Below are 570,255 nucleotides of genomic sequence, written 5' to 3'. Positions count from 1 at the left end.
ACCGTGGATGAAAAATTATTGCAGTTTACTCAGTTAAGCCTGATTCGCTGCTGACAAGTAATTTCTCGGCCTATCTTGATGCATGGGAAATTTCTGCAAGGAATTGATCAAGAATGCGCTTTTTTCTGATCGCAGCACGCAGTTGAAAAGAACTGTCAGTTCAAATGGGAGTCGCTGTAGAAAATTTCTGCAAGGAATCGGCGAGAAATTTCTTTAGCGATTCCTTTTCAGTAGCAAATCAGGCTTTAAGCGAAGTATGCACTTCAACAGAAAAGTAATCGCCTATCTCGATGCGTGGGAAATTTCTTGCAAGAAATGGTCAAGAAAAGCATTTTTCTTTGATCGCAGTACGCAGTTGAAAAGAAATGTCATTTCAAATGGAGCTCACTGTACAAAATTTCTTGACCATTTCTTCCGCAGAAATTTTTACTTTTCTTGAGCGGAACAGCATACTTAGCTTTAAAACACAGACAAACAGACGTAACACTTAGAACAAATCTCGATCAAAATCATAGTCACGAGGACATGTACGCCCAATGCTAAAATTGGTGTGTTTGGCCGACAGGCCAACAGATGGCGGTACACGGTGGTTTGCGAATACCCTTTAATGGGTAAAAATTTACCCATTCTCAAATAGCACACACTTCTGTCAAAAAATGGGTGAATTCAGAAATGAAAAACGGGTAAATAAACACCCATTATAGTTTGGCGACTGCAGATTAAAAATGGGTATTTAAATACTCATTTATGGGTGAAAAAATAGTTAAAGAAAATATTCCATAGATGCAGCTGTGTTGTGCGCAGTTCCAAAGATTAAATATAATTTTGCTTCCTTTAGTTCAACTTATACAGCAATGTTTAATGAATTTATATTGATTTCAAACTACACATATATTTCAGATTTTCCTGATGTTCCTGCATCGGTTCCAGCCAGCAGCAGCAAAACTCACTCAACTGACAGAATGGAGGAGCTAAATAAATTTATGTTTCATTTGTAACATAATGTTTCTTATTTTGTAATAAAAAAGTATTTATGTGGCAATTTTATTTTACACATATTTTACAACACATTAATAAAGTTGAGGTCATGATAATTTGCATTTCCCTTCTAAAAAATGGGTAAATTTTTACCCTTTTTGTACCGCAAGCGAGATTTACAAAAAGGGTAAAAATTTACCCATCATGTGACAGAAACCACGTTTACCCGTTAAAGAGTAAACCGTGTTTACTCTTTAAATGTGGAGAGGCACTTCTAGCGGAAATGGGTAAATTTTTACCCATTAAAGAGTATTCTCAAACAACCGTGTAGTGTGTAAACGTCAAACACGAACAAAAACGATGCGAGCGCTGCGGGTGGTGGATTGGCCACCTACCATATTTTTGAATCGATCGTTAAAAAGGTGGTCGATGGACTATGATGAGAGTGTGACGTCTGTTTGTCTGTGTTTAAAAGTTAGAAGATCTATTTTGTTAGGTAGTCTGATTTCTCCGTGTAACTGATGGGTTGAAATTATTTAATTTTGAGTTAGTTTGTTTGACAATGTTGCAAATTTTCGATGATAATGCGCAAGCGAAAATTGCCCAATGCTATTAAATTGTTTATCGAAGTCGACGTTTCGTTAACCAGCCGGTTTTTCAGGTCGTTCTAAATCTAACGAAAAGTTCAATAAGCCATTTTACGAAGCCTGGTCAAATGACAGGAGACCTGGGATTTTTCAATCATCGGCGTCAGTTTTCGCGATGATGATGGTTGATGACTGTGCGCATTTCTAGCGTAGCTTTTCATCCAGGCGAAAACTTAAATGGAGAAAAATTATTAAAATATTTCTGATCACAAAAGTGCTTTTTTATGTGCAATATGGGTAACAAAGAGGTAGCTGATACAATAACTAGGTGTAATGTTGCAGTAACGAACATTTTTCGATCTCATTTTTGTCATTTTCTCCATGTCCTCGTTTGGTAAGATGAGGCGTTATTGAAAATCACGCTGGATTTAATCCCAGGTCTCCTGTCAATTGACGCCGTTGCGGCGATCAGCTGTTCCGAAACGTCTCGTAAAATGGCTCATTCCAGCTAAAATTTATAGTGAAAGTGTATTTAATTTGCACATTCTCAATGCAAATAGTTGGTTAAAAGCTAAGTAGATCTCCAAACCGGATATAAGGATGAGTTCTCGAAGAAGCCGTTTCAGCCTGTCTCTTGTTCGACGATCAGGTAAGAACATTTCCAGTTGAAGGTTTTTTTTTTCCTTTGCGTGTGTCACTGGTGTGACAGGCTAAGGCCAGGGTTGGCCCATCTCGCCCAGTTGAAGGTTTTTCTGATGTCGTTTTTTGGCTTTCGTAAAGCTAAGTATGCTGTTTCGCTCAAAAAAAGTAAAGAAATTCCTTGACTGAATGGGTCAAGAAATTTCCTACAGATAGCCCCCTTTGAAGTGACATTTCATTTCAACTGCGTACTGCGATCAGAAAAATGAGATTTTCTGGACCATTTCTTGGAAGAAATTTTCCACGCATCGAGATAGGCGATTCCTTTTCTTGTCAGTAGCAAACCAGCCTTAAAAATACAGTGTCCCAATTTCATATTCGTACATGGCACTGTTTTCACATCAAGTTGGTAAAAACTATTAAATGATATATTGAGTTTGAAATACTTTATCAATAATGAAGGTCATAGGTGTCATTTATAATTCCACAATTATAAAATGTTTCCATTAACATTCATCTTAAGCGAAGTATGCACTTCAACATCGCCTATCTCGATGCGTGGAAAATTTCTTGCAAGAAATGGTCAAGAAAAGCATTTTTCTTTGATAGCAGTACGCAGTTGAAAAGAAATGTCATTTCAAATGGAGCTCACTGTAGAAAATTTCTTGACCATTTCTTGCGTAGAAATTTTTACTTTTCTTGAGCGGAACACCATACTTAGCTTTAGGATCAATGGAAAAGTATTGAATTTGTTTCTGAAATTTTCTCATTTGGTTAGTTTTAGTGATATAAGTTGTAGAAAATTTTTCTTAGCTTGATCGAAAGAACAATTTTTTTTTTTTCACACACTAACTTCAAACGGCTTGTTTAGGGGTATTAAGTTTTTTACATAAAGCCTGATTTGCTGCTAAAGTGATTTCTCGCCGATTCCTTGCAGAAATTTTCTACAGCGACTCCCGTTTGAACTGACATCTCTTTTCAACTGCGTACTGCGATCAGAAAAAAAACGGTTCCTTGATCGATTCCTTGCAGAAATTTCCCATGCATCAAGATAGGCCGAGAAATTACTTGTCAGCAGCGAATCAGGCTTAAAGCCTGATTTGCTGCTGAACAGGAATCGCTAAAGAAATTTCTCGCCGATTCCTTGCAGGAATTTTCTACAGCTTCTCCCGTTTGAACTGACATCTCTTTTCAACTGCGTACTGCGATCAGAAAAATGCGTTTTCTTAATCGATTCCTTGCAGGAATTTCCCATGCATCAAGAAAGGCCAAGAAATTACTTGGCAGCAGCGAATCAGGCTTAAAGCTAAGTATGCTGTTCCGCTCAAGAAAAGTAAAAATTTCTGCGGAAGAAATGGTCAAGAAATTTTCTACAGTGAGCTCCATTTGAAATGACATTTCTTTTCAACTGCGTACTGCGATCAAAGAAAAATGCTTTTCTTGACCATTTCTTGCAAGAAATTTTCCACGCATCGAGATAGGCAATTACTTTTCTGTTGAGGTGCATACTTCGCTTAAGGGAAAACACTATTTTCGACCTACAAAAATTCTGTGCCAATTTTTGGATTTCCATACAAAGTAGGCCAAAATTGTATGAATGGGTCGAAAATTAGCAGCCTATGGACATGCCCTATGGGGCTCTGCACTGTTTTGATTTTGCATGGGATTTTGACGTTTACTGGCCTTGTTGTTTACAAATTTTGTGAAGGGGTGAAAGAGAGAGCAACATTTTTGTGCAGAGCCCTATAGCAACTGCAGCGATTTGCAGTACACAGGATGTCCCGGGCCCGATCTATCTGACAAGCCAATCGAGCCCTCTGTCACCATAGTGGTTATCACGCCCAATGGTATGAGTGCCCTAGTGTAGATGTAGTTGTGAACCTTAGAGGAAAACAATATGCACTCAGTCTCGAAAAACACCCAGAAACCGTATGTAAATTTTTCAAATTGGGTAATATTTCCATATGCATTTTGATGAGTCTGGAAAGCGTGTGCAAGTTTCTTTGAGGAAAACAAAAACAAACTGCGTATGACGAGCGTATGCTAGTCTACGTGTGTTCAAATGTCACTAAGCTCTATAGAAGATGGTGTCTCCACCCATGTCAATAGACTGAAAATTAGTGCTGGGTCGAAAATTGGTGCTTTTCCCCTATTCTGATTCTACGCTAAAAATTGAGCCATTAGGCATTTCACGGCAAAACTATCTCTCTTTCGCTCTTCAACAAAACTTGAAAACAATGGTGCCAGTACCTGTCAACTTTGACAGGTACTGGCACCGTTGTTTCCAGATTTCCCGAAGGACGGAAAGAGAGCGATTTTCTGATGACGTCACCGTGCAATGCGCAATAATCCAAAGTTTCATAATTTTCCGTACCCTGGAACTATTTTTAAAACACGTTTGAAGTTAATATGGCAATCACTTTTGAATCACCCCTCGGCAAATTTTAATAAGGGACGAGCTGTCATTATGTAAATGGAAATGTCATTGAGTGTACAGCCCGCATAAACTAAAAAATAACAGAACCACATGAATTACGATGTATTTTCCTCTTATACCCATAATGAACATGATTTCTTGAACCATAGAAGAATATTATGTACTGCACTCAAGATAATGTTCCCATTTGATTCATGTGCCAACCTATATGGACTTTTGCACATGGAGAGTATGTGCGAAATCAATACACTATTACCAATCTTTGTTTGCATTGAAAGCATGATTATCTCAATTGTTATCAATGAACCTGACACATGAATTTACATGTGTGATAGACACGTGTGGCGATATCGAGTGTGCACGAGAGACTGACGATTGTGCTACCGCGGTGCAGCGTGTATGCTGGCTATCGCGCCACCACGCTTATACGGTTCTATAACACTTCCCCGAAAACCATTACCCCGAATGCAACGTTACCCCGAATGACACATTACCCCGAATGGTAAATTACAGCGCTGTTACAGCAGTCGCGATTTGTAGCGGATTTGCGTCGCTAGTCGTGGAAATCGCGGGTCAATAAAATACAGTCGCGAAAATCGCGGATTTGCCAAATCACTGAAAGTGCAAAGTCTCTATCGCAATATGGGCACCAAATTTATGTTTCGAGTCACCCATTTTCTCTGTATAGTTATCATTTTCTTTGGTATCATTGAAATATTTTGACATTCAATACCATAATATTTTGTATAGGAAAATTTAATACTTCTCTAAAGATATAAAAAGCAGTATCTTACAAACTATAATTTGAAAAACGCAAACTTTTGAATCCTAATTTGTTTGGTAAATGTCATATACAAATCGTTCATGTAAAGGCAAAACTGTTTAGATTTATGGGAGTACTACTATAATTAAAGTGAAACTTGCCATATTCTAAATGTGGCCTGTTTTTACACCTACTCACGAATCTCTAATTTCACTGTGGTTTTATGCTTTTTTGCTTTCAAACCTTCAAAGTTTTGATACATTATTGAATTTGCATTCCAAGCTGGTTCACATTAAAAGTTTTTCATTCAGTTTTTTTATTCGAATGTATAGGGGAACATGGTCCAATTCGGACCTAGTAACAGGTTTTTGGTTACAGGTATGTTCCGTTTTTATCACGTTCCGATTTTGTCACGCTCCGATTTTGTCACGTTCCGATTTCGTCAACAAATTATTCCGTTTTTATCAACACACAAAAAATGTTTTTTTTTTTATTTTAAAAATCTTTAGAGTTTAAACTAAATTCTTATCTTTAAGCAATTTAAATGCTTTTTAATAGCCGCAGAGATGAATTTTCGACATTATGTTAATGTTGAACACCTACAATACATGGTAGGTGTCAAGTCATATACGGTTCAATAAGGTTTGACTTCTTCTTATCCACTAATCAATTGGAGTTTTCAAACTTAACATGGTTGGTTGGACAAGATTAACCCAACAACAATTGGGCTTGGCTCCAACAATCGAGAGTTGCTTTGGCCACGTCCTAGCAACAACTGGAATTTGTTATTAGTTGAAAACGTACCTAAGAGAGTTGCAGAGACCTCTCCTTTCCCTATTTTTTTCTTTTCTATTAAAATTTGATAGACATAGGGGCTATCCTTTAATTACGTAGGACAATTTTGGCGGTTTTTCTACCCCCCCCCCCCCCTATGGTATGAGTTTTTTTTTTTGAAACTGCAATTTTATTTTCAAATTTGTAAAATATTTTGCCTAAGAAAATTATTCCGTTTTTGTCACGGTTCCGTTTTTATCAACTGAAAATTGCCGATCGTGTTGATAAAAACGGAACATACCTGTATATCTTTTCAGCATGATGTACGGCATGAAGAGTTTTATGTTTTCTTGAAAGCCTGATTTAGCGCGCGGACTTTTCTCTCAGAGAGTTTTGTGATATCTCCTACCAGGACATGGCTAGACATGTTTGAACGAAGTTCTGCAAAAGGTCCGAATTGGACCAACCCTGTTCCAATTCGGACCACCTTATATTTTATCGTTTTTTGCTATGGTAGTTATAAAATAAAACACCGATTTGTTTGGTAATAAAGCTTGTTGAACTTCTTCTATAAGCGCAAGCAAAACAAATTACTTCAATGCGTGAAAAATTCCAATTTAGTTCGAGTCAGAACCAGCTCAAGTAAAATGTGAATTTCATTAAAAAACATGGGTGAAATCTGAAACTAATTCAAAATTTAGTATAGTGAACTTTCTCTAATTCGATTTTAAACTGAACATTGTGTATTGGACATATCGAGATAAAGAAAATATTTTTTTTTAATTATGGAGCTTTTTGTTATTTTGACTAAAAACATTATAAAAAGCCATTTTTGCTTAAATGCTAGTTAAATTTCAACAAATATAGAATCATATCAGTGACGGACTTGATGTAGTGGTTGGAAAATACGCCTCTCACGCCGAGGACCTGGGATTAAATCCCATCCCCAAGAGTAGTCACGTATGATGTAAAAAGTTATTGTGACGACTTCCTTCGGAAGATAAGTAAAGCCGTTGGTACCGAGATGAACTAGCTCATGGCTTAAAATCTCGATAATAAAGACAGAGAAAGAGTGAGAATCATGGCATGAAAATATCGAGTTGAAAAGGTTAACTTGTTCGGGAAACTGAAGGAGACAGCATCGAGTCTTGGGACATCGAGTTGGAGAAGTATCGACATACTTACATTTCAGGGTCAAAATAAGGTGATTATTTTCATGTTAAAAAAAAACATTATATCGGGTAAGGCAAAGTTGATTGTATTGTTCTGAGCACTCGTAAACGTTTTGTTTTGTTTCGTATTGCCATACAAATTTGGAACGCTGTATCATAAAAAGGCAGTGGTATTAATAGAGATTCTTTTCAAGTAGCTGATTTATTGATTTCTTTTTTTGTGGACTACCGTATTTCATAGATTTTTCGAAGACTTTTACTTTACCGCAACAAAAACAAAGGCACCATCCATCAATATAACAACTTCTGTGATTTTCTGGCAAGTCGAGAAGACCTTCACGGATTGGAGCTTTTGAAATAGACTTCGTTCGTTGAAAAAGCAAGAGGTCCGTATTGAACCACATCAAAAGGTCCGGATTGGACCAATACACATTTTGAAATGTTCAAACTAGTTGAGCACAAACAGTGCATAGACATTCCAAAACCATATGATCAAAAGAAAGTTTAGGCTTGGGGGATTCGGTTATGAAATAACACAGAAAGATTGGAGAATTATTGTCAATTCCAGAGGCTTGGAAATAATGCTAATCGATAGCACACTAGAGCACTTCAAAACAACAAACTAACATAAAAATCGAACGAATTAACTGGAAGGCGTCAAATGTTTTGTGTTAGATCTTAGCCAGACGGTGGGTAGAAAAACGGTACACACGATCTTTACAATAGCGCCAGTATTGAAAAATGTTTGATGGTCCGAATTAGAACAGGGTCCGAATTGGACCACTTTCCCCTATATTATTGGCATAAAAATACAATGCATTGTCAACAAAGATGAAACTCTTAAATTGTGTTTCGGTAAATAATTAACTGATCGTTTGAAACTAATAGAATTGTAGTTCAATAGTAGTCAATGTTTGACCTTGTTATCTAATATGAAATTAGATGAAGAAAACATACCTACAAATCACTATCCTAACAGAGCTCCATTTTGACCTCCTTTTGTTGGTAGTACAGATATCAAATTTAATTAATTTATACAACTTATTGATGAATAGATTTAAAAACATATTATTCTTATGACACATGGTAATTATGCATATTTTTGTATTTTGTAGGAGAAAGTCGTGCGAAACATAACAATTTGAAGAATTGGTTCTGAATGTCCCAAAACTTGCCACGGAACCACTAGACGGCCACTGCTATCTATGGCACAAATTCAAATTTGGACCTTTCGCATGGCTAAATATGGTCACTGTTTAATTCTATACTCATGCGCGTCAGCTTGTAACGTCTAGTGCCATTCCAGAATATGTTGAACATCAATTATGCATTAGCATCAAATCATATAATACTTTTGAAAGTGGGCGGTAGAGGTCTCTTATATTAACATGTGAAAACGACATCAGTAAGCATTATCAGCAGTTTGAAAAATGTAGCAATGAATCTGTGAACACAGCCATTCTCACAAAATTAAGTGCACGCCTGTGAGTGAGATTTTGGGTCTCACTTGACCCTTAAAGAATAGCTGTAGATTAGAAGAAGAATAAATCTTTGATAACAAGAACACGAATTCAAATAATTCAAGTAGAAAATTATATTCCATTGGCGGCTTCCAGGTACCGTTATTTAGTTTCATTGAGTAAAGTATATTTCGTAGTAAGGAACACTTCGTCATATTGAGGAGTTTTCTACTTCCGAATCTTTAGATTCTTTTTATTAGCAACAATTTGATAGACAATGACCTCCAACGAACAAGATAAAACGTGCTTAACCTCAACTAATTATTATATAAAATGTATGGTGTTCATTTGTCGAATCTTCATTTTGAATTTTTCGTGGGGAATTTTTCCATTCGGGGTAAGGGGCCGTCCATAAATGACGTAGCATTTTATGGAGGAGGGGGAGTCTACGATTTTGTGACGAATCATGTATTAGGTATGGGAAAATATGCTACGATGGGGGAGGGGGGTGTCAAAAATTGGCAAAAAAAATGCAACGTAATTTTTGGACGCTGCCTAACGGACTATTCGGGGCAATGGATTTCGGGGTATTGGTTTTCAGGGTACTTGACTATTCGGGGTGATGGTTTTCAGGGTAATGGAATTCGGGGAAGTGTTATAGGGTCGCTGATACATGTATATTGCTTATAATAGTGGTGAGTTATATATGTTTTACAATAAATATTGGATATTGTATTTCCCGTTAGACTGCTTAATCAGTCTTCATAAGTGCCAATACTGTGATTATTCATTTGCAAATGAAATTTGAAATAAGCCTTAAGTATTCATAATTAACACCAATGCTAAACTTCTCATGTACTTGAAAACGGCTTTTGAAATTTGTATGGAGTTTCAAATAAATATTTTTAAATAGAGTTTTTTAAATTTTGAAGTAGGTATAGTTTTCTGGGGAATGATTTATTCTGGAGAACGGTTTTCGGGGGAATAGTTTTCTGTAGAATTTTATAGAATCCTGGCTGTGTATATAAGTAAACTAGACAAGAAAAAAATATAAGGTACCGCGGGGCAAATGAATAAATGGGGTAAGTGAAAATAATTGGTATATTTTACTGAATATGTGAATTGGCTTGTTTTCAGATTTTACGTTAAAAACTGAGCCAGAATCCAAAGTTTCATAATTTTCCGTGCCCTGGAAGTATTTTTAAAACAAGTTTGAATTTAGTATGGAAATCGCGTTTGAATCACCCCTCGGAAAGTTTTACTTCGGGACGAGCTGTCATTATGTAAATTGAAATGTCATTGAGTCGACGGAATGAAATCTTTTTTAATCATTTACTATATAAAAATTCAGATATTAAAGCGCAATAAAATCGTGTTACACTTAGAAAAATGTGCTCTTTCGATTAAGCTACAAAAAACTGTGCATTTTTCATCACTAAACAACCCAATTAACGTTTTAAATTCATGCGTAAACCTTTGAGGTCATTCGGAACATTACGATAGGTAAGTATTTCCTGAGATTTTTCAGTCATTATTGCATAATAGAGCGAAAGATTGCTAACCTGTCAACTATCACTCCGTAACAAGAGGTTGCCAAACATTACAATATTAATATGTCTACTTCGGACAGCCGATTAAAAGGAAGTCGTTGATTGAAAAGTTCCAATATAAGAGAACGCACGGAAATCTCGAGGAATGTCTATGTAAAGCTAGTCCAAACATAAAAATGAGATATAGGTCGTTCCACATAAACAAGTTTCTAAATACTTTATTAAAAGATTCCGTTTGATTTCTCCCGACGAGTTATCCGACGTCATATCCGACTTTCTTGAAAGCAAATAACGAGCGGTGGTAATGCCACAGAGCAGAAATGCAATTGCTGTCCCATGATGTAAGAACTTACATTGAAAATGTTGCAGTTATAATGTTGTCGAATCATTTCAACAAACATAACTGAACAAAAGAAATATAATAAAATTTTATGTATTTACATGTTACTTATGTTATTGTTCATTGAGACGCCTTAACAAATGTTAAAGGTAACAGAAATGGTATATAACTGTTAGTTTTTAAATTTATTGTTCAAAAAAAAAATTCACTTGCAGTAAGGAGACATTTTTCAAAAACTTTTTCTGTATTTTTATCTTTAATTTTACATAAAAATCTTTAATTTAACATAAAAATCAATTTCAGCATACTGCTTATATTTGGTGTGAGTCAAGCTAAAAAATATACACGACCTCATTTGTTTCAATACCGTTTCAGGTACCGTGGGGCAAGTGGGTAATGGAATTCGCATAGTTGAGATTCCTCGAATTCTAGAGACTTTAATCTAGAATTCGAGGAATCTCAACTATGCGAATTCCATTACCCACTTGCCCCACGGTACCTTAATAAAATGCAAAAAATCGCCTGTTTTTTGTGACATTTCAAATATTTTTTTTATGACTATGACTTGGAGGGCTAGGCCGCAAGAACTAGATTTTTTTCAACAAGCCTTATTTTTGTTTTGATTTTGTTACATTTCAGTATCTCCCATGTCTCCTATCGGCGACCGCACACGTTCGTCGATTAGTGAGCTAGATATTACAACAAGTTCAGGATGCAGTACTCCATTGAATACACGCAAACGTAGTAGTTCAACTAAAGGCGATTCCCCTTTGTTCAACGACAATGATCAATCTCCAATTCCAATGTCCCAAGACGCCAGCAACGTAGTGACTGGTGTTTCTTGGGCTTGGAACAGTCCTAAGCGCACTGTGGCTCCCAGTCGAAGATTACGACCCAAGCCATTGGCCGATAGGACGATAATTTCGAATAAGGATCCGGATTTTTCCCGTTCTAACCGAAAGAAGATCACCAGGAAACTTACAGGATTTTATCGATTTCAATCTGAACTAAAACTTCTACAAGAACGTGATAGATCCCTCGAAGCACAGAGAACTCCAAGTACCTCATCTATTCAAGTTGTACCACCTACGTCACCTCCACCTTCTCCGGACAAAGACAATGCGTTTGTGATGCGTCATCACCGAGTCCTGCGAACGAATACTCCAACAACGAAGAAAACATTTTTCAAACACAATCCTACTTCAGTTGCATCTGATTCATTTAACGATTCTGAATTAGACAATTTGCTGCTGCAGGCAAGCCAGGCAGTAGAAAGGCAATCAAGCGTATCGAATGCATTGTTTAACCAACCAGTAACATCAACAGCAGCAACGGAGAAACGTTCTGAAAAACGACGAAGTTTTTTCAAGAGCAGAACAACGGATAATTTTGATGGTAATAGCGATGACTCACTTGCAGACACGGAGCTAGAATCGTTACTTGCTCAGTTGAACCCAGAGACTGGCAAATCTTCAAAACCCGCCGGAGAGATTACACAGAACAATAAGGCCACGGTAGAGTCGCGGAAGTCTAAAACAAAGGGATTGTTGACTCGCCATAAATCCATGCCGGAGTCCCCGAGCCGCAAGGTAGTCGAGTCATCAAGTCGAATCAATAAGATGAAAAATGCCAAGGACAAATCTCTCCAAAGTCCCGTGACAATATCCAGTGCATCGAGTGGTACGTATGTTTGTGTTATGGGATACTACTTGGACGACTTAGAGGGAGGTAATGAGTACAAAAAAATCCTCATTTTCAAATGAATGCATCACGGGGGCAAGATAGGTTAGTGTCAATTTGGGGTGCAATTTATATATTGTTGGTGACATGAATATTTTTATTAGATGACAAACGTACGCTACTTAGGTTTCGTGTTGTTTTTATAGTTTCTTACGTTCTCACTGATAAAAATTGAAAATGTTAAATCTCTAAGTTCGTTACGTTATACGTTATATACAATTTTGTTTACGTTATATACAAATTTGTGTATTACCGTAAAACGGGGTGAATAGAAAAAGTGGGGCGAATAGAAACGAAGCTACCTACAGTTAGAAATGCGTCTATTATGTAATGATAAACTTTAAAAACCTGCTGAAATATTCTTTTCTTTAGTTCAATAGCAACAGAGTATCGATGAAATCTTTTCAAATTAAAATTTTTGCTCTCATAAAAAAATAAGAAGAAAATGTTGGAATCTCAACCATTTTTGATAGCTTGAAACATCCGCCATTTTTGCCAATTTGTAACATGATCAAAAATTAAAATTGTTTTTGATAATTTTAATTTTTTTTTCACTAGGTAAATACTTTTTTTATATTTCTTCAAGATGCACGATTTTGAAATTTTCAAAACTTCGGTCGAAATTTAGAAAATTTACACGAAAATGTGTTCACTGTATTCTATTTTCCAATCAGAACACAGTGATCACATTTTCATCGATTTTTTTTATTTAATTTTGTACACAAAAACTGCTTTTAAAGCTTCATTGATGCCGAGGATTACGATGACGGATCCTTAAACGTTTAGAGGCACGGACCGTTCAGAATGGCCGATGTGGCCAATTTTGGAATGCGACATTCATATTTCACCTGATGTTATGTGCGTATTATTTTATCCCGTTTTCTGTAATTGCCATATAATTTAACCACATTTTATTAGGCACAATGATAAACGATTATCAATAGTATTTTTTTCTCATACGACATTTGACGCTTCCGCGCGGGGTTTGATGAGGGCACTCAGCACTAGCACCACACTGATGGTGGCTGTCTTCAAGCGCTTTCTTCAGGGGGTTGGTCTACACTCAGAAACACGGCTAGTCACAGAATGACTAAATTTTAATAATTTATGTCTATTTTCTATGTGCTTCTCTTTCATTCTGCAGGGAATTTTATTCCTATTAGTTAATTCTGGGTTGAAGCAAGGCTGGTTCATTGTACTCTGTAGCCAGAGTAAGGTCGGGCCCAGATAGCCGTAGCGGTAAACGCGCAGCTATTCAGCATGACCAAGCTGAGGGTCGTTGGTTCGAATCCCACCGGTCGAGGATCTTTTCGGGTTGGAAATTTTCTCGACTTCCCAGGGCATAGAGTATCTTCGTACCTGCCACACGATATACACATGCAAAAATGGTCATTGGCATAGTAAGCTCTCAGTTAATAACTGTGGAAGTGCTCATAAGAACACTAACCTGAGAAGCAGGCTCTGTCCCAGTGGGGACGTAACGCCAGAGAGAAGAGAAGAAGCCAGAGTAAGGTTATCTGACTTGGCAAAAGTGGCTAGGTGGCCATCTTTAACTTGCTGGCCGTTTTGTTTACAAACATTACTGCCTGGCCTGGATAACGCTCAAACTGAAACTAACCGTGCTGCCAATAGTGCGAACGAAATAGTTGAAAAGAGAAATAAAAGTAGAGTACGCTTACGCGCAGATGCGGCTGCATTAGAATTATTTCTGACATCATTTTTTCTCCAACCATTACTGCCTGGCCCGCAAGATGCTGAAACTAAGGCTAACCGTGCTGCCATAAGTGTGGACGAAATTGTAGAAAAGAGAGAAAGAAGTATAGAGCACACATGGAGCAGGTGCGACCGTATTAGAATAATTCTTGATAACACTGTTTCTCTAACCAATCGAAAGTCAATTGGCTTGTTTAGGGGTATCCTGTTTTTCACATATTCTGATTCTACGTTAAAAACTGAGCCAGAATCCAAAGTTTCATAATTTTCCGTGCCCTGGAAGTATTTTTAAAACAAGTTTGAAATTAGTATGGAAATCGCGATTGAATCACCCCTCGGAAAGTTTTACTTCGGGACGAGCTGTCATTATGTAAATTGAAATGTCATTGAGTCGACGGAATGAAATCTTTTTTAATCATTTACTATATAAAAATTCAGATATTAAAGCGCAATAAAATCGTGTTACACTTAGAAAAATGTGCTCTTTCGATTAAGCTACAAAAAACTGTTAATTTTTCATCACTAAACAATCCAATTGTCCGACTATCTCTCTCAGATGTTTGTAAACAAAACGTCCAGCCTTTCCTCACCTACCCTTCCTGGTTTTCTCCTTAGGAGGGGCTGGACCCGCCTTGGGTTGAAGCATCGCTAAGCTCCAACCCAGTCGAAATGAAAGCGAGGCAGATAGAAAATAGTCATTAATGCATAAACTTTAGTAATTATGTGACTATTTTTATTTCTGAGTGTAAACTCGATCCAAACAAACGTTCTGATATTGGCGTCTCCATAAAACGGATGTCGAAAAGCATCATTGAACTCGGATGATTGCAATGAACACAAAGAATTTTTGGTCAATAAAATCGCTGCTGTTCTTATAATTATCAAATGCTCTCAATAGGTTTTATTTTATTATAATACCGTCGTTGGGGGTGAGAATGGGTAAAAAAACCATATGTACGAATTATTTATTGAATAACTATCGCAATTTAACTCCAATAACCTTCAAATTTGGTGTGTATGAGCTTCGATGATACATTAACAACTGTTCAAAAAATAAAGAAAAATATATATTCACTACGGCACGGCACCCAAGTGAATAAAAAGTGACCCAATCTCACCCCATAGAGGGGGTGACATTGGGTCACTGAAAATGAAATAATTTGTTTTTGAGAATGTGATTGCAAAGCCATTCACAGCTGAAAAATATTAATGACATACGATGCAAACAAGACGGAAAGACATCTAAGATGTTTCACAAGTACGACAAACCCACTTAAAAGTACGATTATACCAAAAATTGAAGAGTTATGAGAAAAAAGTATGTAAACCCAGCATTTATTAAGCATTATTCAAGTTTACATGAATTTTGTTTTTTTTTTTTATTTCAAATTGTCTTCAAAGTCTCATCCCCATTGCCATAAAGCCTATTCAGTTTCCCCAAAGATGTGATTATTTCAAACCTTAGCAAATAGTTAAATTTCGGTGTGAAATTCCAGGATGAAAAGATTTCAGGCAATTGTTGATGTCATACTCCCGGTATTTCAGCGATTCAACTCATTTGTACTTCCATGAGATGTTTCTATGATATGAAAATACTAACAAATGTGGGCTTCGTAGCCGTGCGGTTAGTGTCACCAGGCATTTAGCCGCATCGTGCTAAGGAGTGTGGGTTCGATTCCCGCTGCAGGCCGGAAAACTTTTCGTGAGAAATGTTCTCCGACTGTACCATTGGGCGTTGCATGCTAGTCCGTTGTCTAGTGTGGTGCTTCCTTCAAAGGGCAAAATGCCCACTGGAAGCATTAACCTGTGGGTGTCTTTTAAAAAAAAAAAAAAAAATAATGAAATATGAAAAAAAAAATAAAACCATTTGATAAAATTTTACGATGTTGCTGAAAAACACTTGTTGGTTTTAGATGTCGTCAAAAAGCGTTGCATTGTTATTCAATGCACGGAACCCTCAAGTAGACTTTTTTAATGGTTCAACGATGCTGTATTTAGAAAGAATAAACACATCTTAATGATGTTAGAGTACACACGGCACAGTAAAACGACAAAAATATAGACTTGTAATTTCATTCACAATCGTTCTTGCACGACCCAATCACACCCCCATTTTTAATATTTGTTGTTAATGTTGTTAGACACCGTAAGGTACCGTGGGGGAAGTGTAGCAGTGGGGTAAGTGGATCATTCGTCCGTAATAAGAATAAATACTTTAATATTCCGAATGTTTTCACACGTTTGCTTCATTTTAGGTTATATTCTCACGTACACACTGATACTACTGCAAAACTGATACTACACGTGCACTAACACAAGCAAACTTGCTGACTGCAAAAATCAATTCATTTTGAAATTGTTTTCTGTCGATAAAAAACCATTGTATCTCAGCCTAAAATCGAATACAATTAGTTATTTCAACACATGGTGAACATTTCAGTTCTAATTGTATGAATCACAATGAAAAAATGTAATTGTTGTCAATAAATACAGATATATTGGTCACAGACAAACAGACGCCATACTCTCATCATTGTCCATCGATCACCTTTTTAACGGTCGATTCAAAAATATGTTAGGTGGCCAATCCGCCACCCGCAGCGCTTGCTTCGTTTTTGTTCGTGTTTGACGTTTACACACTACCGCCATCTGTTGGCCCGTCGGCCAAACACGCTGATTTTAGCATTAGGCGTACATTAGACTGATGCAAATTTTGAAATTTTTGCTCCCCTATGCTTAAACGATCAAGATGCTAGTTGTTTTTATTTATTAAATTTATCAACAGGCTTCGTAGCCCCAATGATATTGTTTAAACTAAAGACAGCAATACAAATTTAAAAAAAAAAAACTAAGTCTCAAGCATAATCATAAACGTTGTCAGGTAATTAAAAAAAACATTTAACATATAATCGTTGTCGTTATCCGCTTCTCCAAGCAAAAAACTCCGTAAATCTTCGACGAAGCGATTCACGGGTGAGGTGGAAGTCAAACAGTAGGGCAATCCTGTTAAAGACGCGCTGGATAACGATGTCAATTATGATGAAAATGATCCTCCCAAAATTTGAAGTGATTCGGAAGAAATTTGATTGTGCACACGCTATTTGAAGTTTATATGGAAATTACTATGGAAAAGGCAAACCTTTTGTGTTCAGTCCACTAACTGCTCATCATAATAATCTATGGAAAAGTGAACTCACTCATCTCATGTAAAAACTTCCCAGCTACAACTTTGCCGAAGACCACATTTTAATGGGACGTAACGATAATTTGTTATTATTGATGACAAAGTCTATATCATGCTGAGATGATCATGCAATTGCTTTCAGAGCAACACTGTTTTTTGCTGTAGAACATAGTAACCTGAATTACTTTGATCTATTCTTCCCGCCAGGAGTACCACTGTTGCCTGCCGAACAGTTGGTGAAGCATGCTACATGCAAATCAACCTTATGATGATGAATAACAATTTATCCTGATGTCCAATCAAAAAGTGGTCTTCGGCAAAATTGTAGCTGGGAGGATTTCACATTAGAATAATTTATTCACTTTTCCATAAAATTTTATGACGAAGAGGTAGAGGGCTGGACACAAAAGATTGGCGTTGTCCATAGTATTCTCCATGTAAACTTAAAATGGCTTGTGCACAGTCAAATTTCTTCCGAATCGCTTCAAACTTTGAGAGGATGCTATTTACCATAATTAAAATCGTTCAAGCATAGGGGAGCTAAAATTTCTAAATTTGCATCACTCTAGCGTACATGTCCTCGTGACTATGATTTTGACTGAGATTTGTTCTAAGTGTTACGTCTGTTTGTCTGTGTATTGGTCATGGTACACTTACCCGCACTTTTTAATGGGATGGGGCAAGTGGACCAACTGTTGTTATCAAATATTGACAGACTACTTACGTGGATTTGAATAAGCATGACACTAAACATCATTTCCTTTTACATTTTTCATTCCTAGTTTGAATTTGCCAAATTGATCTGAACAAATTTCAATTAATCCACCTAAAAGTGTTGTACAGTCTTTCTAGTACAAACAAATGAAAATTGAAAAATTCAAACAAAATTTTTCAAAATATACAAATTCTCCAGCTGAAAGCATATTATCGTACGTTTTTTGACCATATCGATTGCTCTAGACAGATAATATAAATATTTCCATAAATAGAATAAAAAGATTTCAGTATGTTAAACAAAAGAAAATTTAATTATTATTTTTAAACTACGAGTGTCTTTCGAAAACATCGTTAGGACTATTCCTCAATTCATTTGTATAATTCAGGTTTATAAAATAGATGAATTTTCTCCAAAATATTCTAGTTACAGTGTTTGTTTTTGTTCGAATAAGTGTAAACTAATGTATAAATAATTTTCATAATATTTTGATAAAATAAAGTTTATTTTTAATTTTAAAGCTATCAAAATATATAACATAACACATATAACAAGAATGACAGTAATATCATTCTTACTATACATGTTTACATAACATTTGTTTTGAGAATAGAGTTTTTTTTATAGGTGATCCACTTACCCCACCATGGAGGGGCGCAAATTTTCAAGTCCCTCATACTCAATAGATAACAATCAGAAAAATCAAAATAATTGACGATTTGAAGTATAATAGTCGCTCATTTGTCATCCACAGAAAAAAGTTTGAATTACATTATTAATGTTAGCTGTACATAACAATGAAGTTGACTATTGATTTTTCTGTATCCACTTACCCCACGGTACCTTACCGAAAACAATGACATTTTTGTGGAAAATCGAATAGATTCCGGATAATACGAGTGAAGTGTATTGAAAAGACTTTCAACCTTCTACTAATGGAACAATAGAGGTTAAAGTACAAGCGTGTTACTTTGCACAGGAGAAATTTAATGTTGTAATTTTTTTCTAGTATCAACATACAAGTTTGTTGATATATTAAACAAAAACTGCTATTTCTCAAAATGTATATTGTGATTAATTAAGTGTAATAATATGTTCTCTAACATATGAGTTATAAATTTTAGTGATATCAGCATTATTGGCTGAAATATTTCATAAATCATATTTTTCCGTTTTGACCCAATCTCACCCCCTAGACCCATTGTCACTCCCATCGACGGTGCGCTAAAAATTGTATCATCATAAGTAAAATACATTTTCGCGGAAATAAGGTAAAAATTAACAAAAAAAATAACAACTGACGGTATTTGAAATTATTTCGATAAAATTATTTTTGCATGAAGCAAAAAAAATGAAATGTTTTACTTTTTTGAATTTTTGTCAATGCGATTTTAAGTTTTTCGGCTGTTTATTAGTTTTGATCTATAACGAAACAAATTACACTTTTTAGCAATGAGGAAGTCATGTCCGTGTTACAATATTATTCTCGACGCCGAGCAAAATCAGCACTGCTGGTCTGTTGCCAAATCATTCCATCTTACTTCCGCTTATCTCTCTATAAAGGATCACTAGTGTCGACTACCGTGATTGCTTACAACACTGCTCATAAGAACACTACACACTAAATATATTTTACGGATACCTGTGAAATATCAACAGCTGAACAGTTCGGTGAAATAAATTAACGGAGTACGGTAATTTTTTACAGTATTCGGTAAAAAATCACCGTCATCCGTTAAATTCCGAAGAAATACGGTGTTTTATTTCACCGAACTGTTCAGCTGTTGAGATTACGGTGAAATTCACCGATTTCCGGTAAAATGAGCTTAGTGTGTACGCTGTGAAGCAGGCTCCGTCCCAGTGAGGACGTAATGCCAAGAAGAAGAAGAAGATACATAACTTCGGATGTATTGCATTCGATTCGCGTCCGGATGCGCTCTAATGTGCCCTACTTCCAAAGTAGGGTATCTCGCAGAGATTCCGAGAAAAATCAAACTTCGATCAATTGCATATACTAATGATTGACCGAATTTACAATAATATGCATTCGCTGCTGCAATTCTTGTGAAAACACATTCTCGCAGTTCTGGACGGGTTTGATGTACTGCTTTGCGTTGAAAAATGGGTTAACCAACGTGCGAAGTTTGATTTTTGACCTACTTCGCCACGTCGTAACTTTATTTTCAAAAGTACGCATAATGCACAAGACGTAGGGCATAGATGTGCACTATAGCGAAGCGAGCCGCGACGCGGCTAAGTTGGTCAAAAATTGAACATCGCACGTTGGTTGGCCCATTTTTCGACGCGAAGCAGTATATTACGCCTCGTTACGTCTCTTTCCTCCGAAAAAAAAACGGTTTGAGCGATAGTCTTATGATTATCGTCGTGAATGATATTTTAACTCCCTGATTATCATTATTGGTTCACCAACCAATCATGGAACGTTTTATTAAATGTCACTGCCTTATTCACGCTATCTATCAATATTTTAATTGTTCTCACACTAACATTGGTTTATTTATTTCTCCACGCTAAAATTGTTTTATTATTTTTCAGGATCTATAACTCTTGTTCCTACACAATCAGAAGTATTACTCGTTTCTTCTCCTCACAGTTCTTCGACGAAATGTATGTAGCTATTATTTTTTTTTATTCATTTTTTTTAACACGATAATAATAATTGATGTTTTTTTTGCTTTTCAGCCAACTCATCAAGTTCCAAACTGCAACCAACACGAGTTTGTTCCAAGGAAGAAATAGAACAAAAACGTCAGGAGGCACTCAAACGACAAGCTTGTCGCTTGAAACGTCTCATGCAAGGAAATCATTCCCAGGGCAATGAAAAATTCTTTAAATCGATGAAGTAATAGCGTTGTATTTCCGATGTTCCTTTCTATTACTGTTGAAACTATTTACTTTTAAACACTGAACTGAAAAAAGATCTAGAAAGCCATATTGATAAACAGAACCGTTGTTTGGATAAACATGATTGTTCCTGTACCGAAAATGTAAAATTCTGTTATTTTTGTGCATAAAGATTTCTTATTACGTGATAATGTTTGTTTTATACTTACTCGTATACCAGGCAGGTAGGCAGTTGTGTTTAACTGGGTGCTAGAATCACTCTGTTTGGCAGTGTAAAACTCCTTTCATGAATTTGCGTTATGGTTGGTAAAAACAGCAGCCAATCTAAACAAACAAGTAAATAAAGCAAATGAATTGTGTTATAAACAATGCACTACACAAAGACCGTTCGATTTTAACACGGTTTGTTTGGCAGTAGCGCGAAATTCTGAACATCACTGCACATTAGAGATAGGAAAACGGCTTATTTTAGTGAACGAATCCAATCCGAAACACTCATTTAGTGAACTGGATCTTTTGAACGGTTCAGTGGCTCAGCGCCTCACAAAGAAAGAGCAAACTAAACGAGCGTACAGAAAAAAAGTTTTACTCCCTATTGCGCGACATGCGTCGTACCTTTCATATCATTCGCTGTCTCATTTTTCGTACATTACTATACTGCCCATAAACGCATGATTGTCCCATGTGAATAGGAAATCCAGCAAACATGGGACTGACATGTATTTATGGGCAGTATATATTCGACCGATTCTCCTAAAATGAAGGTGTAAAATGTGCTTATTGCTATTCAAGTGAGTACTTTTTCTCTCTATCTATATCATCTGCCTGTATACAAGTGGGTGGGGCAAATTTTTCTATGCTGAGAGCAGGTTTGATAACAGTCGGTTTTGTCACTGACCGATGACGAAAAATTAAAAAAGATTGTCATTTTTCTTCTTTAATGACTGGTTCATCGCGTTACCCCTTCGCATTGAACCAACATAAGCTTCTAATCACCACCGAGCGCACAATTGCAGGCAAAGAAAGTTTGAGCTACGAACTACTAGCCAACAAGAAGTCTTGTATTGGCAATTGGACAAACATATTCTCAAGAAGTTGAGTTAGCCCTGCTGGTAGGCGCGTGCCACCGATAATCCAAAAGTGTTTAGTTCAACGCATGTTGTTTTTGCGAGTTTCTTTTTTGGTCTTCCATTCAATTGGCACCGATTAGTAACTAATCCGTCTGCCTTTCTATTCAAGCTGAACGTGTTCAACGAATCACAGGTAGAGAGAAACGGCAAAGATTTTTCGCCGTGACGAGGAGCTTGGTTGCTGGTAGCTGAGCGTCGTTGGTTGGCCTGAGCTGAGGCAGTGACGAAAACATGTTATTTTTCATCACCGTCACTTGTGATTATTCTGCGCGGCGTGGGAGGTGAGACGAGTCGAATGAGGTGACAATTGTCGACTCGCTCCCACACATTGCACAGTGCTTCGAATGTATGGGACCTCGGGACAAAAGTCAAAACTTTCGTTTTAGGCGTTTTAGCTCAATGATGTTTATAGAAAAGTTGTCAGGCATCATTAGGGCTATAATTGACATAAAAGGCCCATGTGGTAAACGTTACCGCATAAGTGACATAAGCGCCAATTTGAGTACTTAGTTTCATAAAGACGTGATCTTTTTTAAAAACTGTTGGAGATGGCAAAATTTTATATTAGAAAAAATCAGTCACAATTAATTGATCCTGTTAAGTGTAATTTCAGTTGCAGGGTAATCGATAGATCAAACCCACATTGATGTCCGAGGGGCACATCAGCTTGATCAGAACTTTTTAACTTGCAGCCCACACACTTCCTGTGTGAGAGCTTTTGCTGCCGTTATGATCAGAATAGTAAAAACGTTCAGTGCGAACGCACGCTTTGTATTTTCGATCCGAATAAAGTTAAATTACAGTCCGCGAAGTGTTTGACCCACTGAGATCCGAAACAGTTTGGTCCTTCGGAACCGGATTCAGTGGCCGCGAGTGAATTTAGATACTGCCGTGAAGTGTGAAAAGAAAAACACGACAGTTTTGATTTGTGATTAGCCTGGAAAGTTCCGTGGAACTGCCATCGGCTGATGATTCCCGCAAAGGCGGTTGCCACGCGGTTTGGAAAAGAGCCGAATATGAAAATCCGGTGATTCTAAAGTGAATGGAAAAGATTGTTCCTCGTGCAAAGGAGCAAAGTGATGCTGAATAGACATCGTGTAGAAGAGCGATCTATCAGCAATAGTGAAGTGATTCCGAATTGGTTTCGGAAAAGATTGATCTGGAATACCAAGGTTCCGGAAAACTCGAAAAGTTGTTTTACGAAACGAAAGAAAGTGAAATATCGTGGCAAATCGCCATCTTGGGAGCAGTGAATCTAACCTTGAAAAGTGAAGAATGTGAGGTGTCGTGGCGGAGCGCCATCGTACACTGAAGAGCAAAGGGAAACCTAACCTCGAAAAGTGAACGGAAGTATATGTCGTAATGCAGGGCTGATAGCGGCTGGTGAATTGAAAAGAAAGTGATGTTTCTGCGATCTAATGCCAAGAAGAAATTGTTGTTTCCGTATGTGAGTGGTTCTTCTTTGAGTGCGGAGCAGTTTTCTACACCGACTTCGACAATTCGGGAACAGCTAGCAGAACAAGAAGCTAAGAAGAAAAGTGATAAAATGGCTGAAACAGTGGAAGCGTTGAGCCAGTGTTGTGAAACGACACGGGTGAAAGTGGAACGGATCCGTAGAGCAGTTCAGGCGGCTGATGGTGATCATAGGAAGTTTAGCATTCATGCGCTACGATTGTATGCTAAGATTGTTGAATCCGCGTACGCTGAATTCAACGACTTCCAGAATTGGATTTACCTGGCGGTTCCAGCGAGAAAAGGTGAGTTCGAACCAAAATTTATTGGTTTCGAAGAGCTATATGAATATACGAGGATTACAATCTCCGAAATGCTCCAAGCCTACGAAGATGAGGGAAAGCCTTTATGGAAGCTGCTAATAACAAGCCAAAGGCTAGTGGCAGCAATTGTGAACCTGGAGGCAGCGCTTTGGGCCACACTTCTGTGATGTTTCCCCCAACGCTTGTCTTGCAGCAAACAGCGCTTCCAACGTTTGACGGACGTTACGAGAACTGGTTCAAGTTCAAGCAAATGTTCCGGGACGTTGCGGATAAATGCACGGTCGACTCCGCAGCAACAAAGTTACACTATCTCGATAAGGCTTTGATCGGTAAGGCGCAAGGAGCGATCGACCAACAGATAATACGCGATAACGACTATGAGGGAGCTTGGAATTCGCTTACTGATCAGTTCGAAAACCTGCCAGCGTTGATCGCCGATACAACGGCTAGATTGTTGAACTTGAAAGCCTTGAACAATGAGTCCTTTTCGTCTTTGAAATCATTGATCGACGACGTTGAACAGTGCGTTAGCTCTTTGGAAATGGACAAATGGACAAAATGTCTGAGGCGATTGTGATTAGCCTCACAGCATCGAAGCTTGATTCCAGCACTAGAAAAGTGTAAGAATCTTGCGTGAAGCGAGGAAAGCTTCCAATGTATAAAGATATGACGGCTGTGCTAAAGAATCAGCTAGCTATTCTGGAGCGCTGTGAGAAGGCAAGACCGCAGACAAAATCGAAGGGTTCGAACTTCACCGTGAAACATCCGTCAACTGTTAATCCCAGCATACAGCAGGCTCATACAGCGACAGTCGGCAAATCTGATGATGGATGTGCATTGTGTCGTGCAGATCATTTGGTCGACCAATGTGATTCATTCAAGAGTTTGAATGCCAACGCTCGCTATGGTAAGGCAAGACAGCATGGCCTATGTTTCCTGTGTCTGAAAAGAGGCCATCGAACGAGTGACTGCAAAACGACGAAGAAATGTACGGTGTGCGCAAGGAATCATCATCTGCTGTTGCATCTTGAAGGAAAAAATGAGCAGCAGAAATCAAGCAGCGTAGTTGAAACGACTCTCATCGAGAAACCCAGTGATAAACCAGCTGTCAAGGATGTTACACCGTCGACAAATTGTCAAGTTTCGTGCAACAACAATGAAGTGCATCAGCGAGTGCTGTTAGCTACAGCGGTTGTTTATGTGATTGATGGATCCGGACAGCGTCATTTGTGTCGCGCCCTATTGGATTCTGCGGCAATGGCCAGTTTTTTGTCTCAGAGTCTAGCAGACCTTTTGAACCTGGCGAAGGAAACCTCTGATGTTCCAGTTGTTAGCGTTAGTGGAATGCGAACAGTGGTGAAGTTCAAGGTTCGTGCGAAAGTTGAATCTCGATCAACCGATTATTCCTTTTGTTTGGATTGTTTGATCGTACCTCGAGTGACTGGAACTCTCCCTACCAACCCGGTAGAGGTGGACCGTTGGCCGATTCCACCAAACTTGAATTTGGCAGATTCCCGTTTCCATGAGCCAAATAGAATCGACTTGTTGATTGGGGCAGAGATGTTTTTCGAGCTTCTGCTACAAAGCAAGATTAAGATGGCCGACGAACTTCCTATTTTGCAAGAGAGCGTTTTTGGCTGGCTCGTTTCAGGGCGAGTCATTGAGGCAGCATCAACCACCGTCCAAGTGTGCCATGCAGCGACAGACGAACCATCAGATAAGGAATTGGTGAATGTGCTCAAGCGTTTTTGGTCAGTGGATGATCAGGAATCAGGAAGTTATGGATCGAGTTGAGAATGATGACTGTGAACGTTACTTCGTGGAGACGTACCGCAGGGACAGCAACGGTCGCTTCATCGTGCGGCTGCCCTTTCGCCCTAATGTGGTGGATCTAGGTGAAACCAGAGAGCAAGCTGAAAAAAGACTCCGTTGTTTGCAGCGAAGACTCGACAAAAGCGTTGCACTGAAGGAGAATTATGAAACCTTCATTGAATAATATGTTGCTCTCGGACATGCTCGCTTTGTTGGAGGTACGTCGAACACCAATAGCTACGCCTATTACCTCCCACACCACTGCATTTTAAAACCGGAAAGTTCCACAACAAAAATAAGGGTGGTATTTGATGCGTCAGCTAAGAGCTCAACGAATTTGTCTTTGAACGACGTGATGATGATTGGACCGACAGTACAACCGCAGTTGTTTGACATAATGCTCCGATTTCGGTTCGTAAAGTACGCTTTCACGACAGATGTGTCAAAAATGTACCGACAAGTGAAGGTTCATGGTGATGATTGCCGATATCAGAGGATTTTGTGGTACAATGCAGAAGGACATCCTATCGTGATTGAGTTGACAACCGTGACGTATGGAACATCGGCAGCTCCATTTCTGGCGACGAGATGTCTGAACCAACTTGCTCTTGATGAACAGCGTAGTTTTCCCGAAGCTAGTGATAGGGTGCTGAAGTGTTTCTACGTAGACAAAGCACTCACAGGAGCGAACAATCTGCAAGAGGCAAGGCAGCTACAACGTGATCTCATTGACCTTTTGGTGAAGGGCGGATTCGTACTCCATAAGTGGTGTGCCAACGATGCGGCATTGCTAGAGGAAATTCCAGAGGAACGCCGTGAAATGCAGGTTTATTTTGAAAGCCACGATGTGAATGGAGTCATCAAAACGCTGGAATTATTATGGAACCCAATTGAAGACGAGTTCGTGTTTCGAGTGAAGCCACCAGAGAAACCAAGGAATGTTTTGACGAAGCGGCAGATATTATCGGAGATTTCACGACTATTCGACCCGCTTGGATTACTTGGACCTGCAATGCTGATTGCGAAGATAGTGATGCAAGAACTTTGGCGGCAAGCTTTCAACTGGGACGACGTTGTGAGTGGAGAAGTGCTGAACATGTGGCGAAGATTTAGCGAAGAATTGTGTGAGTTGAGTGATTTGTCGGTCCCTATAAGAGTAACGATTGATAGTGCAGTGAGTTACGAAATCATGGGATTTGCTGATGCTTCTACCAAAGCCTACGGCTGCAATGTGTATTTGAGAGGTGTAAAGGCTGACGGTACTGCAGAAATGAGGTTGTTATGTGGAAAGTCACGAGTTGCGCCCTTAAAGGAGGAAAAAAGAAAGGCGCGCAATGACAATTGAAGCTATAGAAGTGAAGATTGAACGTGTAGTGCTTTGGTCGGATTCAAAGATTGTGTTGCGGTGGATCGAATTTTTTAAGGCCGACGCAGGAGGAAAAAAGAAAGGCGCGCAATGACAATGAGCCTGGTGAACTGACAATTCTGCGCTTGGAACTATGTGCCGCAAAACTGTTGACTGAACAAGCTAAGAAAGTGATTGAAGTTATAGAAGTGAAGATTGAACGTGTAGTGCTTTGGTCGGATTCAAAGATTGTGTTGCGGTGGATCGAATTTTTTAAGGCCCAAGTAAAAATGGTGCAAAAGTCAAAACTGAAAAAGCAGTTTTCTCTTTTTAAATAGACAAATCGAAGAAAATAAAAACACAGCTCTGTTATTTGCCAAATAAAAAGGCTGTGTGTTTTTATTTTCATCAATTTGTTGTTTTAAAAGGAGAAAACTGCTTTTTCAGTTCTGACTTTTGTGCCATTTTTTCTTGCACCTTAAGGCCGACGCACCTGTGTTTGTGCGCAATCGTGTAGCAAGCATTCGCCAGATGACAAATGATTGTGGTTATGAGTGGAAATATGTATCATCTGAAATGAATCCCGCGGATTTGATTTCACGCGGTGTTTATCCCGGTTCGATGAAGACCTGCGAGCTTTGGTGGCACGGGCCGCCTTTCCTGTAAACGGCGATGTTTGAAGAATGTTCCTGGAATGACGCTCGAGAGCCAGCATGATACAGAAGAACCTCTCGTGAATGATGAAGTTGTGACAACGGTGACGGTATTGGACAATCGTCCGATGGAAACAAATTTTTGCGTACGTAACTCGATTCATCGGCAATTGTCGGAAGCAGAAGGCAGACCGCCAATCTGGAAGATTGCAGATTGGAGATTATCGTGACTCAATGTTGACTCTGGTAAGAATTGTGCAAACATCAACGTACGGTGCAGAAATCGACAAACTGCTGAAAGGCGAATCCCGAGTAACACACATGTTATAATTGTGTATTATCAACTTATATATGACTAGTTTTGGTCATATATCAGTTTATAATACATAATTATAACATGTGTGTTACTGGGGATCAATCAAAAGTAAGCTCCGTAACTTTCAACCAGTTTTCGATGGCGATGAAAAACTTTTGCGGGTTGGTGGACGGATCAGAAAATCCGACCTGCCTAGAGATCAAAAGCATCCTTTGATTTTGCCAGAAAAACACCATTTGACGGAAATCATCATAACTGCTCTTCACCGTGAACATCTACACGTCGGTCAAAACGGATTGTTATCCATTGTGCGTCAACAATTTTGGCCGGTGAATGCGAAACGGACGATCAATCGCGTCGTCCGTAAATGAGTGCGATGCTTCCGTGTTAACCCGAAGAATGTGGATCTGTTCATAGACGATCTACCGAGTTTCCGTGTGACGGCGTCTCATCCTTTCATAAGAACAGGTGTAGATTATGCCGGACCGGTACTTTTGAAACAGGGACGAATGAAGGCACCAATAAAGGCATACATAGCACTATTTGTGTGTATGTCAACCAAGACAGTACACATCGAATTAGTATCGTCTCTGTCTACTGATTCGTTCCTTGCTGCATTGCATCGGTTTAATGAAAGGCGCGGAAATGTAGCAGAAATATTTTCCGACAACGGAAAGAATTTTTTTAGAGCCAACCGACAGTTGAAGGAACTCCACGTTCTAATGAAATCGGATGTGATGAAACAAAGAATCGATAATTTCTGTCAGGCCAAGGGAATATCATGGAGTTTCAACCCTCCCAAAGCCCCACATCAGGGCGGCTTATGGGAGGCAGGTGTCAAAAGCGCCAAATTTCACCTGCATCGTATCCTCAAGGAAGCATACTTGACCTACGAAGAGATGAGTACCCTGTTGGTACAAATAGAGGCAATTCTGAATTCGAGGCCTCTCTGTCAACAATCCGTGGATCCCAAGGACTATGAAGCATTGAGTCCCGCACATTTTCCCGTGGGACGTGAACTAACAGCAGTAGCCGAAACTTTCTATGACCAGTTGAAGGAAAACACCCTATCCCGGTACCAATTCGTCCAAGGTCGCAAGCAAGCTTTTTGGAGACGTTGTTCCAATGAATATGTGACGGAGCTGCAACGCAGAGGAAAATGGTTCAAGAACCCCACTCTTATTCGGAATGGACAACTGGTGGTATCCCAAGCAGCACATATTATTACAAGAAGCTTACAGCAACGGCTACTTAACATTTTCAAAAGTTACAATATGATACATTTGCAACATGGAAAAATACTGCTATGTAACCGAAAAAGCGCAAAAAGTCGAGCCTTATGTAACTTGTTTGATCGTTACATAAGAAGTTTACGAGCGACTGGTATGTAATTTGTTGAATACGCATGGGTTTTCCTGCGACAAAATAAATGAAACGGCGTTGAAGTTGTTGTTACTTTCTGACAGTTTTGAAACCGAACAACCATTTTAGAATTGAATGTCAATAAAAGTAATACGTATGATTTTCGAACGCGTAATTATTCACAAGTACATAATAGATTTAACATGCCGATTTGAATTTGTGGTGAAATCAATCATTTTACTTGCTCAAAATTGACGCGCCCATAAAATAGATATTAATTTTATATTGAATAACACATGAAACCTGGATTGTTGAGATATTATTTCATTAGAACTGACACAAAAAAATGGAAATTGCCACTGTTACTCAAATCAGCAGTGTTTTTGATTTTAATTTAATTGTTTGTGAAGATTGTGATTCCAAAATCATGTTGTTTCGTGTCCCGCAGTTGGATTTTCTGGGTTGCCTATCATAAATCGCCATTTAATTTCATCTTGCTGCAGAAAAACTTCCGAATAACTGTTTGAGGACAGCCAATCTAAAATGATGAAAACTAATGAAAAGCTGTTAGAGAGGCTGCAAATTGTAAATTCAACAGTTTTAATTAATCACTGGAAAAATATCTATGAAAACATTAACTAGTCATAAAATGGTAAAGTTCTTATATCAAAATTCACAATACGTATGAAAATTTTTGACATGTAGTGTTGACCACTGTAAACAAGTTACTCGTTTGTTACACATTAGTTACCCAGAAATCTTATGTTATTTTGAAACTGATGTGTAACTATACTGAAACTGCCAAAAAATTACACTGCTGTCAATAGGGGAAGGGGTATTAAAATGAACACCTAAACGATATCGTGTTGGTTTTAATAGGAAAAACGATGAATTTGCGATAAATCATCAAATAATGTGCAAAAATCCCCTAAGCCAATTGACTGGAACCTTACAAAAGTATGAAAATTAAATGCTCCGTCCAAGGGGTGGTCCATAAATTACGTAAGGGATTATGGGGGGAGGGGGGGTTTGAGATTTCTTACGCGTCATATAAATTATTTTCAATTTTCATACAAAAAATCTTATCATGGGGGGAGGGGGGGTCTGAAAACCGCAAAAAATGTCTTACGTAATTAATGGATCGCCCCCAAGCAAGCACATGGTTTGTGACGTGCTCAAATGGCTCAAATAGCTCGAAAGAAGGCAAATTCAAGCGTGTGCTATAATAAGGGCGCAAGTCGCATGATCGATTTCTCTTCATCGATCCTCTCTTTTGTGAATAAAGGTGACAAGATGCGGGTTTGTTAACAATTTTTCACTACAAGAGGCTAGGAAGTAATGCAATCTTGCGTCCTGAGGTGAAACAACGAATTGAATTTAGAAATTGATCAATTTGTGCCAATATTAGGGACTGAGGGTAATATGCCCATGATAAGGAAAATAGTGATTTAGATGTGAAAACATGCTTTTTTTTTATTATAATCGAATATACAAATATGTTCTCCATCAAATAGTAGAAACAACATCCATCCATTTGAGTATTTCTAGGGTTAATAAATCAATTAAAAAAATGCGTGCTTATGGGTCATCCATAAACCACGTAGTCATTTATTGGGGGAGAGGAGAGATTCTGCCCAATGACCACGGTCCATACAAATTGTAAATTTTGTGTATGGACAAATGGCTACTAGGGGGAAGGTGGGTCTAAAATTGGGAAAAAAATAACCGCGTTGTTAATGGTAGCCCCTTGTGCATTTCTGTGCTGTCACTTCAATAGGGCCTAACTTACATGAGTGATTTCTCTTCATCGATTCTGCATATATCAAGCGTGTGCTAGAATAAGGGCGTAAGTCGCATGATCGATTTCTCTTCATCGATCCTCTCTTCTGCGAATAAAGGTGACAAAAAGCAGGTTTGTCAGTATTTTTTCACCTCAGGGTACAAGATTGCATCGCCTAAAGCCAATCGTCCTCAAGTGAAAAAATGAAAACAAACCCGTCTCTTGTCACCTTTATTCACAGAAGAGAGAATCGATGAAGAGAAATCGATCATGTGACTTACGCCCTTATTCTAGCACACGCTTGATATAATGCATACCTACAGGCGTTTGTTTTGATGTTATTGTTCAATAATAGATGCTGATGCGAAAAAAATACATTTGTAAGGTTCTAATTTGCGCGTTTAAGCTGCGGCCACAATAGTGGTTTCTGCGCTCGTGTACATACACGGTACATGTCACCAACACTACTTAGAAATTGCTGGTTGAAAATATAAACAAAGATCAGCTGTTCCCAGCAAAATCAAATGACAGTATTTTCAACCAGCAAATTTGCGCATGTGTTCGTGACACCGTTCGGCGAGAGCTTAATGGTCCGTCAGCGTCGACTTCATCGTCAGCTTTAACTGACAGCTAAGTTTAAAGCAATGATATTCAATGCAGCAACCCACAATGATGCGTTGCGTCAAACGCACGCATGTACTAAAAACGCTGACGCTGTGCTAAACTTTGAAAATCTTCAAAGTTGACGCAGCAGCCAACGCGTGAAGGAAGATTCAAAATAAAAAAAATGGCTAGTTTTGAAGAGCAGTTGATTGTTTTGGTAAAGGAGTACCCATGTCTGTACTCAAAAGGCTCAAAAGAGTACCAAAACGCTAAAAAAAAAGATGTAGGTAAACAAGACTACGGTGAGAATAACGCAATTCAACAATAACAACAACGCACGACGCACCGCAGTATTGTGTGCATGTGTTGCATTAACGCATCCGTCAACGTTTTTAGTACATTGACGGATGCGTTAACGCTGAAGTCGAAGTCGAAGTTGACGGACCATTGTGGCCCCCGCTTTACTTCAGCGTGGCTTTACGTTTGGTACACGGAGAAATATTTTTACCTAATTTTTGAGTTTACTTTACCCAAAATTAAGTATTACGGTTATTAGGAAAATTTTCCGGTTTGCGGTAGCCGCAGAGTTCTACCGCAGCTGTCAAAGTTCTACCGCAGGCTTCGAAATCATTCCATCATTGAAGAAAACAATTCAATCATAGTATGCTTGAAAGAGCAAACGCTATGAAAAATAGCAACAAACAACGATCATCAAGACGGTATCCAAGGTATCATTGAAGTCTACTGATCCACCAGTGCAAATCAGTGATGTGACAGCTGCGGTAGCTTTTCGTTGCACCGTAAAACGGAAAGTTTTCCCTAAAATTGCAATATATCGATTATAGTTTCAACCCAAAATCTCTCGGTTTTCTCTTTCTCCCACACGAATGTTGTCAAAAATAGAGAGAGCTGCATCTACCCAATGGGGGTACTTTGGCCCAATAAGCCAAATTTGGGTAAATGCAACTTTTCTTATGTTTGGGTCGAAAGAACTCAATTTTGCGTTCTTCTTCTTCTTTCTGGCGTTACGTCCCCACTGGGACAGAGCCTGCTTCTCAGCTGTTCTTATGAGCACTTCCACAGTTATTCACTGAGAGCTTACTATGCCAATGACCATTTTTGCATGTGTATATCGTGTGGCAGGTACGAAGATACTCTATGCCCTGGGAAGTCGAGAAAATTTCCAACCCGAAAAGATCCTCGACGGGTGGGATTCGAACCCACGACCCTCAGCTTGGTCATGCTGAATAGCTGCGCGTTTACCGCTACGGCTATCTGGGCCCCTAATTTTGCGTTAAATCAACCCAAAATTGAGTATATTTTTCTAATGGAATTAAAGCCAAACTACTAAGTGGGGAATTGGAAATTTAGCCAAAATTGAGTTATTGAGCTCAACTACGGAATTGCATTCAAACAACCCAAAATTGAGTTGAATTCCGTCTCCGTGTAGGATTTGAATTCAACAGCTGTTTTGGTGTTATGAAATAGGGGGGTGGGGGTTTTGCCCCCACGAGTTTATTATAGTTTAGGTCCTTCGATAAGTTTTTCAAGGACAAATTTAACATATTTATTGCACGTAATACAAACTATGACAGTGTATAAGTGGACCCTGTGGGATTTGGAATCCCAGAACAAAGTTCAACAAAGAAGACAGCCACTGACTGCTGTTGTCTAAAAGTAATTAAGCTTAACAAAACAACCATTTACGGGATTGACTGTTTAACGAGAAACTTGCGACGATCGACGCGCCACAATAATTCGTGGACGGAGGGTATTAGAACTAAGTTGGAGATGTTGATTTCGAAATTTTGAAGTAAACATCACCTCCAAACACTAGCGATTTTGCGGTGGAATGTTGACGTTTGATTACGAATTGTCTAGAGGACCCAAACACTTTAACGTTCAAGGATCCGTCATCGTAATCATCGAAACTTCAACAGCCATTTTTCTGTTCAAAACTGAAATTAACTCGTCGAAAATGTGTTCACTGTGTTTCGGTTGGAGAATAAAATACAGTGCACACATTAATATATTCATGATTTTGAACGGAAAAACTGCTTTTGAAAATTATCGTGTTGATGACGGATCCTGCCCCCTTAAACGAATTCTCGTCATTCCATGTCATCGGCTCAAAGATTGGCGTTCCCCACAAAAGTAGAAAAGAGAACATTACAAATGTAACTCGATGTTCTGTGATATGTCTACTCGCAGAAATTGTCCTTCATTTATTAATTTGTTTATCAATTATAACTAGTTCTATCGCACAACGTCAGAGATGTTAATTAACGCAGCGACACGAATTAAGACTAATAAGCGGTTTCTTCACCATCGCTTAGGCCTTAAACCTGGTTTAATCGTATGGGTAAACGTGGTTTACGGCTTAAGCGAAGGTGAAGAAATCGGCCCTAAGACAGCTAAATTTTCGCATACTTTCATCGTCATTAAAATATTATGGAAATGTTCATTTTATGTTGGTGGTAAAACACACGAGCAAAACAAACATTTTTGATTTTTTTATCGCAGTCCTAAAAAACATCTATGAATGATTATAACCCCTTCAAAAACAGTTCTAAAGGTTTCTGCTTCGACATCATATCATTACGATATTCACCTCATTGAAAAACCTCAACATCTCCGTGCCTAAAATTACATCAGCTTTAATTTCTGAACGTGGTTCTGACTTCAATTTATCTCCGTATTAACAAAAACACTTTTATTTATAGTCTAAATCATCCGTGCGTAATAAAAATTATTGAAATTTGTTGTTCATGCGTAACAAGTTCGGTGTTCATTTACCATCCTGTTCATTTTTTCACCCCTTCCCCTATGACAAATGGTAAACAAACTTCATGCTGTTACACACATGTGACTTAGCAATCTGTATCTAACTTAGCGTGTTATTTGTTTCTTTGCAACCACAGATTCAATTTCAATGTAACTTATTCATTTTGACAGCTCTAGGTTAAGTTACATGCAAGTAAAAATGCAACACCTATGTAATGTAAACAAAGCGTAAGTTACAATGTAATAGTTTAGTAACCAAAATTGAAAATCATCAATAAGATATGCTACAAATTATCTGAAATGCAACGGCAATGTAATTTGTTTTATTTTTCTAAAATATTGCATTTGTTACCAGTGCTACTTGGGATTGAAGGAGGACAATACACCACCGCAGACCTGGCCCCTAGGCAGGGTTGTAGAAACGCATCCAGGAAGCGATGGTGTCATCAGGGTTGTCTCGGTACGCACTAGTACTGGGACTTACAAACGGCCGACCACGCAGATCGCCATTCTGCCCATTGAAGATAACGACCAACAGAAGGTTGAGGCCAGCTCAACGGGGGGTGTATGTTAAGTGTAATTTCAGTTGCATGATAATCGATAGATCAAACCCACATTGATGTGCCCCTCGTTAGCTTGATCAGAACATTTTATCTTGCAGCCCACACACTTCCTGTGTGAGAGCTTTTGCTGCCGTTATGATCAGAATAGTAAAAACGTTCAGTGCGAACGCACGCTTTGTATTTTCGATCCGAATAAAGTTAAATTAATTATTCAGTGCGCATCGTACCTTCGTGCTGTGCGTACACGAATTCTCTCTGCTCTTGGAAGTTTTCTTAAAAACTACCTAAAGCAATAAATCAGTACTTTTCAGTGCTACATAAACAGTACTTTTCAGTGCTAAAATTAAAAACGGTACTTTTCAGTGCTACTAAAACAGTACTTTTCAGTACTATTTTTTTCTACTATTGATCCCTTTACGATCCTTGTTTGGACCCGTGCCTTCGATTTTTCGTTGGACCCGTTGGCGAAAGCTAGCGGTGGTAATCCTTCTTGGACACCGTCTTGGGAAAAAACCTCTCGAAGGTCACGTCTTCTTATTCACTAAACATGGTTGCAACAACTAACAAAAGGAAGGGTGAATCTGTGAATTCTCTACTTCCTTCCAAAAAAGTGGGTTTTAAAACTGTCACTACACGTGGCAAGAATGGAAGAAAGGACGCTTCCCCGGAATGCGAACTTTCTTCCAAGGGTGAAATGAATAATTGTATCGAAATGAGCAATCAGTTCGATGCTCTAGACAAATTTTCCGAACACCAAATCGAAGCAGCCTCTAGCCCAGGCTCTTTGATTCAAGTGAGGAAGCAAAGAGTGCCGCCTATCGTGGTCAGTTGTTCCGAATTTGGGGGATTTAGGCAGGAGATCTTGAACTCCATTAGGGGAATCAAGGTTTCCTTCCAAATCGCAAAGAAAGGAGACTGTCGCGTTTTGCCGGAAACTCTTAAAGATCGTGAACTTCTTCTCAGACATCTTGAAGAGAAGAAGCACAAATTTTTTACTTATGACGACAAAACTGAACGTTTGTTCAAAGTTGTCTTGAAAGGTCTCTCAAGTGACTATAAGTCACCTGAAGAGATCAAAAATGGAATAAATGATTTACTTGGATTTTCCCCAGTCCAAGTAATCATTATGAAAAAGAGAACCCAATCTGGCATTGTTCGGAAAGGGCTTTCTCAAGAATATTATTTAGTTCACTTTAACAAAAAAGAACTAAATAATATTAAAGCTTTAGAAAAAGCAAGACTTATGTTCGATGTCCGTGTGACATGGGAACATTTCCAGAAACCTGGAGGAAATTACCAGAACCCCACTCAGTGCCGTCGGTGCCAAAAGTGGGGTCATGGTACAAAAAATTGTCGCATGGATGCTAAATGCATGATTTGCGGAGGTTCTTCTCACGCCAAAGACGTCTGTCCAGTGAAGGAAGATACCACCAAATTCATATGCTGTAATTGCGGGGCTAACCATAAGTCCAATTTTTGGAATTGTCCTTCACGCAAAAGGGTCATTGAGGCTCGTGCCAGGCAGATGAAAGATAATATCCGTTACGATAACGGTCGTTTCCGGAATTTGCCTGGTAGAGTATCGAACAATGCTCATTTTTCAGTTAACGATCGCTTGATCATGAATCATACCCATCAGGAAGATCATAATCATGCTCATTCACAAACATATTTTAATCCGCCGGGTAGCCGTTCGAATCTTTCAATTTCGAATGTATCTACCCACGGTAAATCCTTTGCCGATATCGTAGCAGGAAATTTGAACTCCTCCCCTGTTCGATCCATGGGTACCCATTCTACTTGTTTCAAATCAAATGGAAAAAACCCTACCGCCACAGGTAATTCCGCTTCTTCGTCTACCGGAAATTCTACTGGGAAATCACAAGACATGTCTGCCTCTGATTTTAATTTTCTAACTGAACAATTGAATCTAATGATTGATGCAATGTTCAAAGCCACCACTATGACTGAAGCAGTCCAAGTAGGTGTAAAATTTACAAATCAAATTGTTATTGGATTACGTTTTTCTAATGGATCCAAAAAATAATTTAAATATTTTAAATTGGAGTGCTCGTTCTCTGAATGGTAAAGAGGACGAGCTGTTTAATTTTCTTACGGTTAATAACGTGCATATAGCAGTTATTACCGAAACGTATTTAAAACCTGGATCTAAACTCAAAAGAGATCCTAACTTTTTTGTTTATCGTAATGATCGACTTGATGGGGCATGTGGGGGAGTTGCATTCATCATTCATAGGCGTATAAAACATCAACTGTTTTCATCATTTGAAACTGAAGTTTTTGAAACTTTAGGTGTTTCTGTTGAAACACAGTTTGGTAAATATACTTTCATAGCTGCCTATTTGCCTTTTCAATGCTCTGGACAGCAAGTTAATTTGCTCCAAACTGACTTGCGTAAATTGACTCGCAATAAGTCAAATTTTTTTGTCATTGGTGACTTTAATGCCAAACATCGGTCATGGAATAATTCTCAAAGTAATTCCAACGGCAGAATTTTATTTGATGAGTGCTCTTCAGGATATTTCTCAATTCAATACCCTGATAGCCCTACATGTTTTTCCTCTTCTAGAAATCCATCTACGATTGACTTGGTCTTAACCGACTCTAGTCATCTTTGTAGCCAATTAGTTACTCATGCTGATTTTGATTCTGATCATGTCCCTGTTACATTTCAAATATCCCAAGAAGCGATTCTAAATCCTATCAGCTCCACTTTCAATTATTTACGAGCTGAATGGAATATATATAAAACGTATGTTGACTCTAATCTTGATGTTAACATTTCTTTAGAAACTAAACTTGATATTGACAATGCTCTTGAAACTTTAACAAATTCCATTGTTGAAGCCAGAAGCATTGCAATTCCAAAATGTGAAGTAAAATTTGAATCCGTGATTATAGACGATGATCTTAAACTCTTGATCCGTCTTAAAAACGTGAGGAGAAGGCAATTTCAACGCACTCGCGATCCTGCTATGAAAATTATATGGCAGGATTTGCAGAAAGAAATCAAAAAGCGTTTTGCTCAATTAAGAAACAAAAATTTTGAAAATAAAATTTCTCAATTGGACCCTGGCTCTAAGCCCTTTTGGAAATTATCTAAAATCTTGAAAAAACCTCAGAAGCCTATACCGGAATTGAAAGAGGAAAACAAATTATTACTAACTAATTGCGAAAAAGCTCAAAAACTTGCTATGCAGTTTGAAAGCGCGCACAATTTTAATTTAGGACTTACTAGTCCAATTGAAAATGAAGTTACTCAGGAGTTCGAAAATATTCTTAATCAAGAGAACGTTTTCGAAAATGCCTGGGAGACTGATTTGGAAGAAGTGAGAACTCTTATTAAAAAATTCAAAAATATGAATGCTCCTGGCGATGATGGAATTTTCTACATCCTCATCAAGAAACTTCCAGAAAGTAGCTTATCATTTCTAGTTGATATATTTAACAAATGTTTTCAATTAGCATATTTTCCTGACAAATGGAAAAATGCTAAGGTTGTTCCAATTTCAAAACCAGACAAAAATCCTGCAGAAGCTTCTAGCTATCGTCCAATCAGTTTGCTTTCCTCCATCAGTAAACTTTTTGAAAAGGTTATTTTGAACAGAATGATGGCCCACATCAACGAAAATTCAATTTTTGCCAATGAACAGTTCGGATTCCGCCATGGACATTCGACCACTCATCAACTCTTACGTGTAACAAATTTGATCCGTTCCAACAAATGTGAAGGCTATTCTACTGGTCTTGCTCTTCTAGACATAGAAAAAGCATTCGACAGTGTTTGGCATGAAGGTTTGATCGTAAAATTGAAAAACTTTAATTTTCCAACATACATTGTTAGAATAATTCAAAGTTATCTGTCAAATCGTACACTTCAGGTTATCAGAACTCCAGATCTGAAAGACTTCCTGTAAGAGCTGGTGTTCCTCAAGGCAGCATTTTGGGACCAATATTATACAATATTTTCACATCTGACTTACCTGAGTTACCTCAGGGATGTCAAAAATCTTTGTTTGCGGATGACACAGGCCTCTCCGCCAAAGGTCGAAGCCTGCGTGTCATCTGTAGTCGATTGCAAAAAAGTTTGGATATTTTTTCTTCATACTTGCAAAAAATGAAAGATTTCTCCTAATGCTTCCAAAACTCAACTAATAATATTCCCACATAAACCAAAAACTCTTTATTTGAAACCTTCAAGTAGACATGTTGTCACGATGAGAGGGATTCCAATAAATTGGTCAGATGAAGTTAAGTATCTAGGGCTCATGCTTGATAAGAATTTAACTTTCAAAAATCACATTGAGGGCATTTAAGCCAAATGTTATAAATATGTAAAATGTCTTTATCCCCTTATTAATAGAAAATCAAAACTTTGTCTTAAGAACAAGCTTTTGATATTCAAACAAATTTTCAGGCCAGCCATGTTGTATGCTGTACCAATATGGACTAGCTGTTGTAATACCAGGAAGAAAGCTCTGCAGAGAATTCAAAATAAAATTTTGAAAATGATTCTGAGGCTTCCTCCCTGGTATAGTACCAATGAGTTACATAGAATATCCAATGTTGAAACATTGGAACACATGTCAAATAAAATAATAAATAATTTCAGGCAAAAATCGTTACAATCTTCTATTGCCACGATTAATGCGTTATATGTTTAGGTTAAGTTAGGTTAAGTATATTTAAAGCGTTTTTTCTCTTATAAGCAGGTGAAATCAACTCACCTGTAAAAAATCTGAACTGCTACGGCAAATGAAATGTTATATGTTGTTAACAAAATGTTAATAAAATCTTAAATTTGTTTTACCAAATTAGGATGATAGTGTTGTCTAATAACACAGAACACCTAGATATAAGAAATGAATGTAATGTTTGGAATGATACTAATAAAGAAATTAAAAAAAAAAAAAGTTAAATTACATTCCGCGAAGTTTTTGACCCACTGAGATCCGAAACAGATCCCATAAGTGGCGTAAGTTCCAAACAATAATAGTTTATTTTCCAAATCATCACAGATAAAGTAAAAATACAAAATCACTTTAGTAAAAAATCAATTATATCAAGTTTATTAAGAGGTATTCTTTAGCGAATAGATCAAAGCAATGATCTTGACATTGCATTTGATGATATTTCGTTACATTTGTTTTGTTTTCCACAAATTATAAAATCGAAGTGTGTAGCATATATTGTTGAGTAATGTATTCAATATTAGTAGATGAATTGATCAAATTCATAGGAAGTCGCTGAAGTGCGTTTTGTTCAATAACATGTTACTCAAACGTAGCATGTGTGGAACAACACCACGCGAATGTTTATAAATATTTGACACATTGGAATTTGGTGCCGATGTTGTTTAACCTAGTTTTGGTAAACTATGAACCAGGAACTTTCGGTCTTTTCTTGATTGTTATGTTTACGTTTGAAGTATATGATTGAATAAAGACGATTCCAACTTCGGACATTGATGAAGAAGGTTCACCTTCCGTGACCATCTTTAGAACTAAAGCAAAGTGTTATAATTACAAAGTGATGCATCACCGGTATCCATTCGTAGTCCTTCTCCACCATTAGGCAAAACCACGATATGGCGACACGTGCTCTAAGCCTACAGTCTTCGTAGTTATCGAAAAAGTGAAGTTGGTGTAACAGTGAGCAAAAATGTGCCATTAATCGGTAACCAAAAAATATATTCGTCATGACCGATAATTGGCGGCCTTCAGGCAAAGTGCCGTGTGTGGTACTGATTATTGGACTTGTACTAATGGCATTAATGTGTAAAATAGTAATGCAATTAATAATCGAGCAGAAAGAAGTGACCGATAAGGCTAAATTCGCCCATCTGTTTGCTCATTGGTAAGCAAGAAGAATTACGTTCGCGTAAGAAAGTGAAGCGAAGAACATTGCCAGAGAAAACATTACCTTCCACAACCTGTAACCGACACAGTTAAAGTGCGATTCTATTGCCCGGCCTCGTTCGAAAAAAGTGCCACCTAAACGAACGAAATGGGAAATACGGAAAGTAACGACCAAAACACACACGTTAAACAGTTAGGTGACCAGCAAGTCACTATTATTGAAAATCAGCAAATTAGCACACAGCTTCATAACCAGCACGATATAAAACTGTGGATAATTTTAATTATAACGAGTGCCTTATTAACATTAAAATTAGTGAGAATGATGTGGAAATGCTGTAAGAAGCAAACTCTTAAAGCAATAAGCACCGCAAATAAAGTGCAAAACGTTTGAACATTGAACTGAATCATTTAAATTAGCTGTTGCAATCGCTATAGCGAATGTGGTAGAGTGTGAAAATCGTAATGTCATCGCGAAGTGCGCGAAAGTTAACAATATCGTCAAATTCAACCACACTGCGCTTATGGATAGCGTCACATCATTGCGAACCAAAGGCATCAACAAAGCAGAGTCCCCCGCACAACCCACGGTAGAGCCGTTGAGTGGTAGAATGATTAACTGTAAACCCGCTACTGTTGCTGATACGGCTGTTGTTGATCCAGGATTGAGCGCATCAAACTACACATACAAAGTAATGGAGTGGATAATTATAATCAAAGGTTAGTAGAAATAGATAGTGTTAAGTAATATGTTGTAAATTTGTAAAATGCGTTTGACGTAGTATAAATCATTGTGTTAAAGGTGTTAAATTGTAAATGTGTAAAACCGGTAATCTTTGAACAAAGTGTGTAATGGTTTTTCGTGTTTTAAAATTCAATGGATGAAGATATCGATCCATTAATTAAAAAACTTTCCAATATTTTGAGAAATCTAAAAAAGTGTCCAAACCGAAAATATCTAAAGAGTACTTTGCAAGCTAAAGCAAGTGAAAGTCGACAAATTTATGACAATCTTATAGAATTATTTCAATTAATTGATGAAACAAGACAAAGATTTTTAACCAAAGCTGTACGTGATATTTACAGCCAGATTAAAATTTTTATTGATACCAGGCTTGATACAGGTATTCATCTGTTGAAGTTCAAACAAGTAGCACAAGTAGTACTTGAAATTCTTAAAAAAGGGAGTCGAAAAGTTACCATGGCAAATAATATGGAAATTGTGAAGCTTATTGCTACGCTTTTGCCTCAATTCAATGGCAATGCAGATAAGCTTGAAGGTACGACCGCCGCCTTGAGAGCTATTGATACGATGGTAAACGATAATAATAGAGCTATCGCCATTCAGGTGATACTCTCAAGATTGGAAGGCAAAGCACGATCAGCTGTTAATGCTGCTCCTGCAACTGTCAACGAAATCATTACAAGTTTGGAACAGAGATGCAGAATTACGCAGTCTCCTGAAGCTGTAGTTGCAAAATTGAACGCAACTAGACAGACTTCCACTATCGTAGATTTTACTGACAAAATTGAAAAACTCGCTTTGGAGTTGGAAAAAACTTATTTAACAGAAAACGTTCCATTAGCATCCGCAACCAGGTTAGCATCTAAAGCTGCCGTAAAAGCGTTGACCAATGCAGTAAAGAACTTCGAAATCCAACTAATACTTAAAGCCGGACAATTTGAAAACCTTACTTCTGCAATCACCAAGGTCCCAAATAACCATAAGCACTAATAATAAGCCCTTAATCAGCATCATAAATGCGTACATGCATTATAATAGCACCACAAATGCTTACACACCTTATAACAGCACTTCCGCTGCATAGAAACCCTATTACAGCATCATTAATGCTTCTAAGCCTGATGCATACGGGCATTAAATAAGCACTATATTGGCTCTATATTCGCATACAGGGCTTGTTTAAATGCCATCCAGTGTTTTGACAGATATACCACGTGCTTTGTGTTTGCATATAGTGGTGAGAGGGAGTCAAACATAAGTCTTCTCACTACTACAATTGCAGGTTTTATGACGGGGAAAAGTGGTGGTTTAAATTGGTCACTTTTCTTTCCAATACTATTCATCTTATGTGGGCGAAGGAGCAAATGAGCACAACTTCAACAACTCAACAATACAGGTGTCGCAGGTTCGAGACGCAAAATGAGGAATTTCATCATCATAAAACAAGGATCAATATGTGGCAATTTCAAGTCCTCAAAAGGATGAAAACCACCAAAATGAATAAGTCTGATACGGAGAAGTACTATCTCAATCATTTTATTACATGTTGCATACTATTCGAGGTTTCCGTTTTCATTCATTCATTTATTTACCTCGTGCACCAGTTGCTTGGCCGCATACGCGAAAGCTCTCTGGCTGCGTACGCGAAAGCACAAAATATTCGCCCGAAAAACCTGGCGAAAACAACTGACGTTTCTCACGTGGTCTTATATCAGCACTAGTGATGCCGAGAAGCACGGTTATATCTTCGCATTATAATGGCACGCTATTTCGCCTTTTCTGGCATTATAATAGCATTATATGCGTGTATAAAACTGACAAGCATCAAATGATTACCCTATATGCGCATATAATGCTGTTACCGTGCCGCATTATCGTGCTTACTGGTTACTTGGGGTAACTGAATTGGAGGCCCAAGTAACCAGTAAGCACGATAATGCGGCACGGTAACAGCATTATATGCGCATATAGGGTAATCATTTGATGCTTGTCAGTTTTATACACGCATATAATGCTATTATAATGCCAGAAAAGGCGAAATAGCGTGCCATTATAATGCGAAGATATAACCGTGCTTCTCGGCATCACTAGTGCTGATATAAGACCACGTGAGAAACGTCAGTTGTTTTCGCCAGGTTTTTCGGGCGAATATTTTGTGCTTTCGCGTACGCAGCCAGAGAGCTTTCGCGTATGCGGCCAAGCAACTGGTACACGAGGTAAATAAATGAATGAATGAAAACGGAAACCTCGAATAGTATGCAACATGTAATAAAATGATTGAGATAGTACTTCTCCGTATCAGACTTATTCATTTTGGTGGTTTTCATCCTTTTGAGGACTTGAAATTGCCACATATTGATCCTTGTTTTATGATGATGAAATTCCTCATTTTGCGTCTCGAACCTGCGACACCTGTATTGTTGAGTTGTTGAAGTTGTGCTCATTTGCTCCTTCGCCCACATAAGATGAATAGTATTGGAAAGAAAAGTGACCAATTTAAACCACCACTTTTCCCCGTCATAAAACCTGCAATTGTAGTAGTGAGAAGACTTATGTTTGACTCCCTCTCACCACTATATGCAAACACAAAGCACGTGGTATATCCGTCAAAACACTGGATGGCATTTAAACAAGCCCTGTATGCGAATATAGAGCCAATATAGTGCTTATTTAATGCCCGTATGCATCAGGCTTAGAAGCATTAATGATGCTGTAATAGGGTTTCTATGCAGCGGAAGTGCTGTTATAAGGTGTGTAAGCATTTGTGGTGCTATTATAATGCATGTACGCATTTATGATGCTGATTAAGGGCTTATTATTAGTGCTTATGGTTATTTGGGGGCTGATCAAAGTCAACAGAAACAAGTTTTCTGGACCAATGGCCACCAACCACGTTATCAACCACGTCCAACCTTTTCAAATCACCAGCCTAGGATGATAACTTCTACTTATCGAGGTAGAAGATCAACTTATAGGGGACGAAACACAAATACTGCAAATCGTTTCCAGTATCAGCCACGACCGCAAACAAACAGTTTCCCTGATAGAAACCACAGTCATCAATCAAATAACCGAGGTAGAAGAGGTACGAATTCTCGTGTGTATGTTGCACAGGAAAATTCTAGTCAACAACAATCAACAAACCAATCAAACCAACAACAAGTGACAAACAATCCTTTTTTAGAGGTACAGTACGGGCGTACTCAATAAGAGTTTCAGCATCAAATTTTGTCTTGCTCAAAACTGATCTGTCAGACACTCAGTGTACATTTATTGTAGACTGTGGTTCTGATATATCAGTGATCAAAGCGAAATGTGTTAAGCCCACCAAAACATACTTCCCAAACCAAAATTGTAATATAGTAGGTATAGGTGAAGGTACAATAGCCTCTCTAGGTAGTACCAAAAGTACAATAAATATTAGTGAACATATGATAGATCAAATTTTTCACATAGTTGAAAACGACTTTCCAATACCGACAGATGGTATAATAGGAAGAGATTTTTTTGTAAATAATCGTTGTACAATAGATTATGATTTATGGTTGCTTAATATCAGTATAAGTAACGAAGTTTTTACCATTCCCATAGAAGATAACGTAGATGGAAAATTTATTATACCTGGAAGATGTGAAATGGTGAAAAGAATTGACGTTCCAGATAATGAAGAAGATGAACTACTTGTTTGCTCACAAGAAGTTCAGCATGGAATTTTTATAGGAAACTCCATTATAAATAAGAAAAAATCCTTACGTAAAATTTATTAATACATTAAATGAGCATGTAGTAGTAAAACCCTTCAAACCTACTTTAGAACAACTAAGTTGTTATAAAATATTGAACGTCTCAAATTCGAACATTAAGCATAGTAATAGGATTGAAGAATTAATTACTAAAGTGAAAATTGGGAATATTTCACACAAAACTCAGAAAAATCTTTACAAATTGATGATGAACTATAATGATGTATTTCATATATCAGAGGATAGGCTAACAGCAAATAATTTTTACGAACAATCAATAGAATTAATTGACAATACCTCCGTTTACATTCCTAACTACAAACAGATTCATTCCCAACAAACTGAAATAAATAGCCAAGTTAAGAAAATGCTCGATGATGGTATCATTGAACCATCTGTTTCGCATTTTAACTCACCCATATTATTAGTACCAAAGAAATCTGACTCTGGTAAAAAATTGCGTCTAGTTATAGATTTTCGTCAATTGAACAGAAAAATCTTACCCGATAAATTTCCACTGCCAAGGATTGAAACCATTCTTGATCAACTGGGTAGAGCACGCTATTTTACTACATTAGATTTAATGTCTGGATTTCACCAGATACCTTTGGAAAATAATTCAAAAAAGTATACTGCTTTTTCCACTAGCGATGGTCATTATCAATATACAAGATTACCCTTTGGACTAAATATTTCTCCTAATAGTTTTCAAAGGATGATGACTATCGCAATGGCTGGACTATCACCGGAATGTGCATTTATTTACGTAGATGATATTGTTGTGATAGGCTGTTCAGAAAATCATCATCTTAGAAATCTAGAAAATGTCTTCGAACGTTTAAGAATGTACAATTTAAAATTAAATCCTGAAAAATGTGATTTTTTCAAAAGTGAAGTCACATATTTAGGTCACAAAATTTCAGATAAAGGTATAACACCTGATGACGCAAAATTTTCAATCATCGAAAAATATCCAGCACCACAAAATGCTGATGAAGTTAGAAGATTCGTCGCGTTTTGTAACTATTATAGGAAATTCATTCAAAATTTTGCTTTAATAGCACGACCGTTAAATAAATTATTACGAAAAGATGTAAAATTTTTATGGACATCAGAATGCCAGGAGTCATTTGAAAATTTGAAGAAAAAACTACTTTCACCTCAAATTTTACAATTTCCCGACTTTTCGAAAGATTTTACTTTAACCACTGATGCTTCATCCTTCGCATGTGGTGCAGTTTTGTCTCAAAACCACAATGGAAAAGATCTACCTATAGCATTTGCTAGTAGAACTTTTACAAAAGGTGAAGAGAACAAAGCTGTAATTGAAAAAGAATTAGCTGCTATACACTGGTCTATAAATTACTTTAAATCATATTTATATGGACGTAAATTCAAAATTAGAACAGACCACAGACCATTAGTTTATTTGTTTGGAATGAAAAATCCAACTTCTAAACTAACCAGAATCCGATTGGATCTTGAAGAATTCGATTTTACAATTGAATATATGGCAGGAAAAGAAAACATAGTCGCTGATGCTTTATCACGAATAGTTGAAGTTGAATTCAGATGATTTAAAATCCATGTTCGTTTTAACTAGAAGCATGGTCAAAGAACAAGACAACCCAAACCCAAATCAAACAGTCACCTTGCAGCCTGATCAACTCAAGATGTATGACTCGTTGTCAAATGAGGAGGTTAGAGGTATTCCAAAGCTTGAAATCGAAGTTATAAAAAGAAACAAGAAATTCGTACAATGTGTAGTATATATTATGAATAAAAACTACAAGAAGTCTCTTCTATTAGTAGGAGAGTACAGAATTTGTCTCCAAGAACCTGTCGCATTAGAGTACATGGTTCGAGATATTGAAATGAATAAAAACCAGCAAAAAACTTGTGAAAAATTTGTTAAAACAACTACACCACTTAAACCATTTGAAATTATAAGTATAGATACCGTTGGACCATTTGTCAAAACAATAAACAACAATAGATACGCAGTCACAATACAATGTGATCTTAGTAAATACATAGTCATTATTCCAACACCAAATAAAGAAGCACATACAATCGCAAAAGCAATAGTTGAACATTTTATGTTGATATATGGAACTACAATAAAGGCAATAAGAACAGATTTAGGGACAGAATATAAAAACGAATTATTTACAAAAATAAACATTTTTTTTGAAATTAATCATATCACCTCAACAGCATATCATCCCCAAACAATTGGCTCACTGGAAAGGAATCATAAATGTTTAAACGAATATTTAAGAATCTTTTCCAATGAACACAGAAATGATTGGGATGAATGGACAAATTATTATTGTTTCTCTTATAATACAACGCCAAATTTCTCAACAAATTATACACCTTTTGAACTAGTATTTGGCAGATCAGAAAAAATTAATAAGGAACTATTATCAACAAAAATAAATCCAATTTATAACGTAGATGATTACAATCAAGAATTTCAACACAGATTAAAAATTGCTTACAACAGAGCTAAAGACTATTTGGAACAAACAAAATTGAAAACGATACAAAATCAAAAAAATGTAAAACCGATTGAAATAATAGTAGGAGATAAAGTAGGGTTGACAGTCGAAAATAGAAAAAAATTAGATGCTTTATATTCAGGACCATACATTGTTAAAAATATTATAGACCCAAATGTTACTATAGAAAATATGCTTACAAATCAAAACCAAATTGTACACAAAAATCGACTAATAAAAATTTAAGACAAAAAGTACTTGGTCATAGAATGATATAACATCATTCTCCTAAAAGGGGAAGGTGTTGAGTAATGTATTCAATATTAGTAGATGAATTGATCAAATTCATAGGAAGTCGCTGAAGTGCGTTTTGTTCAATAACATGTTACTCAAACGTAGCATGTGTGGAACAACACCAAAGTTTATAAATATTTGACACATTGGAATTTGGTGCCGATGTTGTTTAACCTAGTTTTGGTAAACTATGAACCAGGAACTTTCGGTCTTTTCTTGATTGTTATGTTTACGTTTGAAGTATATGATTGAATAAAGACGATTCTAACTTCGGACATTGATGAAGAAGGTTCACCTTCCGTGACCATCTTTAGAACTAAAGCAAAGTGTTATAATTACAAAGTGATGCATCACCGGTATCCATTCGTAGTCCTTCTCCACCATTAGGCAAAACCACGATAATATGCTAATAAATCCTTGTGACTGTCGAAACCTAAATAATTATGTCTAAATCAGACAAAATGTAAACTTGTGGGCGATGTTAATCAAACAATAAAAGCAGTCGATTTAGTAATGAAATGTGTGTGCCATTTCCGGCGTTATGAAATGTGTGAATGAACACAAAAGACAAGAAAGTTAATTTTCACTGAACAAATACTAAGCATAACAATGCAGGTTAATGCAAACAAATCAAATCTATATCCACCTAACGAAACTATTCAGCAATATCATGCTCAGGGCCGTGGTTTCTAATTTCACCAAGTGAGGACCTTTCCGAGTTGAAAATTTCCTCCAAAAATGGATGACTGCAAATGCAAAAATAATCAATTGGCAAAAAAAGCGCTCAATTAATTATAGTGGAAATGGTTATTGGGACACTAAGCGGAGAATCAGGCTCTGCTCCAGTTTGAACGTAACGCTAAAAGGATGAAGTTCAGATGTATTACAGTGGGGATTCGCTCGTTGGAGCTCCGCTACATGGAATGACTCGATGGTTGGATGTTCGCTGGTTGGAAAATATTCCAACTAAAAAGCACTGGAATGTCAAGAGTAGATGTCAAACCGACTTTGACGTCTGAGTACCGTCGCATTCAAGTTTCCATATATAGAACAAATTTGCAAGTATATGTGTGAATCGTAACGATTTGCTCTCCAGCTGCGTGAGTCTGGAGCATTTTCAGTAGCTGTCAGTCGTTCCAACTAAAGGGTCGGATTCGCTAGATGGAAGGCAATCGTGTTCCAACCATCGAATCCCCGCTGTAGTAATAAAAATTGCTTCTAATGAAGACATGATCAATTGGTACAAAAGCTCTCAATGAAAAACAGTGGAAATACTTATTAGAACACTAAGTTCCAGTTAGGACAGTGATCCTCAGCCTAACTGGTTATGCGGGCCACCACTTTGCTCTCAAAATACGTTGTGGGCCACAAATGTTTATTTTATAAGTCTGATCAAAACGACTCGATTTATTGGGTATCCAATGGAGTCACACCTAAATAATTTTGTCACATCAAAGTATCGTTAAACCATGATTAACATATATTGGATCTAACAAAATCTACATGTATCGCACATATAACGTACACTTTTGGATTGTGCATTGAATGTAAGGTGTGTGCTTTTGCTGAACTGCCATACAAATTTGCGTGTGAGTACCTATTTATTTCCCCACATTTAAGATTTACACGAAACCTATTCGTTACAAAACGAACAATACTGTCGTCCAAAAACGTTTCCAAGGATTCTCATTCGACTAGGGTTACCATCCGTCCTGATTTAGCAGAACATGTCCTGATTTTGAGATTCTTTTGAGCCGTCCTGTTTATTTTCCATATTTTAAAATTTGTCCTGATTTTCCACCACAGATCGTAGCAATCACGGGATTTCCTTTCTTCGTTTAAATATTTTGATGCATCGCAAACAGGGATTTCTTTCATCTAACATCTCATGCTGCACACCATGTCTAATCAAAGTTTCTGGAGAGATTCTTTACGAATGTTTCAGAGAATCGTGTAGAAAAAAAACTGTCGGTTTCCAAAGAAAATCATTGACGAATTTTTACTACAAAAATTGATAGATATATTTTGTAGAACTCTTCATGAGTTCGTGGCGTGATCCTTAGCTAATTCTTACGAGACCTTCATGGAAATTTAACGGAAGCTTCTTAATGAAATTCTTAAAAAGATTCTTACCATATTCTCTGGATAACCACGATTCGAGAGATGCCTTTTATTTCCTGGCATTATTATGTCTTATAAATCTTCCAAAACTTTCATTGAAGTTTTTATTAGACTCTATGAAATAAACTTGACTGTTTTTGACGTTCTTAGTTATTACATAGCGAAATCTTGATCAGGCACTAAACATTACTTTTTTTTTGTAAATCATCGGTAAATTGCTGCAATAATCTGCAGGATTTCGTGGGATATCTAAATTAATATTCTGAGACCCTCGGCAGATTGCTAACAGATTCCTATTGTCTTAGCTGAAGACTACCTAGTTATATTTAAGAATACTTGCTAATCAGAAGTGTCTCGTGATTTTACATTACAAGTGCTCAACATTAAAAATTAGGAAAAAAAACATTGAAAATGCTATTGGGAATTGGGAGTCATATTTGGAATTTGAGCTAAAACTGAACTTGCACAGGTAGGGTCGGATCCTATTCTTGGCTCTTTCCCTTTGGCAGTGGGGTTTTTGAATGCTACTGACCTCATATTTGGCCACAACATGCATCGTATTAAAATGCTTCCTATTGCAAAGTTTCAGACAATTCGGCCGAGTAAAACCCCCCAATGCTAAAGCACCCTAAGGTGTGGAAATTTCAAAATGTCCTGATTTTGAGTCTTCAGGAGATGGTCACCCAACATTCGACTAGTCAAGATTGTTTTGCTAATGAGCTGAACAAGACATGTTTCACCCAATTAAAAAGCCAATATTCCACTAAACAAATGTATATGTATAAAATAAAATTCAGAAGATGAACTAACGTTTTACTTGCGTCGCACTTCAGCTATTTCCACATGTTTAACATAAGCATGAATAGGAGCTGAATAAGTATTTTATAAAATCCTAATTCAGCTCCAGTATATTATAAGAACAGTTGATGATGATTAACAAAAACATTGTTCAGCAATAAATAAGCCTTGTAAAAGCGATCACACTATAGCTAAATTTCATAAAATGGACATAATATCCGAAATTCGTTTTGAACTCCGAATGCATTTCAAAGCTTATAACTTATGCTTTCTCAAAACTTTTTGAATAGCTGTTCAGAAAATAAACATGGTCAGCCTCCAGAAATGTAGGGTTGTTTTGAAAAACAAAAACAAACATTTGAGCTAAGTATTCACAGTAGGAGCGAAGTACTGACAAACAAAGCGTGATATTGACTTGATTGACATAAAAGATCTGAAGACAACATCAAAATTTTGTTTGTTTTTTGTATGTAGTTAATTTTAGAAATCATTTCCAGATCTTATATATATTATATCTATCAAGTTGATATCACTTTTAGCTATCCATATTATAATTTGCTATTGCTAAGCTTTTTTCGCCTGCTAGGGATGTTGTTGCGTACAAGAAAAGTGGAAATTTCTTTGACAGAATTGATTAAATAAATTTCTATAGCGAGCTACATTTGAAATGACATTTCTTCACAATTGAATAGTGCGATCTAAGCAAAATGATTTACCTGGCCATTTCTGAAAAAAATCCCACGCGTCAAGATATTCGAACATGTTTCTATTCAGGCGCATAGTCCTCAGAACACTGCAAATGATTTAAATTCATACAGAGTTTAATACATAATAGGTTTATGAAAAATACAAATCAATAATATGATTAATGAATACAAATATTGCGCATCTCTTTCACCACTAGACTATCGCAGAAGTTTTTACAAGTGCGAAAATGCTAATAAAAGTGCGCAATTGCATCAAATTGGGTAGGTGTCTTCGGGGGACTTATTCTTCGTAAATCAAAGAATAAGTGCTCTGAAGACACCAACAGGATTCAATGCAATCCCGCACTTTTATTAACACTTTCGCACTTATGAGGCCGCACTTCGCAGTCCAGTGATGAAAGAAATACACAATATAACTTATAAAATAAGGGGGGTCCGTAGCCTTGAGGTAACGCTTTCGCTTCATAAGCGGAAGGTCATGGATTCAATTCCCAGCCCCTCCAAAAAATAACCCGTCCAGCCACCAGAAGACGCCGCACGGAGGACCGTGCTTAGGGGAACACATCCATCCTCCGTCAGTATCAGATGGTGACTGAGACAAACTGACCCACTTCGCAGGCAGCTAGCCTCACACGACTCAGGAACACGGCAAAACGAACCACCGCAAGAGCAATTGACTATGGCTTATGGAAATCGATTGGACCAACAGCAGAGCACTCTCCTACCTGCTCGGTGTGAGAGCAAAAAGAGCAGAAGAGAGTTGAAGCAGATGTAAATATAGATTAGCTAAAAATAGAACTGTATCGGTAAGGAAGATACAGATAAACTGATTCCGGCACAGTAGTGGCCACGAGCACGGAGTGCCTTAAAAAAAAAAAAAAAAACTTATAAAATAAATTAATTCCAATTTAAGTTAATGAATCATTCAAATTTAAGTTTTGAACAAACTAAAACTTGTTATGAAAAAAGATTAAGGTGAAGATGCATCGAAGCCAAACCTCAAATTTTCAAGAACACAAATCTAGAGAACTAAACACCCGTTCAAGCTGAAAACTTAATCGATTGGTCACCACCAGCGTGTAACCAATCGATTAGGCTTTCAGCTCGAACCGCTGCGCTGTCTGGTTCTCTAGATTTGTGCTGTTGAAATTTTAAGGTTTGGCTTCGATGCATATTCACCTTAATCATTTCAGACTGATTTCACTTTGTGTAAATTAACATTATTTTTGACCATCATTGCCATAAATTTTCTCACTGTGCGCTTAAAATAGCCGACTGAACTCAGCTTGGATCAGCACTAAACAACAGCTGAATAATCCAGGTTTTTAAAAGCGCTAATGGCTGCCGCAAACAGGCTCGCTTTCTGGTAGGGACATGTCGATTTGACGTTTGGCTTGGGTCGTTTTCAATTGAACGGACCCAAGCTAAGCGTCAAATCGTTTAATCCCTACCAGAAAGCGAGACTGTTTGCGGCAGCCATTAGCGCTCGTAAAAAGCTGAATATGCTTGTTCAGTTTTTGATTAGCGTACCATGTGTAGATTAGACGATGTCGAATAGAAGCTCAAACATGATTAATATTCAGCTATGAGAGGTTTATATTTTGCACTGGACGACTTATTCATCAATTCTAGGATGGCGCAGATGGCAAGGCATACCGCTGACGATTGGAAGGTCTCGAGTTCGAATCCAGTTTCCAGCCGATTTTTAAATATGGTTGTTAGATCATGATAATTGTGTTACACTACATTTAAAGCGCCAAGAAAAATATTTTTTCTGTTTTTATTTGTTTTTAATTATTTTTGGACCAGTCGTATAAAAGCTGAACTAAATACTTGTAAAACGTTTTAAAAGCTGAAAAACAAAGTTGGAATTCAACAACATGCTTTAAAGTTGCTCCAAATTTGTGTGAACAACGCCTGAACAAAGGTTGGCCATGAAAATTTTATAAATGTTTTTAAACATGATGCTGAATTAAACTACCATAATGGTGTTTGTTAAATAAGTGAATGTTAGTTGGGAAGGAATTGATCCCTACGAGGTGGCGATACAAAGGCTGGACAACTATTTTGCCCCCCAACGCCATGAAGCCCATGAACGTTTTCTCTTTTGGGCCATGACACCGGAGTCGGAAGAGACACTGGAAAAAATTTTATGCGGGCTCAAGCGCATGGATCCAAATGCAATTTTGGTAAATCAGCATCAGAGAGCTCCGATATCGCGATTGTCGACAAAATGCTCCAATTCGTGCCCAGCCAACGATCAAATGAGTGGAAGGACTGTCCCGTTGCAAGCAGGTCGACCTACGGATAATGTTCAATACGTTGCGGCATCTTGCAGATTCTGCGCCCGAACGCACGGATAGCAGCCTTGCCCAGCTCGGGATAAGACATGTGCGAAGTGTGGAAAGCGCGGCCATTTCGCCGTGGCATGTTATTGTGCTCTGCAAGATAAATCCACGTTATGCGATTATCTGAAAATGTCGATATACCGTCGCAGTGATAATGAAAATCACCAAATGTTTCAGATTGGGCAAATTTGAAACATTTGTGTCCTTGAAGGACGAAAAAATCCAAGCCTACTTGAATTTTGACTTTGCGTTTGAAATGCGCGCATATCTTCTGCGCGTTACCGCCGCCGCTGGATGTGGATTTAATATAAGCGCCGCAATATTCTTCCCCGGTTTATCCATCAACTAGCAAATCGATGCATAGCAGCAAACATAACAAACCTTCTTTCAAACGACCGTATGATCAAACGTTTCCCTCGACTTCGACTTCCGTTCCAAAGAAGAAAGCAATGCAATTCGCTCGGAAGATACATGCTATCGAAGATGATGAAGAGAAGTTCGAACTTGTTGAGATGGTTTCTTCTGGTAACGATTCGGATGAGCTGATTTGGGCGAAAGTGGGCGGTGTATTAATTGAGATGCAGATTGACTCGGGGGTTCAATCTAACATTATCGACGATCGTACGTGGGAAACGATGAACAGGAACGGAGTTTGCGTTATTGGAGAGATTCGTAAATCTGATCGAAGGTATGAATTAAATGCAGCTGGCTGAAAAATTTGGTTTTAAGTCAGTTTCGGTGTTTTCTTCTTAGGTTCAAAGCTTACGCTCAAGCAGATTGCTTGAAAGTAATCGTTATGTTTGATGCAGAAATAACCATTCTGGACGGGGACAAACAGCTGAAGGCTGTGTCACGGTTTTATGTTGTGGAAAACGGTCCTCAGCCTCTCCTTGGAAAGGAAACAGCGAAGCAGCTAGGGGTGTTGCTGGTCGGATTGCCTAGCCAGCGAGAAACGGTTTATCATATGGAAGCCTGCCGATCTTTTCCTTCTATTCGAGGAGTGAAAATTCGTATTCCTGTAGATAAGTCGGTGCAACCAGTTGCCCAACGTCTAAAACGTTTACCTTTGCCAATGTTAGACAAGGTTGATGAGAAGCTGAATGAATTGCTTTCTAAGGATATCATCGAGAAGGTCTATGAACCAAGTAGCTGGGTGTCTCCGATGGTCATAGTAGTCAAAGACAGCGGAGATATTCGTCTCTGCATCGACATGCGACAACTTAACAGGGCAATACTTCGTGAAATTCGTTGCCCACGATCGAGGAGATTCGTTGGAGACTGAATGGGGCGAAGTTTTTCTCTCGTCTTGATATTGTGCATTCAGATTAACTTTAGACCGAAGTTCATAAGAGAAATGAAATAGGGAGTCGATGCCGGTTATGGACCCTTTGCGTATTATGGACCCCCTACAGAAAAACATAAAATTAACACTCAAAGCAACCTTATTCCTATGAAAATCCACCGGGGGAACTTCGATTGCATTGTTAGTTAGCAGTTTCAGACAAAATATTTGGCTTGAGACGCATACATACAGTAAATGTTTTGTAAATGAAACCACCCAGACAACCAAAATGTACGTATAACGAAATCACCTGGAGGCTTTGTATGTGCAAAATTTCACTTATAAGATGTCGCGAAAAGGCCTTCTACGTACAAAAGTGGAGGCGATATGCGTGCAAATATTATGTGATGAATAATAACATACAATGCGAGTGTATAAATATCCTACCGAACTGATTAGTGATCTTATGCGTCTTAACTTATGATAACAAATGTTGATTTGACAGTTGCTACGGATTGATTCGACTTACCTTGTACGAGTGTACGAGACGAAATAAAATGTACAAATGAACTCAGAAAAGAAGTGTTTTTTGCGAGGAAACTCATCAATCTGACGAGTTTATCCACAATGTTTTGCGGGTTTGATGTAATTAGTATGAATAAACGAGATGTAACGTGAACTTTCATGCGATTTCTGGTTGTTTGGGCATGCAAGAGGGTCCATAATACGCATTTCCAGGTGGGTCCATAATAGGCACGTCGGCAGCAACAGTTTTGTAAATCAAACCATGCAAGAGGGTCCATAATACGCATTTCCAGGTAGGTCCATAATAGGTACGTCGGCAGCGAGCCGGATTACATGGGAATCAAATGGAGGGTCCATAATAGGAAACGTCAAATTTGTAATCATCCCTATTATGGACCCCGGGAGGGTCCATAATAGGCATTAGGACAACAGTTTTCCAAATGCATATTTCGCTGGAAAAATCAAATGATTTTGTATGTTTCATTGGCGTACTATGAAGTAAAAGCATTGAACTTGTTGTTAGACTCCACAAAACGTACATGCGTCTGAGATGTCATTGCGGAAACGCGTCGAGAATGAATTTCAGCTACTAAGGGGTCCATTACTAGCATTGAAACCCTATCACCAACAAAAGTTCGCCGAAATTCGGCGTCGGCATTCTACCGAAGTGCTACGCCGACAAAGGCATTCCTTATGCGTCGGCGAAGCACTAAATTAGAATGCCGACGCCGAACTTCGCCGAAGTTTTGACTGCCGAACTTCTAATGGATTACCTGCTTTGCTCTTGTTCACAGTTGATCAGCAGAAGTTTTCTCATTTAATTTTGTATGGGGAAAGGCATCTAACTTCAAATATCTTGTGAATGAAAGCTTTAATCGAAAAAATATTTGGTAGGCGTGATAGCCATCATCATCACACACAACCGGTACCAAATATTTTTTCGCAAATAGTTCCCAGTTTTGAGAAATAGCTCGTTAGATGCGTTACCTTTTAGCGATTTTTCGTGCATAGACACTAGCGTATGTGCGTTACGGTGTGGCGAGTAGCGAATCAGGGCATGCATGTAACCCATTGTCACTCGAATTGTCAATATAAAATACGGTTTTTATCAACTTCTGCTTGACGATGAGAGCAAACATCTAACAAGTTTCATAACCCACCGTGGACTTTTCCGGTATAAGCGCTTAGTTTTTGGCATTTCTTGCGCGCCGGAAATGTTCCAGAAAATCCTCGAGCAGATTTTGGCGGATTGTGAAAACACGGTGAACTTTATCGACGATATTGTAGTGACGGGTAGTTCCGAAGTAGAGCATGACGCAGCTCTAAAGAAAGTTATTGTTATGACCGGACCAAACGGTAGAGACCGGCCAGACACGCACGCATAGGGACTACACAATAGACGGTGTGTGATATGACCGAGTATAGAAAACGGTACGCGCGCGTTCGTAGTCAGTAATAAACTGAATAGTTTTATTTCGCTCTGCTATGGCTGAGCCAGCAGCCAGCATATTTCGATAGGGTGGTCACCACAGTTCTCCCCCTTTTAGATGAACTATACACAACACTGAAATTCACACTAAACACTCTCAATACTTTCGGGAACAACGTGGATACTTCTCGAACACAGCAAAACAGTACTGCTGTAAACAGTCGGTAAAACAAACTACCGAAAACAAACAAACAATCAAACAAACAAACTCTGATTCGAAATCAGTAGTAAACATATTTGCTGTCTCTTCTGAAACGCTTGATTCGCCTCGAACGGCGTAAACTTGCTTTATGACGATCTGAGCTCGACGAAAATCTCGATGACGGTCCTTCCAATGGATCAACCTCGTCAGCTTGCGAAACTCCTCTGTCAGGAACTCCACAATCCAACTCTTCTGGTAACATCGAACCTGCAACAACTTCTCCAGAACCATCTCGACTGTCATTCAACGGATTTTCACAATTATCCCTAAACACAAAAGAATCTGCTGGGAAACCGTAAAAATCTTCAGCATCGTCAGAATCGCTCTCTTCGTCGTCCTCTCTAGTACGTTTTCTGCTGCGTCCATACTCCTTACCCCTCGAAAAAGTTACATACCGTCGACTCTTGTCGTTTCCAGCCTGCTTCAACTGATTACGATGTGCCAAATACACACGACCTCCTACAGAAACTTGAAATGTGTGTGAGGAAACACGCTTCTGAAATTTGGCTTCAAGCCATCGTCTGATGTCAGTTGTTCTAAAATTTTTATAGTAAACAGTGTCTCCTGGGCACAACTTATCTGTCCAGTCAGGCTTACGGTAGTCTTTGGTATCTTGCTTAGGATTTTCCACACTTGTAGGCTTCGTCATATGATTCTTAAAACTATTTCTAGGATGAATCAAGTCCAACAGCGTCTTAGGTTTAAAACTAAACAACCTCTCCGAAGGAAACTTGTTATCTTCTTCCAAACACAAATTACGATAACCAAACAGAAAATACGAAACTAAGTCCTCGGTTGTTGTACTTCTCAACTCTGGATCCAATAAAAACTTCTTCAAACTCTCCTTAACAACTCGCACCATTCGCTCCGCTTGACCGTTGCTTGACGGATTATACGGTGGACTTTTCATCACCTTCACACCATGTCTTTCCATAAAATCCGTAAACTCCTTCGAATTGAACGGTGGTCCGCCATCTGTAACGATTACATCAGGTAACCCAAACCTAGCGAAAACACTCATGAACGTCGAGTTGACTTTCCTGGCATCTGTTCCGTACTTCATGTATTCAACTTCCAACCACAGACAAACAGACGTAACACTTAGAACAAATCTTAATCAAAATCATAGTCTCGAAAACATGTACGCCCAATGCTATAATCGGTGTGTTTGGCCGACGGGCCAACAGATGGCAGTAGTGTGTAAACGTCAAACACGAACAAAAACGATACGAGCGCTGCGGGTGGCGGATCGGCCACCTACCATATTTTTGAACCGACCGTTAAAAAAGTGGTCGATGGACAACGATGAGAGTGTGACGTCTGTTTGTCTGTGTTCCAACCATTTGGTAAAACTGTCAACAATGACCAGGAAAACCTTGTCGAAGTAGAAAAAATCAGCGTGTATACGCGAAAACGGCTTATTCGTTGGTATCCAAGTGGAATGAGGAACTTGCTTTGCTACTGCATTCATTTGGCAACACACACTACACGACTTGACAAAACTCTCAATGTCGCTGTTCATGCCATACCAGTAAACTGTTCTTCTGGCTAACTGTTTGGTTTTGGTAATGCCTGAATGGTTCTTATGCAACAGCTTTAGGATCTGTTTTTGTAAACTAACAGGTATAAACACACGATCTTGGTACAATAAACATCCATCGACCAACTCCAAATCCTGATGATGAGCATAAACATCCAACAAACTTCTCTCCAACTTTTTAGGCCAACCATGTTTCAGGTAGTAAACAATCTGCTGTATAAACTCGTCTTGTTTGGTTTCTTCTGCAACTAAAACGTAATCCAATGGTAACTCACTCGAAACATTCAAACTTTTGATAAACTCTCTCTGTAGTGCAACTGGTACTTCGTCTGGTAAAGGAAATCTTGAACAGAAATCTGCATTTCCCATTTTTGATGACAGTCTGTAAACAATGTCAAAATCGTAGATGTTCAGTTCCAATACATATCTCTGCAGACGCGTCACAAACAAACTATTCTTTCCTTCCTTACCAAATATTCCAATCAACGGCTTATGGTCAGTATACACAGTAAACTTTTTACCAAACAGAAACTTATGAAACTTTTTAATGGTACTCACAACGGCCAACGCTTCCAAGTGCAGTATCGGGTAGGACTTCTGTGCATTTGTTAAACTGAAGGAGGTAAAACTAATGGGCCTCTCTTCTCCATCTATGTCATGTGCAATGACTCCACCTAACCCGTAACTACTAGCATCTGTCACAACAACGACAGGCTTGCATGGATCGAAAAACTCCAACAGTTTGACTTCAACAACGAGAGCTTACAGTCTTCAAACACACTAGTGCACTCAGCAGTCCAGACAAACTTAACGTCTTTCCTGAGCAAACGATACAAACAACTAAGGCGAGACGACAGATTGGGAATAAATTTACCGTAGTAATTGATTAAACCCAAGAATGCCTTCAACTCAGAAACATTATTCGGAACACTGGCTCTACGAATTGTTTCCACCTTCTCTGGGCACGGCAACAAACCTTTATCCGTCAACACATGACCCAGAAATGGCAAACTAGTCACAAACCATTTGCATTTTTGCAAGTTGACTTTAATATTGGCATTAGAGAGTCGCTCTAAGACCAAATAAAGCTTTCGTAAACAGTCTTTCTCGTCTTTCCCTGCTATCAAAACATCGTCAAGGTAACAGTAAACTCCGTCAATACCTTTCAAAACCTGATCCATGACACGTTGAAAAATCGCTGCTAGAAGAAGCACCTTGTGGTAAACGATTATACGTAAACAAACCTTTAATCGTATTAATCACCATTATTTTTCTCGACTTTTTAGACAACTTAAGCTGTGTATACGCTCCTGCCAAATCTAGCGAACAAAACACCTTCGCGCCCGCCAAAGATGCAAACATGTCTTGTGCCAAAGGTAGAGGATACGTATTAGGGATTATGACCTTGTTAATCGAGACTTTACAGTCGATAACCATCCTAATATCACCACTCTTCTTCACGACGACGATCATCGCAGATGCCCACTCACTCGCATCGACCGGGGTTATGACGCCATCCTTTTCCAAACTTTCAAGGTGTTCCACGACCTTATCCTTCAACCTTAACGGAACGTCATAGGCACGTCTAAATATCGGTGTATGATCTTTCAAAACTAGATCCGCTTCAAAACCTTTGATTGGGGTTGATAATGATTTACCGAAAACATTGGCAAACTTGCCAAACATCCACTAGAATTTGGTCATGAGAAACTGCCAGTTGATTGATACTACGAGTTGCAAACACACTACGCCAACTTGGTATAAACAAATCCAACCAATCGCGTCCAAGCAAAGGTGTAAACCTGTTCTCACTTCGCAAAACTATCAGATTAACGACTTCTGATCGTCCGTCCAACTCAACCAATACTTGAATTTTTCCATAAACCTTCAAACGACTTCCATTTATCACGGCAAGCTTCTTGTCACATGGTTCTATCGGTATATGATCGAATTCTTCCTCGTACATTGATGAATCAATGACGGAAACGGCAGCACCACAATCAACTTCCATTTTCAAACGAATACCGTCAACGTAAACTGTCCGATAACACGGCTCATTAATTCTGTTGACTGAATATGTTAAACAATCTGTTTCCTCGCACGAAAACTCTGACTCGCACGATAAACTGTTGGAAACATCTAAACTTTGTGATTGAACTGCTGAAGAATCGACAAACTTTACCTTATCATTCTTTCGATCGAAACAAAATCGTCGAATATGTCCTTCTCTGTGACAAAAACTACAAAACAACTTGCGTGAATGTGAAGATAAACTATTCTTGTCATTATGCGAAAATGATTGCTTGGAACTGCTTGGTAAACTGCGATTTCTTGAAACTCCATGGATTAAACTTTCCTTTGCCTCTGCTTCTGTTCCATCAAACCGCTTCCGTAATGCATCCGTAATTTCTCCAAACGAAACGTCTTTCAAACTCCGTTCTTTGAAAATTTGCTTCAACTCACTAAAAACTTGAGCTGTACATGAAGCAAGAAACGAAGCCTTTTGCTTTTCCTTACGATAAACTCCACGATGCATAAACTCACGATTCAAATCCTCCAAATACTTGTGAAACGAAACTGATCCAGGAATAAACGGCTTAATAAAACTTGCAGACGACATAGTTGGCATGATTTGTTCAACCAAAACAAACTCCAAACGATTGATTTTTTTTATTACAGTTTAAATCATAAACTGAAAACAAACGATTGATTTTTTTACAGTGTAAATCATAAACTGAAAACGATTGATTTTTTTTATTACAGATTAAATCATAAACTGAAAACAAACAATTGATTTTTTTTTACAGTGTAAATCATAAACTGAAAACGATTGATTTGTTTACAGTGAAAATCTTAAACTGAAAACGATTGATTTTTTTATTACAGATTAAATCATAAACTGAAAACAAACTTCAACAAACAGATCGAAACAAACTTTTTGTACGCTTTTTATGCTGAGCATAAAACTGATCTTGTTTATTTTGTTGAAAAACTTTATTCCGCGCAAAAACTAATGCGGTAAGACCACTGTGTTGTGACACAGAAACAACTTTGCATACAACAAACATATGCGATGAAACACTTCACCGCGCGACAACGATTATGTATCGTTAAACTCAATGTCGCAAACAAACGTTGTAGCAATAAACACACACTAGTCTGATGACAAAAACTTTCTTTGAATGCCAAACAGAATAAAGCATCACAAACAAAATGAAACTATTTTCCTTCGCTTGCTAGGCGAAAGAAAATGGATCGCAAACTTCACAGTAAGCATGCAGTTTTAAACTTTGAGAATTTTCTCTTTTTATTTCAACTTTACATGCAGTACTTACGTGAACGCAACAACCAAACCTGCGATTGAGCGTCAAACAGCGATACAAACCAAACACAATCAGCTGTTCCTCCGACGGCAAGCAAACAAGCGCTACAATCCGCGGGAAACTAAACCAAACACTGTACGGCACACTGTATGGCAAACTTGAGCCAAAACTGCCGGTACAAACAATCACTCAAAAACCAGTCCAGGACACTGAACCACTCCGGAATACCGACGATTGTTTCCTCCCGGTTGCTTTTGACCACTAGAACTACGCGCGAAACGCAATTATTTTCCAATTACGGAAAAAAAAACTACACCACCTCGTTCGCCACTGTTATGACCGGACCAAACGGTAGAGACCGGCCAGACACGCACGCATAGGGACTACACAATAGACGGTGTGTGATATGACCGAGTATAGAAAACGGTACGCGCGCGTTAGTAGTCAGTAATAAACTGAATAGTTTTATTTCGCTCTGCTATGGCTGAGCCAGCAGCCAGCATATTTCGATAGGGTGGTCACCACAGTTATGAAGAAGCTTAATGGACATGGGGTCCTTTTAAGGTGAAACAGTTTGGAATCAACTTCTAAGATTGCACTAAAACTTCAAAGGCACAAATCTCGCGAAGAAAGCCTCCCACAACAGTGTACTTTTTATTTTGGCTTTGTGCACCAGCAGAAAGCTTAAAATAAGAAGATCAAAAACGTTTGCCAACTATTTCTCCAGTTTTGTGCCTTTGAAAACGTGAGTAGAGTAGAGGACGTCTTTGGATTCCGAGATGTTTCACTATAAATCAATCGAAGTGTGCTTTCAAGCTCACTGAAATTGAATTCGTCGGCCAGCGATTCAATCAAAATGGAATGATACCGTCTCAGAGTAAAATTGAAGCCGTACAAAGTTTTCGTCTACCAAAAAGCAGTGAGGAAGTCCGCAGTTTCTTATGACTTGTTAACTACGTTGGGTCCGTTATCCCAAATTTAGCAACAATCTCGTTTCCACTTCGTGAACTGACCAAGAATAATTCTACGTTTGTCTGGGAAAATGGTCAGCAACAAGCTTTTGACGAACTCATCCGTCTGGTTGAAAATATTGAGACGCTTGCCCACTTCGATCCGCAGCTTAAGACTAGAGTTGTAGCGGATGCGTCCCCAGTGGGACTAGGAGCGGTTCTTCTCCAGTTCCATGGAGATCTTCCCAAGGTTGTAGCATATGCCAGTAAAAGCTTAACAAGCACGGAGTGTAGGTACGCGCAAACGGAAAAGGAGGCTCTAGCGCTTGTTTGGGCCGTGGAACGATTTCAGATTTATCTTTTCGGGATACGTTTCGAACTTTAAACCGACCATAAACCACTCAAATCTATCTTCACTCCAACTTCTTCTCCATGTTTGCGGATTGAGCGATGGGTCCTTCTACTCCAAGCATTTAGTTATGACATCGTATATCGGAAAGGGAAATCGAATATCGCAGATTCGTTATCCCGTCTTTCCCGTCCCGTAGAGATTGTAGAATTCGATCCGGATTCCGACGTCTACATAAGAAACGTGATGGAACATACGGCTGTCGACGTTCATGAAGTTGAAATCGCCTCTGGCGATGATCCAGAACTACAAGCATTAAAAGAATGTTTGGATAAGGGCATTTGGAACTATGCAAACGATCAAATGAAGTCTTATCACGCGTTCCGGTTGGAACTGGGGACAGTTGGAGATATGGTTGTTCGAGGTAGCAAGCTAGTTATACCTAGAAGCCTTCGTCAAAGACTACTTGAATTAGGTCATGAAGGGCACCCCGGGCGAACAAAAATGCAGCAACGTCTAAGATGTACCTGTTGGTGGCCAGGAATGGATGAAGCTATTGTTCGGATGGCGTAGAGATGCACGGGTTGTCGCTTAGTGAGTCAGCCAGATCGACCAGAGCCTATGATGAAGAGAGCTCTGCCAAAGAAGCCGTGGGTGGACGTAGCGATCGACTTCCTTGGGCCACTTCCGTCGGGAGATTATTTACTGGTGACTATCGACTATTTTAGCCGATATAAGGAAGTCGAAATACTAAAGAAGATCACGGCAAATGAGACAGCTGAGCGGATGGAAAGAATATTTGTAAGGCTTGGGTATCCGAGAACAATTACCCTCGACAACGGAAGGCTATTTGTGAGTACCTATTTTTACCAGTACTGTAAGCAGCGAGGAATAACACTTAATAAAACGACTCCATACTGGCCGCAAGAAAACGGCCTCGTGGAGCGCCAAAACCGATCGCTAGTGAAAAGGCTTAAAATAAGCCAAGCCCTAAATAGCGATTGGAAGGCTGATTTAGGTGCTTATCTCTCTATGTACCACGCTACGCCCCACACCACGACGGGAAAAACTCCTAGCGAATTGATGTTTGGACGAATTATACGGACTAAATTACCATCGTTGCAAGATTCTACCACTGACGCAACACAGACCTTTTCAGACTTCAGGGATAAAGACATGCAGATGAAGGAGAAAGGAAGAGTCGCGGAAGATCACCGCCGAAAGACAAAGCGATCGGAGATTGTTGCTGGAGACAAGGTATTGATGAAGAATAACTTTCCCGGTAACAAGATTACTGCGACGTTCAGCCCCACCATTATGACCGTGGTTGATAAACAAGGCCCACGTGTAACGGTGCAGGATGAGTTATCTGGGAAGACCTACGACAGCAATTCTAGCCACCTGAAAAGGATCAATACCAATGCGAACGAAACAGTCTCCAACGAGACTACAATGAACAGGGAGACTCGCGAGATCGAGCATGAAGAAGGAGATTCTAATGAAGCGAAAATCGAGCAGGATGGCATACAAGTTGCCTCACCGAAACATAGCGAACATGATGCAGCAGGACGCACTCGACCGCAAGGTGTTATTAAACGGCCAAGTCGGTTTTTGTAGTGTATAACTTTTGGTTGTGTGAATTGATTTTATTTGAATGTCACATTATTTTAACCGTGAAATCTTGTATCTAAAACAAGGGGAGATGTGGTGATACGTCTGTAACTAATCTATGAGAAAGCTCTATGAGCAGAGAAGATCATAATAAATACAGTGTGCAAACAGAGTGGCTGTTAGTTTTATTTGGCGTGTTTATTCTACCACAGATATAAATGGGGGCTTTTGGTGCAGTTTGCGTTGATGTCTTTTCATGCGGAGGGGACACGTCCCCCGACAATATTATAGAGAGAATGTGTGCGGATGCCGAGTGCTGGAATGCAGTAACTACGGCTGTCACTCACATTATGTTAGAATTGCAGCGTCTATGGCGCGCCGACCAAGAGTTGGCTGCAGAGGATTAGCCCTGCCGAGGCTGGTCCCTTGTAACATTGTTTAAGTCGGCTAGGAGAAGCAGTTTGCCTAGGCTACTTCTGCTACACGTGTTGTGCTATATGCACTGGTCCCTTCCCGAAGAAATACCGTAAGGTGGTTCCGGGGAGATGAGGGTCTGAGTCCAAGGGTCATGTCGATGCACTGTTCACCATTTGAGCAATTCTAAATGAATTGCTCATGCACAGTGCATAGGCTGGTTTTAGCGGGTCGTCGTTGGTGTGTCATCCCCGAATTCCCTGAGTTATCTTCTCAGGGGATCTGTTTGCAGATTTCCCCCTTGTAAAAAACAAAAAAAAAAAAAAAAGACAAACTCCACCAATGTGGATTTTCCCCAATCTTTCATAACTATTTGTATAATTTATTGTCTGAGATCCACATGAATTTCGCACATGGAACCTCAACAACTTCACGAATCTTCATTCGACTTCACGGTCTGGTTCCGACTCCAAATGCACTTTAGGAAAACACATCAAGTATCTGTATCAGAAGTGCCAACAACGAATCAACTTCATGCGTACTCACAGGAACGTGGTGGGGAGCCCATCCGGATGATCTGATAAAGCTATATCGAACAACGATCCTATCGGTCCTCGAATACGGTAGTTATTGTTTTCAGTCCGCCGCGAAAACCCACATCCTGAAGATCCAGCGTCTTCGGATCGCTCTAGGCTGCATGAACTCGACTCACACTATGAGTTTGGAGGTATTAGCAGGAGTACTGCCTTTATTAGATCGTTTCGCAGAATTATCGTTAAGGTTCCTCATCCGCTGTGAAGTGTCAAACCCATTGGTAATTGAGTATTTTGAAAAGCTAATCAAACGTAATCCGCAAACAAGATTTATGAATCTGTACTACTTATACATGACTCTGGAGATTAACCCTTCTTCGATTGTTTCACACCGTAGTTGTTTCCCAAGCTTCAATAATAATACCTCTAAAGTTTTTGATCTGTCCATGAAACAAGACAAATGTGGAATTCCAGATCTGCTTCGCTCGGAGCACATACCAACAATTTTTGCAAGCAAGTTCGGTCAAGTCAGCTGCGACAAAAAGTTTTACACCGACTCACAGTGCGTTGCTCTATAGACAAAAATCAAATTTCAAGTTATTTTTTCCGGCGATTATAAGTATCCACAAGTGTTTATAGATAACATCCGTTATCGAAACAAGTATTTATATGTTTTACAAAGCACTAAAACATCTACAACAAGCGTCGAAAGAGACAGTTGTCGAAGTAGCAGAAAAACCAAATTTTGTCGCATGTTTTCAGCATTCCTTTCAACTAGCACGGAGAGTGTCGTAATCAATCTATTCAATCAAAATCAAGAAGAGAACATGACTGAAGGTTGGTAAAGTATATTTGATGTGATAATAACACCAATTTTAACTTTAAATATGAGAAATTGGCACGTTGAGTTGGCTATAAAATCAAACTTATGAAATACTAACATGTAACTTTGATTTTCGATTCAAAAAAAGTTCCACCGAGTTCCAACCCAAATCACTCACAGACATGTTTCTTAGAGTGTCCTCTAAGAGGTCTGAAAGATACAGCTGCAACTCTCTGCAACTTGTAACATGAGTCCATGTCCCATTAAATAAATTAAATTATTAAAAATCAATATTGTTTTTGCATTGCATGGCTAGGAGATAGGATTTTGTCTTTATATTAAAATATTCCATTTTCACCCGCCTATCAACACGCCGTCCGCTACCAATACCGCTACCAGTTACCATGACCACCATACGGTTGGTAAGCGTGGCGCCAGGAAACCGTTTTGGTACGACGGGATAGAACGAGAGAGGGGGCAGATAGTGGGGGCTTGATAGAGCAAAGAATTCCAGCAGGGCCTGTTAAGTTTAAGCTCGCAAAGAGTGCGGATCGAGCGTAGTAGCCCTAATTGTACCCGCGAAGTTTTGTGCCGGAGTGAAGTAACCGGGTGTGAGCCTTGATCACTGGCGAATATTGAAAGTGTGTCTGAAAACAACTGCGGAACCTTTGGTGAGGGAGAAGATAATACGTGCCGATACCCTAAAAGCGTGCCCCCATTTTACCGCGTCGCGAGTGAGAAATCCGGAAACCGACGTTGGTTTCCCGCCAAGACCGTCTCGACGCGAGTGCCCCTTAAAAGTGCTGTGACGCCGAAGCAGCGTCCCTAGTGCTATCATCCGACGCCCATTCCCTCCCCACCGGCGCACTGTGTTTTAATTCCTCGTTTTCATGCGCTTTTTGAATAGCGCCCTAACCGTTGATTTTAGCGATATAGTTTGTTCGGAGAAGTTTCTTGGTATATTAAGGCGCAACTTTTGACGAAAAAAAATTTGTGATCAATCCACCTAGCAGTGAGATAGAAAAACTATTTTTTCAAAACATTTAGATAGACATATGGTGTCTTCGGCAAAGTTGTAGAATTGGCAATTTGAAACTACTTTGTCGAAGACACAATTTTTCTATCTCTTATACTTTTTGAGATATATGCCGTTGTATGTGAATGACCCCTAAAAATCATATTTTTTATCATAACTTTTTTCCAAGATTTTTAACATTTTTTGTGTTTTCTACAAAGTTGTTTGTCATAGAAAAACCCGTGTTTTTGCTGAACATATCATCACCCTATCTTTTGAAGTAACAAAGTTATTTATGAATTACTCTTTTTTCAAGGGGTAGTTTAGGCCTCTATAACTGGCTTCGGCGCAAAATGGCGCAGATAACTCTTACAAATCATGAAAGTACCATATCTTCCCTTTCGGCAGTTGATAAAAACTTTTGTCTATAAGCGTCTTTGCATGGGTTTTTACTATCAAACAAATAAGCCTTATTAAAACGAATTTGACTGATAATTCTTTTACTTTAAGAGATAGAGAGGTGCAATGTTGAGCAAAAACACGCGTTTCAAGATGTTTAACAACTTTATAGAAGACATGAAAAATGTTAAAAATCTTGTAAAAGAGTTACGAATTTTTTAACTTAAAGTACACAAATTTGTATGAAAAAAATAATTTAAAATCATTTTCGATTATAAATTTTTACTAAAATTGCCAATTCTACAACTTTGCCGAAGATACCATATGTCTATCTAAATGTTTTGAAAAAATAGTTTTTCTATCTCACTGCTAGGTGGATTGATCACAAATTTTTTTTCGTCAAAAGTTGCGCCTTGATATACCAAGAAACTTCTCCGAACAAACTATATCGCTAAAATCAACGGTTAGGGCGCTATTCAAAAAGCGCATGAAAACGAGGAATTAAAACACAGTGCGGCGGAAGCGACATCGCTGTGAGCGGAGCGGCGGCGAGGGCCCAACCTAAATGTGCTCACGAGTGGCAGAGTAGGCAGCCCCTGAGGTTAAAGGTGAGTTGCATGAACCTCTAATTAGTAATAAACTCTTCGAGATTTTTGACTATTTTAGGTATACTTCTTAACCAGCACAAGTATGAAACTGAGTTGTTTGTGATAAAAAATCTGAAAATCTTGCAACGCTATGTAGTGTTGGCTCAACCAGACATTACATCAGAGCTAGTTCATGCTTAAAATAATGTATTTTAAATGTAGTTTACAAGATTTTATTCAAATTTCATATTAAAAACTGAAAAATTTAAAAAAATGCGATTTTGTTGCATAAAGGCGTATAAATCCCTTTTTAGCTACGAGTGAGAGGGGCCTTCCTTAGCCTAGTGGTTAGAGTCCGCGGCTACAAAGCAAAGCCATGCTGAAGGTGTCTGGGTTCAATTCCCGGTCGGTCCAGAATCTTTTCGGGTTGGAAATTTCCTTGATTTCCCTGGGCATAGAGTATCATCGTACCTGCCATACGATATACGAATGCGAAAATGGCAACTTTGGCAAAGAAAGCTCTCAGTTAATAACTGTGGAAGTGCTCATAAGAACACTAAGCTGAGTAGCCGGCTCTGTCCCAGTGGGGACGTTAATGCCAAGAAGAAGAAGAAGAAGCTACGAGTGAGAAGAAAAATGCTTGCAAATAAGTTCTTACATCATTATAAGCAATAAAAGTACAAATGGCAAGACTTTTCTGGGCAAATAATGAAATTGGCGTTTGGGACAGTTTTGCGATTATGCGTCTAGTATATGTCATTTATGCAAATTGTTGCTCTTTTGATCAGAAACAACTTACCCTTCCATACCAAGGTGCTCAAATGGCTTGATCTTCAAGTTTTGATTTTTGTCCCGCATCTCCATACGTTCAACGCACTGTGCGACGAGTCAAAAATAAATGATTCCACTGGTTTTGGTGTATTCAACGAAGTTCATAGCGCCGCCCATGAACTTTAGAACCCTTGCTCCGTATATGTTGCGGAATTAGCGGCTATATATTATGCATTATAGCGAATTACCTCTCTTCCCTCTGATCAATACTTCATTTTTACGAATAGCCCTCCTTAGAGGCTATCCGTTGAATGATGCCGGTGAAGCACTCTCCGTATTTCATTAGGAAAATACGATCTGCCCTTTGTTGCTTTGTCGAATCAATCATATACTATCACCTTGGTTTGGGTCCCTTCCCATTGCTCTATTCTGGGTAATGAGAAAGCGGACTCGCTCGCCAAGGTGGGAGCTATAGAAGGCGATATTTATGACCGACAAATCGCCTTTGATGATTTTTTTACGATTGCTCGTGAACATGCTTTGAACAGCTGGCAACAAGAATGGGATGCAGGAGACATGGGCAGATGGTTACATTCCATTCTCCCGCAGGTATTGAAGAAATCTTGGTTTAAGGGTTTGGACATCAGTCGAGACTTTATCAAGGTAATGTGTCGCCTGATGTCCTATCACTATTCTTTAGGCTCACACTTCTATCGAATAGGGCTCACAGACAGTAATATCTGCAGCTGTGGTGCGGGTTATCAAGACGCCAACCATGTGGTTTGGGATTGCCCCGAATATGATAGATCCGAATTATGTGTATCCCTCAGAGCCCAAGGGAAATCAGAAAAGGAAGACATCAGAGATGTGTTAGGTAAACTTGATCTGGACTATATGAAGCTCGTGTACGATTTAATCAAGAAAGCCGAGATTTCTGTTTGATCCCTCCGTCTTGTCGTTCCACTTGTCCACCTTGTGTCCCCCCGAAACCCGTCTTTTTGTATCGTTACAGGTTGTCATTGTCCACTCAACGGTCGATCAGCCAACGTTCGATTGGGGCCTTCTTTAGCCGATTGGTTAGAGTCCGCGGCTACAAAGCAAAGCCATGCTGAAGGTGTCTGGGTTCGAATCCCGGTCGGTCCAGGATCTTTTCGTAATGGAAATTTCCTTGACTTCCCCTGGGCATAGAGTATAATCGTACCTGCCACACGATATACGAATGCGAAAATGGCAATGGAAATTGGCAAAGTAAGCTCTCAGTTAATAACTGTGGAAGTGCTAATAAGAACACTACGCTGAGTAGCAGGCCCTGTCCCAGTGGGGACGTTAATGCCAAGAAGAAGAAAGAGAAGAACGTGTGATCAGCAGAATAAAACAACTCTATTCTGCTCGATGTCAACGTATAGCCCCAATATCCTATCATTTCCCGAATATGATTGTTCTCCATAACCTCAGCCAAACCGCGAGTTTTACGGTTCCCCAAAACTAACCCTATTGTTAAGAAGTAAACTTTAAATTGTAAAATAAGTTCCAAAGAAAGGCTCAGTAATGCTTAATGGCGCATGAGAAAAAACAACTAAGAAAAAACTTCGATTATTCTGGTCAATCACGGAGTAGCAACTACGAATAGTACGGACATCAATGCTTATGGTTATGCTTATGCAATGCTGAATTAAATATTTCCTAGTATAATATTTTTACTACTATGACTCAAAACATGAACTCATTATATTTATTAGTGAGGTTGTTTTTTTTAAAGTAAATTCAATATCAATTAAAATGAACCCCAACTATGTGTCTCACATATATGTAGCATTTGTTAACACAAATTGCAAACATACATTTGTGCATCACATGCTCTGCCCATAACGGCAAAACAGTCACATCCGACATTTTTGACAAAATGGAGTTAATACCATGGAGAGTCATCAAATGATAAATACTTTCGATCAACTTACTGAAATCTGTGAGATTGTTCTAGAAAATTCGAAAAAAATAAAAAAGTTGTTCTGTCACATTGGTAATTATAACCGCATAACAGTCACATTGAGATTATAAATGTGCCTCGTAATGTGATAGCAATGAAAATTCAATCAGAATTATTTTCTGACAATTCATCTAGTATGCGATATGAGTTGTACAAAATATCAGCCTCAAATAGGCACCTTTGAGTTCCTGATAATTTTTATAAATTTTAGTTTCCTCCCATACTGCCATAAAATACACATTTGGTATTCCATTTACTCAATGCCTACTTTTGTCGAATGTTACAAACATGCAGTTATGGACAGGCTGCTGTCGACATGGAAAATTTTACCAGTGTACGTATGGAGAAACGAAACGAATGTGATGTTTATCATGAATGCACCCCATGAATATTTCTAATCAAAGTCTTTTGACGTTTCAATCAAATTTGGACATGCGCACAATAGAAAATTGTACAATTAAAGGGCTAACTTGGTAATGTACGTTGTCTTGCTTACGTAAATAGAAAGCTTTAACATTGTGAGCTTTGCAATATATGCTGCACATACCCAATTTAGCTATCGTTGTACCGTACTGAAAGCTTGTTTAAAGATATGCTGTACCCCTTTGAGTTTCCTACCATTATAGCAGTACTGATAAAGATTTAACTGATGGTAGCCTGTCTGCATCGCATATGACACGTTTCTGAAAGAATTGGTGAAATTATATACAGTTTATCGTCGATTCGTTGTCCATTCGAAAGATAAGTGGAAAACAAGAAAGAACAGGTGATCCAATTTGTGTATGGATAAGTATTGCTCCATGAATTAAGATCGGGCCATTTTCTCGATGAAATTCGCTGAATCTTGTATGGTGAGAAAACATATTTTTGTTTCAATAATTTACATGAAGATTATATATGATTAACTTCAATAAAATAATAGTGAAATTTTTAGAAGAAAAAAACCATCAATAATAGAGCTAGTTACTATTTTTTGTACAAATTAACCATGAATGAAAAAATATTTCAGCAGTCTCGTAAATTACTTAAAATTTTATTGATTTTATTTAAGATTCGCGTTACTACCCATACAAACGCAGATGTTGCTGGCATATTTGCGTCAAAATACACATAAGAAGCTGTATCGCCAACGTTGACACTGTTCTGCACCTTGTCATTGGAGCGTCCAAAGTTCCGAAAAAATATTAAATTTACCGAAATAATCGAAAAAAAGTGAATTGTGCGTGGCAAAGGTATGGTGCTGAAAACATGTTATTGTCTCGTGGGTATGGTGCTATGCTGCTTAGTGGTATTAACTAAAGGCAAATCGGCTTCCGGCAACGTTTTCACCAGTTCGTTCTTGGTAAAATTCAAACGCAATGTGGATAATCAAAAGGCTCATGAAATCGCTGATCGCAATGGATTTGTCAATCTTGGCCCGGTAAGTAGTTACTAATATGTGATAATAATATCGTGTATGATAAATGCGCTGCAATGAAACATATGGTTAAAATGGAGTGATAAATGAATGACAAACGCCACATCGAAATCATCGTGGTATTATTGAGTATCTAAACATAGTTTAATATATTTATATGCAGTTGTTGTTGAACATATGGTTCAAGTTCCTTATATTATGAATAAAATTTATTATTTATCTATTTTAGTATAGAGATACATTCGAGAAAAGGGTAGATTTACACAAATAAAGATTATCAAATTTATACAACATACAATATCGAATTATTGAAAAATTGCGCGATGTATTTTTTTTCATTGCAATACGTCTTGACTTCAACCCAATATCGGTTTCATACGTGTACTGAGGACATGCACCTTAAACAATCTTGCTTTTCATACAGAGCTCGAGCGAGGTGGCACCGGCGATTGGCTAATTGCGCGACCGCTTTTTGGTTAAACATTTGAATTATTGAAATAATTTAAATTTTGTAAGATATTAAAGATTCAACGCCGCTTATCAAGGTTTTTGTAGAGAATGAACGTAATAGAGTAAAAGTAAGTTTGCTAAATCAAATCAATTATTTTTAGATTCTATACCGTTTTAACAAATAAGGTACCCCGGGCAAGTGGGACCTAAAAAAACGATAATTCAAACAAATTGTTCAAAATAATTTTTAAACCTCAATATTTTGCAATTCTAACCACACGGTCACATTTTGACAACATATTTGCAGGTGTGCTCATGAATTTGATCGAATAATTTCGAAATTGTGAAAACCTTAGAAGAAAGCTGTAAATCAGCCATTGCAATAATAGGATTGATATATCATAGATTTTGAGTACATATTAGAGATTTCTTACGCATCATACAATTTATTTTGAATTGTCATACAAAAAATCTTACCTTGGGAGGAGGGGGGGGATCAAAAAATACCAAAAAAAAATGTATTACGTAATTAATGGACCACCCCTACCTCGGGTATAGAGATATTTCGGGATAAGTTAGATAACTGTTAGACCATAGAAATTATCATACGAAATGAAAATAAAATTCCGGTTTGTAGTTTGCAGCTTGTAATAATACTTGAAATTGTAACTTACTTATGGTAATTCGATTTATAACACAATTAATTTTTGCGAACCAATGCAAGACGTGAAATGTGTCACAATATTTGGTAGGCGTGATAGCCATCATCATCACGCATAACCGGTACCAAATATTTTTTCGATAATAGTTCCCAATTTTGAGAAATAATTCGTTAGATGCATTTCGCCATACAAATATTTTGCGAGTTACCTTTTAGCGATTTTTTGTACATAGACACTAGCGCATGTGCGTTATGGTGTGGCGAGTAGCGAATCAGGGCATGCATGTAACCCATTGACAACTGTTACATAGAACACAAAGTATTAAAAATAACAATATTTTTTATACTAAATACATTCCATATATTTGTATCTTCAACTTTCTAAAAAATGCCCCCTTGAAAAACTTTTCCTAAATGAGCTAAGACGGAAGGTCACTTATCCCGGATTCTCACTTGCCCCGGGGAATCTCATGTCAAATGCATGTGGAAGTCTTTTGCGCCCCAAGTTTGTTAACTCAAGTAACCACAACCATTACAACATTGCACCAATTGGACTGAAAGCCAACATTGAACATTGCACCAATTTGACTGAAAGCCAAAATTTTTTGCATTACGCATGCATTTTTGCACTTATTCTATAACTGTCAAGCAATGATACACTTTACTTACTGGCAACCTGAATGTTTTGTAGCATTGGTGTAATTCAACTAAGTCCTTCGCATATTTTTTCGTGTTATTTCAGTACATTCGTATGTTATTTTCATGAAAGACACGACAGAATCTTTTTTTTCTTTGGATTAGTGGAAACACATTTATGTATTTATGATAATGCAATCTTGAATGATAAAATAGCACTATTTTCACTCAATATGCAAAGGACATAGTTAAATTACAATAATGCTACAAAACACTCATGATGCCAAATAAGTGTATCATTGCTTGACAGTTATTGAATAAGTGCAAAGATGCATTCGCAATGCAAACAATGTTGGCTTTCGTTCAAATTAGTGCGATGTTGCAATGCTTGTGGTTACTTGGGATTACTTTGAAGAATAGCTTTTCTTAGTAGTTTTTGGAAAAAAAAAACTATTCTGTTCTTCAACCAAAAGCATTTTGTTATATCTTATATTTTTATAACTAAGTATCCAATTTATAAAATGAACGTTCCTTAATATTGGTAATGCTCTCGTTTCGTCGAATTATGACTTTCGACTTTACATGATTTCTTTAAGCATTATAGTATATGATTCTTTAAGTATATCAGTTCAAATAGCAGAATAACGTATATTTAAAACCAAAACCCCTTTATGGTGTTAAAAAGTACTATTTCAAAGCGTAAAAAAACTATAAAAATATGCCTTTCACTAAACATACACTGAAACAAGCATTGAAGTAATGAGAACCATGAATAAGTTCTTAAATTTACTATTCCAACTACGATTGAAATATCATGAACGCTTTTTATTTGCGTGTTGTTCTCATCAACCGTATCGATAGCAGTGCGGTAAGCGTTTGCGCTTGAGAATCGCCAGATCCTCGGTTCGATTCTGGCTTGCTGCAAGTTTTTGACCATGATATTGTTATTTTTACATGGTACAATTCAGTGCACAAAATATTTGAAATAAATGCGAATTTAGTCTACACAAATCAAGTGGCGTTGTGTATTTAATTTGACCCTCTGATATAGTACTTTCAACCGCAACGCTGTTCTCAGTGTACCATTCTTTCTATTTCTTTCGTGCACTGGGAAAAATCTATACGTCAAGGTCGTGTGTTTACTTACAGATTTGCGCAATAAGGAAAACCACATGACTCGAGTGTGTGGTAGCCATATGGATTTCGTCATTGACTTCACGGTATAATTTCATGTGTATCAACATTAGGTTGTCATGTGAAGCCAACATGAATGCCTAAAGGTTAAAGCGAAGTATGCACTTCAACAGAAAAGTAATCGCCTATCTCGACGCGTGGGAAATTTCTTGCAAGAAATGCTCAAGAAAAGCATTTTTCTTTGATCGCAGTACGCAGTTGAAAAGAAATGCCAATTCAAATGGAGCTCACAGCAGGAAATTTCTTGACCATTTCTTGGGCAGAAATTTTTACTTTTCTTGAGCGGAACAGCATACCTAGCTTAAATCATAAAAAACGATTTGAAATGTAGTGACTTTCACGGAGAAAAATAATTATTAAAAACAATTAATTATTAGTTGATTTCGAACAAAATTTTTTCAATAAAATGCGTTGGTTGCAACAAGCTAAGATTTCATGTTGTTTGTTTCACGATTTTTAGGTAAATTCAACAAATCCAAAGTTTGAAACCACCAAAATGTTTGTTGTTTGATTTGACAGTTCTTGAAACAAACAAGAATGTAGGTTGATTCAAACTAAGAAAAGTAGTTTGATTTGAACAAGAATCAATTTAAAATTAATTAATGTTTTTGTTGATTCAACCAGATTTTTTGTTTTGATTATGATGCTTATCTATTTTCTTATATTTAGTTTATTATTATTGAATTACCCATTATTTCATGCATTATTATTTATTAGACGTTTCATAACATACATTATTTACAAAATAATCATGATTATATATATAAAATGTCTTGCTATATAACGTAAGCTCTTGCTATTTGCACACCGTCAGAGATATTTTTGCCTTAGTTTTCTTCATTTTCTCCATTCTGAAAGAGATTTCATTATAATTTTTGAACAGCACATCCAAATTAGTCTTAGACAATCTGTCTTACCACATGAATTGAAAAATAAAATGGGAGAAACAGCACCAGCACCTTGTTCTACATTGGATTAATTTTCACTTTCATTTGATAGCGAATATTTTACCTGGATTTAAAAAAAAAAACATACTGGCTGAATGTGATGTAATGAAAAATAATTAATTTACTTTCGCTGAAAACAAACTCAAGCGATTGTAAAAAATAAAGATGTCTTGAATTATAGAGAACAATACATTAGAGCTGGCCGAACACAAAGAACGCAGAAACAACACACAACGTTGGTTCGTTACAAACTAAAATTTTAGTTGTTTTTGGCTCTACTAAAATTTTAGTTTGATTCAATATATTATTCTGTTTGAAACAACCCATTATTCTATTTTGAAAATAATATTTAATCGGAGAAACAAACAACCTAAATATTAGTAAAAGCAAACCAGTAGTTTGTAGAAATTAACTAAACATTTAGTTTGAAACAACTATAATGAACGTTATTACGACATAAAAAATTCACATTGAAACAGCCTTTTAAACCAATTAGTTTCAAACAAAGTGATGAGTTTGGAACAATAAACTTTGGATTAAAATAACATAAATTTTAACAACTACCGAAAAGCTAAACATTACATATAATTTGCAATTGGATTAGATGGACAAATTGATGTGAAGATTTGCGAAAAAGTTACACGTTTTCTCAGTGAGAATCGAACTCACGACTCCCCGATCTCTAGTTGGGGCGCGTTACCACTACGCCATGAGAGGACTCATGAACGCAGAAGTTAACCTGAATTCGATTTCAGCTCAATAATCACGTGGTCCTTTTTCGCAAAGTGCACCTCTTTCGGAAGAATTAGATGCCCATCCAAACACAACGCTTTCTATATATATCCAATGCCTAGCCCGAGAGCGCATTGTCTTTTAGGTATAGGAATAGCACACTACACTATTAAAAAAATTAAAAAAACAAGTATTTATAGAGCAACGGACTCATGTTCCGTAACCGGTCGTTTGAGAACGTCGCGACCCATTGGAAGACCACACAATAGAAACCATAGCCAGCTCAGTTGCTGGCTAGTGTAGTGTGCTATTCCTATACCTAAAAAACAATGCGTTCTCGGGCTAGGCATTGGATATATATAGAAAGCGTTGTGTTTGGATGGGCATCTAATTCTTCCGAAAGAGGTGCACTTTGCGAAAAAGGACCACGTGATTATTGAGCTGAAATCGAATTCAGGTTAACTTCTGCGTTCATGAGTCCTCTCATGGCGTAGTGGTAACGCGCCCCAACTAGAGATCGGGGAGTCGTGAGTTCGATTCTCACTGAGAAGACGCGTAACTTTTTCGCAAATCTTCACATCAATTTGTCCATCTAATCCAATTGCAAATTATATGTAATGTTTAGCTTTTCGGTAGTTGTTAAACTTCCACTCGGCTGGTTGGCCGTAAACCACGATTCATAATTAAAAAAACAAGTATAAATTTTAGTTTGAAATTCAACAAAAATTTTGGTTGTTTCATACTACGGTGTTTTTTCTCCGTGTTAGATAGCCATGTGCGACAGAACATGAATGTCATGAGACTGAAAGAAGAAAATTTGGTAGAAGAACTTTTGCTCCCCAAAATATGGATCCAAGGCTTCTCTGCACAGAAAAAAATCGTTCTTGTATCCGTGAACAGCAGACGTGAACTCGTCAACAAGCAAAAATACACCGTGAACTAGATCATGTTTATGTGAACGTTGATGGTAGTTCATGGTGTATTTTTGACAGTTCACGTTTTCCAGAACTCTTTTTTGAGCGTGTGCTTGTCGCAAGTTCACTTTATTTTTTTCAAACTCCAGCAACAAGCGTGTGCCACAAATCTATAATTTGGGAAGCCAGGGATTAGCATATTCCATTTTATTCGAAACTGAAAACCTGGAAAATCTGTTAGTAGAATCCGATTTTTCTGCTAAATCATACATTATAATCAATGTTTTCTTATAGAGAGGTAGAATCCTCGTATATCGGTCAACTTCACTTATTAAAAAGAAATCGAATTCACAAATTTTCATCTAACACTTTCAGCTTCAAAATTTCTCTCTCAGCTCTCTTTGGAAGCATGATGATGACTGTCGTTCGACACGAGGTCCAAACGCAATTCAGTTCACTATGGGTTGACTACAAACAATTTAGAAGTTTTGAACATGAAAATCGACAGCAAAGCTCATCGATTTCATTATAACAAACTCATTGCGCAAAACAATCAATCGATCAACTTGAACATGATGATTTTGACACAAGATGACCATAAGCAAAATACACTGAATCCCTGTTGGGGTGATGGTCTATGCGTCCATAGGTTGACGCATACGAATCTGAAGAGAAAGCTTCAGGAACTTATGCGGAAAAATTATAGAATCCTTGTTGTCGGTTGATGAATCAATCCATGAAGCAAAACAAAGGAATTTAATGTATAACACACGCGAAGTTTGCTAGAAAATCACAGCAAATCGATATGGACGTTTATGAATCGATCAATAATTTTAAACAAGAGTGTGTGGATTTTTATCAGTCCACATTTGTATGTAGTCCACATATTTTTTCCTTCCACACTGATAGCTATGTGAAAAAATGAACCTTGTAACTCTTTATTCCGAACAGTTGACATGCTTTATGAGACGATCTGAAAAATACAACATGATAGCTAGTATAAATAAAAATTCCTGAAAAAATATCTAAAACATATACGCACAGACAAACAGAAATAACACTTAAATCAAATCACGATCAAAATCATAGTTTCGAAAACATGAACGTCCAATGCTAAAATCGGTGTGTTTGGCTGACAGGCCAACAGATGGTAGTAGTGTGCAAACGTCAAACACGAACAAAAACGATGCGAGCACTGTGGGTGGCAAATTGGCCACCTACCTATTGGTAGGTTAAAAAGGTGGTCGGTGGACATATAGGAGACTGTGACGTCTGTTTGTCTGTGATATACACTCCCGTGCAAAAGTTTGGGTTCACCCCCTCAAAAACATACAAAAGTGTTCTGTCCATATCTCTGTGATTACACGTTCAATTGAAACTCCCTAAGCCGCATTCGAAAGGCAAAGAGTTATTCTTACTTCGTATGTATTTTTCCAAAAACATTTTTTGAATTTTGTGTACCGTAAAACGGGGTAACTTTGAAAGTTTTTTCGAAGAAAACTTCAATATTTATGCATGCTGTTTCAAAGAATTACAATTCATATTTTTAAAACAAGTACTGACATCCTAGCTATCAATTGCACTTGATAGATTGCCAAAAGATTTATTCTGAATGGATATATAATTTTTCATATAATCGAAAATCGGTTTTCTGTTTTGGGGTAACTTTGATAATGGAGTATAAATCGAACAAGATTGAATGAATTGCGGAACATTTATAGGGTCTTGCATACCTCTAGGCGTTTAAAGCTATATGGAAATTTCTGACTTGGATTACAGAAATGGTCCCAGTTTGTAAAAATGGGTTTCGCTAAGAAATTTGAGACCGCATTCTGCGCTCTGGACGTGTTAGAAATAAGAGTGTTGCTACTCCAAAATCAAATGAGAACAGAAATATGAGTGCGAGGGCACAGCAAGTTAGTAATAGAAAAGTGAGTGAAGTGAATGAGAGTGCAAGTAATTCTAATAAGAAATTCGGCTGTACAGTGCGGGTCAAACCAATTGCGTCGCAGTCCAATCATCAAACGAAAAAAGAAGTGAGAAGTATAGTCAATCCAGCCCAAGTTGGAATAAAAAGTGTACGAAATGGTTTGAATGGGTCAATAATTGTTGAATGTAATAATGAAAGTGAAGCTGAAGGGCTTGCTAAAATCATTGAAGATAAATTAAGCGAAGGCTACTCTGCAGATATTGAACAACCAAGAAGACCAAGAATAAAAATACTTGGAGTGGGCGGCAATTATAATTCAAATGAATTAATTAACATTTTGCGGAATCAGAATGACATTGAAGATGTCCAGTACCTAAATGTGTTGAAATGTGTTCCATCGAAGAAAAACCCAGAAAATAAGTTCTCATTAATATGCGAAATTGACTCGATCACATTTGAGAGGGTAATTCGAAAAGGTAAGCTCAATATTGATTTTGAAAGGTGCCGTATTTTGGAAAGTATTGATTTGTTTCGATGTTTCAAATGTTGCGGATATGGACATAAGTCAAGCGAATGCAAGAATAACCTCCATTGTGCTAAGTGTGCTGAGAGGCATGATGTTAAGGATTGTTCATCTGAACAAGAGTTATGTGTTAATTGTATCCATTCCAACAGTAAAAGAAAAACCCAATTTGATGTCAATCACTCATCCTGGAGTGTGGATTGTCCAATTTATTTGCAAAAAATCACAATTTCAAGGCGCTACATAAACTATGAGTCATAGCAATCAAAAAGAGCGACGGATGTCATTCTTTTAAATATTGCTGGCATAACGTCGCATTTCACTGAATTGGAAATGTTGGTGAGTAGAAAAAACCCAAAATTCTAATGTTGACGGAAACTCATTTCACATCAGATATTGATATAAGTGAGTACAGCATAAGAAATTACAAAATGCTATGTTGCTTGTCGGTATCCAGGCACACTGGAGGTGTGATAATGTATATCCATGAATCGGTGAAATATCATGTTGTTGACAATTCAACTTGTGGATTAAATTGGTTTATGGCAATAAATGTAGTCAAAGGGCTTAAGGCTGGAGTGTACGGATTGTTGTATCATTCGCCGAGTGTAAACGAACAAGATTTTTTGTTACATTTGGAAAAAAGGTGGCTTGAAAAAATAGTTGATGCCAATAAAATGAACCTTATTGCCGGTGATTTCAACATCAATTGGAAAAACAGCATTGACAGTAGAAACCTTCGCAGTGTAATGGAGTGTTTTAATCTAGACCAAAAAGTAAAAGAAATGACAAGATGTACTATAAGATCACAGACTATTATAGACTTAGTTTTCTGTAACGACGATCAGCTGAATGTTACTGTTGATCACGATAATAAGATTTCAGATCATGAAACAATAACAATTCAGTTTAACGAATGTTTCCAACCAGTAGAGAACCACATTACTATTAAATGTTGGAAGAAGTATTCAAAAAGTGCACTTATTGCATTACTAAGAAATTGTATGCCAAATCACAGCGAAAGACAATTAGACGAAAAATCTGAAGTTTTGAAAACTGTATTAAAGGAGAATATAAACAAACTGGTAGTTGTAAGAAACATAAAATGTAGTAACAGGAAAAAATGGTACACTTTAGAATTGAAAACCCTACAAGAAGCAAGAGATGTCGCGTACAAGAAAGCTAGTGTAAGTTGGGATGAAGTTGATTGGCAAAGATACAATGTTTTGAGAAATGAATATACATATTTGATTAGAACAGCAAAAGCAGAATATACGCAGAGAAAAATAGAGCAAAATATAAGAAACAGTAAACAACTCTGGAAAACATTGAAGTCACTGTGGAAGAGTAAAGAAAAACCGGAAAGTAAAATTAGTTTCAATGGAGTTGATGTTGATAACGATCAAGATATTTGTGAAAACTTCAACAACTATTTCGTTAACAGCGTACAACAAATAAATGAAAGCATAGATGATGTTTACGACTGCTTTGGAAACAATGAAAGTCATGTCACAAATTGCTGGAACGTTTTTCATCGAGTTTCTTATGAAACTTTGATAAAAGCTATTGACAAAATTGGTAGTTCATCGGGCATTGATAATGTAAATTTACAGGTCCTTAAAGATTCTTTAGAAATAACTGGAGAATATTTATTAGGAATAATTAATGATTCTCTTGAGCAGGGCAAATTCCCTAGTAGTTGGAAGCAATCCACAGTGATTCCGATGCCAAAAGTATCCGGTACAACGAAATCTGAGGAGTATAGGCCGATTAACATGTTACCTATTTACGAGAAAGTGTTGGAGATCATTGTTAAAGACCAATTGCTGGAGTACTTGAACGACCATAAAATTATAATAAATGAACAGTCAGGATTTAGGCAAAATCATTCATGTGAGTCTGCGTTGAATTTATTGTTGTACAAATGGAAACGAATGATCGAAGAAAAGAAAACTATTATTGTTTTGTTCTTAGACCTTAAGCGTGCATTTGAAACTATATCACGGCCGGAAATGATTAAAACTTTGAGTAAATATGGTATGGGAAGAAACGTCCTCAAATGGTTTGAGTCTTATTTAGCTGATCGCACACAAGTATGTCAATACGGAAATCATATTTCTTCGCCAAAATCAGTGCCGCTTGGAGTTCCACAGGGTAGCGTTTTAGGGCCGATTCTATTTATTTTATATATTAATGACATGAAGAGAGCTATTCAGCATTGTGATATTAATTTATTCGCAGACGATACTGTCATTTTATTGCAGAAAAAGATGAAAAGATAGCAATTAAGAAAATTAGAAGTGATATAAAATTATTGAATAAGTGGTTAAAAATAAAAAAGCTGAAATTAAACGTTCAAAAAACTAAATCGATGGTAATAAGTAATAGGAAGCAATTAAATTATTCAGAACTAAAAATTTGTATCGAAGGAGATGTAATTGAGAGAGTTGATGTTTTTAAATACCTTGGGGTCCTAATTGACCAAAAATTAACATTTAAAGCGCATATAGATAACGTAGTAAAAAAAGTAGCAAAAAAATATGGTTTACTGATCCGTTTGAGCAGTCAACTCACGTTTTGGAGCAAAATATTTTTATATAAAACCTTAGTGGCCCCACATATTGATTATTGCTCTTCAGTGCTATTCTTGGCAAGTGAAACGCACCTAAATAGATTGCAAAGACTACAAAATAAAATAATGAGATTCATTTTAAATTGTAACAGGTATACACCAATATTAAACATGTTAGAGGCGCTTCAATGGCTTTCTGTGAAAGAGCGTATAATTTTTAATGTGCTAACTATTATTTTCAAAATGACCAATGAACTCTTGCCAGAATACTTGACGAATGGAATTAGAATTTTCAATGAATTACCAATCGAAGTTAGAAATGCAAGATCTGTCTCAGAGTTTAAAAGAAATTGTGCAATGTGGATAAAAAATAAGTATAGATAATTAAGTGAATTTGTATGTATTTATTGTATATTATCAAAAGATAAATAAATGGATTATTATTATTATTTATTCTACTATAACTAGGCTGTCATAGGTAAGTGACGATCTCATTATGACTTTATCAAATAGTGGTCGTAGAACAGATTGTTTGTAAGCGTTGCAAAAATGCTAAAATCTTGTAAATTTTTAATATTTGCATAAAAATCCTCAAATGCACTTGATTTTAACGAAAATAGCTTTGACATGAAGTGTCATACTAAAACTCTTTACTTTTGCATTCGTTTTCCTTAACTGATTGACAGAAACTTCGTTATTTCGTTTAATATGTTGTGAGTCTCGCACTATCAAAGTTACCCGCATTATCAAAGTTACCCGCATTATCAAAGTTACCCCGTTTTACGGTAAATACTCAATTTTTACTTAAAATTGTTACATTTTTCAAAAAACACACTGAAAAATCATATCCAATTTCCCCAGCATTGGACCGACCAAAATTTTAAATCAAAGTGTCATTAGAATCGTAATCTTATATTCTTTGAAGAAGTCATCGTGCAAAAGTTTGGGTTCACCCCTCAGTATGATGCAAATCGTGCAAAAGTTTGGGTTCACCCCTCAGTATGATGCAAATCGTGCAAAAGTTTGGGTTCACCTGAGCCGCACGCACATCATTTTTTGTCAATATCTCTGCCATTTTTCAACCGATTTTAATAGTTTAAAGCATTTTTGAGCGCAAATAATGGCGCGTACATGATTGGTTTGAGATTTCACAGATATAAGAAAGTTCAGGTGAACTCAAACTTTTGCACGATGACTTGACTGACTGTTTCATTGATTTTGATTACCTTTCAGATTTTTCCGCAAAAATTTCGTGAGTGCCCTTCAAAGAATATAAGATTACGATTCTAATGACACCATGTTTTAAAATTTTGGTCGATCCAATACTGAGGAAATTAGCTATGTTTTATCAGTGTGTATTTTTTTTTAAAATGTCACAAATTCAAGTTAAAATTTAGTATACAAAGTTCAAAGAACGTTTTTGGAAAAATACATACGAAGTAAGAATAACCTTTGCCTTTCGAATGCGACTTAGAGAGTTTGATTGGACGTGTAATCACAGAGATATGGACTGAAAACTTTTCCATGCTTTTTAGGGGGCGAACCCAAACTTATGCACGGGAGTGTACGTATCGATCATTTTTATTTTTCTTCGCAGTTCCACATGATAGCTAGTATAGAATAACAATTCCTAAAAAAAATCTCTAAATTAAAAAAAACTATCACTCATTTTTTTCACTTTGCAGCTCGCAGGAAGTGCCGGACGAGAGTTTCACTTTAAACATATGGCCCTTCCACATGCCAGAACTCGACGAAGTATAGCCCATATGAGGGTTCTGAAAAAGGAAGCATTGGTGAGATTTGTCTTTATTCTTATAGATAAAAGTCAATATTAATCAAAGTGTATTTTTGTAGGTGAACACTGCTGTGCAACAAGTTGGATTCAAACGTGTAAAGCGAGGATTACGTACTTCAATTCCATCATTATTCGTGACGGATCCTTCTGATCCTAATGTTGGAAAAGCTCCGACTGACCCATATTTTCCACTACAGTGGTATTTACGGAACACTGGGCAAAATGGAGGAAAACCACGTCTTGACTTAAACGTGCAAGCTGCATGGGACCAAGGAATTACTGGGAAAAACGTAACTACGGCAATTATGGATGACGGTATGCATAAACTATAATGTCTCGCTGAATTTATTTTCTTCACCACCGCTTAGGCCTTAAACCTAGTATAAGCGGCTTAAGGTGAAACTCCTTTGAATCCACTAATAACTTATAAAAGTAGTGGTACACACAAAAATATTCTCCTATTTGTTGGTAATAGTGAAATTATAATTGATAAGACGTTGTTGCCAGTAATCGCTACTTCAATTTGAGTCTTTTCCCCTTCGACTGAATAAGATTGCTTGATGTCGTACGTAACCATCAACGTATCTGACAGCCCTGCAAGCGAGCAGCCGGCGTAAAATTAGAAAAATAAAAAAAGCGAAATGCTGTGATCAAGTGATTGTTTTAGCACGGTTTGGTGAAATTTTAAGTTGTTTTCATCAGAAATCCACCAGTTATTGTTCTTTAATTAACAAGTAGTGAAAGTAAACTGTGTAGGAGGTTCTATGTTTAGCGAAAGTGGTCAAATTAGGCGAAAAGTGTTCTTCGTTCGCAGGCGGATAAGTGTAAACAATTGTAGCAAAGTTAAACGTCCGTGTTGAAAATTAGCACGGTTCATGAAATTTCCACCAGCTACTAGTGTTAAACCTACGGAAATCGTAAGGTAATAGTGTTCTGAAGTCTCGTTAGCAATTTGGGAGTGAATTTAGTGTAGGTAAGTGAAATATTTTAAGAAATAATGTGGACTTCCAGAAATGTGTTTGTATATGTGAGGAAGCCATTTTCACTGCCATGACAGGGATTCCTTCCTATATGTCCTTAAGGTCGCACGGGACGTCATCATAATCACCCTATCCATTTCAAGAAGCAAATCCCAAGAATCACTCCATATATCGATGCGAAAATGTATCACTATGATTCTATATATGTAGTGCACAACCCGATACATTTTCAGCTTCATCGGTTCACTAAAACTCGAGATTTGCTTTCACAAAGTTTTGATGATAATTATTAGAGTGAGACGAAAGATAGGGAAAATAACACGGTCTCCCGTGTCCCCTTAAGGGGGTAGGATTCGTCAATTTGAGAATTTTCAAAAGCAGTTTACATGAAAATGTATTCACTGTATCCTATTCTCTAACCGAAACACAGTGAACACATTAAAAATCGAAAAAAATTCAGTTTAGAATAGAAAAACTGCTGTTGATGTTTCGATGATGACGATTATTACGACGACGGATCCTTAACGTCAAGTGAAGGTGAAGTAGTTGGCCTTAAGACCATGTATTTTATTCGACTGCAGCCATCATTAGGCTGATAAATTACATTGAGGGTGCCCTGTAGGAATATAAATCTTAATACAAACTTCAGCTCTGAAGGTGATAAGCTGTCGACTACAAGTAATCTAGCTTAATAAAACACAAATATTCCTAGGATTATGTTTAGGACCCATAACATTAACATTTTTTCCGAAGCCTCGTGATCCCGTTACGCTCAAAGAGTTACGTTCTATACGCCAATTTTTTCTTGATGTTTTTTTGTTATTCGCTTCCCCACGTCATTGGAAAATAACTAAATTTTTTTTTTTTTTTCTAAAAGCAAATTTTTGTCACTGTCACACCCATCTACATCTAACTGTTTCAACTATTAATTTACTTCCCTACTTTAATTCCATCCTTTTTGTGTGAGATTGTTAGATAAATTTTGTGTGAATTTTTACATACAAATTTTTTTGAATGATCAATCTTAACTTCTTATGATTTATATTTCACAATCGTGTCTGACGTTTCACACTACTCTGTGATACAAGTAGTTACGGAACATGAGCCTATGCAAAACTTTTGACTTTTACTGTACGTCATGTTTTTAAATTGCTCGTGAGAGAGAGCGAGACAGCACCAAAACACGGCACCTTGTAAAAGTCAAAAAAGTACAAGAATTTATGACACGCACAGAAACTCATGATCCGCCACTCAGACCGCCATGGTCAAACAATTGGTTGCGTTTTGAAGGTGTTTGGATTCGATTCCCGGTCGGTCCAGGATCTTTTCGTAATGGAAATTTCCTTGACTTCCCTGGGCATAGAGTATCATCATCACTTTTTAAGTCTATGGTATCATCGTACCTGCCACATGATATACGAATGCGAAAATGGCAACATTGGAAAAGAAAGCCCTCAGTTAATAACTGTGGAAGTGCTCATTAAACACTAAGCTGAGAAGCAGGCTTTGTCCCAGTGAGGACGTATTGCCAAGAAGAAGAAGACAGCTTCAATATTTCCCCTCTCAGTTTGATATCGGCAGCCGATAGCGTCGAAGTGAAGCATGTTTTGAGAGGCAGGCGGAGTAGCCCGTCATTCGGTTTGTCAGCATTGATGGCTTTGCAGCGTGCAAATTCAAAGTGATAAAACTCATTCTTGATAGTTTATATTGACTTGAAAAAGTATCACTGTACACGCCAACATATATAAAGTATGCTGATACTTTTTCAGCTGTGTTAGTGTAAAACCAACTGATTTTCTTTGATTCGAAATCGTGAGATGAATCAGCAACAATCATCAACGACGCGTACAAATTTCAATGACGGCCTACTTCGCCTTCCCGAATATTTTCTAATACAGTCAACTCTTCATAACTTCATATTGAAGGGATTATCGAGTTAGAAAGGTATCGACAATAGAAATATAAGTAGTATAACGCTAGTGGCACTGTTAAAACAGCCTTATTTTATTAATACTCACTAGTGCAATTTTTGATTGTGTGTTTACTGCCATGCTGTAGAGAGTTGTTTTGAGTTTTGATTTTGGTAAAAAATTGATTTAACACTTATAGACTTATATACTTATAGACCCGGTATTCAAGCTGTCATAGCGTGGCAAACTAGATGTTGGACACACGAACAGTCGCGACATTAGTATTCTAAGGCTAGTGTTTCTACTGTATCGAGTTATACAGAATATAGTATATACAGTAGAGTGATGCAAATTTTGAAATTATGGTTCCCCTATGCTTAAACGACTTATGTTATGATTAATAGCATCTTCCCAAAGTTTGAAATGAATCGGAAGAATATTGACTGTGCACAGGCCATTTGAAGTTTGTATGGAGATTACTATGGAAAACGCCATGCTTTTGTGTTCAGCCCTCTATCTCTTCGTCATAATGTTTTATGAAAAAGTGAACACACTCTTCTCATGTGCAATCCTTTCAGCTACAACTTTGCCGAAGACCACATTTTGATTGGACGTCAGGATAAATTGCTACTCGTAATCATAAACTGGGTATGCATTTTGCATGCTGAACAAACTGCCTGGCAGGCAACAGTGGTGCTCCTCGTGGGTAGAATAGATCAAAGTAATCCAGGCTATTATGTTCTACAGCAAAAAAGCAGTGTTGCTCTGAAAGTAAGTGAATGATCATCTCAGCATGGTTTAGACTTCGTTATCAATAATAACCAAGGTTCCGAATGCTCACTCACTCTCACGATAATGGATTTATCCCCCAAAGCAATTTTCAGCGATTAGCTGCCTTGCGATTTTATCCAAAACAAAGCGAAAATAGATAATTGCACTTATCCACAGCTGTGAGAAGTTTATTTTCTCTTTTTCCTATCCATGGAGAACTTTTCCTGTATCCATCGCCACGAGCAGCAGTTGCTTTTATGCACCAAATTACCCATTGCTTCCGTCAAGTTGGTGTGGTAGCATGGTTAGCGTGCACGCATCGCGGTTGTTTTAAGCTATGTTCTAGGTTTGAATCCCGTCGCCGGCACTAGTTTTTGTTTATCCACATAGTGATAATTCTCCGGAGCAGTTGGTGAGCGAAAATATGATGGAGGGAAAAGGAAATTATCCCCAGAGTGGAATGATTATCGGTTATCCTCCATCGTTACTCTAGGGAAAATTAGTGTGAGCGAAAAAAGATGTTCACGTGAGGAAGCGAAAAAGCATTCTCCTTACGTGCGAAAAATCGTAGATTTCGCATCATTGATACGAAAATTCAGAACCCTGATAATAACAAATTATCCTTACGTCCCATCAAAATGTGGTCTTCGGCAAAGTTGTAGCTGAGAAGATTTAACATGGGAAGAGTTTGTTCAGTTTTCCATAGATTATTATTTCGATCAGTTAGAGGACTGAGCACAAAAGCTTTACCTTTTCCATAGTAATTTCCATATAAACTTCAAATAGCGTGTGCACAACCAAATTTCTTCCAAATCGCTTCAAATTTTGGGAGAATGATTTTTATCATAATTGACACCGTTTAAACATAGGGGAGCAAAAATTTCAAAATTTGCATCAGTCTAATATACAGTTATATAGTAAAACCAGTGCAAATCCATGGAACCATCGAGGTAGCCAAGAAAACCAACTTTTATTATGGTTCTCTTACCATATCAAGATACGGAATATCAAGTAAAGAAGAGTTGACTGTAGTAATCTGTAGAAGATATCAACATACTTTTTAACATCATTTTTTTTCTTTGAACAATGAACTGGAATCATTGGATTTATTTACTGGGTTTCTAGAAAAGGTAGTTTAGTGTATTGTTGGTCGTGATAGTCAAGCGCGTACGCCGACCCTGAGGCAGTTGCAGTGGGCAGGGAGCGCCCCATTAGTACACGCAGCGAACTGGACTATCGAAATTCATACATTTTGCCTTATGAAAGATGGAACGCTTATCGCAATACGAACGCTTTATGCATCGTTTTAGCATCACTCCACACCAAGGCGTCGATAGGCGCGGGGTGTACGCACGAGCCTATTGATCGCAAGGTTCTTGGTTCGATTCCAGGTTGCCGCGAAAACTATTTTTGTTTTCAAATTTCGGTTTCATAAGGCAAATTTATGAATTTCAACCCGATTCCTTGTGGCGAATTTTCATAAGGGGTTCCTATGTTTATCGATAGTCCATTTACCTGAGTGTAACAGTTGTCAACCTACCGATCAACCCAAGGACCAATCCAACCTACTGACCAATCTCCTATGTTATTAAAAAGACAATTTACACCGTCTTCAGCCAAAGGTTGCACAGACTGAACAATCACGAACGGCAACGGACAACACGAAACACCCAGTAGCCCAGTGATGAATTCTCCGTATGACGAAAAGTTTTCACCGACTGGAGCGGGAATCGAACCCACGCTTCGTGGCACACAATCGACTGACGCCGCTAACCGCACGGCCACGAAGCTCACTGTTAGATCCATATATTTTTCGTTTGTGAAACTTTGAAAATGAATGACTGAACTTATTTGTAAAAACGAGAAACAAAAAGTGTCCGAGTATACTGGAATATCTCATAAACTATAATTTCGTATATTTTCCAGGTGTCGATTATATGCATCCAGATTTGAAATTCAATTATGTAAGTTAAAATTTATTGTTATATAATGATGCCTTATTCACATATGGTGTTCAATTCTAGAATGCAGAAGCAAGCTACGATTTTAGCAGCAATGATCCATACCCGTATCCGAGATATACGGATGATTGGTTCAACAGGTAATCCAAAAATACATTTGTAACATAGAACAGCATTAGAAACTATTATGTTTGTTTGTAGCCATGGTACTCGATGTGCTGGAGAGGTTGCCGCAGCACGAGATAACGGAATTTGTGGAGTAGGCGTTGCGTATGATTCCAAGATCGCCGGAATACGCATGTTAGATCAACCCTATATGACTGATCTTATTGAGGCGAACTCCATGGGTCACGAGCCACATAAAATACACATCTACAGTGCATCGTGGGGACCAACAGATGACGGTAAAACTGTGGACGGGCCAAGAAATGCTACTATGAGGGCTATTGTACAGGGTGTAAATGAAGGCCGCAACGGACTGGGGAATATCTATGTGTGGGCTTCGGGTGATGGTGGTGAAGAGGATGACTGTAACTGTGATGGATATGCAGCATCAATGTGGACGATATCAATAAACAGTGCTATCAATGATGGGCAAAACGCTCATTATGATGAAAGTTGCAGCTCCACGCTAGCCAGTACGTTTAGCAATGGAGCGAAGGATCCTAATACAGGCGTGGTATGTATATGTATATGGTTTTAATCTCATTAAGGTAAAATCTTTATGCAATTAGATGGAAAAATGATTGTGCGATATTTGCCAGAAAACCATTCGCCAGAAAACTATTCGCCAGAATGACATCTGCCAGAAAACCATTCGCCAGAATGTACCATTTACCAGAAAACTATTTGCCCGAATGTACCATTCGCCAGAAAGTACCATTCCCCAGAATTATTTTTCTTGTCGATTTTGATCATGAAATATCTTGGAATCCAAGAATTACCGTCACAATATTCGACTTGTGCCACTTTTCACATGTTCAAAAGCACTAAATTGAACAAATAGTATGGTAACTATCTCGTTCTTTTCATTTTTTCTCAAGGAAATAGGTTCCTCGAAAATGTTTTGGCACTCATAATTATCAGAACTTATTGATTATTTCAGGCTGATGAACGGTTCATATGAAATGCACCCTTCTTTTTTGATCAGCGGTTCTTTAAAGTTTCTCCGAACTCAGCATTTTTTCTTGTTTTCTTTATCGTTCTTTCTAGTTCACCACTCTGTCTCTGAAGATTGTTTCTTTTCCATTTTGAACTGCATCTATTTTGGGGCCGTCCATGAACCACGTGGTCGTTCAAGAGGGAGTAGAAGTGGGTGGTTCTATCATAATACCACGATCCATAAAAATTTTGGGTTCTTTCGGGAGAATGGATTGCAGGAAAAATTGTAATTCGGGTATCTGGCGTTCAGGGAAATGATATTCGTGGGAACAACATTCGGGTAAAAATAGACCAAAAGGTTTTTATTAATAAGGGTCACCTAAATATCAGTACATGAAAAAATATTCAAAAAGAGTATTTGCTTACCGCTACTTGACATGGTTTTTGGCAAATAAGAATTCTTCATTCCCCATATATAGAATGTTCTTCTTGATTTTACAACTGTTTATTTGTCTAAAAGCTCCTGAAAGTTGTTATAGTAAATGTAACTTTGGTTTGCGAATGGAGGCCTTCATTACTTCATCGAACCGACGGCACAAATAAATGCAACGTATATCGAAATCTTGTAAATATCCAATAAACTAGCTCTGGAGAAGCAACAAAACTTTTAAGAACAGCTTATGATGAAAAGAAGGGAGCACCACTTGTGAAATATTCCAAACCATAATCCCTTAAAACATAATAATAAAAAAAAAACATTTAATTAAAACTGAAAAAACAGAGAGATGGAATTTAATAATTATAAAATAGCATAATCTCATGCTATAACATCTGTAGAATGATAGTTGCAACGTATATTGAAAAGAAGCAACAAAACTTTGAAGAACAGCTTATACCGAAAAGAAGGGCGAACCGCTTGTGAAGCCTTTCAAACCATAATACCATTTTACAGGGACAACATATATTTAAAAAAAAAAACTTACTTTACTATCCGTCATGCTAAATATCCATTCTTTACATCAGTAAGCAGTATCTTTTATACATAGTGAAGCAGCTTTTAATAAATGCAATCGTTATTCTACTGTATATTTTTTTTCTTTCTAGTTCCACGGTCCCCCAGTATTAAGTGTTACTTTTTCAATTCATATTCATAAAACTTCAAATATTGCTGTTGATCGTTGAATGCTCGAGAAATCGATGTTTTTTATGATATGTACCTAGTCCAACAATTAGAATATGGATATTCGAAGCTGGCTCACTAAGTCAACGGTAGGCTATGTCCAAGAGACCCTGTACTTTTTTGAGTATATTAACCAAAATAATCTCACACTTTTTTTTTAATGCTCTACAATTGCAAACTTGATTCACCTGAAAAAAAAAATAAAAAAAAATTCTAGGGGATGGTCAATTCTGGGGAATGGTACATTCTGGCGAATGGTTTTCTGGCGAATGGTACTTTCTGGCAAATGGTTTTCTGGCATATGGTACTTTCTGGCGAATGTCATTCTGGCGAATAGTTTTCTGGCGAATGGTTTTCTGGCAAATATCGCACAATCGGAAAAATGCATGACTCATGCTATCAAAATAATTAATTCCCACCTTATTTCGATAAACTACTTTGTATTGCGATATTACAGGTTGTTTTGTATCTTAGATTACTTAAAACAACTTTTGTAATTAATCATGGACCAATCGAATTTTGTATATTTGTAGCAGGGAAACGCCCATTTGAGTAGCTCTTCTTATTTTCGTACCAACAAAATATTATATTTGTTTCCAATCGAAACAATGATAACTTAAATCTACCAAATAACTATCAGAAACAGATGATTTTTTTACGACACGAAAAATGAATGAATTTTTTGAAACAGTGATGAGCTAATCGTTTATTTCACAAGCCAGTAGATTGATGTAGAATCATTATGAACGAATAAAGATGCCTTATTTTAATCATTTGATATCTACATTAATGTATAACACTTGAAATAACTCCAAAATGGATACTTCTAGTATTCATAATCATCAGTAAGGTTAAGAAGAATTTTTAGATTTTTATTTTAACATCGAAACGTATTTATTTCAACAGAAAAACAAAAATTGGGTTTGGTGCGATAATTTATGTTGTATTTTTGCATTTCTCAGGAAAAAAAAAACAAAATATTTCCCCAATGAAACTATTATTTTGGTAGCCTGAACACTGCAACCTCCACCAAAAACGTTTTTTGCTAAAATCGACACTTTCATAACTAGAATTTTCTAAACAATTTGCAAGCAAAACTCATAGGCCATTTTCAGATGTTATTCTTGAGTGAATATGATCAATTTATCTATGGAAAACAAGTGTACTGCAAATCGAAGATTGTAGGGCACGATTTCTAATAATTTTATCTCATTCTTTTTGGAATCCGTCAACTGCAGAATTTCAAACAATGTTTCCACCCCCTACGGGGAACAAGGAGGTTTCCATTGGACACTGTCCAATTAGTTCTTAATCCTACTAGTTATGAAAAGAAGATATGCATTGTTTGCTTTTACGAATCAATACTTAACAACACAAAAACAAAAAAAAAAATACTGAAAACTGATTAATATGGAAAAGCACCAATGTTCGACCAACAAGAAATCTGTACCAATTATACACTTTCCATACAAAGTAGGCCAGAATCGTATGAATGGGTCGAAAATTAGTGCTAGGTCGAAAATTTGTGCTCTTCCCGGATGACGAATTAATATTTATAATGAGAAAAAATATAATCAGAATGCACAGTGTGTATTGAATTGACAAATTTAGGCATGGATGTGCGATAAAATAAGGACTTTGGTGGGACTCGAAAACATCATTTCGTTTACGCTAGAGCGGCGCATTGACCAACTAATCAAAAAACAGTTTACAATTCCATGGACTAGTCAGTCAAACTAAATGCGTACTCCAACCACAAACCATTTTTTTTTGCTGTTTTACATCTTTTTCTGGCATAATGTCAATCTTTCAGCACGCTCGCTTTTGGTCTCTGTGAATGACTAATTAGTATCCCTATGATTCCTAATGGGTTTGGTATGAATATATTCTTTTTAAAATATGCGTTTTTGTTACATGTTTCTAGGCAACCACAGATTTATATGGAAAATGTACAACCACGCACTCTGGTACAAGTGCGGCAGCTCCAGAAGCGGCCGGAGTTTTTGCGCTTGCCTTAGAAGCAAAGTGAGATTCATTCGATCAGTCATGTCCATTTGGAGACTTATTAGATTTGGTTTTGATTATTTCTAGTCCTTCCCTAACATGGCGTGATATTCAGCATCTTACGGTACTCACATCGAAGCGTAATTCTTTATTCGATGCTAAAAATCGCTTCCATTGGACAATGAATGGAGTTGGTTTGGAATTCAATCATCTGTTTGGGTTTGGCGTACTAGATGCAGGTGCAATAGTCTCTCTGGCTAAGAAATGGCGCACTGTGCCACCTCGGTATCACTGTGAAGCAGGTGCTATCATGGATCCTCAGTACGTTCAATGTATGTTAATATAATGCCGCAAATAATAAAAAAGGATTGATTTATTGCAGCCCCATTTCATCCACTGGTGCGGTGATGTTACGTATTAAAACAGATGCCTGCCGAGGAACTGATACTGAAGTTCGCTATTTAGAGCATGTGCAGGCAGTTATCACGGCAAATGCTACTAGGAGGGGAGATTTGGAGTTATTTGTTACGTCTCCCATGGGAACAAGGTATTGATTAATAAATACATGATTGATAATAGATTACACATTTATCGTTTTGTATTTTATTTAGGTCCATGATACTTAGCAAACGAGCAAATGATGACGATCATAGGGATGGATTTACAAAGTGGCCCTTCATGACGACTCATACGTGGGGCGAATATCCTCAAGGAACATGGTTATTAGAGGTAAGCGAGGCAAAATGCGATATAATCTGTTATAAGTGTGTCTAGCAAAAACCAGTATTTCAAAAGTCATAGTATGTACTCAACTTTAGAATGAAGGAAATACTTGTTCTACACCTCGTCTGTCCATCTAGCTCGCTGTGACAACGTGTGCAGTCTAGTCCGTAGTCGAACAATAAGGCATATGCATCGCCTGATTCGCTACTCACCACATAAGTAACGTTCTTGCGATAGTGTTTTTAGACTAGTTCAGTGCTGGGAGGGAGGCACCGATATTACACACGAAATATGACACAAAGTTATTTAGAATTGCAAGAAAACTCCAGCTTGCCAACGGCACTCAAGGCAGACTTGATGAAAATCGCTAGTTTTCTTTTGTTGTGTTCCTTTGATCGTTCTGGACAAACATGGAAAAAGAGCCAAAGTTTTCTGTGCAATTAATTTTCGTTTTTATTAGAAAAAGTAAAATAATGCGTATTTGAACACTTTATATTCAATCTGGATAAAAGGTGCTATTGTGACATTACTTTTGAATAAGCATGAATAGCTTTTCAATCGTTTTTTTTGTCACATTTGATAAAATTCAAAAATACGATTTAATCAATTACGCGCTTTTATCATGTTTGACCATTGTTTTAGATCTGGGCTCACAGTGACAGTTCGTGACAGCAGAATCTCGGCTCACCTTTACGTACCGTAAAACGGGGTATCTTTGATAATGCGGGTAACTTTGATAGCGCGTAACCCACCAAATACTAAACAAAATATCATAATTTCTGTTAATCAGTTAAGCAAAACTAATGCAAAATTAAAGAATATTAGTATGACACTTCATGTAAGAGCGGTTTTCATTTGAATCAAGAACGTTTGAGGCTTTTTATACGAATATTAAAAATTGACACAATTTCAGCATTTTCGAAACGCTTACAAACAATCTGTTCTACCATCACTATTTGATGTAGTTTTGAATAGTTGGCCACCTATATTTGACAGTCTAGTTATCATAGAACTTGAATACGGTCTAAAATCTCTTAGCGAAAAGCATTTTCACAAACTGGGACCATTCTTGTAATCTAAGTCAGAAATTTCCATATAACTTTAAACGCCTAGAGGTATGCAATACCCTACAAATGTTCGTTATTCGTTCAATTTTGTTCGATTCATACTCCATTATCAAAGTTACCCCAAAACAGAAAACCAATTTTCGATTATATGAAAAATTATATCTACATTCGAAATAAATCTTTTGGCAATCTATCAACTGCAATCGATAGCCAGGATGCCAGTACTTGTTTTAAAAATATAAATTATAATTCTTTGAAACAGCATGCATAAATATTCAAGTTTTCTTAGAAAATAACTATCAAAGTTACCCCGTTTTACGGTACATAAATTTCGTATTGGTTTCTCCCTCCCAGGTCCAGTGATGCATTTTTAACTAAACGCGAGCCAAAAGTGAACTGAACGCGTTCTAATTTTGCACTTGAACGCAGCAAACATTGAACTCTCGTGCAAGATTCGAACGCTGCTCACGAACGGCCCGTTAACTTTGAAATGCACAATGAAGCACAAAACTTGAAGAAACTACTTCAAACTAGATTAAATTCATAACACGCACATATACCTTAAATGTTCCCTGACATCTTTTGTAAATCGTTCTGCATTAAAATGTGTTTTAAATCTGCCATGAAATCAGTTTTTCTTCCGCGTTCATTTTTCAGCTCTTCCGGGTTCAAATTTTTGAACTGATCAATGTTCAAGCCTACTTGATCCCTCGTTCAACAGTTTGAACTGGAACGCAAACTGAACGCGTTCAAATGCAACACTGGACTAGTCTATGCAGTAAAAATTGCTAAAAGGTAACGTGGAAAATATTCGCATAGCGAGATGCGTCTAACAAATTATTTCTTAAAATTGGGAACTATTTTCGAAAAAATATTTGGTAGCAGTTGTGCAAAATGATGATGGCTATAACGGTAACTAAATATTTCTTTAATTAAAGCTTCCATTCACAAGAAATTTGCCTTTCCCTATCCTACAATATAAAATAAGGAAACTTCTGCTCTCTGCTGATCAACTGTGGACAAGAGCAAAGGAGGTAATCCATTCGCGATGACGGAGGCAATTACCACAGTTGACCCTATGCGTGAAGCTCCGATTTCTTTACATGGCAAAGCATAGGAAGTCAATTTTCAAATGCTTTTAAAAAAAATCAAAACTAAATTTAATTAAATTCTGTTAAGTGTACGGGGTTAGATATATAATAAGCTATAGAATCCGCAGAATTTTGAAGAAAAAATATAAAAATCTAAATAATGTCTATCAACATGTACTGAAAAGAATTTAAATAGCTATTGTAATTAATTTTATATAAGCATTTGAAATTTCACTTCCTATACCTTGCCGGGTTAAATTTTCGACGCTTCACGCATAGAGTAAACTTTTTCCAGATGGCAGCACCGTACCTTCGTTAGAGCGAATTGACTGTGATATAAAAGTTGAGGAAACTTTTCTAATCTTTTTTTGTGGTACGATTAGTTGTGCGCCTTTTTTTGCTTTTTAGAAGGGGAAAATATGCAAACAGACCCCGTGAGAAGGTAACTCAGGGAGTGTGGGAATGCCGCACCACCGAAGACACACTAAAACCATCCCATGCACTGTACATGAGCAATTCTCGTTGAATTTTGCTCAAGTGGTGTACAGAGTGTACCGACATTACCTTTGGCCTCAGATCCACTTACGGTATTTCTTCGGGAAAGGGGCCAGTGCATATAGCATATGTAACAGAAGTAGCCTAGGCAAACTGCTTCTCTTAGCCGACTTAAGGTGACACGGGAGACCGTGTTATTTTCCCTATCTTTTGTCTCACTCTAACAATTACCATCAAAACTTTGCAGAAGCAAATCTCGAGTTTTAGTGAACTGATTAAGCTGAAAATTTATTGGGTTGTGCACTACATATATAGAATTATAGTGATACATTTTTCGCATCGATATATTGAGTAGTACTTGAGATTTGCTTCTTCAAAGGGATAATGTGATTATAATACCGTCCCGTGCGGCCTTAAACAATGTTCCAAGGAATCAGCCTCGGCAGGGTTAATCCAACTCTTGGTTGGCGCGCCATAGGCGCTGCAATGGATTACCTGCTTTGCTCATGTCCACAGTTGATCAGCAGAAGTTTTCTCATTTAATTTAGTATGGGGAAAGACATCTAACTGCAAATTTCTTGTAAATTAAAGCTTTAATCGAAAAAATATTTGGTTGGCGTGAGAGCCATCATAACTGCGTAGAACCGGTACCAAATATTTTTTGAAAATAGTTCGTGCATTAGACACTAGCGCAAGTGCGTTAACATAATGTGAGTAACAGCCGCAGTTACTGCATTTCAAAACTCGGAATCCGCACACATTCTCTCTATTATATTGTCGGGGGACGTACCCCCTCCGCATGTAGCGAGCATGCGATCTCTCACAACAATGAAAAGGGGACAATCGAGCACGACATGCTCTGCTGTTTCCTCCACACCAGTACAATGGATTACCTGTTTTGCTCTTGCAGTTGATCAGCAGGAGTTTTCTTATTTTATTTTGTATGGGGAAAGGCATCTAACTTCAAATATCTTGTGAATGAAAGCTTTAATCGAAAAAATATTTGGTAGGCGTGATAGCCATCATCATCACGCACAACAGGTACCAAATATTTTTTCGAAAATAGTTCCCAATTTTGAGAAATAATTTGTTAGATGCATTTCGCCATACAAATATTTTTTAGGTTACCTTTTAGCGATTTTTCGTACATAGACACTAGCGATGTGCGTTACGGTGTGGTTTGGTTTTGCACTGACTTAGCTGAAAAAGTATCTGTAGGACTCCCTTCCATCTAACGAATCCGATCCGTTAGTTGGAACGACTGACAGCTGGTGAAAATGCTCCACACTAACGCATCTGGCGAGCAAATCGTCACGAAACGCGCATATACAAACGCATTTGTTCTATATATGGAGACTGCAATGCGATGGTACCCAGACGTCAGAGTCAGTTAGACATTTTCTGTTGACATTTGAGTGCTTTTTAGTTGGAATATTTTCCAACCAGCGAACATCCAACCATCGAGTCATTCCATTCAGCAGATCCCCAACGAGCGAATCCCCACTGTAATCGCGCGGACTGAGTTTAATCAAATTGAAATTGCAAGCTGAAATGTCAACATGGTTGCCAAAAGAAATGACGGGCTACTTAGCCTTAAGGAAAAACTCCTCCATTGCAGTAGCAAAGCGATTGATTCTAAAGTTTTTTTTTATGTCAAGGTGTTGCTTATTTAGTTGGTTATGCTCTGCATGCAACTTTCTCTTTCCAGGTTGCTTCAAAAAAGTGTATTATGTATCCGGTAGAAATCGAGACCAACATTTTTTTATACTTATTGTTTTCTTGGGTCCCGTGCGTCGCAGCTAATATGTTAATAGTGCGCTGTGTTCATAAAAATCGTAAAACTGCAGCGCCACACTAAAAAACTGTTTTCAAAATGCGGCGAGTTGATGCGCGTCGCGAGTCTCACTGGCGCCTACCAAATATTTTTTTGATTAAAGCTTCCACTCACAAGAAATTTTAATTTAGATGCCTTTCCCCATACAAAACTAAATGAGAAAACTCCTGCTTATCAACTGTGGACAAGAGCAAAGCAGGCAATCCATTGAGAAGCGTCATTCTTCGGTGATTGGCACACTCCAGTCGATGCCTTTTTTTTTAAAAGACAAATGAGCCCGTCCAAATCACGGTTGTGTCATTAAATTTGTATCAATAATGAATGTATTTCTTTCAGGCAACTTTCAATTCAAAGGAACCACGATCAGGATGGATAAAGGAATTTTCTTTGGTGTTGCATGGAACAAAGGACCCTCCGTACAGGATGTTGTCTCCGGCTTCTCCACATTCGAAATTGGCTATCGTCAAAAAAGCTCATGAAGACCAAGACAAAATGTAAAACGCCATATGGCTTGCAAACGGTTCAAACTCATAATGTTAACGTAGAACGGGTGACATCTACTAATGGAATGGGCATGGCAAGTTGAATATCTATAATTAACAACAAAAATGAAAAAGCAAATCGATCATTCATGATCCAAAATGTTAGCTAAAACTTTTACTATCTCTGGACTAGTGCCCACTTGAGGATGATAGATCCATATATGGTTTTAGAGTCTAATAATTTTTATTTCAATCTCTTGTTAAATATATTTTTATTGAGATTTTTATAACTTTGCGTAAAAACCGAATACAAAGGTTATTATAAACACGGAATATTTAGATTTTTTTTTGCAATATTTTCGGAAAACCCGAATAATTATGAGAAATAATATTGTTTTATCCTTAAAAATGTTTTGTATTATTTTGAACAAACAATTGTCATCTGTAGTGCTTATTAATATGTTATAATGACGTAGTTACTAGCTGGGATTATATGCAACGTTAGTTGGAACATCGACGTTATCTTTCAGAAATTATTTTGAAGGCAAATATTGTGAAACAACTGTTTTTTATACGGTATTTAACAAGAAATAAGATGTTTTTCATGAATTCGCATGCTAATGGATTGAAGCTAATATTACTTATCTCGAACTAAAGATTTTTTACAATTCCCAGGTTCTGAAATAGCTTCAATATATTAACATTTAATCGAAATTGGTCTTTATTGCTTGGAAATTGGACGACAATGAAATATTTAAACAAACCTCCATACAAAATCCAGTGTTCGAAACATGACTTTGTTCGGAATTTGAGACTAATTCTAGAGGAACCATATATGGAGGTGCATCATATTAGTCATAATTTTCGGATAGCTGATCTGATAGCTCTCATTAGAATAGCTATCTGTGTGAAAGCTAAGATCAAAAGTCGTTCGCACTTCAACCTTCAAAATTTAGTCAGTGTAAGCGACTCCAATTTGGACTCGTATACTGATGTAAAAGTCGCACCAAAAGCTGTACTGATTGGTCTTTGGGAATGCGGGTTCTTGTAGGTGTTGAATCTTTTATATACGTGTATACGAATACTTTGCAGAATGAGCATGAAACATTCGTTTTCAAGATAATTTTGACGCAAAGCATTTCAATTATGCAGCCATATTGTTTTTTTTTTTCAAACAGCAATGGATGCAAACATCTATTTACGATCTATAGGGTAGGTGTACCAGTTATGGCCATAGTGGTTCCCTATTTCGCCATATCTGATATCTTGAATGCCTTCATATTTTGAAAAATCTTTTGTGTTTTAGCAGTAAAATAAAGGATAAATCTTGATGTTAAAACATTCAAAAAGATTAAAAATGTAAAAGTTATCCAAATTTTGCATATGGCCAAATAGGGAACCACTATGGCCATAACTGGTACACTTTCCCTAGGTGTTTTTACTACCTTTCAGGGTTTTCAGTTGGCCCAAATTGTATGAATGGGTAATGGGCTCTTAGTCATAATTTTGTGATTTTACACTATACAATGTAAATACTTAAAAACAGCTTCAATCTACCAATGTACCAAGTTGAAATTCTCGATGGCTGGGTAGGTATCATGTATGAGAAGCTCCACTCCTGAGACATGTTCCCCTCTATTCAGGAGATTTCAGCCTAACTCATCATCACTTGAGGAAGAAAGGATGTAAGGGCATGAGACTGATGAAGCTAGAAATCCATTGATGGAAAAAAGCATAAGCGTGAAGACAGTAAATATTAATATGCTTATTTATATTTATGTATGAGTCGAGGCGAGTCGTTTTTACCTCGAGTGATGTGAAACTATTAATGTTATTCAAAAGGGTGCGAGATGACAAATGTCACCTCATTCGACTCGTCTCACCTCACCCGACTCGCTGAATAATCACGTTAAATATGCTCGTTATTTTTTTTACATTTTTACAAAGTTCTCAGTAGAAAATTTAACCCGGCGCAAAAGTAAAAGTGATTAATGGAAGATGAATTTTGTCATCTTTTTAAATCAAAATCTGATGCATATTCCCAAAATTTAAGCATTAGCAGCTATCAATACAACAATTATGTAGACGTATTAACAAAAGGAGTAACCACACTTACATTTTTGCCATTGAAAATAAATTCAACACTTCAAAATTGAGAACAGTTATTCATCAATTTATATATTTTACGCTTTATATTACAAGGAATATTTTTAAGGATGAATCAATGAGTTCGCTATTTCATATCGACAACTGAATAATTGTCTTCAATCTAAGCTGAAGTTTATTGCTTATTTTGAAATATATACAATTGAGTTAAGTGAACAGAATTTGATTCAAAGTAAATTCAACTTTACTATTGAAAATCATGTTGTATTTTTTAGTGTTTCCCTCAAGATAAATACAAATCCTTTGTCATACATATGAATGCAAGTTAAAAATTAACTATTATATTCTGGAAATTTTTCTGAAAATAAAAATGTATATAAAAATCAAAATATCAAGAATATAATAGCTGACTCTAAGTTCTACATTTCACTCCCACAAATAAATTACGTTAAATAATAAACTGCTGGCTACATAAAACCATACATTACGTAAAACTTATTCAGGTTCTGTCCAATAGATTATCGATTATTCGTCAAACAATGTATTCGCCTTATATAAACATTATTTTGACTAGTTTGTTATCAAATGCTATCAAATCGCTCAAATATGATTCCAAAGATATAAATTTTTGAACAATGAAAGAGGTAGAAATATAAAAATGACATATAATACCCATGTGTAGTAAAACGGGCTTATATACAACATACCTTACGATACCTTTCTACACCATTTGTGTTTTTGGGGGGCCAAACATTTGTTAGACATTTCATACTTTATTTGATTTTCATTAATAGATGACATATGCAGCTAGAAAAAAGAGATTATATTAAATACATGAAACGCACTGTTTTTATCTAAACAAGTTATTTTGTTCAGGAAGTAAGAACAATTGATGTAAATTTTATTATAACAGACATGAAAAAGTAAAACAAATTATGACGAATAAATTATATTGATATGAAACATTACGATTCTTCTTCATGACGATGACATCTCGAAGCGTACATTCATAAGTTTAGTAAAGAAACAATACATCGAACCACCTACCTTAAACACCTCACCCAAACAAAACGTAATACAAACTCAGAAATAAAAATAGTCACAAAGTTACAAGAAAATGCATTGATGACTATTTTCTACTGCCCTTCTTCCAGACCATTACCCTTCCCACCATCCAACTCCTTGACATCTATGAGGGCGTCGGTGAGTCGCTGGCCTCTCTTCAAGTAGGTGTCATATCATCATTTTCCTTTCCTACCCTCGTAACGGAGAAGATGGGCGTGGCCGGCAATGGAAATTATCATGTCTTTGCATCTCTGACTTCCGATTGGATAACTATTTGATCCAAAATAGTTTTCCATGAGCAACTGGAATAAGTGTTGTAAAGTTTATAACATGACAGTTTTCAGTATGCAATCTACGAAATACTCCGTTACCACGCAACGCAACGCAACGCAACGCAACGCACCACCAGTTGTATTGAGACTGTTCTTTGGGCCGCGGTCGCAGCGAAACACTTCGTATTCAGATCCGATAGCCTGACTTGAAATGGTACAGGAATCAAGCCAGGCTTCTGTCAGTACGATTACAACGTAGCACTCAACAGAAGTGACCAAAAAATATTTATCCACATCGGAATTATTATTTTTTACTTATCTCGTTTATTTGGCAGGCTCGGGCGCCGTAGGGCATAACAGAGCCGAAATCTTTTCTTTTTTTACATCATTTACATTCTAAAATTTGTATTTATTTTAAAAAAATCATCGGAATTCATATCACCGGCATTTTGATAATTAAATCGACACGCGATCATAGTGAGGCTGGTTTTCAGCCGATACGATCGCCGGTTTGTTGGGGGGACTGAAATTTGATGGATCGGAAACCATGAGCCCGTTAGATCATTTACTGGTGCTCGTCTGTAGTTATAGATTGGAAGATTTCCTCACTGCTTCCGACCGTCGTCATCGTTACTAGGAAACAGTTAAAGTAGTAGGTCCAGTGAAATCAGTAAACGAGGTCAGAAGGGTTTCCCATAGTTCCCATGCATAGTTTTCCAATGCTTCTCGAATTTGCATGCTTGAAGACTCCATAGCAAGGATGGAAATCTAGTGATTATGACAACATCAATGATGCATCGCGGTTGTTCTTTATCATGCGATCATAGCAACAACGATTTTTTTAAATTTCTTTTCTTATATCTAGGTGTTCTGTGTTATTAGACAACACTATCATCCTAATTTGGTAAAACAAATTTAAGATTTTATTAACATTTTGTTAACAACATATTGCATTTCATTTGCCTTAGCAGATTTTTACAGGTGAGTTTTCACCTGCTTATAAGAGAAAAAAAAACACGTTTTCAATTTACTTAACCTAACTTAACCTAAATATATAACGCATTAATCGTGGCAATAGAAGATTGTAACGATTTTTGCCTGAAACTATTAATTATTTTATTTGACATTTGTTGCAATGTTTCAATATTGGATATTCTATGTAACTCATTGGTACTGTACCAGGGAGGAAGCTTCAGAATCATTTTCAAAATTTTATTTTGAATTCTCGGCAGAGCTTTCTTCTTGGTATTACAACAGCTATTCCATATTGGTACAGCATACAACATGGCTGGCCTGAAAATTCGTTTGAATATCAAAAGCTTGTTCTTAACGATCAACGCTCCGTCATCGTAATCATCGTCATCATCGAAACTTGAAAAGCAGTTTTTCTGTTCAAAACTAAAACTTATTCGATAAAAATGTGTTCACTGTGTTTCGATTGGAGAGCAGAATACAGTGAACACATTTTCCTGTGAATTTGCTTGATTTTGAACGAAAAAACTGCTTTTGAAAATTCCAAAATCAATGACGGATCCTGCCCTTTTAAGACAAAGTTTTGATTTTGTATTAATAAAAGGATAGAGACATGTTACATACAATGGGACCCAGATAGCCGTAGCGGTAAACGCGCAGCTATTCAGCATGACCAAGCTGAGGGTCGTGGGTTCGAATCCCACCGGTCGAGGATCTTTTCGGGTTGGAAATTTTCTCGACTTCTCAGGGCATCTTCGTACCTGCCACACGATATACACATGCAAAAATGGTCATCGGCATAGTAAGCTCTCAGTTAATAACTGTGGAAGTGCTCATAAGAACACTAAGCTGAGAAGCAGGCTCTGTCCCAGTGGGGACGTAAACGCCAGAAAGAAGAAGAAGACATTTTACATACTTGTTACATTTGGCTTGAATGCTCTCAATGTGATTTTTGAAAGTTAAATTCTTATCTAGCATGAGCCCTAGATACTTAACTTCATCTGACCAATTTATTGGAACCCCTCACATCGTGAGAACATGTCTACTTGAAGGTTTCAAATAAAGAGCTTTTGGTTTATGTTGGAATATTATTAGTTGAGTTTTGGAAGCATTAGGGGAAATCTTCCATTTTTGCAAGTATGAAGAAAAAATATCCAAACTTTTTTGCAATCGATTACAGATGACACGCAGACTTCGTCCTTTGGCGGAAAGGCCTGTGTCATCTGCAAACAAGGATTTTTGACATCCCTGAGGTAACTCAGGTAGGTCAGATGTGAAAATATTGTATAATATTGGTCCGAAAATGCTGCTTTGGGGAACACCAGCACTTACAGGAAGTCTTTCAGATCTGGAGTTCTGATAATTAACCTGAAGTTTACGATTTCTGTCAAATTGAATTATTCTAACAATGTATGTTGGAAAATTAAAGTTTTTTAATTTTACGATCAAACCTTCATGCCAAACACTGTCGAATGCTTTTTCTGTGTCTAGAAGAGCAAGATCAGTAGAATAGCCTTCAGATTTGTTGGAACGGATCAAATTTGTTACACGTAAAAGTTGATGAGTGATCGAATGTCCATGACGGCATCCGAACTGTTCATTGGCAAAAATTGAATTTTCGTTGATGTGGACCATCATTCTGTTCAAAATGACCTTTTCAAAAAGTTTACTGATGGAGAAAACCAAACTGATTGGACGATAGCTAGAAGCTTCTGCAGGATTTTTGTCTGGTTTTAAAATTGGTACAACCTTAGCATTTTTCCATTTGTCAGGAAAATATGCTAATCGAAAACATCTGTGAAATATTGCAACTAAGAATGATAAGCTACTTTCTGGAAGTTTCTTGATGAGGATGTAGAAAATTCCAATATCGTCAGGAGCTTTCATATTTTTTGAAGTTTTTAATAATAGTTCTCACTTCTTCCAAATCAGTCTCCCAGTAATTTTCGAAAACGTTCTCTTGATTGAGAATATTTTCGAAGTCCTGAGTAACTTGATTTTCAATTGGATTAGTAAGTCCTAAATTAAAATTGTTCGCGCTTTCAAACTTCATTGCAAGTTTTTGAGCTTTTTCGCAATTAGTTAGTAATAATTTGTTTTTTTCTTTCAATGCCGGTATTGGCTTCTGAGGTTTTTTCAAAATTTTAGATAATTTCCAAAAGGGCTTAGAGCCAGGGTCCAATTGAGAAATTTTATTTTCGATTTTTTTCTTTCTTAATTGTGCAAAACATTTCTTGCATTCTTTCTGCAAATCCTGCCATATAATTTTCATAGCAGGATCGCGAGTGCGTTGGAATTGCCTTCTCCTCACGTTTTCAGTTTAAGAATAACGTCTATAATCACGGATTCAAATTTTACTTCGCATTTTTTAATTGCAATGCTTCTGGCTTCAACAATTGAATTTGTTAAAGTTTCAAGAGCATTGTCAATATCAAGTTTTGTTTGTAAAGAAATGTCAACTTCGAGATTAGAGTCAATATATGTTTCATATATATTCCAGTCGGCTCAAAAATAATTGAAAGTGGAGCTGAAATCGCTTCATGGGATATTTAAAACGTATCAGGGACATGTTCAGAATCAAAATCAGCATGAGTAACTAATTAGCTACAAAGATGACTATAGTCGGTTAAGAACTACACAGAAAAAAATCCGTTCTCGTATCCGTGAACAGCAGGCGTGAACTCGTCAACAAGCAAAAATACACCGTGAACTAAATCATGTATACGAGAACGTTCATGGTAGTTCACGGTGTATTTTTGACAGTTCACGTTTTCCAGAACGCTTTTTTGAGCGTGTAGGACAGGACGTGACAGCTCAACTAAGACTGCCCCGTTGTTTTTCAGCCGATAACCTCGACGATGCAGAAGCCAGTGCTACCAGTATCCTTTTTAGGCGAATATTCTGAACAAATTTAAACATTAACACGGTGCCCCGACAGACCGTTATTATGTAAAAAAAATGTCCATCAAATCTGAGTACAGGGCTCGATTACTGAGGTCATTATGCACCTCTTGGCCGATTTTGAAAAAAATCCCTAGGCGGAATCTCGAGAAATCTTGGTTTGAAGTTTTTAACTTAAAATTTCAATATAATTTATATGAAAATTACACAATAGCACCGATAAAACCTAAAAATTGCTCAAAAAGACGGTCAAACTATTTTTAACTAGTATATAATTGTTAAAGATGTTATAATTATAAACATTTGCAACTGACTTAACTAACCAGAGTGGTTTGAGTATGTTTATTTGGCTTAAACCAGTAAGCTTAGTTCAATGGAATGAAATCTGAAAAAACAAAATTTCTATATACTGTTGATGCTCTGTTCGAAAAAAGTAAAACTTTCAATGGTTAATATTATTTATTTACAGCTTGTTTTTTTGACTTTCACACTAAGTGACCAGCCCACTGAAGTATGCGATAATAATTTTTACTTATAATATTTGCTTCTTTGAACTACTCTTGATGTATTCGTCAAGTTTTCCACCGAGTAATGTCTTTGAACTTTATGTTAAGGTGAAGATGAATCGAAACCACCCAAGTAGCACTGGTAACAAATGCAATATTTTAGAAAAATAAAACAAATTACATTGCCGTTGCATTTCAGATAATTTGTAGCATATCTTATTGATGATTTTCAATTTTGGTTACTAAACTATTACATTGTAACTTACGCTTTGTTTACATTACATAGGTGTTGCATTTTTACTTGCATGTAACTTAACCTAGAGCTGTCAAAATGAATAAGTTACATTGAAATTGAATCTGTGGTTGCAAAGAAACAAATAACATGCTAAGTTAGATACAGATTGCTAAGTCACATGTGTGTAACAGCATGAAGTTTGTTTACCATTTGTCATAGGGGAAGGGGTGAAAAAATGAACAGGATGGTAAATGAACACCGAACTTGTTACGCATGAACAACAAATTTCAATAATTTTTATTACGCACGGATGATTTAGAGTATAAATAAAAGTGTTTTTGTTAATACGGAGATAAATTGAAGTCAGAACCACGTTCAGAAATTAAAGCTGATGTAATTTTAGGCACGGAGATGTTGAGGTTTTTCAATGAGGTGAATATCGTAATGATATGATGTCGAAGCAGAAACCTTTAGAACTGTTTTTGAAGGGGTTATAATCATTCATAGATGTTTTTTAGGACTGCGATAAAAAAATCAAAAATGTTTGTTTTGCTCGTGTGTTTTACCACCAACATAAAATGAACATTTCCATAATATTTTAATGACGATGAAAGTATGCGAAAATTTAGCTGTCTTAGGGCCGATTTCTTCACCTTCGCTTAAGCCGTAAACCACGTTTACCCATACGATTAAACCAGGTTTAAGGCCTAAGCGATGGTGAAGAAACCGCTTATTAGTCTTAATTCGTGTCGCTGCGTTAATTAACATCTCTGACGTTGTGCGATAGAACTAGTTATAATTGATAAACAAATTAATAAATGAAGGACAATTTCTGCGAGTAGACATATCACAGAACATCGAGTTACATTTGTAATGTTCTCTTTTCTACTTTTGTGGGGAACGCCAATCTTTGAGCCGATGACATGGAATGACGAGAATTCGTTTAAGGGGGCAGGATCCGTCATCAACTCGATAATTTTCAAAAGCAGTTTTTCCGTTCAAAATCATGAATATATTAATGTGTGCACTGTATTTTATTCTCCAACCGAAACACAGTGAACACATTTTCGACGAGTTAATTTCAGTTTTGAACAGAAAAATGGCTGTTGAAGTTTCGATGATTACGATGACGGATCCTTGAACGTTAAAGTGTTTGGGTCCTCTAGACAATTCGTAATCAAACGTCAACATTCCACCGCAAAATCGCTAGTGTTTGGAGGTGATGTTTACTTCAAAATTTCGAAATCAACATCTCCAACTTAGTTCTAATACCCTCCGTCCACGAATTATTGTGGCGCGTCGATCGTCGCAAGTTTCTCGTTAAACAGTCAATCCCGTAAATGGTTGTTTTGTTAAGCTTAATTACTTTTAGACAACAGCAGTCAGTGGCTGTCTTCTTTGTTGAACTTTGTTTTGGGATTCCAAATCCCACAGGGTCCACTTATACACTGTCATAGTTTGTATTACGTGCAATAAATATGTTAAATTTGTCCTTGAAAAACTTATCGAAGGACCTAAACTATAATAAACTCGTGGGGGCAAAACCCCCACCCCCCTATTTCATAACACCAAAACAGCTGTTGAATTCAAATCCTACACGGAGACGGAATTCAACTCAATTTTGAGTTGTTTGAATGCAATTCCGTAGTTGAGCTCAATAACTCAATTTTGGCTAAATTTCCAATTCCCCACTTAGTAGTTTGGCTTTAATTCCATTAGAAAAATATACTCAATTTTGGGTTGATTTAACGCAAAATTAGGGGCCCAGATAGCCGTAGCGGTAAACGCGCAGCTATTCAGCATGACCAAGCTGAGGGTCGTGGGTTCGAATCCCACCCGTCGAGGATCTTTTCGGGTTGGAAATTTTCTCGACTTCCCAGGGCATAGAGTATCTTCGTACCTGCCACACGATATACACATGCAAAAATGGTCATTGGCATAGTAAGCTCTCAGTGAATAACTGTGGAAGTGCTCATAAGAACAGCTGAGAAGCAGGCTCTGTCCCAGTGGGGACGTAACGCCAGAAAGAAGAAGAAGAACGCAAAATTGAGTTCTTTCGACCCAAACATAAGAAAAGTTGCATTTACCCAAATTTGGCTTATTGGGCCAAAGTACCCCCATTGGGTAGATGCAGCTCTCTCTATTTTTGACAACATTCGTGTGGGAGAAAGAGAAAACCGAGAGATTTTGGGTTGAAACTATAATCGATATATTGCAATTTTAGGGAAAACTTTCCGTTTTACGGTGCAACGAAAAGCTACCGCAGCTGTCACATCACTGATTTGCACTGGTGGATCAGTAGACTTCAATGATACCTTGGATACCGTCTTGATGATCGTTGTTTGTTGCTATTTTTCATAGCGTTTGCTCTTTCAAGCATACTATGATTGAATTGTTTTCTTCAATGATGGAATGATTTCGAAGCCTGCGGTAGAACTTTGACAGCTGCGGTAGAACTCTGCGGCTACCGCAAACCGGAAAATTTTCCTAATAACCGTAATACTTAATTTTGGGTAAAGTAAACTCAAAAATTAGGTAAAAATATTTCTCCGTGTACCAAACGTAAAGCCACGCTGAAGTAAAGCGGGGGCCACAATGGTCCGTCAACTTCGACTTCGACTTCAGCGTTAACGCATCCGTCAATGTACTAAAAACGTTGACGGATGCGTTAATGCAACACATGCACACAATACTGCGTTGCGTCGTGCGTTGTTGTTATTGTTGAATTGCGTTATTCTCACCGTAGTCTTGTTTACCTACATCTTTTTTTTTAGCGTTTTGGTACTCTTTTGAGCCTTTTGAGTACAGACATGGGTACTCCTTTACCAAAACAATCAACTGCTCTTCAAAACTAGCCATTTTTTTTATTTTGAATCTTCCTTCACGCGTTGGCTGCTGCGTCAACTTTGAAGATTTTCAAAGTTTAGCACAGCGTCAGCGTTTTTAGTACATGGGTGCGTTTGACGCAACGCATCATTGTGGGTTGCTGCATTGAATATCATTGCTTTAAACTTAGCTGTCAGTTAAAGCTGACGGTGAAGTCGACGCTGACGGACCATTAAGCTCTCGCCGAGCGGTGTCACGAACACATGCGCAAATTTGCTGGTTGAAAATACTGTCATTTGATTTTGCTGGGAACAGCTGATCTTTGTTTATATTTTCAACCAGCAATTTCTAAGTAGTGTTGGTGACATGTACCGTGTATGTACACGAGCGCAGAAACCACTATTGTGGCCGCAGCTTAAACGCGCAAATTAGAACCTTACAAATGTATTTTTTTCGCATCAGCATCTATTATTGAACAATAACATCAAAACAAACGCCTGTAGGTATGCATTATATCAAGCGTGTGCTAGAATAAGGGCGTAAGTCACATGATCGATTTCTCTTCATCGATTCTCTCTTCTGTGAATAAAGGTGACAAGAGACGGGTTTGTTTTCATTTTTTCACTTGAGGACGATTGGCTTTAGGCGATGCAATCTTGTACCCTGAGGTGAAAAAATACTGACAAACCTGCTTTTTGTCACCTTTATTCGCAGAAGAGAGGATCGATGAAGAGAAATCGATCATGCGACTTACGCCCTTATTCTAGCACACGCTTGATATATGCAGAATCGATGAAGAGAAATCACTCATGTAAGTTAGGCCCTATTGAAGTGACAGCACAGAAATGCACAAGGGGCTACCATTAACAACGCGGTTATTTTTTCCCAATTTTAGACCCACCTTCCCCCTAGTAGCCATTTGTCCATACACAAAATTTACAATTTGTATGGACCGTGGTCATTGGGCAGAATCTCTCCTCTCCCCCAATAAATGACTACGTGGTTTATGGATGACCCAGCACGCATTTTTTTAATTGATTTATTAACCCTAGAAATACTCAAATGGATGGATGTTGTTTCTACTATTTGATGGAGAACATATTTGTATATTCGATTATAATAAAAAAAAGCATGTTTTCACATCTAAATCACTATTTTCCTTATCATGGGCATATTACCCTCAGTCCCTTATATTGGCACAAATTAATCAATTTCTAAATTCAATTCGTTGTTTCACCTCAGGACGCAAGATTGCATTACTTCCTAGCCTCTTGTAGTGAAAAATTGTTAACAAACCCGCATCTTGTCACCTTTATTCACAAAAGAGAGGATCGATGAAGAGAAATCGATCATGCGACTTGCGCCCTTATTATAGCACACGCTTGAATTTGCCTTCTTTCGAGCTATTTGAGCCATTTGAGCACGTCACAAACCATGTGCTTGCTTGGGGGCGATCCATTAATTACGTAAGACATTTTTTGCGGTTTTCAGACCCCCCCTCCCCCCATGATAAGATTTTTTGTATGAAAATTGAAAATAATTTATATGACGCGTAAGAAATCTCAAACCCCCCCTCCCCCCATAATCCCTTACGTAATTTATGGACCACCCCTTGGACGGAGCATTTAATTTTCATACTTTTGTAAGGTTCCAGTCAATTGGCTTAGGGGATTTTTGCACATTATTTGATGATTTATCGCAAATTCATCGTTTTTCCTATTAAAACCAACACGATATCGTTTAGGTGTTCATTTTAATACCCCTTCCCCTATTGACAGCAGTGTAATTTTTTGGCAGTTTCAGTATAGTTACACATCAGTTTCAAAATAACATAAGATTTCTGGGTAACTAATGTGTAACAAACGAGTAACTTGTTTACAGTGGTCAACACTACATGTCAAAAATTTTCATACGTATTGTGAATTTTGATATAAGAACTTTACCATTTTATGACTAGTTAATGTTTTCATAGATATTTTTCCAGTGATTAATTAAAACTGTTGAATTTACAATTTGCAGCCTCTCTAACAGCTTTTCATTAGTTTTCATCATTTTAGATTGGCTGTCCTCAAACAGTTATTCGGAAGTTTTTCTGCAGCAAGATGAAATTAAATGGCGATTTATGATAGGCAACCCAGAAAATCCAACTGCGGGACACGAAACAACATGATTTTGGAATCACAATCTTCACAAACAATTAACTTAAAATCAAAAACACTGCTGATTTGAGTAACAGTGGCAATTTCCATATTTTTCTGTCAGTTCTAATGAAATAATATCTCAACAATCCAGGTTTCATGTGTTATTCAATATAAAATTAATATCTATTTTATGGGCGCGTCAATTTTGAGCAAGTAAAATGATTGATTTCACCACAAATTCAAATCGGCATGTTAAATCTATTATGTACTTGTGAATAATTACGCGTTCGAAAATCATACGTATTACTTTTATTGACATTCAATTCTAAAATGGTTGTTCGGTTTCAAAACTGTCAGAAAGTAACAACAACTTCAACGCCGTTTCATTTATTTTGTCGCAGGAAAACCCATGCGTATTCAACAAATTACATACCAGTCGCTCGTAAACTTCTTATGTAACGATCAAACAAGTTACATAAGGCTCGACTTTTTGCGCTTTTTCGGTTACATAGCAGTATTTTTCCATGTTGCAAATGTATCATATTGTAACTTTTGAAAATGTTAAGTAGCCGTTGCTGTAAGCTTCTTGTAATAATATGTGCTGCTTGGGCAAGCCTCAAATTTTCAAGAGCACTAATCATCCGTTCCAAGAGCAGAGAACCGAACCGTTTAAGCTGAAAACCTAATCGTTTGGTCACTAGGTGGTGATGACCAATCGATTAGGACTACTCGGGGAAGATCATTGTCACATGTCGGAAGTATTCTAAGATTTACAAAATCTACAACAATTGCAATGTCTAGTACTATCCGAGTTTCAACATCACTAGGACTCCCACTCTCTAGCCCTGCTATCATGCACTTGTTTTTAATTATTATTGAAAACTGATTTTCTTTTCGAAACACTTACAGTTAACTTTCTACGATAAAGGATCTCTATATCGTAAGATAGAAGCATTGCAGTGGTGTTTATTTTGGCGAAATTATTTACGAAAGAGAGAATAGATGAAGTTACATAAGCTTTTATTAAGCAACAGTGTAGAAATGTAATTGCAATTGCAAGCAACGGGTTCCCAAGCTAATAACATAATCCGTAAAAGTTGATAATCGTAGCCAGAACAAATGTTTTTACTGCACGGAAGACATAATTGTCACACGTCCAAGGCTTTTCGACAATTTCAACTACATCCCCATCAAGCACTGCCTCAGCCACAACACAACTGAACCTGCTTTTTTTCTTCATACAGTCATATACGTTTGGGTAGATTAAATAGCATCACAAGCTTGTCTGTCTTCAGGATAGAGAAAGCCCACTCAACCTCGCTGCGATCGATTCCAATAAAGTTAGCGCCTGCAAAGCCTGCAAAAGTATATACAACAGAATGTAATGGTGACTAGTAAATTTCGAAATGCATTTGCATCTAAAATCGCAAACGAAGTTTACACCTCGTATGCAATCTGTACACTTGATTTTATATATCAGCTTAATCAGCTTTCCCAGTTAATGTTGAAATATTTCCTGCCACAGATAGATTTGCGTCACTGAGTCGAACGCGATCTGAAATCAATAAGCAGATGACAATGAATTCTATAGAAACAAAGTACATGGTAGCAAATAAAGTAAGACAAGGTCTAGGACTCCCAGTGATGTTGAAACTTTAGTAGAACTTATTGGGGATTTGTGTGAAGTTGTTGAAGACTATGTTAATCTTGGAACACTTTTGACATGTGTGAATGATGCTCTACGTGTTGTCAAACCCCTGTAGTGGCTAATAATACAGAATACGTTTATTTTAACGTAAAGTACTGAGGACAATACTCGGTGGAAAACTAGACTTATACATCAAGAGTAATACCATATGTATAAAGAAGCTAATATTGTTAAGCAAAATAAATCCGGCAGACTTCAGTGGGCTGGTCACTTAGTATGAAAGTCGAAAAATAGGCTGTGAATAAACAATATTTAGAATTGAATGTTTCGCTTTATTCGAACATAACATCAACATTATATTGAAATTTATTTTTTTAGATTCCATTAAATTGAACTAAACTTACTGGTTTAAGCCACATAAAAACATACTCCAACCACTCTGGTAAGTTAAGTCAGTTGCAAATAAATATAATAATAACATCTATAACATTTATATACTAGTTGAGAACAGTTTGGCCATCTTTTAAAGCGATTTTTTTAGGTTTTATCGGTGCTATTGTATAATTTTCAGATAAATTATATTAAAATTGTAAATAAAAAAACTTCAAATCAAGATTTTTTGAGATTCCGCCTAGGGATTTTTTTAAAAATTGGCCCAGGGGTGCATAATGACCTCAGAAATCGAGCCCTGTACTCAGATTTGATGGACAATTTTTTTACATAATAACGGTCTGTCGGGGCACCGTGATTAAGCCTCATAATCTGGTAGTATTTTGCACGCTTCATTGATTCAATGCACTAGAGGATGCCAGCTTTAAAAAAAATCAGGTTAATTTAAAAAACCGACGATATGTTTAGAGGAAATTGAAAGAAATACCATTATTTTGCTTTCAATTAAGTATTTTGTATTTTTTAGCGTTGTAGGAGCACATGCCTTGACTTCGAATTTTAAAAGATTTGAAACATACAGATCCCATGCATAATGTTCAAACTTTTGATGAAAACCCTAATTTATGAACTAGCAACACGGCCTGACTAGCAACAAAGTGCTCTGTTGCAATTCAACTCAACGATGTGAAAGTAGGCCTTTGCCAAAACGACCAATGAGAAGTGGTCTATTTTGACAGGCAATTGGTTTCATTTTTGCACTTTCAACTGACACGTCTTGTCTTAGGTTAAGACCAAGTCAATCGTAGATGGATTTCTAGAAGAGGAAAAACATGTAGGGCTATCAGGGTATTGAATTGAGAAATATCCTGAAGAGCACTCATCAAATAAAATTCTGCCGTTGGAATTACTTTGAGAATTATTCCATGACCGATGTTTGGCATTATAGTCACCAATGACAAAACATTTTGACTTATTGCGAGTCAATTTTCGCAAGTCAGTTTGGAGCAAATTAACTTGCTGTCCAGAGCATTGAAAAGGCAAATAGGCAGCTATGAAAGTATATTTACCAAGCTGTGTGTGATTCAACAGAAACACCTAAAGTTTCAAATGACGAAAACAGTTGAAGTTTTATACCGCTATGAATGATGATTGCAACTCCCACACATGCCCCATCAAGTCGATCATTACGATAAACAAAAAAGTTAGGATCTTTTTTAAGTTTGGTTCCAGGTTTTAAACATGTTTCAGTAATAACTGCTATATGCACGTTATTAGCTGTAAGAAAATTAAACAGCTCGTCTTTTTTATCATTCAAAGAACGAGCATTCCAATTTAAAATATTTAAATTATTATTTATTGGATCCATTAGAAAAACTTAATCCAATAACTATTTTATTAGTCAATTTTACTCCGACTTGAACTGATTCAGTCATAGTGGTGGCTTTGAAAATTACATCAATCATTAGATTCAATTGTTCAGTTAGAAAATTAAACTCAGAGGCAGACATATCAGTTCAAGTGGGTACATTATCTGATGATTTCCCATTAGAATTTTCGGTAGATGAAGAGGCGGAGTAGAAGTTCCCTGTGGCGGCAGGTTTTTTTTTTCATTTGATTTGAAACAATTAGAATGGGTACTCATAGTATGAATAGGGGAGGGGTTCAAATTACCTGCTACGATATCGGCGAAGGATTTGCTTTCGGTAGATACATTCGAAATTGAAAGATTCGAACGGCTACCCGACGGATTAAAATTAGTTTGCATGATTATGATCTACCTGATAGGTATGATTTCTAATCAAGCGATCGTTAACTTCATTGTTCGAAACTCTACCAGGGAAATTCCAGAAACGACCGTTGTCGTAACGGATATTATCTTTCATCTGCCTGGCACGAGCCTAGACGACTCTCCAACGCGAAGGGCAAGCCCAAAAATTTGACTTATGATTGCCCCCGCAATTCGAGCATATAAATTTGGTGGTATCTTCCTTCGCTGCCCAAATAACCATAAGCACTAATAATAAGCCCTTAATCAGCATCATAAATGCGTACATGCATTATAATAGCACCACAAATGCTTACACACCTTATAACAGCACTTCCGCTGCATAGAAACCCTATTACAGCATCATTAATGCTTCTAAGCCTGATGCATACGGGCATTAAATAAGCACTATATTGGCTCTATATTCGCATACAGGGCTTGTTTAAATGCCATCCAGTGTTTTGACAGATATACCACGTGCTTTGTGTTTGCATATAGTGGTGAGAGGGAGTCAAACATAAGTCTTCTCACTACTACAATTGCAGGTTTTATGACGGGGAAAAGTGGTGGTTTAAATTGGTCACTTTTCTTTCCAATACTATTCATCTTATGTGGGCGAAGGAGCAAATGAGCACAACTTCAACAACTCAACAATACAGGTGTCGCAGGTTCGAGACGCAAAATGAGGAATTTCATCATCATAAAACAAGGATCAATATGTGGCAATTTCAAGTCCTCAAAAGGATGAAAACCACCAAAATGAATAAGTCTGATACGGAGAAGTACTATCTCAATCATTTTATTACATGTTGCATACTATTCGAGGTTTCCGTTTTCATTCATTCATTTATTTACCTCGTGTACCAGTTGCTTGGCCGCATACGCGAAAGCTCTCTGGCTGCGTACGCGAAAGCACAAAATATTCGCCCGAAAAACCTGGCGAAAACAACTGACGTTTCTCACGTGGTCTTATATCAGCACTAGTGATGCCGAGAAGCACGGTTATATCTTCGCATTATAATGGCACGCTATTTCGCCTTTTCTGGCATTATAATAGCATTATATGCGTGTATAAAACTGACAAGCATCAAATGATTACCCTATATGCGCATATAATGCTGTTACCGTGCCGCATTATCGTGCTTACTGGTTACTTGGGTGAACAGACGTCCTTAGCGTGAGAAGAACCTCCGCAAATCATGCATTTAGCATCCATGCGGCAATTTTTTGTACCATGACCCAACCTTTGGCACCGACGGCACTGAGTGGGGTTTTGGTAATTTCCTCCAGGTTTCTGGAAATGTTCCCATGTCACACGGACATCGAACTTAAGTCTAGATTTTTCTTAAGCTTCAATATTATTTTGATCTTTTTTGTTAAAGTGAACTAAATAATATTCTTGAGAAACCCCTTTCCGAAAAATGCTAGATTGGGTTCTCTTTTTCATAATGATTACTTGGACTGGAGAAAATCCAAGTAAATCATTAATTCCATTTTTGATCTCTTCAGAGACCTTTCAAGACGATTTCGAACAAACGTTCAGTTTTGCCGTCGTAATTAAAAAAAATGGTGCTTCTTCTCTTCAAGATATTCGAGAAGAAGTTCGCGATCCTTAAGAGTTTCCGGCAAAACGCGACAGTCTCCTTTCTTTGGGATTTGGAAGGAGACCTTGATTCCCCTAATGGAGTTCAAGATCTCCTGCCTAAATCCCGCAAATTCGGAACAACTGATAACGATAGGTGGCACTCTTTGCTTCCTCACTTGATCAAAGAGCCTGGGCTAGAGACTGCTTCGATTTGGTGTTCAGAAAATTTGTCTAGAGCATCGAACTGATTGCTTATTTCGATGCAATTATCAACATTATTCATTTCAGCCTTGGAAGAAAGTTCGCATTCCGGAGAAACGTCCTTTCTTCCATTGTTGGCACGTTTAGTGACAGTTTTAAATCCCACTTTTTTGGAAGGAAGTTGTGAATTCGGAGATTTACTCTTCCTTTTGTTTGTAGTTGCAACCATGTTTAGTGAATAAACGAAAGAAGACGAGACCTCCTAAGAGGTTTTTTTTCCCAAGACGGTGTCCAAGAAGGATTACCACCGCTAGCTTTCGCCAATGGGTCCAACGAAAAATTGAAGGCACGGGTCCAAACAAGGATCATAAAGGGATCAATAGTAGAAAAACTAGTCTGAAAAGTACTGTTTTAGTAGCCCTGAAAACTACCGTTTTTAATTTTAGCACTGAAAAGTACTGTTTTTGTAGCACTAAAAGTACTTTTTTTGTTGCTTTAGGTAGGGTGATGTGCTAGTGTCCATCGTATTAAGCATTGATCAGTGAGAACTGCAATTTTCCCAGTATTGCAGTGAATGATACTGATACAAACCGATGCCAAACAATTCTTTCTCAAAACGGCTTTGGCATTGTACAGTAACATTTTGATAAATCTTGATCTCTTTTTGGAAATAATGCAAAGAAAGTGCATCTTACCGTATTCTCAGTCCATCGTATCGTTTTCAACTCCGTCGTAATCAGTTTCCAGATTCGTCCAACAACTTACGGCTCACTGTGTGTATTGAATGGTTAAAACACAACATATCAAACCTATAATAAAATGTTTTACTAGAATATATAGATCTACGGGCATCTCCCTCCATTCCTTCAGCATGATGGAATATACTAATTTCCTTTAAAATTAACTGTTCGTCATCAAAATTCAGCCCAAACATATGAACACAATTGCTTTTGACCTTATTATGGCATTTGCTCACAGTACAGCGAAAACAACACAATCAAAGGAACCGTATTTTTACGTTGAGCGTCGCGCACACATTGATGCGCACAAGTTTTTTTTCTCAGTACGACGGATTGAACTTTGTTTACATTCTCAATTATACGCGGCGGTTGAGGAAATTGCGTAAAATTTAGTGACTTATTGAAGTTTTACGGCGTGTGATTGGAATGAAATCCTTCAGTGAAAAAGTACGAAGGTTTTCCATAGTGAAAATAAGTGCCCGGCGAAGTAAGTCACCCACGGGGGCGGGAAGAAACTTGTGTTGGAAAGTGGTGTGACTGATGTCAATCGCTAAGCATTTCTCTCAATTCGTGTTCGTCCATGCGATTTCGGTGAAAAGTGTAAAGTGGATAATTGAACTGAAGTTATTTATCGAAATACAGTAGTTTCATTGCATTTTTGGTGTACAGATGGACGAATCATAAAAGTTTTCACAAAATTACATTTGGAAAATGAATCTATGTTGCAGGTAAGTTGGAATATCCGCCGTAGTGGAACATTTTAAGTTTGATACGACGAATAGTAGCTCTTACGACGAAGTAGAACGAAACCCTAATGTTTAAAGAAAAACTTCCAAGAGCAGAGAGAATTCATGTACGCACAGCACGAAGGTGCGATGCGCACTGATAGCAACAACGATAAATCATTAGTCGTCAAGTCCTATCAACAAACTTTGCTCCGCGAAAAAATAATCGCTCTGCATGTGTGCTAACGATCAATTGTTCGCAAACCAAAGTCATAATTTTGGGGGATTTTCACGGTTTTAATTCCGCGATCTGCCTACTGGTTTAACCCTCTAATACCCAACCCCGCCTTTAGACGGGGTACACTTTGGAATTTTGTGTATTTTTTCGTAGCTCGGAAATCAAAATGATTTTATTTTTGGCTTATACCTTGACTCATAACACGCATATAAGAAAAGTTTTTTATGACTTTTGAAACTTTTTTGTATTTTTAGAAATTGTTTGAAAATTTGCATTCTTATATAACCTACAAATGCCTGGGCTTCATTTAACGTGTAATATAAAAAATCGTACCTTTTATATTTTTCTACGATTAACCTATCACAAACGAAGAGCCTGGTGGTATTAAAATCATTTCAAACCTATTTTTCCGTTAGTTACACGGAAAATAAAATACGCTCCGAAAAAAAATTAAAAATTTAATATTTTTCAAAATACCGTAACAATTAAATTTTTTATTATTGCCAAAAATCAACAACTAGAAAAGGCTTCAAGAAAAAATGAAAAAAGCTAGGGATGTTCAAAAATAAAAATTATAAAAATCAAAAACCAATATTTAAAAATTTGCGGATAAAAATAAATAAATGCCCAAAACGTGTTTAGAACGATTTTAGATAACGAAAAATAATACTTAAGTCGAAAATAAAAATTTGGGTATTAGAGGGTTAAGATTCGAAAGTCAATCGGGTATGGTTTGGGTGAAAAACTATGCCGTGAACGCGTTCTGATTCATGTTAATCACGACTTGTTACAACATCCGACAAACGGTTTGTCCCGCGACAAACAGTGCATCGGATGCTTCATTTATCCTTGCTATGCGCGCGTGATGAGCTGTTCAAATCGTCTTAGTTCAACGGCCCTCTTAGACCATTCAAATACTATGTTGTTAGTGGCTAGAGGCAATTTTTTTTCATCCTTGGTCCATAGGGCGTCTTACTTGAAGTTGTAACGTTGAGGATAGACTGACTGAAGTGATTTGGAAGAAATTTGGTTGTGCACCAGCCTTTTGAAGTTTATATGGAAATTACTATGAAAAGGGTAAACCTTTTGTGTTCAGTCCTCTAACGGCTCATCATAATCATCTATGGTAAAGTGAACAAACTCTTCTCATGTAAAGTCTTCCTAGCTACAACTTTGCCCAGAATTACATTTTAATAGGACGTCACCTGGATGACTTTGATCTATTATTCCCGCCAGGAGCACCAACGTTGCCTGCCGAACAGTTGGTGAAGCATGCTACGTGCATACCCACTTTATGATGATGAATAACAATTTATCAAAGTTGTAGCAGGAAGGATTCCACACGAGAACACTTTGTTCACTTTTACATAAAATATTATGACGAAGAGATAGAGGACTGAACCCAAAAAGTTGGCGTTTTCGATAGTAATCTCCATATAACTTCAAATGCTGTGTGCGCAGTCAAATTTCGTCAAAATCATTTTAAGCTTTGGGAGGATGCTATTTACCACAATAAAAATCGTTGATGCATACGGGAGCCAAAATTTAATTTGCATCACTCTATTGTGTAGTCTATGTGCCTTAGTAACGAATGTGAAATTGAATCAGTGCAATTTAACCCTTTTTTTCTTTCGAAATGATAAAATTTGATTCTTGTATTAATCATACTCATGTTCAATAATTTATTTTTTTGTATACAATTTCATAATTTACCTACAAAATTACAGTTTACACAGTTATCAGCGCGTTTCATTTTAATCTTAAATTTATCTTATAAATAAAAGTATTAACAATTTTCTGCTAGCTTTGTATTTGTTCACTCGTCGTTCGAATTGGTGACAAGATATTACTGTTTCCCTCGATCCAAACCGATTCAACCAAAATGTCAAAGTCGATTTGAAAAACTAGATGGAATCCTGCCGATTTCAATGGTGGACATTCTAATTGATTAGTGTACATCTCTGTCAATGTATATTTTACTTCTTTTTTGAATAGATATGTTGAATCGATCGTTTTTGCATCTATCCATACTTGCACATTTAAATTCTTCAGATACATACTCTTGCTCTCTTTTCTCTTTTTTACAGGAAAAAATAGATAAATTCCCTAGCCTTTAACTTCATGCCATCCATTCAGTTCGCTTCAATATTCCGTTTTGTTGCTAATCGCTATTGTTGCTGTGTGTGCTTCTGTTGTATATTTACGAAAAGTGCATTTGCCTTCGGTGTGTTGTTCTGTTTGGTCGTATTTTCTCACGATCATTCAGTATTGCTTTCAAGTAAGAAAAATATACATCTTTTTTATTGTTTATCCTTGAAAAATTCAATCCAGATTGTTATGATCTAGGGTAGTTTCACACTTAGTTGCTTACTTTACTTTATTAGCCTGGTAAATAAATTTAATTATATTACACATTTAAACACAGTTATAATTTAAATAGCATTGGATTTGCTCTTTTTTAAAAAGTTTTCATTACCTTTTCAAACTTTTTTCGTATACATTGATTAAGGCGAATGATGGATTCAAACCATATCGTTTAGACAGCCAAATAACGTTTTTGTCAATTAAAACGTAGATTTTGGTGTATGATTGTGTATTTTTTGTTTTGTCAATAATAAGCGGTATGCCGTTGGTTCGTATACAATGATGCGTGATTACCTTTTTGTGAACAAGAAACATAATTATTATTTACAGCAGAAGGATCATTAGTCATATACATGATAAGGAATGCTTTCTCATTTAACGTTTATCAGTAATTATGATGTAATATTTCAATGTACATAGTTTCCACTTTGTATACTGTTAGCTTATCATAGACTTTACACTACCATTTACAGAAATCTTTAATGTAAATTTTATCATCTACATTAAGGTAAGACTCGTATACTATGTCATTACGTTGTATAAGTTTCATTTAATACATGCATTGATCTCATGTACTGTTCGTAACTGCTTAAATTCCGCAACACATATTCGTTAATTATCCGTGTAAGCAACGAAGGATCCGTGTGTATGTTTTATTACAATCCAGTGTTATTATTTTACAAAGTCAGTTCAGTGTATTTTTTTTTATAAAAACCCTGTCTAAATCTTCCATTTATATATTTTGCAGATGTGTAGCCATAAATGTACAATATATATAACATATGTTGTCATAATTACTGATAGATACACGGGGGTTTTCATAACTTCAACGTAAACCTCGATTTACAATATGAAATTTCAGTATCAAGAAAGTTTGTTTCTCAACAGCTGCATAATAGTAGTCTTAAAAGAGTTATATAGTAAATAATAATAATAAGACGAATTCAAATAAACCTCTTCAAAATTCATTCAGTTACATAATGATCTTCACTGTTTTGAATGCATAATTGGACTTAAAAATCTACGCTGGTTTCGATTGCCAACACGGCGTTGTTACGGATTTGATTCACTATGTTGCAGTACTCGTTGTCCAAGTCGGTAATAGTAGTTAACGGAACAAGTTGCAAAATGATGATTTTTACAGCACGAGTTGTAAATTTATCCTACGTGGCTTGTCGAGTTGGATAATTACGACGAGTACTGTAAAAATCGAGTTCTGCAACGAGTTAACATGCACCCCCGGGGCAAAACGACTTTTTCGGGTTTCTATGAACATTTTAGAAAAATAGAGACATTTTCCGTGGAATTTGTTGTTGATACCTACTATCTGTGTTTTGGAGATACTTACTATCAGTCCCTGATGAAAAAATGTTCCCAATCGCTTCGCAAATAGCCTAAAAGGGCACCCGTGGGTTGTTTTGCCTCAAGCGTGAATATTACCCCAGATTCCCTTACGTGCATCATTTTTTTTTGCAATTTCGTAGAGGGTCTCAAAAGCCATATTGGGATGCATTCACCATTATTTAGCAATTTTTGAAAATTGTTAAGTAATGATTCATTACGCAACTCAAAACAGTTGCGTAATTAATAGGCGTTTGGTAATATTCATTACGTAACTGATTTCAGTTGCGTAATGACTATTACCGCACTGCATTACTCAGTGCAGAAAAGTAGGTCGTTTCATGACAGATTGGCATGATGAAAAGCAGAATATTAAGATGAGAAATTGCAAAATAGTTATTTATGCAACAAGTTGCAAAATGATGATTTTTTCAGCACGAGTTGTACATTTATCCAACGAGGCTTCCCGAGTTATATGAACCAAACCAAGTACCGTAAGCTTATAGAAAAAAAGTATAATGATTATGCTAAACAACTCCTTTAGAAAACATGGTTTTAGTTGTTTTGCCAAGAGTTTTCGAATAAATAAACTCCTTTTGATCAAGTTAAATAAATTCTAAAAAGTATTTTTTTGAGTAGAATCAGAGAAATTTGGAAGGAAATTTGTGTTTCGTTAAGATATCTTTTAGAAATTCAAAAAAAAAAAAAACACATGGAAAATTAGGAATTTGTTTTATTAATTAATAAAAAGCGCTTGGAAACAAGAACAGGATTCGCTTTTTCTTTGGCAGCTGCAATTGTTCTGGAAACCCCTGCATGAAAATGTTATTCAGGTTTCTGTGAGAGTTTTTGCCTGGTTCAGATTTTTTGAATGTTGTACCCAGCTGTAAAGATGTTTTAAAAGAAATCCGCCCTAAATTAAACTTTGCATCAGGCCTGTTCAGGATTTTCTATAATAATTATGTATGGCACTCTGACCCTGCGAAATATTCTGTGTTTTCATTTCTAGATTTTGTGAGAATTCAATTTGTAATTTACTGTGATTGTAGTTGTAAAATATATCTGTTAGACAATAACTTTCGTTCGCGCTCAATAGAATTCTTGTTTGGTGTTGTGTTTTAAAAAGTCTTTACAAACCTCACCGAGTTTATTTGAATATTTTCTTATTTCTTCTCAGTATGAACTTAAAATTGAACACCACAATCTATATTATAATAGCCGTTAAAACTGGTTTAAGCGAACCAGTTTTACAGTAATTTAAAATACAGGAAAATCACTTAGATATTTGTAAAGTTATTATACAAACTCCAATGTTAAATTTTGAAATTAACCTATGGGCATTATCCAAAATATGAAATAATGTTTGGAAGCAATTCAATAATTGTTTGAATATTTCATTATTACGATAGGAATTCCTGTTGTAATTGTGACTTAAGAGGTGCCCGTATTTGATTAATCTCTTTCAAAATTGACTAAATGCGTGACGCATTCTGGCGCCCCCCAAAGGATGGCGCCCTTGGCGGGTGCCAACCTGGCCAACCGCACGCTACTGCACTGAATATGGTAGACTTTACCTCGTAACGTACCTCGCAAAGGTGATCTACCCTCGTTTCGGGAAAGCAGGTTATTCAAGAATAACCGTTTTTACAGGCAAACAACTATATGTACTTGTAATGCTGTATGATTTCAAAAATGAGTTCAGTAGTTCACACTTAAGCTTACACAGCATAACTCTTTTCAATGTATTCCAACCTTCTGAGCAGAATCTCAATAGAGAATCAAGAACGTAAATTTGAGTACCTTGTACCTTTTAATTCCGCCCTAATTGCTTATCTTTGACGTGTATTTCAACTACCACTTGTAGCGTTCTTCAGTGTTAGTTACTCGTATCCACTGAAAGGTACTCAAACCTACGTTCTTGATTCTGTATTACCTACACAACATTTTTACACTCAAAGTTTGCATGAAGGCATTTCCAACAGTGTTGCTTACACATTCAAAAATTGTGAATATATCTATGCAAAACTGACCTTAATGAAATTGGTATAATTCTAAATCATTATTTGGAATCTATAAAAAAAACACGGAATGTATGTGATGCCAACGAAACAATGAGCATCCTTAGAAGGAAACGCTATTTAAAAGTGATCTGTTTTTTTTTTTCCAGTGATTAATTTGCCCTCGGATTACGGTACCGTGAAACGGGGTAACTTTGCTAATGCGGGTAACATTGATAGTGCGAGGCCCACAACATGCTAAACAAAATAACAAAGTTTCTGTTAATCAGCTAAGCAGAACGAATGCAAAAGTATAGAGTATTAGTATGACACTTCATGTCAAAGCTATTTTCGTTGGAATCAAGTACATTTGAGGATTTATATGCAAATATTAAAAATTTATAAGATTCTAGCATTTTTGAAACGCTCACAAACAATCTGTTCTACGATCACTATTTGGAGAAGTCATAATGAGTTCGTCACTTATTCTTGACAGCCAAGTTGTAGTAGAACATGAATTCGGTCTCAAATCTCTTAGCGAAACCATTTTTACAAACTGGAGCCAATTTTGTAATCTATAAGTAAGAAATTTCCATGTAGCTTTAAACGCCGAGAGGTATGCTACGGCCTATAAATTACCGAAAAGCTAAACATTACATATATTGCTGTGTGCGTTTGAAGACCAAATCTTCAATAAATGTCCTTCAAATGCGATAATACAAAACAATCAAAGGACACCTAGCAACGATTACTCACCACGTTAATGTTTCCAGTGGGCATTTTGCCCTTTGAAGGAAGCACCACACTAGACAACGGACTAGCATGCAACGCCCAGTGGTACAGTCGGAAAACTTTCCTCAGTATTTCATGAAGGTCTAGCAGGTCAAGATTAAGCCAGTCTTTGTCGGGAAATGATGCGTTTATTGTAAAAAGGGAGTACAGTATTGTTCTGGATTGGCCAAATTGGCGATCCTACCTTGCATTTGGCGCCAACAATTCCGGTAACCGGTCCATCCTCAACAGTAATAATTGCATCTATGTTATTATGTGATTTAACTTTTTGTCCCTTCTAAAATGCCCTCATCGATGTGTAGCCAGCTATGAAGCCAGCAGGCGAACGTGCCCTCCAGTGGGATTGGTATAGATCGTTGCACGCCTGACCTAACCTCAAAACTCCATATAAAAAAATGTCAACAATTCCAGCAGTGAATGTCAACTCCATATAAAAAAAATCTAAACAATTCCAGCAGTGAGTGTCAAAGAGCAGGACAGTAAATTGAGCACGATGAAAGAGGGACAGAGATGGAGAATTTTTCGTGACGTCACCATGCACTCTTCTATGGTGTACAAACGTCGATTCGTTGTCTTCCTTTGGCGTGGCAGATCACCATTTCAGACAAGTAACAGAACCAGTAGCAACAACCTTAGCAGCACCTACACAAGGATATTTAATTCAGTTTGGCACCGATTATAACGGAACCACCATAAACTCGGTGCTGGCAATCAACGCACTTTAATACCCAGGTACTGGATTTTCGAAAAATGGCTCACCAACATATCCGCGTTAGTAATAACTTTCTGGTGCGTGACATAATTTGTGTATTATGTATCCGGTAGAAATCAAAACCAACATCTATTTATAATTATTGTTTTCTCGGGTCCCGTGCGTCACAGCTAATATGTGAATAATGCGCTGTGTTCATAAAAATCGTAAGAATGCAGCGCCACACTAAAAAACTGATTTCAAAATGCGGCGAGTTGAGGCGCGTCGCGAGTCTCACTGGCGCGATCCGGTTTTGTGGCGGTGCGACAATACCATTGAATGCCTAATTGTCACAGTTTAATTCCGAAATAAAAAAAAGCTTGCTCAATTTAATGAACAAATCTTGTGAGATTAGGATTAAGACATTGAAATCAAATAAAATTAATGAAAGATTGACCAATATACAGTCAGTGACAATACTTAGTAACCAAATGTTTTTTTTCGCACTAAATGCTTTAGTGTGGGGTTCTGTATCTCAGCTTCAGGTCTTCAGAATTGGCTGAAATTTGGACGAAGAACTACAAATAACCCGAAATATTGTCTGCAGTGAAACATTACAAAGGAGGCCATTTTTTAATGAGTTTCAGAGGGTAGTTCGAAAACAAAATAAGTAATCGAACGATTTTTTTAGTTCAATTAAAAAACTGACTGTTCATTTTATAAAGTGGACACCTTGTGTATGCTGTATCTTTTTAATTTATCAATGAAATTTCAATCGGTTTTCTGTACATCGTTCGACCAGTATTGTGCAACGTTGTAATAATAAAATATTCTCCAAAATAATTTGATTGCACACGAATATGGAACAACGTTTAGAACGGGCGATTTTTGAGGTTGTTAAAATCAATGATTGTTAGAAATTGGCTGGAAAATTCGACAATCTATATTTTTAATTTTTAAAAAAGGCTTGTTCTTCGAAAGCAACATTAATCAGAAGCCTGATGGAAAAAATCAAGTTATTTTTGGAGCAACAATTTTACAGATATAATAAACTCATTTTTCCCCGATATTTTTGGAGAAAAATATTTTAAATTTGAAGGGAACTGATATGAGTAGACTTTTTTAGGTTTAAAGTACGTCCTGACGGAAGTGGTAATAGCATTAATATTAAACATAACTTGCGCCTTCATAGAGTTACTTAATTAGTCCCCACGTCACATTTAAAGCACAACATAATAACAATTGCTTTATTTTTAGAAGACCTCTCAAAGCACAAAGACAATCATCAAAACTGGCAACACTGCTGTAACGATTTTATTTTCCACATATTATTTTCATAATATGTTATTCTGAGATTACCAATTCAAATATTTGGAGAAAAACGTTTACGATTTGCTGTAGATCGATAAATATGCGTACATGATTTTAAAAGTATGAGACTTTTTAGTAAAACGACCATAAAGAGTAAAACTTATACTTAAGACTGCGGTTTAAACTCACGATTTAGCACTTCTTTATACAAATATAGTTTCTTTGGTAATCTAAACTAGTTTTGAACATGCTTTTTTACTTTTCTTATTTGCTGGGAGTGAAAGAATGGTGTATCAACAAATTTGGGCATAAATGGATAAATCACTAATATTATCTAATGTCAGTGAATGGTGGAATATAATTCATTTTTTTAAAGCTACACCTTTAGTAGAATAGTAAAGGATTCAAACATACAATTTGTTCATTAAAATGAGGATTTTTGTTTTGCGAAATATAATGTTAAATTTTGGTAACAAGCTTTTCTTAAGAGTTTTTGGGAAAACTATTTAGCTCTTCAACCAAAAGCTTTTTCTAAGATCTTATATTTTCATAGCATTGTAGAATAATAGTTGAACGATGCCCAGAAAACCGATTACAATTTTATCAATAAATAAAACAGATATAGCATAAACAAAGTGTCCACTTTATAAAATGAACAGTCCTTAGTTGTGAGCGATTGGTTTGCTCGGCGAAGTCATTTACTTTTAAAAGTTATGCAAATTTACAGAACACACCAGCCCCCCACATCATATTGTGCATTCAGATTAACTTTAGACCGATGTTCATAAGAGAAATGAAATATCACCAACAAAAGTTCGCCGAAGTTCGGCGTCGGCATTCTACCGAAGTGCTACGCCGACAAAGGCATTCCTTATGCGTCGGCGAAGCACTAAATTAGAATGCCGACGCCGAACTTCGCCGAAGTTTTGGCTGCCGAACTTCTAATTGTCACTCGAATTGGCAATATCCACTGACTGTAAATCTCACTTCACGATTTTAGTCGGAATTACCTACTGGGTCGATTTAAGCGTGTAAAAATCGGATTTCAAACGGAGATGAAGAACAGGTGCTCCGCGTAATGATTTAATTTCAAAAAGTGCCCCGCGAGCCAAAATAGATGAAAACCCCTGGCTAATCAATCTACTAACAATGGAAAATGGATAGATTTTTCGCTTCTTAGTCCGGAAAATTGAGAATATTTTTTGTTTACATTTGAAGCATTTTTGGCGGCTTCTTTTTTACGTGAAACGTGTTGTAATGGTTGTTTGGATGAACCGATTGAATTAAATTAGTTTTAGTATGTACAAACTATGTACAAACGGTTGATGCAAATGTGAAACAGTCCTATTTTTTCAAATGACTTGTGAATTCAGTTGATCTTTTGAATTAAACGGGTTGGAAAATTGCCCAGGGGGTCCAAAATATATTGGTTACCCTATCTTGGCATCCTGTGCAAGGGAACGGTGTGTGGCAGCGGAGGATGAACCATGAGCTCGTCCAACCTCACCCAGTATCTGGAAGATGGCCAAAGCTGGACAGGTACTATGGGCAGTAGACTGGCCTAGCTCAGTATTGGAGAAAAATAAAGTACCGTAATTTCGGGTGAAATAGATCACTTTTCACGGTTTTTCTTGTCTGATTTCTATAATGTTGACAATGACAAACAACTGAATGCAGGAAAACAAGTATGAAGGTGAGCCTAATTGACTCAAGTATTGAAATTTTCTAACAAATGTAATTTTAGTTTAAAACATGTCTAAAATAAAAAATCGGGAGATCTCATTTCGGGGTGAAATTGATCACTTATCAATGCCATTATTGTTAGTTTTCAAAACAACTTTACATAATAAATTTGAGCTCCCTGAATCCGAATATGCCTGCCAAATTCTTAACAATACAATATTTTTAAAAATAATGAATGTTTAAATTCCAAGAATAAGGCAGAAAACGCCTAAATGTATGCAATTTTCTAAGGAATTTCCTGATATATACAAGAAATTCAATTATTTGAAGCAAATCAACGAATTGGTACGAGTTTTGGTTATGAAATCTAGTTTGGGGATATATCTTAAGTATCCTCACAAACTTTCAGGATTAAACCATGTCCAAATCCTTGTCTAGAACTAAAAGTTTATTGATGTTTGTCAACACTACACCGTACAAGATTTTGAAATTTTACATTAGTTTAATAGAAATGAGCATTTTTGAACGCAAAAAACTTCACAACACACAATTTGGACATACTTACGACAAACAACGTTCATTCGCTGCTGGTTACATTGATATTTGTGCTCCATTAGGAAGAAATAAAATCGAGTGACACAGTGATCAATTTTACCCGAATTTACGGTATTATACAACACGCAACTTCCTGAAAATTTCAAGCTCATTTGGTCGTTCCATGAGCTAGCGCATTTGAATTCGAGTTAATATGGAATTTCCAGCTCAAACATATGGGAAACAGTTCATCATCACTGTTTGGTTCAGGAAAATTGTTTATCGAACCCAGAATGTCAAAAACCCAACTTGATACCATGGCGGACAATATTGTAGAAGGTTGCGTCTTGATTAAAATTGATAAAGTTGGTGTTTTAACTACCGTTATGCCACCAGTCGCCGCACAGTATTTCGATCGGCCGAAATCGTGAACTTAATTCTGTAGCACCTTCAAACGTGATTTTTTCGGAATGGTGTCTTCGGACGAAAATTTTCTAAAAATATAGCGCATATATTGACGGTAAATGTTAGTTCGCAACTTTGTCACGGGCGGCGCTACGAAAATATTTTTTTTGAGATGACGATCTTTAAATATGATGTCTTCGGCAAAGTTGTAGATAATTCAAATACAAACAACTTTGCCAAAGACACCTAGTGTGTATTCAGCCGCATTTCCAAAATACGGGAGTATTTTATGAACGACCCCCTAAAACTAGTTTTTCTCCGATATTTTGAAAATACGATGTTTCCGGTAGCAACAATGTTCTACAAAATTATGTAAACAGTCAAAATGAATCATTCTCTAGAAGACACTAGTCTTCTAAAGATCAAGGAAAAGCAGTTATAACCGTTTAAGTGCAAAACTCAGTCATTTTTCGGGTCCGTGTATTTATTCGGGTGGCAGCTGGTGGCAGATGAAACCTAGTAAGATTCAAAATACATCATTAGTAGTTGTAAATGTCGATAGTGTCATTAGTATCCACGAGTATCCCTTTTACTTAGAGGAAGTTTTATCAATGACTCTTATTACCCTGTAGTACTTAGTTATATGATGGGTAGAGGGCTATGTGGCTCTGTACTTCTTCTTTTTCTTCTTCTTGACACATTCTTCATCATTACGCACAACCAATAGGTTCCAAATACATTTTTGAAGAAAGTTCTCAATTAGTCTTTACAAAATGACTCGCCATACAATATTTTTCGCTTGCAGTTTTAGCTATTTTTGGTACATAGACACTATAGTAAGTGCAAGCTATGCAAATTTGGTGAAATATTCTGTTGAGAAAAGAATAAATCTTTGAATCACTGTTCTGTGAATCAAATCAGTGTTTAAATGTTAACGCAGTTCTTATGGTTGCAACACTCATTTACAAAATGATCTGATATTGAGGCACTTGCCTGATTTTGGATTTGAATTTGATACATCACTTAATTTGCTACTCATTGTATCGTTCTTGCACGTGTCATGTAGTAAACACTAGCCTGCTAGTTTATCTTTTTGGTCTTTTAGTGCTATTATTCGACCAATTAAGCGTGTCAGCTGTATGATGCTAACACGCAGAGCGAATTAAAGTGCTATTTGGTTACATGGGATGTACGAAAATAAGTAAAAATCTCAAGTGAAAAATAGTTGTAGGGCGAGTCATTTCATATAGTGTCCTTTCAGGAGATTGAGAACTTTCTTCAAAAATGTATTTGGAACCTATTGGTTGTGCGTAATGATGAAGAATGTGTCAAGAAGAAGAAAAAGAAGAAGTACAGAGCCACATAGCCCTCTACCCATCATATAACTAAGTACTACAGGGTAATAAGAGTCATTGATGAAACTTCCTCTAAGTAAAAGGGATACTCGTGGATACTAATGACACTATCGACCTTTACAACTACTAATGATGTATTTTGAATCCTACTAGGTTTCATCTGCCACCAGCTGCCACCCGAATAAATACACGGACCCGAAAAATGACTGAGTTTTGCACTTAAACGGTTATAACTGCTTTTCCTTGATCTTTAGAAGACTAGTATCTTCTAGAGAATGATTCATTTTGACTGTTTACATAATTTTGTAGAACATTGTTGCTACCGGAAACTTCGTATTTTCAAAATATCGGAGAAAAACTAGTTTTAGGGGGTCGTTCATAAAATACTCCCGTATTTTGGAAATGCGGCTGAATACACACTAGGTGTCTTTGGCAAAGTTGTTTGTATTTGAATTATCTACAACTTTGCCGAAGACATCATATTTAAAGATCGTCATCTCAAAAAAAATATTTTCGTAGCGCCGCCCGTGGCAAAGTTGCGAACTAACATTTACCGCCAATATATGCGCTATATTTTTAGAAAATTTTCGTCCGAAGACATCATTCCGACAAAATCACGTTTAAAAGTGCTACAGAATTAAGTTCACGATTTCGGCCGATCGAAATACTGTGCGCCGTGCGGCCACACACGCTGTGAACTAGATATATTATCGAAATTCATACATTTTGCCTTATGAAAGGTGGAACGATTATTGCAAAACGAACGCTTTATGTATCGTTTTAGCATCACCTCACAATGCGTCGAAAGGCGCGTGGTGTACGCACGAGCCTAACGATCACAAGGTCCTTGGTTCGATTCCAGGCTGCCGCGAAAACATTTTTTGTTCTCAAATTTTGGTTTCATATGAATTTCAATCAAATTTTTTTTTGGCGAATTTTCATAAGTAGTTCCTATGTATTTCTAGAGTCCATTTGCCTGAGTACGGCACATATACAGATTCATACAATTTCAAAAATTCTTTGTTTGTCAGCTAAATGAGAAATACCGATGAAAAGAAGTAGTTCTTGTCACAATGCGTTTTGAAAAACTTGGTTTATGTTGTAAAAATCATGTAAATTCTGTTTGATAATGAGATGTTTTAACACTCTTAGTAGAAACGCCAAAAATTAACATATTTCATTTCAACGTAGAGTATCAAATTTCTAATAATTTCAACAAGTTTGCGCTGTAAATACTTCTAGTAAGATGTTAATCAAATAAGTCATGAGATTTTAAGCAAATTAGAATTTTTAATTGTGTTTCAGTGGAAACACAAAAATACACGGTGAATGGACCCTTTTCAATATTTATGGTTTCTGTTACCGTGGATTAGTGTAAAAGGCATGCAATTTTTGGGTTATATTGGATTTATTGTTATGTTGTGATTTAACTACTTCATATTTAGTTTTTGAGCGAATATGAAATGGTTTTGGCAATACAGTCAAACCTCCTATAACGATTTAAATGAAAAAAAAAAATGATTGTGCCATTTTTCAACCTTATATAGTTTTTATTGTACATTATGTTTTTAATACCCTTAAAAATGACAAACTACTAGAAACATAGTTGCTCTACCAACAACGTTTCTTCAAGATACAAAATTAAATCATGACGAAAACTATACGCACGGTAAATGACGCACTAGCGTATACAGTAAATGGTGACATAGAACGGTACGAGGCGATCTTAATATGAAATTTGTAAACACATTTTTTGTGTAACTTTTTGTTATAAATCACTAATTTTAGATTTTTCCTGAATTATGACATAATTGCACGCTTCAAAGTGGTATTCTAGTTCGCCTTAAGTTATTTGGAAAAATGATATAAATTTTTGAAGTGCAGATTTTTTTTAAATGCACGGTGGATGGTAGCTTGACGGTATGTGAATTAGATTTCCTTAGCTCATGCAATACTGCTTTGTATTTTGTACATAGCTTGATAGTAGCCATCACAGGCACCTAGGGATGGTACACAAATTATGTCACGCTAAATTTCGACTTTTTCGACCCCCTCCCCCCCTTCGTCACGTTTTTTGTATGAGCCTTTCGAAAATGTTGTAAGACTTGTCACGCTTGGCTTGACCCCCTCCACCCCCCTTGGAGCGTGACGTAATTTGTGCATGACCCCCTATGACGCTGGGCGAGCTGCGAGGCACATGCAAGGCGCATGCATTTATGTGATTGTACAGCAGTACTGAGCTAAGCCTAACTTTCAACAACTGAATTGTTAATGAAAATGAGGTTAAATTGAGCCGTTGATTTTCAAAACTTTTTTGTTTGGGGGCCAGTCTAATGGGCAGGGCATGTTGTAATAATACCGGGCAGAAATCATTCAAAGTTCGCTACAGATCCGGTTGTTATAAGAAAAGGTGGAGCGTAGCAAACTAGATGGGGGTCGTCCACAAACCACGTGGACATTTATGGGGGGAAGGGGGGATTCTAGTCAATGTTTCTAGTCTAGTCAATTTTTTTGTATAGACAATTGTCCACGAGGGGGAGGGAGGGGGTGTAAATTTGGTAAAAAAATGACCACGTGGTTAATGGACAGCCCCATGGTTGATACGCCCATCACAATGATTTAGCGAGTGTGAGGCAAAACCGATGATGTAGAGAAGCGGCCACAAACCAAGCATTGTGGCGTTTATTCAAAAATACGTAATTTCAGTTCTGAAAATTACCAGAAGTCAGTAAAACACGAAAACTTTTAGTGATCATCAATATTTTTAAGCTGAGGGTGCGGTCTCGAACATTGCTGTCGTTCAAATTTAACACATTTTCCACTATTGCTAACCGCTATTTGTTAGCTTGTATCACAGGAAACCACATTCAAACTGCACATTTAATATGCTTCACACAAATGCTTCACTGTCCAATGCAGGAAATAAACTAACAAGGGGGAAGTGGCCAATTGGGAATATGTCTGGAACCATATAAATATGGGTATCAAACTTCAAGATTTGCAATTCGGAAGCATCACCATCTTAAATCTTGATGTTTGATACCCATATTGATGTAAATCCGGAAATGCTTTGATTTGGCCACATTTCTCGGGGCATCTAAAACCAACTATAGAATGGCCATGGCAGCCGATGGTGCTGAAAATGCTTCTAGAAGCATCACCTTTTAAAATGTTAAAGTTTGATGCCCATATTGATATGGCTCCATATATGTTCCAAATTGACCACTTCCCCCAGGCCACTTGGAACCTACTATAGAGTGGTCAGTGCATCTAATGGTTCTGAATATACTACTGGAAGCATCATTTTGAAGATTGATGGCACTTGGATATAGCTCTAAATAATATATACATGATTGGTAATACTAACATGACTGACTATATTGTTCGGATCTAATTTTACGGAAACGGTCATATTTCTGAAGATTTTCAACGAATCCCAATGCGTCCACCGGCATTCAACTTTATATTAGTTCTAGTTTCTAGGAAAATTGTAAACATCTATACAACTTCACACCGCACAAAAATACAAGTGGCGGAAAAAATGCCATTTGGACATGACCTCGGAAATTCCGGAATATCTCCGGTGTCCGGTGGCCAATATGCATGGCCAAGCCAGTTCCTGAAACAAGACTAAATTTGCCGTCGACTGCTTCCGGATGCATCCAATTTCATCAATTTTTCATGAAGTTATAAGCATTTGAATTTAGGCAAAAATTTGCCTATCTCAATCATTTTGCCTATCCCCTGTATAAGCGTGGCAAAATCATGACCGTACATTTTTAGGTATACTCAGATCGTTTTTACGAAAAGCATAGTTTGACAACAACCTGGCTGCTTGTTTGTTCCCAGTTCACATCCTACAGATTTCAAGCAGTACGACATTTCTCGTGACGATCGTTTCGCTTTCATGGCCCGCAGTCGAATACTTGTATCCGCCACCGTTAACTCACACACACAGCATAAGTGGTACAATGAACATCGAGAAATATAAAAACTGTGGAATCAAAGTCGTCTGTCAAGATGACATTTTCCTAAATTAGGAAATTTTGCATAGATGCCAGAAATGTCTGATCATAATCAATGAGAATAGTTTAATCTTGCGTGTTATGTCTAATATGACAGCTCATTACGAAAAAATATAGAAATAAGAAAAACCGTACCGTTTATGGTGACGCCATCATGGTATTGCATTGTATACACTCCGAAAACATTATGCTATTTTACGTCTTTTGGATGCACATAAGAGAAGCGAGCCAAATGACGTGAATTTGTGTCACATTTTAAATACGATGGTGTGTGATTCGGGAAATGTCAATCAAAGCGGCATCGTTTTCATGTCCTTCATCATGTAAAATTACAATTTTCTTTCAATAAATCTTTCAGAACCCATTTTTACTTCATTTCATTACTCACATCATGTGTCATTCAGCCATAATGTGGATTACGTCCGTAGTGATTTTCATTATTTTTAAGATTGTATGTTAGTAAAAATGTTCGCCTATCGTGATCGCTAACAACACTGGTTTCAAGCATACAATCTTCCAGTATTTTTCGTGGTTTATAGCCCGGTTGAAATACTACTAGACTCGACGGTTATACTAGACTCGACACTGAAGACGGCCTAACAGTTGAGGTCGAAAAACACGTATCAGTCAAATGATATAAACTCTCGTGGAATTAAATGGTATAGTACAAAATTCGGTTTTCATTTACGTATGGTTATTTATTATCAGTATCAAACTTTCAAATCATGATAGAGTTTGTACAATTCTCAAGTTGGCAAGGATGGAAATCTAGTGATCATGACAAAATCCATGATGCATCGCGGTTGTTATTTATCCTGCGATCATAGCAACAACGATTAACCTTTTGTCGTCAAGTTATCATAACAAACTACGCTCCACGAATAACGCATCATCCTGCATGTGTGCTAACGATCAAATGTTCGCAAGCCAAAGTCATAATTTTTGAAGGATTTTTAAGCTTTTACTCCGAGGTTCGGCTCCTGGTATACAATTCTTGTCCGGAAGTTTATCTGGCATGGTTTGGGCAATAATTAATGCCGTGGATGTGTTCCGATTTACATTAATCGCAACATGTTACATTATCCGAAAAACGGTTTGTCCCGCGACAAACAGTGCATCAGATGTTCCATATAGGTATCTGAACAAAGCGCTTGTAATGAGGTGTTGCAATCATGCTTTTGCAAGAACAACTGCCCTCTTAGATCGTTCAAATACTGTGTTGTTAGTCGCTAGAGACGATTTTTTTCCATCCTTGCAAGTTGCACAATTTTCGATTGAGTTTACGAGGCGATTCAATTCTCTTATGCAAATGATAAATAAAGGTAAAAAAGGCTGATAATAATAATCAAGTACTATTTTTATTCGATTCTGTAATATATTTGAAACAAGGAAGTGAAATTAAAAATAAGAAAATAAACAACAAATTTCAAAATAATTATATAATTTTCAAATGTTCACCAATCTTTCTATTTTACAAATTTGCTTCTGTTTTTGTATGAGTGTAAATTCCAAAAGTTGATTTTTTACTTAACATTTAATGTTGCAATATAACGAGACCTTACAGCAATTTCACCTAGTTTTTTCAGTATAGCAAAATAAAAATTTGCTGCATTTCTATGTTCAATTGATTTTTACACATACATAAAAAAATCTACATATAATAATCTTTCTTTCTACTGGCTACTTAATGTACATCACTTTAGATTGATTTTTCAAAAACAAAAATCAATGAAATTGTAGGAAGTGGTCGTTTGCTAACTAAACTCAGAATATGCATAGTGGTACAGGTGCTTAAAGCTAATCGATTTAAAATAACATTACTTAACTTAGGTGTGTGTCTGTGTGTATGTATTTATATTTACCGAGCTACGCTTGCCTATTTTGTCGCTACATATTATACAAAAAATCGTTTCATTTTGCTTGTATTGTTTTCTGCTTTTATAGATTGGGAACACCAACAGAAGTTTCAGCTACGAAGCTTTGGGAAGAAAACAAAATGGTAAATTATCAATAATTGGATAACAACTGAGATGAAACGATCATAACATCACACATAACGTTATAACAAATTTAGGAAAACTGCTTTCGACGTTCCAACATTGCATGAGGGGGTTTGTTCTTAGTTTTAATTCATTTTTCTGTAAGCAATAAATCTACAATATAAATGGATTTGCAATCGAACACCCGTTCTAATAACTCCTATCAGTCAAAGAATTACATTCGATGATTTACTCTTTTGCCACCTGCTGAGTTAATAGATTTGAATGAATATTTTTGATTTCTTTAAAAAAAGGGATGAAAACAAAGTAAAGGAACCTTTTTTCATCTACCATGCTTTTAAATCAAAACTAGACCCAAATAATTTCTCAGCTTTCGCATGAGCACTTTCACAGTTATTAACTGAGTGATTTTTTTTTGTCAAAGGTGCCATTTTGTCATATGTGGCAAGCGCGATTATACTCAATTCACAGGGAAAGCAAACAAATCGACTTTATTAAAAGATCCTGGACCGACCGGTAATTGAACCCAGACACCTTCAGCATGGCTTTGCTTTGTAACCGTGGACGTTACCTCTAGGCTAAGGAAGGCCTCACCATTTAGAGTCGAATGGCTTAAAAACATGACACTACTAAGAGTATGTACTAGCAATCTGTCCATAAACAATAACCACACAATAAAAAAAGTATTTTTTTTAGAACAAATGTACGTTTAGTCTTTATTTCGAATAGTTCGCCAATAAAACCAAGTTACTATGAAAATTGCAATCAAAACAAGCCCATTCATACATAGGGGAACTAGATATAAAATGCGCGGTTGGGGTAAAACGCTCCACTGCAATATCTCCAAGAAAAAAAGGTATTTTATTTAAATCCGAACACTTCAAACGATGTCTCAATTTTAACGCCTGTCACGGAAAACATTTCCTAATTTCCACAACAAAAAATGAAAAAATCTAAAACGATTTTGCTAATTTTTGGAGTACATGACGTGGGGCGAAATGCTTCATGCTTAATTATTGCTCCGAAACCACCGATTAATTCCAAATTATGCCGCAAAACACAAACTTGGATTTTGCTACAAAAAATCCGTTTTGAACTGTTACACCCCGCTGTTTTAAAAATCGTTGAACATTGTGTCATTTCTTCAAAATTTTATTTCTTACATATGATACCACTAATCGCGATGATTATGCGATTTCCCTATAAACACAATGAGATTAATGTTTTCAAAGAAATTCATAGGTAAAATTAAGTTTTTCCTTAGGGAGCGCATATAACCCCATATTCCCGCACACCAATCGTTCTTGTTTGGTAGTAAATGATGACCCATAAGAGTATCATAGCAACTTTGGAACTCAGTTCGATCGCTAAAACTATAATTTAGCGCAAACCGTTTAAAGTTTGTACGAGATTTACTATGGCAAACTTACTTTTTTAAAGAAAAATCACTGGAGGTCACCCATTGACTTCTATAAAAAATCTAATCTCAGACATCGATAGGTACCGTTTTGTCTCAAATTCCGAACAGACTCATATTCCGAACACTCGGTTTTTGTATGGCGATTTGGTTGAAATGTTTCGCTGAAATATGTCACCAAATAACAAGGAAATGGTAGTCAATTGCAATTCAATTTTAAATGTCTCCAATATAATTTATTCCGAAGGAGTAGTGATGATCTCTTGTTAGAGACCAGTAGAGCAAGCTCAGATAAACTTATATGCGAAATTATTCATTTGAATACGATTTATTCGTGCTGTTCGGAATTTGAATCAAGGTGTTCGGAATATGAGACAGAATGAACAGTGTTCGGCATTTGAATCAAAATGTTGTTCCATACTTGGGGTCATGCACAAATTACGTCACGCTCCAAGGGGGGAGAGGGGGTCGAGCCAAGCGTGACAAGCCTTACAAAATTTTCGGAGGACTCATACAAAAAGTGTTACAAAGAGGGGGGAGCGGTTCGAAAAAGTTGAAATTTAGCGTGACATAATTTGTGTACCATCCCTAAAAACAATACTAAAATTAACTAAATCAACATTATTATCGCTACACCCAACAGCTAACAGTTAGACTTTGCGAAGAAATTAAAATTTACACGAATATCTGCCAATTTATGCCCCTCAGATCCATTTGAAGTCACTGTTGGCCTTAAGTGTTCGGAATATGAGTCAAAACGGTACTTCTACGATAAAAACATTGCTGAAGACCGCGAAGCAATCCGACAATTGTAAACAAAGTTATTCAATGAAGACTAATTGGCATAGCGGTGGTGATTAACCCGAAAAAGAATAACAATAATAACCATATTGGGCAAAATGTCAGAATATTCAATGTTTAATAACTTTTGTCACATTGTTTGTTTGTTTTGCGGTCTTCGGTAATATTCTTTATCGTAAAAATACCAATTTAGGTCTGCGTTTAGATTTTTCATTGAGGTCAATTGGCGACCTCTGACGTCAAATTCAAACAGTAATATTGTACTAAAATTGTTATTACATGCAGTTATCTCTCCTTTACTCGATATTCAGGTTCTTGATATCGAGTTAAAGAACAGTAGCAAAAAATGGTATTATACCATAATCAGGTATTGTTCAGAAGTCAATACCTCAATTCGGTATTATTATGGGGGATTACATTGTGGCATTGGACAGCTATTGAGAACTGCTTGAGATATTGAACTACTTATGAAAGCTTTCACTTTTATAAGAAAATCCATCATAAAATAAGTAATCAGTCTGCCAATAGGGTAGATGTACCGATATTCGCCATAGTACCAGTATTCACTATCCCGGATTGTATACCGTTTTACGACACAAATAGGCAAAAATCGTTTAGTGTCGAATCGCTAACATTCTTAAAATTTGCTCCGAAAATAATAGACAAAAAAACATTTTCCTAAAAATTGTTGATACTTTGTTCCTGTTTTCGCCATGGCGTTCCTGAATTCACCAGCCTCCATAAGAAATCAACGTAGGTGGCGAATTCAGGAACAAAAATTAAAAACAATTACTGGTGCAAGTGGTCCAGTATTCACCACCCTGCAAACCCCAACAAAGTTTCTGACCATTTCTTATGTTTTTCTGGCTAAACATGGATTGAAAAATTTTGTTTAACGTATATACCTTCATCAAAGGTCTTTCGATTTAGGGCTCTATTTTATAAGTCGAGTCGATCAAAATGACTCTACTGGAGTCACAGTCGACCAAAAAATTCGCTCGACTCAGCTCTGTCATTCGAGGTTATCGACAGTTGTCACTCTATGTGACTGGATTACTACGGCAGTCGCTGGGTGACATCTGAAATATGCGTGCTTGCTTTGATCGACAGTGACTACAGATGAGTCACATGAATCTGCTCGATTTACAAAATAGAAAATATGTTTCCTTAGGGTGGCGAATACTGGATCACCTTCCTTATATGATAATAATACTTGATCCACATACCCCATCGCATTAAAAAGCACGGAGAAGTGTACCATGTCCAATATTTCTGTATTTATTTTAATGGATCATTGAAGGTAATTCTTTCGGCACTCACCGCATCAAAACAGCGGCGCTACCATATATGGGATTTAACATTGTGACAGCATCGCTGTTATGTCAAACACACAAGACTATGGTGGAGCTATCTGTGCCTTTCATAGCGGCCTTTTTGGTTATTTCAATGATACATTGTGATTCAATCAATAAGAACTGAAATGTTCACTATGTGTTGAAAAAAAAACAGTACCCAAGTAACCACGAAGCTATATATGAAATATCAAACTTTATGTTTGCCTCTATAGTGTCCTATCAGATTTTGTTTAAGTGCACATAATCACATAATCTTTAAGAGCTTTATAAAGCATAATTGAAGTGGGAAAGGGCCCCACAACAACCAAATTAATGCAATACTTGGTAAAGCAGTTTTAATGCACAAGCCCTACTAAAGCATTTATGGTTGTATTTTTAGGGTGCAAGATGTATATTAGCTTAAAATAATGCATATTTAGGGCATGCGTTAAAATTAAACAAAATAATGAGTCCATTGGCTACCTTTCAATGGTTTTCTTTACCATATCAATGATTTTTTTTTGTTGGAATCAGGATTCGTACCCACAACTTGGATGATGGTGTGCTGTATGTCTGGCGCGTTGGTGTCCTGTGCTAAAGCTGCTGATGTGATATGGTATGATAAAAGTCCCTTATAAACGAAGCCACTATGTGTGTTACCCATTACCATTCGCCCAGTTATTACGAATAGGAAGAATTCTCTTCGGCGATTGAACACCAGTGATTTCCTTTTCTCACCAAATGAAACATCGATAGAATGAATTTGATCACCATTCTTTCTCGTAGAGGAAATAACAAAACATAACTTCCAAAACAAAGCCCTAGCGAATTGAAAAGATTTCAGGGGAGAGAAATTGATCGACATTTCTTCTCGCTCCACATGAATAAAAGAGTATATATATATATATATATATATATATATATATATATATATATATATATATATATATATATATATATATATATATATATATATATATATATATATATATATATATATATATATATATATATATATATATATATATATATATATATCCTTAAATCATGAAATAAGGGTTCGAGATGGAAGAAAGTCGTTTCATTATAAAAAATTGTTCTTCTTCCATATCTCACAAAACATAATGAGCAAGTGCGAACGTGCTCGATCGTCTTACTTTTTGATTACAGATTCGAGTGCGTTTAATGAGGTTACGTAATCTTGTATGACAGCATAACTGTATATTCACTCTAAACGCTTAACATAATGCTGAATTCAAATAATGCAACAAAGCATTTATAATGTTAATCAAATGGATCATTGCTTGAAAGTTATTGAAAAAATGCATGATAACATTATTAATGCAAAAAATGTTGACTTTCGATCAAATTAATGCAATGATATAATGCTTGTTGTTACTTGGGATAGTACTTGATTTGAGGCAGAGATACAATGGATTTTTGATTGACAGAAAAAAAATTGAAACTAATAGGGCGATATTCAAAAGTGAAAAGGCAATAGATGGCTCTTTTTCAGTGGTAGTAAAAACGAAATCCTGAAGCAAAGAAACCACCATGGAAGATGAACTGAAATCAAAAAGTTATCTATTCACATTACGCTTGATTTCTAATCACTACTTTTTCGACAGTTTCCTAATTGGTAGTAATTTACGTTTTTCATTATTTTCCATACGTTTTGACAACTCTCGACTACCATTCTTCCATGCGCTTAGAAGTTTGAGAAATTTGAGAATCAAGCATAGCGCGATCAGTGAGTCGAATACAAATATCAGTGTCGCTGCTCGGCGGCCAGTGAGAGAAACTGAATGTCCGAAAGGTTTTTGTCTGTACTTTTTGCTGCTAGCGCCAACTGTTATGAACGAAATAAACAGTCGTTACCCTAATGTTTTTGACAGTTTAAGTTTGCTTGTATTAGTGCTCGTGTAGTTTTGCAGTAGTATTCTCGTGACTGTAAGAATATAACCTAAAACGAAGCAATGGCGCGAAAACATTCAAAATATTCAAGTATTTGAACTTAATAAGGACAAATCATCCACTAACCCCGATGGTACACTTCCCCCACTGTATCTTGTTACACTACCTGATATAATTATCAGTTTGGCGGTTTGTAGAATATGCATGAGATATTATTTGAGGTATTATACCGCTTATGTAGGGCTCTTTCATACCTCATTCAGGTTATAAGTATTGGGAATTATCTGATATTGAATACCTTAGTTCGGTATTCAGTAGCAATTTTCTTCTGCTCTGGTACTTTGATGGTTCCTTGAAATGCAGGTGCAATGATTTCATGTTCTATAATTCGATACCTCCCAAACTTGATAGTTCCTTCAATGTCGAATTAGGGAGAGTTGATTGTACAACAATATAGCCGAAAATACGCGCTTTTCCAGCACTATAAGATTGTTATTACAATCATGACCAGCTTATACTAATACAACATCTTAGTAGTAGTAGTAGTAGTAGTAGTAGTAGTAGTAGTAGTAGTAGTAGTAGTAGTAGTAGTTGCACATAAACCTTCAAACGCGTTTTTAAGAAAAAAAATTAAACATATTCACCCTAATTCTTGTTCACGGCGTATCCAACTTTCGATCGAATCCTGTAGACGAATAAATGTGAGGTAAAATTTTGAAAAATTTATTTTGAAAGCACAAAATTTGCATTTGCCTGTCAACTTAAATTGTGATAAAAATGTAGAAAAAAGTGTTTTTGTTAGAATTTTGACAAATTTCACATTAGGCGACCGCAAGACAGAATTAGTTTATTCAATTTACATTTTTTCCTAAACATAACCCAATTTTATTCGTTAATTTGTTTGGGTTCATAGTAAACGGGAATGCAAAACGGTTTTCGATCGAAAGAGCGTTCGAACGTAAATAAGAATAGGGTGATTGATTGAGCTTTTCATTGAATCTCACGATTCATTTATGAAAAAAAAAAAAAAACACTTGGTTCCCAGCCGTTCGAAGTTGTGAGCTGTGCCGCTTGTTGAAGATCTATTCTGCGTCTATTGCATTGATCACCCAGCCATTCAGCAGTTAAAAATCATGGGCAATCCCAACATGCCGCTGGTTCTAAAAAAACAATCATACAAAATAACGAGTAAACAATAATGATGGTGTAATCGTTGCTAATCCTCGAAAACATGTAGAGTAAGGTGGGGCAAAAGTTCGGCCGTAGTGGTATAATCAAAATTTCCATGAAAACAATAGCAGTTGAAAAGAAATAAATACCACACAGTGAACCTTCAACATATTGGCTATGATTTTGCTGAACAAACTTGTATCAAAATATGTACCAATTTTTAATTCTAACAATTTCAAAATTGATTGTCTCAAACGAACTACCCTACCGGTGGGGCAAGAGTTCGCATCTAGTGTGGGGCAACAGTTCGTAGACCTAAAGAATAGAAATATAAGTAGTAGAACGCTAGCGGCACTGTTATCACAAAATAGAATTATTTTATTGTTAATTACTGTTGAAGTTTTTGATTGCTTGTTTAGTGCCATGTTGTAGAGAATGTTTTATTTTGGTCGAAAAAAATGATTTGACACTTATAGACCCGGTACTCAAAGCTGTTAGAGCATGGCAAACTAGATGTTGGTCACACGAACAGTCGCGACATTAGCGTTCTACGGCTAATGCTTCTACTACCTAAACACAAAATATCGACACTTTTACGACAGACATACCTTATACCAGCCATAACCTTATGTTTACAGATAAATCCACACTAAATTTTCATCAAAAATTTCTCGAAACAGGGTTAACAGTAATATACCCATTAATAGTGTTTTTTCACAAGTGGAACCGTGAAATTTTTGTGTTTTTTTTACACGATCAGGCTAATTCCGCTAAATTTGAAGATAATATGTGGATTTGGGGCTATCTGTAAATTTTTCCGCATGTTTATATATGGGTTGAACTTTTTCTCCGCTGATTCAAACTTTTGCTCCACTATGGGCCAAAAATTAATTCTAAGCATTTATATAAAAACTAATACACCTCAAAGCATCCTTATGCCTAGAAACGCCCTTACATAAAAAATCGAATTAGATTTTATCTTCAATTGGTTCCATACAATAAAAGTTTGACCAAAAATTACAATTTTCACTTAAAAACAACAATTAGCCTTAACTTTTCCAAATCCCAATCGTCATTATGATAGTTGTAGTGAAAGACTCTTACTTGACCAGCATCCGAACCACCATGGCATTTATAAGTTTTGTTTTGAATTGAACTAGAAATCCTAGAAAGAAACTCTTGCCCCACTTTACTCTATTTTATCAATTTAACAAAATTTGCTGTTTAGATCACCAATCTGAAATTTTGCGAATAATAATTTTTACCTTCCGAGTTACGCCTTCAAACTGGTTATATAATTTGCTGGTCAGCTTTTCGTTTTTATTCGCATTTGACAGCCAAGCTTCACCCTTGCAAGATTGAGTTAACACTTGTGGATAAAAACAAGATAATCGTAGAAGTTACAAACAGAAAGCAATCCTTATGATGTGAATCATCTAATTTTGCCTCATTTCGATGGTGGCGTGAATGCGTTTGATGCTCATTAATGTGTACACGATTTTAAACAGACTCACTATGTATTATTATTTGTATTTTTTACTTGTATGAGAAGTTCATATTTCAATGAATCTCTTACTCTCTATCTTTTCAGTCAGTGTCGGTTATACCAAACAATTATTTTTTCATTGGTGGCTTCCTGGGTCCCCTCACACATACACATTACTACATATATTGTGTTCCACTTTTATATACCGAATGATAAAAAATTGGCTTGAACTATTATAATGAAAATGTTTATTGTGAAGTTCATGTATCTTTTTATGTGTGTGATGTAAGTGTTGGTATTTTGATCTCGTTTTCAGCGATTGCACTATCTGCAGTTCTAAAATTGATAATTACAATGTCGCCGATCGAGCCATATTTCTCTGTTTTATAAATAATTGTTCTGTTAATGTTGCGAAGCATTACATAATGTGTTCTATGTTTTGACTTATTATGAAATATTTACATAAACATAACAAATAAATATTCGGTATGGTACTATGATAAGTGTTTGGTTGATATTGTAAGTATACAAAATAATAAAAAATATTTTGAGACGAAAAAATGCTTTGAAAGCATTCGGTCGCATCAAAGCCCACAAAATAAATAGTCACTTAGTATTCACTGGATAGCTGAAATTCTAGGTAAGTTAAATTATGATCCGTGATGTGATTCGCTGATCCTCGGTATGTGTCAGGGGAGGTGGTAGGTGAAATGGGTACGATTTCCCTTATAACATTCCTTTCCCAGACGCCGAAGATGTTGCACTTCTCTATTTTGTTGGTTTCTTGTGTTGATTTGAAGATGATGATATTGAACTACTGTTGAACAACATTATTTGCGTGTCTGTTGCCTTGCTTTTTGGTTCTTCTAGATGGCCACATTGTCATTGTATAAATAGAGTAATAATGTTCACTGGGAAGCGTTCGCCCCTGGGTTTCCTTTGCTTATTTAATCGTATGTGATGTGTGCGAGATAGTTTTCTTTACACAATTAACTAAAGTAAACACTGAAATGAAAGAATAATTTACATTATATAAATTTGTAGATAAGAATTTATTTTCAGCCAAACCTTAAATAGCTGCTATTAATTACAAATGGTGAGGATAATACTCCGCTGGTGGATAATGGTATCCTTGATGAAACGTTGGGTCGCCCGGTGGTCGGTGCATCATCTGCGCTTGACCGTCCATCATGTAGCTCATCGCATCCGGATAGCCGGCTGATGGTCCTGGGTGGGTGTATACTGAAATCGGAGAATAAACTAATCAAAAAAAGAAAGAAAACATTCAGTTAAGTATTATCAAAGTTAGTTCACGATTGGTACGCGTGCAATGGTGAGTATAAAACAACATTATTAAACTTGTTTTCCCGCTGAATTGTGGCAACGTTACGCCACATCTATATAAATCCCTTTCTGTATTACGTGATAATTAAGTACAGTATGAATCAAAGCTAGAGCAACTGTAGCTAGAACATTTTGTAGCTTGGACGAAAAATGCGAAGAAAGTAGATTTACATTAGAACCATACATAGTGGAGAACTCGTCAAAGGCGAAAAGGCACTCAAATAAAAAATAAATCAGCTCATTATAATCATACAATATGACCTTTATTGTTGGGACTACCTGATAAACCGATTCATATCACTCTGCAGTATTCTATAATCATGAGTAATCATACACTCATTAATCGAGAACGTTCATTGCTGTATAGCAATCTAATCATTAATGATGTTTTTTAATACATTGGGTGTTTAAAGACTTGCAGCATACAAATGCTTCTTTAAAGGAAGAAGAAAGGATTTGATAGTAAGTGACCATGGTAAAAGCTTCAAGCAATATTTCGAACAATTTTCGAACCGACCGTGAAATTTTCTATGTGAACATAATAAATTTAAATACTAAGATGGTAATGACAGGCCTAGCTCCAGCGGAAACGTGGAACCACAAAAAAATGCTAGAACCATTACTGTTCAAAAGTAAAAGTTTGCTAGTGCTTATTTATAGTGCCGGTTACCGATAGAAAATTAATGGGAAGAAAAACCCACGTACCGTAAAACGGGGTACCTTTGATAGTTTTTTTCGAAGAAAACTTGAATATTTAGGCATGCTGTTCCAAAGAATTATAATTTATATTTTTAAAACAAGTACTGGCATCCTAACTATCGATTGCAGTTGATAGTTTGCCAAAAGATTTATTCTGAATGGATATATAATTTTTCATATAATCGCAAGTCGGTTTTCTCTTTTAGGGTAACTTTGATAATGGAGTATAAATCGAACAAAATTGAATGAACACTCAGAAACACGGGTAGTCACAGAATGACTAAATTTTAGTAATTTATGACTATTTTCTATCTGCCTCTCTTTCATTCTGCAAGGAATTTTATTCCTATTTGTCATTTCGCATGGGTTGAAGCATCGCTAAGCTTCAACCCAGGCGAAATGATATTTAGTGTAGAAATTCACAGCAGAATGAAAGAGAAGCAGATAGAAAAAAGTCATTAATGCATAAACTTTAGTAATTCTGTGACTTTTTTTTATTTCTGAGTGAATGCGAAACATTTATAGGGCGTTGCATACCTTTAGGCGTTTAACGCTATATGGAAATTTCTGACTTAGATTACAAAAATGGTCCCAGTTTGTAAAAATGGTTTTCGCTAAGAGATTTGAGACTGAAATCATGTTCTACTATAACTAGGCTGTCAATGATAAGTGATGAACTCATTATGACTTCATCAAATCTCGCATAACATATGATCTCGCCCTTAAAGCCATTGGTAACCACGTGTGTAGCTCGTTGTTTCTGAGCATTTGGAAGGATTTACACGTTATTGACCAACGCTATGATGAAAGAAGGATCATTCTCTATCAGCCAGTGATGTTGGTTTGGTCGCTTATTCATTCATTTGCTCAGAAACAACGAGCTACACACGTGGTTTCCAATGATTTTTAGGGCGTTATCCCAGAGTACGCGAGAAATAGTGGTCGTAGAACAGATTGTTTGTGAGCGTTTCAAAAATGCTAAAATCTTATATTTTTTTCGATATTTGCATATAAATCCTCAAATGTACTTGATTTCAACGAAAATAGCTTTGACATGAAGTGTCATACTGATACTCTTCACTTTTGCATTCGTTTTGCTTAACTAATTAACAGAAACTTTGTTATTTCGTTAAGTATGTCGTGAGTCTCGCACTATCAAAGTTACCCGCATTATCAAAGTTATCCCGTTCTACGGTACATGTTATTTTTGATAATCATTCTTCTGTGTTTATTTTGAGGTAGGTTGAGGACAACATACCCTGTTTTGTCTTCTTCAACATTGAAATCATTCGTCCTACTACGCTTCAATGATCCGATTCGAGTGAAATGCAAACAATTACAATTGCTTGTCCCATGTTTTATGTAAACCTTATGGACCGCGGGACAAATGGAACGGAAGTATACTGCCTACTGCCGTGAATCGCAAGTCAGTCCCATCTGTAAAAAGTAGGCATTGAAAAAATGGGCTGTGAAGTTTCAAAAACTCATTTTACATACGAATATTAAAAAAATTCCAGAGGATTGGAACATGTTCACATCTTAATGAAACTGTCACAATTTGCTTTTTATCACGATATATTTCTAAGAAAAATATGAAGATAATCAAAACATGGTTAATTTTTTTGTTACACGGTGCGGTATTCTGTAGTGGGACTGGACTGATATGCGATTACTTTTCATTATGGGACTATTTGACTTGCTATTTTTTCCTACTTTTTCCGAACAAATCTTATTATCTCATTTGGGCAGCTGAAAGAGCATTGGAAGATATGTTGAAAACTGAACTCAACTCAATATTGACGAAAATTCAGATGGGACCGACTTGCAATTCACGGCAGTATAACTGTTGAAAATTTATCAAAAGTTCTAAAACTGCCCATAAACGCATACTTGTCCCATGTAGAGTGTCCATCCCGGGACATCCCGGGACAAAAAATCCCGGGATTTGACAAATTTCGGGATTTCCCGTTTCCCGGGATTTTATTTCTGATATCCCGGGATTCCCGAAATGTACGTAGAGTTTGATGAAAACCACTGAATTTCAATAAAAAAATTTTAATGAAAAGATCAATTCACCAAGTAAGGAACGCATGATTTTATTTGTCTTGTTGCAAAATTTTAATGCTTTTCTTTTCAACATTAGCCATTTTTATAAGCCTATGCTGAGATAACAAATTTGAAAGTACACCTAAACTGCCGCAAATCGCAAGTCGGTACCATCTGCAAAAAGTAGGCACCGAGAAAATTGACTGAGAAGTTTTCAATCTTGTTTTCCATACAAATATTCAAAAAATTCCAGGAGATTGGAACATGTTTCGATTTCAATGAAACTTTCATAATTTGCTTTTCACTCCATGCAGTGGGTCTGACATGCGTTTACTTTTCATTATGGGACAATTCGACTTGGTGTTCTTTTCGAATTTTACTGAACAAAAAGTGATTTCTCGTAAGTGCAGCTGAAAACTCATTAGAAGATATAATGAAAACTGTTGATGGCAGATTACTTGCGATTCACGACAATAAACTTCAGTCAATAATTTTTAGTAATTATCTTTTAGCATGATCTACAATAACTTCAATGATCTTTGATGGTTTCTTTTGTTCTAAAGTTTTTATGGCTTATCAAATTGCAATTGCAAATAGCTTTAATATTATGACTTAAGTTTTTATCATACTTGCATTCATAAATGTTATAGAGAATTTGAAAAAATCCATAGCAAACCCGTAATTAGGTAAGCTAAGTTTTGATATTTGTTAAGTTTCTTCATCAGAATATCTGAAATGTGATTTGCTATAATCAAAATATTAAAATTTACATTATCTGTTTATTTCATTTAAAAAATACATTGTATTGTTAAATTTGAACTTCCATTTCAATCGAAATGCCAGTTTTATTGAAAAATTGTTAAATCCCGGGATCCCGGGATTTCCCGGGATAAGCATAGAATTTTGTCCCGAATCCCGGGACGAGCAAAATGGAAGCCGTGCGCGCGGGCGGCTGCGTTTTGAATTTTCTGTCACGTTTACCTCGGTTCCGCGTTTTGAATTTTTTTGGAATTCAGCTTGTGCTTTGAAACAATTCTTTGCGTAATCAAATTTGATGAAATAAAAATCGGTAGTTAAAAAGCTACATTAGTGCAAAAAATGTGAATCGGCAAAAGTGGAATAAATGTGCACCTGACGTGTGATCGATCGTGAGCGTTTTCTGGCATGAGCGAAAGGGGATGGAAGCGCAGTAGATGGATGCTTTCATGGCGATGACACCTCCACCGTGGCCTTCGATCAACTGAGTGAGATTGTTCTGATTATTATTGTTATTATTTCAAGTTTACATATCAAAACAAATAGGAGAACGTAGTCCAAAATGCCACTTTAAGGATTTGTGGCGCTTTCGCGTGTGTTCGTTGTTATTCACTATCAATTTACATACATAAACTGATGTTTTACGGGATGGGGATCAGAGTAACTTTTGTTTTCGTTTCAGAGAGCGAGTAAGGGCGCTTAAGCCCAGGCTTCAGAGCCAGGACATACGGGAGAAATACCTGTGTCCCATCCTAGGAAAAGGACAAACAACAATGGAGTGCGCACTAACTTTCTTAGCAACGCCACTCCCAACGATTTTGCCTATCTCCCTAAATGGAACGGTTGGTACGGTTGTCCCCGTTTCTTCCCTCACAATATTTCAAAATTTCCTGTCTATCATGTTATTTATTCGTGAATAATCTGATCGTCGGAAATATTTGAATTACCTTCAAACCCCAAGTCTGCACAGTGGGCCTGGCCATTTTAATATTTGTATCAAATCATTGATATGCTGCAAATATTAATGCTGACATGAAAGTACTGGAAGAAATTTCAGTATTTCCAGGATGCTTTTCAATATTGGCTGTGCAAGTACTTAGAATAGAATAGAATAGAATCCCGGGACGAGCAAAATGGCCGGAAATTGGACACTCTAGTCCCATGTGAATAGGAAATCCAGCAAACATGGGACTGACATGCGTTTTATGGGCAGTGAAGGTTTGAGTGAAAAAAAGCAAGAATTTTAACTGCACACACTTAATTGTCAAGTTCTAGGCAGTTCCAGCCTAAGGAATGTTGCTGTTATAAGGTTTTGAAATTTACATGTACACGACGAAACACGTGTCAAATATACAAATTGAAATAGAAACTGAGAGAAGAAACCACGTGCTCCGGTGGGGATCGAACCCACGACTCCGTATTCGCTACATGGGCGCTTCAACCTACAAGCTGCGGAACCCCGACTCGGAGGCGAACTAAGCTCGATTACCCCAAAGCACATGGCATCATCATTTCGCAGTCTTCTTTCGGATGTATGAGATGTACATTTGACACATACATCGTCGTGTATAGAGCTTAGTGACATTTGAACACAAGTAGACTAGCATACGCTCGTCATACACAGTTTGTTTTTGTTTTCCTCAAAGAAACTTGCACACGCTTTCCAGACTCATCAAAATGCATATGGAAATATTACCCAATTTGAAAAATTTACACCCGGATTCTGGGTGGTTTTCGATACAGAGTGAATATTCTAAAGTTCACAACTACATCTACACTAGGGCACCCATACAATTGGGCGTGATAACCACTATATGTAGACATCAAAGCGAGAGGGATGTTATTTTTAGACATCTGCATCGTGACACCTTCAGGAAATTCAGTGTGTGGTCGTCGTCCGACGAGATCGAATCTCGATCGATCGATTACGGTAATAGCAAAATTCCTTCTTTGTTGTTCATTTACTAGTTTCTTCTACTCTAGTAACATGTCTTTGCTTCACGCTTTGCGTTTAGCAGAACCCCGATGAAATTCAAATCAAATATTGAAAAACATTCGAACGAAAGAAAAACTTGAATTGACAATACAATGTTGTGGTGCAAATCGAATGGCGTACAATCGTTACATGTGATATTTATATGGGTTAGTGTATATGTTTGATAATACATCATGACTGAATATTTATGTATGAGTTGAACACATCGAAAATGCGTGATTTTTGATGGGTTTCATTAGATTTTTCTGCATATTACCTGCTCTGTTTGACTGGTCTATCATTGGCTGCACAATTCTCCGCCTCGCATTGATAAACCTGAAAATAAAATGAACAATGTTTTAGATAAAAAATGAATAAAATAAAATTCCACAATTATGATATCGTGAAGGATAATATCGGAAAAGTAAACTTATACATAACTAGGGACAAATAAAATTCATTATGAAATACGATATATTCATAGTTCAGCAGTTGCTCATTGATTTTTCAGTCATGTAGACCCTGTAGTGTGTAATTTAAATGTATAAAAATTCGTTACGACTTAACGGCCCATAACTATAGTAACTGAAATACGTATTTTACATTAAAGTTAATATTTTCTCTTATCAATTATACCAGAATGGCTAATGTATGCAGTTGTGCATGTAATGTAAACAAAATTCTGTCTTCAGATCCTGTAAGTACAATACATTACTAGCAAACATCTTTTTTGGTTTTGAGAGATTAGTTCAAAATTAGGCGTACCTCCACCCGTTTAAATTTTTCGACTTATTTTTTTTTCTTTATACCTCAATACTTTTGGTTATATTAACACTTCAAGCACCGCGCTGATGCTGTGTACGAAGAGCGAGGGTTGTGCACCTGTTAGTGTACAAAATATTGTCGCACCGCCACCAAACCTGATCGCGCTAGTGAAACTCGCGACGCGCCTTCTCTCGCGCGTTTTTGAAATCAGTTTTTGAGTGTGGCGCTGCATTCTTACGATGTTTATGAACACAGCGCACTATTGAAATATTAGTTCAACGCTTGGAGATTGAGAAAAAATAAATAAAAAAAATGTTCGTCCTTATTTCTACCGGATCCATAATACAAGAGCACGAACACCGAAGTGTTCAACATGTTTTTTTTTTCAGTTCAGCAAAGTCACTTGTGTTAGTTAGGAGCATATTTTTGTGGAAGACAGTCGTACTAAAATATAAATAGATTTTGAATTATGGCCTAAAATGTGAAATACACATTTTTTCGGAATTTTCGCACTAAAACACTACGAAAAAAATGAAAATACCGCCACAATATGTACACGAGACATTTCGTCCAAAGATTGTATTGGAGAATTCCCAATAGTTTATAAGATTTTGCCGAACTAAAGAAGAAACGAGCTAAAAATTGGAAAGGGCGTAGCTCCACATTGTAAACTAATCTTACAAAACCCAAATAGAAGTTTTGCTACTATCGCTGTGTATTTTCAGAATCTGCAGTCCGAATCTTGTTTACATTTTATGTGTCGCACTATGTTATGGACATATCTGTGTTGCCTAATGGATATATTTTCGGGAATGCAATGCAAATTTTCAAAAATAGGGAAAGTGTACCAGTTATGGCTATAGTGGTTCCCTATTTGGCCATATGTGTTTTCTCGAAAATTTTCACATTTTGAATATTTTTGAATGTTTTAACATCAAGATTCATTTGATATCAAAGTACTAAAACACACAGAATGATTAAAAATTTGAAAATAATCAAATTATCATGTCTGGCTAAATAGGGAACCATTATGTCCATAACTGGTACACCTACCCTATTTGTTTTACTCACGGTTTTTGCATAATGCTCATTTTACCACCAACAGCTGTTTATTTTACCCACATAGTGCTGGTTAAATGAACATTTGCATCGTTTTTTGCTAGCGATAAATATATGTGAAAATTCAACTATTTTAGTCTGAATTCGTGTCGCTGCTTTAGATAACATCTCTATTTTTGATGTTGTGCGATAGAACTACACAAATTCCTCGTTTTTCTATCAGAAACAAGATTATATTCTTAAGGTGTTCATTTTACCACCCCTTTCCTAATTCATCGTGTCATTAAGCTGTGAAAAACACTACTTCTGTGCTGAGGGAAAAGATTTTGAAGATTATTAAAGTAACTTTCGAATGCATTTATTTTTTTGTGAAAAACAGAGAAACATGAAAAGGCCATATGTCTCAATAAATCGAATGTTATTAGAATTGTAAAGTACAGTGCCTGTTCGATTTTTGCAATAAAAACAAATCATGTTGCCTAAATCGAAACGTAGTAAAATCAATCAGTTGGTTTTATTAAAACATTTATCACTGTAATAATTACCACGTATTGAATTTACCTATTTTGAAAATGGTAAGCCTCAACAAGGCTCACAGAAACATTGAGTTTAACAGGATTGGTAACTGACCTATGGTCCATTTTTTAGTATATCTTTTCCGTGTTGCCAAAATGGAACGGTGAAATTTCCAAAATCAAACAGTGCCAACACAGACAAACAGACGTAACACTTAGAACAAAACCCGATCAAAATCATAGTCACGATGACATGTACGCCCAATGCTAAAATCGGTGTGTTTGGCCGATGGACCAACAGATGGCGGTAGTGTGTAAACGTCAAACGCGAACAAAAACGATGCGAGCGCTGCGAGTGGTGGATTGGCCATCTACCATATATTTGAATCGGCCGTTAAAAAGGTGGTCGATGGACTTCGGTGAGAGTGTGACGTCTGTTTGTCTGTGGTGCCAATTTAGAACCGAGTAGAAAATCGAACGGGCACTGTTATCAAAATCCTCTAGACGCTATTCCACATTTGCTTAATATTCTTGGAAATACCTAAAAAAAATACCTCCGAAGTGCAAATTTTAGAAGCAATTTTGAAAAAAATCATACAAGATATTATCCATACAAAGTGGAGTGTCTGGAATTAAAACATATTCGGAATATGAATTATATGAGAGAACAAACTTATGCCATGTCAATGTAATACATTTTGTGTAAAAATATGCAATTGATGTTTGTCACGTTGTTTTAGTAACTATTTACTAACTAACTATTAAAGTAAAATTGTCCAATATGGAAAAGAATAAGCATTGAGAAAGCGTCACTTAAATTTTAAAGTAGAATACTCCACATAAATTTTCAAGTACTTCTAGCATCCTACATTCATTAGAGCACCTCAGCAAAATATAAACTAAACATATTAACATATAAGAGATTGATATGTTTTTATTCTTGCATACGTTTCAGACTACAGAAAATCCACACTTCCTAACGAATTTTCCAAAACAGTTGTATTTGATTGTGATATATATATTTCAAATAAAATATGTTTTAAAGATAACTGTTTATATAGGGATAACTATGATTTTGAAAGCAGTTTAGGTGATCACAATCCATTTCGTACAGTAATTTTTAATTTTCTGATACCACTCATGAAATTGATGAATATTATATCCGGCTTAATTTGGAAAACTCCAAGGAAGCCTGTATATGTTATCTAACTCTGTTTTGAATCGTGCAAGGAGAGAACGATTGTATAAAGTGCTTGGTTCTGTTTGGTGCCCCTTTGCTCTTCGTTGCATTATACATACTGAAGATGAAATTGCTACTGCTTTCCTCTGAGATGCGTGGATGGAGACGGCTGTGTGACCCTTCTCTATTTTTCTAGACAATTTGTTCGACACCCATTAATCACCATGTGACAACTTATGCATGAGTGACTACTACTCTATGGGAGCACTGTGCAATTCGAAGGGGTAATCATAGTTAGGGATATACAACGAGAGATACCACCGCCTAGGCGAGTTTTATAAATGCAACGTGATGGATGTATTAATAGAAATGTGTATGTTTGTCAAGGGAGTGCTATAGAAGTTGAGCGAAAAATAGTTCTTTTGGGGAGCATCCTAGCAGGAAGGATGCAGCGATGTGGTACAACATGTTGGAAAAGTGATGTGACTGCTGTATTGGTGCAGGAAGCTAGGATATTGAAAAATTCGGAAGATGTACGAAAGCTTTTAATCTTCTTATTGAATGTAAACGTTTCGGGAAAAAGTAGGAGGATATGCGATGTCAGGCAAGATTGATTTGTGATGGAATAGTATAACAGCATTGTTTTCATTGCAATGACACAGTTCAAAGAATATTACTAAAATACAAAAGGGAATTGTATGATCATGCTTACATATTACTCTGAGAAAACTTTTAATTATTATAACTTTTAAAGAACATACAACATTTAGATCTTTCAAAAGCGGCTGTTCTAAGAAGCTTAAAAAAAGACAATTTACACCGTCTTCAGCCAAAGGCTGCACAGACAGAGTGAACGATCACTAAACGGCAACGGACAACAAGGAACACCCAGTAGCCCAGTGATGAATTTTTCGTTTGACGAAAAGTTTCCACCGACTGGAGCGGGAATCGAACCTACACTGACGCCGCTAACCGTACGGCCACGAAGCCGCACTTTAGCAAAGCTACTAAGGGATGATTCAAATAATACGTTACACAAAATTTCCCAATATTAGATCCTCGTTCTCCTCCACGTAATAGCTCCTGTACGGATTTTTTTTGGATCGTAACACTACGGAAGACCCACTCTTTTCCCTGATGAAACACGTACCTAATACTTGGACGATCCCTTATGAGCTTTTATTTTTTTTAAATTACAAACTAGCTGTCAATCGGAAAACTTCATGATGCCTACTGTAATATTTTTTGCCCAAAATTCCCATAAAAATACTACACGGAGAAAATAAAATGAAGTACTCAAAAGTGAGTATATTCCACTCAATTCGGGGGGTTCGTGTGTTATCCTAATTTTGAGTTGATGGGGTAGAAGTTGTTTTTATTTGCAGCCACTAACCACACGAAATATATTAGTTAGTATTAGTAATTGTATTCCTAATATTAGTTATGGTATTCCTAAAAAACGGTCATCAAACTGATCCACATCATGCGCAGCTACTGTCACGTGGAAATGAAGTTGAGGGAATAAATCCATTAGCGCTAATGCTTTTATTATGCAATTAATAAATCACCTACAGATTCACAAACAAATCATTATCAGTAGAGTACTATTGCGATCGTTTCAATGGATGTAATTGAATAAAACTAAACGAAACGAATCGGGTACCATCGTCTTTTCGTTCCGAATTAGAGCCACAGCCATGATTGAGTGTCGAAACACCATTCTTCTTTTTATATACATTGACGATTGGGTGATATCTTCAGCATAGGGTGCTCTAGTATTGCTCCATTAATTTTGCTCATGATTGTTTAAGTGTTGTTTAACATTAGAATTCAAATGATGTATAACTTAATAACGTAAATTACCGCAAATAGTAATCCATAGTGGTTTACGCAACAAGTTTCAGAATGATCTTTTCTTACAAATCAAGTCCTTCTTCTTCTTCTTTCTGGCATTACGTCCGTACTGGGACAGAGCCTGCTACTCAGCTTAGTGTTCTTATGAGCACTTCCACAGTTATTAACTGAGAGCTTACTATGCCAATGACCATTTTTGCATGCGTATATCGTGTGGCAGATACGAAGATACTCTATGCCCTGGGAAGTCGAGAAAATTTCCAACCCGAAAAGATCCTCGACCGGTGGGATTCGAACCCACGACCCTCAGCTTGGTCTTGCTGAATAGCTGCGCGTTTACCGCTACGGCTATCTGGGCCCCTAATGTCCTGCAACCATTAAAATAAGTAAAAAGTAAACGCAAATAAATGGGTGGCCCAGCTTTTAGAATTGAAGTGACAAAAGTGAATGTATTTTTTTAATATGAAAGTTTCAGAAGTTAAATGGAGTAAGCTCCTTAACTACAATATCATCCAAAACTCGATGTTTCGTTTAATATAGAGCAAAGATCAATTGGTTTTGAACGTAATTGAATTCTTTATTATACAAGATACAAAATAAGTTATCACTATTTGGTGTGTAAAAGTGGTGTAAAAGTCAAATTTTAAAACGAATTGGGTCCATTGAGAAAGGTCCAAAATATTGGTCCAAACTATAAATTTTTAATCTTATGAAATGAACACATTAACAAAAATTTACAATGATAGCAGAACTAATTCAAAATACGACATCGAATATTTCAATGATAAATTGATATCAAATTATGACATCAAGATGATGCTGAAAACAAGACATGTTTTTGACTTGCTTTCTTCTTGATGCAAAAATTCACTCGGGTAGGCACCATATAGGACGCTTCGATATGTACTGATTCCCCGATGCTCACTTTTCAACACATAGGTAAAGTTCGCGGTTATGGTCATAGCATTGACCATTCGTGAAATTTGTCATATTTTTTTCTAAAACACAAAAAAAACATCGAAATTTTGAGAACTATCAAATAAGCATGTATGGCGAAATAGGGACAAGTGTTGCCCATGACTGATACACAGGGGGAGATCCCCCAGGACAGCACCCAATACCGGATAAAGTCGCAAAATTGGGAAATCATGGTTCAATCAAAATGGATTATTATAACAGAAGAATAGAAAGCTAATTTTTGGTAGAATAACACATCCTTGAAATATGCATGCCTTTTTAAAAAGAGAGATCATTGAAAATTTGATATATCGCCTTAAATTTGAGCCTCATTAGTAATTATGTTTCACATGGCTAAACAGTTTGGATCACGCAAGCATGATCGAATATTATCATAATTTGAAAGTAAGAATGTAATTTGTACCATATTTAACATAAATGTGGACAAACTACAATTTTGGTCCAGCACCTCCTGTCCCCCAGTTTCGGACAGTTTAATTTGTTACATGATGTCTTTGAAATTTTTGCACCAGCATCTCAAAATAAATTCATTTTTCATGGATTACGTCGAACGTTGTATCATACATGCAATAAAATTAAGAAGAATAAACCAAGTAAAACTGAAATTCTTCGATGATGTACAAATTTACCGAAATCGATCCATTTCCACCTTTGATGATTGGCCAATTTGATAGTAGAATACATCATCAAAATATAATATCAAAATTCATAATTATCTTTTCAAATTTAATTTTGTATGCTACAAAACTGATAACATTTATCATAAATGGATAACTGGATCACATAAAACCAATATTTTTTGAATTATGAATTTAGTGGCTTAATTGTCCGGTACTGGTGGGAGATCACCCGCTAAATAATTTTCACCTTGTCACTCCCTTGAAACGCACGCTTATCTACCTGATGGTAGAATAAATAAGTATTATGATGTTTTCTGCATTGAATGTTGCAGTATCGTAAAAACCGATTTCAGTCGCGTAACGATTCATAACGTAACTTTTATGAGTTGCGTAATGAATGATTGCACAACAATGTTCAGAAATTGCAAAATAATGATGAGATTTGTTCACCGATATAATTTCTGATATACTCTAGTGACCTCTAACGAAATTGAAATAGTAGTTTTTGCAATTTCTCATCGTAATAGGCTGAATTTCATCACGCCAATCTGTCATGAAACGGCCTACTTTCCTGCACTGTAGTATGCAGTGCGGGAATAGTCATTACGCAACTGAAACCAGTGCTGTAATGATTCATTACACAACGCTTTCTCATTACGCAACTGTTTTGAGTTGCGTTATGAATCATAACACAACAATTTTTCAAAAATTGTAAAATAGTGGTGAATGCATTCCGATATAGTGTCTGATACCCTCAAGTGGTCTTCTACGAAATTGCAAAAAATGTTGTACGTAACTCGTTGCAGAACTCGATTTTTCCAGCCCTCGTCGTAATTATCCTACTCGGCAAGCCTCGTAGGATAAATTTACAACTCGTGCTGTAAAAATCATCGTTCTGCAACTTGTTCCGTAAACTACTATTACGCAACAAGTTGCAGATTGATAATTTTTAACAGCACGAGTCGTACATTTATCCAACTAGGCTTGTCCAGGAAGTCAGAAATAACATCGCGATGCATACATCATTTTTTCACTATTTTTGAAAATTATTGTGTTATGGTCCATTACCCAACTCAAAACAGTCGCGTAATGAAAAAGCGTTGCGTAAAAATCATTACGTAACTGATTGCAGTTGCGTTGACTGTTACCCCACTCCATAATTCAGTACAGGACGTTTAATGACAGATCGACGTGATGAAAAACAATTTATTACGATGAGAAATCGCAAAATAGTTATTTATGCAACAAGTTGCAAAATGTATTTTTTTCAGCACAAGGCGTACATTTATCCAACGAGGCTCGCCGAGTTGGATATACACGGTGAGTGCTGAAAAAATCTTGTTTTGCAACGAGTTGCATACAACATTGTTTGCAATAACGAAGTTGGATTTTTGGAGATTTTTCCACATGGGCATCTATCCGTCGTAGCAACTCACTATTCCTGTCATAAATTTTCACACTTTCATGACTTATTCTGCTTTCGAAGAATGACCAGGTAAGACGCCGTTCACAATGTTCTACCATATTGTAAGCTATTCATGTGCTGAATTCCTGACACATAAGTATACACAAACCCCCCAAAAAGTTCCCGTTTTTTTCTTGATAGTGAACTCACAAATTTTTAGTGCTTGCTCTACTTCCGCAAGACTCAGAATCCCCCACGGTCAACTAGCTTCTGATTCTAGGATCCGAATTCGACTCAATTGGGTTCTTCAAATGGATGTAGAATCGGAACTTAGTTAACTAAGTGATTGAGGAATTCAGTGCAATTCAATAAATTACGTATGGAGGAGATCCAATGTCGATTTGATAACTCCCAAAACAGTACTGAAAAAAGCGATACTGTTATTAGTGCTGAAAAGTAACTTTTTTCAGCACTGTTTGTATTGGTAGGAAAAGTAGGCCGTTATTTTGGTCATTCCCTTGATAATAAGTAGGCCGATATGCAACCGAATTGCAAAAAAAATGTTTTTTTTGCAATTACGTTGCATATCAAGCTGCTTCTTATAAAAAGAAAGGACAGCATAAAGGCCTGCTTTTCCTACCAAGAAAAACAGTGCTGGAAAGTGCTACTTTTCAGCACTCATAACGGTATAAAAAAGTGCTACTTTTCAACACTGATGACGGTATCGAAAATTTGCACTTTTCAGCACTGCTTTTGGAATAGTCAAATTATTTTTTGCAATTCCGTTGCAAACTAGCCTACTTTTTAGCAAGAGAATGGACAACATAACGGCCTACTTTTCCTACCGAAAGAAACAGTGCTGAAACGTAGCACTTTTCAGTACTGTTTTAGGTGTTATCAAAATGTCGTCGGATTGCATCCATACGTCATTCATGCAATTGTTCTGAATTTCTCAACTACTTAGTCTACTAGGTTCTGATTCTACAGCCGTATGATGAACCGAATTGACTTGGATTCGAATTGTAGATACGGATTTAGAATCAGAAGCTGGTTGACTGCGAGGGATTCTGAGCTGGAATAGGATGTACTTATAGGAGGCAGTAGACATGTAAGTTCACTACAATAAATACGGGAGCTTTATGGGGCGATCCGTACAGTGAACGTAGGGGCAGTAGTTGAGTTGGTCCCAAAATGATCGGAATTTCATGTTCCTACACGGTTTGTGTAGGAAGATTGGCATATGAGTAACAATTGTACAACACAGAACAATACTTCATGCGGTGTCTTACTTTGTCCGTTCACGAATTTATAATATAAGTAGATCAGTTTGACTTCGGGAGATGCGTGAAAATTGTGACTGTCATGTCTATGGTCATACTACTGCCACGGTGTTCCAGAAACCGTTATTAACAGAAAAAAATGTCCATGAAATCGGCACCTACCATTCGAAAGATATAGTATTCAAGCATCTTCTCCGTGAATTTGAAAATATTCTAACGAGGGAATCGAAAGTTATAGTGATTTGAATGTTTTGAGCTATTTTGGAAGGGAAATTCACATGCTTATAAATATTTCCCAACGGTGCATCATTATTATCTTGTAAACCAGCCAAGTTATCAACAGCTTTGCATTAAGCATTCAAAACATGTGATATCCAAGCAGCTTTTCTGTAAATTTGAAATCATTTCGTCAAGGAAATCTGAAGTTACAGTGATTTGTATTTTATGATTATTTATGTGAAGTTTAAATTAGGGCTGATTTATATGCCTTTGTTATGAAAGTATCCGTAAGTTGCAATTTAAAATGTCTATAGGACTGACCATCGGCATTCAAAAAATATAGTAGTCAATTATCTTCGAAGTTAGTTTGAGATTATTTTATCCAAAAACAACATAACTAGAGTACTTTGAAGTTTTGGAGTCATTAAGATTTTTTTTCAATCGTCTAAAATAGTGTTCGCAACACGCATTTAATAATTTCGACACATATTATCTTAACAGATTTGCATTCAACTTATATCTTACAGTGAAGAAATGCAGTGTTTCGTTAAATCATAAGCAAATGGGTTCGTTTTTAAAAAAAATTTGTTTCATTTCTGCGCGTTTGCGGGGCAGTGTTTCGTTATGGCCCAAATAAGCATATTGGCGAACCTGAACAATTTGAAAGTGGCACCATGTTGCTCAGTCGAGGTTGGATTATCAACTAGTGAGATCATTTTATGCTAGTGTTTTAAATAAGTTAAATATGATGGTTCACATCTTGTTCATGACAGCGAAGGGGATACGTTTATATATGTGTTTGTTCAATTAATAGTTAGTAGGAGTTTATTGTAGAAATTACCTTTGTTTCTTGTTTTGCCAATTATGTAAAAGCAACAAGCCTTATATTTTGTTAAGTTCCTAGAATTATTGGATACTATAAGCGTCGACTTTTCCTTTAGATACTGATAGATTACTTTTTGGATTGATGCTACATGGTTTGCATCATGCGAAATCTTTGAATTGTTCGTCATCGAAGGTATCGCTTATACATTGATTCAGTCATGTTTTGTGCATATAAAAGGATTACTATTTATGTTATTTTATTCATTATGTTGATGACTTCATTATGTTTTAAGAGAGGTATAACAGGATATAACCAGTGAAAATGATGTGATGATCCCTAGGACTATTGTAATTAAGCGTTTTGTTTACGAATCTGTAATATAACCACTTCCAGTTTTCCAAACTCCCATTTACTTCTCGTGGAAGTGCAGAGGATTCCAACGGCTTCCTCAAAGATAGTATCACGTAAATACTTATTCCATAACCCCAATTGACATGTATTCGGACGCAGCAGGACGCGGTATTGCTTAGTACAAGGAATGAGAATTCCATTACTTACACACTGAGAGTGCTGCGACTAATCCTAAGTAACATCCGTTGGTTCCTTGTGCATGTATAGTTGCTCTTGTAATAACGGAGAAGCAACAATAAATGGTCAATCACGCTATGAAATCACATTGATCAACATATTGATAAGATTTTGTTGCAATTAGTAGTGGTAAAAACATTGAACGTGGTAATTCAATACTAAAAATTTACTTTATTATAGGTCCAAAACTTCAAAGTACTTTAGTAGTCTTGTTTCTAGATAAAGTATTCTCAGACTAGCTGCGAAGAGGCTTGAATAATCATCTTTTGAATGCCAAGTGTCAGTCATGTAGACAGTTTTATTTGTAAATTCTGTGCACTAATATAAAAAAGCCATAAAAAAAGCTCTAATTTAGACTTCATAGAAATAATGGTAAATATACAAATCACTGTAACTTCAGATTTTCTCGACGTTATGATTTCAAATTTACAGGGGAGATGCTTGGATATCACATGTTTTGAATGCTTAATGCAAAGTTGATGGTTACTTGGCTTGTTTTCAAGTTAATAATGATGCACCGTTGAGGAATATTTATAAGCATGTGAATATCCCATGCAAAATAGCTTAAAACCTTCAAATCACTATAACTTTCGATTCCCTCGTTAGAATATTTTCAAATTCACGGAGAAGATGCTTGAATACTATATCTTTCGAATGGTAGGTGCCGAATTCATGGACATTTTTTTCTGTTAATAACGGTTTCTGGCACACCGTGACTGCATCACAGCCTACCAGATTGAAAAATGTCGAGTTGAGTGCCATGTGGATTCTCTTGAAATATGATTGTGCTCCTAAAGATAATCTAACTCAAATGGCAATTTTCGTAATTGCAAAAAATGTTGTATGCAACGCGTTGCAAAACTCGATTTTTTCAGCACTCGTAATATTTATCCAACTCGGCAAGCCTCGTCGGATAAATGTACGACTCGTGCTGAAAAAATCATCATTTTGCAACTTGTTGCTTAAATAACTAATTTGATTGCCAAGTTCTGATTCTCTGATCCGAATTGAGCTACGTTTGAACAGTGCAACGGATATAGAATTGGAAGGCAGTTGACTATGAGGTATTCTTTGTAGGAGCACGATCGTTTTGCGGACATACAGGAGGCAGTATTGTTTGTTAGTTCATTCTCAAGTCCCGACTTTCTTCTCTACTCGGTTCGTGTAGGAAATCCAGCACATGAAGAAAAGTTTTCATATAATTAGAAAATTATATGCGGCGTCTTACCTCATCAGCTTGAAAATAGAGTCAGCAACGGAAATATGAAAATTTGTGGCAATCATTTCACAGCCTACCTGTTTGAGGAATACTGAGTTGTTACTACGCATTGATGCTCATGTGGGTTCTCTTGAAATATGTTTATGCTCCATGAATTAATCCAACTGTAAGAGCATTTTTCGTAACTGCAAAAAATGTTGTATGCAACACGTTGCAAAACTCGATTTTTTCAGCACTCGTCGTATTTATCCTCGTACAACTCGTGCTGAAAAAAATCATCATTTTGCACCTTGTTGCATAAATAACTATTTTGGCATTTCTTTCGGAATCGTCTTATCTTTGATTCATAACTGTGGTATGGTTTTCAATATCACACAGATATGAATCCTATGGAAGAAAAAAAATGTGCTTGAGCAAGTTATTCTTGTTGCGATGCTGTATAGATTTATGGTTCACGTAGCTAAATAGTGTTCTGCATGATTGCAACTTTATTTGATGAGATATTCTCCTTTTAATCTAACTTCCATATCTGTGTGCTATCCATAGCTGTGGGGCGACTATACATGTTATTCAAGAATGCTACGACGAAGAGAAGATCATCCTCTACCTAGCAGTGGTGATAGTTTTTTATTTAGGTCCATTCATTTGCTTAGAAGCAAGGAGCTACACATTCGGTTACCAATGGCTTTTAAGGCGAGATTACAAGTTTTGCATCATTTTTGAAATCGTAGTGTAACGTTATGCAACTTATGACATCTGTAAGGTACAAGTTTTGGCGTACCCTATTGAGTGTTTCGAATGGTTTTGTATATGATATTCTGTACAAATTTATTCCTTGCGTGGTTCATACAATGAGGTTCACTTTTCGTATATTGTGTTGTTTTAATTGTATTAACTCTAGAGTGTCAATGTCAACCCTGTAATGAAGGTATTGGCTCTTTGAGCAGCATTATCTTATTTTGTGTGTCGGTTTTCGAGCATATTCAAATAAGCTTGAAAGTCGTCGTCTGAATAAAAAAAGGATAACTGCTACAGAGGAGGAATACTTCGTTAACGGCTATGCGATATCTGGTTTGATTCGAAATCCGAAGAGGGTTGAAGAAGATAAATGAGTTGGAACGCGGATAAGTGTAAATTTAAATTTGAGATGTACAATAGAAAGAGGGAAAGTTATTTAGAAAGTAGTATTCGCTGATTGTGAAAGGGGAGGTAATTTACCCTGTGTACATTGGTGACAATTTGATTTATTTCTGTTTATCGGCCAGATTTTCTGGAGCTGCTTTTTCGATCAAGATATGAATTGTAACCAAATAATCTTCATAGTTGAACAAAATTCTTATTTCTGTGTCAGACAGCCCAGAACATTTTATTGTTTAGTACGTTTCAGTTAAACATTTTTATATAATATATTTTTTATATATATATATATATATATATATATATATATATATATATATATATATATATATATATATATATATATAACGAATTAAAGTAATTGTCCATATATATATATATATATATATATATATATATATATATATATATATATATATATATATATATATATATATATATATATATATATATATATATATATATATATATATATATATATATATATATATATATATATATATATATATATATATATATATATATATATATATATATATATATATATATATATATATATATATATATATATATATATATATATATATATATATATATATATATATATATATATATATATATATATATATATATATATATATATATATATATATATATATATATATATATATATATATATATATATATATATATATATATATATATATATATATATATATACAGTGAAACCTCCATGAGTCGATATTGAAGGGACCATCGACTCATGGAAATATCGAGCAATGGAACAGTAATCCTTTGGAAAGCTGCTTCTAGGGACCATCATAGTAACCATGAAATTTTGTTTTTAGTATGGTTCCATGAGTCGATATCGAGTCATGGAACATCGACTCATGGAGGTTTCACTGTATATATATATATATATATATATATATATATATATATATATATATATATATATATATATATATATATATATATATATGGACAATTACTTTAATTCGTTTGATTGAAATATAATTTTTCTGTAATAAAAATCTCCAAAATGTAATTCATTTTTTCTTTGATTGTTTCAGATGCAGATGTTACCATCCAATCAAGTGATAACATACCTCCTCCGCCTGTATTTAGTTACATATCAACCAGTTTTTCTGTGTTCAATGCTACAGTAAGCAAGCAGTGGAATTTTTCATATTGTGCACACCCGTCCTTCGGTCGTTACTTCGGGGTCGACAACGACGCGACACAGGAAAATTGTTAAGCATATCGGCACCCCTAGTCTACGCTAGGCAACTGAACGATATTAAATTGAGTGGTGCACCATCTGGTGGCAGGTTGTGTTTATTATTTATTGCAATTATGAAAATTATGGTTCTGAACCAAATTGAGAAATTTGCTTGACGATACTTGTTTGTCAATAAGAAAGAAAAGATACTCTTTGTTGTTTTATTCTACAAGTCTAAGAGATGAAGATAAAACTGTTCTTATTGAGCACAATCAATTTGCTATAACTATTTTGTGTTGATCAGAGGCGCTAAATCAATGAGAATATTGAGGGTGTAAAACCATTTAGTCAAAATCGAAAGTAATATGTTTTCTGTCCGCATAAGATTTCGAAATTTTCGATCGATTTTTTGGTGAATGCTATTCTGCCCATAACTGCATATTTGTAACATTCGACAAAAGTAGGCATTGAGTAAATGGAATACCAAGTTGTCATTTTATGGCAGTACGGGAAGGAACTTAAATTTATAAAAATTACCAAGAACTCAAAAGTGCTTATTTGATGCTGAAATTTCGTACAGCTCATATCACATATTGGGTGAATGGTTCTGATAGAAATTTCATTGCTAATGCATAACGAGGCTCATGTATAATCTCAATGTGACTGTTATGCAGTTACAATTACCAATGTGACAACACAACTTGGTATTTTTTTTCGAATTTCTCATAGATTTTAGTAAGGGGATCGAAAGTGTTTATCATTTGATGACCCTGGAAGGTATTAACTCGAAATTGTCAAAATTGTCGAATGTGACAAATATGCAGTTCTTAAAGGAAGTGCAAAAATGAGGTCCACCCATATATTTCCCATAAAAGCATAACCGTCCCATATGGAAAAGTAGGCATTGAGCAAATGTCGCTCAAAGTCTAAAGCTTGTCTTTCTCATACAAATGTTCATATTTTCTAGTAAATTTCTGTTCGCAACCATCATTTAGAATCACCACACAGATAACTCATTCTAATACATTTGATCGGAAAAATATAAACTTAAACATATTTTACGCTTTGTAGTTGCTATTGGGACTGAAAGCTCATATAGAGTCTGATATGCCTTTATTTTCAATATGGGAGTGTATTAATTTCTGAATGCATGGTAAAGTTTAAATAAAACCAAGAGCTTTGAACTGAAAACCAATCCTTGATTTTGATATATAGGGTAGATGTACCAATAGTGGAGGTACTAAGCACGATTTAACTTAATTTATCCACCTCAAATAAAAAAACGCAATTAATGTACATTATAATGTTGTAACGGGAAGTAACGACCATTGACTTAACGAGAAAAATGATTTCATCGCAGTAACCAACGGCTTGTCAGTAAAAAATAATACCTCCATTATTAGTACACTGTTCCTTAAGTTGCGGTATATTTTTTATGTATGTTCCTAAAGTTGCGGTATCCTTCACTATAGGAACACTTTGCCGTAACTATTGGTACAAGTAAGAAAAGTTTTAGCAATTTTAGTGATATTTCATCAGTTTTAAAGCAATTTGAAGGCCGTTTTTAACTATTTCGTATATCATCGATTGGCAGTGTCGGTTCAGTGGCTAATGCAATAAAATGAGTAAAAATGGCACTACCGCAACTATTGGAACACCCACAAAGTATCTTAGTCAACTTTTCTTCTTTCAACATTTTCAATAACTTTGTCGAAGACATCAATTGCTTTTATCCACAAACCGAGAAAATAGAAACTTTATCTCACTTATAAGTAAATTAATCAAATATTTCTTAAAGTCAAAAGTTGCCACTTAACATATGTAGTAACTTAGCCGAACAAAGTATAGCTATATTTCCACTCTATGGCACTGGAAAAGCTGATGATCATATTTTTTTCGTTTTGAACCACAGTACTATAGGAAAAGGCATCTGAGGAATTATTTCTCAAGATTGAAAACTATTTTCGAAAACAATATATGGTCGAGGATGGAAATTTAGTGACGATGCGCGCAGTTGTTCTTAATCCTGCGATCATAAACAACAACGATTAACCTTTTGTCGTCAACTTATCACAAAAAACTACGCTCCGTCATAATTTTTGTAATTTTACTCCTGACATGCAAATGTTGTTCTGGAAGTTTATCTGGCAAGGTTTGGGCGAAAATTGATGCCGTGAATGTGTTTTGATTAACGAATCGCAACATATTACAACACCCGAAAAAATGTTTGTCCCACAACAATCAGTGCATCAGATTCTCCATATATGTATTTGTACAAAGCGCGCGTTTGAGGTGATGCAATAATGCTTTTGCTAAAGCGAGACGACCGTTTTAATACTATATTGTTAGTCGCTAGAGACGATTTTTCCACCCTTGGACTGGTTGTGTTTAATAATGGTGGCACCTACCAATTTTTTTTTTTCGATTGAAGCTTTTATTTTCGAGACTTTTTAAGTTAGATGTCTTTCCCCATATAACATTAAATGATTATGATTGACTGTGGGCATCAGCAGAACAGGTAAACGATTGAAATTATTCTATAGTCTTGAGCAAGTTAATTGTGGTTCGACAAACAGGATGAGACAAGATTCCGAATTGGCAAATCTTTACCCCGTGACTTACTACGAAGAGGCATTTCATCCTCGTGACATGTATTTTAACATGAAATACATATTTTCCACAGTGGTTTGGAAAAGATTCTTCCATTGACTCGCATAATGACAGCACAATGTGAGACAAAAAATGACAAATCAGGAAAATAGCCTATTGACAGTTATGATACCCTAAATGAAATGCAAATTTTCCCCATTGAATCTGTCTGGTGTATTACACTCAATTCCTAGAATATATCCGAATGTACCAAGCGAGAACCTGCACGGTATCATGTGTACCGTAATCCGGGGGCAAATTGATTACTATTGTACAACATTTTGTTCTGTATCAGTCTATGTAATCGATTCTTTTTTATGAAATAACATTTAGCATTTCATAAAATTAGTTTTAATATCAGTAATTGAATGTTATACACAAAGCATATTTTAGAATAAATAAATACTTATCTATCAAATTTGGGTCTCCTGATTCTAAAAATGATGTCAGTGCTTTTAAAACTCGTGTATTTACCAACATTGTGTAATTTAAACTTTGTAATTATTTGTAATTATGCCTAATACGCCTAAATGTAGGCAATGTACCTTGAAATTAGCATGTCGTTAAAAATAAGCGATTTTGTGGGCTAAAAATATTGTGTGTATTATTTCAGAAATGAGTTCTGTATTTCACAATTATGCTTACACAACTTTTAAAATACTCAAAGTTTGCCAAGGTGCTAAGCAGCAGAGGATTGTTTTGTATCAACATTTTCAACAGTATTGCTTACACCGTCAAAAACTATGAATATTTCGATGCAAAACTGAACTTAATAAAAATGAAATAGTTTAACTTTATCATTAGCAATCTATAAACTAGAAAACATGGAATGTCTATGATGCCAACGAAAAAATAAGCATCCTTGGAAGGAATTGATATTAAGTACCGACCTGATCAATTCAATCCCAGTGATCAATTTGCCCCCGGATTACGGTACCTGCTTGGCTATACATGGTATCCTCGTTCTCTACATGGCTGGTATGAAGCTTGTTAATGTATTTTTGCATATTTGAAACCCGATAGCTTCGCTTTCGCATGCTGTTCTGCATCGAATGACATGAACAACATCTACAGTACAGTATTTTTTCTCACAATTTGTTATGAAGTGCCACACACCACCAATTTTGTGGCTGGTCGAAATTTTGTTGATCGCGATGCGTCAGGTGAATATTCAATTATGTCGAGCAATGACCGCCGATTACAAATGCAATATGCGGACAGCAATATCATGTAGAGAATATTAACACTGCATTAAGCTGTCACACATAACCTCTTTGCGCTGACTGAATACGTACATCTTTCGATAGGAAGAACAATAAGGGATATCGTAGTTTTCTTATAAGTTTTTTACTCACGACTTTTCAACTCTAACTCTTAGAGAAAACCAAACCACTGTCCAGCATAAACGGAAATAATATATATATATATATATATATATATATATATATATATATATATATATATATATATATATATATATATATATATATATATATGTATATATATATATATATATATATATATATATATATATATATATATATATATCTATAACAGGCAGTTTCAAACAAATCCCATATTAGATATCTATTCGCTTTGTCTATTTGCTAGGGTTCGTTCCGATTGGAATGAGAAAAAGAGCGATAGAATGGCAAAACCAACTAGGATTACCAACTTCCTGTATGGAGCAGATTTTTTCTTCCCTTATGATTTTGGTTGCTATTAGGGACCATTTAAATGTATGAGATGATGTTTTTCTAATGCCAATAATGGATTTACAAATTTCAATTCATATCCGTTCTATGGGTATGCAGACAGCATCTCCTTAAGCATAGGGAATACACCTTATTTTGCCGTGTAGCATGTTTTTTGAAACCCTTGTACTATTATATACAAGTATGGTACCATTTTATTCTACTGTTCTAATTTTTAAGCAATTCTATTTAAATAAGACTGAAGCATAAGGAATCAATAGAATATTATTCCGATGTCTTTAGTTGCATTAATGATGGAAGGAGAAGATTAATGTGCTGCATAATCAAATAGAGAGATGTGAGATAGTGAGTTGTCGAAACGTAGAATGTAGGGAACGAAGTCAAAGCAGATGAGCAAAGTGTCTCAAACGTGTGTGCGATGTATTTTCCTGAAAGAGAAAAGTAATAAATCACGATATTGTGTAAGGGATTAACAGATTAAGCATGTTTGCTGAGAATTTGCTGATTACAAAGTTCTTTGATTATGGACTTCATTCTTATGAATATACTTTCGTTTGAGTTTTTCGATCAATTGCCGAATAGCTGAGATATTAGGGTTATTCACTAAATGCTGCATAAAGTGAAAATCTGCTTAACTTTGGCAAAGAAACATTTCACATGAAATATTCCTCTTCTGCTTCTATTGGACGTCAAATGAGACATTTATAATCTAGTAATCCACTGAAAATGTCAGCTTATAATATCGGAAATAGCTCGAACTTAAAATTAATCATATTTTATAAGTTTTTAGGTACGATCTAAGGGTACGATTCAGCTATTCCTACGTTATTATTGAAGCAAAACATTCAACCCAAGGCGTACCATGAGTCAGATTATTAAACCATTAAATCATCTATATTTGGTTCTAGGGCTTCCTTGAATTGTGAAGCTGATTCCGGACCCAACTATTGCTGAGAGTTTGATTTGTGTTGTCCCAAATTTGATAACTGCCTCCAATACATATTCTTCTTCTTCTTTCTGGCGTTACTTCCCAACTGGGACAAAGCCTGCTTCTCAGATTAGTGTTCTTATGAGCACTTCCACAGTTATTAACTGAGAGCTTTCTTTGCCGATTGACCATTTTTGCATGTGTATATCGTGTGGCAGATACTCTATGCCCTGAGAATCGAGAAAATTTCCTTTACGAAAAGATCCTCGACCAGCGAGATTCGAACCCAATGCATATATCAAGACAAAACTTAATAAGCTCCTTCTAGAGGGCACTATTAGTATACATTTTCAAAATCATTATATTACGTTTGGCATTCTCCAATGATCCATACTCATTGGGACACATAATAAAACCAATCGAATTGCCAGACGTTTCGGAAGCATTTTTCACGGAGTTTTTGTACGAAAATAAAATTGAAAACGTTCGTTTCGATTTTCAATATTGGCATTTGTCACATATCGAAAGAGTTCTCAGCTTTCTTGGATTGAAAGATCGTTGAATTTCATCTGAATTGTTTCATACGTTATCCACGCAATATCATAAAACTTGTAAGGAAATCAATTCAGCATGACTTTATTGTTTTTATTTCCGTATAAGATGTTTTGTTTAAAGTGTTCAATGTTAAAGCCTTGAAGATTGTTCAACATTTGGTGTTGATAAGCGTTCAAAAAAAAAAAAAAAAAAAATAATTTAAAAGTTCTAAATTTTGAAAACCACCGTTTTTTTACCATCATGAGTCGATTTTAAAATGGCCATAGATTTATGAAGTTTCAAGTTATGGAACAGATAAGTTAGTGGAAAGATGGTTGAGAAGAACTCATAGCGCAACCATGAATTTTGATTTTTAATATGGTTTCATATATAAACCAATAATCTGCAATAATGAATAATTTTTGTTCTTACTAAACCAGAATGCCTGTTTGTATATTCCCAATTATTATAAACCTGATAAATCACTAACACAAAATATTGATGCATTTTTTGACATTAAAAAACCGACTTTAAGGGAATCAAGAAGAAAAGATTTAAAACTGTGCATTAAAAAATAATAAACCAGCTATACCAAGCAACGCCTTTGTCAATGCTCAATGAAATTTACCATTTATGAAACCTATTTAAGCATATCAATGTACCTAGATAAGATAATAAATCATAGAAGAAAATTAAGAAAATAACGATCGTACCAATTATATACCACACATCCCCAAAGGAATATGAACTAGAAGTATAGAACGATTTTGAAGTAAATTCAAAAGGGTTCTTTTGTTAAACATTGCGAGGGTCCAGATTGTCTCAAGAGAGAACTAAATGATTCGTTTGTTTAAACACAATAATTATACAAGCATATTTTGTTCAGAGCTGCTAGTAACGTTTGGTGAACGTTTTTTGAAAATGAATAACATGTTCAAGGTTTTCATTTTACGAAATATCTTGTAACAACCAAGTGGATTACACTTATCTTCTTTGTTATTGTCTTTCTGACATTACATTCTAACTGGAACAGTAAACATTTGCATTTCTTAATCGTAAGTTTTGGTTTGTTTTGGGGGTGTTTATTATTTACATAAGACATTTTTGAAAGTTCTTCAAGCCCTCACCTTCCATAGTAAGCTGAAAATCAAAAATAAATGGTTTGGCGCATTAGAAATATCTAACTCCCCCACCACCATAATATATTACGTATCAAAAGGTCTGCTTTTTATCGTATGTTAAGCACAAAGATGATTTATGCCTTGAGATCTCGAGAAAATTTCAACATCGGAAAGATTCTCGACTGGACCTGGATTTGAACTTGCCATCATATTTGCAAAAGAAAAATTGGCGAAAGAATCCAAATCAGATTCTTGTTATCTTTTACGTCACACTTCAACTGGGACAAAGCCTATGTATTCTCCTGCTTGATGTTTTACGAGTACTTCCACAAAACTAACCATGATGAGCATTAATTTTGGTTTTAGGTTAAAAGTTGTGACAAATGAAATGTGGAAATATATAAATTAGCTACAAATATTGATAAGCAAGTTCAGCTTACAAAAAAAAATCTCTCAAAACCACGACAACTTACCTCGTGCCAAAAACATATCATGATTCACCTAAATAAGCAAACAAGAGGGAAATCCTAACAACCACTTAATCGTGAATTTGTTCGTTTGCTTTGTCCGCAGACACTTAGGTCCGGAAATACAATATTTCCTCAATTATTGAGGCGAATGCAGCGAAATTAGTTTACCAGTCACCATAGCTGAGGGGATCATGATAGGAGGATGCGTTTACTTCGCTGTGGGATGCTGGCAGTAACGGAAGGGTGAATAACGAGTTCAACAACACTTCCAAAACAATCAACTCTTGTTGCTTCTCTTGGCATGGTCGTGCGGAAAGAGTAATGTTCACTCGTACTCTGCTGCATTTCGAATCACTCTAGAGAATTGACAGAACCCTTTCGTTAGCTATTGGATATTGGAATTTTCGTTAAGATAAACTGAAGCATTTTGCTCATTAGAACCCTCTTGTGGCAAAGGGAGCAAACAGAATGATTGTTTAATTTAGCCTTATAAAAAAATTACGAAATAATTTATATAACTTGGGAATCTAGCAATTGATTCATTAGAATAAATTATGATTTCTGTCTGACTGACTGAATCTCACTTATTGAAATTTTAAAACATTCAATTGACTAAAAACAATGTTGTGGTATTTTATTTTTGAAATATTGCTAAAATAATTGAGCTGTTCTTCCAATAATTGTGCTTTATTATTGTCTTTACTTGACCAATTATTTTACAAGTTCTTGCACCATCAGACATAACGGAGTCGAATGCATCAGAAACAGTCTAAAAAGATATTTCGCTTTTTCGCCCAATTATCTATTGATGCATACCGATAGAGTTAACAAAATCTATTTAGAAACATTTTTACAATGCTTCGAACTTTTCATGTCAGTCATTTGTATGGGCAGTACTATGTTACGGCTCAAACAAGCGTGTCCATCTGTGTTATGTAGTGTTAATTGTTAGAGAAGCGGCGGATTGCAGAGGAGTTTCAAAGGAATTTGATGTGTGTGTTCTGATCAGCAGCGCAATGCGTAAATATTATGCATTTGTCGGCCAGAACGTTTACCGAACGTATCCTATGGCACTACCCTTGCAATCAACATTCTACAACATCCCGTAACACCTATGAGAGGTCGTAGAGTTCTCTACATCTTTCTTGAGTAGGTATTTGATTGATTGAACTCCTACTTATGAAAGGTGTAGAGATCCTTTCCCAATCCCCAGCTTTAAGGATGTGGCCAGGACAGGTCTCGACTATTGGAGGAAGCGTCAATCTTGCCTAAGAGTTAGAGGTTAGTCCCAAATTTCTGACTTTGGTAACGGACGGGAAGGAGGCAACCCTCATACAATGATCTAGGACTGTACCATCTACGAATTTGTGCAAAATGCTTGGTGCTAATGCTAACTAACTCGAAATCAGCTGCATTTTAAGCGGAACTTATTTCAATTAATGACAACTCTTGCGAAATTGTTTGTTTAGTCTTGGTCAACATATCAGTGGGAAACTGACAGACCAGAAAATCTTCTAAAATCTATTCATTGAAATGTTTGGATAGGAGAATACTGTGAATTTGGTGTTTCAAAATTGGTTACCGAGAGTAGTCGAATGGTGCTGAATCCATAAATTTAAGTGTGTTCTCAATTGTTACGATTCAGTTGAGTTGTGGAATGTGAAATAATCAAATTTGAGGACAAAGAGTAGGAAGATCAATTGGGTCCAAAAATGTTTAATAAATTCTCGTTTTTATTCAATAATACGAAAGAGCATGTTCTTGCAACTACTTTAGCAAGTTTTCCCGCTCAAATAACGGCTATATCATTTTTTAACTTCAATTTTAAAAATGGTTCCAAATATCAACCTTGACACTTGTGATCTTGTTTGACATTCACTTTTTCGACAAAAATGCGACAGGGCATATAGTTTTAACACTGGGGTTGTTCCTATCTGACATTTCTGAAGGGACACGGAAAACAAAATATACCCAAAATTCGAGTTTAAACCAAGGGGTGTGACAAAATCTCAAAAATCATAAAAAAAATGTTTTTTGTACTTAAACCAATGAAAAGCATTTAAAAATTGAGTAAACATGTGTTTCTGCCCTAAACTTAAGCGTTTGGTAATAAAATTGGGACAGGGCTTTAGGACCCTATTCCATCTGTCTCATTGACATCTACAGACCTTTTGATTCGCGACGGATGCCGCAGGAGGAAAAATCGATCAAAACAAAAACACTGATTACGTTCTGCTTCTGCTGCCATTTTTACTTTGGTCATGTAGGTATCATTGCTATGCGCCCATACCGACATTGATCTTACTTCGGACCCCAAAGTGCGTGATTTTTCGTTTCACATGTTAACGAATCGGTCAATTCAACTGAACTCTGGGTAGTTTTTTTTTTCTGCACACATGGTGGGGCACCCTGGTGCAGCTTTGAGACGGTTGAAGACGAGAATTGTGCGCTGATATTTATTTTGAGTGCAGGACATTTGAATATCGTTGGCGGCATTGAAAACCTGATTTAAAGAAGTAACATTATTTCTTATTATTCCATTCTTTAATCTCAGAGACTGATCGGTTTTGTGCCGTTTTCTTTGTGTTTCTGGAGTCCTAATGTTCCCACTATTTTGCATATCCATTTTGCGGTTGCATCTCACTGAACCTGTTGCATTGAAAGCAGTGGATACCGCCTATCATGGCGGGGTGTTCAGAAAGTATCAGACAGACCGTTTTGGGAATTCAATAGTTTTGATATACCTATATGTAAAGGAAAGTATAGTCTACTGCTGCCAGAAATCAATTGATGTTTTTTTTTCTACTGGGAAATTGAAACTGGCGGCATCATTCAAAAAGAAATTGTTCTTTTCCTAAATGATGTGAATTGAATTAAAAAATGACATGTCAGCTATGTGGAGTTCAGTGTTTATGTGCGCTCTTTTGTAAAAGACGGGCATATCGAACAAAAGATCTGCGTCGTTAGTGCTTTTCATAAGGAAGCTCTTCCAAAAATTAACTTTGGTGTAGCATGTGCTCTAGTTGCAGTCCACTGAAAACTGTTGAAAACTGAAACTTGATCTGTGTATGCGTTCAATTTAGTATAAAAATCCAATTTGAGTTTATTCATTATAGTCAATTGGTTTTCTGGAGATTTGTGCTTGTAAAAGGTTTTTTATTATCGTAACAGCCCTGCCCATAACCGATAGTCCAATTTGAGACAATTCAATTCGTGCTTTTACATTAAAATTATATGTTTTCTATGTTGTTTTACTGAATTTTATAGGTTAGACTTAACACTAATTGATCCATAACTTTGGGGTCATGGTATTTGTCACATTAGACATTTTTTTGACAATTTTGAGTTAATACCGTGAAGGGGCCTTCCTTAGCCGAGTGGTTAGAGTCCACGGCTACAAAGCAAAGCCATGCTGTAGGTGTCTGGGTTCGATTCTCGGTCGGTCCAGGATCTTTTCATAATGGAATTTTCCTTGACTTCCGCATAGAGCATTACATTTGTAATTGTAATAGCATAACATACATGAGTCTTTAAATTGTTGCGTTAGATTTTTATTCAATCTCAACAGATATGCAAGCGTGACACCACCGTATTTATTTTCGAAAATAGTACCATTAAGAAGTCAGCGTGGAAGGAAGTTTCAAATCCCCCGTCATAAAATATCACAATACGGGAGCTCATTTTTTGTAAGAGGCATACATTTCTGGAACGAACTACCTTGTGGTATTCAAACCATTAATTCCACATGGGGTTTCAAAACGGCATGTCTCGAGCATTTTAATTAGTAAGTTAAAAATTGTGTAAATTTTTAATGTGTTTCTCAGCGTTTTTTTGGTAATCATGTTATTCTTATCCTCAGCACTTAAAAATAAAAGACAACAGTCTTAAGTTTAAAGAGATCAATAAATAAATAAAATAAAATAAAATACATGAGTCTCGTAATGTAGTACCAATGAAATTTCTATCAAAAGTATTTAATGTAAGATATAATGTAAGATATATTCATCAGCTACAACTTTGCCGAAGAACGTTCTGAAATCGGACGCCTCAGTAATTAGTTGATTTTTATATGAGTTGAAAAACTTTGGTTATAATAATTTGGCTGATCTGCAGGCATCACTGGATATATGCAGTAAAACATAGTACCCATGATTTGAGTGTGCTATCTTTCGCGCCAGATGCAACAATGTTGCCTGTTCAGAAGATAAATGAGCACTGTAGAAGAATTTGCGATCGGATATGAACCAATAACTGAGGCGTCCGATTTACAAACGGTCCTCGGCAAAGTTGTAGCTGATTAATGTATCTTACATTATCAATGTTGCTCTAATCCCTCAGAGCATATGGGCAAACACTACGACCGATTGAATGATTTGTTTACTTTTTCCATAGTAATTCCCATAAAAACTTTAAAGGGCTTGTGCAGTCTCAATTTTCATCCGAATGAGCTCAAATTTTGGGGGGGGGGGGGGGGGGGGGGGGTCGTGGCTCACTCAGAATTTGATCTTAAACCGGATAAGCGGTATGGAGCAAAACCAATTTTTTGAACCACTCTAATATACATACCAAAGTGGAGGCAATACGATGCCAAAAAAAAAATAGGGGAAAATACAAAAAGTTGCAACCCAGTCTCGACCACGCGACCTTTGGATTCAGTGTCCAATACTTTACCGCTTAACGATAAAGTGATACGGGACAAAATTTTTAGAAAGCTTCGCTACAATCTGTTCTACGATCACTATTTTATGAAGTTACAAAGTGTCCGTGGCTCACCATTAAATGGCTGGAAATTTTAAAAGTGAGGCCATTTTTGTAATCAGAGTAAGATATTTTCATGTAACGTTTATAAGCCTAGATGCATGCAACACTCAGATATCTTTATTGTAATTAAAATTCAATGTTGTTCTAAATTTATCCATTTCAATTCCAAAAACGATATACATATTAAATACAATGTAAAAACATAAGGGTCAATCGATATCTATTCAGAAATTTAATTTTATAGAATATATGAGGTTTCTCTTCTCCACTGGGGAGAGACAAATTTTCAACTTAACCTATTAATCGAAATTCGTGAGAAAAGTTATTCAATAATCACTTAGCTATAAGCAGAAGTTGATTTACACAAAAAAAACAATAAAGATAACATTATTGTATTTCCTGCAAGTGTGTAAATTCGCCTGGTAAATAAATATGTAAAACATGTGTAAAATTGAAGAATTATAAACAAAATCATAGAACATCATTTAAGAATTGTGACATTGATTCACACAGGAGTATCGACGAACATTTCATATTCTTCATTAACGAGTTTTTCATTCAACGAAATAATTAACAGATATACTTATATAGGATACTTTTTATTGATAATTTTGGTCTTCAATTATTTGCTTTGTCATCAATGTTCGAATTGACCTTATTTTATGCTGATATTTGTCACCTAACGCTGAAATTTCAGCTGAAATGCATTAAGGACAAAGACGGTTCAATATACCAAGGCTCAGAAGTGGGAAACGGCTCGTTGTATAAAAAGGATTTGACATTAAAATTTATTTCCTAAAATACAATTTCGGTCTAATCCCCAGTATTAGTAAACATTTCACAGTGATGAATGTTTTTGTGCTAAGGCGTGCGTAATCTCATTTCTCGTTTGCTCATGTGTACACTCCCGTGAAAAAGTTTGGGTTCACCCCCTCAAAAACATACAAAAGTGTTCTGCCCAGTTCTCTGTGATTACACGTCCAATTGAAACTCTTTAAGCCGCATTCGAAAGGCAAAGAGTTGTTCTTACTTCGTATGTATTTTTCCAAAAACATTTTTTTAATTTGGTATACTAAATTTTTACTTAAAATTGTGACATTTTTCAAAAAACACACTGAAAAATCATATCTAATTTCCTCAGCATTGGGTCGACCAAAATTTTAAATCAAAGTGTCATTAGAATCGTAATCTCATATTCTTTGAAGAGACCCCACGAAATTTTGTCGGAAAAATCTGGAAAGTATTCAAAATCAATCAAACAGTCAGTCAAGTCATCGTGCAAAAGTTTGGGTTCACCCCTCAGTATGATGCAAATCGTGCAAAAGTTTGGGTTCACCTGAGCCGCACGCACATCATTTTTGTCAATATCTCTGCCCTTTTTCAACCGATTTTAATAGTTTAAAGCTTTTTTGAGCGCAAATAATGGCGCGTACATGATTGGTATGAGATTTCACAGATTTAAGTAAGTTCAGGTGAACCCAAACTTTTGCACGATACACCTTACTGAGGGGTGAACCCAAACTTTTGCACGATGACTTGACTGACTGTTTCATTGATTTTGAATACTTTTCAGATTTTTCCGCCAAAATTTCGTGGGGTCTCTTCAAAGAATATAAGATTACGATTCTAATGACACTTTGATTTAAAATTTTGGTCGACCCAATGCTGAGGAAATTAGATATGATTTTTCAGTGTGTTTTTTGAAAAATGTCACAACTTTAAGTAAAAATTTAGTATACAAAGTTCAAAGAATGTTTTTGCAAAAATACATACGAAATAAGAATAACTCTTTGCCTTTCGAATGCGACTTAGAAAGTTTCAATTGGACGTGTAATCGCAGAGATATGGACAGAACACTTTTGCATGTTTTTCTGGGGGTGAACCCAAACTTATGCACGGGAGTGTACATATTTCGGCTGACGGTACATGCCGGTTTGCTACGTGCCATACACGGAGACGGAATTCAACTCAATTTTGGGTTGTTTCAACGCAATTCCGTAGTTGAGCCCAATAACTCAATTTTGGCTAAATTTCCAAGGTCTCCACTAGGTAGTTTGGCTTTAATTCCATTAGAAAAATATACTCAATTTTGGGTTGATTTAACGCAAAATTGAGTTCTTTCGACCCAAACATAAGAAAAGTTGCATTTACCCAAATTTGGCTTATTGGGCCAAAGTACCCCCATTGGGTAGATGCAGCTCTCTCTATTTTTGACAACATTCGTGTGGGAGAAAGAGAAAACCGAGAGATTTTGGGTTGAAACTATAATTGATATACTTAATTTTGGGTAAAGTAAACTCAAAAATTAGGTAAAAATATTTCTCCGTGTACTTTGCCGTGTCTTTGTAAGGGGGTAAACGGGCCAACAGGGGTTTCTCCGTACAACTGTATGTTTAGTGCTCGTTTAGAATTTTTTTTACAAATTGATGGTGACACGATGTCAAAATTTCGATTTTTATGAAAGTACATCAACCTGTGATTTTTTTTTCATATAGGAAAATTTCACATCCTGAAAGTTGAAAATATTCAAGGAAAGAAAAGCAAATACAGAATTTACGTAAAAGTATGATGAAATATGAAAGTTCGGTAATAATATAGATTTTGACTCCGTTCGTGGTGTACACTAGGGCGGTTCAACATTTAAAAATGGTTGAAAATCCAATCTCCCATATGTCCCTTACCATCCTTTCCATAAAAATAGTGTTCTGTGAAATTTTCAGCTTTCTAGGTGGTGATTTAAAGGTGGCCCAAAGATGATGTAGGTTTATATGGAAATTACTATAGAGAAATCCAAATACGGTAGTACTGTAATGTAAGTACAAACTTATTATCCCATAGTAAAAACTCATTCTTCAAACTATAATAAAGAAATTTGCTGAAGAGAGAAGTTCAATCCGACGGATAGCTGGAGATATATTCGTGAGTTTGTTTGCTATTATTTAGCCTAATATGGGATTATAGCCCTGCAAACATGTATAAAAATCAAAAACAAAATTACCTCAAAAGAGATTTTTTTCTTCAGCAACATCCTTCATTAAGGTTTGAAGAATGAGTTTTCAATATGGGATGATAAGTTTCTACGTACATTACAGCACTAGCGTGTTCGGTACATTTCTCAAAATTTCTCCATAGTAATTTCCATATAACCTACATCATCTTTTAGCCACCTTTAAATCACCACCTAGAAAGCTGAGAATGGCTTAGTAGACACTATTTTTATGGTAAGGATGTTAAGGAGCATATTGGAGATTGGATTTTCAAACATATTTAAAATTTGAATCGCCCTAGTGTACACCTGTTAGTTCTCTTTCAGTTCATTTTAACAAATTTATGAATTTAAAAATATACGCACCAAGTTTTTTTTCTGGTTTTTTTAAGCCATAAAACACTGCAGCTATGTCTTGTGTGTCGCCATGACGCCAATGAATACAGTCAATTTTCGTTAATTGCACTAAAGCTGTAGCCCACCCAGTGAAAGACTTTCACTAATCGGGTTAAGTTTTGAGCTGTCAAATAATCTATAACGAAGGAAATTCAGGGCTACCAACATTGACAAAGTTCATTTTATGTCATGAAGTGACGTTTGCCTTCGTTATAGGTGGGCTATAGCCTACTTAATGGGAGCCCAACTAAAACGTAGTGCAATTAAACATAGTGCAACGAACGAAATTCGACTGTATTTAAAGAAAAATAATTCGTGTGCATGTAACTTCTTCAAAACTGCATGGTAATGATTTCATCTTTGATTTTCCATTTAACTTTGCAGGAGCCCATCAGGAAGAGCTATACTCGTTCCGAATTTTCAGTTTGAAAAGTAAAAAAGGACACATTGTTATATAAGTAGCGGAAAAGTTATACTATAAATAAGAGAAGATACTATCAGCACCATTCGTTCAGATGCAAAAATAAATTAATCTTGTTTTATCTCTTTATAGACTTTCTGTTTTTGCCTCTATTTCGCTTCTTTTGTTTTATTCAGTCTTTTCATTGCACTGTGATGATCTTTTTTCCTTATCTATAATTGAATAATATGATGAAAAAGTGAATTGCACAGAAGATACTTGAACCTCTTAATAAAGCCACGTTCAATGTTTGTCGGTCTTTTCCACCCACCCTCCCGTTTTTTTCTTTTGCTGTTCTCGTGTACATTCGCTGTATAGTTTAACCCATGATAAATATTATTTTTCTTCTCCCTGTACGACTTACCGGTTCAGATTCCAAGACGCGACCAGGGATCAATGATATGAAACAATTTGCGGAAAATAAGATCTGTCATGAAAAAAGAATTCATTTAATTCTTTTAATGCCACATCACAAGCACAAGCCGCGCACATAGCCACCGTTTGAAGGCTTTTACATTGGCCGACAATACCCCCTTCCGTACTGATTTCAAAATGAGGTAGTGGAAACAAAAAACCTACTCTGCTATTTGCCAGTTTGTTTCACAAGTCAATTCGTTCGGAAATGTTTTCTCAGATTCACTAATGTTAATGCTATCATATAGGTAAAAATTTATTTGATGATTATGTATTTGAAACGAATTTTCAAATGATTATTATTAATGCGTTCAATCATTGGTTGGTTTAACATAAGGCATTAAAAACAATCTTAAGAATAAAAAATCGCTGCAAATCAGATACGCATGTATCCAAAGATTAGCATAGAATCTTCTTCCAGTGAAGCCTAACATAACAATAATAGCAAGAAGACCCTGATTATCACAAGCATTCAACTCGTTCAATTCAAAATAAAATAAATTGGATTATGATTGAAGTTTCTTCCCTTTCTAATTCTTGCCAGAGAGGAAACATTGAAACCATTTGAGCAGTGTAAATTGGAAAGTCATATGACTAAGCGTAAATATAATTTATTCAAAATAATTAAAATTGGATTACTCAAAACCGGACGACATGGTTTCTCACATTATAAAAATAGTTTTCATGCAATAGATATTCAATAATTACAATCGTATTGCAATAGAACAGAACATTGGTTTCATTATTTATGTGTACATGACTTTTTTGCACTCATACAAATCCCAATTCCCGTGCTCGTTATCAATTGCTTCCGACAAGGAAGCGATTCCCATTTAGTCAAATTCATACTCATTAAAAACTATTATAAAACGACGAATTCAGAAATGCTAATGTTTTTCGGCTCAGCCATGGTGAGGTGCTATGCGCGTATGCAAATTTATTTTATCGTTGCTCGTTGACGTTGGCAATTTCCTAAAACCGCGATAAAGAACCAGCCACACATAAATCCGTGTTGTGCATCACGTCAGTTAATCTACAACCCCCTTGCCATCTGCAATGAAGTGTTCAATGCAAATTTTCACCAATTATCTGGTCGGTACCATTTTGTTTAAATAAAGGAAACGTGGACTTCCAGTTTATTGTTCCGAGCAGGATGTTTTGTAAAAATACTACATAATTTTTAGCAACTATAATATTGTACTCCTTTATACCAATCTATCAACTATTTTTTTCTATAGCCCTTCTCTAATAAGCGGTTTCTTCACCACTGCTTAGGCCTTAAACCTAGTTTAACTATATGAGTAAACGCGGTTTACGGCTTAAGCGAAGGTGAAGAAATCGACCCTAAGACTGATTATTCTGCTACCATCAATCATATTTCCTTATGTATTCATCTAGAAATATTTTCACCACTAAAAAAATCATAGCTTTCGAACCGCTCAACCGATTTCTAATCATTTTTTATGGAATGAAAGCTTAAGATTTCAACTTTTCAGCAAAAAATATAAAACTTTGAAACCATATTTTTTTACATCAAAATAAATAAAAATTTCTAAAAAAACTAAAATTTTTAATATTTTTTCAGGATTTTTTTTCAGATTTTTTAATTTTGTCTGAAAAGTTGAAATCTTAAGCTTTCATTCCATAAAAAAAGATTGGAAATCGGTTAAGCTTTCAAAAGTTATGATTTTTTTTTTAAATAAATAATTTAATGCACTGAGACCTACAGTGTGTGACGATGAAAAATGACTGATTTTTTTATTTTCAAATAACGTAAACGTAAAATTTTCTGAGCTTTCAAGAAAAAATGAGAACAGCAATAGCCCTTTGGTCCCGAGGCCTTCAAAACACGAAAAAACGGAAATTATTGATTTTTTTTTCATATAAAAAACAATTTTTGTAAAATTTTATATTTTTCCTTAAAAGTCAAAATCTTTAGCTTTCATTTCGTCCAAAAGATTGAAAATCGGTCGTGCGGTTCAAAAGTTATAAATTTTAAAAATATACAAATCTTGCAAAATCGCGATTTTTCTGGTCACCCAATTTCGGAAATCGTCACACTAATCAAAAATTCCAACAACACGTGTATCCTTATTTCGGATTAGGAAAAAAATAGCAAATTTTCACGGAATTCGGTGACCCACTAGATCGGTTTTTCATGGAATGGCTGTATATATATACAATATCATGGTCACTACAACCTTTTCCAAACTTTTCCAAAGTTTTGCTTGGAAGAGTACCTATAAAGCATAGAAAACACACTTCAGTGAAAATGTATACGTTCACTAGAGAAAATCATATCTATTTCTTCAATCTCTTTTACATTAAGATGAAGAATATTATCACCAATGGAATTTACCACATTGTACCTTAGCGTATTTTTTTATTTACTTATCAGAAAATGAGTCTTGTCCCTTTTGTGTGTCTTTATGCCCAAGCTCTCCACCTTCTAGCTATTCTTTTAGTGGCAGAATAAAAAAACAAGACCGTATAGCGAGATTGGGTAGCAGTAGCTCATCCATTCGATATTTTTACTCCCTATTATAAGGATAAATATATAAATAAAAAATCACCCTGTGTATTGTTTTCCAGATAAGAGAATTGCACTGTCAAACCAGAATGATAAATTGCGCCAACATTTCCATACAACAATCAGAATGAATACAGGCAGCAGTGGCGGTAGCCATGGCTTTGGGCTTAGAAAAAAGCTGGGTGCAAACGAGAGGCACGGTCGCATCAGTAAAAAGATGAGCGAGGAAAGGAGATTGGTTGGCGTGTGTAAATGCTAGTCCTTGATAGCCAAATTTTCGGGAGCGCTAGAAAGGGAAAAATACAAAAATTCTTATCTAGTTCTATGATTAAGAATTAAGTAGGGGAATTATCCATCGATGCATCTGATGCTTCCAAATGTAGGTATAATGCCATTGAATAAACTATTGAAACAAGGAAAGTCAAGGAAATTTCCTTTATGAAAAGATGCTGGACTGATCGGAAATCGAACCGAGACACCTATAGCATGGCTTTGCTATTTAGCCGCGTACTCTAACCACTTGGCTAAGGAAGGCCCCTTATCCTTCCCACTATCCTTAAACAAAAAAAAACAACGTGATTCATCAACGGCACAGGACAAGAAACTTAAAACTTACTTAAAACTTCATTCGTTGAAACCTTTTGCTAAGGTTTATCCCTACCACATACTGCCTCCTTCTGCGTTTAGTATGATTATGCATTCTCACCATACTGTGCAGGCTTTCATCACATCTCTTCGCTGCTTGGGCATAGTTTATACACTCAACAATAATAAGAGTTCTCTTGTGTATTCACCGCCCATAACAATACAAAAAGTTGAAATGAAACGGATATTCTTCATCGAGTAACAATAAGATAATTGGGGTATTGTTATTGTTCTTAACGCGTGATATCATGCTCCAGATATTAAACTGATCCCTGCTAGTAAAGAGTCTTTCTGCAATGTGCGAAAAAAATATATTGCACATTTCTTTCACCATTGGACTATCACAGAATATTTTACAAGTGCTTAAACGCTAATGAAAATGCGCAATTGCATTAAATCGGGAATGTGTTTTCGGGGGACTGATTCTTCGCAAATAAAAAAAAATTGCAATCGCGCGCTTTTATTCACACTTTTGCACTTATGAGGCCGCACTTCACAGTCTAGTAGTGAAAGAAATTGGCAATACAAACTTAGCCCTTTGTATACGAAAAGCAGCACCCCAAAGGTGCGATTTCGGTCGTCCAAAAGGTACATTTACTAGTAAAGATGGTCCCAATTTTTGTGTTTATAAAGCATTAGAGATTTGCGAATTAAATCTGAACAATAATGCAGTTTTTCATACGGTACAATATCAAACATGCTATGAAATCGAAATTATCACGAAAATTTGATGAAATAATAATTTCAGTTTGGCTTAAAATTAAAAATGAAAAAGCTGTACTTTTGCATTCATTTCGTACCTATGTTGGAAATTAAAAATTATTGAACCGTTGGGATGTTTTTCTCAACATATGAAATGGCTAGTTTATATGAAGCCTAAACTTTGGACAATCCGTTTTATCACTTAAAAACTCCGCATTCTTCATAGATGGCACTCTATACGATAGAAAACAACAGCAAATTCATGACGCGAGTGATAGTATCGATTTTTTTCTGTGTATTAAAAACTGTAGCAAATGTAGAAGTTATAGACATTGGACACTTACTTTTGAACGCTTTACTGCCCTATTCAGCTTAGCGAAAGAAAAGAAGATAGATACAATTACTAGCATTCTTACTCGTTAACACTTTCATATATTTTTTCAATTTCTTATATACATCGCATTAACTGTGGCTGTTCGTTATATGTCATGCAATTAAGCTTCATTGTGTCTGCGCGTATGATGTATACATTTTATTTACATTCATTGTATCTAGGATTGGTCGCTAGCTTTGGCATCAGATTAGATTTCATGTTGACTACGGTCAGAATTTTGAAAGTTCGACTAAGGGCAAGAAGCATCTTCTTTGATGAAACATAACATGCCCACAGATTTTTCACTGAAGCGCGCTATATATATAGTGCTGAATAGGTTGAATGCTGAGAGGGGGTATCCAATTTCACCCTGACACGTGTTCAGTCAGTGTCTATTTCAAAAGCAGAACAATTTTGACTGATCAACTGAAAAGTATTATATCGGTGATGGAAAACAGTTGAGCGAATAAACACGCGTGGTGATCTCTGGTCTTGATAAGTATGAGATTTTCACTGCAAATCAGCAGAAAATTATTTGTCAAGTCAGCCTGAGACCCCTCCCGCAAAAGTCATTGCAGTTTGACAGCTCTGAGAGTCGAATCAGGGTCTATTACGTATAAGCGAGTGTCGTGTAATGTACGGGAGGAAAATGATTGACGTGAAATAATTTGCAATGAACAATTTGCTGATTTCAAAATATTTCCATGCCCTAGCCAGAATGTGTTGCAATTTTATTCCTGACATGGCGTGTTAATACTGTACTTGGTAGACGTGGGAGATGATTGGTGGACAATAAAATGATATGAATGCATATTATCTTCATTCTTCAGGGGTTACATTTCCCGTTCATTGTTTGAAAATAACAGCAATGAACAGCAGTAGATAACTGGTTAAATGTTTAGTTTGAATTTTGTAGGCAAGCCTCGTCGGATAAATGTACGACTCGTGCTGAAAAAATCAAGTTTTGCAACGCGTTGCATACAACATTTTTTCCAACGAAAAATGTCGTTTGAATTAGATCATTTTTTGAAACACAATAGTATTTCAAAAGAATCCACATGGCATTCATGCCAGCGACTCGATATTTTTCAATCAGGTAGGCTGCGATGCAGTACAGTGGGACCATGACAGTCACAAATTTTCACGCATAACCTGAAATCAAACTTGTCTAGAGTCGATGTTCCCTTAGTAGACAGTCCCCTAGACTAGCTGCACTAGTGCCTTTTTACGGCCGTTTTACTATAAATCTTTGAAAAATATTTTTTGACATATAGGTCAGGAGCTATTGATCTAATAATCACAGCTCGATTTTGTTCAAAAATTGATCGAAATAAATAGTTTTACTTAAAATTTATGCTCCCTTGCACCTATAGCAAACCTATTGTTTCTATAGTAGCACTACTCAGAGAAACTATTTTTATTAAGCAAACTAATTGATGAATGAAGAACTTCTTCACATCAATCGAAAGCTTTTGATCCATACTTTAAAGGAAAAATATAAAAGTTTTGTAACATTACGCATGATCTAACTCAAACGGCATTTTTCGTAATTACAAATAATGTGTGCAACTCGGCAAGCCTCGTCGGATAAATGCACGACTCGTGCTGAAAAAATCATCATTTTGCTACTTGTTGCATAAATAACTATTTAACCATAAACCATACCTAAAATCGAATAATGAATTTTGTAGACTCTTTGGTGATTGAATTGGAAAGTCATTCTACAACATTATGGTTTATCACAGCAAAGGGCAAACAGACAAACATATATTTTAATTGTCCTATTATTGCTGTATATGATTTTTCTTTTCTCAAAGATATAGAATTTTAATTCAAAATTTGACATCTATCATATTATAACATCCATAATGAACTGAAGTACCAAATACATGTAAATGTTTTGGCTATATTCGGCCCTTAAAAGAATAACTGTCTTACGTGGCAAAAGTAGGTATTGAGAAAATAGCGCTAATGGTATGAAATTAGTCTTCTCATCCAAATGTATATATTTTTTTGGCATCTTTCTGCTATGTGATGAGAATCCCATATAGGATTTTAGAGAATATATGCCTTCATTTTCCAAAATGGGATAGCATTGTCTTCACATTTCACCACAATATTTGCAAAACAAATCACAAGTCAGTCCCATCTGCATTTTTGTCCAAACTGAATTGATGTTAATTATCGACATACCGTAAATTCTGGTGAAATTGATCATCGTGTCACACGATTTTATTTCTTCCTAATAGAACACAAATTTCAACGTAACCTGCATTGAATGAACTTTGTTTGTCGTAATCATTGTCCAATTTTATGTTGTGAAGTTCTTTTTACTTCAGAGTATGTTTATTCATATGAAAATAATATAAAATTTTAGAATCATGTACGGTGTAGTTTTGACAAAACTTCTAGTTCAAGACAAGGATTCGTACATGGTATCAACCTAAAGTTGGTAAGGTTGCTCAAAATATATCCCCGAACCTGATTTTATCATCAAAACTTGTACCAATTTGCTTATTTGGTTGAAATAATTGAATTTCTGGTAGAAATAAGGATATTGCATTGGAAATTGCCTACATTTATGCGTTTTCTACGTAGTTTTTGAAAGTTAACTATTCATTGTTTCCATAAATATTATATTGTTAAGAATTTAGCAAGCATCGGAATTGTCAACATTATAGCAGACATACAAGAAAAACCGTGAAAACTAATCAATTACATTCGAAATTACGGCATGTATATTCAAATTATCACTGCACTAATGAGATAACACTATCTATTCGGAAAAAATAGGAAAAAACACCAAGTCGAATTGCCCCATAATGAAAAGTAATCGCATATCAGTCTCACTACAGATTTCTCCATTAGGTAATATGAAAATGATCCTAGTTTTTGTCATCTTTATATTTTTCTCGGAAAGGTATCATAGTGTAAAGCGAATCGTGAAAATTACATTAAGATTGGAACATGTTCCGGATGGATTTTTTAAATATTCGTTTAGAAACCAAGTTTGGAAACTTCTCAGTCCGTTTTATCAATGCCTACTTTATAACAGATAGGACTGACTTGCGATTTACGTCAGTAAAATTGTATTGAAATATAAGTTTTGCGATTCAAAAATCAACATATGACAGCGATTCTATTGAGCCCCGCGCAGCCATTCAGCAAGATCAAGCTGACGACCCCGTGGTCAAATCTCGTTAGTCGAGGATCTTTTCGTAATGGAAATTTCCTCGACTTCCCACTATATACGAATGCAAAAATGGTCAATTGACAAAAAAAGCTCTCAGTTAATAACTGTGGAAGCGTTCATAAGAACCTGAAAAGCAAGCTCTTTTCCATTTGGGACGTTACGCCAGAAAGAAGAAGAAGAAGAAGCAATGATTTTATGTACAGAGTTCTCGATAGTGTGCGATTTTGAAATTTCATATTTTATTTTCCATAAGTCTTATGTTTATGTGTTAAGTGTTTTCAGTTAAGCGTAGATTAATGATTTTATATGTATATACTTATATAACCCTGGTAAAGGATTAATGAATTACATAGAATATCTGATGATGAAACATTGAAGCGACTGTCAAATAAAATTGATACTTTTTGGCAAAAATAAATGAAACCTTCTATTGCCACGATAAGTGTCTTTTGGAGTCATGCATAAATGACGTAGCATTTTAGGGAAGGTGGAGAGTTTCACAAATTTTCGATGATGTTTGACGAGAGGGATGGAATCCTCCAACTTGTGGACGTAGCATACAGAAACGTATCGTTAAAATCAGTTGCGCATAACTGTTTTTTTATATCAATTGTTTTCTTTGTTTAAGTTGTTCTATTTCCATTTCATGCAGATTCAAAAGCGCATGCGCAAATCATGAATTTTGAGCAATAGATATGCTCGAAATAACACTTTAGGACTCCTGCCGAAACCGATATCCGGTGATCATGTCCCGGAACGACCACTATAGTCTCCAAACTGAAATAGGTGATACATTCTGTCAAGTAAATGTATGTTATAATGATTTTTTAATGTTTTCGATAACGTCTCTTGCTTTTCCATCATGAAATACCCTATGTCCCCAACAAATTTGAACCTTTGGTTAGAACCATCAACGAAGTCTAAGTTTTCAGCGCAAGAATGAAAACCATAACTCATTTATGATTTTTTTCTAAAAATTGATCAAACGATTGCGAAGTTACAAAATTTTGAAACATCGATGTCGGCACCCAGTACTGTAAAGAGTAATTAGACTTTCCTACCATTCATTCCCAATTTTGAGATAATTCATTTTTGATGATTATGATATTCAGTAACTTACAAAATAGACACGGACACGGACACCGTCATCAGCCATTTAGCTGCACAGACTGTAATTTAACACTTGGCAACGGACAAGCATGCTCCAGTGGCACAGCCGTGAAACATTTCTGACGAAAAGTTTCAATGGCTGAAGCGTGAATCGAACTCTCACCCCATGACACTATGCGCACACTGCCTGACGACACAAACCGCTCGACCACGAAACACACAGCACATTTCAGTTTTACTTCATGGAGTAAGACAATGGTGTATTGAAATATATTACTATATACATCGAATGAGTTAAGTAACTTAGAAAAAGTAGAATAGATAATCCCTAAACACCCCACAAAATTGCCACAGGGCACTGCTGTAGCACTAGGCAAATGACTGCTTGTAAACAATATCTTTTTAGCGCATTGATTACCATTATTTCTACTTTTCCGCGTTAAGTTTTAAAATTGGTTCTGGACTTCGGTTGGCGGCTTTTAAATTTTAATCCCATTTGACAGCTCACAATCTTTCGAACAAATCAAGCATTTAATGATAACTGAAATATCGATATTCGACGTTTGTATGACTTGTCGAACCTGATAGAGAAGTTCAATCTCGGGGCCTAAGCTGGGGTGCTTTACGGTATATTAAAATTACGGTGACACGAGAGACCGTGCTATTTTCCCTATTTTTTGTCTCGCTCTAACAATTTTCATCAAAACTTTGCAAAAGCAAATCTCAAGTTTTAGTGAACCGATGGAGCTGAAAATTTATTGGGTTATACACTACATATATAGATTTATATGATATTTTTTTCACATCGATATAAGGACTAGTACTTGAAATTTAAAATACTTCTTCAAATGAAAAGGGTGATTATAATGAAGTCCCGTGTGTCGCCATGTTTTGAGCAAATTTCTGATCCAAATTTAGTGTGTGTTTTTTATTCTAGCAGCATAAAATCAATCAGGCAATCAATTTTTGAAACTGTTATAACTGAACCTGGGTAAATATGTTGACACAAGTTTGTTTAGCAGTACACGGTGTGCCAGAAACCATTATTAACGCAAAAAATGTCCAAGAATTTGGCACCTACCATTCGAAAGATATGGTATTCAAGCATCTTCTCCGTGAATTTGAAAATATTCTAACGAGGGAATCGAAAGTTATCGTGATTTGAAGGTTTTGAGCTATTTTGGAACGGATATTCACATACTTCAAAATATTCCCCAACGGTGCATCATTATCAATTTGTAAGCCAGCCAAGTAATCATCAGCTTTGAATAAGGCATTCAAAACATATGATATCCAAGCATCTTCTCTGTAAGTTTGAAATCATTTCTTCGAGGAAATCAAAAGTTAGAGCGATTTGTATATTTTTCATTATTTCTATGATGTTTAAATTAGAGCTTATTTATATGGCTTTGTATATTAATGTACATAATTTACAAATAAAAATGTCCATAGGAGTTACACTCAGCTTTCAAAAGATATATAAGTCAAGCTAATTTGCAATTAGTTTGAGAAAACTTTATCAAAAGACAACATAACTAGAGTACTTTGAAGTTTTGGACCTATTATGAAGCAAATTTTGAATATATATTAGCCCGTCAAATGTTTTTAATATTACTAAATAAAACAAATTCTTGTCAATATGCTAGTCAATGTGATTAAAGATTGCGCGTGATTGACCGCCCGCTGCTGCTTCTTTGTTATTACAAGAGCAACTATACTTGCACAAGGAACTAACGAAAGCTATTTAGTATTAGTTGCATTACCCTCAGTGTGTAAGTAATGGAGTTCTCATTCCTTGTACTAAGCAATGCCGGCACCGGCTTCGTTTGAATACAAGTCAATTTGGGTTATAGAAGAAATGTTGCTATTTTTAAATAAGCCGTTGGGATCACTGGGAGTTTGGAAAATAGAAAGGGGTTAAATTAAAGGACTCGTCTTGGTAAACAAAACGCCTAATAAAGTGTCCTAGGTATCATCGCATCATTTTCACTGGTTACATCTCCCTCCAAACATAATAAAGTCGACATCATAATGGATAAAATAAAAATAATTCTTTTATTTGTTCAAAATTTGACTGAAGACTCAATATGACGACACCTTTGGTGACGAACCATTTAAGGCTAAGTAGCCTGTCATTCGTTTTGGCAACAATGATTACTTTTCAGCTTGCATTTCAAAGTGATAAAACTCAGTCTTGATAGTTTATATTGACTTGAAAAAGTATCACTGTACGCGCTAACATGCATAAAGTATGTTAATACTTTTTCTGCTGTGTCAGTGCATAACCAACTGATTTTCTTTGATTCGAAATCGTGAGATGAATTAGGAACAATCATCAACGACGCGTACAAATTTCAATGACGGCCTACTTCGCCTTAAAGATTTTGCATAATGCGAATCATGCAACATCAATCCACAACATAATTTGTCACTATCTAAAGGAAAAGTCGACACTTATAGTATCGAATAGTTCATGGATCTTGTTTTATTATGTGAAACTAAACCAAATACAAGGCTTGTTGATTTCAAACATTTTGCAAAACATGGTTTATTTCCACAGTAACCGACTACTTACTATCATTTGAACAAACATATAAACTTACTTCTCTGTCATGAAAAAAAAGTGAACCATAATATTTGGCCCATTTATAACAGTAGCATAAAACGATCTCACCAGTTGATAATCCATCCTAGACTGAGCAACAAATTCAAATTGTTCAGGTTCACCAATATGCTTATTTGGGTCGTAACGAATCACTGCCCAGCAAAACGCCGAATATGGAACAAAATTTTCAAAAACGAGCACGTTTGCTTATACTGTAACGAAGCACTGCCTTTCTTCAATGAAATATACAAGTTCAATACAAAGCTGTTAAATTAATTTGTGTCGCAATGATAAAATGCGTGTTGTGAACACTATTTTAGACGATTTTGTTTTTCATCTTAAATACAGATCCAAAACTTCAAAGCACTCCAGCCATGTTGTCTTTCGATAAAATTTTCTCAAGCTAGCTGCGAAGATACTTGACTACTATATCTTTTTAATGCGTCAGTCCTATGGACATTGTTATTTATAAATTATGTACATTAATATAAAAAACCATATAAGTAAGCTCTTATTTAAACTTTATGCAGTGTTGCGATGGATCTTCTTCGTGAACAATGATCGACGCATCTTCGCGATCCAACATTCGCCAAAATTCATTTTTCATTTTTGCGTCATGAAGAGCATCGCAAAATGCGAACGAATGCAACGCCGAAGAAGCAAAATGAACACACCGATAAGTGGTTCGCGAAGCTTTTCCACTCGTAGGATTCATTTATCCACGCGCTGTTCATTCTCGTGATTCATTGCAAGGTTGCTTCTTCTCGTAAAGTCAAGCAAACACTCCACGCTAAGCCAGCTCCACGCAGCGCATGTGTTAAAACTACACAGAATGAGGCAACCAATGCAGAACTGGCTGACTGAGTGAAAATTTTTAGTAGGTCGCACTTATTCTGTGAGTTGCCGACGTTTTGGCCTTCGACTGTCCGGGATCGATGGAAACGGAACTGTCAATGATATCCCGCGAGGCAGCAAACAGTTGGCCGTTGGTAAGATGGGGAGTTTTCTGAGATGTTTTCTAGCGAAAATCCGGAAGAAGGTCGCAAATGCGAAAGTTTTTTCCCTATTTGCTTCCGCTTTGGCTATTCAAATGAAAAAATCTCTGAAAAACTTTAAAATTGGAATGTTTTCAGAAACAAAACAAATATGAAAACGAATTCCGCATTCCAAGCATTCCTCCTCTGTTCGCAATTCACTCATTCAGTTTTGTTTACCACCGTTTGCACAAAACTGTGTACAGCCCCTTTGCACAGAATCTGTGCTGCACGAAAAGAGGCCAATTTTGAGCGCTCGGCACTCATTTTTGAGCGGAGCAAGTTTAGCGTGATTGTTGCAAGCCCGCATGAAGATGATCGAAATGAATATTTTCCTGTTCTTCGCGAATAGCAGGCGGCGTGGATCGTACCGTTCACATTATCGAGCGATGGAAAATCACCCGATGATAGCGTCGGGAGAAACAGCGATCCGAAAATGAAACACGAACGAATGAAGCGCCCGAACGGTTGTTTGTGTTTATTCGCAGATTCTGTTTTGATGCCTACGAAAATTCATCATGCCTCGCGTTTCCGATCGCTGTTAGCAACATTAGAAAAATGGTAAATATTCAAATCGCTGTAACTTTTGTTTTTCTCGAAGAAATTTTTTCAAACTTACAGAAAATATGCTTGGGTATCATATGTTTTGAATGCTTAATCCAAAGCTGATCAAGTAATCATCAGCTTTGGATTAAGCATTCAAAACATATGATACCCAAGCATATTTTCTGTAAGCTGGCTTACAAATTGATAATGATGCACCGTTGGGGAATATTTTGAAGCATGTGAATATCCCTTCCAAAATAGCTCAAAACCTTCAAATCACGATAACTTTCGATTCTCTCGTTAGAATATTTTCAAATTCACGGAGAAGATGCTTGAATACTATATCTGTCGAATGATACGTGCCAAACTCTTGGACATTTTTTTTTACGTTAATAATGGTTTCTGGCACACCGTGAGTATGCAGCCAATAGTTGAGGATCTATTGAGTGGTATTTATTACTTTTTAACTGTTAGTTTTTCTGGAAATATTGATTATGCTACTGAGGTCAAACTATCGCCCCATCTTACTCTATCCATTTTTGATGTTCAATAGATTGTGTTTGGTCCTATGTATGGGGAAAAGTACGGGAATAACAAACCGCCCGGTAATGACTAATTTGACCACTGGTCACCATATCCGCTCCCCAAACGAGGCGATGCTGCTGCAAGTTGGTCATTGATAATGATCTTGTTTTCACGCGTCCTTCGTGCAGATATTTGCATGTTCATTGCAGTACGTGCAACCCCATGATCAGGCCGGTTTGAACAAGCAACTGGCGCTGTCGGTATACCAATGAAGGGTCCTGGAAGCTTATCTGGAGATTGTCATGCACCATCATTGCTGTCGGCTCTTCGAAAGAAAACGTTAAAAAGCAACATTTCGCGTTGATTTTCTGCATGGCGTTCGTTTCTTGCCAGCTTGGCTCCACCCAAAACTCAAGTACAACATAAAAATGCTAATAATATGTAGTGTGTGCATGATGCATGCACGCACATTAAACTTCTGAACACCATTTTAAAGTGCACACGACGAGTTTTCCTTTTCATCAGCAAATGAATGGCTGCTGCTGTTTCTGCTGTTAGGTACAAGGAAGGTAAAAGCACCAGTAGTTGTATAGGATCGACACACTGTCTATATTATTTTCGCTGCAGTTTCTTTTGCTCACTTTTTCGCTCATTTATGTTTATATGTTTTCGCCGAATGTTACTTGCCAAGTGCGATTGCGATGCGGTGACTGAGCACGATGTGATAAATTAAGCATCGCAATATAAAACGCACCAAGATGCAACATAACAAAAAGTTGAACTTGGCGGTGTGTTTAAAATGAGACATGCGCAAGTAAATGGCAAAACTATAACAACAATAAAACATACAGCAGCAGCCCCCGTGAGTGGATGTGTTACATATAATTTTATAATTTTACACCATTCCTTTGCGCCTGAATATTCATTTGCATGGCCGCAAAATGTAATTAGTTTTCGCAATGGCATATATGTGCACAATTTTGCTGTCGTTCGTCCAATCGTATAAGCATTCATCTGATCATGTGTTTACTTCTGACAAAAAGAATGGTTTACTGATTATACTTTTTGCTTTGGAACCTATGTGGGTGGAAGGGTGTCAGGGTAATTGTATGGTAGCTTGGTAGAATACAGTGACATACGCATAGCAAGATGGACAATACAAGCTATTACATTACGCGAACTCATTTATTATCATCCTGCATTATAATATATAGGTATATGGAATATATTAAAAGCGTTCATAACTATATTATTTTCATATTGGCTATTATTGCTGTAAATTTTAAGACAGTTATGACAGCGACTAATAGTCACTTGCTGTTATGACAAACTAAAAAAAAAACAATAAATTATTCTAAATTTCAATCCTGAACATTAAACTTTCACTTTGAAAAGCAATCGGAAGATCTAAACATTTGTTATTTTTTTGTCATATATATAATACGCATATCTTATCCTTCTTATATTTCTAATATAGGGTAAATCTGGATAATGCGCCCCAACCGGGCAATACGCCCACTTCATTTTCAAGGGATTGAGGCTTCTTTAACACGTAAATATGATTACATATCTTAAACACCCGCAAAAAGATATGTTGCGCATATTAGATTTTTGAGAAGTATAAACAATCAATAGAATTACCAAAAATATCAAAAATCAGCTTTTTGGCGTAAAATTTTGCGTCCGATATGCAAGCCCGTCGTTTAATATTGTACTTATCACCAGGCTTGATAATTCTCCTCAACATCATCAGAGTGTTATGTCCCAATGACTGGGTGAGTGATAGCCAATGAACTGGTCCGGTCTATGGTTACTTTCATTCTCATTTATTTTTCATTCTTCCTTAACTCTAGCATTCTACCGAGGTGGTATGCTACAGCCCATTTCGCTGCGTGTGCATTACGGTAGGTTATCGTTCTCGAACGCTGGATGTTTATGCTTACAAAGCATAACACTCATCGTTCGATTCCACGACCTCCTTCATGCCGCACATAGGCGTAAACAGGGGGTGCATCCACCACACGCCCTATCATATTTTATTTAAATTTTTATCTACAGTTAAAAATTTAAATCTATCTGATACAATATGTTTTCCTTCACTCTAAAGGTACAATCCTACAGTAACGTGATGATACACACTAATCCTCGATACCTCGTATCTTGGACTTGACCTTCTCAAGGTTACGCATCCACCACACGTCCTATAAAATTGTCAATCCTCTTCCATAAAAAAAATGTTTAAAATAATTAATATTTTTATATAAAATGAATAAATGTTCAATCCTATCCAAAAATTTGTTTAAAATGTTTAATCCTATCAAATAAAATGTTTAAAAATGCGTATTCCTATTCAATAAAAAGCTTAATCCTACTCTTATGTACTATGTCTTCTTTATTGTTATTACTGATTTTTACATTTGTACCCATGTCCTCCACTACGTGGTACGGACCATCATATCTCGGGTCTAGTTTTTTCCCTGTCTCATTTTTAATGAGAACAGAATCTCCTTTCCGGTAAGTTGTTTCCTTTGATTTTGTATTTATGCCTACTATCCTTTTTGTCTTTTCCTGAATAAGTCTGTCTCTAACTTCGCTATGACTGATCTGTAATGTTGCTTTTATTCTTTTACAGTAATCTTCAAAATTATACAGAGGCTCAGGGCGGCTGTCCACCAAGTTAGAAGGCATTTTTGAAGGTCTCCCAAAAACTAGGAAGAACGGAGTGTATTTGGTTGCAGAATGTACCGTATTATTATATGCAAATTCATAATACGGCACCCAGTTTGCCCATGAAAAGAGCTTGTTGTCACATTGGACCCTTAGAAAATTCCCAAGGCTTTTATGAGTATTTTCTAATGCTCCAATTGATTGGTGATAATATGCTGTACTGTTCAGCTTTTCAATGTTCAAAAGTTGTGCGACTTTAGTAAACAATTCAGACATGAATTCTGCTCCTCTGTCTGAAGCAATTCTATCTGGCACACCATACTTCAGTATGATACTTTTCATAAAAGCTTCAGCTACAGCTTCCGTTGTCTTGTTCTTAATTGGTGTTGCAGTAATGAACTTTGTCAGTTCGCACTGCGTTGTCAATATATATTCATATCCATCAGAGGGTAAAAGTGGACCCACTAAATCTAAATAAATTTTTTGAAATGCACTTTCAGCTGTAGTGGTTACTATCATCGGTGGTTTCGCAACATTAATTGATTTATATTTTTGGCATTTCTCACAAGATTTTATAAATTTTGCTACATCTTGGTTAATGCCTTTCCAATAATATTTTTGCCTAATGGTGTTAATTGTTCGTTTAATACCTGCATGACCTGCAGTAGGCAATATGTGATAATCGTTCAGGATTAACTTTTTCGTAGTGTCGTCATTGATGATTTTTACTTTATTTGATATTTTTAAAATTGAGGGTACCCTTTTTGCTAAATCATTTTGCATAATATTTTCATAAAATTTGTGCGCACAATCATCGTCTATTTGAATGTATAGTTCTCCGACACCATATTTTTTACATATTGAACCAAGTTCCTCCATTGTTCGTCGTAACGAGACCAAGGTATCTGTTGGTTTAATTATAATTTCTTCTCTTTCAGGAATCCATGTAACGTTATCAGAAAAATTATTTGTTTTTACTTTCAGTTGAACTATTTTTCCACTTGAAGCGTCATGGCCATTGATCACCTCTTTAGTAGAATTAGTATTTTCCTTCTTCGACTGCATTCGGGTCGTTACGAATGCCTCATTGCTGAGTTTTTCTTGCATGTCTCTCAATTCGGTTGTTGAAATACGTGATAGCGCGTCCGCCACAGCGTTTTCACAACCTTTTTTGTAGAAGACGTCAAAGTTGAATTCCTCGAGGGCAAGACGGAATTTTGTCAGCCTACTCGAAGGATCCGTTAATGTGAAAAGGTAAACTAAAGGTCTATGGTCGGTATACAACTCAAATTTTCGTCCATATAAATATACACGAAAATGCTGAATTGCCCAGACTATGGCCAAAAGTTCTTTTTCGATTGTTGAATAATTTTTCTCAGCGCTATTTAAACCTTTGCTGGCATAAGCTATTGGTTTATCATTTTTGTTGCTTAGTACTGCACCGATTCCGTAACCAGATGCGTCAGTGTGTAGTTTAAATGTGTTTTTCTCGCTAAAATCTGGATAATCTAACACGGGGGGTTTGATGAACCGCTCTTTCAATTGTTGAAATGCAGTTTCACATTCTTCACTCCAATTGAATTCTATTCCTTTTCGAGTTAAATAATTTAATGGTAAACACAAACTCGCAAAATTTCGTATATGCTTCCTGTAGTAATTCGCAAAAGCTACAAATCTCTTAACTTCATCAGAGGATGAAGGACTCTTCCAATTTTTAATAGCTTCAATTTTCTGTGGATCAGGTAGTACACCTTCCTTTGAAATAAAATGTCCTAAATATATCAACTCCTGCTTCAAGAAATTACATTTAGCGGGGTTGAGTTTCAAATTGACTTCTCGTAGTCGCTGAAAAACAGAAATCAAATTCTTATTGTGTTCGTCAAATGTTTTCCCAAATACAATAATATCATCGAGGTAAATCAAACATTTAGTCAAATTTAATCCTGACATTGCTACTGTCATTAATCGAGAAAAAGATGATGGGCTTGTTTTCAATCCCATCGGTAACCTGGTCATTTGATACTGACCGGATGGCGTCGCAAACGCTGTAATGGGTCTGTCCTCCGGTTTTAATTCACACTGGTAATAACCTTGTGACAAATCCAAATGAGTAAAATATTGAGAACCTGCGAGGGAATCGATTACTTCCTCTATATTGGGCAATGGAAATTTATCGTCTTGAAGATTTGTATTGACTTTCCTATAGTCAATAACTAATCTCCATTTCTTTGAATCATTGTCTGATTTTTTGGGAACTAGCAACAAGGGGCTGTTCCACTCAGATTTGGTTTCTTCAATGATACCATCTTTAAGCATATTTTCCACCTGTTTGCAGACTTCTTCTTTCTGAGAGAAAGGAAGCCTGTAAGGTTTACTAAATGCTGGTTGGATGTTTGGCTTGACCGTTAATGACGGGCAATAAACATTGGTGGTACCAAGCTTATCGCCTTTTAAACAAAATATATCGGAATATTTCAAGCAAATTTGTTTAATAGCTTTTTCATCACTACCAGATAAGTGATTTAATTTTAATTCTTCCAATAATTTGCTCGCTCGAATTTTGTCGTATTTTTGATCATCCTTTTTCAATTCTATAACATTGTAGTTTTCAGCTAATGCTATCCTTGGTTTCAAATCTTTAATAACAACTGGTTTATTTGAAATATTCACCAATCGCACCGGTATTTTACCATTCACGGGATTTGCTATAGAATTGGCCACAAACACATTTGGCTGAACTTTCTGGTTCAGTACCACACATGTTTCGGCGAATTCTGTTTCTATGTATGTAATATATTCATATCTTGGTGGTATTGTGAAATGTATTTCACCACTCGGAATTGTGAATTCCATCTTCATTTTTGCAAAGTCAATTTTTGCTCCAAATTTTTTCAAAAAGTTTGTACCAATCAAACCAATAACGTTTGCTGGTAATTGCTCCAGTATATGAAATCTAACAGGATACTCTGCCAACTCATGGCCTAAAGATGTATCCACATATCCCAATGTATGTGTTATTCCATTTACTCCTCTGACTTCAATGGTTGATGACTTATTTATTTTACAATTTTTCGGAATATACTCTTTGTCCAGTAGACAACAGGATGCTCCGCTGTCTACTATCAATTCTATACTCCTTCCAAATAATTCAAATTTGGCTCTTAGTGCTTTTTTAACACTGAAATTAGCGAAAAAAATCTATTAAGTTCGCTTCCTCTGCTTGGTTTTGCTCCTGGTTCACAGGTTGACGTTGACGTGGTTGTTCGGGTGCTTGCTCAGCTATATTTGCTGTATGCGCCCTGTGATCGTTCCCGTTGTGGTTAGCTCGAGGTGGTCTATTTCCTCTATGGCCTCTGCCATAATTGTGTGACTGGGGTTGTGAATTCATATTGTCATTCCTAGGGTTGTTGTAATTTGAGTAATTGCCTCTACCTCGGCCATAGCTTCTACCACGAGTATTTTGATACCCACGGTTTCCACCATAACCTCTGCGACCTCTCGCATAGTAGTACGGGCGTTGGTTTGATGTACACCATAATGCCATCATGTTTTCATTCATATTGTCTGTGCTGGGCGTTGCCTGGCACTCTAAAGCATCAGAGATTGCCTTGTTCAAAGTTGTTGGGTTTCGGGCCTTTAGAAAAAATTTAGTTGACGGATCTTTCAATCCATCAATAAATGATTGAACCGCAATAGGTTCTACAATATTTACAGCGGCGGCTTCATGCGCAAATGTGCCCATAGAAACATGAGCTGCTGCCAGTTTGGCCGACAATTTCTCCATTTCAGAACCAAAGTCAGATATTGACTTTTGGCTTTGTTTTAGAGCGCTCATTTCGTTCTGAACCGCTCTTGGTGTTACTCTGATCGCGAATTTGTTTTTCAAAGCCTGTAGGGCATCCGCAACGGTTACAGATCCATCGATCGCACCGTGCGCAGAACCTACTAGCGTAGTCTTTAGAAATTTTATTATTTTGTCTTCTGGCACCCCTTCAGAGTAGTCCTGGAAGAGCTCAACTCCTTCGATGTAACTAGTTAGCTTAGCTACTGTTCCATCGAACGGCTGAATTACCTTCAGGCCTAAACTGAGATCAAGTTTCGTGGCCATGTTTTCAAACTCTTCTTCAAACTCTGTTTCTGAGCCTTCTGTAGAATCTTTACAATTATTGTTATCTAATGATTCCTGTTCTAACTCTAGCGTGAATAAATTTCCCAGTATCGATTCTTCCAAAGGTGACTTTAAAAGATTTAGACAATCGTAAATAACTGCTCTTAGCCTTTTATACCTGGCAAACAAATGTTGCCTAGTTACATAGTCAATTGAGCTGCTCTTTACTATTGCTTTTAAATCTTCTTTAAGAGCTATCAATGTATGCACCTTTTTGTCTCGTGTCTCTACTTTAAATGTATTATATTTTTTCAAGCTTTGATGCAGTTTGAAAATAGCATCTTCGATGCTGAAAAATTTATCCATTCCATTTTTTTTTTTTTTTTTTTTGCTTTACATCTACTTTTCACTCACCACTGTGCCATTTGTTCGTCCATGTTCGTCCATGAATACATGTACCCATTCGTACTTTTTACCTAAAATTGTAATTTTCTATCAGTATCTTATCCTATATGTGGTTCATTCATTAGCTACTTCCCTTATAAATCCATTTGTCGATATGCCTCCATCGCCATGGATAATTCACCGTAGTTCCACTGAAGGTTTTGTACGTCCACTGGTCCACATTCGATGGCTGCTACTGCTGCCACGCGATGAACTGCTTCAACGATGGCCTTCTTGGATTCAAATTCCTCTATGGTGATTAACAATCTTTTCCTAGCGAGGCGTTCCCAATGCATCAATTCTCGCTCGAAAAATTGGTAGCACTGTCTCAGCTTTTCTTCATTTAGTGTTCTTCGATCTCCCATCATGTATGATTGTTCTTAAAATTCGTTGATCACTTGTTAATTTGTATACCGTGGTCACTAGCATTTGCTTCTCTGTGCACTTTTCCAATTTAACGACTTAGTTCATAGTTTTTTCGTTCACTTTTTGGCACTAATTTTCTTCGCGCCGAATGTGAATGTGAATCATTAGGCAGGCAAATTTGCCAACCGTGCGGTGCGCTCCGCAACACGCTCCGTTTGCTGCCGGTGACACTTCATCAGACTTTTTACGAGTAGATATCCCACGGCTACTCCAGCCATAAGACATAGCGCTACGGTCTGTGCTGTGTGATGACTTTCTGTTGTAGTCACTGCGGCTGGGGCGACGATTTCGTCCGCCGAAAACCAACCCATTTTGCTGCACTTTTCCGATCACTATATCAATTAATTAACTTGCACTTATTGATTCGTTGGTGTAGTTGCGGGGTTAATCACATAATTAACTTGCACTGATTGATTCGTTTGGTGTAGTCACTGGCAAAGGATCGCCATGTTATGTCCCAATGACTGGGTGAGTGATAGCCAATGAACTGGTCCGGTCTATGGTTACTTTCATTCTCATTTATTTTTCATTCTTCCTTAACTCTAGCATTCTACCGAGGTGGTATGCTACAGCCCATTTCGCTGCGTGTGCATTACGGTAGGTTATCGTTCTCGAACGCTGGATGTTTATGCTTACAAAGCATAACACTCATCGTTCGATTCCACGACCTCCTTCATGCCGCACATAGGCGTAAACAGGGGGTGCATCCACCACAAGAGTTCGGTGACATACTCTAGAGCAGCGTGCTGCCAGTACCTCTTTGCGAGGGAGCCAAAAAATGCTAAGCAGCGAGGCAACGAAAAATGAGCGAGGAAGATGCAGCACAAAAAAAAACCGAGTTAAATTCCATCAAAAAAGGGTGCTCTCACAACTCCCCGAGGACTGTCTGTTCGGGCGGCAGACTCGAGAGTTCGTTTGAAGTGTGAGTGATGGTGAGCATCGCAACGAGAGAGAGAGAGTGTCTGAAAAAATCCTAGCATTTTTCTGCACTCTCACTCGAATCGCTTGAGGATCTGTGTTGAAAATTTTGAGTTTATTTTTTTCTCCTCAGAAAAACGGTAAAATCGCCTCCTCTTTGCATCGCAGAGGAGTTTCTATCAAGCCTGCTTATCACAAAAACTATTGCCGGAAGACGACTGCTAATGAACCCTTTTAAGCTTAGCAAGTGGTGGAATTCTCCTTAGAAACATTTCTACAACGTTGTGGAACTTTTTGCTGCGGGAGGGGCAAATTGCTCGGTTTGTTTTGGAACGTCAAGAATTGGACCGTTTACAGAAAACGTCTTGTACTCTTTTTATAAGCTACCTGGCAAGAGAAAGTTACATGCAGAGTATGATCAACACATAAAAAACTATAGAAGTAGAGCTGTTTTCCCTTAGGAGGGGCGTGTTATACATGTTTACCCTATGGCGATAAGTCCTAACTGGTCCAGAGCCTGTTTCTCAACTTAGTGATCTATAAGCACTTCATTTGTTGATCTTTCTTTGTCAATTGATCATTTTTGCATGTAGTTAATAATATTTAAATATCTTACAGCAAGCACGGAAATATTATATGCTCTAACAAGCTGAGAAATGTTCATCCCGAATAGATCCTTGACTGGCGCTATTCGAACTCTCTACCCTAGGCATGACCTAGCATGAATGACTGCGGGTTTACCGCTTCGGATATGTGGGATCTCGGATTCTAGGGGTCCAATTGGCCTAAAATTTTCAAGTAGCTTCAAATTTGCTAAACTGGAAATTCAGAGCTTTTCGTGAATAAACTTTTGAGTGATTGCAAGTCTAATTTTTTATGAAAATTATAAAAATGAATTTGAAATATTTTTTATACAAATATTGTGACTTTTCAGAGAAGTGAAATTCATGTTGATGAAAATTTCAGATCAATCGGACCACTAGAAGCCGAAATCCAGGCCTCCTAACTTGACCAGTTTCGATCACCCCCCCAACTACGTCACAAGTTGGCGCCTATGATACAAACACTATACATTACATCATAAGACGATTTATCTGAATAACTTGTTTTTTTTGTTATGCAACTAAAAAAATACATTCATCAAGGCCCAAGTAATAACTAACAAATGTCGAAACTGAACTTAGTAGTTTACGCAACAATTTGCAGAATGATGATTTTTACACAAGTTCTACATTTATTCAACGAGGCTTGTCGAGTTGAATAATTACGATGAGTTCTGTAAAATAGAGTTTAGAGAGTTGCCTACAATATTGAAAGTTGAGCTACCTCTTTTTTCATTATGGAGCCTTCTGTGACATTCAAGATGGCGGCCAAATTTGAAATGGCCACCAAACTATTTTTTGTCTCAGATAAACGCTATATCCTTCCTCTCTACGATGCTACTAAGTTTGCTATGTGTTTCAAGGGAAATATGAGACATATCGCGAGAAGAAATATCTAAGGTTTATCAAAAAATTGGGTTTTTCGCAAACTGTTTAGCTAGCTGGCGTACGAGATATCCACCGAATTGAGAGAACCAAAAGGACCATTCTTTAGTTTTAGCATGTACTAGCGATCAGTGACATAAAATTGAAATTCTAACGATGGGTGCTGATGGCGGCCTGATTTCAGCGAGAATTGCTCGTTTATGGGCATGATTGAAATTTAAGCTCCCTTGTACCTACACTAAACTTTTTGCACATATAGTAGCACTAATGAGAGAAACTATTTTCTACTGAACAAATTTAAGAAAGAATTAAGAACTTTTTACATAAAATTTGTTCTTTGTTGTGCGGATACCCGAGGAGGAAAAAATAACTCGCAATAACTTATGCATACCATATTTTGGTATCATATCATAATTAGGTATTGTTCAGTTGTCAATACCTCATTTTGGCATTATGATGATATTGGAAAAAAAAATGTTTAAAACAATTAAAAATACTTTATTTTGGTATTCGTTGGCTATTGAGGACTGCTGAAGGTATTGAGCTACTATTAAAAAATTTCACCTTTATATGAAAATCCGTCACGTATTATTTAGGTATTGCAATACCTGATCTAATTATCAGCTTGGTGTTTGTAGAATATGCAGAAGGTATTATTTGAGGTATTTTACATCTAATGCAGGGCTCAAGCATACCTCATTCAGGTTATAAGTATTGGAAATTATCTGGTATGGAATATCTTTGTTTGGTATTCAGTAGTTATTTTCTTCTGCTCGGGTATTGGTACACCGCCCCTAGCTATATTTCAATCAGTGCACTACAAATTGGGAATGTGATCTCCAAATTTGACATTCTTATTTATCTGAACAAGACTGGTATTAGAGATAACAAATTTTGTAATTTACAGTCAGCGGTTAGTAAAGTTAGTAACCAAATGCTGTTCTGTCAAGCAAAATGCCCTAGGGCTCTGTCTCTCAGTTTCTGGTAGTCTGAATTGTCAAAAATTTAAATGACAAACTACAATAAGGGAAAGTGTACCAGTCATGGCCATAGTGGTTCACTATTTGGCCATATGCTTAATTTGGATAACTTTTACATTTTCAATCTTTTTGAATGTTTTAACATCAAGATTTATCCTTTATTTTACTGCTAAAACACAAAAGATTTTTCAAAATATGAAGGCATTCAAGATATCACGTATGTTACATACAAAGGTATCGACCGTGATAATTATATTTGAATTTGTTTATCGGCATATCGGACTATTTTGCTCGAAGTAAGAGGAAGCATGGAGTGATATCACGTATGGCGAAATAGGGAACCACTATGGCCATAACTGATACACCTACCCTGCATTAATTTCCCAAAGAGTTACAGAAGATTCTTCAAAGACAAAAGTTAGATTGTTTATTTGAGTTAGATTGTTTATATGGACTAAGGTTTTGGCAAACAATTCACAAAACTGATTTCGGAAAACACTTCAGTCGTCGCGCTGTTGTATGTTGCAAAAAAAATCGTCGCTTTTTGTTCACAACAGCAGCGCGGTGGTTCTGACGGTGCATTATTAAATTTTGGTAAAAAGGGAAATAGAATGGAGCTATTGCAAAATAAATCGAGTGTTATCGAACAAGTATCGTTTTCAACCGAAATATGCTAATCAAGTATTTTGCGTTTCAAAATTCTATCAAAATGTTTACAATCCCGATGTACTGTTAAAGAGAGAGGTTAATACGGTTGCTGCAATGTTCTATTGAAAGGATGTCATATCGGTTGATCCCTACCAGAAAGTAAGCCTGATTGCGGCAGCCATTAGTGCTTATAAAAAGCTGGATGAATATTAATAACTCTATGGCCCAACCATGGAAAATCTACACACCCCAACAAATTGCTGCCAAAGTTTACAAACTATAATTACACTATATTGATGCACAAAAACGCCCTATTTTAAAATTCCCAGATACACCTCTGATGTAATTTCCCGCCATGTCGGAAGATGTCGGCCATACAAACATATCATACGATTATATGCGTGGTGTGATACGTTGTTGCATAAAACAAGAGAATGTCAAGCCTATCAGCCACGCATTTATTGCTGTGAGATGCATGATGCAGATGCGAAAAAGATTATCGATACGTTTTCCACCAATGCATCGGCGTTTGCATTAATGGCAGCAACACATTTATGTTTGTTATACCTGCACGTTGATAATGGAGTAGGGAAAGTGTACCAGTTATGGCCATAGTGGTTCCCTATTTGGCCATATGTGGAATTTTGATAATTTTCACATTTTAATTCTTTTTGAATGTTATAACATCAAGATATATCTTAAGTCTAACTACTACAACACACAAAAGTTTTCAAAATTTGAAGACATTAAAGTAATCACGTATGGCGAAATAGGGAACCACTATGTCCATAACTGGTACACCTACCCTAGATACCTATGTGCTGTGCTTTCCAGAGTATATGTATGCATAAGCGTATATCATGATTTATTACAAAATTGCGGTTTGGTGTTAAATTTTGATAATTGGCTTTTAATAATGCATGCTTTTCAGTGGGTGCACCAAGCAAAAAAGGATAAAACTAATTTATTGCTCTCATCGTACGGGGGTTCAATCAAATTGATTTGAAAATTTGTCCAAATACCATAATTAGTCATGGAACTTCTTGAAGCCTTTGAGAGTTTGATATGAAGCTAATTATTGCTATTAAAGATAATCATCACATTAATGATTTATATGTGAACAAACCTCTTAGTTGAGTTGCTCGAACGATACAAAATAATCCTCCTAGCAGTAACCACAAACTCAATTTTAAAGGCATCGCACAAATAATGCAAACTTCAATGTTTTAGTTTTGTTGGCCACAAACAAAAAAGAACTCGATAAAAAGGATAAAACTAAATTGGACAATTAGGTTACCACAAAACACACGTTGCATCTTTTCATAACTCTACCGAACCATGTCTGCGGCATGGTATAGTTTCTGCACCCCCTCATCGTCTCAAAACTTCTCAAAAGTGAGCATGTTTATTCACACATTCACATGTTTTCTTTTTCTACTATGCAGAAATGCACGGTTGTTAAGACGTTAATAATAGACAAACCACTTCCAGGGGTTCAGGTGATGAAAAGTCAGTTGTCCGTTTCCCTTTAGTGAATAAAATATCGATTCTTAATTTGTGGCAAAATGTGGAAATATGTAACCCACCGGTTTTTTGCGATGCGACTTTTATATGTGGTTGGTAATTATGCACCCCATTCTTGTTCACCTTCGTCGTACCATTCAGGCTTTTCTTTGATCCTGTACTTAGAACAGTTGTCCTAGTAGAAGTATGAAATAGTAAAGACGCCGTCTACAAATTACGTAACGCTCTAGGGAAAGGAGGAGTAGGCTTAAGCGTTACGACGCATACCTACAAACATTTTTTTTCAGGCAAAAAGGGTTATGGAGAGAGTAATTTCAGCGTTATGTACCGTAAAATGGGGTGTTAAGGACACGTGGGGTTTTAAGGGATTGAACTTTTCCATAAAGTTCGACAAATCACAGAAACGTTGAAAGTCGATATATAAGTCATCTGAAATGCTCGATTCGTTCGGAAGATTGTGAGCTGCATTATGTAATAGGAGCTGTCTATTATTATGAAGTATTGTGGTGTCTAGATATTGAAAACGTTTCAAAACATTTTTGTTCGAATTTTATGGGCTTAATACATTCATCTATAAAATCATAAAATATAATGGAGAAAAATTCGCAAGTAACGATTAGCAAATTTAATTGACATCATAAAACAGACAAAAACTTCTTAAAATAATATCTGGCTTCGATTTTAAAGAACTTTTATGAAAAAAGTCGTTTTAAATATAAGTGGGGTGTTAAGGGATTATCTATTCTAACTTTTCTAAGTTACTAAACTCATTCAATTAATGCCATAATATATTTCAATATAGTTTTGGGTTGTTTCGTGAAGCTAACCTGCAATGTAAAGTTAGCTTGAGCTTGAGCTTGATTGGTTGCCCGTGGTTGCTACTCCAGTATCGCCAGATCAGCTGCATTTACACAAGGAACCAACTAGATGACTGCTTGGGATTAACAGACACCCTCAGTGTATAAGTACTGGTGATCTTCTATTTTTAGGCAACAATGCTGTCTGCCACGTCAAAATGCAGACCAATGAGGGGAAGGGAAAGGAATTGATGATGCATTCAACTGGCTCCCATGGTAGACCGTTTATACCACTGCATCTACGCCAGTTCATGTGGGAAGGGTGAAGGGTGGGGTAATTTTTACGGCAGAGAGGCTTGCTGGTTTGGTTAGCAGACTGCCTATGTATCAGGCGTAAGGAAAGGCATAATGATGAAAGAATGGAAGCGTAGAGGAACGGTTTATTTATGTCCGTTTCGGGTTCTAGCAAATGCTATGAACTGTGATAGATCAACTGTGATATATTAAGAGTGGTAGATAGAAGCAAGTGAAAAATGCAACTACAAAGTACAAGGAAAGTGACGGGCCTGGCATTGAACCCATGACCTTCTGCTTATGAAGCAGAAGTGGTAGCCATTAGACCACCAACCCCGTCTGATAACCTGCAATGCAAAGTTAAGGGATTTATTTCGTAAGTCACTAAATACAACCAATAATTAGTTATCTCAAAATTTGGTTAAACTAGTAGGAAAATGTAGATAAAAACTGATTAATGTGAATATGGAGTTTTCATGATAATGTTTTCAAAAGTTGTTTCATCACATTGGTGAAAAGTTTGGAAATCGGAATGATTATCTTTTTTAAGATGGTTTTGGAGCTATTGATTATTTTAAGCACTACCTAGGGCCTAGATAGATAATAATAATATAAGGTTTCCGACCTCTTTTTGGAAAACTTTTTAAGCTTCGTGGGCATGTGTTAAGTGTTGTCGAATACACAGAAAAAAATCCGTTCTCGTATCCGTGAACAGCAGGCGTGAACTCGTCAACAACAAAAATACACCGTGAACTAGATCATGTATACGAGACCAATCATGGTAGTTCACGGTGTATTTTTGACAGTTCACGTTTTCCAGAACGCTTTTTTGAGCGTGTACATTGTGATATAGTGTGCGCGGTTTCTGCTTTATATTGGAAACTTTTCGTTAGGATTTTTTCCGATCATGCCACTGGGTGTTACATATAAATCGGTTATTTGGTGTGGTGCTTTATTTAAAAGGCAAATTTAACACTTGCCCTATTCAAATTTAAAGCTTATTGCAATTATCCTTTTTTTGACAAGTCATGATAAGGTAGCTCTGCACTGTTCTAGGATACGTATACTGCATTTAAGTATAAAAATCTTTTCAAGACAATTGTGCGATGCACTGATAACTTGCTTGAAAGTAGAATAAATATGTATGAGAGATTTAGCAGTTAAAATAACGGTTAACGTTTTCAGGAGTTCCAACTTGAATTATATTAAAGTAATATCATTTTTAGATTGAACAGGACCTTTAGAGTTGAAGGGATACGTCAACAATGTTGACCAAAAAATAGTTTTTTTTTGCTGTTGGCAAAATATAGTTTTATTTACAAAGCTCAAATTCCTTAATACCCCATTTTGCATTTTCGTCAAAAAGCACATATTTTTATGATTATCTCAGAAATCTGTCATAGGATCGTCTTCATTGTAATTGGCTTTTGATATACACGTCGGTAGAATGGTAGGACTGTATTTTGTTCAATTATTGACATACTAGAAGTTGCTCGAAATTTATTTAGAATTTTGTTTTCATCCCTTAACATCCCATTTTACGGTAATAAATGAATACTGCCAAATGCCACGATTGAAAACTTTTAAAGGACCACTATAAAAAAACCGCTATACTACGCATTTCATCTACGTGATGTAGGGCGGAGAAATGCGTAAACGATGTCCCATAGTTCATGGGAGTTGTGCTTACAGGTATCATTTGTTAAGGTGAAACATGTCGGAATCCAAACATGGCTGTCACAACGGCCAACTTGTGCCCTACACACGATTTTAAAGGCACTTATCTGCAGAAATAACGAACGTATGAATTACTGAAACTTATTTGAAACCTCATTTGATTTTGAAAAAAGTGAGAACAATTATCAAAAATAAAATCATAAATAAGAAAGCTCCTGGATATGATGGAATTTTTTACATACTCATCAAGAAACATCCGGAGATTAACTCATTATTCTTGGTAGATACATTTAACACATGTTTTCAGTTGGTTGTACCAATTTTAAGACCGAACAAAAATCCTGATGAAGCTTCTAGCTATCGTCCAATGAGGTTGCTTTCTTCCTTCAGTAAACTTTTTGAAAGGACTTTTTGAACTTTTGAATGATGGTCCACAACGAAAATGCATTTTTTGCCAATGAACAGTTCGGATTCGGACTTGGGCATTCGGGCACTCATCAACTTTCACATATAACAAATTTGATTCGTTCTAACAAATCTGAAGGCTATTATACAGTCACTCCACAGTTATGGATAGTACACAGATATGGATCAGAGTTGGGTTAAAATGGGAATATCTCATCAAATATAGGTGAAATTACCCAGAACATATTATATCTACGTGAACCATAAATCTGTACGGCATCGCAATCAATTTTAACATGCTTAAGCATATTTTTTCCGTCCGTAGGAAATAAAATGTCAACCGTATTCTCAGAATCGTTAATTCATAACTGTGGGGCATTGAAACCCATACCACAGTTATGAATCAAAGATAAGACGATTCCGAAACAAATGCCAAAACGTATGCTTTCACTAGCATACCATTCGTTTACCTCGCAGATAAATTGCTGTTATAGTGTTTTGATTCATAATATGAGTCGATTTGATCCTCCTCTCTCGCTGCTCCACATCTGTGGGTGGACATCGTTTATAATTTCTATCGAAATCGACATTTTTTCATAAATAATCGGGTATTTTGAGGTGTATTCAAATATATTTTGCATTGTCAGGTAGGTATTTTTGTTTTGTACAGCTTCACTATGATTGATGATCATATTTTATTCTGAAAAACGTCCATTAGTTGACCCATAACTGTGGGGTGATTGTACTGGTCGTGCTCTTCTAGAACATAGAAAAAAACTTTGCTTGTCGTGTAAGCTAAAATCAGAAAAAAAATTAAAATTTAATGAGTCATCAGTATCGAAGGGTATCAAAAAAATCATTTAGCGCCATTTTAATACGAAATGTACTTTTCTCAAAAGATATTCACAGTTTTTTGGTTTCTCCGTCTTTTATTGCAGTTCCATTGATGATAATAAAAGTTGTCTTATATTCGAATTTTTACATTGATTGACGGGGATATGTACAAACAAGACATCTGAAGTTAAGCAGGTGGCTGATCATGTATGGATCATTTAAGGTGAAGGTTCATTGAGCACGTAAACATAATGTTGCCACCCACTCGAGCCACCCGCTAAAGCATCCTCTCAAGCCACCCAACAAGGCGGAGCACAATGTTATGTGCGTCGGCCAAAAATAAATCATCATGTTCCATATATACCTCCACCCACAGAATTATGTAGGCAGTATCACTTGCACTCGTTTCATACAAAGGTATTATTGTCGAAATGAATTCATCAACAACTTCATAAAAGCTCAAAATCACAATTTATTTCATTTGGTAGTGAAAACATGTTTTTTGACCAAAATTATGAGCATTTTTCACACCATGCGTGTGTTGTTTACTTTTTTTGGCAGTTTTCTCCTCTCGTCTCTCGCTTCTCAAGGACGTAGAAAGTTGTATGCATTATGCATTTGCATAAGTTGTATGCAGTATGCATTTGCATTCTACAGTCAATTGTACTTTCTAATATCTAATATTCATTTTTGCTGTTAAATGGTGTCGTACATTGTTTTTTCTCACGCATAAAAATGTTTTGCAACACTTGTGACATTGTACACCTTTTGAGTGTTATGAAATTGTAAAATACGTAGTTGTAGCAAGTGTATGAATATCCAAACAATTTTAATTCCAAACATAAAAACTGACATCACTTCCAATCAGTGAGAGCGGCGCGTCCGATTCATAAACAATGTTGGCTCAGTGAATTCGCGTTCCGGTGCTGTTTTCGAGCACAAATTGACGAATATAAGTAATTTATTGCTCCCAAGAGCATTGTGCGTGAAAAATCAAAGTGTTTCAAGCATCGCATTAGATTTTTGAATTGCTGCGGTGAGTAGAAATACGATTAAAAGTGAGTTTAAGAACGGGCACCGGAAAGCCAACAAACAATATCTCGGTGCGTGAACAAGAAGTGATTCGGTAGTGCGTGGTATTTTACAACACAAATCACAGCAATAACTACGTGTTTGCATTCAAAAAGTGGTAATTTGTGAAAAACACATTATGGAATGCCTTCAGTTAAGAAAACACCCCTCTACAATAAGGTTAGTACCTTCAAATAATCATTTTTTTGTGATCGCTCTCCAAAACACTGTGAGAAGCGTGGGAGGAGGGAGCGGAAAGTGAAGGGGGAAGTAAGGTGCCATATTAGAGACCATTTTGGTACTCATGGGGATATGTCCTTAAACAGAATTTGGTGCAGTACAGTCTTACAAATGTATAATTATTCTATTAGCACGTGCTTTTGAGTTTTTTTTTCTGGTAAATGAAATACATACAAAAAATATGCATATTACATGTGAGATGACTTTCCCGGTGTTGGAACATGTAGGACGAATGGAAACTATAGGGGTGGTATTCCAGGTTCACGTCAGTCAGTGGGAGCATAATAAAGTCAGACCAATCTCAAAACGGTTTCTCACATGTGAAATGGAGGTAGTATACTGGAATTGCCGTTGTTGATGCCGAATGAAAACGTGGTGCAAACGGACAAACGGAACCATGCCACGTTTTCCAAAGGTGATGGGGGAGGATCCAGTATCAAGCGAGCGGTATGGTTGAAATGTGCATATTGTTCGCATTATGCACGTATAAAAAATGAAAAACCGCACATCAAAATTGCATTCGTGTATAATAGAACCATTTTTGCAATTTTTCAAACCAAACGTTCGAAGGAGAAATCGCGTGTTCAAATAATATTTTCCTTATACTCTGTATGCACAATTTATGTAATCGTAAATGCTGACATGCATGCATGTATGTGGAACATTGAAAACATGTTTTGATGCACTTTATGTGTTTATGGTTTGGAAAATCGGATATAACTCATTATTTTTGGAACATTGACAGGAATGAAATGGCGAATAATGTGTTCAGTGTGTTTGGTGGGTCAAAACTAGAGTAGGAGTAATTACGAATGGATGATATTGTTTCGATGAAAAATATTGTTTTCCATGGATTTTCAAAATGCTTTGAAAGCCCAACAGCTTGAATATGTTTATATTTTGATAGCTTTTGATAGGTATGTAGGTATTTATTTAACAAGTAGCAAAACGAGACTTTTAATTCGTGTATTGAACAAAGCTTTCCGAGTCAAAGAAATTACAATCAACTCTACATAATTCGATATTGAAGGGACCATCGAGTTAAGAAGATATCGAGTTACAGACAATGCCGTTGCGTGCTGTTTGCCCCGCCAAGGGTGCCAGCCTACAGGGGACGCCAGAGTGAGTGACTGTGACGCATGTGGCGAAATTTTGAAAAAGACAAATCTAATAAACGCGCCTTTTAATAGTTCCAGGTTCACCAAGGGCGCCATGAGACAACGCTCTGGTTACGGAACACAAAACCAGTGCAACCAACAACCAAAAAAAAAACAACTTTTATTTTTATTATTTTAACACGATATCGTTATACGTAATATCGAGTAAGGGAGAGTTGACTGTAGTGTAAAAAAATCTAGTTTTGTAAACAGACGTAGATTAACTAATTCGTAGTTACAAGAAATAGGGGATAAGATCTTTTTCTAATACACAACACATTTCAAATGAATCCACACATTACAAACCTTGAATTTTCATATTGTTCCGTTGAATTTTTAAAGGATTTAAACCTTACAATGGAGTGATGCTCAGCAGGGAGCGGCCAAGATAGCTGATTCAATAAACGCTCTGCGGTTACTGAAAATCGTGATATAAATTGTTGTTTTTCCATAAAATACTCACTATTTTATGAAAATATTAGTTTAGTGATTAATCCACCTAAGGGGGAGATCTAAACATTCTTTTTCGTATTTACTAGTACTAGGGTAGGTGTACCAGTTATGGACATAATGGTTCCCTATTTCGCCATACGTGATTACTTGACTATCTTCACATTTTGAAAGTTTTTGTTTGTTGTAATAGTAAGATTTAAGACCAATCTTGATGTTAAAACATTAAAAAAAATAAAATGTGATTGTTATTAGGATTTCACATATGGCCAAATAGGGAACCACTATGGCCATAACTGGTACACTTTCCCTAGTACTTTTGTCATTAAGAGCTTTATTGAATGTAATCAACCGGTATACAAAAAATAAGAGTGGCAGTAGGGACAATTTCCAATATATTTGAACAATTTTCGCATAGTCGACGCAGGTGCCACTATGACCAAAATGCATTTTTTGTTGCTATGATTTCTTTACTTGATAAAACACTCGCTGGCCATGCAAGCAAAATTTAGTTGTTCGAAAATATTTAAATTATAAGAAGAAAACGGATTAACACGAGCATTCACATCAACTTATCCAAACAAACATACAGTTTATCTAGTGTTTATTCGGATAGTTTATCTAAAATCTAGGTTGCTATGACAGTGATCAACTGCTTACGTTAATTCATCCATATAATCATTCAGCAAACTTGCTGATAGCATAGCATACCATTCCATAGCATGAATACTTGCACAAATCGAAGGTGGAGTTGCAAAGATGAGCATATTCAGTACATTGCATATTTCTCCACAAGTACAATGCAGTAAACTCACTCCTCTTCACACTAATTATTACAGCACGAGTCTGACATTTAACAAGGCTAGCCGAATTTGATAACTTCGAGTGCTGTAAAACAATTTTTGCAATTTAGTAGAAGACCACTTGAGGATATCAGAAATTATATCGGAATGTATTATTCATAATTTTACAATTTCTAAAAAATTGTTGTGTAGTGATTCATTACTCAACTCAAAACAGTTGCATAATGATAAAGCGTTGCGTAATGAATCATTACAGCACTGGTTTCAGTTGCGTAATGACTATTCCCACACTGCATACTTCAATGCAGAAAAGTAGGCCGTTTCATGACAGATTGGCGTGATAAAAAACAGCCATTACGATGGGAAATTGCAAAAAACATTTTAGGGTTATTCACTTAATATTGCGTAAAGTGTGTAAACAAGTTAAGATATATTTCAAATGAAATTATTCCACTTGATGGCAAATAACAAATAAATAATCTAGTCACCTATCAAGATCATTCAAAATTTTCGCGAAATTTATTATTGTTTGAGCTCAGACTTTCTCTTCTGTAGGATTTTGCTCAAAATAATGATCGTTTTCTTCACGGTATTCCAGACCATCTTTTAACATCATGAATCTACTGTAGGTAAGACAGTACCGTAATTTCGGGTGAAATTGATCACTTTTCACGGGTTTTCTTGCCTGTTTTCTAGGATGGTAACAATGTCAAACAACGGAATGCAGGAAAACAAGTACGAAGGTGAGTCTCATTGATTCGCGTATCGAAATTTTCTAACAAATGTCATATTAGTGCTAAGAATTATCTTTAAAATAAAAAATCGGAGGATCTTATTTCGGGGTGAAATTGATCACTTGTCAAGGCGATTGTTGTTAGTTTTCAAAACATTTCAACATAATAAATTTGATTTCCCTGAATCTGAATATGCTTGCTAAATTCTTAAAAATCTAATACTTATAGAAATAATGAATAGTTAAATTTCAAGTATTATGCGGAAAACGTCTAAATGTATGCAATTTCCAAAGGAATATCCTTATATATAACAGAAATTCAATTATTTCAACCAAATGAGCCAATTGGTACGAGTTTTGGTGATGAAATCTGGTTTGGAGATATATCTTGAGAATCCTCACAAACTTTCAGGTTTATACCATATTCAAATCCATGTTTAATACTAAAAGTTTATGGATGTTTGTCAGTACTGCAGAGTATATGATTTAGAAGTTTTACATTATTTTCATAGAAATAAACATTTTTGAACCCAAAAAACTTCACAACACACAATTTGACAATTGTTACGACAAACAACGTTCATTCACTGCAGGTTACATTGATATTTGTACTCCATTACAAAGAAATAAAATCGTGTGACCCAGTGATCAATTTTACCCTACTGATCAATTTCACCCGAATTTACGGTATTCTGTCGAAAAACTAAGTATTATTGTGTGCTAAGTGATTGGATATGCCAGCTCAATCCACGGTGATTTTTTGAGAAACTGCAAATCCATGCTGATTGATCTCAAAAGATAAATCTAGTACGTATTCATGGAAAGTAAAAGCGTCATTTGAAGTATCACATATTTAGGTATTTGATTCCCAGAACTATAGAATCTCCTATATGTAAAAGTCTCATACGATAGGAACCATTATCCCATTTCCTGAAAATCTGTCGTCATTTGAAATCCCACCCAAAGCTTGCTCTTCTGGTTCCTACTATGGGTCGCCTCTGCTAAGCCATTTGCCGCAAAATGTTATCAATTTACTGTAGGTACCGTGGTGAATCAAAATCCGGACGGTACCAATATCCGGACACTTTCATTATATTAATAAATTGGAGTAAAAAATAAGTGATAATACGTTAAATTTTCATTCGCTCCCTTTATTAGCAACAATGCTCGTCAGTTAACATTAATTTTTAATCTAGTTATCATCGTCAAATAATTAATAAAAATAAAAACAAATAATTTGTTCGTATCGGACGTCATTTCGTCGCGGTCCAACTTTAACTCAGGTTGAACGATCGGTAAACGCGCGAACTTCGTTTGATAGAATAAAAAGTTTGTGAACTATATTTTAATAGAAAGTTTCAACCATAAGTGTTGAAGAAGAGATGTTTGAGAAGTTTGGTTACTCCCCTGTTGTTAAATTAGTTGAAAATACATATTTATCGGTGCGTAAAGAGACTGTCCGGGAATACGAGCCAATGTTTAAATACCCGGACATTACCTAAAAGACCCACGTTTAACTAGTGTAAGTGAGTTTCAGGAAAGAAGAAAAATTAGAAAACTTGAAAAATAACTATGGAAATCATAGTGAGTTATCGGAGTTCTATTGATTGTGAAAAAAATCGTGTATAGCTTTCATAATTACAGTTCGAGTCACATCGATTGTAGTTCAAGCCATAAGCACTTAGACTCAGGTAATGTAACCACTAATATTACGTGCGTGCTATGTTTTTTTACATTGTAGGACTAACGCAGACATCAAGTTTATTAAATGTCAATATTTTATTGTGTGTTGATATGATTTTCATTAAAATAAAACGAATATTGCATGCTATTACACAGATGTCCGGATTTTGATTCAAAAGTGTCCAGATTTAGAGACAACGTTTGCATCAGGTGTCCGGATTTATAAACAAGACATACTGTAATATTTGAATGATTTTCATGTTAAAATGCTATTTTTTACCAAAAAGTTCATCCCTTTCGTGAAGATCTTGCTTGAAATAATAATTAAAACGATAGTGCATTAAGGATTTTCTGAAACAGCTAACTGATATCAGAGTTTGAAGATTTGTGTCGACTTAAGCGTCCGGGTATTGATGCACCACGGTACATTTCCATCAAAACTTCCAGCAATATTTTATGATTACAGTTCAAACGATGACCAATGTATGCTTGGATTGAAAATGTGTCGACTTTTGACAGCTCGAAATGTTTCATTCGCGTTTTACACAAAATCATGAAACATTTAGGATAACCAAAATACACAGCGATTCACGCTGTTAAGTGAATACCCTTTTATGATTTTTTACGAGGGCTATCGAGGGTATCAGAAATCATATCAAGATGCCTTCACCATTATTCTGCGTTTTCAAACAATGGTCTTGTTATGACTTATTACGCAACTCAAAACAGTTGAGTAATGAAAAAAAATTACAATGCTTGGAATAAAAAAATATTGAAGTTTTATTTTGTTGCACTTATTATAGCATGAAAAACCATATAATTTTAAATTTGTTTCGATGTTTTGAAATTGACGGTAAGAGATACTTTTCTGTTTGTTCCAAGAAAAGTTGCTTTTCGTTTGTCTTCAGACCCGCAATCCAATTCATGCCGCTGTCCTAAAGATCGATATTGCAAACGAAAGATTATGGCGAGATAATTATTAAAGTGTGATGTTTGGCATTTGGCATATTAATCATGAAATAATATGAATAAAGTTTGTAATACGAAAATTTTTGGTTTTGTACGGTTTCATTATTTTCAAAGTCTACAATACTCGGGGGAAGCATATGTGGAAACAAACGAAAAAGGAACAAGACAAAGGTGTATTGTGTGCTACGTAAGCTGTCAAATTCAAATACATTTAAATTTACACGTCTTGTTTCATTTTCTAATTATGTAAATTTTGAATATGATGGGTTTTTGCGATGTTGTACGAAAATAAACTTAAAATTACATTATTGTTTTAACTGTGATATCATCGTTCTAAAATTTGCTTGCTTACTTGCACAACATGGTGGAGTTTAGTGGCCCATTACATGTAAGTCATTGACTTACTGTGAACCATTTTTGCGAAGATACCATATCTTTATATATGCATGGTAGAATTTAGTGGCCCATTACATGTGAGTCATTGACTTACTGTGAACCATTTTTGCGAAGACACCATCTCTTTATAGAGGGACGGAGATGAACCAGCCTAGGGCTGAAAATCTCCTTAATAAAGCTATAATAATAATAATAATAATCTCTTTATATATGCAGAATATTGAAATATCCGCGAAATACGATCATTAGTACCTCCCTGTGGAAGAATTCCCAAAGTTGAGACCCTTTGCATGTTAGGTCTTCATCTAATGAGTAACTTTAACAAACACGTCATCTTGCTAAATAATCACAATCCTGAGACTTATGCGATTGAGAAATTGCCTTGCAAATCGTTTACTACACTGATCCCCAGTAACACAATCCGATGGCCACCTGATGGCCAAGGTGTTTCAAGGATAATAAATCTAAAGAATAAAACAATAAAAAATAATAAGTCTTGGAGCTGCTTAATGGATAAGGGGAGATCCCCCAGTACCGAACACTTAAGCCACTAAATTCATACAGTTAACTCTCCCTTACTCGATATTCTGTATCTCAATGTTTTGACTTTGCCCGGTATTGGGTGCTGTCCGGCACTGGGGGATCTCCCCCTACCTATAAGCAAATGAAAACCAAATTATGCACTATACCATTTAATACCATTAGAGTTTGTATCCTTTGACAGATACTCGTATTTAAACCTCAACTGTATGATCGGCTTCAGTGTCGTGTACTAAACTCGTAGCCGTTCAATTTGGAACTAAAATTTCACAGGATTGTAATTCGAATTGGTTTTGAAAACGAATATAGTCAACTGATGTATTTTTGACGAATACTATACCTGTAAGCATCAAATACGAAAGTTTAGAATTAAATTTACTAGGGTAGGTGTACCAGTTATGGCCATAGTGGTTCCCTATTTCGCCATACGTGATATCTTGAATGCCTTCACATTTTGAAAAATCTTTTGTGTTTTAGCAGTAAGATGAAGGATAAATCTTGATGTTAAAACATTCAGAAAGATTAAAAATGTAAAAGTTATCCATATTTTGCATATGGCCAAATAGGGAACCACTATGGCCATAACTGGTACACTTTCCCTACATGTCATTGCACACGCTTGTAATGGGAATAGAACCTCCAACTGTTAGTCTAGCTGGGAGTATTTGAACGTGCCACCTACAAGATTACACCCGAGCTAAAATGCTTTTAACCATTCGTAACCATTTTTATCACTGTGCGACAGCTTTCATATCGCAAACACTGTGAACAACCGAGTGTTTTCAAAGTGGATGTCATAAAGAAATGAATTTACGCCTCCACAAAACTAAGCATTTGCAAGTACTGCGTTGCTTTACCCTTCGCGTCTTTTTTTGGTTTTGTTTGGCATGCTACCGCAAATGATCTCTACAGAATTCATCGCAAGGGAAAATTTGGTGATTTTCAGGAAATGTAAAACAGCTAGAAATTTCCCCAAATGGATTTCTGTGCCGCCGTCGTATTGCAGTCACCGCAAAAGGGAAAAGAATGGTTTTATGAAAAATGATGATTCTACTTTTTGCTCCTCACTCGTCTTGCACAGAAATAATATTCATGCGATACGATACATTTGTTGGTGCGCGGTGCTCAGCTGAAACGACCCTGGAGAAAAACTTTAGAGCAGCCACATTGCTTTTATCCAGGCAGCTAATGCATTTTAAAAATGCTTGTTTATTGAGTTTTATAATGTTTCAGGGTATTCTCGCAATATTGTCTTACTCACCTTCGTTCTCTCTGTATTTCGATATCTCCAGCTGATAATAACATTCATAAGTTTATTGGCGTTACCCATGATAACATTTTTTTTTCTTGAATTAGTTAACAAGCAGGGCGAGTCAACTAAAGCATCTTGTTCTCAGTAATTGTATTAAAAAAATTATTGTAAAATTATTTTAATTTGTTGGTGGATATGATGATGAGCAACGATTTTATGGAAACTGTGCGTAGAACAGTAAACAAGTAAATCACATGAAATCAAAATATTATATTATAGCATATTAAAACACACACTTCTCCTTAATCACAATTTTAATCTGATCACACCCGCAACAATTGCAAGCTGGGGAAAGTATTATCATGCACTAGGAAAAAGATAACCATCACTAGTTTAATCAGCATCAGCCTATAAACTAACTCGAAATAAGCAATAATTGGCAGTGCGCATCGTACCTTCGTGCTGTGCGTACACGAATTCTCTCTGCTCTTGGAAGTTTTCTTAAAAACTACCTAAAGCAATAAAACAGTACTTTTCAGTGCTACAAAAACAGTACTTTTCAGTGCTAAAATTAAAAACGGTACTTTTCAGTGCTACCAAAACAGTACTTTTCAGTACTATTTTTTCTACTATTGATCCCTTTACGATCCTTGTTTGGACCCGTGCCTTCGATTTTTCGTTGGACCCGTTGGCGAAAGCTAGCGGTGGTAATCCTTCTTGGACACCGTCTTGGGAAAAAACCTCTCGAAGGTCACGTCTTCTTTCGTTTATTAACTAAACATGGTATCAACAACAAACAAAAGGAAGGGTGAATCTCTGAATTCACTACTTCCTTCCAAAAAAGTGGGTTTTAAAACTGTCACTACACGTGGCAAGAATGGAAGAAAGAACGTTTCCCCGGAATGCGAACTTTCTTCCAAGGGTGAAATTAATAATTGTATCGAAATGAGCAATCAGTTCGATGCTCTAGACAAATTTTCCGAACACCAAATCGAAGCAGCCTCTAGCCCAGGCTCTTTGATTCAAGTGAGGATGCAAAGAGTGCCGCCTATCGTGGTCAGTTATTCCGAATTTGCGGGATTTAGGCAGGAGATCTTGAACTCCATTAGGGGAATCAAGGTTTCCTTCCAAATCGCAAAGAAAGCAGACTGTCGCGTTTTGCCGGAAACTCTTAAAGATCGTGAACTTCTTCTCAGACATCTTGAAGAGAAGAAGCACAAATTTTTTACTTATGACGACAAAACTGAGCGTTTGTTCAAAGTTGTCTTGAAAGGTCTCTCAAGTGACTATAAATCACCTGAAGAGATCAAAAATGGAATAAATGATATACTTGGATTTTCCCCAGTCCAAGTAATCATTATGAAAAAGAGAACCCAATCTGGCATTGTTCGGAAAGGGCTTTCTCAAGAATTTTATTTAGTTCACTTTAACAAAAAAGAACTAAATAATATTAAAGCTTTAGAAAAAGCAAAACTTATGTTTGATGTCCGTGTGACATGGGAACATTTCCAGAAACCTGGAGGAAATTACCAGAACCCCACTCAGTGCCGTCGGTGCCAAAAGTGGGGTCATGGTACAAAAAATTGTCGCATGGATGCTAAATGCATGATTTGCGGAGATTCTTCTCACGCTAAGGACGTCTGTCCAGTGAAGGAAGATACCACCAAACTCATATGCTGTAATTGCGGGGCTAACCATAAGTCCAATTTTTGGAATTGTCCTTCACGCAAAAGGGTCATTGAGGCTCGTGCCAGGCAGATGAAAGATAATATCCGTTACGATAACGGTCGTTTCCGGAATTTGCCTGGTAGAGTATCGAACAATGCTCATTTTTCAGTTAACGATCGCTTGATCATGAATCATACCCATCAGGAAGATCATAATCATGCTCATTCACAAACTAATTTTAATCCGTCGGGTAGCCGTTCGAATCTTTCAATTTCGAATGTATATACCCACGGTAAATCCTTTGCCGATATCGTAGCAGGAAATTCAAACACCTCCCCTGTTCGATCCATGGGTACCCATTCTACTTGTTTCAAATCAAATGGAAAAAACCCTACCGCCACAGGTAACTCCGCTTCTTCGTCTACCGGAAATTCCAATGGGAAATCACATGACATGTCTGCCTCTGATTTTAATTTTCTAACTGAACAATTGAATCTAATGATTGATGCAATGTTCAAAACCACCACTATGACTGAAGCAGTCCAAGTAGGTGTAAAATTTACAAATAAAATTGTTATTGGATTACGTTTTTCTAATGGATCCAAATAATAATTTAAATATTTTAAATTGGAATGCTCGTTCTCTGAATGGTAAAGAGGACGAGTTGTTTAATTTTCTTACGGTTAATAACGTGCATATAGCAGTTATTACCGAAACGTATTTAAAACCTGGATCTAAACTTAAAAAAGATCCTAACTTTTTTGTTTATCGTAATGATAGACTTGATGGGGCATGTGGGGGAGTTGCAATCATAATTCATAGGCGTATAAAACATCAACTGTTTTCATCATTTGAAACTAAAGTTTTTGAAACTTTAGGTGTTTCTGTTGAAACACAGTTTGGTAAATATACTTTCATAGCTGCCTATTTGCCTTTTCAATGCTCTGGACAGCAAGTTAATTTGCTCCAAACTGACTTGCGTAAATTGACTCGCAATAAGTCAACATTTTTTGTCATTGGTGACTTTAATGCCAAACATCGGTCATGGAATAATTCTCAAAGTAATTCCAACGGCAGAATTTTATTTGATGAGTGCTCTTCAGGATATTTCTCAATTCAATACCCTGATAGCCCCACATGTTTTTCCTCTTCTAGAAATCCATCTACGATTGATTTGGTCTTAACCGACTCTAGTCATCTTTGTAGCCAACTGATTACTCATGATGATTTTGATTCTGATCATGTCCCTGTTACATTTCAAATATCCCAAGAAGCGATTCTCAATCCTATCAGCTCCACTTTCAATTATTTACGAGCCGACTGGAATATATATGAAACGTATGTTGACTCCAATCTTGATGTTAACATTTCTTTAGAAACTAAACTTGATATTGACAATGCTCTTGAAACTTTAACAAATTCCATTGTTGAAGCCAGAAGCATTGCAATTCCAAAATGTGAAGTAAAATTTGAATCCGTGATTATAGACGATGATCTTAAACTCTTGATCCGTCTTAAAAACGTGAGGAGAAGGCAATTTCAACGCACTCGCGATCCTGCTATGAAAATTATATGGCAGGATTTGCAGAAAGAAATCAAAAAGCGTTTTGCTCAATTAAGAAACAAAAATTTTGAAAATAAAATTTCTCAATTGGACCCTGGCTCTAAGCCCTTTTGGAAATTATCTAAAATCTTGAAAAAACCTCAGAAGCCAATACCGGCATTGAAAGAGGAAAACAAATTATTACTAACTAATTTGAAAGTGCGCACAATTTTAATTTAGGACTTACTAGTCCAATTGAAAATGAAGTTACTCAGGAGTTCGAAAATATTCTCAATCAAGAGAACGTTTTCGAAAATGCCTGGGAGACTGATTTGGAAGAAGTGAGAACTATTATTAAAAAATTCAAAAACATGAAAGCTCCTGGCGATGATGGAATTTTCTACATCCTCATCAAGAAACTTCCAGAAAGTAGCTTATCATTTTTAGTTGATATATTTAACAAATGTTTTCAATTAGCATATTTTCCTGACAAATGGAAAAATGCTAAGGTTGTTCCAATTTTAAAACCAGACAAAAATCCTGCAGAAGCTTCTAGCTATCGTCCAATCAGTTTGCTTTCCTCCATCAGTAAACTTTTTGAAAAGGTTATTTTGAACAGAATGATGGCCCACATCAACGAAAATTCAATTTTTGCCAATGAACAGTTCGGATTCCGCCATGGACATTCGACCACTCATCAACTTTTACGTGTAACAAATTTGATCCGTTCCAACAAATCTGAAGGCTATTCTACTGGTCTTGCTCTTCTAGACATAGAAAAAGCATTCGACAGTGTTTGGCATGAAGGTTTGATTGTAAAATTAAAAAACTTTAATTTTCCAACATACATTGTTAGAATAATTCAAAGTTATCTGTCAAATCGTACACTTCAGGTTAATTATCAAAACTCCAGATCTGAAAGACTTCCTGTAAGAGCTGGTGTTCCTCAAGGCAGCATTTTGGGACCAATATTATACAATATTTTCACATCTGACTTACCTGAGTTACCTCAGGGATGTCAAAAATCTTTATTTGCGGATGACACAGGCCTCTCCGCCAAAGAGCCTGCGTGTCATCTGTAGTCGATTGCAAAAAAGTTTGGATATTTTTTCTTCATACTTGCAAAAATGGAAGATTTCTCCTAATGCTTCCAAAACTCAACTAATAATATTCCCACATAAACCAAAAGCTCTTTATTTGAAACCTTCAAGTAGACATGTTGTCACGATGAGAGGGGTTCCAATAAATTGGTCAGATGAAGTTAAGTATCTAGGGCTCATGCTAGATAAGAATTTAACTTTCAAAAATCACATTGAGGGCATCAGTAGCGTAGCTAGGGGGGTGCGGTGGGTGCGGTCCGCACCGGGCCCCGAGCTTCTAGGGGCCCCAAAATTGTAGTACGGATATCTCATAGCATTAAAAGTTCGACATAGCTTGTGAGAAACTGACAATATGTAAGATCCCAAAAAGAAAATGAGCATGACAAGCATAAGTTTCAAAGAAGACTTGGATCTGCGATGTTCAGGAGCCCCTTGATTATCCCATATTTATAACATTTTAAAGATAGATTTAGAGTGGGCTGAGGGCCCCGAGAGGACCGTGACAGTGGGCCCCTAAAATGGGGGCCCCACAGGCACGGTCCTCTCGTGGCCCTGGTGCGAACAGAAAACCAACAAGCAGCCAGGCTGCTTTCAAACTAAAATTTTCATAAAAAATGATCAAATACGCCTTGAAATGTACGGTCGTGATTTAAATACGCTAAAAATTGTTATCCAGCTTTTCACGCTAGCTTGCTATAAATTTTGAATCACCCCATTCTGACATTTGTTGCCCACACTATAATTTTTTTATCGCCTAATCAAAGCATGCTTTGTGTTTGAGTCTAATGTTTAAGATTAATTCATTGTCAGAATTTTTCAATTTGTTTTCAAGTGATCCATATTAGAAAATAATATTACATTTATAATGTTTTGCATAGTTTTAGGTTGATAAGTAATGAGTTCAAAATAGTTAACCAAGGCAAAAAATGTCTGACTTCATGGCGAACATGCTTGTATATATCTTTTGGCTTGGATAGATGCTACGGGGACCGGACTCAACAATACGGAGCTTTTGAAAAGAAATGTGCCCAAATTCATTGAAGAACCTTTGAAATGTTATAATTTACCTATGCTCAAGTGTGTGCTCATTAAAATCGCCTCTATTGATGTGGCACTATGATTTCAGCCATTCCATGAAAAACCGATCTAGTGGGTCAACGAATTCCGTGAAAATTTGTTATTTTGTTCCTTGTCCGAAATAAGGATACACGTATTTTTCGATTTTTTGATTAGGGTGACCATTTCCGAAATAAAGTGACCAGAAAAATCGCGATTTTGCAATTTTTTCATTTATAAAAAAATTATAACTTTTGAATCGTTTGAGCGATTTTCAATCTTTTTGGACGACATGAAAGCTAAAGATTTTGACTTTTCAGAAAAAATATAAAATTAAAAAAAAAGTTTTTACAGGTATGTTCCGTTTTTATCAACACGATCGGCAATTTTCAGTTGACAAAAACGGAACCGTGACAAAAATGGAATAATTTTCTTAGACATAATATTTTATAAATTTTAAAATTAAATTGCAGTTATGCCAATTTCATCATAATAAAGGACAGTATTCATGTTTAGGAGCTGTGATTAGCATTAAGATTGTTCATTCGTATAAGTTCGTAAATAAGGTGGATTGCAGACTCTAATCAATCAGTATGATAAATTAATGAGATATATCAATAATAGTTTAAGTTTTCTTGGTTAGAATTTAAATGTATGAAATATGAAATAATAAAACAATAGTCGCATGAATGTGCTATGCATCATGAGGTAGGTCATATTTATAAAAGTAACTACAAAGAAGTGGGTCACGCTAATCATTGTTTTTTTTTTCAAGAAAGATTTAACAAAAAACAACTTATTTTTCTTCTCTTTATGATCATCCTTCTGCTTCTTTTTCTTCTTATTTATGGTATTACATCCCAAATGAGGAAAAGTCTTTTCTCAGCTTGCTGTTCTTCTCGCAGTTATCAACTGAGAGCTTTTTTTCGCCAAGGTACATTTTTTGCATTTTTGACACTCGATTAGCGATTAAATGTGTGGTTATGTTGCAAGAGTTTTGCTAGCTTAAATTAATATTTACGGCTTCCTGTGTTTTGAATTGTCAAAATCTATTCTGTAAAATTATTGTGGTGATTTTCCTTCTAAAGTTATCACTACCAACTTCGATTGGGGTGCACTAATAGCCATTATTGAACAGTGCTACCTTCACCTTTTAGCTCTGTGTTAGATCACGAATAGGCTAGTACTAAACTGAACTAAAGTTCTGGTTTTTTTGATAAAACAATATTGAATAAGTTTATGAAAAAAACAAAAGTGTACAAACTATAAGTATAAGCAAATTAGAACTTTTTGATTAGAATTTCTTTTGTTAAGTTTTATGAATGAGCGTATGGCAGTTGGTATAAGCTCTTAATTAAACTTTTGGTCCTCACGTGAAGAAGAGACGCGTGTTTGCTGAAAGATCAAGATCCCAATAAATTTGAGATAGGAACGTGCATGACGTGGGACCATCCAGTATTAACAGTTTCTCAAATTGTCACCCATTTCAGTCCTTTTCCCTCTTTCCTGATGCATTTTTTTATATGGAGATTCCAAATATTTCAATAGATTGTTAAGTTTTGCTGGACCTTTTCCCCTATCCTTGCAACAGGACCTAATCAATGGCTGTTGCTATAATCTGTGCAATGTTATAGAGTTTGAAGCATAAAAGATAATGTACCAAATATGACAAGGTCGATAGTCTTACCAAAAATAAAATGAACTCGATCATGTCCCTTGCCATTACTAAAACATTCTTGAATTCATTAACAGGTACATCCCTTATAACAAAAAACTGAACATTCTCATTGATATATGTCTGTCACATTCACATCGAAAATTCTATTATGTCATTTTATATAAGAAACGGAGAGGTCTCTGCAAATCTCTTAAGAACGTATCTCAAATTCCAGTTGTTGCTACACACCAAATTTTTGATCTATCTTCCAGCAATTTCGTTTGCTGAAACCAATACACCATTTAACTGATATTCAGCACTTATGAAATTGTTTACTGGTATTCAGCAATCTTACTGGGGTGCTGGATACTTGTCAATACCATCGGAATTGCTGATTTTCAGTAATTTACATGACAGATGATTGATGACCAGCAATCGATTTGAAATTTTGCCGTAAACCAATAAACATAATTACTAAACTTGCATCAGCAAATATATTATTTGCTGAAAAACAACAAACAGTTTTACTTGTCAACCGATAAACTTAAAACGAGAAAAAAAAACTGTCCCGTTGGTTTCATTGGAATAACTGGCATGAAGTATTAAGGAAAATTTAACCAACCAACACATTTTTACATCCTTCGGAGTGACGTATTTGGTATGTATTATATTCACTAAAATACTAAAGTAAAAGTATTGTAGAATTACTTAAGTGTTTATTTATAGGATAGCAACAATATCGGAATGGCAGACGGTACTTTGCCTCTACCTATAGGTCCTAAACCTTTCCCCAACGGCGCAGAAACATAGTGTTGATGTTTGGTTATGTTAAATAAATTCTAATGGCATGTTGTTAATTGAATTTTATGTTATTTCCATAAAAATGATGTTGAAATGAACAATACCTATATTTTACACCAGCCAAGTGCTGGCGGCTCGGAATTTCTGGAAAGCAGCAAGAAATACCACTAAAATAACAAATAATCAAATACAAGTTAATCCCTCTACCGGCAATGAATGTTTTTTTAGCGCTAAAAAATGAAACTGCCAGTAGAGGGGTTAATCAGCAAATTCAAACATATATTGCTGGATGGTCAGCAAACCAACCTTGATGAAAATTTGAATTGCTGAAAGATCCAGAAAATTTTGTATTGCTGGATCGATTGCTGAATTTACAGCACAAAAAAAAATCAGCAAAAATTTGCTGGTTTACAGTATTGAAAATTTGATGTACAGCAGGCTTAATACTTCTCAACATCATCAGAGTTTGGTGACATACTCTAAAATAGCGTGGTGCTCTTGCCTCTCTTGGCTTAATACTTCTCAACATCATCAGAGTTTGGTGACATACTCTAAAATAGCGTGGTGCTCTTGCCTCTTTGTGAGGGAGCGAAACAATTATAGACAGAGAGGCAACGAAAAATGAGCGACGAAGCTGCAGAACAGAGAAAAATTTCATAAAAAAGAGTGCCATCAAAACTCTCCAAGGGCTATTTTGTTCGGGCGGGACACTCAAGAGTTCTTTCAAAGTGTGAGTTAATGTGAGCATAGCAACAAGAGAGAAAGAGTAGCAGAAAAAATCCTCGTATTTTTTTGCACTCTCTCTCTCTCTCGAATCGTTTGAGGATCTGTGTTGAATCATCAAGATCTGTGTTAAAACATCAAAATCGCTTCATTTTTGTATCGCAGATGAGAGCGTGATTGCTAGGACCTGGCCAGAGCAACTCTCGACTGTTGAAAGATGCGTCAATCTTGTCCAACAGCCCATGCTAAGTTTGAAAACTCTAATTGATTAGCGGATAGGAAGGAGTCAAACCTTATTGAATCGTATATGACTTGACACCTATTATGTATCGTAGGTGATAATGCCGACCCTGAGGCTATTGAAAAACATTTAATAGCTTCAAAATAAGTTTTTTAATTTATATTTCAAGCATTTAAAAAAATAAAAAAATATATATATATTTTTTTGTGTTGATAAAAACGGAATAATTTTTTGACGAAATCGGACCGTGTCAAAATCGGAGCGTGACAAAATCGGAACGTGATAAAAACGGAACATACCTGTACATGATAAAAAAAATCAATAATTTACGTTTTTTTTTCGTGTTTTGAAGGCCTCGGGACCATTTTTCTTGAAAGTTCAGATATTTTCCCACGAGCCTTCAAAGCGTCCGTCTTGTTATAACCGTAAGCATCATAACATCATACAGAAAGTTATCCAAGAATTCTTTCAAAGAACCTTCAAAACCGAATGTTATAGGAACTTCGGCAGCAATTGCTTCATAGATATAGTTTTATTATACAAGACATTACATCAAAAACTACTTCCTGGTAGATATCCTGGCTCAGTCGACGAATGGGTTAATTTTTACTAGCAGAATATATGTTGACCTTTAAATCACGTTTTTTAATATTATTAATGTTTGGTCAAAAAGAATGTAGGTACCGCAAAACTGGTTATCTTTGATAATGCGGGTTACTTTGATAGTGCGTCAACCACCACATACTAAACCAAATACCATAGCTAATTTTATTTGAATTGAGAACATTTGAGGCTTTATATACCAATTTTAAAAATTGACACGATCTGAGCATTTTCGGAACGCTTAAAAAACAAACTGTTCTACGACCACTATTTGATGTAGTTCTGAATAGTTGATCACTTATCTTTGACAGCCTAGTTTTCATAGAACTTGAATATGGTCTTATATCTCTTAGCGAATATCATTTTCACAAACTGGGACCATTTTTGTAATCTAAGTCAGAAATTTCCATACAACGTTGAACGCCTAGAGGTATGCAACGCCCTATAAATGCTACATAATACATTAAATTTTGTTCGATTTATACTCCATTATCGAAGTGACCCCAAAACAGAAAGCCGACTTTTGATTTATTGAAAAATTATACATCCATGCAAAATAAATCTTTTGGCAATCTATCAACTGCAATCGATAGCTAGGATGCCAGTACTTGTTTTAAAAATGTAAACTATAATTATTTGAAACAGCTTGCATATATATTCAAGTTTTCTTCGAAAAAACTATCAAAGTTGCCTCGTTTTACGGTATGTGTAAGCTAATAAGACATATTTTGCAAACCTTAATTTGAGGGGCCCCCAAATCTACCTCCGCACCGGGCCCCCAAAACCCTAGCTACGCCACTGGAGGGCATTCAAGCCAAATGTAATAAATATGTTAAATGTCTCTATCCCCTTATTAATAGAAAATCAAAACTTTGTCTTAAGAACAAGCTTTTGATATTCAAATTTTCAGGCCAGCCATGTTGTATGCTGTACCAATATGGACTAGCTGTTGTAATACAGTGGGATTCCGTTTTTGGCATGCTCCGTTTTTGGCATGCTCCGATTTTGGCACCCCCCGATTTTGGCAACAAAATGGATCCGTTTTTGGCAACATTTTTTAATTCCATAAAAATTTGTAAATTTTTGTAAATATTATCGTGTCTGTTGCTTTAGTCACTTGAATAGCATGTCAACTCCACACCGATTACATTCCAGATCTCCTTTTTCGTCGATGTTTCCCCAAATCTCATCAAACTACTTAGGACTCATGTACGCGCATATTTACTTCAGAATGGTCATTGGTCATACATAGGCAACGTTTCATGACACCAATAATCTCCACCAATATCTCAACTTAAGACCAATCTCTTTTCATAGGCATTCATATTGAGTGACCAGCCCACTTGAGTATGCCAGTAGGTGATACAATAAAAAAAACACTGATCTTCAAATTTGGAACAGCTTGTTCTAACAAAGCACCAGCACCGACATAAGAGCAACGAAAAATCTATGACTTACACAGAGTTACAATCATAAATTTTGTCTCGCTGTCTTTATTATTATGGATTTATATACATTGCGTATGTAAAAACACACCGCAATAATATATACAAATATGTACAGCAAAATGTCGTGTATAATAACTTTTTTTAAATTTCAATATATAATATGACAAATATAAATACAGTCCAAATTACAATTTATTTTCAATAATATCATTGAAGCTGCGATAAATACGACTGAGAGTGTTTTTACTTTTTGTCTGTAGTATTGGTGTGTATATTGATCTTTCTGCGTCAACTATTTAAAGCTACGTACTCTCTTTTTTATAGACTCTTGATCGAGCAAGTGGTAGGTGTTTCGGCTCGATTCCGTACGGCAAAGAGATTTAAACTACTTCGAATCACATATTTATTTTGTATCTAATACGAATCACAATAGACATGTCTAGCTTAGCCTACGTTGTGTTACAGACTACTGAATTATATCACAGAGCATAGTTGTAGTGGTTGATGAGGGTAGGGCTCTACACCGGTGGCATTTTGTCCGAACAACTCTATAAGGCGTTAGATTTGTTAAGAGACGATCCAGAATTCTGTACAAGATTGTTAATCAAGGATACGGGTCTCAACATCATCAAAATGTTCCTTACGAGCTGAGTCTATGAGTTTCCAAACTGTAATCTGGAGAACCCTTAAAAGATTCTTCGTTCTTGTGGGACTTTTCAGAAATTTTAACGAATTCATGAGGATATCTGCAGATTCCAAGTGGACACTGAGACTTCTGGTTATGGAGTATTATGTCCAAAAGCTGGTGATTCCTAATAAATTCTAGGGCGTCCCGTGAATTTTAAGCGGGATAATGTTAATTTCTAGTAGTATTTTTAATATTTCCGGCGAAAGCTTGAGGATTTTGAAAAGATTCCCAGCGGAATTTGAGGTGTGCTAGTGGTAGTCTAATAATAATAAACTTTTATTTTTTTTCATTGGAGACTCGAGAATTTTCGGCAACATCGCAGCGGAATTCCAAGATGTTAACTCATAGCAAAATCCTTAGCAACATCCTGAGAACTCTATGCGAGATCCTACGGATGCTTGGCATGATGCTTGGCAAGATGCTTCAGAGCTCAAGCGTTTTTTCTGTAGATTTCTTATGAGGACCTGAAGATTCCTATAAGGTTCTTGAGGTTTCATAACAGGATCCTGTAAATTTCAGTTGATTTCATAAGGCAGGTGTTAAACATATATCAAGCTGAATTAAAAATTGTTTCAAGTAAAAATTAAATTCTACACTATTACAAGACATTTATGCATCTTCTCATGCTCATGTTTGCCCTTTTGATACAGTTAACCAATCATTATAAAATGCTTTACTTTATCAGAAACATAAATTGAAGGAGCAATTCCAAACTTATAGAATTTTTCAAATTTTACGCTAAAGTCCAAAAGTTAAACGGATTTTAAATGTTCATTTAATTAGAAAAAAAAAGGTCATGCCATTTTTTTTCGTTTTCTCTCATAGTTTTAAGAAAATGTCCAGTTCTTCAATAAAAGTCACTTGTGCGATTATTGGTTTTACAAGGCCCTTTTATACAAAAATTATGCAGAAAACTTCGTGAAAAACGTAGGCGTAAAAAACGCGACCAGAAAATCGTTTGCCAGATTTAATATTACGGAGCTATAGATTCATAGCATAGTATAACCCTTCGGGAAAATGCTTCGAAGTGAACCTTTTCGAAGTCTCAACGCCTTATGATTCCATAAAAATGATGTATTAACATTGTAATGATGCTTTCAAAACCAATAGTTGAAAAATAAAATTTGAAATATGGGTTCCAATTTTGGCACGGTTCCGTTTTTGGCAACTGAAAATTTCAACTTTGTTGCCAAAAACGGAATCCCACTGTACCAGGAAGAAAGCTCTGCAGAGAATTCAAAATAAAATTTTGAAAATGATTCTGAGACTTCCTCCCTGGTATAGTACCAATGAGTTACATAGAATATCCAATGTTGAAACATTGGAACAAATGTCAAATAAAATAATAAATAATTTCAGGCAAAAATCGTTACAATCTTCTATTGCCACGATTAATGCGTTATATGTTTAGGTTAAGTTAGGTTAAGTATATTAAAAAAGTTTTTTTTTTCTCTTATAAGCAGGTGAAATCAACTCACCTGTAAAAAATCTGAACTGCTACGGCAAATGAAATGTAATATGTTGTTAACAAAATGTTAATTAAATCTTAAATTTGTTTTACCAAATTAGGATGATAGTGTTGTCTAATAACACGGAACACCTAGATATAAGAAATGAATGTAATGTTTGGAATGATACTAATAAAAAAAAAAAAAAAAAAAAAAAAAAAAAAAAAAAAAAAAAAAAAAAAAAAAAAAAAAAAGCAATAATTGGATGTAAATTAAATGCAATAATATAGATTATAAATTAAATGCTTCCAAATAGCATGTAATATACAAAAATCGATAACAATTCTATATTTTTCATGGAAAATTGAAACAAAAAGACAAAAAAGTGATCTATGAAAAAAAAACTATGCATCTTATAATTTTGGTGTCTTTAGCACATTTGTTAATTAGGTAATAAGGAACAAATGCGCTGAAGACACCAAGATGATTTGACGATTGGTCGATGCCCCATGACTCGATATCGACTCATGGAACCAAACAATTGTCCGAAGAAACTCAATAGTCACGGCAAGGATATTAGGAATTTCATGGAGCGCCATACAGGATACTAACACAGAACAATTACATCGTTTCCTGGAGACATTAGATTTTGTGATTACATCCATTAGTGGATATTTGAACACAAAAACTGTTCATTTATGGAAGAAGCATAAGCATAGATGACCGTACAACTCGTAGTTGCTACTCCGTGATTGACCAGAACAATCGAAGTTGCACAGAGATTCAATGAATGGGGCTTGGGATTAGCTTACCATCCTCAATGAGCACAAATCGAGAGCTTAAAATGAAAATGTCAATAAAGGCGCCGATCATTTCCTCATGATCGTCGGGGATGGGAAGGAATGCTAATTAGGCAACCATTGTTACTTTTGACCAAAGAGTCATCTGCATCTTCACAGTTGTCATGGGAAAGATATTTGGTGATATGAATAAAAATCGCTTAATTTTACTACATGTGCAAGGTGCAAGGACGAGTTACCTACTCAAAAACAAAATCCACAAAGTTTATTACACTTTTGGTATGAATAAACATTCTTTCGAACATGTTATATATACTTTTTTCGAACATGAGCAGTGACTGTTGCTGCACGTTAAGAAAAATCCATTCAAAGTGCAAAGTGATGCTGCGCGTTGAGAAAAATACATTCAGATTGCAGCGTAAAATCAACAAATTATGCAAATGAAGGGAATGCCGAATTTGTCGCTTATTTACACGACAAATCATGTGAAAATATGAATATTACTACATTCCCGCTATAGATCGCGTAATCGAGCATGGACCCAAATTCATGTAGGTTATGTAATTTTACACCCCAGAATTTCATCACGAATTCTGGACTTCCGAAGGAAATCCGAGAAAATTCACGCGAAAATTCAAAGTTCCTACGGTAATCTTACCGGAATCTCAAAATTCTTTTTGAAATCTTGGAATTTTTACGGGAATCTCAAAATATCTTTCGAAATATCAAACATGACATTATTTTTTCATGAATTTTACTCAAATTCTAGATATTCCATTCAGTTCAACAATCTCAAAGCATGAGTAGCAACCTCTGAAGCTAACTACCAGTAGCTTTGTAGTAAATGCTACTTTTATTCGTAACAACGCGTTGTTTGTAGTATGTTCGAATGGTGTTGTGAAGTAAAATGACACAAACATGTTCCACTCATGTTCCACATGTAGCATTTACTACCGAGAATGTAGTAAACTCAACTTTACTACATTTAATTCATACCGCCCATTGCGTTATTGGGATATGGTAATGATGTGGGGGTCACAACATGAGTTATGTAGATGCTCCAGATGATAAGGGTTTTTAATATTTACTGAGGGCGGTGTGGTTTAAGGCTGATTGATTTTGGCGTCATCTTCAAAATAACTTTCTAGCAAAACTTTGAGCTTTTGATTGCTGTACTTTAAAAATGTGGAAAAACGCGCGGATGCAGACACTTGTCATACTGTTACTATTTGGTTACTAACTTTTGTCACCGACTGTACAGTGACCCCACGCAATTGAATCACCCACAATTTATGAATCAGCTGATTTCAAAAGACAAAATTATTATCAAACTTTTCACAAAACATCACAGAATTATTTTTACTGATAAGAAACTATGTGTAAAAAAATTCTGTCATGTTTTGTGACAAGTTTGATAATTTTGTCTTTTGAAGTCAGCTGATTCATAAATTGTGGGTGATTCAACTGCGTGGGGTGACTGTATTTCCTTACGAAATGCTCAAGTTTGAGAATCTCGGATTCTTGTAGTCGGGATTGAGATCCTGTATGGATGACGAACCACAAATAACCTGAAGTTTTGTTTATCAGAGGGTTGTTCAAATACAAAAGTAAGTAATCAAAAGGTTTTTATTTTTTTCAAAAACGGTAATTTGTGGGTGGTTGATTTCCTCGATAAAGTTGTTTACTTCCAGAAGCTACGCAACTTTGTAGAAGGGGAAGGAGTGGTAAAATGAACACCTTAAGGATTTCATCTTGTTTCTGATAGAAAAATAAGGAATTTGTACAGTTCTATCGCACAACATCCAAAATAGGGATGTTATCTATAGCAGCGACACGAATGCAGACTGAAATAACTAATTTTTACAAATTTTTATCGCTAGCAAAAAACGATGCAAATGTTCATTTTATCTGCACTATGTGGGTAAAATGAACACCATGCAAAAAACGTAACAACAAATATTTTTATAAATTTTCATTGCATATCCGCAAATATATCCATTAAGGATTGTAACCCATTCAAAAATAAATTTAAAAGCATCAAATTTAACATTACATCATACCGCCAAATTTAACATTATATCATATCACCTCACTGAAAAACTTCAAGACCTCCGAGCAAAAAGTTACATCAGTTTTAATTTTCGAACGTGGTTTTCTAAAATCTAAGTTTTCGTTGATATTTTCACTGCAATTGACCTCTGTATTAAACCGAACACTCCGATTTATGCTATAAAATGTCGATGCGTGATAAAAATTCATTGAAATGTGTTTGCCCATACTCGCAATACAGTCCCATTAGGAAATTCAGCATGTCGAGAAAAACGCTTCTAAACATATTTTCAAATGTTCTCGTTTCGCCGCTGCTGAAAGTAGTAAATCGTGGTAGCTTCACTCAACACAATATCTTTGAAGAATTATAATACCTTTAACAACGAAAATACAGTTGAAATGGTTATTTTTCATGTCAAAATATAAGATATAAGCCAGTGGGACTCGTTATCCGAGTATTTCACTTGCCAAACATAAATAGGGTAAGTGTTCCCTTAGTTGTGGGTGTTCCTATAGTTGCGGTAGTGTCGTTTTCACTGATTTTATTACATTAGCCACAGATCCGACACTTCCAATCGACGTATTGGCTTAATGATACACTGAATAGTTGAAAAGAGCGTCCAAATCGCCTTGAAACTGATGAAATCACTAAAATTGCTAAAACTTTACTTACTTGTACCAATAGTTGCGGTAAAGTGTTCCTATAGTGGAGGATCCCATAAGAAAACAACGCATACCGCAACTATAGGAACACAAATTAAAAATATACCGCAACTAAAGGAACAGTGTACTAATAGTGGAGGTATTATTTTTCACTGACATGCCGTGGATTACTGCGATTAAATCATTTTTCTCATTCAGTCAATGGTCGTTACCTTCCGTTACAACATTAACATGTACATTAATTGCGCTTCTTGAATTTAAGCGGTTAACCGAAGTTCAATCGTGCTTAGTACCTCCACTATTGGTACATCTACCCTATACCCGCATACCAGTCCCATTACTTGGGACTTGCTTACTTTGTTATCGCGCACCTTGACACATTTACGTTTAGGTTTACAATATTTCCCAAGGCATTTTTCTTTTTGAAAATGTTAGTACTCGCATCTTTCAAATTCAAATGGCCTTTGAAGTTATCAAACTATATAATGGTGAAAGTGATAGTTTTGAAAATGTTCAAGGATTTGATTTTACAGTTCCTGCATCACGAAAATGTTGGATTTGAACCATACTATAGGTAACAACTGAGCAAGTTTTGATTACCCTGATGACGGCAAAACTGTTGGCGATTCTCTACATGTGTATGATCTTGCTACGCCCGAAATCATTTGATTTCCTTTGCATTAGATGTCGAAATTTACGATTCGCAAATACTCAGGTTAAATTTGACTATGGAAACCTTATCGACAATGCCAGTGGCGATGAGCGGTTTCAAAGCCCTCAATCTTCATACTGTTGAAATAATAACATTATTAGTGATAGCCGTAACATTGATTGAGGGTAAGTTGTTTTGCTAATTTTTGTTTAGAAGCTTGCAAGAAAAAACTTCATGATGTGGTTCTACCACTTATTGCAATAGATGGAAAAACTTTCATGTCGAGCAAGAATAAGAATTTCACGTGAATAAACATGGTTTTAAACACTGCAATTTGTATTATTATCTTTTTAATGAAATAAAAATCACGGTGACAGACAACATAAACTATAATAGGAACAGGTTCCCTTCAATTTCCTCGTAATTATTGAATGGGACTGTTATGCGGGTACTTTCAATATGGGACGCACATAGTTTGGTATTTTTTCCGCATTTTGTCCGTACAAAGACACAAATTTGAGTATGATTTAATAAAGTACACTAAAAATAAACATCATTTGTGAAGCTAACTCAAAAGTAGTGAAAATTCATATGGGACTCTTATGCGAGTATGGGCAGTGTAGGCATTGATATTTTTCTGTTTATGGCTTGGACAGTATGTTTTGGATGCAAACCTCTAGTAGTCCTTCAATCGACTAGAGGGATTTTAAATATAAGAATACTGTTCGAATTTTTGACCGAGTTGGCGTGTTAACTACGCTGAAAAACTTTCGCAATGAATAGAAGATTTAAAAAGACTATCGTTACGTCAAACAGGCTTGCGTTACAAACAAAATGTTTACCTGGATGATTATTTGATCTTTATTGCAGGTAAAAAAATCATAATTACATAATAATAAAGTTTATTATAATGATAGAACCATTTTTTTTATCTTTATTAACGAGATTTTTAGCCCTGGGCTGGTTTATCTCGGGACCAACGGCTAACCTTCCGAAGGAAGTAGTCACTATAACTTGTACTATCTCGGGGATGGGATTCGACCACAGGTCATCGGCGTAAGCGGCGTGGGTTCTAACCAGTACTCCAGGCCCGTCCCTCAATAGAATTATTTTTTGTCTCTATGCTCATTTTCAAAATTATTCAAAAACTTGATTCACTTTTGAATGATGATATCACTGTTGATTAAACAGTTTGACTATAAAAACAATGCCAAAGCACCAAAAGTATTAGCTGTCACATTAACATTTGTTGGAATTTCTCATTTAGAATAAATGCTCGTATATTGATCATTTGGGGCCGTGCCTTATATAATAGTTCCTAGCAGAGTTTCTGTACATCCTATATTATATCCAGCATGAATTTCAATCTACATTCACATCAACAATAACGAGTTTAGTTGCTATGCAAGTGCAACATCACATCAAACAATCAAAATTAGACATTTCAAATACTTATCGTATCAAACAAGCAAAGGTGCACTTAATTTGAATAAAAGTGGGAGAGAGAGAAAGAGACGAGGAAAGGGTCGAATAATAGAGGCAAAAGAAAATTGCATTTTCAATTTATCTGCAATTATCTTTTGCGCTCGGCTGATTGCAAACATAAAATTACAATCGAACACCGGAATGTACCTTCGGCCATTAGAACCAAAATAAGTGTTCACAGGCGTATTTTGAAAGCTGGAATGTTCACCAAAATTACAAATGAAAATATAAAACGCAATCAATATGATTTTGTATGAATGTCAAGATTTTATCTTGTGGTATATTCATATTTGATGATACCATATTACTAGTTTGACTTCGAAACAAAACAATTGCTTACCCAGACAACCAGAAGTCGCATAACAGTTTACGAACAAAGTCGTTTATTTATACAAATTGCATCACACCCACACTACATGGTGGATGAAATCGTTTGATTGATGGGTTTTCTCGCATAAAACGTTATTTTATGAGTTCATATGTACATTTTGTTTCCTCCCGTATACTCGTACAAAGTTAGTCGGATCAATCCGTAGCAGCTGTCAAATGAACTTTGTTATCATAAATTAAGTCGCATAAGAGTATAGATTAATTCGCAATAAAATCGATACACTCGCATTGCATGCTATTTTCCATCATATAAAAATGCACGTATATCGCCTCCACTTTTGTACGTATAAGGCCTTTTCGCACCATCTTATACGTGAAACTTTTCACATATAAGCATCGCATAATGCAAAAGGTGATTCCGTTATACGTACATTTTGGTTGCGTGGGTAAGGTGAAACATCTCGGAATCCAAAGATGTCCGGCACAATGGCCGACTTGTTCCCCTACTCACGTTTTCAAAGGCACAAAACTGGAGAAATAGTAGGCAAACGTTTCTGAACTTCTTATTTTAAGCTTTCTGCTAGTGCACAAAGCCAAAATAAAAAGTACACTGATGTGGGATGCTTTCTTCGCGAGATTTGTGACTTTGAAGTTAAAGTGCAATCTTAGAAGTTGATTCCAAACTGTTTCACCTTAAGGCTCATTCAATTATTCTCTTTCTGTTACTCTACCTTGAAACTAGTAAACAACAAGGCCAGTAATCGTAAAAAAACAGATGAAATTCAAACAGTGTAGAGCCCTTATAAGCAGTGCAACTGTGATTTCAGGCACTATCAAAGTAACCATGAAATCCAACAAATCTAACTATGGTACTTTAACTCGATGTCAAAATGTAGAATATCGAGTTATGGAGTTGCCTGTAGAATTGAAAACGATGTAATAAGACAACCAGTTTATTTCTGTACACCATATGTTATTATGCGTTGCAAGAAAATCTTTGATTCAGGGAAAATCCAGGATTATTGATTGCTAAATTTTCCATCAAGATCATCATAGTCACCGCTGACTACGGAACGTAAAATTTGTTTATGAGCAATCTGCTGTCATAATGAATGTTATAGCTTCAACGGGTTCTGAGCGAATCGTATTCAAAAAACTTCAGTCTGAATCTTGTTTATGCCTATCCCTTTATGTGGGAAGATAATTAGTATCACAAATAGAGACCTGTAGTATCTGGAAACTGAAAAAAACTATGTGCTACAAAATAAATCTTTGAGCTGTTTAGTGGAATGCATACTTGTAGCGTATTGCACTATTTGGTTCCAACATGACGCTTCCTGACAATTATGATGTGGATACCAGCAGGTTCACAATTTTTGAAAAGGAGCCACCTACTAACTCTAATCCCATAAGCTACGGGAAACTTTCAGGACAGTCTTACATGCATTTAAGTAGTTCGAGCAATGGCTAGTCTTTATGGGTAGTTGCAATTTTGATTACTGCGTAATAGTGGGAATATATTGACCTAAATAAAGTGCTGCATCTCAACTATCGTTACATTGCAAATCAGTGATGTAAACGAATTTAATCATGTTTAAAACTGCAATGCTTACTGTGGTTCAATTGCTCTATGCGGAGATAGCTCACTGCGCGTTATTTCCGCGAGGCAATCCAAATTTTTAAATTTCCCCGCAATAATTTATGAAAAAATAAAATGTCACCTGGTAATCTTTGTTGTGCCTACTGTGATGTTTTTTTTTTGCTCAAAACCCCAAAGTATGGAAAATTGAAAACATTAACCATAGGAAATAGACCGGGTACAAATCGGATGAGCCGTTCGAAGCTATACGCGAACAAACGTTTGGCATCCATTTTAATGTGTATACTAGTGGTCCCGGAGAACTTTGTCTTGCCATTAAGTAGACTGTTGGAAAACGCCAGGAAACATCCCGTACAAACTCTAGTGGAATTAAATGGTATAGTACCTAATTTGGTTTTTCATTTACTTATAAAGATAAATAAATAAAAATATCTAAATCTTAATGATTTAACGATTTAACTTTAGAAAAAATATTTGACAAAGTTGGAATTTCTACAATAATGCATGAACATACTTTGTTATATTTACAAAGCTTTAAAACGAATAAAAGAAATTTGAAAAAAATGCAAACGAACTTAATAAAAAACAGTTTTGTCTTATGTTTATTCTAAGGATCTAAATGCATCTTTCAATGGTTACTTGACTTCTGGATCCTACACATAATTTGTTTATTAGGATTTATAAAAACGACGATTAGGATTTTTTTCTATATGTGAATGCATTGCGGAGCATCTGGATGACAACACAACAATTTGGCTTTTGTGTGCATGTATCAACAGAGTACAATTTAATATTTGCACAAGATGTTTCATATATGTGAAAATTTATGCGCATATTTTTGCAGGTTTTACCACTTTTTTATTGCCATTTTATTTTTTGTTCATCATATCACAGATAGTACAGTGGAAGCGTGTGACAAGAAAATTGAGAAGTGATAGCACGTGCGGCTTAGACTGAAAGGTATTTTTCTTGACATAGCAGGGCCAATTCCCAAGGCGAATGCAAAGCACAAAGCTATTATTAGTAAGTTGTACTCTTCATATGAATGATTGTTTTATTTTCATGTAAGGGTTTGTTATTATGCAGTAGAAGAATACGATCCGTGGTGCCAGTAGAATGACAATTTTTCCGCATTTCTTCTATTCAGGTTTTATGGTAAACATTATTGAGTACGATTCGAGCAATATTGCTGAATCATTTTGAAACAACATATTTTACAAGCAATACATATTTTCAAAATTTCCATTTTTTCTTTAAGTCCATGTTGCTTAAGCTCGGCGTCATCAACGCACATTACTAGACGATTTATTTGTTTGAAAATATATTCACAATAAAAGAGATATAACAAGTGTGAGAACCTGTGCATTAGCACTGACGTGGCATTGCTACCATTTGCGTGGTTTCTTAGAACCGATGATGGTGGTTTTCAAAAGTATAACCTAGCTCCCAGATGCGATTTTTGCATCTTTGTTTCTCGGAAAAGCTAACATTTTGAAATGATGCACAGCGTGTTGTTGCGAGGCTGCAAATTTATTTTTGCATCCAAAAATTATGGGAGGAATGTACGTTTGTTCTTTAGTCGAGAAGGATAGAGCTATCGTACTCAACTCAAAACTCACGTGACGTGGCATGTCCGAAGAGTGTATACACCTCTTTCAATAATGATACATACAATCTGAAAATTACCAACAATTATTTTGATGACTTTCGGGACTGCTACTCACGTTTTTTTCGCAGAGGTTCCCAAACTTACCGTTTCTCTAATTCCAAGCAAATGTCTGAAGCAAAATATGTTTTTATTCTTTAACTTCTATGAACAATCAGAACTGGCAATTGACATGTAGAGTTTGTTCCTTAAAAATAGGAATCGGCATTTATCCCGAATATAATAACATCGCAAATAATGTGTAAAATGTGTAAGCATAAATTTAACCTTGAGTTTTGTTTTAAACAAATATAAAACTGCTATTCATTCCTTTAACATTTAAAGGAATGCACTTGAACATAAATGCATATTTTTAAATCCTAATTCATCATTTGAATGAATGATTGATACATTTTGAGTCCTGTGGTATCTGATAGTAAATTTTTATATTTGTTCAGTTGTTGTTACTTGTTCAAATTATTTTCAAACCAATGGGTTGCGGCTGTGTAGTTGGAGACGTGTATCCAACTGCAACCGCAGAATGAAGCTTGCACCGTTATTTGCAAACCTGGATACCGAATGGTTTATCCGTATTTCATTATTTCGGACATTTTGATGCACTTCTCTTTTCGCTTCAAGGACCCATTCTTGGGCTTAAAAAAAGGCGGAGAAAAGAATCTGTGGTTTCTCGAAATCAATCCCTGCAGGGATTGCGCAAATCCACGTTGACTTGTATGCACAAACTATTTGAAACATTGGACTTCGTCAAACGAAAGTTATTCATCATGGATTTCAAGCCAGTTGAAAACCATGGGGAAACGAGAGAAGTTCAGTACACAGCAATTAGTTTATTATCAGCATTATTAATTTATGTAATTAAGTCTAGTCGTATTAGGGTATGCTTATTCCGGTTTTGCTTCTTAAGCCCATCCTTAGTAAGAGCGTTGTGCTGGTTTTTGCTGTGTTGTTTGCTTCTTACAGTTTTGCTTTATATTGTTAATCCACAGCATTGAAGAGGACAGACATGTTGGACTGCATAAGGATGGAGGATGGAAAAACGGTTCCGTGCACGTTTTTGTTGATTTTTTCCTTCTTTACTGTTGGGTACGAACTGTGTATGTAGTTTGTATTTTTTTTTTAAGATTTCATGTTCCATCGAGAAGTATGTAATTAGTCATTCTGTAAAACAGACAAAACATTGACCATGGTGTGCAATGTGGAGCCAGAGATAGGGGTCATACCTGTGATGCACATGAAAGCTATGTGATGTGGTGGACCTTTCTTGTGGAACGTGTTGTATGGGGAAAAAGCAGTGTTTATAGGTTCAAACAAACAGGATCAGTTGACACTTGAAATTTGTCGTAGGTTGATACAAAGTTCAGCAAATTATTGCTTTCTTTTCGACAACAGTAGCCTCCATTACGTTCCTTGAACTGAGCACAAGGTTCATCGAGGAGGTGTGGTTGGTGGTTACTATTGACGCGACTGTTCTTAGGTCAATTAACCATTCCAATGTATTGTAAAATATCATTCATGTTACTTCTTTAAAAATTACGCAAAACGATATTAACGCAAATCTATGCTTCTTCAAATAAAATACATTCAACTTTCTTGTACTTCATATTAAATTTGATTTCCAAAATTAGTGCAACTGCGGTTCAAGGGACAAAGTGGTAGCCATGGAAACTTAGGGGCCTATTTTATAAATCGAGCAGATTCATGTGACTCGTCTGTATTCATTGTCGATCAAAGCAAGCATGCATATTTCAGATGTCACCCGTCGACTCCCATAGTAATCCAGTCACATACAGTGACAACTGTCGAAAAACTCGAATGACAGAGCTGAGTCGAGCGAATTTTTCGGTCGACAGTGACTCCAGTCGAGTCATTTTGATCGACTCGACTTATAAAATAGACCCCTTAATTTACAATGGTTCTTCAACTGGATATCCAGATACGGCATGTCGAGTTATGGAGAGTTTACTGTACTTCATGAGACGATAATTTAAGGAATCTGTTCCCAATTCAGAGCAACGCGTTAGTGTATTTTTTTATTGAATTGGGATTACTTATATACGCCGGTCAAATAATCCAAATACAGCACTAAACATTTCAAAGTTGATCAAGTTTCTCAACCTTTACGGTAATAATAGTTTCAAATACAGGTCGGACTCGATAGTCCGCAACAAAAGAACTATTTTTTTGTATATTATTTGTATGATGCAGTTGCGTAGCTAGTAATTTCTAGGAAGAAAAGGGGTCTTTAAAGAGAAAAATGTTGATCCGCATGCAAAATAATCATATTAAGTACAGTATATTTTAACTACACTTTACCAGCTCTGTTGAATTCAGTGGTCTTGGAGGTGGAGGGGGCATATTGTAGTATCAATACAAAAAGTCTGTCATAGCAGGGAAGGGTTTCCAATGATAAAATTTTGCAATAGGTATATAGATGTTCTGTTATACAAAAACTTGTTGTGTGGGACGTAATTATGATAATTTACCCGATAACGTACTCTTTAACGAAAACTTTTAATTTGAACTTCCTAGTTGAATGAATAGTATCACTAGGCATTGATTCACTAAAGACTGTAATTTCGATTACACCTCAGCTCATAAAGTTTGACGCATGTTTTACGGCATTCGTGGAAAAGATTGATTCAGGAAACTAGCGTTCGGAATTAGACGAAACGACGTTCTTGGAAAAGTAGCGCAATCCATCAAACTATATTTGTACCTCAACCCCCAAATCGATTTTTCAAGTGAATAAATGCTCTAGACTTGTGTATTTTAAAATTCAATGTGTTCCTTGGTTTTGGCAATATGTGGGCCTGCTTTACAGCTGCTCTTCATAGTTTATCGCTGACAGCTTTCAATGCAAACTTGAAAATCGTGTAACAGGCTAGCATCAACTCTGTGCAATAAGGAGCTGAGATAACTCCAACTTAAAACGATTCTCGACCGGTGGGATTCGAACCCAGCATCCTAAACATACTATTGCTGAACTAAAATAAATAAAAATGTGTGGTTATCATACGACCGCGCATAACTTTCATATTGATCAACTGTTCTTAACGTGTTAATCGATGAAGGTTTAAGACGTAAATACTTGATGTATTTCAATGGAACATTGACAATTAAAAAAAAAATGTCCCACATATTGTTTCGATAAAAATATAATATGACAATAGATATAAGTAAGTTGTCAAAGTGACAGTTTGTTTTACTGAGAAACATATTTTTTGTAAGCAAGGTATACAATGAATTTATTGACCGTTAGGGCATCAAGCCCTCGGTAGCTTTCAGCTCAAGTTATGCTTATGACTAGGTACACATAATTTGATCCTTGAGAAACGCAAAAATATTATTTTTGTTGCGCTGTGCTAATTACACTGCGGAACACGGTTTTGTCTCAAGCACCAAAATACCGCTATTTACTTAATTAAGGGTTGCTGAATCCAAGCCGTTTTCAGAAACATCATAGCACGTCTAGGTTTTGAGATATTGGATGTTGAAAGTACTAAATTTGATTATTTCAGTCAACTTGCATGCAAGTTTGCCAGCTTGTATGGTAATTTTATTGCTTAATTTGACTCAGAACTCATACTTCATGCGTATTACAATACTTATCAACAAATTTCATAATATTTTTGATGCCCAAAAGTTATTTTTTTTGATGGTTTAGAAAAGTATTGTATATTGCCATATAAGAGAAACGAAGAGTTTTGTATGAAGATTGTTAGTATGTTGAAAAAATCGATTAAATCGAAATTTAATTATGCGATTTTAACCAAATTATATCTGAAATAAAAGTTAAAGGCCTATTTTGCATGCTTTATGGATCACGAAAAATTTTGACAAATCATACTTTAAATGTCATGTAAAAATCATTTAAATCAGTGTTTTAAACAACTTTGGCGATCTGTAGCTAAAAATCCTGACGTGCTGGAACATTTCTGAAAACGGAATTAGATTCAGCAACCCCAAACTTACTAGAGACACATAATTTGATCCTTGAGACACGAAAAAATGTAATTTTTGTTGCCCTGTGTTATGTATAATATTTTTTCCATATTGTTTATAGTCAACTCTCCATATATCGACGATCCATTAAACTGCGGTTAAAATCTGTTCTTCAGCTTAATATTTCCCTAATCTCCATCCATCCACGGATTTTACACTCAACAAATGCAATATAATGGTGAATGCATCATGATACGATATCTGATACCCTCAAGTGGTCTTCTACGAAATTGCAAAAAATGTTGTTGAACTCGTCGCGTTAGATAAATGTACGACTCATGCTGTAAAAATCATCGTTCAGCAACTTGTTGCGTAAACTACTATTGATTGACAGTTTAGTAGCATTGGTTGTTGAAAACACGGGGCAACTGTCATGAAAAAGCTCTTTTAGTAAAATTTGTTAATTGCAGATGTCAGATCGACTGAGTTTCGGCGCCTGATAATATATCTTACTCAATAAAAGACCAACGATCTGTGTTTAATTAATGAATTAGGCTTTGATTGACAATCTTATCATAAAATTCCTTTAGTTTACAATATCCAGCCCATGTCAAGAAAGTTAGGTTTCATGGTACATTGCTTTTCTCGCTAGACTCAACATTTCATTGCATTGTATAATTTATTGTAATACGAAACGTAAGATAAAGGGGTTTAGATTATTTATTGCCACCTTTTCGTTGTATTGGCTGCTGTTGCTATTTCAACAACAATATCCCACAAAATGGGAAGCTGCCACTGTTGTTACCTTACATCCAAACGTTAGCCACGGATGGATAAAGTTCCACGTTGGAATACAATGCGAAAGAAATCGAGCCCAAGAAAGAAAGCCTACCTTTGCGTTGTAGATGGGTATAGTTTTGGAAAGGGTGGGTTTCAGCGAGCTAGGAAAAATTTGAGCGAATTTCACGAAGGCAGTCATCCGATTTAGATGGGATGCTGTTCAGAGGAAAATATATGTGAAAAAGAAATGTAGAGGAAAATTGGCTGCCTCTGTTGTCGGTTGTGGGTCGGTAGCAAAGGTGTGATTCGAATTGGTTTTGATATTATCGTTTCCCTGTTCTTAAAATTGGCATCCTACCTTCAACCGAAAAACATACTAGGATGTGATATGTGCAGTTGTACATACCATTGCATATTAACATATCTGAAATAAAGTTAAAATTGAACGGCATAAAGCTCGTTGAAAATAATAATCAAATCTCTTCAATCATGTTTTTAATGTTCACATTTTTTTCTGGAGAAACAGTGCTCACGAAGAAATTTTGTCGACCAGCGATATACCAGGGTATAGCTATTCACAACAGTTCTCGATTGTGTTATTTAAATTTGGTTTCATTTCAATTGCAGCAATATTCCGAAATATTTCTTACAACTCAATTTTCATTTCGCTTTCAACAATAACTGAAGCGGGCCATGATATGAGTTTCTCAATGCTATCCATGAACAATTCTGCGCTATCCGACACACCTGTCAGTTTGTTCCTATAAAGTGAGAAGTGTGCTAAAGAAGAACATTCGCTTCATACGATAGCTGGACGAAAAAAATAAGGCGAAATAAATTTTGATCAAGTTGAGAGGTGTAAATTGGATTAGCTCGAGTATCAAATAATATAACACCATGATTTATGGGGTTTTATTGTTGGACGCGCTTTTCAGCAATAAATCCATATCAACGCGATACTGATTGAAATTGGAGAATTTCATGCGAAGAATCTTTCAGTTATTCGAAGTTGTTTTTTTTCGTGAAATTGCTCTAGTTGGATATAGTTTTTGATGTAGTTATTGATAAACTTGCTAATCCACTAAACAAAAACATAACTACTCATAATCTTGATTTAATTTATATTGCTTAAGAAAATACGAGATTTAAAAAAAACCTCATATTTAAATGGTTTCCTTGAAAAGATATATGCTTATTTTTTTTATTTCAGTTAATCCATTACGAAATAATTCTGGACCGACAGTGGCAGTATGCGGGTTCGTTTTTTCTATGGCGCTGGTGTTGAAAAGTGTGTGGTCTTATGATTCCGTGGTACGACATAATCAAGATCAATCGTGTACGGTTCGCGTTGTACAATATTTACCATACAGAGCATTTTTTATTGACTTTTAAACCGCTCGAACGATATGAACCCCCACTGCTAAATACAATCATGTTGGTACTCATTTAGTTCTTTAGTTTAAGTGCGATAATGTACATATAAGGATACATCGCAAATTTATATTCTATATTATGTTTCAAATGAAAACTGGAGTCACTAGTTAGTCTAGTTAGCAGGGCGTGTGATTGACAATCGATAGACGTTAGGTGATATTCCATCCTGATCTTTACGGGTGACATATTTTTTCGCCTTCACGGGCATAGTGCAGGACTGCTCATCCTTTTTGAGCTCAGGCCAAATCTAAAAAACATATTGCGCTTCGGGCCAAAGAATTTCGTGCATTCTTGTTTATTTAAAAAAGATAAAAAGAAACAACATTTCTTCTGGAAAAGTTGACAATTTAGTTGCTTTTGAGCATTCAGTAAGAATCTTTACTTGAAGATCTTGAGATTAAATTGTGACCACCTTTTCCACTTTTCAACAAATTTCCCAATTAATAGACCAACTTAGTACGCAAGTCCTTAAGAATGATAGGACTGCAGCTTTCTGGAATGAAAGCGTAAAATCTATGTGGTTTTCTATTTCAAAACGCGCAGCTATTAAGAAAAACCAAGCTGAAGGTCGTGGCTTCGAGTCTCACGGGCCGTTGATCTTTTCGTAAAATAATTTAACTCGATTTCCCTGAGCACAGAGTGCCTTTTTGATTTATATTGCGGACACTTATAGCATCACTGTTTATAAACGATCGAAAAGCATATAAATTGAAACACAACACAGCGTTACAAAAAAGACAGTTTTGCGTATCTCAAAGATCAAATTATGTGTCTCTAGTAGCTTCGGGGATGCTGAATCTGATGCCGTTCTCAGAAATGTTCCAGCACGTCGCAGTTTTCAGTTACAGGTCGCCAAAGTTGTACAAAACACTAGTTTTAATGATGTTTACATGAAATTTAAGATATGATTTATCGAACTTTTTAGTGATGTGATCCACATCCAAGTATGCGAAATAAAACTTCAACTTTCATTTAAGATATAATTTATTTGAAGTTACACGATTAAATTTAGATTAAAGTGATTTTTTCAACATGTTTGCAGTTTCCATACAAAATTCTCCGTTTCTATTATATGGAACATCACAATACTTTCCTAAAGAATCAAAAAACAATTTTTGAACATCGATAAGATTGTAAACTTTGATAATAAATATTGTTATACACATGAAATTTGAATTCTGCGGCAAAATAAGCAAATCAATTGACATACAAGTTAGAAAACTTGCATGCAAGTTGTCTGAAATAGTCAAATTTTGCATTTTCACTATCTCAAAAACTAGACGTACTATGATATTTTTGAAAATGGTAATGGATTCAGCAACCCTTAATTAAGTAAATATCGGTATTTTGATTCTTAAGATAAAAACGTGTTCCGCAGTGTAATCTGCGTTATCAAGCTTTTAAAACATTTAACTTTTGAATGGAGGGCGTACATTTGAATTTGACAGTTTGAATTACCTAAAATAAATAGAAACGAGTGATCTTTCCATGATACCTATTACGGACGAAATTTCAATTTTGTTTCATATTAGGACACTTTATTTAGAATTCCGGACAGCTCACGAAATCCAAAACTAAAATAGATAAATTTTAAATTAGACTTCCCCAATAAACTGTATTTTTGCGGTCATTTTTAAAAATTAGTCTTTGAGCCCCTGGAATTTTTCGTTTATGTTGAAAAAACTTTTATCACTGAATTTTGGGTGATGCTTAACTTAAAAGTGCTGTAATAGTGTAAGTTCTCAGTTAATATCTGTGGAAGTGTTCATAAGAACATTAAGTCGAGAAGCAGGCTCTGTTCCAGCTGGGACGTAACGCCAGAGAGAAGACCATGCGTATACTTATTAAACAAACTGTATGGGTATTTACTTAAATGTGCGTAACTTATAGCGTGAAATAAGTATTGAATTAATTCAAATGAAACGTTGCTCTTCCGATACGACGACAAATGAAAATGAAACAAACGTTCGACAGATCCCGAAAAATGTGTGTTTTGTTTGATTATATGATTGTACATTTCGCTTGATTTTTTCCTGAGCACAAATCTCATACTATTCAAGGAGGCTACTTATTTAAATTTAAGCAAAAAAAGGCAACTATTCAGCATATTTAAAAGTTCATTTGTGTGTTTGTTGTGTAATAAGATGCATTATCAGATATTTCTGGACTCCATTCATACGTCAGGCAGAAAACTTTATGGATTTCATTTTTAAAAAAGAAAACAGGCTATGAAGTATAACACGCTAAGTTGCTGTTTAGTTTCATGGGAAATCACTATTAATACACAGGGGACAACGACAAGGCGGCAAGAATTACACTGCGGAACACGTTTTTGTCTCAAGCACCAAAATACCGTAATTAGCTCAATTAAGGGTTGCTGAATCCATTGCCGTTTTCAAAAATATCGTAGCACGTCTAGTTTTTGAGATATTGGCTGTTAAAAATGCAAAATTTGACTATTTTATCCAACTTGCATGCAAGTTTACCATCTTGTATGATAATTTATTTGCTTAATTTGCCACAGAATTCAAACTTTATGTGTCTAACAATACATATCAACAAAGTTCATAATATTGTTGAAGCTTAAAAGTTATTTTTTTAGTTTAGTAAAGTATTGTATTTTGCCATATAAGAGAAACTAAGATTTTTGTATGAAGACTGTTAGTATGTTGAAAAAATCGGTTGAATCGAAATTTAACCGTGAAATTTCAAACAATCTGTATTTGAAATGAAAGTTAAAGGCTTATTCTGCATGCTTGATGGATAAAATCATGAAAATTTTTGATAAATCATACCTTAAATTTTATGTAAACATCAATGAAACCAGTTTTTAAACATTTTTGGTGACCTGTAGCTAAAAATTGTGACGTGCTGGAACATTTCTGAGAACGGCATCAGATTCGGCATCCCCAAACCTACTAGAGACATATAATATGATCCTTGAGACACACAAAATAGTAGTTTACGGAACAAGTTGCAGAATGATGATTTTTACAGCACGAGTCGTAAATTTATCCTACGAGGCTTGCCGAGTAGGATAATTACGACGAGTGCTGTAAAAATCGAGTTCTGCAACGAGTTACGTACAACATTTTTTGCAATTTCGTAGAAGACCGCTTGAGGGTATCAGAAATTATATCAGAATGCATTCACCTTTATTTTACAATTTCTGAAAAATTTTTGTGTAATGATTCATTACGCAACTCAAAACAGTTACGTAATGAAAAAGCGTTGCGTAATGAATCATTACAGCACTGGTTTCAGTTAGGTAATGACTATTCCCGTACTCCATACTTCAGTGCAGGAAAGTAGGCCGTTCCATGACAGATTGGCATGATGAAAAACAGCCTATTACGATGAGAAATTGTAAAAATGTAAGTTTTGTTGCGCTGTGTTATAGGCATCATTGGGGCTTACTGTATGTTGGTGTATTAATAAATAAAGCATCCGTATTTCAGAAATCTCTGGCTGCTTTCTACGAAGCTTCACTCAATCTCCGAATAAAACTTATCTTATATCACTGTAGTACAATTCATGCCACATTATTGCGCATCAGGTTCAACTAGCAATTTTAAACTGAATTATCCATACAAATGATTGCAGCAATCATCGTGATTTACTCATTACACTGCGGAACACGTTTTTGTCTCAAGCACCAAAATACCACTATTTACTCAATTAGAGGTTGCTGAATCCATTGCCGTTTTCAAAAATATCATAGCACGTCTAATTTTCGAGATATTGACTGTTGAAAATGCAAAATTTGACGATTGCAGCCAACTTGCATACAAGTTTTCTAACTTGTATGGCAATTTATTTGCTTGATTTATCACAAAATTCAAACATCATGTGTTAAACAATACTTTTCAACAAAGTTCATAATTCTTCCGCTGGTAAAATGTTATTTTTTTGGTGGCTATGAAAAGTATTGTCTTATGCCATATAAGAGAAACGAAGAATTTTATATGAAGACTGCAAGCATGTTGAAAAAATCGATTTAAACTGAATTTAATGATAAAATTTACAATCAAATTATATCTAAATTGAAAGTTCAAGTCCTATTTTGCATGATTGGTGGATTAAATCACAAAAAAGTTTATTAAATTATACTTTAAATTTTATGTAAACATTAATCAAACCTGTGTTTTATACAACTTTGGTGACCTGTAGCTAAAAATTGTGACATGCTGGAACATTTCTGCGAACTGCAACAAATTCAGCGACCCATAATCTACTAGAGACACATAATTTGATCCTTGAGACACGCAAAAATGTCATTTTTGTTACACTGTGTTATCTAAATATGCAGTTTCAAAAGTTGAATAGTGTTTGTTTGGAACCGTGACCAGGCCCGGATTTTGGGGGGGGGGGGGATGCAAAGGGGTCATATGCACCGGGCCCCCCAATTAAGGGGGCCCCTGTGGAACCAAAATTAAGAACAAAAAACATTATAAAATACCTTTCAATATTTTCTCTTTAGACATTTGAACATATAATTCAAACGTCAGTAGAATAAAAATTGCGCCCAGCGTTTTTGCAGGATCCTAAAAAATACGGCTAAACCTATAAAGCACTGCTCAATTTAAAGAATTTATTGGGATCTTATCAGTACTTTAAAATTTAAACATATTTGCAATTCCAGTATAGACTTAGTTTTGCTTTAGTAATGGCCGATTTTCATATAAAACATTTAAGTTTAGGGAACTGTATAACAGCTTCTAACGAACCGATTGACCTGAAATTAGAATTACATCTTATAAACAACATGAAGTTTGATTTATGGGAAATTAAATAAATTGTATTCAAGAGTTTGAAATATATTTAAAATAGCATTTTTTGAAAAAAACATGCCAAAAATTTAAAATTAGAGTTATTTTTCAAATGTGAATATTTTGAAGCAGGCATGCTTCTGCAAATTTGCTCACTTAGATGAAAAAAAAAATGTAGAAGTTTATACTTATCGTAAATTGTTTGTTATCAAAGTATCAAAATTTGAACATTTTTCTCAAAATGGGAAAATTTGAGAAACTTCGACACTTTTGCATAGAATTTGATGACTTATTCACAGGTCTAATTTGAAGTTATATCCAACATGCAATTCAAATTTCAGGTCAATCGGTTTGTTAGACACAGAGATGCAGATCTTCAAACTTGACCATGAAAATCAGCCTTTGTGTACTTTATTCTCGTCAGTACTGCAAATTTTTTGTTTCCAACCTGTGAAAAACTGGAAACTTGTAGTAAACAGAAACGATTGGAGCTTTGGAGAAAAACGGCTTTAAACATTATTAGCAATTTTTCACTCCATACAAATCATGTAGAAGCCAAAAAAAACGAGTCAATCTTCTACGAATTGTTATATTTTTCCCATTGGACGGAAAAGTCACCTAAAAACACTATTGGAAAGTTTGAAAACAGCTCACACCCGAAAATGTCACTTACACCACTTTTCATTTGGGTCCCTTATATCTTTGGACCGACCATTTCAACATTGAAATTCAATACGTTGGTTTATGGAATCCCAAAACGTGCTGAATTTTGTATAAAAAGGCCCCCCTTTTAAGATCTAACCAGGCCCCCGAAGCCCAAATCCGGCACTGACCGTGACTACGATAATCTTCACATTCTTGGATTTGAAATTGTCCAATTTCAAGAATTTGAAATATTCCATTCATAGTTAACGCAACATCGTGAAATATTAAAGATATACAACTTTTCAAGCCCTACGAAGATATTTGCGCATCAAGGGATCTTATTGTTACCAAAATTTTCTCAACTGTTCAAAGCATAGAGCATCTTCGTGCCTGTCATATGATATGCACATACAAAAAGGGCAAATTGGCAAAAACAAAAGCCTTAAAATAATAACTGTAGGAATGCTGTAGAACAAACACAATAATGAAGAGAGTAAAAACATTTTCAAAATAAGACAAAAACCAATAGAATAATAAAATCTTTCTAGCATAGAGTAGATTTCATCAATGCTAAAAAGAATTAACATTAAGTGTGGGCTGACTTCTGTTGGTTTGTCAGGGTGTTTGAAATTGGTATTACATTTGGAATGAGGTATGTGCTTGATTCTTAATTACTATAATTAATCATTCAGTTAACTTGCTTGGACATTTAGGAATTGTGCTTGCCACTTAGTCAAGAATGAAAGATGAATCAAAACGAAATGGAGGAAAAGGAGAACCAATTTCCATTTTCTTCGTACTCTGATAGCTTCATGATATTACTGGCTAAATCCCGAGTTAATTGCGCAATACTGTTCAAGTTCGAATAATGGTGGAAAGATCTTTAGGGTAGAAGCATCGGTCTATGATTATTTGGTCAGGGTATTTCTTATTTGACCATTCTGAGGAGAAATAAATGTGATTGGCCAATTTAGATGTGGCTAAAACAGGTTCTGTTGGCCTATATTGACCAACGTGATTTTCAATGCGAACATAAGGTTTCTGCTTAGCCCCGATATTTTTATACATAATATGGGTTGAAAGCTTTCATTTCATTAGCAATACATGTAGCGCTTTTCGTATATGTTATATAAATATTTACTCTTAGGCTGGTTAAAACCGGTGCTTCTACCCTAGTTTTGCTTGAAAAATGAGTGTAAGAAAAATGTGGCTAAATAAACGATCACATGAACATACATAAAAAGTGACTACCGACCAAGCATATATTTTTGAAGGTTTTAATAATTATTAATAATAATTAATTAATGTTATAAATGACTAACATTAGTCATTTGGTCATTGTTAGGCTGTTTTTCATCACGGCAATCGGTCATGTAACGGCCTACTTTCCGGCACTGAATTATGCAGTGAATTATGCCTATTGGCCAATAGTGGTTTTTCAGAGCATTTCTGAGACGAATAGGGTCGAAGTACCAAATATTCGTATAAAATCGAAAAACAACGCTAGCGTATTTACATCATCTGACAGCTTTTTATCTTGGTTTTGTGGAGAAAATATGAAAACTACTAAAACTCATATGTTTGTATTTATTATCGCTTGTGCCACTATAGGAATCCTATAGTACAGTTAACTCTCCCTTACTCGATATTCGGTATCTCGATATCGAGTTAGAGAACCATAGTTAAAGTTGGTTTTCATGGCTACCTCGATGGTCCCTTGGATCGCACTTGCACTGATTTCGTGCTCTGTAACTCGATACCTCTCTAACTCGATGGTCCCTTCAATATCGAGTTAGGGAGAGTTGACTGTAGCACTATTTCTAATTTCTGTTCCTATAGTAGCACTAGCAGCACTGCGTTGGAAAAATACTAATTAAAACTCTATTTTTACAAAACTTGTATATTTTTCCTACAAAGGGGAGTTCAAAAGCTTTCATTTGATGTAAACAAAGTTCTTAATTCATCAATTATTTCGTATAATAAAAAATAGTTTCTCTCAGTAGTGCTACTATAGGAACAATAGGTTTACTTTAGGCGCAAGGGAGCTTAAATTTTAAGCATAACTTATTATTTCGATCATTTTTTGAACAAAATCAAGCTGTGTTTCATTGGTACATAGATAAATAGCTCCTGACCTTCATGTCAAACATATTTTGAAAAGATTTATAGCAAAACGGCCGTAAAAAGCCACTAGTGCGACTATAGGGGACTTTGTTGGAGTTTGTACATGTTGGAAAAATATTTAAAGTGTTATTCAAGTTTATTGAAACACTTATTATGAAAGATAAATTGGAGCCATACCTAGAATTTACAAGAGCACAAATTTAGAGAGCCAGACATCTGTTTGAGCAGAGAATTTGATCGCTGGGTTTGACCAATCGATTACATTTTCAGCACGAACGGTTTAAAAAACGTCAATTCAATTCGTGATCATTAGGTGATAGGTTTAAAAAAATGCCATTCGTTTTTGTGTATGTAGCCCAAATCGAAATGACATTGTACTGCTCATAAGTGCTTATTTGTCACATTCGACATTTTTGACAATTTCGAGTTAATACCGTGGAGAGTCATCAAATGATAAACACCTTTGATCAACTTACTGAAATCTGTGAGATTGTTCTAGAAAATTCGAAAAATGCAATATGCATATGCAATTTTGTACAGCTAAATTTTAGCCACAAATAGGGTAGATGTACCAATAGTGGAGGTACTAAGCACGATTGAACTTCATTTAACCGCCTAAATTCAAAAAGCGCAATTATTGTACATGTTAAGGGGACACGGGAGACCGTGTTATTTTCCCTATCCTTTGTCTCACTCTAACAATTATCATCAAAACTTTGCCGAAGCAAATCTCGAGTTTCAGTGAACCGATGAAGCTGAAAATTTAATCGATTGTGCAGAATATAGTGATAAATTTTTCACATCCATATATGGAGTGGTACTTGAGATCTGCTTCTTCAAATGGATAGGATGATTATAATGACGTCCCGTGCGGCCTTAATAATGTAACGGGAAGTAACAATCATTGATTTAATGAGAAAAATGATTTCATCGCAGTAATCCACGGCATGTCAGTGAAAAATAATACCTCCACTATTGGTACACTGTTCCTTTAGTTGCGGTATATTTTTAATTTTGTGTTGCGGTATCCGTGGTTTTCTTATGGGATCCTCCACTATAGGAACATTTTACCGCAACTATTGGTACAAGTAAGAAAATTTTTAGCAATTTTAGTGATATTTCATCAGTTTTGAAGCAATTTGAACGCTCTTTTCAACTATTCTGTGTATCAACAAGCCAATACGTCGATTGGCAGTGTCGGTTCGGTGGCTAATATAATAATAATATTTGGAATAATATTTGGAAATTTTAGTTTCGTTCCATACTGCTTTCCTGCCCATAATCGCATAACAGTCCCATGTTTATAGGAAATCCCATATAACATGGGACTGTTATGCGAATATGAGCAGTTTACTAGTAGTAAAGTAACATTTTGTAAATATTGGGTGGGGAAAATGTAAAATGATGTAAATGATGTTTTATTGTTACATAGTAAAAATAATTCGAATGTTGACTCACCAGTTATTAACTTGTAATATCGTTAAACCTGTATCCTGCGCTAACTGCTTTTTCTGGTCTTCAGAAGGGTAGGGGTGCTGTAAAGAAGAACAAAAACATACTTAGTTGAATTGATGTATTGTTTTGCAATGAAATTATTATAAATTTAGTCACGTGCCGATTATACATCAGGAGAGCGGTATATCTTTGTTGTTAAAATACTCATTTGAAAATTTGAACATGAATTTAAACGCTACTAAATTGGGAAGGTTCCGGTATAGGAATTGAGCCAGGGAGAGAAGTGAAAATGTGAAGAATGATTGACAAGCGTATTTTGTTCGAATGTCTTGTGCATTTCTCGTGCTCAAAGCCTACTCTTTAGAGGTTGGTTTTTGTCTGTGGTATATTCACGCTGCTCGCTTTTGTATGCATTCAGTCAAAACTAACCTTACCAAACTTCCGAAAAAAAAACGATCGAGTACACGAGCAAGACGCATGAGTTGACGATGATTTGTTCTACTCTGTTGGCATAATCAGCATTCGAGAGTGGAAAAAAGATTCGCAAAATAAGGGTTGCATTTCACCATTGACTTGACAGGTCCATTGTTCTCACATCTCTTGGTCCTGTGCTTTTAGAATGGAAGCTTGTCAGTGGTGGTGGCTGGTTGCTGATGGCGACTTGTGTTTTCATTTGTTTGTATTTCTAGAGTGTATATTTGCGCAACAATAAAACACCCACATCTGGCGGAAACGAATTTAACCGCATCGTTTGTGAACCGGAGGCTTTTCGGCTTGATTTCTTTGTTCCCGTCATCTTGCAGTGTGTTGTCTTTTTTGTGTCCATTCATAGTAATTTGACAATAGAATAAAAGTATGTTTTCGTATGTGTGGATATCTTGGACAAATTAAACTGTCATTTACTGCATATTTTTTTCATTGCTAGGCACGCGACAAAAATATGGAAAACAGTGAAGAATCACATTATGTTTTGAATGTAGATCCAATTTCAATCAAACATATAATTATTTGTGAACGTGAAGATGTTGCGACTCAGTATCCTCCGATAGATACGTAAAAATTGACCTTAACTGTAAGGCCGTCTTTAGTGTGACGTATACTAGCTACCTTGGTAAGTATGCAATTCATGAAGCCTCAATTTAAAAAATTATCTACCCATCATTGCGTCGACATTTTTAATTTAATAGTGATTGCAACAAATAAATAAAATAATTCGTGTGTCTCAATTTGTTTTATAAAGCAGGAAAACAGCTTATGCCGACACTTATTGTGACGAACCATAAGTTTGTTGAATGATTGAATGAATGATAAATGTAACATTGCCATGCTTCAAATTTGTGTTATCACAAGCTTGAAATGAGCTTACCAGTTGGTAATATATCTTCGACTGAAGTCACAATCTCGGTACCAAGACGCAAAAGCTGGGATTGAAAATAACTGCATTGACGCGCGCAAACGAACTATTAGGCTTGGGCTTTTGCCAGAAAAATGTGGAATCGGAAAAATGGCGCGAAAAACGAATCCGCTTGCCTAAGCAATCGAATAGTAAAGCCCAAGCTTTACGAAGTGCACTCTTTTACCTAGCCCAATGCCGACAAAACGCGAAAACGAAAAAAACAACTTCCACTTAGGCGAAGCATAAAAAATGAACCAGCTTGCTTGGTTTTGCCAAGCGCATTCTTTTACATACACTGAAACAAGCGTTGCAGTAATGAGAACCATGAACGTGTTTTTAAATTTACTATTCCAACCACGATTGAGCTATATTGAACGCTTTTTATTTGCGTTCTGTTTCCTCTCAATCCAACCGCGTCGATAGCCGAGCGACTAGCGTTCGCGCTTGTCAATCGCCAGATCCTCGGTTCGATTCTGGTCTGCTGCAAGTTTTTAACCATGATATAGTAATTTTTACTATACAAATGGTGTCATGGTAAAATTGAATGCACAACATATTCTAAATAAATGCGAATTTAGTCTGCACAAATCAAGTGGCGTTGTGTATTTAATTTAACCCTCTAATATAGTATTTTCAACCGCAACGCTGTTCTCAGTGTATTATTGGTTTGGAAGAGTAAGTGTTTTATATTGATATCCAGTGAAGGGGATATTCCATAAATCGATCTTTTTTTACTCAAGAATAACTTCTGAAAATGGCCTATGAGTATTTGCATTTGATTTGTTTGAAATTTAACTTCAAAACTGTCGATTTTAGAGAAAAACGTTCAATGGAGAATATTAAATATCGCCTACAGGTACATTACTCGTCTTGTGTTGTGTATTTCTTTCACTACTGGACTGCAAAGTGCGGCTTCATAAGTGCGAAAATGTGAATAAAAGTGCGGGATTGCATCGAATCATTGTCGAATTTGTTGTTTTGACTTCCACGAATAACCCCGCTGAAGACACCGATTCGATTGGATGCAATCGCGCACTTTTATTAGCATTTCCGCACTTGTAAAAACTTCTGCGATAGTCCAATGGTGAAAGAAATGCGCAATAACCAGTGTACAAGTTTTGCCCCCTTACTAGAGTGACAGACAGATAGAAAGATGTGACAATGAGCCTATGCATGCTATAAAACGTTTGACTTTTACTGTGCGCCCTGTTTTCAAGTTGCCCGTGAGAGAGAGCGAGACAGCACCAACACACGGCGCACAGTAAAAGTCATGAGAACAAAAGAATTTATGGCACGTACAGAGGCTCATATGCCATGGCTTTTCTTCTTCTTTTTCTTGCCATTACGTCCTTACCGGGACAGAGCCTGCTTATCAGCTTAGTGTTCAATAAGCACTACCACAGTTTCTAACTGAGAGCTTTCTTTGCCAAAGTTGCCATTTATGCATTCGTATATCGTGTGGCAAGTACGATGATATTCTATACCCAGGGAAGTCAAGGAAATTTTTATTACGAAAAGATCCTGAACCGACCAAGAATCGAACCCAGACACCTTCAGCATGGCTTTGCTATGTAGCCACGACCACTCGGCTAAGCCATGCCCAGCTTTTATATATAGTAATGTCTTGCAGAGTATAGTTTTACCGTACTAATCAACTGCACCCCATATTACAGTACACTTAATCTTTTTTACGCGATAAATGGTTCCATGAAAAAAAAATCTCACGAGATAAGCTACACTTTTTTCTTCCAGTCTGTTTGTGACACTTCAGGACTTCAGGACTTGTGTGTAGCATGTACGCAATTGTCAATGCAATCACACCAATGTGCTACTAGTCATTCAGCTACTGTGCACTAGTCATTTAAATTTAAACTACTTAAATAGCCGATTAATATTTTGATAATGTACAAAATGTTTTGAAGCGGTGCCGAAAGTGTCGATTTGATTACAAAATAAATTGGCTTTTGATAACAACACGCTCCTAATACCTACATCGCTTTTCATTATAACTGCACACAGCATACAGAAGTTTAATTTTAGATACGGCTATTTAGAGATAAATATCAAATTATTGTGCAGGAAATTAACAGGTAGAAAGCACTATGTCTGGTAAAATCCCCCGGGCAGATGACGCCCATGCATGGTGAATAACAACAAAACATCTTTATGATGATGGAGACAGCAATCTTGTGGCCATCAATTGACACACTCCTAACAAGAATCAATAATACGCGTTCTGAAACATCAAGTTTCGATTACAAAAAAATCAAATCCATGTAACAAAAGTCATGTTAATCAATTATCCACTAGCGTCAGCGTTCCATCAACACAAAATTGTTTCAACTTTGAAATAATGTCTGAAATACTGAAGTCACCATTCTTAATTGTATTAAAATAGACATTTTATAACATATGTTCATGACAGAGGAAGCGTCTGAATATGAAATTCGTATCTTCCATTAGATCGACAACGTAGATGGTAGACCAGTTTTGTGTTCGTCATCGTATTCTGCCACTCTAATATTATAGAATCCGTCGCCATGCCCATACGAACGGTTTCAGCCTCATCATTGACCAGCTTCGATGGAAAGTGCAATGATGCACACATAGCATCCACCTCCGTAGGTCGACCTTTCTGATTGGCATGGACCATTTATTGCAGTCTTCTCTAATATTTATTACACTTTGACTCTTCCTGCTGCTCTAGTGTAATAGCAGAAAGACATTCTTGTGCTCTGTCCGTTGGAACCAGTTTCCAAATGTACTATTTCGAAGCCGTTCATGTTGCCAAGGGTATTAGAAAATGTCACAAATTGACGATGAATTTTCGCTTTAATTATTTTCCAACAGTTTTCTCTGGTGTTTCCCAAAATGCTGCTATTTAGGAATAGTTTGTCTGTTCCATAGCAATTCTACTGGTGCTGAAACATCATTTTATGACACGTGCTGCCACTGTTTCGACGAGTTGGATTATGGAACGGTCTGATCTCAATTCGAACTGACCAAATGAAATATTCGAGCGCCATACGACTATTGCAAAATAGCCCTCAACTTTCAAGCCCCGTAAGATCACACGGTAATCTCTGCAGAGTCGTACCATCACATTGATTCAACGACGGATACTCATTCGCATTATACCATCAAATGCAAAGTGCATCGCCGCTCGTAGATAAATGCACTAGTCAGAGATAATTCACAATTACCACATTCCCCAACGTAGCTTTGTACATCCCGCTACGCCTAGATCTAACAGAATCGTTGCAAAAATACCATTCCGTACCAGTTTTGCCGTCAAGAACCTTATACTGCGACGTTTCTGTTTGACACGACACTTCAATCTGTTTAGATGAAGGTGGACAAAAGTTTTGTTTTATAAATGTGTAACGAGTTGGTTCTATGGTAACAACATAATTTCAAAACTATACAAAGGAACAAATCTCAAAAACTTCTCTTGTCATTTCCCATCCAAATGTGTTGGGGGAATCAATAAATAATAAAATGCAAGTTAAGGTGAATTTATGATTGCTTACAGTATGTCTTTGCCACGTATATTTGTCGAATGATAATCAAATCATTATTTTAGTTTTCATAACATCGACTTATTAAAATTATGAATTATTAAAACATAATTCAATTTTACAGGCTTCAACCATAACCTTGAGTTTTTTTACGGGTTTTTGAGTGAAAAGTTTTAATGAGAGAAAATATTAAACGCTTCTGTTTGTAAGAATATTCCACTAGATTTGAATAAAATTGAACGAAATTTGTACTGTGATACGCTCACTGATGGAGCCATCTCTCCCGTAAATATGATTTTATTCTTTGATTGAAAATAAAATCATAACGATAACGCAGCACAATGAAGACAAGGCATAATAACATATTTGATACGCAGCTTGGATGATCATTACCAACAGTAATATTTCAACACCCAAAAGGAGAATCCACTGGGAAAATATGTTATTTAAATAAATTTAGAATAACAATTGATTTGACAAGATGGTTCATTGAAGGTTTATAGGAACAATAATTCATGGAAATCACTTAAATATTTCATTTTCAAAGGGTACACTATTACAGTAAACATTGCGATAACATTGTTCTAAGTGAAATACGTTCCCACACCTATCAGCACTGATGAACAGAATAAGAACCATTAATTCAATAAAACCTGTTATCTCATGTAATATCGTAGGGAAAAATTGTAAAAAAAACTAGCAAAAATAACGAAATATAATGAAAATCAACACTGAAAATTTATTTGGCTTTGGCTTTTTGGCTCCTCCAAGATTTGGCTAACAAAAATAAAATTTCAGATTTGTTCTATTTCGAACAGAAGACAAATTTCAATTTTAACATTACGTAAAAAATGGACGTTGCTAAAGTGCTCCGTTTTTTATTTGTGTGGTTTTTCTGACTAAAATAGTTTTTTTAATTGTAACCTGGTTTCGGTTGGGCTGGTCCATACACTGTTTTTTTGCCCGTTCCACCAAGGGGACACTTTAGATTTTTTTTTAGGTTTGACTTTTTTGATTCTTTACGAAAAGTCTTCCTCTTTGTTGCTGCCTTTTTTATCGATATTAGATATTATCCAATATTAGATATTAGATGTTATGAAAATGATAGAAGATATACCATATTATAATGAAATTGAGCACATTTTTTGTCCTCGGTCAAATTGTCGATCTCTGCCGATTGTACACATAGAAAAACATAGAGTAAAGTGGGGCAAAAGTTTGATTGGGGCAAGAGTTTCTTTTTAAGATTTCTAGAACAATTCATATGGGGCCTTCCTTAGCCGAGTGGTTAGAGTCCACGGCTACAAAGCAAAGCCATGCTGAAGGTGTATGGATTCGATTCCCGCACGGTCCAGGATCTTTTCGTAATGGAAATTTCCTTGACTTCCCTGGGCATAGAGTATCATCGTACCTGCCACACGATATACAAATGCGAAAATGGCAAATTTGGCAAAGAAAGTTCTCAGTTAATAACTGTGGAAGTGCTCATATGAACACTAAGCTGAGAAGCAGGCTCTGTCCCAGTAAGGACGTTAATGCCGAGAAGAAGAAGCACAATTCAGACCAAAACTTATAAAGGTCATGGTGGTTCGAATGCAATTCAAGTAAGAGACTTTTACTCCAAAAATCATAAATATCGATTGAAATTTGGAAAAGTTATGGCTATTTGCTGTTTTTCGACGTGAATGTTGTAATTTTTGGTCAAACTTCGGTTACATGAAAATAAATAAAGATAAAATCTTTTTCGAAATATAATATAAGGCCGTTTCTAGGCCTACCATAAGGATGGTCTGAGTTGTATTAGTTTTTGCATAAATGCACCGAAACAATTTTTGGCCTATAGTGGGGCAAAAGTTCGACCCATGTATAAATTTACGGAAAAATTTGCAAATTGCCTAAAATCCACATATTATATTCAAATTTAGTGAAATTTGCCTGAGCGTGCGAAAAATGTCACCAAAATTTCACATTTTCCCAAAATTTTGCGAAAAACTGCTATTTTTGGATATATTGGATTTAAACTCCCTGTTTTGAGCAATTTTTTGATGAAAATTAAGTGTGTATTTTTCTGTAAACATAATTTTATGTCTGATATAAAGTATGCCTGTCACAACAGTGTTGATATTTTGTGTTTCGACCAGCGAACTTTTGTCCCATTCTAGATTCGAGCTCTTGCCCCACCGGTGGGGCAAAACTTCGTTCAAAACAATCAATTTTGAAACTGTTTTGACCAAAAGTGGGCAAAAATGGAAATTAAGATTATACCACTAAGGTCGAACTTTTCCTCCACCTTAGTCTACACCGTATTGTATACAAAAACAAGATTTCCGTAGCTGGTGTGTGCCCGAGACTGTTGGCCTATATTTCACAGCGAAAGCTGCGTCATTTTGCCACAGTGGCTTAGGAACACCATCCGAGATGTCCAAGCTTCGATCAGAATGGATTAATGCACACGAGGTCCGAGGACTCTTGCTTGAGACACTTCTCTTAACTCGGAAAGGCAAGCACAAAACCGGCTCTCTCGAACACAAAAGACTTTAAAACATGAATTGTGTATTTTTCTAAATTATTATCTATTTATCATTCAGCGGCTACAAACGAACTACGACGGCGACCTTGCATGGATAGTGGATAAATTGGAACTAACGTACAGAGCGAAATCATATGATGAATTAAAAAAAATGAACTTATCATTCGGTTTGTAGCGGTACTGAAGATGGATATACATATACATTGTATAAAAATTACACCTAAAATTCAGTTTCCATAATAAGAGCTTGAAACATATGACGGCTATATTATATCACACCAGACTTATTTTACTTGATCAGACTAACTTATTTATGGAACGACTAAAAGTATTAAATTATACTGAATGGTTAGAATACATGTTGCTGTCAATATTCTCCTAGAATGTCAATGCAGCATATCAAAACGGTACCACTAAAAGCTACTGCAATCGCATTGAAATCAGACACATCACTCTTCGCCGAACGATGCGGAAAACGTTGAAAATAAATAAAATATTCATAAAAGCAAAAAGGAAACAGGTATATATCAAAAATTAATACCAAAACCAGAAAATAAATGACTTGTCAAAATTTTTATAATAGTTACCGTTTAAATGCAGCAATAGATAAACATTTTTTTGCCGTGAACAGACGACCAAAACAAATGAAAAAGTGCGAGTGATACTGATATTATTTCATGTGTGTGCAATTATTGCTGTTGCAGTTTTATATATTTACATATAAATAAATAAATATGCAATAATCTACCGACCAAAAAATATAAACGAAAACAGCGAGCAATCACTCGGCACACGTATCCGGAAAATTCAGAGGGAAACTCAAACAATCATGCTGAACACACATATCTTGTAGGTTAGCAGGCAACACGTTTCACTTTTTTTCTGTGATGACACAGCGATGGAAGACTGGCTGGTATTTTGCATGAAACGAAGGATGGAGGGTAATCACAAGCGTTCACAGGTTCTGGGTAACCAAATGCAAATTTTATAAATGCAAGGTAACTTTACTCAGCATTGCAAATACCTTTCCAGAATCCTTTAAAAAAGTTAATAATAGCATCATCAAAAAAATAAACTTTAAGTATTCGAAGCAATCCCAAACAATGTAGTTGGCATGTAAAAACTTCCGTAAATATCCTACATTTTATTGTTGTTGCCAGCTGGTAAACATCAGTTGAAGACAGAGTTGTTTTATCTCTTACTAGCTGCCCCGACAAATCGTGCTTTGTTGACTTATACACCGATAATTATTTCTTATTTTTATATAAGTGGCTTTTCGTCTTGGTGAGCATGCCACTCACAGCTGATAGAATATTTTGTAACAAAGATTTTTTGACAAATCAAAGCCTCAAACTAAAATCCAGATATAGTAGTTTACGGAACAAGTTGCAGAATGATGATTTTTACAGCAAGAGTCGTACATTTGCCCAACGAGGCTTGCGAGTTGGATAATTACGACAAGTGCTGTAAAAATTGAGTTCTGCAACGAGTTGCGTACACAATTTATTTTGCAATTTCGTAGAAAACCACCTGAGGGTATAAGAAATCATATCGGAATGCATTCACCATTATTCTACAATTTATGAAAAACAATTGTACAATGGTTCATAACGCAACTCAAAATAGTTACGTAATGAGAAAGCGTTACGTAATTAAACATTACCCCACTGGTCCCACTGGTCCCACTGGAAATGACTATTACTACACTGCATAATTCAGTGCAGAAAAGTAAGCCGTTTCATGACATATTGGCGTGATGAAAAACAGCCTATTACGATAAGAAATTGCAAAAATAGTAGTTTACGGAACAAGTTGCAGAATGATGATTTTTACAGCACGAGTCGTAACAACATTTTTGCAATTTCGTAGAAGACCACTTGAGGGTATCAGAAATAATATCGGAATGCATTCACTATCATTTTACAATTTTTGAGAAATGGTTGTGTAATAATTCATTACGCAACTCAAAACAGTTGCGTAATGAGAAAGCGTTGCGTAATGAATCATTACAGCACTGGTTTCAGTTGCGTAATGACTATTCCCGCACTGCATACTTCAGTGCAGGAAAGTAGGCCGTTTCATGACAGATTGGCGTGATGAAAATCAGCCTATTACGATGAGAAATTACAAAAAGAAAATTTTAGATTCATTTTTTTTTTGTTTAGAGAGACTTTACCCAGAAGGGGCTTTCGTCTCGATTCATTCAAGTTTGATAATACCATGGTTTCAGGTATGCGTGTAACGGTTTACTCAGAGTTCGATGTTTAATTTCAATATGTTAATGAGCATTACGAAAATAAACGAACACGTGGACCCTGCCTTCAACATGCTAATGAGTACAGATGTCTATTTGATTCAGCCAACGCAAAGGATTCCACACCGCCAACCTGCTTATACTCACCACTCGATTTTTGGACATGCACTATTTTTATTATTTTTTATTCAATGCGTCATGTTGAAAAGTTTTCTGAAACAGATACGGGTGTCATCAGCGCAATGTATGGTTGCGAATGGTTTCTGCTGATAATCATATAATAATGCTTCGTCTGAAAACTAAAATGTTATAATGATACAGCATCAGCAAGAATGCTTGACATGCAGCTTTTTGAATTGTGCATAATGGAATTTTTCACATTAAAATGCGATCGTTTTCGGTTCTGTGGTTTTGAGCAGATGAATTTTTGGTGCAATCATATCGTCACCCATGTGCATCGCATTATAGCGCGTGAGTGAGCAGTGAGGTGGAGTTTGTTTCAAGTGAATTCAGAATTTTCCGTATACATCTGATGTATTAGTTTTACCTTTATTAACATTTGTGTTTATTTCTATTTTTATGGTAAGTTTGTGAGATGATGCCGTTAGAATTCTTTTTCTCCTAATTTATTTGTTTATACACTATTCGCCGTTAGGTATCACGTCAGCTGGGAACCGTATCTGAATACATTACAAATACAGTTAACTCTCCCTTACTCGGTATTCGGTATCACGATATCGAGTAAAAGAACTATTGTAAAAATTGATTTTCATGGCTACCTCGAAAACATTGATTTAATGTTGGCAAATATGTTTTGAGCTTTATACGATTTGTCAAATATGAGCTCCTCTCTTTTTGTTATTGAATGGACTTTTGCTTAATTTAATATACTTCTTTGTTTTCACGCAACAGAAAAAAAACCAAGCAGCCAACAGAAAAAATTGAGACGAATAAGTAAACTACTCACAGAAAAGCCCCATGAAGATTAGCTGGAATAAAATATAATATAGATAGGAATAATTAAAAGCACCCTAAATTTGCTTTATTTTCACGATTTTATCCCGGGATCCCGGGAAATCCCTGGAAATTACAATTTTATTTCCTGTTTCTCACAAAACCAAATTTCGGGAAAATTTGGAATTCTAGCCGCCTCACTCCGGTAAGGACAAAAAGCACGTGGGTTGCTGCGGTTGTTGATCGTCCATCAGGGGAACGGGGTAAGGATTTCGCTTTTGAGTGAATTGACAAAAAGTTGTGTTGGGGGGGCTGGGAATCAAACCCATGATCATTTGCTTATAAAACAAATTCAACGTGCATCTAACTTCACCACGTTGTCCCCCGACCTTAGACATAAACAGTTGTATTCTAGCTGCCTACATATTTTTGACAAATTTGAAGAGTAAATTAATCATGTAACTTATACTGTTTTAAGATATTGTAGATATTTATAACATTCAGTATTAGTTCAAAAGCCATTTGTACAAATGTTGATCTTGGAATATGTTGGCTGTCAACTGCCGATTGAACACGCAAGGAGGCTGAACCACACATAAGTGATACCATTAGAATCATTAGACATCTAAGCATTGGATAGGGGTCGTTTTATTCGTGCGTGCTTATAAGGCTCTTCCTCATTTCTATCACTGAACAGCCTTGCGTTAGTAGCAAATCGGCAAGCGTGGAAGAAGAGAGATTTGCAACGCCCCAACACGCACCTCAACAAAAAGCCTGAGCAAACAATACCTCGATAGCTACAGAGTACAAGGTCTAGAGTTGGCTACTCCGTACAAAACATTATATCACATCCTCCCTGTTGTGCCTTCGGCAATGTGTGCTTTGCTTGAACAGCAACGGTATGCATCCTATCTTAATAATCATTACTCAGTTTGTGTAAAATATACATTACAAATTGAGTTGAGAGTATCTTACACCTACAACCTAGCTGTTGTCGTAGCTTGATGCAATCGATGTTAAACCGTCTTTAACACTCCGCCCAATTGTTTACGACCGCATTGGAAACTTCTGTTCTCGCTTCACCCTCACCTATCCTTGCAGTCGATCACGGTCACATCACATACAAACAGACGCAACAGCTAGATCAGTTTATAATTTAAACATAGTCACGCGAACAATAACGCCCAATGCTATAAAAACTATATTTAGCCAAACGGTAACTAAGTGGCGGAAGTGCGCAAATGTCAATGTCAAGCAAAAACGATGCGAGCGCCACGGGTGAGCCGTTAGCAAACTAGCAAATATTAAAATTAATCGCTATTTTACTGTACGATAAAACTAATTCGGATGTATCGTCTGTTTGTCTGTATTCACTTCATCTCTCCTATTTTCAACAAGCATAAAAAATACGATACACGATGCAATAACAATCGAGTTGAACGTAATTTGAAAATCGTGTAGTTTTCCGCTATCCATCCGCATTGAGCATTGAATGAAGATAGAAGAGTAAATTATATCTTTGAAAATGCCTTCCTCAAATTATAATCATTACGCTATTGACGCGTGTTAGCTTTATGGGAGAATCTCTGCCATTTGCCATGTAATAATGTGGGGATGCATTCACAAATTACGTTACACTCTTATAGAAATGAAGCTCCAAACGAAACTTTTAGTTGATATCTCTAGAAAGTGTTTAATGTGAGGAAAATTAAATTTTTTGCGATGTAATTAATGAACATTTTCTCATTTACTGCATTCAATTAAGGGTATGCGATATGAGATTTTTCCATGGCGATACGAAACGAAACGATATGCGGAACTTTCAACAAAGTTCATAGCGAAACGAAACGAATTATTGAAATATTCCGTATAAACCGATACGATATTCAAATCATCACGAAATGTTTCGAAACGAAACGAAATTTTTATGAATATTCCGCGAAATTTTTGTGTATTGTTATAATTATGGTATACATTCACGTGGGATAACTTCTTATATTTTTGACATTCATTAAAATTTCAGGAAAAGGAGAGGTGTCTTTTTATGTTTTTAAAATATTATGTGCATCTTACTGCTAAACTTCAGTCGATTTGGGTGACAAATACGCCTCATGGCGAAGGGAACTGGACTGTCTTTAATACACAAGTTCCCCTATCTGCAATAAACATCCCGTTCGCTTTTCATTCTCAATTACCGTGTACCCACCATATGTTTCGCCCGTAGGGTATAACATTGGGCATTGGGCACTTTTTAGAAATCTTGTTATATAGTTATTGCACAGACAAACAGACGTAAGACTCTCATCAATGTCCATCGACCTTTTTTTTAACGAGTAATTCAAATATATGGTAGGTGGTCAATCTACCAACCGCAGCGCTCGCATCGTTTTTGTTCGTGTTTGACGATTACGTACTACCGCCGCCTGTTGGCCCATCGACCAAACACTGTGTATTTTAGCATTGGGCATACATGTTCTCGCGGCTATGATTTTTAACGCGATTTGTTCTAAGAGCTACGTCTGTTTGTCTGTGGTTATTGTTCTTAATTAAATTTTAATTTCATAGAAGAACTAATAAGGTTCGTAAGTAGCTATGAAAAATTCAAACGTAGAAAATATTACAGTATGATATTTACTGCTGGAGCCAAACGCGCAGTGTTAGGTGCTGCGCATAGTCAGTTGCGTAAACGGTACACAATGGTCGAAAAAAAAAAATTTGGCCAAAACTAGTCTTATCGCCTTGATTGATGAAATATGTAATCTGAATATGTTATTTGACGTTTTTATTGTTTCAGAAGGGGTTATTCACATATTACGTATTTTTTAAGTTTTTTTTAATTAGAAATGCAATGAAATTTGTCTGAAACCACAAATTTTGTTTGTATTTGATCGAGTTTGATCAAAATGTGAATGAAAAGTGGTTCAATATATTTTAAGTGAACTTTATATGGAAAGTACCGTCAAAATATATGTAAAATATTGAATTATTCAAATAGCTGTAACTTGAAAATCAGCAATTTTCTGCAAAAAATTAAAACGTTTTTTGTAAGATTTAAGGATGCAATATTCGGAACAATGGCGACTTGTCGCGACAAGAGTTGTTTTCCAGGTTCAAAATCATCAAAATTACTAAAGTGTAATATTGAATAGTATTAAAACTTTAAACAAATATTTTTTTCCATCCTACATCAACTATCGATAAAAGTGTTTAACCATAAGCATTCAGATAGTGCATAACTTTGGGGAAATATGGCATTCCTTAAATATGATTTTTGTACTTTATTTCATTCTCACATTTTTTATTTTTTTGATTTCAGCCAATTTGACGTCATAAAAGTCAAAGAAATTTAAATTTTAGTTAAACTTCAATTGAGGATCATAATAATATAACACAAGAGGTATGTTTTAAAATGATAAGAACATAAAAACCTCAAAAAAAGTTTTTGGTAGTTTTTGCCGCCCCTTTATATGAAGCCCGACCATTGTGCGGTATTCAGGCAAACTATACTAAATGTGACAGGTTTGAATTCCGGTCCGGTTTGAGATTTTTTCATGTTGTAAATTTCTTTGATTTTCAAGATTAAACCTACATGTCTTATTTCTTGTTTGATAAGAGCCCATTCACAAGTTTCATTACGCTTAAGGGGAGAGCTGGGTGTTATTAAAATGTTACAATAAAGGAGTGGATCGAATAGTAGTCGCAAACATTTAAAACAATCTCGAAGATATTGAGTTGCACAAGCAATTAATTTTTAGATATGTTTTACAATGTATCTAAAAATCATGTAGTAATGATGTTATGTCATTAACTACCATAAAACGTGAAGTAATGGTCTTCGATTATTTTTAATTGACCAAACTGTATGCTTTGTGACTTGAAAACATGTGATTAGGGGCACAAATCGATAAGCGCCTAAGTGAACACTAAGCTGAGAAGTAGGTTCTGCCCAGTTTGAACACAACGTCAGAAAGAGGAAAAACGGGAGAATTCCCGGAATAATTGCTGGAGTTTTAAATTAAATTAAATTTTAATGAATCCATGAAATTGTACTTGAGAGAGTCAAATTATACTTGCAAGAGTCATAAATTCGAAATAATATTGCTGGAGAAATTTAACAAGGATTTCTCTAATCAAATTTCAATAATTTATAAACCTTGAAAAAAAAAAAATTTTAAAAATTATTTGAAAATTTTGAAAAAAATTTTGAGCCTGGAAAACATAACATTGAGGAATTGTATATAAGATTGAAAAGTTCAGCAATGTTTGCCTAATTTATTGGTTTCTCGCGATTAAGATGTGCAAAAAAAAATCCTGAGAGAGAGGAGCTCCCAAAATTCAAGGGAACCTGTCACCAACTGTCACTGAAAAACCACCACATTCGGAAGGCAGAGCGTGAAAAAGCGTCAAACTTCAGGTAAACGTTATTAAAATGTTTAGGTGTTTTTCGATGATTTCACATTTCAAAAAGTAGAATACCAAAATATAGTTGTGTGTTGGTGAACTGCTAATAAATTATTTTATTCATATCCTTTTTCATAGTGAACTACATGAAGTAAATATGATTTTGACCAAAATAAGTTCATCTGACCATTGTGCACTACCCAAGAATTTGAAAAAATAAGTTAAAGAAGGCTAGAAAACATGCCAGTTGTCAGTGAGCTATCTCATCTCCAGATGACACACATCATTGATGCGTACTACAAGTTCTCTCTTCTTTTCCCCTGCTTTTAATATGCAGAGCAAAAAGTGACGTCACTATTTGCTCTGCGAAAAAACAGCGGGAGCATAAGAGAGAGAACTAATGCGAGCATCAATGATCTGCGCCACTGTTAATAAAATCTTAAATTTGCTTTACCAAATTAGGATGATAGTGTTGTCTAATTACACAGAACACCTAGATATAAGAAATGAATGTAATGTTTGGAATGATACCAAAAAAAAAGAAAAGATCTGAATATTGAGGACTCTCACCCCACGAAAATGTTGCCTTAAGGCTTATTTCGAAATTTTTGTGCAGTAGATGTGGGCGATAGCGATGTTGTAGTATCAAAGGAGTAGAAGCGCTATGCCGTTTTTGTTCGAAATTGAACTCGAAATTTCGCGAAATTCCGTTTTATTCCGTTTGTATTAAATTTTCCGCGGAAATATTTTTACAATTTAGCGAAACGAAACGAAATCGTAAAATAAAAATTCCGCTTGTATGAGTTCCGTGGAATTCCGCGGAATTTCGTTTCGTATCGTTTTTGACGGAATCATTAGGTATTTCGCATACCCTTACATTCAATGTACACAAGCCAGATCAACCCCTTCGTACAGAAAAAAGAAAAACCATAGACCGAGAGGGGCCGATATTTTTTTAAATTTAGCTTTTGGCGCCCTTAGTACAAACGATTTATTAATTCGATCTTGGTAAAAAGTTTAAAATGGAGAGAGCTGAGAGATATAAGTTTAAGTTTAACAAGAGCAGCTACAGCTATGAACGCTGAAAAACAAATGTATAGAAATAATATATTACGATTGGGGTTGTATATACTTGTTTATAGAAAGTATTGTGATGATGTTTTAAATTAAACAGCACTTCATTTGCTGAAATAGAGATCTAAATAATCGTAGCGTGAAACTATTTTCTTGACACCTTTATTATCATCATTTTAAACACTATCTTACAGTTATCTCGATGTTTTGTGTAAGGTAATACTTTCATCCTTATTTAGTAAAACTTAATTACCAAACGTGAAAGAAGAAGAAAAAGATATCCATACTATTTTGCAAACTAAAATTTCTGAAAATGACGAAGAACCCAAAAGTGCTTATTCGAGACTTTAATTTTGTACAGCTCATATCGTATATTAGGTGAATAGTCAGAAAATAAATCTGATAGAAATTTCATTGCTACTACATTACAAGGCTCATGTATAATCTCAATGTGATTATTATGCGATTGCAATTATTGAGGATTTTGCCCTCTAATAGACTCACACCTAAATAATTTTGTCACACCAAAATATTCTCCCACCATGTTTGCCATATATTGGATGGCGTCAAAGCTAACAAAACCAATAAGTAACGCACATGTAACGCATTATGTTGGATTGTATATTGAATGCAAGGTGCGTGCTTCAATGAAAGTGCCATATAAACTGACGTGTGAGTATTTATTTTTCCATGTTGAAAATGTGCACGAGAATCTATTCCTCAACTAAATGAGCAATACCAATGTGACAACACAACTTGGTATTGTTTTTCGAATTTTCCAGAACATTCTCATAGATTTCAGTAAGTTGATCGAAAGTGTTTTTCATTTGATGGCTCTCCACGGTATTAACTCCAAATTGTCGAATGTGACAAATATGCAGTTATGGGTAGTATAGATGACACACAGGCACACCCTTTGGTGAAGAGGTATGTGTCATCCGCAACATTTTTTTGAGACCCCTGAGCTGCCGTGAATCGCAAGTCAGTCCCATCTGTAAAAAGTAGGCATTGAGAAAATGGGATGTGAAGTTTCCAAACTCGTTTTCCATAAGAATACTCAAAAAATTCCAGAGGATTGGAACATGATCAAATCTCAATGAAACTTTCGCAACTTTCTTTTCACTGCGATATCTTTCAGAGAAAAATATAAAGATGATCAAAACACAGTTCATTTTTGTATTATACGTTGCTTAAATCAGTAGTGGGACTGATATGCGATTACTTTTAAGTATAGGATAATTTGACTTGCTGTTTTTTTCCTAATTTTTCCGAACTTCCGAACTCAACTCAATTTTGACGAAAATGCAGATGGAACTGAATTGCGATTCACGGCAGTGAGGTAAGTTAAATATGCCATATGTGAAAATATTGGTCTCGGAGTGCTGCCTTAAGAAGCATCAGTTCATACAGGAAGTCTTCAGACTTGGAATTCTGGAAATTTGACATATAACATATAACTTTGCATTATTTAACATTGTATGTTGAAAAATCAATTTTATTTTTTCTTTACAAACAGTTTTTCACGAAAACCATTGTCGTATGCAGAAGAGCAAGTTGAATATAGTTTAAATTTGTTAGAATAAATCAAATTCGTCACATTTGTAAAAGTTCACAGTGGGGGATTGTCCATGTCGCAAAACTCTTCGTCAGCACAAATAAATATCATTCTCTAGATCATTCTACAAATTCAAAATGGCTTTTCGAAAATAATTTTTGATAGAGGAAAGCACGAAACTTCGGCAGCATTTTTACCTTGACATTTTTCCATATGTTAGGAATATATGTCAATTGAAAACATTTGTTAAACATATTAACCAAGAACGATAAGCTACTTTCTGGAAGTTTGCTGATCGCCATTGACTTACATTTATTCGAATGCTAATTCTTCTCCCAATCTTTTTCAAGCATTGTCAAACACGTTTTATTGATTATGAATGATTTCGAAATAAGGAGCAATTTTATTTTCAATTGGACTAGTGAGACCTCCCTGGCCAAATTTCTGAGGGCCCTGAACCCCCATATTTTAGCGGCCTCACCAATCATGACTTTAAATTTAGAATTACTTTTTAGAATTTAACATTTAACACCTATTGGAAACCTTAGAGCAATTTACTGAAATAGAATATTCAATTTTTCATGGATGGGATTCAATTTCTTGTGGATGCGTTATGCTTTTAAACTAAAGCTTAATAAAAATAAAGTTTTAAGGCTCAAGGATCTATACTACAATCATTACTAATCAACAAAGGCCCACAAGTTTGTGGGCACGTGGCACCCACATTTATTAATCCGGCTCTGGATAATTCAGCGCGCTTTCAAACTGTGCAAGTTTTTGTGGCTTTTGAGATATTTTGTTTTCCCAAAGCCATTACAGGTCGGACTCGATTTTCCGGAGTATCGATTTTTTTTTCACTCCGGATAATCGAATCCTCCGGATAATCGAATCACTAACAAATAAATTGAAATCTTCGATAAAAGAATATAAATATTATCTTTTTTCGTTGTTTTATCTATATGATACGGTGGCACAGCCAGAAATTATTTATAGGAACAGTAGGGGTCTTTACAAGAAAAAAACAAATTTTTATCAGCATTTCACAAAAAACCACTTTTTCAAACCCTCCTTTTCTTAAATACGTTCAAAACTGCAAAACCCTTCATATTGTATGTTGCAATACCAAATTATCTCAGATTTTTGCATAAAAATTGAAAAAACGAGATCATCAAAAAAACAAATTCCGGATAATCGAGTCTAAAATTCCGGATAATCGAATCCCGGATAATCGAGTCCCCGGATAATCGAGTCTCCGGATAATCGAGTCCGACCTGTATCAGCTATTGAGGCTTTTTTATAGAATTTCCAAAGTCCAATTGTGAAATTTTTATTTTTTAATTTTTTAATTCTCAATTCAGGTAGACGATCCTATCCCATAACAAAAATCATCGTGCAAAAGTTTGGGTTTACCTGCGCTGCCCATAAAAGCATAACTGTCCCATATGGATTTTCGAACCAACACCTTCTTTCATCGCAACATCAATGTTTTATTATATATTTTGCAATGCATATATACAATAACACACTTTGCTTGGAAATGTCGTGGAAAAATGTGAAGTTGGTGCAGTACCATATTGAAAAATAAAGGCATAATAGTCTCTATATGAACTTTCAACCTAAATAGCAACTGAAAAACATGAGTTGCAATCAAGTCTATATATTTTGCTGATCAATTGAAGCAAAATGAGTTATTTGAGCGGCTGTTTAAAATAAATACGGCATGTAGAAATGTATTAGAAAATTAAAAACATTTGTATGAGAAGATGAACTTAAAACTTTATGCGCTATTTTTCAACGCCTACTTTTTTCATATGGGACGGTTATGCCTTTATGATGCATAGGAAAGGCATATTTGAAGAAGCAAATGGTAAGTATCACTCCATATATTGATGTTAAAAATGTATCATTTTAAGTCAATATGTGTAGTGAACAACCCATTAAATTACCTTTCGAATGAGTCATAAACTGCCCATAAACGCATATCAGTCCCATGTTTGCTGGATTTCCTATTCACATGGGACAAGTATGCGTTTATGGGCAGTAAAGTGTTTGAAATAGACGTGTTGTCGCACAGATATGAAAGTGAAAGAGGAAACACACTTTTATATGTTTTTGGAGGTGTGAAGAAACGTTCTGCACAGGAGTGTCTGTTAAAATTGGCTTCTCTTCATGTTTTTAAGTCATTTTAAGAGGTAGAAATCGTCGTCTAAAATAACTGATTTTCTTCGCATTTCGATATCGCAATGCTCCTTGCTTCAACAATGGAATGTGTTGAAGTTTCGAGAGCATTGTTAATATCAAATTTTGATTGCAAAGAAATGGTAGTGTGAATATTATTATCGACTAGATTGTCCATCCCGGGACAAAAAATTTGACACATTTCGGGATTTCCCGTTTCCCGGGATATTAGTTCTGACATCCCGGGAATCCCGGGATTCCCGAAATGTACGTAGAATCTGACGGAAAGCACTAGATTTCAATGAAAAACAATGACATTCTTCCTAACTATCAAGCCTTATTTAGTAAAAGAGAAGAGCATCATGAAAAGGAAATAAATGAGTAATTATGTTTATGAAAAGACCAATTTTCCATACGAAAAACACATATTTTTATATGTCTACTTGCAAAACTTTAATGCTTTTCTCTTCAAGATTAGTCGTTTTTGTAAGCCTACGATAAGAAAGCAAGTTTGAAAGTACACCTGAACATCAGTCAATTATCATCAGTAAGTATCTTATAGCATAATATTCTACTAAACCTTCAATGATGTTTAATCGTTTCTTATGTTCTAAAGCTTTGATGACTTTTCATATGTCTGAAGCAAATTCCTTTAATATTATGACTTAATACCTTTCAACCATGCTTCCATTCATAAGTGTTACAGAGAATTTGAAAAAAAAAAATCCATAGCAAATTCGTAATCAGTCAAGCTCAGTCAGTTTTTATTTTTGCCTAAAATACTTCATCAGAATAAGAAGGTCGTATATGGAATGTGATTTGCTTTAATTAACATATTATCTTGGAAAACTACATTGTCATATTTATTTCATTGAAAAAACTCATTGCATTATTGAATTCGTGCTTCCATTTCAACCAAAATACTAGTTTTATTAAAAATTTGAGAAATCCCGGGATTGGACACTCTTCTATCGACGTATGTTTTATATGTGCTCAAATCGGTTTCTAAATAATTGAACATGGAACTGTTATTATTGAGAATCGCTTCATGAAACATTTGAATTGAAATAAGTTTATTACCATATTCAAAGTTAGCGTGAGTACTCAACTGTGATTCTCGGCAGTATGGGCCGACTAAATTTACTATGGCTAAAATGTTGTCACGCGGTTGACCAACGTTAGAAGCAGCGCGCTGATACTGTGTATTTAAAGCGAGGTTATTTTACTTGCGTTTTACAAATTAAAGCTGTGCGACTACTAAAGTGTTAATGACATATATTGCCGCACAACACTAAAGCAACTTGTACATAAACTACATATACCAACTATTGCCAATTTCAAATTTTCCCTTTTTGTGTGCTCTAAAAAAATGATTTGTTTTATGCAACGCAGATTTGTTCAAATACCCGCTCGTTATCGAAATCATAAATGTTTCTCGCCCATTGAGTTTAATATTAGACTTTAAGGCACCTATCGGAAAAATAAATACGCTTCTTTAAATTTTTTTCTTTCTGATTGGTCTCAACTATTATCACCGAACATATTTCCGCTTCCACGTCATACCACACAAAATGCCACGGCATAGCAGTTGCTGTTTGTACTGGCATTTAAATCCTCATATCATTAAAATTTGAAAGATAAAGTGCTACTGCGTAAATGTCCAACAGCCACTAGAGCACACTCACCCGATTTTATTTGATTTTGGATATTTGAAGAATATATTACATTATGTTTGCTTTTCTATTCGTTTGACTTTCAACGTTTTGATGTCATATTATCAAATACTGAGCTTTGTGTTACAGATAAGATAACAAAATAGACATGGAACACGCTTCATGACCCCCATGCTTCATTTTTGGAAAATGCTACAGCCTAAAAAGCAGAGCTTTTCGTAAAGGGAGAGAAGTCGCAGATTTAGTCATTTATTTCTAAATTTTACATATGCATGCCGTAAAACAATTTCACTATTACCTTAGAATCCTGCCAATCTGCGTTCTACGATTCACTAGGGGGAAAAAGCAGTGATTGTATTTTTTAGGATGTCTACATTTTTATGGTTCCTTGAAGCGCACTTACGTACATGGTAAGAGAGTGTAGGAAAAATCTTAGGAAACACCAAAATTGAACCGCATACACGCAGAGCGGTGTATATCTCCGATCCTTTCGATTAAGGGTTAACGACTTGTACAGGATCCATTTATAGCAGGGAGATTGAGCAGGTCAACTGCATTTGAGGTTTTCTTCAATGGGTGGATTGAACTAGAATGAAATTGGGGTATATAATGCCACCTTTGGGTGTACTTTCTTTTTTTTTTGTTGGGAATTGTAGATATCGTTAATTTTTTGTAACCACCAACCCTCACATGTTGAGCATTTCTTCCTTTGGAATAATTTTCGTATAGCTCCGCATGTGAATAATTTATAAATCTGTATGCAAAACATGGTAAGGATTACTTTTTACGTCTTGTTATTCAAATTCTCTGAAAAGTTGTTGTCTAACAAGATTAAATTGCTTGTTTTCCAACCCTGTTTGTAAGGTGCACGTTCAATGATTTGTATCTCTACTTGTGGTCTCAACATGTTTTTTATTGACATATAAAATGTAGCGTTCATTTTATATTCTATATATACTAAGAAACATTAGTAATAGAACGGGTGTGACCCATTTCGCATAAGGATGTTTTGCATAAGAACGATACGCATAAGGACGTTTGGCATAGTTGACGTTTAACATAAGGCAGTTTCATACAAGACAAGGAAGCATTTTAAAGAAGGCATATAATTCCCATTATGCCAAACATCCTTATGTGAAACGTCCTTATGCGAAACGTTTTTATGCGAAATGTCCCATCCTCAATAGAACGCTAGTGGCACTGTTGTCGAATCCATTATATTATCTACAAATGTAGTTTTTCATCGTTTGTTTAATGTAATGTCTTGGTGGGCAATTGGTAATGATTTTTTTAAATTTATTCGATACTCATAAGGGGCCCATCATTAAATGTTTATTCTTTACTGATTAAAAGATGCAAAATGAGTGGTGTAGCTAAATGAATATAGCCTTTTTAAACATTTGTATGAAAAGACAAACTTCAAATTTGAAACCCAATGCCCACATTCTTGTATATCAGACAGATAGTAGTGGACTCGATACTCAAGCTGTTACTTCGTGGCAAACTATAGATGTCGGTAACACGAACAATCGAAACATTAAAATTTAATACTTACCGTTGTTTGATACAAAATGTTGACAATCACAGCTTTTTTTTGCAACTGCAGATACAAATACATTAATTGGTTCAAGTAGTGGAAGGCGGGAAGTTCTTGACCGGGTTTTATTTTTGAGCCGTAACTTGAGAAGAATCAGGTGATTTTTTTTTGTAATTTTCAACTGGTTTGTTCAGGGGGCAATTGAATCTAACTACACTAGCAAGAGACTTTCGAAATCTTATCTTCGTGTTGTAGATTAGACGATTTGAAAAAAAAAAAAAAATAAAAAAAATCAGCATTTTATGTTTTGGTAGGGAGTTGTTGAGATGGGCAGTTTACTCACGTACCATTCATTACAATGAAGAAATCTCGGTTCTTTGCAAAAGACTTACGATTTTTTCAGCTGGGTCACTGAATCGATCAAAAGAGTCGATTCACTTTTGAGTCGCCTACGATTCGCTAACGAAATTAAATCATTTCACCCATCTCAATGGTGGCAAACTATTTTCTTCAAGAGATATAAATAGCGGTTTCTTTTTCTGAAAAGGCTCATTGCAAATGGAAAAGAATGTCAATTGTACAGACAACTCTCCATAACTCGATATAATCGAGTTAGGGAGGTATCGAGTTACGGAATACTGCGACCCAAGGGACTATCAAGTTAGCCATGAAAACCTTTTATTATTATGGTTCTCTAACTTGATATCAAGATAAGGAATATCGAGTTAGAAAAAAATGACTGTATAAAAAACGACTACTTTATTATTTCTCAATAGTAATATAGTAGAACGACATGCACTAAGCAAAGGATTCGGGTATAGGGGAAGGCGGGGCAAGACCGATCGCCTAAGCAACTTAATTGATATGTCAAAATCAAAAATCAATAAATCCTTTTTCGACGCAACATGTCGTTTTTTTAAGCCTAAAGCTAAGTATGCTGTTCCGCTCAAGAAAAGTAAAAAATTCTGCTCAGGAAATGGTCAAGAAATTTCCTACAGTGAGCTCCATTTGAAATGACATTTCTTTTCAACTGCGTACTGCGATCAAAGGAAAATGCTTTTCTTGAGCATTTCTTGAAAGAAATTTCCCACGCATCGAGATAGGAGATTACTTTTCTGTTGAAGTGCATACTTCGCTTAAAGACTGATTTGCCGCTGACAAGAAAAGTAATCGCCTATCTCAATGCGCCTATCTTTGATCGCTGTAGGATAATTCGTTGTTACACGCCTCATTTTGATGCATAGAAGTGTAATTTGTTTGCGGATGACACAGGCCTCTCCGCCAAAGGACGAAGCCTGCGTGTCATCTGTAGTCGATTGCAAAAAAGTTTGGATATTTTTTCTTCATACTTGCAAAAATGAAAGATTTCTCCTAATGCTTCCAAAACTCAACTAATAATATTCCCACATAAACCAAAAGCTCTTTATTTGAAACCTTCAAGTAGACATGTTGTCACGATGAGAGGGGTTCCAATAAATTGGTCAGATGAAGTTAAGTATCTAGGGCTCATGCTAGATAAGAATTTAACTTTCAAAAATCACATTGAGGGCATTCAAGCCAAATGTAACAAATATGTTAAATGTCTCTATCCCCTTATTAATAGAAAATCAAAGCTTTGTCTTAAGAACAAGATTTTGATATTCAAACAAATTTTCAGGCCAGCCATGTTGTATGCTGTACCAATATGGACTAGCTGTTGTAATACCAGGAAGAAAGCTCTGCAGAGAATTCAAAATAAAATTTTGAAAATGATTCTGAGGCTTCCTCCCTGGTATAGTACCAATGAGTTACATAGAATATCCAATGTTGAAACATTGGAACAAATGTCAAATAAAATAATAAATAATTTCAGGCAAAAATCGTTACAATCTTCTATTGCCACGATTAATGCGTTATATGTTTAGGTTAAGTTAGGTTAAGTATATTCAAAGTGTTTTTTTTTCTCTTATAAGCAGGTGAAATCAACTCACCTGTAAAAAAACTGAACTGCTACGGCAAATGAAATGTAATATGTTGTTAACAAAATGTTAATAAAATCTTAGATTTGTTTTACCAAATAAGGATGATAGTGTTGTCTAATAACACAGAACACCTAGATATAAGAAATAATGAATGTAATGTTTGGAATGATACTAATAAAAAATTATTACAGGATGTGTTGCAAGTATGTTACAAAATAACAAAAATATTGCAAACTATGTTACTGTTTATAACATCGAATGTTATTTGCAACAAACTTTTAAATGCGATGTCTAAAATATAACAAATGTTGATGTAAATGTGCTATTAAAAATATAACATGTTGTGAACAAAGCCATCTTGATAACAAAATTTTATCAACTTCTGTTATTTTTAACTGCTGCTGATAGGAATGTGTTATAATTTTGTTATGTAGTTCTGGTCGGGTACTGGTGCAAGGTAGCTACATTTTTGCGAAAACTTAATTATTATTTAAATGATTCAACTAAACTAGAGGCGATTTATCCATTAAAAAATCTCATATCGTTTTAATCGAAAACATACGTTTCATTCCATAATCCACTCTACTTGTACATTCACAACCATTGGTACCGGCACCCTAAAGAATGAGTAGGGGGAGATCCCCCAGTACCTGACAGCACCCAATACCGGATAAAGCCGAAAAATTGGGAAATCGTGGTCCAATCAAGATGGTGTATTAGAAGAAAAGAGAGCTATTTCGGAGAGTAATATTTGGGTAGAATCACACATCCTTGAAATATGCCTTTTGAAAAAAGTAGAGATGTTTGGAATTTCGTTAAAAGTTGGCGTATCGCATTAAATTTGAGCCCAATTAGTAATTATTTCGAATATGGCAAAATAGTTTGAAGCACGCAAGCATCATCAAATACAATCATAATTTGAAAGTATGAGTGTATTTCGTATCATATTGAAACTAAATAGCGTTAGCGTTAGCGTTAGCGTAGTTACGGTATACTTCGTAGATTGGATACTAGCAATATTTATGTGTTATTTGATAATCTCATCTAGATCGCTCTCAGGAACAAGGCTGGGGAGTAAACCTTGACCCAATCTTAAACAACATTACCAAATTCATTAATATTGCTATTCCTGGCCACGCCCATCTTTACCGTAACTTGGGATAGGGGAAGGAAATGTTGATGCAACACTTACTTAATGAGAGGCCACCGACTCAGCGACGCCCTCATAAGTGCTACGGAGATGGAGGTTGGGAGGGTTATTAGGTTCGGTCAGGATTCGCCTGAAAAGCTGGCGATGGACCAAGAGCATTTGTGGTTAGATGTTTATAATTTAATCATTCAAATGCCGGCATTCAAATGAGCGAAACAATTGATTTATTTACAGTTTAGTTGATTACACTTCGAAACCGGTTGTGATTTTCTGCTCATAAAACTGTAATAAGCAGAACCGATCCCTCCAGGGTCATCGGATTCATTAAAAAATACGTGAAATTTAATACCAGATACTATCAGGTGCGTTTGAATCGACAAGCAAAATGCGAAGACAAAGACAAAAAAAGAATAAAGAATGCCCGAACTACGTACGACGAATTTCACGACATGCGACAGGCCAAAGCGCGTAAATCAAATAATTATACCGTACTTCGAATGAACGAGAGAAAAAGAGTCGAATTACAACGCGAAATTCATACGCGCCAAACAACACAAAAACGAAGAAAATGTGGAAACTGTGTCATATTTAAAACAGATATCCATTCAGGCTAAACTTCAAGGATTGTACAAAATTTCCCAGAAACCCATTCCCCACAATAGGACGTTCCCTAGAATGGGACATTCCCCAGAAAAAAAAAAAAAACTGAAAAATTCTAGGACTGCTAAAATCCAGGTAAATGGACACCGATAGTACAGGGGAAGAGCACTAATTTTCGACCCATCCAGACGATTTTGGCCTACCTTGTATAAAAACCCGAAAATGTTGGCCTACCTTGTATAAAAATCCGATACAATCCTTGTAGGTCGAAAACTAAAGCTTTTTCCCTACAACAGCATTTTACTGGAACTAATACAAGACTGTTCCTATTAAGATAGATGGTCCATTCATATATGGAAAAAATCAACTTGAAAAAATCTCAAGTTAGTTACATCCCAAATTGGTTCATTTGGATCCCCTGAAGCTACTCTGAAAATTAGAGTGGAATCCGTCAACACAAACTTGTTTAGCCCCTCCTTAGGGTTATTGGATTCCGCTCAAATTCTCACAGTAACTTCTTGGACCTCCAAAAGCTAAACAAATTTGGAGGATGTAACTTAGGATTTTTGTAGTCTGATCAACCACCCTAGTGCACACAGGCTCTGATATTTTGTAGCCTTTACGTTTTGTTGCAAATCTTCTTAGGAACTTTATAAAAAAGAACCGAACTTCTATTGTGTAATTCGGTTTCATTATTCTTAATAAGACGAAGGCAATAAACTTAGGAAGAACAGTCAATGTTCAAAAGAAGGGAAAATATGCTATGAAAGCATCAAAATAAATTATATCAATTTGATTTGAGAATATAAAACATATAACACTAGAACAAATCACTTTTCATTTTAACAGTACAAATAACAGTCATTTTTCAAAAAGAAGGCAAAATAAAACAACAAAATACTTATTTTTTTCAACAGCTTGGGCCAAAGCTAATAATAAACATGATATTACGTATGTAAGAATAATTTTTACCGCCAAAGATTTTGGTTAGTACGTCAAAGTACATTAGGAACTGTCGTTATGGTATTTTTTTTTGATTATCGGAGCACCCTATTTTTCCCCCTAGTGTTTTTTGTCCATACTACTTACTTACTTACTTATTTGGCTTTACATCAATTATCTTGATAAAGCCTCGCCAACAATATTTCGCCAATTCCCTCGGTTCATGGCCGCTTTTCTCCATCCTCGACTGTGACCCACGCTCTCCAGGTCCTGGTGTACCTGATCAATCCACCTAGCTCGCTGTGCCCCACGCCTTCTTGTTCCGACCGGATTCGTGGCGAACACCATCTTTACAGGGTTGTTGTCCGGCATTCTTACAACATGCCCTTTCCAGCGTATCCTTCCAGCTTTAGTTTCACGATACTGGGTTCGCCGTAGAGTTGAGCGAGCTCGTGGTACATCCTTCGCCGCCACACGCCGTTCTCCTGCACGCCGCCGAAGATCGTCCTTAGCACTCGGCGTTCGAAAACCCCAAGGGCTTGCAAGTCCTCTTCGAGCATAGTCCACGCCTCATGCCCATAGAGGACTACCGGTCTTATGAGCGTTTTGTACATCGTGCATTTGGTGCGGGGGCGAATTTTTCTTGACCGCAGTTTCTTCTGGAGCCCATAATAGGCACGACTTCCGCTGATGATGCGCCTTCGTATTTCCCGACTAACGTTGTTGTCAGCCGTCAACAAGGATCCGAGGTAGACGAGCTCGTCCACCACCTCGAAGGTATCCCCGTCAATCGTAACACTGCTTCCTAGGCGGGCCCTGTCGCGCTCAGTTCCGCCAACCAGCATGTACTTTGTTTTCCACGCATTCATCATTAGCCCGACTCTTGTTGCTTCGCGTTTCAGGCGGGTGAACAAATCTGCCACCGTTTCAAATTTTCTCCCAATAATATCCATGTCGTCCGCGAAGCAAACAAATTGTCCGGATCTCGAGAAAATCGTGCCTCGATTGTTAAGTCCGGCTCTCCGCATGACACCTTCAAGCGCAATATTGAACAACAGGCACGAAAGTCCGTCGCCCTGTCGTAGTCCCCGCCGAGACTCGAACGAACTGGAGTGTTCGCCCGAGATCTTCACGCAGTTTTGCACACCGTCCATCGTTGCTCTGATCAATCTTGTGAGCTTCCCGGGAAAGCTGTTCTCGTCCATGATTTTCCATAGCTCTATGCGGTCGATACTATCGTATGCCGCCTTGAAATCGATGAACAAATGGTGCGTAGGGACCTGGTACTCACGGCATTTCTGGAGGATTTGCCGCACGGAAAAGATCTGGTCCGTTGTCGAGCGGCCGTCGATGAAACCTGCTTGATAACTTCCCACGAACTCGTTTGCTATAGGTGATAGACGACGGAAGAGAATCTGGGATAGCACTTTATAGGCGGCGTTTAGGATGGTGATTGCACGATAATTTTCACACTCCAGTTTGTCGCCCTTTTTGTAGATAGGGCATATAACGCCTTGCTTCCACTCCTCCGGTAGCTGTTCCGTTTCCCAGATTCTGACTATCAGCCGATGCAGACAAGCGGCCAACCTGTCCGGGTCCATCTTGATGAGTTCGGCTCCGATACCATCCTTGCCAGCGGCCTTGTTGTTCTTGAGCTGTTGAATGGCATCCTTAACTTCTCCCATCGTGGGAGCTGGTTGATTTCCGCTGTCCGCTGTGCTGACGTAGCCATCGCCTTCGCTGTCCTGACCTTCTGTGCCTGTGTTCTCTGCGCCATTCAGGTGTTCATCGTAGTGCTGCTTCCACCTTTCGATCACCTCGCGTCCGTCCGTCAAGATGCTCCCATCCTTATCCCGGCACATTTCAGCTCGCGGCACGAAGCCTTTGCGGGATGTGTTGAGCTTCTGATAGAACTTTCGCGTTTCTTGAGAACGGTACTGTAGGGAATATTAAGACAACGATGTTCTCTTTTCAATGGTTTATTCAATAATGGTCTTAGTTTTGTCAATTGTCATAGTCATAGCCTGCTTAATTATAGAATCATTCACCATAACCTACTACAACTCGGCCATCTTGACATTCTCGATGTTCTCATCGAGACAATCAATATTTGAGCTATCATCATCAATCCATTTCCGCATATTTTGTGGTGAACAAACCGCGTTTAAAGGAACATTTGAAATTTGAAACCCTTCAATATCAACTACAACATATCGATCGTTTGGCAATATTTTAGAAATTGTGTATGGCCCTTTGAACTTTGGAGATAATTTGTGTGAATCAATTGTTTTTAATACAACGAAATCCCCTTCTTTGTATTTGGTTATTTTTGTACGCTTTCTATCAGTCATTTTTTTTATTATAACTTTGGAATTTTAAATTATTTTGTTGAGCTTTTGCTCTTATTTCAGAAATATTTTGCATTTCACTCGATGGTTGTCTATTATGAACATATGATTTCAAATTAAAATTCTCATCATTCAAGTCTCTTTGCATTTTCCCAAATAACAAAATACTAGGATAATTATTTATTGATTTATTATAAGTGTTGTTAAATACATATTCTATTTCTGTCAATAATTTGTCCCATTTATAACTAGTCTCATTACACAATTTTGCCAACATGGGTGTTAAAGTTTTGTTTATTCTTTCTACCTGTCCATTTGCTTGTGGAGTTCGAATTGCAGTTTTTATGTGTTCAATACAATTTAAATTTAAAAAATCTTGAAATTTTGTTGATGTAAATCCGGTTCCACAATCAGTGATAATTCTAACAGGTTTGCTGTAGTAATTCATGTAATTTCCTAAATGCAAAAGTATTTCATCTGTATAAGTTGTTTTAGTTGGATAAAGCTTAGTAAATTTAGTAAACGCGTCAGTCATAATTAAAATATATTTAAATTTATTATTAGGCTGGATTTTTATAGGCCCATAATGATCTAAATGTACTGTATTGAACGGAGTATTCCCTTTTTCCACTATTTTCAAAAATCCTTCCTTTTTTCCAACTGGGTTGTAAAAGATACACGACAAGCAGTTATTGATATGCTTCTTTACATACTTCCTCATAGATGAAAACCAAAAAATCTTTTTTATTTCTACTATAGTTTTTTCTATTCCTATATGTCCACGATTATCATGGCAAATCCTTAATATATTATCAATCATAACTACTAATAGATTTTTGCCATTGTCTTTTCTAAATAAAATTTCGTCTAATAAAATAAAATTTGGAAAAGTCGATGTTACTAAAATTTGTTTAATATTTTTTAATTTTGAATCTTGCTCTTGAGCTATGGTAATATTATGCTCTATTTGTGATTCATTAAGTATTCCAACCGTACATCCTGTCATTTCTTTTGTTTGCTGATTATTATTTACCTTCTTATACATATGCATTCGACTAAGTGCGTCAGCATGTCTCATTTTTTCCTCTTTTCTATATTCTAACTCAAAATTATAGTTTTCCAAAAATAATGCCCATCTATTTATTTTCATCTATTTTTTTTTCCTTTTTCTTCAATGTTTGTACCAACGCATTACAATCCGTGAAAATTTTGAAATTTTTACCAGCCAAATAGACATGGAATCTTTTAATTGCATGAATCACAGCTAAGGTTTCTAATTCGAAACTATGAAGTATTGATTCGTACTCATCCGTTTTTTTGCTAAAGTAACTAACAGGATGAAGTTTATTATCTGACTGTTTTTGCAATAAAATTGCACCAAATCCAAATGAACTTGCGTCACAATGAAGTTCAGTATCAGCATGTGGATCAAAAATTGCCAAAATAGGGGCTGAAACTAATTTTTGTTTCAAAAGATTGAAAGCATTTATTTGTTCTTCTCCAAATTCAAAAATAGCATCTTTTTGAAGTAAATTGTACAAGGGTCTGGCAATAACAGCAAAATTTTGAATAAATTTTCTGAAATAGCTCATCAGTCCAAGAAACCTATGAACTTGCTTACAATTTTGAGGAACCGGAAAATTTTTGACTGTTTCTATGTGACTGCTATTTGGTTTTCTACCTTTATTGTTTATTGTATAGCCAAGATAATCAATTTCGTCAAACAAAAATTTACATTTCTCCAAATTAAGTTCTAATAAATTTTGGCTTAATATTTCAAAAAGCTGTTGTAAAACTTCAAAATGTTCTGTGATTGTTCTAGTTGCTATTAAAATATCATCCAAATATACGCATAATTTTCCTTCTTTAATGAGCTTCTCAAAAATTTTATTTATAAAACGTTGAAATACAGCGGGAGCATTGCATAATCCAAATGGTACTCGTAAATACTCGAATTGGCCACTGGGTGTTACAAAAGAAGTATACTTTGTGCAATTTGGAGAAATTTTAATTTGATGAAAACCAGATTTAAGATCAAGAATGGAATAATAATTTTTGTCTTTAAGGTTATCAAATAAATCTTCTATAACAGGAAGTGGAAAATTATCACGTACAGTGTCCTTATTCAACTTCCTGTAATCAACGCAAAGCCTAAAATCGTTATTTTTTTTCGGGATCAGAACTATAGGACTAGCGAAAGGTGAATTGCTCTCTTTTATAATACCTGCATCTAAAAGTTCGTTAATTTTGTCTTCTACCTTACGTTTTTGATCATATGACAACCTTCGAGGTTTGGAATGGAAAGGTTCTCCTTTCTTTAAATTAATTAACATCTCGTACTCATGAATTGGTTTCGATGGTTTAACGTAATCAAGATATTTTTTTCGAAAAATTTCAGAAAATGTTGCCAAATGATCTTTTGATATATTTCCAATTTTCATATTATCAAGGATGTTGGAGTTAATATTATTAATTTTATATACCTTATGTTCAGGGAGTTCAGCTTTCAAATTACCAGGATCAATTGAGTAAATTTTGATATTATTTTGAATTATCGTCCGTATACAAGGTTGCATGATGACATCTCTTCCAATGATTGCATCAATAAGGTTTAAAACGTTATCCGGAACTACGTAGAAATCAATACTGAAAACAATGTTTTGAATTAAAATTTGGTTGGTGAATAATCCTAAAATTTTGAGCCGTTTCCCACCGATACCCCGAAAACTTTTATAATTATTTATTTGTTTAATATCTTTTGCTTTGACCAAACCTCGGCGTATCAGTGAGACCGGACTTCCTGTGTCAAAAAGAGCTTTTAAATTTGTACAATTATCGATTAGTCTAAAATTTACCAAACCGTCACATTTATCTTGTCCGTCATATTGTTTCAAATCATTGTCCTCTAAAGCGTGTATAGTCTTGTCGTTCATTTTTGATTTTGATTTTCCAAATGTACTGTTTGGTTGCATGTGTTTCATCTGGTTGATATCATCTCCTCGATAAGCTCTGCAATCTGCCGCAAAATGTCCGGGTTGGTTACACGAAAAGCAAAGCTTCGTCCACTTCCTCACTGGTGCTGGCGCTGGATCAAGTCGTATCAATCGGAATGCTTGCAATACCTCTTGAACTGTTTGAAAATTTTGAATCCTGGCTTGATTTCGAAGAATTTGATTTTCAATACCTTCTACCAGATATTCAACCAGTTCTTTCTCCGGTAAATTGAGCTTCTGAGCAATTGAATGTTTCGAATGGTAGTATTCTTCAAATGATTCTCTTCCGGACCAGGTTCTTTTTGCAAGTTGGCTTCTCAGATGGTACACATTGACGTTGATGGTGAACATGGCTTGTAAATTTTTAGTCAGTTCTTCATAGCTTTTCATCATAAAATCCGCGTTTGAATGCAACCAATACTGGGCTTTTCCTTTAAGTAGCTTGAATAATACGATTTTCATTGTCTGGTCATTAACATTGAGTGCTTGTTTCGTGTTGGATAAAGTCTTCAAAAAATGATTCACATCTTCATGATTGTAACCAGAAAACGTCGGCAACATCGAAGAAAGTTCGTCAGGGCGTAATGGCTGTATAGCTTGAGAATTTGATGTTTCAACTACGGTGATAACGGGTTGTTGACTGGAACATACAGGTGCCACCGATGCTGGCCTTCCAAATGCATTCCTTGGTCTTGCTGTAGAATCTCCCGATCCTCTCTCTGACGAAAGCTGCTGTCTACCTGAGATTGCTACACGCGTTGTATCTTGAATTTGAGCGAGATTTTCATCCCCTACAATGAATTCCGCTGAGTCGCTAATACTTTCACGCTGGGCGAGACTTCCATCCCCAAGAACGGATTCCGCTAGTCGAGATTCAGCGACATATTCCTGGTTTGATTCGGTTGGATTGAATCCGGAACATTGTATTTCTTCAGAGGTCTTCTGACTACGTAGAAACATCTTGTTGGGTAATCCCACTTCTGATGATGTAGGGAATATTAAGACAACGATGTTCTCTTTTCAATGGTTTATTCAATAATGGTCTTAGTTTTGTCAATTGTCATAGTCATAGCCTGCTTAATTATAGAATCATTCACCATTGCCTACTACAGGTACAGCAGCTCCATCTCTTGGCATTCCACCTCTTCCAGGCGGCGCTTTTTGTCCCGGAATAGGCGGGTTTGCTGTTTCCGCTTCAGTCTGTATCGTTCCACGTTTTGCCGCGTACCATGCTGCAGCATTGCAGCCCGCGCTGCATTCTTCTCCTCTAAAACCTCCTGGCACTCCTCGTCGAACCAATCGTTTCTTGAGCTCCGTTCCACATATCCGACAACGCTTTCGGCAGCGTTGTTAATGGCTGCTTTGACTGTCCTCCAGCAGTCCTCAAGAGGGGCCCTATCGAGCTCGCCCTCATCCGGCAACGCTGCCTCAAGATGCTGCGCGTACGCATTGGCGACATCCGGTTGTTTCAGCCGCTCGAGATTGTACCGGGGCGGGCGTCGGTACCGTACATCATTGATGACGGATAGTTTTGGGCGCAGTTTCACCATCACCAGGTAGTGGTCGGAGTCAATGTTAGCGCCACGATAGGTTCTGACGTCGGTTATGTCGGAGAAGTGCCGTCCATCGATCAAAACGTGGTCGATTTGCGATTCTATCTGCTGAGGTGGTCTCCAGGTGTACCGATACGGGAGGCTGTACTGGAAATAGGTGCTACGAATGGCCATGTTCTTGGAGGCGGCAAAATCTATCAGTCGTAGGCCGTTCTCGTTCGTCAGCTGGTGGGCGCTGAACTTTCCAATCGTCGGTCTGAACTCCTCCTCCTGGCCAACCTGAGCGTTCAAATCTCCTATGATGATCTTGACGTCGTGGCTTGGGCAGCGGTTGTACTCGCGTTCGAGCTGCGCGTAAAATGCGTCCTTGTCATCATCAGTGCTTCCGGAGTGTGGGCTATGCACGTTGATTATGCTGAAGTTAAAGAATCGGCTTTTGATTCTTAACTTGCACATTCGTTCATTGATCGGCCACCACCCGATCACGCGCCTTTGCATATCAACCATCACTATGAAAGCTGTTCCCAGCTCACGTGTGTTGCCGCAGCTCTGGTAGATGGTATGATTACCTCTAAACGTTCGCACCAATGCTCCTGTCCAGCACACCTCCTGCAGCGCTACGATGTCGAAACCGCGGGTCTTCAGTACATCGGAGAGTATGCGAGTACTTCCAATGAAGTTGAGAGATTTGCAGTTCCACGTACCGAGTTTCCAATCGCTAGTCCATTTTCGTCGCTGTGGTCTTTGCCGATTGTTCCGGTCCGTATTCTCTCGTTGACGTTCCTGTGCTGATGTGTTTTTACGGTTGGCTTGCAGGGCCTGACACCAACCCCCTAGATTTCCGGAGGACCATTCCCCCTAAATGTTCGGAGGGCCATAGTGCGCAGTTTAGCTTAGAGTCCTTCTCTGGCACTCGGACGATGATCAGCCGCCCCTGACATGGGGAACAGACGCTGTTGTGAGCCGCTCCTAACATGGAGTACAGACACTCCAGGTTTGCAAAAGCAAACCCCCCCTTCTCTGTCAGCATACGACCAAAGTTCCCACCGGGGGTTGGTTACCCGATCTTCCCCAAGGTTACTCGTACCCCGGCCAGTACCACGAGGAGGTAGGGATAGGAGTTGCTGGGCAAGAGGCTAAGGACCGCACAAAGGGGTCTATTTTATTCCTGCAGGTACGCGAGGTACCAATGGTACGCCATGCCCAGCCATTTACCGCGCCTTCGTATCATATTGAAACTAAATGAGGACAAACTGCAATTTTGGTCAAACGCGTCCTGTCCCTCAGTTTTGGACAACTTCAATTATTATATGATATCTTTGTAGTGTCTCAAAATACATTCATATATCATGGATTCCGTCGATCACGGTATCAAACATGCAATAAATATAGGAAGAATGAACACTTGAAACAACATCATAAAATGTGTCAATTTTCATCATATATGAAAGATGTTTTTGAAAAGCACCCAAATACTAAAAACAGTGAAAAAGCTTTTGCTTGTTCACCCCAATATTCACCAGAAAATTAGGCACACGTGAGCTTAAGACATGTCACTGGTAAAGTGAGTTTTAACCATAAGTGGACGTCCCTGTTCATTCAGCGAAAGCAATAAACATCTTTGCTACTTGGTCCAATATCTAGTGGATTTTTTTAATATATTATACGAGCAGATTCATGCTGAAGGTGTTTGGATTCGATCCCGGTTGGTCCAGGATATTTTTGTAATGGTAATTTTCCTAAAGGCCCAAACGCAATGATAGCGGAACGGCAACGGAATGCGGAACCGGTTCGCCAGCATGAATCACATCATCTCGACTGAGCTGTCAACGAATGAAAGTGAGCCAACACTGAGTCGACTAGCATGTTATAGTTCATGCTGGCGAACCGGTTCCGCTTTCCGTTGCCGTTCCGCTATCATTGCGTTTGGGCCTTAACTTTTATTGGGCATTGATTATCATCGCCAGGTAAGTGTACCAATTATGGATGCAATAGGTCAACAGTATGGATAAAAATCAGATTTAACCGCGTTTCTAAAACGTAAGCATGACTTGTTGATGTTAATTACTAGTTTAAAGCCTTGCGAAACAGTTGAATTAAACAGTTTTAGTACTAAATTGACTTAAAGCTTCTAAAAATTAGTTTTAAAAGTGTTGCCTTTGTACCAATTATGACAATAGTGTTCCTGGCATTCGACATAACAGTGTACCAATTATGGACTACCGAATATGTGCACAAAATGGATTCAAATGCCATCCAAAGTGAATGATAATGTAACGCTAATAAGCAACGAAATGATTGTGTATCAAATTAAAAAAAAAGTGTTATGTTGACTTTAAATCAGTTTATCACAATGGGTTCATGGGAGCAAATGAATTTTCTAAAAGGAGTTGAAATTCAATGAAAATTCAAGATACGATACATAACAGCATTAATGAACTCATATTACTTTGCCAGTGCCTAATTGTGGGAAAAAAGATCGTAAACTTAAAAATCGAGTATTGCTGAAACAACAATCTCTACCATGGAATTAGCAGCTGCCGCTTGCGAACGTTTTAGAACGTGTGATTAAAAAATCCTAGTAATTGAGCACAAAACTTGAAGAGTGCCTTACCGAACCGTCCCGTCGTGGAAGTCACCCGTAAAATAGCTTTATTTCTTTTATTTTAGTGATCAAACAATGTAAACAAACCGCCTTCAAAGTATTGCCATAATTGGGCTCTCATACACTCTTGGTACCAGTTATCGCTATAGTGGAAATAACACAATTTGCAACATAAAACGGTAAATTTAATTGCACACCAGCTAAATTTGTTCATTTGTTCTCACTAGGGAACAAACATATATCGGTTGAGGCAGTTTTACTGGATGAAAACATAAATATTGTAACGGGTGTCCTTTAGCAAACTACTAAGAAGGTGACATATGCGTGTGGAAAATTGTACAAAACAGTTCATTTTTCGAAGCTTATTGCACGAATGTTCTTATCAAGGTTTAGTTGTCATAAAAAAAGGTTTATCATTCCTGCGAATATTAGGCGTTATATTCTAGTGGAACAATGAGAACAACCTCCTTTGTTCCCACTATTTCCATAATTGGTGCTATAGTCATAATTGGTACTTCGACTCTATAGAAAAGCGAAAATGGAAACTTCGACGGAAAAGGGCTCAGTGAATAATTGTAGAAGTGCTCATAGAACACTTTAAGAAACAGGCTCTGTTTCAATGGGGATGTAATTCCAGACAAAGACAAAAAAACTATAATATTTAAATTTGACTGCTACATTTTAAGGTTGATAATGTCTACCGTTTTCAATTCATTCAATTCTAAATTTTTGTCGTGATTGTGGTGCTTTTTAAATAAGAAAATGAATGTTCAATGCTTATCATAACAACTTGGAATTCAGGCAGAAATAAAGTGAAGTTCTTCGATGCTTTTGCTTTGTTTCACTGCGATTAGCAAAACCGTTTGATATCCTTCTTTATTAATTTTAATGTCCTGTTAGTAATTACACTTTAATTAACTGGTTTATGGAACCCTTATTTCCCGTCGATGGAACATTTCGGGCGACTAAAAGAAGCCGATCCCCCCCATTGAGAGTGGTTCCTAAATTTGCTGGCTGCTGAATAAACATGAATTGCTCATAGCGGTGGATGGAAATGGTTACGTTTTAATTTTGCAGCCAGATCTCCTGATAAACGCCGAAACAGCAAATTATTTCCGTACTTTCAGTGTATTATCCCCAAGCTAAAACGAAAAACAAAAACTTTGCGTAAGAGTCCCGAATGCGTTTATTCCTTTTTTTTTTGCTTTCTACCGTCCTTTATATAGAAGGAAGCTTGAAAATTCAAGAGGAAGCAAAATTAATTGAAAAAAAAATCAGATACCTATCGGTGAAACGGCAGGAAACCTTTTACCGCTTCGACTAAAGAACGAAAATCAATGTTCAATCCATGCCCACAAAGTAAAGTTGTAGATAATTACAAATTTACAAATTAATAATGTTCATATTGTTACCTGAACCCTACCCAAACCGGCCCCCATAAATGATGTCGGTAGTTGGGAATAGTACGGTTAGTGTTAAAGCATAACAATGGTAGCGTTAAAACGATTTCACTAATTTTCTAATGGGATGTTAAGCAAGTGATATCTAATTAAAATTTAGCAAAGAACCTATGTACGCTGAATCCTGATAGCCGATGGTAAACGCTAGGGGACACCTAGCTGTATATTTTGCAACTATGGGGTGATGAAATAAAACTTTTTTCTATAAATTTAAGAATAATATATTCATCTTGAAACGAACACAATCTTCATCATTTCTTTTTAACGAATGTCGATGGGCGAGAAAACTTTCTCCTTCCTCCTATTCATTGCTAATAGTTTCATTAGGGGATCCGATGGCTGGAGTATTTTCTCTCATAAATTCTTGAGTCTTCTTACAGTGAAACAGCTTCCTCAAATGCTAGCTATGTTTCCCATTAATATAATAGTGAAACGGTCAATAGAAAAGGCATTCGCTATGGTTTGCTACAACCACAGTTGCTTCAGGGGTCTTCCATAAGCCACGTGGTCATTTAGAGGAGAGGAAAGTTGGTCTGGCCAATGACCACGATCTATAAATTTTTTTTATATTATTTCATGGACAAAATACCAGTCTGAAAATCCACACAAATGGTCACGTGGTTAATGGACGACCCCTTAGGGTCATTGCACAAACAACCAATCATCTAAGAACAAATATTTGTATAAAATTTAATGATCATTTTTATTTTCTTTGACAAACAACGAATAATCATATTTTTGAATTTCATACCACTTGAGTCACATGAGCCAATATCACAGACAAACAGACATTACAGATAGAACAAGTATCAGTTCAAAACATAGTATAGAAGTTTATAACATATATCTTTTGAAAATGAAATCTAATATTTATTACGTTCAAAATAATAACACTCATTTTGTTAAAGTTTTTTATAAGTTCTAGTCCTTCTACTCATTTATAAAGCGTTTTTATTTTCTGGGAATAAATCGCCGAATACAGTGCAAATATAAATTTTCGATGAGATAATAAGTAAGTTCTGATACAGAGCGTTTATGATTTTGATAAAACAGTATGGATTAACGAAACTTTGGCGTGATATCATAAAGCAATGTTTATTTGCCATATGATTTTCAGGGAGGTTTTAATCTCTAAAACAATGCATAAATGGAGTGAACCAAATGCACAGCTTATAAGAAGTTGACCAAGCAGCAAATTATTGATTTTTTGAGAATGGACTTACCATGACGTGAAATACTCTCAATAGAAACCGTGATTAAATAAGGCGAGAAAAAACAGAGATAATATCGAGACACTACTGTAATTGCTTTGAATTGGTTTTAGTAAACTGTATTTTTGCCACACTCCATATCACTGTATAAGTTCATCAGAATCCAACACAGGGCCCTTGCTACGGGGAAATGGAAAAACAGTAGGAAGTTTTTATTTAACCCCACGCTGTGACAGATAACGTCAACCGTGACGGAATACAGTTTCTTTTATCGGGAACCTGCACACAGCTATTCTGACTGGCGTTCGAGCCAATTTGCGAAGCAGGAAGTCATATGGATTACGGAGTATTGCTCGTTCGGTGGTCGTTTAAATATATCCCTGCTTCATTTCTAACGTTGGAAAATTTACTTCGTTTCGAATTAATGTTTTGATTTGCCTGTTTTGTGGTTGTCTTGAATTGCTTTATGTCGAACACTTGTTTTTTTGCGAACATTGACTAAGAATGCACCACAATCGGTTCATAGCACAATCTAATAAAAAAACACGGGGCCTTCCTGAGCCGAGTGGTTAGAGTCCGCGGCTACAATGCAAAGCCATGCTGAAGGCGTCTGGGTTCGATTCCCGCTCGGTCCAGGATCTTTTCGTAATAGAAATTTCCTTGACTTCCCAAGGCATAGCGTATCATCGTAAAAAATGGCAACTTTGGCAAAAAAGCGCTCAGTTAATAACTGTGGAAGTGCTCATAAGAACACTAAGCTGAGAAGCAGGCCTTGTCCCAGTGAGGACGTTAATGCCAAGAAGAAGAATTAAAGAACAAACAGTTTTCCATACTCACTGAATACAAGATGAGTACGAACATATTGTTTGAATAAAACTTTGAGTTGCATACATAAGAGATATAGCTTTATATGTTCAGCTACATTAAGATCAAACTTCATAGAAGAGACGATGCAGGCTTTGGACCACATTGCAGTGTTGTGATCTATTGTATATTCCAAAATAACCATAAATAGTAACAGGTGGAAAGTGTACTCAGATCGTTCATTGACAAGGATGCGAAAAGCGTTGTTACCTTGAGTCTTACTCCATTCCAAAGCAGGCAAAGATGCGCAACGCTCACATATTCACAGGAAGCTTAGACAATGACAGAGAGTGATAATATAGAGTGCTATACATGGTTCATAATATGAATAGCATGGGGTAATTTATGTTGCCGTTGCATCAGCTGTTGCAAAATACAAAATTTAACTTAATTATTCTCCGGACCTAGAGCCTTGGCCATGATTTCGTAATCCTTTCTGATGGCAGTGAGAACATGCTTCCTGTAGTCGAGTCTTAACCATGTTGTGGGTAGATAGAATAATAGAATGCTGGCATCAGTTGTTCTTCACACATTTTGAATTTTTCTATGGCTGGATAAAACTCTTGCAGACTGCGACTGCTTTTGTGGTTAAGTGTTATCTGGAGTATATTTTAATTCATTTTATCCAGTTCCATACGTAGGGAAACCACAAAACTCTTGCAATCATTTGCTACATAAGTCTAATATATGCACCAAGTTGCCAAATACCACAAGAAACTTTTGAGTTGTGAATGTGCTGAGAAATCTATGACAAGATCAAGAATATGTTAAGCACTAATTTTCGACCTATAAGAATTCTGTGTCTATTTTCGGATTTTCATACAAAGTAGGCGAAAATCGTACTGCCGTTCTACGCATATTTGTCCCGCGGTCCATAAGGTTTACATAGAACATGGGACAAGTAGGAGTACAGGGTGTCCGCAAATTATCTGTACAAACTTTGAAGACATGTCTCTGTACAATCAAGCACAATAAATTCAATATTCTTGCATGGTTTTAAACATTCGCTTATTATTTTCTTAAGAAGCAAGTTTGACACATTTTCGTTCTCAAATATATGCAAAACCAGGCCAAATGTATTGAGGTGTCTTAAAAGGAGATATTTTTTGAGCTTAATGACGGAAGAGAATTGTTCATAGAACTCGCTGGATTTGAACCGTATAATTTTCTGTTTCCAGTCTAACTTGAAGCCACTAAACTGCAGGTAACTTCAAATGATAATAGGATATTTGGATTCAACTCTTTAAGACTTTAGGGCTAGCATATCTCCAGTATGACGAGCGGCCCTCAGTAACAAGCAATCATTTCGAAATTATTTGAAGTTGTATTCTGTGTTAACATATAGGTGTATTATAAGAAGAAGAAGAAGAAGAATGGATCGTATCGATAATTGAAGTTGAATTTCCAAAATTTTACATGACATTATTATCTTTCTGACGTTTTTTTCACAGCTCAACACTAATAAAAACGCTCGCTTTCGACTGTGTTAGGGTCGATGTACCAATAGCCGCATAGCTAAGAACCAATATTCGTATAAAATTGAAAAATAACGCTAGCGTCATTATTTTTACATCATCTGAAAGCTTTTTATCTTGGGTTTGTGGGAAAAATATGAAAACTACGAAAACTCATATGTTTGTATTTATTATCGCTTGTGCCACTATAGGAATACCCCAGACAACCAAAATGTACGTATAACGAAATCACCTGGAGGCTTTGCATGTGCAAAATTTCACTTATAAGATGTCGCAAAAAGGCCTTCTACGTACAAAAGTGGAGGCGATATGCATGCATATATTACGTGATGAATAATAACGTACATTGCGAGTGTATAAATATTCTACCGAAGTAACCTGTTATCTTTTATCATAATCATAACCTGTTATCTTATGCGACCTAACATATGATAACAAAAGTTGATTTGACAGCTGCTACGAATTGATTCGACTTACTTTGTACGAGTGTCCGGGACTAAGCAAAATGTACAAATGAACTCAGAAAAAAGTGTTTATGCGAGGAAACTCATCAATCTGAGTTTATCCACGGTGTTTTGCGGGTTTGATGTAATTAGTATGAATAAACGAGTTATAACGTGAACTTTCATGCGATTTCAGATTGTCTGGGACATGTGCCTATAGTAGCACTATTTCTAATTTCTGTTCCTAAAGTAGCACTAGCATCACGGCGTTGGCGAAATACTAATCAAAACCGTATTTTTACAAAGCTTTTATATTTTTCCTTTAAAGTGTGGATCAAAAGCTTTCGTTTGATGTAAAAAAGTGCTTAATTCGTTAATTATTTCGTATGATAAAAAATAATTGCCTTCAGTAGTGCTACTATAGGAACAATAGGTTTACTATAGGCGCAAGGGAGCTCAAATTTTAAGCATGACTAATTATTTCGATCATTTTTTGAACAAAATCAAGCTATGTATCAATGGTACTTAGATAAATAGCTCCTGACCTTTATGTAAAAAAATATTTTGAAAAGATATATAGCAAAACAGCCATAAAAAGCCACTAGTGCGACTATAGGGACTGTCCACTAAGGGAACACTGACCCTACACTCCCGTGCAAAAGTTTGGGTTCACCCCCTAAAAAACATACAAAAGTGTTCTGTCCATATCTCTGTGATTACACGTCCGATTGAAACTCTTCAAGCCGCATTCGAAAGGCAAAGAGTTATTCTTACTTCGTATGTATTTTCCCAAAAACATGTTTTGTATTTTGTATACTAAATTTTTACTTAAAGTTGTTACATTTTTCAAAAAACACACTGAAAAATCATATCTAATTTCCTCAGCATAGGATCGACCAAAATTTTAATTCAAAGTGTCATTAGAATCGTAATCTTATATTCTTTGAAGAGACCCCACGAAATTTTGGCGGAAAAATCTGGAAAGTATTCAAAATCAATGAAACAGTCAGTCAAGTCATCGTGCAAAAGTTTGGGTTCACCCCTCAGTATGATGCAAATCGTGCAAAAGTTTGGGTTCACCTGAGCCGCACGCACATCATTTTTGTCAATATCTCTGCCATTTTCCAACCGATTTTAATAGTTTAAAGCTTTTTTGAGCGCAAATAATGGCGCGTACATGATTGGTTTGAGATTTCACAGATTTAAGTAAGTTCAGGTATACCCAAACTTTTGCACGGTACACCATATTGAGGGGTGAACCCAAACTTTTGCACGATGACTTGACTGACTGTTTCATTGATTTTGAATACTTTCCAGATTTTTCCGCCAAAATTTCGTGGGGTCTCTTCAAAGAATATAAGATTACGATTCTAATGACACTTTGAATTAAAATTTTGGTCGATCCTATGCTGAGGAAATTAAATATGATTTTTCAGTGTGTTTTTTTAAAAATGTAACAACTTTAAGTAAAAATTTAGTATACAAAATACAAAACATGTTTTTGGGAAAATACAAAGAATATAAGATTACGATTCTAATGACACTTTGAATTAAAATTTTGGTCGATCCTATGCTGAGGAAATTAGATATGATTTTTCAGTGTGTTTTTTGAAAAATGTAACAACTTTAAGTAAAAATTTAGTATACAAAACACAAAAAATGTTTTTGGAAAAATACATACGAAGTAAGAATAACTCTTTGCCTTTCGAATGCGGACGTGTAATCACAGAGATATGGACAGAACACTTTTGTATGTTTTTTAGGGGGTGAACCCAAACTTTTGCACGGAAGTGTATGTGATTTATGGCAGACAATTTCGCAACATCTGTTTTCTGTTCAATTATTAGACAATTCTATCAATTGTTCATTTAATAGATCACAATTTCCGTTTTGTCCTAATTCCGAACACGTCTCACTACACTGGACATTTAATAGTGATTTTCTTTGAACCATTCTTTGAAATGGTATAACGTTTATTAAACGAAATATCTTATTTATAACACTAATAGAATTAACTAGATTCAAATTTTAGTAAAGCAATAGAATATAATGTTTAATTATTGACGTGAACGAAATGTGAAAGAAATTGCAAGAAATTATAGCATGGATTGCGAATTGACAATCTCTTCAAATATACTAGATTGAAAGTTACGTGTTACAGTAGCTAAAGGGAAATTGAGTGTGGAAAAGTGTACTGTCATTCTGCATTTATTTTTATCTATAATGAATTTAGAACTGGGACAGTGGTGGATTTTGTGGTTATAACTTGCAACGCATGTACTGTTGAGAAGGTGTAAATAATTATTTAGTCTGGAACATTTCCTGGAATAAATAAAACATTCATCATGCTTTCTTTTCAGTGCAACTTAAACGGTAAACTTATGCTGTAACTAAATTAGTACGCACCAAGAATGGTTTGAATAAACAACATATATCCACAACTGGAGTGAGATTGCTTGAATATGGCACGAGCGATAAGCATCCCGTCTTGGCGCCACTCAAACCAGTTGGCAGCAAATATCGCATGCTAGATATTTGTAATGAAAACAAACCTCAATTGAGCTAATGATCCACTGTTCTTCATTTCCTCTATGTTGCCCGTACGCGTATTAGACTGAACCGTTTCAGCTCAAGGATAGAGAAATATTGGCGAAATACAACAATTCATTCGACATTGGCTCCCCTGACTGTCATAATTTCCAACAGAAGTTTAAAATTCTACGTGAATTTGTTTGTCTAGAAAAATATTACGCATAATCCGTATTTACCTAGCAGAAAAAAAATAATCAAAAGATGGTTTTTAGCATTTTTTGACAAATTGCCTTCGTTCTAGCTCTAATTGAATCGTCGTTTATAATTTTTGACTCCTGTTTACCACTGGGTCAGATCGGGTGAAATAATCCCAACTTCCTTTTTCGTCATCTACCTCGTTTGTTGATATAAATATGATTCAAAATCATCTTATTCCTATAGTATAAACGTTATGTGAACACTATGGCTATGGATTTAACTTGTAAGTAATGGTAAGTCTTGGGAAGTTGATGTGTTCTGCAATTTTATGTGAATTCTAAAATTAAACAACTTTGTGAAACAGACCAACAACTTACGGTTTTCAAATTAAATAAAAAAGTCTCTCGGTTACTTACTTTTGTCTTTGAACAACCCTCTGAAACTCTATGGAAAATGGCTGCAATGTAATGATTCTTTTACAGGCAAAACTTCAAGTTATTTGTAGTTCGTCATCCAAATATCAGCCAATTCGGTCTACCAGAAGCTGAGATACAGCACCCCAAACTTGAGCATTTTGTATGGAAAACAGCATTTGGTTACTAACTTATGTCACTGACTGTATCGATATTGATTGGGACACCTACACTTCCCATTAAAAATATGGGCTATACAATGCCATTTAATAAGGAACTTCTCTGAAAAAAACATACAATTCGGTTGAGTTGTCTCTAGGACATCTAAAAATTACAATATGATGTTTTTTGAAGTTTTGAATATCCTTTTACGGCCGAAGTGGTACCGTGAAACGGGGTAACTTTGATAATGCGGGTAACTTTGATAGTGCGAGACCCACAACATATTAAACGAAATAACGAAGTTTCTCTCAATCTGTTAAGAAAAACAAAAAATGCAAAAGTAAAGAGTATTAGTATGACACTTCATGTCAAAACTATTTTTGTTGGAATCAAGTGCATTAGAGGATTTATATGCAAATATTTAAAATTTACAAGATTTTAGCATTTTTGCAACGCTTACGAACAATCTGTTCTACGATCACTATTTAATAAAGTCATAATGAGTTCGTCACTTATCCATGACAATCTAGTTATAGTAGAAAATGAATTCGGTCTCAAACCTCTTAGCGAAAACCATTTTTACAAACTGGGACCATTTTTGTAATCTAAGTCAGAAATTTCCATATAGCGTTAAACGCCTAAAGGTATGCAACGCCCTATAGATGTTCCATAATTCATTCAATTTGGTTCGATTTATACTCCATTATCAAAGTTACCCCAAAACAGAAAACCGACTTTAGATTATATGAAAAATAATATATCCATTCAGAATAAATCTTATGGCAATCTATCAAACGCAATCGACAGCAAGGATGTCAGTACTTGTTTAAAAAGTATAAATTGTAATTCTTTGAAACAGCATGCATAAATATTGAAGTTTTCTTCGAAAAAACTATCAAAGTTACCCCGTTTTACGGTACCAGAAACATAACATCTCATTACTCAACAACGGTTGCACCAATTTGTTTTAGATTTTCACAATATATTCTCTTTAAGGTATTGATTCTAAAAGTGAATAACCGAATATGCGAATAATCCTGTAGCTTGAGATATTTACGTGGGATATAGCTACGCATCGGTCCCCAAAGGAATTTCGGAATATCTCCGGGTCCAGATGACAAATGATCAAAGTTTATACTGATGCTAAGAAAAGAAGAATTGTCTGAAAGTTTGTGAAAAATTGGTGCAAAAATATTGCAAAAAATGCGATTTGAATATTTGTTTGTGAAGAAAAAAATATGCTTATACAGGTCGGACTCGATTATCCGGAGACTCGATTATCCGGGGACTCGATTATCCGGGATTCGATTATCCGGAATTGTTGACACGATTATCCGGAATTTGTTTTTTGATGTTCTTGTTTTTCAATTTTTATGCATAAATCTGAGATAAATTGGTATTGTTATATACAATATGAATGGTTTTGCAGTTTAGAACGTATTTAAGAAAAGAGGGGTTTGGAAAAGTGGTTTTTTTGTGTAAGCTAGTCAAAATTTTTTTTCTTCAAAGACCCCTACTGTTCCTAGAAAAAAATATCTGGCTACGCCACCACATAATATAAATAAAATAACGAAAAAAGATAATATTTAAGTTCTTTTATCAAACATAACATTTTTTCCTAGTGATTCGATTATCCGGAGAACTCGATTATCCGGAGTGAAAAAAAAACGATACTCCGGATAATCGAGTCCGACTTGTAGTAGAACCTAACTAAAAACTCGAAGCTAAGTAACTTTTTTTTTAACTTTATTATTGAACATCTAGAAGATGTAATAAGCCAATCAGATTGCTTCAGGGTGGTTTCGTTGGGTCTTGGGTGATGGTTACACTACCTTACAACCACCCCATGGGTACACCACTGGTATGTACTTTCTCTACCTCTTGTTCCTCCCGCGTTTCAACACACAGTTCAGTGCTCAATTTATACACAAATAGCCACCATTCAGCGTCAGTCGTACGTGCGTCTCCAACCACTAACAAGTATCCAATGAGTTGTGTAAATGCATGTTCTGTGCATGAAATTGATCAAAATTTTCCTTGTGTGCTGTCTGAACCGCTATCGACTCGGACGGCCGAATTCACCCGACCACCCGGCCGACCAATATCATACAAATTTTGTAATCACAAAAATGATTTATATCATGTATCACCTACAACAATAACAATATCCGTAATATGGATATATTTATACCGACCATCAGTTGGACTTGGATCTGCACCAGACTTGTCAGCTGGATGCAGGAAAAGGTTAAATAAATGTATATTCATGAAACTACATATGTTTAACTTTGGATTTACCGGTGTACTCCAACACCGAAGGGAATCAAGCCATGTCAGCACTCTTATTGTTTATTGGTGAAAATTGAAGTGCAGAAGTGCTGTCATCATTCGCATAGCATTTTAGTAATTTATCGATGCAAAGTGAAGAAGTAAATCTAAATAAAACGTAGCTGTGGATATATGCATTTAGATCATCAATACAGGTAATGGATTTGACATCATATCATAATGATATTCACCTCACTGAAAAACCTCAAGACCTTCGAGCTAAAAGTTACATCAGTTCTAATTTTCAAACATGGTTGTTGAAAATCTTAATTTTCGTGGATAATTTTACTTCAATTGACCGCCGTATCAACCCGAACACTTTGTTTTATACTCTAAATTGCCCGTACTTCATAAAAAAAATCAATGGAATTTGTTATTCCTCCGTAAAAGGCACGATGTTCATTTTACCACCCTTGTTCATTTTGCCACCACTTCTTCTATGGGTACCCGGCCATTCTTCCATCGCTGGAAATGAAATCGCAAAGGAGCATCGCATGAATTCATTGGCCCTGAGCCAGCTATTCGAATTTAGAAGTGCTGAGATCAATTCTTGGGCGACAACTTAGCACAAGTTGTATTGAAGTAGTTTGGAGTCGTGTCATCAAACACAATTGTACATTACTGAGCCATCTCCAAGGATGATCTAAGTGTTTAACAAAGCTATCAAAGCAGAATTGCAATCGCTTGGTAAAAGCGTTGACTGGCCACTGCCGACTCAACTGTCACATGGCAAATATTCAGCGTTCTGACTCATTTGTGTATGATAGTTGTGATAGTCGTATCACCTGACATGTAACTATCCAGTCTTTGCGCAACTGCGATTCCGATTACTTGGTAAGGGAAGTACACAAATTATGTCACGCTTCAAAGGGGAGTGTTATGCAGAGCGTGATAAGCCTTACAAAATTTAATACAAAAAAGCGTGACAAGGGTGGTCGAAAAAAAATGAAATTCAGCGTGACATAATTTGTGTACCATCCCTAAACACTCATTAAGTAAAACTGTCTTCAGAAACTTCAATCATCAGGGCATTCTGTAATTCTTAACCCGCTGTGGTAATGAGCTATAGGCTCTCTTTACGCTAATGCGTTTGCGCTGCCATTTTAGGGCGCTGTTTGAACCTATTGTGTTATAGCTCTTATTTTGCTCATGCAATATTCCCCCTTCAAGAGACCCCACTCCTGTTGCCTCCAATCTTTCCCTTCCCTTGCCTCTCCCATCGGGTAGATGATGGAATAGTTTCAAATATGACGATGGCACAAATCTCCCAACTGGTGGGAACGTGCAATCTGAGCCGGTTTTTTGATACCTGAGATTCCCCGGACTTTTATCGCTGAGTCGACGCATTTCTCTCCATTTTGGACAACATTGTTTCATTCTACCGGTTCATTTTTGAACCGGTTAAATTATTTATTTTTATTTCAGAAAATATTCCGTGAAGTTTACTATTAACATTTGATAGCAGATTAATCGTACATATTGTATATTGTATCAGTTCATTTTACCGAAACACTGTAACCGGTAATAGTTTTTAATTTTTACAATTACGAAAAATGCCGTTTGAGTCAGATCATTTTTAGGAACACAATCATATTTCAAGAGAATTCACATGGCATCCAGGCGTTAAAGCGACTCGATATTTTTCAATCAGATAGGCTGTGATGTAGTATCACAGACATGACAGTCACAAATTTTCACGCATCGCCCGAATTCAAACTTTTATTCAAAATTCGTGATCGGACAAGGTAAGACGCCGCATGAAATATTATTTTGTATTGTACAGTTGTTTCTTAAATGCCAATCTCATCAAACCGTGTACGAACACGAAGTTCCGATCATTTTGGGATCAATTCCACTACTGCTCCTACGTTCACTGTACGAATCGCCCCATAAAGTTCCCGAGTTTTTTTTAGTGAACTTACATATTCTACTGCCTTCTATAGGTACATCCTATTTCAACTCAGAATCCCTCAATCAACTAGTTTCTGGTTCTGAATCCGAATCTACAATTCGAAACCAAGTGAATTCGGTTCATCATACGGATGTAGAATCAGAACCTAGTTGACTAAGGCATTGAGAAATTCAAAACAATTGAATAAATGACGTATGTATGCAATTTTGATAACTCCCGTCATTTTGATAACTCCCAAAACAGTACTGAAAAGTGCTACTTTTCGATACTGATATTAGTGCTGAAAAGTAGCACTTTTAGAACTGTTTATTTCTGTAGGAAAAGTAGGCCGTTATGTTGCCCATTCTCTTGATAAAAAGTAGGGTGATTTGCAACGGAATTGCAAATTAGTAGTTTACGGAACAAGTTGCAGAAATGTGATTTTTACAGCACGAGTCGTAAGGATAATTACGACGAGTACTGTAAAAAACGAATTCTGCAACGAGTTACTCAACTCAAAACAGTTGCGTAATGAGAAAGCATTACGTAACAAATCATTACAACACTGTTTTCAGTTGCGTAATGACTATTCCCGCACTGCATACTTCAATGCAGGAAAGTAGGCCGTTTCATAACAGATTGGCCTGATGAAAAACAGCTTATTACGATGAGAAATTGCAAAACATTGAGTATGCAGTGCGGGAATAGTTAGTGATTCTTATTTGGATAGACGCATTTTTTATAATAATAAGAACCGAAATGTAATGTTATATCTTGTTATTTGATGAATCGGCTCATAATACATATCGATTTACTCAAAATCTCATTTAAATTTGGGGTGATATATTATGTAAAATCTTGATTTTTGATAAACTGCTTCGACGTACCGATTCACTTTCGAACCGGTAAAATCAATTATTTTATTTGCTGCTGTAATTTGGTGGCAGATCAATCGTACAACTGAAACCTGTATCTTTTTGAACCGATTCGCTTGTGAACCGGTAAATTATTCCAAAACAGTTTTGGGACTCCGAGATGCTTCTCAAAATAGATTTTGGGTACCATAATTAAGACCGTGGTGGCCATTTCTGATTTTTCTCGATATCTCACGACTGTTACACAGCGTAACAAAAATAACATTTTTGCGTGTCTCAAGGATCAAATTATGTGTCTCGAGTAGATTTGGGGTTACTGAATCTAAAGTCAATTTCAGAAATGTTCCAGCACGTCACAATTTTTAGCTACAGGTCGCCAAAGTTGTATTAAACACTGATTTTATTGATGTTTACATAAAATTTAAAGTATAATTTATCAAACTTTTTTGTGATCTAATCCACTAAGTATGCTATTTTGCAATTAAACTTTCAGTTAAATTTGGTTGAAATTGCGCGATTAAATTTAGATTAAACCGATTTTTTCGACATATTTGCTGTCTCCATACAAAATTATTCGTTTTTCTTATATGGCAAAATACAATACTTTTTCAAACCATCAAAAAATAACTTTTTCGCATCGAAAGTATTATAAACTTTGCCGATAAGTATTGTTATACACATAAAGTTTGAATTCTGTGGCAAATTATGCAAATAAATTGCCTTACAAGCTGGCAAACTTGCATGCAAGTTGGCTGAAATAGCCATTTTTTGCATTTTCAACAGCCAATATCTCAAAAACTAGACGTGCTATGATATTTTTGAAAACGGCAATGGATTCAGCAACCCTTAATTGTGTGAATAGCGGTATTTTGGTGCTTGAGACAAAAAGGTGTTCCGCAGTGTTATTCATCGCTTCTTGCTGCTATTTTCTAAATGTTTGATTGAATATTTGTCAGAGATGAAAAAATCGTATTAACAAGGACACACTGTGTCCAAAAATTTAATACCTCATATATATTTGAAGCACATCTGAAAACAATGCAAACCATGTTCAATTTGAGATAAAATATCGTTTTGATATCCTGTTATCATTGAAAACATAAAATGGACTTTTTTTGCTTGGAGTCGATTCCTTGAGGTGACACTGGGCGTTGAGGGGTTAAGTCAGCTTCGCTATAAGCATTGTTCTCATTTAAGAACGGTGGGCGATAACAGGTTTTACGGCAACCTTTTCTTTGATGGCGCTTTTGAATTATTATTGTATCAGAGCACCGAGAATGTCTTCAATAGTTTTTGTTAGCCAATAAATAAAAGAATACAAAACAGTAATCCTCCGAACGGTATCATAGATGTGAAAAGACATAGTTTTCATTTAGATTCTAAAATGGCGAAATGAAATATAATGGAGAATCGGATATCTCGTTACAACAGACATGGACGTCGGAAAACACCGACACATCCAACACAAAAAATCATCCCCTGAAAACGAGTGTCCCAAATCAAAATGCAGAATAGGGAGGAAATTACAAGCAAAAAAAAACAAACCCACTGCGAGGGAAAAGTTTCAAATCCAAACCCATCCGGCACACTTTCTGTTCATCCTGCTTCACTGCTAGCCCTAACTGGACTGCTTTAGAATTATGAATATTTTGTTCGAATAAATACATCGGAAATGTATCTCGAATCAGGAAATGGGATTGTGGCGTAATAACAAGCAGCACGTTTCAAATAATTCATTTTCGTGTGCTGCTGGTTGAAGTGCGCCAGGAAATGGCAGTTTTCTCTGTGCAACTTGAAGAAATGAATGCCGTCTACCTGCAGATATCTCGGGAAGTTGCTACCCAGAGCATTTTCAATGAAAATACTACATGACAAGGAAGGTAAATATTTCAATCGCTTTCAATAGCTTCATTTCCGAGATAGATTCTAACAGTGATAAATAAATGGTTATACACTGCTCCAATTAGAGAGCCAATAATAACACCTACGCCTATTCTCAATGTTATAAGAAATAGTATCACCATCGCGGCTCAACAATCAGATCTGTTTCTTCTTATGAATGAGGCGTCTGAGGACTTATAAATTAAATCATATCAATTGCAATACCTAACGCTTCAGTAGTTAATAGCGAGTCATTAAATTGTTATAGATCATATAGCTACCACAAGCAAGCAGGGCCATGCTGATGATCATGGGTTCGAAACCTACCGGTCGAAGATCTTTTCGCAACGGAAATTCCATGCTAAAAGTTCATTTAAAATAAAAAAAAAACGATAGAAAATAAGGAAGTTGTTCATAATTTTATTATGGCTTCCCCAGATTAACGCAATTGATCTTGCAACTTTGCAAGTACTTTTACATGGAACAATATATATTTAGTCCACCGTGACAAAAATTCGAAGTTGAGTCTACCCAGGTAACCAATAAGCCGTATATTGGGCCAAAATGTTTATTTACGGCTGATATAATGCTAATAAGCCGTTAAATAGCACTATATAAGCCGTATATGGGGGATTGGGCCCGATATACGGCTTATGGTTACCTGGGTAGTACACGACACTGTAGACAGCCTCACAGTTGAGATCGAAATACGCGTAAATGTCGATGGACACAAATAAAATTCTTAATTTATGGTATACAATCAACTCTTTATACCTATCTCGATATTGAAGGGACCATGATGTTACATACAAGACGCGACGCGAGACAAGACATAACACTTATCGTTCTTACAATCGTCAAAAAAGTTAAAAAAAAGTAGATGGGCTACATCGCGCCCGAAACCGGTCGACAAAAGGTATGATGCAACTTGTGAAATAAACGACTTTTTTCGGCTGTTATGCGACTTCTGGTTGTCTGAGATGTCGATCTTTCAATATCAGGTGAGGAATAGCATGGATATTCTAAGGCTTTAATACAAATTTGAGACAAACATCCTACATCTGATACATGCACGCCGTCGAACAGATTGAGGAATATTAAATTATCAATTTTATCGTTACGTAATGTTACAATCAATTTTATCGTTACGTAATGTTACGTAATGCTGCCAATCTGTTGAAAAGCTGTTATGTCACGGTGTGTTTCGTAGAAGAAGTTTATTACAAAAAAATAGGTAAGTCTGAAACTTCTCCACAATAAAGTCTAGGTTTCTCGCGTTCATTTGCTGCTAAAACCAAAATAATCGGTCGGGGGGTCCAGAGTAATTTTTTTTTTTGATTTCGAGAGACTTGCACATATGTTTGAATATGCCTATCTATGTGTTTATGTATATTAGGGCGGTTCAAAATTAAAAAATGTTTGTGAATTCAATCTCACATATGTTGGTTACTATCCTTACTATAAAAATAGTGCTCTGTGAAATTCGCAGCTTTCTAGGTGGTGATTTAAGGTGGCACAAAGACAATGTAAGTTTATATGGAAATTACTATGAAGAAATTTTGAGGTATGTTCCAAACACGCTACTACTGTAATGTAAGTACAAACTTATTATCCCATTGTAAAAGCTCATTCTTCAAACCATAATAAAGTAATTTGCTGAAGAGAGAATATTCATGAGTTTATTTGCTATTATTTAGCTTAACCCCTCTACCGGCAGCTTTATTTTTTCAGCACAAAAATATATTTGAATCGCGATAACTTTTTTGTTTCTCTATATTTTTCCACCATTTTTTCACAACTTCTCAAAAAACTCTTCTACTTTTGGAATCTATGTCGGTATTAACCATTGGTCAACTGGTTTTAAAAATATTTCGGTGTTCCTTGGGGGACCGACACTTCCCATATAAAATTTCAATATGATGTTTTAAGAAGTTTTCAAGATCTCGTTACGTACCAAAAACATAAAAGCTCATTGCTCAAAAACAGTTACACCGATTTGTTTAATTTCTTCACAATAGCCTTTCATCAAAGTTTAGTTTTGAAAAGCGAGTAACCGAATATGAGAAAAAATCTGTAGCCAGAGATAATTACGAGAGTTATGGCTATGCGTCGGTCCCCCAAGGAATTTTGGAATATCTCCGAATATAGATGACCAATGCTCAAAACCGATACAGATTCTGAAAAAAAAGAGAGTTTTTTAAGAAGTTGTGGAATTTTTTTTCAAAAATATTGAGAAACAAAAAAGTTATCGCGTTTTGAATATTTTGAAAAAATGAAGTTGCCGGTAGAGGGGTTAATATGGGGTTGTAGAACTGCATACAAGTACAAAAATCCCAAACCCATTTTAGCCTCATGATGTTAGTTTCCGATCTTTTCATAAGCACTGTGCCATTAAGAAAATAACATTAAAAAAATAAGATTTGAAACTTCTCAAATACCATCCAAATTAGCGTATTTTTCAGCACCATGGGGCAAGTATATTATTACATGCCTTATAACAAGGTTTATCACATGCGAAGCCCTCTACTAGTTAATTCGAATAACTGAAATTGTGTTGTTTGAAAGGCGGATAAGTCACTTTTGTATCTAGGGCTCATGCAAAAATTACGTCACGCTCCAAGGGGGGGGGGGTGGTTAAGCCATGCGTGACAACCTTACAAAATTATCGGAGGACTCATACAGAAGGTGTGTGTGGGGGAGGGGATCGAAAAAATTGAAATTTAGCGTGACATAATTTGTGTACCATCCCCTACGAGTAAAAAGAGAAATCTCGTATAATTTATGATCTCGTCCTAAAAGCCATAGCTTGTTATTACTGAGCAAACGAATGGATTTACACTTTATTTCACAATGCTACGACGAAGAGAAGATCCTCCTCTGTCTGTCAAAAGGTTGTCAGGTTCTCAAATTACAAATCAACAAACAAGCTCTTGAAAATTCGAGGTTTGATATCGATGCATCTTCACCTATTAAAAATATTTCCTAATAACTTCTTACATCATTATGACCAATTTAAGTACGATTTTCAAGGTTTTTCGTGGACAATAACTAAAATTACGTTTGAGACAGTTTTGCAATTATGCGTATATCATATGTCATATTTGCTTATTACAGCTCTTTTGAGCAAGAACAACTTTACCTTCCAAGCCAAGGTGTTCAAATGGTTTGATCTTGCAGTTTGTCCCGTATCTATGTTCAACGCAATGTGTGTCGGTACAAAAACACATATCCATGAATACTTCACACAAAATAAAAAAAAAATGTTCTGGACCCCCCGACCGATTATTTTGATTTTGGTCGCAAATGAAAGAGCAAAGTCTAATTGTTTTTAGTTCGAAATTTCAGACTTACCTATTTTTTTGTAATAAAGTTACTCCTCAAAGACACCGTGATGTTGCTTTGAAATGCATTAATTGGATACGAAATTGGTGAACCCTCATTTTATCGTGCGCCCGTCAACTAATCTGTCAAAATCCTAATAAGGTTTTACTAGTATAGGTGTCAACTATTGAGAACTGCAGTCAGAGTTTTGTTTACATTTTGTATGTTTGCAGTGTGTTAGAAAGCGCTTTCGAGTTCATAAGACAGCAAGAAGTATGTAGAAATCGAAATTGAAATAATTCAGTCAAAAGGTGTCTAACACACTTCGATCTTCTTCTTATTCTTTCTGGCGTTATGTCTTAGCTAGGACAAAGCCTGCATCTCAGCTTAGGAGCACAGTTTTTCACTGAGACTTTTTTTTGTCGAATCCGAAAAGATTATCGAACAATGGGAATCGAACCCACGAACCTCAGCTTGATGAATAGCTGTGCGTGCACCGCACGGCTAGACCCCTTCGATGCGATAGATCGATGTCCTCATCCCTCTATCAAAAATCTAAATTTATTTTATTACAGTACTGATTCGATTTTGTAAGCCTCTTTTTGCGAAGAACTTTTTGCTCTCATGATTTCATTATCAAATTTTCTCCAAATCTGTTTCAATTCAGTTAAAGTTTTTATGAAAAGGCATAAAATAGTGAAGAAAGAATTTTGTTAAAATGTTTACTTGTCCAAGGAGAACAGAAAAACATTTTGAAAAAGGGGCTGACAAAATCGAGTCATCTATGTATTTAAAAATCTTAAAAAATAACATTGTTTTCCGTAACATATCGATCAGAAAACAAACCTTTTACCGTGTCTGCTAGTGGTATGAAATACAAATAAGGCCGATTTCTGTCAGTTTTGTTTATACCACAAAAGTTCGCTGAAAATATCCCAGTGATCGAACTGTTCGTTAGAACTTCATAGTTTTTCTTTTAACGTGTTTCTTTCACTAATGTAAAGAAGTTTGATTTGTCTGATAAAACTACATGTTTATTCTTAAATTTATTATCAATTATTAAATTGCGTATGTTTTAGATGACATTTGGTCTTGTTTTGTTCCATTTTTTGTGGCGTAGAAATATGGCAGCTAATACGGCACCCGCCAACTCTCTCAACTTCTTTCCCTCCAAACGTTTCCCCTCATCCATACTCTCCCACAGCCACAGAGAGCGTTCAAGAAAAATTAAAAATATGCCAACTAACCTGTTTAGAATAAGTATATATTGTTACTCATATCAATGCAGTGTGTTTCCTTTGCATTTGGACACATTCTGGTTCTTTAGTATAAATAATTCCTTAGTTTTATACAGAACTAAAATTGTTTTCGCGAATACTACTTTTCTCTCACAACCATTGTATTTTTTAACAACACAAACTACTCCCATTTATATCTTCCCTACCTAATATCGCATCACTATGAAATTTTGATGGAATACTCTATATATTCCACATTTTCAACTGGAGTAGTTTTTCAACGGAGAAAACTAATAATTTTTCACTTTTGTGCTCGAATGAGCTACGCGGTAAAAGCTCTCACGGAATAGACCTTTCCATTTGACGTTTAAAATCAGCTGATCTCGAAACACTTTGACAGTTCTTGGAAATGACAGACCCGTGTTAGCACCGGTCCTCCCCCGATGTAAACAAATGCATAGACGGACCTGTCAAATGAAAAGGCCTATCGAATGCATTACTCAAGTTTGTTTGTTTTGCAGTTGTCAGACGGATGTTTTGCAGTTGTCAGACGGGTTGTTGCTATGTACTTGAACGATATCTTGAGATCTTGAATTGAAATATAACAACATATCACTACTACATATACTGCTGATATATTTGATTCTACTTACGAATACTACAATAAGGTGTTTGCGGACATAATGATTTTTCACCTTAACTCTACATGTTCGTTTGTAACAACTATTTAATAATGATATTATTTTATCAGTAACAATAATTGACTTCTTCAAGATGTTAATTTTTCATCAGCTGGGCGCTTTCAATAGGCCTTATCCCCATGCAGAAACAAATCATTTGCCGATCATTAGTTAACATTGATTCCAATTTTCGTGTTTGCACTTTACCGAGAAATTGCCACCGGCTGATAAGGAGACAATATTTATTTACATTATTTATGAGTCGGCCGTACCAACCAGTAAGAGCGAAGGCGGTACGGCATGGCGCACTTGGATGGCTACCATTCGACAAGCAACAGTAAGTATGCACTTTTTTCGCTCTTTGCTCATGATGTTGCCACTTGCCTCAATCTGGGCGGTTTTAACCCTTATGGTCTTCTCAACATATAGTATATGTATCGTGATTTAATGCGCTGAAAGCAGCGCAAGTGCAAACACGAAATATTGTTTGTTTTGCTGCATTTATGCAGGTATTCTTGCATTTATTTCTTTATTTCACAGTTTCACTTACTTCTTGCTTGATTTCGGAAGCATGTCGGATGATACAAGTTCCGCATGGAACAATATTTGCCATAAAAATGCATGTGTGCGCTTACGCGATAATCTTATCTTATTTTGAATGTCAATACAAAATGACAAATAATTTAAGACATTTATATTTATAAAATGCAAATTATTTACCAAGCTTGTGCGCACATAATGCAAAAATGCGGTTAAAGCACCCCTTTGTTGATGGCTTGTTTGTTATTCTCGGCGATTTATTGTAATGCACTCATTGATATGCCGCAGCGTTTTAGGCCAAAGATCGCCTTGTTGTGGATCGACCGCCAATGTCAGTGCACACTTGATTGGTTTGTAGTCGTGAAAGGAGGCCTTTATTCACGTTTTTGTCTCGTTTCAGTCCCTCCATCACAAATCATTGATATGTGAGTATTCGGAAAGCATTGTTGAAGTGAAACAATACTATGATATTCTCATTTTTTCTTTCGTTCGTCAATTGATTCCTATTTCCGCTAAAGAAAGAACATTTGGTTTCATATCACTTATTTTGAAGATGACGATATATAGTTATAATGAGGTTATTTTTGGATGAATCTCCTTGGGGAAGATTATGATACCGATCGAGTTTGTTAACTAATTTGTGATTAATTTTGACATTGAAAAGTTTTCTAGGTAAAATTGCTTGAAACTGGGCATGCACTTTTAAACAAAGGAGCAAAAAAAAAACATGACAGAAAAAAGTTTACTGTGTTTCAAAATAAAATACCCCAAAAAGTTCACGAACTTCAAATTTCTCCTTCAAATTAAAAACTAAATTTCGATGAAATTTTATGTTGCATAAAAAAATCATTTTTGTAAAAATAGGTGGAATTACTTGAATTACCGAACCACGTCGCTAACTCGAATGATTTGGATAGATTACAGCGGGGATTCGCTGGTTGGAACACGACTGCCTTCCATCTAGCGAATCCGATCCGTTAGTTGGAACAACTGACAGCTGGTGAAAATGCTCCACACTAACGCATCTGGAGAGCAAATCGTCACGAAACGCACATATACATACGCATTTGTTCTATATATGGAGACTGCAATGTGACGGTACTCAGACGTCAAAGTCAGTTTGACGTTTTTGGTTGACATTTGAGTGCTTTTTAGTTGGAATATTTTCCAACCAGCGAACATCCAACCATCGAGTCATTCCATGTAGCGGACCCCCAACGAGCGAATCCCCACTGTATATTATTCACAACGTCATTATCGTGGACCGTGGAGTGAGATAGATAGGCAGATAGAAAATACAGTCAACTTACCCTGACTCGATATTGAGTTAGAAGATGTCGTGATACAGAACACATATTCTTAAATTTTTGAACTTTTCACAGAATACATTCGAAATAGTAATTATGGCGTGAAAAGCAGTTAAATTTTAACCTGCAAACTGAACAGCCTGAAAATAAGATCCCTTATCACTCTCAAATCGGTTGTAAACCTTCATTTTACTATCAGTGTAATTTTGATATTCAAATTGAGCATTCTATTAACATTTGGAGAATATATAAAACCTTTAATGAAAATATCGAGTTAGAGAGATAAATTGGCATGGGAAACTGTATCCGATATTATCAAGTTAGGATACGTCGAGTCAAAGAAGTATCGACCAGGGGGGTGACATGAGCCAATATTTAGCAACCCAACATAGATACAACATGGCGTCCTGTGTTCTTGTTTTGATTGTTTTGAGAGGGACAAAACATATGTTTTTATGGGTAGGAGACATTAATGATACCTCGCTGATGCGTAAACCATTCAGCAAAATGATGAAAAAAATTAAATACGTCAACAAATTCGACGATTCAATGCGTTATGTTTAATTGCCAGAAACTAGCACTAGCAGCGTATGAGCCTTATAGTCGAAAATTAGGTGCAAGTTTAGGGTAAACCGACCAGAATGTGGATACCAAAACGATGTAGGGTAGCGCCGAAATATACGCAGAATGACAGCCGTGTCAGTCTTTTGGTATCGAAGCATGCTAGATTGAAGGGACCCCACATTTCATCGAGTTAACGTGAAGATGCATCGAAGCCAAACCTTGAATTTTTAAGAGCACAAATCTAGAGAACCAGACAACCGTTTATGTTGAAAATGCTACTCATTGGTCACTCGCTGGTGGTGACCAATCGATTAGATTTTCAGCACGAACAGTTGTCAGGTTCTCTAGATTTGTGCTCTTGAAAATTCGAGGTTTGGCTTCGATGCATCTTCACCTTAATGGGAAATATCGAGTAAGGGAGAGCTTACTCGTAACGCGGGTAGATCACCTTTTCGTGGTGCGTTACGGGGTAAGATCTACCAATTTGAACCCTAGTCTCATCTTGTTTGTCGGGCTAGGGTAATATGTTCTGGTAATTCAAGGATTCGCGGTACAAAGTCCTTGTTACTGGCAACAGTTTCTGAAAATTAATCTATTTTACCTAGCAGATGGTTAAAGACTCGGAGTTGGTCAGTCCCGAGACTACACTTGAAGCCAGGATAACAATCACTGTAAGTACTGGTAATTCAAGGACTCACGTGAATTCTGATTACTAAACAAATTTTCTAGCTTGATTCGGTTTTGCTGCTAGCATACAACCCCTTTTTTCTAGTATTTTTCTGGGACTAAACTAAAAGCGAAACAAGGATGGGACTAGAGTTCCGTTGCATGGTCAAATATCAATAGTACTGATTTGGTTTCTCAGAAATTTAATCGATTATGTTTGCTAAGGGGCGCGCCTTCGCTGAGATGTAAATTTCTATGAAGGGTGTAAATAGTGGGACCTTTTCATCATAGTCGATTTGTATCAATATCTGAGGAATCAAAACAAGAACTGTACAGAAATCGATGCTTCATTACCTATGGAAATGGAGTAATGTGACATGCACTATACACTAAGGATACGGGTAATACCACAATAGATCTAAATACTGGTCGCAGTGGCGCATCCGAACAGAGAGAAAAGAAGGGAGAGCTGATTGTAGTCATAATTTACTAAAATTTAGTAATTCTGTGACTATCCGTGTTTTGAGTGTACTCTCTTAAGGTGAAACAGCTTGGAATCAAAATTCATTGATGTACAAAAACTTTGAAGGCACAAATCTCGCGAAAGAAGCGTCATACCACAGTGCAATTTGTATTTCAGCTTTTTGCACTAGCAGAAAGCTTAAAATAAGAAGATCTACTTTGTACATTAATTGTTACAGTAGATTTGTGCATTTAAAATCGCGAGTAGGTGCACAAGCCGGATATTGTGCCAGCCATGTTTGGAATCCGAGATGTGTCACCTTAAACACCATGTGTATAAATTTCATGTCAAATCGGTTTATCACAGATCTTCGATTTGGGTTCAATCCTAATATGTTTATGGTATGGTAGAGTAAGTGTTTTCCATAGATGATCGATTTTACCTCAAGAATTACTTCTGAAAATTACCATTGCATGTAATTTATATGAATAATTCTCACTCCGAAACGATTGATTTTATATAAAAAAAATCTAAGAAGAAGTTGTAGTGAACAAAATATAGACTGAAAAAAACATGTTTCATCTTGAAAAAAATAAAAATAAACTTAAAATTTTAGATTACACAAAACCAACATTTTAATATTAATTTTTTAATTTTCGCCATAGAATCTTAATAGAAAACAGATACTAGGCACAAAGGTTCATGATGGAGACTTTTTTTAATAAACAAATGTTTGTCTAAGAGCTCTTGGTTGATTTTCATTTGTTTTTGTATGTGCAAATAATTGCGTTTTGATGATCACTTCTTAAGAACTAGCCATTATTAAATTATTTCATGTTTATTGCAAAAATATGATTCTTCATAATAAAATATGCTATTTTCATTATGCAATTGAGTCTATAGAGGGAAATATTACTAGCTGTGTCCCTTGGCAAACTTCGTGATGCCTACTGTGTATTTTGCCCAAAAAAAATAAAATTATTAGAAACCAAAAAATTCAAAACTACCACAATTCCCCTAAAATTTTCCATGTTTTTAACTTCATAGGTAAACCTTTTTTGCACGAAAACTAACCAAACGAAATGGTTCAAATCGGATAAGTCGTTCCAAAGTTGGGAAATTTGTAAGGCTCGTCACACTTTCCGAAATCTCCTCCCTACCTTGGACTATGAAATATTTTGTGCATGATGCCGTAGGTTAACTTGGAAAGAACTTAAACTTGAAAGTTTAAGAAAAAAATAACCATAATCGTTTAACAATTTTTCAAAACCAGTTTTTCTGCTCAAAATCTAAGAAAAGTTCACGTAAATCTATCATTGCATTACACTTGCTATCTGTACGACAATGATAGATTTTTACGATTTTTTTTTAAATTTAAACGAAAAAACTAGTTTTTCAATTTTGACGATTGCTGAAGATTGAATGATGGATTCTAGATCCCTAACTGAACAGAAAGTTTCCAACTGAGAGAAACTGCCACACTGCCTAGAACAGTACTGAAACGATTTAAGGTTTGCTAATTAATAAAAAATCAAATCCTCCGGGCACCCGTGCCTTTTTTGTGCTCCTTCCTCAAATTCCTTATTAGGGCTTGGGGTCAGTTGAAAATTGTTTAAAGATCTCTAAACTATCCAAATATGTTGTACAGTTTGTTCATCACATATATTTTTATGAAGAATTTAGATCGAACAGGGGTAGTTATTAAATTCAATTTATACTATGATTCTCCTACAAATATGGAAAAATGGCTTTAGATGGCTAGTATCACACGATTTCACCCTTCAAAAAAGAAAAAAAAAGTCCAAAAATCGTTGTTGTTATTTACTTCTATGGGGATTAATCTACGGATTGACTCTGATTTGATGTGCCCGCAATTCAATATCGTGGTTGTTCTTTGAGCATGTTCACGCTTTTGTACCTATACTCACGGTCGGAGCCCGCGCATGCTTCGAAGGAAACCGAAAAGAGTTCAAGTCACCAAAGCGGTGTTTCAGCGTATCGGTTTAGATCAAAGATCGGCTTTTGAAATATACTTTCTTATACTACACCACAGGAGATCAATCCTAAGTTCTATCTCACGACCCCTTCGCCGCATCGCGCTTGAATGAAAATGTTTATGTATTAAAGATGATCACAAAATAAAAGAAAGAGTTGAACCGAAGGCAGTGCAAGTACTTCTGTGTTATTACTTTACTTTCTGTTGATAAATGTATTCCGGGAATGCAGGCGGTAATACGTCTTACTTTCTTAGAGAAAACAAAAGAAAAACAATCTGTAACGTGTGGATTCTATGAAGGTCGTGACCTAGTACTAGACATTAAAGTGTTGCATTGCAAACTTTAATTGAAATGCTAGCTTGTATGACTGTTTGTGGGCTTATGACAAGCAAAACTTTTAACTATGAAGAGAAAGCCCAATTATGTTAGATTGAATTTTACGATGATAACAAAACTGTTGATTGATTTTTTTATACATATGTGTTTCCAAAAGTTTAGACTAAGTGCTATTTTGGTCTTGTAAGCAAATGGTTTCATCAACATTAATCATCTCGGTGCTTTTCAAAGATAATTCATCAACCACATAAATGCCAATATTACAACAAATATTGCGATTATTTTTCCTTCAAAATGCTTGAAATGAAATCGCCAGCACTTGAATACCATGTGCATTATTTTAAGCATGTTTGGCCTTCCTAAAAAATAATAATCAGGCATCTCAAAATATTTCCACTAAAAGCTTGATTAAGTCTTACTCAGAGATTTAATATATTTCCTTCTTTTAAAAATATCAAATTAATATTTTTAGAACTAGGTGTACGACATAGATTTACTTTTAAATTCATAATTTTGGAGCCTATTGAAATATATAAATTTTTTAAAATTTTTGAAATTTGAGGAATATTTTTTCAACGATTTAGAGCAGTCTTTGTGCCGTTTGCACATTTCGTTTCGACATCGGTGATAATAACATCAGCAACATTATACACCAATCGTATCTGAACGGAAAGCATTTACCTCCACACTGATGGAATGGGAAAGGTAGCAAGTGGATGTCTGAGTGATTTATTGAGGGTGTTAGAATTTAATGAAATTGCAACGCGACAAAAGTGGAATACTTTTTCCTATCTTTCTCTGTTGTGTGTACTTTAGCTTTGAATTCATTCACATTATAAATTTATGTACATTTAGATAGATACGATACGATAGATAGACAGATAAACACTACATTCTCTACGCCATTCCATCTTCAGTATGTCTCGTGGACCCTCTCCGTGTAGTCCAGGACGCTTTAGTTAGTCATCCAGTAAACCCAAGCTGTGACTTTTTGCTTCATAGTCTTCCATAGCTGTGCCATCATCCCTCATGTTAGAGCTTGATGGCTGCAGGCGCGAACGACCGGCATGGTACGCCCCTTTAATGCTATATATTGCTTATCCCAAATGCCATTCGCTGAAATAAAACTTGTCGTACCTTTTTTAATCCCTCAGCATAAAAAACTGTCACGTGACAATAATTACCGGTAGATGATTATAAACACATTTCGCAGACCGTCTGCAAAAGAGGGAAATTCAAAATTCGGTTAAGGGTGGGAGAAAATACTCCATGATCTTTAAATTTCGTTTACTCTATATGTAGCAAAATGGAAAATATTCTGTTCTATTTAGTTGTCCTAAGCGTAAACTGTTATTTTTCGAAGATTTGAATTATGCCATAAGCATGGTTAAGAAAAATGCACCCTATTTAAATTCTTATACATAATACTAAAATCAGAATTTTAGGTGTTTTTATTACCATTGTACAGTCTAATATACATATTAGGCTGATACAAATATTAAATTTCTTTTATGTCCGAGACCTTTTGGAAGGTACGAGGGGGGGGGATAAAAATGAATAAGGAACAAAAAATAAAAATGAAAAAAAGTTATTTTTTCGAAATTTTTATTTTTAATGATAGTTGTCAAACTGTTTTGAATCATCCTCTGGATCATTATTTTACTTGTTTTTTTTACTTTGTAACTTGAAAAAACCTAACTGATGTCAAAAAAATGATGAATCTTTTTTTTTTCTCCCCTTCAAAATTTTCGGATTTTCGAAGGGGGGGGGTGACATAAAAGAAAATTAATATTTGTATCAGCCTTATTTGACTTATAAAACAAAAGGTAAACATTTCCTGTTAGTAGAAGAAATTTAAGAAACTTATTTTTGATTGAATTTCAAATTTTACACTATTTGTTGATTAATCCAGCATTCGTGAGCAGGGTCTTATCCGTTATATCTAACCAAGGCTGCGTTAACATTTATTGAATGCTGGAGAAAAAGACATATAGGGTAGGTGCACCTGTTATGGACATAATGGTTCCCTATTTCGCCATACGCGATAATTTGATTATTTTCAAATTTTTAATCATTCTTTGTGTTTTAGTAGCTTGATATCAAATAAATCTTGATGTTAAAACATTAAAAAATATTCAAAATGTCAAAGTTTTTGAGAAAGCACATATGGCCAAATAGGGAACCACTACAGCCAACTGGTACACTTTCCCTACTAGATTGTGTTGCTTTTCGTACAAAAATACATAGAGCTCATTTTTCCAGTTGAGATAAATTGACATTTGGCAGCGTCCATTTATTACGTTGCGCTAAAATTTAAAATTTTTATCTACCTCCCCTCACTCCGTAACACTTTTTGAAAATTTTCAAAACTTTATGTGGGCCGTAACGCTTGAGCCTACTCCCCACTCCTACTAGTGCGTTACGTTATTTGTAGATGGCACCTTTTCAACATATTTCGATAAATCAATAATTGATTATTCGAAAATTTCAAATTTTCACAATATTTATTACTTACTCATCAAGTTTTATATGCTTAGAAGTTACAATTATCATTACGATATCACTACGATGTGATCAACGTTTTGGTTGTCAAAGTATTGTTCTAAGTGATTTAATCAATTAACAGCTGCACAGCAACATTAGATTATGCCAATAATTCAGTGGACAAAGATATCATCTAAGCAGTAATGCTAGTTGGGAAGTAAACATGAAATCCAATATCGTAATGTAAATAACTGTGACTCACCGTTAAATGCTGGAACAGCCACGCTCTTAGAATATTTGTTGCCACCTTAGGAAATATACCACGCTTCTTCTGGTTCTTTTTACCATTGGAATCATCATCCTCCTCCCCCGTTCCTTCTCCACTGCCGATACTCGTATTACTCGCATCACCTGTAACAAGGAAAAGAAAAGAAAAACTCTGTTAATTAGCCTGTTATGAAATATTTAAGACAATTTTCACGCACAATCCCATTGTAGAGGACCAACTGGGGAAAGCTACCAAATAATTTTATGAATACGATTAGGCTTGCAAATTTCCGCCGAAAGTATTCAGACAGGGTGGAAGAACACAACCATCTTCACTATTATCGCGTTGGTGCGATCGCTCTCGCCTGTGGCAAAAGATAATAGGATTATGCACCCCTTTTTCTGGATGGAATAAATATGCTATCTAAATGGATCAAATGTGCACTAAACACATTATATGATAAATCTTGAATTACTTGTCTGTCCGTGATTTTTGCCCAGTTTGCGTTTGTTTGCATGTTTCATAGTTCTTCACCCCGCCACATTTGCTATGCTGGAAATCCCGAGGGCAAAGCATGGTCACCTCAAACATGGTATCAATTTAGGTGAACTGACTCGACAAAATTGTTGTATTTTCAATCCGATGATTTGAAACGATTTTGAAGTAGTTAACTAACAGTAGGAATATCCGTTTATTAAATAAAATTTATATTGCTCTACTTTTTATTCTTGGCGTAACGTCTCAACTGGCACAGCACTTCCCAATTGTTAACGGCGAACACAGAAGGGTAGCTAGATTTTTTTTCAACCGTTGTTGTTACTAGGTACAGTACCTAGTAGCAATGTCAAATCATGACGGGTGATATGCTGATATACATCACGCTGGCATGCAGATACTTCTTAGCCTTAGTAGACCGACATTAGTTTTGGCAACCATGTTGGCATTGTAGCTCGCAATTTCAAAGTAATAAAACTTAGTCCGTATGGTTCCCAATGATCCGGAAAAGTATCACTATATGTGCTCACATGCAGAAAGCATGCTGATAATTTTTCAGCTATGTACGTCAGTGCAATACCAATTGATTTTCATTAATTCGAATTTGTGACATGATTTGGCAACAATCATCAACGACACATTTCAAGACAGTTGCGTAATGAAAAAGCGTTGCGTAATAAATCATTACAGCACTGGTTTCAGTTGCGTAATGACTATTCCCTCACTGCATACTTCAGTGAAGGAAAGTAGGCCGTTTCATGACAGATTGGCGTAATAAAAAACAGCCTAATACGATGAGAAATTGCGAAAAGGATCAAACAGACTCATACTGGGTAGGAAAATTGAAGTTATTTGAATTCAACATGTGGTGGGCAGTAGGTGGCATGCGTGTGAATGGAGGGATCACTGTATATGCATATCCATCTTGCTGTGTATCGACCGATTTTGGCTAGGCATGGTTGAAGGAGCAAAGCTACCACACAAAGAAAAGGGGCGCCCTAAATCACTCCGCTCAATTAGAGACCGTTTTGGCTATGTGCTACTCGTCGATAAATACGCTCACTGTGGGTTAGTCCCCCTTTTGCGTAGCCTTACCGAGACTGGAAGGTAGGCGAAAATGGTTAAGCTTTGTCAGTTTTCTGCTACCCTTGGCTATTTTTAATGAATCTTAATGCCTATAATGTACATATTATAATATTTATTCAGATTAAATAAATATATTTATCTACCAAACAGTCAGTGGTCCACTGGTAACTGAGATTGGATCACACAGGCTGGGATGTGGCCAGTCAACGGCGAAATTTTGCTGCCGTGTGTGTTTAATGTTTCGGAGGGACTGACTCGGAAAATTAAAAACAGTTACACCCCCGCACAGCTTTGTCGAGGAAATGTGCCGCATCAGGGTTTTCCCGTAAGGGACGAAATGCTCTGGTCGTCCGTGACGAAAACCAGTAATCCTATCGCGTCGCAATGACGTACGAATGGGTTGGTTAGTGATTCCAGTGACGATACTTAATTTAAATTATGCTATTTGGCTGTATCTGATGCCAAATGGGCTTTTGAAGTGAAGATTTGACCTTGAGAAAGGAGTTTATGTAACAGGAAGGCAGTGAAAAACTAAAAGTAAAATTCATTTAAGTTATGTCACGCTAAATTTGAACATTCTCGACCCTTCTTGTTACGCTTTATGTATGAATCCTTCGGGAATGCTGTAATTCTTTTCACACTTTTCATGACCTTTGGTATAATTTGTGCACGACCCCTTACTCAATGTAGTCGCAGAAAGCTTCAAATAAGAATTAGCATTGGCCTATTAGGCCGATACATTTGTTTTGCCTTGTTGTCCCATCATCGATCTACGCTCGAAAAAATAAACCAGGATAGTAAAAATGAACAATAGGTTCCTTAAGCCCTATCCCAATTTTAGTGCCGAGCAAAAACACATGTTTACTCAATTTTTAATATTTTTCGTTTGTTTAAGGCCAAAAAACATTTTTTTATGTTTTTTTTTTATTTTGTTACACCTTTTAGCTTAAACTCAAATTTTGGGTGTATTTTGTTTTCCGTGTCTCTTTCGAAATGTCAGATAGGGATAGGAATAACCACAGTGTGGAAACTAAAACCTTTGTGATGTTGTTGTTCATTTTTGGACCCAATTTTGAAATTAAAGTTTGAATATGATATAGCCGTTAGAGCTTAAAACAAAGTGTTCGGGTAATATGGAGGTCAATAGAAATGAAAACGAAAACTATGATTTTTGAAAACCACGTTTAAAAATTAGAACTGACATATCTTTCAGCTCAAAGGTCTTGAAATTTTTCAGTGAGGTCAATATTGTTATAATACGATGTCAAATCTTATACCTTTAGAGTTCTATTTGAATGTGTTACAATCATTTTTTGAGGTTTCTATTTTCAGAGATGCAATTGAAATTTTCTAATACGTAAGTTTTGCTCACGTATCTTGTATGATGTACATTTTATCTCCAACAGCTGTTTATTTTTACCCACATAGTGCAAATAAAATGAACATTTCTATCATATTTTTGCTGGAGATAAAAATAGCTATAGGGGACGGACCTGTTGTGGGGCCTCTCACGCCGAGGACCTGGGATCGAATTCCATCCCCGAGATAGTCACTTATGACGTTCGAGTTTCTCCGGAAGGGAAGTAAAGCCGTTGGTCCAGAGATGAACTAGCCCAGGACTAAAAATCTCGTCAATGAAGATAGAAAAAATAGCTCTTTTTGTCTAAATCAAATATTAATTTGTTGATAGCATTGAACAAAATTACATTTGAAAATGTTTTCAAAATGCTAGAGAAAACACTCTTTTTTACTGAAATTCAATATTTTTGTTCTTGTTTTTTTTTCAACTTCAGGTTGTACGTCTTGATTCACTTTCAAACTAGAAGTGGACTATGTTTCCCTCCATAAAAAAAAAATTAGATGGATATCGAGTTATGGAGGTAGATGTGCCTCACACGTGACATCGACTAGTGAAGAGATCGAGTTATAGAAATATCGACTTATGGAGAGCATGATGTATGGGTATTTGAAGGGACCGACAAATCCATCGAGTTATATCCAGTTGTGGAGAGTCGACTGAAATGCGATGGAAATTTTCCAAAATATTTGTTTTGCTAACGTATTTTGTATGATGTTAATATGTGAAAGTTTAGCTATTTTAGTCTAAATTTATGTCGCTGGCAGCGACTGCTTTAGATAACATTCCTCTTTTAGTTATTGTGCGACTAGTTTTCGTCCCATTCATACACTTTTGGCCTACTTTGTATGAGAATCCGAAAATTGGCACAGAATTTTTTTATGTCGAAAATTAGTGCTTTTCCCCTACAACTACCACCCCTTTCCCTAGTGTCGAAACTTTTCTTCAGGTGATGGCAAATTGAGCCAAAACCAGATTCATGATTTCTTAAAATGACATTTCTTGTTGCTTGAAATACAAATATCAAGACCATTTTTGTACAAAATATACTAAGGGAAAAGCATCATACGATTTTGGCCTACTTTGCCTGGAAGTCCGAAAATTGGCACATAATTCTTGTAGGTCGAAAATTAGTGCTTTTCCCCTATATACACAGCCAATTCAGATTACCGACCCCAGTAAAATTTTACTGGGTTTTGGAACTACGGATTTTTCGGTAATTTTTACGATTACCGAAAAAACCCAGTAAAGCAAAACATGTTTTGATTGATGGAGATTGCTGACTTAGTCAGTAAAATTGTAGAGCGTTTTTACTGGCTTTCCAGTTGCCCATGCTTCACGATTTGCTCCTGCGGATTTTTTTTTTCAAAAACAATACAAATAAAAACCCAAGCCACATTATTAAGCATTTTTCGTGTGAATAAACATCTACGGTACGCTCGTATCTCAGTGGAAGTAATCGAAAAATGTGTGACAAAATCATTATTATTTGGTTGGTTTGCATACAGGAGGCAAACTCAATGATGCAGATGTACTTTCCTCTTGTATGGAAACCAACCGAATTTACCAACGTAAGAACAGTTCAAATCGTGCTGAGCCTTTTTGGTTGCTTAAAATTGTTGAGTTTGTCACTAAATGTCGACTACTTACCACGCGAAAGCGCAAAATAGGCGCAGGAAAGGTTTGGTTGCCGTGGACGTGTCTCCTGGCGCCGGCCGGATGATTCTACAGCAGGAGATTCTCATTTGACACTTTCCCGCATGCGCATCAGTTTGTTTTGATTTGATTTTGACGACAAGTCAGTAAAAAACATCCAGTACTGAATAGTCGGTAATTGTTTTTACTGACTTTTCGCCCTGTTCGGTAATGTTGCAAAATTGGGTCTGACAGCTACCGTAGTTCAGTAAAAAGCAAAAATTATTACTGAACCTCAGAAGTTTTCAATCAAAAAGCTGAAAGTTCGGTATTTTTTATGGTTTACAATTCGTACCCAGTATAAAAAATTACCGAACAAGCAAATCGTGATTGAGTGTGTAACAAAAATCACAACCAGAGAAACTCATGTTAAAATTTGAATTTACTCAGCAGCTCATTCAAAAAGTATTTTGAAGTATTGAGATATTAAGTTTTTGTATTCGCAAATTACGCCCAACGATAAGAGCAAAAAATTTCCTCACTTGCTGCCGGAATTGCGTTTTGTACACATTTGCAACAATAGTGATTATACACAAATTATGTCACGCTGAATTAGGATATTTTTGATCTCCTCACCGCTCCTTGTAAACTTTTTCAAGGCTTGTCATACTTTTCATGACTTCAACTCCCGTGGCGAGTGATACAATAGAGTGTTGTTAATTTTTAGATGCTGTTCAGGCCGAGCTTTTCGGTGAAATTTTAATCTTAAAAATCCTCGACATTTTTCATCGAAGTACTCTGTTTGACAAATTTTAAGCACCAGTAATTTATAATTTGTGTATGACGCTGCTCCTCTTACAAAATATCGAATCATTTCTTCCCTCGCATTTAAATACCTGAGCATTAAAAAAAACAACGTCAGAAATCCATCGTTGGCTTGGTAGCAATTGGAGAAAAGCACCAATTTTCGACCCAGCACTAATTTTTGACCCATCCAAGCGATTTTGGCCTAGTTTATATGAAAATCCTAAAATTCGCACAGAATTCTTGTAGGTCGAAAATTAGTGCTTTCCCCTACTGAGATTTTTATTACGCGGATAAAGGTAAAATCACCCTAACAAATTACATTGAAACCTCCATGAATCGATATTCACACATGGAACCATACTAAAAAAGAAATTTCATAGTTGCCATGGTGATCTCCTCAAAAAGCTTTCCATACTAGATGCTAGTTATTACTATAGGCCAATGGTACCTTTAATATCGTTTCATGATGGGTTCGCTGTAATGAAAATGAGTGCATTGCTTGATATGGGAAATATAGCTGATGTCGGCCTGACTGTAGCGATGCCTTCCTGTGGACATTATCATATTTTGTCCGACGGCTTTTACACCAAAACAATTTTATCACTTTAGTTTTATCTTATATGACCGCTCGGTTGTATATTTAAAATCTGTTCAACTGAAGTAGCGACCTGACGAAACAGTGTAGAACAGCCGACCAGCGTTATTTATTGCTCATCAAAGTCATTACCTGAACCAGCATAGGCGAGTAATTCCCCAAAAGATTTACAGATCATTGGTGTGTGACAGTACGTGAACGGGTGCGACCGATTTGTGCCATCCGCTGTCAATAAACAACTGATAACCGGCAACCGGTTCGAAATGTTTGACGAATGAATGGAAGTGGTATTAGAATAGAATGAAGAATAGCTTTTCATTAGATGATTCGGTTAGACGTTCGGGAAAGAAAATAAAATCACATTGCGCGACGACCATCAACACCTATAAATCATCACTCAACCCATTCAATTCACTTCTTCTTTCCATTCGTAGACAAGAGTATACGAACGCATACCCGGACGAAGTTTTGATTGCAAATTCAAATACTACAATAATTTAATTAAAAAAGTGATTGATTGATACCGACAGTTGTCAATATTTGATAGTAAACACTGATATATTTTTTTTTATCAGCTACCGCATTCACAGAACATTGATTTGTTTAGCTCCCATTTTCTTAAACAACAGTTCTGTACTTTGTGCCACTTCTTTTGGGTTACATGAACTAAATATACTGAAGGTGCTTTGAAAAACACTGACTGCATTTTTACGTCATGTGTTTGATGACGATTTTTTTCTCTCTTGTGTTTTTTTTTCAAATAGATTTCCTCAGAAATTATGAAAAGAATTCGAAACATGTTAAATAACAAAAAGATAACAAGACGAGTTATCAGATAATTTAATGAGTTAAGATAGATTCTGAAAAGAGTTCTGAACTTATTTTCAAAGTATTGCAAAATGTTTTCTACTAGTGATTCCGGCAAACTTTGCCTTGCCATCAAGTAGGCTGTTGAGAAACGTTGTGTAATCTCCGGATTTAAACAATGAATGAATGAAACAGTGAATGAATTATGTAAATCCGTTGACAGTTCTCAAGCCAACTCGTGACATTCAAACACATGGATAGATGCACGGTGTTCAATATTAAGAAAGTAATATATTCCGAAAACTGACAGTTACTTGACGACTGTTACTTTCTTTCCACATAGAGCAAATTTGTGAAAAAAAATATCTAGTGGTCCGTATTTTGCTACGATAGGAATCACGTCACATGTTTACAATCAAATATAATTTTTACACCAGTAGAGGGCCTGCCTTGTTAATTTTGTATGCCGTGGATAGATGTAAAGATAGAAAGTTACTTCAATAACACCCGACTGGCAAGTCATACCAATATTGAATCATTTATTAAGAATGTGTTGAAATTCATTTTATAACACATCATGCTACAATCAAATATTTCAATATCAAGTTATATCAAATCTTTTTACAATCTTGCTATAATTGGATAAGAATGTAAGCTCCGTTCATCATTATAACAAAATTATGAAATATGTTGTTAGGATAACATGACATGATATAAATGTGTCTCACTATATGAAAAACATTTACCAAGAACGTATAAGTTTATCTTTTGATTAAGGTACAGTAAGGGAAGTAGATCATTTGTCCCTATTGAGTATAAGTACTCAAATATTTTGAATGTTTTCGTACCATTGATTAGTTTTAATGTTTATTTCTCACTGATGCTACTGCAAAACTGATACTACACGTGCAATAACACAAGCAAACATGTTAGCTCCAAAAATCAATTCATTTAAATATAATTCTCTGTCAACCAAAACCCATTGTACCTATGCCTAAAATAAAATTCTATTAGTTTTTTTTTTTCAACACAAGGTGAACATTTTAGTCCTAATTAAATGAATCACAAGGATAAAAAATGATTTGCATAAAAAATGTTTTATCATATATTGACAGACTGCTTACGCGAATTTGAATATGTTTTCATATCCTTAATTGTTGTTTTCCTCTAACTTTCTTTCATTTGTAGCTTACGTTTGTCAAACTAACCGCGGAAAATTTGAATGAATTCACCTAAATGTTTTTAGATTCTCTGTAGTATAGGGGAAAAGAAGAATGTTGTGTAAATTTGCCGATTTTCATACAAAGTAGTCTAAATTGTATGGATGGGTCGAAAATTAGTACTGGGTCAAAAATTGGTGCTTTTCTCCAACAAAATATAAATTAAAATAAATGCAAAATTCAAACAGAATGTCGATTGGTTTGTATAAGCTGAATTGCAAAAGAGCATAATAGAAAAAATCTTCAATTGAAATCACATTATCGTACGTCATTTAACAATATCAATTGTTCCAGACAAACTATATAAATATATTCACCAACAGATTGAAAATAAAGTACCCCGGGCAAGTGAGTTCTAAAAAAATATAGTTCAAACAAATTCTTCAATATAATTTTCAGCACAGTCACCTTATGGCAACATATGTAATAGTGTGTGCATGAATTTGATCGAAATTAGACGCAGTTACTTCGCTTAATGGGGCAATTGGAAAAGTGGGACCCATCCAGTTTCATGCGTCAATCCACATCAGTAAGTCAACAATTGCAATAAAAGGATTAATAAATCATAAATTTTTAATGTTGAGTACAGAGGGAATCATAATTGAAGTACATTGGGGATCAACATAAAAAAAGGTAACGCTTTAGGAAGAAAACGCACATTTAATGGTATGTTACATCGCCCTTTATATTAACTGAAAATTTCGCAGTTAGGAGGAATAGAACATGTTCAAAGTCAATTATTTGTTCTTATGTTGTTCTTATGTCATTTATTTGTTCTTATGTTTTCTTGAAAAGTAGCACTTAAACTTTCAATAATTGACGAAATTGTAAATATATTCTGTTATTATTGTTATGCATGGCAGAAAATTTAATGGGATGGAATTGTTTTCCGCAACCTCTAAATTTGGAAAAAAATGACAAATCAAGTTTAGAACAAATATAAAAGTAGCCGTTCTTATCATGCATTATAAATTTCATCTATGTCTTTGTTTAACTTTGAAATTCAAAAATATATTTTTTATATACAATAAATTGAAATTTTCTCTTCTCCCTAAACAATTACGAATTTGCTTGTAACACTTACCCCGAGTATAAAAATATTTCGGGGTAAGTTGTACCACATAAATTTACATGTGAAAGGAAAACAAAATACCTGTTAATCGTGAGCAGAATGTAATAAAATTAAAACTATGGCTTACTGATGGTAATTCGATTTATAGCACAATTATTTCCCTTCGTTAGCAAAGCCATGCTGAAGGTGTCTGGCTTCGTTTCCCGGTCAGTCCAGAATTTTTTTGTAATGGAAATTTCCTTGACCTCCCTGGGCATAAAGTATCATCGTACCTGCCACACGATATACGAATGCAAAAATGGCAACTTTGGCAAAAAAAAGCTCTCAGTTAATAACTGTGGAAGTGCTCATAAGAACACTAAGCTCACAGAAAAAAAAATCCATGTAAATTTTAGCGTAAAATCATGCACATAAAGGGAATGCCAGATTTATCGGAAATGTACATGACACATCATGTGAACTTACATCAACATCATGTAAATTTACGCTAATTGTCGCGTAATCGGTTAGAGTCCATGCTGGATTACACGACGTATAGCGGAAACTTACATGATGTTATTGTAATTTTACACGATGTGACGTGTAAATTTGTGAAAATCTGGCATTCCCTTCATGTGCATAATTTAACGCTGAAATTTACATGGATTTTTCGTTCTGTGCTGAGAAGCAGGCTCTGTCCCAGTGAGGACGTCAATGCCAAGAAGAAGAATGATGATAAATTTAAATACACAAGCATAAAATAAACGGATTGAAAGAAAAAAAAAACTTTGAGTGATGAAATTATTGTTTGGCATATTCAAAACCTTCTGTTCGGATGCGCCCCTGCGACCGTTATTTAGATCTATTGTGACATTACCCGTATCCTTAGTGTATAATGCATGTCGCATTACTCCATTTCCATTGATAGGTAATGAAGCATCGATTTCTGTACAGTTCTTGTTTTGATTCCTCAAAGATTGTGAAAATCGAATGTGTTGAAAAGGTCCCGCTATTTACACCCTTCATAGAAACTTACATCTCAGCGAAGGCGCGCCCCTTAGCAAACATAATCGATTTAATTTCTGAGGAACCAAATCGGTACTATTGATATTTGACCATGCAATAGAACTCTAGTCCCATCCTTGTTTCGAATTCGAAAAATACAGAAACAATAATATAAAAAAGGGGCTTTCACTAGCAGCAAAATCGTATCAAATTAGAAAATTTGTTTAGTTATCAGCATTCACGTGAGTCCTTGAATTACCAGAACTTAACTGTCCATGTTGAGTTGATACTCATGATTGTTATCCTGGATTCAAGTGTAGTCTCAGGACTGATGAACTCCGAGTCTTTAATCATCTGCTAGGTGAAATAGATTCAATTTGTTGCCAGTAACAAGGGCTTTGTACCGCGAATCCTTACATTACCAAAACATCCCGAGTAACACACATGTTATAATTGAGGCAGAATAACTCTTATACGACCAGATCTGGTCATATACGAGTTATTTTGCCTCAATTATAACTGTGTGCTGCTAGGGATATTACCCTAGCCGACAAACAAGATGAGACTAGGGTTCAAATTGGTAGATCTTACCCCGTAACGCACCACAAAAAGGTGATCTACCCGCGTTACGGCTAAAACTTTGTATTTAATCTTGCCCCACCCGTTTAAACTACGGACAAGTAACTTAATTTTAAATTTCCATCAAAATAATAGTCTGATCCATTGTAGTGTCGGCACTGACAATAGTAGTGGACGCAACCATTTGCAGAATGATGATTTTACAGCACAAATCACACATGCCCTCTTCCATTTAATATAAGACCACTTGAGGATATCATGAATATCGGGATACATTCACCATTATTTTGTGAATTTTGCGAATGTTTTCCGAAAAAGATTCTCGTGATTTGTTAAGTCTTGTTTCTAAGACCACTCACCTAATATTTTGTTTTGAGATTTATATTACAGTCGAAGCGCGTTATAACGACATCGCAAGGGACCGTCGCAATAGAGAAAAGTCGTTATAGAGAATAGTTTTAACATCAAAATATTTCTCATGGGACCGAAAAATGTCGCTAAAGAGAGCTTTTGTCGTTATAAAAGTTGTCGTTATAACGAGCTTCGACTGTACGTGATTTCATTTCTTTGCTAGTCTAGAGATAGAAATATCGAAGTATTTTTAAAAATATTCCCGTATTGAGATGGTTGCATTCATGTTCTAAATTCTAATACATATAGAGGTAGAGTGTCATTCTTAACATAAATTGTGTACTTATAAGTGACAGATTTTCGTATCGTTGATTATATCTGCTTTATGCATTCTATAACCGACACGAACAGGTGAAGCCATCAAAGAACTATAAAATCTTTCGAGCGTATAAAATAATAGTAAAAGCAATATGTGTACGACACGCGTATCTTCGTTGTGCTGATGGCTTGGGCTCATCACCATTCATCCTGTCTCCAGCTTCAACGGTGATGAGAAAAGTGCTCCAGAGTGTCATCAAGGCTTAATGCGAAATAGATGATGAGTCATGTTTGAGTATGACACAAGAAATACGACTGCTGCCTACAAGCTCAGATCCGGAATATCATCGGTGTCAGTGATCTTTCGTCTTGCATTTCGCACACGATGCACCAGCTTGAGCTTGGTATTGAAAATGCATTTCGCGTACTGTCGTGGAATCGAGTCGAGACGGATTTGTTTACGCAGGTTTTGGGAGCTCACTGGAAACGTATTGGGCCTTCCCATGACTGATTCGAAATGAGGGTGGGTGGAAGCAATGTGCAATGTGTGCAAAAAAAAAAAATATTCACAAAAGGCACTGGAATCCACGAATTTACGAGAGTTTTATTTAAATATTTCTCCACTACGCTCGGGCATGAAGAGGAAAAGAGTGTGAAAACCATTATAAATATCACAGTTTGAGTTCTTGCGGAATAATTAAAGAGATACGTGTCTGTTATAAGCTGTTCGTTGCAAGTGAGGGAAACAATTTTTACAATTCGAAGTTCGAATAAAGCGTATACTAATGAAGCTGATGGTCATATACATGCAATAAGAGACTGACTTGTGCAACAGTGCACAAATTTCTTCTCGCCGTTCAGTCGCAGTCTTCTTTCATAAAATGAAACATTTGTGTCGTAAATAACATTATTTAGCGCAACGGAGTTTCTTTTTCGTTGTTGGCCTCTTACCCCCCACGCTCAGCGAGTGTGTCTCATTTCTTCCAGTATCCCTCGACATACACCTTCTTTATACAGGTTGAACATTCAAATTGAGCTTGGTCGTCGTTCAGTCCGAGAGATTACTTTGTAAGTGAGGAATAAATTTCTCACATGTCCTTGCATTTGTACAAAGATCTTGTAAATGTAATCTTTTAAAATTCATTTCTGGATTTAATATTTTTGCTAATCGTCACTCAGTGTAGTGTTACCTACATGACCAGAAGCTGCCAGGTTTGTTTCAAATTGGATAAACCAGATGTATATTTTGTTGTTTTGAAACCGAATTAAAAGCCTTTTTCAAATTCCAACATTGATTTGACAATACAAACGAAGTTCGCCCGATACATTTTTATAGGAATAAGGTTGCTTTGAGTGTTAATTTAATGTGTTACTATAGTGGGTCCATAGTACGCAGAGTTCCGAATGCTCACTTACTCTCACGAAAATAGATTTATTCCTCACAATAATTTTCATCAAAAACCTGCCTTGCTATATTATCCGTGGACAAAGTAGGGGAAGGGGTAGTTTACACCTCAAGGGTAACATCTGTTTCTGATGGAAAAACGATGAATTTGTATAGTTCTATCGCACAAAATAAAAAAAGAGGGACGCTATCTAAAGCAGCGACACGAATAAAGACAAATATAGCTAAATTTTCAAACATTTTTATCGTTAGCCAAAAAATTACGTGAACAAAACAAAAAAAAAAATTACATTGCATTTCAGAATAGACATCCATAAATCATTGTAAGCCATTCAAAAAGATATCTTAAGGTATGGTCAGTTCTAATTTTCAAACGTGGTTTTCTAAAATCTTACTTTTCGTTGATGTTTTCACTTCAATTGACCTTCGTATCAACCCGAACCCTCTGATTTATGCTCTAAATCCGTACATGATAAAAATTATTGAAATTTGTTTCTCTCGCGTGGTGGCACTTGGAACGCTGTTTATATTACCACTCCTGCTCATTTTTCCAACACTTCCCCTAATGTAATATTTTCGCTCGACTCCAAAGCTTTGAGATGTTTGTTTTCTATTTCTTCTATCCATTTAGATTAGATCTTATCCTGTTCACATCGCAACGAGCAACGGTTGCTTTTATGCACCAAATTATACCTAGTTTTCGTCCGGTTGATGTGGTGGCATGGTTAACGTGTCCGCATTGCTGTTGCTAAGTCTAGGTTCAAATCCTGCCACTGGCATCAGGTTTTGATTATCCATATAGAGATAACTGCTCGAGAGAATTGATGAGTAAAAATATGATGGAATGAAAAGGAAATATCCCCTGAGAAAAGAAGTGTGAGCGTAATATGATGTTCACGGGAGGAGGCGAAAAAGCGAACCTTGATAATACGTAAACGGTCCATAACTGGCTCCTATGGTATTATCAAGAACAAATAATGATAGCGCGTTCTACTTCGGTGGCGCATTTTATACACCGTTTACACTGACAGATTTGAGCAAATTGATTGTCTAATTGAACACTAGTTGTTCCAGGAAACTTCGTATTGTTGAAAATGCTATGTATGGTAAACGAAGATTCAAGCTTGTTGTAAATGAGGTCCATCTCACAACAACTTTTGAATTCACTTTTGTCTCTAGTTAGTTAAGTCCAATATAATCTGTATGCAAACAATGACAATTTTCCCCAATCATCAACCCAACGCCTTAAGGCGAAGTAGGCCGTCATTGAAATTTGTACGCGGCGTTGATGATTGTTGCTAATTCATCTCACGAAAATCAGTTGGTTTTGCACTGACACAGCTGAAAATGTATCAGCATGCTTTATGCATGTTAGCGCGTGCAGTAATACTTTTACAAGCCAATATAAACTATCAAGACTGAGTTTTATCACTTTAAAAAAGCAAGCAGCAAATTCATCATTGCTGCTAAAACGAATGATGGGCTACTTAGCCTTAAGGGACAGATGATGTAAATCACAACTGACTACGCGAGTATTATTGATGCAAATGACATGAAATAACGTCATTAATAACTCGTCTCTTTAAGGAAAATCACCAAGAGATGGTTTCGATACAATTACTTGAAAGTATTGTCGGAAGAAAATATCGATTACAACAAAACATTGAATCAAAATTACATATACCTACTTGAATCATACAAGTACTTCTTATTACAAAGCAAACATAGAACAAAAATTTGATAATGTTTTTTACGGATCGCCATGTGGATTTATTCATAAAGTAAACACATTTTGAAACCAATCTTCTCGATTTTGTAAATAAAACAGGATATTACAACTTTTTTGCTTTTACAAAAATGTATATAACAAAGTACATCCAATTCAAATAGATTCATTCAATACATACTCGGTATCGCACCGAAAAGTATCGATTCCAATTTTACTTGGTGTCGAATCAAAACTATCTAATATTTACTCGTATTTTCTTAGATCGACAAAGTTAAAACTTTGTTTTGAAAACTTTTCCAGAATACCACACATCCCCATCCAATAAACCCACCACAACCGGAATGCAAACGAAAACTCATCAATGGCAAATTGATTCCAGCGGGCAGCGTCGGCGAAAACGAACTAGGAATGAATATAAAAATAAACAGGAAACTAATTTGACCAATTTCCAAACAACGGCGCCCAACATAATGTGGTTTATGGCTTTCTCATATCGTTTTATTTTATGTGTGTCAGCATATTTTCATTTGGGAAAATTTCGCTCATAAATATCTCAACGGATGGTTTGTGTGTGTTTTGATTTCTGTTTCGAAGCAATATACTCTGTTGGTCCTGCAGGCGCAACATTTGGGCAACAATTTTCATTTCGGATGAATGGCAATCAATTTCCCTAGAACGGAGCGCTGTTTTTTCATGCCCAATTGTTGTTAACTTTTTTGTTATGAAGAGAGAAATTACGAATAACAGCTGTATTATTTTTATTTCTTTACAACTAAGAGCATTTAGTGCATTGCTTATTTTAATTTTCTTACATGCTTGTATACTTAAGGTGAAGAAGAATTGAAGCCAAACCTCAAATTTTCAAGAGCACAAGTCTGGAGAACCGAACATCCGTTTGAGCTGAAAACTTAATCGATTGGTCACCACCAGCGAGTGACCAATCGATTAAGTTTTCAGCTTAAACGGATGTTTGGTTCTCCAGATCCGTGCCCTTGAAAATTTGAAGTTTGGCTTCGATTCATCTTCACCTTAATTGTAGTAAATTGTATTTCGTAAATTTGGCATGGGACTTACTGCCCATAAAAGCATAACTGTCCCATATGGAAAAAGTTACAGTTGTGTTCAGAATAATAGAAGTGAAAGCCGATTTTCATACAAAATGCTCAACTTTGGCATGCTGTAACTTTGTTTGCATATGAGCAATCGGCATGAATTTTTGGCAGTGAACTACAAATATACTCAAAATAATTATCACAAAATTTTCACACTACCGGCTAAAAAGTTAAGCAGCAGGTGAAATCGCTCAAAATAATAGTAGTTTTCATTTTGTAAATTTTTGTTCAGCAACAATTTTGTAAAAAAATGGTTTGTTTATACACTTATAGCTTGGGTGGAAATGGTTGAAACGATGAATAAAAAAATCAAAAACCCAAAATGCAGCAGATATTTAAATTATTAAAACTACTATTATTTTGAGCGATTTCACCAGGTGCTTAACTTTTTAGCCGGTAGTGTGATTTTTTTTGAATCTTGTGCCAATAAAATTGAGTATATTTTTAGTTCATTGCCAAAATTTCATGCCAATTTCTCATAAGGAATCAAAGTTACAGCATGCCAAAGTTGAGCATTTTATATGAAAAACGGCATTCACTACTATTATTTTGAACACACAGTATATTGAGGAAATAGCGCTCAACGTTTGACTTCTCATATAAATGCCCATAATTTTCTAGTACATTGCGGCATGCCATATTCATTTACCATTACCGCACAGATAACTCATTTTGCTTCAATCATCGATCAGCAAAAAATATAAACTTGAACACAATTCTAGCAGTTTTTTGGATTGAAAGTTCATATAGAGACTTTTATGCCTTTATTTTTCAATATGGGACTACACCAATTTCATATTTTCCCACAACATTTTCAAACAAAGTATGTTAATTTTTACGTGCGTTATTAAGTATGTATTGATACATGAATTTTGTTAGTACAGTAAGGAATCTCATGATCAATTTTTAAAAGGTGTCTCTTTCATGGGTGTGTTTCATGGGAGAATAGTTGGAGAAATTTTAAGAGTAAAGCATCCATGGAGTATGGGAAGGAGTAGTAAATTGAACATCTTAAAGATATCATATTGTTTCTAATTGAAATTTATAAATTTGTGAAGCTATATCGCACAACATAAAAAAATGAAATGTTTTCTAAATTGAATGAATTTAGACTAATATTGCTAAATTTTAACATATTATTATCGTTAGCAAAAAACGAAATTTTCATTTTTCCCGTACTTTTTGGGTAAAATGAACAGGTGTTGGTTGAAAAATCGATATCATACGAAATCGTGAACAAAACAAACATGTTTGATAGTTTACATTGCTTTTTCAAAAATGAATTCATTTAAAAAAATGAAAGTTATCAGATTTGACATCATACCATAAGGAAAAACCTCAAGCTTAAAATTACATCAGTTTTAATTTTCAAACATGGTTTTCTAAAATCTTAGTTTTCGTTGATGTTTTCACTTCCATTCACCTCCGTATCAACCCAAACACTCTGATATATGCTCTAAGTATTCCGTGCGTGATAGCATTCATTGAAATTTGTTTTTTTTTTCTCCGTAATATACGCGGTGCTCATTGTACCACCCTTGTTCATTTTTTTCACCATTTCCCTTAATGATTGAAGAGACCTAGATACGGAATCCGAAAAGAAATCCAAATTTAATGATTGTAGAAGTGCCCATAAAAATACTAAACTGAGCAACAGGCTCTGTTTTTATGTAACGCTAGAAAGAAGGCGATTCTTACAACTTATAACATATCTGAAAAATCGTCCAAATATTTCAAAAGTTCTAATTGTTAACTCAAACTTTGAAAATTATTGGGTTTTTTCTCAGGGCTAAAAGAAAACTTATATCTAATTATTTTAGAACGAATTTTTCAGACTGCTGTAATAAGAATATTGTCGATGATGCACCAAAGTACCAAAGAGGAAAACAATTAAATTCAGAATAGTAGAAACGAAGTCGCGATGAGTGCTCTGTAATAATCATCGTTGCTAACAGTGACCCTTATGTACGTTGTTTCCAAATGCAATATCTGCAATACAATAGTGGCAGGAACAACAGCCACTGGATAACGAGATCTTTCTGGAAGAACGCACTAACCAATGTTACGCATAGGTGCAGCGGAACGAAATTGGAAGGCACACCAAGTTCCAAGTGAGCAACATTCATAATAAGGTGCAACCAGAAGCATTACTTTGGATCATACAATAAAAATGAAAAATATATGTACTGAAAAAAAAAATAAAAAAAAAATAATAGCGTGGATATGCGAATGCAGCAAGTGCTGTGCGATCCTCGTTGAAAACGGGATGAGAATTAAGCGCGCAGCAATATTAAATATCGGCTAATCCACAACGGTGGTGGATGCATGGCCATCGACATAAAGACCTGCAGGTCTAGAGGTGGAGTTACGTGCACCTTAAACTTCCATTCGACAACCAACGATGATGACGACGCGAACAAGCCCTGTTTTCCACTCGTTTGGCGAAGCTACCGTTTCAGAATCGGTTAATGTCATCTCAGATAGCGCTCATGGATAACATTTCTGAGGAATGAAATATTTCTTCAAAGTAGTGCCTTTTCTTTATTATCACACATATCTTGCAAATGCAGCCTTCCAGGCTTTATATCGAACACGACGGGAGAGAAACATCTGCTGCTGTCTGCTTAGTGATCAAGGAAATTACCGTAATGGCATGGATATGCGCTTTTTGCATATTATTGATTCTAGAAAGCTGACATCAACCTGCTGACAATAAAATGTACACAAAGATCCATTTTCATGCAAAATTTTCTTCTAGTATTCAATGGACTGATAAAAAAATAAATAAAAATATGTAAACAATTTTCAAGTTTCATGCAAAATTTTCAAATATATTAAAAAAGGGGTAAGGGTAGAAAAAGTAGTAAAAAATGGAATGAAGTAAAATTGTTTACATGTATACCTTAATATTTTTCTACAAGTCCAAATTTACTAGTTTGTGGAATATTTATTTCTTTTGTTTCAAGGAATTTGTGGTTTTAAAGTATTATCAAGCAATGTTTGAATAAAAAAAAATCCCAACATAATCTGCGTTCTAGCTAGAACGACTTACGCAAATACGCATCTTCAACATAAAGTGCGTACCAGATGTAATGGCTTTGAAAATACGCTTGAAATTATAGTAAAGCAAGATAGCCGTAGCCCCTAAAGCGCAGCTATGCCGCAAGACCAAGCTGAGGGTCGTTGGTTCGAATCCCACCGGACGAGAATTTTTTCGTAAAGGAAATTTTTTCGACTTCCCAGGGCAAAGAGTATATTCGTACCTGTCACAAGATATACACATGCAAAAGAGGTCAATTGGCTAAGAAAGCTCTCAGTTAAGATCTGTGGTTTAATTAGTGATCATCCTAATATTTAGCTTGGAAAAGTTTATTGACACAAATCAGCTGGCGTAACGATGATAAATATTGCTAATGCTCAAACATGCACCAGCCTTCTTGTTTTTGTCAGCGAGTATGAGACTGGTCTTTTTAATATCTCTATGATTTATGCACTTGGCGGGGATACACAATTTTCCGTCGTTGATTTTGTATATGGGTATATAGTGCATGGAAAAGGCTGTCAATGAGTGCAAGTAAAAGACTTCTATAGTAAGCGACAGGCTCATGAAGAACAGAGATAGAGTATGGAAAAGAGTGAACAAGAGATAATCACCATTGAGCGCATCCCACCCGAAAGATGACGGCACAGCGACGAAATGAAGCACAGTAGTTGATGGTTCTTCACAGTTGCAGTTGTAAAATTTATTTATGATAGCTGCAAGTTAAAGAGAGTATGCAATTCAATTCAACACTGCTTGTAACTCTGTGAAGCCAAAGTGAGACGGGACAAATTTATCACAAATTTAACTTCCCATATAATTATAATAAAGTCATCACATCAACTCGGCGCTTGGCGAATGAGAGGGTGCTGAATTTTTGCTTTCAGCGAAAATACTCCTTCAAATCATTTAGCGCCTTACTTAGCTTGCTGATGTTTTTCGTCTTTCGAGTGCCATTTGTCAAACGCTACGTGTACGTGAAATTAATAAATTAATCTCAGCGAATTTCGCCAGTAAGAAACCAACATTCCACTAAACAGTTCGTTCAACATGACACGGGATTCATCTCATGAGGAGGCGTTTGTAAAAGACCAACATCTTTGTTAGAGTTTACACATTTCATGTGAAGCATATTTTTCTTGGATTGCTCCTTGATCAATTCATCCTTTAACGAAATGGTAATTATCTATAATTAATTGTATTTTATGCCAAGTATACATGAGCGTTGTTACCTACGTAACTTTGCGTTGTCATGAATATTCATATAATCCAAACTCGTTGAAATTGAATTTGAAGTGTGAAAATCAGAATGCAAACTGGTCAATACAGAGCAGACATAAACGAAGAGCACCTTTACTTAGCACTCAGACAGGACATTCAACAGAATTCAGTGCTGACTGTGCGTAGGTGTCTACTGGTTTTACAGTTGCGTTGCACATCATCGGGAATTGCATTGCGATCTTTCATGTCATTTAAGGCAAACAAATAAACAACACTAGTGTGGGGAGTGTATGTGCACTTGAATGCAGCAGTTTTCTGAAGTTGATTCGTATCAGAACAACACAAGTGCGAACGAAACAAAAAAGATGATGCCCACCACTTACGTTTGCCTTCACGATTGCTGTACAATTGAGTATGATTCAATGAAAGGGAAGAATATTTGCCACAAATGATTGCATTTTTACTAACTTATTTTCAACGGATTTAATTTAGATATCCCGATATGATATTTTCTCTACGGTCTTTTGGCCTCCTTATAATCTTTATTCTTTAGTTTCTAAAGTATACGATATAGGACGTACCTATACGAAATTCTTGCCACATCTACATTACGGTCTTGCTGTTTTAGTTAATTGAGTAATAAAATAAACAAAAAAAAATTGGTGCTTCCTCATCGTAATAGGCTGTATTTCATCACTTCAATCCATCATGAAACAGCCTACTTTCCTGCACTAAATTATGCAGTACCGTAATAGTCATTACGTAACTGAAATTAGTTGCGAAATGTTTATTACGCAACTCTCTTTTTAACGCAACTGTTTTAAATTCGGTAACGAGTCACCACACAATAATTTTCATAAATTGCAAAATAATGGTGAACGCATCTTGGTATGATTTCTAATAGCGTCGAGTGGTCTTCTAGGAAATTACACAAAATGTGGTACGCAACTCGATTTTCACAGCACTCGTCGTGCGACTCGTGCTGCAAAAATCATCATTCTGCAACTTGTTGCGTAAACTACTAATTTAGAATAAAATCAAACACATAGAACAACGTAAATTGATTGCATAATTATGATCTTAGATGATGATACCGTTATATGGTAATATTTTGATCGAGTTAACAACGAACGCATCAAAAAATTTGGAGCAAAATTTCGTATCATATAAACCAAGTTTGACATAATAGAAAAAAAAACTTATTAATAGAAATATGATTCGTTTTTGGAAAAAAAAAAAAGCATTGAAATTAGTGATCAATTTGATTCGCATATCACATTTTCATCACAATTCATTCACATCATTCACAATAAATCAATAGATGGTTTCTTAAACATTTCTACGGCTAACCCTGTATATGTTCTAAGACAAATTGACGTGAGCATTCCTGGAATTAATTCTTGAGAAGTTTCTGGAGCAACCATAGAGAAATATCAGAATCAAAAGCCATAGAGAAATAATAGAAGATTGTCGAAGAATCTTTGGATAAAGTAATGGATTAATCTAATGTCAGTCGCATAGTGTTATACGCAGCCCCAGTGTGATGGTGCTAGCGATCTCTGGACGTGCGATCACGCTTGACATGATCTATTAAAGCATTACTGAATCTTTTGACGATTTTCAGTGCAATTCCTATAGAACGCTCACAGCACACTCTCCAGGAGTTCTTGGCTGATTCAGAATTGTCGTAGAAATTTCTGGAAGTAGTTCTCAATCAATTCCTGAAAAATTATTTGATCAATTTTCTACTTAAATTTTGTAGCACAATTCATAAAAATATTTAGAGCAGGTTATGACGATTTTTCGAAAGAATTGTTTTGCAAAATTGTTGACGGAATTCCATCAAAATATTTGATGGAGTTTCTGCGCAATGAAACATTTTCCAAGCATCTACAGTTTTTCCTGAAAACTTTTGTGATCTTTGCCGGGTCACTTCGGTGCAAAGAAAAAAAAAACTGCACGAATTCCATCAAAATATTTGATGGAGTTTCTGCGCAATGAAACATTTTCCAAGCATCTACAGTTTTTCCTGAAAACACTCATTTCTGAGTTGACGACCAGAGATGTATGTGCTGTCACAATTGATGTTTCTGTTGGTGACCTCAACAGGAAATACGTCTATTGTTCGGTATATTTACCACATGATGAACCATCCCCAACGGATGACTTCAAACGAGTTGTCGTACACTGCGTAACAAAAGGCCTTCCGCTGATTGTGGGCAGTGATGCCAATGCTCATCACATCATCTGGAGCAGCTCAGATATCAATTTGAGAGGCTCCAGTCTGATGGAATACTTAAGTAGTACAGACCTTGGATTACTTAACATAGGTAATCGCCCAACCTTCATGGTTTCTAATAGAGAAGAAGTGTTAGACATAACGCTCTGCTCGAATAGAATCAGTCACGAGTTGACGAATTGGCATGTATCAGATGAGGAATCATTATCTGATCATCGCTACATCTTCTTTGAACATTCAAATGTAACTGCGCAGACTTTGTGTTTTAGGAATCCCCGGTCAACAAACTGGGAACTCTATATTGAATTGGTTGCGACCAAATTTCATGGATATTTTCCGTCCATTGAAAATCCAAGTGATCTGGATGATGCCGTTGATACTACAACATCCTACATTATGGAAGCTTTTGAAGAAGCATGTCCTCTGCGGTCTATGAAGATTACAAATTGGACCCCATAGTGAAATTCCGATCTGACTAGTCTCAGAATACAATGTACAAAGAGTTGGAATAGACGCCGTTCAGCTGGATCAGAGTCGTTCAAGTCGGCTCGCAAGGCTTACAAGAAGGCTCTTCGTTCTGCTGAACGATCCGGCTGGAAAAAACCTTTGTACAAATGTTTTCAGTTTGAGTGAAGTCAGTCGGCTGAACAAAATCCTTGCAAAATCCAAAGATTTCCAAGTGAACAAAATTCGCTTACCTAATGGTAACTTTACTTCTTCCGATGAAGAAGTTTTAGAATGTTTATTCAATACACACTTCCCCGGATGTGTGGACATAGCATCTACGGATGAACCAAATGTCTTTTCATGTAGTTACGAGTCTCTGGCCTCGGCTCGCAGTATCGTAACTACTGAATCGATTCAATGGGCACTTAATAGTTTTGCTCCTTTCAAATCTCCAGGAGCGGATGGGATTTATCCTGTTCTGCTCCAAAAGGGGTTTGAGTTTATCAAGCATGTTTTGAAAAAGCTACTTGTAAGCAGTTTTGCTACCGGGTATATTCCCAGATCCTGGCGCGATATTACTGTAAAGTTTATCCCGAAAGGAGGACGTGCGTCCTATGAAGAAGCGAAGAGTTTTAGACCACTCAGTCTGACCTCTTTTCTTCTGAAATGTCTGGAACGCATTATCGATCATCACATCCGTGATGTTTATTTGGCAAACATGCCTCTTCATGTGAATCAACATGCTTACCAATCTGGAAAGTCCACTGTGACTCTTTTACGCTTCGGCCAACTCAAGGTCGAAGCTTGTTATCGCATGTCGAACTCAAATTGAGGAACTGAATTCAGTCAACTCTGTAAACCTTGTATGGGTACCTGGCCATTCTTCCATCGCTGGAAATGAATTGGCTGATGAGCTAGCTCGCGATGGAGCATCGCATGACTTTATTGGCCCTGAGCCGGCTATTCCAATTTCGAAGTGCTGGGTGAAGCTTCAGATAAATTCTTGGGCGGCAACTCAGCACAAGCAATATTGGAATAGTTTGGAGTCATGTCGTCAAACAAAATTGTACATTACTGAGCCATCTCCAAGGGTGGCGAAGTATTTAACAAATCTGTCAAAGCAGAATTGCAGTCTCTTGGTCAGAGCGTTGACAGGCCACTGCCGACTCAACTATCACATGGCAAATATTCAGCGTGCTGACTCATTTGTGTGTGATAGTTGTGACTCCGATTATGGAACTTCGTATCACCTGATATGTAACTGTCCAGTTTTTACGCAAATGCTTGGTAAACACTTATTAAGTGAAACTGAATTCAGAAGCCTGAATCTTCAGGACATTCTGTTATTCTTAACCCGCTGTGGTAATGAGCTATAGGCTCTCTTTACACTCATGCGTTTTGCAGTGCCCTTTTTAAGGCGCTGTTCGAACCCATTGTGGTATGGAGCTATATGCTCTCATTTCGCTTATGCGATCTTCCCTCTTCAAGGGACCCCACTCCTATTTCCTCCCATCTTTCCCTTCCCTTTCCTCTCCCATCGGGTAGATGATGAAATAGGCTCAAATATGGCGATGGCACAAATCTCCCAACTGGTGGGGAACGTGCCTTTGGAGCCGGCCTTCTGATACCTGATACCTGATAGAACGCTCACAGCACACTCTCCAGGAGTTCTTGGCTGATTCAGAATTGTCGTAGAAATTTCTGGAAGTAGTTCTCAATCAATTCCTGAAAAATTATTTGATCAATTTTCTACTTAAATTTTGTAGCACAATTCATAAAAATATTTAGAGCAGGTTATGACGATTTTTCGAAAGAATTGTTTTGCAAAATTGTTGACGGAATTCCATCAAAATATTTGATGGAGTTTCTGCGCAATGAAACATTTTCCAAGCATCTACAGTTTTTCCTGAAAACTTTTGTGATCTTTGCCGGGTCACTTCGGTGCAAAGAAAAAAAAAACTGCACGAATTCACATATTTCTCTAAAAGTCTCTATTTTTAATGGAAGGTCTCTAGAGTATCTATTTTGACCAAAATGGTATCTAAAGTATCTTTTAGCTTATCCTTTGCATTGAATCCTGAATTGTACAGGTTCCACAGAAATCTTCAGACTATCAACAGACTCTTAACAAACTTCGTTTCAGATTCCCCGAGGAAAAGCTTCATAATGATTTTATTTAGAACACTTTCATAGTCTCCCACAGGGATCTCTCCAGAATTTTTTTATAGATTTATCTATCAATTTTCCCAGAAATTCTTCCAGTGATTTAGAAGATTTTTTTTTTCCAGAATCTGCTCCAGGAAATGCTTGAGAACTCCAAAGCTACTACTTTCAGGATTTTTTTTTAGGAATTACTTTGATTTTTTTCCAAAACTATCCTAGAATTTCCTCCGGATATATTGTTTTACTTTTTTGAATTCTCCAGTTGTAACTCTAGGAGATCTTCCAAAGATTTCTTCCGACGAAATTCACAAAGGTTTATTTATTTTTTTTTTTTTGAGAGACCCTGCAAGAATTTATCTTTGATTCCTTCCAGAAATCCAAATTTCCTTGAAGGGTTTTTGGATTTTTAGTTTTTGTTTTCCAGAATTTCATCCAAGTTTTACCTGAAATTTTACCGAACATTTCATACAAAGTTTCCATGAAATCTTCAATAGTTCTTCGTGAATCGATAATATTTGCATATCGATAATATTTGCAAATTATCTACGAAACGTGTTACGTTTACGTTAGTTGTGCATATCGATCAGCATTGAGGTCATTTTCGAATTTCGAATTAAATTCACACGAAGTGATCCGCAAGTCGCTTGTCAGAAACCCCCGCTAGAAGGCCAGCCACCACCAGCCACCACTAGCCAGCTAAGCAGCACGTTGCATTTGTACTTGTACTTTCACTGGTTGCACACATTGACACACGGGCGTGCAGAGATTGTCTGCGAACTTCGTCATCACACGGGAGAGCTAGAAAGGCAAGAGTATCGCAATGAGAATATATACCAAGGTGTGGAAGAAGAAGCAATGGCTATGTATTAGTAAGGAGAAAAAACGTAAACACATATAACTACGTCACTAATTTACACGACTTCTTATGGGAGCTCAGTCGCTTGTAGCTGTGAAACATTTTGCACCGTACACGGATGTCACACACACTAAATGTCTTTTCCACACTTCGGTATATATTCTCATTGAGAGTATCGCAGCCCGACCAGGGAGAAAGAAGAGAGGCCGAGTGAATACGATCGAAACACGAAATCACTGTAACGTACACCACCATCAAAGCGATGGGTAAAGACAGCGTGCGCTAGCGCAAACGTTCGTCTCATCAGTCCCTATTGGTCGCTCAGACGTGTTGGCCGCAAGATCCATTCGACAGAATACGTCGCACTCTGTGGACTTGACCTACAACTGGAATCCTGCTAGAGGACGCAATTAACGCAAATTGCGATAAGAGCGCAATCATAACTAGACGCTGAGTCGAAGTTCGTTCTAAATCGCGTTCCAAAAGTGATTTGGGATCGTAGAAGCAGCATCGTAAGTCTGAAACACCATCATGGCGGCCAATTGTTCTCATTCATTCTTCTTGCAGCGACCCTTATCTGTGAATAACGATCACAATCAAGGTTGGGAAAAAATCTGAAATTCATTCTACAGTAGTCAAACAAAGTCAATCACAGTCAGCGAAGCCAGTGAAACTCACGCCCATCGCTGCTGTAGGCAAAAAGCATTGAAAATTTCAAAACACCCGTTGCTAAGGGCAATTCTAAATTACTGTAGAAAAATGTTCTATTTCCCGCTGCATTTCCCGCATTTTGAGCCTTCAATGACACTACTGATTTAGAGAAATTCATGTACCCAATATAGGCTACTTGATGAGATTCACGATTTTAAACTACTGTAGTGAGAGAGCCACGTGATTTTCGCGAAATTCAAGCCTACTACTATTACCATTCCCAGCACTGATCACAATAGCCAAAGGAAAATTCGGTGGTTAAGCGCATGGTGATCCAGTCTAACAACGTCACAAATTGGTGAGTGCTTGGGATCATTGCCAGAAAAATTAAACCTAAATATCGATTGTAGGCGCAGAATTCTACAAGACTTTCACGTGCATAACCTCTAGAGCCGTGGAACCGCATAACCGAACCAGAACGGATTTAATACATTTGCTGGGTGAGTCAATTGGCATTAAACACGATCAAACATGGCGCTAATTATGAGCATTCCTATCAGGCAACCGATCTCCCTTGCGGAACAATGACACAGAGCTGGAACTAGTGGTCGCGAGGTGAAAACACGCACACAAGCAAGAAACCCCAAACTGGGGTTTTGTTGCAGTTTCGGTTTGTCACGCGACACGACGAAGTGCAACTAAGCGACGCGACACAGTGCAGCAAATAGGTGCAAGCCAGAGTCTATGAATGGAGAGTTTGGCGAAGAGACTTCTTTGAATGGTTGTTCTTCTTCGTCTTCGAAAATAGCCCCTATCTGTTTTGCTGGTCTGCTCGATAGGTAGACGGTTTGACAGTTCGATAGGTAGATTTTGTTTCACTCTTCGCGCAACTCTCCATTCATAAACTCTGGTGCAAGCAAGGAGACTGGTGAGGCACCGAGTGGCGATAGGGAACATTATTTGATCGGTGGCTTAGACCGATTCGAGAACAGGGACTAGCGTTGGGCGATTTTGAATCGATGTTCCAAAAATCGATGTTTTCATTCCGATTAATCGATTTTTTGAATCGATGTTTGGAGCACCTAAAATCAGGTGAATCGATTCTCTCCATTCGATTTTTTGATTAGATTCATTTTGTTGAAATCGATAAATATTTCTTAATGAGTTGGTAGAAAAAGAAAACATAGTTTGAACTTACCTGGAAGCAGTAAATCTGTTCGATTGATTTTCAAAACTGATTCGATTGAAAAAAGTGGAAATCGAATGCAAATGTATTTGGTCTAATTTCAAGCTTATAAATTTCAATTTGCATCCGATTCGAATCGATTCAAAAACATCGATGTAAAAGATTCGATTAAATCGGTGAATCGATTCGGCAGTTCAAATGTGAATCGATTCAGTAACATCGATGTTCTGGACAAATTTGCCCAACGCTAACAGGGACACTTCGAGCGGTTAGAGAGGCGAGAAGGCTCGACAGAAGAGTGAACCCCAGGTTGGGCAAGGAACAGATTAGACCAGTTGCATTCGCGAAAGCACGATGGGTCGCGATAGGAATCTATTCGGGACTGTCATAGAGTGAACCCCGGATTCCGAGTGCATGATACAATCGACGGTCGGACAACGCTTTAGGATCGACTAGCAGCTACAAGTCGTTGGCTTCCATGGTGCTGCGGAGGATTGCAGGGGGTAAAACAGCGACGCTATGCGAATGAGGGTCAGTGAGTACAACCCGAATCTTAGACTTAAGTTGATTATTATGTCAGAATACTAAGTGAGATTAGACAGGGCTAGCAGCTAGGGAAATGCCCAAAGGGCGGAATGCAATTTATGTAATTGAATAAACAAGTGACGTATGTAAATGTTGATTTGATGCGCATTGTTTGATTGAGCTACCGGAACTGTCCGAGGCTAGCAGCTCTCCCTCGACAGTCACTCGTAACAAATGTTTTAAAACTTCCCCAAGAAAAAGAGTCCATGAGTTATTTTAGGGATCATTGTTTATTAAGAATGACTTTAAAATTGACCTAAGTTTTATCAGAGACTACTCTAGGATTTTTTTTAGAAATACTTCACGGATTTATTTTTAATTGGCATTTCCTTTGAGACATTCCTGGAAGATTTGCCGGCAAAAAAAAAAAAAAATCAGTGGCTTACTTGAAAAAATCTCAAAAAAATACTGGAGAAATTTAATATTATTTAAGAATATTTGCCAACGTTTGTCCTACCCACGGTTTCGAACGTGGACGCGCCTCTGGTCGTCTCTATAACATTTACGTCATCTCATGGATGGGATTCAGACCCAGGTCCTCAGCGTGAGAGGCGTGTGTTCTAACCACTGCAACAGATTCGCCCTCTACTTAAGATAGTTGTGTGCATCAAAATGGTATATATACCGAATATGATCGAAAATTTCGAAGTTATATCGCGTTATGCACTGAACTATAACATCGTTCGTGGGGGAATAGGATTCATGGACGAAATTTAATATTATTTAATAATACAATTTCATGTCATTTTTTACGATTAACCCCTCTACCACCAAACAAATATTCAAATCGCGATAACTTTTTTGTTTCTCGGTATTTTTGCACCATTTTTTTCACAAAATCTCAAAAATATCTTCTAGTTTAAGAAGCCGTGTCGATATTAATCATTGGTGATCTGGTTTTGAAGATATTCCGATGTTCCTTGAGGGACCGACATTTTCCATATAAAATGTCTTTGGCGGCCATTTTGTTTTTGGTAAATTTATCCAAAAAATTAAATGTGTACTATATTAAATCAGATAATAAGGAGCTATTCTGAAAAAATCATGCAAATCGGTTCAGTATTCTTGGAGAAATCGGAAAACTGAGGTTTTTATAGTTTTCAAGATCTTTATTTGTCCAGGGTGGTCCTGAAACATAAATGCTCATTACTCAAAGACGGCTGCTCCAAATTGCTTCATTTTTTCACAACATACCTACATTAATGTATCATTCCGAAGAGTGAATATCCGAATACGATACAAATTCTGCAGCCTGAGACATTTACGTGGGTTATGGCTACGCGTCGGTCCCCAAGGAATTTTGGAATATTTCCGGATTCCGATGACCAATTATCAATATCGACACATATTCGAAAACTAGAAGAGTTTTTTTTTGAGAACTTGTGCAAAATGGTGCAAATATATCGAAAAACAAAAAAGTTATCGCGATTTGAATATTTTTTTAGCGGTAAAAAATGAAGCTGCCGGTAGAGGGGTTAATATTACGAATCTGCATTTAGATTACGCATCAACTTAGATTACACTGCGGAACATATTCTGTCTCAAACACCAACATACCGCTATTTATTTAATTTGAGATTGCTGAATCCAATGATGTTATTAAAAACACAATAGCATGTCTAGTTTGTGATATATTAAATGTTGAAAATGTATCATTTCACGATTTCAGTCGAACCAGTGGTGATTACAATTACAATAACAATTTTCAAAAATTGCAAACAATGTTGAACACATCGCGATATCTTCTCTAATACTTTCTAGTGGCTTATACGGAAATGAAAAAAATGTCACAGAACTCGAATTTTACAGCACCCGTCATAGCGTACAACTCTATAATCATCTTTTTGCAATTTCTCATCGTGATATGCTGTTTTTCATCATGCCAATCTGACATGCAACGGCCTATTTTCCTGCACTGAAGTATGCAGTGCGGGAATAGTAGTTTACGGAACAAGTTGCAGAATGACGATTTTTACAGCACGAGTCGTAAATTTATCCTACGAGGCTTGCCGAGTAGGATAATTACGACAAGTGCTGTAAAAATCGAGTTCTGCAACGAGTTACGTACAACATTTTTTGTATTTTCGTAGAAGTCCACTTGAGGGTATCAGAAATTATATCGGAATGCATTCACCATTATTTTACAATTTCTGAAAAATTGTTGTGTTATGATTCATTACGCAACTCAAAACAGTTGCGTAATGAGAATGCGTTGCGTAATGAATTATTACAGCACTGGTTTCAGTTGCGTAATGACTATTCCCGCACTGCATACTTCAGTGCAGGAAAGTAAGTCGTTTCATGACATATTGGCGTGATGAAAAACAATCTAGTACGATGAGAAATTGCAAAAAAGTCATTACGCAACTGAAACCAGTGTTGTAATGATTCATTACGCAACGCTCTCTCATTACGCAACTATTTTGAGTTTTTTACACAACAATTTTTCATAAATTGTAAAATGATGGTGAATGCATTCCGATATAATTTCTGATACCCTCAAGTGGTCTTCTGATCAACGTATCAAGATAAAGATTTTGAGATTGCAAGCCAATTTTTGTAAAGTTTTTTTTTCATTTATTATTGACATGCGGTGTGGTTCATTACGAGTAACATATAGAAATCAGTCACACGATCAAAAACCGTATTTTTATATAGCCATCAATTTATTCAATATAAAGTTATATCGCGTTATGCACTGAACTATAACATCTTTCATGGGTGGCTTAGGATTCATGGACGAATTTTTCAAATGCTTTGGTGATAAAAACCAGATAAACATTCATTCTATTTCAATTAAAGAAAAGATATATGGCTTGGCAAAGTAATTTGTGTGTTTGGAAAGAGGGAGAAGATGAAATATATAACCCAAAGGGTGAACATAAAAACTGATCTAGTCCGTCTCCACGGAATTGAAAAGCCAGGACATATCCAACAAAATATCCAGAGGCGATCTAATGCAACCTCTGCGCAGACAACTGAAGTGGAGCAAAGCAATCGAAGAGCATCTTGGGAATCCTCTCAAAATGTGAAAGAGAGGTGCCAACGATTATGTTCACTGGAATTTATAGCATTTTGATAAACTGAAATAAATCATGTGCCGATATATTTTTTGTTTTGATTTATTGCGGGAAAAAAAAACATTTCTTTGTAACATGAACGCCAAATTTTACTTGAGAAATGTTGGCTTAATTCATATGAAAAAGCCATGTTAGGAACGAAAAATTCGATGATCTTTAAAATGAGGTTTCATCGGAGTGAGTTTATATCACTACATAATAAGCAGTAAGAATTCAGTCGATTGAATTGAAGTCAAAATTAAGGTCAAAGAAGAAACATTCCATGAACTTGTAATAACCACGTCAATCTGTCTAATGGTCGAAAAATGTATGTTCGTGTGTATGTATAATGGTCGTATACAACTTGGTGTAGCAAATCGCGGTTTGCCGCGATCGTCGAGCTTTAAGCGTGATCACCGTTTATCTTGGCAGACCTTTACCGTTTTATTTCTTCTCTCACTCACCTTTACGTTCGTTCCACGCTGTGGTTGGACTTTTCTTCTTGTTTCTTTTTTTTTTATTCTTGCGCTCGTTAGTAGGAAGAATGCGATCAATGGTGGTGCAAATTTAATTTGTATAGAGATCGACAAAAACAAGGATGTAATGATGGAGTGGAGAGGAGAGAAAAAAAACCCGACCTGAGCGCTATATCCACCATGGTTCACATTGTCTCGCGCATCAAAAGTATCGCATCGCAGCAGACATTGGGTTGTTAAGTGGTTTAATTTTACGATCGTAAATGGCTATGGCTAAAATGCTTCGCGCAATGTAGCACACTGTGATGGCGGTGGTATTTTCACTTCTTTTGCTTGTTGAACCCATTCTTCTATGGCCATCATCAACCCAGCACTCCAGCACATAGGGGCAGTCCATAAACCACGTCTTTTTTTCATTCTGGACATCCCCGTCTTGGTCTCTTATCCATACAAAAATTGTAAAGAATCTTTTGCCAGATCCCTTCTTCCCCCCATCGATGACTACGTGGTTTATAGACGGCCCCATATAGACTCCAAAGCCAGCGTGTGCCTAGCCATGGGCAGCAAGAACATTGAGCCGAAAATTCAATTTAAAGTTTATGAAAAGCGTAGCTGAATGATCACTACAAGTTCATAATGAGACTGCTATACTATTCAATTTTAATGCATGTTGGCGTACATTCGGTAGAAATATAATAATATAATAATGTTTTTATACCATAATTACAATCGGTTTTTACATGATGGATTTGTCTGAAACAAGAATAGACATGTACAAATTTTATAGGTTTCAACGCCTGATATGTAGGACATAAGTTTATTAATACTTTACATCCTGTAAGTCACACAGTTGAACATCAAGTCATATAAGATAGATTCTTCAATGTTACTGCTTCAAATTTCACTGTTTTGAAAGTGAAATGTTAACCCGTATTTGTATTTATTAATTTATTGTGAAAATAATGTAACGTTAAACTTAAATCATTTTTAGTGTTACAGATAGAATAGCTACAGGGCTGACATGCTGCTTTTTTTCAGCATAAGTCAATAATTTTTAATAACTTTTGAGTACTTCTTAACATAAGTTGTAGTTTCATCAGTGATGGGAAAGTATAGATTGTGTGTATTATGGCCATAGTTATTCCGGAACATTTCAAAAACTGTTTTATTATTTGGAAAGCAATTGTTTTCGTACAAAAAGTTCGTAATTTGTGATAAGTTATGATGGACCAGGGTATTTATAAATTCATGATTAACCAAGAGTAATACAGTTTAACCTCAATGAGTCGATGTTCGATTACTCGACATCGACTCATGGAACCATACCAAAAATCAAATTTCATGGTTACTATGATGATCCCCTCAAACAGCTTCCCATGACTCGATATTTCCATGAGCCGATGGTCCCTTCACTATCGACTCATGGACGGTTGACTGTACTTGAGCCTCCACAACATACGGAAATTTTAACCATAATCTATACATATTCATATGTTAGTTTTAAGCATATGATGTATATGTTCAGTAATTCACAACATTCACAAAGCCTTAACAGACGTGTCAACAAATTCTGCCAAAAAATTGGATATTGGAGTTCTTCCAAATCGTGCTAATGATGTATCGAGTCTACTATAGACTACACACTAAATCTGTTCGAAAAAAAATATTAGGTTTTTGGACTTGTACCGAAAAAGTCGGTAAACTAAAGACTGTTCATACGAATAATAACGACAAGCGCTGTAAAAACCAAGTTCTGTAACGAGTTGCGTACAACATTTTTGCAATTTGAAGACCACTTTTTGAAGGTATCACTTTCAATATCGGGATGTATTCACCATTATTTTGCAATTTCTGAAAATTGTTGGGTAATGATTAATTACGCAACTCAAAACAGTTGCGTAATGAACAAGCGTTGTGTAATGGCTCTTACGCAGCTGATTTTAGTTTCGTAATGACTACTTAATGGAACTACTTAATTCAGTGTAGGAGAGTAGGCTGTTCCATGACAGATTGGCGTGATGAAAACAGTCAACTACAATGAGAAAATGCAAAAATTACTATTAAATACCTCAAGAGTTGACCACTTTACCATCACTTGAAACATTTTCAGATTATTCTAAAAATATACAAGAAATTATAAATCATATAGCTTATATGTATCATACAGTTTTCAACATATATTAATTGTTAGAATTGAGGAAAAATTATTTTGAACTCGCTTTTCGCTCGTTTGATTACTTTTTGATTTTGAATTTTGATCATTTTTTTTTTATTTTTTTTTGATATTTACAATGTTGTGTAATACACCGATATATTACAAACTTGAGTTGGCATAAAAAAATAATATGATACATTAAAAGCCAAATGGTTGAATCAAAAATTGCCCGCTTTATTTCGCCTATCCACTTCATCCCCACCACCACTACGTACAATTGAACTTTAAGATACCAAACTGCGGTGGCGTAATTTACAAACGGATATCATACAGAATAAAGAAACTTGGGGTGGCATATGTTGTTATTGCTGCTGTTGCTCTCCGGCATAACCCAAATAGACCCAAATAGGGCGAAGAATACTGCTCACGTCACTCGCAGACATGACTGAAACTGACATGTTATTGAGGGTGGCGGGTGATTGTGTTTGCTTATATATCGATAACCCCAAGTTCTCATGGTTCATTGCAATTTTCTGCAAAATTATAAACAGCTCTGCTCATCAACAATAAACTTTAAAAGTAGGTAATTTAGTTGTTTTTTTTTTTAAAGAGATTAAACCTGCCTGTTGAAATATGTATGAAAATCAGTATTTATGTTGGGCAAACAATAATAATAAATTATAAGGTACAGTGGGGGATGTGTATCAGTGGGGTAAGTGGATCATGTGTCCATCTTCTTCTTGGCATTGACGTCCCCACTGGGACAGAGTCGGCTTCTCAGCTTGTGAGCACTTCCACAGTTATTAACTGAGAGCTTTCTTTGCCTAAGTTTCCATTTTTTTGCATTCGTATATCGTGTGGCAGGTACGATGATACTTTATGCCCAGGGAAGTCAAGAAAATTTCCTTTACGAAAAGATCCTGGACAGACCGGGAATTGAACCCAGACACCTTCAGCATGGCTTTGTTTTGTAGCCGCGGACTCTAACCACTCGGCTAAGAAAGGCCCCATAATTTGTCCATATTATGTATAAATACTTGAATGTTTTAAATGTTTTTGCACCATTGCATTGGTTGTATTCTTTAGTTCACACTGATACTTCTGCAAAACTGGTACTTCACGTGCACTAACACAATCAAACTTGTTAACTGCCAAAATCAATTATTTCAAAATTATTTTCTGTTAAGCAAAAACACATTGTATCTCGGGCTAAAATCGAATACTAGTAGTTTTTTTCAACACATAGTGAACATGTCAGTTCTTATTTAATGAATCACGATGGTACATGGTACACTCCTATTATCCTTAAATGTTGTTTTCCTTTAAATTTCTTCCATTCCCAGCTTACATTTGTCAAACTGACAAGAAAAAAAAATCCACCTTAAATTGTTTTTACATTTTCTCTGGTTTGAAAAATACAAAAAAATATAGTGTAAGTGTACCAGTTATGGATATAATGGTTCCCTATTTCACCATACGTAATAATTTGATTATTTTCAAAATTTTAACCATTCTTTGTGTTTTAGTAGCTTGATATCAAAAGAATCTTTATGGTTAAACATTCAAAAGTTTTCAAAATGTTTCAAAACACATATGGCTATATAGGGAACCACTATAGCCTTAACTGGTACAATTTCCCTATATTGCAAAATTCAAACAAAATTAGTGGTTACACGGTGCCCCGACAGACCGTTATTATGTAAAAAAAATTGTCCATCAAATCTGAGTACAGGGCTCGATTCCTGAGGTCATTCTGCATCTCTGGGCCAATTTTTAAAAAAATCCCTAGGAGGAATCTAAAGAAATCTTGATTTCAAGTTTTTGACTAAAATTTTTTATAAACCATATTAAAATTACGCAATTGCACTGAAAAACCCTACAAAACGTTCAAAAAAGTTGACCAAACTGTTCGCAACTAGAATATAATTGTTACCGTTGTTAGATTTAAAAATATTTACAACTGACTTAATTTACCAGAGTGGCTTAAGTATGTTTTTACATGGCTCAAACCAGTAAGCTTAGTTAACTAGATTCAAATCTAAGAAATATTGAATATGAAATTGAAATTGAATTGAATTGAAATTGAATTTGAATATGATGTTTTGTTCGATAAACGTGAATCATTTAATGGTGAATATTATTAATTTACAACTTATTTTTCGACTTTCACACTTAGTGACCAGCCCACTTAAGTCTGCCGTATTTATTTTGCCTTATAAAATTTGCTTCTTTTTACATCTGGTACTACTCTTGATGTTAAATTCTAGTTTTCCACCGAGTATTGCCCTCAGAATTTCACATATCTACCTGTTCTACATTCTCAGCCACAACAGGGTTTTCACTACACGGAAAACATGATTGTTATATGTCACAAGTGTTCGAAATCCCGAATAAGTATTACTATCAACACTAGGACTTCCATTCTACATACCTGCAACCATGTACTTCGTATTCTATTAAATTCATTGTACAATTCGTTATACGTACATTTTGGTTGTCTGGGTTGCGATCCTTTATCGTACAACACTGAACAGTTTTGAGAGCAACGATGAATGCAAGCACAGATAACAGACGTTGAAGTCCAATTGTAAAACTGTGTACGACAATTAATGGTCATTTTCAATGGCAGCACAAGTAGCAACATCGTGATGGCGATGCTAAGTTCCCATGCCGATGTTAGTGTTGAATATCAAATATTTCAAGATACTGATTTTCACCACTGATCCGCTGTGTGGCGGCGCTAGTGATTGCAAGGAGTTTCAATTTGAATATTTACACAGGTTTTCAGATTTTTTTTTGTTCTAGCATAAACATCTGTTATCTGTGATTCAAGCATGCCCAAATGAAACATCATTGTCAATTTGCCACGTATGAAACGCTGATTATTGGCTCTCTATCCACATTTATTTAAGAACAGGAGCGACGACTATTGAGCGAATAAAACAACTTCAGTGAGCTGGTCATCAAGTACGAATGCCGGAATAGAAAGTTACATCAATCAGGTGGGGGTCAGCAGCCCCGTAGAAAACATCCGCTTATGTTCATTCTGATATTGACGTAAGCGTACCAGAGCAACCAAATCATTCCAGGTTTGAAACAAACGTTTGATACTTTCTCTAATCGACTATAACATACATCACATGGGTTATCTTCTGACTATTATTATGTCACATTAATTCTAAGATCCTTGTTTTATCGAAATCACAACATTAGTAATTGTAAATTTATTATGTTGTATTATTTCAATCGATTTAACGTAGAAATAAAACAATCAATTTAACTTAAATCATTAAACTAGAAAAAAACATACTTAAGCCACTCCGGTAAGTTAAGTCAGTTGTAAATATTTCTAATTATAACAACAGTAACAATATATACTAGATGAGACAAGTTTGACCAATTTTTTTTAACGTTTTTGTAGGTTTTTCCAGTGCTATTGCGTAATTTTAATATGGTTTATATCGAAATTTTTAGTCAAAAACTTCAAATCAAGGTTTCTCGAAATTCCTCCTAGAGATTTTTTTTAAAAATTGGCCCAGAGATGCAAAATGACCTTAGGAATCGAGCCCTGTACTCAGATTTGATGGACAATTTTTTTACATAATAACGGTCTGTCGGGGCACCGTGGGTTAATCTAAGCTGTATTGTAAAAAAGCAATATATACAAATTCTCCAATTGAAAGCATATTATCATACGTTATTTGACAATATCAATTGTTCTAGGCAGATGATACTAGTATAGAAGAGAGAAATTGTATGCATCGACATAAGGAGAGATATCGACATATAGAACATCGAGATGTGGAGAGTCGACTGTGATATCACTCTTATTATACATAATTGAATTACATTTGTTTTTTGCGTTGATTTTTTTTTAATTTATGGTGGGGTAGTCGTTTGGCGCTAATTTTCAAGTCCCTCATACTAAATATTTAATAATCAGAAAAATCGAAATCTATATAAATTAAAATGGAATGGTGTTTGTATGTCACCAAATGGCTCGAGAATAGCTCAATCAATTTACTTGACTTCACCGCGGTTGCGTTTCTCAAAAGTTGCGACGTGTTCGTGTGGAATGATATTTGCAAAAAAATCACCGAGATGTTGGATAAACGGGTAAAAAAATTTGACATTTTTTCTAGGGATTTTCCATGGCCTCCTCCAAAGCCTACTGGGCAGTACGAAGTATGCCGGGACAACTAGTAAATAATAAATAACGATTTGAAGTATATTATTCCCTAATTTGTTATCCACAGAAAAAAAAAATCAAATCATTCACGTTAGCTGTACATGACAATGAAGCTGACTACCGTAAATTTGGGTGCATTCAGCTGTCATGCAGCAAACTATGTTATACGTACTGCGATAGAAATATTTGACCAGAACTAAATGAAAAATTAAAAATTGTACAAGTGTAAGCAAAAATCTGAAAATTCGCAACATTTCCGAAAAACTTCAGTATTTTGTACGTCATAACAGCCCTTTCGTGGAATCTAACCATACGAAATATACACGGTTAAAATCTGATGATCCGTTCTAGTTATTATGGACTGAAGAAAAAAATAATAATAATATCGTGTCCGCATAACATTCTTGCTGTCAAAAACCGTGTTAAACTGATCATTTAAGAGTAATTTTTTTTAACACAATATCGAGAATTGCAGTCAAAATTTATCCTACAACATTACTTTGATCAAATTGCAGCAATTTTAGATAATTAATGCCAAATCTTAACTAATTCTTTTAAAACGTTAGATTCTGGCACGGTGTCAAAATCTAGCAGTGCTATAACAAATAGGTACCGTACACATGAACCAGAAAACTGTTTCAGAATTTGGTACTTCTTCTAAATAAAATAATCCTCTGCATTTTCTTAATAATTTTCTCTTACTGTATCTCTTTCATAAAACCAGTCTATTCCTATGCGGTTTAAAGCAAATGAGAATGACGTTGATGAGAAAGATTCGATGTCAGATGTATTTTCTGATCGTTTACAGCTCGACCTGCGATCCTCATTCCACTAGGTAGGCTCATACAATCTAATCACATTATGTCACGATTCTTGGACCGGGATGCTCGCTACAATCCAGAGGAAGAGAATTGAATGGAAAGACGATGGAAAGCAAGAAACTTATTTAAGCGCTGAATCTCTGATTTTGTTCTCCCTGATTTGAATACATATTTGTTCGCGTTCATTTAATTAAAGCAGAAAACGATATGTTATCCAGTCGCTATAGATCTACATATATAGCACAAAAATATATCAAAATAAGTTGGATTGAGAAACTCGACTTAATTATTGGGAACATGAAGGAAAGGGATCTGGAAGCAGTAGAGAAACAAGTTTTCTTTCTCCAGATCGATTCTTCTTTATCATGACAACAGCCATGCAGTGATCGGATGGAAATAAGAATCTGTGATCTTGGCTGAAGCACATTTTTTTCCTCTGATACTTTTTTTTATAAATCTGATTCTCGACGTCCTTAAAGAATATGTGACAGAATAACTGACACAAATCAACAACTGCAGTTCTTTGTTGTATAATTTTGTTCAGATTTTGTTAAATTTACCAATCATCGTGATGCAAGTTTAACATTTTCTCAAAAGTACTGATTTATTTTAAGGTGAAGATGAATCGAAGCCAAAGTTCAAATTTTCAAGAGCACGGATCTGGAAAACCAAACACCCGTTTAAGCAATGAAAATATTAGTAGTAGAACGCTAGTAGCGCTGTTGTCACAAAACTGATTTTAACTATTCTTACCTTTAATTATGGTTTTTCATTGTTGGTTCAATGCCTTGTCGTTGTTTATGTTTTTATAATTAATTTGACACTTTGATGCCCGGTACTTAGGCTGTCAGTTCGTGGCAAACTAGATGTTGGTAACACGAACAGCAGCGACATTAGCATTCTTAGGTTAATGCTTCTACTGTTTAAGCTGAAAACTTAATCGATTGGTTACCAGCTGGTGGTGACCAATCGATTAGGATTTCAGCTCAAATGGATGTTTGGTTCTTCAGATCCGTGCTCTTGAAAATTTGAACTTTGGCTTCGATTCATAGTGAACTAGGGTACTGGGTAGTTTTATTGACATACAGCTTCTAAAATTGCTTTGTCCTAATACCAATTGCATGAAATTAATCAAAAAAATAAATAAATTATATTTAACTAGTTGACCCGACAAACCTTGTTTTGTCCAGAAGTGGGCTGTTTGATAATGTGGAATAAAATTGTACTACATAACTGTCAGTTTCCTCAATTTTCCGATGAAGTTCTTTGACTTTTTGCATACAGTAACACGTCGGAACACTTCAAGAACCGAGCTGTGAATAAATCAGGTAAGTCCGTTGACTTGTTCTCAAGTTCTTTCGTGGCATACAGCTGAGAAGCAGGCTCTGTCCCAGTGAGGACGTTAATGCCAAGAAGAAGAAGATTAATAAATCAAGCGTTATCCGGAGCGGTTGATAACACTGCGGAACACATTTTTGTCTCAAGCACTAAATTACTGCTATTCAATTAATTAACGGTTGCCGAATCCACTTTATTTTTCAAAAATATCACAGCACGTCTAGTTTGGCAGTTGAAAATGTAAAATATTACTATTTCAGCCAACTGGCATACAAGTTTACAAGCTTATACGGCAATTTATTTTCTTAATTTGTCACATAATTTAAACTTCATGTGTAAAACAATACTTATCAACAAAGTTCATAATATTTTGATGATGATTTAGAATAGTATTGTATTTTTCCATATAAGAGGACCGAAGACTTTTGTATGGAGGCTGCAAACATGTTGGAAAAAATGATTTAATTCTAAATTAATCGTGCAATTTGAACCAAATTATATCTTCAATGAAAGTTAAGTCCAAATTTGTTTGATTTGTGCATTAGATCAATAAAAAGTGATAAATCATGCTTTAAATTTCATGTAAACATTAATGAAAACAGTGTTTTTACAACTTTGGCGACCTGTAGCTAAAAATTCTGACGTGCTGGAACATTTTTGAAAACGGTATCAGATTCAGCAACCCTAAAACTACTAGGGACACATAATTTAATCCTTGAGACACGCAAAAATGTGATTTTTGTTATGTTCATTGTTGTTATGTTGTTATGTTAAAGTTCATAATATTTTTCAGAATTGAAGTGTTAAATTAATATTAAGTGAATTTAAAGCTTTTTGAAACTGTGCCGAAATATTATGAAGATTCAAAAAGGGACAAAACAGAAAATTACTTTTCCTATCCGTGATTTTTGAATGAAAAGAGCGAATATTAAAAAAAAATAAGTTGTGAACGTTTTCGAACGCATGGTTGAAAACTCCTGATAATTGTGCACAAAACTTGTAATGCCTTCCAGATCTATCTCGTAATAGCAATTACCCGTGAAAACCTTCCTTTTTTATTTCACTAAGCACAAATATGAACAATCCGCTTTAAAGTATTACCAATATCGGAAACTCATAAACTCTTTGTACCAGCTATCGTCGTCATATTGTCATACAACATATTTTCCAACTTTGTTCCATGCAGACTGAAGCATAGTTGATGGTCAATACGGTCAAAATTTATTTTTCATTATTATGCCACCCTCAAGGCCCATAATGGTCATACTTCTTAAACCTCAAGTTACAAAACCCTGAAACCTCGATTAGCTGCGCGCTTACCACTACGGCTATCTGCCCCCAGTATTAGTCATTACAAAGTTGTACAGGTCGGACTCGATTATCCGGAGTATCGATTTTTTTTCACTCCGGATAATCGAATCCTACGGATAATCGAATCACTAAGAAAAAAATGAAATCTTCGATAAAAGAACTTGAATATTATCATATTGTGATGTTTTATTTATATGATGCGGTGGCGTAGCCAGAAATTATTTCTAGGAACAGTAGGGGTCTTTACAAAACAATTTTTTTTTACCAGCATACACAAAAAACACTTTTTCAAACCCCCCTTTTCTTAAATACGTTTATAACTGCAAAATCATCCATATTGTATATTGCAATACTAAATTATCTCAGATTTATGCATAAAAATTGAAAAACAAGAACATCAAAAAATAAATTCCGGATAATCGAGTCTAAAATTCCGGACAATCGAATCCCGGATAATCGAGTCCCCGGATAATCAAGTCTCCGGATAATTGAGTCCGACCTGTACTATAAAAATTGGACAGCAAACATTCAGATATAGGGTAAGTGTACCAGTTATGGACATAGTGGTTCCGTATTTCGCCATACGTGATTACTTTAATGTCTTCAAATTTTGGATTTTTTTGTGTGTTGTAGTAGTTAGATTTAAGATATATCTTGATGGTAAAGCATTCAAAAAGATTTAAAATGTGAAAGTTATCAAAATGGCAATAGGGAACCACTATGGCCATAACTGGTACACTTTCCCTACCACTGTGATTCTTTTTGAAATATCGACTTAAATACCCTTTCAAATGCATATATGATCAAATAGTCAATTCTGCAAATAAAGACTAAGTTACTCCAATATGGCTCCAAATTAAATAATCATGATCGAGTTTTTTTTCGGTTATACGCTTCGGAGTAATTCTCATCAAAATCAAATGTTTAAATAAACAATATATGGGTGCTTTACGGCCATAAAAGTGATCTTGATCTTATATGGTAGTATCTCGCACGATCGTAGTAGGCTGATAATCATTTGCTCTTTTTTGTCTTTCACTGGTGCCGCTTCGTTGCTCCATCGTGTTTTGAATCGTTGTTTGGCTCCGCCTTAAATTTTCTTGGTTTATTCGCTGGATAAAACAGCCTTTTAATGACTAATGGCTTTGGCTTGCTTTTCAGTCAGCGTTTAAGTTTTTATACTTCGTATTCGCTTTTTATCGACAATTAAATGTTATTTGATTGATCGTAAATTATGCAGAAGGTACACTTTATAATTAAATGTTTAAAATAAATGCCACATATTACAATGTTTGTTGCGTTCTAAAAACCTCCAGAGCGAGGTTTTTCATCATACTTCACGTTAAGCATACGGTTTAAATATTTTATGTGTCTCGGTAACTTATGTTTGTAGTTAAGCAGACACTCTTAGATCTTCATATAGAATTCAAGAGAAGGTAGTGCGTAGCATGGATTGATTTGTGAAAGAAGGTTGTGGGATAGGCATTGCATTTTTCGCATCACATATCAAATTTCTCTATTCCTAAATAGCCTAATGTGGTCATGATAAGCGTACTTGAAAATTATTTAATTCGAAAATGAATTATTTGAGTTATTAGTTAAATTTAACAAAATGCATTTTCTTGTGTTAGAAAAGTTCAATGAATATTAATATTTATCCCAATTCTAAATGGAGAAAAGTCGAGTAAAAATAAAATAAAATCTTATGCGTCTTTTCCTGGAATGTGACAAATTATTATTATACTTTCATATCAAGCTTCGAGTGTTTTTTTTATTTCCTTAGTTTTCATTAACAAATATAGTGAATTCAGCTAAATGAAAACTAGTGTTGCTTTGAATTTTGTATTAGTATTAAATTGTAAATTATTCAGCACTTAAAACGATCAAATCATCTGTCTACAACGTGATTCGAAAATTGTTCTGAAAAGAATGATCAAAATTAGCGGCTATTTCGTATAGATTCTTTTTCAGTATGATTAGGATCAGTAAATTTTCATATTGGATTCGAAACAGGCACTGTAATTACAGTTATCTAGTGATGGTACTGAAAATTATACCAACGAAAGAGTGAAACAAGCCATCACAACACAATAGCCGTACAGCATTTTACTTCTCACAACTCAACATGGTGAAGCCCACAGACTGTCTGGCGAGGCACTGATTGCTGTCCGGCCATCAGTAAAGGCTTTTTTAAGTGTTCAGATCTGGTGAAGAAAAACGAATCTCACAAAAAGTCTTTGTTTTTTTTTCTTTTATTTTTTTGCTTACACTCTGGACGTATCTACCATATTATATGCCAATCAATTATAGTAATTAAACGTACCATTTAGGCTCGCAGACGAAAAATTGGTAAAGTCCGTGAAGCACATGTCGATTCGTTGAGGAGATGTGAAGGAGGGGGTGCAAGATTGGAAGTAAAAGGAGCCGCATGAGAGGAATACTCGAGAGAATGGAATGTAGTTAAACCAAAATTTTCTTTTGAAATGCCTGCTATATTGAAACTTGGAATATTGTAATGTACAATTTGATTTAATTATAGTTGCCTTGCCTATGCTTCTGTGAGTCAAAAATATTATATAGACGCAAGAAAGCATAGCTCTAATCATATGATAATGATGGCCAGCTTTTACATCATCTGAATGTATAAATAAACGTCATCATTCCAGTGGAGTTTAGAAAATGCTGAAATACACACACCCGTATGGATAAACTAATTGTATAGTTTTGAATAAAATGCGTAATTAAGGCTTTTGATTGAACATATTTATTGGCCACTTTCCATAGGACACATGGAATCTGCTAAATGACAGCTTGTTGTTCTAAAAGGGGCTTCGTGGCCGTGCGGTTAGCGGCGTCAGTCGTTCAGGCGTATTGTGCTACGAGGTGTGGGTTCGATTCCCGCTCCAGTCGGTGGAAACTTTTCGTCAAACGAAAAATTTATCACGTGACTACTGGGTGTTTCGTGTTGTCCGTTGCCTAATGTTAGTGATCGTTCAGTCTGTACAGCCTTTGGCTGAAGACGGTGTAAATTGTCATTTCTTTTTTTAAAACGGCTTTCGAAAGTGTTGATGTGTAACTCTCATATTGATATGATACAATTTGGCATGATACTTGATCCAAATTGTTCATGATCTAGACTGCCTATAAAAGCCTATAGAATAAGTAGGTATTGAGAAAATAGCACTCAAAGTTTGAAACTTGTCGTCTTATACAAATGATCTTGATTTTAATTGCACTTTTGTGCATATTATATTTATTTACCACCAGTTTGGTTTTTTTTTGCTGTTGCTATATGGTTCAAAAGTTCGTATGAGACTGCTATGCCTTGATTTATCATCATTAATCAACTTATTTTTTTTTGCAATTACTCATCGTAATAGACTGTTTTTCCTCACGCCAATCTGTCATGGACCGGCCTACTTTCCTGCAGTGAAGTATCCAGTGCGGGAATAGTCATTACGCAACTGAAATCAGTGCTGTAATGATTCATTACGCAACGCTTTCTCATTACGCAACTGTTTTGAGTTGCGTAATCTATATAAATAAAAATGGAATGGTGTTTGTATGTCACGAAATGGCATTCGAACGGGTAAACGGATTTGCACAATTCTTTCACTGTTGTATTCGTCTAGGGTTCCGACGTGTTCGTGTAAAAAAAATAGTTTAGAAAAGTCTCCCAAATAGTTGAGCAAATGGGCGAAAACTTATCTGTCAATTTGTATGGGCGATTGCATGCCGTTTTTCAACAGCCTACTTGATGGCAAGACGAAGTTTGCCGGGACCTCTAGTGAATCATAAAACAACAATTTTTCAGAAATTGTAAAATAATGGTGAATGCATTCCTATATAATTTCTGATACCCTCAAGTGGTCTTCTACGAAATTGCAAAACTCGTTGCAGAACTCGATTTTTAGAACTCGGCAATCCTCGTAGGATAAATTTACAACTCGTGCTGTAAAAATCATCATTCTGCAACTTGTTCCGTAAACTACTATTCTACTACATTTTCAAACAAAGTGTGGTAATTTGTATATGCGTAGTAAAGCACACAATAACACATCATCTTCTTCTTGGCATTAACGTCCCCACTGGGACAAAGCCGGCTACTCAGCGTAGTGTTCTTATGAGCATTTCCACAGTTATTAACTGAGAGCTTTCTTTGCCAAAGTTGCCATTTTTGCATTCGTATATCGTGTGGCAGGCACGATGCTACTTTATGCCCAGGGAAGTCAAAGAAATTTCCATTACGAAAAGATCTTGGACCGACCGGGAATCGAACCCAGACACCTTCAGCATGGCTTTGCTTTGTAGCCGCGGACTCTAACCACTCGGCTAAGGAAGGCCCCCACATCAATGTTGCGATTTAAAATAGGTGGTGGTTCGAAAAATCATATGCGACAGTTATGCTTTTATGGGCAGTAGAGTGCTGTGCCGCAATCATGTTAGCGAGTTTATAGTACATTCCTATACATTATTACATGATCTTCACTTATAACTTTTCATGATCTCCATGATGCTTATCAGCAGCTAGATTAGTTTAAGTTTGACGCCATACTTCAAATCTTCAAAAGCACAAATGAAACTTCGATATGAGTTGAAAACATTTTCGAATGATCACAACCAGCGAGTACCTGTTGTGAAACTTTCAGCTTGATCGACTATCTGGTTCTTTAGATTTGTCCTCTTGAAGATTTGAAGTATAGCTTCAATTCAAGTTTACCTGTAATATCCATCATTCAGTCATCAAATTTAAAGGTCAAGTATCAAGTATCAAAAGATTCCATTGGTGTAAAAAAGTTCTCAATTCTTACGTTATGTGGTTAAATAGAAAATAGTTTCTTTTAATAGTGCAAGGGCGTTTAAATTATAATCGAAACTATTTATTTCATTCATTTTTGGACGAATCGAACTTTGAATCAATGGTTCTTATCTGAATAGCTCCGAATCATCATGTCAAAAAATATTTTGCAATGATTTATAGCAAAACGGCCAAATTTGTGCTCGGTAAGATTTGAGGTTTGGCTTCGATTCATCCTCATTTCGAATCCAGAAAATTAACTGGTAAAAACAATACATGTTCCGGTATTGGTAGTGAAAATCATTAAATAGACCGAACTATCTTAGGGTGTGAGAGCATCAAATAATCTATTTATAAATAAAAACGGAATTGTGTTTGTATGTCACGAAATGGCCTGAGAACGGGATAACAGATTTGAACCATTCTTTCATTGTGTCAAGTTTAGGAGAGTCTTTGGGATAGTTGGGAAAACAGGAGAAAACTAATCTGTCATATAGTATGAGGGATTTCATGACATTTTTCAACCACCTACTTGGTGGTAAGATTAAGTTTGCCGGGACTAATAGATAAATTGATCAATTATAATACTGAACTGCCAGGCCTTTTCTCGGTTAATATTAATGAACTTATAGGTTTTATCTATATTCCTTATGCATGTACAGGTCGGACTCGATTATCCGGAGACTCGATTATCCGGGGACTCGATTATCCGGGATTCGATTATCCGGAATTTTAGACTCGATTATCCGGAATTTGTTTTTTGATGTTCTTGTTTTTCAATTTTTATGCATAAATCTGAAATAATTTGGTATTGCAATATACAATATGTAAGGTTTTGCAGTTTAGAACGTATTTAAGGAAAGGGGAGTTTGAAAAAGTGTTTTTTTTTGTGTATGCCGGTCAATTTATTTTTTCTTGTAAAAAGACCCCTACTGTTCCTAGAAAAAAATTCTTAATATGCCACCGCATCATATAAATAAAATAACGAAAAAAGATAACATTTAAGTTCTTTTGTCAAAGATTTAAATTTTTTTCTTAGTGATTCGATTATCCGGAGGATTCGATTATCCGGAGTGAAAAGAAAATCGATACTCCGGATAATCGAGTCCGACCTGTACATTGAAATGACAGAAATTTTTGAACATTATAATGATTTTCTGCCTAATACATTAATCCTTTTTGCGGAATATACTACAATTCACTTTTAGTTATTATTTTTATTTATTATTTATTCGAATTATTTGAAACATAAAATTTAAGTATACAGTCAACTCTCCTCAACTCGATATTGTATAACTCGACGGATTTTTCGGTCCCTTTCAAATTTCCATACATAGTGCTCTCCATAAGTCGATATTTATATAACTCGATGTCTCCACAAGTCGATGTCACGTTAGAGATAAATATCTATCCATAACTCGAAATATATGTTTTAAAATCATTCTTGTTTGAAGAAACTTGGTTTAATGCTTGTTTGGAGGTAAATAAATACTTGCAAAATTGAAAATTATAAAAATAAAAAAAAGTCGGTCAGTAAAAATGGCATGATTTTTCGAACTTTTCAAAAAAAGCTTCAAATAATAGTTTGTAAAATACTACCAACAAAATAATATTGCTTTCTTAAAGAAGTGATCATAAATGTATTGGAAATACAGAAATTTGTTCCTTCGATTTTGTGATTTTTGTGTCGGTATATTCTAAGTATAACACGATAATTTTAGAGGTCGATGGTCCCATGAACATCCAGTTATGGAGAGTCGACCGTAAATAAAAATAGTCGAATTACAATTGATAATCAATGCTATCTCGTTTGCTAAAGTGTTGCTGAGCTGCGAAAAAATATCGATCATTTTTACTTAGTAATGCAATGTGTTACAATAGGGACAATCAAATCTAATACAACTGCCAAAAAGTTATATTTTCAATCATCTCAACCTTCTCAAAATTAAAGCTCACGTTTCTGAAAACGACCGTGAAAAATCAAGTGAAAAGTAAAGTGACCATATATATTTTGCCCTAATCCGGGACAAAAACAACGCTATTTTATATGTTTCCAATAGCACCACAAAGAACATCTTTAAAATCATTAAACAAATCAAACCTTTTTCGTTTGATATTATGGCAATATTTCTCGAAATGTACGTGGTTCTTCTTTCTGATTTTCAATCAACTCTACAGAACAATCGAAGCTCTATTACATTCACTCAAGAATCACAAAATAATTTCCAAGTCCACAAATCAAAAATTCGTTGAAATATTTTGTTGAAACTGCGTAGAGATCTTTATGAACCACTTCGTATTTAAATGTAAATGTATAAAACCGACATTGAAAGCATAAAACCTTAGCATGCGATTACAATTTAATGGGAGCTTTTTTCATGTTCGTCTCAGTAATCACTTTAAAGTAGCCTGCATTTTGTGTTTAATTGCCAATCATGAGAATAAATAACATACAAAATTTTGTGTAAGTACCTATATTGGGATCACGAAAAAAGTCACCTTCATTTAAATAATGATTGTTGGTCAAATGATCAAATCCAGGCAGTTTTTCGGTACGCGGGAAATGCGATACAGACTACTCGAATCCGGTACTGTTCCGCACAATCCAGGTCGTCTGGTCATTTGAGACTATAGGGAACTGTCTACTAAGGGTACACCGACCCTACAAAATGCAAAAGTAAAGATTTTCTGTTAGTAATATACACAGAGAGCCTGAAATGCGAAAGCAATCTCGGAACCAGTTTGCCGTTCCATTGAGCAGTTGTGTGATGGCGGCGATGTTGGAAGCGTTGGTATGTTACCATAGATACCAATGGCTGAAGCCAATGTCTCTCGCTTAGCTCCTTCATCCAAGTAGGCCAATTTTATGTGTTGGTTGATGTCTCGTGTAAGTGCTCTTATGTTATTTTGCCTGTTGCCTTAGAAACCATATTATTTATACAGACTGACGATAGTGATGTGTGCATATAATTATATGCATATCTCATTCACACGTCTCCAAGACTCGTTTCATACTACGGATGATTATCTACCACATCGTGCTGATTCTCAAGCTTCAACTTTGCATGCCATTTTACTTCCACCTTCACCCATTGACTCTCAGAAGTTAACTCCAATGCGTCAACTTTTTCCGATTGGTTCTCTCATGTGGACTTGCTTGGACGGTTGGAATACTGCATCTTCATACTTACAAGCAGAGACACGTGCTATGTTTGTATACGTGTGTCTTCCACCCATTAATGTAAGCTTGTATGCAATGCCTCTAGGTTTCACTCACGTTAGTAGCAGATTACTAGATCCACAAGTAAGGAAGCATATTGGTAATGGTCGATGTGGTAGTATATGGTTTGTTTTCATTTGGCCAACGAAATTCAGCTGGTTTTAAGTATCATGGAGAAGAGAACTGGTCATTTATCATTCCTTGCATGGGCAAAATCGATTGAGCTTATTTTCTTCTTTCCCACTTTCCCGCAGGGAATAGACATTCTCGCTTGATCAAAGATTTCTTCCGATGCAGGACCAGGACTAATGATGATGGGAATGTGATGTAATTTTTCTCCTCTTTGGTTGAGGATTGACATTTCTTGTTCACATCGGAAAAAAATCCTTTATTCATAGCCAAAGTGAAAAAACATAGAAGCCAAAATATATTCAGTATGAAAATACCAAAGTTTATGCTAGTGTTTTCACTGTACGCTGCATATGCGAACAAATATAAAAACTAATCATGCTTGTAATTTATTCAATCTGTTAATGCTTGTTACATGTTCATTTTAACTAATTTAGAAAAAAAATATGGCATAAATCTACTAGTTATAAGGAAACGTGTCTGTAAAGCTCAATCGATCAAATGAAATTTTCAAGGGCCGAATTTTAGAATGTGTCGATTTAAACACCAGGTTTACCTGCATTCAACCAACTTAAATCAGCGTTTGTTTTGCACACATTTATTTTCTTATAAAAAAACATTACACAATTTTATTAATGATAAAGTTTGTTATGGAAAGGCATTACTTTTTTGGTGTTAGTTTGAATCAACTCCAGAACTTTAGAAATCATAAAACCCAACAGAACATCTTCAAAAAACCAAAAAAATAGTAATTGAACATCGAATTTAGTACTAGGGTAGATGTCCCAATAGTGGAGGTATTAAGCACAACTCAACCTTATTAACTCGCTCAAGACCCAAGAAGCTCAATAAATGTACATATTTTTCTTGTTACGAAAATCATCGGGCATTTAAGGTGAAGATAAATCGAAGCCAAACCTCAAATTTTCAGGAGCACAAATCTGGAGAACCAAACATCAGTTTAAGCTGAAAACTTAATCGATTGATCACTAGCTGGTGGTGACCAATCGATTATGTTTTCAGCTCAAATGGGTGTTCGGTTCTCCAGATCTGTTCTCTTGAAAATTTGGAGTTTGGCTTTGACTCATCTTCACCTTAACGAAAAAAAAAAAATTCATCGCAGTAACCAACTTAGTAAATAACGATACCTCCACTATTGGTACAGTGTTCCTTCCGTTGTTTTCTTATGGGATTAAAGAAACACTTTACCGCAACTACTTGTACAAACGAGACAAGGTTCAGCATTTTTGGTGGTATTTCCTCAATTTCGAAGGAATTTCAACGATGTTTTCAATTATTTCAGGTGTCAACAAGCCAATACAGCGACGGATATGTTACCCGTTTTTGATAAATATTATCATATTTGTAGCGTAAAAAAATAAACTACAAATATGAATTTAGACATTACATTTTGATGATGTATGTTTGAAACAGTGGCGCAACCAAGCGTTTTTGTTTTGGAACCTAACTGACCCCTCCCCGCCAAACCAGGAAAATATATAAAACATACAAAATAATGTTTTGAAATGTATCACTTCACAACCTTAAAACGCTGTTTTTTTATATAAGGCTGGTGCCTGTAAAGTTTTGGTGCAATATTGAAATCTGATAAGAAGCTGTTTTATCTGAAGAAATACGGCTTACTGGAATCCTTTTCATACCATACAGGAAACTATAATAAGTTAGTATATACATAGATTTGTGTGCGTAAATTATGTATCATATGAAAAATAAATTGAACATACCCTGTATACTTGTCGATGTAAAGTCAACAGCAACTGCAATTAGAATTGAAAGTGATTTACTTTAGTTGAATTTATTGAAATTTATATGAGCTTTGAATTTGATATTTTCCAGAAATGTAAAATGAAGCAATTTATATTAGTAATTTATTTTTGAGCAATATTCTAATGCTGCATTATTATACATAAGGAAGCCATACAGCTGCTTTAAAGTATATATTACGACTACTACGATGGCCGTCCTTTAAAATCACCTCCAGCAGATACAAAACGTTGTGGGTTCAGATGAAAGCGCTTATGCACCTCAATAGAGTACCCTGGGCTTATTTTGAGGGATGAACGTCCAAAACTCCTTTTTGTGCATAAGCTTCAACTTCCTTTACAATTTGAGATATTTGATCGTAATAATTTTTTAAACGTTTAAATTCAATTTGTCTAGTTGTTTCAGGGATGCAATGCCAAAACTTCTTTTAGAGGAATATCTATACATAATTTATCGCATATGTTAACTGCATCTAACTTTCAGCACCCTAATAGGCAAATAAAAGCAGAAGCAACAATCCACACCACAACGAAGCCCTGCAAGTCAAATCGACCATGAAACATCGATGCTGAGCAACGACATTACAACTCGAAATCCGATTATCGGTGTGTGAGCTACTCAACAAAATTATTTAAGTCGTAGGCTTTCTCAATAATGTTTGGTATTTTCTTACGTTTAGTTTAGTTAGTTTGGTGAGAATATTTATCACTCTTTTTGATAAGACCTATATGTTGGAAAAGGAACCCAGATAGCCGTAGCAGAAAACGTGCAGCTATTCAGCAAATTTGTTGAAATTTGATTGAGATTTGGAAAAGTTTTGGTGAGGATTGTAATTATCTATTTTTCCTCCTTCGCATGGAATAACATAAAAAACTAAACACTGAAATGAAAGAAAACAAATGTTTATTTCATACAAGTGATTTGGTATAGGGTAGAAGCACCGGTTTTGGCTATACACCAGTTGTAGCCATAGTGGATTATACACCGTTTTACATAGCCAATCAGCATGAAACCCTTTGTGTTCAGTAGATCACATTCATATGATAGAGCTACATTCATTTACTCGTCCAAATTGATTCAAAACATAAGAAAAACAATTATTTTTTTTTTCCTAATAATTATAACTCCCATACACCTAATTTGGCCAGGGCACTCCTAATTTGGCCTATATCGTGAGAAATCAATGCAATTGGCTAATTTATGAACCGAAGTTAAATCTCGGGCCGAAACTGGTTCCGTTGGCCTATATTAACCAACGGGATTTTCAAAGCGAAAAAATAGTTTTAGCTCAGTTTCGATATTTTACACACATAATATGGATTGAAAGCTTGCATTTGACATATTTGTAGTATCAATACGGCTTCCCATTTATTTTTTATTGACATTTTCTCTAAGGCTGGCCAAAACCGGTGCTTTTACCCTATATTTTTCATTTCAGTGTTAAGGTTTTTTTCAATTCAGTGTCAATTTATATTCTGCCTTTGGTGCTAGCGATAAATTGTTCGTGAACCAAAATGTAATCTTTTTTGAAATTGTTTCAGCTTTTGTTGATGACTAGTTGTCCCGGCAAACTTCGTCTTGTCATCAAGTAGGCTGTTGAAAAACGTCATGAAACTTTTCAAGCAAACTGACAGTTCCGTTCACTCCCGTTTTTTTACTTTCCCGGTGAATATCCTGAAGTTTTTATACACACAAACAGGTCGGAGCACTTCAAGAATATAACTCTGAAAGAATTTTCAAAATCCCATAGCCCTTTCTCAAACCATTTCGTGACATACAAACACCATTCCATTTTTATTTGTATAGAAGATAGAAGATATATTTGCCTCGTAATGTACTTATTGTGATCGCCAAATCTATCAGGCATGGTTTGAGCAGAAAATATTGGTCAAATTTGTAATGATTCAGGTAAATCACGACTTGTTACACCATCAGACAAACTGTTTTTCCCGCGACAAACAATACATCGAATGGTTCATATATCTGCAATGCGTTGGCCGGTTGGAGTGTTGAGATAATGCTTTCGCGAGAACCACGGCCCTCTTAGACCTTTCAAATACTGTATTGTTTGTCGCTAGAGCTCATTGTTTTCCATCCGTATGCTCTGCTCTTGATTCCTGAGAACTCATGAAATTTGTTTGCTGACTACTCGGCTGTGCAGTGTGCAAATCTCGGTTAAACGAAGGTCAAATATGAGGATGGATAATTCTGAAGCTTCACGGATTCCCTGGTATTGTCAACATAAAGTTAATCATTTGTGAGAGGTTCCATTTTTCTTTATATAGATTCTTGGCCTTATTTAATTATCTGTGCAATCTAGAAGTCGAGAAACTTTATGTAGCAAAAATATCCGACGGATATGCATTAAATTTCTAGATATTGAGCTCTTTTTTCTAATTTCATGAGAAACGCAACTCAGCACGACAACTTCTGTACGGCTTCAATGCTGTAATGTCGACTAAGAAAAATTCAAGGAATCTCTGATGTGCATCGTATTCTTAAATTTCCTGCCTGATCTAGGATAAACTTCAAAACTCGGTACCAAAACTTCTTAAGGTGAAGATAAATCGAAGACAAACATCAAATTTACAAGAGCACAAATCTGGAAAACCGAACGCCCGTTTGAGCTAAAACCTTAATCGACCAGTGACTAGTTTGAGCTAAAACCCTAATCAACCAGTAGCTAGTGACCAGTGCAGATTTGTGCTCCTGAAAATTTGAGGTATGGCTTCGATTTATCTTCACCTTAAGCAGAGAAAAACGCGCTCTCAGGGGTTTCAAGGCTGTATAGCTTTTTATCATCTTTGAATTTGAAAATTTATCTTTCAGAAAATAATCCTTTAGAAAAAATATTGGTAAACGAACGTTAAAGTCGTGCATAAAAAACTGACCTCTTAATAAAAAGAAAAAGATACAAATTATTGACCTTTTATCATAACAACTTAGCATAGCATAACTGAGTTTTGTCGCATGTGTTTTATATTCTTTTTAACTAGTACCGTCGAACGGGGCTACTTTCGATTCCGTGGGCTACTTTGGACACTCACCTTTTGTATTTATTTGCAGCCTAAATATTAATCTGAGCAATATTGTGTCTTCAGCACTTTTATTAACCAATATATGCTCTACCACTAGGCATGATATTTTTTTGGAACAACATCAACAATAACAGGATAAACAAGAAAGTTATTGGGACCATCGAAAAATTATCAAATCGTCATGTTTCATAAAAATCTTGTGATTTTTACGACTTTTATTTGATTATAATGTTTTGGTTTGTATATTTCACATCATAAAAAAAAATAAAATAAATATTTGGAAAAGTGAATAGACATAAAACACACATATTTCAATGCGTACCAATGACAATTTCACAACATAATCACTAAATAAAATATTTTCCGTCATATTTTACAAAAATTTGAAGTACAAAAGAATAGCATCATCAATTGCTAAAATAAACTACTCTTGAGCCAGCTCTAAACTGCTAAGAAGCTAAAAGAATATTACAAAAGCAAACTTTTACTCTTTACCAGGGTTGGGAAAAAATCTGAAATTCATTCTACAGCAGTCAAACAAAGCCAATCGCAGTCAGCGAAGCCAGTGAAACTCACGCCTATCGCTGATGTAGGCAAAGTGCCTTCAAAATTGCAAAACACCCGTTGCTAAGGGCAACCCAAAACTACTGTAGAAAAATGATCTATTTCCCGCTGCATTTCCCGCATTTAGAGCCTTCAATGACACTAACGATTTAGAAAATTCATGCACCCAATATAGGCTACTCGATGAGATTCACGTTTTTAAACTACTGTACTGGGAAAGCCACGTGATTTTTGCGAAATTCAAGCCTACTACTATTACCATTCCCAGCACTGCTCTTTACAATCTTGCAAAACTTTACTTCATAGATTGCGATTTAATGAAAATTACTTTTTAGTTACAGGTATTAATATGATCCTTCTACATATCGTTCATATTACAGTAAGAAAAGAAAAGACAGTTTTTGTACATAACTTATTAATCATCGCAGTACCTAGTAGTTACATCGCTCGTTTATGTCAACTTAAAATCAAGCATTCGTAACTGATTCTTCCGTTTAAGAGGAAATTTAAAGTTTAAATTTCATACTGCAAATTGAAAATTGTTTTATGTGGGCTTCGTGGCCGTGCGATTAATGTTACCAAGCATTTAGCCGCATTGAGTCAAGGAGTGTGGGTTCGATTCCCACTGCAGTCCGAAAAACTTTTCGTCAGGAAAGTATTTCGACTGTGCCACTGGGCGTTGCATGCTAGTCTGTTGTCTAGTGTGGTGCTTCCTTCAAAGGACAAGCTTTGCAATGTTCTAAATAATGTTTATCAATGAAAAAACGTTCAATAACATTACAATGGACGATAATCTATAGCATCAGTTTGAAGTTTATAAGGAAAAGTCATTTCATAATCAAATTGTGAAAATGTCCAATGTCTTGAAGGACACACTTTTTTCGCTATTCAACCATTTTTGTTATTTCTTGATGGACTTGCCTCATATTTTGCACATTTGTTACGTACATATACAACTTATACGTAAATGCAATAATTATTCATATCTATCTTTAATTCTAAAAGTTACAAATCCTCAAAGTTGAAGAATGTGGAAATAATGTCAAAAGAAGCCTCGTTTGACGTTACGGAGAAGATTTAAACCAATCTATTCAATCGAAATCTAAAGGAGAACAAGGCGGAGTTGGTTGAGGAACTAAATAGTTTTTCCAAAAACTCTTAAGAACAAGTATTCGCCAAAGTAAAGCATTTTTTTTCGCAAAACAAAAATCCTCATTTTTATGAACAAATTATTTGTTGATAATCTTTATTATTCCACTAAAGGTAGAGTTAAAGGAAACTAGGACACTCTAGTGATTTATCCTTTATGGCCAAATTTGCCGATGCACCATCATTTTACTCCCAGCAAAAAAAGTAAAGTGAAAAGCGTGTTAAAAATTGGTTTGTATCGCTAAAGAAACTATATTTGTATAATACAGAGTAGAATCGTGTGGCTTAAATTGATTCTAAGGTGTAAATTCTACTCTTTATGGTCGTTTTATGAAAAAAATCTCATACTTTTAAAATCATGTACGCATACTAATCGATCTACAGCAAATTGTAAGCGCTTTTCTTCGAATATTTTAATAGGTTATCTCAGAATAACACATAATGAAAATAAAGCACTGAAAACAAATCCGATTTTATTACAGCAGTGTTCCCAATTTTGATGATTGTCTTTGAGATGTCTTCTGAAAATAAAGCATTTCTTTTTATATTGATCTTAAAATATGACGTGTGGACTAAATAAACAACTCTATGAAGGCGCAGGTTATTTTTCATATAAATACTATATTAGTACTTCCGTCAGGACGTACTTTGATCTTGAAAATTCTGCTCATTTCTGTTCTATTCGAATTCAAAATATTTTTCTTTAAATAAATCGATTGCATATTCACTTATCTCGGTCAACCACGGAATAGCAACCATCAATATGTGTAGTCAGTCTAAGCTAAGCTGAGCATACCAAGGTGCCAAAATGACTTGATTTTACAGTTTTGATTTTTGTCATGCATCTCCATACATTCAACGTACGTGCGTTCGGGCAATTAGAATCAACATGATATCTTTTCTAGCATTTTTTTTTATTGTGATAGGAGCTGGATCCTATTCTTGGCACTTTCGATTCACTTCGGAAGTGTTTTTTTTAAGCTACTGAGCTCATGTTTGGACACAATATGCGTCATATTGAAATGATTCTTTTTGCAAAGTTTCAGACAATTTGACTGAGAAAAACCTCCCATGTCAAAGTGAATCATGGAAGTGCTCAAGTAGCTCTGCCCCAGTCAAAGTTTTGGTTTGTATAAATTTTGTTCAAAGACAAAAGTAAGTAACCAAGAGACTTATATGTAATTTAATTCTAAAATGGTAAGTTGTGGGTTGTTGGTCTGTTCAACAAAGTTGTACAATTTCGGAAGGCACACAAATTTGCAGAATATACCAGCTTTCCACGACTTACCGTTTTCGAATTAAATCACAAAGTCTCTCGGTTACTCACTTTTGTCTTTGGACAACCCTCTGAAACTTTATTTAAAACTAGTGGTCCCGGCAAACTTCGTCTTGCCATCAAGTAGGCTGTTGTAAAACGTCATGTAATCCCCCATACAAAATGACCCATTAGTCTTCTCCCGATTTCCCGATTATTCCGGAGACTATCCCGAACTTTTTTCTCGCACGAACACGTCGTATCCCTTGGCAAGTGCGACAGTGAAAAACATACGTCAATCCGTTCATCCGTTCTCAAGCCATTTCGTGACATACAAACACCACTCCATTTTTATTTATATAGATAGATGACTGTAGTGTAATAATTCCGTTACAGGCAAAATTTCAAGTTATTTGTAGTCCGTCATCCAAATTTAAGTCAATTCGGACTACCAGAAGCTGAGATACAGCACCCCAAACTTGGGCATTTTGTATGGAAATACTGCATTTGGTTACTAACTTATGTCACTGACTGTATAAAAAAATGGCCTTCATTGAAGTCACCATAACTATTTTCATTTTAAAAACCAAATTTGAAATTTTTAAGCCCCATTATCTTAATACTTAAATTAAAAAAATCTTTATAGTACATCAAATCTGTCTAAAATCGAAACTAGTCTTAGTTAAAAACAATTTTCTCCAATTGATTCCTCATTTAACAAAATTGCGAAAAATGAAATTGTTCGCTATACTACGTTTAATTTTAAAATCAATTTTCACTTACCAGGACTACCAAGGAAGACTGAGGAATATAGTACCCGCCTATTTGCATCTACTCGAGAATCTGGAGGTGATGACCAATCTCGCCTCGAACACCATCGACCTGTAATGTATGAACAAAAAGGAAACGTTAGTTTATAACGAGTTAGTTAAAATATAGATTTTCTTAATAAAATCAATAAATAGTCAATTACATAATTTTATACAATTTAGGAATTGGCAATTGGTGTTCATTTTACCACCACAGGATTTTGTGCAGAAACAGATCTAAAGCTACAACGTTAAGGCCCTAATAAAATGGATAAATTATCAGAAATAAAAAAGTCTTTCCGTTATAAATGACAAATTGAATAGAATAAAAACATACAGATATTTTACTTGCGAAATAAAAAGCTGTGTTTTCATTTTTACAGATTTGTCGATTATTACGGAGAAGAAAAAGGAGTTTTTATGTTTTGACATTTTTTTTTCCAAATTAAAACATCTTTTACTATTTGGTTAACTTTTATTTGCATCCTTCAACTAAACCATAATCAATCTGATTGTATCTGACTGGGAACCATATAATTTTTGTGTTGACCACATTAGGAAACCTTAATTACTGCGAGTTCAAAATTACATCAGATCAAGTTTCCATACGCATTTTTCTATTTTTTTTTGTTTTTCGTCGATGTCCCGGTTCAATTGTCCTCCTTATCATCATGTACACTATATATCGTGTTCATTTTTTTAAGAATCTCAATGTGCCGTTTATTACCACCACCATAACAAATGCGTCCAACCTACATCTTACTGATTCTCAATAATATCATTGAAGCCTGCAATATATACGATTGAGAGTGTTTTAACTTGTTTGTATATTGATCTTTCTGCGTCAACTATATAGAGCTACGCTCCCTATTTGTTAAAGATTTGTTAAGAGACGATCCAACATTTTATACAAAATTATTTTAATCAAGGACAAGGTCTCTTAAAATAATCATTTTGTTCTTTACGAGCTAGGTATAATGAGTTTCCTAACTGAACCCTGGAGAATTCCCAAGAAATCCTTGGTTTTTAGGGGACTTATCAGAAATTTCAACGTATTCTTGAGGTTGTCGGAAAATTCTTAGTGGGTGTTTCTTGTGGGACCTTCAGAATGTATACAATAATGACCCGATTTTTTGTCAGCCCCCAATTTTGTCTACCCCCGATTTTATCTACGCCCGATTCTGACAGCCTAAAATGTATATTTATTTTAATTACACTAAACACGTCTATACTGGCAATATTGAATGCACAAAGTCAATTATGATCTTGGCCAATGGATTGTATAAACAATCATCTAAAGACCGAAATTTTGAAATTTGAAATTCTTAAAAATTATCCAAGAAACTTACCAATGTTACCTTGGATTACGGTACATAGAAAATAGAAGTAAACAAATAATGTTTCTATACACAAAAACATAAAACTAAGTTCTTAAGTTAAAATAAAACTTGAAACCAGTCGAAAATTTGTTTTCCCTATTTAAGCTCGTTCCCGATATTGTCAACCCTAAATGCAGTATGGGGCTGACAAAATCGGGACATTACTGTAATTGGTTGTTGACTATTGTGTCCCAAATATGGTGATTATTAGATTGCTAAGGCATCTTGCGATTTTTCAACGAGATAATGTGGGTTTCTAGTACAGGTCGGACTCGATTATCCGGGATTCGATTATCCGGAATTTTAGACTCGTTTATCCGGAATTTGTATTTTGATGTTCTTGTTTTTCAATTGTTATGCATAAATCTGAGATAATTTGGTATTGCAATCTATAATATGAATGGTTTTGCAGTTTTGAACGTATTAAGAAAAGGGGGGTTTAAAAAAGTGTTTTTTGTGTATGCTGATCAAAAAAAAAATTTTTTTGTTTTCTTGTAAAGACCTCTACTGTTCCTAGATATAATTTTTGGCTATGCCACCCCATCATCTAAATAAAACAACGAAAAAACATAATATTTAAGTTCTTTTTTCGAAGATTTCATTTTTTTCTTAGTGATTCGATTATCCGGAGTGAAAAAAAATCGATACTCCGGATAATCGAGTCCGACCTGTAATAAAAATGGAATTATGTTTGTATGTCACGAAATGGCTTGAGAACGGACTATCGGGTTTTGAAAATTCTTCCACAGCAAGGATCCCAAAGTGTTCCGACGTGTTTGTGTAAATAAAAAGCAAAGGATATTGAACGGGAAAGTAGAAAAAAACGTTAGTGAACGGAACTGTCTTTTTGTACGGGGCGTTTCATTGGGTTTTTCAGCAGCCTACTTGATGGCAAGACGAAGTTTGCCGGGACCAGTAGTATTTATTTGTTTCTATTACTGAGGTGTATTCTTACCTGTACAATGTATGTAATTCCACAATAATAAGAACAGTGAGCTTAAAATGTGAGACGAAATTTAAAATTGAAACTCTATGTGAGTCAGATTTTTTTCATTGCTTTCGCTTGTGTTCGTTTCTTGTGCTTTGTTCAAACAAGCTGTTCAAAATCCGAAGAAAAATTATTTTAACCTACTGGCAGACTCAAGTGGGCTGGTCACTCAGTATGAATGTCTTAGAAAAGAGATTGTTCTCTAGTTGATATACTGGTGGAGGGGGCCCAGATAGCCGTAGCGGTAAACGCGCAGCTTTTCAGCAAGACCAAGCTGAGGGTCGTGGGTTCGAATCCCACCGGTCGAGGATCTTTTCGGGTTGGAAATTTTCTCAACTTCCCAGGGCATAGAGTATCTTCGTACCTGCCACACGATATACGCATGCAAAAATGGTCATTGGCATAGTAAGCTCTCAGTTAATAACTGTGGAAGTGCTCATAAGAACACTAAGCTGAGAAGCAGGCTCTGTCCCAGTGGGGACGTAACGCCAGGAGAAGAAGAAGATATACTGGTGGAGATTTGTGGCCTCATGAAACGTTGCGGATGCACGATCAATGACCATCCCGAATTAAATAGGGCGTACGAGAGCCCTTGATAGTTGATGGGATTTGGGTGAATCTCGACGAGCTTTGGAATGTAGTCGGTGTGTAGTTGACTGACTATTCAAGTGACCAAAGCAACAGACACAATAATATTTACATAAATTTACAAATTTCAATGCTTTTCAAAAATGTTGCCAAAAACGGATCCGTTTTGTTTCCAATATCAGGAGGTGCCAAAAATGGAGCATACCAAAAACGAAATCCCACTGTACGTCAAAAACTTGGTTTTGTAGCATATACGAATTAAAAAAAGTTGAACATATCTATATGATTATTTTATTTATTTATTTATATATATTTTTTATTGTCTTCCATTCGACACATATAATCATAAAACATAAAGCTTCGTTGTTCCGATATGTTCTTTCGAGTATTGTCGCTGATCGAGGACCTTCTTCTTCATGGCATTACGTCCTCCCTGGGACAAAGCCTGCCTCGCAGCTTAGTGTTTTTTTTTTTTTTTTTTTTACTTCATACTTCCATACATTCTTACAGTTTTCTTCTAAAAACTAACCGCTTACATCTACAGAAAATTACAATACTTTCCAAAGTGTTTTTTGAATGCCGTTTTATGATTCCATCGCATTTCTCTTATTTGTTTTTTGAAGTTGTACAAACTACCTTCTTTATTTAGGTTAAAAGAGATCGCCCTACTGACAAGGAATAAAGCTGTTTTTTGTCTTTCATTTTTTGGGTTTATTTTCCAAGACAGAATATTCTCCGCGTTGACAAATTTTAGTTTTAAATGCTTTGCTAAAATAATATTCGTAAACTCCCATACTTGCTGTGCACCCGAAGTACATCCCATGATACGGTGCTTATTGTCATCAGGTAATGAGCAGATCTCGCAGTTTGAATTTTGGAGCCGGCCAATACCGTATCTAAACAGTTTTTCCCTATTTGGAATTAGATCATTTACAAACAAGTAAAGCTGTGATTTATCCTCCATAGGCAAGAAATTTGAATTGATATTCTCCCAAACATTTTCCCACTGTACAAGAGGAAAGGTTTGCTCTATTTTCGGCACTGTGTTTCTTTTATCGATGAAGTACCAATACAATAGTTTAACTGTTGTAAGATCAAAGTTATCCTTCAAATATTTAGCTTCGGTTACCCACTCTTTTCCATTTCTCGATAATTTACTCAAACCGTCTAACGTTAACAAATATTCTTCATCACGATTTGCGTTTCCAAACGTATCGTAGAGAATGTTTCTTATAAATAAAGCTTTACATTTGCTCTCAACATCGACAAGGCCGATACCACCGTCTTCGCATCTTAAGTATAATTGATTACGATCCACTTTAAAAATATTATTACCCCACAAAAATTGTCCAACCACCGATTTGATTTTTCCTATGTGGAGATTACTTGGAGGAATCACCTGTGCGACGTACCAAAGCTTTGAAAGTACGAAAGTATTTAAATAAAGTCCTTTTTCATATAAACTCATATTACGAAATTTACTGTTTTTCAATTGAAATTGGATGTTTTTTATGATATCATTGTATGTCAAATTGGCCATCTCAGTCCATTTGTTCGACACATGTACCCCTAAAATTTTTTGATGAGCTACTTCCTTAATAAGGAATGGTCCTCCTTTGCATGAATTAATTCTAACAAAAGAAGATTTGTCTAAGTTTAATTTTATTTTTGAATCCATGCCATAAGAATGAATAATTTGAAGCATCAAATCAAACTCTTCTTCACTCTTGACGAAGAGGGTAAGATCGTCGGCATAAGCAGTAACAACTAAAAACCTATCATATATAAGAATGCCGTTGATACTGCTTGCAATTTTCGTATCAGAGGCTCGATATAAATTATTGCTGTGTGCGTTTGAAACGCAAATATCAAATGCGGGAACACCAAACGCGGTAAGATTTTCCACAAGCAACCCGATGTCAGAGATAGCTTTTCTTTGCTAGGTTGGCGGTGATATGAGCAATCGTTGCTAGGTGTCCTTTGATTGTTTTGTCTTACCGCATTTGAAGCTCGTTTGATCGAGATTTGCACCTCAAATGCAAACAGCAATACAAACAGTACCATGCTCAAAGGGCACCCTTGCCTTACAGATGATTTGATTGGAAACTGTTTCGTTAAAAATCCGTTGAATAAGACACATGACGATACTGACGCGTATAATTGCTTTAAGCAAGTAACAATTTTTTCTGGAAAACCGTATTTGAACAGGACTTTCCAAAGAAATTCGTGACTGACACTATCAAAAGCCTTTTGTAGGTCAAGGCTTACCAGAAAACCCTTAACTCTCTTATTTTCAAGGGATCTTGTAATCAAACGACGAATATTTTGAATGTTATTGATACAAGACTTATTTTCCATGCACGCCACCTGACCAGGACCAACTATTTTTTGCAAAACGGTTGTAACTCTGTTAGCTAGTATTTTACAAAACAATTTATAGTCAGTGTTGAGCAAACTTATGGGCCTAAGGTTATCCAAATCAAAAGAATCCCCTTTTTTAGGTATCAAAGTGATTATTCCTGAAGTAAATTCTTTTGGAGGTGTAACTAAATCAACTAAATATGCATTAAAAATGTTAAATAACTCATCTTTAACAGTGTCAAAATGTTTTAAATAAAACTCATAAGTCAGGCCATCAGGGCCTGGCGACTTTTTAGATGAACACATTTTTAAAGTAGAATGTATTTCATCAACTGAAATAGGTGCAATAAGCATGTTCTGATCGTTCAGATCTAAAGCAGCATTCACATTGCACAAAGCGTCTACGTCGTTTGAATCTTCTGTTGAATCTTTATCGAATAATTTCGAGAAATGGTCGAAAATAATATTCCCTAATTGAGCAGGATCTGCTACCACTGTTCCGTTATTTTTCAAACGAATATAGGAACAAGTTCGTTTTAGCTGGGCAGCAACTTGATAAATACTTATTTTTTCTTCCGAGGATAACGTCTGAGGACCTAACTTGAAAACGAAGTGCTTCATACGATCCATTTCGATTTCCATAATTTTTGATTTCGTTATTTGTAACTCATCATTAACATCTTCTCCCAATATAAGCCTATCAGTTATTTTCTGCAGTTTATCATTCAAACTTTGTTTGCTCTGATAAATACTCTTATAAAGGTTCCAGCTCTCATTCTTAAAAAAACTTCTACACTTTCTTTTGAAGGCAAAATTCCACCAAGAACTTCGATCTGTGGAATAAATATGTCTGTTTTTCAAATTATCATACTCATCGATAAATCTAGAGTTGATTGTATCATTTTCTATCAACTGTGGATTTATCTTCCAATATCCTTTACCACGAATAGCTAAATCATTTTTTTGAACTTTTGCTTTGAAAAGAACTGCTCTGTGATCAGAAAAGGCAACGGTTACGGTTCGTGTTTCAGTAATGTTCTGAACTACTGTTGAATTAGCATAGAAACGGTCAATTCTAGAGGCCGAATCACCACGAAGGAACGTAAATTCATTAGTTTTCTTCTGCAGTAGAATATCTTTTAACTTGAGAGAATCAATCACGCTTTTGAGACTAGTGGAATAATTTTTACAAGAATTTTTTGTATCACCTGGCTCCAATATACAATTGAAGTCGCCACCCAGGACTGTTGACATAGCAGAGTACTTACCCAAGTGCACAGCAAGATCTGTTTGAAACATAATATCGCGCTCTTTTTTCTTATTAGTTCCTGAAAACGCGTAGATATTGACCAAATTCATGTTTGCTACCGTTAAGGATAATATTCTGCCATTTGGATGATAAAGAACGTCTTTATACTCCAACCCATTCCGTATCAGTACACGGAGACGGAATTCAACTCAATTTTGGGTTGTATCAACGCAATTCCGTAGTTGAGCCCAATAACTCAATTTTGGCTAAATTTCCAAGGTCCCCACTAGGTAGTTTGGCTCTAATTCCATTAGAAAAATATACTCAATTTTGGGTTGATTTAACGCAAAATTGAGTTCTTTTGACCCAAACATAAGAAAAGTTGCATTTACCCAAATTTGGCTTATTGGGCCAAAGTACCCCCATTGGGTAGATGCAGCTCTCTCTATTTTTGACAACATTCGTGTGGGAGAAAGAGAAAACCGAGAGATTTTGGGTTGAAACTATAATCGATATACCTAATTTTGGGTAAAGTAAACTCAAAAATTAGGTAAAAATATTTCTCCGTGTATGGCTGTACCTAACGCTTTGGATGGCCTATTAACAATTGCTTGATGCTAATGTATGAAATTGAAATTTTCGAATATAACCTCTTGGAGGAAAACTATATCAAGACTATAATCTCTTACAAAATCCCTTAACAAATTTTTGTTCAAATCTGAATTGGAACTATTCAAATTTACTGTACTAATGGTTAAAATGTAGTTCATTCTGGTTTAAGATTCGCTGTAACTTCAAAGGTCACCTTGAATGGTTTTCAATTGCTTATTTTTTGATCTTGTCTTGACACCCTGTAGTTCACTTAAGACCGGTGTCGCAGGTACTTGTAGTGCCTGGTCACTATTATTATGATCTGTTTCCGTGCTAGATAGATCAGAGTCTGTATCCTTTTGTCCTTCGCCTTTACCAGTACGCCCCCGCTTGCGATTGACGACTGTTGTGAACTCGGGATCATTTTTTTCGGACTCCGATACTTGTTTACCTTCTTCATGAAGCTTGTCCTGTTGAGCATCATCTAAGATAGCTTCGTTCGGTTTGGCCACCGTGAAGCTCTTCTTAGTTAACACCACCATGGTACTTTCGGCCGACTTAACTCCAACCAGTCCAATGTCTCTTGGTTTGATTCCCAAGAGAGTGTCCTTGTAGCTGTTGACCACAGCAGAATCCCCAGTATCAGCACAATCAGCACCACCAGAAACACCAGTTGCACCATCACAACCTACAGCAGCAGCAACAACAACCCCATCACCTCCACTCACCCCAGCAGCACCAGCACCAACTCGCACATCAACAGCAGCAGCCTTTCTTAAGCGGTCATTCACCGTAGTAGACCTTTTCGGGCAACCCGCTTTCATATGATCCGTGGATCCACAGATGAAACATTTCGCTTGTAAATCGTAATAAATTCTAGCCTGCATGTGACCAACATGCATACTAGCCGGAATATCACGAAGAATCTCCATGTGTACGCCACGGACTCCTGACCAGATAGGGTATCCTATTTCGGCGCCATACTTCTCGCGAACCATGTGATGGATTACACCGTATTTCTGGAACTCTTTGGCAATGTCCCTATCTTCAACCTCTGGTGGGAGGCCGAAAATTCTAACGTACCGGAACTGCTTCCCGGCAACCGAAACCGCAATGGACGCCTTATTACCATTGTCATATTCGAAATCGACTGTAGCTGGTAGTCTCATTACTGTTGCCATCAGATCCTTTTCGTCACGGAATTTGGCAAAGACAGAGAATTCTTTGCCTTCTCGGTACATCGACAAAAGCATGTCACTTGTGATACCATTTTTACGGAAAAAATTGAACACTTCCTTATCTTTCGGATTGGATTGCTCACGACCGAAGTACATATGCATTGTGTTTTCGCGATAATTGTTGTTAGCCATTGTTCGTGTCTTTTGTTATCTCTTTGTATAGATCAACAACTGCAGTGCAAAGCACTCTTAAACACCGTAGGTATGAAACGCCTCTGTTTGATTTATTAGTTCACCACTGCTTTGGAAACACGTCCTATACGGTCGACTACTCGAAGAGAACTGATTTTTTTCTTAGTGATTCGATTATCCGGAGGATTCGATTATCCGGAGTGAAAAAAAAATCGATACTCCGGATAATCGAGTCCGACCTGTAATAAAAATGGAATAATGTTTGTATGTCACGAAATGGCTTGAGAACGGACTATCGGGTTTTGAAAATTCTTCCACAGCAAGGATCCCAAAGTGTTCCGACGTGTTTGTGTAAATAAAAAGCAAAGGATATTGAACGGGAAAGTAGAAAAAAACGTTAGTGAACGAAACTGTCTTTTTGTACGGGGCGTTTCATTGGGTTTTTCAGCAGCCTACTTGATGGCAAGACGAAGTTTGCCGGGACCAGTAGTATTTATTTGTTTCTATTACTGAGGTGTATTCTTACCTGTACAATGTATGTAATTCCATAATAATAAGAACAGTGAGCTTAAAATGTGAGACGAAATTTAAAATTGAAACTCTATGTGAGTCAGATTTTTGTCATTGCTTTCGCTTGTGTTCGTTTCTTGTGCTTTGTTCAAACAAGCTGTTCAAAATCCGAAGAAAAATTATTTTAACCTACTGGCAGACTCAAGTGGGCTGGTCACTCAGTTTGAATGTCTTAGAAAAGAGATTGTTCTCTAGTTGATATACTGGTGGAGATTTATGGCCTCATGAAACGTTGCGGATGCACGATCAATGACCATCCCGAAGTAAATAGGGCGTACGAGAGCCCTTGATAGTTGATGGGATTTGGGTGAATCTCGACGAGCTTTGGAATGTAGTCGGTGTGTAGTTGACTGACTATTCAAGTGACCAAAGCAACAGACACAATAATATTTACATAAATTTACAAATTTCAATGCTTTTCAAAAATGTTGCCAAAAACGGATCCGTTTTGTTTCCAATATCAGGAGGTGCCAAAAATGGAGCATACCAAAAACGAAATCCCACTGTACGTCAAAAACTTGGTTTTGTAGCATATACGAATTAAAAAAAGTTGAACATATCTATATGATTATTTTATTTATTTATTTATATATATATATTTTTTATTGTCTTCCATTCGACACATTTTGATTGAAAGTGACAAAAATTGCGACCATATAATCATAAAACATAAAGCTTCGTTGTTCCGATATGTTCTTTCGAGTATTGTCGCTGATCGAGGACCTTTTTCTTCATGGCATTACGTCCTCCCTGGAACAAAGCCTGCCTCGCAGCTTAGTGTTCAATTAGCAGTTTCCAGCAGAGCAGTTTTTACCAAAGTTGCCATTTTCGCATTCGTATATCGTGTGGCAGGTACAATGATACTATATGCCAATGGAAGTCGAGGACATTTTTTTACGAAGAGATCCGCGACCGACCAGGGCACCTTCAACATGGCTTTGCTTTGTAGCAGCAGACTCTAACCACTCGGCTAAGGAAGGCCCCATCGATTGAGGACCTATTTTTGTAAATAATAATAATAACGGAAATGTTCTTAAGAACATTTATTAAAACTGTATTGTGTAAGTTAGTTTTTTCACTTTTGCCAGGACTAACTAAACGAATGCAAAAAATGCTTGTTTGATTACCCAACCCAGAAAATTATTAGATAAGATGCACAGAGCCGTAGCGTGGCCTCATAGCGCCCTTGGCGAACCTCCATTTCAGCGCCCCCTGGTCGAAGCTTATCAAAATATATTATTTAAATTCCATTGAAAATTATTTTTGAAACTCTAGTGCAATTACTACAAGAATTTTGATGAAAATCATCGAAAGTGTCATAAATAGTCAAAATAACAACAATGTTTTCTACTTTAAAAAAATCCCACTATTTTTTTTTAAATCAAACTTATTTCAGCTAGTGCAAAACATTTTTTGGAATAATTAAAATGTATTACAGATTCTAAAATTATGTCTGTTGTTGAAATTTTTATCTAGGTTTGGTGCAATTTTAAAATTGTCAGAGTTATCAAAAAATTACACAGTGTTCTGTTAGAATCACACCTAGAATTATGTGAAAGACATATCAAGATAAAGCGAGAGCTCTACTCAGAATTCTGTAATTGATTTTGAGAGAATCTTGTCCAATTTTATGTTAAAATCCTGCCCAGAATTTTATGGATCCCGTCCAAGATAGTGTTAGATTTATGCTCAGTATTCTATGAACTTTTTATTTAAGATCCAGCCTGGGATTCAGTGAGGTTGTGTTCTACGAATTTATTCATTATGTGGCAACCTTTATTAAGGCTTAGTAGAATTTCAATTTAGCCTGTCAACTTCTCAAAAAGACGTAGGTGGAAAGTTTTTCTTATGATTTTAATAAATAAATCGAATGAACACAACATTCCAGCGTACATACAAATCTGAATAATAGAAATTTTTGTTTCTTCTCATTAAAAAACTTAATTAATGTGTAGTTATTTAAACTTCATACTAAAAAATAAATAATGCAAGGAATGAGCAATATCTTTTGAAATGCGCGTATTGCATATTTTGTAAGAAGCCTTTCAGGATTTTTTTAATATTTTTCTATATTATGTCTACTAATTCTGTTTTGAAGTGTTACTAATAAGAAACCCTAATTCAATATCATCTTCAACAATTTTACAAAGTGATTCACGCATTTTGGCGCCCCCTTTAGGATGGCGCCCTTGGCGGGTGCCAACCTGGCCAACCGCACGCTACGGCACTGAAGATGCATATTTTGCATCTAAGAGATCGCAATGCAAGAAAAAAAACTTACTTCTTCTGATGATAACAAAATTTCATGAACGTCGACAAAGCCGTTGTTGCCGGTTTTCTTGCCGCCACCGTCGTCGTTCGTTTATCATAATACCCCACTAAAAGGAGGAGGGATTGATTTAAGGCCCTACCTGCCGCCCAGTAAACAACTTGCCGGAGCACTTGCCGTCTCTTTTCAACGTCGTTCAAATGTCTCGAAGTACGCCATCCGACCGTCCATCCATCCATCCAAGCGCTGGTGTGTGAGCTTGCGTTTATCTCATACTAGCGCGATGCGACTGTTTTTCTTCTTCAGCGTTGTATTTGAAAGAGCAAACAGCGCCTACTCGCTATCAGCCATGCATACAGACGTTTCTGCTGCTGTCTTATACGGAACATACAGCGAGAGAGTAAGGAAATACTCGCCACCTTTGTAAGAGAGCGAGTAAAGAAAAAAAAATCAGCCCTACATACACTAAGGAAATACTCAAAACGAAACTTGCGCACAATTGGCTCGGTTTCGCGACTTCGGTTATCGGCAGCCTTCTTGCAGATGGAATTGTTGTTGATGCTGTCTTCTTTTGTACATTCAGAAAATACTATCGCTATCGTTGCCTCATCTTATCCATCTCACAACGCAACTTCGTATTTTACTCCTTGGCAAGAGAAGACCCCCTTGGGTCCTTCACGGAACACATGTACAATTTCAATGAATTCCAATAATAATTGCAATTTAATTATTTCTCCATGCTTATGTCCAGAAATGGCCGAGCCAAACAGAGCTTCTGAAAGTGTAGTTGTGAATATTTTTATGAGTATTAAGTCCTTGTGTTGTTTTCTGCCAGTCGCCACCCGCTCAGATGACCAGTTCTTCAACTGCTGAATGTATGTTGGGCACTTTCATCGGAGATATTAATGTTCTGCAGCCGGTTCTCGTACGATCGATGGATCTTTTTCGAAACCAACTCCCGGCTTTGTGAATGCAGTTGGCGTCTTGCTCAGTTTTTGATTCAATGCACTTCTCAAATTAATCATTTTTTGTTATCATCTGAGAGGCTAACAAAAACTGCACAAGCATATCATATTTGGATCTACAGTTGCTGCATTTGAGCCCACATGGATCAGTGCGCTACACACCCTTATGCCCTGAGAGGTTGAGGAATTTCCAACACGTAAAGATTCTTAAAATCTTATTTGAACTTAGTACCATATATGCTATTGACTCTGTTTGGCTCTAATTAACACTCAATATGCTAAGGATGGACTGCCAAATTTCTGGTTCTTGAATGGCCTGGAACAAATACATAGCAGCTGTATGGTTTGCATAACCTTTTTATATGCGTTCCATTACTTCCTGAAAAATTAATCTACTATAAATATAAAAATAGGTTTAAAAATGGGGGCCTTCCTTAGCCGAGTGGTTAAAGGCCGTGGCTACAAACCAAAGCCATGTTGCTGGTGTCTGGGTTCGATTCGTAATGGAAATTTCCTTGACTTCCCTGGGCATAGAGTATCATCGTACCTGCCACACGATAACCCAATGCGAAAATGACAACTTTGTCAAAGAAAGCTCTCAGTTAATAAGCTGAGAAGCAGGCTCTATCCCAGGGAGGACGTAATGCCATGAAGAGGAAAAAGGTTTAAAAGTATGGCAAGTATTTAGCAAGACAAAGCTGAGGGCCCGTGGTTTTGAATCCCAACGTTCCCAGGGCCTAGAGAATCTTCGTACCTGCACGATATAAACATGCAAACATTGTCAATCGACAAGGAAAGCTCTTAATTATTATCTGTTGAAGTGATCAAAAGAGCACTAAGCTGAAAAAAGGCTCTGTCTTAGTTGAGACATAAAGAAAGAAGAAAAGGAAGTCAAACAACAAAAGACATATATTTGTGAGTTGATCCAACTTAGATTCTAAGTCACAATTTCAGATAATAAAGAAGTCTTGAAAGCCCCTCGCTTTGCTGCCGTTTCCAAATAGATTTAGGTACTTCCGTTTTTCACTGATTGTCTACATCAGTTAGGAAGTTATTTTCTGTTCAATAACGTGAGCTCTCCGAAAGTCGATTTTTATAAAAAAGACACGGACACCGTCTTCAGCCATTTAGCTGCACAGACTGTAACTTAACCTACATGTAATGGAATCCGGGATAATATGTACTTTTGAGGGAAAACAACTATTTCCGAAGAAAATTGGGACATTTTTCCATCAGTACTGATATTAAGATTCCCCAACATACGATTTAAGCATAAGCATAAGAATTGACGATCGTACAATCCGTGGTTGCTACTCCGTGATTGGCCAGAATAATCGAAGTTGCACAAGGAACCAAGAGATGTAGCTTGGGAGTAGCTTTCCATCTTCAATGTACATTTTCGAGAACTCCAAACATTAAAAAGTCAATAATGGCGCCGGCCACGTCCTTATGGTCATCGAGGAAGGGAAGGAAAATTAGTGTGACATCTATTATTTCTAGAGACCGGATCACCTCTACATCTCCATGGTTGTCATGGGAAGGAGATTTGTTAGTGGGGATGTGGACACTTTTAGCGTCGAACCATTCAAAGGTTTTCTTTCATAATAATAAAAATCAGGTGAAAGGAAAGGTATGGGGTGTTTAATGTTTATGTACAAGAGTATATGTCAACACTTACAGTGTTCATATGTTGTTAAATAAATTCATTTAAGTAACATTCACACCGTTGTCATGATAAATTTTAATGATTAAAATTTCATGAATAAAATAAAAGCATGAAACGAGCTCATCAAATTGATCATCCATCCTTGATAGAGCAACTGTAGCTGCTTTACTTTAATCAGCATGCTAATTTCACAAACGCTAAATATTATTCCGGCGACGCGAAAACCTGAACTCGATTGCATTCAGAACGCGTGTAAACTAAAACGACAAAAAAAAAACTCCGGCAACGCGACGATGCTAAATACTATTTTTCTGGTGAAAATGAAACGAAGCCAAAACTCAAACTCTCAAGAGCGGTTCAAACTGAAAACCTGATCGATTTCACCACCAGCGAGTACCTTTCGATCAAGTCCCCAATCCGATCCGCTGTCCGGCTCTCAAGACCCGTGCTCCAGACAATCCAAGTTCCAATTTAGAAGCATGCTCACCTTCTACTTGGGCTTTACGGAGCACTACCCATCAGAACCAGCCAAATCTAAGAATTTGCGGAGACGATAAAACGTGATAGATAAATTTTCAACACATCCTTTCGCGCGCACTGCCTACTGCGATCCTTAAGAATCCCCAACCCAACAAACGATTTGACAAGAAAAATCTAAGGAAAATGTTCCAATTCAAGACGAACAATTGAAAAGGCCTCATGTCCAAAATGTAAACAAATCGTTTTTTTGCTGATTTTAGTGTATAAGAGCATATTCTTACTGACACATACAATAGTCATTCAAAAATATACATGAAAGTTGAATAAAATTTCTCAAAAAAGGCCACATTTCAACGGCGAACAAATTTTCTGTCGGGTTCCTGTAGACTTCTGTAGTTTTTACAGTACTATTTAATAATACCTGTGTCAGCCTGTTTGTACTTCACAACTTATAAACAAAACACAATTTGATACAACTGCATGAAAAAAAACGATCAATTTCAATAGCAGTTCAATTGAACCAATATCTCTATATAATTTCTTGACGACAAACTCGCCTAGCACATATATTATGTTCGTGGATGACTAGGATTAAATAAATCACATATATAATCGACCGCATGAATCATGAACTCGTTTTTTATACTATTTTTGTTTTAAATGATAGAAATGAATACTGTTTGTTTTAAATAAATTTGTTCGCCAACTTTCTGGATGATAAAACAACAAACAATGCTTAAACTATATACATAAAAATGAAGTGGTGTTTGTATGTCACGAAATGGCTTAAGAACGGATTGACGTAAGTTGTTCACTGATGCATTCGACAAGGGATGCGACGTGTTTGTAAGAGAAAAAAGCTCGGGAAAGTTTCCTTAATAATCGAGAAATCAGGAGAAAACAAATGTGTAATTTTGTATGGGGAGTTACATGAAGTTTTATAACAGCCAACTTGATGACAAAACGAAGTTTGCCGGGACCACTAGTTTCATAATATAAATTCTATTTATTTTTTGACAAAACAAGATTGCGTTTTTCATTTTGTTTACTTTTAGAAGATAAGCCCTTTCCAATTGTTTGTCTCGAAGTTTCCCAGAATATTCATAGAAACCCCAAAAATCGTTACCCATGATACTCCTAGATTCTTTGATTTATTTTATGGCAGCTACAGCGCCATGAGGAAGTCAATCCAATGGATTACATGCATGGCCTGATTTGCTACTCACCACATAGTAACGCACATGCGCTAGTGTATATGCACGAAAGATCACTAAAAGGTTACGCGAAAAATATTTGTATGGCGAAATGAATCTAAAATGTCCACAGTTGATCAGCAGAAGTTTTCTCGTTTTATTTTGTATGGGGAAAGGCATCTAACTTAAAATTTCTCGTATTATATATATTTTTTATATTTGATATTTAAGCCTACAGTAGAGGAAAGGGTGGTAAAATGAACACCTTAAGGATATCATCTTGTTTCTGATAGAAAAACGAGGAATTTGTATAATTCTATCGCACAACATCAATATTAGGGATGTTATCTATAGCAGTGATACGAATTCAGGCTGAAATAATTAAATTTTCACATATTTTTATCGCTAGCAAAAAACGATTAATTAATTAATTTTCTTTATTAGAGAGACTTTCAGCAGCAAAAAACGATGCAAATGTTCATTTTACCTACACCATGTGGGTAAAATGAACAGCTGTTGGTGGTAAAATGAACATCAAGCAAAAAACGTAAGTAAAACAAATATTTTTCAAAACTTTCATTGAATTCCCGAAAATTTATCCATTAATGATTGTAACCCATTCAAAAAGAACTCTGAAGGCATCAGATTTGACATCATATCATGACGATATTCACCTCACTGAAAAACCTCAAGACTCCCGAGCTAATTCAGTTACGTCAGTTATAATTTTCAAACGAGGCTTTCTAAAATCTTAGTTTTCGTTTATATTTTCACATCAATTGACCTCCGTATCAACCCGAACACTTCGCTTCATGCTCTAAATTGTCCGTGCGTGATAAAAATTCAATCAAATTTGTTTTTTTCTCGGTAAAAGGCACGGTGTCCATTTTACCACCTCTGTTCATTTTGTCACTAGTTCCCCTAAATGAAATCTCTCCGTTCCCTTACGGTACCTATCCATCTAGTATTCATTGCTTTCTTCTCCATGCTCCCTCTTACTTTGAGCAAAATAGACCGATATGCCGGTAAACAAATTCAAAATGAAAGCATTGATCGAAAAAATATTTGGTAGGCGTGATAGTCGTAACAGGTACCAAATACCTAATTATTCGCGATTTTTCGTGCAAAGACACTAGCGCATGTGCGTTACTGTGCGGTGAGTAGCGAAACAGGCCATGTATGTAACCCATTGATAATTTTTTATTTGATACACATTTTAAGCCATTTGCGGAAGTGGTTCCCCTGAGTCAAACAAGTTGATAGTTCCAGGTAATTAGGCGGCATCCACAAATTACTTAACGCTCTAGGGGGAAGGGGGAGTAGGCTCAAGCGTTACGGATTATACAACATTTTTAAAATTTTCGTGCAAAAAACGTAACGGAGGGGGGGAGGTGGTCAAAAATTTCCTAACGCTACGTAATAAATGGATGCTGCCTTATAACAGAAGGGGTCAAAATAGCCACAGCGGGAACCGGGCAGCTCACTCAGCATAGTTACATGATTCCCGCCGGTGCTTGCCGCTAGTGTTCATATGTAAAAATAAACTAAGTTGAGAAGCCAGTTCTGTCCTAGCTGGGATGTTATGCCAGAAAGAATATATATTTGGAGCTATCATCGTTACAGTTTTTTTTTCTCTATTCATAGGCTAGGTCATCCCGGGACTAACGGCTGTTTTCCCTTCCGAATAAACAATAACTTTAACGTCGGTGATGAACATTGTATAGCTATAAGCATTGTACAATTATAAGAACACATACTTCACACGCCGAGGACCTCAGGAATCTCAGCCCCGAGTTTGTCACTGAGTTAACGTTAAGGTTTTAGTGAAGACTTCCTTCGGAAGGAAAGTGAAAAGAAAAAAAAATGGCAATGGCTTTGCGATCCCAGATTTTCGATGTGAGAGGCATCCCGAGGAGGAACGAATAACTCCCCAATAACTTATGCATACCATATTTTGGTATCATACCAAAATTAGGTATTGTTCAGTTATCAATACCTCAATTTTGTATTATAATGGTATTGAAAAAAATCTTTAAAACAATTAAAAATACTTCATTGAGGTATTGAGCAGCTATTGAGGTCTGCTGGAGGTATTGAACTACTATTGAAAAATTTCACTTTTATATGAAAATCCATCAAGTATTATTGAGGTATTACAATACCTGATCTAGTTATCAGTTTGGTGTTCGTAGAATATGCTTGAGATATTATTTGAGGTATTTTACCTCTTATGCAGGGCTCATTCATACCTCATTCAGGTTGTAAGTATTGGAAATTATCTGGTATGGAATACCTGAGTTTGGTATTCAGAAGTTATTTTCTTCTGCTCGGGATGTGTTTGAACTACCGTAAAAGGGGGTAACTTTGATAGTTTTTTCGACGAAAACTTCAATATTTATGTATTCTGTTTCAAATAATTACAATTTATATTTTTAAAACAAGTACTGACATCCTTGCTATCGATTGCACTTGAAAGATTGCCAAAAGATTTATTCTGAATGGATATATAATTTTTCATATAACCGAAAGTCTGTTTTCTCTTTTGGGGTAACTTTGATAATGGAGTATAAATCGAACAAGATTGAATGAATTACGGAACATTTATAGGGCTTTGCATACCTATAGGCGTTTGACGCTATATGGAAATTTCTGACTTAGATTACAAAAATGGTCCCAGTTTGTAAAAATGGTTTTTGCTAAGAGATTTGAGACCGAATTAATGTTCTACTATAACTAGGCTGTCATGGGTAAGTGACGAACTCATTATGACTTTATCAAACAGTGGTCGTAGAACAGATTGTTTGTAAGCGTTGCAAGAATGCTAAAATCTTGTAAATTTTTAATATTTGCATAAAAATCCTCAAATGTAATTGATTCCAACGAAAATAGCTTTGACATGAAGTGTCCTACTAATACTCTTTACTTTTGCATTCGTTTTTCTTAACTGATTGACAGAAACTTGGTTATTTCGTTTAATATGTTGGGGGTCTTGCACTATCAAAGTTACCCGCATTATCAAAGTTAGCCCGTTTTACGGTACTACAAAAGATCCATCCCCGGATTGGTAGAGCACAGACAAAAATTGCATTACTCGAATTATTTTTCAATATTCTAATATTCTAATATTTGGTAGTGCACAAACGGCTCAATCATGACGCTCACATCGATTTTACTCGAGTTTGTCGTTCGCGCACTACCGTCATCTAGTTACCGGTTGGACAAATACAGTGTTTTTAGCATTGGACGTAAATGTACGCATGACTATGTTTTAAAATGATAATTATAACGTCTGTTATAGGTTCGAAAAAGTTCTAATACGAAATACCACGATAGAAGAAACGTAAAAAACGTACCATTGAAGCAAAAGCAGTTTTTCTGTTCAAAACTAAAAATTATTCTATGAAAATGTGTTCAATTTGTTTCGGTGGGTAAATAGAACACGGTGAACACATTTTCCTGTAAATTTTCTTTATTTTGAACGAAAAAACTGCTTTTGAAAATTCCGAAATCAATGACGGATCCTGCCCCCTTAAGCAATCAATGGGAGATATAACTATGAAGAAGGAAAACATTGATTGGATCTTGGATTACATCTGATGCGACTAACTGACATATATTGTAATTAACCAAGAGATGGCTCCAGGCTCTTTCAAAGGTACCAATCTTGCTTTCGCAGATGCGTTTTTGCTTTGCGAGTACTCAAATAGCCGGTGAAACTTTCGTACAGAATGCACTCTGTCGTTCCATCTCTACCATGATGTAGTGAAGCTAAACGCAAGCACAAACCCGTTTCGTAGATTGCTGGCCAGTACTAAATACGTCAGCCATATTTGATGGCAATGGTACCACCAGCATGACGATATGGTGTCGTGACCTAGGAGGCAACAGCACTCTATCTCGCCTGGTCAGTCATCTCTCGTTCACCGCAATGATGCCCCCGCAGCCAAGCTGGTGTGGGGTACAAAAATTGATGACGGATTGAAATGATGCGCCGATAATATTCATCCGATTATCTGTGTCCATCAGATATAACTTTGCATGCATCACTTTTATGAATATAAGCACATTCAATCACGCCAATAGGTTGGACGGTGCTCTCCAAAGTATGCTTTTTATATGGATCGGAGAAATGGGAATGAACGCGCAAAGATATTTTTCAATTCTAGAATATCTTTGTACCTTATTGAACAGTGGAACATTTATATATTGAAAAAAATCAACTTGTTAATATCTTAAGTAACAACTCAATTTGAACCATCAGAAAACCACTATGAAAAATTGAGCTTTTGCTCAACTCTAAGGGCGGACTAACTTGCTTGAAGATTGTTTTACGATAATATGGAAAACGGTTTTAATTACATTTTTGAGCTACAGTGAATGAATTTGTATCATTATTGATAAGAATATTCTCTAATCAATAATTGAGAGACTACGATTAGATACGAAAAATATCTAATAATAGATACGACTACGACTATGACTACGTAGATACGACTACGACTATGACTACGTAGATACGACTACGAAAAGATATGCCTATGGAAGCTGTGATTCGATTTCCCTCCAGGATAGAACTGACAGAAAAATCAGTTTTTGGACTACCCTAACTAAAACAATGACACATTTAAGCCAAAAAAAATTATACGGGCCTATTTTTTTATGGTATGAATAACAAAATTTGAACGAAATCAAAGATTTTTTTGAAAAAAGGCCTCTTTTTGTAGAGTTGCTTGCAAACCAAGTGTCAGTTGTCCTAGGTATAACTTTGTTTTGTTACTTAACGAAAAGATTTAAAGACAGTCTTATATAGGTATTGATTGGAGAGTCTTGAAATCAATAATGAAAGAAATTAATAAACTACAGTGCAACATGTGGTCGAAAATATAAATTGAACCGTTATTCTCAACTTAATTTTCTTCATACAAAATACAAGCGTTTCCCACATTCCCCACTTAGAATTGACGGATTTTGCTAAAATTTCCACAGTAGCCTCTGGGGTTTCAAATTAATGGTTAGATTATTATGTGTCACTCTACTGTACATACTGTACAAAGTAAATGCAACAATATTAATTATAGCAAGCATATCCAAACGCAGTACAATTGTATTTTTTATAATACGTCATGCAATAAGATTTGTACTTAGGGTAAGTGATCTATTAGTTGTGGGTGCTCCTATAGTTGCGGTAGTGCAATTTATACTGATTTCACTGAATTTACCACCTAACCAATACCGCCAATCGACGTGTCGGTTTGTTAAAACACGAAATAGTTGAAAACATCGTTCAAATTGCTTCAACATTGATAAAATACCACCAAAACTGCTTAAACTTTTCTCACTTGTACCAATAGTTGCTGTAAAGTGTTCTTATAATGGAGGATCCCATAAGAAAAAACGGATACCGCAACTATAGGAACACAAGTTAAAACTATATCGCAACTTAAGGACCAGTGTACCAATAGTGGAGGTATTATTTTTCACTGACATACCGTAGGTTACTGCGATGAAACCATTTATCTCATTAAGTAACTGGTCGTTACTTCCCTTTACAACTATAATATGTTCTTTTAATGCGCTTCTTGATTTTTTAACGATTAAATGAAGTTGAATCGTGCTTAGTTCCTCCATTATTGGAACGTTACCTTATTAGTTGAATTAACAATATTTCATTGGACTTTCATTTTTCACTGTAAAATCTTACCTACACACAGAATTTAATGATTCATGCTTTATAATATGCTGAGGTGTAAACAACATTTCAGATTATTTTTTTCGTTACTTTTGCGGAATCTGCAACTAAATATTTTTTAATGTTTGAATGTTCAATTACACATTTACCCAAAATCTGCCAACATGTCTCTCTGGCTGTTGCAAAAAATAGACTTCGGTATATTTCATTACTAAAATCGAACTAATACTGATTTCCAACCTAAAACATCAGAAATTCATTCCAACTTTTTGATGCGTTGATGCATTTAAATCTGCTTTCCCTCAAGCAGGGGTCCAATGGCATACAATAACCATGGCAAGGGCATGCTTGCTGTGCACATAAAAATTGATAAAACCATTTTACAACTCATTAATTTTGCAATCAGAAAAGTGTGGGACTGTATGTGGTCGCATCGCACGACGAAATTTTACGAATGCGGTCAGCATGCTCTCATGGGTCCCTCATTGTGCTGTGTTATGAGTAAACTTGGGCTTTGTATAGGAGTTATTATCAGGTACCATATCCATGTATCCGCAAAAAAAAATATGTCCAGGATGCGTCTTGCCAAGTTTTGGATGTATGCCTACATATGATGAACAATTGTGTGTATTGCACTTTAATTATAATGGTTTTAAGAATTTTGAATACTTTCATGTACTGGGGCATTCCTTAGACGAGTGGTTAGAGTCCGCGGCTACCAAGCAAAGCCATGCTGGAGGTGTCTGGGTTCGATTCCCGATCGGTCGAAGATCTTTTCGTAAAGGAAAATTCCTTAACTTCCCTGGGCATAGAGTATAATCGTACCTGCCACACGATATACGAATGCAAAAATTGTAACTTTGGCAAAGAAAGCTCTTAGCTTATAACTACGGAAGTGCTCACAAGAGCACCAAGCTGAGAAGCAGGTTTGTCCCAGTGAGGACGTAATACCAAGAAAAAGTGATGTCCATCGACATAATTGCTTTACCAAAAGTAGTACCGCCCTTTTCGATTCGTCTCATGGTTAGTGTGAATGTCAAAAAACTAATGTATCGCCTTATAGTGACTATTTATAATGTATTCCGGAAGCTTGCCATATTGTTTTCATAATTGCGGTATTAGTTTGCTGTAATTTTATGTGCAGAAGCCACATTGCCTGCAGACGCATAGGAACGCTATACATTGTGAGACCTTCTTAGGTGCGTCTCGTTATTGTTGAGATGTGTCTCAATGCGTTTCATGCGCTCCGTCACATGTGCTGTTTAAAACTCAGTGCAATAATTTAAGTGACGACAAAATTTTTCAACGTGGATCGAGATTTGTAACGCTAGGATCGCGAGTCTTCGACCATATCATGTGGACCATTTAGTCACCTGCATAATGAGGCGAAAATAGTTGCAGAGGCACTTCGTTACTAAGCATTTGTTTCACAACTTGGATACCGATGGCAAGCTGTAGCACCAAGCAGCGCATGAGAAGAGTCTTCCAGGGAGCACATCACCTAGCACGCGCTTTCAGAATTTTCTTGAGACTTCGGCTAGGGAAAGTGTATCAGTTATGGTTATAGTGGTGCCGTATTTGGACATATGAGTATTTCCGGAAGCTTTCACATTTTGAATATTTTTGAATGTTTTAACATCAAGATATATTTTCTACCAAACTATTTAAGTACAGAAAATGTTCAAAAATTTGAAAATAATTAAATTACCTTGTATGGCGAAATAAACAACCATTATGTCCATAACTGGTACACCTACCCTAGTTCAGAACACTAGGATTCCGATGAGCTGACAGACGGTTTGATCGGAGACTCGTCAGCACATTTATGTACTCCTGACAAATACGTAACTCTAGATCATAGGTTCCCAAACTTTTTGGCTGCGCGACCCACCTAGCCAACAACCATATTCCTTGCGACCCACCAGCAAAGTATTGTTCAGAGACTGTTTTGTAATGAAGTTTCTGAGATCACTTATGACTGTGAATGTTGGGAATGGGATTTGATCACAAGACTCGACATCTATCAAAATTCCATATAAAACTGAGTATATTCTCGCAAAACTTTCCGATTAAGTCAAACCTCTGTGAGTCGATGTTCCATTTCTCAATATTGACTCACAGAATCACACGAGATCAATATTTGGATTATGATCGAAGTTGCATTTACCTCAGGTTTTTTTTTTCGACCCTGTAGGTCTCTTTCACACCCTGAAAGTTTGGAAATGTTCTGTCGGAGAAAATTAGATGTTTTCAAATTCAAGCGACCAAATATTTTTTTATCCTTTCAACCACAAAATCTTAGCCCTAATATTTACCGTTTTCGTAGAAATATCGGAAGAGCATGAAGGTTCGATAATAATTGCGGTAAAAATCGTGAACCATACAAAAATTTAAAAAAAATATGGGTACTATGATGTTTCTTACAAACAACTTCCCAAAAATATTTGTTCCATTACTCGATATTTCCATGGGCCGATAACCCCTTCGACTTATGGGAGTTCGACTATAGAATAAGTATAGTTTATTTAGAAAGACCAACCAAAGGAGGCTGCGTGATAATTATTCAATTGCTTTAGCCTTAGATCTTAGACTTTTATCTTAATCACATAATAGTATTGATAGTGTCAACTGACCCAATGCCTAATCACTGAAAGAAACTGTTTAGTGATTAAGTAAGAATATGATGAATAAGTTTCAATCAGTGGTCAAAGTTTTTGTAAATATAAACATCTTAGGGAATAAATTTATGATTTGGATTTTTTTTCGACCCCTCAGGGGGTCACGGCCCACAGTTTGGGAAACTATGCTCTAGATGAAACAAAAGTGAATGAGATCTCATGAGAACTGTTTAAGTAAGTACACGGTAAATGAATGAGAGCTACTGTAACTAATTGACGAACTATATCTTGTTACACGATACAGAAATAATATTTGTCTTGTAGGTCAAGAATACGTGTTTGGGTTCAAATCCCGATCGGCTCAGGATATCTTCGTGATTGATTTCCCTGCGCATCATCGTAGCTGCCACACGATAGGGACAGTCCATTAATTACGTAAGTCCCCATATACGAATGCGAAAATGATAACTATTGCTAAGAAGAGCTCTCAAAAATTAACTGTGATCGTCCTATTAGAACACTAAGATGAAGAGCATGTTCTTTCCCAGTGTGGACGTAATGCGAAGAAGAAGTATAGAAAATTTAAAACCCTTTCATTAATCCTCGATCAATGGGATTCCAAAACGCCACACGTGGTCTTTGAATATCTGAGTGTTTGGCGTTACAGCTATTTATGCGTAATGCGTTGCGCAATGGTTTGTCTTTTTATTTAGAATCGTATTTCAATCACCGTTCACACCATTCATATCGAACTATCGGCATAAGAAACATGTGATTGGAATAAATTCAAAACCAGAGTGCTCAACTTTAAGAAAGTTCAACTTGACCCAACTATAGTGTACGCAATATCACTGTAGGCAAAGAGGATTAATTTCTGACATGCCAAAACAGCCTTGAAGTGTCCAATGAAAAATATTGCTAATTTTATGAAAACGCAACAGGCGCAACATTCAATAGGTTCGTATTTCGATGGAAAGAGAAGGAAGACGCTGTCATCATCGCAACCGCTATTGCCTATAATGGATGTCGGAAAATAATCTAGCCGGGCCGAGTATACACCGCGCGTACTTTCCCAATTGGTAAACACACTACCATCATCATCATCATCATCATCACCATCATCATCAGCATCAGCATGAAAATCGTCATCTAAAAGGCTACCACGTGCGTCTCTCGGCAGCAAAAAGGCAAACGCACAGACCCGCTGTTTTGAAATCCTTCTTGCGTTTGCCGGAGGAAGCCTATTGGACTACCTTTGTCCAAACCATGAAATAGTCGATATACCCACCAAGTTTTTCTATACCGGCATGATACAGGACGGGAGCCTCCGCAGCAGCACGGAGAGGAACTGAAACCATATGAAAGCGCATGCATATTTCTCCCCCAGTCTGCATGGATGGTTGGTGCAAACGTCCCGTTGGGCTGAGTGTGAAACGGAGCGCGTGTGGTAGAATGTACAATACATGGGTGTTCGTCCTGGATACAACGAGCACGTGTTTGTGCACAGTTGTGTAGGTATTATACTAGCCAGAGTAAAAATTATAACAGGGAAGAAGTTTGCACACCAATAATATCCAATACGCCACCCCATTCATATCTGGAAATGTTTGTGCGGTCGCAGTCTGAACTGGTTGCACACCAGCTACTAAAGGAAGAATGGTCCACCATCGGTGAGCCAGGCCCAAAACAGAACGCATAACATGATGACGATGACATCCACGATGCCCAAAACCGTTTAATATTTAGCCGCTCTACTTTAGCTATACCGTGGGGGAGTTACTGTTTTACGACGCTTTAAAATGGTCGATTGTCAAGGTTAACGACCCAAAATTGCATACTTTTTATTATTATTATCATATTCAATTGGTACAGCAATTCTCCCTCTACATTTCGCCGGAGTATTTTTATTGCTGAGCAAAAGCATGATTGAGTAGTCATAATTTTATTTTTTTAGGGCTCTTTTGCGTAAATCAGTGTCAAATCGATAATATTGTACAAATTGCAAATTTAACTAACAAGATTGACTTTTTAAAACTATAATTGGGCAAAAAGTACTTCAATTATGATTTATCGGCAAACTAACCGAACTACAGAAAATCTAGACAATTTGGACCAAATGGACAAATTGAAATTGAATTAGCGAAAAAGTTATGCGTCTTATCGGTGAGAATCAAATTTACGACTTGCAATTAACTTGACAGGTCGCGTTACATCTACGCCACAAGATGACTCATGAACGTAGAAGCACAGACAAACAGACGTCACACTCTCATCATTGTCCATCGACGTGTCGGTTTGTTAAAACACGAAATAGTTGAAAACATCGTTCAAATTGCTTCAACATTGATAAAATACCACCAAAACTGCTTAAACTTTTCTCACTTGTACCAATAGTTGCTGTAAAGTGTTCTTATAATGGAGGATCCCATAAGAAAAAACGGATACCGCAACTATAGGAACACAAGTTAAAACTATATCGCAACTTAAGGACCAGTGTACCAATAGTGGAGGTATTATTTTTCACTGACATACCGTAGGTTACTGCGATGAAACCATTTATCTCATTAAGTAACTGGTCGTTACTTCCCTTTACAACTATAATATGTTCTTTTAATGCGCTTCTTGATTTTTTAACGATTAAATGAAGTTGAATCGTGCTTAGTTCCTCCATTATTGGAACGTTACCTTATTAGTTGAATTAACAATATTTCATTGGACTTTCATTTTTCACTGTAAAATCTTACCTACACACAGAATTTAATGATTCATGCTTTATAATATGCTGAGGTGTAAACAACATTTCAGATTATTTTTTTCGTTACTTTTGCGGAATCTGCAACTAAATATTTTTTAATGTTTGAATGTTCAATTACACATTTACCCAAAATCTGCCAACATGTCTCTCTGGCTGTTGCAAAAAATAGACTTCGGTATATTTCATTACTAAAATCGAACTAATACTGATTTCCAACCTAAAACATCAGAAATTCATTCCAACTTTTTGATGCGTTGATGCATTTAAATCTGCTTTCCCTCAAGCAGGGGTCCAATGGCATACAATAACCATGGCAAGGGCATGCTTGCTGTGCACATAAAAATTGATAAAACCATTTTACAACTCATTAATTTTGCAATCAGAAAAGTGTGGGACTGTATGTGGTCGCATCGCACGACGAAATTTTACGAATGCGGTCAGCATGCTCTCATGGGTCCCTCATTGTGCTGTGTTATGAGTAAACTTGGGCTTTGTATAGGAGTTATTATCAGGTACCATATCCATGTATCCGCAAAAAAAAATATGTCCAGGATGCGTCTTGCCAAGTTTTGGATGTATGCCTACATATGATGAACAATTGTGTGTATTGCACTTTAATTATAATGGTTTTAAGAATTTTGAATACTTTCATGTACTGGGGCATTCCTTAGACGAGTGGTTAGAGTCCGCGGCTACCAAGCAAAGCCATGCTGGAGGTGTCTGGGTTCGATTCCCGATCGGTCGAAGATCTTTTCGTAAAGGAAAATTCCTTAACTTCCCTGGGCATAGAGTATAATCGTACCTGCCACACGATATACGAATGCAAAAATTGTAACTTTGGCAAAGAAAGCTCTTAGCTTATAACTACGGAAGTGCTCACAAGAGCACCAAGCTGAGAAGCAGGTTTGTCCCAGTGAGGACGTAATACCAAGAAAAAGTGATGTCCATCGACATAATTGCTTTACCAAAAGTAGTACCGCCCTTTTCGATTCGTCTCATGGTTAGTGTGAATGTCAAAAAACTAATGTATCGCCTTATAGTGACTATTTATAATGTATTCCGGAAGCTTGCCATATTGTTTTCATAATTGCGGTATTAGTTTGCTGTAATTTTATGTGCAGAAGCCACATTGCCTGCAGACGCATAGGAACGCTATACATTGTGAGACCTTCTTAGGTGCGTCTCGTTATTGTTGAGATGTGTCTCAATGCGTTTCATGCGCTCCGTCACATGTGCTGTTTAAAACTCAGTGCAATAATTTAAGTGACGACAAAATTTTTCAACGTGGATCGAGATTTGTAACGCTAGGATCGCGAGTCTTCGACCATATCATGTGGACCATTTAGTCACCTGCATAATGAGGCGAAAATAGTTGCAGAGGCACTTCGTTACTAAGCATTTGTTTCACAACTTGGATACCGATGGCAAGCTGTAGCACCAAGCAGCGCATGAGAAGAGTCTTCCAGGGAGCACATCACCTAGCACGCGCTTTCAGAATTTTCTTGAGACTTCGGCTAGGGAAAGTGTATCAGTTATGGTTATAGTGGTGCCGTATTTGGACATATGAGTATTTCCGGAAGCTTTCACATTTTGAATATTTTTGAATGTTTTAACATCAAGATATATTTTCTACCAAACTATTTAAGTACAGAAAATGTTCAAAAATTTGAAAATAATTAAATTACCTTGTATGGCGAAATAAACAACCATTATGTCCATAACTGGTACACCTACCCTAGTTCAGAACACTAGGATTCCGATGAGCTGACAGACGGTTTGATCGGAGACTCGTCAGCACATTTATGTACTCCTGACAAATACGTAACTCTAGATCATAGGTTCCCAAACTTTTTGGCTGCGCGACCCACCTAGCCAACAACCATATTCCTTGCGACCCACCAGCAAAGTATTGTTCAGAGACTGTTTTGTAATGAAGTTTCTGAGATCACTTATGACTGTGAATGTTGGGAATGGGATTTGATCACAAGACTCGACATCTATCAAAATTCCATATAAAACTGAGTATATTCTCGCAAAACTTTCCGATTAAGTCAAACCTCTGTGAGTCGATGTTCCATTTCTCAATATTGACTCACAGAATCACACGAGATCAATATTTGGATTATGATCGAAGTTGCATTTACCTCAGGTTTTTTTTTTCGACCCTGTAGGTCTCTTTCACACCCTGAAAGTTTGGAAATGTTCTGTCGGAGAAAATTAGATGTTTTCAAATTCAAGCGACCAAATATTTTTTTATCCTTTCAACCACAAAATCTTAGCCCTAATATTTACCGTTTTCGTAGAAATATCGGAAGAGCATGAAGGTTCGATAATAATTGCGGTAAAAATCGTGAACCATACAAAAATTTAAAAAAAATATGGGTACTATGATGTTTCTTACAAACAACTTCCCAAAAATATTTGTTCCATTACTCGATATTTCCATGGGCCGATAACCCCTTCGACTTATGGGAGTTCGACTATAGAATAAGTATAGTTTATTTAGAAAGACCAACCAAAGGAGGCTGCGTGATAATTATTCAATTGCTTTAGCCTTAGATCTTAGACTTTTATCTTAATCACATAATAGTATTGATAGTGTCAACTGACCCAATGCCTAATCACTGAAAGAAACTGTTTAGTGATTAAGTAAGAATATGATGAATAAGTTTCAATCAGTGGTCAAAGTTTTTGTAAATATAAACATCTTAGGGAATAAATTTATGATTTGGATTTTTTTTCGACCCCTCAGGGGGTCACGGCCCACAGTTTGGGAAACTATGCTCTAGATGAAACAAAAGTGAATGAGATCTCATGAGAACTGTTTAAGTAAGTACACGGTAAATGAATGAGAGCTACTGTAACTAATTGACGAACTATATCTTGTTACACGATACAGAAATAATATTTGTCTTGTAGGTCAAGAATACGTGTTTGGGTTCAAATCCCGATCGGCTCAGGATATCTTCGTGATTGATTTCCCTGCGCATCATCGTAGCTGCCACACGATAGGGACAGTCCATTAATTACGTAAGTCCCCATATACGAATGCGAAAATGATAACTATTGCTAAGAAGAGCTCTCAAAAATTAACTGTGATCGTCCTATTAGAACACTAAGATGAAGAGCATGTTCTTTCCCAGTGTGGACGTAATGCGAAGAAGAAGTATAGAAAATTTAAAACCCTTTCATTAATCCTCGATCAATGGGATTCCAAAACGCCACACGTGGTCTTTGAATATCTGAGTGTTTGGCGTTACAGCTATTTATGCGTAATGCGTTGCGCAATGGTTTGTCTTTTTATTTAGAATCGTATTTCAATCACCGTTCACACCATTCATATCGAACTATCGGCATAAGAAACATGTGATTGGAATAAATTCAAAACCAGAGTGCTCAACTTTAAGAAAGTTCAACTTGACCCAACTATAGTGTACGCAATATCACTGTAGGCAAAGAGGATTAATTTCTGACATGCCAAAACAGCCTTGAAGTGTCCAATGAAAAATATTGCTAATTTTATGAAAACGCAACAGGCGCAACATTCAATAGGTTCGTATTTCGATGGAAAGAGAAGGAAGACGCTGTCATCATCGCAACCGCTATTGCCTATAATGGATGTCGGAAAATAATCTAGCCGGGCCGAGTATACACCGCGCGTACTTTCCCAATTGGTAAACACACTACCATCATCATCATCATCATCATCACCATCATCATCAGCATCAGCATGAAAATCGTCATCTAAAAGGCTACCACGTGCGTCTCTCGGCAGCAAAAAGGCAAACGCACAGACCCGCTGTTTTGAAATCCTTCTTGCGTTTGCCGGAGGAAGCCTATTGGACTACCTTTGTCCAAACCATGAAATAGTCGATATACCCACCAAGTTTTTCTATACCGGCATGATACAGGACGGGAGCCTCCGCAGCAGCACGGAGAGGAACTGAAACCATATGAAAGCGCATGCATATTTCTCCCCCAGTCTGCATGGATGGTTGGTGCAAACGTCCCGTTGGGCTGAGTGTGAAACGGAGCGCGTGTGGTAGAATGTACAATACATGGGTGTTCGTCCTGGATACAACGAGCACGTGTTTGTGCACAGTTGTGTAGGTATTATACTAGCCAGAGTAAAAATTATAACAGGGAAGAAGTTTGCACACCAATAATATCCAATACGCCACCCCATTCATATCTGGAAATGTTTGTGCGGTCGCAGTCTGAACTGGTTGCACACCAGCTACTAAAGGAAGAATGGTCCACCATCGGTGAGCCAGGCCCAAAACAGAACGCATAACATGATGACGATGACATCCACGATGCCCAAAACCGTTTAATATTTAGCCGCTCTACTTTAGCTATACCGTGGGGGAGTTACTGTTTTACGACGCTTTAAAATGGTCGATTGTCAAGGTTAACGACCCAAAATTGCATACTTTTTATTATTATTATCATATTCAATTGGTACAGCAATTCTCCCTCTACATTTCGCCGGAGTATTTTTATTGCTGAGCAAAAGCATGATTGAGTAGTCATAATTTTATTTTTTTAGGGCTCTTTTGCGTAAATCAGTGTCAAATCGATAATATTGTACAAATTGCAAATTTAACTAACAAGATTGACTTTTTAAAACTATAATTGGGCAAAAAGTACTTCAATTCTGATTTATCGGCAAACTAACCGAACTACAGAAAATCTAGACAATTTGGACCAAATGGACAAATTGAAATTGAATTAGCGAAAAAGTTATGCGTCTTATCGGTGAGAATCAAATTTACGACTTGCAATTAACTTGACAGGTCGCGTTACATCTACGCCACAAGATGACTCATGAACGTAGAAGCACAGACAAACAGACGTCACACTCTCATCATTGTCCATCGACCACCTTTTTAACGGTCGATTCAAAAATATGGTAAGTGGCCAATCTGCCACCCGCAGCGCTCGCATCGTTTTTGTTCGCGTTTGACGTTTACGCACTACCGCCATCTATTGGCCTGTCGGCCATACACACCGATTTTAGCATTGGGCGTACATGTCCTCGTGACTATGATTTTGATTGAGATTTGTTCTAAGTGTTACGTCTGTTTGTCTGTGGTAGAAGTTCACCTGGATTCGATTTCAACTCAATGGCGTGGTCCTCTTTCGCAAAACAAGCCTCTCGTATGATAGGGTAATAAGGATTGTTTCAAATATGTTGTCATGCTTTTTCCCGAACGTCGGTTCCCCGAATGTCGTAAAAATCGAGTTCTGCAACTTGTTACGTACATTTTTTTTGTCGATTTCGTAAAGGTCACTTGAGAGTATCATATTGAGGTACGTTGACTATTATTTTGCAATTTCTGAAAATTATTGTGAAAAGATTAATTGCGTAACTCAAAACAATTTAGATGCGTGCATAGTGCTGAAAGGTAGTATACTTCGTAAAATTGCTCTTGATTTTTCAATGGCTTAGTCAACTAGCTTCTGATTCTACATCCATCGAACGATCCGTATTCGACTTAGGTGAGGGATTCTGCGAGAAAATAGGATCGATGCTCCTAGCAATATGTGACGGAAGCGTTAATTAATGCATCACATGTTTTGTTGCTTTCTTTTCAGTTCTCGTCATATTTAATTAATACAACTCGGCAAGCTAACTTTATAGTAGATTTTTTTCACTGTCTGCGCAAACATTATATTGAAGCATTTGGTTAATTAATTAGATAGAATACTTATAATCATTAGAAAATAAGGTCGTTTCAAAGAAAAGTATTGGCCATGAAACGTGCATTATGCAGTACTATGACTACAGTTCCAGCTGGTATTTACTAATAATACATCTATTTTTGGCATTTAAACGTTTGAAAACTTTATATGTTCTTAAATTCTTTAACGAAGTAAACCAATGTCAAACATTGACATTGACAAAGGAAGTATAACAAAACATAATAAAAAAATATTCAATATAATTACCTATATAAAAATTACTGAGGCCGATTTGAAAACAGTCTTTGGCAAAGTTGTAGCTGATGAATATATCTCACAGTATCAACGTAGCTCTAATCCCCAAGAGCACATGGGCAAACCCTACGACCGATTGAGTGAATTGCTTGCTTTTCCCATATAAACTTTAAAGGCCTTTAGCCAAACTCTGCACAGACCGAAAGATTTGAAACTTTTATAACAATGAAGAGTTAGAGAAGTTAACTTACGTACAAAACCAAAACTTCATGTTAGCGATGTATCAGATATTAGTTAGGTAATCAAAAATGCTAATATTTCAGAACGCTTCCAAATAATCTGTTCAATGATTTTGTGTATTAATAAACAAAATGCACAAATTTACAATTGATTCTTTTTATTTATAAATCAGTTCTCTCTTGGCATCTCGTCCTGACTGGACTGATTCTCAGCTTATGATTTTCTAATAGTATTTCCCATATAAACTTTAAAGGGCTTGTGCAGTCTCAGTTTTCATCCAAATTTTGGGAGGACACTCAGAATTTGATCTAAAATCGAATGAGCAGTGTGGAGCAAGAACCGATTTTTTGAACCACTCTAATATAAATGTTTCAAGAGAACCTACGTGGACATTAGACTGATGCAAATTTTGAAGTTTTTGCTCCCCTATACTCAAACGATGTCAATTATGATGAAAATGATCCTCCCAAAATTCAAAGTGATTTGGAAGAAATTTGGTTGTGCACACGCTATTTGAAGCTACAACTTTGCCGAAGACCACATTTTGATGGAACGTAGGGATAATTTGTTATTATTGATTACAAAGTCTATATCATGCTGAGATGATCATTCAATTACTTTCAGAGCAACACTGCTTTTTTTGCTGTAGAACATAGAAGCCTGGATTACTTTGATCTATTCTTTCCGCCAGGAGCACCACTGTTGCCTGTCGAACAGTTGGTGAAGCATGCTACATGCAAACCAACTTTGTGATGATGAATAACAATTTATCCTGACGTCCTATCAAAAAGTGGTCTTCGACAAAGTTGTAGCTGGGATGATGTCACATTAGAAGAATTTGTTCACTTTTCCATAACATTTTATGACGAAGAGATAGACACAAAAGATTGGTGTTTTCCATAGTAATCTCCATATAAACTTCAAATGGCGTGTGCACAACCAAATTTCTTCCAAATCACTTCAAACTTTGGGAGGATGCTTTTTACCATAATTATAATCGTTTAAGCATAGGGGAGCTAAAATTTCAAAATTTGCATCACTCTAGTGGACATCTATGGGTAGTAACAGATTAATATTTCACAATCACGTAGGCTGTGTTAAAGTTTAACGACTGTCACAAATTTTTGAACCTTCATTGCTGGTTTATATTCTACTTTGGAGGACAAACCAGGTGAGACATCGCACACAATTGTCCATTCTATTGTGCTCTGATTTATTTATGTGCCGGACTGCTTACGCAAATGACTGCACGAAACTTCCGGCTTTTAAGAGAATAAACTAATTGCCACCTCAACGTCATCGAGGATCCGATTCCAAGTCAAAATCCGTTACCTGAATCGGATTTGAATCATCCGACAAATGTGGAGGCAGAAGCTGATTGAATAAGTCATTGATAAATTCAGAGTAATATATGGTGCACGCACTATTCTTCTTCTTTTTCTGGGCATTAGCATCCCCACTGGGACAGAGCCGGCTTCTCAGCTTAGTGTTCTTATGAGCTCTTCCACAGTTATTATCTGAGAGCTTTCTTTGCCAAAGTTGCCATTTTCGCATTCATATATCGTGTGGCAGGTACGACTATACTCTATGCCCAGGGAAGTCAAGGAAATTTCCATTACGAAAAGACCCTGGACAGACCGGGAATCGAACCCAGACACCTTCAGCATGTCTTTGCTTTGTAGCCGCGGACTCTAACCACTCGGCTAAGAAAGGACGCACTCAGATATTGATTTAACAACTCCTAAAACAGAACTGAAAAGTGCTACTCTTTAACACCGTAAGTAGTGCTGAAAAGTAACACTTTTCAGCACTGTTTAGTTTGGTAAGAAAAAAAGGCCGTTATGTGGTCCATTCTGTAAATAAACATAGGTCGATATGCAATGGAACTGCAAAAAAAACATCACAGTTAAAAATAATGAAGATTACACGCCATGTAGGATAATTACGACGAGTGCTATAAAAATCGGGTTCTGCAAAGAGTAACGTACAACATTTTTTTTGCAATTTCGTAGAAGACCACTTGAAGGTATCAGAAATTATATCGGAATGCATTCACCAATTCACCATTCGCAATTCAAAACAGTTGCGTAATGAATCATTACAGCACTGGTTTCAGTTGCGTAATGACTATTCCCGCACTGCATACTTCAGTGTAGGAGAGTAGGCCGTTTCATGACAGATTGTCGTGATGAAAAACAGCCTATTACGATGAGAAATTGCAAAAAGAGATTTACGTTATTCAAACGCTTTGCGTATTGGGCATTTGTAGCTTCAACCAGTTCTCGCGTTCAGTATCATAAGGGCGTAACTGCAATGATTGATTTCTCTTCATCGATTTTCTCTTCAGCTAGTTGGCCGAGCGACTGTTTTTGACTGCTAGTTATTTATTCTATAGAAACTAATACGTCCTCCATCATGCTGAATCGTAAGATGTTTCAAAAATCAATTTAATACCGTGTACTTACTCAAAGAGAAAATCGACGAACAGAAATCGATCACTGCAGATACGCCTGTCTAATACTAAAGCAATAGTTACAATCCATCCAACCAAATCAGTTGGATTTTCTCATACTTCTTCCTTCGCGCACAAAACGGATTTTTCCGCAAATCGAATATCAAATAACGAATTATTCTCTTGATTAAATAAACATCTAATAAACAGCAAAAATGATGTTATAAATGCATTATTTACGCTTTAATTAACATCAACCGATTTCAGAAAATTCAAAACACAACCGCCAGCGCGCACGGCTGGCGCGATCTTAATTTTTATTTGAAAGATCCTATTATGAAGAAATTATTAAACCCAGCAACACAATGAGCATGACCATGAGCATAGATGACCCTACAATTCGTAGTTGCTACTCCGTGATTAACCAGAACAATCGAAGTTGCACAAGAAATTAATGGATGTGGTTTGGGATTAGCTTACCATTCTCCAAAGTGCACAAACTGAGAGCTCAAATCTTAAAAGTCAATAACGACGCCGGCCACATCCTTACGGTCATCGGGAAAAGTAATGTTAGTTAGACAACCGTTGTTACTAGAGACCGAGTATACCTCTGCATCTCCACATTTGTCATGGAAAGAATATTGGGTTAGTAAGATAAGGTAAAGATCTGGGAATCACCAGTGGTTGTCATGAATATGCCAACTACAAAAATAAAAACTACTACAGTAAGGATCCGATTTTGTCAGCCCCTCGATGAATTTTAGGCTGACAAAATGGGGAACCTGACAAAATCGGGTAATTTTATTTTGTTCCTGTTTTTCAAATTTTGCCGTGTTACATGGTTACATGAACTTTCAAGAGGGCGAAAGACATGGGCGTAGTCAGTTTTTTTTTATCAGGAGCTCCCCCCTCCCTTTAAATTGGTATTATCGATTTTTAACACTTCATTCACGATTTTCACTAAAAAAGATCATCATACACTACCTTCTTTTTTCTGGCGTTACGTCCCCACTGGGACAGAGTCTGCTTCTCAGCTTAGTGTTCTTATGAGCACTTCCACAGTTGTTAACTAAGAGCTTACTATGCCAACGACCATTTTTGCATTCGTATATCGTGTGGCAGGTACGAAGATACTCTATGCCCTGGGAAGTCGAGAAAATTTCCAACCCGAAAAGATCCTCGACCGGTGGGATTCGAACCCACGACCTTAGCTCATACACTACCTCTGCACCCTTTTTACGCGAAGCATAAAACTATGCAAGATATCCGCCTATTTTTTCGTAGTAAGCAAAGTAAAGTCCTAAACGCGTCTTGTTTCAATGTTGAGTGACTGGTTTGTTTAAAGTCTTGGAGATTTATCTATTGGAAAAATTCAGAAAATTCGTTTCGTTGTGGTCCCTTTGATTGACCGTTTTTGCTCTGACCAGTAAGACGAACGAAATCAACTAGAGTTCCTAGTTATACATTATCGTTGAATTATCTATGAGTTTATCCTAAAAACCAAAATTCCTAAAGAGCTTGATATTAAAATTCTTTTAATATTTTTTTAGAAACTCCTTTGAAATAGCATAAATAATTGCCTCGAAGCTCTTCTTGGAATTCTTTATTTTTTAAGTATAATTCAAAGAATGTTTCATCCGGAGATTTCCACACAAATTTTCCTAAACATTATTCATCCAAAAGCGTTTTGAAGATTTTTTCACGGATTTGACCTGGTATGTTTGTTAAAATATTTATAAATATTACAAAAAAGTTCGCAAGAAAATCTATACACTCGCATTGCATGTCGACTTTCATCATATAATATATGCACATTTATCGCCTCCACTTTTGTACGTATAAGGCCATTTTGCAACATCTAATACGTGAAACTTTACACGTTAAAGCATCGCATAATGCAAAAATTGTTACCCCGTTTGACGGCAATTTAGTCATCGCCAGTGAAATACCAGTTGATCAATGTTTCACAGTGAACCGATGCTTGTTTTTCGAGATTTGAGAACTTGAAAATTTGTGAATACGGGTGTCAGGAATTTTCAGTCCTGTATTTTTTCTTTTCGTTTGTACTACCCAACAGCGTTTTAATAAATTTCGGTTGATGGTGGCCAAAGATTTTAGTTGTATCTGATGTACCAAAGTCGCGTTTTCTTGAAGTTTTGTCCTGCGACGGAGAAGAGGATACAAAAGTGAAACACTTCAATAGCCAAACTAAAGAATTCATCAAGTACTCCATCGGAACGGAATCAAAGAGAACGGAAGTACCCCATTGGAACGGAACAGCTGAAGTGAATTCCAATCTGAAATGCGGAAGTTGGTGAGTTTGTTCCTGTTGGAAACCTTAATAGTCAATTATTTTTATTAATTTGTGATCCGATTACCATCGAGCATGGAAAACAAACGTTTTTCAGCTAGTCTTATTCTTGGATTTGTTACACTGAGGAAGTGTATATGCTCCATGGTTTTGTGTCAGATTTCCACACCATATGTTCCCGCTTCTCTCTTTCTAATCCACTATTAATTGGCTCATGTTTTTGTTCGCCAAAATATAGAACACATCCGCTGCGTAACGAAATTTAAGATTGACCATTTTACACAAATAGTATAAAGAGTGCTTTCATTATACGTTTGTGTAATCGTTAAACAAACTATGGATGGTTCGTCACTATAAGTGTCGGCATAAGCTCTTATTTTAGATAAACCACGTACTTATTCTTTTGTTTGTCGCAATTACTAGGAATAACATTTGAATAGATCGACATTAAAAATGTCGACACACTTTTTTTTTTAATTGAGGCTACATGAATCGCATCACTTACCAAGGTGAATCCTGATCACGTAGCTTTTGAACCCTCCCACTATCAAAACTCCTTCCTGTGAAAACCATGGGGATGCATAGGTGATATCGATCTCTAGTTGCAATGGACGTCACACTAACATTCCTTCCCTTCCCCGATGATCGTAAGGCGTGGCCGGCGTCGTTATTGACATTACTAAGTTTGGAATCCTCGAAATTGTGCATTGAAGATGGTATGCTACTCCCAAGCTACATCTGTTGGTTCCCTGTTTAATTTTGATTATTCCAGTCAATCATGGAGTAGCAACTACGAATTGTAAGGTCATCATGCTTATTTGAGAACTTGAAAATTTGTGTTGTGAATTTGACTTATTTTCACATTAAGAATAAGATGTTTCCATTATTAACTATTATCCATTATCATATGTGTACAATTTGTCAATCTGCATAGTAACTACATTCCTTAAGTTTTCTAGGTTTTCCTTTTAACTTGAACGTCAATTTAAACGGAATGTTAATGGTGATCCGAAAGATAAGACCAAAAGTAATACAATTTCTCGGAATGCATTTTTAATGCATAAAAGTTTCATTTCAAAACAAACTTTTCCAATAATCTGAGCAACATTATAAGGGTATGAGGAGAAGCCAAATGATTTTTTTTTGCTTCCTGGAAATTGGAAAAGGCTGCATAATAACCAAAGAAGTAAGCTTTAAACTATCCTTATATTTATATGAATCCTATATCACAAGCAACGGAGCTGATCGAGGAAATTCCGTCGTCTTTACGCTGCGTTGGAAGAGAGAAAAAGATGGCTCTACATCAGGATCTACAGCCCTCTCAGCGCTTTTGCAGAATGATGGAACGACGACTACGGCGACACTGACTAAGTAGAAGGAAAAAGCATGAAAAACGAGAAAAACATCCCCAAACACAAGGGGTAGAAGCTTTTCCGATCTCAACGCTAGAGAGCAGACTTCTACCGAAGGAGGGGAGCTGGGCGATTTTTTGTGCTGCTCTCAGGACTTCCTTTGCTTTTGATGGGTATGTGCCAACAAGAAGTGAGAGGAGGCATGCCATATAACGAAATCATCTTTCGAGACTGGGATTCGTGATACTGAGAGTCTGCGCTATGTAAAAACCAATCGCATAAAACCACCCTTTTATATCCATCTCACTCGGTATATGTGTAGGTGCAACACAAGCAGTAGCAAACTTATTTCCTCGTACTGAAAATTTGTCTTATTTATACATCTACGACGTTCAGCACTGAGTGGTATATTTTTCCTTCTATTTATTTCACTCTTCATAGAGGTGGCTGTTTCTGGGATCTACTCCAAGCTGCATCACGGATCCAAACCCCCAAAAACACCATTTCTAGTTTCCATTGCCTCGACTACTCTTACTCACATACGATTCCTCCACCTACCGGAATAATGAGCCTTTCCAGGCATACACCAACTCTAGCAACGTTCATCGGTTTGAAAGCGGCTTCATTCGAGGATGGCCACGAATGAATGCTTCCACTCATACCGTTTTCCGACTGAACTTCAATCTCCACACTTTAGGTTCTTATTTTTTCAAGAGTTTATTCAAAGCAACATCAATTGTGTGCCTGCAAAAAAGGTACCACATTTCTTTACTTGCAAACATCACGCTCTTATGAAACCATTTTGCATATACAGACATTTCATAATTTTCCAATAATAACTAAGACTAGTTATGAACTCCATTTCCATTTTAAAAGTATTTTTATTTGGTGCATGCAAAAATATTTATATTGTAATAAATATATGCATTCCTAAACTTATTGTTAAATTCTGCTCTAATCCATGTAGGGAAAGTGTACCAGTTATGTCCATAGTGGTTCCCTATTTGGCCATATGTGAAATTTCGATATATTACACATTTTCAATTTTTTTGGATGTTTCAACATCATGGTATATCTTGAATCTAACTGCTATAATACATAACACTTTTCAAAATTTGAAGACATTCAAGTAATCACGTATGGCGAGATAGGGAACCACTATGTCCATAACTGGTATGCCCACCCTATCTTCTTATTCCATCATTGAACCCATACAAGAAATGAATTACCGTTTTGTTTCAAATTCCGAACATGACAACAAAATCTAAAAAAGATGACCACGTGATTTAAGAATTTAAGGACCATCCCTATAACACCAAATCAGTGCAACTACGGCTCAAGAGACATTCGTAGTATTCACGAAAACCAAATTACACAAGCATTGGAATTATTTCCATTCAACTGACTTTACAGTAAAATTTTACTTCCTCCAGTTATCTAAACTAAGTGTGAATAAGTTTTATTACATCATATAAAAGTTCATTTCATTCAGGAACGTTACTAAAAGGTGTAAAATAGTCTGTCTAAAAAAGGATTGATGACAGCCAACAACTTGGTGCTGCCGGTGCTAAAATTGCTAGTGTAATACTGTTGCACTTGTGGAAAGAGACTAATTTTTATATTGCGTAACTTTTCCTTAAACATCGTTTCCCAGAATGTCTTTTCCTAGCACGCCAGTTCCCCGAATGACTCATTTCCCTGAAAAGTAATGCATTTTAAAAAGGTGCAAAAATTGTCTTCAGGGACAGGATGGTAAGCTAGAATGAACGATAAGCATTCAAAAGGAGATATTTTTTTAACTGAATTGCCAAAAATGCTTACAGTGAAACTCGGAAGAACAGTTAAGTAAATAAAGAATCTAAGATGACCCGCCCGTTTAGCACATTGAAATATATTAATATATGATAATTTTGAGTATCAAAAACTCTTCTGGGAATATTCGAGGAACTGGCAATCAGAGTAATTTTTATGTTATTGCATGGTTCTAATGCAGAGACAATACCTTTTAAGCCTAGTCATGCAGTACAATATAGTCAAATTTCCGATGCAGCAAGAAATTTATGATCGTCGTAAAATATTGCCATATCAGAGCCGCATGCTGTGTAATAGACAGGGTCACCCCAGAAAGGATGAGAAAAATTCTTAAGCACACTCTACAAGTCACAGAATTTGATGTGTGAATCGAGAGGACTTCCTCATCCTCCATTTGTCTACGTTGATGCAACAAATGTTTGATCAAGTCTAGTCCAAGGTTGCCGACATAAAATTTTTATTTCAGAACCTTTTTTAGGGAGATGATGTGACGCTGTTAAATTCTAGATACGCATCATCTGAGCCACCCATCACACATTTCTCGCAATTGCATAGACGGAAGGGAAAAGCGTTTTAAGTGTTACAAAATGATTATTATTGTTGAAATTTATAGCGTTTTTGTCAACTTTTACGATCGACCAATCTCGTCTGGGAGCTATTTAATATCAATCAAGATACAGATTATCTTATTGTGATTCATTTCAATTAGTATGAATAAACACGTAGTCCACTGACCTATATGTAGGCAGACGATCAGGGTGTCTTTAGTTGATATTTATATCAACGTGTGTTTTATTTATACAGTCAACTCTCTCCAACTCGATATTGAAGAGACCATCGAGTTAGAGAAATATCGAGATACAGAACATATGTTTTCCAATTTTTAAAATTTGCATTATTTTGGCAAAGTACATTCAAAATAGTAATTAAAATGTGAAAAATAGTGAAATTTCTGTACATTTATCAATGTGACACTTTTTGACAAGCATTCTAAAATTTCAAATTTCATCGCCCTGAAATGGTTTATCAACCTACATTTTAATATTAGTACAAATCAAAATTATCAAATTTATGAAATAAAATAACATTTAGATGATATTTGAAAACTTTCATGGAAATATCGAGTTAGATAGGTAAACTTGCATAGGAAATTGAAACTGATCACATCGAGTTAGGGAACATCGAGTTAGAGAAGTATCGACTTACAGAGGGATCAAAGTATGCTAGTTTGAAGGGAGCGCGCATTCGAGTTAGGGGAAATATCAAAATACAGAATATCGAGTAAAGGAGTTGACTGTATATTTTACTTTTGAGTGCTGAACTCGCCAAGGGCTAAAAGCCACGGTTATAGTAATATATAATAAGTATAATAAATTATATAAACAATAATATCTAATAGGGTTAACAATTCAATTCAGGACATAGATATATACTGAATTTCTCGACACATTATTTCGTTCTATACATAGCACGAATATTATCAATTGGTAGGCTAACCAATTAAATTTGGACCCCTAATATTTTGGACACCCTGGACCAGTGCTTCCCAAACTTTTTCAACTTTCGCCCCCTTGAGGCCAATATTTATCTGGAATCGCCCCCCTGATATGTGATTAAAATATTTTAATTAAGCGCTGTGTACACCAAAAAATGTCTTCGATTCGCATATCCATAAAATCATAATACTATTACTATTAAGTACATTTAAAAATGTTTTCTTAAAAATCTGAAATCTCCAATTATTAGGAATAATTTACTGGACTGCAATTTATAATAGCAATTTTCACAATATTTTGCGTGCATTACAGGCTACTGAGACAGTTTTTGATACAAGCTCGGCCCAGTTCAAACTATTTGAATATAATATATGCAAAGGCGCTAACTTGTGGCGTAGTTGAGGCATAATTCGTTATACTGATTATCTGCTATTTCTAAAAATACTGCAATAATGTTTGATATTTCTGTGAACGCTTTTTCATCCAATCTAAAAACACAGAAAAAATATATGGAAATCCAGAATGGTTTTCAACTTCTTTTTCAATTATGCAATATATAAAGAGGCTATTTTTTGTAATATCAAGAAAAACTCAGATTTTTTTGGACGTTTGAACCTTCAATCCGATGCATTTTTTTAAAATTTGTCTCTATAATGATTTGTACCATTACAAATAATAAGAATGAGTGCAACTGAAACTTCAAAATGGCTACTGTAGATTTTTTCCCGTAAAAGCTGGATGTCAATAAAATAAATATTAACATCCAAACCTCAAAGTTCTCACACAAAGAAAACCCTTGTATAAAATATTATACATTTTCAAAAAAAAGTCTAAAAATTCTCAGATTTATGTTTTGTACATCTAATATATGTTGTGTTTTAAATGTTATCTGTGACTTACCATCCGACCTTGTGAAAATCTCAAATACTGGACTGGACTAAATGTACGCATTTCTCCTGATTTCTATTGTTAATCGATTGATTAGACTATTCGCAATCGTATAGAACAAACAGTATGTTAGGCTATATCGGATATAAATGCCGGACTGATAATATACATTCCAATGCTAAACCATTCAAAAGTGTTCTGTCCATATCTCTGTGATTACACGTCCAATTGAAACTCTCTAAGCCGCATTCGAATGACGTATGTATGTATTTTTCCAAAAACATTTTTTTGAATTTTATATGTGACGTATGTATGTATTTTTCCAAAAACATTTTTTTGAATTTTATATGTAAAGTTTTTACTTAAAGTTGTGACATTTGTGACATTTGTGACATAGCGAATTTCCCCAGCATTGGATCGACAAAAATTTAAAAACAAGGTGTCATTATATTATTATTATATTCTTTGAAGACCACTTATGAAATTTTTGCGGTAAAATCTAAAAACTGCTCAAAATAAAAAAAAAAATTTGCATCATACTGAGGTGTGAACCTAAACTTTTGCACGATGACTTGAATGACTGTTTTTTAGATTTTGACTAGTTTTCAGATTTTTCCGCAAAAAATTCGTGAGTGGTCTTTAAAGAATAAGAAATCTCGTCTTGTTTTAAAATTTTGATCGATCCAATGCTGAGGAAATAAGCTATGTTTTTTTAGTGTGTTTTTTGAAAAATGTCACAATTTTAAGTAAAAATTTAACATACAAAATTCAAAACAATGTTTTTGAAAAATACTTACATAAGCATAAGCATTGATAACCGTACAATTCGTAGTTGCTACTCCGTGTTTGACCAGAATAATCGAAGTTGCACAAGGAACCAACAGATGTAGCTTGGGAGTAGTTTTCCATCTTCAATGTACACTTTCGAGAACCCCAAACATTATAAAGTCAATAACGACGCCGGCCACGTCCTTACGGTCATCGGGAAAAGAAAGGATAATGAATGTGAAATCTATTGTTACCAGAGACCGAGATCACCTCTGCATCTCCATAGTTGTCATAGGAAGGAATTTGTTAGTGGGGAGGGTTTGAAAGCTACATAATCAGGATTCACCTTGGTGAGTGATGCGATTCATGTAGCCTCAGTTCAAAAAGTCACATATAAGACAGTAAAGACAACGTGAACCTATTCACAAGTCGACACTTTTCGTGTCGAACCATTCAAAGGTGTTTCTGTAATAACAAGAAATAGGTAAGAGAAAAGGTATGTTATGTTAAACTTGAACAAGAGTTTTTGTCGCCACTTACAGTGACGAATCATGCATATTTTGTTGTATAAATACATAAAAATGACATATCTATCGTTGTCATGATATTTTTTTTTTTCAAGGACACCGACAGGTTAATGCTTCAGAGGAACATTTGTCTTTTGAAGGAAGCATCATACTAGACAATGGACTAGCATGCAACACCCAGTGGCACAGTCGAAAATCTTTCTTGGCGAAAAATTGTCCGGACTCGATGTAGTCAAATGCTTGGTAGCACTAACCGCACAGCCACAGAGCCAACAATATGGTTTCATAATAATCAAACATTTAAGATAGAAGCATGTAACGGGCTCACCAAATTAATCATCCATGCGTGACTGAGCAGCCACATGTGATTCACACACAAATTCTGGCAACGCGAAAACCGAACTCGAAGCTTGGGCCACTCTTTTTCGGACGTCAATTTTCAAAAATCTAAATCAATAACCGTTTCACAAACGCTGCCTAAATCCACTAAAATAATGTTAAAAATCAACAGAAAAAAAGCGAGCGAAAAATTTTGACGTCCGTATCTATGCACGGGTTACTACGATCACTAAAAAATGATACCTAATTTCCTCCGCATTGGATCGATCAAAATTTTAAATCAAAGTGTCATTAGAATCGTAATCTTATGTTCTTTGAAGACTACTCACGATTTTTTTTTAAATATTGATCGATTCAATGCTGAGGAAATTAGATATGTTTTTTCAGTGTGTTTTTTGAAAAATGTCACAACTTTAAGTGAAAACTTAGTAGACAAAATTCAAAATTTTTTTGGAATAATACATACGAAGCCAGAATAATTCTTTGCCTTTCGAATGCGGCTTAGAGAGTTTCAATTGGACGTGTAGTCACATAGATATAGGCTGAACACTTTTGTATGTTTTTTAGGGGGTGAACCCAAACTTATGCACGGGAGTGTATATGTTTATAAGGTGTCCATTTCACGATTGTTCCAGATAGAGATATGATTTTTTCACACTTGATTCTTGTACTCATCAAGATAAGATTTTGATTTTGAAGAGATTTATTTCACTATGAATTTGTATAAAATTTCACTATAAATGATGATTGATTTGTTAGACGCAGTTTTTCACAAATCGTGTTATTTCTAAGTGACGTTGTGGTACAAAATTTGTAAAAAAAAATCACTTCCTGAAAGGGTCCAAAACATTACCGTTACTCTTCTTATCTGCCTGAATACGTAATCTTTCTTTTGTTTTAAACCACTACGATTTTTTTTCATTACAGTTCTCAGCGAGATACCACGAATTTTTTTTTGGATGATAGTCAAAAACTTAATCAAAATGATTGTTTTATTGTATACTAGTGGTCCCGGCAAACTTCGTCTTGCCATCAAGTAGGCTGTTGAAAAACGCCATGGAACGCCCCGTGCAAAATGGAAGTTCCGTTCACTCCTGTTTTTTCAACTTTCCCGTTAAATATCCTTTGCTTTTTATGTACACAAACACGTCGGAACACTTCAGGAACATAACTATGGAAGAATTTTCAAAATCCGTTAGCCCGTTCTCAAGCCATTTCGTGACATACAAACATCATTCCATTTTTATTTATATAGATATGTATGGACATAGTGAATATGCCGTTCTCTCAGATGTGGTGTGCAAAAGGCTTCAGCAGCTGGGTTTATGTCGATTTTGTGGAATGCATCCCAATCCAGAGGACACGAAAGCAAAAGAACAAGATGGTGTGCAAAAGGCTTCAGCAGCTGGGTTTATGTCGATTTTGTGGAATGCATCCCAATCCAGAGGACACGAAAGCAAAAGAACAAGAACGGAAATGGAACAAAATATTTTCATTCATTCGTACTGGTTCTTCTTGCACTTGGCTCTTTGTGCATGGCATAACCGAAGCTGCTGTCTGTCAAGAAGATGCTGCAAAAAATAGACTAGAACAGGAATCTACTGCTTCGTTTATTTTTATACTCGTTTCGGGACGGTCTTGAATTGCAGCAAGCAAAAAATCCTAAATATCAATTTTGACTCAGACTCAAAGGCTCCATTGCTCAATTGAAGAGCTAATGTATTTGATCAATGGTGGCTAGTAATACTGTCCCACCCTATTGTCACGGTGAAGATCCCAAACACAATCTTGAATGCTTATGTTTTTTTTTTATTTGTAGACGTTCCTAAAAAGAAAATTCTCAATTCACATCGTAAATTTAAAGTCGAATTTAATTAGAAAATACTATAAAATTAAAAAAAAACAATGATAGTGTACCATGAGTACTTCTTTCATCTCTAAGTTTGAACTATTCATTATACAACTCTAGCGGGTAAGCATGAAATAATGCCAGGGAGACAATTTAAAGACGTGTAAACTATACATACATGTATGCTTAAAAATTAAAATGATATATAGCATGCTTGATTTAATTGCAGTGAACAGGGCGAAGGGCAAGGAACTCACGCATCGTTTTCACATCTCTCAGACTGAATGTGGTGCGGGCAAGCAAAAAAAAACACCATAGCCATCAAGTCAAGGAAATAAGAGGCAATCCGTTTTATACAAAGAAAGACATGCAGAATTAAATTTCGTTTGACATAAACTTTATTTTTCCAGAGTGGTTCACGAATGTTTTCATCTGTCGCCGTATCTTGTATAAAACAAATTTACCTCACAAATGACACATAAATTTTTCATAACAATCTGGAGAAATTCAAATCTCACTTTTGATTCCACGAGCTTAATAGTTGATAACTCAATTTGCAAATAGCGACTCATGGAACCATACTAAAATAGTTATTTATGCAACAATTTGCAGAATGATGATTTTTTCAGCACGAGTTGTACATTTATCCAACGAGGCTCGCGGAGTCCCTTCTCGTCGGTCCCTTCAATATCGACTCATGGAGGTTTCACTGTAGGTACCATAGAATGGAACCTTGTACATTGAGGGGCTTAAAAATATCGTTTTTGCTCCACATCACTCATTCGATTCTAGATCAAATTCTGGGTATGCTCCCAAAATTTAAGCTCATTCATCATAGCATAGCATAGCATAGACTGACAGTACATGTCAAAGATTGCTACTCAGTGATTGATCGTAACTGATGAGAATTGCACTTCGATTCAAATCAATAAGGGATGGGACTTTCTGCTTACTCTCGAAGTACACATTTTAGCAGCTCTCATATTATTGATCAACAATGACGCCGGCCAAGTCCTTACAATCAGAGATGAATAAGTAATATTAGTGTGTAATGATTGTTGCTTCTAAAGACCGGGAATACCTCTGCATCTTCTCAAACACCACAGAGAGGGTTTTGATAAGTGAGGTACACAGCTATAAAAGTGTTGTAACTTTCAGTTCATTTTCATGCACATATTTGGAGCATCAATATTGTATTTTTCAATCAAATGCATGTGATGTAATTCCGTAATAATAGATGAATTTTAATTTTTCTTTAATTTAAATATTTTTATCTGTGTAGGAAAAAGATCTGGGAGTCACCTGGGAGTCACCGTATCTGGGAGTCGATGATGCGATTCATGGATAAGGGGAAAAATACGACTCCAACTTACAAATAGTTTTGCATTTTTATATCGCAGGGAAAATTATAGAAAGGTAAAAGATAACAAAAAAATACGTTGACATTCATAATATCAAACTAATCAAAGGTTATTTTTAGTAATGATGAAAAAAGGTATGCGTGTATTAAAATAATTTGAAACAGCAGTAAGGGTTTATTTCGACACTTTCAGTGACGAACCATTCATAGCTTGTTTGAAAATAACATACACTCCCGTGCATAAGTTTGGGTTCACCCCCTAAAAAACATGCAAAAGTGTTCTGTCCATATCTCTGCGATTACACGTCCAATTGAAACTCTTTAAGCCGCATTCGAAAGGCAAAGAGTTATTCTTACTTCGTATGTATTTTTCCTAAAACATTTTTCGAATTTTGTATACTAAATTTTAATTCAAAGTTGTTACATTTTTCAAAAAACACACAGAAAAATCACATCTAATTTCCTCAGCATTGGGTCGACCAAAAATTTAAATCAAAGTGTCATTAGAATCGTAATCTTATATTCTTTGAAAAGACCGCACAAAATGTTGGCGGAATAATCTGAAAAGTGTTTAAAATTAATGAAACAGTCAGTCGAGTCATCGTGCAAAAGTTTGGGTTCACCCCTCAGTATGATGCAAATCGTGCAAAAGTTTGGGTTCACCTGAGCCGCACGCACATCATTTTTGTCAATATCTCTGCCATTTTTCAACCGATTTTAATAGTTTAAAGCTTTTTTGAGCGAAAATAATGGCGTGTACATGATTGGTTTGAGATTTCACAGATTTAAGTTAGTTCAGGTGAACCCAAACTTTTGCACGATACACCATACTGAGAGGTGAACCCAAACTTTTGCACGATGACTTGACTGACTGTTTCATTGATTTTAAATACTTTCCAGATTTTTCCGCAAAAATTTCGTGGGGTCTCTTCAAAGAATATAAGATTACGATTCTAATGACACTTTGATTTAAATTTTTGGTCGACCCAATGCTGAGGAAATTAGATATGATTTTTCAGTGTGTTTTTCGAAAAATGTCACAACTTTAAGTAAAAATTTAGTATACAAAGTTCAAAGAATGTTTTTGGAAAAATACATACGAAGTAAGAATAACTTTTTGCCTTTCGAATGCGACTTAGAGAGTTTCAATTGGACGTGTAATCACAGAGATATGGACAGAACACTTTTGCATGTTTTTTAGGGGGTGAACCCAAACTTATGCACGGGAGTGTAAATGTAACGTTACCACGAAAAAAAAACGTGTAATCGTAAGCATGATACGAGCTCACCAGTTGCCAATCCATCCTCGACTGAACAAGACTATCTTTTCGCACTCGCGCAAGGTGCTTGTGATTCTACCGCTTGCCCCACAGGAGCATGAAACAGAATCAAAAGACCACAAACTACTCTGCTCAGCAAACGCGAAAAAATCCACTCCGATGAAACGAAAGAACTTACTTTTCGGGCTTTGTAAAGCACATTCTCCCAAAATGTGAGCTCATTTGGATGAAAACTAAGAATGCACACGCTTTTCAAACTTATTACGGTTTACTATGAGAAAAGCGAGCAATTCATTCAATCGGTCATTGTAGTGTTTGCCCATGAGGGTTGGTATTGTACTGATACTGTTAGATACATAACTGATAAACTGACTGTATGCTTTTTTTGGAAAATTTATTTATCGAGCACTTCTAGGTCTTAAAATTTTCACACTTGAGCTAAACGTTCATTGTTATTGAGTATTAATTCAAATTGAGGTCTTACATTTCATACAATCATATCTCCATGAGTCGATATCTGAAAGGACTGTCGAGTAATGGAACGGAAATGCTTTGGAAAGCTGTTTGAAAAGGCCATCATAGTAACCATGCGATTTTGTTTTTAGTTTGGTTCCATGAGTCGATATCGAGTCATGAAAAATCGACTCATGCAAATATGAAGAATTTTGATTTTTTCATGTTAGTTTGTATTTGATTAGTTGAAAACCAATGTGATAGTGGGTGAGAGTCTGTTGCATCATTCTTTGTAGTGTTTCTAGATTACAGTACTGACCCGATTTTGTCAGTCCCTTTTTGCGGGAAACTTTTAGCTCTTACCGTTTTACAATCGACTTTTTTCAAATCATATTTAACCTAGTCCAAGATATCATGAATATGCATTACATAGCGGAGAAAGAATTCTGATAATTTGTTTTCATTTAGAATGCGAGCTGAAAAACGTTTCGAAAAAGGGGCTGACAAAATCGAGTCATCTATGTATTATTATTTGTAAACGACACCTTCTGCGTAACATTGTAATTCTTCTTCAAGTAGCAAGTTTGATAGATCATGAACAAACAAATTAAATAAAATGTGAGCTACAATCTACCATTAAGGCATACCAGATTTAACAGGCAAAGAACCAATAGACCAAATTTTATCCCGATTTTAGCTCTTTCCCGATTTTGTCAACCCTAAATGCAGCATGGGGCTGACAAAATCGGGACATTACTGTATGTGTAAAAAAATGCTTCGTTCTCATAGCTTTACTTATAATGGAACTAGTCATGTTTGTATACATATATTTTTTCGGATTAAAGTTATCATATTTGTTCATTTACTTGTATATACTAGAGTTCTGACAAAAAATTAAATAAGAAGCAACGACATTCTACAATACATTTAAAGACCACCAACGCCAATGTCCTTTGGCGAATGTTTTTGGAAATATGCTGGTATATATACATTGTCAAAGATTGGAAACATAAAACCTCTACTCATATGAGAGCAGAAACAGTGGGCTAGCCAAAGTGTTGGATCAGATAATAGCAACAATCAAACATCACACCTGCCGGCATAAAACGATAGGTCGGTTGTTCCATTCTTACTGAGTGATGCACGGAAAGCCAGTGGAATGATATTTGTTAACTCACACGGCACATTACCCATTCTCACTCACTAAAAATCAACGTATCGGTGAAACAACCGAGCACCTACCTATGCTGCTGTGAGTATAAATTCTGCTAAAGGATCGCATTCTGCCCAAAACGATGCCAAAACTAGGGTGACCATATGATCCTCATGTTGAGCATGTCTTAGACAAACAAACAAGAAAGTAATGTTATCTCTAAGGCTGATACAACTTTTAATTTTCTTTTATGCTCGAAACCTCTTTGAATAAAATAAAAACAATCGAGGTATGGGACAGAAATGTTCTGGAAAGCTGTTTAAGGGGACCATCATAGTACAGTAAACTTTCCCTTACTCGATATTCCGTATCTCGATATTGAGTTAGAGAAGAGTAAAAGTTGATTTTCATGGCTAACTCGATGGTCTCTTGGATTGTAGTTGCCCTGGTTTTATGTTCTGTAAGTCGATTCCTCCAATATCGAGTTATGGAGAATTGACTGTAACCATGAAATCTTGTTTAAGTATGGTTCCATAAGTCGATATTGACGAACATTGCCTCATGGAGGCTTCATTGTAGTTGCTTAAGAATGAGATAGTTTGTGTCTCATTCTGTAAAATTTAAGCGTTATTCATATATTAAAATGTTCCAATATATTAATTTTATAATAATGGTACAAACTAAACATTAATATCTATTGATAAGTCTTCATGTTTGACATTAAATGATATTCGATAAAATGTTATTTGTTGAAACATAGTGTAAGAAATATAACTATTCCAAATAAGGACATGTCCTGCTAGATCAGGACGGATGATAACCCTAGTAAAAACAAGAGCCAAAACCTGCATTAGAACTCAGACTGCATGTCATTTGAAAATGTTCCTACATGGGACATAGTGGCGAAGGTGAACACATCTTCCTCTTCCATTACCACTACTGGTGAATGAATAAACTTATAACGGTAAATGCTAACACTCATTCAGTAAACCGAGGAAAGAGTACGAGAAAATTTTGCGTTACCCGTATTTAGTGTGAATTTGGGCCCTGTGGCACTTGTACAGCATCAAAGAGGTGCTGCACAGACAAAATAATGTATTGTATCTTGTGTTGTGACCTATGCTTCCGATATACTCGTTTGAACAAACCAACCCTCCCAAACTTTGGACAGCAAATGAAAGTGAAATTTTTAATAGCTTTTCTCTTCTATTTTATAGATGCTTTATTTGAACATGAACAGACTTTTTCAGAATAGTGGTTTATTTGTGCGAAATTGTGTGTTTGTGGAATCAGTCAAAAATTCGTAAGATGACCTGCCGACAGCAAACCTTCAACTGCAACCCTAACAGCAGAGATATAATAATCAGCGAATGAACCGGAAGAAAAAATTCAGACATTGCGTGTCAAAAATTGCTTTGTGGCACCATATGGTTGCATCTCTTAACCTCAGCCCAAACCAAGATGCCAATTAAAGGTTGCAGATCTTGAGTCACTTTCTGGCATTATGTTGACGATAAAGATAGATAAAAAATGTGTTTCCAGTTACAAATTGAAAAAGGAATCTACAGAAAAAAAAATCAGGTGTACCACATGACAACAACAACGTGGCAGTTCTTGCAAATAATGCGGTTCGTTAGTAGAGGTTCAAGTGGTTCTGATTCGTGCGGAACTCTGTTCATGCGAACATGTGGGTTTGAGCAATAAACTGACAGACGATGTAAATGACCTTTCGTTATCCGTAAAAAAAAACAGATTGGGTAAATGTTCCGTCAGTAGAGAAACACTTTCCGTTGCACTAGTGGTTTTAAACGACTTGTTAGATATCGTAATAATCATAGTTATCCCATGTGTATAAGATTGCACTGAACAGTGAACATGGTACAGTCAACTCTCCATGAGTCGATATTGAAGGGACCATTGACTCATGGAAATATCGAGTTATGGAACGGCAATGCCATGGAAAGCTCTTTGAGGGGACCATCATAGTAACCATGAAATTTGATTTTTAGTGTGGTTCCATGAGTCAATATCGAGTTATCGAGCTGTATAATCATGCGTGGAGTGACAATTTTACCCTCATAAAATATTGTTGTCGGTATGCATAACATTATTGAAAAAGTATTCGACAGTGTTTGGCACGAAGTCGTGGGCTTCGTGGCCGTGCGATTAGTGTCTTCAGGCATTTAACTGCACCGTGTCAAGGAGTGTGGGTTCGATTCCCACTTCAAACCAGAAAATTTTCTACGAGGAATGTTTTCCGACTGTGCCACTGGGCGTTGCATGCAAGTCCGTTGTCTAGTATGGTGCTTTCTTCAAAGGGCAAATCGTCCACTAGAAGCATTAATGTGACGTGTGTGATGTGCGCTTTCAAACTGCATAGTAAATAAGCTTTTGGGCTTTTTCGAAAATAGTTAGTGTCAGAATATGTATGAATTTTCAACTTCCATAGAAACTACATAACGTAAATTATGTTCAAGCTCTGAACCTTAATAACCGCAATGAGTAATTTGTGCAGTAATTCGTCGTATTTGGTGCCTGTCTTTAAATCAGGCGCTGCTTTATAATCATTATATAATCATCCTAGTATTCAACTTATATAAGTTTCAACACGCATATAAGAACTTGTTTTGACCATTTTTGGATTAACCAGTGCTGGGATTGGATTTCTGTTTACAATATTAATTTAAAAATGATAACTTATCATATTGGTATATATACATTTATTTTTGCAATTCCGTTGAATATGAGCCTACTTTTCATCTGGGAAATGAACAATATAATGGCCTACTTTTCCTACCAGATAAAAGTTCTACCTTTCAGTACTGTTAACGGTGCTGCAAAGTAGCACTGTTTTTGGAGTCGTCAACTATTGAGTAAGTCTTATCACACATCACTTCTCCAATTGTTCTCAAAAACTTATTCAACTTGTTTAGGATTCTACATCCGTTGGACGATCCAAACCAGACTCAGGTAAGCTATTCTGATTAAGAATCAGATCATTCAGCGGAAGAAAAAAATATAGTAAAGTTAACAAGTTAACTCACAAAAAGAATCCTGATCTTTCTGCAGCGGTTCGTGCAGGGCTCATCTGCCAACATGAGAAACAACTGTAGGTTAAATATAGCAGAAAATTGCGTGTGAATTCAGCGTCTCACCTGTTCCGACTGTAGTTCAAATGTGAAGAGTGAAAATTTGTGACAGTCCTGTGCGAACAGTATCAGAGCCTACACGGAGAAATATTTTTACCTAATTTTTGAGTTTACTTTACCCAAAATTAAGTATATCGATTATAGTTTCAACCCAAAATCTCTCGGTTTTCTCTTTCTCCCACACGAATGTTGTCAAAAATAGAGAGAGCTGCATCTACCCAATGCAGGGGTAAATGCAACTTTTCTTATGTTTGGGTCGAAAGAACTCAATTTTGCGTTAAATCAACCCAAAATTCAGAATATTTTTCTAATGGAATTAAAGCCAAAATACCTAGTGGAGGTCTTAGAAATTTAGCCAAAATTGAGTTATTGGGCTCAACTACGGAATTGCGTTGAAACAACCCAAAATTGAGTTGAATTCCGTCTCCGTGTACGTGATTGAAAACTCTGAGTTGATACTACACGTGGATGTTTGTCCATGTTGGTTGCCTTCTGTTTCTAGAAACAATCCAACTAGAATGGCATTTTTCGTAATTGCAAACAAAGTTGTACGCAACGCGTTGCAAAACTCGATTTTTTCAACGCTCGTCGTGCTGAAAAAATCATCATTTTGCAACTTAAATAACGATTTTTCTTTCAATTTCTATTGCATGTATTGCTAATCAAGCATCATTCTCGAAAACAACGTTATTTGTGTAAAACTAGTTTGAGGTACTTCTAAGAAAATGGGTCGAAAAAAGACATGTAATTCTTATACCTGAAAAAATATTTTATTTTTATGATGAACCATTAAAATGTATCCAAAAATTTTATTCAATTTGTTGAATAATTAGAAAGGAGTGACATTAGAAACAATTTAAAAGCCTTTTGGCTCAATTCATGCATTAAAATTCCAGCCTTGAGTGTACTGAATTTATTGAAAAAATGAGTTAAAGGCACTCAATGTTTTCAACTTATCCATCGTACAAATTCGTGGTGAGATGCATGTAGAACAATATACATACACCGATACAGAGATGGGGTGGACATGGCTACATTTTCCATTAACACAGTAAATTTATCTAATGCAATTTATTCTCATTACGTGACTACAAGCAAAACGCATCAAACCGATTTATAGAAATGTGTTTGTCTCGTCATTGTTTTCCGAGTCTCGGGCTGCAGGATGGAGCTTCTGGTCTGTTAGGGGGAAAAACATTCTTATGCTGAGCGCATGTAGCTGTAAGGACAAAATCCGCCCCTCTAATGTCCATCATTGTTTGCGAGTGAACAGAAAGCGCGAAAGCCTTGAAAGTCATCACTAATCGGGTGATATACGAGAAACTAGCCACATGAAAGCACTAACCTTCACAATATTTAAGTATGAGGGATGAGAAACACTGGTTTCCGCTTTCTCCTGCTCGTAATCTCTGGAATCTACCTACTATGAAAGCATGGCAACACTATGTTTGATGATTTTGCATTTTCATTCAATATTGCTGAGTGTTGTTTATGGTACGTGCGACCCTTGCATTACCACAGTGGTTTCAGCAACGGGGTGGTCAAGCTCTAATAGACTTGGTAGCCGAATTTCTCCAGTATTGGTGTGTCACAAACGACGCGTACCGGTAACAGTATATGTTGTAGCCAAAAATACATGACCATGGAAATTTGTAGGAAAATCGATATTTGCCATTTGTTTACTCCCGATGTTAAAAGCGTTGAATCTAGACCATCACCAAGTAAAACCAAGCTGTAATCAATTTTACCAATGAATTTTATTGTGGAGACTTCGATCGAAACTATTTAACGGAAGAACCGTTTTACAAACTGATAATTCCTTAAAAAGCCACACATATTGCTTCAAGCCAATAGTTCGCGTCTTGTGGTTGAGGTTAAACTGAACTGTAGAATACCGTAAAACAAAATTGGTGAGATAATTATTAAATGATACCTACACGGGTTGGGTCAAGTACAAAGGTAACGTCAATTATATAGCTCGCCTGCTACCGTTGTTGTTGCCGCTAACTGCTTGGACTTGTTGTAGTTATGTGATGCTATCCGACGATTGTAGAAGGTTACAACGAGTGAACACACACCCGGATTGCTAGGTTTGAGGCTAAATAGAAAATTGCTGACGCATATGGAGGTTATACCACCAATCGTCGGAAACTTTTCCTAATGAAAAAATCATGTGCAAATGAAATTTTTATATTCGTGGAAATGAAAATTGTAAAACGATTATCAGTAGATTGGTGCCAACCGTCGTCTAAGCAATGCATACAAGGTGATGGGTATGGTGGTATACATATAAGCCAGATAGAGCAAATTTTGCCTTTGGTGCCCCTTGAACCTTGTTTGGTTTCTCTGAGAATGGAAAGCGAATGTTGGTCTAGTATAAGAAATGAACCAATCGTATGCACTTGTTTTTTATACGGTTTTAAAAAGCAAGTGGAATAATTCAGCATGAATAAAATATCGGTCAAGCAATTGATTGAAGCTCATCAATTTTTAACGGAACAAAGAATTAAACGGTATCTTATTGTACACATATTTTTTCGATTCGTTCTGCAAAACGAACTTAAGTGAATTATCAAAACATTTTTTACTAAAACAATATTTTAACATTATGTTTACAAGGCATGTGGAATAGGTTGTATCGAAAATAATAAATGCAAATCTTCTTCTTCTTGTCATTACGTTTACACTGGCACAGAGCCTGCTTCTCAGCTTAGTGTTTTTATGAGTACTTCTACAGTTAATAATAATCGATTTTGGAAACATGCCTAAAATTTTCATGTTTCCTAAATCCAACCACGCCAATATCAAACGGTTGTTTTCATTTAAACTTTTATCACCGTAATAATGACCACACATTGAATTTATAAATTTTGAACATGGTAAGCTTAAAAAAATCCTCATACACATTGAGATTAACAGGATTGGTGACTGACCCATATATTATAAGTGCATTTCTGTGTTGTAAAAATCGAGAGTTTTTGTTACCAAAACCGAACCGTACAAAATTAACAGTAATAAAATCGAACGGGCACTTTATAACTTGCCGCACAATATACAAATACAAAACTGGGCTATTGTAAAAGTAAAATCTCAGTTAACCCATGCAAAATTCTCCATTTCTTTTATATGGCAATATACAATACTTTTAGAAACCATAAAAATAACTTTTGAGCATCGAAAGTATTCTCAACTTTGTTTTTTTTTAAGGCACTCTGTGCTCGTGGCCACTACTGTGTCGGAATCAGTTGATCTGTAGCTTCTTTACCGATACAGATCTATTTTCAACTTATCTATATTTACATCTACACTCTCTCCTACTCTTTTACTCTCACACCGAGCAGGTAGGAGAGAGGTCTGCTGTTAGTGAGGCTAGCTGCCTGCGAAGAGGGTCAGTTTGTCTCAGTCACCATCTGATACTGACGGAGGATGGATGTGCTCCCCAAAGCACGGTCCTCCGTGAGGCGTCTTCTGGTGGCTGGACGGTTTTTTTTTTGTGGAGGGGCTGGGAATGGAACCCATGATCTTCCGCTTATGAAGCGAAAGCGTAACCTCAAGGCTACAGACCCCCCCTTTAACTCAACTTTGTTGATAATAGTTGTTATATTCATGAAGTTTGAATTCTGTGACAAATTGAGTGAATAAATTGCAATACAAGCTGGCAAACTTGCATGCAAGTTGGCTGAAATAGTCAAATTTGGCATTTTCAACAGTGAATATCTTAAAAATTAGACGTGCTATGACATTTTTGAAAACGGCAATTCATTCAGCAAATCTTAATTAAGTTAATAGCGGTATTTCGGTGCTTGAGACAAAAACGTGTTCCGCAGTGTTATTAGTCCTTGTTACATTTTAAACCTTGTTGAAAGTGACAAGTCTCGGTTTTCCCAGTTGCCGAGAATGATCTTGAGATAAGGAAAAATATTGAGTCGAATTGTTTTCTAATCTTTTATTTATTTAGTTCTCCAGTATGAAGAAGTAAGATCTAGGATTCTGGGGCATGGACAATATCGGTGTAATTTCTTGACTTCATCAAAGGATCCGATTTTGACTGGTAAAGGGGCAAGCCTGGGGGAGTGCATTCACCATACTCTTCGAAGAGAATAAATAGCGGAGCCTGTCAATGGGCATCATTTCCTGTGATTAAGTTAAGAATTACAACTGTAAGAAAACCGAATACTTTATCACTTCTCGATAGTGACAAAGTAATACGACATGCACTAAACAAAGGCCACGAAATAAACTACAATATACCAAATATTTGTAGCAGAGGATTACGTTCCGAACAGAAAAAATGTGAAAGTGCTTATAAGTACTGCTGAAAAGCAGGTTCGGTCCCATTAGGGATGTAGTGTCAGGAAAATGAAATTAAGCAATTGAAATCAGTTGCATTATCTACCAATATGACTAGAAAAACAGCTTTTCTTATATTTCAACGTTACGTTTAAACTTGGAAGCAGCCCACTGCTCAGTTTAGTGTAAGATCCACTCTGCGCTCGACAATTAATAAATTTTCCACCGGAAAAGATCGTCGATCAGATCAGGAATCGAACCTTCCTGTCTTTGAAAATTAGTGCTACGGGAGAAAAATATAGTATCCGGGATACTCACTGAATGACAGCTTGCGCCCTCCATTTTTTATTTGGTGCTAAAATAAAAATGTTTTATTGGAGAGTCTTGAATAATATTTATTCTTTTTTGCGATTTATAGAACAAGAAAATATACATTGATTGAGTAATTTAAATTACCCCTTATTTTCGTTTTAGCACCAAATGAAATGTGGAGGTCCAACTCAGCATACACACAATCTTATACGACAAGATATGAGAGTGCAAAAGTAGAGGCTATGTAGGTACGTTTTGCATGTAGCCTTATAAGGCATGTAAGTATATTGTCTCCATTTTTTGTACTCTTATGCGCTAACCTATACGAGTTTGTGTTCACTATGAATCTGTTATTTTGTGGGTATTTCTGAATTTGTGTAATGTGTAATGAATAACCCAAACATTATTTCAAACCGTCGCATGTAAAGAAAAAGTGGTCTATATATAAAATGAAACAGTTGGAATCCAAAATTTATTATTGTACAGGTCGGACTCGATTATTCGGAGACTCGATTATCCGGTGACTCGATTATCCGGGATTAGATTATCCGGAATTTTAGACTCGATTATCCGGAATTTAATTTTTGATATTCTTGGTTTTCAGTTTTTTTTAGTATTGTAATATACAATATGAATGGTTTAGCAGTGTTGGACGTAGATAAGAAAGAGGGGGTTTGAAAAAAAAATTGTGTATGTCAATCAAAAAATTTGTTGTTTTCTCAAGACCCCAAATGTTCCTAGAAATAATTTCTGGCTACGACACTGCATCATATAAAAAAGACAACAAAAAAGATAATATTTAAGTTCTTTCATCGCAGATTTTAATTTTTCTTCAGGTGATTCTATTATCCGGAGTGAAAAAAAAATCGATACTCCGGATAATCGAGTCCGACCTGTACCAGAATTTCAAGGCACCAATCTCGAGAAGGAAGCATCATACAGAAGTATAACCGTCATTTTGGCTTTGTGCACTAAAAGAAAGCTTAAAAGTAAGCTTATTGGTTTATTATTTCTTAAGTTTAGTGGTTTAAGAACGCGAGTAAATGTGCAAGTCGTCCATCTATGGATTTTGCGATGTTTATCCTTAAATGTTCTGCTCAACGGTTGATAAAGGAAGGTTCAATATTTTGCATCATGGTTTTGTCAATGGATAGGAAAAATTTGCTCAATCATTGCGGCGGTGAAGTGTAGATCAATAAAATGGAAATGACATAGACCCACACAATAAAAATCATTGGTAGGTGTATGTACATGTGGCACTGCCATGCAAAGCGTAAAATCATCGCGTTCCTATTTGAAAGCATCGGAAGGGAGCAACCATAGTATTTTCACTCGGTGCTATGAAGGGACCATATTCTACTAAGTCATCACAGTGCGACCTTTGGCATGCTTCAGTTTGAATTTACGCTTGTGTATGTGTATAAAGTGCAGGTGACGCTGATCATCACGACGAGAAAAATGATTTTCTGTTTTTGACAGTTTAATACACTGCGCTACGTCATCACTCACTATTCCTTGGGCTGAAGCTTCATTCAATGCTCCGACGGAACCGGTATATAAAAAGCACACTTTGTATAAAAGATGACGGAGGGTATTTGATGTCTCTCCGTCACAGTCTTGTCGCTATTCTTTTTGTCCAGTCTACGAGCAAACAGCTGATCGAGACTGCCATAACATTCGTCATTTTTTGTGCGCCCTATGGCAATGAAAACATTATTTTGGTTCTGTCTTCATATCTTGTATATAGGCAAGTCTACGTTTCGAATGTAATTTGGTATGTTCTTAAAATTTACCAAATATGTTTTGACGATGACAAAAATAATAGGTATGTAATTTAGATTGAATAATTGTAAGATTTTTTTTCCTTGACACTAGTAGTAAATACAGATAGTCCCAGCAATTCACGATGGGATACTTGTAAAATTATTTTAAATTTACCCTATTCAGCAGTCAAATAATGGCCTTGAAAATATCACAATGTCACATTTCGTTTGAATTTAAAATCATGAGTTGAAAGATGGATAAAAATTCGATTTATATGGGTAACGCAAAACGCTCGTAGTAGACAGCGCATTGTCGAGGATAGAGGAGAATAAGCGTTGTGGTTCCGAAGTTTGCGTTATGCATACCTACACAGAAAGTGAGACAGAACCAGGATGAATTTAAATTTAAAATGTTTTATTGTTCCGTTCGCAGACGTACAAAATCGATTAAATACATAAATATATAAACCGTCGTGCCCGTCGACGTCAGTATTATCTTTTAGTCAGATTCCACCATGGATAGTCATCATGACATAAGCAATCGGCGTGAATTTGTAAGATTAAGCTCTGACCTTGTCCACTCTTCCGACACTACTTCTTCTTTGATGTCTTGATTGTTCAGTATGTTTCCAGTTTCTAACCAGATGCATATAAAAATGATCATGACTTTTTTAAATCTAGTAATTCAATCATTACAATGAAATTGTTCAGCTAATCAGAATATTACCTGCTGTACTAAACAGGAAAAGTATTCGTTAGAGCGGAGTCTTCAGTAAACGCTATGTAGTCTTAACATTGAAAACCCTGTGTGGCCGTTCTGCAATCTTGCATACAGCCATCATTTTTCATTAGTCACAATGAATTCACAGCGTTAAATGCACAGGGTAATGCCATTCGATACTGATGAGGCGGAATACTGCAGTGAAACAAAAAAGAAAATAAAACATTCACGACGTTTCGAGATCGTTCGCGAAGAAAAACTTATTAGTCATTATTGCGACGACGCCGTCGCCTGGAATGATTTGAATGGGAGCAAAAAGAATAAGTCAAAATTAGATTATTTAAAAAATGAGAAACGCTACTTTTGTCGATTGAGTTTGGAATCGATTTGCCTTCAATCGAATATATTCTTTACCGGCATTAGAGTGAGATTGCGTCGATGTATTTTCGATTGTCATGCATTAGAGTAAAATTGCGTCGAGATTATGGTCAAACAATTATGTGAAACTTCAGAATATTTAGAGCAAAATATTAACACAGCTAAAAATATGTTGTAAATTTAAGTTTATTTTCATGCACATATTTGGAGCATCAAAATAAACTGAAATGTCAACGATAAATCGTATATTTTTCAATCAAATGCACTTTAAATTTACACGACCATGTAACATTCAAGCATCTTTGGTTGAAAACTAAACTAAATGCCGTGGAATTTAAATATTTTTATCTGTGTAAATAGATTAAAAAACTGGATTTGTCCAGTTCAAGGCTCTCAAGGTGATGTACAGTAACTAGAAAACCTTTGTTCCAGATCAAAAAGGTTAAGGAACTGTTTGGGCATCTCCATTATTTTATTCGTCATTACACCATTTCGTCGGTCAAATTGTTTGATATTCGGCTATTGCATACTCTTTAATATCTCATGGCCAATACTATGGCTTTTAGAAAACCCTTTCAAAATGTCGGAAATAGGATTCGTCTCCATACACTTCTGTAGAAAAGTTTTCACTATAATACAGAAATTGAGTTGGGGACTATGACAACATTTCAATACATTTTCATAAAGCGAAGTTGGTTTATTTATTTTTAAGGCATTGTTCATTAATCATGTTGACCAATTTTTGAGTAAGGTATAGCGAAGAAATGTACTAGTGGGATAAGTGGATCATTTGACTTTGTTGCGTATAAATACTTAAATATTGTTATTGTTTTCGCAATACTGCTTTATATTTCACGTTTACACTTGCAATAGCACATTCAGACTTGTTAACTACGGAAACCAGCTTTTTCCAAAATTCTGTCACTGCTTGAAATCGAATACTTTTTTGACTCATCTGATAGGTTGGAAAGAGCTGGTATTTTTAAGATATTTTATTTAATTGTAAAACTAAACTGTAAACTATTGAGTTTTCTGACAAAAATAATGAATCATCGTATTAAATATTGCGTAAAAGTATGGAACAACACTTTGCTTCAAATGTCGAACACTGCTCTTTCTGTCTCGTATTTCAAACACCAATATTCAAAATCCGAACAACACGAGTAAGCCATACCTATTCGAATGAAGAATTTCACAAATAAATTTATCTTAGTAGATTACTGACCTCGAAATGAAGAATCCTTACGACTCTCAATGTCTAAATTTGCTTTAAATACCGTTTTGATTCATATTACGGCCACTTAAGGCCTCAGTGGCCTCATCAGAAAGCATATAAAATAAATCATTCTGTATGATTCTTACGCGTTATTGAAGCTTTCGAATAACGGGTAGAGATTTTGATTCCGCAACATGAATAATTTTAAATAAATAGAATTCTGTTGACTTTTCATGATTCTTATTCCGGACGGTTCCTTACTTTTGCCTCATATTCCGGACACTTTAATTCGAATTTCGGACAGCTCATCTTCTTCTTCTTTCTGGCATTACGTCCCCACTGTGACAGAGCCTGCTTCTCAGCTTAGTGTTCTTATGAGCACTTCCACAGTTATTAACTGAAAGCTTACTGTGCCTATGACCATTTTTGCATGCGTAAATCGTGTGGCAGGTACGAAGATACTCTATGCCCTGGGAAGTCGAGAAAATTTCCAACCCGAAAAGATCCTCGACCGGTGGGATTCGAACCCACGACCCTCAGCTTGGTCTTGCTGAATAGCTGCGCGTTTACCGCTACGGCTATCTGGGCCCCGCCTTCGGACAGCTCATGTAAATCATAAATAGAAAAGTCAAATCACCAGTTTTTTTTCTGAGAATTTGATGATTTCAACGAAATTTACATACCAATCACGAGTGTTTGGAGCACAGAGGAAAAAAGTGATTTTTTATAAATAAATACAAATAAATTGAACACATCAGCATCAACATTTGCCCGTACTTTCCAATAAGATAGTGAATAAGGTTTCGGGTCTTCCTTAGCCGAGTGGTTTAAGTCCACGGCTAGAATCTTTTCGTAATGGAAATTTTCTTCCCATAGAGTATCATCGTACCTGCAACATACGAATACAAAAATGGCAACTTTGGCAAAGAAAGCTCTCTGGCGATAACTGTGGACGTGCTCATTGAACATTGAACATTGAAGCCTAGAAGCAGGGTCTGTCCCAATGTGGACGTAATGCCAAGAAGAAAAAAAAAGAAGAAGAAGTAGTAGTGTATCCGGTTCTACGATCATGTAACAGAAGACTGGTTTTGTGAATTTGATTCATTTTTTTTATACTGACAGGTTGTTTTCCTTTTCTAGCCTAAGTGATATTTGTCACATTTAACATAAAAAAAAATAATGCGTCAAGCAGTTAATATGTCAAAATTTTCAAAAAGCATTTTTTCAGCGGAACCATGTTTTGTATAAGTCTATAATTGAAAGGGAGAAAGATATAAAAATTCCGCCTTTTCATATTTGTATTAACCTAGTTAACTGTTCGAGACTGATGGTACAAATACATTTACAAACATAAGAAATTGGTTTTAGTTTATTAAACAAAAATACATAACGGATATTTTCAAACGAGGACTTTTTTCCAAAATTGTCTTCAAAAATAACAACAGATCAGTATGAATTATGTGAATCAAAAGGACAACATTTAAAAAAAAAACATTACTATTACTTAAAATATTTGTTTGAACTGAACAACTTAGAAACGGTGTCATTTTTTTTTTCAAATTGGCCAAATTTGAGCAGAGGCTTGAATTCATCAGATTTCAAAGAATGTATCATTCATCATTTTTGCTTCTACATCAAGTGGAATATTTGAAATAAACGGATAACCAATGTTTTGTAAGTAGAATTTAAACTTTACCTCTATCAGAATACAAATGAAACGTTACAAGATTCTTTCTAACTGACCGTCTACTGATATTTCAAACACCAATTGCACACATCATGCTCTGGTTCTGTAGACGAATCTGATCAATGAATTGAATAACACTTTTCATTTGTGTAATAGGGGGTTTACCTTAAACATGCTGTACCTACCAAGTGAGCTGGTTTGATCATCATACGCAAAAAATGCAAACTTTAAAGTCATGCTGCAGAATAAGAGTAATGGTCGAAGATTAAAAGTGATAAATTACGAACTTGACCTAGGTTTAGGTTTTGCTTCGCACTCGGTCGATACCAGCTTGGGCCAATGGCAAACAGCAGTAGTTATATGAACGTGTGTTGGTGTCTGAAATTTATGAGCAAGACTTTAAGTTCCTGCTTTTATTTTTGTTTTCTGGTAGTGTTTAATATTTTCCACCACTACCATTGGTTCAATTCACCGTCTGCCGGTTTCCCTTGTACTGTGTCTCATTTTTCTTTTGTCTCTTTTGTTGTGATTTTAGGGCACAATTTATTGTTACGTTTCTGTAATAATTAATTGTCTCGTCTGGCCGTTTTCCTTATGATACAATTTTTCATACCAAGCGTGTTACATTTATCAGGTTATTTGGCAAAGAATTTCGCTTTCACTCTCATCAGTTTTGGCCGTCGGCAAAGTTGTCTCTCCAATGCTATGCAAGGTTAAGTGTGCTGAATAAATTCAGAACGACAAATTATTCTGTTCCAAATCCACTACCTTGATCAGAAACAAATTTCTATTTAGCCGATGCCCAGCATGCATTTGATGCGATACTATTACTTGAATAAAATATGAGAATATAATCTCTAGATATCATTTAGATAATCGACGAGGATATAAATAATGCACCCTGTGTTGGCCGACATGCTTAGAATAGCAAACTACGATCCGATGGGATTTTATTCTTCCAGCTTCAGATCCGCAGAATCCAGCGGAATACCATCAGGCAAAGAACCTAGGGGAAGATAGGTTAAGATGCTCCATTTAAGAAATGGTCGAATTATTCACTAGAAATTGCGTCGAAAACATCACTCTAACCTGGTGAATAAACTCGCAAGTACTGAATAGTGTTCGGGATATAATAGAAATCATTTTCTGAAAAATATATTTAAAAAAAACAAGGGTTGGTACGCGCCACTCCCTTTCAATTGGATTTGATAAGGTGCCGTCCACAAATTACGTAACGCTTTAGGGGGAGCGGGGTTAGTCTCAAGCGTTACGACTACACAAATTACAAAAATTGAAACTTTTCAGCGTTACGGACAGAGGGAAGGGGTTGAAAATTTCCAATTTTAGCGTTACGTAATAAATGGACGCTGCTTAAGCAAGCTTTCAATTCAAATGTAGACTGCAAAAAAAGTTGTCCTATGTTTGTTTTGTGTTTTGATTGAGTATAATACAAGACTTTGGCTATTACCGCAAGATTGGTTGCATCGCTGTTATTATTTTGTTTTATCCATATTTTTTTGAGAACGTACGTTGTTCGGGCAGAAATTTTATAATAAGGTAGTTAAAGAATATTTTGAGAGCGAAATTATTACATACATTTTGTCTGGGGAGCATTATTGTTAAAATTGGCACTTCCCGTATAATTATGAAGAGCATCCTAAAAATTGAATTATCAAAATTGGCTCAAACGAATATTTTCAAACTTTTGGGGAACGAAAACTGACAGTAGTCAGGATACTCATGCTCGTCGAAAAAAATACAGCATGAATATATGAAACTTTGATAAAAATCGAAATTTTGATACCATGTTCAATTTTAGACAAATTGAACGGACAAACATGTCGTTTCAGCTTTCAAATGATCATTTTTTCTAAAACACCTGTTTTCACAAACATAAAAATATAAATCATTGCGCGTTTACATCCCCATAGCGTATTTTATACTTAGTTCCCTTACACAGACATGTCTACCCAAGAGCGCACACAAATCAGCCCTGAACCTTCGTCATCAGTCGGCAGATACATAAGTTCTCTTCGGAAATGTTTTTTTCCTACTTATTGTACAAGTTTTCTGCTACGGATATATTATTGCTCTCCTTTGCCTCCCGATGGACCGTGGGGCTAACATTTGCGAATGGAATTCGGATGACTTCTAGAATATAATATTGCATTTGTATGATTTCCTCACAAAACGGATCCCTACTAGTTGAAAGGGAAAAGAAAGTTGCTGTAGAAGGCTGACCGGAATAAATCAATTATTTCTCTTTGAGAGCATCTCAAGATGATGAAAATTGATGTTCTTGTTTGGAACAATCGGCACAAATAAAGCTGCCTTGTTGACCAAAACGATAACATTTGATTTTCTAATTATGAACTATCTTACAGTCACGGTGTCTTTGTGGATGAACTTTATTACAAAAAAATAGGTAAGTCTGAAATTTCGAACTTAAAACAATTAGACTTTGCTCTTTCATTTGCGACCAAAATCAAAATAATCGGTCGGGGGGTCCAGAACATTTTTTTTTTATTTTGTGTGAAGTATTCATGGATATGTGTTTTTGTACCTACACACATTGTGTTGAACATAGATACGGGACAAACTGCAAGATCAAACAATTTGAACACCTTGGCTTGGAAGGTAAAGTTGTTTTTGCTCAAAAGAGCTGTAATAAGCATATATGACATATGATATACGCATAATTGCAAAACTGTCTCAAACGTCATTTTAGTTATTGTCCACGAAAAACCTTGAAAATCGTACTTAAATTGGTCATAATGATGTAAGAAGTTATTAGGAAATATTTTCAATAGGTGAAGATGCACGATATCAAACCTCGAATTTTCAAGAGCTTGTTTGTAGATTTGTATCTTGAGAACCTGACAACATTTTGCGTTGAACATTTTATTGATTAGTCGCCACCAGCGAGTGACCAGTGAGTTACCGGTTGTCTGCTTCTCGAGTCCTCCCCCCCTCCTTGGAGCGTGACGTAATTTGTGCATGACCCCTAGATACAATTTATCCGCTTTTCAAACAACACAATTTCAGTTATTCGAATTAACTAGTAGAGGGCTTCGCATGTGATAAACCTTGTTATAAGGCATGTAATATACTTGCCCCATGGTGCTGAAAAATACGCTAATTTGGATGGTATTTGAGAAGTCTCAAATCTTATATTTTTTATGTTATTTTCTTAATGGCACAGTGCTTATGAAAAGATCAGAAACTAACATCATGAGGCTAAAATGGGTTTGGGATTTTTGTACTTATTTGCAGTACTACCGGCAGCTTCATATTTTCAAAATATTCAAATCAACTTTTTTGTTTCAATATTTTTGAAAAAAATTTCCACAACTTCTCAAAAAAACTCTCTTATTTTCGGAATCTGTATCGGTTTTGAGCATAGGTCATCTATATTCGGAGATATTCCAAAATTCCTTGGGGGACCGACGCATAGTCATAACTCTCGTAATTATCTCTGGCTACAGATTTTTTCTCATATTCGGTTATTTGCTTTTCAAAACTGAACTTTGATGAAAGTGTGAAGAAATTTAACAAATCGGTGTAACTGTTTTTGAGCAATGAGCTTTTATATTTTTGGTACCACTCTAGCCGTAACGAGATCTTGAAAATTTCTTAAAACATCATATTGAAATTTTATATGGGAAGTGTCGGTCCCCCAAGGAACACCGAAATATTTTTAAAACCAGTTGACCAATGGTCAATACCGACATAGATTCCAAAAGTAGAAGAGTTTTTTGAGAAGTTGTGAAAAAATGGTGGAAAAATATAGAGAAACAAAAAAGTTATCGCGATTCAAATATATTTTTGTGCTGAAAAAATGAAGCTGCCGGTAGAGGGGTTAAGCTAAATAATAGCAAACAAACTCATGAATACCTCTTCTGCTATCTGTCGAATTGAATTTCACTCTTCAGCAAATTTCTTTATTATGGTTTTAAGAAAGAGCTTTTACAATGGGATAATAAGTTTGTACTTACATTATAGTACAAGCGTGTTTGGAACATACCTCAAAATTTCTTCATAGTAATTTCCATATAAACCTACATTGTCTTTGGGCCACCTTAAATCACCACCTAGAAAGCTGCGAATTTCACAGAACACTATTTTTATAGTAAGGATAGTAAGGAACATATGTTAGATTGAATTCTCAAACATTTTTTAATTTTGAACCGCCCAAATGTACATAAACACATAGATAGGCAAATTCAAACATATGTGCAAGTCTCTCGAAGTCAAACAAAAAAAAATTACTCTGGACCCCCCGACCGATTATTTTGGTTTTAGCAGCAAATTAACGCGAGAAACCTAGACTTTATTGTGGAGAAGTTTCAGACTTACCTATTTTTTTGTAATAAACTTGTTCTACGAAACACACCGTGACAGTAATAAGCTCATAGAATCCGTTTCTAGACAAACTGATTTTTCTTCAGCTGTAAATATTCGCATACATAATAAAATCAAAATTAATTGGAAAACATTTCGTCTGGAAGTTGCTTTAAGAAACTTTCAATAGTTTATGACATACAGTCAACTTATCATTACTCGATATTGAAGGAACCATCGAATAAGGGGATTAACGAGTTATGTGATACAAAATCAGTGCAACTAAGGTTAGGCAGCGTCCATAATGACACTCCCCTCCCCCGTCATATCCTATTTTCCCATTACTAATTCATGGCTCGTCACAAAATCGTAGACTCAAATACGGTGGTGTTTTAGATTGTAAAACGTTTCGAAACAAAAAACACTTCTAAGTTTCGCAAATTTATCAAACCTGCAATCAATTAAAAATGCTGTTAATGAGCCACGCTGACATAACAATTTAAAGCTACTCTAAGCGAATTACAGTATTTGCTGAAGCTTGCGACAAAATAAAATCATAAGACAAAAGGTGCGGAGGAATCATGCAGAACATGATTTCTTATGTATAACTTATTGAGGCCTCAAGTGTCCGTAATATGAATCAAAACGGTATACTATTTTCCCACATGTCCATAAGAGTTAGTTCTAAGCTAATACTGTTAGATACATTTATCAGCTACAACTTTATCGAAGACCGTTTTCAAACCAAACTTCTCAGTAATTAGTAATTCTCACTTAATTTATAATCTCACCCATAAAAGCCTTTGGTAACCAAGTATGTAGCTTACTGTTACTGAACAAGCGATTGGATTTACATGATATTCTGTAATGCAACTATAATTACCCGGATAAAAATAAAATACAAAAACAATATAACGTATTGAAACAGTACCATTCAATATATTGGAAATACAATACAGTATATTGTAAAATGACAATACAATTACAGTACAATACAGTCAATCCTCCATGAGTCGATATTGAAGGGACCATCGAATCATGGGAATATCGAGTCATGGAACAGCAATGCTATGGAAAGCTGCTCGAAGGGACCATCATATTTGAAATTTGATTTTTAGTATGGTTCCATGAGTCGATATCGAGTAATGGAACATCGACTCATGGAGGTTTAACTGTATATTGTTTTGAACATTTCACTGTATGGTATATGAGATTTTTGCAATATAATGTATGGGTGGTTAAGTATCATAACAATACAAATATAGATATTTTCTCATACAAACATTTTGAAAATACAATACGATATATTATTCATGTATTGTCTTTATAAGCAATTCGTGTATTGTTGTACAATACAAAAACAATTCAACGAACTGTATCATGGTTGCATTCGTCGTTACAGCTAATGTCGTCAAGTGACTTCTAAAAAACTACTTATTTTTACTTTTTGAATATTTTTCACCCAACATTTCTTGCTTTCTGAACTTGTTTTGTTTATTTCTTTCAGCAAAGCTACATTGAAAAAAGCAACAGTTGTTCTACGCGACAATAGGAATTTGACCAAAATTGTAAGGTATAAAACCAATTAAAAATAATACAATGTTCTGTTACAATATATTATATTGTTTTTGAATTGTATATCCAAACAAGAATAATATTGCTTTGACATTCAATTACAATACGCTGTATTGTATCCAATACGTTATATTGTACATTAATGGTTTATTCCATTCACTGAATGATACGTTTTTATCCGGGTATCCTGGTCCATTCATTCACTTAAAAAAACAAGCTAGACGCTCGGATGCCAATGGCTGTTGATATCATAAGTTATGCGAGAATTATTTTTCGTTGGAATTGAAAATTTTTGACTATAATATTTATGACGGTCTGCAGGAATTATTGGATATATGCAGTGAACCATAGTAGCCATGATTTGTTTGTACTATCTTTCGCGCCAGATGCAGTAATGTTGCCAGAAATTTTTGGACATGTTGGCAAAATATTATGACAATCATCCATTTGACAAATGTCATACTGGCTAAAGTATTTATGCCTAAACATGCCCAGGGATGATACATACATTATACCACTCTAACTATGGACTTTTTCGACCCCCTCCCCAATTCACGTTTAATGCATAAAAATTCTGGAATTTTTTTAAAGCTTCTTACTCTGTGCCTCACTTTTTGCACCCCCTTTGAATGTGACATAATTTGTACATGACCCTCTGGAGTGGAGTGTCGTCGTCATTATGAACGTCAAAGGAGTTACGTTAAATGGATGTTAACCTCATCGGTATAGGGTAGGTGTACCAGTTATGGACATAATGGTTCCGTATTTCGCCATACGTGATAATTTAATTATTATCAAATTTTTAATCATTCTGTATGTTTTAGTAGTTTGATATCAAATGAATCTTGATGTTAAAATATTCAAAATATTCAACATTTGAAAGTTTTCGAGAAAACACAGATGGCCAAATAGGGAACCACTATAGCCATAACTGGTACACTTTCCCTACCTAGTGATACGCTTTACTAACCCTTAAGCACTTAAGAAATTTCAAAATCAAGTGATTCGCAAAAAAAAAGTTCATATCACGATGAATACAGTCCACTTTCCAAAACTCTATAATCTATGACTCGATATATTCTATAACTCGATGGATTTTTCGGTTCCTTCAAATTTCCATACACCGTGCTCTATATAAGTTGAAATTTCCACTTGTCGACGTGAGAGCTAAATTTCTCGCCATAACTCGTTATCCATTTGAAAAATCCTTCTTATTCGGGGAAACTAGGACTAATTCTTGTTTGGAAGTGAATAAATAGGGTAAGTGTACCAGTTATGGCCATAGTGGTTCCCTATTTGGCCATACGGGATAACTTGAATGTGTCTAAATTTTGAAAGGTTTTGTGTGTTTTAGCAGTAAGATATAAGATATATCTTGATGTTAAAACATTCGAAAATATTAAAAATGTAAAGGATATCTTAATTTCACATATGGCCAAATAGGGAACCACTATGGCCATAACTGGTACACTTTCCCTACTTACTGCCCTTCTACGCCTACTTGTTCCATGTTCTATGTAAACCTTATGGACCACGGGACAAATATACGTAGAACGGCAGCTTACAAGTTGCAATGAAAGCTAGAAAACATGAAAATAAAAATATTGAATGTTAGTAAAAAAAGATTTTTCGAGCATTGTGGAAACAATTCAAATACCTACATAATAGTTTTGAAAATGCTATCAACAAACATTGTTGATAGACTCACACTCAAATCTCAATCAATACACTCTCCCGTGAGAGCAAACTCATCAGAGATCTGCTTCTCAAATCTCATGCTTGAGATTTTGATGCGTAAATCATTCAATCAACTCAAACCGTAAAAAATGATTCAGTCGCAAAACCCGTCAAAAACTCGTGGAACCCGAATGTTGTAGTTTACGTTAGAAAGGATTAGTATAATTTTACCAGATCAACAAGAAATTATTGCCGTGTGTGAGTAAACTGTGGAAATACGAGACAATGAGTCAAAAAGATGAGCCAACTCATCCATGATTTTTTGACTGCTGAGTTGCGTGATTGACAATTCACGCATGAAAAATCTCAAGCGTGAGTTATGAGAAATTGAGTTTTTCACAACACTGTCAACAAAATAAAAATGAATTCTTACAGAAGTAATCATAAAATTATTAGAAATACAGGTCGGACTCGATTATCAGGTGTATCGATTTTTTTTTTCACTCCGGATAATCGAATCACTAAAAAAAAAAAAATCTTCGATAAAAGAACTTAAATATTATCTTTTTGTTATGTTTTATTTATATGATGCAGTGGCGTAGCCGGAATTTACTTCTAGGAACAGTAGGGGTCTTTACAAAAACAATTTTTTTTTTATCAGCATACACAAAAAAACACTTTTTCAAACCCCCCTTTTCTTAAATACGTTCATAACTGCAAAATCATCCATATTGTATATTGCAATACCAAATTATCTCAGATTTATGCATAAAAATTGAAAAACAAGAACATCAAAAAACAAATTTCGGATAATCGAGTCTAAAATTCCGGATAATCGAATCCCGGATAATCGAGTCCCCGGATAATCGAGTCTCCGGATAATCGAGTCCGACCTGTATAGAAATTTGTAGGTTGGATTTTAGATTTTTTGTCAGTGTGTTCTATAATTCGATAATTCGTCGATGGTCCCTTGAATATCGATTTATGGAGAGTCGACTGTTCTTGCGTGTATAGACAACTCTAAACACAAAATGTGGAGCGCCATACAAACTGCTTACTGTAGCGTTTTGCGCCTTTTGAGTAAGGACTTAAACTCATTTCATGAAGTACATTACCAATTCAATGTACCGTCAAGCTACCATTCACCGTGCATTTAAGAAAAATTTGCACTTCAAAATATTATATAACTTTTCCAAATAATTTGAAGCGTACTAGAATACCACTACGTAGCGTGAAATTATATAATAATCCAGGGAAAAATCTAAAACTGGTGATGCATAACAAAAAATTACTCAAAAATTATGTTTGAAAATGTCATGTTAAGGTCGCCTCGTACCGTTCTATGTCACCATTTACCGTGCACCCTAGTGCACCATTCACCGTGCGTACAGTTTTCGTCATGATTTAATTTTGTATCTTGAAGAAACGTTGTTGATGGAGAAACTATGTTGCTAGGAGTGTGCGCACTCATTTTTAAGACTACTCAATTCTTCATTTACAATAAAAACCATAAAAAATTAAAACATTGGCTAAATAATTATTTTTTCATTAAAATCGTGATAAGAGGTTTGACTGTATTGTCCAAACCATTACTTCTTCACTCAAAAACTAAATATGAAGTAGTTTAATAACGACATAACAATACATCTAATATTACTGAATAATTTCATGCCTTCACACTAATGCACGGTAATAGGAACCAAATATATTGAAAAGGATCCATTCACCGTGCATTTGTGTTTCGACTGAAATACAATAAAAAATTCTAATTTGCATAAAATCTCATTGCTCGTACGTAGAAATACATCTTGCTAATAGTATCCACAGTGAAACCTTGTTGGAATTTTGAAAAATTTCATACTCTGTTGCTAAAATAAAAAATGTGAATTTTTGGCGTTTCTACTAAGAGTGTTAAAAAATCTCATTATCAAACAGAATTCACATGACATTGACTACATAAACTAGGTTTTTCAAAATGCTTTGTGACAAAAACTACTTCATTTCATCAGTTTTACCTTATTTTGCTGACAAAAGAATATTTTTTTTAAATTGTATGAATATTCTGTAGGAATTTGTATATGTGCACGGTGAATGGAGGCCGCACGGTGACTGGTGACTTAACGGTAATCAAAAAGGGAAGAGCAAAAATGGCTTTAATGATAATTTAATTTCAATAAAAATTCAAACTTATGAGTCGAGTGAGTATAAAATACTGATAGCAAAAATAGTCTGAGTACTGTTTTCACCACAGGTACTGAAGTCAATTACCGTTCGTTGATTCGTTCTGTTTCTCGTTCTCATGGTAAGCAAACCAAAAGCACGATACGTTGCCGTTTGAATTGCAATGAACCATAACATCAGAAGAGGCAAACAGAATTACTCGCTTGCATTCTGGGTTATTCTTTTTTTCTCATTTGCGTTCTTGTGATTCAGAACTGCACTGGACCTGACGCATGGGTAACAAAACTCAAAAGGACGTTTTCTTATAAAATATCGTCAAAAGAGCAGCAGAAAACAAAATAAGGATGATAACGATGGAAAAAATCTAAAAACAATCTATATGCTAATTGCAATTTGTGCCACCATTTATCCACACTCACGGCTGATGGAATTCTTTTTGCCACCGGCTTTGTAATCAACGTATGCATGGTGCATTTTGATTTCATATTCAATAAGTGCTCACTCAGTAGCACATGATGAAGAATAAAAGCTTTTCCAGCGAAGCTCCGTGACTTTTATTTTATTGTGCAAAAATACTTAATATGCATATAGACTTTAAAAATAGTGAATGTAGTGTTTTTTTTTTTAATGACGAAACTTAAGATTTATCATTTTTTTCTCGCATTGCTGAGAATAATGTAATTTTTGCGTATCGTATAACCTACAAAATTTACAAGGACACAATGTCGCAGCAAAGCTATTCGCTATCATTCTTCTTCTTTTAAGCATTACGTCCTTAGAGACAGAGACAGGGACAGAGCCTGCTTCTCAGCGTAGTATTCTTATGAGCACATCCACATTTCTTAACTGAGGACTTTCTGTGCCAATGCTGTCATTTTCGCATTCGTATATCGCGTGGCAGGTTCGATGATACTCTATGCCCAGGGAAGTCAAGGAAATTTCCATTACGAAAAGATCCTGGACCGACCGGGAATCGAACCCAGACACCTTCAGCATGGCTTTGATTTGTAGCCGCGGACTCTAACCACTCGGCTAAAGAAGGCCCGCAATCATAAATCAATCATTCAATTCGATCATCGTTATGAATTCTTCAATCACTAAGTGGATGACTGCTTTAAAACCAATTTTGGAAACTTGTTAACTTGAAAGTGAAAGAGCACCAATAAATAGACATTTAATCTAATACCAGAATTGAGCGACCTTCAGAAAACGTGACTAAAATATTTAAACTGCAAATGTGCCCAAACAAATAATTTCACACATCGCTCACGAAGCCACCAGCTCAGTTTCATTCAATTTTGTGCCGCGTCTAGTGTTAAACGATAGCGGCCCGCGATTCACCGCACGCGTGTACCTTAAAATTTGTTCCGAAAAGTTGGCGGCTTGATTTAACTTTTTATTCCCCGTATATGTTAATTTTATTCCCTAGTTTAGGCGATGCCGTAGAATTCAGAAAGAAGAAACCAGAGAAAAACAATCGAAAAGCGACAAAGGAATACACTCCAAGCCCGGAACAGCCTTTCCATTCTAATTTCTGTGAAATGGCAAGACAAAATTGATTTTACTTATTGACATCAAAATGGGTACGCCCTACTCGTTTATCGATGTAGCTTTTCTTGTAATACCGACACCGACAATCGTAGGAGGCTGTGAGGTCATACGACCAAAGAGTAGCGCTCAGTAGCGACAACGACAACGGTGAAATGGTTCTCTATGTTTTCTTTTCCTCCTTTGTTTTTATGATCTTGATTTTTCCTTTTTATATTTTTTAGCAATACAAAAAGGAAAACATTGCACATTTTTTCACATAATCTCCCCGGTAAGACATCATCCTACTCCGGGTTTTGCTCGGTCTGGAACATAATGGCAAGCCACATAAAGGAAAAAAGATTATGTTTTGCGCTTCTGTTATTCCTTTATTTTTATTTTTTTTCCTTTTGAGATAGTAGAACGAAAATGACACAGCTACCGTATTGAATGATATTAAAAATGTCACGTGAAAAACGTATTCTCGTTGTGAAAAAAAAAACAACCGAGTAGAAGGTAGAGACAGGTTCAACCCCAGAAATCATCTCATTTTCCGGAGTACCTAAACGAGAGTAATTGAGTATTTTGTTCGATATGAGCAGCATCTACTTGGATGGCATAGGGTAATTTACGTCTCCGGCAGTAAGTTATTTTGTTTTTTTTTTGCAGTCATGCCTTCCGAATTTTTCGCACTTGATGTATGGTACTAATGTTTAATAAAAAGTTTAAGGATATCGATTATAACGAGTGTTCTTCAGGATATATATCATTTTGCTTGATAACTCTACATACTTTTCTTCTTCTAAACCCACTTCTATGAGTGATTTAGTTTAAGCCGACTCTTATTGGCTTTGCAGTCAATTGGATTCTTAATCCTATAAGCTCCACTATCAATTATCAAAAACTGGTTGAAATGCATAGCGTACGTTGCCAACATGGTGCATTTATCTAACACAATTTATTGTGAATTGAATTACAAAGTCATCCTACAAACTTGATTTTGACTAAATTGCAGAAATATTTTATAATGACTTCCTAAATCTAACAAATTTTGGAAAACCGGTTTGGCATGGTGTTAACCCTCTAAGGGACCGTTCAAATATTACGTAACGCAACAGGGGGAGGGAGGGGGTCTTACATAGTGTTACGGTCCATACAAAACTTCAAAATTTTCCATACAAAAGCTGTTACGTGGGGGTGGGAGGGGTCTAAAATCGACAAATTTTGCGTTACGTAACATTTGAATGAACCCTTATACCCAACCCCGCTTTTAGACGGGGTACACTTTGGAATTTTGTGTATTTTTTCGTAGCTCGGAAATCAAAATGATTTTATTTTTGGTTTAACCTTGACTGTGTTATGAGCATATAAGAAAAGTTTTAAATTACTTTTTAAACTTTTCAGTATTTTTAAAAATTGTTTGAAAAATTGTATTCTTATACAACCTAAAAATGCCTGGGGTTCATTTAACGTGTAATTTAAAAAATCGTACCTTTTATATTTTTCTACAATCAACCTATCACAGAAAAAGTGCTTGGTGGTATTAAAATAATTTCAAACCTGTTTTCCCGTTAATTACACGGAAAATAAAAAAATCCAGAAAAAAATTAAAAATTAGATATTGTTAAGAGTATTGTAAAAACTTGAATTTTTGTTATTGCCAAAAATCAATAACTAGGAGAGGCTTCAAGAAAAAATGGAAAAGGGAAGAGATGTTCAAAAATAAAAATTATGAAAAGCAAAATTCATAGATTTGCAAATTAAATTAAATCATTGCCCAAAACGTTTTTATAACGATTTTAGATAACTAAAAATGATATTTAAATCGAAAATAAAAATTTGGGTATTCGAGGGTTAAAATGCATGTTGCGAATGCAAATGCATCGAACGGTTTCGTGTTACTAAAATCGAACAGAGTTAAAATTGAACGAGCACTGTTAAACATACGGTGATAGAAATCTTCACGTGAGCATTTTTTTACAGCCGAATCTTGAAACCGATGTTTCTCTTGAAACTTTCCCAAGTTCCACTGTTAAAGCAAAAGATTTTGCAATGCAAGTGAAGTTGAACTCTTTTTTCATAGACGATTATTTTAATTTTTTGATCCGTCTTAAAAAAAAGGGAATAGAAGGCGATTTAAAAGTACTCGCGATCTCTCTATGAAAACTATATAAAAGGCTCTAAAATAAAATAATAAAAATAAATGATACATAATAAAATATTTCATGAATGAAATCTCACTATAAGCGTTTTTGGAGCGCATCAAAAATCTTGAAAAGCTTTTACAGCTGATTCCGGCATTAAGAAAGGAAAATAAAATATTATTAAATATTATATAGCCCAAATTGCTTCGCGCAATTTTTGAGAACACGTACAATACTAACGGACGAAACCTGTCTATCATCTATAGTAGGTTGCAAAAATGTTTGGATATATCTCTTCATACTAGTAGAATGGAAGATTTATCCTATTAAAAAAGACACGGACACCGTCTTCAGCCATTTAGCTGCACAGACTGTAACTTAACACTAGACAACGGACAAGCATGCTCCAATGGTACAGCCGAGAAACACTCCTGACGAAAAGTTTCAATGGCTGCAGCGGGAATCGAACCCACACCTCATGACACGATGCGCTCATTGCCTGACGACACTAACCGCACGGCCACGAAGCCCACAGCCCTATTACTTCTATAACTCAGCAAATTGAAAAACGTCCATTTGATTCGGTTAATCAAATAAAGAACGTTTTTATTTTTTTACGTTTTTTAACCGTACTGGAGAAAACGAATTCATCAATTACGCATTTCACGGCGAAATTCTCTCTCTTGCGCTTTTCAACAAAACAAGAAAACAATGGTGCAGTACCCGTCAACTTTGACAAGTACTAGCACCGTTGTTTTCAGATTTCCCGACAGAGGTTTCCGAAAGAGGAACGATTTTCTGATGACGTCACCGTGCAATGTGCAATTAAGGAATATGCTCAATCCTACACTCACGCAAATGAACTAACAAAAAACATAAAACACATAATGGAAAAACGCCACAAAAATCATTGAATTCCATAAATTTGCCCTCAAAAAAAAAATAAAATTGGACAAAAAAACATAGTCTCGTGGCAACCTAGATTCGAGTTGAGGACCTTGCGATCTATAGGCACGTGCGAACATCACTTGCTCATCAACGGCTCAACACTAAGGCGGTTCAAAATTAAAAAAAAAACCTTAATAATCAGTAATAGTAATCAGTGAAATTTTCAGCTTTCTAGGTGGTGGCTAAAGACGAAATAGATTTATGTGCAAATGACTATGGACAAATTTTGGAAATTGTTCCAAACACGTTAGTACTGAAATGTATGTACCAACTTATCATCCCATAGTGAAAACTCATTTTTCAAACCGTAATAAATTTGAGAAAATTGAGCAATCTAGTCCGACGGATAGGAGTTTTTTTTTTTTTTTTTGATATTATTATGTTTTTTTTTGGGATTTTAACCCTGCAAACATCTACAAAAATCTCAAGCAAAATTAGCTCTCAAGGGATTTGTTTCTTCAACAACATCCTTTATTATGGTTTGAAGAATGATTTTCCACTATGGGATGAAAAATTTGTACTTACATTACAGTACTAAATTGTTTGGAACATTTTTCAAAATTTCAAGGACACCACCAAAAAAAAAAGAGCTGGAATAAACCAGCAATCGAACCCAGGCACACTCAGGATGACTTGGTATCACAGCCATTCAAAATTACCTGCCATAGTTATTAGATTTATTTATATATCGCTTGTGACTTTTTGTGTCACAACGGCAAATAGCAAAAAAAGTGCACGCGTTCTAAATTATTGAATACCTAAAATGATAAAATTTCTCAATGACTCCAGAAATAGGGTACCATACAAATATAGGGAATTAAAAATGCATTATTCATTTTGTTATAACTCTTATCTCCCATCTCTTAAGGAATTGTTTTTGATTCAGAGCCTGCTCGCATCAGAAGAACGGAAGAGATAAAAACGAGCGAATAAAAGAGTAAAAAGAAAAAGTATCAAAAGAAAACTTAAAGGAGAGAAAATCATTTTTGATATAAATTTTCATATTTTATAGTTGAGTGATTTGACCAAGATATCAACAAAGGAGGACAAGAAGGGAAACAAGACTTTGTCGAAAAAATAAACCCCGGCTTGTGAGCGTTTTTTTGCAGCCTCGCCCCTTTAATTGAGAATTGCCTTTGATGGTGGCACAGAAGCTTTCGTGAAACCTCTCGATGCGGTTCAAGTCAATGAACGCAGTCTGATAACAGGGTCGGCTTCAAACAAAGTGAAAAAGCTTTAAAAAAAACTGAGCGCGCTCAGGAGATGATTCTGTCTGTTAATCGAAGCAAAATATTTTCTCCTTTTAGTTAGGTACTACACTGCCCATATTTGCATACACGACGTAAGCGTCAAAATGACCAAAGTGCATTTTTTCATTGGCACCAGGTTTTTATGACAGTGACCTGGTGTTTACGTCAGTTTATCCATATAATCGTTCATCAAACTGACTGATTGGTCGTATAAAATGACGTATGCGTTTGTAGATGACAAAAGTTTAAAATTGATAAAAAAATCACCCCCTGTAAACTTTTCAATTTAAATCTTTAGCAAATGCACACATTTTTTACCATAATAGTTCAAAGAATCAGGAATACATTCAAAAACGCATTTTCCCAGCAAAGATAGTGTTGGTGTATACGTTGGCCATGCAAATACGGCAATACAATAACCTATGGAATTTGCATCCTTGCAATTTTTTTAGGAATGTTTATGGAATACTGTTGTCCCAGTGAGGACGTGTTTCCAAGAATAATAATAAGAAGAAGATGATTATGCTTCAAGACATAACAACTTCAACGGCATTTTTCGTGATAGCAAAAATGTTGTATGCAACTCGTTTTTAAACTCTGTTTTGCAACTTGTTGCAAAGAAAAAAAAAACTATTTCAACATCTGTATATGCATTACCTAAGAAATGTTTCAAGTCATATTAAGAGAGTTATTCAACAATCAACTTGAACATTCTGTAAAATAGTATGAATTTGATAACTTTTGAGCAATTCTGTTCTATAATATCTTGTGGGCTACATGTACAGTGCCCGTTCGATTTTGGCAACGTGCCATAAAATTTCATGTTGCCTAAATTGAACCGTGCCAAAATCCAACGGTTTTTATTTCTAAACTTTTATCACCGTATAATTACCACGAATGTTGCCCAAATCGAGCCGAACCAAAAATTGAACGGTTGCTTTTAATGAAACTTTTATCACCGTAATGAAATCCACACATTTAATTTTCATATTTTGAATATGTTAAGTCTCAAAAAGGCCCACACCAACTTTGAGATTGACAGGATTGGTGACTGACCATGAATTTCCGTGTTGTTTTGTGCCCAAAATCGAACCGTACCAAAATCAAACGTTAAAGTTTCCAAAATCAACCCGTGAAAAAAAAAAACAAAACGTGACAAAATCGAAAAGGCTACTGAAGAGATTTTTTTATCTATCTTTAAGTGTGGGAAATTCAAGCAACGAATCGTCTAAGTAAGCACTTTTTTCTGATCGCAGTACGTAGTTGAAAAAAAGTTCAAACGAGAGTCACTCTAGGAAATTTACGAAAGGAATCGGCGAGAAATTCCGTGAGTGATTTTTTTAAGCAGCAAATTAATCTTAATCTCATGATCCATTTTTTTTTGTATAAACATTTCCGTGTTGCCAAAATCAAACCGTGTAAAAAACAAATCGTGCCAAAATCGAACGGGTTCTGTATTACAGTCAACTATCCCTTACTTGTTATACTGTAACTCGATATTTCCCCTTACTCGATGGAACGCGCAGTCCCTTCAATCTAGCATACTTTGATCCCTCTGTAAGTCGATACCTCACTAACTCGATTTTCCCTAGCTCGAAGCATTCTGTTTTAGTTTTCTAGGCAAGTTTACCTGATATTTTTTTCTTTTGATTTGATATTTCATATTTTTGAAAAAATCCCTCGAATGTTAATCAAATTCATCAATTGGAATATTGTAATCAAAATAATAGTAAAAGTAAAGGTTATTGACCATTTCAAATTTCGAACATTGAAATAACTATTTCAAATTTTAAAAATTTGAATTGTGTGTTTTAAATCTCGATACCTCCCTAGCTCGATAATCCCTTCAATATCGAGTTAGGGAGAGTTGACTGTTTCATCCACATATTTTTGAAACCTGTGCTGGTGGGATGTTTATCGAATTATGTGAACAAAGTTTGACAAAATGTTATCAGTAATTTTTAGAAACCAACAAATTGAAATTTCGAATTCCGGGGTGAATGTGATCTGTGAGGTTTCCAGAAACAAAGAGATATGCTTACTAAATTTTAGGTCATTCAAACTGAATCATTTATCAACAAGTTGGCCAATTTTTTAAATTGAACTTTGTGAAATTCAGAATATAGCCGATTGTTTGGAGAAGAAATCTTCAACAGATCATCAAACATTTCATAGGGAATTGGTTTTCTATGGTATAATTATTCCATACATATCGTTCAAAGTAGGGATTGATGTCTGTCTTCGTGATGGTGGTTTGTGACCCTCAAACCTGCCCAACGGTATATGCTTTAGAGAATTTAAAGAGAGATGTTTTCCTTGGGAGCCTTGAGGACGTTGAACATGAGTTTGTGTATTGGAGATTATGTTTGTTTAATATGGGGCCCAGATAGCCGTAGCGGTAAACGCGCAGCTATTCAGCATGACCATGCTGAGGGTCGTGGGTTCGAATCCCGCTGGTCGAGGATCTTTTCGTAAAGGAATTTTTCTCGATTCCCAGGGCATAAGAGTATTTTCTTACCTGCCACACGATATACACATGCAAAAATGGTCAATCGGCAAAGAAAGCTCTCAGTTAATAACTGTTGAAGTGTTCATAAGAACACTAATCTGAGAAGCAGGCTTTGTCCCAGTTGGGACGTAACGCCAGAAAGAAGAAGAAGAATATGTTTTAAATGTAGTTATTAGAATTTAGAACCATACGAGGCTCGATGCATGCTTATTGACATCTAAACTTTAAAGGAGCGTCGAGATTTAGCCATGATTTCATTTGTCAATGATATAGTATCGCATCGTATTGATTCCACCAATCTCTTATATAGTTTGAATTTCTACACGCCCGCCAGACAGTTGAGGAATCGGAATTTGTTCGCATCAAACAATCATCCAACTAATTAAGCCAAATTCGGCCCAATAAATCAAATGATGTCTCTTTATAGCCAGCATTACACAGAAATTGATTTGACCATGTCGCGAACGAAGCTTAGGCAATATTTTAATCCCCTGAGATATAATACAACATAGTATTAAGCTAACATGTAGTCTACAATTGATTGACGAAATAAATAAATAAGGAAAATGAAGAGAAGTTATCAGATTATGCGACATCACAGAAATTTTGATAATTGAAATCGAATCACACCCGATTCTGTTATTGCACGGATTTTTTTTACACGGCCGTGCAAAAAAAGTTTCCATACATTTTTTTGTGCAAAAACAGGATCGGGTTTATAGCTCTCTTGCCAGTCTATACGGGAATGATAAACTTCTCCCCAGTGATCAACTACACGCCGAATTACGGCACGCGTTTTTGACTTCATACCCGACGACGGTTTATCAGCCACGATATGAACATTCAGTTTATAGCTGCTTTAAAACGAGAATTTTAATTCAAGTTAATATTTTTGCAGATCCTCATTTTACAAAAAGTAATCTAAGTTTTCTAAGTAATCTAATTGAATATCACCCTTGATGAGCATTTTCATAAAAAAAAACAAACTTTAAACTTAGAGCAACATTTCCTGAATTACTTTTTTCTTCCATATGGAATGATTATGCTTCTATGGGCAGTATGTTTCTACAAAATTATGAATTTGACAAGTGCCCGGATTTTCAGAGCACTCTATTATTGCGCCGGCCCTGGTGGCACAATTAGGAAGGTCTGCTCAAGTATCAAGCGTTTAAAATTCCTACTGTGTTATTAAATCAGGATCTTAGTGATCAAATGTGCGATCCAAACAGTAGCTAACATATCGAGTGCCCTGATATGAACAAAATAACAACTTTAAGTTTTGTTAAGTTCGACCTGATGAGTGGTATAATGCAATCTAATAGTGTGCAGTAGCCACGTCTTATAAGTTTAATCAAGAAAATGTGTTCGGCGAAGTGCACGGCAAGCAAAAAATAATTAAGAGATCTTCGCGAGCGACGTGTTGCACTCTTTCCTTTAGCTGTCTATCATGGTCCAGTGAGATTCTGACAGACCCTGACTTGGAATGTATCAATAATGACTTGTTGTGTGTTTAATCAGTTGCATTTATATAGCGTATGCTGCCCTGTCGGATGCGATACATCATGAATCAATTTTCGATATTCTGGCGTAGTTTGTGATGCGTTAGCACACGTCGATCTTAGCTCACTGTGCCAGTATACCAAGAGGTGTCGATGGAACCCTACTAAATCATTTTGGTCAATTATCAGAAAATACATTAGTGCACACATTTATGTACTGATAAATGCAGGACACGCGTACATCTCTTGGACAGTGGGAAAATGCACGTTCGAACGTGTTTTAATGAATTACTTTCTGATATGGCAATGACGACCTAAAACAAAATCGAACATCGACCAAAGCTATCAGAAGACGGCGCTAAGTAATAATTCAAAATATGGTAAACACTTATTAGAAGCTCATAAACCAATTAATTCATCAATCAAAAGTTTGTTTCCTACTGAATTCAGTGACAACTATAAAACCCATTTTTGATGAATGCATTAACATGATTGATATCATGTTTGCTGATCAACTTGCTAGCATGATTACAAACCGAAATTGATAAGTTACCTGTTTTAATTGATTTACTTGCCATTTCGTGACTAGTGCGTTACTCAATGCTGGTTTGAATTATCGTATCAAGTGAAGAAACTTACCGTCTGAAAAGATAAAGTAAATAAAGATAAGTTATTAGGATTGATGTTTTGATTACAAGAAATATTTGATTTAATAATATAATACATTTGGTTCATTGAGTAAATTGTGCTTATTCTACGCAGCGTGTAAGGTAAGACGAGTCGAATGAGGTGACAATTGTAGACTCACACCCATTTGTTCAACATTAGTCGTCTCACGTCACCCGAGGTGAGAGCGACTCGTCTTAACCCACACGCTGCGCGGAATGAGCACAAGTGTATATTGTTCATCTCCTTTTAAGCTCGTATCAAAATATATGGGTGTTAGTCGTTCAGGCGTATTGTGCGTGTCACAAAGTTTGGGCTCGATTCTCACTCCAAGACCAAAGTCAAAGTTGATGTTCTCACACATTCCATCGTTTGCGACGACATTACCGTGAAATAGGCCTATATCAGGACACAGACAAAATGTCACAATAATTATATCTCTTTTATCACACATGCAGAAACCGAACAAAGAAGAGCCAAAACAATGGTTATTCAAATGCCTAACACATAATTTTAGTGTTATAGAATTAGGTGTAACCCAACATTCGAAAAAACAGTATTTGGTGAGCTAGCGTTCACAGCAAAAGTGTCAAAATCCTAGTTGATATTGAATCGTACTGCTTGCACTAAAAATATTTTTGATTTAATATAACGAAAACGTTCATTTGATCCACAAAATTATTTGTTTTTTTTTTTGCAAATAATCGGTTTCATAGCGTGTATGCGGCAATTGAGTAAAAAATACAACATACAAATTAGAAAGAATCAATCAAACATTTCATAATTGGAATTCGTTTATTTAGTTTTTAGTTCATATACAGTGATACCTCCATGAGTCGATGTTCCATGACTCGATATCGACTCATGGAACCATACTAAAAACAGAATTTCATGGTTACTATGATGGTCCCTAGAAGCCACTTATCAAAGGATTGCTGTTCCATGACTCGATATTTCCATGAGTCGATGGTCCCTTCAATATCGACTCATGGAGGTTTCACTGTTTGTTTTTCACATGGTTTGTATTGTAATGAACGAAAAAAAAAGACGAAACACAATATACGAATCCTTTGCAAAAACATCTTGAAACAAATCGTGCATTCAATAAAATGAAACAAACTGTGCATTCGATAACATGACAATGTCGTGATATGTTCGAAATTTTGTTCTACGAAATGGATATTCGAAAAAGCGACGTGCAAAAATTTCCAAATCGTCGCAAAACATACAAATTGAAAAGTATTAGTATACAGTAATGTCCTGATTTTGTCAGCCCCATGCTGCATTTAGGGTTGACGAAATCGGGAAAGAGCTAAAATCGGGAAATAAAATTTCGACTGATTTCAAGTTTTATTTTAATTTAAGGATTTAGTTTTAAGATTTTGTTAATATAAAGTTTGTTTTTTTTACTTACATTTTCTATGTACCGTAATCATAGGTAACGTTGATAAGTTTTTTTTTTTGATAATTATAAACTATTTCAAATTTCAGAATTTCGGTCTTTAGATGCTGGTATAGACGTGGCCAAGGTCATTATTGACTTTATGCACCAAAAATTGGCAGTATAGACAATGCTGAAATCGGGTCAAAAAGGGTGCTAAAATCGGGGGTAGATGAAATCGGGAATAGACAAAATCGGGGTAGACAAAATCGGGGGTAGACAAAATCGGGGGTAGACAAAATCGGGGGTAGACAAAATCGGGGGTAGACAAAATCGGAGGCTGACAAAATCGGGTCATTACTGTAATGCTTCTACAGTCAACTCCTACTAACGGATACAGGTCGTTAGGCCGAAAGCCATTAGGCCGAATGCCGTTAGTCCGAAAGGGTCGTTAGGCCGAAATAACATTTGATCATTTACAACTACAGTGAAACCTCCATGAGTCGATATTGAAGGGACCATCGACTCATGGAAATATCGAGTCATGGAACAGTTTTTCTAAGGAGAGCTGTTTGAGGGGACCATCATAGTAACCATGATTTTTTGAATTTAGTATGGTTCCATGAGTCGATATCGAGTAATATAACATCGACTCATTACATTTATCAGTGTTTTTTCCTTGTTTTAATCAAAGGCTATTCTTTCTAGTTATATATATGACAGTTCTCAAAACTGATAGCTGTTAGAAGCAGGTATGCCATGCTGTCAGTGAGACTGACAGTAGCCTGAAATATTTAAATTTATGGTAGTTTCTATGGTATATTCAAAATGGAATTATTTCACACAACGTAGGGTTAAAAGTACTATAAATTTTTGTCAGTTAGAATCGAATCTTCGAGAAGTAAAGTTAACCGATCTTAAAGCGAAGTAAAGTGAGTTGAAGTGCCAGAGAAGAGAAAAGTTGTTTAAATGGTGAATCTTGTGGTTTCCAATTCCGTCGATAGTGACCACCCCCGGTAGTGTCCTACCCTGTCCGTGTGTGAGCCCAATCCCAGCCGGAAACCACGATTCTGCCTCAACAATATATTTTACAACGGATAATGTAAGCTACTAGATACTGCAAATTATCCTAATCAATGATTAACAATCCATTCGACCTGAAAATTCATTCGACGGCTTCTTGGTAATGCAAATTATCCTGACCTTCAGTTCATTAGAACTATCGGTCATTTCGGCCTAACGAGCCTTTCGGCCTAACGGCATTCGGACTAACGGGATAGAACCAACTGGATATTGAAGAGACCATCGAGTTAAAGAATTATATATCAAGATACAGAACACATATACAGTCAACTCTCTCTTACTTGATACTTGTATCCTTAACTCGATATTTCCCCTAACTCGATGGAATGCGCGGCTCCTTCAATCTAGCATGCTTTGATACCTCTGTAAGTCGATGCCTCTTTAACTCGATGTTCCCTAACTTTCTTCCTAAGTTTTTCATATGAGTTTACCTCTCTAACCTGATATTTTCATAAAAAGTTTCAAATGTTAATAAATTATGAATTTGAATATTATGATTAGATTGATAGTAAAATTGATGTTTACTTTTCCTTTTTGGGTGATAAAATTATCATTTTTTGCATGCCGTTTACAGGTGTTTCGTTTTGTCTTTTTACGCAATTTTGCGTTAGGGTAGATCTGCACGAGTTCTGTTTGATCTTTCGACCTTGACGCTTGCTCCTACGAGGGCGAGCGACGAAAGCAGGATCAAACATGTCGCGCGTCGGTCTAGTAAGTGAAAAAGTGGCGTGATCGGTTAGTTCTTTTTGATCCTTTGACCTTGACGCTTGCTGCTGGGCAGTGCGTCAAGAAAGCCAAGTTTTTTTTTTCCTTTTCGGGTCGCGCGCCTTTTTTTTCTGAGTGCTTTTATATAGCCAAGCAAACGAGTGAAGCTGAGAGTGGATTGTGGCTGCACAGTGAAGGATAAAGGATCAATTGGTGAGCTCGTTTCATGCTACTATTTCTAATCTATAAAATATCCCGAGTAACACGCTTGTTGTAGTTGATGCGTGTTGGCTCTTGTATGACAAAATATAGTCTTATAAGAGTTGACAGGCGTCAATTGTAACGTGTGTGTTCTTTGGGATGTATGACTGCACATTTAATCGTTACAATTGTGGGACGTAAATATGAATTTTCAACAAACTATGAATTGTTCGTCACTGTGAGTGTCGACACAAACTCTGATTCATGAATTATTTATGTTTCACATTTTTTTATTTTCAGAACACCCCTTTTTACCTTTATTTTTGTAATTAAAAAAAAAACTTTGAATGGTTCGACACTACAAGTGTAGACTTGCGAAAAGTTCACTTTATTCAACAAACTTTGGATGGTTCGCCACTGTAAGTGTCGGCATAAGAATAAGAGTGTTCTATGATGTTCCAACCAATCAAGTTTTTTGTTTCTTTTCAAATAAGTAAAATATAATAACACATGCTTTCGTCCTGACAGCTGTAGGAATGTTACATTTAGGTATTTGTTCAACAAACTTTGAATGGTTCGTCACCTCAAGTGTCTGCATATTTTTCCACTACATAGAAATTGTTCATATCAAATGAAAATATTATATTTGCAAATAAGCATGTATATATCTCACAAATCATTATTTATCATGGTCTAATCGCTTATCAAAGTGAATCCTGTGACCCAACGATCCTCCCCATTAACAACCATCCCTCCCAGTAACCTTTGTGGAGATGCAGAGGCAAACACGGTCTCCAAATAGCAAAGGTTACACACTAACATTCCTTCCCCCAATCCCACCTGACTGCAAGGACGTGGCCGGCGCCGTTATTGACCCTGTATAAATAGAGGCACTGAATTATGCACATTGAAGAAGATTATGGCCAATCCCAGCCAAACTTCTACAGTTAAACCTCCATGAGTCGATGTTCCATTACTCGATATCGACTCATAGAACCATACTAAAAATCAAATTCCATGGTTACTATGATGGTCCCTCCAAACGACGTTCTATAGCATTGCTGTTTCATTACTCGATATTTCCATGAGTCGATGGTCCCTTCAATATTGACTCATGGAGGGTTGACTGTAGTTGATTCTTTGTGCATTTTCACTGACTTCGGTCAATCACGGAATAGCAACCATTGATATGTGTAGTCAGTCTAAGCTAAGCTAAGCTAGCTAAGCTAATTTTGCGTTAGGGTAGATCTGCACATTGATGAAGTGTAGATTCACTATTACGCAAAATTGCTTAAAAAGGAATCCTCGGCGTCATGAGAGACTTATACATCTAATGCGTAATCGAAGTGAAGAGTGTAGGGTACATCGAGTCAAAGAAATATCAACTTAAAGAAGGATCAAAGTATGCTGAATTGTAGGAACCGTACATTTCGTTGAATTAGGAGAGAAATCGAGTAACATAATATCGTTGTGTTTTTACAAAATTGTCAATCAAATAAAATCTACGTGAATAAAAATTGATTAAAATGTTTTGTGCATTTATAAATGCAAGTGATTGACGCAAAAAATCGCAACGTAAATCATAATTTGGGTGCAGCATAAAAATAAAATACGAATAGATGGTCAAAAGACGCATAAAAAGCTCAATCTAGACATGGAGCATATTGTGCTTCTCGCTGTTAGGGAATCATAACATTATTATAGGATCTCGTTAAAAGACCACGGTTTATCAATCTTCCACTCGTAAACATTAAACACTTCAAGTTTACGAGTTTCCTTTATAGCTAAATAACATCCGCATCAACAGATATATCACTCAGCCTGGATGCGAGTATTCGTTCGTCTTGGACACTCATTGGTTGCAAACACCCACTCATCCTGAATAAGAAGCCCAATATATAGACGCGTCAAGTGATGATACTGGTATCTGTACCACTCCGCTGACAAAGGGCAATAGGTAATAAAAATTACGAAGGCTTCTGTTTTGAGGGAAAATCTGTTATAAATAAGAAAGGAAGCAACAAATAGTTACGGGCGCCATACCCTTACATAAAGCGTAAGGCGTTTTCTTTAGCAACAATAAAAAATCTCAATGATAAGATAATAATAATAAAATTGTTATAAACACAACGCAACTCTCCCATCCCAAAGAAGGTTTTTGCGGTACAAAGTGAGATGTTTTTTTCTTTACACCACAATCGCAATTTGCCAGCTCATTCACAGTTTAGCCTGGCCGGAATTATGCAAAAAACAGATAGGAAAAAACTCGGCAAAACTTCATGTGACAATCAAAATCATTCCGAAAGATTACACTCCACATAAAGTGCACATCATGGGAAAGGCAGCATCGCTAAGTCGCTGCTTGGTCTTCTTTGGGACAGACTCCCCTCGGTTTTAGCCCTAGCTGAATACGATCACCGTGTGGTATGACTATTCTCGAGGGAAAATCTCTATTCGGAACGGTTCTTTTCCTCGGTGGATACATACTCTTTTTCTCGCTCTCTTGACAGTCGAATTGTGAAGTGTATTCAAATGCGTAATTTTTAGCAGATAAAAGCCGTGGAAATAAAAATAAAACTGGAATAAAAATGTGGAAGCAACCAACAGAGACACAATTTTACCACCCAAATTGTAATAAAAGTGTGTGCGGAACGAGGAGGGCAAAAGTCAGCTCTTCAGACAGCAGGTTTTAACAACTTTTTCATTGGCAGTTACGAGGTTTTCCCTTATGCGTCCATTTAGTTTTTTTTTGACGAGGGGCTCAGCCGTTTACACATATCAAGGGAAAATCTAGGTAAACTATGCGTGGTAAGACGAGGAAATGCTTTGCCACTCATTTTCGCCCATCGTAGGCACATCACATAGAGCGATGAGAAATTCAGAATTATCTTTCAGGATAGGAATTCTTTCATAGATTGAAATCATGATGAGCTTATTTAATGTCTTCACTTTCTAGTTTAGGAATAATATCAGACAAAGTCTCAATTATACACACCTGCTTGCCATCGAATATGTACAAATTACAAAGCGCTGTAGGGGAAAAAGATAATGTACTGTGCATTTTAATCCTTTAAACATAAGGTACCCCGGGGCAAGTGAGAATACGGGGTAAGTGGGACCTTCCGTCATTGCTCGTTTAGGAAAAGTTTTTCAAGGGGGTATTCTTCTAGAAAGTTGAAGATACAATAACAAGGAAAGTATTTAGTACAAAAAATATTGTTATAATAAAAATGTGCTCTTTGTAACAGTTGTCAGCTCAGCGCCATTTTTAACTTGCATGATAAATTGTGACACGTTTCACGTTCTACATTGGCTCGCAAAAAATAATTGTGTCATAAATCGAATTACCATCGGTAAGCTACAACTTTAAGTATTGTTACAAGCCACTTACGATAAACAGGTATTTTCTTTTCATTTCATATGAAAATTTCTATGGTCTAACGTACCCCAAAATATCTTAATACCCGGGGTAAGTGGGACCTATCAAAACAAGCACCAGAATTAAAACTTTTCCTACACGTTTCAAACATTTTCTTAGAGAGTAGCATTAAAACATTCAAACAAATGATTTTTATCCAAATAATTTCAATCTTATATTAAAAATCATCACACTATGAAGATTTCCGGGTGACAGCTAGTTTAATGTAAAACCAAAGAAAAAACACATTGGATCATGAACAAGGATGGACAAAAATTGGCTCTAGAAACAAACAGCACAGTACCGTTTTGTCTCAAATTCCGAACAATCCCCTCTTGTATGGCAATTTGGTTGAAATGGTTCGCTGAAATATGTCATCAAATTACTAGAAATGAAAGTCAATTGCAATTAAATTTAAACATACATACTTCAATCTGTGCTAAACCTCGGGAGCAGTGATGATGCTCAGTAAAACCAGCTCAGATAAATTTATTAGCAAAATTATTCATTAGAATTCGATATATTCGTGCTGTTCGGAATTTGAATCATGGTGTTCGGAATATGAGACACGGTGTTCGGCATTTCAATCAAAATGTTGTTTCATACTTTTACATAAAAACAATTCTACACAAGCTAAAATAAACATTTTTAACAGTCAGACTTAACGAAGGAATTTTCTCAGATAGCGTCTAATTTATGTCCATGAGATGCAGCTGAAGTCACTGTTGGCCGCCACATGGAAAGTAGGATATTTTCTAAGGCAACGTTATGGAATCTGGCTGATATAACTAAATATCACATATTTTCATCGTCAACAAAAACTGCTGAAAATGTTCAGTTTTTATTTTCATGCATACAAGGGCTATAAACAAATAGAATAGGATTAGTCAAAGTTAATAATATACGCATATTTACGTGCAACAACATAAAAATGGAGTTCATATCTGACAAACCATATAAAAGTCATGATTCGATCTTTATATGATTTTTAAGATATTGACTTTCTTTTTATTTCTATTGCACGGAAACTTTTGCATTTTCACAAACTTTAGCTATAAATAAACTGAGGCAAATACTTGGCTTGGGTGGATACAGAGCAGCTAAACAAATATTTGACTTTTCAAAGATTTTGGCATAGTTGAAACCGATGTTTTCAGTTAGTTTAGGCCATTTTTTAAAAGCGTATACTAATAGCTTTAGACCAATCTGTTTCAGTTTGTTAAAAGCACTAGTTTTCCAACACCGAAATGCTTCAAAAAATGAACGGTTAACTTACGTTTAAATTCTACAAGAAATAGAATTCATAAATAATTTTATTACCTTATTCAATAAATGAATTAGATTCCAGCATAAATGCTTGTTTTGTATCTGATCTTTCATAGACAAGAATCGCAAAGAGAAGCATTTTGTTCAATACTTTGTGGTTACGGCTTATATTTTACAACTTTCTACGTGACCAAAACAAAAAAAAAACATTCAAAATGTATGGTATATCAAGATCTAGTAATTACATTAGTTGACATTTCATGAAAACAAAAATGTGCAGTGGCTAAATATTCATGTAATAAAGTTGATCAATTTTGAATTCAAACATTTTTTTTTTTTGGAAAATAATGAACCATTACGTAACTCAAAAATACGTAATGAAATATTGTTGCGTAACGAACCATAACCGTTTGCATAATGCAAAACATGATGAAAAACTGTTCATTAGGGTAGATGCCCCAGCAACACACATGTTATAAATGTTCGCGTCGAAAAATGGATTAACTAACGTGCGAAGTTCGATTTTTGACCAACTTTGCCGCGTCGCGATTCGCTTCGCTATAGTGCGCATCTATGCCCTCCAACGTGTGCTTCTTCTGCGCACTATAGAGAATCGAGTTGCGACGCGGCGAAGTTGGTCAAAATTCAAACTTCGCGCGTTGGTTAACCCATTTTTCAACGCGAAGTAGTATAATTGCTCAATTGTTTTGATTATCTCAGTGAGCTCTATTTTTTGGTTCAAATGATTCTCTAGCTGAATCACGAGCTGAAAAAGATTTATTGAGAACAATTTTTTCAAATGTAGCGTTGAAATTAGAGGCTCGTAAAAATATCTAATATTAAAACAAAAACAATCCTCCACATGCACATGGATGGATGAATACAGCGACTAAGGTGAACATAATGTAGTGCGGATGGAAGAGTGAGTGTTTACAGCACTTGATGCATGTAGTAACCTACAAGTAAGATCTGAGCCGTTTGAATAAAAATACGAAAGGTCTTTATCTCAAATGAATAATGTTCTTCTAATATTTTTAAATTACAACCAAGTTAAACGTAATCGTTAAGGCATTCAAGCAATAGAACATTGCAAAATAATAAAAAAGAGATGTACCCCTCGAAAATCAAACGAATTTTAGATTGAATTGAAAGCGACCCCGATGATGATCGACAATCGTGTTTGTTCTGTGAAAGTTTACAAGCAGCTCACCAAAATCATATTCTCTCATTTATTATAGTCGAACTGGCTCACTTTGGCCTTATACTGCATACAGTGCTTACTAAACGATCGGAATATCGGTCAGGTCGGTTCGGCAAGCAAAAAGCATCTGTAATTTATCAATATTCAATTAGATTCGTTTTCTTCGGTCTTGTGCTTCGTTCGCTGTCTATAACTTGCACCGTGGCTAGTTTACGATCGCAAATGCTTACCTCGAGTTCTCGACTTATGGCCTACCTCTCGGCGAACCGTCCCATCCAACATTCTAATAATGTTGTAATTGAGTATAAATTATAATGGCGATGATGATAAACAAGATCTTTTCAAATGATTTATAATGATGATGTTAGATTTTTCACATTCAACTCTATCGCTACGTGAAAATAACAAATACCAAGCAAGATTCGTGCACTACCTCACTGGATGGCTTTCTAACGTAAATCGGTTGCTCTTTTATGCGGCATTCAATTACAACTTTTCCTTAGAAGTAGGAGAATCGCCAAAGGTGGAATTTTATTCATCCTCCAGCTGAGCATAACAAAGCACGGTATGATTGAAGCTGACCAACAATTTGAGCTATAATGAATGCGCGGTCTTTATACCAGAGCATAGAGGCAGTACGTCATTAATAGCTCAACACGTATAATATACGCGTGTTTGAAATATGAATCATCACTAGCTCAAAATCGAAGAAATGAAATCCAACTCAAAATTGAAGGTTGGCATCCCTTAATTTACTTTACCTCTTGGTTGGCATCTTGTCACCACTTCTTTGTTTGATTGTTAACAAAAAAACAATTATGGTTTGCAATATCGAGTTATAATGTGAATCAGTCACCTTTCAAACACAATCATGTTTTTTTTATGATTTTATTAAACTCCATTCTGATATGGCCCCTATGCACGAAAACGCCTATGCAGAAAAATCTGTTAAGGGCACCCGTACTAAACAAATCAAACTCGGTGAAGAATCTGGACCATCAAATACCTAGTTTAAACAGCCCAAATGTGTCAAGAGACCGTGCATAAGATAATAAAACCAATTAGTATCTGGTTTTATAACGTGCTAACGACTGATATAAAGTTTATGGAAGTCACCGTTGAGACATGCGTGTTTTGATTTATTTGCTTTCTTTTCCCATCGGTGCCAAATTAATGTGAATAATGTCTCCCCACTATCCAATGACTTTCAGGCAAATCTTTGCGTCATCGATGGCAGTACAACAACTTTAGGAATAACGAAGACAGCTTGGTGGTAGAACCAAAAGAAGAAAGCAATTATTTAATGAAGACAACAAGTACATTACCACCACCGAATATATAAACTTCAGCTGACGATCGTTCTGATGTTTGTTTATGAGACGGGAGACATTGAGAGGAAAAAAATTACTAAACCAAGGGAAGGAGACGAGACGTCCTGGTTCCAGCCTATGAAATGGGGCTGAATACCCATAGATAGCCTACTACTATTGGGCGGTGAAAATGACTGTAGTACCAAAGTACCGGACAAACGACATGAAGAGTCATTTATTTTTATCAGCAATATTCCCAAGGGTGTATTACTGACCCCCTTTATGCGTCTTTTCCAGCATGACGACGGTGTATGTTCATTTATTTTCTCATTCAGTGATGCTTCTGCTGAACGTCCAACTGTAGATCGTCTTCCAACAAGGCATTGAAAGTATCTTGTCCTTTGGAAAGAGTCGACCAGAACGGAATTGCCATCCGGTGGTTTCATCTTAGGTGACCAACCAACAGCGTCTGCTTCAGGAACTGCCAAGTCCGTTACCTTCTATTTCCTCTCAGTTAAAGCAAACACCACATGAGAAAGTAAACTTTAAGGAAACGGAATATAAAATATGCCATTGCTTCAGTCCCCCTATCTTGAGAGATGTAATTTTTTTTGGTAAAACAGATGACAAAATGAGAAAACGAACTGCTGGTTTTCTAATTTAGCGGGCTAGTGTCCTTCGGAATCACGTGCAACCAAATGAACGTTTGCCTGATGAGGGAGTACCAATCAGTTGATGCTACCGGGGAAAAGTTTTCGTTCCTGTGAGATGGGTATCAGACTCAGTATACTTGTCGAGGAAGACATTTTATTTTCATTATTTCTATCGTTATATAGTTGATTGGAAGGAAGTGGAGTATATTAGTCTCCTGATAAGTGTAAACACTTTATAATTAGATTTTAGTACTCCTATATCGATAATTAGAACTCGAAACTGCAAATAAAATATGAAAAGTCTTTCTTTCTATGAAGTTGTATACTAGTCATACTTTTAATAACGTGCGGTTTCCACATAATACTAAACTCCAATGTGATATAAGGCAAGCAAAGTGTCAAAGAGTTTTAATGCGCATTAATCTAATGCTCATGTGGATTTTCTTGAAATAAATTGGTCGGTGTTCAGACAAACTGAACCAAGTGTTTTTCAGTGGTTTCAGAAAAACGTACCGCAGGCATGCGAAATATCAAAGTGTTTTCATTGTTTGCTGTAATAATGGAACTTATCTATTTGAATATACATCTGTATTAAAAGAGAATCGCAAACACCAGAATTGACGCAGGCCTTAGCGAATCTTTAGATCGCCAACATATCATCTTTTCCGGTCTGTCTGAACACCGGTCAGTTTGGTCTCCAAGATATAACCCAACTATAACGTCATTTTTTGTAATTGCAAAACATGTTGTATGCACTCGTTGCAAAACTCGATTTTTTTAGCCCTCGTCGTAATTATCCAACTTGTCGTTCGACAAATGTAAGCAACTAATTGCAGAATGACATTGTTACAGCAAATGTAAACAAAGTTTAGTGTTTGATGGACGAGAATAAAGGAAGTCGTCACTATGGCGTAACCTTTACGTTATAAGCGATTATCTCGGGGGTGTTATTGAATCGAAGGTCATCGGCATGAGAGGTATGTTCAAACCACTATACCAGGCCCGTCCCCCTATTGGACATTGAACAATTTAATTTAATTGTAACATAATGGTTTTATTTTGCAAAGTTCGAAAAAAACAAAATCTGTTTTTTTTTTTTAGAAAATGGATGAACATTTAAGAATCCCGTTTGAATCAAAATATTGCAGTTCAATAAATCAATTTAAGAGAATGTGATTGATTGATTGATTTGTTCATTATCGACACTTCACACCAGTGTGGTGATGAAATATTTAAATTAATTTCCTGTTTAACCATTATTTCACAAACTGAGTTTTGTGTGATGCAGTATAAAAGTCTTCGCTAATTTATATCGATATCTGTTAGCAATTCAACTAAATGGTTCTCAACAGAGTAATAAAGCAAACCTTCAAAATATAGCATAATAGCTTTAGACAAGCAACCAAAATATTGGGAATTAGTGCTCCAGATGCTATTAAGATTGTGATTACTATTTTATTATTGGTTCTATTACATCTAATTGTACGCAGTTGCTTCAAGTTTGCTGCGCTGGATTATATCTGGTTTGAGTCGGTTCAATTCCATTTTTTTCAGTTTTGTTACTGAGAAATGAACAGCCCAGTGTAGCTCCGATATATGATATTTGAGCCTGGGTAGATAACATCAAAGAATGCAAACAGAACAATCATGTGAACGAAACAACAGTGAACATTCATGTTGTGTGAAGATCATTATAAAATTGCAAAAATCACTGGCAAATATTTGGAATTTGAACTGTCATGTCAGAATTGTGACCCCCTCTGCGAAAGGAGAAACGAGGAATCTTTAAGAATTATAACAATTCAATTTTGACAAAGAGGATGACGAGAGAAAATCAGCCACATAAAAACTAAAAAAGTCATCGCGCCAAAAAGAGTACGATCGTTGAATGGAATCCGTGGTCTGCTGATCATCGGCAACCAGTCTATCATGCACATGCATACAAAAATAAAATTTTTATTAATTTGTCATAATATATTACATCAAAATGTTTTATTGGCAATATCTTCGCCTTACCGTCCTACGTGGCTGGTGCAGAATGGAAGCAACCGTGAAAAAAAAACATTGCTTCGTTATGCTTTATAGCCTGAAGTAGGTATGTGCTCCAGAAAAGCATGTGATGAATAAGGTGAAATTATATCAAGGTGACAAGAGACGCCATGAAAATGGTTGGTATCTTCTACGCTCTCTAACTTTTTGTCTCACGATATTAAAATGTTATTTTCTGTTTTAGTGGCATGGCTTTAAATAATTGCATCTGGAATGAAAGTTAATCGATATCTGAAGAGTAATGTTTGTGAAAAAATACAAATTTAATCACCATCTCTTATACCCATAGCGGAAAACGCGTAAGTACAATTATAGTGGCTGCATTTTTTCACAGTGTGATCAATTTTTCTATTATTGAAGTACTCATGCATTTAAAAGTTGTGAAAATATAAATTCTTAACCTTGAAACAGTTTGAACAACTATGAAGTTGCTCGCTGTCACTATCAACACTTAAATTTTGCTGATTTGTACAGGCCGACTGCGATATAATTCGGATCAATCTATATCACGTCAACATCATGCTGTCTACTGCATCACTAGTGCATTGATGTCGATAGACTATGGATATCACTGATGGGTTAAGTTTAGCTTTAAATTAATTTCAAAGTCACCTCTGTTTGGAATATGAATCATGTGCGAAATTTAAGTCAAAGCGGGAATTTTGGAATTATTTTTAGAAAAATCTAAAAAATGCTTCGATACATCACTCTAGGAATTTGCAGAAGATTAGGACAGGACGTGACAGCTCAACTAAGACTGCCCCGTTGTTTTTCAGTAGATAACCTTGACAATATGATAGCCAGTGTTACCAGTATCCTTTATAAGTAAATCTTGTGAACAAATTCAAATATCAAGACTTATAATTTGATTGTTTCTTGCACGCTGCATTCATTTAGTGAAATAGAGAATGCTATGTTTAAAAAAAAATCATGTTGAAATTCAAAATTTTCAAAATTTTTACACCCGATTCTGTGTTTGCGCGGTTTATTTTTACACGGCCGTGCAAAAAAAGTTTCCATACATTTTCTTCCGCCAAAACCTTATCGAGCTAACAACAATGTGCCCAGTTGCAATCCAACTCAACGATGTGAAAATAGGCCTTTGCCAAAACAACCAATGAGAAATGGTCTTTTTTGACAGGCAATTGGTTTCGTTTTTGTACTTTGACCCACAAAAGTTGTGCAAGTTTGAGCCTTCATAAAAACCGATATGTTCAAATCTCAAAATATTCGTTTATCACCTACTTACAACAAGTGCAATGACTGTATCCAGGTATTGTCTGTTTCATTCACAACAAAACGCGCCGCCAACTTTCGAACAGACTGAAAAATCATCGCCAGCAAACCAATCAAAGGAGGTGATTTGCCATTGTGTTGGTAAGACTGGTGTTACGTCAAATTCACAGCGGCTGCTTGGCTGGCGACGATTTTGGCGACGGTTTCACCGACGACGATTACAAATCGTCGCGTCCGATAGGGTGCAAAATTTACAATAGTGCAAAACATTTCATAAATGGCGATGTAGTGTAGCATGAGACACAAATCCGGTGGTATAGAAAAGCCATATCAAAGTCATATATGTGTCGCCGTGCACAATGATCCGTTGAATGAGCGCGTTCTTCTGACTGACACTTGGTAATAACTTATGGGCAATGTTAGCGCCGAAAGCATTAGGCTACGTTGCCAGAGTCAAGAAGAAGCTGCAAAGCCAACGCAAGAGCATTTCTGTACAATGAAACTAAGACCACAGAGTTAGCTGATCCGCTTCTTCTGTATGTTCTTTGAATGCAATGTGACGAGGGTGTACAGTGGAGAAAATTGTTTCAATTGGGCTCAAAATTTCGTCAGGGAATCGCACCCCATATGCACAAGAAATTCATATAATGTTGGCATCTTGATACACATTTCGAATTCATTTTCCACCACATTTCAGAACACGGATTAACGCAATCTGTTCTGAAGCACGACACACAAACCTTGCCAGTGTATGCCGTTGTAGCCTTGACAAAGACGTCATTGTTGTTGAATGAGTTTAATTCAGCTTATTTATTTCTTCATCGCTAATTACATTGAGGGGGAACGAAACCCGGGAATATACTTAGTGTGAATGAAGATTGCAACGAGCACACAGCAAACTGTCCAGACGCACAAAAATCTCAAACATTCAAACATATTGAATCACTAGTTATTTTTAGATGGTGCAAAATGCAAAACATAATTTAAAAAAAAAGGTCATTGTCAATGATAGCTGATGGTGTTGGGAAAATCTGAATCAGCAATCATAAGATTTTTTAGGGAAAGTACCAGGCACGATATCTTATCGGTGTAGGTATATTATTTTCCAAAACCATAAATTATAAAGCTAAGTCATTGCGATCTTTTACAATCATGAGTCCATTCTTGGAAATAGTGATCACTATTTCTCTGAGTATACATCTAGAATCGTATTGCATGCCATGTAGTCCTTCCATAGTTTTTAGGCATATTGTTCTAACGAGACAGGTTTTTCTGTTTAAGCATCGTAGAGGCATGGTAATCACTTTTACTATAACTATGCGGCACATCGAATCCCACTATTAATCAAAAGCCGAAAATCGAAAATGTGAACGGCTCTGAATATGACATGAAAATGTGTTATTAAAAGTCTTCTATGCTCAAGTAGACAAGGATCCCAATTGAAACCAGAGGACATCATTCTCATATCACACTCTCAATCACACACGCCTGCACCTCTAACGTTCGAAACGTTTCGTTTTATCACAAGTAGACATATGCAAACCACATTCCATGCGTGAGGGCGCTGTCTCTTCATATGGAGACAACTGGTCTGGACTATAACCGAGATTTTATTTTAGACATGGCCCGGCAATGGCTTATGATAGCTGGCTCAAAACAGGGAGGAGGGAACATAAAATCATTCTCATAATGATTTTAATGATAGCAAAACAAATAACTTTGAGAAATTAAATAATTTTCTCTGTATAATGGTAATCGATGTCAGAGATATCGTGCTACGGTGCGCCCAGCCTTTGTTTAATGTCATGTTGTTATCAATATTATTGTTTTAAGCCGTGCAGCAGAATGCTTAGAAGCTGTCCGGAAACGATAATGTCTCATACCATCACACCACTATTGCCAACGCTTGGTGTTCTTTGCAAACCGGGATGGGTCACGTTGTCCTCTGATATACGTAAGTGTGGCGGTGTACGATTTCGAGAGTTAGTTGATCCTCTCGCCTTTAGTGTGCATTAGAGTGATTGGCATTCCTGAGTGCTACACAAACTATTCGCACCACATATTTCAAATTTGTTCGTCATGTCCACCGTATCTCTTATGTGGCGGTAACAGCTAGAGTGCGGTTCGGAAATATAATTGAACGCATATGCACGTTATACACTGCAAACCATCTCATGTTTCGCCTACTACAGGCTTCAGAATTAGTGCACTTTTTTAGATCACATCTTCACTACCACAACAGCGTGCATTAGATTTTGGCAACAAGACCGAAAATGTCATGTTTCGTACAAATTTCGAGTTAAACAAAGTTTAATGTATTGTTACAAAAAGAATAAGGCTTCAGCTAAATTGTTAGTTTTAATTGCATTAAAATAATGATTTCATTGAAAAATCCCACACTATTAAAAACATTTACGAGTATTTACCTATCTACAGCCATTTGTAAACATTTTCTCTAAATATTTCGATCAACAATCTCAAAAAAGCATATTATGAAAATAAAACATGAACAATACATTCGGTTTATTTACAGCAGCGTTGCCAATTTTGATGATTTTTTTTGTGCTTCGAAAAGTCTTCTAAAACTAACGATTTGTTTTCTCTATTGTGCTTCAAATATGACGTGGGGCTACATGAGCAACTCTATGAAGACGTACACTCCCGTGCATAAGTTTGGGTTCACCTCCTATAAAACATACAAAAGTGTTCAGTTCATATATCTGTGATTACGCGTTCAATTGAAACTCTCTTAGCCGCATTAGACAGACAAAGAGTTATTCTTACTTCATATGTATCTTTCCAAAAATATTTTCTGAATATTGTATACTAAATTTTTACTTAAAGTTGTGACATTTTTTAAAAAACACACTGGAAAAACATAGCTAATTTCCTAAGCATTGGATCGACCAATATTTTAATACATGGTGTCATTAGAATCGTAATCTTATATTCTTTGAAGAGCACCCACGAAAATTTTGCGGAAAAATCAGTATGGTGTATCGTGCAAAAGTTTGGGTTCACCTGAACTTACTCAAAACATGAAAAATCTGTGAAATCGCGCCATTATCTGCGTTTGAAAAAACTATGAATTATTAAAATCGGTTGAAAATGTCAGAGATATTGACAAAAATGATTTGCGTGCGGCTCAGGTGTGTGTGTGTGTGCAAAAGTTTGGGTTCATTCCTCAATATGATGCAAATCGTGCAAAAGTTTGGGTTCGCCTGAACCGCACGCAAATCATTTTTGTCATATCTCAGCCATTTTTCAACCGATTTTAATAATTCATAGCTTTTTCAAATGCAAATAATGGCGCGTACATGATTGGTTTTATATTTCACAGATTTTTCGTGTTTTAAGTAAGTTCAGGTGTACCCAAACTTTTGCACGATTTGCATCATATTGAGGGGTGAACCCAAACTTTTGCACGATGACTTGACTCACTGTTTTATTGATTTTGAATAGTTTTCAGATTTTACAGAAAAAAATTCGTGTGTACTCTTTAAAGAATATAAGATTACGATTCTAATGCCACTTTGTTTTAAAATTTTGGTCGATTCAATGCTGAGGAAATCAGCTTTGTTTTTACAGTGTTTTTTGAAAAATGTCACAACTTTAAGTAAAAATTTAGTATACAATATTCAAAAAATGTTTTTGGAAAAATACATATGAAGGGGCCCAGATAGCCGTAGCGGTAAACGCGCAGCTATTCAGCAAAACCAAGCTGAGGGTCGTGGGTTCGAATCCCATCGGTCGAGGATCTTTTCGGGTTGGAAATTTTCTCGACTTCCCAGGGCATAGAGTATCTTCGTACCTGCCACACGATATACGCATGCAAAAATGGTCATTGGCATAGTAAGCTCTCAGTTAATAACTGTGGAAGTGCTCATAAGAACACTAAGCTGAGAAGCAGGCTCTGTCCCAGTGGGGACGTAACGCCAGAAAAAGAAAAGAACATATGAAGTAAAAATAACTATTCGCCTTTCGAATGCGGTAAGAGAGTTTCAATTGGACACGTAATCACAGAGATGTGGACTGAACACTTTTGTATGTTTTTGCGAGGGTGAACCCGAACTTTTGGACGGGAGTGTAAGTTATTTTTCATATAAATTTCTGAGATGAGACTCGCGAAGACAATCTTCTTTTTCTGCGATTGCTGAGTTTTTTCTTATTCCAATTTGTGTCTATATCAATCATGCGCAAGCCGTTCAAACCCTCACATGAACCTCTCAGCATAAAATGATTGCGTTTGCATCACACCAAATCATGAATAGCCTTCTGAGTGAAAATTCATGCCAGCAAACGTAGCAGATATAAGAAATTACAAATCTTGTGTTTAGGTTATTGTGTTTAGATGATTGATCGGCAACATTGAAAAAAAACTGCTCCACCGACTGAGGTTTTTATTAACAGTATATTGTGAATACAATACTTTTCACTTTTGCAGCCATAAAAACGGCGGACTGCACACGCTATGTCTAAACCAACAGATTATGAAGATCGAATGTACCTCGAATTTTTTACCCCTAGACATCAGTAGCAGTGCTGGGAATGGTAATAGTAGTAGGCTTGACTTTTCGCGAAAATCACGTGGCCTCCCAGTACAGTAGTTCAAAAACGTGAATCTCATCAAGTAGCCTCTGTTGGGTGCACGAATTTTCTAAATCATGAGTGTCATTGAAGGCTCTAAATGCGGGAAATGCAGCGGGAAATAGAACATTTTTCTACAGTAATTTCGGGTTGCCCATAGCAACGGGTGTTTTGCAATTTTCAAGGCATTTGCCTACAGCAGCGATGGGCGTGAGTTTCACTGGCTTCGCTGACTGTGATTGGCTTTGTTTGGCTACTGTAGAGTGAGTTTCAGATTTTTTCCCAACCCTGATCAGTAGTATCGGTCTATAAATTCATAATTGAAAGGTTTTAAAATATTCTATCGGTGAATTTTTTTCCATACATTTTGTATGGGCCGAAATACGTAGGAACACGCGATTTTCATTGGCTGATATGAAAAAATAGCTAAAAAATGTGAAAAATCAAAATTTCACCGATAGAATATTTTAAAACCTTCCGATTATGAAAATATAACCGAAATACTGCACTCTAGCGGAAAAAAATCCGAGGTACATCAATTTATATAATCTGCTAGTTTGAACATAGCGTGCTGCATTTGACGTTTCGTGACAGCGGAATCTGGGCTGCGTATGACGTTGATATTTTTCCTCTTCGCGAGTCTCTCTCAGATAAATTCTATATTAGTACTGCCGTCAAGACAGTAGAAGCATTAACCTAAGAATGCTACTGTTAGTGTTACCAACATCTAGTTTGCCACGGGCTGACAGCGCGATTACCGGGAATCAATGTGTCGAATTGATTTTAAAAACAAAAAAAAACCTTTACGACGTGGCATTGAACAAACAATGATTAGAGGCATAATTAGAAGTGACAATAAATAAAATCAGTTTTGTGACAACAGTGCCACTAATAGTTCTATTACTAATATTTTTATTGTCAGGACGTACCTTAAACCTAAATAATCTGGACAAATTGATGTGAAATTTGCGAAAAAGTTGCACGTCTTTTCGGTGAGAATCGAACTCACGACTCCCTATTCTCTAGATAGAGCGCGTTACTCTATGCCACGAGAGGACTCATGAACGCAGGATATAACCTGAATTCGATTTCAGCTCAATAATCACGTGGTCCTCTTTCGCAAAGCGCACCTCTTTTGAAATCTTATTTAATCCAATGGCAAGTATATGTAATGCTTGGTTTTTCGGTAGTTGTTAAACTTTCACTCGGCTGGTTAGCCGTAAACCACGGTCATAATTAATGAAACAACTGTTCTTTTCAATTTCAATATCATGTGAAAATTATTTTTTAGGGGGCTTCTTATTTATGGTGCTTTTTAAGGACAAGCCCTATTTGGAAATAAAAAAATAGTTATTGTCAAATTTTCTAGCCAATTTCAAATAATCATTGATTTTGATAAGCTTGAAACACGTTCCACACATTGTTATTTATTCGTGTGATTGTTTTGGTATCTTATTTATTATCACAACATTGTAAAATATTAATCAAACGATACATGTAGGTCATGAAAGAAAGTCTTCTGAAGCCATTTTGTGTTATATCTTTACAAAGAAATACAAAAAATGTATAAAAGACAAAACGAACAAACTTTTTTTTCGAATGTTGCATTATAAACAATTAAACTACTGGATGACAACGTGGAAGTGATGCACTATGAACTCTCATAAATATTGTACAGGAACATACCTACTACCTAATACTACCTACTCTAGTAAAGTTTACTGCCCATAAATGTGTAACTGTTCCATACGGAAAATGAAGGCATTGAGAAAATAGCGTTTAAAGTGTGAAGCTTGTCTTCTCATTCAAATATTCCTAGTTTCCTAGTACATGCAATATCTAGTTAACACAGCCGCACAGATAACTCATTTTGCTTCCATTGATCAGCAAAAAAAATAAACTTGAACACAATTCACGATTTTAAGTTGCTGTTTGAGTCAAAAGTTCATATAGAGACCTTTATGCCTTTATGTTTTAATATGGGACTGCATCAACTTCATACACACTTAAAAAAATAGGGATTACGGTGAAATTTCACCGTAATTTCAACAGCTGAAGCTTCGGTGAAAAATCACCGAACAATCTGTAAAATCTTTGAACGAAATCATAAAGAAAAATAAGAAAATGGCTCAAACCGGGGATCGAACTCCCGACCTACCGATCAGAAAGTAGTCTTGCTACCACTAGGCTAGCTTACACTGCTTGTTAGTGGTGTGCAAAAACTGCAACAAAAGGAAGCTCATGCCTGCCAGAGCGACTGTCACACGATTTCACAGAAGTTCGGTGAAAATAATGCTGTTACCGAACTGTTCGTTAGTACTTCACAGGGTTACAGTAAAATTGTTTGTTTCACGGATTTTTTCCGGTAAAATAATAGATTTCACGGATTTTTTTCCGGTAATATAGTTGATTACACTGATTTTGTCGGTAAAATAGTGGATTTCACAGGAAAATCTGTAATTTTGTTATTTACAGTTCAATTTCGGTGATTTATCTCACAGGATACTGCGATTTATTTTAAGTGTGTATTTTTTCACAATATTTTCATTCAAAGTGTGTTAATTACCATATGCATAGTAAACTGCCGTGAATCGCAAGTCAGTCCCATCTGCATTTTCGTCAAAATTGAGTTGAGTTTGGTTTTCAACGTATCTTCCAATGCTCTTTCAGCTGCCCTGATGAGATAATAAGCTTTGTTCGGAAAAAGTAGGAATAAACAGCAAGCCAAATTGTCCCATAATGAAAAGTAACCGCATATCAATCCCACTACAGATTTCCGCACCGTGTAACACAAAAATAAACCGTGTTTTGATCATCACTATATTTTTTCTCAGAAAGGTATCGTAGTGAAAAACAAATTGTAAAAGCTTCATTAAGATTTGAATATGTTCCAATCTTCTGGAATATTTTGAATATTCTTATAAAAAACGAGTTTGGAAACTTCACACCCCATTTTCTCAATGCCTACTTTTTACAGATGGGACTGACTTGCGATTTACGGCAGTAAAGTACATATTAAAACATAGATGTTGCGACAAAAAAGGCGTTGATTCTAAAATCCAACTAGGACAGTTATGCTTTTATGAACAACTGTTCTAAAGTTGTAACACTTTTTTTGCAATTTCTCATCGTAATAGGCTGTTTTTCATCCCGCCAATCTGTCATGAAACGGCCTACTTTCCTGCACTGATGTATGCAGTGCGGGTATAGTCATTACGCATTACGAATCATTACACAACAACACAGTTGGCAACCGCTCTTCGTGCGCGATACACGTATCTTTCCGAAGCTCCGTTTAATCAAGTTTTCGTGATTCCTATTTGACAGAATTGTGTGTCTCGAGCATAATGTCTGCGCATAGGAAGAATACTTTAGTGGTCGATTTCAGTACCTTGCCAAAACGACCGATTTTGGAGCAGATAGAGGAATTCCTCAAAAAACGTTTAATGCTCGACATGGCCGACGTGAAGAGCATCCAGCTACACCATCTCCAAAACTGCGTGTTCATTGAGATGAACAACGCAAGTGTAGCACCTCGGCTCCAAAAACTTCACCATTTACAACACTCCTTCATATACGAGGGAGTCGATTATTACGTCCCGGTCTACGTGGATGGCCCCAGTACTATCGTGAAGATTCACGATCTGCCTCCACAAATGCCCAACACGGTAATCACTAGCCACATGAAACAATACGGCAAGGTGATTTCTATTCAGAATGACGTTTGGAAGAACTTTTTCCCTGGCGTGCCGAACGGTGTTAGAGTTCTTCGGATGAGAATAGAAAAACCTTTGCCGTCATACATTGTTGTGGACAATTAGCGCAGCTACGTCAGCTATCCGAAAGACGAGGTAAAGCAACAACAACGCACATCACCAAGCTCAACTGCAAAATCGCCACCGCAACCATGCAGCCGCAACAACGAGAACACAAACGACAACAACCAACTCGACGCACCACCGGTCCATCCCGCCGACGATTCAAGTAACGATGACGATCAGTGTTGCCACATTTTTCTCGACTCTCATCTGTGATTTTGGTTGAAAAAATCTTTTTATCTTTAGTCCACCTCCAAAAATCTTGGTAAAAATCTGTGATGCGACAAATATCCGTTGACAAGAAGTTTTGTAAACATAAATCCAGCATGTTCTAGAGAGGTTGACAATTATTAAGGCTAAGTAGCCTGTCATTCGTTTTGGCATCAATGATGACTTTTCAGCTTGCATTTCAAGGTGATAAAACTCAGTCTTGATAGTTTATATTGACTTGAAAAAGTATAACTGTACGCGCTTACATGCATAATGTATGCTGATACTTTTTCAACTGTGTCAGTGCAAGACCAACTGATTTTCTTTGATTCGAAATCGTGAGATGAATCGACAATAATCATCGACGACGCATACAAATTTCAATGACGGCCTACTTCGCCTTAATGCAAAATGTGTTTACTAACAAGTGAACTGCAAACCTTGAAACACAACCAAAACAAGAGGATATTTGATTGTTTATGAAATGTTTGAATTACTTCAATAAGTATTTAAGAAAAACGTAAGTAGAATAATGACAGCATTTTGTATATTTTCCAAAATCGTACCCAAAATTCGTGTTATGTCCAAAAATCTTAAAAATCTTTTCTATCTCAAATATCTTTGATCTGTGATCACAAATATCTGTAGGCCAGAACAGGAAAAAATCTGTGTAATTACAGATAAATCTGTGTATGTGGCATCACTGATGACGATGATGACGACGACGACAACAACAGCAATAACGAACGTACGATTGAAACTACAGGGAAGAGACGGTTGTCAGCTGAGACTCGCTGCAGAACAACAGAAGATAACGAACCAAAGCGATCGTGCAGTCAGAGTAGCCAGAAAGTCGATGGAAGAAATGATACCGAGTGGAAAGTATACCAAACACGTTCGAAAAAAAAATGAATGAGATGTATGTTACATTATTTTTATAGACATGAATGCACCGAATGGTGTAAAATGTCTCTAATAAAAAAAAAAAAAAAAAAAAAAAAAAAAAAAAAAAAAAAAAAAAAAAAAAAAACATAACAAGTTTTAAGAAATTGTATAATAATGGTGAATGCATTCCGATATAATTTCTGATACCCTCATGTTGTACGTAACTCGTTGCAGAACTCGATTTTTACAGCACTCGCCGTAATTATCCTTATTAAATTTACGACTCGTGCTGTAAAAATCATTATTCTGCAACTTGTTCCGTAAACTACTCTAACGATACTATTTTTGGTTGAGCAACCGTTGAAGCATTATTAAGGGGGCAGGATCCGTCATTGATTTCGGAATTTTCAAAAGCAGTTTTTTCGTTCAAAATCAAGAAAATTTACAGCAAAATGTGTTCACTGTATTTTGTTCTCCAACCAAAACACAGTGAACACATTTTCATCGAATAATTTTTAGTTTTGAACAGAAAAACTGCTTTTGAAGTTTTGATGATGACGATGATTACGATTACGGAGCGTTGATCGTTAAGTTTGTAAAGCTGCAACATTTTTTTTCTAGATGCCGTCTATAAAGCATACGGTCACAGTCAAACAGGCGTAACAATGAAGAAATTACCGTTGATCATTCATACCGTTCGTCATCATTCATTCAACATACCTACATCATTTCGCTTTTCTTCATTTTCGACGTGCAAGCCTTGTTGCACTAAACAACTAAACAATTTATTCTAAGTGCAACGTCGGTTTGTCTGTGATGCAGTCATCAAAAAAATGTTGTATGTTTTTATTGAAATAACTAGAATAGAAACGTTTGACAATTGGAATTCCTATCCAAATTATTGTTGTGGATTGATGTAATTTTAATTGTATAAAGTGAAATCAACTACTTATATTCATAATTAAGAAGTAAAGAAGTTCTTCAATAATCTAAAATAAATTCTTAATAATAACACGAAAGCCAATGCAAAAATTGTCAATTGAGTAAGAAACCCAAAAGAAAAACTAAAGCTGAGGAACCGGCTGTTAACCAGTCGAGATTTTACACCAATAAAATAAAGGACAAAATAAGTGCTATGCAGTTATGGCATACTTGATTTTTATCCAGTTGGTAGTTTTTGTTGTTCTTCTTCTTCTTCTATCTGGTGTTACGTCCAAACTGGGACAAAGCCTGCTTCTCAGATTAGTGTTCTTTATGAGCACTTCCACAGTTATTAACTGAGAGCTTTCTTTGCCGATTGACCATTTTTGCATGTGTATAATCGTGTGGCAGGTACGAAGATACTCTATGCCCTGGGAATCGAGAAAATTTGCTTTACGAAAAGATCCTCGACCAGCGGGATTCGAACCCACGACCCTCAGCATGGTCATGCTGAATAGCTGCGCGTTTACCGCTACGGCTATGTGAGCTGTGTTGTTCTAAAGAAGCAAAATATTTCGCATTAGCCAAGGTATTTTGAACCATTTTTATGGGAATTTATTTCAAAGTACTGCATTAAAAACACCTAGGGAAAGTGAACCAGTTATGGCCATAGTCGTTCCCTATTTGGCCATATGTTAAATTTTGATAACTTTTACATTTTAAATCTTTTTGAATGCTTTAACATCAAGTTATATCTTAAATCTAACTACTACAACGCACAAAAATTTTCAAAATGTGAAGACATTAAAGTTATCATGTATGGCGAAATAGGGAACCACTATGTCCATAACAGGTACACTTACCCTAATCCCAAGTTCTTTTTACATTTTGTGAACAATGAAGTTAAGCCCTAAAATTGAGAAACACTACTCAACAGATTGCGTTTTTCCAAGCCACACTTATTCTTTTTCTTATTTTAGGATATCCTTATAACATGAACATGCATGGTTTGTTCCCTAGATATTTGACACCTTTTTTCATCAACTTTGCGATGATGTCGTAGAAGATCATTGCATCGAGCTGAAAAATGAATGCATGTTTGGCCTTTCACGTGCTGATATGCGGTAAAGGTTAAATTAATTATTGTTTAGCGTAGAGCCCCAGATGGCACCATCACGTGACCGGCATCACTAATGAAATCCAGAACATGGACATGGATCCCTGTTGTGTTGCCTTTCCCTCTGATGATGTTGTGATGTTTGGAGACTAATCGCTTACGCAGATTTTTAGATAGCAGAACACAATATTAAGACTCCGTGATTTTGTGTGAACATGCTCGTCAGATCTACCATACTTGTGTTCATGGCGAAAAAAAATATGAATGTGTATAAAAATACAATGTTTCCCTGAAATGCTTGACGCCTTTGATATTTCACTGCATATTTTCTTTGGCTAGGACGCCAGTCAGAGGTGTTCTAAAGACGGACACGTTTTATTGCATTTTAATGGTTTTCGTTCAGTTTATGTCTTTTCGGTAACGTGTTTCTCTTCATTCTTCTTTCTTAGCTCCATCGGCATCAAAAAGAGCAATCTATTTTCCGCCTTCCAAACCGAACCAGATAAAACAAACCGATGTTTCAATGGGGGAAAATTGCCAAAAGTCACCTTATTATAGCGGTTCATGGAAGCTATATGGAAATTTCTTACTCACAAACATCAAACTACAAAAGCAATACCGCAAGCCGAATACTGAGAAATGCAAACTTATACATTGAACAAAGAAATGTTCCGTAGCTTTGATCGAGTTTATAGTGGCATTTTTATAAACTATAGACTAGAGTTGGAATTTTAATTGAAAGTTGTTATACGTAATGAACCACGTATGCTCATTTTTATAAATTTTTGCCCGTCCCCCCTCTTTGACCTAGTTTTTAAATTCTTTTCTCTCGAACACACATAGCAGCATGATAATTTCACAGATATTATAATTTTCGTCACAATTTCAACCCCTCTACCAGCTTCAATTTTTGACCCCAAAAATATAGTCAAACCGCTAAACCGCCTATTCGGACCATTTTTTTTTAAAGTTCTCAAAAACACTACTATTTTTAGATTTTGAGTCGATATTGATTAATGATCATCTGGTTTTTGAAGATATTCTGATGTTCCATTCCCCAAAAAAAATGTCTTTAGTCGTAATTTTGTTTTTAGCAAATTTATCATAAAAGTTAAATATGGGCTTTACCATGTTAGGTACTAAGGAGCTTTTCTGAAAATATATATAAATCGGTTGAGTTTTTTTTTTCCCAAGAAGCACTATCTGGTGGAACATGTTCTTACTTATTGAAGTTTTTTACGTTGCTAATTTTTGTAAAAAAAACACGTTAATTCAAACAACGAAGTAAAAAACGCGTTAATTAAATAAACTTAGTAAAAAAAAAACTTTTTCCATACAAAAGAATGTTATGGTCATTAGAGTGGTTCAAAATATCGTTTTAGCTCCACACCACTCATTCGATTCTAGATCAAATTCTGAGTGTCCTCCCAAATTTTGAGCTCATTCGGATGAAAACTGAGACTGCACAAGCAATTCAAAGTTTATATGGGAATTACTATGGAAAAAGAAAGCAATTCATTCAATCGATCATAGTGTTTGTCCATGTGCTCTTGGGGAATAGAGCTATGTTAATACTGTGAGATACAATAAACAGCTACAACTTTGCCGAAGACCATTTTCAAATCGGACGCCTCAGTAATTAGTTATTGATTTATATCCAGTCACTAATTCTTCAGGAGTGCTCATTTAACTTCTAAACAGGCAACATTGCTGCACCTGGCGCAATACATATTAGCACGCACAAATCATGGCTACTATGTTTTACTTCATATATCCAGTGATACCTGCAGAGCAGTCCGATAAACAGAAGACTCACTATTATAGGAACGTACTACTATTGCTAGTATAAAGGTGCAAAAAAAAGTTTTTTGGTTTTCTTCTACTTCCTTACTTAATACCAGCATATTTTTCACACATTTATTTTATATAAATAAGGGCCATGTTAAAAAAATACACACAAAATAAAAATTGCCTATAACACGCGTAAACCGCTATTATCGGACACTCACTACTATTGGATCAACCACCCCAAGATATAACTTTATGCTCGAGAAACTTTCTTTTCATTTGTAAATTCTGTACGTGTGCATCTGAAGTTAAAATTTTATTGATTAAAATTATGTGATCCCCTCTCGATTATTATCAAACTTTCATATACAATCAACACTTCATAACATGATATTCTTATACTGTTGTGAATCGTAAGTCAGTCCCATCTTCAAAAAGTAGGCATTGAGAAAATGGGGTGTGATTTTTCCAAACTCGTTTTCCATACGAATATTCAAAAAATTACAGAGGATTGCATGTTCAAATCTTAATGAAACTTTCATAATTTGCTTTTCACATTAGGGCAGCTGAAAGAGCATTGGAAGATATGTTGAAAACTAAACTCATCTCAATTTTGACGAAACTGCAGATGGGACTGACTTGCGATTCACAGCATTATAGAATTATCGAGTTATAGAACATATGAACACAAAAAATCCTAATATCGAAGAAACAACGTAACGCTCTAGGGGGAGGGGGGGAGTAGGCTCAAGCGTTACGACTCATACAAAAAATTGAAATTTTTCATACAAAAAGCGTTACGGAGGGGGGGGGGGGGTAAAAAAAATTTAAATTTTAGCGTTACGTAATAAATGGATGCTGCCTTAAGAATATCATCTTGTTTCTGATTGAAAAGTGAGGAATTTGTATAGTTCTATCGCACAAGATCAAAAATAGGGATGTTATCTTAAGCAGCAACACAAATTAAGACTAAAATAGCTAAATTTTCACGTATTTTCATTGCTAGCAAAAACCGATAGAAATGTTCATTTTACCTGCACTATGTGGGTGAAATGAACAGCTGTTGGTGGTAAAATGAACATCGTACAAAAAACGTGAGCAAAACTAACATTCTAAAAAAATTTCATTGCATTCCCGAAAATATATCTATAAATGCTTGTAACCCATTCAAAAAGAAATCTAAAAGTTTCAGATTTGACATCACATTACAACGATATTTTTACATCACTGAAAAACCTCAAGACCTACGAACTAAAAGTTTCGTCAGCTGATAAAAATTCATTGAAATTTGTTTTTTCTCTGTAAAAGGCACGGTGTTCATTTTACCACCCCTGTTCATTTTACCACCACTTCCCCTAAGCAATGCAGTTGGAAATGTCCATGCTAAACAATCCACTGGTGCTTTGCCTACATGTCAACATTGAGTGTTTAAAATGTTGTGTAAGCTTAAGTATGAGCTACTGAACTCATTTTTGATATCATACACAGCATAGCAAGTATAGTTTTTTTTGCTAATAAGACCGTATATTCTCAAATAATGTGCTTATTTCAAGGTAAATTGCCTACATTTTGGCGCATTGAGCACATTTTCATTTTAATTTTGCAATAAAATAATCAAATACTCGAGTTGTAAGAATTTTGACATCATTTTCAGATTCAAGAGACCCAAATTTAGTAGATAGGGATTTTTTTATTCCTCAACCTGCTTTGTTATATAGTGATCAATTTCGCCCCAATGTGATATTAAAATTAATTGTATGACATGTTAAATTTTATTTAGTGAAAATTCGATTACATAAACTGATAAAGATTAATGTAGTACTGATTTAGTTGAAATTTATTTGACAATATTTGCATTCCGAAGGATAACACAACAATAAGTTGTAAAATAGTGATCAATTTGCCCCCGGATTACGGTATAGTTTTTACGTAAAAGTATGAAACAACATTTTGATTCAAATGCCGATCACTGCGTTTATTCTGTCTCATATTCCAAACACCTTGATTCAAATTCCGAACAGCACGAATCAATTGTATTCAAACGAATAATTTCTCAAATAAATTTATCTGAGCTAGTATTACTGACTTCGAACTAGAGAATCATTCTCAACTACTCCCGAGCTATAAAATACATTTACAGACGTTAAAACTTAATTGCAATCGACTGCCATTTCCTGGTTATTTGATGACATACTTCAGTGAAACATTTCAACCTAATCGCCGTACAAGAACTGAGTGTTCGGAATATGAGCCTGTTCGGAATTTGAGACAAAACGGTACCTCACACGTGACCGTCGACTAGTGGAGACATTGAGTTATGAAAATATCGAGTTACGGAAATATCGACTTCTGGAATTCTGGGTAATTTGAAGGGACCGGAAAATCCATCGAGTTATAGAGTATATCGAGTTATAAAACATCGAGTTGTGGAGAGTTGACAGAAGTTTCGACAGTTTTTATTTGTTATTCGCACACCGCTCATCCCCCCCTCCACCACCCCCCCCCCCATTCAACGCATTCTGATAGAAAGAAGCAGAAGATAAATTTATGATTTGTTCCGGCCTATGTTAAAAACAAAGTCATCGGCCGTATCCTAGAATATAATACTTCCACGGTTCCGTAAGTTTTGATCAAATGACTAATTTTTCGTAATTTGTAATTTGTAATTTGCAATCGTCCGTATGTACTATGCCTCTACTATGGAAATACTCAAGCTTTCACCAAAACTCCCAGGCCTCTATGATAAGAACGCCTAATAATTGCCAGTCCGTCGTGTGCATTAATGAAAAATGTTCGTGACACATTCGATTAGATAGCTAAGTCCAAGTTAAAGCATAGTCTGTGTGTGTCTCCTCCCTGAATAGTTTGCTTACAGGATTGTGGTATTGTAGCAACTTAATTACGTTTAAGCTGCGATAATACAGCCACTGCTCAATATTTCCAAAAAAAATAAAAAAAAAACAAGTCGATGGATTCATTTTTGGCACCATCAAAAACCGTTGACATGAATGAAAATAAATTTTAATAATTGTCGTAAAAATCTCTGGATATCTTTGAATTAATACACGATTAGTTCCAAATGTATAAATTCATATAATGAAAATAAGAATTGCCATTCGATGTATAAAAATCCGGCACCTTCTGTAATATCTAATTTTATGTTAATTAAATGTGGGTAAATGTTTTCTACTTGCCACGTTCTTATGGCACCCACGTGCGAGAAAATTTGGTTACAATTTGTATTCTCCCCACGTGTAACATATTATGCTTTATATAATGGAATAAATATTTACTTAGAACTATCCACGTAGCAGACGAGGATAAACTATTTTGTCTGTCGTACTAGCAATCTCAGTTGAACATTCAAAGGCAAACATTTTTGCGATTTTTAGATTCTTCTCGTAAATACTACCAACGCGACAACTACAATTTATTTTCCATCATATTTCATACTGCGATATCTTTTAATTCAATCAAGTGTGGGGACTCGCTAATGCATTTATATTTTTCGAGACTGCGCTTCTTTCGTCCTGTCCCGTAGTCTTTCCTATACTTGGGTTTTGTGCGTGTAATTTAAGAAGCATTATGTCAACCCTAAAAGGTATTCGATCCAAAGCATTAGATGTGTTGACTCTGATATCCACCACCGTACCACAACACCGATCTGTGTGCTGTACGTGAACACGGAGCAACGTCGAGAGTGTCCTTATCGGTTCAATCTTTAATACCAATGCGGTACAAATTTGCGGCTAGCAGTGCAACAAGCCTTTATTGTTATTATCAATAGAAACACAGAACATAAAGAGGGTTTAAGAACAGTATGACCGTATTTCGGTTGTTTCTTCCGTATTTCAAACATTTCCTCTAGCTTTGAGGATGAAATGGTGCCAGTAAATGTTGGTGTTCTAACTTCATGACAATCCAGTGAGGTGTGACGAGCCTCTTCTTCATGTCAAGGACTTTACAATGAGTTAAACGTCACACCAGAAAAGCTATAAATTTAGCGCCGTTAAATTGGGAAGATTTAATTTTATCAGTCAAACTAAGGAAAACAAAAGAAATAAAACTTTGATAACACTTCCATCGGGTAAGCTGCAAAACGCCAATAAAGCGAGTACCTTGAAACGCCACGAGTCAAACAAAAAGTCGGAGTCTGTTATCGGTGAAAAACTTTTTCTCAAGTGCTTTATGCTCGACACACTGAAATTTGCCATACCTTCGAGCCATCTCAGCGAAAGCTGTTATCTGGATGCTGCTACCATTGGAGAAGCGCTATTTATTTTAACTCAGAACGTTGATTCGTGAGAATGTATCCTAAATTTCGGGAAGGAAATAACGCGTCAATCAACCCTTTAAATTCTTATTTCTCACACCCCTGAATCGAAAGCATAGGAAAGCAGTCCGACAACTAAAAGTTTTTGAGTACTTATACGCATCATGCTATTATTCTCATATCGAATTATGAAAGATTTGATCATTAAGGCGACTTGACACAAGCGAATCGGGAAGTTTTAACCAAACACGTTAATCTATCTTGTAAGAAGGAAAACAATGTCCTTGAAACAGCTTTCCAAAGAATATCTTTTTCATAATTTGATTATCCCTCTAATATCGAGTCATTGACGTTTGTCTGTATAAAATATATAATCGATTCACCTATGGGGCTCTGCACTGTTTTGATTTTGCATGGGATTTTGACGTTTACTGGCCTTGTTGTTTACACATTTTGTGAAGGGGTGAAAGAGAGAGAAAGAATTATGTGCAAAGCCCCATCGATGAATAGCAGTTTACCGTTTTGTCTCAAATTCCGAACAGACTTATATTCCGAACACTCGTTTTTTGTTTGGCGATTTGGTTGAAATGTTACGCTGAAATATTTCACTCAATTACCAGGAAATGGCAGTCAATTAAATTTTAACGTATTCCAATTTATTTTATACCTCGGGAGTAGTGATGATTCTCTAGTTCGAGTCCAGTAGAACTAGGGAAAGTGTACCAGTTATGGACATAGTGGTTCCCTATTTCGCCATACGTAATTACAGTTAACTCTTCATAGCTCGATATTGAAGGGACCATTGAGTTAGAGAGGTATCGAGTTACAGAACACAAAACTGGTGCAAATGCGATCCAAGGGACCATCGAGGTAGCCATGAAAACCAAGTTTTACTATGGTTCTCTAGCTCGATATCGAGATACGGAATATCGAGTAAGGGAGAGTTAACTGTATTACGCGTTGCAAGAAAAATTTTGATTCCTGAAAAATCCAGGTCCATTTATCAGAAAATTTTCCATCAAAATCATCGTAGTCACCTCTGACCTTATGCTGTTTGAAATTATGTTTTATCTTTAGTCTCTTAGCGGTTCCTTTCAACTGTATCAAATGCCTCGACAATACTTATAATACAATGCTACAAATTACTCAACGAACAAACTGAACAAATAAGACTTGGTCGTACAGTCTTCCCAATCCTTCTCCAGAAACAATTATATGTGTTTCCTACGCTTTCACAAATTTGATAACATTCAAAGGTAGATTCCACATGACAGAAAGAACTCTTCTTGTCGGTTTTCAGTGATATTTGATATTCTGGATTTATAAGGCTTGTCCAACTAACAAACATGGCCAAAATCAATTATTGCAAATGAAACAAAGCTCGATGCTGGAAAAAGGAGTTGAATTAAAGTTAAATTTATCACTTCAGCCATCGATACTTTTACTTGTTTAGAAACAGTTCGCAGTTTCAATGCAACGCTTACTGTGGTTCATTTGTTCTATGCTGGGATTGCTCACTGCGCGTTATTTCGGCGAAGGAATCCAAATTTTTAAATTTCCCCGCAATACTTTGATGCCTTCAAATTTTGAAAATGTGTGTGTGTTGTAGTAGTTAGTTGTAAGATATACCTTGATTTTAAAGCATTCAAAAAGATTAAAAATGTGAAAGTTATCAAAATGTCACATATGGCCAAATAGGGAATCACTATGGCCATAACTGGTACAATTTCCCTAGCTCAGATTAATTTATTTGCAAAAATGTTTATTTGGATACCGTTTTTTGCATAGAATGTTTATTTGGATACCGTTTTTTGCATAGAATTCACGCTTCGGAAGCCGGACACCTTGAAAGTTTTCATGATTTATGTAATGTTTAAGTAATCATTAATGTTATACTAATTAACAGATCGATCCTTTCCGCTAACAAGTTCATTGTAAATGTTAATGCATCGTAGTAGGCTATTAAATAATCAAAACAAAAAAAATGTAGTGTCTAATCGTCTAATCGTGATTTTAATCTCTACTAAACTAATTATTAAGACTGGTGGCTGGTCAATATACCATTAGATTTAAAAAAATAAAATTGTATTAGCGTTGGCAATTAGTGAAATTCACTGGATTATGTGTAGAAATATTGTTTAAAACGGTTAAATGTCTGCGTCCGGAATACGAATTAAGATTCTCAGCTGCTTCAAATGCCGGACATCATTGATTAAGGAGTAAATTGCGCCTTTTAATAAATTCAAAAATTATTGGATATGGATCAAACTGATATTTTGTGGTCTCAGAAAAGTTCATGAAAGTCTCAGCTGGAAATATTGTGTGTGTTTTTCTTTGTTCTGGTAAAATACATTAAATAAAGGTTCTAGATGCTGCATGTTGCTGAACCAGAGGCGGCAATAAGAAAGAGTTGCTCATTTTTTCTTAATGTTCACCTTATTTTTGAATGCTTATTAACAAATGTAAATGGAGCTTTTACAAAAATGGATGAAAGTACATTTGACCAAGTGCCCAAAATTAGTTATCTAAATTCGATTTGAACGTAATATTTTATGAATCTTTGAACAAACTAGATAAATAGAAGTGTCCGGAATTCGAAGCAAATGTGTCCAATATTTGAATCGGCTCTCACATGCTGTCCGGATTTCGAAGCAAGAATCACCATTGGATTTTTAGTATGTATGAATTTGCCTATATATTAGAGATGGTCGGGTCTCGGGTTTTCAAACGCGAAACCCGACCCGAACCCGAACCCGACGGGTTCGGGTCGGGTTCGGGTTTGAATATTTGAAATTTTTCGGGTTCGGGTTCGGGTCGGGTTTGTAGGCTACGAAATTATCGGGTACGGGTCGGGTTCGGGCTTACAAAAAGTCGGGTTTGAATCGGGTTCAGGTCGGGTTTGGTGAAAATTGTGAACAGAGTAACAATCTAAAAGCTTCTTTATGCATCAGAAACGATGAATTTACCATCTTTTCAAACTCGGGTTGTATTCGGGTTTTTTTACAAACATTTTTCGGGTTTCGGGTCGGGTTCGGGTTTGCACTGTGAAAAATTTTCGGGTTCGGGTCGGGTCCGGGTTTGCTTTTCAATTATGGTCTCGGGTTCGGGTCGGGTCCGGGTTCGAAGAAATAAAATAAGTCGGGTACGGGTCGGGTTCGGGTTTGAAAAATGTGAAACCCGACCATCTCTACTATATATATATTCAAGTTTGAAAATACACTTCGTCTTAGGTGTCCAGATTTCGAAGCAAAACGGTATGATTTATTCGTACCTACTGTTCGGATTTGAATCAAGGTGTTCGGAATATAAGACAGAATGAACACAGTGTTCGGAATTTGAATCAAAATGTTGTTCCATTCTTTAAAGTAAAAACAATACTAAACAATTTTATTAGCAAACCGAACAGCTTACAGTTAGGCTTTGTGAAGAAATTAAATTTTCGCAAATATCGACTAATTTATGCCTATCAGACGCATTTGAAGCTACTGTTGGCCTTAAGTGTTCGGAATATGAGTCAAAACGGTATCTAAGAACAAAAATTTGTAACACAATAACGAAAAGTCAAACGAATCTCGCGTTCTGCAAATACACCCAAAATTTGAGTTTAATCCAAGGGGTGTGAAACAAATCTCAAAAACTATAAAAAATGTTTTGTTTTTTGACTTAAACCAACGAAAATCATTTAAAAAATCTGTAAATATAGGTTTTAGCCCTGAACGCATTATTTAGAACTAAAATTGGGATAGTGCTTTACTGCCTTGAATCGCAAGTCAGCCCCATCTGTAAAAAGTAGGCATTGAGAAAATAGACTGTGAAGTTTTTGAACTCGTTTTCCATACGAATATTCAAAAAATTCCAGAGGATTGGAACATGTTCCAATCTTAATGAAACTTTCACAACTTGCTTGTCACTACGATATCTTTCCGAGAAAAATATAAAGATGATCAAAACAAGTTCCATGTTTGTGTTCTACGGTGCGAAATCCTGTAGTGGAACTGATATGCGGTTACTTTTCATTATGGGACAATTTGACTTGCTGTTTTTTTTCTAATTTTTCCGAACAAATCATAATATTTAATAAGTGCAGCTGAAAGACCATTGGAAGAGATGTTGAAAACTCAATTTTGACGAAAATGCAGATGGGACGATTCACGGCAGTTTAGGACCCTATTACCTATTAAAACAAGATGTACAATAAAAATTATTTTTATGTCAAAGTTATTAGGTAATGAGAAAATCGATCATTGCATAAACTCTCTTATACTCAACGAGATAATGATCATTTTACGTCAATCGAAAGATTTCAACTTTTACTAAAAATAGTGATAAAATTAGCTTTGAGCCACTCTTGATACACGTGTTACAGTAGTTGCGCAAGTGCTCCAGTAGTAGCACTCGGGAATGATGCAAAAAAAAATCGAACAAAAAAGTTTATTACCGTAAAATTGGGTTTAGTTAATCGGTAGGATGAAATTTTCCATCGTTTCACACGATTTTATTTCTTCCTGATAGAGCACCAATATCAATAAAACCTGCAGTAAATTAACAATATTTGTTTCAACTATTGTCGAATTAAGTGTTGTGAAGTGTTTTGTACCAAAGGCAGCATCCAGAAATTACTTAACGCTCTAGGGGGATGGGGGAGTATGCTCAAACGTTACGGCTCATACAAAAGCGTTACGGAGGGGGTAAAAAATTTCCAATATTATCGTTATGTAATAAATGGACGCTGCCAAAGAATGTTTATTCCTTTGAAAACAATGTAAAATTTCGGTGTAGTATTAAAAGACATCCATGAACCGTCGATGTGGGTGACAATGGGTCTGGGGGGTGAGATTGGGTCAAAACGGAAATATATGATTTATGAAATATTTCAGCTAATAACGGTGATATTACTAAAATTAATAATTCATATGTTAGGGAACATATTATTACACATATTTCATCACAATATACATTTTTAGAAATAGTAGTTTTTGTTTACTATATCAATAAACTTGTATGTTGAAATTAGATAAAATTTACAACATTAAATTTCTCCTGTGCAAAGTATCACGCATGTACTTTAACCTCTACCGTTATATTAGTAGAAGGTTTAATGTCTTTTCATTACACTTCACACGTATTTTTCAGAATATATTTGATTCTCCAACAAAATTTTTATTTTTTTCGGTGCGGTGTCTAAAACATCAAAAATGGGGGTGAGATTGGGTCAAGCAAGAACGACAGTAAATGAAATTGCAAGTCCACTTTTTTGACATTTTACGGTGCCGGTAGTTCTCGTTTTCATTAAAATGTGTTTATTCTTTCTAAATACATTCTCTGAAACATCAAACTAGTCTACTTGAGGATTCCGTGCATTGAATAACAATGCAACGCATTTTGACAACTTCTCAATCCAGCAACTGTGTTTCGTGCGCAGCAACATCGTAAAATTTTATCAGATGGATTGTTTTTTTTTTATTTAATTATTTATCAGTGTTTTCATATTATCGAAACATCTCCTGGAAGTACAAATGAGTTGGAACACTGAAATATCGTGATTATGACATCAACATCTACCTTAAATTGTATAGATCGTGGAATGTCGCTCCGAAATTTAACTATTTGCGAAGGTTTAAAATAATCACTGTTTCAGTACACCTTTGGGGAAACTCAATAGGCTTCATGGCATTGGGGATGAGACTTTGAAGACAATTCGAGGGAAAAAAATAGAAAATTTATGTAAACTTGACGATGAATGTTGTGTTTACATATTTTTTCTCATAGCTCTTCAATTTTTTAGTATAATCGTTCTTTTAAGTGGGTTTATCATACTTGTGAAACATCTTAGATATCTTTTCATCTTGTTTGCATCGTATTTCATCAATATTCTTCAGCTGTGAATGGTTTTGCAACCATATTCTCAAAAAAAAGTTATTTCAATTACAGTGACCCAATGTCACCCCCTCTATGGGGTGAGATTGGGTCATTTTTCATTCACTTGTGGTGCCGCTGTGAATAAATAGTTTTCTTTAATGTATTGAACAGTTGTTAATGTACCATAAAAGTACATACACACCAAATTTGAAGTTTATTGGAGTTAAATTGCGATAGTTATTCAATAAATAATTCGTACACATCACTTTTTGACCCATTGTCACCCCCAACGACGGAACTTCTAGTCTTGAAGAATAATTTGTACATGGTGTCAGTCTGAAAGTTTTGTTTAAAAAATATTCCCAAAACAGGTTTTATTATCGAAATTCGTACTAACTTAATCTTTTTATTGAAATAATCGAATGTCTGTTAGATAACGAGAAATTCCTTTCGTCTGTTAGATTTTCTTTCCAAATTGCCTACATCAAGGCGTTTTGCGAGATATTCCTGAAGTTTGATTACCTATTATAGTCATAAATATTGTATTGTTAAGAATTAAATAAGCATATTCGGATTCAAATTAAGTTGGTACAGTTGTTTTCAAAATCAATCTTCTTCTTTTTCTTTTCTGGCATTACGTCCCAACTGGGACAAAGCCTGCTTCTCAGATTAGTGTTCTTATGAGCACTTCCACAGTTATTAACTGAGAGCTTTCTTTGCCGATTGACCATTTTTGCATGTGTATATCGTGTGGCAGGTACGAAGATACTCTATGCCCTGGGAATCGAGAAAATTGCCTTTACGAAAAGATCCTCGACCAGCGGGATTCGAACCCACGACCCTCAGCATGGTCATGCTGAATAGCTGCGCGTTTACCGCTACGGCTATCTGGGCCCCCAAAATCAATAGTAATCGCATTGAATAGTGATCAATTTCACCCCGAAATGAGATTCCCCGATTTGTTTTTACTTTAGAGATGATGTTTAGCACTAAATTCACACTTGTTCAAAAATTTCGGTAAATGAACCGATTAGGTCCATCATTGTACTTGTTTTATTGCATTCATTTTTTTTTTATTTTAACAGCAAATGAAATCTATCGAATGATACACACAGATCATCTCTAAAACTTTTCGTCATTTTTATACATCTATTTCAGTTAATCCACTACTGGAATTTTGTTTTGGCAGTGAGTTTTTTAAAGCTACTAAGTCTATATATGTTTTGCAACAATATATTCCGTATATAAGAGCATCTAACTGTCGATTTTCAGAAACTTTGGTCAAAAACACGATGAATTCTGGATCTGCAGTTCTTGACAATATGTACATGACTTATTCTTATATAATAAATCAAACGTAATATTGAATATAGTTAATCAAATGAGATGCATCTATTTCAGCAACATTGAATAAGAGCGTAAATGTGCTTGTGAGAAAAAATGCAATAAGACAAGCGACTCTTCTTTAAACGTCTCATTCCTAGATGTATGCAATACATAAAAGAATTCGCCATAAGGTATGCAACAAACTGAAAGGCATGCTGTTGGAATTTATCGAATAGGAATGATGTTGTTTGGTTTGGAAAAACTACTATTTGGCTACTACCTGCATTGCCGTATAGCATAGGGTGCCTCATATATTATGTATCTGGTAGAAATCAAAACCAACATTTATTTAAAATTATTGTTTTCTCGGGCCCCGAGCGTCGCAGCTAATATGTGAATAGTGCGCTGTGTTCATAAGAATCGTAAGAATGCAGCGCCACACTGAAAGACTAATTTTAAAATGCGGCGAGTTGGGGCGCGTCGCGTGTCTCACTGACGGATCCGGTTTGGTGACGGTGCGACGATATTTTGTGCAGACTCTTACGCGTTATATCCAAAAAACTGATCAATGTTACCCCGGATTACAGTACCGTAATCCGGATGGAAGTAGACGTAATTTAGAAATTTTAATCAAGGTTCTGCTTACGTGCGAATTTTCTGTATGCTCAGTACACTACTGGTCAAACAATCGGAAACCCCCTTACAAGCGTAACGTACTTAATGGATGCCCCTTGTGCGAGAGCATTGATTAATTAGGATACAATGATTTTGGTCTGCTGGTTGGCAGACTCGCAAGCGGCGATAAAAATCTTTTCCTTGAGGCTATGCTTGAACGACTCTTGACGACATCCTTCAGCCAAGAATTAAACGAATGTATGGCATGCGGGACACTCTCACTCATTCAGCATTCACTGGCAACTGATCTATTTTCAGTACTTGAAGCGCACTTTGAAGCATCCTTCACATGCCACAAAACATAAGTGATTTCTCTGGCTTTGAGCATCCAGCGAAAACGACAATCGATCGAAGGGAGACATGGCAAATGTGTAGGTACGTACTTGAAATAATGTTCTCTTATACTTGAATATTCTGCCTCGCATTTTGCTACACGCAAACGAAAGGTATTGAAGTAAGAAAATAAAACTTTGCTGCTACCCTCCATGGAGGGTTACTGGTGGAATCTGTTGTGTTATATGCCACTTGTTGGTACGTATTTTTGTAACTTGAAATGTACGCCACCATTCAGAATAAAATGATTGAAAAAAAACCTTCCGGGAAGGCTGGTTTTGTGTAGGGGAAGGTAATCTATAATACTCCTCTTGTGGTAATCAACATACTCATAAACTTCCCATTACTGCGTATAGAAAAAGTAGGCACTGAGAAAATAACGCCTAAAGTTTAAAATTTGTCTTGTCACTCGAATGCTCATAATTTTAGTACTTTTCTACATGCCATATTTATTTAGCAAAAACACCGTATATTCATTTTTATTTTATAGATCAAAATGAGATAAACGTGAACACACCTTTTTCAAGTTGTTATTTGGATTGAAGTTCCAAACGCCTTTTAAATATATATTGAAACGTGAATGTTGCCATGAAAAAATGTGCTAGTGCAAAAATCCATGTGGGATAGTTGTGAGCAGTATATTTTGGTTTAATAAAAAAAATATCGCAGAAGAATTTACAAACTTTTTGGACACGAGCGATCTTAGATTTCAGCCCGGTTGGAATTCGGTTCACAAAGAACACTGTTATGTTATATGTAGGAAATCTAAAGAATGTTTTAAATGCAAATGATATACAGTAGTTTCTCGATTTTATCACTGTTCGTTTAAATATCGCTTCACTATATCACTCTCGATTTGAGCACGGTTTTCTGTTTATCACGCCACAATAATTGTATGAAGTTCACACATTTTACATTTAAAAAAAAACCCTAAACAATTTCTCTGTTTCTACAACATAAATTTCAAATTTTGATGAAAATTATATAGCAGAAAAATAAATTTTCGTTTTATGACGCTTCGGTATATCACGGCAAAAATGATTCGATCCGTGATATAATCGAGAAATTACTGTATTTTATCGAATCTTCTTCAGTTTAAAAGATTACAATTTAAGCTGTAAGATTAGACAAAACAACTGTACGAATAATTTGGCGTAATTTGAAGTTAATGATACCATCAATAGTTCATATGATTATAGGCCTCAATTCGTGACATATTTATGGGAGAGAAGCACTCCAAAACTGAACTAATTGCAATGTGTTTTTAGTGAATGCGCTTCTTTTCACATGAATATGCCATACTTGGATGAACTGCATCGATTTTATTTGCAGTTGTGTGTATTTGGAAGGTCTGCACCCAGACTTCGTCACAAGTTGGCGCGTATGCTTATGATGAATATTTTGTTGGCATTAAATTGAATTCAACTTTAACCTACATTTTTTTCAGATGTGGAGTATATAATTAGTACCGTTATGTTCAATTTTACTATTTTTTTTAAATGGTTGATGAATGTTACTCAAAATCAACTTTATCATATTTTGAACATGTTTTAGATTTTCAAAAAACCAAGTTATCACCCGTCAAACTATGTCCACTGCGATGTTTTTTTTTATATGGGGAATCAGAACAATCCGAATTACCAATGATGGGTTTAGAAGTATTCGCGGTCAAACTTTTGCCGTACATTTTCATATACAGTCAGCTTTCCACAAGTTATAATCAAATTTAAAAACTTCAATATTTAGTCACTAAGTAAAGTTAAGGTTGACAATCTGTTTTAGGCCAAACAATTTTTTTTAGTAAAATGTTCAAGGTTTGTCATGCAGGTAAGTTTGTTATTTTTCAGGTTAAAATTACTATTTCGCATGTATTTTGTCTGAATTATTAGCAGTTCAAATATTGAAAATTATGTGTTGTGTATCTCGATACCGCCCTAACGCGATGATCCTGTCAATATATTGATAATAGTTTACTGTAGAAGCAGTGGGCTTGAAATAAGTCGTGGAAAAATAATTCTTGTTTTTTTTTGTAATATTGGCAATATAAAACAAATAGAATGGATAAAAAAACTGAACGATGTTTCCCCGGATTACGGTAAAAAGGTTGACATGATTTGTTTAATGAGCCTTAATGAAATAACATTTATAGAAAATGAGGTTTGAGGAAGTCTGAATACATCGTTACAAACTTCTTACTTCTAGAGCGAATTTTGAAAATTCGCGCTCACGCAAGCATGCCCTTTTTGTGATGAAACCTGCTTTATGTCACACAATGTGACTAATATATAACCCACACCGATTGAACAAAATATGCCGCAATAAAATAGTTTGACATGAATATAAACTGCGATGAGTTACCGATCCAATGGAGTGAGCACGATTGGCTTCTTTGTTCAGGTACGACAACATGGGTGGTATTTGCATACATCTGTGGACTGCAAAATGACAACCAGTACAATTATCTAAGCAGATTTAGTACAATAAATGATATCAAAATCATTTCAAACAATTTCAACAAAACATATAAATTATTAGGGAAAGTGTACCAGTTATGGCCATAATGGTTCCCTATTTGGCCATATGGGAATTTTCGATAACTTTCACTTTTTAAATCTTTTTGAATGTCATTAAGATTTATCTTAAATCTTACTACTACAACACACATTCTTTTTCAAAATGTGAAAACATTCAAGTAATCCCGTATGGCGAAATTGGGAACCACTATGTCCATAACTGGTACACCTACCCTATTTCAATTTCCGCAGTTGTCCTTTTGTTCCTAAAATTGCCGAATTATCATTAAATTGCAAAGTTATCTAGTTACACCCATAGGAATTGGGGTCTTTTTTAGACTTGTGGTGAAGTCCGCGGCTATCAAGCAAAGCCATGCAGAAAGTGTATGCGCTTGATTCCCGGTTGAATCTTTTCGTGTTATGAAATTTTCTTTGAATTCTTTGGAGATAGAAAATCGCACGATGTACGAATGCAAAAATTACAATTTTGGCAAACAAAAGTTCTCTGTTAATAAGTGTGGAAGTGATCATTGAACACAAAGCCATGTAGCAGGCTCTGTTCATGTGGGGACTTAATGCGCTGAAGAAGATTCGTTAATTTGGATTCCAAGAAGCTACTATTAAAATATTAATAACGAGCCTGAAGTTTGAATGACAAAAGTTCGATAGTGTCTTGTAGATTTCTAAATCATTAGAGAAGGGACTGCAGTAAACAGAATGTTGAAACATATTTTTTGTGGAGTTGCCTGCTTCTACCCGGGTAAACCAGCATTCTAATATCACCAGAGATTACTACTCCATTAGCCGAAAATGTAATTGGAAGTCATACATTCGTCGATCAAAAGACAGTAAAAGAGTTTATTCAATGCTACTGAACATCTTGTTCAGTATTATGTAAAAGAAACCTTATTGGCGTCTGTTGCCTAAAAAATGCTGTCGTGAACCTATCTTTAAATTACTGGTTTTATAGCAATCCTACCCAGAATTCTGATAGAAATCCTCATAGTATTGTCAAACTGTCATTTTGAATGAACTATAAAGTCTAATGAGGACTATGTAAGAATCTTGTGCCGGATTTTGTATGAATCCGGTTCATGATTTAGTGAGAATCCAGCACAGGATTCTGTGAGGATGGTGTGCGATATTGCTTCACCCAATATTCATTTGAAAATCCAGCCCTGGATTTTTTTTCGGATTCTTCGAGAATTTTATGATTTTGCGTTTATGTTTGCGAGATTCTAACTAACTAAAGTGGGTTTTTCTCGATGCGAAATTCGAATTACACTGGTTGAAGCTTATTTTAGTACAGGTCGGACTCGATTATCCGGAGTATCGATTTTTTTCACTCTGGTTAATCGAATCCTCCGCATAATCGAATCACTAAAAGAATCAATTAAATCAATTAAAATCAATTAAATATTATCTTTTTTGTTGATTTATTTATATGATGCACTGGCGTAGCCGGAAATTATTTCCAGAAGCATTAGGGGTTTGACCAGCGTACACAAAAAAACTTTTTTCCTACCTATATTGTATATTGCAATATTAAATTACAGTCGACTCTCCACATCTCGATGTTCTACATCTCGATATCTCTCCCTATGTCGATGATTTCATAAGTCCCTTCAGCCTGCATAAGATTTCACTCTCCATATCTCGATATCCTCCTCATCTCGATATCTCCATATCTCGATGTGTGTCTGTTCATTTTTCGTTCTCAATTTCCTCTCCGTATGTCGATATGACCAATATCGAAGGTTACTAGACCAATGTTTTGGGATTCAAAACAAATTAGGAGCGCAAAATGACGTTTGTTTGTGTATTACTTTCTTGGCAACGGAGTGTTTTTCAATCAAGTATTCATCAAAAATTTGTTCTTTGTCTCGATCTCTCCCTATCTCGATAATCCCTTCGATATCGAGATGTGGAGAGGCGACTGTATATCAAATTTATACATAAAAACTGAAAAATAAGAATATCAAAAAACATACTCCGGATCAGTGTTGTGAAAAACTCAATTTCTCACAACTCACGCTTGAGATTTTTCATGCGTGAGTTGTCAATCATGCAACTCAGCAGTCAAACAATCATAGATGAGTTGGCACACCTTTTTAACTCATTGTCTCGTATTTCCACAGTTTATACACACACGGCAATAATTTCTTGTTAGTCTGGTAAAATTATGTTAATCCTTTCTAACGTTAACAACAACATTCGGGTTTCACGAGTTTTTGCCGGGTTTTGTGATTGAATCATTTTTTACGGTTTGAGTTGATTGAGTTGGTTTTGCATCAAAATCTCAAGCGTGATGTTTGCGAAGCAGATCTCTAATGAGTTTGCTCTCACGGGAGAGAGTATTGATTGAGATTTTGAGTGTGAGTCTATCAACACTGCTCCGGATAATCGAGTCTAAAATTCCGGATAATCGAATCCCGAATTGAGTCTTCGGATAATCGAGTACGACCTGTATTAGAAATTTTCTCGACTTTTTGGTGCTTGTCAAACAAATACAAAAATAACCATCATATCAGTTGACAACTGTGGAAGTGCTCTTAAATACATGCTGAGAAGCAGGTTATGTTCCTGTTCAACTAGTTCGTTTGCCAAGAAGAAAAACAATTTGAATGAAATTAGTTTTCCTGTGAAATACACCTTACCGATTACAATTATCTCAAACAAGATTCACGAATACAATATGTCAGAAGGATATCCAATAAAGCATTTAAAAACAAACAGAAAAAACTTGCTTTATAGTAAATTAAATGTTTATATCTTTCGCCTAAGTAAATTTTATCTTAGTGGTAGAACAAACAATGGTACACATTTCAATTTAACTTTTAGCGGGCCGCACAAAAAAGAGGCGACAGTCTTATGTATCTGGTGGTCATTGCACTATGGTCCAGGAATCAGTTTTACGCGGAAAGATGCATTCTGAGCTTTAGAATGAAACATTAGACAAAAACGGTCTTCTACAAAGTTGTTTGTATTAGTTGAGCCCTTTGTTTGGTTTTATTGAAAATTAGGGTGGACCACATTTTCATAGAAATGATTAAACTAACTTTCTTATTTGTAGAAATTATATTATACATGCTTCAGCAAAGTTATAGACCATTCAATTTCAAGCAACTTTGCCAAAAAAAGTTTTTTTGTATCTCTTAAATTGACCGATTTAGAGCTTTTTTCCTACGGTGACATAGGGTGGTCCGAACAAAACTGGTTTTCTGGCTCTATAGTTTTCAATTCAAATTTCTCATCAAAGTAGTCTATGAAACACTTTTAGAGCTTTAAAAAATGCGTAATTTGGTGAATGAAGAAACTCGCTATCTCTTTCCGTTTAGGAGTTATTATTGTTTTTCTCCCAAAAACATGCCTACTTTGATTGTGAATTTCTCTGATTGGGGCAAACATAAAAAATATCTTTTGACGGCGTTCAAAAGACAAAATAAAATTGAAAATTATATCAAAAAATTACAGATGTGTTATTTTTGTAACTCTAATAAAACGTCTTGAAAGTCAAACATTTTTTATCACAAAAACTTTAATAACTTTTGAACTAAAATAGATATTAACAATCTTTTTGCATGAAAACTTGCGTTTTGTTAAGTTATAAAAGTCGTTCATAGACGACTTTGACGAGAAAATAATATTTAAAAAACTAGAGTTAAAAAACTTATTTTTGTTGGACCACCCTGCGATGATTAGGAAAAAATGTTCTAGATTAGTCAAATTTTGAGTTACAGAAAAACTTTTTTTTGGCAAAGTTGATCAAAATTTCAAGTTCTACCGCTTTGCCTAAGAGCATATACCAGTATTTTTGCAAATAAAAAAGTTGATTATATGATATGTGTGATATTGTGGACCACCCTAGTTTCAAATGACACAGTATGAAAGCTTACATTTTTAGAAACAATTTTGTAGAAGATCTTTTTCGTCTAAAATTTCATTTTCATGCTCAAAATGTAAAATAATAAAGAAATACATACCATGAAAATCTTCAAAATAGTTTTAGAGCCCTATCTTTCTTATTTCAGATTTCTCGTCAAAGCGGTCTATGAACGACTTTAAGAACTTAACAAAACGCAAATTTTCATGCAAACATATTGATGATATCTATTTTAATTCAAAAGTTATTAAAGTTTTTCTGCTTAAAAACATTTGTTTTTCAAGGCATTTTATTAGAGTTACAAAAATAACACATCTGTAATTTTTTGATATAATATACAATTTTATTTTGTCTTTTGAATGCCGTCAAAAGATATTTTTTATGTTTGCCCCAATCAGAGATATTCACAATCAAAGTAGGCATATTTTTGAGAGAAAAACAACAATAACTCCTAAACGAAAGGAGATAGCGAGTTTCTTCACTCACCAAATTACGCATTTTTTAAAGCTCTAAAAGTGTTTCATAGACTACTTTGATGAGAAATTTGAATTGAAAACTCCAGAGCCAGAAAACCAGTTTTGTTCGGACCACCCTATGTCACTGCAGGAAAAAAGCTCTAAATCGGTCAATTTAAGAGATACAAAAAAACTTTTTTTGGCAAAGTTGCTTGAAATTGAATGGTCTATAACTTTGCTGAAGCATGTATAATATAATTTCTACAAATAAGAAAGTTAGTTACACAATTTCTATGAATATGTGGTCCACCCTAATTTTCAATAACACCAATCAAAGGGCTTAACTAATACAAACAACTTTGTAGAAGACCATTTTTGTCTAATGTTTCATTCTAAAGCTCAAAATGCATCTTTCCGCGTAAAACTGATTCCTGGACCACTGTGCATTGGTCTAAACGATCGTAAAAATGATCTAAGTTAATCATAGAAAGATCCACACTAGCATGAATTGTAACGTTTGACAATCAATAATACAGCAATCAAACTAGTCACCCGACTGTTCTAGTTTACGTTTGATTTTAAGCGGCTCTCCATTCTCAGTATTCTAGAACAATTATTTTAGGTGATTCGTAAATATGCTCCCACATCGAATAAAACTGCTTTCATTTTTCACCTCTTCGATTTCTTTCACCTGGCTGAGTGTAGCCAAGGTGTATTTTAATTTAATTTATACCGAAAGATGATTTGCAGTTTTCATACTGAAGCGGTACACCAGCACATGTAAGCTGTTTCCTATTCTCGGTTGGTCAAAATTTACAATACATCATGAAACATTTGTCCAGCAAAAATGTACGGGTTCCATAGTGCAAATGTGATTATCCTCTAAATCATGTATTTGTAATAAGTAACCATTCATAATGTGTTAATTGGAAATTCAAGCATAGATCAAGGAGGAAAAAAAACTTCAGTGTGAAGTGTGCTGGACTTATTATAATGAATCATTTCAATATTTTAATGATAGTGCAATTTGGTGCTTATGATTCATCATCTTTCAGTGTGTGCAAGTGACTTCAATACTTTTATTTTCCTCTGCGGGTACTACAGACACACACGCCACCAATCTCGAGTACCCTGGGATGAGTGATTCTTGAAAGCAATAACAATAACAGTAATAGACGAAAACCCAGTCCGATATGAAAACGTGGAATGAGCACACATATTTAAATATACATATGCGACGGTATGAAGTTGAAATCGGTTTCTGGGAGATTCATATACTGTGCAATCGTCTTAAACTGACGATAGGTTCCAAAACAAGACACAGAATTTGATGGCCAGATAGTGTTATCCTAAAACCAATCAAGGTTTAGGATGTGTTTGTTTATAATTTTAAAATATATTAAAAAATATTTGAACTCATAAATTTTGAAAATAAAATGTTATTAAATCGAGCATACACTTAATTTAAGCGATGAATATCTAACATATTCTTAATTTACTATTTGAGCAAATTCTATTCCGAACCAATTTGCGTTCAAGATTTTTCTATAAGAAATCGAAAAGTATTGCATGGATTTATTCTACCGCGTTGATGAGGATTTAAGATCTTATTCCAGGGATTCAGCTTTGCCTTGCATTCTATTTTTTCGACAGATATGTTTCCATCACAAGTGCATTATAATTTGTTTTCGAGAAAAGCTCACTTCTTATGGTTTTGCTCTGCCTTTCAGATCTAGATAGATCTTCGTCATCGTGGTTACATCGTCATCGCTGGCAATGTTTTAGTCGTCATCGGCGAAACGGTCTACTTTTGAAAACGAGGGAGAAAATCCCATAAATACTTGGAACTATTGATGATATTTTTAGTATCTCGCTAAGTATATCACACAAATAGCGACGGCATTGTCGACGTCGACCTGAATTATTATTCTTCGTTGTTCACTTTGGGCAAAATAGAGTTTTCTATCATCTCATCCTCTACAGAAATGTAAATGAAATAAGTAAGGTTTGTTAAATTTCCCTTTGACTGAAATTGGCACAAAACATGGATAGTGTAATTTGTATAGTATAGTACAGTTTGAATATCATCATTGCTGTTAACCTTTCGGTCGTCGCGCGAATTTTTGTAACGCGAGTAGTCGCGCGTTGTACTTTGTACAACACCCTTGGTTTTGCAAATATCTCAGGAGTCTGACCACTTAGATAGATGACGTCTTCGGCAAAATTGGTCAGTAGCTTATGGGCTATCATTATTATAGCCAAGAAATTCGGGATTTTGCCACTAGGCGGCGCTAGTGAGCATTAAGCTTTTGTTTCCCAGATCTCATGATCCTGACCACTTAGAAAGATGGCGTCTTCGGCAAAGTTGATCGGTAACTCAAGGACTATTATTGTTTGAGCTAGTTGATTCAAAATGTTGCCACTAGGCGGCGCTAGTGAGCAAGAAACATTTGTTTCGCAAATATCTCAGGAGCCTGATCACTTTGAATGTCTTCGGCAGAGTTGTTCAGTAGCTCAAATTCTTTCTTTGTTTAATCCTAAAAATTAGAGATTTATTAAAATAATGATAGTTCCTGAGCTTCTGAACAACTTTGCCAAAGGTGCCTGTCTAAAAAGTCAAGATCCTGCAGTATCCGCAAAAAAAAGTTCATGCACACTAGCGCCGCCTGATGGCAAAATATCGTATTTCTTGGCTCAAATAATGATAGCCCTTGAGCTACCAAACTACTTTGCCGAAGACACCATCTTTCTAAGTGGTCAGGCTCCTGAGATATCTGCAAACAAAAGTTTCATGCACATTAGCGCCGTCTAGTGGCAAAATTTTGAATCAATTAGCTCGAAAAATGATGGTCCTTAACTTACTTAACAACTTTGCCGGTCAACTTCTAAATGGTCAGGATCCTGAAAAATCTGTAAAACAAAAGCAAAACTTCCATGCCCACTAGTGCCACCTAACGGTCAAATTCCGAATTAAATAAGGTACCATCAGATAGCGCTTCACCTCCAGAACAATTTACTAAAGACCCCAAGTTTCTATATTATCTGGATTTCGAGATATGACGATTTCAAACTGTGGTTTCCTCGAACCGTACATAGTGCATTCATTATTATGCGACTTCCATGTACATTTGTTGATTTTACCGTATTATAAAGGGTCATACTGTAAATAAAAACTGTCGAGTATTGTTCTTCAGAAGATTCTTGAGGAATACATTTTGGTTTGGTGTCGATAGATATCTTTGTTGCAAAATGATAGCATATAAATCACAACTGTTGTACAAAGTACAACAGCGCGACAGCCCGAAGGTTAAATGTCATAAATATGACGTGACTTTGACTATTGAATATTTTTAATATCGTCCTCTTTATTTGCAGTAAAAAAAAGTTATCAGAAATTGTTTTTCTGGACATCACACCTACATTTTAAAATCTGTTACAATTGTGACATCATTTTGTCATCTTAACAATTAACAGCCAGTATTTTACAAAACCTTCAGTAATTAAATATTGTTCGAAATTTTCGAAATGTTGCCTTTTAACAGTAGGAGTAAAAGAGATAGGAAGATTTTGGCACAGTGGTCTATTTAACACCATAAACACAGACAAACAGACGTAGCACCTAAACTATTTCCATCGGCTATTAATAGTGCTCAACTCAAATAATTGGTAGTTGGCCAAAGGCTCACTCATAGCGCTCGTGTTGCTTTTGTTTGTGCACAACCGATATCTAGTTATCGTTAGGCCAAACACAGTATTTCAATCATTGGAGGGGAATATTCGCGTGACTTTGTTTTAAATTGATTATTGTTCCAGCTATCCAGACGTTGATATCAACCATTTTTTATTAACATTTTTATTAAGATAATTGTTAACTTGTTTTAAATGTTTTGCAAAATACGAGAATTCTATGTTATTGATAAATGCACAAATTGGCTTGAATTTTTGTTTTCTTATTATTTTTCAATAAGTGGCTTATGTACGAACTCGCGAGAACATATCGCTCATGTATCGAAACTTCAGTCGAGGGAAGGTGGAAAATAATGAAATTGTGTATACGCTTGGAAAATTACACATTACGCTCCGGCAGTCGATGGCGCTGGGGTAGAAAAGTGGATGCTGTGTTCGCGTTGTATACCAACAATATCATGATAGTCGCGATGGGAGTGAAACCACCGTTACACAGCCGGTGCTAGAGCAAAAGCAAGGAAACGAGAATGTCGGATGAATTGTGATATGGTTCATCAAACATCACGATACGGATGCTCGACGAATTGTGAAATGATAATGTTCAGTCGAAGCGTAAAATGGAAGGAACATGAACAAGGGAAAGATCATCAATGCATCTTACGCAGCATTTGCCAAAAACCCTCTGTTGGCTCTGCTGTCGCCGTTAAGATTTGGGGGAATATTTGGAAACTATGGTATTGTTGACAAATATTTGAATTAAATATCAAGCAAATCCAAATATTTTAACATATAACTATTGAGGTGATGTGACGTTTTTAATTATGAAACGTTTAAGGTGAAGATGAATCGAAGCCAAACCTCTAATTTTCAAGTGCACGAATCTGGAGAACCAAACATCCATTTAAGCTGGAAACTTAATCGATTGGTCACTAGCTGGTGGTGACCAATCGATTAAGTTTTCAGCTCAAACGGGTGTTCGGTTCTCAAGATTTGTGCTCTTGAAAATTTGAAGTTTGGCTTCGATTCATCTTCACCTTAACAAATTGTGAAATAGGCAGAGGGGATCTTGAAATTTTTTGTGTGAAGTTATGGTCAATTTGATTAGAAAGATAATTATACTCTAGACAGTGTCATAAATTATTGTAAGTTGAAAATATTGATTGATTCAAAATAATCAATAACGATCATTTCTACTACTCATTCTGTATATTTGTTATTCGCATTCAAAACTTGTGCTGCATATTAAAGTTTTAATCACACCAATACTGCCCATAACTTAATGTGTGTAACATTCGAAAAAAGTAGGCATTGAGTAAATTATAAGCATTTTTTGCCAGTATGGGACGAATCTGATAGAAATTTCAATACAACTACATTATGAGGCCCATGTATAATCTCAAGGTGATTGTTATGCGATTATATTTAGCAATGTGAAGAACTAAATATTTTTCCCTGAATATCTAAAACAATCTCACAGATTGTATTAATTTGGTAGAAAGTATTTATGATATGATGAACGGAATACGCGGAACGTATTTATTCGAAATCGTCAAAAATTTCGTATTTGACAAACATGCAATTATGAGCAGAATAATCATATTATATTATGATGTTTTCTAATGTTCATTCGATTTAATCATCGTGTTAGAATTGACCAATTATCTTATGAATCAATTTTTCTTTAGTATTTAAGAAAACTCAATTTTGATCAAGCCTAATGTTACCGAACAACTAATCTGAATTCTCCAAATTTTGTAGTTTAGGGGTAACCACCTGTGTTTACATACTCTAAGTGTACGATAAAAATTGAGTCAGCATCTAAAGTTTTCTTATTTCCCGTGCCCTAGAACGCATTCGATATTAGATTGGAAATCATTTTTTAATCATCCTCGGCGAATTATATTAGCTTGCAATAAATGAAATTTTTAACTTTCATTAGGATACTGTCGTGAATCGCAAGTCAGTCCCATCTGCATTTTCGTCAAAATTGAGTTGAGCTCAGTTTTCAACATATCTTCCAATGCTCTTTCACTGCCGTGAATCGCAAATCAGTCCCATCTGTAAAAAGTAGGCATGGAGAAAATGGGCTGTGAAGTTTTCAAACTCGTTTTCCATACAAATATTCAAAAAATTCCAGAGTATTGGAAAATGTTCCAATCTTAATGAAACTTTCCCAACTTGCTTTTCACTACGATAGCTTTCCGAGAAAAATATAAAGTTGATCAAAACAAGTTACATTTTTGTGTTCTACGGTGCGAAAGTCTGTAGTGGGACTGATATGCGGTTACTTTTCATTATGGGACAATTTGACTTGCTGTTTTTTTCCTATTTTTTCCGAACAAATCGTATTATTTAATTAGTACAGCTGAAAGAGCATTGGAAGAGATGTTGAAAACTGAACACAACTCAATTTTGACGAAAATGCAGATGGGACTGACTTGCGATTCACGGCGGTTCAGCTGCCTTAATAAGATAATATGCTTTGTTCGAAAAAAATGAGAAAAAACAGAGGATCAAATTGTCCAGTTACTGAAAAGTAACCGCATATCAGTCCCACTACAGATTTTTGCAACCTGTAACATAAAAATGAACCGTGTTTTGCCCATTTTTATATTTTTCTCGGAAAGCTATTGTAGTAAAAAGCAAATTGTGAAAGTTTTATTATGATTTGAACATGTTCTAATCCCCTGGAATTTTTTGATTTTTTTTATGGAAAACGAATTTGGAAACTTCACAGCCCATTTTCTCGATGCCTATTTTTTACAGATGGGACTGACTTGCGATTCACGGCAGGATAGGTGTACCAGTCATGGACATAATGGTTCCCTATTTCGCCATACATGATAATTTTATTATTTTCAAATTTATAATCATTTTGTGTGTTTTAGTAGTTTGACACCAAACGTATATTGATGTTAAAACATTTAAAAGTAGTCAAAATGTGAAAGTTTTCGAAAATTCACATATGGCCAAATAGGGAACTACTAAAGCCATAACTGGTACACTTTCCCTGTATGTATGTTTAATGTAATAAGCAAAAAATGCATAAGTCACAAATAAACTCTTAAAACATGGTATGGATATTGAGAGGTCCCTGTCTAAGTTATACTCACATGAGAATGATCAAAAAATATTTGGTGTCCGAAATGCTAAGAATCGTTATTTAAGAAGCTAATTCTACACTTTATAAGCGGGTTACCCCCGAAAATAAGCTTAAATCCTTTACAACCTTCTTGAATTATGTTCATCCTGGAAATAACTAGTGTTTTTGACATTCTGGGCTCAATTGAACGCGATTAACTTGTATGAGAATTGAAACAGTAACAGAGTAAATTTTCATTATACAGTGAACGGTTCGATTTTAACACGGTTTGATTTTGGCAACACGGAAATGCATATATAGTCGACTCTCCACATCTCGATATCGAAGGGATTATCGAGAGAGGGAGTGATAGAGACAATGAACTAATTATTAATAAACACAAGATTGAAAACCACCCCATTACTAACAAACAAACAATCGTCATTTCGAGTTTCCAAAATGATCAGAATCACCTTAATCTGGTCTAGTAAGCTTTGATAAAGTATTAGTAGATCCACTTTAAAGGTTAGTGATGAGTGAAAAAAAAAAACAAAACAAACATTAGCTTATTCTGGGTAAAGATACTATCCGATTCAATTCAGAAAGCGAGCTTCGCTCAGTTTCTTTTTCTATATTGACTTTTTAAGGCTCTGGTCCAACAACTAGCGAGGTGCTGCGATTAAGTGATATAGCTGTCAAACTATACTAGACAAACAAGCTTGTGCACAAGACGATTTAGTGATTTAATACTCGCCATAAATCTAAATGCACCTAAATCTCCTAATGCACGATCCTGTAGGCATTGCTTTCGCTGTACAATATCAAGACAATAATGTCTGCCACTATGATTAGATCATCTGGCATCAAAGCTCCGTTTAGGTTCTTCAGTCAAACATGTCTAAATATTTTTCAACAAATCAACTAAAACAAATTGTTCTCTTATAAATGCACGTTGAGAAATAAGTTGTCCGATCACCATCACAAGTGAGTTCTACAATGAAAGAAACATAATTTGCTCATGTTGTTTTTCATTTCAGTTGATTGTAACAGTAGCACGAGGCATACTGAGACCATATTTCGCTTGATAATGTGCTTACGTTGGAACATTGGACCTAGAGGGTGATAATGGGCCAAAGCGTGATCTGAAATATTTCAGCAAATATTGCGGGGAAATTTAAAAACTTGGATTGCTTCGCGGAAATAACGCACAGTGAGCAATAGAGAAAATGAACCATAGTAAACATTGCGGTTTGGAGCCAATGGTTTGAATTGTGCTCCAAACCGCAATGCTTTGCACCACATGGTATGTGAAGTGGAGAATGTCGTTAGACCAACATTTTTCAACATCATTCTCTAACAGATTCTACAAAATTAAAACTTTTGATGGATATGAATCATGTTTGAATCTTTTCGGCACATCTTCCTTAAGTGGTGCATTTTACCCCAGCTCTTCCTGCTATGGTTTGTCTTATGTTACTGATTAAATGAAATAAATAGGAATAATAATAATAAAAATGGTTCTCTAACTCGGTATCGAGATACGAAATATCATGTTAGGACATGTTAGGACGAGTTGTGACTATATTAATAGAAGCCTATCCTTTGCCAAAATCGAACGGACACTGTACTAATGATTTGACTGAACCGAGTCTGCATTATTTTCCACTTAGTTAGGGTTGAAGCACTGGTTTTGGTCATACCGCCAGTCTTTAGCATAGTGGGCTACACACCGTTTTACATAGAAACATGAAACATTTCGTGTTCAGTAGACTTTCAGGTGTATGAAAGGGACTAAAAATGTTATCTGTATCTGTTCGCTAGATACGACGGGTACATTTTTCTAGAGATCAATCCTCAAAGAGGACGGACATGGTGTAGTGGTTAGAAAACACGTCTCACACGCTGAGGATCTGGGATCGAATCTCATTCCAGAGATAGTCACTTACGACAAAAATGTTATAGTGATGACTTCCCTCGGAAGGGAAGTAAAACCGTTGGTCTCGAGATGAACTAGCCCAGAGCTAAAAATGCCGCTAATAAAGATAGAAAAAAATCCACAACAGGCTAGTGTCAGTCTCGTACATATACAGAAGGCGCGAACAGGCCTACAGAAGACATCACTCATGTGGTCTATGATGAATCCATGGAAGAAGTAGAGTTGACTTCAATGCACTATACTTCCATAGTTGACGCTTTAATGAGGTCTATGAATCTGGAAATAGCCCACCATAAAACTCAGGTTGTGGTGGTTAACAATCGCAAAGATTTCTCGGACATGGCTAACTCGATGGTCCCTTGAAACGCAGTTGCACTGCTTTTGTGTTCTGTAACTCGATACCTCCCTAACTCGATGGTCCCTTCAATATCGAGTAAGGGAGAGATGACTGTATGTCCAAGAACTTTGTCCAAGGAATTGTGGATTCTAGAAATTTTAATTCAAGGATTTTGAATTTCTCCAATAGATTTAAAACAAAATATATTTATAAAATCTACTGTGCTTTTGATCAAGAATTTCACCAAGTAATTTCTCCAAGATTTTTTTTTTTTTTTTTTTTTTTTTCTGATGGTCCCATTGGGCCGTATTTGGTCCCACCTCCACCCCATACGCTTCGTTAGTAGTTGGGAGGCTTATTGGACGAGTTATCATAGTGATATTTGGTTTTTAATTCATGTTTCTTCATTTTCTTTTTAACTTTCATTCTTGCTCCCGCGTATGTCCATCATCATGATTCATATCAATCCATCTTTGACACATCTTATACACATTCTCTTGAATGAATAAATGCTGTTTGCCTGCTTTACTTCGGTAGGTAGTCGATTGAAGAGTTGGAATCCTTTGAAAAAGAGACAGTTTTGAGTTCCAGTTTTCTTAAAGTTCGGTAGTCGTAGATCCGATGCTGCTCTTGTGTTATAATTATGTATATCCGTTCCATATTGAATATTTTCTGTCAAGTACGTTGGTAGTAATTGATTCTTAATTTTGAATACGAATTCTAATGTTCTTACAATGATCCTCTCCTCGACATTCATCCATTGGAGACACTCACGCATAGTAGCTGAAGAAGTTGTACGATGACACCCTAGTATAAGTCGCATAGACTTGTTCTGTATTTTCTGCATTCGACGTTTTTGTCTTCTGTTGGCAAGGAACAGCACAGACGGACAGTATTCAAAATGTGACGCCACGATTGCTTTATAAAGCATGATTTTTGATCCGACATCTAGAAATGAATTAATTCTGCAAATAACACCTAGCTTTTGTGCAGCTTTTCTTATTGTGTAGTCCACGTGATCATTGAATGAAAGCTTATCGTCAAGAATTACTCCTAAGTATTTTAAGTTATCCACTCTTTCTATTTCTTGTCCATCGATATGTAGCGGTTGAATATTTCCTTCCTTAATTTTGTTAGTTATGACTAAATATTTTGTTTTCTTAACGTTGAGCAAAAGCTTTTTAGATTTCAGCCAATTGCTTACTCTGAGCAGTTCTGCTTCAAGTGCATTATACGCCTCAACAAAATCATTAGCGATTATGAATATTACTGTGTCATCAGCAAACATGTTTACTTCACCGTTCGTCATAATCTCCTTAATATCATTCATATAAATAATAAATAACAAGGGTCCTAATACACTTCCTTGAGGAACTCCCAACTCCACATCAATGGCTGCTGATTCTCTTCCATCATACAAGGTTGTTTGCTGTCTGCCGGTCAAATAGCTTTCGAACCATTTCAAGACTGAACCTCTCACGCCAATCTTGAACAATACCCCTAACAATTTAGTCCTATCAATAGTTTCAAATGCTCGCTTTAAGTCTATAAACACTGCTAAGATCACTTTTTTGCTTTCAATTGCTCGTTTCCACTTCAATAATAATAAATTGAGTGCTGTTTCACACGAGTGATTTCTTCTGAAGCCAGATTGTTCATTAATCAAAATGTTTTTATTCTCTAGGAACTCGCATAGCTGTTCTTTTACGACTAACTCTAGCACTTTTTCGTATAGTGGCAACATGTTGATAGGCCTACGATCTTCTGGTCTCTTTGATTGAGCCACTTTCGGTAAAGGCACAACCAAAGATTTTTTCCAAGATGAAGGAAATTCTCCCCGCATCAACGACTTATTTATAACACATAAAAATACATTCTTTATTGTTTGAAATCCATCCCAAAAGACTTTTGTGCTTAGATTATTAACACCTCCGCAAACCTTTAACCCATTTACTACTTTTTCCAAATTGGTCATGCTTATTTCATGAAATACGTTCCACTCTACAACTCCAATTTGGGGCAACTCAACGTTTCCTTCAACTATTGGTACATCTGGAATACTGTTATGGATATCTTTGATGCTCTCAACGAAAAATTCATTCAATTTGTTTGATTTCACTGTTGCGTCGATTTCATCGCTGGCGTTTTCAAATTCTACTCCTGGATCACGATTTCTGATAGGTTTCATCATCTTTTTCAAAACTTTCCATATTTTTTTCGAGTCACCTTGACATTCCTGTAAGGATTGTGCGATATTTGCCAGAAAACCATTCGCCAGAAAACTATTCGCCAGAATGACATCTGCCAGAAAACCATTCGCCAGAATGTACCATTTACCAGAAAACCATTTGCCAGAATGTACCATTCGCCAGAAAGTACCATTCCCCAGAATTATTTTTCTTGTCGATTTTGACCATGAAATATCTCGGAATCCAAGGATTACCGTCACAATATTCGACTTGTGCCACTTTTCACATGTTCAAAAGCACTAAATTGAACAAATAGTACGGTATCTATCTCGTTCTTCTCATTTTAAAATTTCTCCATGTGCACAGAGCGAAGACAATATAATACTGTTATTCTACATCTGCGAGATTTTTTGGCTATGAGGTTTTGATACAATATTTTAAGCTGTTTTATGTAGTTTTAAGAAAATTTAATTTCCTGTCACCGCGAGCTGTTCTTTATCAGAATATTGTTTTGTACAGAATTTCTCGTACAACTACCAGATAGTTTTTGCTTTGCAATGGACAGTTTATTGGGGTTGTGCTACTTTGTCCCGATTATCAATACCCCGAATGTCGTTTCCCTGAAAACCACTTCCCTGAATACCCCGTTTTCTCAAGGAAATAGGTTCCTCGAAAATGTTTTGGCACTCATAATTATCAGAACTTATTGATTATTTCAGGCTGCTGAACGGTTCATATGAAATGCACCCTTCTCTTTTGATAAGCGGTTCTTTAAAGTTTCTCCGAACTCAGCATTTTTTCTTGTTTTCTTTAGGCTGATACAAATATTAAATTTCTTTTATGTCCGAGACCACTTGGAAGGTACGAGGGGGGGGGATAAAAATAAATAAGGAACAAAAAAATAAAAATGAAAAAAAAAGTTATTTTTTCGAATTTTTATTTTTAATGATAGTTGTTAAACTGTTTTTAATCGTCCTCTGGATCATTATTTTACTTGTTTTTTACTTTGTAAATTGAAAAAATTTAACTGATGTCAAAAAAACGATGAATCTTTTTTTTTCTCCCCTTCAAAATTTTCGAATTTTCGAAGGGGGGGGTGACATAAAAGAAAATTAATATTTGTGTCAGCCTTATCGTTCTTTCTAGTTCACCATTCTGTCTCTGAAGATTGTTTCTTATCCATTTTGAACTGCATCTATTTTGGGGCCGTCCATGAACCACGTGGTCGTTCAAGAGGGAGTAGAAGTGGGTGGTTCTATCATAATACCACGATCCATACAAATTTTGGATCATTCACGGATAAAAATCTGATCCTCAAATCATGAAATTCATAAATTGGTTAGGTCATAATATCAGGATCACAAATCATGGTTCCTGGAGTCATAATCATTATTCTTCATAAGCGTAACATCCAGGGTGAAAACTCAAACCGGTGCGCTTTGCTTCAACTCATTCGTATCGATCACCTGTAATTCACGATAACGAAGTGGTTCAGTGGTAGAGTACGTGCCTTTCAATCGAAAAGTTCGTGGCTCAAATCTCAGTGCATGCCATTTTTTTATTTTTATTTTTTTTATTTCGTCGATCATAAACAGACTCAGCATTTTTGGCATTTGAATCATGATTTCGTGCAATCGGCAACAAAAAACATAATGCGTGTGTTGCGTTACGGCAATCTGACTCATGATATCATGAGTCCAAATCATGGTGTATTTTCATAAAATGAAAACACGCTGGAATCATGATAACATGAGTCATTATCTTGTTTTTGGATTCAGATTTCTTCCCGTGTTCGGGAGAATGGATTGCAGGAAAAATTGTCATTCGGGTATCTGGCGTTCGGGAAAATGATATTCGTGGGAACAGCATTCGGGTAAAAATAGACCAAAAGGTTTTTATTAAATGGTCACCTTGATATCAGTACATGAAAAATTATTCAAAAAAGAGTATTTGCTTATTACTACTTGACATGTTTTTTGGCAAATAAGAATTCTTCATTCCCCATAAATAGGATGTTCTTCTTGATTTTACAACTGTCTTATTTGTCTAAAAGCTCCTGAAAGTTGTTATAGTAAATGTAACTTTGGTTTGTGAATGGAGGCATTCATTACTTCATCGAACGGACAGCACAAATTGTTGCAACGTATATCGAAATCTTGTAAATATCCAATAAACTAGCTCTTAAGAAGCAACAAAACGTTTAAGAACAGCTTATGATGAAAAGAAGGGAGCACCACATGTGAAATATTCCTAAACATAATTCCCTATAAAACTTAATAATCTAAAAAAAAAAACATTTAATTGAAACTGAAAAAACAGAAAGATGGAATTTAATAATTATAAAATGGCATAGGGGGAGATCCCCCAGTGCCGGACAGCACCCAATACCGGACAAAGTCGAAACATTGAGAAATCATGGTCCAATCAAGAAGGTGTATTAGTAGAAAAGAAAGCTATTATGGAGACTAATGTTTGCGTAGAATAACACATCCTTGAAATATGCATGCCTTTTTAAAAAAGTAGAAAAGTTTGAAAATCTTTAAAAAATTGACGTATCCTCTTAATTTTGAGCCTATTTAGTAATTATTTTGAATAAGAAAAAATACTTTGGATCACGCAAGCATGATCGAACATAATCCTAATTTGATAGTATGAATGTATTTTGTACCATAATCGAACTAAATATGGACAGATTACAATTTTCGTTAAGCACTTCCTGTCCCTCAGTTTCGGACAGCTTGATTTGTTTTATGATATCTTGGTAATTATTGCGTCAGCGTCTCAAAATACTTTCTTTTTTCATGGGTTCCGTCTATCATGGTATCAAGCAAGCAATGAAATTAAGAAGAATTAACATTCAGAACAACATCGTAAAATGTGCTATTTTTCATCATATATGGAATATGTTTTTGATAGGCATCTTGCAAACTAAGAAAAACTCAAATTATTCTTGTAAATGATGCAAATGCATTGAACCTTTCAAGATCGATCAATTTGGTACTAAAATACATCATCAAAATGTAATGTCAAAATTCATGTTTATATTTTCAAATTTATTTTTGTACACTATAAAAATGATAATATTTATCATAAATGGGTAACAAGAGCCCATAAAATCAATATTTTTCGAACTATGAATTTAGTGGCTTAGGTGTCCAGTACTGGGGGATCTCCCCCTAATCTCATGCTATAACATCTGTAGAATGATAATTGCAACGTATATTGAAAAGCAGCAACAAAACTTTGAAGAACAGCTTATGCTGAAAAGAAGGGCGAACCGCTTGTGAAACCTTTCAAACCATAATACCAGTTTACAGGGACAACATGTATTAAAAAAAACTTACTTTACTATCCGTCATGCTAAATATCCATTCTTTACATCAGTAAGCAGTATCTTTCATACATAGTGAAGCAGCTTTTAATAAATGCAATCGTTATTCTACTGTATATTTTTTTCTTTCTAGTTCCACGGTCCCCCAGTATTAAGTGTTGCTTTTTCAATTCATATTCATAAAACTTCAAATATTGCTGTTGATCGTTGAAAGCTCGAGAAATCGATATTAGTATTATATGTTTCTAGTCCAACAATTAGAATATGGATATTCAAAGCTGGCTCACTAAGTCAACGGTAGGTTGTGTCCAAGAGACCCTGTACTTTTTTGAGTATATTAACCAAAAAAATCTCACACATTTTTTTAATGCTCTACAATTGCAAACTTGATTCACCTGAAAAAAAAATAAATAAAAAAATTCTAGGGGATGGTCAATTCTGGGGAATGGTACATTCTGGCGAATGGTTTTCTGGCGAATGGTACTTTCTGGCAAATGGTTTTCTGGCATATGGTACTTTCTGGCGAATGTCATTCTGGCGAATAGTTTTCTGGCGAATGGTTTTCTGGCAAATATCGCACAATCCCTGTAAGTCTTTGCTTATGTATTCAGCTTTCGTTTTACGGATTTCTATAACGTACTTATTTCTCAATCTTTGATACAATCTCCAGTCTGTGGCGTCACCTGTCCTTCTAAATTTGGCATATGCCCTGTCCCTTGATTCCTTCATTCTATGTAGCTTTCCATTGTACCAATTGCAATCGTCATATATTTCAATCTCTTTATCTATTATCATTTCATTCACTGCAGACTCCAAAGAACATCCCAGAAGTGCTGCACTTTCGTCAGTTGAATCAAGCAAATTGAAATCACGCAATTTGTGTTGCAGTTTGCTACAAAATTTTTCCTTGGAATATTGTCTCCAGCTTTTAACGCTAATTTTTGTCGACTGTCTTAGCTGGTCCGTTATGTTGAATTTGAGTCCAATTGTTTCATGGTCAGATAATTTGTCATCTATCAATTCAATAGCAGTTATTCTATCATCATTCGTGAATGCCAGGTCAATCATAGTACTACTTCTAATACTTACTCTAGTGGGGAATTGTATAATTTGTCTCAATGACACAGAATCCATTACATTTTTTAGCTCACGTCTGTCACCTACCTTCATCCAGTTAATATTAAAATCTCCAATTATCAAGTTTGTTCTTTCGTCGTCAAATACGTTCGGCAGCCACGAGTCTTCAAGATGCTGTAGAAATGCGGCATCACTTGCATTCGGTGAGTGATATACTGCACCATAAATCCCAGAAAAATTTCCAGTCGATACATCAATCGCGAGAAACCAATTACCGGCAACTGACTCGTTTGAAATCACTTTTAGTTTGACTCCAGATCTCACAAACATAGTTACTCCCCCAGTGTGCCGTGATGTTGATAGACAATTTATCATAGAATATCCTTGCACTTCTAATTGATTAATATCATGATCACCTGTCAGATGCGTTTCTGTTAATATAGTCACTACGGGTCTTCGTCTTTTCAACAATAACCTTATCTCTTCAATGTGTTTGCATATCGCTACATTCGCATACAACACCTGTACCGATGATTGCTATACACTATAGTCAATCATTTGCCTTTTGCGCTCCTTCATTCTCATATACAGCGGACAACGCTCACTCCACGCACAATGATTAGAATCCGCATCTTTGTCACCATTCAATTTTGATCTCTCGCAGTTAATGCACTTCACCTCAGAAGAATTGCACTCTCTTATCAAATGTTCACCAGCACAACGTGGACAAGCTTCTTTTCTCGCCGTACATTTTACAGATTTATGATTAAATCCACAGCATTTGTAACATTGAACAACATCTAAGGCGTCTACCACTTGGCATCGCTCCCACCCACACATAATTTTCTTTTGTTTCAGGACCTTGTGAAAAGTGATCGCATCAACCTCAATAATTGCATCAAAGTTATCATTATTTTTTTTATTTTTTGCAACAATACTTTTTACCTTGAAATGCTTCACGTTTTCCATAACTTCATTATTTTCGATCAACGTTGTTTTGAGTTCGTCTTCGTTCATTTCTTCATTGATCCCCACTATCTTCAATGTTGGTTTTAAAGTATCGCTCACTTCGACTTCACAGTGATCACACAATTCTTTTTCTATCGTCTCCTTTAACTTCAACATCGCGGAGTGATCCTGTACATCTACAAGAATACTACCATCTTTCCGTGTATATATATCTTTGACCCTAAAGTTTGATGGCTTGACTTTCTTGCTAAGCAACTTTTTCGTTTCACTCGCATTTTTACCAGTTTTCGGTTTGATTACTATTCTTGAGTTTGGTTTCTTTGGTGATACAGCATGAATAGCTTTATTATTATTTTCTTCATTTTTGGAATTCAACGTCTTGGGAGTATCTTTCGATAATACCACAGGCTTACTAGTTTTCACAACGTCCGCAAAAGAATAATTAATATTGTTATTCACCACAGTACCGTTTACTGGCGGATTATTTTAAAGTGGATTCACCTATGAATTCTTCAAACTATTTCACCTACGATAATTCATTTTTTGCAAGTCTAGAGATTTATAAATTGTTCCAGCATTTTTTCATGAATTCTTCCAGCGGCCCATTAAATCGTACAGGTATTCATCCAAAAACCTGAAAACCCTTCTTGGGATATCTCCAGCAATTTCATTGTGAGTTTCTGCAGATTTCTCTCCAAATATTTATGAAAGGACCACTCAATGTACCGCTTAAGTTTCTTTAAAGATTCTATGTGGAACGAAATCCTTCATTGATCCCATCGGAATTTTTTAAAGAGAGTTTTCTATGATTCGTTTCAGTGGATTCTCCAGTGTGATTCTTGAAGTATTCGTCTAGAGATTTTTCTACGGATTTTTTTTTTATTAAAAAAATATATTCAGGGATTCGTCCAAAAACTGATCAAAATCCTCAGAAAATAGTTCTTGTTTTGATGGAGTTTTCTAATGATTTTTCATGAAATCTATTATACATTTTTAAAAGGATTCTTGTGAAATTTATTCTACAATTCTGTCATGAAATTTCAAAAGGATTGTTTAAAGTATTTTAAGTTCTTCATAATAAAAATTCTGAAGTTTCATAATTTCCTGCTAGAAATGTTCATGGACTGCGCTACAAAATCTTTTTTAAAGAATTTGGAGAGATTTCATTTTTGAATTTCATGTAGAGTTACTGATGATCAAGGATTTCTCCAAAGATTTTTCCGTAATAAATTTCTTTAAGGATTATTGCAATCGAGACGTATAAATAAAAAAAAATAAAAAGAAAAAGAAAAATACTAAATAAAACACGGAAAAATATCAAAAAAATACGAAAGAAAGACTGAAAATACCTACTAGGTAAATAATATCAATTTTAGATCATGTTGCACGAAATTTGGAATAAACAATATTTTGCTTCGATATAACGTAACCTCGATATAACGTAACGAAAATAAAAATCAAATAACGTTATATCGAGGTATTACTGTACATGCAGAACGTACATGTTCCTAGACGACATAATCTAGAAGACGTATTGAAATACCGAGTTCTGAAATGAAGTATCTACGACTGTTATTCAGATTTTGCCGGAATTGTAGCACTTATGGTGTGACGACTAAGAGCAAGAGTTAGCTCTACCGAGGCTGGTCTCTAGTAATAGTCAGGGTTGGGAAGAATCTTGAAATCCGCTCTACAGTAGCCAAGCAAAGCAAATCACAGTCAGCTAAGCCAGTGAAATTCAGGCCCATCGCTGCTGTAGGCAGAAAGCCTTGAAAATAGCAAAACACCCGTTGCTAAGGGCAACCCATCATTACTGTAGAAAAATGTTCTATTTCCCGCATTTAGAGCCTTCAACGACACTAATGATTTAGAAAATTCATGCACTCAACATGGGCTACTTGGTGAAATTCACGTTTTTCAGCTACTGTACTGGGAAGAGCACGGGATTTTCGTGAAAATCAAGCCTACTACTATTACCATTCCCAGCACTGGTAATAATGTTTAAATTAGCTAGAAAAAGCAGCTTGCCGAAGTTACTTTTGTTACCCTGAGGCAATGGCACAACAAAGGGGGGGTTTGAAGTCAAACACGACCTTCAGGGCATGTGAATTGTTTGGAGAAGCATTTTTTTTTTGTTTGCAATTAGTACGAATAAAATTCTAGAAAAGTTCAAAAGGAATGGCGGTTTCATTCCTAAAATATTCAAGAACCGTCTAGAGGCTGAGAATGTTTCAAAATATGCAATGCTGATTTTCCGTCGACCAACATAATAGGTGAAAAGTGATTAAACGCGATCACTCTAATGCATATGCGTACTAATATAAATGAAGAAACAGTTTTGGATGAGCTTTCGAACAAACCACAATGGATGAAGATATAGATTGTTATCCGAATATTTTAATTTCGTATGAACTTTTTTAACCATTCTTATTTTAAAAGTAAAATCTAAGCTAACTTTTGGAAATAATAGAGTATCATGTGGTACACAAAGCTTTTATCACTCTCCACAGGTTGGAACATACTGCTACTACCCTGAGGACATCGATGTTACTGAATCGATTTTATTTCGATATGTCGAATCGATTCACCGATTTAATCGAATCAAATGAATCGATGTTTTTGAATCAATTCGATTTTCAAGCTAATATGGAAAGGTACAAAAATAAGCTCTCAAAATAAGACGAAATTCCATCAACATAATAACGTTTAAAATTGGAAATTAGAATTTTCATCAACTCGTTAAAATTTTTAATCAATTTCGTCCTTATGAATCGTAACAAAATATCAAACGAAGAAAATCGATTCACTCGATTTTGAGTGATCTTAACATCGAATTAAAAAAATCGATTAATCAGAACGAAAAAATCGATGTCTGGAACATCGATTTTAAATCACCCATCGCTAAATGTACTGGCTTTTCTCTTCAAAACTACATGCAAAGTGGGTGTTAGTGGGTCTATGGAGATACGTCATCCCCACACTCCATCTAATTTCAGATTACCCCTATGTAAAAAAGAATGCGAGACTGAAGGAACTGCAATTTCTATCACGATTGGGATAAGTTACAGAAATATTTCAAAATATTATGATACTTTGAGAATGAAGAATTACAAAACTACTAATCCTTTGATTTTAAGCCGACTAATACTGGACAAACAGTGTGTTTGCAATTAATCCATCTGCGGTGACGTATTCCATGACATGATTCTCTCTCCATCGTTAAGAAACAAAACCGGAAAGTAAACAGATCGTGGCTATTGTAGACAAGCTACATTCTGTTATCAGCTCCTCTGAGAGTGAACTATCACCTTTCGGCGATTGATCTCTGTACATCAGAACTGCACCGTGTAATGCCTCATGGTTGAGGATCCCGAGAATGATTTCCGTTTCTCTTTCGATTTATTCATATTTAATTGCAAGGCAAATAAAAACAAGTTGAAACAAAAAGTGACGATAATGACGTTCATAAATATGAATTTATTTTAATTATGCTGATAAACAAAACACTCTTGAATTTATTAAAATTGATAATTAGAAAGCCGTAAATCAACGCAACAGCAACGAATGCAGTAGTGAAAAGCGATCTGAAAATTTGTCCGCCTTAATTGTTATTGATCTATAAAGTTTTCAGTATAAATTATACAGATCCTATAACACTTCCCCGAATACCATTACCCCGAAAACCATCACCCCGAAAGTCAATACCCCGAATGGTCAAGTACCCCGAAAACCAATACCCCGAAATCCATTACCCCGAATAGTCCGTTACCCCGAATACCATTTCCCCGAAAGGACCATAACCCCGAATTTTCTTGCCCCGAAAAATTCAAAATGAAGATTCGACAAATCAACACCATACATTTTTTATAATTAGTTGAGGTTAAGCACGTCTTCTCTTGTTCGTTGGGGGTCATTGTCTATCAAATTGTCGCTAATGTATATGACAAAAAGAATCTAAAGATTCGGAAGTAGAAAACTCCTCTATATGACGAAGTGTTCCCTACTTCAAAATATACTTTACTCAATGATATTAGATAACGGTACTAGCCTGGAAGCCGCTAATGAAATACAATTTACTACTTGATTTTTATTTGAATTCGTGTTCTTGTTATCAAAGATTTATTAATTTAATTTTGTGAGGATGGCTGTGTTCACAGATTCATTGTTACATTTTTCGAAACTGCTGATAATGCTGGTACTGAATTTGTTTCACATATTAATGTCAGAGACCTCTACCGCCCACTTTCAAAAGCGTTATATCAATTGATGATCAACTTATTCTGGAATGGCACTAGACTATTATACTGACAACAATTTATAAATGCATCGCTAAAGAACAGCCGATGATAAAAGAAGAAAAAATCATTGATGAAAACGTTAAAAATTATGATGCCGATAGTCACTATACAAGCGCAACTTTTGGAAGAATAGTCGATAATTAAAAAGAAGGACAATTCTCTTGTTGGAAGTTGTAATACGTACAAGATGTAATACTGACAAGTAATGCAGGAGCTTATTTTCAAGGTCGCCCGTCTGAAGTCACTGTCAACTTTGAATTCCGCTCAAGACAATTGTGCCAGTCGATTTTTTTGGCGGCTATCGCTCAAAATTCAACTAAAACAGTACAACTCGGCTGTTCTTTGCTCGAGCTTTCTCTGGCAATGTCAATCCACGGCTGCGAGTGAAAAGTGTAAGCAGCCGCGATTTATATCACGTTATTTCAAACGCACTTTGTAGTCTTGTCCGATTACGAATGTTCAATATGATACACTTACAGAGGCTTGCAAGTTTTTCATACGACGAAGCTTGTTTTGTTAGTGCTTGATGGAGTTTACGGCGATTACGGTACGGTACGGATTTCGGTACACCTACTGATAGTTCTATTAATTGGATCTAAAAAAAAAACATCTTCCCCTATATGCTTTCTAACTGAAAACCTTCTTAACTATCGAAAAAGGTATTCAAAATGACATATCTACAGCTTTTACATTCGAAATATTGAAAAAGAGTTCAATGAAAAGCATTCAATCTGTTTTATGGCAGTTTTTAACCAGGCTCAATTTCCCAGTAAACATACAAAATGAAGAACCTGTGTAATATTCAAGAAACCATCCCGTGGCTTCCTGATCCACGCATTGAAACCCTCTGCGTTATGTTTCATTTTTGCTCGATGCACACAGCACATTCGTTCGACAGTAATAAAAAGCTGTGCGGACGAACACTGAATGAATTATTGTTTCAATACGTGCAATAATTATTTCATTAATGAAAATCGTAATCATAAATAATGCTAATAATCAAATCGTAAAAATGACTGTTAACATGGCATTAAATATGCATAATTTATGGAATAATGTCTATTGATTCAGTATTGTTTGAATATTAATTAATACTTTGTCATATTGAGTTTGAGCGCATTATTTGACGACTGGCTGCATTGGCATTTCTATAAAAGAGTAACACATAGGCAAAGTGATTTCCGCGAACGTGCATTGTTAGTGAGCGACATGACTATTTTTTAGCAAGAAGATGGACAGCGACAGGCAGACAGTGCGTCTACAGTACAGGACAGACGCTTTCTTTCCTGTGCCAATGGCGAATTTGTTCTGATACGGACCGAGAGGAAACGGAAACCGTCTGGCTTATCAATATGCAATGTACTACTAGGGATTGATATTTCAACATGGCTGGTGTGATTCCAACAATCAGGAACAATACACCGTTAATTTAAATAGCAGTAAAATCGCACTTACCAGGATCAGGCGTGTCAAGGCCGGGAGGAGGTTGTGCTGATAGAGGTCCAGGCGTACTTCCGGAACCAGGTGACCGGACATCGTCGTTCACTGCCCCGCTATACGATATCGATGAACTTGGCGGCCGCTGAAATTGAAAGAAAAAGAAAACTTGAAGAAAATGCTCACAATCTTAAAAAGATTCACGGCTAATAAAATCTCAAACGTTTTGGTTGATATAAATTGCGCTACAAAATTCACCTTTTCCACAATCCAATAATTTGGGAACACCAAAACTTGAACTTGAGTCTGGAACGATTCTGGAAGAACTGACACTTCAATCACACTGGCGCCTCGAGTGCTTAGATTGGTGACACGAAGTCAGCGATTACTTTGTTTCGATGATGTAAAAAGTCACGTGTTGCTTATGGCATGCATTCGCAAGCACGTGACACAATTGAATAATTTTGAATAAATTTAATTCGTTTTCCCTTATCTGACTTCAGAATGGAACATATAATTGAGATTTTTGAATCAATTTGTCAGGTTTATTTTAATGCCGATTAGATCATTTAGCAGCAATTTGGTTCATAAAGCAGTTAATCTTATTGTCAAGTAATAAAATTGTTTGAAGGAAGAAAATCTTCCGTTCCAAACTTATTTATAGAGATGATCAAGTTCAAATTATATAAAACGAAAACAAAGTTTTTCTTATAAGTTTCCCCAAAACAAGAATGTTCAATCTAAAATATCAGCGATCGCAGTCTCCCCGACAGTAAGTCAAAATTCAGCGTCGTTGTTTCTTAATTGACTTTCAGTTTTCAGTAAGAAATGTGATCTAAATTTCAAAGTTTTAAAAATAATAGCAATCACATATTATTTAAAAAAATAAGAGATTTATCAACGTGCTGGGTTACAAATCACCAAATGTATTTCAAACAACATCCCACTGCAGCGAGCGTCTTTATTTCCGACGATAAAAGTAGATACGCTTCGAATCACGTAATAAAAACACTCATAAATGAGTCATATAATCGGAAATTAATTTGTCTATCAACTGTTCGAACAATCATCCCACAGACACTTTGGCGCTTCTTCGTCAGAGCCAGGTGCCAGAGGTTCCGTCGAGTGGAAACGAGTATCAAACGAGCTTAATTTCAGTTTTATTACTTTATCGTCTTGATATCTTCTGAGTGGAAAACGGAGTCGTTAGGGCCAACATGTATCGCTGCTGTCAGTTTATTTGTCCGCCTTGGAGGGTTTTCCATCACACTGAGAAAACCCGTGGCCTTGTCTATACATGTTTGATTGCACATTGACCTACACTTTCAAACACTGATCCATCCCAGTTGATCGCAGACAATGAATGGATGAGAGGTTGGAGCTCGTAAAATTTTCGCTTAAACTAATTTCAAGCAATAGCAGGAACAAACTATCAAATGCTAAATGTTGTCTGTTTCTCCGTTCAGCTAATCGCCAATAAAAATTAGACAAATGCAGGTTTGTTTTTGTTTTCCATTGTTTCTCAGCTTGAAAAAAGCAGCTGACTCTGACGCGTTTTGTTTTTATGAGTTTATAATTTTAAGTACTTAATTGAAGCTTTACAAATCGTGGACCATGAATTATAAGTGCATAGTAGAAATTATGAGCTACAAACTTTATTACTGAGGGTGTTGACTTTATGTGCCACGTTATGAAGTTATAGCATTGTTCTAATAACTGCGGTGTATGTTAACCTTTGTCGTCCCCATCATCACCAAGGGTAGGGAGCTGGTTTCTATTATTGGTACTTCAGCAGGTTCTTTTTTTTTAAACTTCTGAGCTCATTTCAAATTACAATATGTGTTACATTGCAGTGCTTCTTATATGAACTTTCAGACAATTCGATCGAGAAAATCCCCGTGCCAAAGTGAATCATGGAAGTCGCAAATATTTTTTTTACCCTATTGAGTGATCATCCATTGTGTTTTAGTCGTTGAAAAATCGTTTGCCTGCTTTGAATCAACCTTTGATACCCAACTGTCCTTTAAACCATCTTCCATGGATCTGAATGATCAGGAGAATTTTACTAATCACCAAGAAATAATCATCATCATCATCTCCATTGTGCTTTAATCTGATGTTCGAAAGCTGAAACTGTTGCATCTTATGAGCGAGTTAACCTCACATGCCAGCACAGTTTTGTTTGGCGGAAAACGCTTCAAATTATAGCTCTTGAAAATGTCAACAATTATTTGGTATTTTAACGCTTCATTATGAGCAGATGTTCAAAAGGCATCACGAAAAAAAAATGCTTTGAAAATTATCATTGACAATGCGTTCGATTTAAAGACTGATGGTGTTGAACAAACGCATACTACAACATGACCATTTGCATACAAAAAGTTTAATTTCGCCAGAAAATCGTCCCTGTAAAATTGATCACCGTCAAAATCATACTTTAGCATACTCTATCTATAACGAAAATTGTGAGTCAAAATAAAGCAACGTAAATGGGTATGCAGTCTGTTAAGAAATAGAAAACAAACAATCAATATAAATCAAAATGGAATGGGGTTTATGTGTCACGAAATGGCTCGAAAATGGGCCAACTGATTTAAAAAATTCCTTCGCATTGCGTTCTTCGAGGGTTGCGACGTGTTTGTGTGGAATAATAGTTGCAAAAAACTCTCCGAGAAAGTTGGAAATACGGGAACACAAATTTGATATTTTGTGTACCGATTTTCCATGGCCTACTCCAAAACTTACAAGAATAGAATTACAAAAGTTGATACGGTCGAAACTGGACTGGCGTACCATTGGAAGCTCGTGGATCTGAAGAACTGAAATAGACTTCTTAGTGTGATTAGCCTCTTGTTTAGTAACTCCTATCCCTGCCTCCTTGGGTTACACGCTGGCATACGACCAACCTAAGGGAAGATTGGGTGACCAACAAAGTTCCAAAAACATCAATACAGGAAGCATAAAATGTTATCACGGATTTCAGTCCGGCAAAAATCTAGTCAATGAAAACGGACTGTTATAACGGATTTCAGTCCAGCAAAAATCTAGTCGATGAAAACGGATTGGAAACGCGAAACATAGCATTGTAACTCAGTTTCCATAGAAGTATTCGCATACTTTCCCACTTATAGACGGATCACAAGTCCGACATCATGAGGGAAGGTAAGGACATTCAATAACAACAAGGAAGGATCGTTTTCGGAACACCGAGAGTTTGTTTGTGTTTTTCGTTTTACAAAAACAGCGTAACTCTTATGTAATTTAAAAAAAAAAACAACTATGTATGGTTAGGGGCCTTCCTTAGCCGAGTGGTTAGAGTCCGCCACTACAAAGCAAAGCCATGCTGAAAGTGTCTGGGTTCGATTCCCAGCCGGGTCCAGGATCTTTTCGTAATGGAAATTTCCTTGACTTCCCTGGGCATATAGTATAGGCATAGATGCCACACGATATACGAATGCGAAGAAAGCTCTCAGTTAATAACTGTGAAAGTGCTCATAAGAAAACTAAGCTGAGAAGCAGGCTCTGTCCCAGTGAGGACGTTAATGCCAAGAAAAAGAAGAAGAACTATGTATGATTCGTCACTACAAGTGTCGGCATCATTCATGTTTTATATAATTTAAAATATATACATATATTTTTTCGTCATTACTAAAACATCTTTTGAGTGGTTCGACATTATGGATGTTGACGTATTTTTAAATCTTCTACCAAAAACTGCTCTAGACAAAAAATATTTTCTTCTTATCCATGGATCGCATCACCGACCCAGATAGTTTCCTTCTTCACTAATACAAACCTTTCTCGTGGTAATTGTGGAGATGCAGAGGTATTTTCGGTCTCTAGAAGCAACAATAATTACACCCTAACATTCCTTCTCCATCCCAACTGACTGTAAGGACTTGACCGGCGCCGTTATTGATCAAACATATGAGATCTGCTAAGATTGCACTTCGAGAGTAAAGCGAAGTATGCACTTCAACAGAAAAGTAATCGCCTATCTCGATGCGTGGGAAATTTCTTGCAAGAAATGCTCAAGAAAAGCATTTTTCTTTTATCGCAGTACGCAGTTGAAAAGAAATGTCATTTCAAATGGAGCACACTGTAGGAAATTTCTTGACCATTTCTTGAGCAGAAATTTTTACTTTTCTTGAGCGGAACAGCATACCTAGCTTAAGCGGGAAGTCCCATCCCCATAGTGCAATTCTTACTAGTTCCGATCAATCACGGAGTAGCAACCATTGACATGTACAGTCAGTCTTTGCTATGCTATGATGATGTATCAACGACTGCTAGACGACCGATAATCCTTTAGAAATGCCGTAAATACCAGTCCCTAATACATCATTAATTCATCGATTTAAATGCGGTATACGATACAATCGAACATAAAGAGCTATGGAAAATCATGGACGACACCAGCTTCTCTGGGAAGCTCACAAGATTGATACGAGCAACGAACGACGGTGTTCAGAATTGCGTGGAGATTTCAGGTGAACACTCCAGTTCGTTCGAATCTCGCCGGAGCAGAGTTGGAAAAAAATCTGAAATTCACTCTATAGTAGCCAAACAAAGCCAATCACAGTGAGCGAAGCCAGTGAAACTCACGCCCATCGCTGCTGTAGGCAAAAAGCCTTGAAAATTGCAAAACACCCATTGCTAAGGGCAACCCAAAATTACTGTAGAAAAATGTTCTATTTCCCGCTGCATTTCTCGCATTTAGAGCCTTCAATGACACTAACGATGTAGGCTGTGAACCGTTTCACCGATTCGTTTAACTTTTTGTTAAAATTTGACAGCTCGATAGTTATTTCCCCTCCGGTTAGAAATAACCCTGCTCTGGGGCATGGTTAAACTTGACAGTTCGAAAGTTATTTTCTGCTCCCGTAAATTTGAGAATAACTAATCATCTGTCATCTTTGGTCTGAAATAACTACTCGAATGTCAAAGTTGAAATGGGTCGACCGCGAAGTTCAACTTAACCATTTGAGGGGAAAATAACTATCGAAATGTCAAATTATTGGTGTAATCGTTATCAAAGCCACCATTGGTTTTAATGATGGACCATAGCAACCTGTTTATTACACCTAACATGAAAATTTGTAATCATTCCTCATCTGACTCTCCTCAAGATCACTACAATAAACGTTACCGTTCCTTAATTTCAAACCACTGCGTTTTCTATATTACAAGAGGTTATGGGCGACTCACGAAAGGAAACGGTTCACGGAATTATTCCGTTCTCCGGAACCGGGTACGAAAATTGGAAATTCCGAGTGGAGAGATTCCTGAAGTCCGTTGAGCTTTTGGATGCGGTTACCAAGGACCCACCAGCTGCTGCGGAAGGCCTGGAAAAGTTTCAGAAAATGGACAACAAGGCATCGAACGTAATTATTTCCTTCATCCATGATGACCTTCTGGATCTGATTCGCGAGAAGACTACGGCAAAGGAAATCTGGACCGCTTTGGAGAATGTATACGCGAAGAAGTCGGTATCTTCACAAACGTTTGTCCGGAAGCAGCTCGCAAGACTCAAGATGACAGAAGGAGAATCGGTGAAGGATCATTTGAAGGTGTTCGATGAATTGGTGAGACAATTGAAGTCGGCCGGCGCGAAGCTAGAAGAAGCTGATATGGTTTCCCAACTGTTTGTGACATTGCCCGAATCCTACGATCCACTCGTTACGGCGTTGGAGAACCTTGGTGCGAAAGAGCTAACCCTGGACATTGTGCGTGAGCGATTGCTGGCTGAAGAGCTGAAGAAGTCCGACAGAATGGCAGATACGGGTAAGGAGAAACCTGCGGCCTTTGCTGGATTCAAGCAGAAGCAACGTAAATTCACAGGGAAGTGCAATAGATGCCAAAGGAAGGGCCACATGGCAAAGGATTGCCGTGTCAAGTTGAAAGGTGAAGCCAACGTAGTCGCTGAAACCGAAGGTGTTGCTTTCATGGTAGGTCGCAGGAATGCTGTGGATACCAGGTGTGATAAAGTGACGTTCAAGCTGGATTCCGGGGCTAGCCACCATCTCGTTAACGATAAGAAGGTATTCAAGACACTGGAGAAGCTCGAACAACCTGTCGTAATTGGTGTGGCAAAAGATGACCAGTCCATGGTTGCGTGGCACAAAGGTACGATTTGCGGAGTCAATCGTCAAGGCGTGAGTATGACCATTTATGAGGTGCTGTTTATCCCGGACTTGCGAGCAAACTTGCTATCGGTGAAGCGTATGACCAGAACTGGAGTGACGGTAAACTTTGGACCAAAAGTTGGAGAAATCAAGCTCAATAATTCGGTGATTGCGATTTGTCCGTTGAGAGGCGATTTCTACGAGCTGGATGTGTTCTATTCCAATAGCGGTACGGCCAACTTGTGTGCTGATCAAAACGTCAATCTCTGGCATCGTCGAATGGGCCACATCGGTTTCAAAAATCTGGAAGCACTGGTCAAGTTCGATATGGCTAAAGGTATTTCAAAATTGAGTGGTAGCTTAGATTTTTGCAATGCCTGTGTTTTCGGGAAGCAGTGCCGTGAACCATTCAACGGCACCCGACCACACACCACTCGTCCGTTGGAGAGGATACACTCTGATGTTTGCGGTCCGATCACTCCTGCTGCCTGGGATGGTTCACGGTACTTCGTCTCGTTTGTAGATGATTTCACGCATTTTGCAGCAATTTACTTAATCAAGAAGAAATCTGAGGTTTTTGACAAATTTCGCTGCTATGAGGCAATGGCAACAGCATTGATGGGCCACGCTATATCCAAGCTAACAGTTGACCAAGGCCGTGAATACTGTTCAAATGAGCAAAGGCGATATTACGAAGAAAAGGGAATTCAAATAGAACCTACAACTGCCTACACTCCTCAACAGAACGGGGTGGCTGAGAGATTTAATCGTACGGTCATCGAAAAGGTTCGAACGATGCTGGTCGAGGCGAGCGCTCCGAAGTTCATGTGGGGCGAAGCGGTACTTGCTGCAGTCTATTTGGTTAATAGAAGTCCAACACGTGCCATATCTGACCGAAATACTCCTGCTGAACTGTGGATGAAGCACAAACCAGATTTGTCCAAACTTCGGGTGTTCGGATGCAAGGCTTTTGCTTGGATACCGTCGCAACAGAGAAAGAAGATAGATCCGAAGAGTAGAGCTGCAGTCATGGTTGGCTATGCACCGAACGGATACCGTCTATGGGACATGGAAGTCAGACAAATTTTCACATCTCGAGACGTTAAATTTGATGAATCGTCATTTCCGTTTGCTGAGAAAAAGCAACCGGATTCTCCGTTGATAGTTGTGCCGTATGATCTAGAAGTTGAAGTCCAAGATGAAGTCCAACACGAAACACTGAATGAACCACGATCCGAGCAAGAGGGGGATGTACGCCACGTTGTCGGATCTGGTGCAGCTATCTTGACTGATGACGAATCCGAAGATGACACTGAAGCATATTCTCCAACACCGGTGGCGCTCCCTTCGCAACAAGAACATGGTTCAAACCTTGACATGGAAACCACGAGGCATAGCGAACGGGAGCGCAGGCTCCCCGGTAAGTTTAAAGATTTTCTTACTGGAAGAATATTCTCTGCTGTCCAATTTCCGTCTACAGATGCTATCAATATTCGTGATGGTGTGACAACAATTCCTACGAGTTCCTTGGATGTTCCTGAAACATATCAAGATATATTTGGGCGCCCTGATGAAAAATTCTGGCTTCAAGCTGTGAAGGATGAATTAGATTCCCTTAAGCAAAATGAGGTTTGGCGTCTGGAAGCTTGTCCCAAGGAAATTAAACCTATCAAAACTAAATGGGTGTTTCGTATCAAGGAAGATGAAAATGGAAACCCTGTCCGCTATAAGGCTCGCCTTGTTGCCAAGGGATTTCAACAGAAGCCCGGACTGGATTATGGTGAAACTTATGCACCAGTAGCAAGAATGGCAACCATTCGGACCGTCCTGGCTGTAGCAGTTCAACAAAAGATGCACATCCAGCAACTCGACGTCAAGACAGCGTTTTTATATGGCGAACTGGAAAAAACAGTTTATCTGGCAGTACCGGATGGCGTAGAAGCAAATTCCAACCTAGCATGTAAATTACAAAAATCGTTATATGGATTGAAACAAAGTCCCCGTTGTTGGAACAACAAGCTCAATGAAACACTTCTTGAAAATGGATTCTCACGTTCGAAACATGACTATTGCCTTTATATCAAGACCAACAGACAAGGTAATGTCTATATTATTATATACGTTGACGATGTCCTTATTTTTGGAGAACAAATGAACGCAATACTGGAAGCGAAAACGATATTATCAAGAAAATTCCAAATGACGGATTGCGGAGATGTCAGCTGCTTCTTAGGTATGAAGATTCAGTACGACAGAGCTCAAGGAAGATTGTGTCTTTCACACGAAGCTGGAATCAATCGCATTTTAACCAAGTTCGGTTTGCAAGACTGCAATTACGTTAAAACACCAATGGAAAAGGGATGCCAACTACCAATCGAAGATCGAGATTCAACAAATCAGCCGTACAGAGAGCTTCTAGGCAGCATTATGTATACAATGTTATGTGTTCGTCCCGATATTAGTTACTCCGTTGGATACCTTGGAAGATATCAGCAAAATCCTGGTAACTCTCATTGGCAAGCTTTGAAGAGGACAGCTCGTTACTTGAAAGGAACAAAAGAATTTTAAACTTGAATACACCTGTAAAAGAAGTTCCCCGATTTTGGTAGGATTCGCCGATGCTGACTGGGCCTCAGATGCAGTTGACAGAAAATCAGTAAGTGGTTTCGTTTTTCAAGTTTTCGGAAATACCGTTTCATGGGCTAGTAGAAAACAGCAAAACAGTTGCTCTATCATCCAGCGAAGCAGAATATAGTGCATTAAGTTTAGCTGTTTCTGAAGGTATTTGGCTCAAAGGAATTCTTGAAGATCTGAAAGTTTTACCGCTTGATGAATCATTCACCATCTTTGAGGACAACCATGGATGTATCTCAATGGCCAAAAATGTAGAGTGTAAGAGAGCAAAACACATTGATGTTAAGCATCATTTCCTGCGAGATCACGTTATCAAAGGTACAGTAAAGATTGAACCCATCCCGTCAAACAATCAGTTAGCAGATCTATTCACAAAGGCGCTCGATACCACTCACTTTCAAGAATTCCGTAAACTCCTTGGATTGACCGATTAAGAGGGGGTATTGGTGTAATCGTTATCAAAGCCACCATTGGTTTTAATGATGGACCATAGCAACCTGTTTATTACACCTAACATGAAAATTTGTAATCATTCCTCATCTGACTCTCCTCAAGATCACTACAATAAACGTTACCGTTCCTTAATTTCAAACCACTGCGTTTTCTATATTACAAGACAAATTTTAACTAGTAGTTAAACGAATTGATGAAACGGTTCACAGCCTTAGAAAATTCATGCACCCAACATAGGCTACTCGATGAGATTCAACGTTTTTGAACTACTGTAGTCAGAGAGCCACGTGACTTTCTCGAAATTCAAGCCTACTACTATTACCATTCCCAGCACTGCGCCGGAGACTTTGACGGGTGGTGGACTTTCGTACCTGCTGTTCAACATCGCGTATATCAACTTACGATGTTCACAAGATCTAGGAAATTTGTGCTTCACGGATGATATTAAATATTATCGCAGATCACCCGCCTGAAGCGTGAAGCGACACAATATTCAGAAAGTCCAGAAAGGTTAGAGGGGTACAATGTTGTTCCGGGGTTTGTTGTAAGAATGCATGGGCAACAATCTCGTAAACAATGTGGTGGCCTCGAATCCAGCGGGTACAAAACGCAGTAGAGCACCACAAGCCAGGTGTATCGACCTAATGGAGTTTTACCTAGGAAAAGTGGAACATTCGAGAAACTGGAGACAAACTGGAACTTTGTAACGATGAGGATGGATCAGCAAAACTAAGTAAGAGCAATGCAACAGTCGCATTCGCGCTACAATTATTTTCACCCTGGACAACAAACTACGTTTCAGCGAGCACATATTGTCAGTGATAGCTAAGGCGCACGCAGTACTCGGTGTCATCATAAGGAACATTCGGAACTTTGATGATATTTCCTGTCTAGAAACAATATATATCTCGTTGGATCGTAGCCTTTTGAAATACGGCGTTGTAATCTGGAGCCCGTACGACGCTGTGCAGATCGACCGCATCGATCGTGTTCAGAAATGCTTTGTCAGATTTGCACGTCGACGGCTAATATGGCGTAATAGATTTCGACTGCCTTTTATGAAAACCGATGCGCACTCGTTAGTCTTCCGACGATGACAATTCGGAGAACACCTTTTCAGAGGCTCTTCGTATTCGATCTGCTATAGCACAACTTTGACTGTCCGGATATTTTGGAAATGCTTCGATTCATTACACTTGCTCGACGATCGGTATTTCACAACACTTGATGTTTATTGCCAAGCGTTTAATGATGTGTATCATATGTCTGAGTTCTATTTGTGTAAAACTGCGTTCAAATCTAGAATTGGTCATTGAGTTTTAGTCTGAGCGATATTAATATATCGAAGACTTGGGTTTGAGCTTGAGCTTGGTAGGCCGCTCGTGATTGCTATCCCACTATCGCCAGATCAGCTGCACTTACACAAGGAACCAAACTGCTTGGGACTAACAGACACCCTCAGTGTATAAGTGCAGGTGATCTTCTATTTTTAGGCAACAATGGCGCCTGCCACGTCAGTATGCTGCCCAATGAGGGGAAGGGGGAGGAAAAAACTAGCCCATGGTTGACCGGATATACCCCTGCATCTACGTCAGTTCATGCGGGAAGGAGTAGGGATGGTAATTTTATGGCAGAGGCTTGCTGTTTGGTTAGCAGACTGCCTATGTGTCAAGCGTAAAGAAAGGCGTGCTATAATGATGGAAGAATGGAAGCGTAAGGAAACGATTTTTTTTATCGGTCTCTGGTTCTAGCAAATGCTATGAACTGAATAGATCAGCTGTGATAGATTAAGGTGACACGGGAGACCGTGTTATTTTCCATATCTTTGTCTCACTCTAACAATTATCATCAAATCTTTGTGGAAGCAAATCTCGAATTTTAGTGAACCAATGAAGCTGAAAATGTATTGGGTTATATATAGAATTAAAGTTATACATTTTTCGTATCGATATATGGAGTGGTTCTTAGGATTTGCTTCTTCAAATGGATAGGGTGATTATGATGACGTCCCGTGCGGCCTTAAGAGTGGAAGATAGAAGCAATTGAAATATACAACTACCAAGTACTAGAAACGGGACGGGTCTGGGATTGCACCCACGACCTTCTGCTTATGAAGCAGAAGCGGTATCTATTAGAGCACTAACCCCGTCTTATTCGATGTAAATATATTGAAGTCTGTGGGGCCTTCCTTGGTCGAGTGGCTACAGTCCGTGGCAATAAAGCAAAGCCATGCTGAAGGTGTCTGAGTTGGATTCGATATAAGAATGTGAGGATGGCAACTTTGGCAAAGAAAGCTCTCGATTAATTACTGTAGAAGTGCTCATTGAACACTGAGCGAAGACTTTAGATAAAAAATTAATTAATTATTTTATAATTAACACCACACGCACGATGAACCAGACCTTCATATGTTTATAATATACTAATTTAATTAGTTAATAGTTAATCCGTAGACTCGGAAATATGTTCGGGTGGGAAGTGCGAATACAAGATACAAAATACAAAGCCAGGAGCAAAAGACCATCCGATAACTGTGGTAATGCATGTAAAAATATCAAATTTAATTGAAAAGCCTAATTTCAGTATGAACGTATAGCCATCAAAATGAAGAAGAATCGCCTCGATTAGAACATATATTTGAATGTTCGGCAAATAATGCAACTTCAATTTGTTTGGCAAGATTCATAATAACACATTGCCAACTAAACTAGCAATTTGGTTTTCGGATTGTTCCCTTAAGTTTCAATTCACACTCAACAGCACATACTGCATGGCAGTTAAGTGGTCATCATTGCTTTTCCTCCCGAGACCGTGGCACTTATCTGTATCTAAGAGTTTTCTTTTTTCCTGCGTACAGCACTGAAAATCACGAGGTGTGAGGGGCCAGAAGCGGTTGGTTGATTTTTCTATTCGACCGACCGACCGACCGACTGGTATCGGTCGTCTTATAGGCATCCCAAAGGGACACTGGTTTTATTAGATTACTAACCCTAGTGCGTCTTCGGTCGCCGCATCTTAAATCAGGTAGATGAAGTTTTGTACCCTTCCTTACAAGGGTGGCCCAAAATCAGTTTCTTTGCCGTGTATATGACCTATTAGAAATTTGAAATAATAATTTGTTAATTGGGAAGTTGGCTTTGAATCTATAATCTGAGAATGGATCACGGGTGGTTTGAACTCACTGTAATTAACAACTATCGTTGAATTATTATTACCACATACCAACTAAAAATGAACTGTATGGGAATTTCCGTGTTTTACTTAAAGTTATTAAATTAAAGAAATTGATCAGAAATCACGCACTGAACTGAAATTCGTTGAACAATTTCTTTTCATCTGCAACAATAGCTTCAGTATCTCGTTTGTTATCATCCTAAGGGTTTTTTATTTCATTTGATTTTATTTTTGGTTTTCTGTATTATTTTGTACGTATACGTCATGGTTCACCGCATCTGATTTACCAAGACATATCGAAATATTTAGGTTTAAATCGTTAAATTGAATTAAGAATACAATCACGTTTGATGATTTTTATGCAAAACATTGAAAAAAATTGTATTACGGCGTTTATAAAATTGGATTTTTTAAAATGTCACGTTGTTATCTTCTTTCTTATGATACGTCACAACTAGAACTGAATCTGCTTGTCATCTTAGTGTTTTTATTACGAGTATTGATTTTCAAGCCGACGTTAGAGTCAATACTGTGGAGGTGCTCATGAATTCGTAAATACTCTATATCATGGAAAATCAAGAAACGTTTACCTTTACTGTGATTGGGCCCCGTCGAGGGTTGCATAGAAAGAATCCAGTTCAGTTTTCAAATTGACTATTTGATGTCCTATTGCAACGCGAAAAATAATATTATTTTGCAATAGCACATTAAAAAAGCGACAACCTGATAGGTATAGATGCAGTGCGTCCCCTCAATCGGCACGTTTATTAGAAAATGTACATGTCGTCGTCTTCGTTGAAGTTTCCAAATTTATAATTCAAAACAAAACATTACTTATCATGCTGTGCAACAGTTTTAGAACGAAATTTTATAATTTATGTGACAATGGGCGCACACATCTGCACCCTTCAGCGTGTTACTTTCTCGATTTCTTTCTGTTCACAAAGAGAGAGATGAAAAATACAACATGTCGCTACAGAACGAAACTGAAAGAAATACGCGCACGCATTTCTTATGTATGAAGTATTTCGGCACAAGATCATGAGCAAACCATTTTTCGTTCGGGCAAACAGGGTAAACTAAGAATTTCATTTGTTGTGCTTGTAGCATATAAACTTTGTGGTTGTACGGGTCTGTTGACTATATCAGTTAAAAATTACATTACATGTGAAATAAAGGCGACAAATATCTTTTCTAAATCGTATGAAGTGCTTTTTACTTTCGAGAGTAAATCTACCTGATCTATTTTTTGCACCATTCTTAAATTCAAACAAGTATTGGATGCATAACTAAACATAGGGTTTGGCTTGAAATTATTATTACTTAAAACATTACTTTCCAAACACTCACTACACACTAGTAACAAATGCTACCGTTTTGCCCTATATTCTCCCAGGATGGGAACAGACAAGCAACGATTCTCTTGAAACCTTCTTTCTCGATTAGTGTCCCGTCTTAGGGGTTGACGGTTTCACACATTAAACTTAAATATTTTAAACAAAAGCTTCTGAGCAGTCGTGTCGAATGTTGTCAGAATTTGAAAGACTTTTCAAATTTAAATCGCAAGTCTTACAGAAGAAATTGAGTTTGATGCAGAAGGTATAAGTTGAACCTTAAGAATCAGAGGCAAATAACAATTTTGTATTTGTATTTGTATTTTATTAGTAAACCGCAAACCTGGTGGATTAACCTTTATACAATAATAATGATAAAACGATAATTTATTATTATAGTTTAGTTAGTCCAATGACATATAGTCAGTTTTGGATTTAAGCATACTGAAAATATACAGTTTTCAAGCTTTCCAATAGTACTTTAAGTGATTTTTCATCCAACAGGAAAAATAACACAATTCTTAGAAGATTGGCTTGTTTTCTGGCTCCCATCTTCTTCTTCTTTCTGGCGTTACGTCCCCACTGGGACAGAGCCTGCTTACTCAGCTTAGTGTTCTTATGAGCACTTCCACAGTTATTAACTGAGAGCTTTACTATGCCAATGACCATTTTTGCATGCGTATATCGTGTGGCAGGTACGAAGATACTCTATGCCCTGGGATGTCGAGAAAATTTCCAACCCGAAAAGATCCTCGACCGGTGGGATTCGAACCCACGACCCTCAGCTTGGTCTTGCTGAATAGCTGCGCGTTTACCGCTACGGCTATCTGGACCCATTATAATTTGCATAGAATGGAAAATTGTAGTGAAAACTCAAAAAATAATTTTCTCAGAACTAGGTATTTGCCACTTACACAACTTTTGCTACTAACCCTAAATTCCATTTTGATTTTCTGTCTTTCCAAAAACCAAACTTTCTAAACCCTCAATAAAATTTGCGTTCCAAATTTTCCATTTGGAGGGATAATTTCGATGGGATTAGAACAGCTGAGTGTGATCGGTAGTTAGGTAATAGTTTTTTTTTACTGGAGCTCAATAAACCATAAGTAAAAAAATCAGATAAAGTGGAATAGACACGATTTTGCCAAATTACCGAGTCTACACAGGTAATAATTTCGTCAAAACGTTATCGAACCCGAAATCGGAATCAAGTGTTCAGTTCAGTTAGGGAAGATGAAAAAAATCAAAATTAAAATACACTTCACAAAACAAAATGTACGCTCAAAATATGACTTCGATGGACATTTCATTACATATCATTAACAATTCATTTTTCTACTTCATCAAACAAGTTATCATATGTTAGTTTTGTACCTTAATGAAATACCATATAATTACACTAAACTACAGTTAGTAAAATTATATTTAAAGAAAGAAGAATTGTATGAGAATGTATTGGTTGTACAAAAAAAATGAAGAATTGTATGAGATCATATAGGTTGCCATGATTCTTTCATTAAAAATAAACATAATGTCCAACTAGCCTGGAAGTGTTCAATATGTCCTATTGAGTTTCAAGAGTGTTAATCACTAAACGACATTGTAATATGAATGGAAATGCATTTGATAAAAATTGAAAAAGAAAACCTGTAAATCGAACCAATTTAAAGGTCGAAGATATCAGTTTCATAGGGGTGGGTCTATCTGTCTAAATTGGTAAATAATTGCGTTATTTCAATAATCATCTGTGATTGCAAATCCGTTAAATCAAAAAATATCAAAATTTCAGCTTTGGTTCCACTGAGTTGCAACTGCAATATAAAAACTAAAATCTATATTGATTTTATTGATTTGACTAAAAATCTCCTCGTTATTACCATTTCATCCACTTAATATTCTTACCTGACTGAACTTTTTCAAGCATACTATTCATTTCTAATAAGATTCAACCACAGTCAAACAGACGTAACTCTCATTTTTTTTCATCGTACAGTGATTTAATTTTCAATTCTAATAGTTGGTAGTTGGCCAACGGCTCACTTATGGCGCTTGTATAGCTTTTGTTCAAGTTTGACGTTTGCACGTAACCGCCACCTAGTTATCAAATTTTAAGCATTGGACGTTAATATTCGCGGAACTATGCTTTAAATTGATAATTCTTCTAGCTGTTTGGTCTGTTTGTCTGTGATTCTACATTAATATACCATGAATATAGCTTTTACATTTTGAAGTATACTAATTGATATAGTTATTTGGAAATCTTCAAATTATGGTAAACGAGTGGGTCGCTTAGCGTGAATTAATACAAGTAATTTTCCGTTTTCCCCTTTCTCCTTCTTATCGTTGTCCGTTTAACAGTTATGCTCTAGAGATGAGAGTGGCAGCCAAGATAAAAAAAAAATGTTGATATGATAATAAATTATGACTACAAAAAGAAAAATCAGTGTATTCAATTATGAACATTTAAGTCTGAGGAAATCCCGCTTGCTGAGTTCGTTTCCACAACAATAACCACAGAAGCTGGTGAGGGTATATGGGAGACGTTGAATGCCACGGAATCGCACGATCAACTTATCATTTGCGTTAATTAGAAAAAGCGTCGTTCTCTCCGCAATTAAAACCATTTCGCGATCGTTTATTACAATAAATGAAAATAAAGCTTGCGTGTTGCTATTGTTACTGGTGGTAAACGTAGACACACTTCAATATGCAAACGCACATGCATGTGTACATAATGAACCGATTGAGGCTCCCCTGAGTTAGAAAAAATGGATATTATGGGTATCTCTTAGCTGAACGCGAACATAATTACAAAGTATAATTTTGCCAACTGCTGCGGTAAATTGAAACAGTGAACCAAAATTGAATTCTCACATCTAAATGGATGATAGTACGAAACGTGGAGTTGTAAATGTAGGTGATACATTTATATGCAAAGTAAATGAACCTTCCTTTGAATTCTAGCAATTATCCAAGTAACAATATTGAAAGGGTTTGGTTATAGGTGCTATTAATTAAAGCTTCATTATTGGAGCATTTCTTAAAAAAAAGATAAAACTAAGTAGTCATTACAATTAAACCTCTTCAAAACAAATCGTAGACGGCTAGAAGGGCTTCTGTTACAACTTATTTTCCGACCAAGTTTGTCGATAAGTCTCTTTTAAGGAGCAGCATAGTGTATATTGAAACCAGAAGTTATTTAAGCTTATAATGTATATTGTATATTGCTGATGGAACTTATGAGACTGGACTAAGGAATGTGCAGGGCCCAGATAGCCGTAGCGGTGAATGCGCAGCTATTCAGCAAGACCAAGTTGACGGGTGTGGGTTCAAATCCTACCGGTTGTCAAATTTGTAAACATTCCTATTATGGACCCCGGGAGAGTCCATAATAGGCATTCGGACAACAGTTTTTCAAATGTGTATTTCACGGGCTAAATCTAATGTTTTTGTGTGTTTTAAAAGCGCACTATGAAGTAAAGACATGGAACTTGTTGAAAGGCTGCACAAAACGTATATCCATCTAAGATATAATTGTACAAAAGCGTCGCGAATAAATCTCAGCTCAGCTAGGGTCCATTACTAGCACTGAAACTCTACGAATGCAGAAATGTTTAAATGACAACAATAGCCCTCAGTTAATAAATGCGAGAGTGCTCTCAAGAACACTAAGTTAAGGCAGGCTTTATTCTTGCCAGAAAGAAGAAGAATGAGAAGAAGGAGCATTTAGGATATCTCGAATATCAATCAATGGAGGGCAATCTGCTTGCAATTGTTCACTATCAATATTCCGTTGTGGTTAAAAAAAAATGGTCAAACAATTGGTCTCTCGTCTAAGTATCTGACTGCCGTGAGTAGTTTATTTAACTCGTATTTGCAGAAGGATCGTTTTTTGTATCTTTATTAAGGTGATTATAAAAAGAAGCCAAACTTTGAATTTTTAAGTGTACAAGACTGGAGAATCTGACAACAGTTCGCGTTGAAAATCAATCAAATTGTTTGCTTGCTGGGTGTGACCTATGGGATAAATTTTCAACGTGGAGCGCTGTTTGGTTCTCAAGTCTTGTGCTCTTGAAAATTTGAGGTGTGACTTCGTTCTATAATCACCTTAACGAGATTTTTATCCCGGAAGGGTAGTGAATCTCGGTACGGCTTTACTTCCCTTCCGAAGGAAGTCGTCATTACAATCTTCTACGTCATTCGTAGAAGACCACCTGAGGGGGTCAAAAATCATATCGGGATGCATTCATCTCTATTTTCCGATTTTTAAAATTGTTGTTTAATGTTTATTTATACAACTCAAAACAATTACGCAACTGATTTCAGTTACGTAATAACTGTTACAATGGTTTAATCAAAGACAAATTAAAGACCCTCATGTCCCTTGCAGTTGCCCAAAATTTTATGGCTCATAAGGTAATCTAGAATGCCGTTCAAAGTGTACTGCAATCTGTCAAACTTGGGTACCTTTTGCACTACCGAGGGACCAACTGCAGTACTAGAAGTGGTACCCAATCTGAGCCCGAGTTGGACGGACCTGGTTTAATACCGTATTCCAGTATGTTTTACATGATTTTCTAGTACTTGTTAGTCTTGATAAGATCCTTAAAAAAGCTCACAACAGTGTTGTGTAGTATACACCAAGGATATTGCTGTTTGCATTTGAGGTGCAAATCCAGTCTAACTGGGCTTCAAATGTGATAACACAAAGTAATCAAAGGATACTTAGCACCTGAGAGAGACTCGCGAAGAGGAAAAATATCAACGTCATATGCAGCCCAGATACCCTTCTCACGAAACGTCAAATGCAGCCCACCGTTTTTATGGCTGAAAAAGTGAAAAGTATTGTGTTCAAAGTAAACTGTTATGAAAAACCTCAGTCGGCGGAGCAGTTTTTTCCAAAGTTGCTGATAAATCTAAGCAGAAGATTAATTATTTCTAATGTCTGCTACGTTTGCTGGCATGAAATTTCACTCAAACGGCTATTTATGATTCGATGTGATGCAAACTCAATCATTTTTTGCTGAGAGGTTCATGTGAGGATTTGGACAGCATGCGCATAATTGGTATAAACACAACATGGAATAAGAAAAAAACTCAGCAATCACAGAAAAAGAAGACCGTCTTCGCGAGTCTCGTCTCAGCTTAGCACCCATGATCAATATCAACGCCAACCTAGCAAAAAAAAAATCGATCTTTGACTTCGCCTTCCTTGATAAAAATCTTACCGCGTTTGGTGTTCCCACATTTGATACAATGACCCCACAGATATGGATAAAATAGTGTGGAGTCCAACCTATAAAATTAAATAAAACGACATGGAAAACGTAAAATTGTAATTTAAAAGCACGAATTGAATCGTTTCAAATTGGAACTTCGGTTAGTAAACCGTTTTGAGTGAAATATTTACATAGGATTGCATAAAAATCAAAAATTGTATCGGTTTCTGAAAACCTTATTATGGATCAAATTGTGACATATTACGGATCAGTGCGCAAAATTAAGAGATTTTCAACTCAATGTATCTGTATTGCATGATTTGGCGAAAGTTAGCAATGTGTCACATATTACTGCAAAAAATAGCAGTGTTAGAGCTGGAAACAAGGGTAAAATGCCATTTTTTTTGTGATACTGCATTGTAGAAATTGAGACGTGTACTGTTTTCGCTCCTCACCAAGTTTTCCACCCATTTTTGTCTGCTAAAAAATGAAATTTACAAACCTTGATGTTTTATTAGTTTTATCCTTAGTGCTATTGTCTGAAATTGTCGAATCCTGTTGCGGCGTGCAACTGGGACTTTGGCTCGGGTGAGGGAACGGAAAGATCTGTTGATCTTTCGTCCACCTGTTGCCGGGAGCAACAGGGCACAGGACCGATAGCTCGACTGGAGGGGGCTCTTGCAACTCTAGCCTTCAAAAAGGCTGTTTGGCTTCCACTGGTGGAGGGAAAGGCGGTTTGGTAACTTGAACTAAACTTCTATATTGTCTTAACTTTACAAAGGTTGAATGAAAACTGAATAATCTCCTTGCGCATGCAAGCTCCCTTTATAGGTGACAGGTAGCCAAAAGCGTTGCATGCACAACGTTGTGGAGACGAGGTGGAAAATTCCACTGCCTATTATTTACTACATACTGGATGCTGCAATCGGTCTGCTAACTGGTGTCTGTTGTGGTGGTGGTAGTGGAAACTCTTTTGGGTGCTGCTTCACGCTGTACATAGCTGGATGGTTGGTCGGCTTGACTGCGTACAGGTACATGTTTGATCATGTCGCTCGAATGGATGGGGTGCAAGGCAAAACTAACGACGTGGTGTGTGTGTTATTTGGGGTGGTTGTTAGTGGTCGGGATGAGAGGCCGAAATACTCGCGGCGGCTCGAGGTTACATGGGACAGGGGTGGGAAGGACTCACAACTCAAAAACTTCGCGTTGACGCGAACATACTCCCCGGCCAAAAGAGGTAAAGGGATGGATTCAATGGAGGACTAGGTATGACGACAAAAATTCACGGTGATGGGGAACTCAGGGACTCTACTCATAAGGACTGTCAGGGTGGAAACAATAGCTTTCTACGATTTAACATATAATCTCAAAGGGATGGAAGGAACTACGGACTTACATGCGGAAGGAACTGCTTGTTTCACAGGAGATCACAAAACGGAATCATCAACTGGCGACACACTTGAGGCAGAAGAAACTATGCAGTTTATGGTAGACTGCCATACTAACTCAAATGTTGGGATTTACACGGATGTATCAATACTTGTGGACTGTATTTGGATAACTGGATACTATTAGGCATTGTGGGTACATAAGCTTCAATAAGGATTGGCGAACTATCTTGACTCGGTGAAAGGGCTAAACAAACACTGGATAAGGAATCGAGGCAAAATAAGGAGGACACAACTTTCAGATGTAAAATTCATGGTTGGATAAAAGGTTGGTTACGACGCTATCTAACTGTCACGAAATGGAACACTAGTAACTTGAGGGAATCGGCTACACTCTCTTAGTGGGCACGGTATCATACATCATACAACTTGGTAGGGAAGGATTCAACGATAAAAAACTCAATGGGAGGAAAATTCACTTGGACTCACGGATCACAATAATCATATCTTGGAATTTGGAATTAATGGGCAAACACTTCACAGGGATTCGTATGTTACTTGTTGCAATACTCGATACTCATATTAGGATAAGGAATCAACATAAGGGAAACAAACTCGGTAAGGCACAAAACTTGAAAGATCGTTTGATGGAATTATCATTTCTTGTAGGACTCGTCAAGTGTACTGTATTGTGGGTGGAAATCTCACATGGATACACATCTTACACAATGGAACAAAACTTCAAGTTGGCAATGGAAACTCAACAACACTAATGTTTCTATGGGATTCTTCAAAGGTGGACTGGGGAAACCACTTTGAGCCAGGATAGGGAATAGGCACACACCACAAATCGAAAGCTTGCTTACCACTTGATGAACATCTTTGGGTGGATGCGCTCGGGACACGCACTCCGGGATGGCTTCGCTGGCTCGACGTCGCATGGGGCTTCATCTGGTGGTTTCTCCGGCCTGGACTTGGTAAGGGGTTGCTTGGAATCACCAGCCGGGTTGACATCTTCTTGGTCAATCTCTGGTTTCGGGCTTCGCTTAATACCGGACGTTTTCCGGTGGGCATCGGGGTTGACTCCTTTACCGGATGGATTCCGGCTGTTGTTAGGAATGGCATCGCTATCGGTGGAATCGTGGTTGAACACCGCAACCACTTGGATACCTCATGGCTTCCGGTTGACACTGGACACATGTGCTTTGTTGGACATATCTCGCTCATCTTCAGGATTGGCTTGCTGATCGGAGGGATGCCGGCTGACATCCGAATCGGCTTGAATCTCGCAGGCATTTCTGTAGACGGCATGGCTAGCTTGGATACCGGAGGGAAACCGGTCACACCTGGAGGCTTGGGAACCGGAGGAGGGATACCGGTCACATCTGGAGGCTTCTCTGGTGCCGGATGGGATCCGACACTAGGCGGGAATTGTTTCAGAACCGAACGAGGTCCGGTCGCACAAGATGGCTGCTCACGAATCAGATGGATGCTGGCCAAACATTGGAACTTCTTGGCCACCAAATGGAACACGCTTGCAGCTGGAAATCTCTGGGACACCGGCTGGTATCCGATTACACTGGACGGCTGCTTCATAACCAGAGGGAATCCGGCCACATCCGGGAACACACGCTGGAAAGGCTTCACTACCGAATTGGATTCGGTCAAGTTGGAGGAATGCTTCAATGCCGGAATGGATCCGGCCACACACGGGAATCGCTGCGGCGTTGGATGGAATCCGGCCAACCGGGATGGAATCGCTGGACGGAATCTGGTTCTACATGGGAATCGCTTTGCAACCGGACACAATCCGATCACACTCGGGAACTTGATGGGAATTGTGCGGAATCCACTCACACAAGGGAACCGCTGGAGCACCGGACGGGAACTGGTTGCGCAATGGAACGATTGGGAACTTGCTACTGGATTCTTGGGCACAAATCCGGTAGCACTTTGGAACGACGTCAGCTTCGGATGGGTTCGAACCAGGTTGATTGGAACTGGAATCGGGTTCGTCGCTTGATGAACTGTCTGCTTGCACGGAGGGTTCGACTCGTCTTCGTAGGCAACGGTTGTCACCTCTTCACACGTCGTTGACATTTTTCCACGGTGGGTGGAATCTTCTTCACGATGGCACTTCTGAGCTATTGGAGCAACAGAAGGCGGGACAATCGGCATCGGTGCCGACTTGCTCTTGATGACCTCGGCGAGATCACCTTCGGAACGGACCAGGGCTGCTCCACACACAGGAATTAACTTCATGGCTGAAGTTTCAGCGCTTGGTGGCTGCAAGGAGTGGATTGGGTTGAGGGCAAACTGGCTCACCTTCAACTCGTTCGCTTGGGCTGGGAACAGCTGCTCTGGGGACAACTCTTTCGGTGGCGACGTGTTTGGCTTCTTCATCACGTCTGCAATCGGAACGGATTGTTCCGTCATTGGCTCGGTGATCGGCTTCGTATGATCGGGGTGCGCCAGCGTGGCGCAGTGGTCGCAGCGAAATAGTTGGATGATAACGCTTTACTGTGCTGGTACCTGTTACCGGTGGTCGGAAAGGATAGCAACAACGTTTCCACCAGTAAGCAGGCATCAAAATGGAGGTCCTCGAAGCGCTCATAATTCTCGTCAAGATCTGCATACCGCTCGGCTGGGAATGCAGACAGCAACTCGCCATACACTCTCTGGTATTCTTGGTACAGAAACTGGAGCTCACTTACATAAAGCTTCACTCGTGCAAAGCTTGGTCGGTTGGTACCATTCCTGTCAACCAACTGTTCCTGGAGCCGCTTCACTTTTGCCTCGACGAGGCTACGTTGGGCGAACAGCCTTTTCACTTCGGCCATTCTGGAACCACTTCACACGCGCGCGACTTACTTTCGGGGTGGAAATGATTCGGACTTCGGGACTTTTTCACTGTCTCTGTTCACTTCACTTGGGGAATTTCGTCTCCTCTCCGCCAATGGAAACCAGGAATATTCTTTTCGCTCTTGTGTCGAGCTACCGGGCAGGAACAACAGCAATCCTTTGGTAGGAAAGCTGATTGCTATCGGCGATAGCAATTGGAATGGATTTGTCTCAATCTGTTGATTGACGACTGACTCTGCTGCTGTTGCAGCCTTCAAGGAACTGGCTCCTCTATCCGGTTCGAAGAACCATATGTTGCGGCGTGCAACTGGACTTTGGCTCGGGTGAGCGGGAACGGAAAGATCTGTTGATCTTTCGTCCACCTGTTGCCGGGAGCAACAGGGCACAGGACCGATAGCTCGACTGGAGGGGGCTCTTGCAACTCTAGCCTTCAAAAAGGCTGTTTGGCTTCCACTGGTGGAGGGAAAGGCGGTTTGGTAACTTGAACTAAACTTCTATATTGTCTTAACTTTACAAAGGTTGAATGAAAACTGAATAATCTCCTTGCGCATGCAAGCTCCCTTTATAGGTGACAGGTAGCCAAAAGCGTTGCATGCACAACGTTGTGGAGACGAGGGTGGAAAATTCCACTGCCTGTTATTTACTACATACTGGATGCTGCAATCGGTCTGCTAACTGGTGTCTGTTGTGGTGGTGGTAGTGGAAACTCTTTTGGGTGCTGCTTCACGCTGTACATAGCTGGATGGTTGGTCGGCTTGACTGCGTACAGGTACATGTTTGATCATGTCGCTCGAATGGATGGGGTGCAAGGCAAAACTAACGACGTGGTGTGTGTGTTATTTGGGGTGGTTGTTAGTGGTCGGGATGAGAGGCCGAAATACTCGCGGCGGCTCGAGGTTACATGGGACAGGGGTGGGAAGGACTCACAACTCAAAAACTTCGCGTTGACGCGAACAAATCCAATGCTTAAAATGGTAGAAATCTATATTCTTTGGAAGTGATCCATAACCGTGGTAAACAATCATTTCCTGGTCCATATTATGGATCACTAGTTAGAAGTGCTAATATTCGGTATTTAGAATCAACAATCAAGGAAAATGTTTTCCAAAGATGAATTCATACTAAATCAAAGCGAACGAGCATGTGTTATGCTATAACATTTGAGTTTTACCACCTGTGAGAGCTTATGAATGCTGACGGCACTTCTTACAGAAAACGACCATATAATGATAGCTGTGTGGTACCAACTAAACATTTGTCAAAAACATCGTTATTTAGCGGTTGAATGTTGTGCTTAACATTCAAATGGTTGAAAACAAATAGTATGACTTGGCAAAAATATGTTTTACCAAACCGTTTACGTTTTGAGCGAGTTATCCGATGTTGAACGCCAAAGTGATCCGTCATTGTGGGTGATCCGTAACTGTGTGGGCATGGTACATGTTGAAACGGACACAGCAATATATTCATTTTATGCGCTGAATATTACCTAGGACAGGACGTGACAGCTCAATCAAGACTGCCCCGTTGTTTTTCAGTCGATAACCTTGACGATACAAAAGTCAGTACTGCCAGTATCCTTTTAAGCAAATCTTGTGAACCAATCACATAATTTGATTGTTTCTTGTACGCTTCATCCATTCAGTGCAATAGAGGATGCTAGCTTTTTTAAAAATCAGATGAATATCTAAAATCTGCGATATTTTTTAGAGAAAATTGACCCAATTTCCATAATATTGCTCACAATTAAGCATTTTTTATTGGTTTTAGCATTGTAGGAGCACAAGCGGTAAACTTAACATCGAATAAAAAAAGATTTAAAACAAAAAGACTTCATGAAAAATTTCCAAACTTTATGAACTAGCAACACGGCCGGGCGAGCAACAAAGTGCCCTGTTGAAATCCAACTCAACGATGTGAAAGTAGGCTTTTGCCAAAACGACCAATGAAAAGTGGTCTTTTATGACAGGCAATTGGTTTCATTTTTGTACCTTGACCTGACACGTCTTGTCTTAGAATATTACGAATATGTACGGCCAAAAACCTCTTGTAGTGTCGGGTTGCTAAGATCAACAAGTTTTAAAATGAGATTTAATGGTATGGCGATAATGATAGCTTGCAATAAATGATAAAATCAAAATTGCTGCATGGAATGTGTTGGTTGGTAGAATATGTTGGCAATAATTTTTACCAAGTAAGATTTTGACAAGAAAACCAATAAACTATAGGAAAGCGCTTTACGTAGTGTCTCGTTGAGTGACGATCATCGCATACCATTGACCCATCATCGCGTCATCATTGCCGGAACGCTTCAATTATCGACGACTAATCAAGCAAAGTGCTCGCAAAATATAACATGGTGGCAGCTGGAGTCCTCAACCAGACTCGCTCGGAAAATATTTCATGTTGCAAGTGAAAATATCAATTTTTCGCCTCCTGAACCAGCCATTGAATGAAGTAAGCAAGTGATCCCCGAATTCCCTTGTGTATGGGCCTTCCATCGCCTTCCCCTGTGCCGAAGTGCGCCTAGGAAGCTACGTATGTGCCGGTTGGTCGTCCAGCGGGCGCTCGCTCCGCAGGGAAACAATCCTCTTACTGTGCGGATGCCATGCGAAAGTTAAAGTTTTCACACAACTCATAAAAGTGGGAAAAACAAAACATTCTGCCGCACCAAGATCGCACCCCTCCATGGCTACTGTTTTGTCGTACGAAATGAACAAATTCGTCTCCCAGTGGCTGGATGTGAGGACCATTTGGCAGCCCTTGATCTCAATTATACAAATAACCGATCCATTATGAGCATCGCACCCGCGGTATACTGCAGGGAGCAAAGAATAAGGGAAACCTATAAAAAGTAGTCTACCAATTGATTTTATTATTCCGTACATGTACGGAATATTAACAACAATGCATTATTAATGAAATTTTATCCTAACTGAATTTGATCGATTAGAGGCAAAGGAACGCAATGGACGGGGTAAGAGCAACTGCACTGCTCGTGAGTCGGGGACTGCTCGGAGTAGGACGGAAAAGTGTCAACGATGCTCTTTTTCAAGGGTGTTGAAGATGAAATTACTGACAATTGTGAGTTATAAATTCTATTTCGGTAAGTGGGAAAATTAACAGTAGATTTTTCGGCCTCGTTTGCAACATAGCCCTTTGCTATGCTGTTTCGTCCATACATTGAGAGGAGTGAAACAAAGTCTGGGATAATTTGATTTCTGAATGCTTGTCAGTCAGTTTCATCTGTGATGGCCAACAAACTTCTAGAAACTGGTCGTGAAACAGTAAGACGAAGGAGAGCGAACGAACATGCTCCCAGCAGGTTCAAAACTGTCTTATCAACTAAGCCCGAAGCACTTGCATCGATGTGGCTATGCATAATTCATATGTTAATCACGAAAAGGGTAGGTATTTGATTATTAACTTATTTATACATGAATAATGTATCTTAAATGTAGATGCCTAATCGCACATGCGTTTGGCTATTCCGAAATTGAAATCGGTTAATCTTTTATGTTACATCCATAAATACATTTGTTTGATGTATTTTCAGAGCATTAGCAAATGCATTGGTATCAAATGAAATGATTGAATAGCATATATATTAACCTACATAATTTTAGTCTATTAAGGACAGTACTCTAGAAAAATGCAACACTTTCTTTTTTGTACCGTCAAACGGGGTGACTTGAAACACTTTTCAACTTCAAAGTAATATGGATGAAAAAGTTAAGGATTCATATGAACCAAACTAATACTGCGTTTTTTTAATCGCTTATTAATTTAGAGTAAAATTGTTACAATAATAAGAAATAAGATACCTACCCATTGTAAAATAATTATTATTGATTGAATTACAAGTGTTTGATATATCGATTGTATTGAGTTGCCCACACGTAAAATGCTTATATATGTGCATACCTCTTAAGCATACACTCCCGTGCATAAGTTTGGGTTCACCCCTTAAAAACATACAAAAGTATTCAGTTATCGCCGAGATAACACGTTTTAATTGAAACTCTCTAAGCCGCATTCGAAAGGCAAAGAGTTATTCTTACTTCGTATGTATTTTTCCAAAAACATTTTTTGCAATTTTATATACTAAATGTTTACTTAAATTTGTGACATTTTTCCAAAAAACACACTGAAAAAACATACCTAATTTCCTCAGCATTGGATCGACCAAAATTTTAAAACAAGGTGTCATCAAGAAATCCGTAATCTTTTATTCTCTGAAAAGCGCTCACGAAATTTTTTGTTGGAAAAATCTGAAAACTATTCAATATCAATGAAACAGTCATTCAAGTCATCGTGCAAAAGTTTGGGTTCACCCCTCAGTATGGTGTATCGTGCAAAGTTTGGGTACACTTGAACTTACTTAAAACACGAAAAA

The 570,255-nt window shown here is 36.2% G+C and overlaps 3 protein-coding genes and 1 long non-coding RNA gene across 4 annotated transcripts; 3 read left to right on the top strand and 1 right to left on the bottom strand.

The window, feature by feature from the left end:
* Positions 1-1,572: 1,572 nt before the first annotated feature.
* LOC5564602 lies at positions 1,573-21,108 on the top strand. The gene is made up of 5 exons (XM_021850909.1): positions 1,573-1,666; positions 2,067-2,214; positions 11,340-12,380; positions 20,609-20,680; positions 20,756-21,108. Exons 2-5 carry the CDS (start codon positions 2,166-2,168, stop codon positions 20,917-20,919), a joined length of 1,326 nt encoding a protein of 441 aa, XP_021706601.1. The 5' UTR covers positions 1,573-1,666; positions 2,067-2,165; the 3' UTR covers positions 20,920-21,108.
* A 51,420-nt stretch (positions 21,109-72,528) lies between these two features.
* Positions 72,529-102,520, top strand: LOC5564601 (neuroendocrine convertase 2). The gene is made up of 12 exons (XM_001648899.2): positions 72,529-72,830; positions 73,031-73,399; positions 85,641-85,748; positions 85,810-86,065; positions 91,338-91,375; positions 91,436-91,512; positions 91,574-92,051; positions 95,578-95,678; positions 95,745-95,978; positions 96,040-96,204; positions 96,269-96,386; positions 101,204-102,520. Exons 2-12 carry the CDS (start codon positions 73,214-73,216, stop codon positions 101,363-101,365), a joined length of 1,923 nt encoding a protein of 640 aa, XP_001648949.2. The 5' UTR covers positions 72,529-72,830; positions 73,031-73,213; the 3' UTR covers positions 101,366-102,520.
* Positions 102,521-148,041: 45,521 nt separating this feature from the next.
* Positions 148,042-543,105, bottom strand: LOC5575091 (homeobox protein homothorax). The gene is made up of 11 exons (XM_021838571.1): positions 543,086-543,105; positions 542,929-543,028; positions 542,689-542,815; positions 542,570-542,572; positions 388,372-388,470; positions 381,543-381,575; positions 330,356-330,504; positions 263,546-263,622; positions 155,383-155,441; positions 149,354-149,527; positions 148,042-149,290 (listed from the first exon to the last, which is right to left on the bottom strand). The coding sequence occupies exons 1-10, from the start codon at positions 543,103-543,105 to the stop codon at positions 149,373-149,375; spliced, it is 822 nt and encodes a 273-aa protein (XP_021694263.1). The 3' UTR covers positions 148,042-149,290; positions 149,354-149,372.
* On the top strand, positions 356,181-357,520 carry LOC110678271. Its single transcript, XR_002501475.1, has 5 exons — positions 356,181-356,391; positions 356,447-356,480; positions 356,815-356,888; positions 356,941-357,030; positions 357,091-357,520. It is a non-coding gene; the product is annotated as an uncharacterized LOC110678271 (long non-coding RNA).
* Positions 543,106-570,255: the final 27,150 nt, after the last annotated feature.

The sequence above is a fragment of the Aedes aegypti genome, chromosome 1, assembly GCF_002204515.2.
Source record: "Aedes aegypti strain LVP_AGWG chromosome 1, AaegL5.0 Primary Assembly, whole genome shotgun sequence".
Taxonomy (NCBI): Eukaryota; Metazoa; Arthropoda; class Insecta; order Diptera; family Culicidae; genus Aedes; species Aedes aegypti.
This window is presented reverse-complemented; position numbering and strand designations above follow the sequence as displayed.

Bases quoted from the DNA above. Each gene is read 5' to 3' on its own strand.
- LOC5564602 (XM_021850909.1), top strand. From the start codon at position 2,166: ATGAGTTCTCGAAGAAGCCGTTTCAGCCTGTCTCTTGTTCGACGATCA. The intron at 2,215-11,339 runs GTAAGAACATTT...GTTACATTTCAG, and splicing joins GTCTCTTGTTCGACGATCAG to TATCTCCCATGTCTCCTATC. The intron at 20,681-20,755 runs GTATGTAGCTAT...TTTGCTTTTCAG, and splicing joins TCACAGTTCTTCGACGAAAT to CCAACTCATCAAGTTCCAAA.
- LOC5564601 (XM_001648899.2), top strand. From the start codon at position 73,214: ATGGTGCTGAAAACATGTTATTGTCTCGTGGGTATGGTGCTATGCTGC. The intron at 86,066-91,337 runs GTATGCATAAAC...TATATTTTCCAG, and splicing joins TACGGCAATTATGGATGACG to GTGTCGATTATATGCATCCA. The intron at 91,513-91,573 runs GTAATCCAAAAA...GTTTGTTTGTAG, and splicing joins ACGGATGATTGGTTCAACAG to CCATGGTACTCGATGTGCTG.
- LOC5575091 (XM_021838571.1), bottom strand. From the start codon at position 543,105: ATGCATGCCATAAGCAACAC. The intron at 542,816-542,928 runs GTGAATTTTGTA...TTTCAATTTCAG, and splicing joins ATTATTGGATTGTGGAAAAG to CGGCCGCCAAGTTCATCGAT. The intron at 149,528-155,382 runs GTAATATGCAGA...CTCCGATTTCAG, and splicing joins AGACCAGTCAAACAGAGCAG to TATACACCCACCCAGGACCA.